This window comes from Canis lupus, chromosome 13 (genome assembly GCF_011100685.1).
Source record: "Canis lupus familiaris isolate Mischka breed German Shepherd chromosome 13, alternate assembly UU_Cfam_GSD_1.0, whole genome shotgun sequence".
Taxonomy (NCBI): Eukaryota; Metazoa; Chordata; class Mammalia; order Carnivora; family Canidae; genus Canis; species Canis lupus.
Window position 1 is genome coordinate 46,695,696 of NC_049234.1, and position 545,676 is coordinate 47,241,371.

Here is a 545,676-nt window from a genome sequence, read left to right on the forward strand (position 1 = left end):
GCTCAGGTTGTGATCTCAGGGTCTTAGATCGAGCCCCATGAGGAGCCCGTGTCTGGCTCCATGCTCTGTGGGGAGTCTGCTTGAGATTCTCTCCTTTTCCCTCTCCCTCTCCCCCTGCTCACGGATTCTCTCTCTCTTAAATGAATACATAAATTTTTTTTTTTTAAGTCATGGGACTGGATAAAATGACCTTAGAAGACAGGGTAGACAGAAAACAGAAGAGAATCCAGGAATCTTGCTTTTAGGTATTATGGTGGAGTCAAATGGATTTCTGCTGAAATTGCATGCTTACAATAATCATATTTACCTTATTTCAATGTAATTTGTACTTCTTTGCTCAAAATAACTAGCAATTATTTCCTATTTCTCATAAAATCAAGCATATCTCCCTTTGCCTCATTTCTAAGTCCTCCATGTGCACAATCAATATTTAGCTTAAGGATTTACTAAGCACTTAACTGGTGAATACCAGTTAATCTGGTGAATACAGAAATAAATTTGTTTTAACCTTTAAAGCATGTGCAGTTCATGTAACAGTACAGATGTGAAAAGGAGATGACACAATTTTCCAGAAACAACTAGCAATATAAAATTTCATATTAAAATATGTCAGAATGCAGAGGAAGATGGATAATTGGGGCTTAATTCCCCATTGAGATATCTAGAAAGGAAGGAAACTCTCTCTCTCTATATATATAGTTATTGAGGTCATTCAAGGACAAACCTAAACCATTTTGCTTACCATAGCATGCCACCATTTTGCCTCTAACTCGTCAAGTGCTTTGACATTGAAACTTCATTTTTAGCTTTGTTATCCTTCTAGGAAGCAAGGGTAATATGTTGTTTTAATATATCAATTTACTGATGAAGAAACTGAAGAACACTGAAATTTAAGTGACATAACTAAAGTTGGCAGTAAATAAAACAGTTGGATCTAAGTGCCACATTCATCCAAAACACAATTATGAGTACTCACTACTAGATATTGAGCAAGGCACTTTTGTTTGATCTTTACCCCTTGCCATCATTTTAATCACCATCTATTGGGCATCTATTTAGTACTTCCAGAAATGGATACATTAAAACTGATGTTTGTTGTTTTGTTGTGGTTGTTGTGTGCTGAGAACCAACAAACCACACACACATACACACACACATAAAACAGAAAACAAATAAATATAATCAGAATATATGGAGTACTGTAATTTGATAAGTTCGTAAGTTTACACAATATCTTTGAACTACCTATCTTTAAACTCTTCCATGGTGAATAGGGAGATAAAGACATCTTTAATAAGGAAGCTCATCCAGGCAAGGAACTCAGTTTAAAAGCAAGGAAGGAAGAGGCCTTTTCAGAGTGGTTATTAGTGATTTATAGGCTTCCCTGCTTGTGACAATCTTTATTTTCAAAGCTTAGCTGCAATGCTCCCACCACCATAAAGGCAATTCTGATGCCTCAGCAAATATTCATCAAGTCTTCAGTGTAAGTAGTGTCTTGAAAGAGAAGCTTATTTTAAGCAGCTGAAAGGAGAAAGATGATTCTCGGCAGAAGGCAGTTGGTTCTTCCATGAAACCACCAAATTTCATTATAGACTCATAGAAAAACAAAGAGACAGGACTATGTGATTGCTGCATGATACTCCTAAGCAGAACGTAAACTCTACATTCCATTACTGTCGGGAGAGGTCAAGACCTACTGAGTGTTAGGCACCATATTACCAATAAGTGACATGTAAGGAGATGCTTTGAGGAAGAACTCCACCTAGGGAAGAGTGCTAGGGAAACACATATGTAGTCAAATAATTACTATAGGATGTGATAGACACATGCCATAGAGGCAGCGGAGTCTAAAATTGTGTGATTAGCCCTGCTCTACCCACCCTCCAATAACTCTGATCTCTTCTATATCCTCTATCTCACTCCCTCCACTCCAGCTCATTATGGGTTCCTTGAATGCACAGGGTATGCTTCTGCCTCAGGGTCTTTGCACTTCCTGTTCTGATAGGGCTTTACCCAGAAATCCACAAGGGCTTACTTCTTTTTTTCTATTCAGCTCTTTACTCTTATGTCACCTTATTAGAATAACTTTCTTTCCCTGACCCCTTTTTTTTTTAAGATTTTATTTATTTATTCATGAGAGACACAGAGAGAGAGAGAGAGAGGCAGAGACACAGGCAGAGGGAGAAGCAGGCTCCATGCAGGGAGCCCGACGTGGGACTGGATCCCAAGGTCTTCAGGATCAGGCCCTGGGCTGAAGGCGGCGCTAAATCGCTGAGCCACCTAGGCTGCCCCCCCCCCCCCCGCTTTTTTAAAAGATTTTATTTATTTATTCATGAGAGACACACACACACACACAGAGAGAGAGAGAGAGAGAGAGAGAGAGGCACAGGCACAGGCAGAGGAAAAAGCAGGCTCCATGCAGGGAGTCCCATGCGGGACTCAGTCCTGGGTCTCCAGGATCACGCCCTGAGCCAAAGGCAGGAGCTTTAACTGCTGAGCCACCCAAGTGTCCCTTCCCTTGACCTCTTGAAATAAAACTGCCCCTAATCCCTCTTCATCACTCCGCCCTAGGTCCCCCTATCCTGCTTACTCTTGTACAGCTTCTGTGCTGTACATTAATATGGTTATTGTCTGTCTTCATCAGAATGAAAGCTTCACAAGAAGAAGGACTTTGTTCTACTCACCGCTGAATCTACAGAGCCTCTGGCACTTGGTAGGCCCTTCATAATAGGGTCTACAAAGAAATGGAAGGAGGCAAGGTGAGATTCAGGAAAGACTTTTTGTTGGCTACACCTTAATGGAGTTTAGAACGATGCAAGGGATTATCCTAAACAGATAAGAGAACTGGAGAATAGCAATGGAGTTTTCAAAAGTAAGGGGAGATTAAAACCATAGCATTTGTTTAAATAATGGGAGATGGTGTGGCATTGTTGGGATGTAAAAGTTTCCTCTGTGTTTCTATTTTTTTTTTAATATTTTATTTATTTATTCTTGAGAGACACAGAGACACAGGCAGAGGGAGAAGCAGGCTCCATGCAGGGAACCAGACATGGAACTCGATCCTAGGTCTCCAGGATCATGCCCTGGGCGGGAGGTGGTGCTAAACCACTGGGCCACCAGGGCCACCCACCTTTGTGTTTCTGTTAAAGCACATCTTTAACATCTTTTTCCCTTGTAGGCTAGTTAGCTAAGACCCTTCTGATGTCCTCAATAATTCGAGGGCTCTTCAGGGGGCAAGGACTATGCTTTACTCATACCTTGGTTTTCCAAGTTCTTAAAGATGGTTAATAATTGTTCAATAAAGAACAATATGTAGTGACCAAACCTGTAAACCCATCGACTGATTTGTAAACTAGAATGAATTTCTTTCTGTTGAAAAGCCAGTGTCCTGTCCAAGAACGTTGGGCCCAAAAGAGATTTCTCACATCATCAGACTCCGCTTTCCCGTTTCACAGGTGAGAAAACTGAAGCAGAGACGTTAACCACCTGAGGTCACGCAACCAGGTAGGTAAAGAACCCGAACACCGATTTTGACCCATCTATCCTCTTCTCCCAGAAAGAGGTGTTCAAAAGTAGCCTGAAAATGTGGCATCATCTACTAAAATCAAAACCGCACAGACTTTAGGGGATCTTGGAGAAATACTTGTAACACATCTGCAGGAAATCATTTCCAAGGCTCTTCACTGGGGGTCCCTGGGTGGATGTACGTCTAAATGTACATCACTAGGGAAATAACCATATTTCTTTGGCGAAAGCCACGCTGTGGAATATTGGGAAGCACTTAAAAATGGATATAGTAAAAAAAACAAAAAAAAAATGGATACAGTCTGATAGGCTCCCTGCTTGGAGCCTGCTTCTCCCTCTGCCTGTCTCTGCCTCTCTCTCTTTCATGAATAAATAAATAAAATCTTAAAAAAAAAAAGATATAGTCTGGTATATACTAAAATGGAAAGGATCTCCAAGACACTGTTATTAAAGAAAAAAAAAAAAAAAGAAAAGCAATCCGCCGAACGATAGAGTATCGTACCCTTTAGGACTCGCAAACCTCAGCTTCCTCCCCCCAGACAGCACCATATACACGTGAATTTAGACTATTTGAGGATTCACAGCAAACAGCAAACGGGGGGGAGGGGTAGTGGGTGAGCGGGTTTTCGACCTTAACTTCAAAGTCTCGCTTTAAAAAAAAATATTATTCTTATATTATTATTATTATTATTATTTTATATGTCTCGCTTTAACAAAGAGAAGGCGTCATTCATTCATTGGCTTGGCTTTCGTGCGCCCTTACAACCGCCTTTTTCCCTAACGTAGGCACGAATCCTGCTTTCCTCCCGACGGAGGCGACGACTGCGCCCGCGGGCTGGACCCCACGTGGACGACGACCCCAGGCCTCCCGCGCGGCTCGAGGGCGGCGACGTTGACGACAGCGAGCGAGCATCCCGGCTACGGGAGAACAAAGGTGCACCGGCCGCGGACGGGGGCCGACGCAGGACACCCCGCGGAGAGCGCGACCCGCGAGGGGCGGGGCCAAGCGCGCCGCGCAGGCGCAGCCCGGCCCAGGTGCCCGGCGCCGCGGAAGCGAAGCCTCCTAAAGACGCCGCGCCGCGCCGGGGCTGCTGCGCGTGCGCAGACCGACCGCGCCGGAGCCCGTCCTGTGTGCAGCCTCCGACGCCGCGGCCGCCGCTGTGGGACTGGAGCCTCGCGCTTCCTGCGTTCGCTCGCCGGCGGGTTCGCGGCCCCCTCGCGCCCCCGGGCAGCGAGGCCGGGAAGGGGTTGGAGGGGGCTGTTGATCGCCGCCTTTAAGTTGTGCTCGGGGCGGCCATGTCGGCCGGCGAGGTCGAGCGCCTAGTGTCGGAGCTGAGCGGCGGGACCGGAGGGGATGAGGAGGAAGAGTGGCTCTATGGCGGTACGAAACTTCCTGTCCCTTCTCTCACTCCCGGGTTCTCTCAGGCCGCCCGGCCCGGCCCGCAGACGGCCGGCGTCCCGCGCTCCTCACGCCGCCGCCGCCGGGGCCTCCCTACGGAGCCTTCTCCGGCCTGAGTTAGGCCGAGCGCGGCGCGCGCGTTCCCTGCCTTCCCCTCCCCCCCCCGCCCCCCGCGCAGCCTACGTCCCCCCCCCACGCAGCCCACGCCGCCCACGTCCCCTCCACGCAGCCCCCCTCCCCCCCGCGCAGCTCACGCGCCCCCCCACGCAACCCACGTCCCCCTCGGGCCACGCCCCCGCAGGCCACGCCCCCTCCCCGCGCAGGCCACGCCCCCAGCAGCCCACATCCCCCTCCCCCCCCACGCAGCCCCCCTCCCCCCTCGCAGCCCACGCCGAGGCGGCCGGGCCCCTGCCTTCCCCTCCTCCGCGCGGGAGCTTCCGGGCCGCTCCACCCCCCCCCCCACCCCACCCCCCACCCCCGGTTTCATCTCCGTTCTGATCTCTTGGTGTGTCCCTTCTTGCCCCTTGGCTGTAGGATGCCCTCCCCGTCCTTTTCTTTCAGAAACCAGCCTTTTCTGTAATAATAGCTTAAATAAAGTTGATGCTGTAAAAACTAACGTCTTGTTTCTTGATGGTCAGTTTGTATGGAATGCACCTGCAAGGGTACCTCCTTGTCTGAAAGTCGTGCTTTAAAAGTAATTAATTAAGAGACAGAGAGAGAGAGAGACAGACATGGAATACATTATGGCCCATAAAGAAAACCCTGAATGTCTCCTGTATTAAGGTGAAGTTTTTCCTTTTTAAGAGTGCTGTATCACCCACATGATTAGAAGTAATCTCATGCCCCTTAGGCTTACAGTTTTCAGTTATCTCTTATATAGATCATTTTTACCAAAATAAATCCAATGCACTTTGTATTTTGCTCTCGAAAGGGACTTGACTTCTTTTTTTTTTTTTTTTTTTTTTTTGACTTTTCATTAAGTCACAGTCTCTTTTTGTCTGTGGATGGTAACTAGATTTGGAAGTTAATGTGTGTTCCTTGCCTAAAATGTATATTCTTCAGTAAAAAAGTGCACATTTGGGCACCAAGCAGCTCCTTGATGCTGACTTTGACAAGCTGGTAAAATCCACTATTTTTGGTGGTGAGATTCAGCATCAGTAATATTCCTTGAAATGTAAATGTATAGGGTTTCCTTAACAAAGACCTAGAAATCTTTAATGCCTCTTAAGTTAAGCTTACTTTTATAGAAGTAAAGTCTGATTTTTTTTTTTTCATAAAAGACATATCTTGTTAAGTCATTATAAGGTGATCTAACTTTGGATGTACTTATAGGCCCATGGGACGTGCATGTGCACAGTGATTTGGCAAAGGACCTAGGTTAGTGCTTGTGATGATCACTTCAGATTTTCATAATACTGGTTTCTTTAAGAGTGGTTTGTGTGTTAATTTTATTTATTTATTTATGTATTTTTTTTTGGTAGATGAAAATGAAGTTGAAAGGCCAGAAGAAGAAAATGCCAGGTTAGTGGAATTTGTTGTTGATACTTAACACGGATTGTCAAAAATCATTTCATTGTAGTCATTGGCTTGATTACAGCGTACTGACTGAAGGTTCAAAGACATTGAATCTTTTCAAAGTTTATTTCTGTTTAAGGACCTAATCAGTTCTATTTGTTTGCTAGTAGCTTAGGGGACAAAGTTTTTGAAGTTAGGGTTTGAATATTAAACCCTTACTATACCCTTAATATAGCCCTTCATTATTAAGTGACTTTATACTCTTAAGTAAGCTTAATAGTGGAGTATGCAGTATATCCATTGGACTGGTAAGAAAAAAGCTTAACATTTTTTTGGATAAAATCCTGTAAATCACTGCTTTTGCAGTTTATTAATACCTTTGATGGCATAGTGGACTTTTGTTATAATTTCAGCATTTTGTATTTAAATTCAAAGTGGAATTGTTACAAGATTGATTCCCTTTGCTAGACTACTAGAAATATGTATCATTTATAGAGCATGTAAAGGGAGCTTGAGACGTCTCTATTTCTAAACAACTCCCACAGACAAGCATATGCGTATGCTGACATTACCAAATCTATGGTATCAATGCCTTAATGTCCCTTGATGGAGAAGTCGTTAAAAAAAGATATTTTAAAGAATATTTGAGTTTAAAAAGTGGAGGAAGTACCACTTTACAACCATTAGGATGGATGGGCTGTCATCAGAAAGAAAGTAACAGGTGTTGGTGAAGATATGCTGAAGTTGGAACTCTAATACCCTGATGATGGGATTATAAAAACTTGCAGCTACTTGAAAACAGGCAGTTCCTCAGAAGCTTAGACATTGTTACTGTATGACCCAGGAATTCCACTTATATGTATATTCCTTAAGAGAAATGAAACGTACCCACACAAAAACTTGTACATGAATGTTCATAGCAGCATTGTTTATAATAGCCAAAAAACAGAAATAAGCGTCCATCAAGTGAATGGATAGTTAAAATACGATATATCCATAGAGTGGAATACTGTGTGGCAGTAAAAAGAAATAGAGTACTGGTATCTGTTAAAACATAGATGAACCTTGAAAACAGTTCAAGGAGCTAGTCCCAAAAAACTACATATTGTATGATTCTGTTTATATTAAATGTACAGAATAGTTAAGTCTATAGATACAGAGTGGTTGCTAGGACTGAGGTCAGGAGAAAACAGAGAGTGATTACTAATATACACAAGGTTTCTTTTTGGAGTGATGAACGTGTCCTAAAATTAGGTAGTTGTATTGGTAGCCCTGTTCTGTGAACACGAAAAGCCTTTGAGTTGTACACTTCAAATGGGTGGTTTGTGTAGCATATAAATTCTATCTCAAAGTGTTAGGGGTATACCTTGGAGATACTGTGGGTTCAGTTCTACACCAGTAAAGTGAGTCAAATGCATTTTTTGGTTTCCTGGTGCATACAAAAGTTTTGTTTATAACATAAGTGTGTGACAGTATTATGTCTAAACAACAGTGTACATCCCTTAATTAAAAAGTGTTTTACGTTAAGAAAATCCTAACCATCATCAGAACTTTGAGGGATTGTAATGCTTTTGCTGGTGCAGCATCTTGAAATTGAATGCTGCTAACTGATCAGGGTGATGATTGCTGAAGGTTGGGGTGGCTGTGGCGGTTTTTTAAGATAAGACAACAGTGAAACTTGCCACATCCATTGACTCTTCCATTATGAACTATTTCTCTTAAAGCATCTTACTCACAGTAAAACTTCCCTCCAAATTGGAGTCTGTCCTCTCAAACCCTGATGCCTGCTGCTCTATCTACTAAGTTTAGGTCCTATTTTAGGTCTGTTGTTGTCATTTCAACAGTCTTCACAGCATCTTCACCAGGAGTAGGTTCTGTGTAAAGAAACCAATTTTTTTTTTTTTTTTTTTTTGCTCATCCATGAGAAGCAGCCCCCCCATCCGTTCATGTTTTATATGAGATTGCAGCAATTCGGTCCCATCTTCAGGCCCCACTTCTCTTTCTAGTTCTCTTGTTATTCCCACCACAGCTGCAGTTCTTTCCTCCACTGAAGTCTTGAAGCTCTCAAAGTGCTCCGTGAGTTTTGGAATCAGCTTCATCCATACTCCTGTTAATGTTGTTGCTATTTGGACCTTTGCTCATGAGTCACGAGTGTTCCTTTTTTTTTTTTTTTTTTTTAAATTTTTATTTATTTATGATAGTCACAGAGAGAGAGAGAGAGAGAGGCAGAGACTCAGGCAGAGAGAGAAGCAGGCTCCATGCACCGGGAGCCCGATGTGGGATTCGATCCCGGGTCTCCAGGATCGCACCCTGGGCCAAAGGCAGGCGCCAAACCGCTGCGCCACCCAGGGATCCCAGTCACGAGTGTTCTTAATGGCATCTCGAATGATGAATCCCTTCCAGAAGATTTTCAGTTGTCTTTGTCCAGATCTGTCAGAGGAATCGCTGTCTGTGTCAGCTGTAGTCTTACGAGATGAAATGTATTTCTTCAAGAAGACTTGAAAGTCAGAGTGACTCCTTGATCCATGGGCTGAGAAGGAGTATTGTGTTATAAGGCATGGAAATGTTAATGTCCTCGTATGTCTCTGCACCAGAGCTCTTAGGTAACCAGTGGCATTGTCGATGGGCAGTAATATTTTGAAAGGAATCTCTTTTTCTGAGCAGTAGTCTCAGCAGTGGGCTTAAAATCCTGAGTAAACCATTGTCGTAAACAGATACGCTGTCATCCAGGCTTTGTTGTTCCAACTATAGATCACAGGCAGCATGGACTTAGCATAATTTTTAAGGGCCCTAAGACTTTCAGAATGGTTAGCATTAGCTTCAACCTGAAGTCACCAGCTGCATTAGCCCCTAACAAGAAAGTCAGCCTGTCCTTTGAAACTTTGAAGCCAGGCCTTGACTTCTTTTCAGTTGTGAAAGTCCCCGATGGCATCTTCTTCCAACAGGAGGCTGTTTTGTCAACGTCGAAAATCTGTTGTTCAGTGTAGGCAGCTTTATGAATTATCCTAGCTGGATCTTCTGGGTAACTTGCTGCAGCTTCTACATCAGCACTTGCTGCTTCACCTTGAGCTGTTATGTTATGGAGAGGGCTTTTTCCCTTAAGCCTTATGAACCAACCTCTGATAGCTTCAGACATTTTTTTTTTTTTTTAAGTTTCCTCATCTCTTGTCAAGTTTTTTTTTTTTTTTTTTTTTAAGATTTTATTTATTCATGAGAGACACAGAGAGAGAGAGAGACTGAGACATAGGCAGAGGGAGGAGAAGCGGGCTCCATGCAGGGAGCCTGAGGTGGGACTCGATTCTGGGACTCCAGAATCACGCCCTGAGCTGAAGGCAGATGCTCAACCGCTGAGCCACCCAGGCGTCCCTAGCTTTTGAATTAAAATGAGAGACGTGGACTCTTTCCCTTGAGCACTTAGAGGCCATTAGAGGATTATAAATTGGCCTGATTTCAATATTGTTTTTCAGGGAATAGGGAGCCTGAGGAGAGGGAGAGAGACAGGTGATGGTTGGTCAGTGAATCAGTCAGAAAACATAATATTTAGTGATTAAGTTCAGCATCTTAAATGGTTGCCATTCATAGCTCCCCAGAACAGTTATAAAATACTAACATCAAAAAGATCGTAACAAGTACAGTAATGATAAAGCTTGAAATATTAAAAGAATTACCAAAATGTGATAGAGACACAAAAGTTAGCAAATGCTATTGGAAAAATGGCATGGATAGGTGGTACGTTGTTTTTTTTTTTTTTTTTTTTTAAAGATTTATTTATTTATTTATTTATTTATTTATTTATTTATTTATTTATGAGAGACAGAGAGAGAGAGAGAGAGAGAGGGAGGCAGAGACACAGAAGGAGAGGGAAGCAGGCTCCATGCAGGGAGACATGTGACTCGATCCTGGGACTCCAGGATCGCGCCCTTGGCCAAAGGCAGGTGCTAAACTGCTGAGCCATCCAAGTATCCCCAGGTGGTACATTGTTAATCACAGACCTCAGTTATTAAAAACAACTCATCTGGGAAATATAATAAAGCAAAGATGACAAAATGAGGTATGTCTGCATTTTTAACAAAGTGAATGGAGGGAATAAGTGAGACATGGAAATAGAACTAACTTAAGGGCTGCTGAAATTATACTTCCTCACTTAAGAATATCCCCCTAAATTGGAAGATTTTTTTTCCTGCTCATTGGTGTATTGTAAAATTTTGTTATTTAAATTCGTGTATCCAATCCGGTTCCTAACCCTCATTTAGTTACAAAGTTGTGATTTGTGTAGTTTATAGTTACAAAAGTAATTATAATTTCTTCATACCCTGTTTTTTAATTGGTCAAGAATCAATGACTAATGTTATGTATTCACAATTAAATACATATTTTGTGAGCTAATCTTTATTCCATTAATTGTGTTGGTATTAGGTCTTGGTTATGAATCTTGAAGCCTATTTTCTGATAGAATGTTTTTTAATTAAAAGATTCTGTACTCAGCTTGATGTATTGGAGAGAAATCTTCACCCTTCTCTGAGCGTTACTGTCTTTATATTCTTTACTAAGAATTTATTTAGATAGCTATTAAATTTATTTCTTTCTATGGGAGAAGTCTGCTCTTAAAGCTTAATTTTTCTAGCAAGGTTATAATATTACGTTTCTCATTTTTTAATGGTGATAGGGAATTAAAACTTTTAAAAGTATTGGGGAAGGCATGTTCACCAGACCTGTGCTCTAGTATTCAGCTTGGTACATCACTGCATTGCCCTAACCGAGCAGAGTCCTCACTATTAGAGATCTCTCCAGCTTCTTTGTGACTGGTTCATTATTAAAACTTCTTGCATTATTCTGTCTCCAACTTTGTCATGTTTTATTTGCCCAAGTTTTGGCCAAATACACTGTTTTTTGGCAAGCTGAACTTGTTTTCTGGCTCTCTAGACACTTAATTAAGCAGGAGGTAAATTACTGAATTTTAATTGTATATTTATTTTCTTGGGTCAGGCAGTAACACAGTGAAAAATTAACATTTAAGTTTCCAGTTTTTATCCTTCATTTTGCTTTATATGAGGAGTCTATAATAAAATACCATTGGAGAGATTAAATTGACTTATATAAAAACTGCTTGACAGCAAAGTTTAGAAGAGATAAACAGAAATCTAATGAAAAGAGGTTTGAAGAATATCAACATCTAGATGTTATTCTTAGAAATCCTACTAAATGTGAGTTAGTTGCTTTGTACTAAAGTACCTTTAGTTATAAAATGAGGTTAATGGTTAGTTCCCACTATTCAAATCGTAATTATTAAAACACATGCCAATTACACTATAGTACTATAAGTTTTATATAGTGATTAATGACCATATGCTTGAGTTTCATGAGAAAAGGGGGGTTTATTGTTTTGTATCAGTTTTTGCTTTAATAAGGCAAATCAGGCTTATGTGATGATAAACTCTTTTTTAAATCTTAAAATGTATCGCTTATGGAACAAAGAGCATATATCCAGTAAGATAGGCAAAACAAAACCAAGAAGAAGCATGTATGTTGGCTTAAGACTGAAGGAGTTAATATGATCATAGGACAAATCCTGAGTTCCTTAGGCATGGGGGGCTGGGTGGAAGAGGCAACTGCGTGTTAACATAGCCTTTGGCAATTACAGTAGTACCTAGCATATAGTGGATGTTCAATAAAGAGGTTAAGTGAAGGTAAGTGTGATGCATATTTTTAAAATAATATGTAAATAATGAAAGTAAATAATAAAAATGAATAAAAATGAATAAAAAAATAATTAAAACCTTGAATTACACCCTATTGTAAGATTGCAAATTTGATATTGACAAATTGTGGAGTCAATTCTATTCTACTTTGAATGTTGAGTATGGGTATTATGCAAGGCAGTAGGAATAGCATAATAACACAGGCAGTTTTTGCCATCCTTTTTTCTTATCCAGGGGAGAGAATAATTTTAGGAAACTATCAGACATAGCTTAAAAATTGTGGTATACTCTGTCTGTACTTCTGAAAAGTAATACCAGACTTGTGCACTTATTTTTGTTGTTTGTAGTGCTAATCCTCCATCTGGAATTGAAGATGAAACTGCTGAAAATGGCGTACCTAAACCGGTAACATAAGGCTTTGAAATCTAGTTACTCTGCGTTTTAAAATCTTTATCAGTAGTTTCCTATTCACTAAGGGAGAAAGCCAAAAATTTAACGTGACTTTCGGTGTTCAGCATGATGCAGCCCCCTTTTATATCTCTCATCTCATCTGGTGCCATCAAAAGCACAGTGATGAGAATAGTGGGAGGAGACTTTCCATGAAATAGAACATGTACAAAGGCTTGAAGTTTACCGCTTTCAAGGAGCTGAATGATTGTAGCTCAACTGAAGAAATCATAGTGAGCCTCATTTTCAGGGAAAACATTAAGTCCTAAGTTTGATTGTCATAATTTTTGGCAAAATTTTTTATGTAAATATGTGATAGTCTCTAACCTCATTCATATCTCTTAAAAGTGATGTTTTTCGGGGTGAAGTAATAATACTGATTTTATTAACATTTCAGCATTCTGATCCTGTAAAAAGAAGGAAATCATTATCCTACAGGCTTGAACTTGTATACAAAAAAATATTTTGCCCAAGTGATCTACTTTTTTGTTTACTATTATGTGGCTAACCACAAAATAACCTGTTAGAGCCACAGTAAAACCTTTGTAAATAGTCCCACTTTTTACTCATAGAAACAGTATTTCTTCAATCATTTGCATCCAGGGACTCTTCTAACTGTAAATGAATGACAAGAATAAGTGAGCTACTCCTTAACTATTTGGGGCTTTTTAACCATTACTGATACAGGTAATTATTTTCATATTCTTGCCAAAAATTCCTTTTCTTTTTATAATTTTTAAAATAATTTTATAATTTATGTTCTAGATATCTTAGTACATGCCTTAGATTCTTGCCTTAGATTCTTTTTGCAGAGAAGCAGTTATAGGTCATAGGGAAAAAATACACATGGTGTTATTTACAAAAAGATGATGCTAACAAAAAAAAAAAGATGCTGAAGGATTTTATTTCACATTCTTATTAATCACATATAACAGTTATAATTGAGGTAGCAATGCTATGAAAATGTAACTTTTTCTCTAAAACTGTATGTCAGTGAACACAATGATTGCTTTTTCAGTTATTCATGTTAGATATTGAGATGGGTTATTCAATATAGTATTTTATAATTGTTTCTGTTGGTATAGAAAGTGACCGAGACTGAAGATGATAGTGATAGTGACAGTGATGATGATGAAGATGATGTTCATGTCACTATAGGAGACATTAAAACAGGAGCACCACAGTATGGGTAAGTTGGTTTGTTTTTTTTTTGTTTGTATGTTTTTTTTGTTTTTAAGATTTATATATTAGAGAGAGGGAGAACACGCACCCAGAAGGGGAGGCAGAGGGAGAGAATCACTCCCCTCTGATGAGCCCTGTGTGGGGCTCAGTCTCATGACCCTAAGATCTTAACCTGAGCCAAAACCAAGAGTTGGACACTCAACCGAGTGAGCCACCCACGCACCTCATGGGTAAGTTATTTTTAAGTAATGATTATGTGCGTAAATCAAAGGTAGTGTGCTTTTATCAAACCAGTGGTGGTGGATTCCATTGTTTTTACTTTTTTCCATTTTACCATGATATGAAAGAACTCTTGTTAAAATTTCACCATGAATTTTTAGAAGAGTAGATCTTAAAAATTCTCATCACAAGAAAAAATATAGAACTGTGTTGGTGATGGATGGTAACGAATTGTAATCATTTTCAGTTTATACATCTATTAAATCATTATACTGTACACCTAAAGTTACAGTGTTGTATAATACACTTTTATCTCATGATAAAAAAGGGGTTTCACCATGAAAATATCTTAAAGAGAAAGTTATTTTATAGGTAAAGAACGTGGAAGCAGCTGTTTTTGATTTCTGAAATTAAGGTGTTTTTATAAATGAATTGACTACTGTAATTTCTTTTGTTAGAAATCCTTAAATTACAGATTTCATCTATATTGTTCTTCCCTTGTATTATCCAAAACTGAGTTTACATTTTAATTTTTGTCCAATAAAAACAGTATCAGAGATATTTTTTTTGCTCTTCATAGTATATTTTTGAAGTTGTTAGGTATCCGTAGGCTTTTTAAGACATTATATCAAGTTTTATAGTCTGTAAAACTGGATCTAGTGAATTGACTGTCATTAGCTTACAGAGCACATAAAGAATCTTGCAGGATGGTTAGAAGGGAATATATTTAAGTACAGAATGTGATTTTGTTATGGTGGTACTTAGGAGTACTTTTTCTGTGTTTTATCAGATTGGATATATAATGTGGTACTTGCACATTGGAAACAAACTTTTCATTAACTGCTCTATAATTCATTATGCAGCCTTATCTGGACTCAATATATACATAAATATTTTTGAATATTTCTATAGTAGAACCATTTTTTTCCCAAAGTTATTTTAGGAGCTTAACGGTAACTCAGTTATTGTCATGGTCGATTTCACATTACAATAAGGACTCCCTGTGTAATTTTAAAACTGGGGATCAGGGTTTAGGAGAGACTTAATCATGTTACGGGTAGACAACTCTGAGTGTTCTCATTTCTACTTAAAGATTAGTTTTGGGCTTACATATAATGCTAGTAGACCTTTATGCGAATAGGCCTTTGCCGTCTGCATTATGCAAAAGGTACACTATAATCATTGTGTGTCTAGTAAATACTATTATATAAAATTATTTGTGTTTACAACTGTAGAACAGTTAAAGCAAATGGTGGGTTTTTAAAATTAATTTGACCAAATTTTTGTAGGAATTGCATTCAAATAGTAAATGTACATAGACTCCCATAGTACTTTCTCTGAGTTTTATTTCTTATAGCAGTTTCTAGTTTCATGAAATGTGGTTAGTTTGTTCATGTTTATCACCTTTAGACTCTAAATTCCTTGAGTAGAAACCATAGTTTATGAATTTCCCTTTTTCTCACATTGCCTTACATGTAGTAAATATTTAGTAAATGTGTATTGACTAAATAGACTGAATGTTAAGAACTCAGTTGTCTTTCAGTGTTTTTTCCTCAGTATTTCAATACAAAAAATTTCAAATTATCCAAAGTTGAAAGAAGTGTGACAACACCCATTTACCCATCATCTAGATTATACAATTTACATTTTGCTAGGTTTGCTAAATGTATATCATACAAACGTGTAAATGTATCTCTGTCCATGCTTCTACCCTTCAATTGGTCTACTTTTTGTTTTTTCTATGTTTCAAAATAACTTTTATAGATCTTTCTAAAGACTATAGAGCTTATTTAATGTTGATATTTCAAGATATATCTCTTGAAAACTGAAAGAGCCTATGAGAAAATAAAATTTGATGAATACTTTGTGCACAGAATTTTCAGAAGCAAATTATATTCAAGGAACAATACTAAATGGGTTTGTTGTAAGCTCTTAGTACAAAATAGCATTTTTTTTAGGTAGCATACTTTTGTTACAAAGTTCATTTCATCTATAATGTAACGAAGAAAAGCAAAGTTTAGGTTAGGAATAATTTAGCTTGTAAAGAGAAGTGGTTTCTTACCTTTGAGATTCATCCATTCATTCAGTAAACACTTAAAATAATTGTCTGGTACTGCATTAATTGATGAAAATATGAAAAATAATAAAATATCCTTATTTACTGGAATCAGTGAGGGAGACAGATATGTGCAAATATTTACAGTCTAAGTGCTAGAATAGAAATGTACAAGTGAATTAAAAACTTTTGAGAGGATGGTTGCTAAAAGCCTATACGTGTTGAGAAGATCCTAGAGGAGATAATAATGAATTTGTGTGAACGATTCTTGAGACAGAAGAAAGAGGACTGGTGACTTATCAGAGGCCACTACTAAGATGTGGAAGCAGGGCTTAAAGGAGCTGCATGGCTGGAGAATACAATAGATGGCGAAAAGTGGTTGAGACCTCTTGAGGGAGTACATACCTTTAAAAGTTTTTAAGCAAGTAAGATTATTTGAAAAGATAACTAGCAGCAGTAGTTGAAATGGACTAAATAGAAAATTAGTTACTATATTTGAATTGTTCACATGAGGTGATAATCCAGACTAAGCTAGTGGTAGCAGTATAGGGATAGATGGAAAAAGATGCATTTGACTGTGTCATGAGTAGAAATAACATGGATAGCAACATGGTTGTGGATGCAGAGTGAGTTAAAGGACTCAGTGACCTAGAGGTTTCTAGAGCAGTTAATGGAGTACCTGACATGTATGGGTGATGTACAAACAGTAGGTTAAAATACATTTTTTTGGATGTATTTATTTTGAAGTTCCTTTAGATACCCAGGTATGTAGGCTATAGCATAACATGTATGGGTGATGTAGAAACAGGAGGTTAAAATACATTTTTTTGGATGTATTATTTTGAAATTCCTTTAGATACCCAAGTATGTAGGCTATAGCATGTAGAGAATCTTGAGACCTCATAGGGGTCTAATGGAAGGTATCAGATTAGCTTAAGTGCAATTTTCCAAACAGCTAAGCTTCTCTACAAACAATGAATAGAAAGCCTTAGTGTTTTTTTTTTTTTAAGTGATTTTTGTTTGTTTTAGATATTATTTATTTATTACAGACAGCAAGCAAGCAAGCAAGGGGGGAGAGGCAGAGGAAGAAGGAGAGAGAGAGTGTTAGAGAATCCCAAGCAGACTGCACTGAGCATGGAGCCTGTTGTGTGGCTTGATCTTATGATCCTGAGATCATGACCTGAGCCAAAATCAAGAGTCGGACACTTAACTGACTGAGCCGCCCAGGTGCCCTGAAAAATGGTGTTTTAAAGGCCAAACGTGGAGGGAAATATAATTAGGTAGGAGCAAAGAAGTTCATTTATTGAACTTATGGCTAAACCTTTTATAAATACCATGTTTTATCCTTGAGCAATTCTGTAAGAGGACCTTTAGAGACTACTTGATTTTTGTACATTTGACTTTTAAACAGCTAGAACTTTTGTACATTATATGTAGATAACCCAAAAGTGCTTTCGCTGTGCTGAATTTAGATTATTGAAATGTAAGCCTCATGGGGCAGGAGCCATATCCGTTCAGTTCCTCATTCTCCTTCCTAAGCCTAGAACTATATATCTGATGCATTGTTGGTGTTTAAGCATCTACTAATGAATGAATATCATTGAAATGATTTAAACATTTCAAGATTATATGAGAGTACTACCTGACATTAACAGTTTAATTGGGGCTATTTAATAGTTTCTGGATTTATTAACAGTGGTGCTTTATACAACTATTTGGATATTTTATTATATTTATTTTTTAATTTATCATTTTTAAAAGCAGAAAACAAAAATGATAGTGCTGATAAATTTAATACATTAGAGGTAAAAATGGAAATTATTAGGTAGATCAGAAACAGTGAATCTTCATAAATCCAGTTGCCTCAGAGTAAAGAAGCAAATTCAATAACCGAACGTAATGTGAGAAACATATCCTTGAAAACATTGAGGTCTTACTAATTACTTAAGTCCATTTTGGTTAGTATATTTGATTTTTCTCCTCATGTAAAAGAATGCATTTATGGAAAAGTAGAGAACTATCTGTAAACTCATATTACAGAACATTTATACAAATTCCATGAGGTCTTAAATGACTTAGTCAAGGTTAGACAACTAATAATTGACAAAACTTGTATTTGAACCTGGGTCTGACTCCAGATTTTGTATTTTTTAATCCTCTGTCATGTGTAGATTATATAACATTAAAGTACAGCTCAGTATCTTTTTCAACTATATACATTCAAGTAACCACTACACAGATCAAGATAATGGGACATTACTAGCATTCTAGATATTTCCGTCTTATTTCCTCAGTCATTGATAATCACTGATTATCACAGAACACTGTTCTGCTTTCACCCTAGATTTATTTTTAAATTTAATATAAATGAATTTATTTGTGGATAAAAGTACTCCATGGGTATTTAAAAGAGGATTTATCAACAGTATCAAATGCAGAAAGGACTATAAAGAGGTCACTGGAGTTGGGTACAACGTGGAGAAATTTCCTTCTTGCAGGATTACTGCATGTTGAATAACTAGGAGGTGAGGAAATGAGAACATGGTGTATAGACCAAATGTCTTAGCCAAAATTTCTTGTGAAGTTTGTTGCAACCAGGTGGACTTAGTGGCAGGTAGGTTTTTCAGATAGAAAATAAGTTAGACTTTAAAAAAATTTTTTTTTTCTTTTAAAATTAAGACATTTCCTAAAATTTATGAGTCATTGTTAATATATGTAATTACTATGTGGGTGTATGATTTATTCGTATACATTGCATATATTCCTGTTTTGTTTAATTTCTTAGGATAATTTTTATTTTGTTTTTAGGAGTTATGGTACAGCACCTGTAAATCTTAACATCAAAACAGGGGGACGAGTTTATGGAACTACAGGTAAAACTTGTATTTGTAGCTATATCAATAGGAAAATAAGGTGTATATATATATATATATATATATATATATATATATATATGAATAGGTCATAAATAGGTTGAACTATTACAGTTCATTTGAAAAGAGCAGTTTTTGACCATACATCATGGAGATGGACAAGCTTTTTCCGTAAAGGGCTACAGAATATTTTAGGCTGTGTAAGTCACAGGGTTCCTGTCATATTGTTGATTTTCTTGTTTGTTTTACAACCCTTTAGAAAGGTAAAGATTTTTCTTAGCTTATAGGCTGTACAAAAATGTGATTTAAAACATGGATGTTAGCAACTTCCTGATGATATAGGAATTCCTTATAAGTGACAAGTCACTGATCTCTTAATCCAGAGATATTTTACATAAACTACTCCACAAAGTTTGATTTCACCTTTTATTTATGGTAAATATTACTCTAATGCTTTGTTTGGAACCTTTGCCATATTTAGTGCTGTTGGTAGTAAAAAAGGTCAAAGGTTTCTGTTTACCTGTGATATCTCTTAGCTTTTTGCTTATAATTACCTTCATTTTGTAATTTTATAAAATAGGAACAAAAGTCAAAGGGGTGGACCTTGATGCACCTGGAAGCATTAATGGAGTTCCACTCTTGGAGGTAGATTTGGATTCTTTTGAAGATAAACCATGGCGTAAACCTGGTAAGATTATTGTGGATTATATCAAAAGATTTTTAGTAAAAAAACAGTCATTAGAAAATATTTTTGTTTTTTTTAGCAACCATTTAGAGTATTATTTTTTTAATGTCATTTTTGTTTTCTTAAGCACATGAGGAATAAGAATGGCCCATATTATTAAATCTTACTGAATTAAAACAAAGTAGACTTGCATGTTATTTTATTATAATGTCATTTGTAAAGGAAATACCTTTTCCCCCACTATGTTCATTTGTTTTGTTTCATAAATTCCACATGAGCCAAATCATTATAGTGTTTATCTTTCTCTGACTGACTTATTTTGCTTAGCATAATACTTTCTGGCTTAAAGGGAGTACTTTAAATCAAAATATTTTTATGCTCCCATTGCTTTATGGTGGTAACTGGGAGAATTGGGAAAATTAGAAGGGGTGCTAAAACTTGATAGAACACTAAATCTGTATTTTTATAGTTATATTTTATATGCTGCATAAAAACAGGATCAAAGTATTTGTACACTAACACTGTGCTTTATCTTTAGGTGCTGATCTTTCTGATTATTTTAACTATGGGTTTAATGAGGACACCTGGAAAGCTTACTGTGAAAAACAAAAGAGGATACGGATGGGACTTGAAGTTATACCAGTTACCTCTACTACAAATAAAATTACGGTAATTAGTAAATATTACAGAATACCCTAGCCTTTCCTAGAGTCCCAAATTTACTCCCCAGATAAATCACTTTTTCCCCATTAAGGTGGTTAAATGCTATAAGATAGTTTAAAATTTTCTTTTTCTTTACCATGTTTTTTTTTTTCCCTTCCTTCCCTTTCAGTTTCATATTAATATTGTCTGATGTTCTTAGTTTCAAGTCACAGACTAGCCACAGCTAGTTTGTCTTTATATGGCCTATCAATTAAAAATTATGTGGTATCTTAATGGGGAATATGTTATTTAACTTAGGCCGAAGACTGTACTATGGAAGTTACACCAGGTGCAGAGATCCAAGATGGCAGATTCAATCTTTTTAAGGTGAATTTTAGTAAATTATCCTTGGTTGCTCTCATTTTTTGTTCTTGAGTCTGCTCCCATACCACTACTCAAGGGATGAGATTAAAGTGGAAATAGCTACCTTTTTTCCAAACCTTCAGCTTCCTGGTGACTTACAAATTTGCTGATTGTTGTTGTATCTCCACTTTTGCAAGCATGTGAATTTATAGCCTATTATTACTAACAAATGCGAAGTAAAACTATTCTTGCTATATGTTGTGATTTTATTTTGAATTATAGTATATGTTTGTAAGACATAAAAGTTCACACCATAAGGCTAAGCTCTCATTTTAGATGATGCTATAATCTTTATATCAGAATTGGAGACTTTTCCTAATTTTTATTTAAAGAAGTGATAGAGAAGATGGCATACTGCTTATCTGTATGACACTAAAATCATTGGTGTAATGTGTCTTATAGTTTAAGATGTCTCAAAAAACTTAGGCATTTTTGAGAGTCTCAAAGACTCAACAGAATAAGATAAAGCCATTGATTTTTAAAATTTGTAACTTTAAATCATTAGTTTTAGGTGGGACTTGCAGGTTGATATTCCTTCCCACTTGGGTATAAAGTCTGACTTCTGGCTTCTCCATTATATCACAGACCCAGTCCAAAGATTAATGTCATATTTTCATATCTCTACAATATACAGCAACCCACAAACTTTTCTCGAAACCTGATTGTATACTCTTTTCTTTTACCTTATTAATTCTTAGTTCTTAATTCTTGTATTGAACGACACTGGAATGAAGACTGGGAGTGGCTTTTAGATTGGGTTATATACTCAGGGAACTTCTGTGGACAGGAACTTTTCTGTGATCCTTTTGGGACTACAGCCCTGTCCACCACAATACTGCCTTATGCAATACATGTGCTATATCCGCAGATGTAGCCGCTCTGCTGGACACAGTTCTGTGTAGAGAATTTAATTTAAATTTACATCCTACTTTGGGTAAGTATTTGGTTCTTGTTCTGCTGTCAATCTTTTGAAAGTGTGTGATGATGTCTATTCTATTTTAAATGGCTATCAGGTTCTTTTTGGTGCTGTCTTATTTAAGGAATGAATATATTGTTACGCTTGATTACAATGAATAGAAAAGTTGTCTTGATGAAATAGTTCGTTTGCAGTGGTCCTTTTTTTTTTTTCTAACAGAAATGAAAACAAGATGTCTTTGAAAACTGCCAGGTTCTATATTTTTTGTCTTTTTGCAGTAAACTTCTGAAACTAAAGAATTAAAAGAATTCCTAGGAGCTGGTCTCGAAAGTGGATGCTGTGAATGAGTTTTTTATATACATACAATCTACCAAAATTATTTTGAAGTTTGTTTTGGTTATATGAGAGGAGGTCATTGTTCCATTCTGATTTATTTGGTTCTGAATTAATGAGGATTTGAATTTAATGGGTGTAGTCTAATGGTTTTTCTTGCCTTGATAATGTGCATTAAATATTATTCATTTGTTAGAAATACTGATTTGGAAATAGGGTGTGTATTTTATTAATTTTTAAAAATATTTGAGGGAGCATATCCTAGTCAGGGGGCAGGACAGAGAGGGAGAATCTCAAGCAGACTCCCTGCTGAGCAGAGAGCCTGGCTAGAGGGGTGGGGGTGGCTCAACCTCATGATCTCTGAGAACATGACCTGAGCCAAAATCACAAGTTGGAAACTTAACTGACTGAGCCACCCAGGTGCACCTACGGTGTGTATTTTAATAATGTGTGTGGCTCATCCTTTTTATGTATATTGTGATCTGTAAGATACATTTTATTGATGTTGCTCAAAATCTGCAACTACTGGTTGTATGGAAGTGTTTGGCATTTTCAGGATACAGTTTGACATTAAATTTCAGACAAGTTTCTGTCACCTTAAATAAATATCCTTGTTCAAATTTCTATGTCGGACTATATAGTGCTTTGAAAAAGTCTGAGTTGCCTTTTACTATCTATCCTGCAACTCCGGAAAATACAAAAAAAAAAATGTCATAAGAATATAATGGGTAACCCAAATATGCAGAGATAAATTTATTTCTTAGGTATTACTAGGTACCAAAATGTTTATTTTAGACTAAATGCTATAGGAATTGGAGAAATGAGTTGATGAGAAACTACCCTAGGATTAGAAATGGCATTGAGTACAATATATAGCTACATTTTATTTCTATATTTTTTAATGAAATCTGAAGATGCAGTATTAGAGAAGCATGTCATTTTAATCAAAACCTTGTGAGTGGAGAACAGAAGGAAAAATATTATAGATTAGGAAATGGCTTGGGCAAAGAAAGAAACTCAGCTTAATTTAGTAGATAGTGGATGAGAGTATTATTTAAGAAATTAGCCTTACTAGGTGAGTTCTTTTTGGAAAAGAATAGAAGAGAGATGGCTTTGTAGGGTGTGGTTTCATTCTAGAAAGCCTAGAAACAAGGACAAATTGGAGGAGTTATTGCCTATTTGTGAGCAAGAAAGTGCCTTATAACAACATAAATTCTGGAAGTACAAGTAATATAAGTAACAATTCTGGCAGCAATATAAGGTGTGGTCAGAAAAAGAAAGTCTAAGCTCTTACCTACTAATTCACTGTTTGAATTAGTTATTAGGGTTGGTGAGACAGATAGAAGAAAAAGGACTTCTCCAATTTTCTTATTATGTCTGAGCACCTCTAATGTGCACAACATTGTGCTTGATACTCTAGTAAGGTAAGGTCTCTGTATTCAAGGAGCTCATGATCTGAGTAATGTATATATATGAACGATATAGTGTGATAAATGTGTTAGTGCTATTATCAAAGTACAGTAGGGAGTTCAGAGGATAGAGTGGGTTACCCTATGGTGCAGAATCTAGAAGGATTCAAACATGGTAACTGTAAGATGCTTGAGTTTTCATTAGTAGAAGAGGGGGAGTATAAAACATTTAAGACAGCAATATGAGCAAAACCTGATAGCATGAAAGGAGAGTTGGGGTGGATGAGAGAGATTGTAGGAGAGAAGCCTGGAAATGGTAGACTTGGGGCCGTGATCTTAAACTAGCCTGCAGACATTTGTGTAGGCCATAGGAAGCCATTGGTAAGTTTTTGAGTAATAGAATAGCATGAGCAAATCTGGTTTTTAGAAGAAGAACGGACAAGTGTTCTTGAGAAGGGTAGGGTATAAGGAGAAAATGAAGTCACAGACCAGATACGAAGCTGTTGGAGTACTGTAGAGATGAAATGAGTGAAGAACCCATCTTAAACTAGTGAATATAGAAAAAGGGAACAGATTTGAGAATCACAATTTTTCTTTTCACGTCTACTTTTTTTTTCTCGTCTACTTTTTAAAATCTTTAATCAGCTGAGAGACAAACAACCTACCAGCCTCTTTAAAACAATTTTTTAAACTTTTTGTTAAGTAAATTTTTAAATATACTAATCAGTAAATGAATGGTACAAATGCATTCCTATGTATTTATTACAGTGCTTCAATGATTATCCACATTTTGACATTCTTACCATTCTTTTATATACTTCAGTATATATAAGGTTTTTGTTTTATTTTTCTGGTTTTTGTTCTTTTTTTGAAATGAAAGGAGATGAAGTTTAATAAGTATAAAAATAAAACCACTTGGGTGCAAAAACAATTGTGTAATTTGGAGTGAGGAGCAAGGAAAGGGTGACTAGTGGGAATGAGTAGCATGTATGTGTCAGGAAAAATTGATTACAGCCTTCTCTGAAAATATTTTTATGTCTATATGTGCACACACACACGCGCAGATGATTTTGTTTTCCTCGGTGGATAAGTATAAGCTGTGTCACCCTGTTTTGTTATTTCCCAACTATGTGTCCTGCCTGGTCTGTTATCATCTGTTGTACCACGCGTTCATTTGTACCCTCTAAATATGGGCACATATATCCTTTATTTATGGGATATTTTCTTCTCTATTATGTTTTTACTTTTTCTATGCTTTCTAATGCCTTCTGGACCTCCCATTCAAATATTGGACCTGTTATGCTAGTGCTTTAATTTTCTTTTCTCTCATTTTCTCCCTCTTTGTCTTCTATTATCTGGGAGATTTCTTTAGCCTTATAACTCTTATTCATTTTTTCCTTTCTGTGGTTATAATGTTAATATCCAATATCTATCAGAAGATATTTATGTTAATGATAGGTTGTTTGTTTCATTTAGGTTTTATTTTTCTACAGAGTGTGTTTGTTGTTTTTGGCTTCTGACTTTCATCAAATGTTTGTTGATCCTTGGACATTCACTCATAAGCAAATGGGCCTCTAAAGTGATTGGAAACTCTGAATATAAATAAAATTTACTATAGTCTTTACTATAGAGCTAAGTTCTTTTAACTGTCTCACATGTCAGTATCATTTGGGTTATTTTGTTTTTTCTGTTTGTGGCGATTTGGTTTTTCAGGAAATAGATTTCAGTGGCCTGCCTAGAGGGTTTATACTTGGCTGGTTCAGATGTTCTGGGAACTTGAGTTGTCAATTTCTGAACCTTTTTGGGTCCTGCAGTGGAAATCATAATAATATTTTTGGTTTTTTGTTGCTAACTTAGGATTCAGGTTTCCTTAGTCTGCTCAGTTACTATTTTTTAATCTGCTTTCAAAGTCCCAAATTTTATTGCTTTGTCAGTCATTTTGTTCTTGTGGATTGAAACAAAATTATGATAATTTATGTGCTTTGCTATTTTTCCCTTTTTTACTTTAGTATTATGTGACAGATATTTCCTAGGTTATTAAGGTTTTTTGATAAATAACATTTTAAATAGTGCATTATTTGGATGTACTACACTTAACAAATTTCCTTTTAGATATTATTTTGTTTGTAAGGTTAATCTTTTATAATCTATGAAGAGCAGTTGAAAGAAATTTCACAAATTAAGTTTTGGTACACTGGTAGTATGATTTGAAATATTTAGCTTCTCAAGTTTACAGATTTCATTCAACTTTTGTTTGGATATGTAAGACCTACTGACATGACTTTGTTTTTAAAAAATCTGTCATGATATCTTATAGTCATTTCTCAAAAAACTAGATCATGTTTAAAAAAAATAGTCTCATTCTGGTTAGTTAAGTTTTGACTCTGTGTAATCCTGAGTGCAACATCTGAAAGCAAACACATGGATGCAAGTTAATGAGAGTTGCTAAAATGGCAAAGATGTTCAGAATTAAGAGTATTTTACAAAGAAATTAAGGAAAAAAGAAAACTTAAGTGAGGAAACAGAAGCAATTTTTATGTTTAAAAATGTACTGTCTTCCTGATGCCTTTTCTTTTTCTCCCTGTTGTAAATAATCTTTCATCCGTGTGCTCTTCTCTCTCTTCCCCTCCCCCTCTTCTGCTTCTCTTTTTCTCTCTTCTTCCTTCCCCCTTCCCAGTTTGTAATTTAGTGTTGACTATACCAGGAAGCATCTCAGGCTTGAGCATTATCGACCTAGACTTTGTAATCTTAGAGTTTTTCTGAATTAATGGGGGAAGTAGTCATTAATTAGATAATTGGGCCAAAAATTATATAGTTATAAATTCCAAGTCCTATGAAAGACTTTGCAGTGACATTTAGGCTGAGTCCCAAAGTCAGTCAAATAAAAAATAAATATTGAGTGCTTACTGTGTGCCAGGCACTATTTTTAGGTTGGGATACAGATTTGAATAAAACCTAAATACAGTATAAATCCTTGTAGGCCATGATAAATTTAGGTTTTATTCTGTTTGCATTGGGAAGCTATTGGAGAATTTTGAGCAGAGGAGAGACATGAGTTGATTTACACTTTTAATAAGATTGCTTGGCTGTGTATAGAGGATGGATTTTACAGAGGTAAGACTAAAGCAGAGAGAACATTTAGCAGAACAGTCGATAAGTGGTGGTAGATTTAACCTGGATTTTAGGGGTAGACATAATCAGTGGTTGAATTTGGTATGTATCATAAAGGTAAAGGTGACAGAGGATGGTCCTATCTATTGGATTATTGCTAGGATTTCTTTTTTTTTTCCTGAGTAACTCAGTAGATGATGGTGCTATTTACTTATAGAGAAGACTTGGATAGTATCAGATTGGGGGATAAGTGGGAAATCAGTAGCTTTGTACTGATCACGGCAGGTTTGAGTTGCTTATTAGATAATTGGATATAAATTACTGAAGGGGAACAATTGAGACCATACTCTTAACTTTCATATTCCTGATATTTGCAGGAAGAATTTTGCATTTCTTTTTTCTGTGTTCTCATAACATCTTTTATCCCACAGATACTTTTTTTCATAGCATTTATTGTATTGGTCTGATCGTTCATGTATCTGTCTTGTCCCATGGTCTAAGATTTTGTTGTATTTTTCTCTCTAGTCTCAACCTCTGGTAACAGATTTTTAGATAATAAATAATAGATATTTAATGTTTGATGAGTGAACCATGTTTATTTCCCATCATCACATTCTGTCGGTTTACCTTTCAAGTATCTTATCAGATCTGTTTCTTACTATCTATCCTCATTTTCTTGGTACTGATCCTCTGTCATCCCTCACTAGGATCTGGGTCTTTTAAATGGATTTTTTTTTTAAAGTGGAACTCTAAAATGTCAATGTTAAACCCTAATTATATAAAGACAGCCATTAGGGGTTTGGGTTTAGCAGTACTAATAAGAGATCTCGCTTTAATGCCTCAGATACATTCTTTTTCTCATACAATGATTATATGAGAGCTAGATGGTTTCTGGAATTGGTGGTTTGAGTGTATCAGAGTCAAGGTGTCTGAAGTTTTCTTGGCTTTTGCCTCATGGGGAAAAAGAATGGTGCTGAATTTAGATTTTAAGTAGGACATAGAATATGGTGTGATGTTTTTTAAGTATACGGCAACTTAGTTTGTTTGAATTTAATAAATTAATGATGACTTAAGATAGGAAGGGGAGTATAAAAGGAGACGAGCATAAAGAAGAATTTCACCAGTTTGTAGGAGTATGACTGGACCATACTCAAAAGATCTGCTAGGAGCAGAAAAGATGGCTAAATCTGGGAGAAATTATGAAGTAGATAACTGGTTTGAAAATGAATATAAGGAGGGAAAAAAAGTTATTGAGGAGACAGATGACTACCTTCCAGCTGCTAGGGGTATTAAACTGGCAGGATGGTGGTACAGTTGGTTGATGAGGGGGAAACAAATGGTTTGGAAGTGCAACAAGGGGTTATTAATACTCATGTTGGAGCAGATCACAGTCTGAATTGAAAATGGCCAGAATGGCTAAAATGGCCATTGGTGGTTTTTTTCAGAATGGTAGTAAACATAGAAGGGGAAAATTCTTCAAAGCCTTTCTTGAACTCTGAAACATGGAGTCATAACCAAGTATTTTGGACTTATTTGTGGCATTTAAGGGAGTTTATGAAAGGACTTATGGCTTATTAGAGTGCTAAGTGACATTAGTGTGAACTTTTTAATGGTTGGGAACATTTTGATCCCCTAATCCATCCTTGGTGCCTTTACTTAATGCTATTCTAAAATAGGATAATTTTATTAAATATTCAGCAACAAAACATACTTCATATTTAATTTGAAATCACATGTTACAAATTTGAACACCTTTCATGTATTTTGAGTGTTCTATTAAATAAGCTAATAACCCTTTTTTTTAAGGTACAGCAGGGAAGAACTGGAAATTCAGAGAAGGAAGCAGCGCTTCCATCTACAAAAGCGGAGTTTACTTCTCCTCCTTCTTTGTTCAAGACTGGACTCCCACCAAGCAGGTTAGTTAGACAATTATAACTCCATTTATTGAAGGCATTGGTATCTTCATCTTGTATTAGGGCTATAAAGTATAAAAGTGCTGAATGTTCTGCCAAAAAACTGGAACATTCTATGTTGTTTTAGTACAAAATGAATTCCCTGAAAAATTCTTCTGGGTGCCTTCCATTTAAAAAAAAGTAATCTAGGTAAGCAATAAATGAAGCATGGTATATAGTTACATGTATATTAAAAAGATAGTCTTACACATAGGAGAGATGGCGGTAACAATGGTCTTGCTGTTTTCTGTGCTCATTATTGTTCGTAAATAAAGAATTATTGGGACTTTCTAAGTCTAGATCTATTGGCCTAAGTGTGTTTTACTAATTTTAGTCAAAGAGATTGTAAAAATTTCAGCCTGGGCAGTCTTTCAGATTAAAACCATTTTCTTTTCTTTTTTCGGTTTGTTTTGATAATACCTAACTTTGAATTTCACAAGATGGCAATTGTAAGAGGCAGATGTGCTGGCAAATGGTTAGCCTGTTGCCAGGAAAATGGTAAAGGGTAAGCTAAAATAGGGAAATAAGATCTTAGTTTAATTTTGTTAGATAAAGATGACTTAAGTCAGTTATTTCTTTGGGCTTGAAACAAGTGAGTAACCCAACTGTTAACTAGTTCTCAGTCATATCATTTACCTTTTGTGGTACTTAAGTTTACTTTACAGTTTTCTGGTTTTGTTATTCTGTAATTTTGAATTGCTCTAAGAGATTATATTTCATAATATGCAAATGCAGGAAGAGATGGTATGGGAACATGTGGTTTAGCCCTAAGATAAAGGTTCTTGAAACTTTCAGCCAAAATTAAATGTCACAAAGCCATCTTGGATTTTGACTGTCTCTTCTCATCCTAACAATTACTAGTCATGGACCTATCCAAATTTTATTTAAACTAAATGAAATCTCATCAAATGTTTGGCTAAGAAGTTATGATAGCTGAGGAGTACCAATCCTTTTAATATGTAGTCTTTTTTTTTTTTTTTTCATATTTTAAAAGAGGTTACTTTTATTCATTGAGTTTATTGTGTTCTGCAGTATAGAATGATGTGACGATCTTTGACTCTGGTGCCAGACTTCTAGGGTTTGAATTCTGCCTCTATTACTTACTAGCTCTGTGTCCTTGAGCATATCCCCTAATCTTATTCTTTCATTTCCTGATCTGTAAAATGTAGTAATAATTAATAATAATAACCTATCTCTGCCAGAGTAGTTATGTATATTAAATGATTCAATTTATGTGATGTTTTTAGAACAGTGGTATGCACATAGGTAATACTCTATAGATGTTTGCTAATTAAACTATTTAAAAATCAGTAGCAGGTTTTCTGTTATTTTGCCTGCCCCCTCCTTATTAAAAACAAAAAACAAACCCCAAAAAACCTTGGGCCAGATTATGTAGGGCATTGTACCATTAGAAGTGCTATGGCTTTTCCTGTTAGTGAAATAAAAAGGATGATACGGACAGAGTTTGTGCAGAGGAATGAAATAATCTACTGTAGGGTTTTTGTTTTTGTTTTTTAAGATTTTACTTATTTGAGAGAGAATAAGAGAGAGAAAGAGCACCAGCAGGGGAAGGGTCAGAGGGAAGCAGATTGCCCCACTTAGCAGGGAACCTGACTCGGGGCTCAATCCCAGGACCCTGGGAGGGATCACGACCTGATCTGAAGGCAGACGCTTAACCGACGGTTGAGTGTCGCTTGAGCAACCCAGGTACCCCTTACTGTAGGTTTTTAAAGTCTTAATTGCTTTATTAAGAAGATCAGACTACAGAGAGTTTAGGCATAGAAACTAGGAGGCCAGTTAGGAGGTTGTAACCGTTATCTAGGTAAGAGATAACTTGGTCCAGAGTGGTTGTGGTGCAGATGGTGAAGATCATTTACATCTGAGATGGAAGAGACAGTAGGAGGAAGGAGGGCTTTTCAGAGGGAGACCAAGAATTCAGTTTAGGACATAATAAAATTGAGATGTCTGTTGGAGAATTTGCATAGGAAGAGATATAGGGATCTGGAGTCCAGGGGAAAGATACAGGCTGGGGATAGAAATTTCAGAACAGTTGGTGTTTTAATTAGTATTTAAGTGAAGTTATGAAACTGAATCAGAATGTATTGATAGAGAAGTGGTAAGGACAGAGCCCTGGGTTGCTTCTTTCCAGGTAAGAAAAGAAGGTGGAGGAGATCCATAGAGAAGAATGACTATTGGCATAGGAAGAACACCCATTGTATGTCTTGAAAAAGAATGTGTTTCAAAGTAGAGAATTAATTACCAAATAATACTGATTGGCCAAGAAGAAGGGGACTGAGAATGACTTTTAGATTTTATTTAAGTGATTTCTACCCTCAGCATGGGGTTTGAACTTATAACCCCAAGATCAAGAGTTCTATGGTCCACTGACTGAGTCAGCCAGGTGCCCCAACTGTTTTTAGATTTTAAAACACAAAGGTTGCTGGTGGTCCTGACCAGGATCATTTTTAGTGGCATAAGGTGAAGTTTGAAAAAAAGGACTTTTTGGAATGGATTCAAGAGAGAATGGAAGGAGAGGAATTATTATTATTTTTTAAGATTTTATTTATTTAATCATGAGAGAGAGAGAAAGAGAGGCAGAGACATTGGCAGAGGGAGAGAAACAAGCTCCCCACAAGGAGCCCAATGTGAGACTCGATCCCAGGTCCCGGGATCAAGACCTAAGCTGAAGGCAGGTGCTCAACCGCTGAGCCATCCAGGCGTCCCTGGAATTAGAATGAGAAAATATGGGCAACTTTTTTTTTTTTAAGATTTTATTTATTTATTTATTTATTTATTTATTTATTTATTTATTTATTCATTCATTCATTCATTCATTCATTCATGCATGCATGCATTCATTTATTCATTCATGAATGACACGTAGAGAAAGGCAGAGACACAGGCAGAGGGAGAAGCAGGCTCCACGCAGGGAGCCTGACGCAGGACTCGATCCCAGCACTCCAGGATCACGCCCTGGGCCAAAGGCAGGCGCTAAACCGCTGAGCCACCCAGGGATCCCCAACTTTTTTGATGAATTTTTTTGAGAGGGCAAAGGAACAGAACAGTATTAAGGCAAATGAGGAATTGGGAAAATTTTTTTCTAAAATGATAGAAATTATAGCATGTTTGTATACTTAGAATGAGTTACTAGAGGGAATATTGATGATGCAAGAAGGGACAGTTGTAAGAGCAATGTCCTTAAGAAAGTTAGACAGGATGTGATATGCAAGTAGAGGGTTAGCCTTAAAAAGGAGATGGACAGTTTACTCATATGAACAGGAGAGAAGGCAGGACGCCGTGAAGTGAGTAGGATAAGATAATATTGATGGGAACAACTGAAAGCTCTCTCCTGACAGCTTCAGTTTTTCCCAGCAGCACAGGATGCAGACTTAACCTGATGAATGTGAGGATGTGTGGAAGTGGGTGTTGAATGTTGGAGAAGAGAAATTCTGAAATAGTCATTTAGAGGTGTACGAATAAACTAGGGGAAAGAAGTAGGATTGCTAGATACTACCTGGAGGGAAACTTGCCATCTAGAGAAGACTTTTTTCCAAGATGAGAGAAATTACAACATTTTTATATGTTGATAGGAATGAATTAGTAGAATGAAAAATTCACACAAGGAGAGAGAGAGTACATTTCCAAATTTTCTTGAGGTTAATGGCTATGGTTGTGTGTCTCTTGTCCTTGTCAGGTGTTGGTATGTTCGTAAAGATTAGCTAGAGTTGGATTTAACAGGGGTTGCAGTTATACCAGGCAAATATGACAAAGGGACAAGGAAGGTGAGAGTATCCCTAAAGTGATTATAATGATGGATGTCCATGGATCGAAGGAGACCTGGAGAGTAGTGGCAGCTAGTGACAGTAAAAAGGAGATAAAATAATGATAGAAAAGTTAATGGACCTATCACTACTACCAAAAATGTGGATCATTGCCCCCATAACCTATAGAAACATACCCAACATATTAAAACTATCACTTTTTGATATGAAGAACAGTACCCATTGCTCATTAGGAAAGCTTGTTTTTTGGGTTCATCTTGATCAAAAGCGTACTTTTGTTCATTGTGAAATAGTTCCCTAAATAAATATTTGTGTTTTTTGTTTTAGTCTTTGTATTTATGGAGATTAGAGAGACATGTTTGAAAGGAAAATTTTATGGACTTTAGGGAGAAGATAGGAATGTCACTTAGGACATGGTAGAGATGACACAACAAATAGTAATGAATTGTACTACTGACCTAACTAACCACTGTATTTCCTTTGTTAAAAATCTTAGATTGCCTTATTGAAGTGTGGATGACTGTTGGTATGTTTGCATAGAAAGTTTTTTAATGATTCTTTGTACTTAATTGGTAGAAATGCTAGGTTTCTAACTTTCTGTATTGCCCAGCAAATTGGCATACTTAAGTAAAATGTTAATATTTAATATATCAGAATGTTTTGCTTAATCTTTAAAAGTTGTCATATTAGGTCAAGAACATACAGCTTGATAAACTTTGACAAGCTGAACACTCATGGACTCTCATGTATTATTCCTCCATATTCACCAGTTATTAGCATTTGGCCATATTTGCTTTATAATTTCCCAAAAATATTTTCCTTTGCGAACCATTTATTAATTATAAACATCATGCCTTCAACCTCTAAATACTTCAGCATGTAAGAATAAGGACTTTCTGTTATGTAATCACAGGGCACAGTTATCAGAGTGATAAAATCTAATAATGAGCCAGTATGTTAATAAACAAGCCATAAATTTAGCTAATTATTTCAATAATGTCTTTCATGGCAGTTCTTTTCCTTGATTTAGGATCCAGTCCAGGATCATCCATTATAATTAACTCCTTTATCTCTTTATTCTTTAATCTGAGAGTTTCTCAGACATTCTTTGTATTTATTGACTCTGCATTTTGATGAGTATAGTCCAGTACTTTTGTAAATCATCCTCAGTCTGAGTTTACCTGATGTTTCCTCTTGATCAGATTCAGGTTTTGCTTTTTAGGCAGGAAACTGCAGAAGTGATCTTGTGTCCTCAGTGCATCATCCTGGAGGTAGATGGTATCATTTTGCCCCATGGTTAGCGATGATAACTTTAATGGTTTAGTTGTAATGGTGTTCTTTGGGTTTTGTACTGCAAAGTTACTATTTTAACTTTGTATTTAGTAAATCTTCGAGGTAACTGTAAATATCCTAATTCTTTTTAAACTTCCAGGGAATTTTAGTATCCATTGATGATTTTTACTTTTTCCCATTACTATTATAATAGCTGTAAAATAGTGGTTATCTAATTCTGTTACTTTTCTTACATTAATTTGTTGGCATTCTTCTTTAAAAATGAGCATTCTCATCTCTTCCACTTATTATCAACTAGACTCATTAATTTTTGTTTTATGTGTGAGAGTGTGTTTGTGGCTTATAAATATGGTTTATTTGTATATGTAGTGTATATAAACTATATATATAACTCACATATACCATAATTCATATTGATGTTCAAATTGTTCCAGATTTGCCCTATGGCAGCCTCTTCAGAGTGGCTCCTGTGACCTTTTGATTTGTTTCCATCATTTTTTTTTGGAGGATTTTACTTTCTAGCTTTACCAGATGTTCCAGGCCTATCTTATGCTTTTTCTGCCCCTCCCTGGAAACAACCATTTCTTGAAAGCGCCTTGGTGCCTTTTAGTGGGAAATGATTAGAAGCCAAGATCTTGGCACCAGTTATGTTCGTTGCTGTTGGAGTGTCGTGGTATTTAGGCTTTTTCAGCACCTGGCACTTGGAGAAAACAAAACAATTTCAATATGAAATTGCCTTATGTATAATTTTAATCATGCAGTCATCCATGTTTCTTTCACTTCACATTTGACACCACAGGTTTCTACTTCCTTTCTTTTTTCCATATTACATCTCCATCTCACTGCATTGAGAATCTGGTTCCCAAAAACTTCAGTGTTTGTACTTACTTGCTTAATCCTAAATACACATAGAATAGATTAGGACTTCACCTACCATTTTGAAAACCAAACCTATTAAGTAGAATTCAAGATTTCTTTGGAATTCCTTTTTTCTTTTTCTAGGCTGAGGGTATATAGTCAAAATATTCAGCTTTCTTCAGAGTGATTATATTAATCATTTAATCATTTAAAGTATAATTGTTCCATTGTTTCTGTTTGTATTCAGTATTAGCTTTTCTTTTTCCTCCATGTTTATTGACTTATTCTTTGAGTATATAAAACATTTAACAGAGTTCCAAGTATACTCAGATTTGTCATCCTTTCCCCTATTTCTTTCACTTTTTAATAACTGACTACATTTTATCTAGTTTCTGGTTTATTCTTCCTTTTTCTTTTTACATAAATAAGCAGACACGTAACATACATGTTTTTCCTATAGAAAATTTACCTATTGAAAGTGTGTTCTTATTAGTCCTTTAAGGGACTGGCAAGAGTGTAAATAGCTGAACATCTTATGGAGTGTGTCACTGTGGTTAAAATTAACTTTCTTTTGAAATTTATTTTGAAAGAGTTATTTTGAAAAGGAATTTTTATTAAATGTATATATTTATAGTAGGCTTTTATAAAACACACCAGAGTGTTACTCTTAGCTGGTATACTACTTGTACCTATTGAAGAATATAAGGAAAGGAATACCAAAGTTTTGAATAAGGTTTTTTGAAGCCACAGAAGTTAATATTATTCATTAAAGCACATAAATTTATTTCTTAATGATATATTATAACCTGATATGCCCTTGGTTCTTATTTCTTGCATTTTGACATCATATTATTTTGAAAAGATTTCTAAAAATTTTCTAGAGTTAATAAAATGTTGATAACACATTTATATTTAAATACCTACTAGCAGTTACAGTATCACAGAGACTTGAAGAGAATGATATAATAGGAACATGCTAAAGGACCTTAGAAAAAGCATGTCAAAGAAAAAGAAAAAGACAGAACAAGGGGGGTCAGAGACAACAATATATAAGAAAAAACATAGAAAATTTATCTCACCAGAAACAGCACCTCTTCTCAGTCTCAGACAAGTACTGCCTCCAGAAAAGCCAATTCCAGCGTTGGGAAGTGGCAGGACCGGTATGGGAGGGCCGAATCACCTGACCTAAGGTAAGGCTGTTTTTAAACATTGGCTACTCCCTGATGTTTAGATCATCAGTGTTGTTTTGTCTAGTAATAAGATAAAATTTTGATTAGACTGTACCATATTTTTACCCCCTCAATTATGCTTTTTCGTTACAGAAATTGAGGGTTTTAAAAATCATGAGTCAGGCCCTGTCACCTTACACCTTGCCTCTCATCTCTCTGGCTTTTTACACTATGCTATAAATTGCATGGAACCATGCTAATGGGACCTCAATAAACGTTTTTTTTCTCCCCACTGCTGCAGGTTTAATTCTTCTTTCTTATATCACACCCTGTTAAATCCCTGGGTGTGTTTCTGACTATTTGTTGAATAAGATTTAGCCTTCTGAGCTAATATTTAGAACCTGTAAAATTGAAGTGCACTCAGTCTTTCCAAACTGCAGTGCAAAAAGCAGCCATTTCATTGAGTCTACCAGTTGTTTTAGGAAGTATCATGTCCCTTATTGTTAGTATGCTTTTACTCCTGATTCCCCTCTGTAGAATTCTGGTTTGTGTTCTAAATCATGACACAGCATGCAGCCTTGATGGGTACTATATACTCTCTGAGCCTGTAACATGGTAATAATAATTTTTACCTCAAGGGATGTAGTGAGAAGCAAATATGTTAGATATGGCAGTGCATTGCCAATAGTAATCAGTCTGAGCAGTTAACAGTTTGCTTGACTGAGAAATACAGACTTAGATACCTCCCTAATTTATCATTTAAAGTTTTAAACAGTGATGGTATGGGGGTGGTATTTTGTTTGTGTTTGTTGTTACAGCATTTTAAGTTTTCTTCCTGGGCAGGTTGATGCTATATTAATGTGCTTTTAAATATTTTCATTTGTAAACTTTTAAATATGTCAATTATGACCGTATATCTCTGATCATAACAACTAAAAGCAAAGCAAAGGGAGGAAACACTACCAGTTTTATTTTCTTAGGTTTCCTTTTCTTCGAGGTCTTCATTATATATTTTCCATGAATAGTAAAAATTTCTAGTCAGCTTGGCTTTGATAGGCTCTCTTAGGAGAGAATAAGCTTAGTCATTCTCAAAAGTGACTATTCATCTGAAAGTCAAAAATATTTTGACCTTTTAAATAATATCCAAACTATAAGATAGTAATTGATGCAGATAGAAATATATTATCTAGATTCTTAGAATAGTCTTAGTTGCATGGGTTGCTTTAATGAAAATTTGCATATCTTTTTATTTTAAAAGTATACCCATTGACATTTTTCATAGTATTACATGATATTGATCTTTTTAAAACTAAAATTCTTGAAGAACCAGTAAAAATTTCAAGTATTTGAAATAAGTTAGATCTGATAAGTCTGGAGTGGAGTCTTTGAAGCTTTTCACATTTAATATTTCCACAAAACCCCAAAGTTTAACAGGAGCGCTAATAATACAATTTCTATATAATAATTAATTTGGTTATTGTAGCATACAGTGCCTAGAGAAACTCTTAGATTTATATTTAACCTGGCCAGCAATCTGGACAGCCTGTTTACTGATCCCAAAAAGGCCAGATGATAAGAGCCTTCATTTTCGTTGTTCTCTTGTTGAAATGAATCAGTATAGCCAGCTTTGTAGATAAAGAATAACTACTTTCTTCAAGCAGTCATCGCATAAATACTGGATATGGATATTAGGTTTGGTTTTGTGCCTGTGTGAATTTAAGATAGTTCTCTAAAATCTCTGGGCTTCTGTTTCTACATTTTTTTTTTTTAAGGATTTTTATTTATTTATTTGGTGGTGGTGGGAAAGCGGGAGAGGTGAAAATCAGACTCTCCACTGAGCAGGGAACCTGACTCAGGCTCCATCCCAGGACCTTGGGATAATGACCTGGGCTGAGGGGAGATGCTTAACTGACTGAGCCACTTAGGCACTCCTGTTTGTGCATTTTTAAAAATTTTTTTATTTATTTCTGATAGTCAGAGAGAGAGAGAGAGAGAGAGGCAGAGACACAGGCAGAGGGAGAAGCTCCCATGCACCAGGAGCCCGATGTGGGATTCGATCCCAGGTCTCCAGGATCGCACTCTGGGCCATGTTTGTGCATTTTTAAAATGACAGGACTGGATTGTGTTATCAGGAAGGCCCCCCCCCCCTTTTTTTTTTTTAAGATGTTACTTATTTATTCATGAGAGACATGGCGAGAGGAGCAGAGACATAGGCAGAGGGAGAAGCAGGCTTCTTGCAGGGAGCCCGATGCGGGACTCATTCCCAGACCCTGGGATCATGCCCTGAGCCAAAGGCAGATGATCTACCACTGAGCCACCCACGCATCCAGGAAGACCTTTTGAATCTTGAAATTATTTTCTGGCTAGTCTCTGGTTTGTGTGGAAAAGGAAATCTGAGAAAGTAGGAAATATGCCAAATTTATGGCTAATTAAGAGGCAAAGTCAGGCCTAGAATTCCTGGTTTTCTGCCTTTTAGTACCAGCAGTTAAGGCAGGTTGATTTTCATAAGCAAAGGCATAGAAATACTTAGATCACTTATTTGTAATGCAATATGAAATTATATATGTTTCTTCTCTTATTTTAATACCTGGAACTCCTTCTTCTTAAATCAATCATTTAGCAGAATTTTTTAATAGTTGTGCCTTTGATTTAATGGTTTGTTTCTTGAAGTAATATAACTAGTTTATAGAGAAAATATTATTCCTTTGACTGAAAATAATACATCTCAGTGTTTATACTGTTACTCCCCCACCCCCCAAAAAAGATGCATTGGGAACACAGAATACTCCTATTCTGACTTTGTGATTAGTCTCACAGAATGTAGGTAGTAAGAAATATGACACTATTTTCAGTGTATATTTTGTACTTTTGAAAGTTCAAAAGAAACTCTAGATAAAAGCTCTTGTTCTCCTTTGGAATATACGTATATATGCGCACACATACAGCATATAAGTTTATAACTTGCACATAAAAAATGAGATGCTAACTCTTATAATTAAGGTAACTGAGAAATGTAGGGGTTTTTTTGAAACATGGCTTAGATCTCTTTGTAAAGAGCAATTAAACAGTGGTTGCAATCCTTTTTATATGTTACTGTGTTTGGAGACTCAGACTTTTATCTCTTGTGTTCCAGTTAATTTATATAAAACAGTATTGTTCCACCTTTGATTCACAGTACTCTTCAAGCTATATATGTATGTAACAAGGACATTTTATTGGTACGAGTTTGTCTTATGAATTTTGTGACACTTTACTAAGCCAATTAGTAAGAAGAATGAAGCAGTTTTAATGAACACAGAAAATTGAAATTGGCAGTATGGATGATTGCTGTTATCGTCTCCTATTGTCCAGTTTATTTGTATGTTTTGTTTCTATTTATATCAAATGCTGGTAGATAGTTTCAAATTCTAGGTTATCTTATTAAGCTTATTTTTAATATTAATAATGCTTTTTAATTGATTCAGACTCTTGAAAGAGGAATAGTAAAATTCTTAATGTTGAATCACCAAAATATTTAAACCTGCTTGCATTTCTTTTAACAGACAAACATAAAACTTTCAATAAAACTGGATGTTAAGTGGACATTCAATCCAAGATCTCTTCATTTGTTCTTGCACTAGTTATTTTATGTCTTGATGAAATAATATATTCAAAAGATGTACCTGTACCTTCATGACATTTGATAGAGCATTCTGAATGCTTCTTGCTGTATTATGTAGCTTATAAGATTTTACGTGATTGGACATATGAAGGCCTTTATTTTAAAAGATTGCCTGTAGAATGATATCTTTTCCTATATTTAAAAAATGAAATTAAGTATAGCATGTAAACCTTTATTTCAAGCTCTGTGCAAAAGTGAGTAAATTTGAACACAATTCTTAATGAACACATTTATGTTCTCTACTGAGTCAAAGTTTAGCATAGTCCACCTTTAAGCCTTCAAAGGTTTTTTGTTTTTAAGATAGCTTAAAGAAGTAACAACATTGTAAAAATTCAGGCCCCAGAAAATTAGCATGGAAAAAAAGTAGACTTTGGCGTTAATCATACCTGAGCCTGAATCTGGGTACTGGCACCTTATTTCACAAAAGAGCCTTTTCCATATCTGTGAAAATGAAACTAATTGGACTTCACGCCAAGTACTTATGGGTTAAATGGCTTCTAAGCCTGCAGAAGCACCTTCTGCAGAGCACCTAGTAAGTGTTAGTTCCCTTTGGATCTCTGCTCTTTAGCTGTAGTACTGATAGACAATAAATTAGATGCTCTGAAAACAGTTTTAAATTCTGAGATTTTTATTTTGGACATTTTTTTCAAGACAAGTTTTGATTAATCTTCACTTGGAAAATAGAATATATTAAGCTTTCTATATAAACTGTATACATTGTAGAGAAAATTATTGTGCTTATGAAAGTAAAAGTATAGAGGCAGTACAGTGTGACTCCACAAAATTCAAAATATGAATATAAAAATATGTGTGCAATGAATTATAGCATTGCCTTGGTAGATATGACTTTATTGAGTAATAGGGAGTTATGTATTAATTTTTATCAGCTAATGTAATTGATTTTTGAAAGAAAATACGATGTAAGTGTCTTCCTTGGGCATGCCTTTAGTTGTAGTCCTCAGCTTTGGTTGTGTATTGGAATTACCTGGGGAACGTCAAAAAATTATAGATGTTTAGGCCCTAGAAACTGAATTAAGTAGTCTGGTGTGCACTCTGGGCATGGAGATTCTTAAAAGCTCCCAGATGATTCTGATGTGTAGGAAGCATTGAGAACCACTGATTGAGAGATCGGATTCTGGCTTGGCATGAAGATTATTAATTGACTATTAATCAAATATTTAGTGACCACCTTGGAATGTGAGGTAAACTGTGATAGATTTAGTAGGATGGAAACTGACATTTGCATAGCATTTTTATAACCTCATAGAGCTCTTTCTTTTGTGTCTCAATTTATATTTTCTTCTTCTTTAAAAGCCTTTTTTGTTGGTAGCCAGTACTAAAGGTCTATCATGCTTTTTCTGTTGCAAACAGATTGGTAGGTAGTATATTTGCTGAATTGGAAATTGGAATCATGCACATTATTTTCCTTACGTATTTTCTGTGCTCATGTTTTTCCTCCATTTGAAATGTTCTCCATCTCCATCCTCTGTGGCTAAATCCATTATTTGTCTTTCAAGGCTTATCTTTCCTAAAGTAGCTTAAAAGATGTGATACCAATTTCCATGCAGAATTGTTACAGGCATCTATTTTAGATGTATGACCTGAGTTAGACAGTGATACTAGTGCCTCTGTCTTAACTTGGGAATATTTAATAGACACATCTAGGTTTTTTCCCTAGAGAATGAATCCTTGAACTGTTGCTGCACAGTTCTCACTAGAAGCTCTGTTGTGAGAAAATACATTCATAGACTTGTTCAAGGATATGTGATTCATTCATCTTTTAGAATAGTGGTTCTAAACATTAAAGCAGTAACCTCTTTGAAAATTTGCTGCAATCTATAGATTCTTATGCCTGAAAAATACATTTATACACATGCATATATTTAAATTCAGGTACCTCCTGATCCCTCAGTAGCCTGTGTATGCTAGTTAAGGATTCTTGCTCAAAATTATATAGTTCAATCCTTAGATGAAGTCTGTATCAATAGGGCTATGTACTCAAACCACATCGTTTTGCTCTACCTTATTAAATTGCTTTTATTGAATTACATATTATGCTTCATTTGGTATTGAACATTTTGAGAAATAGTTCTGTGAAATTCGCTTACATTTTCATTGTAGTAATATTGGAGACTTTGTCCCTATTTCAGTGTTTTTCACAGCATGAGATTTCAGTCCATTAGAGGGGTGTGAAATCAGTTTCATAGTCTCAACCACCAAATATTTCTTGGTTTTGTATTATTTTGCCTTTTTTATGTATGATTATTTAATACTAATAATTCATGTTTGATTTTAATGTTACTCTTTATAATAAGTGTAAGTATTGTTTCATGAAACTTCTAGTTTTTTATATGTGTGTACTGGATTGCTGTGTAAAATGTGTTTCTTAAATAACTATTTTAGGATCAAAAATACTGAAAACTACTGTACTCCCATGTCTTCTCTTAAAGTGGACCCAGGAGAAATTTTTTTCTCTTTATTTTTTATCTGTAAAATAGAAATAATAGTTGTTACTTCATAGGGTTATTATGAAAAGAAAATGCATATAAAGGTGCTTAGAATAGTGCTTTTGGCACATAGTAGGTACTCACTAGTAGTATTACCAGGAAATGCTGTCTTTAGAACTAATGCTTTATTTTGATATTACATCAAAAGACATTTGTGATTAATGATGTCCTTTATTTTGACTGTTAAAAAATGAATAGCTCAGATAATTGGTGACGAAGATTAATAGCTAATTCCTTGTCTTCATTTGGCCCTAATTTTGTCACTCTTAAAGTTTTTGTTGTATCTTTATAAGCAGCCTACATCAGAATCACCAAAATGTGTCAGTTTAATTCCATTATAATTTCAGAGATATTTTCATATTCATGAAAGGTAGAAGCTTTTGTGAACATCCACTACTTGCATAACGATATCTGTCGTGGTTAGTTTCTATCTCTCTCCAGCTTTTTACTGTATAATTGAGTCCAGTATAGAGAATCTTGATAGCTACATTAGCTATCTGCCTTACTGAACAGATGTGTAAGTAAGCCCAGTTAAACTTGTGCAGTTGGAAACTCAAGTTACAGTAGATCCCCATAGTGAAGCTCTATTAGATCTTTTTATGCCCTGAAATAAAAAGTGATTTGTTAAAAATTTTCACAAAAATGTGCTTCAGCATCATTTTTTGTAATGTGACATCAGAATAACTGGATTGTTAATTATCTCTGTTAAATATTATGTATTTTTTGTTACTTTGGTATACGTTTATATATCTGTCAAAAATATTTGTACAAAATGATAAACTTCACATACCTGATTAAGGTAAATCCGTTTGTGTAGTAAATATCCATGGATAAAGAGGTATTATTATTGTAGAAATGTAAGAAATTGCAGTTTTTCGGATTTCCTCTACTGATGTTAAGGCTGATTTTCCATGTGTGTATTTTTAGAAGCTTTTGAATCTTCAGTGATTAATCTATTTAAAGTTGAAAAATTAGATTTCTCTGACTATATTTAAGATAAACTTTAGGGAATGAGTACTCTCATATGTCTCAGAATTTTTTAAAGCAGTCTTTAGAAATCCATAGGATATAGAAATTTTTCCTTTAGGGCATGGACATTAGAGTGTTAGATCTAGATTTAAGTTTTGCTACTTTAACAATTCGGAGAAATTGAAAATCCAGATAAATTTGTGAGAATTTGTACTTAAGCGGAATAAATTTTAAAAGTTGGAGGCGGGAGAATGTGGCAATTAGAAATAGAGAAAAGTGGAAAAGGAAATAGTAGAGCTTAAGATTTTTACAATGAAGCCTCGGTAGCAATAAAAGATGAGGGAAATTCTGTCATCAAGATATACACCTATATCTGCTAGGATGTTGGAATCTGAGTTGTATATAGCTATCAGTGGGATGATGGCATTTGCTTTGATATGAAGTTATAGTTTTGTAATTGTTCTAAGTTTTAGGGGAAAATAGCAATATTTATTTTTTATGTCTGAGTTATTTGGATTTTTCTCACGTGTGAATGTTAGGATAGTTTCCAGCTATATTGAAGGGTAAAGTTAAGTTAAAAATCACTTTTGCTCTTTGAGTTTGTGAGGAAATCTGGGACGTCAATGACCTGAGCATAAAATCAGAAAAGCTTGAACTTAAAAAAAAAAAAAAATCTATTGGAGTTATATAGAGCACAAGTCTAAAAGTGGGCAAGATAAGTAGGAATGGACTGTGTAATTGAAGACATTTCAGATCCCACTATGCATTTTTTACAGGGCTATCTTTATTTTTTTGTGAGCATAAAATTATTTATGGGGCTTCTCAAGGTTCACTTGAGGCAGACTTTCACCAGTTTTTGATTTTCAGAATCAAAAGCCACTTATCTTGCTAGGAGGCATAATAGCTCAAGGGAAAGGGTCTGTAGGCTTTGGAATCAGACAGAAATTTGAAAGTTTTGCCATTTAATTATTACTGATGTTAGTGACACCACTATGAGCCCTAGCCTTAATACCTATAACAAGCATACGGTAATTTGTTAAGGGAAGGCTTGTGGTTGTGAGGTTTAGGTATAATGTGTAAACATTCAACAAATGGTAGTTGTTATTAGTTGTTTTAGGAGCCTAACTGTGATGACTGTGGAAGGATCCATGGTACTGTAGTGTTTTGCTTCTCTAAAATTGTTAAAGGCAGGATTGTTTAGAGAACTAAAGTAGAGATGAAGAGACATTCATCTAATTTGCATCCATTTTTCATTGCCTTTTCTTTCAACTGACTTTTCTATCTTGTTAAGCATATCTGCTTTAATAAGATCCTCAACTACTAGCTGGCTTTTAACATTTTTTAAAATGTAACTTACTATCTTCTCCTCATTAAATTTGCAGCATTATTTTGTGGTAGACTTTTTCCATCTACTCATATACTTAAACATAAATGGATTATAAATACAACTGGAGTGGGGCAGGCGTTTAAATATTTAAAATTTTCTATTTAAAGGCAAGTTATCAGAAATGGAAAATTGGATCCCATTTTATACTTTCTAATTCTTGGAATAAATCACTAAGAAAAATACAGTGTGTATCAAAATGAACATTCTTTCTTTTCAAGTCTTGGGGGAATTTTGTAAGTTTCTGTAATAGAACTATAACATGTTTTACAATTATAGCAGCCAAAAATTTTTATTTCCATTTGCTTAGCATTTGTTACCTGATTCAATTCCACAAAGATAAATTTAGTTGGAGACTATTAAAAAACAGGAGATCTAAAAGAAAACCTATAAAAATACTTAAATTTAACATGACCATCATTAGGTACGTTTGTTCCAGCTTACTAATAAAGCTTAGCTTTTATGACAGTGCAAAGTAGTAAGATCTAACTAACTTAGTGAATTTTTTTTTCAATGTGTGTTGTGATCTGGTTTTATTTTAAAGTACATGGCAAAAGGTCTTTATTTCATGTCTCACCTAGTATTTGTGTTATTTTTCAAACATCTAATTAGGTGAAACTGAATTGATTCAATTTCTATGTTACAGGAGATTACCTGGAGCAATTGATGTTATTGGTCAGACTATAACAATTAGTCGAGTTGAAGGAAGGCGACGGGCAAATGAAAACAGCAACATACAGGTTTCCTATTTTAAAATTATTAATTTTTAAACTGAAGGATTATATCTATGTTCTAACTTAATGTATTAATATACATTTATAGTACTATGCTATATGTTAGGTACTTTAGGTGCTACAAAGAAGATTTAAAATATGGAATTAATCACCCTTTTATTACAAAAGCTATTTCATTTAGAATTTATTATCTTTGGATCTTTTTTAGTAAGATTTCTTTTCCTTTGCTGTAAAAAATAACATGTAGGTTACTTGGACCATAAAAAGGGAAAGATATGGGAAAAGTGTAAAGAAGAAAATAAAACCACCAATAATTCTAACATCTGAAGATAACCACTCTTAACACTGATACATCTCTTCCTTGTCACCAGACAAGATTAGGATATACTGTTACTATTATTTTTTGTGTATCCCTTTTTTAAAAAAATTATTATTTACATTTTCTATATTCTTTTTTTTTTTTTAAGATTTTATTTATTTATTCATGATAGACACAGAGAGAGAGAGAGGCAGAGACACAGAGGGAGAAGCGGGCTCCATCCAGAGAGCCCGACATGGGACTCGATCCCGGGTCTCCAGGATATCATGCCCTGGGTCAAAGGCGGCGCTAAACTGCTGAGCCACCTGGGCTGCCCCATTTTCTATATTCTTAAAAATATTTAAATTTCTTTCAAATAGTTCATTATATGGATATACCATAATTTAACATGTCATTTTGGAGGGAAGTAGATTTCCTTTGTTTTCAAGTGAAAGAATGAAAGAGGAGATATTAGTAACTTGGATTCGAGTTAGAACTTTAGTAACTGAGACTTTCGGATATTAACTTGATCATACTGGTTTTTGTTATTACCTTTTCATGAGTACTTTTATTTTAAAAATGTCAAAGTATTTTGAATTTTATTACTTTTAGTAAATTAATCTTTTTATCCTGAAGAGTAAATCATTTCTAAACTGGAAGATAGCACTCTTTTCTTTTCTTTCCCCCACCATTAAAATGCCATGATTTCTTAAAATAATTCTGTTAGCTACTTTAAAAAATAGCTTATCAGCATAAGCATTACAAAAATTACTGTACTTATAATGTAGGAAAGGTTAATGAAAAGAGGGATTATATGTTTAAGTGATACCCTTTAGCCAACAATGATTTTAGAAGTATAAATTAAACTTACAGCATTATGTTGGATGTTTCTCCTCTTTCCCAAATATGTTTACACATTGGAATCCCTCATGGAGCCTTGACAAAAATCCAGATTTCTCTGTGTGTCTCCTTTAGGTTTGCTGACTGTCCCTTACCTGTTGACACAGATCAGTATTTTGTAAACATGTTTACTTTTCAAGTATAAATCCTTGTTCTTAAAATTACAAGGCTCACATGGAAAAGTTTTTTATATCTGGCTGCTTATTTATTAATGCATGCAACCTGACGATGACAAGCCCTAGTACAGTGAATATCCATTTCTTCTGCCATGTTAATTTCTTAATGCTGGCATTTGTGATTAATGATTACATTGCCTTAATTTGAATACTGTGATTGGGTAACAGATAATACTTACTACCTTATATTTATAATGTACTTAATTTAGAAGTACTCTTGTTTAGAATGTTTTTATTATTTCTTACTACATTTTTTTGGTAATGATTCAGTTCATTTTTTCTAGGCTTTATATGGACATCTTAAAAAGTGTGTGTAAATGTATATTCACATCTGTATATATACACAAATATCACACAGAAAAAATTACTTCTACCTTCTCAAAATATGTATATGTGAATAAAACTTTCTACTTCATTTCTTAAATGAATTTATTGAGTTTTAAATCTTAGACAAGAACATTTATTCATTTTTTTAAATTAACTGTGCTTTAATTTTAGGTCCTTTCTGAAAGATCTGCTACTGAAGTAGACAACAATTTTAGCAAACCACCTCCATTTTTCCCCCCAGGAGCTCCTCCCACCCACCTTCCACCTCCTCCATTTCTTCCACCTCCTCCAACTGTCAGTACTGCTCCACCTCTGATTCCACCACCAGGTAAATAGTAAATAAGACATTTGATTTTGAAAGAAAAATAACCATGAGTGTTTCTTTTATTTTTAATTCTGACAGTTACAATATATATACTTGAAAATAAAATCTTCATTGATTACACTGTATTAAAATTAGGAAACTTATGTTAAATCTTCAGTAAATTCATAGTGAAACAGATCTATTCGTGCTATTAGCATAGCAAAGAGAATATACCAAAATAGAGAATGGACAGATACTAAAATTGTGATCTAAAAGTAGTGATCACTAAGGTTGCTAATTGTATACGTATAAATCCATATTGAATTGTAAACCTTGTTAACTGGTTTTGAAAAAAAGTTTTAGAGATACTTTTAGAATTGGAGTAAAATTCAAAAAATATATCCTATGAAGAGATTGAAGTGAAAATCTCAGTCTGGTCATCTTTGTATACTGGTTTCCTTTTAGGAGACTGCTTCTGGGTGCCAGGTACCTGGTATTTACTTCTTTTAAACAAGACAAAATTAAAGTAAATTTCTATCCTATTTTGAGCCACTTTTGATGATTTATTATTTTATTGATGGCAATAGATAAAATTGACAAATAATCCCCAAATTTTATATTTTCAACCTTATATCCAGTAGTCTTCATTACTTTATGTCCAATAGCTTCCAGTATTTATTCCCCTTAATCAGTTTTTAGTGAAACTGACAAGATTGATTCAGGTGATAATTACTTTCTTCCTAGGGAGAGTGCCAGTAGTAAATGATAAAAACTAGCTCCTGGTCCTAATTATAATTGCATGTGTGAGATATGTTAAAATTTGCTTTCTCTTAAAATCAGTTTATACTAAAAGAGCCATGTCCACTCACTCATTTTAAGAGAGCTGTGCTTGTTTTAAGGTGCCATTTGTAATCAGAATACTGAGGCAAATAAAGGGTCTGAATAGTCCTTCCCTATAGTATTCATCCTTCCTCTCTAAATGTCAGCTGTTGCATTGGCCCTTCAGCCACAATACCTTTGATTCCCTTCCATTGTCACTTGAATCTTGAAAAAGGAAAATAAAATTATTATGAAAGACGTCTGATTTAGAGATTGGGTTGTCTCAAAAGCAGAGGAAAGAGAAGGCTGGATATGTTGGAGGTGCTTACTCCAGACAACATTATTTCTAAAATTCAATGAATTTCTTGTTCTGGAGCATGAACCATTTCAGAGGTTGTGATTGGACTGGTAACTCTTTGGTCTTTTGTACAATGAGAATTAACTAAAGGAAAAGGGAAAGGAATGAAGACTTAAGGGATTCATAGATGAGTCCTTTGTCTACTGAACATGATAAAATGTAGAAATAGTTAATTGTGAACATACTTGATTTAATGACACTGGAAGATAATCAATGTATGTGTTAATAGTCCTTATGCTAGATTGATTGGTAATCTTATTTTAACTTTACCAGGTATTAAAGGTGGCTTAAAAGAATTTTTTTGTATTACTAGCTAACATAATATATCCCCAGATTGCTAATAATTTATATAGTCAACACTAGCTGCTGTAAGAGTAAGTGGTATAAGTGAGTGAGAGAGAGATAGTATGAAAAATGGTGAAAAAATAAATACTTTTTGGTATAAGAATATTTAGAAGCTCTAAAGTATATTGCTTATAGACACTGGCATTATCTAGAAGTATACTTTTTTCCAAAATGACAAAGCTTTTCCATTTTTTTTGCCATATAACTCTGTTTATAAGGATAGTATCTTAATAATGTTCAGATTATTTATATGACATTATGCTGTAGAGTAACACTCATTATTTTTCTCTTGTTTAAGTTATTTATTTACAGGCTTACCTCGGAGATATTACAGTCCTAGACCACTGCAATAAAAAGAATCAAATGAAATTTTGGTTTCTTGGTGCATATAAAAGTTATGATTATACTCTGCTGTAGTCTGTTAAGTGTGCAGTAGCATTATGTCTAAAAAATAAGGTACCTGCCTTAATTAAAAAAATACTTTGTTGCTAAAAAATGTTTACCATCATCTGTGTTTTAAGTGAGTCATAATCTTTTTGCTGATCTTGGGGTCTTGTCTTGATGTTGGTGGCTATTGATTGATAGATCAGGGTGATGATTGCTGAAGGTTGGGGTGGCTGTGGCGGTTTTTTAAGATAAGACAACAGTGAAACTTGCCACATCCATTGACTCTTCCATTATGAACTATTTCTCTGTAGCAGTGATGCTGTCTTAAAGCATCTTACCCACAGTAAAACTTCCCTCCAAATTGGAGTCTGTCCTCTCAAACCCTGATGCCTGCTGCTCTATCTACTAAGTTTAGGTCCTATTTTAGGTCTGTTGTTGTCATTTCAACAGTCTTCACAGCATCTTCACCAGGAGTAGGTTCTGTGTAAAGAAACCAATTTTTTTTTCTTTTTTCTTTTTTTTTTTTTTTTTTTTTGCTCATCCATGAGAAGCAGCCCCCCATCCGTTCATGTTTTATATGAGATTGCAGCAATTCGGTCCCATCTTCAGGCCCCACTTCTCTTTCTAGTTCTCTTGTTATTCCCACCACAGCTGCAGTTCTTTCCTCCACTGAAGTCTTGAAGCTCTCAAAGTGCTCCGTGAGTTTTGGAATCAGCTTCATCCATACTCCTGTTAATGTTGCTATTTGGACCTTTGCTCATGAGTCACGAGTGTTCTTAATGGCATCTCGAATGATGAATCCCTTCCAGAAGATTTTCAGTTGTCTTTGCCCAGATCTGTCAGAGGAATCACTGTCTGTGTCACTGTAGTCTTACGAGATGAAATGTATTTCTTCAAGAAGACTTGAAAGTCAGAGTGACTCCTTGATCCATGGGCTGAGAAGGAGTATTGTGTTATAAGGCATGGAAACGTTAATGTCCTCGTATGTCTCTGCACCAGAGCTCTTAGGTAACCAGTAGCATTGTCGATGGGCAGTAATATTTTGAAAGGAATCTCTTTTTCTGAGCAGTAGTCTCAGCAGTGGGCTTAAAATCCTGAGTAAACCATTGTCGTAAACAGATACGCTGTCATCCAGGCTTTGTTGTTCCAACTATAGATCACAGGCAGCATGGACTTAGCATAATTCTTAAGGGCCCTAAGACTTTCAGAATGGTTAGCATTAGCTTCAACCTGAAGTCACCAGCTGCATTAGCCCCTAACAAGAAAGTCAGCCTGTCCTTTGAAACTTTGAAGCCAGGCCTTGACTTCTTTTCAGTTGTGAAAGTCCCCGATGGCATCTTCTTCCAACAGGAGGCTGTTTTGTCAACGTCGAAAATCTGTTGTTCAGTGTAGGCAGCTTTATGAATTATCCTAGCTGGATCTTCTGGGTAACTTGCTGCAGCTTCTACATCAGCACTTGCTGCTTCACCTTGAGCTGTTATGTTATGGAGAGGGCTTTTTCCCTTAAGCCTTATGAACCAACCTCTGATAGCTTCAGACATTTTTTCTCTAGCTTCCCCATCTCGTCAACTTTCATTGAATTGAAGAGGGTTATAAGGGTCTTGCTCTGGATTAGCCTTTGGCTTAATGGAATATTGTGGCTGTTTTGATCTTCTATCCAGACCACTCAGACTTTCTCCATACTTTTAATAAGGCTAGTTTGCTTTGTGTTCACTGCAGTAGCACTTTTAATTTCCTTCAAGAACTTTCCTTTGCATTCACAACTTGTCTGTATGGCTCAAGAGCCTGGCTTTCAGCCAGTTGACTTTTAGGATGCCTTCTTTACTAAATTTAGTAATTTCTAGCTTTTGATTTAAAGGGAGAGGTGTGTGACTCTTCCTTTCATTTGAACACTTAGAGGCCATTAGAGGGTTATTAATTGGCCTAATTTCATTATTCTGTCTCAGGAGAGGAGGAGAGAGACAGGGCAGTCGTTGGTTAGTCAAGCAGTCACACAAACATTTACTGATAGTTTGCCATCTTAGATAGGATTAGAGTTTGTGGTGTCCCAAAGCAGTTGAACAGTAACATCAGAAGATCAGTGATCACAAATCATTATAATAAAATAATGAAAAAGTTTGAAATACTCTGACAATTATATGTGACACAAAGACATGAAATCTGTAAACACTGCTGGGAAATGACTCCAGGGACGCCTGGGTGGCTCAGTGGCTTTGGGTCTGCCTTTGGCTCAGGGCGTGATCCCAGGGTCCCGGGATCGAGTCCTTCATTGGGCTCCCTGCATGGGGCCTGCTTCTCCTTCTGATTGTGTCTCTGCCTCTCTCTCTCTGTCTCTCATGATTAATAAATAAAATCTTAAAAAAAAAAAAGAAAGAAAATGCAAATAACTCCATTGGATTTACTGAAGTAGTGTTGCCACAATCCTTCAATTTCTTAAAAACAGTAACTATGGAGCACAGTAAAGTGGGTACAGTAAAATGAGGTATGCCTGTAATGTTAATTTTCAACCACATGCTTTCTATATTTTAAATACTTGTCCAGATTTCCTTTGATTACTTATTCTTAGAATTTCTATGCTGTCCTATCAACACTTAAGGATACTGATTCAGAGGATTTCTGATGCTGGTTTAAGTAGTATCTAACGGTTATATTTGCTGGAGGCAGGGAGATAATTAGTTCATACTAAAACCAGATATTTGTAAATTGTATCTGAATTATTCCTTGTTTTTACTATGTTGTGAGTTGTTGGGAGAGAACATAGTCTTTTTTTTTTCATAGTCTGTATTTCCATCAGTGTTTCCCAGCAGTGCTAATCACAGAGATCTTTTGTATACTTGAAATAACCTAAATAAGACATCTGATTGAGTTAACATATTTATGTATACATAACACCAAGGAGCTTTTCAGATTGACAGTTGGTATAGTCATACAGACACTTGTCAGATAGGGTACTTAGCTTCCCATAACAGTATGGGTGTACAGATCCTTCCCCTCTGAGTAGGGGCCTTGATTAAAGCCACATCTTCAGTTACCATTTACCACAGAAGGACATGATTACAGTATGTTCTATAGAGTTCACTGTAATTTGGATCACCTTAAGAATCATAAGCAGCTAATGAAAGAAAGCTGTGGCTCAGGAATCTTTTTTTAAGTTTGCCTAAAAAGTACTCCATTTTTCTTAGAGAAACCTTGGGTTTTCTTTTTGCTTAGAGAAATACTAAAGGAGAAGGAAATACTAAATACTAAAAGGAGAAAGGAAAAAAAATCCTTTGAGAAATTAAACGGATTTTAATGTTGTCTTTGTTAACATTTACTTTGAAATGCATACTCTTTCAAGATTATAGGCCTGTATATGATACAATATTGTAATGATGTATTATACCCACGTTTCGGAGTGTTGATCTTTTCATAAAAAGAATTTTTTCTCTAATAGAATGATACATCCAGATGTGCCTGGGATAGGCCCTACTTTGTACCTTTTATCCCAGCATAAATAATAATATTCACTCTCACAAATGCCTTGGTTTGGAGAAAAAAAGTTCTGGTCAACTCTTAGAGCTAAGTTTCCAGGCATGACTCATTGCATAAGTAGATAGTTACTCCTTGACAATGATGAGGTGATAGAGATTGCGTGCATTCAGGGGACTTTTACTGTCAAATACCAGACAAGGAGAGGTGTACTGCCTCCTACCCCCCTCAAACACACATCTACAGACACAGTTGAAACGTTACAGAACAAAATATTTGCCAGGATTTGTATGAAGAGTGGAGGTTTTTTCTTGGAGAATACAGCAAACATATAGAGACCCTTGGTCCCAAATTAATGTGACATTTGGAGTAAATTTTTTAAATGAAAAAGTATTTAATGTGGTTTTCTGTTACCATTACTAACAGTAGCTTGAAAACATAGATTATTCAACATTTTTCTTAATTTTCAGAAAATTCGTTATTTTCATCACCTAGTGAACCACCCAATAGTTCTATTGTGTTAAATTTTTCAGAAATATATTAGTGCAGTTTCATGCTTTCACTGAGTATTAGTAGAAATTCAATTGACACTTGAAAAATACCAGGGTTAGGGGCACCAATACCCCAAGCAGTCAAAAATCCACATTTAACTTGACCACCCAGAAACTTCTACTGATAGCCTATTGTTGATTGTAATAGTCATTTAATACATATTTTTAATGTTATGTGTATTATATATTATATTCTTACAATAAAGTAATCTAGAGGAAAGTAAATGTTAATATCATAAAGAAGAGAAAATGCATTTGTAGGTCCATGCTATAAAAAAAAAAAAATCCACGTTTAAGTGGACCTGTGCAATTCAAACTCCTGTTTTTTAAGGGTCACTGTAATAGCTAATAGTAGCTAATATTTATCAAAAGCTTATTTACTATTTAAGGTACTATTCTGAGCAAATTTCATGTATTAACTCAATATGATTCTTCATATCTGAAAGAGACATTACTCTAATTTTGCAGAAGAGAAACTGAGGTGTAAAGAATTTAAGCAATAGCTAGAATAGAACCAGCAGGCAGTTTTGTCCAAAAGCCTGTTTTGTTAACTATGTTGAAATGAATCATGGCATTCTGTATATATTCACCCCAATAATGTGTCTTTTAAAAGTTTTTTTTTTTTTTAAGTATTTCTCATGTTGAAGTGCATACACAGATATTTGTGGGTAGAGAAATTATGGAGGTTATAAAGAGCAGGAACGAGTTTGTTTTTTTTTTTTTTAAACATCCAGTTAGCTGACATTTTACTGTTTGCCTCATTTTTAATGGTCACATAGTACTGCATTTTATGGTGATATAATAGTTGATTAAATCAATATCCTGCTGATAACATTTAGATTTCTTGGTATCTTCATTTTTTTTTAAGATTTTATTCATTTATTCATGACAGACACAGAGAGAGAGAGAGGCAGAGACACAGGCAGAGGGAGAAGCAGGCTCCCCATAAGGAGCCCGATGCAGAACTCCATCCCGGGTCCCCAGGATCATGCCCTGGGCCAAAGGCAGGTGCTAAACCACTGGACCACCGGGGCTACCCTCTTCATGTTTTTATGAAAGTAGTTTTAGCCTTGCAGATTCCTTAAAAGGGTCTTAGAGACCCCCCTGGAATCTTCACATAACAGTTTAAGAACTGCTGCTTTGGCAAAAGCTTGGCCTATACTGGGTAAATATCCACACCTTTGAGGAAGTAGTTTTGAGAAGCTATTTTATGAATATATTTATTAAGCAAATTTTTGTAGTTCTGTAAGATTTTTGGTCTTACACAGCAAATCTGCATATTAATTGATGCTGTTTGCCAAAAAAATATTTTCTGGAAATACCTTTAAAAAAGAATTTCTTGAATTTTTTGAGAACTGAACTCATTTTTCCTTTTGCTTTTTATATTTTAAAAAATTCCAATAGGATGTTATTTTTAAAGGGTAGATGTTAGACAATGTATGTGTATGTGTGTAGTTAAAATTTAAAAAATACTGATGCACAGAAAAGCATGTAGTAAAGGTAACATTTAGAGATTTTTTATAAACCTTGATTTTAGGTATTCAAGTTACTTTGTGCAGAATTTACTTAGTCCTAGAAATCAGTGAGAATTAAAGAAAGTGATCAAGGTTATCTATTTGTATCATAATAGTGCTGATGAAATTCAAAAGTTACTGGTGAGAACTTGGAAGCCTAATTTGCATAATTCTGTCAAGCTCTTTGTTTTCACTTGAACATAATAGAGAAATGATAGGTAGCTATTAGGTGTATTTGTTAGCTGCTGCTGAGTAACAGCTCACTCCAAAATGTAGTGGCTTAGAACGACATACATTCACTAATTGAATAGGTTTTGTGGGTTAGGAATGTGGGGACAGCTTAGTGGGTCCTCTGCTTCAAAGTCTGCCACAGACTTTGAGATGGTCATCCTAAAGGCTGGACTGAGGGAGTGTTCTTTTTCAAGATCACTCACCTCTGTTGAAATCAAGATTCACTTCCTCTCCCAAAGGCAGCTTGCTTCATGAAAGCATGCATGCTGAGAAAACCGTAGAGGATACCAGCAAAATAGAAGTCACTGTCTTGTAACCTAGTCACAGAAGTGACATCCCATCGTTTTGCTGGATTTTGTTAGAAATAAGTCATTATATCCAGTCCATACTCGGGGAGGGTATATATACCAAAGGTATAAAGAGGCATAAATACCAGAGTCAGGGATCATTAGAAGCTATGTCAGAGGCTACCTAGCAGATAAACTTTTCTGCCTTAGAAAAACAGTGATGGGCTGCATTGAGAATGAGTTCATCCACAGTTTTTGTTGTTGTTGTTGTTGTTACTTGCAGAGCTTCTATTAATTTTGTGTGAGTTTAAAAAATATAGTTAAATTCCTTTCAGTAAGTATCACAGGGCTACTGCCTTTCTGCTGCTTTGCCTCTGAGATTCCTTCAGTTCCCAGATAGGATTTCAGGTCCATACTTCCCATTGAAGAGTACGCATTACAGGAAAAACGTAAATCTAATTCTCTTTCATTTGAGGATACCAGGTAGTTAGTGTAGGCTGTCATTCAGCTGTATTATTTTACTTTAGGGTGTTACATGCTTTGTTAGTTTCATAAAAATTTGGAATGGAATTTACTTTTGTATATTTGACAGTCCATAGAGAAGTTTAGGATCTCATTCATTGATTCTCAAAGTATGATCTCTGCTCAGCAACATCAGCCTATCCTTGTTAGGAATGCAGATTCTCTGGCCCTACTCCAGACCTACTGAATCAGAAATTCTAGAGGAGGGACCCAGCAATCTGTGTTTTAATCAACTCTCCAGGTGATTCTGGTGGTCACTGAAGTTTCAAAACCACTACCTATCCAGTCGTTCTAGAACTTGAATATTACTTTTCCAAAAGCTTTGGCCTACAATACTAGACATTTTATTCTTATTACTGTTAGGCAAGCTTTCCAGGGAAATAAACATTTTTTCCTACTCATTTTACAGATAAAGGAAACAGTAAAACACAATACTTGTGTAATTCCACTCTGTTGGTTAGGCAGCATGTGTGTCGGTCAGGAAGGTGGGAGTGTTGAGGATGAGGACAGGAGTTTTTGAGACCAATTTTCTCTTTCCTTATGCTGTTTCTCTTGTTAACAAAAGTCAAGTACTAAATAGTGATTTTTATTTGATAATTACGTTGAACCATTATATCACGTACTAAACTTTTGTAGTTGTATTTTGAAAATACATCTGATAATACTGAGGAATTGATTTGTATTGCATTTCATCAGCTTTGTGGTTCTGGTTCAGTGAACATTTACCAATAAAGATTTGCATTGAAATATCTTACATGAAATGGAAACCTCACACAAAGGGCCTTTTCTAGTTCACATGCTCACTTTGTGATGAGTAGATAGTTACTGGAATGAGATCTTTGAATAGCATGAGATTTTTTTTCTTTATTCTTTCCAGTTGATTTTTTAAAAACCTGTCCTATGATACTACTGTAGTGATACTAAAATTAAAAGCAGAGTGTAATTTTAACAACCTTAATAGCATATTTAATAATTTGGTTGTAAGTCCTTTATGTCTTGTGAAAATTTGACAACTTAGATGTTTCTGAAGGCTAAATTTTGAGAGGGGCTGACTAGTAATTTCTTAGCTATTTTGCATGAATTTACATTTTATTTTAGTAAGCTGTAGTAAGCTTTAACCAAAGTGCTGCATGTTGCTCATGAGTTCATTTAAGTAGTTCATTAGGATCACGGAGTGGTTTGCTGAATTTCATATAATTCTTTATCTTATACAGTAGTCTCCTCCCATCCCCCGCCCTTACCTGCAAGGGCTATGTTCCAGGACCCCCAATGAGTACCTGAAATGGTAGACAGTATTGAACCCATATATATTACGTTTTTCTCCCATTCATTCATAACCTATGATAAAGCCTAATTTATAAATTTGGCACAGTAAGGGATTAACAACAGTAATAAAATTAAACACTTATAACTATACTGCAATAAAAGCTATTTGAATGTGATCTCTTTTTTTTCTCTCTCTCTCTCTCTTAAAATATCTTAGTTGTACTGTCCTCACCTTTCTTGTGATGACGTGAGTTGATAAAATGCCTATGTCCTGAGATGAAGTGAGGTGAATGGCATAGGCCCAGTGACAAACATAGCATTAGGCTACTGTTGACCTTCTGACATTTCATCAGAAGGAGGATCACTGCTTCCAGAATGTGGTTGACTGCAGATAACTGAAACTGTGGAAAGCATGGCTAAGGAGGGACTACTGTGTACACACACACACACACACACACACACACACACAAAATCATGTATTTAAATGTAAAAACTAGATTACACAGTGAAGTTAAACAGTGTTCTAAAAGACTTTTTACTGTTCTTTTTTTTTTAATTTACTTAAATTCTGTTAATACATAACGTATTGTTGGTTTCAGAGATACAGTTTGGTGATTCTTCAGTCTTATATAACACCCAGTAATCATTATATTATATGCCCTCAATATTCGTTCATCACTCAATTACTGTTCTGAACAAAATTAGGTAATAGTAGATATTAAGAACGTTTAATATGCTCTGCCTTTCTTACTTTTCCCATTTAGTATGGTGTCTGGGACTCTGCTAGCTTGTATTGTTTGCTGGATTCTTTTAGTTTAGTAATTTAGGAAGCAGCAAGGTAACTTCAGGATGGATGAGAATTGCCATTTAGTGTAGATTGAGTTAGTAGACATTTGGAGGTGTAATGGTTTTCGAAACATAATGGTTCACATGTCTTTTACATATCTTTTTCAGTCTTGTTGGTTTTGTAAGTTTAGCATATCCTCTTATTGTAATGGGTGGTTAAATCAGGTGTTTCATTCTCTGTTTTAAGGCCACTGTTTGCCTTAAGACTTTTTTATATAAACCTCTTGTTCTGGTAAAACATGCAGAGAAATTTTAAATTATTAACAGATGTTTCTATTGACAAGAAAACACTTAAAAGTAATTGTTTATAATATTTTTCCCCATGCATTTAATGAACTTGACTTTTTTTCATCTTTTGAGCTAATTTTGATGCAGTTTTTAAGATAGGATTTAGTAAACCATTCTGTGTTGAAGTTATTATGGTATAACATTTTTCATGAAAAAATTTTTTTTTTCTATTTTTCTACTTAGAAATGTCATTTTTCTTTAAACAAAAAGTAGAATTTGTATGCCACATAAGTTTTACATTAGGATATAAGGGCACATTTGACCAATGTAAATTGAGAATGTTTATTTATACATAGTTTATTTCTTAAAGTTTATAATGTATGTAAATAAATGAGAGTCACTCAAATTAGTATTTGCAGACTCCAATAGAAGTAAATTGTTCACATTTATCTTACTGTGCCCTGGGGGTATATATATATATATATATATATATATATATATATATATGAATTGGCTATACCCCCCTTTTCTAGTCCCACAATCAAAGGAAATAATAGCCTTTCCCCAGTCCTGTCAACAGTAGTAAAACCTAAATCAACATTTGAACGTCCCACAAAGCTTTACTAAAGTGAATATTCATCGTCTTAGCAGTTACCTTGTATGACCTGCGATATTAAAGGGTCCATTGATAATTTCCCTATTAAAATATTAAATAACAAGATCAGATGTTGACTATCAAACTTAGTGTTAATTTCATGGAGTTTGATATTTGTGCACAAAAAAATGCACAAGTGTGCTTTTTAAACTGATGTCTAACTTTGTTTGTGATTACACCTAGTAGGGAAAACCTTGTTACCAAGTTGTTAGACTGGGTTTTCATCAGGAAGTCGGATGTTATGCTGGAATTGTTGGTCCTCTGCAAGAATACAGAATGTTTCTTTTGAGTGAATAAGCCAGGAAAATGAGGCGCAAGGGGTTTTATTTCAAAGGTTTTTTTTTTTTTTTTGGTGATGGCATAAATACATAACAGGTTATAAAATCCAATTACTATATTAAATTTCATCACTTGTTTTTTAGGTATTCCAATAACTGTACCACCTCCAGGTAAAACTTTTTTCATGTTTTCTCCATCATTGTTAATAAACATGAAATTTCAAGCTTGTAGTTACAGGAGGGGCAGTGTCGATGTGGTTAGACTATGGAATAGGCTATTGGGATTTCAAGGTCCTATTTTCAGCTCTGCCTTTGCTTCATTCCAGTTTTGATTAAGATACTTAGTTTTCTTATACCTGTCTTACCCATTTTTGTAGCAAGAGAGATTCTGAGAAAATTCTCACCTTATCAATTTGTTGAAGAAAACAGTATGGGATATAAAATAAAATTTTTATGAAAAAGAATTTTTTAAGAACACTGAATTTTTTTATATGATAAAGCAGCTGCAAAGAGAAGAGATCATTTATCTTGACTTTATCATGGTTTTTGGTTTTTTTTACCGTGCTGGCATAACTCAGTATCGTGAAAAAATACGTTCTGAGCCATACAATTAGATAGATTGACACCTGGTCAGATGGTTGTTCTTAAGAGTGATTGTTAAATTGTTGATTGTTGTAATGGTGTGATCAATAGTTTATACACGACCAAGGGTTATTTTTTTTACACTTTTTTAGTGTTGTGGTTTTAAATATTTTTAGAATGTGATGCAATATGATAGCAAGTGTTTTTGTTACTGAGTTCAGTATTCAGAGCCAAGGAATATAAAGAGAAAGAGAGATGACCATGCTTGGAAGGGTGGGTTCTGAATTCAGGATGACCTTGATAAAGAGAAATAGTGGAGTTTAGATACCATAGGATAGTATACATATTTATTTGTGGAATAGTGAGTCATTGTGTATCAATGTGTCTGAAAAAGGCCTGTCAGGAAAAGTCATAGAGGAATCATTGGTGTGTCTAGTTTAAAAGAAAATGTGGTTGAAAAGCTGTATGGGATAGGATTGTGGTCATTGCTAAACTGCAGAGTTCTGAGATGTTTAATAGAGGAGTTACAGGTCTTGAAACTGGGTAGTGAAGATAAGCATGGTGAATTTGAAACAACTTGTAGCAGGGCCAAAAATTGATTTAAATGGACTTTGAGAAGGTTAAGAGAACTGGGATTCATTTTTACATAGAATACTAAAGAATGAGGCCTAGTGGAAGTGTTTTCAAATATGTAGAGGGTATGATAATAGATTGCTTCTTGTTCTCATTCAGAACAGCATATGAATTGTAGTGTGAAAGATTTAAATTATATAGTTTAATTCATTTTCTAATAGTGAGGGTTGTTAAAACTTGGAAAGAATTGGTATCATAAGGAATTGGTATCATAAGGTATTTAAGTTGAATCTTAAAGTCTTTTGTTGGGATGCTTTATTGCCTATCTGAATTTGAAAGTGCAGAGTAGATTAACTGTTAAGGTCCCTTTTAGCCATATTCTATGGTATTTCATTTAGGTATTGTGAATTATTGAGAATACAGACCTCATGATATAAAGGTGCAAATTATTTTCTCTCTAAACTAATCCAAAAACTATATTATATGCCCTTCTGTAAAATAGTTCTTTAGGGTTGTGCTGTTTAAAACATATTTTATGGTAGATGTTCTCAGCCTTAAGCATTTATATATTTACTGGTAAGATTTTATTTATAAATTATATATTTTAAGGACATTTCTATACATCTAAAATAAAAACATTTTTTGAAAGAGGTAAATGCTATTTTATTTGCTTTTCTTCAAAAGTATTTCAAGTATAACATATCTGGTGGCAACACTACTACTGTTTTATATATGGATAAGGTAAGGCATTGAGATTAACTTTCTCATACTCACAAAATGGGCTGTGTGTGGTGCTGAAAATAAGACCGGGTGTCCTGACTCCCAGTTTGTGCTCTGTGTATTAGACCAGACTGTTCATTTAAAGTTTTATTATTCAAAAAATCTATTTGTAAGTTTAAGCTCCATTTTTTTTCTGTCCATTATAACATAGAGAAGCACGTTATGTCCCCAGAGAAATTTAGTGATACGCAGCAACTTTGTTTCACACTTGACACTAAATGTACATTCTATTAACTTTTTTTATCTTATGATTGAATGTTTCAGGTTTTCCTCCTCCACCAGGCGCTCCACCTCCATCTCTTATACCAACAATAGAAAGGTAAATCACTATGGATAGGGTAAAACTATCATTGGTAGACTTGTGACAGAAAAGTCCTATGCTTATCTTGGTAATATCTTCAAAGATTTAATTTTGTAGACATTAAATAGTACCTGCCTTTTTAAATTCATGAGTCTAGAACTATACCAGTTACTTTTATATAATATGTTGGACCTATATAGTTCTGTAACAAAACAGGACAGAGAAAACCAAATGACAGTATTTTTGAAATGTCTTGCTGTGATTTAGGATACACTGAATAAAGAAACCCCTAGATTGGTAAAAACTTGGCCCTAGTCATTTTTGTGGGATAGCCAAGTAGATGACTGATAATAATGAATAATGCATGTCTGTTTTAGAATTAAGTAAGGACAGTTATTATCAGGAACCATAGTAAAGAAAAGCTGCCTTATTCCTTTTGACCCTGCTGTAACTCAACTTCCTCAAAGGAAAATTGAATCCATTCTATATGACAGTAACCTTCTTTTTTATGTCCTGCATTTCTGGTTTATGTTAGTTGGAATGCTGTACTAAAGAGTATTTACCTCGTAGATGGCAGAATGGTGTTTAGCAACATAAGGCTTTGGAAATCTCACAGACCTGGCTCAATTTTAACTTCAGAATTCCGTAGCTTCGTGCTGCTAGGCAAGGTCCATAATCTCTTTGAGACTCAGTTTCCTTTTACTAAGTGGGGTTGATAGAGTTAAGAAGATGAAAGCAGCTAGTGAATATAACACATCAGCACAATTCTTGGCACATAGAAATCACTAAAAAATGGTAGCTATTACTGTTTCCTCTTAAGTAGCAAGTAGACTCCATGAAAATAATGTATTTCTGAAAAGTGACCCAAATTATATTAGAAAAATTGTGAGAACTTTATATCAGTAGCATCAAATCATGCAAAATTTTCAAAAAAATGATAAAGCTCAGAACAATCTTAATTGGGAAAATAGAAGGATTTAATTGTATTAAGTCTTTGTTAAATATATGTTTTTCTCAATCAGAATGTTAAAAAGTATTATTGTTTATTCTGTCAGTGGGGCTGAATTTCTGAATCCTTAAAACCTATTTTTTTAAGACTAAATTTTAGTGAATTCCCAAGTACTTTTTTAGCCTCAAGGTTTCTGTTATCTTGGGATTCAAGCTGAATTTATTGGATTATTCACATTAAATAGTACTGGCAAGCTATGGTTTTCTTTACAAGTGGGTATTAGGTTTAATATATATTGAGATTAAAAGCCTGTTTTTTTATATCAAAAAATAAAATTACAGAATTAAGATTTATCATTATATGATGGTTAAATGAAAGTCATAATTCTGCCTTGATATTTTGCATTTGTACCAAATTATTAAAACTTAGAACTTACTTGCAACACATAATAAAAATACATTTTTCTTCAACAGTGGACATTCCTCTGGTTACGATAGTCGTTCTGCACGTGCTTTTCCATATGGCAATGGTAAGCATTTTCAGTTGCCCAGATTCAGTTTGAACCAGTACTTAAGTAATTTTAAAGCGATGAAAACATACTTCCCTGGTGTAAAATACTATCTTACAGAGCAATTTAAAAATATTAAGTAATGGAATAACTAGGTCTTACATTCTGGATTAATAATTTTCTTTTATCAAATATACTTTTAAAAATTAACAAATGGTGATACAAGAGGGATATTTGTACTTTGCCCTTTCCTAAAAGAATTTAAGATTTGTCGGCAAGTTGTCTCAGTCTTTGTTCTCAATCTTTTTGTTTCTTAACTCAGGGCATCCAACTAACCTTGTTCTTTTTCTCCCTTGCTGTTTTTTCTTCTAGATCATTGTCCTCTTTTCCTATTCACTCTTGACAACATAATCCATTCTAAGGATTTCTAATACTTGTTTCTGCTTAGATCTCTTGATCATTCATTTTAAAAATGCTTTGCATTGTACTAGGTTTTAAGGCTACAGTAAACTAAACATAAGTTTGCAGACACTTAACTGAGCCACCCAGGTGTCTGAAGATTTCATTTTTTAAAATATTAGTTAAGCATTTAGCTTTTTTTCAAAGTAGTATGTGCAAATTTTTAATCAATAAGCAAGAGTTTTCTTTACCAAACCCAACTCCTCTCTCAGGGAGAAGCATTTTTTTTTTTAAATAAAGGAATTCTTTAGTGATAACGATTATAAAGCATATTGCAGAAATTAATGAGAAGAAAGTTACGAGTTTTCTTCATCCTAATCAAAACCTTGGAATAAAGGTAATAGATACATCTTTGGCTTTGTTGGTAATTCTGTTTTACCTTTGTTAATTTATTTTAAAATTTTGTAATGTATCCTCAAATACTGCTATGTATATTAAGATTATGCTTGTAAAGTAAGACCTAGATAAAAAGTAATCTTTGGGGATGCCTGGGTGGCTCATCAGTTGAGCAGTCTGCCCTTGGCTCAAATCGTGGTCCCGGGGTCCTGGGATGGAGTCCTGCATTGGGCTCCTGGCAAGGAGCCTGTTTTTCTCTCTGCCTATGTCTCTGCCTCTTTCTGTGTGTCTCTTGTGAATAAATAAATAAAATCTTTTTTTTTTAAGTAATCTTTGTAGAAATATCAACTGCAGAGAGAGCATTTTTGATGATTTCTAGTTCTTCTGATGGTCTGCATGGCATGCATACATAAGCTATTACCCTGTTTCTTGATTTATATAACTGTAGATACCATCTGTTACCCTCTTCCTCTGATAGATGCGTATTTTGCTTACATGTTGCCACTCTCTTTTCCCCACCAGTGACATACTACTGTTTTTGTTCTTCTATATATATATTCATTCATGTACCATCTACATCTGTTACTGTGCAAATTTCCAAGCCCTCACATCTTCTTCCCCCTCTGCCTCCCAGCTTTGGTCAGCCATCCTTCTGCTTAGAAACTTTTATATTTGGGGCACCTGGGTAGCTCTCAGTTGGTTTGACTGACTCTTGGTTTTCAACTTAGGTCTTGATATCAGAGTCTTGAGATTGACCCCCCACGTTGGGCTCTGCACTCAGTGTGGAGTCAGCTTGACCTTCTCCCTCTGCTCCTCCTCCCCGCCCCCCGCTCCACCCCCTGCTCCCTCCCTCCATCCCTCTCTCTCTCATAAATAAAAATCTCTAAAGAAAACAGATACTTTTTATTCTGTCCTATAACCAAAAGTCTCTGTGCCCTGATAAGTTTTTTATTCTAAAAGTTAAACAATAAATCATACTTCTATTATTATGACTATGTAAATACTGTATACAGTAGAAATAGTTATAATACTCAAGTCATGCAACGGGGAAAGTTCCTATGGCAAATAAATTGAAAATACCATTTTTTTCTTATGTTTCATTAGCCGTGTAAAGTCCTACTACATTTTAATTGGGTTTATATTAGGACTGTGACTTTATCCATCTCAAATTTTTTTTCCAAAAAATGTTTTCAAATTTTGTTTTTCAGTTGTTAAGCCATGTGAAAGGCATTTTTGCCTTTGTTATAAAGATATAATTGTGCCAATGTCATCTGTGGAATAGCCTGTCCTTCTGAGAGATCCATAATGTCCTATCCATTCATATATCAGGTTTCTTAAGTATTCCTGAATCTGTTTCTTGGCTTCCTAGACTACTCACTAGTTGAACTCTTCTTGTGCTAATAATGCCACACTATTTTAATTACGAATTTTGTAGTAAATCTGATACCTTGTTCAGCAAAATCTATCTACTTAGTCTGGTTCAAAAGTATTCTTGCGTCATTGCTCTTGCATATTCATTCTAACATCAGCTTTGGAAGTTTCATGAGAAACTGTATTGAGATTTTGATTAATAACTAACATTTATATTATGCTTACTTTAGACAAAACTGTTAACTCATGTAGTCTTGACAGCCTTATAAAGTAGACATACTGTTACTATTCCCATTTTACGGACATTGAAGAACAGCAAAATTCAGTGGTGTCCCCAGTATCACACAATAAGTCGCAGAATCAGGAGTTGAAACCATGCAGCCTGGCTCTAGAGTCCTTGCTGTAACTAAACCATGTTGGAATTGCATTGATGCTTGGATCAGTTTGTGTGAAATTCATATCTTACAGCATTGAGTCCATGAAGAAGGACTCTCTTCATTTATGGAGATGTTCTTTAATATATTTCATTTAAGGGCAGTCCGGGTGGCTCAGCGGTTTAGCGCCGCCTTTAGCCCAGGAGACCTGGGATCAAGTCCCACATCGGGCTCCCTGCATGGAGCCTGCTTCTCCCTCTGCCTGTGTCTCTGCCTCTCTCTCTCTCTCTGTGTGTCTCTCATGAATAAATAAATAAAATATTTAAAAATATATTTATATATTTCATTTAAGTGCTATAATTATCTCCAAGTACTTTTTGCATATCTTAGATTAGATTTAGTCATTGGTACGTATGTTTTTGTTGCTGTTTTAAATGATATAGTCATTTGAACTTTCTGTTCTATTTCTAATTACTTGTAATTAGAAATAGGATTGGTTTTTGTTTTATTTATACATATATATATAAATATACATATATATACTAAGCAAAAGACTTTTTTTTTTTTTTTTTAAAGAAATTCTTTTACATTTACCACTAGGCATTTGCTGTTTTTTTTTTTTTTTTTTTTTTTGATGGAGTCCTGTATCAGATCAAGGAAAGTTTCCAAGGGCTTTTAAACTGTGAATGGATATTGAGTTTTATCAAATACTTTCCAAGATAATCATGTTTTTCTTCTCTAATCTGTGAATGTGGTAAATTTCTAAATTTTTCTAACATTTAGCCACTGTTTATTTGCTGAGATAAACCTGCCGTGTTCATGATTGGTTATCTTTAAAAAAACAAAACAAAACACTGATTTATTTGGGATTTTGACATCTATGTTCATATGTAAAATTAGCTTATGCTTTTTCTTTATTTCTACTGTCTTTAACTGGTTTTGGTATTAAAGTTATATAAGCCATATGGGATAAGTTAGGGAATAATCTTTTTTTCCCATTCTTTGAAGTTTATATAATATTAGGATGGTCTATAGCTTGTAAGTTGTAAAACTTACCTGTAAAAGCTAGTCTCTTGGGAAGGTTTTAAATTACTGATGAGTATCTTTGATAGTTAAGGGACTAGTCAAGATTTTTTTTTCATTCTTGAGTCACTTGTTGGTAAGTTATTTGGAATTAGTACATTGCAGCTAAGCTTTTAGCATTGAGATAAAGTGTATTCTCTATTTCTTTCATGTCAGTAACATCTGTAGTTACAGTTTCTTTTTGGTTCTGATTGTTGATGTGGCCTCTTTTTTTTCCTAATCTTGTCAGAATATTGTTATGTTTAATTTGTCTAGTCTTTAAAAACCACCTTTCAGGTTTTTTTTTTTTTTTTTTAATTGTGAGATTCTTTCCTAAATGGTAGCTTTTATTTTCATTATCTCCTTTCTGTTGGATTATTCTGTTCGTGTCTAAGTTCTTAAGTTTTGGAAGCTTTAGCTCATTAATTTTCCATCTATTCTAATGTAGTGTTTTTTAAGATTAAATTTATCCCCAGAACAATTTGCTCTCTGCGCTTTTGATATGTCCTATTTTTAAGCTCAGTTCCTAAATGATTTGAAATTTATTATATTTTTGACCCCTGAGTTTTCAAAAATATATCTTTAATTTGAAATATATGGAGATTATGGTGTCTACTATACTTATCCTATGAAAGCATGCCATATAGTTTTATGTTTCATACGTGCTTGAGAAGAATGATTATTATTTATTTAGCTATTATGGGCAATATTCTGTGTTATGTCCGTTAAATCAACCCTGTTAAAAGTGTTTTGCTCAAATCTTCTATATCTGTAGTGAACTCTTTTGTCTGCTTCAAGTGGTAATAATTGAGAGAAGTATGTTAATTTTCCATGATGATGGATTTTTCTGTTTCTACCTATATTCATATTAGTTTTTACTCCCTAAAAATTAAAGCTTGTGTTGCTAACCACCTGGAAGCTTAGTTTGTTCTGTCTGCTTGGTGAGCTGCATCTTCAATTCCCTGTCCGCATCCCCTCTGTCCCAGGTAACCCGTTGGTGTGAGTTTGTTTTGTCATTAATCAAGCTGCTCCTGTGGAGATGGGTGGTGTGGGGTGTGATATTTTCCTTTCCTTCCCTTCCTTTTACTTTCAGCCATTTTGTGTGTGTTTATGTTTCCTATATTCAGAATATAGTTAGAGGGATTTTTTTTTATTGGTTTTTAGAGTTTTTAAAAGTACAAATCAACAAACTCTATCATTTAACTGGTGAATTCAATCTCTTGAATTATTGTGATTATTGAACTAATTAAACTTATCTCCTCCAACCCCCATCTTTTCCAAGTCTTTTTGAACTGAGTTTTTCAAGTGATTTTTTAAATTCTGTTTTTCCTTATGTTGTTTTGAAATTATATATTTTGTTTCTATTATTTTAGTGGTTATTCTTGGAATATATTATGTATATATCTCATAGAAGTTTTTTTGGTCAGGTCTGTTAAAACTTCTCATTTTTAAAATTTTATTTGTTTGTTTGTTTGTTTATTTATGGGGGGGGGGGGTGAGAGAGAGACAGGCAGGCAGAGGGAGAATCCGGGTCCACGCGGGGAGCCGGATGTGGGACTCCGTCCCGGGACTCCAGGATCATGTCCTGGGACGAAGGCAGGCGCTACACCGCTGAGCCACCCAGGGATCTCAAACTTCTCATTTTTAAATCTGTGAATGTCTTTGTTTTATTCTTGAGATTTGATTTTGTTGAGTACCTATTTCTAGGTTGGCCATTACTTTTTCTCAGCACTTTGAAGATATCTGGTTTTCATTTTTGGTCAGAAAGTTTGTGGTGTATTTAATTCTGATTCGTTCACCTTGCCAAATGATTCTTTATATATTAAGTCTTTAAGGTTTGCTTCTGGATATTACCCTAAACTGTGGGTATTCACCATATGTTACTTCTCTTTTCTATTTATAAAATAGGTTTCTATTATAATCTACTGAAGCATTTTTGATGGGAGTTTGGTCTTTTTCGGTTGGTTTTTTTGTTGTTGTTGTTTTGCTCTTTCTCTTTTTAAGTGCTGTAACTTTTGTTTTTAATTGTTTTCCTTAGTTGCCTTTCCCCACCTTCCTGGTTCTGCTCCTTCGTGGCCCAGTCTTGTGGATACCAGCAAGCAGTGGGACTATTATTCAAGAAGAGAGAAAGACCGAGATAGAGACAGAGACAGAGACCGAGAGCGAGACCGTGATCGGGACAGAGAAAGAGAACGCACCAGAGAAAGAGAGCGGGAGCGGGATCATAGTCCTACACCAAGTGTTTTTAACAGGTTTGTTGAGTGTGTGGGAATTTGTACACTTGTGTTTCATATGCACAGAGTTTACATTTGGTGTAAGGATGGAAAATATAATTCAGTTGGGAAAGAATTGCTTTCAGAGTAGTTAGGAGATAACCATTTTAAAAGCGTCAAGACTTATTTAATTCATAAAGGCTTTCCATTATGTAAAGTAACAGTCTTGAATTTATTCATCTCTTCCTTAAAAGAATTTGAAATTTTTATCTTTCCATCTTAATTTTTCATCTTAAGTTTAAATAGTTGGCAATAGAGACATAATTTCCAGTGTATTATGAATATTATAATTTTAAAATAAAATCATTACTCTTCATCCAGTGGGTTAAGAACATTATAGTGATTTGCTAAACATCATCATCCATTTTTTAAAAATGTATATAACAGGCTGTCTTTAACAGTCAGAAATTTTGCATTTCTCTTTGAATTCTTATTTCTGAACCATTTCCCCCAAAGAATTTTTTCTACTGTAAAATATTTTTATTCTTGAATAAGTTATTTTAGTTGATAATTCCATCCTCTTTCCTGCAGCATACCTGTGGTAAGTTTAAATACTAAAAAAGTGTATGACCGTTAGATTAAGTATTTTTAAAAATGTTTTCCCTGATTTTAATTATTACTCATTTTTATATATGAAGATAATGCAACTTCTGAAAATAATTCAGTGGAACTTCATCCTTTAATGTTATGGAGGACCTTTCGCCATCCCCAATTAATACTTGTTTCCGTGAGTGAATATTACTATTGGTAGGAAAAAACAGACTTTGCCATTAATTACATTTCTTCTAAAAATATATACAGTGATGTAAGCACTGAGAAACCTTGTTCAAGTAAAATACTTAAATGAGAAAAGATGGAATTTTGTTGTGGCTCTGTCGTTTACTTATTTGAGCACCTTTAGATTCAGTGATACATCAGAATGACAGTTAACCTATATTTAAAATTATTTCTAAGGATCTGTCAGCCCTATCAACCACGACTCGACTTTGTTGAAAGCAGAGAATTGGAAACCTGATTTGTGAAAGTATTTGTTATTCAGTGTAACTGTTTCCTAGGGCTGCTGTAACAGTCCCACAGACTGGCAGTCTGCAACGACAGATACTGTCTCTCTGCAGTTATGATGTAAGCTAGAAGTCTGATACTGGGGTCAGCAGAGTTAGGTCACTTTGATAGGCTCTGATGGATAATCTATTCCACGCTTTCTTACAGCTTCTCATAGTTGTTAGAGATCCTTGATGTGTTTGTCTTCATATTGCATCCTCCCTTCTGTGTCTGTGTCCAAATTTCCCTCTGTTTATAAGGTTAGCAGTCGTTAGATTGGGGGCAGCCAAATCCAATATGACCTCTTAATTACATGTGCAAAGACCCTGTTTCCAAGATAAAGTTACATTCATGGGTATGGAGGGTTAGGACTTGAACATCATTTTTGTGAGGGAGATACAATTCAATCCAGTACATTAAGGAATTAAAATCTAGTTTTCCCGGTTTTCATGGAAGAACACCAGAAGTCTTACCAAGACTTGCTACTGTTTCTATTCTTTTAGCTGCATCTTATTTAACTTAATATGCTCAGAAAGGATTAATTTTAATAGATCTTTGCAAAAAATCCATAAAAAATAAAACATCTTTATGTGTGTTAAATATTTATTTTCATGAGTTGTCTTTTTTCCCCATTCCATTTATGGAAAATAGCTACCATATAACATAGTTGGTAAAAGACAGCTATTACCAAGCCTGACAACCAAATCACACTCTGTTTTTATCAGGGAGGTCTGATTTCATTTTTCTCTTCACTTAATATAAGGTGCTGTCCCTCAACACTTTGATTTGTTTCCCTTCAAAGGGGTGTGGGGTTTTTTGTTTTTGTTTGTTTGTTTGAACTAGGTCAAGGAAAATTGTTAGGACTTCTACTACACTGACAATGTACCTGAAGTTAGAACATCCCAGGACACAGAATACTCCCATTTCTTACTCCATAGTTTATCTTTGACAGAAAAATGTATAATACAGGAAGACCTAGAACCTTATATAAGCTTTTTTGTTTCTTAAATAAAATAGATCTGACATTAATATTTTAAATTAAATATTTTTAAAGCCCTGATGGTTTACACACCCTGAGTCGATGTATCATAGTAAAATTGGTGAAAGGAATGCCTTTTGTAAAGGGCTGGAAAGTTGATGATAAGAAAAGAGGTTGGCTGGAGAAGTGTCATGTTTTACCTGCTGGTATATCATTAAGCAGTTCAGATTTAAGAAAGATAAATAAGGAAGTTGTGAATCTGGAAGTTGGTTCCCTAAAACTTTTTGTGCCACTGAAAAGAATTTATATCCTGCTGTGGTGTACTGGCAAGTACTGCTGACCTCGAGAATAATTCAGTTTTTCTTATGGTCCACACGTCCCCAGGTCACTACACTTTCTGACTTTTTTTTTTAAAGATTTATTTATTTTATTCTAGAGCCAAGAGAGTGTGCGTTGGGGGTGCAGAGGGGAGAGAGTCCCTAGGTGGATTCCATGCTGAGCCTACACCCTCCTCCATTTTAACCTCAGTTCTCCCTCAAGCCAGTATACACCCCCGTCTTAGCTACGCTGAGCAGATTGCTTTTTTGAAAATTCCTTATTGTTTCATACTTCCTTGTTCATGTTACTCCTCTCCTCTCTGCCTCACTTGATTCTTCAGGGTCCAGCTCATGTCTGTCTTCTGTGAGCTCTTCTGAATTCAAATGAAAGTTGAATTATTTCCTTCGCATGGTTCCTAAATACTTAATGTATCTTCTTTAAAACCTGTGTTTCTTGGGGCAGCCCCCGTGGCGCAGCGGTTTCGTGCCGCCTTCGGCCCAGGGCGTGATCCTGGAGACCCGGGATCGAGTCCCACGTCGGGCTCCCTGCGTGGAGCCTGCTTCTCCCTCTGCCTGTGTCTTTGCCTCTCTCTCTCTCGCTCTCGCTCTCACTCTCTGTGTCTGTCATAAATAAATAAATTAATCAATTAATTTTTAAAAAAACCAAACCTGTGTTTCTTAGCAAGCCTGTGTAAGGGCATTGACCACCATCTTCCATTCTGTATTCTCAGCACTTTGTACAATAATGCCTGGCATGCAGTGAATAAAATGACTTATACATTGCAGAGGAGGAAGATGAATATAGTACAGAAGAAACAGTTTTGAAAGCTGTTGAGTAAAACTGTTAGCTAAGCAGATTTTGAAATTAATAGAAATCAACCTTTATGACCAACAAAGCAATAATTTTGGCATCTCGTTAACATATCAGTCTCGATACCATCACAATATAGAATGAGACGAGTCACAGAACTTTTTTATACCACCTCTTTTAATAGATGAGATAAATAAATGTAAGGTACATAGACAGTTTTCTAATTTTGCTAAATGAAATGAATAATGTATAAATTCAGGATGTGAGCATATACTTGATTCAGGTAGTGTTTTTTGTATTAGATGTGATCATGTTCTTACAGCATTCTTAATCCAAAAAGGTCCTTAGGTATTCTCTAAATTTTGACAGTGGCAGATTAGGAAATGGACACAGAGAAATGAAGACCATGGTAGAGAGCCATTCTGTGTACTGAACCTGTGGTTGAGATTACTTAAAATCTTTTCTGGTCTTGGAATTAGGTAGTTTAAAAATCTTTTACTTTTCATTTTCTTTATTGTTCCCTATGTACTTTCTTATGGGTTGGGGGAGACAGTTCATTTATTCACGTAACTGACATTTTCTGATCCCTGTTACGTACCAGGTACAGAGCTGTGTGCTGAGGATACAGAAATTTCATACAATAGTCTTACAATTTAAGCACATATCATCATCAAGGTGACTAGGTCTGATTAGTAGTTTGAAATTTTACCAAAAAAAAAAAAAAAGTGGCATAAGAAACAATAGGATTTATTAATGTTTTTCCCTCCTATAGCTAATAATGACTTATACATTGTAGGCATCTGATAAAATTTTACTGACTATAAATAAGTATAAAGGTATGATACATAAGTGTGTGTATGTATGTGTATAGGTTTTGTATTTCTGTGGTACTATATGTGCTGTTAACTTTAGCCACATAGTGCATGATTCTTTTAAATTCAGGAGCATACTTTCAGAAAGTTGAATTGTTTCTAATGTAGTTCAAATGGATATTTTTGAGATAGCACTGCTATCTCTAGAATATACATGTTCACAACTTAAGATGCTGAATGTAAACTTGATAGGAAAGAAGACTAAAATGAATTGCTTGGCTAGACTTCATAAATTTTCTTTGCATAGATATTTATAGAATATTTGAGGCTAAATTCAGATTCTTAGTGTCACACACACAAATGCTACTCAATTTTTATGGAAACTAAAAGTGTTAATGGTTAAACCTATTTGATTTTCAGAATGCTAAGCTGTAGGGCATTAGGAATCCATGTTTTCCTAAATCTGACTAAAAGTTCAAGCCAGAGGGGCATAAGGTAGAGGAATTTTGTGTTTTTCTGAATTATCCCAGGAATAGTGTTCTCTGGGAAATCCGAGGGAAGTATAAGTAAGGGCCATTTTTTCTAAAGACTGACATTTTGCAGTATGTCATATGTATGTGTTGTGTTACAAATTACAAGGTCATTGTTTTGGAATCATAGACCTGTTTCAACATCTGGTTTTTAGGCCACTTAAGTGTGGGCCAGCAAGAAGGTTAGTCATTGTAGGATGTTTGAAATGAGCTGTAATGATTTCCAGGCCCAGAGAAACCTCTGTGCTGCAGCTGTGTATCAGAGAAAGTGATGGAAGGATGCCTCTTCATATGTTCTGTGTATAAGGCTCAATCTTATATCACTTCTCTAGTATGGTTATCATCATATGGCCGTCTTCAGAATCTTAAAGGCATCACAGCTAACAAGAATTGGTATTAGGGTGAGAGGGGAAAGAGGGTTATAAATGACAGATTGAGATAATCAACCTTATTTATTTTTATGTAAACCCAATTTGTAAATCTGTTACAAAGAGGCCTCTTTCTTTTTTTAATAAGGGTACTATTCATGATAATACTCATTTGTCATAGTAATTATTTTTGGAAATGATACTGGAGAGTCAGTCACCTTTACAGAAAGGGTCTGCTTCTAAAAAATCTAGCATTCAGTTGACTGAACCTGGGGAGCCTGCTTGCTAGTTACCACTTATTGAGGGCCTACTACTGTGCCAGGCACTTTATAACTGTTACTGCCAGTTCACCAACAACCTTGAAAATGATTGTTGCCAGTTTTACAGATGAGAAAGCTAAGGTTCAGAAAGGTTAAGTAATTTACCCAGGTCACACATAGTCACTAGTAGAATCAGGTTGTGATCCTTGGTCTACTCTGTACTGCTTGTCCTAACACATTGCATTTCAGGTGACATGCTTCCAATGTCCAAATGCAAAAGTACATATTTATGGTTAGAAAAATGTGTATATTCACAGATACACATACAGGCATATGTGTATATATAAATAGGTATACTTTAAGTAAAATTTGTAAATGTGTAATGTATTTCAGGCAGTGAAAACTTGCTCAGCAGTAGGCGTTGTTAGGTATAGCACTACTGAATCACTGCTTTTGGTAGGAGATGATAATTAAGCTTTCTCTTTTATATGGCTTCACCTGATATTGTATCCTGTCTTACTCAAATGTCTTAACATCATGATGCGTCATGCAGATTACTGACTTATATTAGATCTTTCCAGAAACCGAAGCTCTTTATTTCTGATAAATATTTATTTCTGAGTTTCTGATAGCAGGTTATGGAAATTGTTGACTTCTGTGCTGAAACACCCCCCCCCTCCAAAAAAAAAAAAGGCTTGAAGAATTAAGAGAAAGATGGAGAGAAGAATATAAGTGAAGAGACATGAAGAGAGGATAGATCTAGGGAGGTTTAAAGAAAAAAAAAGACTACCGTCTAATTCTAGCCATCAGTCCCTGTTTCGGCAGTTCATTCTATCCAAAATCAGGAAATGGAAGTGCAGCCTAGGTATATGCACTTGTTGCTGTCAGCCATGTGAATCCCCCCATCCCTAGCCACACACACATTCTCCTATAGTATGTCAGACTGTAAGTTTGTCCACGGGTAGTGTTTTGCCTGCATTTTGTGTGGATATTGTAGAAGTTGCTCTGCTGTCCCTGTCTTTATGTCTGTATCTATTCCTTAGAAGCATGTACTCTTCATGTGATTGAAAAACTTAAGCACCTTCATCTACTTTACACTCTCTAGCCATTGTGAATTGAATATTTTTATTATTTATAAAATCTTAAGCACACAAAGATTCTAAAAGAATTTTGGTTAGAAATCGAAGATATACAAACATGCTTTTAATTTTAAAAGGAATAAAAGAAGATGAGGCTGATTAAAATTTAAATCTGTTATAGCTCCCAGTTCTTGGAAGGAAAAAAAAAAACTGGTATATATAATTTCTACTCCGTAACAACTGAAAGCACAAAATAAAATTGGACTTCTAACGTGTAATTATTACATGTTTTATATTAGATGTAGTGCTAGTTGGGAATGGCATTGTTTTCTTCTCAAGTCAATAAATATTTTGCACCTATTCTGTATAAGATGCTAATAACAGTGTGAGGTCTTCTGGTTTGGACTCAGATCACATCCCTTGTAGTTTGAAGTTATTCAGAATTAAACAGTCCAGTTGTCATGAAAAGTTTTTATTCCAATTTCAGTGATGAAGAGCGATACAGATACAGGGAGTATGCAGAAAGAGGCTATGAGCGCCACAGAGCAAGTCGAGAGAAAGAAGAACGACACAGAGAAAGACGACACAGAGAGAAGGAGGAAACCAGACACAAGTCCTCTCGAAGGTTTGTTCTTTTATAGTGAATCACTTTGAAGCTCAGAGAAATTGATTTGACTGCAAAAAGTTAAAAACCTCTCCAAATAACTAGTAGAGCATATGTGTTCCTAATTGGAAGATTAAGAGTAATGTGTTGAAGTAGTTGGTTGCTTATAGGCTCATCAAAGATTTTTAAATCTAAAAAGACCTCATTTAGTACTCATGGACTTATTACTGTCTTGTTGGGAGAGGGGTTTATTTAGCCTATGAACCAGTAATACTAATATTTAAAGAAAAATCAGGGCCTCATAGTCTAAAATTGTATGCCTGTTGTTTGTTGGTTTAGGATCAGTTCTAGAAAGTATTTCCTGTTCCGATTTAGTGCTTCAGTTTCTAATTTGTAATAGTTTTTCAGGATAAAGTATATGGGCTCTGAGAATGTAGGATAATATCAGGTGCAGGTGAACCTATACTGTACATACAATCTCCATATAAAAGTCACATAACTGGTTACTCCTCAAAGTGTGTTTGAGAAAAAGAATTCATTTAAAACCCAGTGTTATATTGGGAATTCAACTTAGACATAGTAGGTTGATATTTCTTATCTCGTGTGTACTTAACACAACTTTTTTTCCTTTTCAGTAACAGTAGACGTCGCCATGAAAGTGAAGAAGGAGACAGTCACAGGAGACACAAGCACAAAAAATCTAAGAGAAGCAAAGAAGGAAAAGAAGCAGGCAGTGAGCCTGCCCCTGAACAGGAGAGCACTGAAGCTGCACCTGCTGAGTAGGCATGGCTATGGCCTGTTGTGTATATTAGGGCCAGAAATGTACCATAAATCTTGTTATTTTTCTGGATAATGTTTAAGAAATTTACTTTTAATCTTGTTCTGTTAGTATGAAAAGTTAACTTTTTTCTCAAAATAAAAGAGTAAATTTTTCATGTTAAGTTAAAAATCTTTGTCTTGTAATATTTAAAAAAATAAAGACAGCAATGACTTATATCCAAGAAAGTAATGTGAATGAGTCACTCAGCAGGGAATTTTAAAGAGCTATGTACACACACAGTATCTGATAAAGGTTAAGGTTTCACCTTGGCCATAGTTTTCTTGAGTTAATCAAATACCAGTCTCAAGAGGTTGCACTGCAAAAGGGCACCTCTGGGTCTTGAGATTAAAAGTAGTCTTTATCAATACTGCTGTGGCACTCTTGCTTATTGTATTAAAGTACTCGTATACAGTTTTGATATCACAACTTTTTGATAGGTTTTCAGTGTTCTTAATTTGGGTTCATGGTATAACTAAAGAGGGAACTTTTATATCCAAATTAGTAAAATCTAAAGGCATTTGGCTGGTGTCTGCAAAATAACTTGCCCTAAGGGTAGTTTTTATAGCAGGCACGTGGACAAACACGCGTCACTGTGACACAAACTTGAATTGTCTCATGGCTGTTTATGAGCTGGGGTCAAGCTGGTTTGGCCTTTCTTGATGCTTTTTCCAAAGCTCATTGGTTGAGCAGTATGTGGAGGTTTTATACAGTTACTAGCTAGTTGTGAAAGAAAAGACAAGAGCTTTAGATTAGTCCTTTCCTATTAAATCTAAGAATACACGTTTATAATTCTGTGAGCGTTTTTAGGGATAAGCCTTAGGATGTATTTGTCAGTGGTGGTAACAACATGGTTTTGAAAGAATGAATTACTAGGATCCTTTAAGTAGCGATAATTGAAATGAATTTAATGTCATATACTAAAAGACAACCATAATTTGAAAAATATTTATTTCTCATTTGATGAACATTTTCAACAGTGCACTTTTAAAATCCTCTGGCTGTAAATTGTTTTTCTAAATGCCCGTAATATACCCATTACAGACCTCAGCATATACTAAATTTTTAATTGTAGGATTTGAATCCACTGGGGGGATACAAATGATCTCAGCCTTTTAAGATCTTTTTAATGAATAGAAAAATATAAACTTAAAGTTGTGGAGTAATGAGAAATCTTCCACACTGAATAAAAGCTATTCAGATTTATGTTTTGAGTATTACATTTTCTGAGGTGTAATTGGCTTTCATTGGATCATACTTTTCCTGACAAGAGTTTACATTTTTACAGTGTATCCTTTAAATATAAAAATTGACAAGATAAATACATTGTTTCAACTTAGCTTATCTGTAGTTTTCTGTTTTCCTATGACCCATCACTGATTCTATAAAAAAGTGCCAGGCCAAGAAACAATAGTAAGAGTAATCTTTCCTTTAAGTTCTTTCAGCATCCTTGCCAAGCAAGCATGTATCATTCCTGATGTACTTCTACCATTGACAGCCAGAAGAATGTCTCCGCATCTAAAGAACATAAAACACCACATGATTAACATTTTGATCCATAGCTGAAGTCAATGCAAGTGTATTTGGTGGTCTTAGTTTTTGCTCCATCTGTCAATTTTAATTACATAAATTTCTAATTAAATTCTGCAAACTCTATTCGGCTTCTGTTAGAAGTTAGAAAGGACACTAAAAGCCTAGGAAGTTGCTGTATGGGACCAAAGAATTCTTAGAAATTGAATGCTATGTTTTTCTTACCGATAAAACACAGTATATAATACATGTGTTACTTCTAATGGGGCCAAACTTTTGCATATATAAAACAAAATATTGTTAATAAGTAGTCATTATTACCTAATTCTTCCGTCATTGTATGCTGGTGTTCCTTCGACAATGGATTTAATAAAAAAAGGTTTATTCCCATTATATTCTTCATAACCTCCTACAATGCAGAAGCCCAGACTTCCAGCTGTGTTTCTTCGTAATATAACATCTTTACAGTTATACAGGTACCTGAAATAGAGTGTGTAAGCAGTATATCTGCAGTTAGGTTGAACTCTAAATAATTATTATGATTCATCTCCCATTCCCTTTATTGACATTTTTTCAGGCTAAATAGTGGAGGGGGTCTTAACTCAAAACTGTCATAGCCAAGTGACCTTTGTGCTATTAGCGGGCTTTTTCTAGTTGAACTATTTTCCATTGCCAAACACCCTTTAAAAAATATTATTATATTCTGCTTACATGTTTACTGGGAAAGATAATCATATTTTTGGCTTAAAGATTTAATGCTTCAATTTATATTAAACAAGTTGCATAGGCCTAAATCCTTATTGGTGAACCAAATTCAAACATACTTAGCAATATCATATCTTTATTTACTTGTGAATATAATGAAAGCAAAAATCCTTTAAATGATTAATCTCAGTGGGAAAAAAAATTAAACATAACCCTAATAATTAATGCATTTGCCAGAGTTTTGACTTTCAAAAAACACCAGTTTAAATGTAGTTTCATGTGTTTGATAGGTTATAGAGGAGCATGCAGGCATAAGGTGAATGGAAATTGAGGTACATTTAAAGATAAGAATTATTCATAATGGAGAAAAAAATAGTAAACTGAATAGGAAGTTACAGAAGGAATGGGAGAAGGAGAGGCCACAGGTCTTCCGTAAGTGAATAGAATCTTCACCTAAGGTAGAAGACGAAACAATATAATTCAGTGGCAGCTGGATCAATGTTCATATAGGTACAAGCCAAGTGTAAACTGTTACAGTTATGACGGGTGGTGGTGGTGTCAGGAACTGGATTTGACTAAAATCCCCCAGTTCAGGAACTGGTTTTGGAAGAAAATCGGCATTTTCATACTGGTAAAACTCAAGATAGGATTGTTTTGTTTATAAGCTGTACCTTAAAATAGTAACTGCTTTTTGAAAAACCAATAAAACGTCTCATGAAAGGTTTTGTTAAGTGATGTAGTTGGTCTTTACATTTGTCACTTGATAATCCATGTAACATGATTTTTCATGGTGTTGCTGATTGCAACTTGAAATAAGCTTTGGCTTTGGGGGATAACTTTAAAAAGTAGTCGTGAAGTTCAACTCGATTTTGTTTTGTATCTCTTGTCACAAATAATTTATAATCAGTCTCACTGATAGCTGAAAAATGATTTTCATTAAATAAAGCAACTATTTTGATTGTAAAATATTCATCAGCTATATTTCACCGATTTGATGTCAGTAATAAATTCATCTTGTAGGAGATACCATATTTTACATAATGGTTCACTGACTGCTCATACACAAAGCAGGTAATTGGCAGTTCTCCAAACACCAGAGCATTACATTCCTATGCTCAATATTTAAAGGAAAGCACATGAGTTGGCTGATTCTTACCCAAGGTCATGAGCAAATATCTATCTTAATACTTCCCAGCCATGATTCCTTAAAACAGAAATGGGTACATAGAACAATACTTTGAAACAAGTATTTCCCCTTCCATTGTCCATTGAGTTTTTATATTAAGTATCACCTTGGACTTTACATTGGTCCTTATTGGGTATTTTATTTCATGTGGATAAGCTGTAAACCTCAGCATCTAAAATTTATTATGTTCTAGTATAAAATTTTTAATATTGAGTTACAAATTGTATCTATTTTCCTAGACTCTTGATATTGGAGAGAAAGTGTTGGTTTGGATTATCTTTGAGCAGATGTTTATTGAGTGTACCACACTCTAGGCACTTGGTAGATCGGTGAACAGAACAGGTGAAAACCCTGCCCTCTGGCTGTGCATTCAAGTGGCTAGCAGTGTTACTAGTATTTTTTGCACTAGGTGCTTTCCTTCCTTTGGAGTATTTCAACTTCAAGAACTCAGTAAGTTAAACCCTTTCAAAGTCAGACCTTGGTTTGGTTAGTTGGAACCAATGTGTACTGGGGCATTGGTTTTTTTCAAGCTGAATTACTTCACTCCCCATTGGGAAATGTGGAAGCTGGCTTTGGTTGACAATGTTGAGGATTTACCTTTGAAATATTAAGTGACTTTAAATTCTAAATGTGAACTTTTTTCCTATTCTGAACTCATTCTCTAAATTTAGGCCTCATTGAAGGAGAGTTGGCATAGTTTAAAGAATAGCAAGGAGTTTAGTAATTTTCCTCCAATAAAAAAATTATGGTTACTTCAAAGATCAACTCCATGTTAAAGACTATGTCTTGGGTTGCTCAAGAAGCTATATTTTTCTGTTTCAACTGGCTGTTCCTTCTCCATCTCCTTCAAAGATTCCCCTTTTCTCAAAGGACCTCAAAATTTCACTGAGCCCCTACACTAACAAAGTGGGGTTCTCAAAAATATGTACCTTTCAGGGAGTGTAGAGGTGAAAAAATGCTTTTATCTAAGAGTGAGACATGATCTGATGATCTGTCTTTTAAAAAAATTTTATTTTCTAATAAGCATTTAAGCTCAGAGGACATACAATAGGTGACCTGGCAACAGACTGAATGCAGAAGTAGATGGGAGAATCCAGTTATCTTTTGTTCAAGCCAAACGTTAAAGAGGTTGGTAAAAAAATGTTGCCACTTTTCTCACTAATTCACTCTAAAGTCGTTCCCAAAGCACCCTCTGCCTGCATAACAGTAATACATTTTAACTCCTCTCTCCTCTAGTCATACTAGTCCAGATGACAGCATGTTTTGAAAGACTTCCAGATGTGGAGTTTGGGCCTGCAAGCCAGCAGAAAACAAAGCAGAAGGTCTTTAGTGATTTCTGCACCCCCCCCCACCCCCTTCAATTGAATGGCACCTGGTAATCTGTATAGCTTTGAGACAGTATCTGGAGCTGCTGCCCAGGGGTCACTCCCGGCACAGAAGGCACCACTAATAAGGGTGAGATATATTTGCAATGTCCTTTATCACCCACTTTTACTCTCTCTGCTACTGCTTATATCTGACACCCACTGGTTGAAGACAGGCAGCCACTGGTTCAGGGTATGAACACTATCTTCTTCATGTATATTCTTTCTGTGTGTTGGACTGTACCCGAGGGCATGATTACAATGTCCTAGAAATGGATTTCCTGTTTCTAGACCTGATACCACTTTTCTTCATTGGTAGAGAATCTTAGGTAACTGACTGGATCCTACTTTAGGGCAAATAGGTTTCCTCAAAATCTGTTCATCAAAAGGGGAAAATGTTTTTGAGTAAATGTATAACTTGGAGGGAAATGCCCTGGTGAATTTTTTTCAAAAATATCTATTTTCAGGCTCAGTCTATAGCAGTTCAGACAAGTAACTTTTGCCGAGGTATGATAAATGGCCTGAAATTCTTAGGACGTCAGTCATGCCAAATGTCTTGAGACCTTTAGGCCAATGGTATTGCATCAATTGGGGTCTTTGAACCTCTCTGCCGTCAAGATTAGAGATGTGAGTGGATATTCCCATCCTTAAAAATTGTAGCAGTGTTATGACTGAGTACTCGCATCCTGATACCAGCTGAGGGCCTGATCCAGGGACATAATGGAGTATTAAGGATGTCTGAAAAATGCCAGGATGGACATACTTGTAGTTTCAAAATGTCAGAGTAAACCTTATGTTTCCCCTTCTGCTTTTAAAAATCACTGTAAAGGCAACTAGGAGACTTGGAAACAGAAATGCAAACTCCATCTGAAAACAAAACTGGGTCATGGCATTTGAGGGAGAACCAACTGCCAGAGGCAGTGGAAGAGTAGGTGCCCGCAGCGGGAGCCCTGAGGCCTGCAGGAAGCAGCCCACTCAGGCAGGACACCCACTCCCACAGGGCACCACCAGAGCCAGGCAGGCTGGTGTTCGCAAAGGAGGGCACGAGTGAGGCAACGAGAACCCCAACAAGATAACCCGTTACATCCAGGGAGTAGCCTGGCTGGAGGAAGGGATGCACCTGAACTGCTGATCTTGGTCTGAGAGAAGTAAAGCAACACAACCCTGTGTCATAAAGAGAAGCTTCTGCCACTTGGAAGATGGCCCTGGTTCCTTCCTCCTTGTGAACCTCCAGCCAATAGCTGCTCCAGGAAAAACTGACCTAACTCAGAGATTTAAAAAGAACTAGCAAGCAGACACTCAGGACAACAGAAAAACGGAAAGGAACAGTGAAAACAGCAACACAGAAACCACTTGCCAGAAAAATGCTGCCACAGGAGTGAAATGCTTCTAGAGAAAATGAAATTTATAACCCAACCACCTGACCGTGAATTTAAAATAGTCCTGAAACAATTCCTCTATAAACCAGAGATCCCTGCAGAGATGTAAGATTTCCAGGAAGATAGGAGACAAGAGAAGAAACGAACTGACAGTAGAAAGACAAAGAAGGGAAGAATAAAAGCCACCACCAAAATGAAAGTAGAAGCTGGAAAGGACAAGCCATAGTAATGAACATGGAGGGCAGACCAGAGTAAGCAGAGGAAACAAAGGGAAATAAACAGTTGAAAGGAGTCAAGAGAATGCAAGATGTGAAAACAAAAGGTAAAGACATGCTTGGAAGAACCCAAATAATTCTTTTGAAAATCAGATGAAGGGATCCCTGGGGGGGCTCAGTGGTTGAGCATCTGCCTTTAGCTCAGGGAGTGATCCCAGGGTCCTGGAATTGAGTCCCACATCAGACTCCCTGCTTCTCCCTCTACCTGTGTCTCTGCCTTTCTCTCTCTCTGTCTCTCCTAAATGAATAAAATCTTAAAAAAAAAAAAAAAAAAACGAAAGGAAAATCAGGTGAAAAAGGACAAGCCACGTATACAGAGGAAAGGTTGAGATGGGCCTTGCGCTTGTCCACACCACCTCTCGATGCTCACCAACATGATGTGAAGCCTACTCAGTCCAAAAGAGGGTGACCCAGTAATCTTATAGCCTGCCACACGGCTGTGCAGATGCTCTGTAATTTCTGTAACGAGCTCGATGGCTAGTGGACACCACACTAGTGCAATGGCTACCCCTGTATGACCCTTATGAGGTCTTATGACAGCATCGTTTGTGAAAGCAGAGATGGAAAACAACTGAGGGTTCACTACTCATAGGAACTGGTTCAATGACTATGATACATCTGGATAACAGAACACTCACTACTCAGCCATAGAGAAGAGACACAGCTTGATATATGCCCATGTGAAATAACACCCAAAGTGTATTCTTAAGATTAAAAAAAAAAATCATGGTACACAGTAGTGTGTATGCTATGTGTGTGTGTGTACATATAGACCTGGACCGGGGGCCAGCAAACCGCAGCCCAGTCCACCGCCTGTCTTTGTGAGCGAACAGCCAAGCCTCTCCATTGGCATATTGCCCATGGCTACTCTCCACGACAGAACCGAATACTTGCAACTCAGAATGTGACTCTTGAAGCCTAAACTCCATCCCTTTACAGAAAAAGTTTGCCAACCCCTGATGTAGACTTTCCCTGGAAAAACACACAAGGGGTTGCTCTCAGTGATTACCTCTGTTGAGCGGACCTGGGAGGACAGATCTGAGGGCACCCTTCTCCCCCCTGTGGTGCCTTGGGATTCCCTCGCGAATATATATTACTGCGAGGAGACGAGGGGCTGAGGGAAACGAAGAGCCGCCAGGGTGACTGAGGACCAGTGTTGTCTGTGCTGGCATCATTTCACACTTCCTGTCTACTTCTTTCAAAGGAAATGAACCAAATCCAGACTATACTTCTGGCAGGAGCAGAGAGTTGCTGCCTGAGGCCAAGTGACAAAAAGTGGAGGGAGAGAAAGCCATTCACGTGGTTGTATTTGGAGTAAAAAGCATCTCACATTTGTCCTGTCTTACACGAATGAACAGTGAGGAACTCTGAATATATGACAAATAGCTTTCAAGCACAAAAGGTAAAAAAAAAAAAAAAAAAAAAAAAAGACCTATTTTTATAGATTCTGGTTTCAGAAATATTAAAAAAATATTTGAAACCAATACTCTCTTCTTCCACTCAGACTCTGTCCTAAAATGCTTGGAGGTTTTCAAACAGCCTCGGTGCTCAATGTTCAGCTGTTTAAAAATACACTTATCTTAAAAATAATTTATCAACTAGGAAAGGCTCAAAAAGGAATCTAGGTCAGTGTATTTGAGACAGGGATGTTTTTTAAAACCTCATTTAAAATTTAAAAAAAAAAGAAAAGACAAACAGAGAGAGAGAGAGAGTCATATCTCCACCCTCAAGAAAAATGTACTAAAACCAAACATCCTACTTTTATTCATTTAATCCTACAGCACTTCATCTTCAGTGACTCTAATATCTAACATTTAAATCATGTGTTTGGAATTTGTGAGGCAATTGTTTGAAGGCCAAGAATTTGTGCTTTGATGCAGGTGTGCAAACCCCAATTTATCTGTCCCTTGAATATTTAATTTCTGCTTGTAGCTATTTAGTAAGTCTGCCCTTAAAACTTTTCCTGAAGTGTCTGAGACATTTTAATGGCTTCACCATAAAGCTCTTGTTACCTCTCACTAAAATGACAATCCAGCTGCTTCCTGAAGATCTTCATAAGAGTAGGAACTAGGTAGAGAGTCTGAGACATACCCTCAATCCACACATGCTCAAACATCAAGGGACAGGCAAAAAGGTCTTCTGCATTGTTTTATGTTTAGCCAGGGCCACAGGAAAGCTAACGAGGTAAAACTTCCATAGTTCTGAGCAAGTTCTGAGCATTGCCACTAGCAAATTTGGGAAAGAATCCTTCCCCTGGCTCCATAGTGGGTTCCAGAAGACTGGATTTTAGCCTTCTCTCCCTGTCAGCAGAGCTCTTTTGCTGCATGAACAACTGATAGAACCGTACAGAGCAGCTCCAAGCTCCTCAACATGAGGGTATAGCAGTATTTCCACGTCCAGGCTCTCACCCTGCCCTGGGCCTTCTGCATGGATTTTTAGTAACAAAAGGGAAGACAGGATCATGTCAAATAGTCTCACAATCAAACTGGGGGCTCATTCAGATGCTTGTGCCATGAATCAGCCCAAGAGAGTAAAAGAGTGTCCTAAGAAATATCGCGGTTCCCTCCCATGCCTCCCCAAGATGTCACATCGGGGCTCACCGTGGTAATTCCAGCCACATGATCCAGGAGGGGGACCAGTCTCTGGCTGGGGCCATGTTGTGGTTGGAGTCCAGGGCTGCTGGGCTGCTGCAGGCTTCCTGGGGCTCGTGTTCTTCGACTTCCAAAGCTTTCAGAACCACCAGGGAGGATGTGCTTTTCAATAATGCCACTGCCTCGCTCCGGTTGACCTCTGTTAGTTCAATCCCGTTCACATTTAACAAAATGTCACCTAATGGCCAGAGAAGCAGAAGCCATCCTTAGTGAGAGTGCAAAGGGGAAGTTCTGTAAAAGTGCCAAAGGAGCAGAGACTGAGTGGGATGCAGGGGAGCGAGCAAGCTGAAGGGGGCATGTCATTAGCCTCCTGCACTGACCTGAGGCTGAGTTCTCGAATAGCAAGTGGTTAGTGTGTGCACGTTTCAAGGCATTGGCAAATCATGCTTGCAGGTTTCTAAAGCATACCCATTAGTGTTTGGCTCTTGCTTTAAAAAAAGGGGGTGGGGGGAAGAAGGAAGATAAACTAGCTTCGTTTACTATTTAGTCAAAGATCATCTACTTCTTTACTTCTTGTTTCTTGCTTTTACCACAAAGGGAGAGCATTTGGCAAAACTCTGAGTGCTTGCATGGAGCCTGGCATGTGGTAGGCACCCAATAAATAGGGATTACATGAGTGAGTAAGAGACTACCCCTGAAAGGGCCTGGCAGAGGGATCTATAGCAGTGAAGAAAAAGGAGCTGGAACTATGCCCTTGAACAGGGGAAAAAGGAGTTAACATCCTTGTGATTTGCTGCAAAGGGGACACTCCTACCGTTGGGCAGGCACCTCATATGTGCAGGGCCACTTCCATCCACCGTCCCGCACAAGCCTCTGCTCACATTCTCTCGCTAACAGGTCACTTCTTGGTGAACCTCATCATTCAACACCCAGGTGCTTGGGTGCAAAGGAAGAGCAAGAAAACTAAAGCACATTCCTCTCCTACCTCCGGTTTGTATTTTTTTTTATCTCTCTCCTGATCTTCTGCTTCCTTTGAATATCATCTTTTTCACACAGAATAACCACAGCAAGAGTAAAAAAGATAGGAAGAGACAGATGGCAAAGGCCTGGAGTCCTGCCCGACCCCAAAACATGCTCTGTTAGGTTGGCCAAAGAAATCCCTACCATGCCACCCACTGCCCTGTGGCTCCTCGGGCTGAGCGACGGTGCTTCAGAAACTTCGTGCATCTGAACCCTTACATGACATAGTTGCTCAACCATCTGAGCTACCTCAATTGGCAATATTATTAAGGATACATATGCGACACCCCTTTCCTTCAATGAAAGTAGCCTAGGACACATAAGATTAAAAGACGGTGACATTTCCACCCGTGGAAAAGAACCTAGCATGATACTTTCACTTAATACTCGTTGACTCAAAACTCTATGAAAGTATTTCATCCACCCAACCCACAAAATGGAGCAATTCATGAATAGGTTCACCACATGATCAACCCAGCAAAGAATCACTTAGAACAAATGGAACCAAGTTATGCTATTTAGTTGAGCCACTTGCTCATAACTGTAGACGCTTCCCATTACTTCCCGGCATACTTTGCAGGTACTTGCTTTCTTAGCAAGCCAAGCAGCCCACGTCAATCCACAAGAACTTCAAGGGGTGAAACACCCAATCCAGCAACTATACTCAAGCCGGTCACAGTCAGTGTGTGACAGAGGTCCTGGGCAGCTCAGCATCTCATGCTCTCATCAGTTCAGGAAGCAGTTACCCAACCCAGCAAGCTGCGAGTTCATGGTAACACTCCACTGGCCCAGTACCTTGTCTTTTTACCTGTTTTTATTCTTCCATCTCTGCTGATGACTCCCCCGGGCTCCACGCTGATGACGTAGATGGGCAAATCCCACTCCCGATGTGATGCTCCACCAGCAACGGTCATGCCGAGAGACTCGCTGGGGTCTTTTCGGACACTTACCACCTTCTCACGGCAAGTGGCCACAGGATGGAGGGGCTAAAGGCACAGACAGGAAAACAAGCGTGGCACACCTGTTCACAGGGGGGCTTGCATTTCCTCCGCACAAAAAAAACCCTACCCAATTGGACAAATATATGACAGTCGTCCTTGGTCTCATAGAGAAAGACACGTGCAGAGGGAACCCTCGCTTTGCCTGTCACCCTCAGCAGAGCAGCGTTATCCCAAATCCCCTAGGCTGATTCAGAGAAAGTTTACATTTCAAATGGGAATGGAAAAAAACGGAAGAGGAGCAGGTTGGAGACCACTGGAGAAATAGCTCACAAAGTGAATCACACCCCAAGTTTTCAAGTGACTACTCCCGATAGTCATATTTCATAAAGCTCCTGCCATTCATGAGTATCAGGAGTTTTCTTCTAAGTTAAAAAAAAAAGGAATTGTATTTTAATTAAATGACCTCTGTTTAATTTAGGTAGGGAGTCAATTCTAGAACTCCATAGTTAGAGAAAATCATGGATTTCATAGAAACTCACTACTAACTGGGTTCTCTCCAATTAGCATCTTCAGTCTTTCAAAATAATATGTAGTTCTACCCTTTAATTTTATGATGCAAAAACATAGTATATACATTGTGTAGCATACATTGAGGACTGGCTTTTGAAAAGCAAATTAAGAGAACTGTGATTTTGGTTCAGCAACCCTAGGTTGAAAACAATCAAAGCTACATGCAGTGTTATCTTGAAGCAATAAGAGTCAAGGGCGCTGTTTGTCAGTGAATTTATATCAACATATAATTATCTAAAAATGTATTCTCCTCCATGTGTAATGACCTAGGGGACTATGTGGGAATGTGCATTGCAAATAAATATCACCCTCTGATCTGACCTCAGAGAAGTCTAGGGCTCGGAACACAACTTACAGTTTTATCTACGGAGATAAAATTTAAAAACTCATCTGGTTAAAAAAAATTAGGGTACAAAAGAAAGTGTAATTATACTAACTTTTGTGTAGAAAGAGGGAGGAGAGAGAATTTGTATTGATATTTACATTTTCATGAAGACACTCTGGAAACAAGAAAGTGGTTTTATGGGCGTGGAGGTGGGAACCAGACAGATGGGGCCTGGGTAAGAGGTTCCTTCCTCATTTTTTTTTTTTTAACCCTGTGAATATATTACCTATTCAACAAATCAAATGAATGATAAACTTCTGCTAAGTTGATGGTTAGCATCATATAGAACTATTGCTTGCATTAACAAGAGTTCATTTTTACCACTTCATTATGAAGATAAGCCTAGGCTTTTTGCACATTTATTATCTCATGATTTTCTATAGTATAAAATTACCCATGTCTGTTTTAATGGCCCCATTGTATCCAGTAATAGCCTGTTACTATATCCCTCGTACTACACATAGCATTTAGCACATTAAAGATGGTAACTATGTTTGGGAAATAAATGCATGGATAAATTACAAGGTGCTGCAAATTGTTTTTAGTAGCCATGGAATACTAAATCCGGAATCACAAATTATTATGGGAAGTTATATGTTACAATTAGTATTTGTAAGGTCTGGATTATATGTTTCTATAAACCTCAGAATCTTGAAGAGATTGGTTACCTGAAGTGAGTTGTAAAACTAAAATGGGATCTTCTTCAGGGCAAAGTTTCAAAATAAGACAAATAAGTAGCAGTATGAATACAGTGGTCCCAGCACTCCTGAGTAGTTCTGGAGACGCTCTCCAGATCCGTTCTCAGTTCATGACTTTTCTCCTCCACAAAGCAGTGAGATTCAGGACGTCTCTGCCTTTGAACACAGACCTCTCAGAAGAGCCCTAGTTGGAGATGCAGGCTGTTCTGAGACGCCCCCAACCCAGGGCAAAGTTCTAGACCTAGAGACTCTTACTGGCTGCTCTGTTGCTTCCGCTCATTCCTGGGGATATTCATAAAGCATTTACTCCTGATCCTCACAAAGAAGGGCTTTCCTCCATTATTTCCATATGGAAGCCAGGGATATTGTCAGGGTAGCAGATCAATCTCCCGAGGTGATATCTAAAACACAGTATGGAATGCTCTGGAAAACAGAGACATCTTTTCACATTGAAAAATATGTGTACACACAAACACACATACACACACATACACACACACGCTCTTTTGCATTCTTGAACGGCTGCCTAGTACTTCATCATGTGGATATGTCATATCCCCCCATTGATGACCATTTTGGTTGTTTCTAAGTCTCTTGCAAAATTAAACAGTGTCACTGCGAACATCCTTAGACACACATATCTTGTGCACTTGTGTAAATATTTCTTTAGGCTAATATCCTAAAAGTACAACTGCTAAATCAAAGAGCCTGCATATTTTACATTTTGATACGTATGAAACAGTTCGATCACCTATAATCTCACCAATACATTGTGAAAATGATGATTTCCCACAATTCTGCCAATATTGGGTTTTATCAATATTTTACAATATTTGCCCAGAAGAAAAGAAGATCCCAATAATTTAACTCCCTTTTTAGGTAGCAAGTTTAAACCTATTTTATTGTTATTTGGGTTTCTAATAGTAATATCCTTTGAGATCTTGTAATACTGTCATCACTCAGAGCACCCCCAATCTCATTTATGAAGTGGGGAAGAAGGCCCATAGGGCACACCTGTGACTGAAAGGGACACCTTTGATCTGAGAATACTTAGTTTTAAAAAATGTGTCCCTAAGTTCATTTGGAAAGTAACAAAATTATCTATCTTATAAGATATTTCAGAAATGGCTTCGCATCTGCCACACCAGTTAATAGAAATAAGTGAGGCTCTAATTGCTCTGTTGTGAATAAATATTCCTTGAATAATGTACAGATTGGCCAGATACTCTTTGAGGAAAAGAAATATTATTTTTTTATGTACTTAAAGGTATCCAGGCAGAAAAACTGAAACTCAACATTAAAACAAATCTGATCAATGAAGCACAGCTGGTGGGGGGTTGGGGATGGGGTTGGGAACTGAAACCCAAGATATCTGACTAATTCCACACTCTCGCCCACTACACTACTCTGCTTTCAGAGGTCATGTTTTAGCACATGATAAAAATTAACCTATCAATTTTCAGATAACTGTCAGAAAAACACATGAAAGAATCAGTTACCCAATTTTTCCAGGAACAGTTTATCTCATTGACTAGAGAACTCAACTCAAACCCAAGTCTGTCAAATAAAATACATGACAAATAAGATTTGGATGCTGAAACCTACGTTTTCCTGGCTGCAGAGATAGGTTATTTATGCTTTTAGATACGAGTTCCTGAAGCGCAGAGTTTTCTTCCACATTTGTTCAGTGCTAACCCAACAGCCTTGCTGTACTGAGCAAGGTAAGGCTTCAAACACCTCTGGGCTCCACATAGTGACTGGGTTACCCCAAACAGGAGATGCGTCCTTTGTTTCGTGTTTCTGACAGCCATCTGCCTTCCTCCCTGACCCCCAGAGAAAGAGATCCATGTTAGCAATGGAAAACCCAAGTACCGCCATGAACCCTTCACATCCAGAGTGGCCTGACTCTGGGTGGGGAGAAAAAGAGTTAAATATGAGAGAGATCTTCTTTCCATCTGCGTTCTCTCCCAATGCTCCTTCCCTACTTTGGAGAAAGACCTCAGAATGTTCCCTAACATGGAATATAAGAAATAGTGAAAGGGACCATAACAGAAAGGAGGGAAACTGAGTGGCAAAAAATTACAGAGGGAGACAAACCATGAGAGACTCCCAACTCTGGGAATCAAAGGGTTCTGGAAGATGAGGAGATTGGGAGGATGGAATGACTGGGTGACGGGCACTAAGGAGGGCACTTGATGGGATGAACACTGGGTGTTTTACTATAAGCTGGCAAATTGAATTTAAATAATAAATGAATAAATAAATAGCCCCCGCAATTTAGTATGAACTAATTCAAGCTGATTAAAAAACATTATAGGCACAGATCTACTAATTACTCAGTTGTAAGAAATACTTCATAGAATATTGGGATTTCTAAAATAAAACATTTTAGATTTATTAAAAAAAAAGTATGAAGATGAACATAACGACCTACCCATGTACCTTACAACCCAGCATCAGTGATACATGTTCCAGTACAATTGAAGTCCCTCTGTGATTTCTCTCTGGTCACTTTCCCTTTCCTCCCACAGAGGTAGCCACAAGCCCACATTTGACGCCTAATTTGTCTTTAGTATTTCAGTTGGCTACAAACTTTTCTGTGTCACAAGTGTAGGTTTGCCTTCTTTGGCATTTCTCTGACTCATTAAAGCTCCTACTTCCAGAAAGCCATGTTGCTTCCTAGGTAGAACAAGGCTTAGTAGGATCATAAAAAAATAAATCATTAAAGAGCCAGATAGGTCTTAGTTTTATTGTAAATAGGCCACGCGTGTATGTGTGTGTGTTTGAGGGCACCTCAGAAGGCAGACAGACTATTTTAACTTAAAATGAAAATATTACAATTTCCCACTAGGCCAGTTTGGTTCTGTATGTTTTCCAGGAATTAGATATGTGATAGAGATTGCAGCAAAAATTTGAACAGCTCATCCTGGCTGTTTCCATGATTCATGGTGGTTAGATGGAAAGGATTATAGACCACAGTGCTGGTGGAAGCCTCATGCTTAGTGGTTTAATGAGCTAGAACACCATATGGTCTAGTTGATCCAACTATAATTAATTAGATGAATTAGATGAATTAGATTAAACTAATAAACTAGTTTTCCATTAATAAATACCATTAGTTTAATTTAAATACACTAATGATATTTACTAGCAAAAGACATCCGGGAGTCCTCATCCATAAAATGTTTCAGCAGGAGTTACCTGGTCTGTCTAGATTGCTTACTGTAAATAAGCTTGGAATTTATGGATTTATGGGACATGGCTGGCTAGCTGGCTGGGGAAAAGGGTAGAGCTGTGGCCTTGAAGGCTGTGTAATTAACAGCATGTTTCAAAATCAAGATTTTGAGTATTGTTTCTGTATACATTACTCAAAAACCCAAAACCTGTGAGTTATTCCTAAATGAAACATAGCCCTATAGGTTCTGATTGACATGATAGACATTTCCCTAATCTCTGTTCCAAGAAGAATGGGCTACCTATCGATTTGTTTTTTTTAGTTACAAGTGATTTAATGTAATCAGATCTTAGGAAAAGTGGCTAGAAACTCATTGACATCACAATGCATGCCAAGCCAAGCCTACAGGACTCTGAATTCAGACTAAGAGAGGTTTGTGTTGCTTTAGAGACCCATCCAATGGAGAGGTTATAGCATTAGCTTCCTGATTTGTCCCATTTCTCACCACTCCCTAATGTTATATGTACTTCAAGTGTTTATATTATCTTCCTGGGTTCTTCTGCAAAAACAAACATACTAAAATTAGCAGAAGAATTATTTTAATAATTTATATTAAATATATAACATACTATATGATATATAATTATATTAAATTTAATTTTTAATAATATACTTCAATTTTCAAGCGGACTGGGAACTTCAAAAATAAAAAAAACCAAGCCAATCTCGTTTCATTTCAAAATGAGTAAAAACGGTCCTTAAGCAAAAGGACTATTGGAAAAACATGACATCTATTTGGCTTACACTTGAAATTATGTTCCCATACAAAGTCTGCAAGATCAGGTTTCAAAACTCTCCTGCACCTTCTTCCCTCTTGCTTGGATGGGAGACACCTGCTATCTCACCAGGTCTTGAAGATGGGACTTTGGGCTTTTTGTTTTACAAGACAAGTCAAACAATATTCAAGTGATGAAGTCCAGAAATGATGCTTAGAAATGTTAAAGTGTGCAGCCTTCCCCAGAAACAGCTTCCTGCAGGAGAAGCAGACATACCCTGGCTGGGGCTCACCTTGGGAGTGCTGCTCCTGTCCCCCGGCCCTGGGGATTGGCTGCCGTCACTGTTCCAGCCGGCTTCCTGAAAGATGTCAGGACTCTGCAGATGCACCTGGCGGGACACGACGAGGTGAACACGCCTTTCACTGGCCTGGGTGAGAAGACACAGATATTAGCCACTCTCAGAGCTTCCATCCAAAGGGTCCAGCACCAGGGGCTTATCAAGATGTGAGTTTTATTCTACCCTTTTTATGAAAAAAACAAAAAGGTATCTACCATTTCTCATGGCAATGCCCATTTTGTAATTTGACAAGAACGTGAGAATTATTTCCTTTATCTTGAAATCAAGAAATGACACCTGCTTCAAGGGAAAAACTAGGGAAGGTTTGACTGATGCAACAGTTTTTGAAAAGACATCATCAAACTTCGTTATTTTTAAGGGATGGCTCCATTGCATATAAGCCACATCTGAAGGACTTTTCAGATTGAACAGAGTATACAGCGTAAAGTAGTAGCCCAGTCTAAAACTCAGACTGAAGGTAAATAGTATAGAAAAAGGAGTAGAGTTGGTGGCAGCAGCACTACCACTATAGGAGGAGAAATCCTGCATCTACGGTGCTAAACATGTAGTAGACATGGGAAAGGATGAACACTTTAGAAATACAGGGATGACTTAATAGGTTCAAATACAGCCTCTTCAAGGGCCTTTGCCTTGATCCTTTATTTTTTTATGGGACTATCGTTAATTCTGACTACTATTCCTCTGTGCTATGTACATTGATGCTTGCACAGAACATTCCAAATAGCAAATATATTGCTTACTGCGGAGGTCCATTATTCCTCACCATAAATTTACAAACTGGCTTCCTGCCACAGATGAATTTCACGTCTGTTTGAGAACATTACTCATTTTTCCAGAACTGCTGACTACTGAGCATCCAGATCCTCAAGGCAGACAGAAGAGATCTTAGCCCTGTGAAAAGTACGTCAACAAAGCACCCCGATGGCCCAGAGTTGATTAGAAAGGTCCCCAAGAAAGACTACATTTGGGGACAAGGTGGAGAAGAGCGAAGTAAGTTTTTGCAGTCCCTCTCTTCATCCCATCCCCTGACCGCTTACCAGAGCGCAGAGATAGACATCGGCTGGCCTGCCTTCTTCCTTTACAGGTATGGCAATCACACCACGGGAAAATTAGGCCATGAAGGAGGACCATGTTTTTAAAACCTTAAGCAACCAGAACCCCATTGATGAAATCAGATTCCCAGGATTGTCCAACAATTAGCCAGCCCAATCCTATGTGATTTTGCATCCTTATATTAATAAACATTTCTTCTCAGAGCTCTCTTGAAACTTGGGCGTCATCCCCTAGGTAACTGTAAATCAGATGAAAATTTAAAAACCATCTCTCAAGCACATTAAGAGTGTCGGTCAATGATGGGCCAGTCAAGTTGATTCGCCCTGCAACTCTGTAATCACAAAAATCCTACCGAACAGGCCCCGAAAAGCAAGTTCAAGTCTTTCACTCACGTTCTTTCACATAAAGCCCTGTCATCCCTTTGGCTGGTCTACTCAATCATCATTTACATACCTTTCCTCTGTTCATTTGCCTATCTTGAATTCCTTGTTGGTTCTTATCACATATAAAACTTGCATCAGAACGAAAATAACAAGCTCCGGAAACAATAAGGAAGCAAGCTGACATGAAGAACTATGAGATTGGCCAACTAAACTCCATTCTTAGAGGAGTATTTTGTAATAGTGTTTCTTTCTTTATACTGTAAGCCTCGCTTATCCCGAGGAGGTTATCTCTAGGAACTTTCTGAAGCAAAAATGACTAAGAGATAAGCGGCAAACACTCCAGTCAAAACTCCAACTGCCATGCCCAGAGTTGCTCCTTATCTTCAGGGAAACTCCGATGTTGTGAAGGATCTCAGCGGGGGATTTGTCTTGGGCCTGCACATGGTATCATGTTATCATGTTCGCTTGGCCCATGAGCAATTACATGACCTAGGCATCTCGGAAGAGTTGAGAAAATCTGAGACTTCTATATCGAATCGACTTGCCAGGAGAAATTCAAAATGCCAAGGAGCAGCCTGCAAGAACCGTTTAATTCACATTTTCAAACCCAAATTTCTCACCGGGGTTTCAAATGCCGACTTTGGTAGTAAGCTGCTGGCAGGAACAACACTCCAATGAATAACCCGGGGATCAATTTTCTTGGACATACGTTCTCTGCAAGGCTGGATCTGTGGCTCTTACCAGCCACCTTACAAATTGCTCTCGGGGAGACGGTGCTGGATTTGCTTTCTTTCCCAGTGTTTGAAGCTGTAAGGTGGAAAATAGGCTAATGTGTTTGTACTGGCTCTAGCCCTCAGGAGCAGCTGGATTCAGTGTCGAGAAACAGCTCTTAGAACCAGTGAGTCCTTCTTTCTGTGGGTGTAAGCCTGGTGTGAAGGTGAAGCGTGAGCAGGGGGGTGAGGGGAGACGGAACAGCAGAAATTTTTTATTGCGTGCCCGCATCACATGTGCCAGAAAGGTGGCGCAGCAGATCTGTCGCTTTCAATACCATGCTCAGAGGAAGAGCATGCTAGCAGGCAGGTGTAGGATAGCCTCTCGCGTGCATCTCTTGGAGAGTTGCAATTTGGGCCAAAGCAGTGTTTAACTCCTAAGATTGTGGATATCTTGAGTAGCAAGTAAGGCCAGAGGACAATCCTTTTCAGGTGAAGTTTCCTCTCTCCTCTCTCCCTTAAACATCCTCAGTTTTGATCCAGAAAGACTCTGGACGTGGTGGTTACAAGTTGCATAGTCTCACTGCTTATACCTATTCTTTCTCTCCGTAGAGCCCACTCATTAAACTCCCTCTCTCCTTTCTATGGGTTAAGGGAAGCACTTCCGACGGCTTTCTCCCCCGGGGACCTTAGCTTGTTGGCAGCCGTTCTGTCTCCATGGCTGACATGTGCCAGGCACTTCACAACGAGCCGTGGGGACATGGGGCTTACGGGACCATCAGGAGCAGGTGCCAGGAAAGAGATATGGGTTCCACACATAAGAGTCTCTAGGGGTGGGACTAATTACTTCCAGCAAAAGGAATAAGAAAAAAATCTAATATTCAGAGAAAACCAAAGAATTAAAATGGAGTAGCATTTATCATGGGAAGGCTTGTCTTCTCGGGTCATGTTTGAAGGATTATTTTTCTTTGCTCTTTTGAGACTTGACTCAAGACTGCCAATAATATTTCCATGACAGGACTAAGCAGGGGCCACAAAAGGGAACCATAGTCTAAAGCAGCCTCATTTAGATGCAGCCTGTTTAAAAATCATAAAATCCCACCTCTTGTAACTGGAAGGAGTTGTCTGAAAGTGCCACACTGACATCTTGCAGGGCAGGCATCTTGTAGGGTCATGTTCAGCCTTTTCCAGGCAATCCCTACAAAAGCCACTGTGGCTGGTAAGAAGTGTTCACCGTGTCAGGATCCAACACAGGTCAGAAACTTCACAGAGTAGAGAAATGGAAAGTCAAAGACGCCACCACACAAAGCAGGAGAGGCATTTTGCAGAGCTCTACATTGGAGCCGAGGGCGTCTTTCTACTATTCCAGCACTGCATGGGTCCACGCAATGGCAGAGCCAGCCAGCAACAACTAGGGCAAACCAGGAGTAGATAGGGTACCTGTACTTCAAGGTGTGACCTTCTCACCTAGCCCAGGGCTTCACCTATTCATTGTGAAAGAGGACTGAGTTAAACGAAATGCATTACAGCATTTGCTGCTTAAAAAAAAAAAAGAAAAAAAAAGGACACACACACACATACACGAATATGCTTAAATAAAATGGTTTTTAACATTCTAAAGACCCAAAACAGGGAATCTCCAAGCTGTTAGGCATCCAAACGACTGCTCAGAGCATGAGACCCTATATACACAACCCTTACAACATTGATATGGGTCCCCAGGCGACCCATGCTTGACTGGGAGCCCTTGTTACAGAGACAACTGAGAGCTACAGTTGCATTTATAATAAATAAGCTTGTCTCAAATTAGTGTTCCACCAAGAAAGGTTTTCATGAACATTGCTTTAAAAATAATTCAGCCTGGATCTGCATTCCCCACTAGTTTCTTTTCCCAGGATCCCAGAGTGAGATAGTCTAGCTTTAGTGTTCAGTGTATAGTTGTAGGGATGGGCTTTTTCCATGCTGTTTGGGGTTGCCCCATCTTAGCTTCCCTTCCACCAACTGCTCACATAGCCTTGCCAGTTCATCTATCTTGCGTTCACAGTGCCCTGGGGAAATTGTGGAGCACTGGTTTCCACATCATTGAAAAGTCACATATATGGAAGAGAGGTCAGACATCATCTAATCCAACATTCTCTCTGTAACCCAGGTTTCAGTTCCCCCTACAAAATCCTTGCCGTGTTGTCTCCCAGCTCCCGCCCCAGTGCCTCCAACGACCGTGAGTTCACTGTGTCCCATGCAGCATGGGCCATTCTTGGCGCTAATTAGAAAGTTTGTCCTTAGGCTGAATTAAATGTGCCATTTTCTTGCTTGCCCATCGGCTCCACTCATGCTCTCCTGGGCAGCCCAAAATCAATTTCCATGTGACAATCTTATTTGAAGATAGGGGTTTACTGTTCTCCCTCAGCTCTTCTCCTTTCCAGGTCAAATATTTCTACTTTCTTAAATATTTCATATGTTTTCTTTCTTTTAAAAAAATATTTTATTTATGTATTTGACAGGGAGAGAGAGAGAAGAGAGAGAGAGAGCATGATCACAAGCAGGGGAGCATCAGACAGAGGGAGAAGCAGGCTCCCAGTTGAGCAGGGAGTCCAACACAGGACTTGATCCCGGAACCCTGGGATTATGACCTGAGCCGAAGGCAGATGCTTAACTGACTCAACCACCCAAGCGCCCTAATATTTCATGTTTTCAAGTGATCTCAAGAGTTCGATGAACTCTGGACCCACTCTAATAAAGTTGAGCAGGTGTGTGTGTGTATAGAATCAGATCCAGAAGACCCAATACAGAGTAGTATTTTTGCTGATGGACCAGCTGTACCCAGGACCTCAGGGATGGAGTTTCCGTTTTGCCATGTCTTGTGTGCCTAGGGGATTAGCTCTGTGAAGCCAAGGACTGCATAGATGTCTGTCTTCATTATTCCTGATTAGTGAAAAGATGACAGGGAGGTTCCCAGGCCTTCACTAAAGGACGCATTACATCAGTACGGCCTAGCTCCGACATCATGTATGGCATCGACCCTACATGGCAATCAGAACCGTTACCATTTGCAATGATAGAAAAATACCAAAGTCATCAATCATCTGCTGACCTGGCGACACGCTACACAATGGGGTGCGGAAACAAAGTCCTTGCCCTAACCCCCCCTCTTCCAGTGAGCAAGAGAAATTGAGAAAAATCCCTCTCGCTGAGCAAAAAGTTGGGGGCTTCAAAAATAGAACTCCAGAACAAGTTAATGGAGAGAGGTTTTTTTTTTTTTTTTTTTTTTTTTTGAGAGTTTCTATAAAATGAGCTTGGTGAAAGCAAACCTGGTGTGTGCCGATTTGTGCACCATTGCAACGTTAGCACCTAGTATAACGCCTGGCACATTTTTAAAAAGAATTCAAGAATATCTTCAGCAGCTACTTTAGTGAGCAAAGAGCAACCAGAGTCTAGCCAAAGAAAAAGGAAATTTAAGAGGCGTTGAGGAAAAGTGATGAATAGGACCTTAGGATTTCACCAGGATAGAAAAAGATTTGAGACAGAAATTCTGTCGATTTTTCCCTCTTGACTGTCACTCCATTCGCCCATGTGCTCCCAGAGGCACATCTTTTAAGTGTTAAGATGTTAATGATGACAGGCTGATATACGCAGGGTCCTATGGATGTCAGTGACAAGGTCAAAATAAGAATTTCGTTCTTGAGTTCTCGTGGCTGTTGATTGCTCAGTCAGCGGAATGGCCCACATCCCTTGGCTCAAACGTCATATCTTTTATGGTATCTAAAAGTGACTCTCATGGTTCATTCTGTTCCGTGGTGTTAAAAAAAATGCAACATGGGGGATCTATTGAGTTGGAGGAAGGGCAGTGAAGCCTCAAGTTTCCCTAAAAAAAAGTTAAAAAATTCCCTAATATTTGCAGTGTGTAGCTGTGCATGAGATTCGCTCACAAAATTCTAAGAAGCTGTACAGTGTCCCAAGCCATGCTTTATCATGAACGCATGAAATTTAGAGCCTTATAGAAAAATCATCTGGGCTTTGAGAATTCAGCTCAAGAAGACTGTTCTTACATCTATGTATTCTTCAGCCTTTGTATTAAATTTATTACAATGCCAAAAAAAAAAAAAAAAAATTTATTACAATGCCATGTTAATAAAATTGGTCTAAATGGGGGATTTGACTCGGTATTAGCTGTGCTGATTTGTAAAAAGCACATTGATCTATCAGGTCTTATTTCACTGGCAGTTCTTACTGGCTCCAGGGGACAAGATTTCTGTCTGTTTTCCAGTTGTGCAGAACTCATGAGCTGGAATCACGTGTTCAGAACAAATGTAGGTAATACGAGGAGTTCGTTATTTACTTTCTGGCTCTGTCTAGAGCCTCTCACATTCTTTTGAAAAGTTCGAAGAGCCTGAATGTTGGTTGTTCTTTGATAAAAATAACTTCTCATTGAAATATTAATTCATGCAAAGGGGAAAAAATAATCCTACATATGCAAGTATTAGTGAAAATCTATGTTATTATCACTTCTATGGATGGCTTTGAATTTATGTTTCTGCATCTGCCTCAAGTCTGGGAGTGGCCTAGGGGGAAAAAAAAGGCATAGAAAAGAGACTCAAATTTGAAATCCAAAATTACTTTCTTCACTTATTAACTGTATATATTTGAACTCCCAAATACATCTGAACTCCCTGCTCCAGAATTGCAGATAGATGAGAACATCTCAAAATAGGCATACCTGTCAGCATAAATCATTTGCACACTGATGTGTGGGGAGGGAGAAGCAATCTCCATGATAGGGGGGTGGAGAGCCCTTTCTTCCCTTGAGTCTCAATCTTTGGTCTGTATTTTGTGGTTCTCTGGTTTTAGGTAGGACACCAGGCAGTGTCACTAAGCTGCCTCTTTCCTCCAGTTATTCTAGACATGGTGCTCAAAAAAAAAAAAAAGTCAAGAAATTGACAATGGAGAAAAATAAAGTCAATAAAGTTAATTGGAGTCAACTACTCTGTATTCGAAGCTTCTGTCTCCTTAGGGTTTCTCCTTCTGGAGGAGTCCGACTCACTCCTGGGGGCTGGCACCCAGGGCTGCTGAGTAAGTGGGGGTAGGACTCCACATATGTAAGTTGGTCAAATTTAAAACAGTTGTGGCTTCTCTGTAATAGCTTTTCCCTGAAATAATGGAGAAAAAGGCAAAAGTGTGGTACTGTGGGAGAAAACATGACCAAAAAGACATGTTGTCTGGGAATTTCTTTCTAAGGCAAGTATGATTCATGGAGGAGATACACGAGGGCCAGGCAGCCAAGGATTGGTGGGTAACTTGACTCTCCACCTTTGAAGGGTATTAAGTTTAATTCCCGCAGCCTGGTGTGTGTTACAAGTATCACATAAATAAAATCAACGCTTGAGATTGCTTAACTGGATTTTCCCAGCACTCTACTTTTTCCATTTCTTTTCTAGCTAGCTTTGCCCAAGCCTTTAAAAGATTTTTTCCCCCCTTTTCTGCTTATAAAGTACGTTGGCTTTGTTTAGTAAGCAGAAGACTCTTTTAGGAAGTCCCACTATTAGGCAAGATTTTACTTCATAAATTTACATTCTCTGGGAAATTTTTCCCCCTCTTCTGCTATTAATCTAAAAAAAGTAGAATGCCACATGTAATCAAAAGTTGTCCAAGTGGTATGAGTAAGGGAGGTTTTCTGATGCCTATTGTGAGGTGTAGTGGGCAGCTTATCTCTAGAACATGAGCTGACCTGCAGGGGGAGTTGACAAACACAATAGGGGAAAAAAGTTGATGATGGCCTAAAAGTCTAGTTCCAAAGGAGGGGAAAAAAATCATGCATAGGGGGTTTGTTCATGACAAGAACGATGATTCTTCCTTTTCCATGGGTGAATGTTTTCATAAAATGTCTATTTTCTGTTCTCATCCGTTGACATATACAAGTTAGAACCACCTGCTAAATGCTGACTTGATTGTATTTGAGATCAGAGACCAGAATATATTCCAAGCTCTGCAAGGCCAGAAACTGTGCCCATCTTGTTTACCACTGTGTCACACACTTGTTGGCACCTAGAAGGTGCTCAACCAATAATAACTGAATGAAGTCAAGAGGAAAAGATGTAGAAATTCCATCTTGGGGACAAACAGCATGTAAAAGTCGATTTGGTGTTTGTTCTTTGGCAAATGGTTTGATGATGAAAAATCCCTAAGAGATGGAATTAATGCATAAATTGTATCTTCTGTATATTTACATTTTTATAATTTGGCTCAATGCACTCATTCAACAAACATTTATTGAGTGGCTGTTCTTGCCAGACATTTCTCTAAGTGCTTGAGTCACAATACTCTACTGTATTATTCTGCACTAGGCCAACAGGTAATAAAGTAATTCACTGGTAGGAAAAAATAAAGCATATTCCATAAAGGATGTAGAGCTGGGATGGAGAAGCTATCTTAAGTGGGATTGTTGGTGAAGGCCTCTCTGAGGTGACGTTTGAGGATACCCGTATGAAGCATGGCAGTAAGATATTTGGAAGATTCTTCTAGTCAGAGGGATAGCAAGAACATCAACCTTGAGGTGAAAGAGCTCTTGAAATGTTTGAGGAGTAGTAGCAAGGGGGTACTGTGACTGAGCATGCTAAGACAAGAGCGAGAATACTAGAAATCCTCTACTTTGCTTACAAAATGAAGTTGGAAAAATAACTAAAGGTCAAATTACATATGGCTCTGAAGGCCACTGCTAATATTTGGAGATTTTAATCTAGGTGTCTTGGGAAGCATCGGAGAGCTGAGTGTGGGAGTGACAGGATAGGACTGATTTTGTAGAGTGGCCGTCTAACTGCCTTGTAGAGAGCAGAGGTAGGAAGTCATGTGCGGAGGCAAGGAGGCCAGTTGGGAGGGCTCTCGCAGAGACCGTGCTGGTGGTAGCATGGCTCATGGATGCCATGGAGGTAGTGAGAAATGGATTCCAAAAAGAGCATGTTGAAGAAAGTGAGAAAATCTTCTGGCCCAAATAGCTGCATAAATTGTGCCATTCCTAGAGACTGGAAGAGGATGGAAACCTGGAAAGGGCAGGTTTGACAAGGAGTAGAGAGAAGTCAAGGATTTGGTTTTAGATATGAAGTTTGAAGTTTGAATATTTGAAAATATTCACATGGAGATACCAAGTAGGGAGTTGGTTACACGAGTATGGTGTTCAGAGAAGTTAAAGCCGGGCATGCGGGTTTGGGAATGCATGGCATCAACTCAAGAGGGGAAATGCCTCATAACTCTTGATTTTCTTCTCCACCTGCTCCACAGACTATGGCCTCAGGGCCTGTTAGGCAGATAAACATCCATCACGTTAAGCATCACCTCAAGAGTGGGACAGCCCATGTGCTTCCTATCCTGGTGGACAGAGGACGTAGGGTAAGTCTCCTTGCACTCTTTGCCTCAGGCCGTCCACACCTAAAAGGACAGTAGCACACACTCCTTGGTTCTCCTTGGGAAGAAGGAGAAGATACCACACACACGACAATGAAGAGACTTGTGAACACCTGCAGGAACTCCATGGCCGGAACCCAGGGTAGGGAGTTTTGTGTGTGTGCGTAAGCGACCAAGTTCTCGAAAGTACTCTATGTCTTCTGATTATCATCCTCCGCGGAGCTTGGTACAAGGTTTAGTCAACTACTGCTGCTGACTCGCTGTCTCTTCTTGAAGTATTAATACTTTAATTGGAAGCTGACGTGGTGTGCCGGGTAATTGCAAACGCTTCATACGATAAGGCCTCTAATCGGGCCCCTCCCCTATCAGCTTTCTACTACCTCTAGAGAGATCTAGAAAATCATGTCACTTCCTTTCTTAAACCCTTCCAGGGACATCCCCATGGCCTTGAGGATAAAGTCTGAGCTTCTTAGAGTGGCTAATAAAACTCCGCAGGATCTGGTCCTTGCCTCCCAACCCTGCCTTGCTACGGCTGCTTTTTATAATAGACACCACGCTCCAGGTATTAATGCTTTTCCAGACCACCTTCCAGGGAAATGTTCCTTTGTGGTGTATTGCCTTAAAATGACCCTCCCTGCCTTGTCTACCTAGAGAATTTCTACTGATTCCTCAAAGCCCCAAGTTCAAGATATTTTCCTGTAAAGAATTCCTAGGCCCATGCAAGAAAAATCTCTCCATCTGAAACAACATTATAGTACTAACATATCCTATGGCAATTATTTACAGAAAGTCCATCCCCTGTACTAGATTTGGGCTCCTTCGAGAGAGCAGCCTAAGAGGCCACCATCTCTATGTTCTCTGTACCTGACACCGTGGCTGGCTGAGTAGCAGAAACTTAATACATCTTGGCTAAAGGGAGTGAATAAATGAATTAGAGTACAAGAGCCCACAACAAAGCCTGTCCTAAGAATAAAGATGGCAGCTCATTAAATGTTGGAAAAACATGGTGACCTAGCCAAAGACAACAAGACCCAGGCTAGGGCTTGATGATGCTATGCCAGTCAGGAAAGTGAATTCATTTGAACCAATGTCAGGCTATCGGGAACATCACTTGTATGCCTCTCTTTCTAGGGCCCTTCTGATAGATTCATACTTGAGTTCCCATGGGCTTTCCAAGAAGGCTGGACTTAGCCATTGAGAGGAGGCTCAGCCTTAGCCAATCCCACAGTGGTCTCCATCCACAGGATTCCTGGAGGGCACATGGCACTGCTTCTTATGGGAGTTAGTACCCCTAGGTGTCTTGGAAGTGTCCAGAATGGATGTGAATGACCCCTGGGTCTGCAAATAACAGACTGGGTCCAAGGATGACACAACGCTGCTGATCTTAAGTGACCTTCACCTGGTTAGGTTACAACCCCTACGTGGGCACTCAGATCGGATGGCTGGCAACACTGAGGGAATGGCCGTGGGCCTGAGACACATCTTTTGCTGGAGTAATGTTCCTACCTGGCCCTTCAGTCTTGACTCCTGGGAAGGGGGCCACTGCATGTCACACACGGTCGTCAGAGGGCGGGTAGGTCAGGGTAACGAGCATCCCACTTACGCTGACAGGTGCTAACCAGGATCTTGGCAATGACCCGTGACTCACCTGAATCAGGTGAGCCGCACTTTCTGGGCTGCCGTACCGAAGGTCGTGTCCGTTGATGGCCAACACACGGTCGTTCTCCTCCAGCTGACCGTGTCTGTCCGCCACACCGCCGTCCAACACGTTGAAGATGTACACCCCGGGCTCATCCACCCTACGCACCAGTTTTATTCCCAGCTGCTCCTCGGGGCTGCTCTTGTTGAGAATCACATGAAAGGTGTCACTGCGGGGCCCGTAGGCATCCAGGGCCTGTCCGCTGCTCCGGCTCTGGAACTTCTGCTCACGCAGCACCGTGAGCCGCAGCACCTGGCACGGCTGCCGCAGGAGGTGCAGGGCATAGTTGTGAGGTACGTTGCTGATGTCCATCCCGTTGACCTGGATGGGGAGGCGGACAGTGGGGGGGACCCGAAGCTAGAGCCAATCAGCCAGCCCCACCTGCCACAACAACCCTTCCTGCAAGGCCCGGCCCCACAGCATCAGCAGGACCCCTCCTGAAAGACCCCTCTGGTTTGTCACCTTCTCCTCTGTCCAAATATTCCAAAGACCCCTCCCCGCCCATCTTCCAACAGGACTTCTAACCCCACTTTCCTCCTGTTCCCTGCACCTTCTGCTGGCCTCTCCCTCTTCAGCCTGTCCCTGCACATGCCCCAGGTGTATTTACGCAGTCCCAGCCCTCCTTTATGTTGCTTGCCCAACTTGGTGTTCAGGGAAGGGGCTCGGGGTGGGGAGTGGATAGAAAAAAAGAAAGAAAAAGGAAAAGGCAAAAGAAGAAAATTTCCCATTGAAGGTCAAATGGTTACACGAAAATGCTGTTCAGATTAAACTGAGCTGACACTTTCTTCCCCAAAACCTCCAGGTGAATTTTTCTCCTGGGGTCATCTCTCTGCTGGAACTTCCGGGCCCTGCCACTGCACATGTGTGCGCGTGCAAGCGTGTGTGTGCAGGTATGTGCGTGCATGGGTGCATGTGTGTGGTCTGAAGTTTGTTGCTGCCTATGAGGTCTTTTGCCCATGTTCTCAACAAAAAAGGGAAAAAAAAAATCTCTGTATAGTTTCAAGCAAACTGATAGGCATGAGCTCCCAGGCCCTCTTACTGAAAGGCTGGATCACTTTATTATGCTACTTACACGTCCTCGGGCTCGGCCCTCTAATTTGTGCCTCATTAATTATCTGCAGGGCTGATGCCCCATGGGGCTTTCTGGTTTTAATTACTCTGGCTAAGCAGGCCCAGCCGGAAGGCTCAGCCCCTAGCGGGAGTCACTGCTTTGCAAGAAAACCATCTCGCAGCAGCCCCACACTCTGCGCAGGGTCTGCAGGACCGGGGCCCCACAGGAGAGAGACAGCCTTCTTGAACTTCTGTGGTTGGGTCGGATTTCTTGTACTTGCAGCCAATTGATAGAGGAGGCTCAGAGTGAGATTTTAAGAGGTCTTCCTGCAGGACACAATCATCATTTTTTTTTTTTTCTGCCTCTCCAGGGATGGATGAAGGCTCGCGTGCACAGACAAGCCTCACCACTTGTATCCAAGCACAGGTGAGCTTAAAGCCCTTGCTCCGCTCTGTCATGTATCCTGTGTCTCGTTTCCCCCATCACACCCAGGCCGGGGTCATCTGCAGGACAGTCCTGGCAGCCCTTGGCCTGCAAGGGCCACCTGAAGGCCCTAAGAATCAGAATGTCTTATGTGACCCTCCCGGGCAGAACAACTCCCTCCCTCTGGAGGGAAGCCACGTAGAGTCCACTGACTGCACTGTGGACTGTCTCTAGAGGTTGACGGGCCCGGCCTTGTGCTTTACCCCAGAGACCAGGGGGAGGTTTGATCGCTGCTTTAAATGCTTTCTTATTCCAAATAATAATAATAATAATAATAATAATAATAATAATAATAATTTTTTTTTTGGCAGAGAAATAGCTCACGCTGTATCAGGAGCTGGCCCCTGAACGGGATGAAACTCTTCTCTGGGTATCAGACAGGGAGTCTACAGCCAGGGAGGGATTCCTTGTCACTCTCGCCGCACGTCCGACCTCTGTGTGATGAACAACTCTCCCTTTGTCCTTTCTGCTCAAGAGTCTTCCCTAGCATCCTTCCTCTCACCCAAGCCCCTGAGCACAGCAAGGCCCAGGGTGTGTTGTTCCACCTCCTGCCCGCCCTGGAAGGTCAGTGCCTTGGTGGGAATAGCTTAGCCTCACCTTTTGGGTTTTCTCATGGAGGGCCATTAAGCTACAGGAAGTTTCCCACAAGGGGGGTGTGTGAAAGGGAGTGACCAGATCCAAGATGACATGTTCCATTAACCTGCTCTAAAAACAATACGAGAAGACAAATAGATGCTCCAGTTTCATATTCTTTTATGTTATGGTTACTTCAAGTGGGAGGAGGGGTTGGGAAGGAGACAGGAAGAGAAGGAGGTAGAGAAAGGGAAGCAGGGACAGGAGCTGGAGGGGAGACGAGGAAGGAGGGGAAGACAGAGACAGAAATACTCTTACCCAGAAAGAGGCAGAGGCTATAAGGACAAGACAGAAGGGGCAAAGACCTATCTCCATTAAATGACAACTCTCAGGGAAAGAGCCCTATCGGCGTGACAACCCTAGAAAGTGACCGCTTCCCATCCATCTGGCATTTCCTCCATCCATCCGCTGACTTGCTCCGAAGGGATTTTAGCAAGCCCCCTCTTCCCGGCCCCACCACGACTGCGGCCTACCTTCAGGATGATGTCTCCTGGCAGCAGCCGGCCGTCCCTGGCAATCACCCCGTCGCGGTAAATGTGCTGGATGATGATGTGGACCAGTGGGGTTTCGCTGCCTCCCACGAGCCTAATGGAGAGGCTTTCGTTGGGATCCACTCGATTGATCTTGACGCTTGTAATTTCACCATCTGGAATCAGGTGATACAACCTTGGAAAGACTAAAATGGACAAAGACAGTATTTATTTAAGACACCCACCCGGCAGACATTTCCAAGCCCTCCTCTTCTTGCCAAACCTTGGTGTCAGCCAAACTAAACTATTCATCGTTCCTCATACATGTTTTCCATTTTCCTGCCTCCTTGCCAGCATCGGTTTCTCTGCCTGGAATGTTTTTCATTCTAGGCCTAGACCCAATTTTTCCTTCAAGACTCGCATGAAATGATCCCTTTCAATTAAGCTCTACCTTGGTCCCTCTTGCCCTGCTCTGTCCAAACATCCCATTCCGCCCCCCACCCCCCACCCCAAAAGCTTGTATTTCTCCCCAGCACTGAGCCCTCTGTTGTCATTCATGCTCATTTCATTCATCCTCCCCCGGGACCCTAAGATCTCTGAGGACACTGTTTGCAGCTGTCCTGTGGCTGTGTGTACAGATCACGAGCGCAGGCCAGAGCCTCCTGAGGGTGGAGGGGTGCATGAGGACGAAGGGTCACTAAGGGAGAGACCACAGGCTCAGCGCCTCCCTGTCGAGGGACAGAACAGACCAAACCAGCTTTTCTGCTTTCTCAGGCCATTTTGAAGATTTCTCCCCGGCAGTCCCTGCTCTTCAGGCTCAGGGCACTCCCAGGCCTCCCTCCCAGACATTGCTGTCAATAAAGGGAAGTCAGCCAGCCCGATCCCTGACCAAGGAGAGGTGGTGGCATCTGGAGGCTCATCCCTGCTCTGGCGGGATTGCTGAACTCAGAGCTAACAGGAGATGCAGAGAGCTCAGACTTTACCTTTGAATGGAAGACTCTTCTTTCCCCATGAAATCCTTCCCGGGTCCCTTCAACACCAGCCTCCACCGCACCCCACCCCAACCCGACCCCACCACTGGGCCCACATGCAGAAGAGCTTCCTTAGTCGTCTGGTTTAACAGCAACAGACACCATAGTGCGGCTTTATTCTGCATGTGAGGGCGTTTGAGCTGAGAGTGGGGAAGTGACCTGGTCTGCTGGAGGCTGCAATGTAAGGTGGCCGTCAGAGCCAGTCACACCCTAGGGCTCCAGGTGACCTGCCGTCCTGTCACCTCCCTGGGGTTTTGGAACAACCAGGGATTCACAAGGGTCCCACGGGGGACTCGCCGGAGAGACCCATAAGCCAGCACTGTCTGCACAGAAGTGTGCAGAAGGGGCACCGTGGGATGCCAGGCAGGCTGCACCTGGTTTGGTGGCGCCGGCGGCTCCTCCCTGGTTGCTGAGTTTGGATGCGGTGGGCGGGATGCTTTTGTCTCCTCTAGCTGCCGACAGCTGCCTCTGCCCTAAGATTCTCTCTTCATTAAGTCAGCTGGGAAGGGGGGAAACAGCAGGTCTGGCTCTGCATAATGAGCCCTGTTTTCAAAACCCATGACCTTAGTCCATTTTCCCTAATGAACTATGAGTTCATTAAGAAGTGCTCAACTCTCCAGGAACAATACAGAAAGAATTAAAATGACTTCAAAGTACCGTAGGACATGATCAACAAAGCAATTTAGCAGCCAGAGGAAGCCTGAGACGTTGCAAATGCGCGTCCTTAACCTCCGCTGGGATGTAATTTAATGTAAGATTGGCTTTGCTGGCAGGCTGTGGGCAGCGGCCTTAATCCGTCAGTTCCTGGTGCTAACAGTACTTGGGTGATTGCTTTCAATTAATGTTTAAACTACTTTGATTACATTAAGTAGGCGTTACCATAAGCATTTGTTGGAACAGGTCTGGTGACAGGCAATGGCGATTTAAAAAAAAAAATCACTTTGGACAAAGATTTAGAAATAATCATCAAAGCTGCTGCTGATTCGTGCTCCCCTTTGCCTCCCTGTCGGCTCCTCCCCCATCCCCAAGAGATTTACAGAAACCATCCTCCCAAACCTAAACTACTCAGGGCATTTGATTTGAGAGTGTGAAAGGGCACACCCAGTTGTCCTTTTACATAACGTGAATTAGAGCCACGCCAATGAGACCCTAGTGACCTCGAAGCATTAAAATAATTTTTGGGGAGGGTGCCTCGGTGGCTCAGTCGGTTGGGCATCCCACTCTTGATTTTGGCTCAGGTCACGATCCTGGGGTCATGGGATGGACCCCTCATCAGGCTCCATGCTCAGCAGAAAGTCTGCTTGAGATTCTCTCATATAAATAAAACCTAAAATGACAACAACAAATCCAACTGCCAAATTTGTACTGGTCTGGAATGAAACAGAGTTGCTGAGTATCGTGTCCTCACCAAAGGACTAGGGATACGTTATTTACTGAGTGTTTATTATGTGCCAGGCATTGAGCTAGCCAGTTGCATGCATATTTGGGGGGGTTTGTCGTTACAACAATCCTATGAAGCAGATTATTATTATCCCTGCTTTTTAGAGGACAGAATGCTGGACCTCAGAGAAGTTAAGTAACCTGGCCAGGGTCACACAGCCAATAAGCAGCGGAGCCTCTTTCCCCATGACGGATGGATACACCATGCCATGCGAGTTCACAGGCCCAACCACAAGTTGCTGAAGCAATGAGACTTGAAGGCCATTTTGGAAAGGTTGGTTGCCTTTTTTTTGAATCCTGAAAAGACCATCACTACCAGCCAGTGTTGTTGAGTCTTTAGCACCTCACCCTATATACCCCTGGAGCATCCGAAGAAACCCATTCTCTCCTGCTCTCAGGCCCCTGCACACCTACTTTGGCAGCCATCCCCATCTTCCTGGGACACAGATGCTGCAGTTTTGCACTGTGCAAAAGCTTTCAGGTGTGCTCACTGCCCCAAATCAAGACCCCAGAGAGGCATCTAGGACCCTTCCAGTCTAGTCTTAATCTCATCTCCCACTGCTTTCTTACACCCAGTCTAGATCCCAATGCCCATCCAGGTCATAAACTGCCCCTTAAACGTGGGTTATGCTGCCCTGCTCCGAAGTGATGCTCCTTTTCTGGGGCTGCCGCTGCCATTTGTTTACAGCTCAGTCTTCCTGGTATTTTATTTTCTTCCAGTCATGAACGAGCCTCTCAAAGCCAGGAACTGGATTTTATAATCTTTGTATAAAATCATAGAGCCCAGGCCAGTACTTCACACACAGTAACCTCTGCTCAGAAAGATTTCTGCAATAAACACACAAACCGATCTTATATCCAGGCAGAAGAAAACTTTAGAAAGCTCAGGACCCTTTCATAAGAGGGAGGACTGGCAGAAAGGAAGTTGTAATCCTATAGTCACTGCACATTCGGCGAACGCCATAATATGTGCCAGATATCACACTTCACCTTGAGGATGCAAACAGTCACCAAAGAACCCCTGCTCTTACAGACGCAGTTGCAATGAAAGGTGACATTTGCTATAATAACGATGCAGGCGCGTCGAGAACACAAGGGAAAGAGGACTGAGGGAATCAGGGGGGCTTCTAAGAGGAGGCCAAGCCTACACAGAGCCTGGAAGGAGGAATTCGAGTGGCTGCAGAAGGCGTGTGGGAGTGAAAATTGAACAACAGCCTGGAAATATTCACAGGACTGTAAAGCTCAGAGTAGTGAGAACATGCAGTGTGTGTGCATGCGTGTGTGTGTGTGTGTGTGTGCGTGCAGTGGGGGGAGAGGTGACAGGTGAGCAAGAGGGCTTCTCTAGGACAGCTCATGGATTCCCTGAAGTCATGATAAAGACCGTGGTGGGGGATTGGCCTCTCAACCCCCTAGGAGGAGAGGGCACGTAACCCGGCAGTTGACAGAGTGGGCTCTGGAGCCAGAAAGCCTGAGTGACAGTCGGATGTCATTTTCTAGCTGGGGGACTTTGGGCTAGTTACTCTCTGGGTCTCAGTTGCTTCATCTGCAAAATGAGAATCATCAGCCCTATCCCTTGACATGTGACCTCTAAATGACTGAGGACAAACATTACCTGGCACCCAAGAAAGCTCCATTTTTTTTGAAAAGCTATTGTCATTGCTCTGAAGCTCTAATAGAAGATAAAAAGAAAATATTTCCTAGCTGCATTTTTATTAGCAAAAACACGTAGGATCTAAGATCCAACAGAGCCTGGACTCTAGAGCCATGCTACCTGGATTCAAAGTTAAGCAAGGTAATTCGGGGCAAGCTAGGTAATCTCTCTGTGCCTCGATTTTCTCATCTGTAAAAGAGGGTAATAATAATAGCAGCCACTTCTAGATTTGTTCTGAGCATTAAATAAATTGGTTGCGTGGACAAACACACTCAGAACCACACATTATGCATAGTCGTCATAAGAACTTATATCTTATAAGTTATAAGAACTTATTTACTGCATGCCAGCCACTGTTCTATTTTTTTTAATTTTTATTTATTTATGATAGGCACACTGTGAGAGAGAGAGAGAGAGAGAGAGAGAGAGAGAGGCAGAGACACAGGCAGAGGGAGAAGCAGGCTCCATGCACCGGGAGCCCGACGTGGGATTCGATCCCGGGTCTCCAGGATCGCGCCCTGGGCCAAAGGCAGGCGCCAAACCGCTGCGCCACCCAGGGATTCCCCCAGCCACTGTTCTAAATGCTCTTCATTTAATTATTATTATTTCTTATATGTGTGAAGCTAGCACCTGGAGGTCAGGGCTTCAAAACCTACTTGCTCAACCTCTGTAAAAAGAGGAGAATCATTTCTGCCTTTAGCTACTTATGTAAGAAGTAGTCTAGTCAAGGTAAAAAAAGAAAAATCTTATGCCCTTGTCCTAGAAAGGTGGGGTCCTAGAAAGTGGGCGGGGTCAGGTTGTCATCACCCCTGAGGTCATCCTGGAGGCCTCGCCCACGTCCAGGCCCACAGGGAGCTCACTTACCTTCGGGGGCAGTGGTGTCTTCAGAATTTTCCCTGCCCTGGTCAGCTTGGTTGGCAACTGCACTTCCGCTCTTTGTCCTTCGAAGAACACTCAGAGCTCGGTTGATTTTTTTAAAAGATCTGCTTCTGATCGTGGATCGCTCAAAGGGCCGTGCTGAGGACAAGAGACAAGGAGAAACAGCAGCTATACATTCACAGAAATCTGCTTTTATCTACACGTCTGGTCACATATATATACAACAGCACAAGAACGGTGATCACTCCTAGGTGGTAATTTGCTTCCCTGCGCGGTCTCAGTTTTCTACAATGAAACATGTATGGATTGTTTAAAAACCTGCTTTTCTCTTTTGCTGGGCTGAACGTCGCAGCACTTCTCTCGAGCAGCAGGGATGGGAAGGTGCCGACACTGGCAGTGGTAAATCATCGGCCCTGGCTTGGCTCCTTCCACCAAGTTCGATTACACGTTTTTAATGATCTGAGGTACTTGTGGTTTCATTTCACTTTGGAGGATTGGACGTTGGATTGCTGCCAAAACTACCAGAATGATTTCCCCTTTAAAAAAACATTTCTAGAACTCTCTACAGTAAGTATTCCACAGAGGGCAATCTCAAGGCAAGGAGCCTGTTCCCAGACAACCACCCGTTTGACTCACCCCTAGTTCGGTTGCTCCGGCCAGAGTCCAATGGGCTGTCTGCTGGCTGACCATCCTCCACGGTGGACACGTAGGCAGGGTTGTCTAGGCCAGGCTCATTTGTCACCAAGGAGACGGTGGCAGCGGCAGAGACCTCTGGGGAGAGAGCTGTTGCCGTGAGGCTCACGCAGCCATCGGGGCAGCCATCTTGAGAGCGCCTCTTCTTGTCTTTGGTCAGGCCGTAGTGGGAAGCACCTTTACAGCTGTAACAAAAACCAGTGGGAGGTCAGAAAATGTGGCTTTGCTCATTGTTCAACCAGGCTTCTTCAAGTATACATGCTTGTTGCACTTGCAACGTGAGTTGTTTGCTCCTATGTTTGCTCCCCCCCACTCCCTTTATCACAGGGAGGTACTCAATATACACTCATCAGCTAAATGATTTAGTGGCTTCAGAAAAAAAATGCCAAAAGATGATTTTTGCATTCTCTTAAAGCTCTCTCTACACTGGTATCTACAAGGCCAGAGCTTGAGGCTGGCAGTCTTCAACTGTGGACTTGGTCATTCCCTCCTGTTGGTGTTTATTTTGACCACAAAAGTCCTTAGTCACACTCAGTCCTTTCTTTTGGGTTTGGTTTCCAAAGCACTGAACATAAATACAAAGCTCCTCCCAGATTCCGTATTTAACTGTCCATGGAAACAGAATTGCCATCGCCACAAAGCCACAGGGGTTTACTTAGCATCAGTATTCTCTAGAGGCAAGCTTGCTGACTTCCATGCTCTACCTCTGGGCTGCTGGCCAGAACCAGGGGCCGGGGGCTCCTGTGTACTAAAATCTTATTCATTCTCATGTCTTCCAACATTAGGAAAGGAAAACTACATTCATGGTCTTTAAGAAAGGAAATGGTAATCGTCTATAACCATTCACTCTCCATGTTAAAGAGCAGACCCCAGGGCCAGGAGGCCAAGGTATAAGCTGATTTAGGTCCATATTTTGCTGTGAATGTACATCTACGTGTCACTGAGAAAGTCATTTCAGCTCTTAGGTAGCGTTTTGGTCAGAAAATAGTGACAAGTTGATCATCTCATCCTACTGTGGTGAGCAAGTGGCAGTGGACAGTCACATCAGCTCCCACAATTGTTGGAAAGCAGAAATCATATGGGTGAGTCCCTTTAAGAAATGTCCATTTGCTTATAATGGATGGACTAATAATAAATTATTTTTTATCAGTTCCTTACAGAAAATCTTCTGTGGTTAAAAAAAAAAAGAAAGAAAAGAAAAGAAAAAAAGAAAATCTGTGGTTGAACTATTTTATTTTTTATTTATTTAAAAAATTTTATTTATTTATTCATAGAGACAGAGAGAGAGACAGAGACACAGACAGAGGGAGAAGCAGGCTCCATGCAGGGAGCCCGATGTGGGACTCGATCCTGGGTGTCCAGGATCAGCCCCGGGATGGCGGCACTAAACCGCTGAGCCACCCGGGCTGCCCAAGGTTGAGCTATTTTTTATTTTTTTTATTTTTTTTTATTTCTGATTTTATTTTATTTTATTTTTTTAATTTTTTATTGGTGTTCAATTTACTAGGTTGAGCTATTTTAAACACAGATCCTTTGAAAGCCTATTTGAAGTGATGTTTCTTCATGTTCTTACAGGTCAAAGGAATCAAACAGCAGTCTACAGTTGATATGCACACGATTTACATGACCTGTTGAAACATAGAGCTGGTGGATAGAATGACTTATTTTCTGCATCAGAATCCTTGCTCTGAAATTTACCTGTGTAATCTGGGGCAATTTTGTTAACCTGGTTAAATGTCCTCATCTGCACATACGTCTAGGGCTGCTGTGAGGTCGGGTCAATATTAGGTCTTGCCAAGATTTTAGAACCCTGCCAGATATACGGTATGTCATCACAAGATTGTAGCTACTTCCATAGTTGGATCCATTCTAGGATGCCTGTTTGTTCATACTCTAACATCCTGAGATTAGAAATGCACGGGTGATGGAGGGAGTCCTGTAGCTTCTACTGCAAAGCTGCAGCCATGATGCAGAGGTCATTATCTGAGCAGGGCAAACACAGTCACAGGTGACCATCTTGTAACTTCCATTGAGTTGTGTCCATTCTTTGTGCTACGTCGTTGAATTTACTTGCCATTCGATGTCTTTCTTAGAAAAGATTACATTATGGTTCAGCACTGAAAAGAAAAGTTAACTGTATATATAGAAGTCTCTAAAAACAGCAGTGGCATGTAAGTTTGATGTTGATAAAGCAAATATTCATTGTCAGGAGGAAGACAGCAATGCTATATTTTCTTGTAAAGAGACAAGGAAATGCTTTATTTGCTTATAAAGGAAGATGTCCCCAAGGAGATAAAAAAAAAAGTGGTGTTATATTTTGTTACTGAGATCATTCAAAAGGACTGGCCTATTTCATGCCAAACAATACAACTAGAGGGCAGGAGAGGTCACCAAATTTGTCTGAATGGATTTCAAAACCATAAGCGTCTGACGTGACCAATCCACACACTGCAGGGAAATCTTTAAAGGTGTTTTAAAATAATTTAACCAGTCAATTTTTAAAGCTGTTGGTACATAAAATATGTTTCTTATGAACAACGGCATCTTAGATTTGATGAAATGTGGTTTTATTTTATTTTATTTTATTTTATTTTATTTTATTTTATTTGAAATGTGGTTTTAATATTAGTAGAAAAGGACTTTGGTTATACAATCCTATATCCTTATCTTCTAAAAGATGAAACAGGCCTCCAGTTTTTAATGCTAGTCTTTCCCCTCACTGAAAGAGTTTAAGCTGTTTGCATGAATTGGTAAGGTTTTACTGTTCTGATTAGCTACTTTGGCTTAAAATTGTTCTGCTTAAAAATAGCAAAGTAGTTGATACGGGAAACTAAAAAAATTGGAAGAATCACTGTGTGATGGAAAAAATAAAAGCCAGCATGCATTTGAACAGCTCCAAAGTCATAAATACATGAGTGGAACACTTCTACACAAGCCAACAATATTTGGTTAGCAATGCATGGGAAGGAAGTTCCTAGACTATTAAGTTGGACTGGGAACAGCCTTTCTTTTCTTGGGGGCAGCAATGCCCTTGACCATGTGCCCGGCCAGAGCAGGAAATGAATTTTCCAGTTGGACAAATGGCTGGTAAGGGCACAAGCCATGGCTTCTTGGGAGGATATAGCACATCCCAATGGAACAAAGGGACATCTTATTTTGCTGCCGCATTCATGTGGAGGATATTTAAAATATCTCAATCTAAAGAGCATACCATTAAGAAATCATTGCTGTTCCAAGTCCTTGGGGTTCCAGAGTCACATGTTTTAGTCTAGGAAAAGAAAACCTTATAAAATGGGTAAGTAACCTTCCCTTTGCCTCATATCGTAGCTGTCTTTATGACAGCTGGGGTTGGGGGTGGGTACAGAATCTAGATTTAAACGTCCAGACTCATATGCCTTGAATAAAAAATGTTCTGCTAAAGCAACTCATAATTGTGTGATGCTGCTTGCTCCAGTTTCTTGGCTTAGCTTGAATCCAAGGCACAGAATGATCTATGAAGGTAGCAGGTTGTACTCACTAATTATCTCTTTTGTGGTGACTAATACTGAGGGCTCTTGATTTATAAGCACAAAAGAGGGGAGGAGTGGGGAAGAGCTGATTAGCATTGGCCAGTACAGGAACATACAGTGAACCTTGGGTTGTGTTCAAAGCAAGCAGGATTTATTCTCCCTTTTAGTTATCCTAAGTACTAAGTACTCTCAGGTGGTGATGGGTGATGGCCATGAACTTGAAGGATGAACACAAGGAACATAAAAAAACTATTTTTCAAACAAACTGTGCACTTTGGATATGCCATCTGTTCAACAAAGCAACTCTGAATCATTTTTTTTTTTGTAATAAGGGGATCCTGAACTCTTATATCAAAGTTAGCAGAGGTAAATCAGCTTTAATATAAGAATGTGGACAATGGGGGGGATCCCTGGGTGGCTCAGCGGTTTAGCACCTGTCTTTGGCCCAGGGCTTGATCCTGGAGACCTGGGATCAAATCCCACATCAGCCTCCCTGAATGGAGCCTGCTTCTCCCTCTGCCTGTGTCTCTGCCTCTCTGTCTCTCATGAATAAATAAATAAATAAATCTTAAAAAAAAAAAAGAATGTGGACAATGGATGTGCCATGGAATTGTTTGTTTGCTTGTTGTTTTCTGTTTTTATTTTGCAAGGGGATGGGGAGCAAGAAGAGGAAATGAACCCCTTTCTTGAAAAATTCCTGAGTCCATGAGTTTGCTAGTTAAAGGAGTTAACCCGAAGCACGCTAGACCCCAACATAATTCACAGAGGCTCTGATGGGGTGTCCTGCTGAATTTACCCAACTAGGAAGCATCAGCTGTTTTGCAGTGGAGGACTCCCTTCTGACAGTGAACTTATCCACTTACGATAGAAGAATATACATTATCTGTAAGAAAGAGAGCCTCAATATCTCATCATAATAGTCTGGCTAACTACACAGCTTCCCTTTGATCTAACTTCCCTCACATTCTTTCTCTCTTTGTTCACTTCTGAAATAGGTAAACATCAAGTCTGTTCTTCACATTGAGTTAATTAATTACCCAGTCTGATCCTACTTTAAGCCAAGACTTGCAAACTCATATGCTAGTGAAGTGAGGGAACTAGGATGGTCGGACCCGGTGAGGACCATGGTGAGCAGTGCTGCTCCATTTCAAGGGTCTAGAAGCTGTTATGGGCCTTCACTGGTCCCTATATCAAGAAGACCAGCCTGAGGGCAATTAAGTAAGAAAAAGGAATAAAATGCATCCAAACTAGACAGGAAGAAGTAAATCTGTCACTATTTGCAAATGACATGATATTATAGAAAACCCTAAAAATTCCACCAAAAGACTATTAGGACTAATCAATGAATTCAGTAATGTTGCAGGATATAAAAATCAATATACAAAAATCTGTTGTGTTTCTACTTACTAATAATTTCTGATAATTCATTAAGAAGACAGTTTCACTTATAATTGGATCAAATGAAATAAAATACCTCAGAATAAATTTAACCCAAGAGATGAAAGATTTGTACACTGAAAACTATAAGACACTAAAGAAATTGGAGATGGTGGGAAGCCTGGGTGGCTCAGCGGTTGAGCGTCTGCCTTTGGCCCAGGGCGTGATCCTGGAGACCTGGAATTGAGTCCCATGTTGGGCTCCCTGCATGGAGCCTGCTGCTCCCTCTGCCTCTTTCTCTGTGTCTCTCATAAATAAATAAAATCTTAAAAAAAAAAAAAGAAATTGGAGATGGTACACATCAATGGAAAGCTATTCTGTGCTAATGGATTAGAACAAAACTGCTAAAGTGTGCAACCACTTACAGCAATCTCGATTCGATGCAATCCCTATTAAACTTCCAATGCCATTTTCACAGAAATAGAATAATCTAAAATTTGTATGGAATCACAAGAGACTTCCAAGACCCAAAGCAATCTTGAGAAAGAACAAAACTGCAGACATTGTGCTGCCTGATTTAAAACTATTTTACAAAGCCATAGCAAGCAAAACATTATAGTATTGGCATAAAAACAGACATATGAGTCTATGGGAGACAGTAGAGTCCAGAAACTCATGTATATATGGTCAATTAATTTATGACAAAGGTGGCAAGAATACACAGTGAGAAAAGCGCAATTTCTTTAATAAATGGTGCTGGGAAAACTGGACAGCCACACGCAAAAGAATGAAGCTGGACCACTATTTTGTACCGTATCCAAAAATTAGCCCAAAATGGATGAAAGACTTGAATGTAAGGCCTAAAACAATACAAATCCTAGAAGGAAACATAAGCAGTAAGCTCCTTGACATCAGTCTTGGCGACGACTTTTTGGACCTGACACCAAAAGCGAAGGCAACAAAAGCAAAAATCAATACGCAAGACTACATCAAACTAACAAGCTTCCTAACAGCTGAGGAAACCCTCACCAAAATGAAGAGGCAAACTACAAAATGGAAGGAAATATTTGCAAATCATAAAGCTGATAAAGGGTTAATCTCCAAAACACATACAGGAGTCATACAACAGCAGGAAACAATCAGATTTAAAAGGGACATATACAGATGGCCAACAGGTACATGAAAAGATGCTCAACATCACTAGTCGTTCAGGGAGATGCAAATGAAAACCACGATGAGAGATTCTGTCACACTTGTAGAATGGCTGTTACTAAAGACCAAGAACTAAGTATTGGTGAGGATATGGAGAAAAGGTAACCCTGTGTGCTGCTCGTGGGAATGTAAATTGATGCAGCCACTCTGGACAACAATATGGAGATTCCTAAAAAAAAACCTAAAAATAGAACTACTATATGATCCAGCAGTTTACATCTAGGTATTGATCTGGAAAAAAAAAAAAAAAAGAAAAAAACAAAATAAAACAAAAAACCCCACACCAATTCAAAAAAACATCTGCACCGATGTTCCCTGCAGCATTATTCACAAAAGCCGAGAAATGGAAACCACACAAGGGTCCATCAATGAATGATCAGGTAAAGAAAATGTAGTATATATACAATAAAACATTACTGAACCATAAGAAAGAAGGAAATCTTGCACTTGTGACAGCAAGTGGACCTTGAGGGCATTATGGTAAGCGCAGTAAGTCAGAGAAAGACAAATATTGTATGATCTCATTTGTATGTGGAATCTAAAACAACAGTAGCAAAAACAAAATCAAAATACCCCAAAGCTTCTAGAAACACATTGGGGGTTGCCAAAGAAGGGATGTGGGGGTAGGTAAAATGAGTAGAGGGAATAAAAAACATACAAACAGCTGTTAAAAAATTAAAAAGAAGTCACGGGGAGGCAATGTATATAGCATGGTGACTAGTAAATAATACTGTATTGCATAGTTGGAAGTTGGTAAGAGAGTAAATTTTAAAATTCCTCATCCCCAAAATAAAAATTTAAAACTACGCAGAGGATGGATATTCACTAGACTTCACTAGATCATTTCGCAATATCAAATAATTACGCGGTACACTTGGAATTAATCACTAATAGAGTTATATGTCAATTAACTACCTCAATTTCTACCTCAAAGAAAAAAAAAAAAACAGCCCAGTGCTGCTGGAGTGAAAACTTTATAAGCTGAAATCCAGTTTCTGATGTCAACTTGTAAAAATCAAGAGACTGTACAACAAAGTCAACATTTTAAAAACCATTGTGCGGGCCAAACAAAACACACCCATAGGCCAGATCTATCTCAAGAGAAGACAATTTCTACCTCTGGGGATTAGAAATAAAATAAAAAAGAAACAAGTAAAAACAAAAACCAAAACCCCAGCAAAACCCCAACCACCCAGCCAATGTGACTTGGTCAGACCCATTTCTCTCCTTTCAGTCCTCTTTGAAGCAGTGCTACCCTCCCTTTACTTTTTCCCCCATCTCCCCCTGTCCCCACTGAGTGAGGGTGTGTGCACGCATACATAGGACAGATGGCTCTAGAAGGGGCATCCCTTTCAAGATCTGCCCCAGCCCTATTTCTGACCCAAGCTTGAGGAGACTGAATTCCCAGATGTTTGTCTCTCAGTCCTGGGAGAGCTAATGACTTGCCCCAAGCTACTGCTTAATGGGACAGGGAGCCATCCAACCCTAATGGATGTGTTCACTCTTTCAGGCAGTGAATCGAGCTGGGGGGTGCGGGGAGCTCTGGAGGGAAGCAAGCTCTCCTGCCGGTGGCAGGGTCTTCGGCTTCAGCTGCTCCACTGAAAGGATGAGTGACTCAACTTTGGCTCCAGGTCCTTGGGGCCAGGCCAGGAAACTGCTGCAAGAGATGTGGGCCACCGTGAGATAGCAGGCCCTCGGTGTCCTTGGGCAAGGCAACAGGAGGGGGACAGGCCATTGAAATTCTCAGCGACCCTTAGTGCTTTGGCTCCGAGAAGGCCTTTATGAAGGTGCTGGTGGCTCTGCACCAGAGGGTGGGCCTAAGACATGCGTACTCCATCTCCTGTGCTCCCACCCCAACCCTCCTGACCCTGGACCCCCCTTGCTTCGCAACACGACCCAGCCCGTCTCCCTGCTCCCGGTCTTCCTCCCCAGCCAGTCCATACTAAACTAACCAACACAATGTATTTTACTCAAAAATTTCCTGTAGAAATATTTTTCACTGCATTACAGATAGTCCCAAGTCCTCGTGCTGACGTTCTAGGCCTTGTCCCATCTGTATGGATCATGGGCTCACCCCCGAAAGGGGTTGGGAAGAAGACAGTTATTGCCTATTGATCTACTGTGTACCATGTTACACGCTACGTGTGTTGCCTTCCTTAACCCTCCCGACTGTCCTGTAAATTCTCATTATGTCACCTCCACTTCACAGGTGAGGACACAAGCCAACAGGGAAGAAAGCCTTGTCTAGGTTCACAGGGTGGAGCTGGGATTTGAATCCAGCCTGCGGGGCTCCATGCCTTCTCCCCTCCTGTGGCCTGGCCCCCAGCCTGGATCCTCCCCGGCTCTCCAGGCTCATATATCAACCTGCTTCCTCCATGTCTTCACTTCCACGTCTCACAGGTCCTTGAACTCAACATATCCAATCATCCTAAGCTTCCCTGCCAAACCAACTCTTCTCACATCTTCCCTGTTTTATTGAACAGCACCTCACATCCTTCCTGTTGTTCAGGCCAAAAACCTCAGTGTCATCCCTGAGTCCTTTCTGTCTCTCAGCACTTCAAATACAACCAAGAAGATATATCCAGAATCCAACTACTTCTCATCACTTCCACTGCCACCATCCTGGTCCAAGCGACCATCATCAATCCCTGGATCATGGCAACAGCCTTCTATGGGGCTTCCCTGCTTCTACACTTGTCCTCCTTTCCCCATCTATTCTCCATAGAGCACAAGGTACTTGTAAAGGCTCACAAGGTCCTGTGTTCTCTGTCCTGTGACTCCCGCCTTCATCCCCACCCCTCACTCTTTCACCCCCTGCTGGTTCTCCCAGGGCCCAGCCCATTCCTGCTTTGGGGGGCTTTGCATTCTGCTGTTGCCCCTACCTGGAACACTCTCTCCAGGTTCCCACCTGGTCTGCTTCCTCATTTTCAGGTCTGTGATTAAAATCCACCTTTCCTGACCACTCAGAGCAACTTTTTTTTTTTTCCTCCCTGGCGCATCCTATCCCACGCCCTCTCCCCTGCTTATTTTTTTCTCTACAGAATGCAAGCTCCCAAGGGAGGTTGGGAAGAGCCTAGTTCCATAATTTAGCCAATAGAACTCAATTGTGAAGTCTTGATCCTTCTAGGCATGTAATAACTTCCTCATTGGTACTCGTACTAGTGCTGGGGGAAGAGTTAGCTCATGGATTCCCATGTTACTTGCCACCTACCTTCGAGGCACATTAGCTCTACCCCCGCTAACCAGTTAGCTCAGGGCAAGTCTTGTTCCAGGGGCTATAAAGGGACAAAGTCTGGTCACCCAGGTGCCTCTCAGAAGGTCTGAATAGCATATACGTTTCCTAGGGCAGGCATCCAGTCAACATTTGTTGAGTTGTACTAAACAACAGTCACCCTTCTGGTGTTCCATTTATTGAAATTATCAAACTGGGAATGGCTGGATTCATCCTCATGGTCCTGAGAACACATAATTATCACAGCTGATCGTGATAAGATGTGGGTCTCCTTCTTCCCTCAGCAAGCTCATGATGTTCCTTTTCATTGCCCTCACTCCAACTCAAGAGGAGAAAATGAAAGAGAAGAGGGGAGATCTTTTTTTTTATTCTTCTGCTTTTCACTTACTTCCCTAATAACTTTCATAGGATTTTATTTGATATGGATTTTAAAACTATTACACACATAGTAGAACTAAGTAATAGCTATCATACACCACCTTTTGATGGATTATGCTGGTAGAGCAGGCAAGTGACTTTAAAATGCTTTGTTTTCCATTCAATATACACTTAGGAAATTCTTCCTGAGAAAGATGGCATAGCAAGGCAACAAAACCACAGACTTTTGAGTTTAAGACATCTGGGTGGGAATCCTAGGTCTGCCATCTTCCTGCTCTGTGACAAATTCCGTAATCTCTGAGCCTCATTTCCCAGATGTGCACACCAACGTTTACTGTAAGATTTCAAGATCCACGTAAAGGATCCAACAGGATCTGGAACAGAGGAGCAATAAGCAGTAACTAGCATAGTTATTATATATTAGGCACGAAGTGAGACACTACGGATGCAAAAAAAAAAAAAAAAGGATACAACTCTACACAGCGTATGCATTCAAGGTGATGAACATGAAAACTGAAAAATCCCCATGTCACGTTATCTGAGGGACACAGAGGTACGAGCCAAGTGTGGAGAGATTAGAGAAAGTGGCCACTCGCTGTGCTTGGAAGCAACCGGGGAAGGCTCCCAGAGCACAGGAAGCTGGAGCTGAGTCTAGAAAAATGAAGGACATTGATCCAGCAGTCTAGATATGAATGCTACATTCAGAGGCCCCAAGGAAGCAAGTACATGGCAGGAGCCAGCATCATTGGGTTCACAGGGACTCTGTCCCAAGGGACATTGACAGGGGGAAAAAACAGAGCTGAAGGGACACCGAGGAGGACAGATACTGGGAGTGTGCAGGGGATAAAGACCCAAGGCAACTGATTCCATAATCCACTTCCGAGGTTCGGCAGGATTAAGCTGTGCCTGTGGGGGCAGGAGATAACTGGGCAGTGAGAAATCTGATGCCAACACTGGAAAGGGCAAGAGGGAACCCAAGGGATGAGTTGAGTGTAGAAGGCTCAAAGTCACCTCCTTAGAGACTCCGTTGATCTAAAATAGGCCACACCTCTCCCACCAGTGCCTGATTTCACTTCCTTAACATCTTAGGAAATTTATTTTGTATGTTTACTTGCTTCCCTTGTAAAGATAGGTCTCCCCCGAAAAGGACATCACTTCCACGAGATTAAAAATCCAGCTCGTCTTGCCCACCATGACATTCTCGACACTGTGCTGACAGCACTCATGGATGTGGGTATGTCAGCAGCCTGAGAGATTTGGGAAATGGCCATTTTTTTTCTTCCTTTTTTAAGACACCTTTTGTTTATGCTTTGAATTGTGCTGGCCCAGTTAGTTTTTTTCTCTTGATGAATTTTATTGAGGGATGATTGACGTACAACATTATTAGTTTCAGGCATACAACACAATTTGATACTTGTACATATTATGAAATGATCGTGATAAGTCTACTTAACATCCATCACCCATGCAGTGACAGTTTCCTTGTAATATGAACTTTTGAGACCTACTTTGAGTAACTTTAAAATATGCAATACAGTACTGCTAACTAGAGTCGCCCCGTTATATGTTAATCCCCGTGGCTTATTTTGTAACTGGAAATTTGTGCCTTTTTATACCCTTCACTCATTTCACATATCCACCTGCCCTCCTGTTCTCTGTATCTAGGAACTTGTTTTTTGTTTTGTTTTTTTTAATACACATAAGTGATATCATACGGTATTTGTCTTTGACTTATTTCACTTAGCATAATGCCCTATGCTATGTTTTTCCTTGCCCCTTTTGTTAGAGGCAGAAGGTTTATACTTTTAGTTGTGCTGGCCCAGATGTGTTTTTATTTGTTGCAGGCTGCCTTGATTCTTTTTTTTTTTTTCCGAAGAAGGCAGGCTATATATTTTAAAGACATGATGACTAGTATTTCATGATCCGTTTACTGCACAGTACTAGAAATTCTTGTGTTTAAGATAAAAATAAATGTATCAATCATCATCTTCCAAAAAGTCCCATTTGAGCTCCCTGAGCCCACCCTCGAACAGGACCCACCCTTACGAATTAATCCTGATCATGTTACTTGGACAAGACTCAAGGAACAGTAATACCACTCCTATTAATAGGATTCCTCTGCTTCTCAGGCAGCCTGGTCCTAAGCATATGCTCTCCCTAGGGACCTTCCTGGGTCCAGATTGGATATTTTCTAGAATTCACACTCACTATACCTGCACCTTCTTCAATAATCTCTTTGGACGAAAAATGTTAGGTAAAGTCATTCGTCCTTGTCTGGACTACTTTGGCTCCTTCCCTAGGTTAAAACCCATGTCCTCTGGGGTCGAATTACATGGCTGCTCACAAAGCTACTAGAAACTATACATGAAAAAAGTCATTAGCACTTTAGTGTAGTCACAGGGGACGTCAGCATTAGTTAATAAGTAAAAGAGGTCATCAGTTGGTCAAGCCCACCCTTTGGGAATTTGTTTAGACCCTAAGTATGAACTTGAGCCTGAAAGACCCCCTCGCCCCCTGGGGGGAGCTGATGGACTTCTTACATCACCACCAACCACATACTCCTTCCTCTCATTAGTCCCTTTCTTCTGCCTCCAAACCACTAGGGAAAATGTCCCCAGCAATTCCAACCACCCCTGCCTCACTTGTTAATGAATACCAGAAAGGGAAAATTAAAAACACACTGGAAAGCAACGGGGAAATGCAGGCCTAGCCTTGGGCAAGGAACACCAGCCTCTTGACTTGGGCACAGTGAAGTGGGGAGAGGTGCAGGGGGCTCTTGAGGTAGACTCAGCTCAGAAAACAAACGAGTCTGATGGACAACTTAAGCAAGTGCACTTGACTCAGTTTACCCAAGACGCCAATAGGTTCCTATAGTGATCTATGGGACAGATGGCCCACTGCTGCGCACACATTAGAAACAGTTGGCCAGTCTCTGTATGGTGTCAGTATTTTGAAGTAGATACTCTTAACCTCATGTGAGCGGCTCTCCTTTTCTATTTTTTCTATTTGTTTATAGAGTTAGGTCTGCAAGATAATCTGTGGCTACACTTTTTTATTCTTTAAATCCCAACTCACAGTTAATAACTTACAATTACTGCCAGCACATACGGTATACTTACTACGGACCAGGTGCTAGTCTACATGCTTTGCACATATTAGCCCATTCAGTCCTCACCTCATCTCAATGACGGAGATCCCTTTCACCATTTGCCAGTGAGAGATTAAGGCACAGAGAGATTAAGTAATTCTCCTAAGGCCACTCAGCTGGTAAGTAGAGGCACTGAGATGTCAACCCAAGGCTTTTAATTGAGGCAGGCGCCTTAGGTCTATAGCATACCATGCATCCAGGTCACTGAGGGTTTAGAGATGACTGCAATGCAGGAGGCAGGGAAAATGCAAAGAACCTTAGAAGCAGGTTATTTATAACCTTATATTCTTTTTTTTAAAAAAAAAACTATTTTAGGGACGCCTGGGTGGCTCAGTCATTGAGCATCTGACTTTGGCTCAGGTCGTGATCCCAGGGTCCTGGGATCGAGTTCCACATCGGGCTCCCTATGTGGAGAGCCTGCTTCTCCCTCTGCTTGTGTCTCTGCCTCTCTCTGTGTGTCTCTCATAAGTACATAAAGGAGATCCTTAAAAAAAGATTTTAAAGACAAAAGAGTGAGAGAGGACGGATGAGTGGAAGAAGACAGAGGGAGAGGGAGAGGATCTCAAGCAGACTCCCCACTGAGGTGGAGCCCATTGCGGGGCTCCATCCTAGGACCCCGAGAGCATGACCTGAGCTGAAATTAAGAGCTGGATGCTTAACCGACTGAGCCACCCGGGAGCCCCATATAACCTTATATTCTTTACTACCGTATATCCACAGTCAACTCCTGAGTGGTGCTATGAAGAATGCAAAAAGCTGGAGCTGCCAAGGGTGGCCCGTTGGCATCCTCAGGTTTGCAGTTGACAGGCATGAGCGGTGAGCTTTGTGTTCCTTATGCCTTTGCTTTTGCCAGGTCAACAAGGCCATGTCTGTAGAGCATATTGGTGGGTTGGTGGGTGGGGGAGGCAGGTATAGTGGTCCCCAAATGCCCTTTACTTGCTGTCTCCCTGCCATTCTTCCTCTCCCCCCAGCAAAAAAAAAAAAAAAAAAAAAAAACCCACCTAATTATCTCCAAGAATATGTATGGCCCCAAGCATCCTAAGAAACAGAGGCTTAAAATGATCCTCTCAGAGCAGGTGAGCATCTGTAGGTGATCTGTTCCTCTTTTAGGTGGAGCCCCTTAGTCCAGGTATTCATATTAAAATGTACAGTAGAAATACACCACATTTGGGTAGAAAAATTGGATTTCCAATACTCTCCCCCTTATCTAGTGTCTCGCTTTCCATGGTTTGCTACTTGCGGTCCACGACAGTCAGGAAACAGAGGGTCCTCCTCCTGACAGGTGGTTAGAAGGTCAGCAGTCGCTGGGTGCTACACCATGCCTGTGTCATTCACCCCCCTTGTCACCTGGCATTTCATCATCTCACTTTGTCACAAGAAGAACAAGGGTACCATAGAGTAAGATTTTGAGAACGAGATCATGCACATAAGTCACAGTATATTGTTATAATAATACTATTGTATTATTGGTTAATATTTTACTGGGCCTAATTTATAAATTATACTTTATCACAGGGGTGTATGGATAGGAGAACATAGTACATAGAGGGTTTGGCGCTACCAGCAGTTTCAGGCACCTGCTCCGGGTCTCAGGATGTATCCCCTGTGGAGAAGGGGATGCTACTGTTGGGAGGCCTGGGAGGCTCAATGGTTGAGCATCTGCCTTCGGCTCAGGTCCTGATCCTGGGGTCCTGGGATCGGATCCTGCATCGGGATCCTTGCAGGGAGCCTGCTTCTCCTTCTCCCTCTGCCTATGTCTCAGCCTCTCCCTCTCTCTCCCTGTGTCTGTCATGAATAAGTAAATACAATCTTTAAAAAAGGGGGGAGGATGCTACTGTGTCAGAGGGAGAAGAGAAGCGGACCTACCTGTCCCACACTTGCTAGGGGTACATTCTCTCTCCTATTAATAGCAAGTCAAAGCATCACCTCTGTGCTTGATCTTTATCATGAGACACGGTATCGTGGCTTATTCGGAGCAAATACTGCCCCAGCTGGGCGCTAGCATTCCCATTTTACAAATGGGACAAATGAGGCAGAGATAGGGTAAGCGACTTATCCAAGAGGACGCAGCAGTAAACAAAGGAGCTGTGAGTCACACACACTTCCTCAGTCTGGGGCTTTGCTGTCCATTGAAACCAGGAAGCTGTCAAGTTGTTCTACGATAAAGAAACACGCGTAGTCCTTAATGTAGGTCAGGAAGGTCTCAGCACTTTACCTGCTTTCATTTACTCCTCCCCACAGCAGAATGAGGTAGCTGATGTTATCCCCATTGTGCAGATGCGGAAACCTGACACAAAAGTTCCCATGCCCAGGGTTACGCAGTTGATGTCGAAGGGGACCAAACATCCCTGTTTGCCTAGGACTGACTGGGGGCCTGGGGATGAGAGATTTCCAGGTCGGTTTTTTGTTTGTTTTATTTTTTAAAGATTTTTATTTATTTGAGAGCAAGAGAAAGAGCGGCGGTGGGGTTGGGAGGATGTGGGGGTGGTGGAGGAGGAGCAGAGGCAGAGGGACAAGCAGATCTGCACTGAACACAGAGCACAACACAGGGCCGATCCCACAACCCTGAGATCAGGACCCGATGGAAACCCAGAGTCCACCGCTTAAACCGACTGAGCACCCAGGCGCCCCAAGGGATTTCCAGTTTTAAAACTAGGTCGGCCCCATGGCCCTTCCTCTAGGTCTTTTCCCTTTTCATTGATTTTTGTCATGATTTAATAGGAACGAGCTGTGTGGGCCTATGGTGGTTTCAGGTGTCCCCCTCCCTCTGCATGTGTTCACACACACACACCCTCTTAGAAGGGTGTCCAGACGGCCACCCTTGAACTTGGCACCGCACCTTGCAGGTCCAGGCCTCACGGAATTCCAGGGCTTCCAGGAAGTGGAAGAATCGACAACACTGTTTAGTTAGCAAGAGCCCAGCGGGTAGCCAGGAGCGCCTGAGAAAGACCAGTACTGCTCCCTGGGGTGACCACTCCGATTCTGAAGCTCCAGCCAGATGTGAAGTTGACAGTGGTTAATGAAGGATGGTTGAGGGCTCAGGCACAGTCCAGATGCCAGGTCAATTCTTCACAGAGACGTCGGAATAGTTTATCCATTCCGAGTCTCTGGCATCCTCAGGGTCACGGAGTTGTTTTCCTGGACACGTTGGAGGAGGCAGTGCAGACAATCCTCATGCCACAGATGATTTGAGTTTTCCGTCCACTGTCCATGGACCTGGGGAGTGTGCGGTGGGGGGTGGGCGGGGGAGGTTGTCTTTCTGGTTAACGCTCGGTCTCTGCAACTCTTGGTTCCATTCAGAACTTATCATCTTTACCCCCAAAACACTTGGAAATAACCCACATTTGGCTTCTCATTTTCGGGAAACTGGGCTACGGATCAACTGTACTTTCTATTTCAGGAGGGACTAGGAAATGTTTTTAGGGTAACTGGGAAAGGGTGGATTTCATAGTGGTGAGGGTTTTTAAATATCAGACTGCTGCCCAGTGAGTTTTTTTGACTGGCTAGGAAAGCAGCCTAGCTTTCCATCCGCTCAGGGGGAGTCCTTTCTGAGGGCCTCGAGTTTGGGGGAGCCTGCACAACCCCGGGGGGCTGTCCGGAGGTGATGGCTTGGTGTGGGGGTTGGGGGTGCGAGACGACAGTATGACCTTTGAGTGGAAATCATTCCCAGACATTTTTAAAGCATTTCCTTCATTCCTCAAAGTGCATTCCCCTCTAGCTCTTAGGGTAACTATGAAATGCCGGACACTGTCTCGGGGCCCTTCATGAGCTGGGTGTGTGGAGCCCTCCTGGACATACTACTTGACCCTCAGATGTTGAGAAAGGGTGCTCTTCCTCACCCTAAGACTGTGTCATGCAAAGATTTTTGGCTCTTTTGGGCCAAATCTTTCTGCATGAAACAAAAATCCTGATTTTATCTGCTAGTTTCTGTTTGCTAAAGGAGCCTCCTCTTCCCTCTCAATATATTGAAAGGAAACCACCTCCCCCCTCCTGTGAATCCTATTTCCTTTCCCCCAAATCGTGTTATGTAAACAGAGGGAAGGGATGCTTCTATTCACAGGAAAAGTGGGGGGCCGGGTTATTTATGTACTTCTTGGATCACTGAAGGCCTCTCCTTTCTCCACCTCTCTCCTCAGGCCCACCTTCCGCCTGTTGCTCTGCTCCATTCCTTTGGATTGGCACAGTTGCCCCACTAGACAAGGCTCTCTGTCGTCGAGCACATCTACAAACTGTCAAACTGTCCCTCCTCACGTCACACTTGCCTCACCACAGGTTTATTGACCAAGCTGGCTCCTCACCTGGAAGGGCCGCCTTCCAAACAAATCAACCTCATTTACCCAGAGCCTGCCCCCAATCCCAGTTTCTCCTTTGAAGTGTCAGAGGAATCTCTCTTCTCTCATTCATTCATTCATTCCGCAGATACTTGAGTGATGGCTAAAGTCCACCAAATGTAAGGCTCAAGGCGAGGTGCTCCGAAGACTCTTCCCTCTCAGCAATGTAGCACAGAAGACAGACGGGCAGACAAAGTACAGTATGTGCTGCATTCGTCTTACTCCAGGTCTTCGGTGTTTGCTACACCCTGACACAGCGCTGATGGGCCTTGGCGAGTCTCTCTGACTAGATAAAAACACCCTGAGACCATGTCTTGCATGCAGGGGTGAGGAGGACATGAAGTATTCTTAGTTTTATTAGAATCAAGTATTGATGGCCTTTTTTTTTAATTTCAAAAGAAGTTTTTGAAAATACAGAAAAATGAAAATAACCTATAAAGTGTATTCCCAAAGAAAACCCTTGCGAACCTATTAATTCTTCCAATTTCTTTTCAATGCACAGATATGCAGATACATATTTCAGTTTTGGTGGTGCTTTTCCATAACTGGACCAAGTAAATAGACATTTAAGGGTTTTGAGATACTATTGTTAGGTAACACGCTATCAGTGTATCAGTGTGCTTGTTACCCTACCCAGTGCTTCTCAACTTGGTTGAATAATAGAATGACCTGGGGAGATTTTTAAAATCCAGCCTATCAGGAGCTCCAGACTAAGTGAGTCAGAATCTCTGGGACTAAACATTGAGGTTTTCATAAAGCTCCCCAGGCAATCCCAAAGTGTGGCCAGAGGTGAGAACAACCCTAATCCTTCCCATCTCACAGATTTTAATTGGTCAAATTACACAATCTGCTTTGCACAATCTGCCCACTGAGCAACCATTGCCATGTGAATTCTGGAGATCATTTCATTGTTGATGTCTGGCTGACCAGGTGTCCTAGTTTCCAGGGTAGCTGAGTCATCTTCCCCATCCTTCTGTAAATGCAGTGCAGAGAATGGTCTGGGATAAAGTCTGGGGTAGTGGAACCTAGTTATGTCGATCCCCCAGAGAAAGAGATGGAATAAGGTTTCTTTCTCTGCTGAAATCATTTGGACCCTGATAAGGGGAGAAATTAAGACTCACTTCCATCTCTCTTCCACTGGACAGTATCTACTTATCCTGATCTTCCACAGTGTGTGTGGGAGGCTATAACGTGCTGCATGAATCCATTTCATCTAAAATGCTAGCAGTTGGATTCTTAGTTTTGTTTACTTGTGTGTTATAATCAAGATACAACCAGGCAAACAACCCACCAGAAGATAGCCAACATGATCATGAAATATTCCCAAGATTCATATATAGCTCAAGGGGTAAGTTGAAAATACCACCTCAATAAACACAGTGATGGATTCCTATGGGTAACAATAAGCCAGATTAAAGTCTTCCTTGACAACCTTAAATGGTGAAAACCTTTAAATAGAACCCACTGAAGTCTCTTTTAGCTCTAACCATATGCCTAAAAATGATAAATCCCTACTGGGAGCCATGCTGAGGGTTTGGCATATAGGAGGCTCTTAATGAACACTTGTTGATTGATGACACAGGAATATTCCAATAATTACATTCTTGATTCCAACTAACTATGTAAAAATGTCACCCTATTCCCCAGGGTTTTATCATCTTTCTGATTTTGGTTCACTGGAGAAGGAAGTTTGAAAGTTGTATGCTGTTAGTGGTTCTCTGCTCATGTCCTGCCTGAAATACAATTGTTTATGAAAAGTATCTTTAATAAAGCTGGATACATTTTTGCTTGACACTCATATAAAATTGAAATAATTTTAATAACACTCTCTTACTTTATCATCCATTTCCACACCTGCTTCAACACAACATACACACACACACACGCACACTATGAATGCTAAAATTATAAGATCCTTGAGTCAAGGATCTTGGGTCAAGATCTTAAGGTTTGGTCAAGGTCTTGACCCCTATAAGACCTTGGGTCAAGGTCTTAAGTTCCTACTTGCCCACCACGTGCCCTTCATGATTTTTGACAGAGGTTTGCCTACATGTTAAAGACTCTGTCCTTATTATTGACCCTTCAAAACTTCAGTGTTTAGTTTTGACTCCTATTGCCCTGGCTGAATCCTGAACCTGGCCCTACCCCTTACTTTCTATCACTTGTGGGCTTTAAGGTGGCCTTCTAGAATCCATTTGATTCTCATTCATTTTACTTCTCTAGGAGTTCAACAGTCCCTAGGGAAGAGAAGGCAAAGAAAGGGAATAAGATAAAAAACAAACAAACAAACCAAAAAACCACATAAGTGTAACTTAAACTTTGGCCACTTGACAACCATCCAATTCATCACTCAACCTATTCATGACTAAAATCTATCACCAGAGAACCACACTGAAATCACTGGGTCAAACATTTTAATCTGCCCAATTATTCCAAGGGGAATAAACACAGTTCCCAGATTTATTAGGGCAGTGTGGACTTCACGTTGTTCTAAACAAGCATTTATCATGCCAAAAACAGAAACAAGAGACTGCAAAACGAAGCTGCAGAGTCTAATATCCCAAACTGCAAGGACCCACATCTTTATATTATGGAATTTGGTGCTAACGTCCTTTGGATCTGAATTGTTCTAGAATTTTACATTTGTATTAAGATGTTAAACATTTCATTTATTATGAATTGTTTATCATAACATAAATATAGATAAATAATCAAGTAGACTTCTATCTAGATTGAACAAGACCCTCTAGAAAGCTTTCAAAGAAATATCTACCTGGGTATGAGTTTATGTCCCTGGCAAAGAAAAAGTATTGTTACAGAGAAAGATCATGATATTTTAACTTTGAAAATCATTATCTCAAGCTGTGTACAGTGAGTTTTCAAATATAAATATACACATCTCATAAAATCACACAGTGGCCTGCTAGAAGGAGACCATCAATTCTCCGCTTTATAGATGAACTTGGAAGTTCAGTTCTGGCTTCTTCAAGTGAAGACAGACCCAAATACACTGCAGAGATCACTGTGGATTCAGGTATAATTTCAGACTCTTGAAACAATGAGTAACTCTCTTTACTCTGCCAACTGTCCCAAAATACCCTGTGAGGGCTCCATTCACACAGTTTCCCCCATCCTCCTGTTTGCCTGTCAGTGATAGATGATTTGGATAATTATAGTAGAGGATTTGGAACATTAGGATACTGAAAACTGATTTTCAGAGAACAACTTCTTCTATTAACTTAATTGTAATCTGGCTGGCCAGCCTATTCTTAAATTGACCATCAATTGGATTACATAAAACTGATGTTTTGGATAAGGGTCTTTTGCTCCACCAGAAAACCAGATGATTTGGCTGATGTCTCCACTATTCATGTTAATAGTATTGATTTGTTTTGAGGAGACATGTTTTGTTAAGAAACAGTCCTATGATTTAAACTAAAGTGTCTTCCCCCCCCCCATTTTGAAATTACAGTAAACAAACTTTGCTTGGACCTTGTTAGCGCTAACGTCATTATCTTGTTGAAATTGTGATTTGAAGAACTAGTTAATAAAGAGTGAGGTTTTCTGTCCCAGGAACAACCAAAGAGCCAGGTTTGGAGGTGGCTGAAGAGAAGTGGCACTTGAGAAAGTGAACGTTTGTCGAGTCCTGTACTACCCTTCCATACGCGGTATCTCCTGCATTTAATATCACCAACTCTGGGGATGAACGTGTTGGTGTTCTCCATTGCACAGCAAAGGAAACAGATCTAGAGATGCTAAGTCACTCACTCAAAGTCACATAACAAGACCACCAGGATGCTTTTTCTTGAAGTCACTCATTCTAATACAATTAGTAAATGGCAGATCAAAACATGAAAAATGCATCTGTCTGACTTCAAGCTCATGTCTTTTCTACCAGGAAACATTACTTCTAGAACCAATTGAATTCCTGGAAAGCTAATTGCATTTCTGAGGAGACTATTAAGGTTTAGGGGAAAGAAACATAGTTGGACAGTTTGGCGCCTGCACAAAGGGGACCAACTGAGGACTTCAGGGGATGGACATTCAGCTAGTGCTCTGCTTTCCAAGCCAAGTGCCAGCAGAGGATGCATCTGCCAATAGGAAAGGGCCCTTTCTGAAGGAAGGAAAGAAGGAAAAGAAAAGAAGAAAGGGAGGGAGGAAGGGGAAAAAGAAAAGAATTCTGTCTACCTGCTGGCGGGGGGGTACTTTCTTCTAATTTACAAATGATCTGAAGGTCTAATGTGGAGAGACTCTGAAAGTGTACAGATGGGAATTTGTGCTGGATTTGGGAGCTTCCAGAAAGCTCTCATGTGTTGCAGAAATCATAATCTACATTTTATAGCTGTTTGCAGGACCTTCACATGCCTCACATGCCCTTGCTCTTTTTTCACTCATGGAGAACTCCCAAAGCCACTCATTGTGGGCTACAGTCTCTTTTGTTATACATTTAAGGAAGTGAATTAAAAACTCTGCCTCTTGCCCAAAACCATACAGCTGGTAAACCAAGAGTATTTGAACCGAAGTCTTTTCCTACCTCCTATTTTTACAGTTGTACACTTTCAGCCCAAACTAGCTTATCTAGCTAGCCACACACAAAGATGCTGGTTTTCTGCTTTTTCAGCTCTATTTTGACTTCAGCAAATCACAGAAATGTTTCAGACCCTCAGTCAAAGTTCACTGACCATCACCTCCATGGGGAGGGAAAAGTCAGTTAGGCTGGCAAACAGAGATAGCTTAAGTGTTCACAATTTCTTAATGGTAGATGGAATCAGGAAGGTTCTTAAGTCAAAACATGGTAGGCAATGCTATCATCCAGTGGCCGAGAGCTCGTCCCTCTCAGGGAAAGTCCTCAGAATGCCAGGAAGGGGGTGTGATTGGGGAAGACAATGGCAAGTTGGGCCAATGGTTAAAATAATGAAGTTCTTTGTTAGATCATTTTTAGGAAATACCACCTGGGGTCATGCTGCTCAGGGTCAGCATGTACCCTGTCATTTAATAAAATGGGTAAAGGGGTAATTTGCAAATTAGACATTGCAAATTGCCAGTATCTAATTATTGTTTAATCAAAATAATTGCTTGGCTATTGACATTTGATTTTTTAAAAAATACAGACCATTTGTTTGGAAGTTGCCTTGAGGAAAAGCATTATAGTATGTTTGGGGACTTCTTAGGAGACAAAAAATGTAATAAAGATTCCAGGATAATTTAAGTTCTGTTGGATAAGAAAGCTCTCCTAATCAATGGTAATATGAACAAACAACCCAATCACTGGATACATTCTCAAGGGTTCATCCCCATGTTTACATCAGAAATTCAGTTGGGGGAATTTATAAATGTTGATGTAAAATGATGAATACTGGTTACTATGTAAGCAACACACGATAGCTACTGTGAACGATTTCCATTTTCCTGAATTCTTGTGTCTGAATTACCTACCAATCAACCCACCAATCCTTGGCACTAAGTGGGGGAAACCAAAAGCTTCAACTTCATATGAGAATGACTACTTTTGGAAGGACATTTAAAGCCTAGTGAAAACTGCTGGCCAAGTAGCTGGTAAGGACACAGTACAAACTGACCCCCAGGCTTTCACCGTCACAGCAACGAGAGGCTCTTTCCTCCAGCCACGCCCAACACGGTCCTGCTCTGAACAGGAATTGCAACCATCCCAGTCTTGTCTGTCCACTTTAGTGTCTGCTTGAAATTCCCTTTCCCCTCTTTTGTTGGCCAATAAAACCCTCCTCTGCATTCAAGACCCGGCTTAAAGGTTATTTCTTAAGAGGCTTTCTTAAGCCCCAGGATAAAATTATTCTTTTTTAAGATTTTATTTATTTGAGAGAGAGTGAGAGCCAGAGAGATCACAGACGGAGAGGCAGAAGGAGAAGCAGACTCCCTACCGAGCAGGGAGCCTGATGCGGGGCTCGATCCCAGGACCCCGAGATCATGACCTGAGCTGAGGGCAGACACTTAACCGGCTGAGCCCCCCAGGTACCCCAAACTATTCTTTTCTTTGAACCTTTGTAACTTCTGGCACTTTTCAGCTGGAAAGTCCTTAGTCTCCCCTGTTAAGTCGTGAGCATCTTAAGGGTTGAGAGTGCGGCTTAAAAGCTTTACCTCCCCAGGAGTTGGCTCCATAGGAGGCTTACAGGATTCGTAGAATAAATTAAAATCCAGAGCAAGTTCCTCTTCATAAGCTAGACACTCATCATTCTAAAGTAATAGCAAATGAAACCTAGCTGGGGGTGGGATCAGATGGTGGAGGAGGAGGATCCTGAGCTCACTTCCTCTGGCAAACAAACCAGAACAACAACTGCGTTTAGAACAACTCTCTCTGAGAATGACCTGAAGACTAACAGAAAAGATTTTACACAACTAAGGATATAAGAAAACCCTACACTGAGATAGGCAGGAGAGGCAGAGATGCAGGCTAGTCAGGACCATACCCCAGATCCAGTGTCCCATGCGTGGGGGTATATCAAACCATACAGGCTTTCCCTAAGGAATGAGGAGTCCAGGCCACATGTTGGGCTTCCCACCCTGGGAAGATGAGTCCCCATGTCTGGTTTGGAAACCAGGAGCACTTAGGTCTAAGAGAGCCAGAAGGCAATAGGAAATAGAGACTGGTTTTAAAGGGCACATGCTCATTCTCACTTGCTCCAGTCCCAGCACAGAGGCAGCAGTTTGAAAAGCACCTGGGGGTACAAGTAAAGGAAATCCATTGACTAATTTTAGTGTATATTGGAATATTCTCTGAGGAGTGAACTGCTGGTGAGGATCACTTTTTAAAAATATTTACTTCCCTTCTCCTAGCTGGCCTGGCACTGGCAGGGCCATTTCTGATGTCTTCTATCTACTGTGTGTTAGCAAACTTGGCCTATCATAGTGTTCTCCTGGGAACTCACCCTGCCCAATCCACCTGCCCCAGCCAGAGCCCCTCCTGAGTGACCCTCACTCCACCACACCTGGCATGCAGCCTCAGCCATCACTGGAACCCCCTCCATGTAGCCCTTTCCAGGGGGTTGGGGAAAGTGAGGGACAGCCCCACGCACTAGAGCACATATAACAGTCACAGCCAGACCTCAGAACCAGCTAAAGGGCTGCCCTGCCCACCAGCTGCCTGCAGTGATCATGACTGGCTCTCAGTCAGATGGGCTGGGGGCCAGCCTAGCTCACAAGTGCATCTGTAACAGTATGTCCTGACCGCAGCAGAGGAGTGCATGCAGCTACCCTGGGAGCACCTGGCTTGGGTGGCTGGAAGGGTTTGCCCTACTGGGCCCCACAGGACACTTTCTATAGAAAGTCACCTCTTCAAGACTACATGTAACTGACCTACCTAATACATGGAAACACAGTTCAGTAAAATGAAGAGGCAGAGGCATAGTTTCCAAATGAAAGAACAAGACAAGGGATCCCTGGGTGGCGCAGCGGTTTGGCGCCTGCCTTTGGCCCAGGGCGCGATCCTGGAGACCCGGGATCGAATCCCACGTCGGGCTCCCGGTGCATGGAGCCTGTTTCTCCCTCTGCCTGTGTCTCTGCCTCTCTCTCTCTCTGTAACTATCATAAATAAATAAAAATTTAAAAAAAAAAAAAAAAGAAAGAACAAGACAAAATCTCAGAAAAGAACAAAACAACAGCGATAAGCAATCTACTAGATAAAGAGTTCAAAGTAATGGTCATAAAGATGTTCTCTGAACTCAGGAGAGTACTAGATGAATAGAGGCAGAACTTCAACAGAAGATATCTTTTGATATCCCAATCAAAGCTGAAGAATGCAATAACTGAAATGAAAAATACTCTAGAGGGAATCAACAATAGATTAGATGGTGAAGAATGGATTGGTAATCTGCAAGACAGTAATCAATGTGTTTCATATAATTGAAGCAGAAAAAGAAAAAAACAATTTAAATAGTCTAAGGGACCTCTGGGACAATATCAAGCATACTAACACTTCTGAGACTGGGTCTCAGAAAGAGAAGAGAGAAGAGAGAAAGAAAGAGAAAGAGAAAGGGATAGAACATGTATTTGAAGAAATAATGGTTGAAAACCTCCCTAACTTGGTGAAGGAAAGAGACATCCGTGTCGAGAAAGCACAGGGTCTACCAAATAAGATAAACCCAAAAAAGACTCAAACCAAACACATTATAATCAATGTCAAAAAATGTCACCAGTTAAAGATAAAGAGAATCTTAAAATCAGCAACAGAAAAACCAGTTATATACAAGGGAGCCCCCAAAGACTGTTAGTTAACTTTCAGCAGGAACTTTACAGAGCAGAAGAGAGGGGTACAATATATTTAGAGTGTGAAAAGGGAGAAAAAACTCACTATGAGGAGTATTCTATCTAGCCAGTTTATCACTCAAAACTGAAGGAGACAGGGAGTTACCCAGAGAAGAAAAAGATAAAGGAGTTCATCACTGTACTGGCCTTACAAGAAATGTTAAAGGGACTTTGATAAATGGAAAACAATAGGCCATACGTAGAAATAAGAAAATTGTGAAAAAAACATCTCTGGTAAACATATAATAAAGGTAGTAGATCAACCAGTTACATAGCTGATATGAAGTTTAAAGACAAAAGAGGTAAAATCATTTAGACCAATAATAAATAGTCAAGGGGGCACAAAGAAGATGTAAAATATGACATTGAAACCAAGTCATGAATGGTGTAGTAAAAATATAGTGCTTTTAGAATGAATTTGAACTTCAACACCCATCAACTTAAAATAAACTGCTATATACATAGTATGTTATATATGAATCTTATTGTAACTGAAAACAAATACCTAGAACAGAAAATAAAGAGAAAAGAATACACACATAACACTAAAGAAAGTCACCATGTTGCAATGGAAGAGAGCAAGAGAAGAAGAAAGGAATAGTAAAGAACTATAAAAACACTAGAAAACAATAAACAAAATGGCAAGATCTACGTACCTACTAATAACTATTTTATTTTTATTTTTTTTTCTAATAACTATTTTAGATGTAAATGAGCTAAATGCTCCAATCTAGACATAGGACGAATGGATAAAAAACAAGACCTGCCTATACGCTTCCTACAAAAGACTCACTTTAGACCTACAGACACATACAGACTGAAAGTGAAGGGATGGAAAAACATATTCCATGCAAATAGAAGCAAAACAAAAACAAACCAAAACCACCCCCCCCCCCCCCGCCAAACTGGGTTAGCAGCACTTAGAAAAAAAATAGACTATTTATTTTTTAGTAGGCCCTACACCCAACATGGGACTTGAACTCATAGCCCCTAGCTTAAGAGTCACATGCTCTACCAACTGAGCCAGCCAGGTGCCTCCCAGACAAAATAGACTTTAAAACAAAGATTGTAACAAAAGGCAAAGAAGGGCATTACATAATGATAAAAATCCAACAAAAGGATTTTGCAGAAATGCAGAAAGCAAATATTAACAGATATAAAGGGAGAACTGATAGTAATAATAGTTTAATAATTAATATTAATATTAATTAAGAACACTCCCTTATGCCAATAGAGAGATCATCTAGATGGAAAATAAATAAGGAAACACTGGCCTTAAATAGCACATTAGACCAGATGGACTTAATAGATATACAGAGCATTCTATCCAAAAATAGCAGAATATTCTTCTCAAGTGCACATAGAACATCCTCCAGGATAGATCACATGATAGGCCACAAAACAAGCCCTAATTTAAGAAGACTGAAATCATATCAGGCATCTTTTCCCAACACAACAGTATGAAACTAGATATTGATTACAAGAATAGAACTAGAAAAAAACCCCAAACACATGGAGGCTAAACAACATGCTACTAAACAACGGTTGGATAAATGAAGAAGTCAAAGAAGAAGTAAAAAAAAAAAAAACAACAGAGGGCAGCCCAGGTGGCGGCAGGGGTTTAGCACCGCCTGCAGCCTGGGGTGTGATCCTGGAGGCCTGGGATGGAGTCCCACGTCAGGCTCCCTGCTTGGAGCCTGCTTCTCCCTCTCCTATGTCTCTGCCTCTCTCTCTCTCTGAATAAACAAACAAATAAATAATATTTAAAAACAAAACAAAACAAAAAAACCAATGGAGTCAGATGAAAATGGGAACACAATGTTCCAAAAATGTATGGGACACAGCAGATCAGTCTAAAATAAAAGTTTATAGTACTAAAGGAAACAAGGAAAATCTCAAACAATCTAATCTTATACCTAGAGGAACTAGAAAAAGAACAAAGACAAAAGTTAGAAGAAGATAAAGATCAGAACAAAAATAGAGACTAAAAAGATAATGGAAAAAGATCAATGAAACTAAGAGCTGGTTCTTTAAAGAGATAAATTTGATAAACCTTTAGGCAGACTCACTGAGGAAAAAAAGGGGGCCTTGGAAGTAAAGGGGAAGAAGTTACAATTGATACCACAGACCTACAAAAGATCATAAGAAATTATGATTTTCTAAGACTAAATCAGAAAGAAATAGAAAATCTGAACAGATGGATTACAATTAATGAAATTAAATCAGTAATCAAACTCCCCCAAAAAAGTCCAGGATCATAGACCTTCACAGGTGAATTTTACCAAATATTTAAAGAAGAGTTACTACTTAATTCTTCTCAAACTATTTAAAAAAAATTGACGATGAAGGAATGCTTCCAAACTCATTTTACAAAGCCAGCATTACCCTGATACCAAAACCAAAGACGTGACAAAAAAATAGAAAATAACAGGTCAATATTCCTGATGAACAAAGATGCAAAAATATTAGCAAATCGAATTCAACAATACATTAAAAGGATCATACATTATGACCAAGGGGGATTTATTCCAGGGAGGCAAGGGTAGTTCAATACCCACACACACAAAAATCAACGTGATGCGCATTAAAGAACAACAAGAAAGGATAAAAATTATATAATTTCAGTAGATGCAGAAAAAGCATCTGATAAAGTTCAATATCCATTTATGACAAAAACTCTCAACAAAGTGGATATGGAGGTAACATACTTCAATAGGATTAAGGCCATATACAACCAATCCATGGCTAACATACTCAATGGTGAAAAGCTGAATGCTTTTCCTCTAAGATCAGGAATAAGACTATTCTCACCACTTTTATTCAACATAGTATTGGAAATCTTAGCCAAAGCAATCAGTCAACAAATAAAAGACCTCTGAATTGGAAAAGAAGCAAAGGTGTCACTATGTGCAGATGATATACTATATACTAAAAATCCTAGACTCCACCCAAAACCTATTAGGACTAATCAATGAATTTAGTAAAGTTGCAGGAATCAAAATAAATATACATAAATCTGTTGCATTTTTGTACACTAATAGTGAACTATCAAATTAGGAAACAATCCCATTTATAATTGCATTAAAAAGAATAAAATACCTGGGAATAAATTTAACCAAGGTGTAAGAAAGATCTGCACTGTGGAAACTCTAAGACACTGGTGAACAAAACTGAAGAAGATGTAAATAAATGGAAAGATGATCTGTGCTCAAGAGTAGAAGATGATCATCATTGAAATGTTCATACTACCTAAAGCAATCGACAGTTTCAATACAATCCCCTTCAAAATACCAATGGCATTTTTCACAGAACTAGAACAAATCCCAAAACTTACACAAAACCACAGAAGATCTCAAACAGCAAAAGCAAAATTGAGAAAGAACAAAGCTGGAGATTTCAGGATCCTTGATTTCAAACTGCACTACAAACCAAGGTTATCAAAACAGCATGGTTCTAGCACAAAAATAGACACACAGATCACTGTAACAAAATAGAGACCCCAGAAGTAAACCCGAGCCATTATAATTCAGTTCCTCTTTGACAAGAGAGCAAGAGTGTACAATGGGGAAAAAGCTCATCTCTTCAATAAATGGTGCAGGGAAAACTGTATAGCTATGTGCTATGAATCTGGACTGCTTTCTTACACCATATATAAAAATACACTCAAGATGAATTAAAAATTTAAATGTAAGACTATAAACCATAAAACTCCTAGAAGAAAACATAGGCGGTGGGCTGCTCGAGGTCTGCCTTTGATGTTATATTTTTGGGGGGTTGTCTCCTCAGGCAAGGGCAACAAAAGCCAAAATAAATGAGATTACATCAGACTAAAAAACTTTTGCATAACAAAGGAAGCCACCGACAAAACAAAGGCAACCTACTCTGCGGGAGAAAATATTTACAAGCAATATCACTGGTAAGGGATTAATGTCCAAAATGCATAAAGAATATCAAACAGCTCAATCCAATTTTAAAGATGGAGATGCGTGGGTGGCTCAGTTGGTTAAGCGCCTGCCTTAGGCTGAAGTCAAGATCCCAGGGTCTGGGATGGAGCCCTGTGCCTGGAATCCCCTGCTCAGTGGGGAGTCTGCTCCCCCCCACCCCACTCATGCTCTCTCGCATGTGCTTTCCCTCTCAAATGAATAAATAAAATCTTTAAAAATCAAACAAAAAACCAAAATGGGCAGAGGACCTGAATACATATTTCTCCAAAGAAGACATGCAGATGGCCAACTGGCCCATGAAAAGATGGGCAATTCACTAATTATCAGGAAAATGCAAATCAAATCCACAGTGAAATATCACCTCGCAGAGGAATCTGAGTGGCTCAGTGGTTGAGTGTCTGCCTTCAGCTCAGGTCATGATCTCGGGGTGCTGGAATCGAATCCCGCATGGGGCACCACCCCACAGGGAGCCTGTTTCTCCCTCTGCCTGTGTCTCTGCCTCTCTCATGAATAAATAAGTAAAATCTTTTAAGAAAAAATCACCCTGTCAGAATGGCTGTGATAAAAAACACGAGAAACAACAAGTGTTACTGAGGATACAGAGAAAAGGAACCCTCCTGCGCTGTTGGTAGGAGTGCAAAATGGTGCAGCCACCATGAATGGTATGATATGGAGCTTCCTGAAGAAAATTAAAAATAAAACTACTGTATGGTCCAGCAATTCAATTTGTAGGTATTTATCTGAACAAAACAAAAATACTGGTTCAAAAAAAATATATGCACACCCGTGTTTATGCAGCTTATCTACAACAGCGAAGATACGAAAGCACCATAAACATCCATCAACAGATGAACGGGTAAAGAAGATGGGATATACGTTTATGCACAAAGGAATATCACCCAGCCATAAAAATGGGGAAATCTTGCCATTGTGGCAACATGGATGATCTAGAGAACATTATGCTAAGTGAAGCAAGTGAAAAGACAAATAACCCACTATTTTATTTATACGTGAAATCTAAAAAACCTGAACAGAATAAAAACAGATTTATGCATTCAGAGAACAATCTGGTGGTTGCCAGTGGGGAGGGGGTGGCGGGACAGGCGACATAAGGGAAGGGGATTCAAAGGTTCAAAGTTCCAGTTATAAATAATTCCTGCAGATGGAACGTGCAGCATAGGGTAGGTAATCAATATTGCAACAATTTTGTATGGTGTCAGGTGGAAGCTAAATTTATCACTGTGATCATTTCATAATGTACATGTATGTTGAAACTATGCTGTGCTTCTGAAATAATAGAATATTGTAGATCAACTAAAAAAAAAAAAAAGAAAGAAAAGAGAAAAATGAAAGTTAAATGAGGGGTAAGGGATGCAGGAGTCAGAGGCCAAATACATGCTGGGTCAAGTGAGGTTTCAGACTCTTCTTTCTGTGCCCTGACTCCCCTCCCTGGTCCCCCACGCTCACCCTCAGCAAAAAAAAAAAAAAAAAAAAAAAAAAAAAAAAAAAAAAAAAAAAAAATTCCAAGGCCGTGTTTACAGACCTTAGCTGCAACTGAAATATATATTATTGAGAATTTAAAAATCCAGTTCTATAATTCTCAGCACCAAGGTCAACTTCATTTCATCTTTCCAAATTGAGGTAGACTTTCGGTGAAGGGATATTAATATTAGTTTTAACTCTATACGTTCAACACACCAGCTAATTCCCAGGTCTGTGGTACAAAGAATCTGTGACTTAGAAAAATAGCTTAAGCATCCATTGCAACCATCTCTCTTCTACTGGGGGTGTTTATGCACTTAAATGTGTTCTCCTAATTTGGCGTGGTGCTCACTGTCTGATGGCTTCAAAATCCTTTCGAGAGCGGGTCTACATGAATTCCCCACGGCCCAGAATCCGTTGCCACAAGTCTGGTGTTGGCTCAATTCTTACAAAGGTTCTTAGCTCCAGGGCATTTCTTGGCTCAGCCTGCAAGCATGCTCCCTTTCAGCACTTCATCATGCAGAGGAAATGCTCGGGGTTCCTCTGTACGTACCCTGTGCTTTTAGGTTCATCAGCATTTTCCCCTTTGCTCCAACTCTGTAAGTTGGAATTCTGATTTCTCCCTGGATCCGGGGTAAAGCCCGTGCCCACAGATCCATGGTAGAGAGTACACAGCGCAATGGGGGGAGCCTCAGCAGGGGAGGGGGCACCCCAGGGCTGTCAGCTACCAGCCTCTGTGAAGACAGAAACCTTGTGAAAGCCCCCCACCCCTCCCTGGCCGACTTAGCACCTTCCCCCAACAGAAAGAGAGAAAGGGGAGGGATTCTAATCAGCAGTTAAGTGATGTTTATGCTCAAATAGAGTTTACTTTGTTTTTCATTCACTTATTTCCCCCAAGAAATATTCATTTTGAGCCCACGATGTGCCAGGTCCTGGGAATAAAGTCTTAGGTTTTCTAAGTTTACCCAACCTTCGTGCCCATGTTCGATGGTCTTTCCATTCTGGCTCCTAAAATTCCTCAGAACACAGAAGTTGTTGCCTAACTTGTTGTGTCTGTTCAGTTTTGCCCTTGACAATGGCAGGCCCCAGCAATCAGTGCTGTGAACTCACCTGGGGAGGATGTTTCCTCCAAAACATTACAAAAGCAGGTACAGCCTTCACAGCGACCAGTGAGAAGAGATGATCGGCCTATGTCAACCCAACCCAGACTAGAGGGACCGGCTGCCTGGGCCGACCCTGACACAATCTCCCTTGGAGGAGGGAAGGGTGAGGCACGTGATGTAACCTAGCCAACCAGGACGTCCGTAGTCCCAAGGCTTGGTTCTGGGGTGGACACGTGACCCACATCTGATCCAGGCTGGGACTGTGTGTGACTGGTTGGAGGGAGGAAGGTGTCTGTGCAAAGAAGCAAGTGCCGAGGAAAACAGAGCTGTGAGCTGCTGAGGGGCACATTGGGGAGGAGGCCCAAGACCCAGGGGTGCCTGGGATTTTCAGTTCATGAGGTGTTCAGTGTTTGCTGGTTTCCTGACATCTGCACCATAGGAGTCCTGACACACACACACACACACACACACACACACACACACACACAGGAGAACCCAGATGATAACATCCAGGTGAGGAGTGGGGGTGTGTGTGGGGGACACAGAGGGAGGAGAAGAGGAAGGTAAGACGACTTCAAATGGCACAACTCGGGCAACGAACCGACCCAACCTAGGAAACAGGGCCTGCTGGGGCGGATGGAGAGACCCAGCAGCTCAAGGTCTTGCCCTGCACGTGGACTCATGGAGCAGAACTGGATCCATGGGATCGACCTGGGGCAGGGTGGAGACTTCGGGGGCCCCTGTCTGCTCTCTGGTATGGAGACCTAGAGAGAGATTCCCAGTGTAGACTGGAGGAGCTCAGTGTTGAGGCAAACAAGCTGCTGTTATCACATTCACTTATTTCTATCTCCACGTGAAGATTACGATTTCCAGGGAACAAGAGAACAAAGGTCAAGGGAGAGGGCACCTTGTATCCTGGGGGGGACAGTCCACCTAGTAAGGCATGAAGCTCTGGGAGGAGCTGCAAGGGGATCCTGGGAGCAGAACAAGCTGGCACTTGACAGGCCTGTGTCCATCGTGGGCTGCCAGAGCGCGACAGGCCAGGGCACCGCAGAGCATGCTGGTGGAGAGACCCTACCACCCGGTGGAGGAGGCACTGGGCCTAACTCACTCAGGGTCTGTGACTCGCAGAGAGCAGTGGCCTAGCTGCCAAGCCCACGTTGACCAGAGCTAGGAGAAGTGGACACACACCGTCCAGGGCCAACACGCACTCTTGGAAGAGCATGAAAAATGCTGTGAAAAATGCTACGAAGCCTAGAAGACAATGCAAATGCCTTTCTTTCTGAGGCTGTCATTTATTTCCCTCAACCTTTCCTCATGGTATTTTAATTGTTTTTCTCTTTTTTCCTCAGCTTCCTTCCTTGCCATCAACTTGTCTTCTATGTCACTCACTCGTTCTTCTACCTCGTTGTTAGGACTTCCAGCATGTCGTTTAATTGATTTTTAATTTTGGCCTGATTAGATGTAAATTCTGCAGTCATGAAGTCTCTTGATTCCTTTTATGCTTCTTTCCAGAGCCGCCAGTAGCTTTATAATTGTGCTTCTGAATTGGCTTTCTGACACCAAATTGTAATCCAAACTCTGTGGGAGGAGTACCGTTTCTGATTCTTTCTTTTGTGGTGACTTCTTCTTTCTAGTCATTTTGCTCAGTGCAGAGTGGCTAAAAACGAGTTGTACTTGTTAGAAGCACAAACTCTCCTCTCTGTAGCATTCCAGCTGTTCTCTCTTTAAATCTCAGGCCAAATTTGTAGGTTTTCAGGATGTAGGTTTCAGGATGATTATTAGTTATCTAGGTAAGTTGGTGAGGACAGGTGACTTGGGGACCCTACTCTTCCGCCATCTTGCCCCACCTCCTGCAAATGCCTTTCAGACCTCAATATGAAGCACTTTTTCCACCTCCAAGAAATGGAAGAGATAAAGATCGATGTGTTTAAATAAGTAAAAATTAAACAGTCTGTCAACCAATATCCTAAGCAGATTGGAATCGTGCCAAAATGCCTATCTTCAGTCGCAAAACAGTAACAATGGCTGCATTAGAGCAGGCTCTAAATAATATTTGTGTTCTCTAATTTCCAAATTTCTTTTTTTTGTTTTACCGTTGTCTTTCTATATATTTGTAAACATGACTCAAAGGATAAATACAAAGACTAAGAGAATAATTACAACATATATAATCAAAGGATATCTCTAATACATAGAAAGTATAGTAAAATCACTGAAAATTCCACCAAAAATGGCTAAGACATATTGAAACGTACATGGCAAAATGAAACATTAAAAAAAATTGTTCAGCCTCAGCTGTAATGAAAGAAGTAAAACGTTACAATAATAATAATAATAATAATAATAATAATAATAATAATAATAAACACAAGATAGCATTTGATGTATGGAAGTAGCATGGATCACATCCAGTGCTGGTAGACGTGTTTCCAGTGAAACATGGAGAGAAAAGACAGGGGTGTTCATCTTTCAGAAAGCAATTTAGCTTACATGTCAAATATCTTTGAAAAATCTACTTTTAATAAGAAATTCTAAATAGAGGAATTCGGCCCCAAAAAGATGTATGTTAAAGAATATCCATCACAGATTCCTTAGGATAGAGGAAATTTGAAAATTTATGTTGAAGAAAAATGTACCCATGTCTAGAGAATCTTTTAATCCGCTAGGACACGCCAAAAGTCAGGATACCATGTGGTCCGTGAAAAACATTTTGTGGCGGTATTTGAGTAAAATTACATAATGTCTGGAATTTATTTTAAAATATTCCAGAAAAAAAGGGAGAGGGGGGAGGAAGGCTGGAGATATAGTAAAACTATAAAATGTTTGTGATGGTTAAAACTGGAAGATGCACTTAGGAGAGTGACTCTACTATGCTCTCTACTCCCGTGTGGGTCGAGAAATGCTACCTTATATGTTGAAGGTCATGTTTGTGAAGAAGAGCAAATAAAATAGAGACGGGATTATGGGTATTATATAAATGCAAGATAGAAAACTGGCACACCTATGTATACACCTGTTATTCATATGGTTTCATATTCAAATTCGTGTAGTTTCTAACCTTTCAAAACAGTGCAAGCCTAATTCCATGCCAGCCTTTCCCATGCATAGGTTGGAGCATGCAGCAGTCCAGGTATATTTCTAGTAACCATACTGTATAAAGTAAAATTTTCAAAGCAGGTTTATTTTAACAGGCTCTATTTAACCCAGTGTATAAAAATATTACTATCTCAACACCTAAGCAAAAATTGAGATAGTTTACATTCCTTTTTTTTTTTTAATCCTAAATCCTTGAAATCTACTCTGCGTCTTACATCCGTAGCACATCATGGCCTGGAGGGGCCCGGTTCAAGTTCTCGGCAGCCACACGAGGCCGGGGCTACCTTCATGGACACGCAGGACACAGCCTGCCCTCTGAAACCTGTCCTTCCGCGGTGGGCTCCCGAGCACTCTGGTTCGACACCAAACCAAGCCAACCAGCTTGCACGAAGCTGCCCTGACCCCCAGCCTGCTCTCTGGGAAGACTGGCAGCCCAAGCTCAAGTAGGGCAGGCCCTGTCAGACAGTGACGGGAAGTTCTGAGGGTCCAGGGATCTGGCCCAGCTCCAGCTTCACCTCTGTGCTCATCTCTTCCTCTCTTTCACCAATGACCTGCGAAAGGTCTTGGCATGAAATGACCATGCCCCCTCAGCAGGCCTCTGAGGGACTCTTGCTCGCGTTGTTTTCTCTCTCTCTCCTTCTGTTGCTCTCATTTCTATTTTGCCCAAAAATGTGCATGCGCATATACCGTATGGGGGACTCGATTGCATCCCCCCACCCTAAAATTCATGTGAACGCCCCAACCCCTAGTACCTCAGAGTAGGACTATGTGGAGATCAGGCCTTTAAAGAGATCAAGCTAAGGGAGATGGCTCAGGTGTCTCTACTCCAACTTGACTGGTGTCTTTACAAGAAGGGAAAGTTAAGGGCTGCCTGGGTGGCTCAGGGGTTGAGCATCTGCCTTTGGCCCAGGTCATGATCCTGGGGTCCTGGGATCGAGTCCCGCATCAGGCTCCCCATAGGGGGCCTGCTTCTCCCTCTGCCTATGTCTCTGTGTCTCTCATGAATAAATAATGAAATCCTAAAAAAAAAAAAAAAAAAAAGAAGAAGAAGGGAAAATTAGGATCCAGAAGGGTACAGAGCGTTGACCATGTGGAGCCACAGAGAGGAGATGGCCTACAAGCCACGGAGGGAAACCTAGAATAAATCCTTCCCCCATGGCCCTCGGAAGAAAGCAAGCTTGCCTCCCCCTTGAGAATGGACTTCTAGCCTCTAGAGCTGGGAGGAAATGGGTTTCTGTTGCTCCCTCTGGTCTGTGGTAGCAGGTTATGGCCAACCCCTGTGCCCACCCCCTCGCCCCTCCCCGCCCCCACACACAAAGCTTTCAGCCTTTTCACTCTTTCTTCCAGTAAATTAAACTCAAGTGGCACTGGTCAAGCATTTCTCTACTCTGCCCAGCAAGGAAGTGCTGTGGACACAAGGGAGGGACAGAATTCAGTTATTTGCCAAAAACGGGGTCAGAAACGAAGATATGCCACCCGTCCTTTCTCTGTCCCAGCTCCTCGTGTTCTCCTAAGCAAGCCACTCAGTTTTGCAGGGCAGCTTCTCATCTATGCCGTGAGGGGCTTCAACTGGATGAGCTTTGATGCCCCTAAATAATCTTCAAATTCTGTGGCTCGGCCCAGCCCAGACACGGGCTCCATCTCACATTCTACACCCGCAGCTCCCTGGATGAGGCACACAGAAACGGACAGCGGTTGGGATAATATTTAGTTTTCAAAAAAAAAAATTTTTTTTTTTAGTATAAATTATTTTAGCTCGAAGCTAGTTGTTTAGCTTTGCCTGCTCTGATGTTTCCCTGCCGTGTAAACATATAAGCCTGGGGAGAATGTAAAGGGAGGTGAATGAACTCCTAATTGTTGTGTAAACTGTGAGCCAGGGTTAACTGTGAGGCTGAAATGCCCCACATTTGTAATACGTTTGAACCAAACTGCTGGGAAGCCACAATTTCTGCACTTCATTTTTCTTGAGGTTGGACCACAATGAATGCTTGGAGTTCTAAGAGATCTCCGGACAAGTCCTTCCAGACTCGGGGGGTGGGGGGTAGAAGGGGTCACTGCCCTTTGTTCTATCACAACAACATCCTGGTGATGGATTTATTTCACTCTCTTCGAGAATGTTTAGGGGACAGACACAGGGTGGCCTCTTAGAGGACTGGACAGCACTTTCTGCCTCAGTTGTTCTTTTGGCTGAAAAGGACTTAAAAGAGCACTGCTGCTGAGGAAGGAGAGAGGCCACGAGCTGAGGCCACCAACAGGTGGGGAGGGCTTCCAATGAGAAACAAAGGCAACGTTGTTGCTAACCTAGCCTGGGACGGCTGAACAAAGGGATGGATGAAGGATACAAACATACATTCGGCGTCCCTTCCAAGAAAGCCCCTTCTTCCAAGAAAGCTCGAAGCATGCTGCCCTGGAAGTTGGTGCCAGGCATCCCCTGCTCCAAACATTTCCCCCTCCAAGAGCCTGCTATCCTGATGTTCTCTTCTCGCTTTTTTGGTCTAAAATTCCCATTGGGGAAGCTTGTTTATTGTTTCCCGGGGTTAGAGAACAGCAGAAATGTTCTCTCCAGAAGGCTCTGTTATTAAGCACATATGCTCCCCTAGACACAGAGAGTACCCCTCAAGAGCACAGAGCATGATTTCATTTATTTGTTACATTCCTTCTGGGTGGCACAGTTGACCAGGCAAAGGAAGACCCGAGCTTTCCCTTCTCATCCCCTAGGTGGCCATGGAAGCAGGGGCAGAAGGGCATGCGGTGTTGAAAGGGGGATAGGGCCCAATCGACTACACATAGGAAATAGATTTGCCTGAGATGCTTGTTAAAATTAAAACCTGGGCCCCACTCTCCCCTTGGGAATTCAAGTCCTTAAGAATAATTCTCAACTGGGGCCAATTTTGTTCCCCAAGAGACATTTGGTAATATCTAAAGACATTTTTGATGGGCACAACTGGGGAGGTTGCTACTAGCATCGTGTGGGTAGGAGCCAGGAATGCTACTGAATATCCTACAATGCACAGGACAGCTCCCCACACCAAAGAATTCTCTGCATCCAAGAATCAATAATGCAGAGATTGAGAAACCCCACTGTATTGGTTAGGGGGTGCCAAGTACTTGTGTTTTCGAACAAGCTCTCCAGGTGATTCCAATGCACACTGAGGTTTGAGACTCTCTGTCCATGCCTTGGAAGCCAGCCGAGGACATCAGGTTGCCAGGGCAGTGAGGATGGGGGACGTAGCCACGGCAACCCATGGAACATGCCCTCGTCACTAGCACTGAAGACGATGACAGCCTACTGTACAGATTTATTCTAAGACAGCCTTCACCATATTACGCAACATGGGCCTTATAATGGGCCTGTGGGCATGAGTAAGCCTAAGTCCAGTTACCCCGAGCAGGAAGGCAAGGGTATGAGGAGCAGCTGCGCCCCTGAAATATCAATCTCACTGCCAGTTTCCCCATGGTTCCCTTCCTGCCTTTGTTGATTCTTCGAGACCATTCGTGAGTCCTTTCCTGAGTGTGCAGTGTTTCTGGATAATGTCCTATCTTCAACCTTAAGTGTCAGAAGTTGATAAAAAGGGAGAACAGGCCTTTATATTTTGGTCAGTTGGGATGCAAAAGAAGGCTAAGAGAACCTGTCTTTAGGGAAAGATGTGAACCGGTTCAGGAGAAATAGCTCAACTGTCTTGTAGAGCTCAAGAGAGTAACGTATCAAGAGCCAAAGATCTGTGTTCTTTTTGTCTCTCTGCTCGGCAGCCGTGTCTCTTGGCCAGGTTGCTGTCCCCGTGTTCTGGCCCGTGATGAGGCCTGTAATGCTGAAGGGATTGCTGAGTGAATGACCAAGCCCTGGCCTTTTAAAAAGTTACAGTAGAGGGTAGCCTGGGTGGCCCAGTGGTCTAGCACTGCCTTCAGCCCAGAGCGTGATCCTGGAGACCTGGGATCGAGTCCCACGTTGAGCTCCCTGCATGGAGCCTGCGTCTCCCTCTGCCTGTGTCTCTGTCTCTCTCTCTCTCCCTCATGAATAAAAAAAAAGTTACAGTAGAAAGATCACTGTGGTTGAGTGTGGAAGGTAAGAAACCAGTAGTTGAAGCTGTTGTAAATGACAATTTTTGTATTTTTCTGTTAAGTCACGGAGTTGAGGGGAAAGGTGTTTGCCAATCTGGGAATAATTATAAACCTCATGGCTGAATCAGAAGAGCAATAGAAATGTTTTTTCTGTGTAATTCAAAGGCTTAGACTTTAAGGAACACAAAGGATTTAATTCAAGTTATAGGAGACTCATCAGGGTTGCTGCTTCCATTACAGACTAAGCCTGTTTCATTAGGTTCTTTAGAGTCTGGAAACAACCGACCAGGCAGGCTTTGCTGTTTGGCGAAGCCATGATTCTTTTGGTCCTTTTCGCAAATTCTAGCAATCGCTGTCTTTCTCCTGAAATACTATTTTCCGTGACATAAACCCTGCATTCCGATATAGCTACAAGGGAGATATTTCGGCCTCCATTCACAACAGCAAACTTTAATTCTGACTACCTGCAGCATTGGATGAGAAATCCTTCCAATAAAACAAACTGACCATTAATTTTTCTTGATTAGTGGGGCTTTTCTCTTCACAAATACTTTAAGATACCATATTAATGTTCTCAGAGGTAAACGTCACCATCAATTAAAACAAAACCCGTGAAAATCTGATCGAGATTGGGGTGGGAGGATGAGAGCCAAGGAAGTAGGAGTTGACTCAATGGTCATTTCTAGATCCTGAATCGGCTCCCCAAAGCCAGTGCCATGAGGATGCCAGTTACTCCCTTGTCTGTGTCTCCACCTCAGCCTCACTCTCTCTGTCTCTCTCTCTCTCCCCCGACCACTTTCATTTCCTCCATTATTTCTCCTTCATCTGTTGGCTTAGTTTATGAACCCATGGAGCTGGGCCTACCGTACCTTCTACATTTGGTATAGCATCTGATAACTGTTGACAAAGTCCCCATCATCCCCATTTTACAGATGGGGAAGCTCAAATACCAAAGTATTGGACTTCATCAAGGTCACTACTTCTGAGGGGTTTTCAGGGACTGCCCCAATGTAAGCCTTGTGGGTTCATTGCTTTGACCCTGACCTCAAGTCTTGCCACCTATTTTTAAACACATATCTTAGAACACCCAGTAACCATCTAATCATTGTTTTCTTAAGTATATTATGTAACAAGGTAGCATGATTTTCCTTATTTAACCATGAAGATACGGGCAGGGATAACTGTGCAAATGCAATGCCCTTCCTCTGCAAATGCACCTCCTATATTCAAGTCAAACGTTCATTGGAATCTCATAGGAAATGCCTAATAGGATTTCCTCTGGTAACTGAAGCTATTGATCACCCAGGGGAAGAGACTGTCTGCTTGCTGCCTCCTTTGGAAGACGGTCCTAAAACAAAGGGCACAGCCACCAAAGGTGGTCCCCGAAGAACTCTTCCCGTGGAAGGCAAGAACAAAAATGGTCATAGTAAAGTTATCTAGAGATGTTACCGAGTGGAATGGTGCCTAGGCCACAAGCAGCTCCTGCCCTCAGGTTTCCCTGTTCGCCTACGCCTTTGTCTGAGAACACAGCATGTTCTACGAGTGTGCCTTGTAAACACTTGTTCAGCAGTACTGATTTACCACCCCTGGGTCAGCCCTCAGAGCCACTCCATTCCTAGCCTAGTGCTTCTATCCCCACGTCACTTCTTTGTGAAGAGTTCCACAGACACTGATGACACACTTTCCTTGAACGAATGCTCTAAATGCCCCCTCCGGAGCCTTTGGTTACACTGAGCACCAGGAGCTCATGAGAAATCATGTCTTTGATTTTTTATAATCAGCTGGTTCTTTTCCCCTTCTTGCTTCTACCCCCTAATGATGCGTGGACTTGGTTGGAAACCACCGCCTCAGAAGATGTGCTGGATTGCATTTATTACACCAGGATGTACATAGTTGCACCAACACAGGATTTCTGCTCCAACCCAGGGATCTTTCTTGTCCCTCGATAGCAAAATCTAACTCTCGCTAACCTGCTTTTAGCAGTGATAATTTCCTAGGAAGCAGTACCATGTTGTTTATTGCTTTATTCACAGGACAAGCCAGTCATTATCCCGGCATGCCATTAGATGAAGAAACTCACCTCCAGGCTTATTTTCTCTGCATTTGAAGGTGATGGTGGTGATTGGTGGAAAGGTGTATAGACTATAGACTTTCCTGTCAAAGGTGATGGGCCTTAAAACAGGCAAAAAAAAAAAAAAAAAAAGCATATAATTTTTTAAAGGCAGCCAACTTGCATGAATACCTGGTGCTTTTTAGTGAAGTCAAACATCCAGCCAGCTATGAAGGGATATTGAGTGTGCTTAGAAAAGCTCTGAAATGGTGACCACCGCCCTTGAAGTCCTATTTGTACAATAGCCTGAGGTCCACCCTTTCTCAATCAACTGAATCTTTTGTCTGAGGGTGGAGTTAGAATCCTCCTGATGTCCAGCCTTGTTTCTGGGTGGAGAAGGGAGGCAAGCTTCAGTTTCTATCAACAGGTAGCCAGTTGCTGCAGGTGCACACATGCAAACACACACACACAGTGAGTAGTTACAAAGGATTGGGTCGTGGCCACTTTTTAGGTTCGTTTAGTGTTCCCACACCCTCTCCCTTTAACCCAGCACTTTGTGCCAAACCCTGGCTCTGCTGTCAGACTCAGGAGCCTCTCGGTAGTGCCTGAGCCCCAGGCCGGAGGACAGAGGACAGCCCTGGGCGCCTTCCTTAGTCCTACTCCCCACCTGCCAGGAGTCTAAGACCACACCTAGGAAGTCAGTGACCCGCTGGGACAGAGTATCCTAAGGCTGGGTGGGGCTTGGCTATGGGGAGTAAGTGTTTCTTTATTTTTTATTTTTATTTTTTTTAAAGATTTTATCTATTTATTCATGAGAGACAGACAGAGAGAGAGAGAGAGAGAGAGAGGGGCAGAGACACAGGCAGAGGGAGAAGCAGGCTCCATGCAGGGAGCCTGATGTGGGACTTGATCCCAGGACTCCAGGATCAGGCTCCAGCCGAAGGCGGTGCTAAACCGCTAAGCCACCCCGGCTGCCCAATAACTGCTTCTTTAATTACTCTCCCTCGGAATGTGAAATATTAGGGATGCAAAGCATGTAAAGGAATTTGCATAAGCCTTGCAATTGGTTTCAATCTGTCATTGGCTAAATATAAATGTCTCCCAAAAAATCACCGCTGCCACTGCTGCAAAAATCCCACCAAAAACCCACTTCCAGAGGCTCCTGGGTGGCCCAGTGGTTGAGCGTCTGCCTTCAGCTCAGGTCGTGATCCCGGGGTCCTGGGATCGAGTCCCGCATTGAGCTCCCCACAGGGAGCCTGCTTCTCCCCCTGCCTTTGTCTCTGCCTCTCTGTGTGGCTCTCTCGCAAAGGAATAAATAAAATCTAAAAAGGAAAAAACCGACTTCCAAACCCAGCATTCAGAACACGTAGTAAGAGAACATGCTTAACACACCAGACTGAAGGATGGGTGTCTGGATCACTCCTGGGTGGGACAACCTGGGGCGTGTGTTTTATCTGTACCCCTCTCTGCTAGGCTGCCTACGAGACCACCCAGTGGAGTGGGACCTCGTCTTTAAAGAGGCCAAGATTGGCCAAGGTTAAGGGCCGAGATGGGCAATGACAGAAAAAACACTTCTGCGAGGCCCTGTCTTTTGGGGCCTAGGCCAGCTTTTCCTTACAGTTCTGCTGCTTCGGGGGCTCCTAGTAACTCCGGGGGAATGCAGGGAGGAAGCACACATATCTGGAGGAGGGGGTAAGAGATCAGAAACCCCGTGCTTCTTTTTTGGATGGATTAGGATTCATCTCTGGAAAAACCACTAACTTGCAACTCAGGTCCAACCGAGCTAAGTAAGTCTGACATCGTAGAAAAGTCCGTCAATCTTGCTTGCACTGCCAGATGGCTTTTAAGCCTCGCGCCCGGCATGTGTTTGGTTAAAAGCTCCCCCCGACCCCCATCAGCCTCATCTTACGTGATGCATCTGGGATTCAAAAGCTGTGATTGAGAGGCCTTCGAACTTGCAGGTGTGCAGCTCACTGGGGACACCGCACACAAATGTAAAACGCAGCAGTCTTCAGTGTCCAGGCTCGTTACCCTCATGGCCAGGGGAGGCCGAACATGAATGCACTGCAACAGGGGCCCTTTTGGGGTCGAGAAGGAGGGCGGGGGGAGGGGGGAGAAAAGGTAACTGAAGACCCTCAATAGGGACAAGATGTTCCGCAACTTCTGGAAGTAATCAGAGAGAGCAAGCCAAACAGCCCATAACACGAGCGCACAGACAGCTCTACCCGGCCAAGTCCGGGACATCCGAGTGGTTGAAGGGGATCCAGAAAGGGGACTAAATCAACTCGGTCCCTCTGAAAGTGGGGGCAGTTCCAAGGACTTCATCTATCTCGAAGGTTTTTTTTGCTTTGTTTTTTAAAGTTTTTTTTAAATTTTTTTTTATTTATTTATGATAGTCACAGAGAGAGAGAGAGAGAGAGAGAGAGGCAGAGACATAGGCAGAGGGAGAAGCAGGCTCCATGCACCGGGAGCCCAACGTGGGATTCGATCCCGGGTCTCCAGGATCGTGCCCTGGGCCAAAGGCAGGCGCTAAACCGCTGCGCCACCCAGGGATCCCTTTGCTTTGTTTTTTAGACCACACTTTAAATAAGGTAGAGTTCCTGAGCAACAGTGGACGGGCCATGTAACCGTCCTGCTCCATCAAAGGCGCGTATGATGCTTTACGGAGACCATGGGCTCCCTCCGGCCCTAATAGGACCAAAAGAGGCCTCGGCCAAGTGGAGCTGCCGGATGCCCGAGGCCAGGGTCTGGACTAGGGGAATGGCCACTGTTCCCTTCCCAGCAAGGTCCCCTTCCCGTCCTCTCATCCTACAGGATCTCAGGACATTAGGGCAGCTATTTTATCCTCTCTGGACAGCAGTAGGGCTTATAAGGTACGTACCCACTGAGTAGTCTGGGCTGACCAAATGCTCGGCTGTTTCCTAGTCCCTCCTTTGCCAAGAGCCCTTAGGATTTGAGAACTTTTGAATGTCTCTTCTTGTAGCAGAGGATTCACATAAACATCCTTTCACTTGCAGAAAATGATTCCTTTCCAGCGGCTTTGACTTCTGCTCTGAGCTCTTAAGAGTACGTGTGTACATAGATTGCCAAATGCCAGGACCATGGTTACGCTACCAAAAACACTGCTGACTGCAGGTTTTAAGAATAAAAGTAGGCTTTCAGAAAACAGCATCTTGTAAGCTGCGGGGCTAGGCCACCACTGCAAGCTGCTCCCTCTTCGCAGTGGCTGTAATTAGAATTTAATTTCTGCCATCCCTGCGTGGGGTGTCCCTGACAAAGGTTCACTTGGCCATGTGGTTAAGACTGGAAATTTGGTTTTCAGATGTTCCAGTTATTTTGTGGCTCAGGCTGCCAATCAATACCAAAATCTAGTGCCATTGGAATAAAATAAGATTGGCACAGCAACTACCCTGTTCTTGCTCACAGCTCCAAATGACATTGGGGTGTCACTCGAATGTACTTCAATATCAGCTTCAAAGTCAAGTGCCACCCCAGCTTGTAATATGTTAAGAAGAAGGGTAATCTGCGTTATAAAGCTTGTTAAGAATAAGGGTTATTGCATTATAAACAGAGCTTTCTGCTGGAGGAGTCACTGGCACAGAGCGGTTACAGATTTATGTGTCCTTGCTTATTGGGGTCAAACATTTGTCTTTAGTAAAGTAAGGGCGTTGGATTATATTCTAAAAATAAATGGCAGGAATGTGTGCTGCGACTTCAGGATTCTCTAGTGGGTGGGTGGAGGGATCAACCAAGTTAGGATACAGATAGCAACTAAATAAACTTCAGAATAGCACTCTCGAAAATCATGTTGATTTGGCAAGATCAACTTACAAAGATAGGTTGGGTTGAATAAGATTATTTCCCCGAGGAAAAGAGTGAATAATTAGTGCCAAAGCATCCGCGTAGTGGAAAGTTCTAAACTTTGGGAAGCTGAGCGACTTGGTGGTTTCTAAAACTCAGATCAGCATATTCCATTGGTATTTTTTCCCCTGAAATTTATAGTTCATAATTTCTTTAATTCCAGTCTCTATATGAAATGGAAAAAGTGGACATCTATTCAGTCATGCCCAGAGCCTGAGGTTCACCAAACAGTTCTGAATACTTGAGATAAGAAGTAAGATGTCCAGGGACGTCTGAGTGGCTCAGTGGTTGAGTGTCTGTCTGCCTTCGGCTCAGGTCGTGACCCCGGGGTCCTGGGATCGAGTCCCACATCGGGCTCCCCACAGGGAGCCTGCTTCTCCCTCTGCCTATGTCTCTGCCTCTCTCTGTGTGTCTCTCATGAATTAAAAAAAAAAAAAAAAAAAAGAATAAGATGCCCAGACAATGGACTGTATCCATTAAGCTCAGAGAAAATATATACAAGCTGAAACAAAAGAATATTTAGCAATAGTCTTAGAATCCATAAGCTCACTCTGAGTCATAAAGCACAGGCCAAGAAGCTTAAAAGAACACAGATCTACAAGGTTTTTTAAAAAGAGGCCAACACTGAAATAATAATAATAAAAAAAGACACAAAATGCTAAACTCCTTTAAAAATGTAAGCACAAATAAGTACAATTGAGAGTTATAAACTCGCGTGGATCAGTTCGGACAGAAAATAGGTACAGGAATATTTGGCAAACACAAACACACATAAATCAGCTGCTCCAGATGACACATACCCTCAGGGAATAAGAGAATTTGACTAACATGCTTACTGAACAATGGTGCAGTAAAGATGAATAATTATTTCTGAAAAATTACCTTGCACACAGGGGGACGTCAGAAGATGGGAAAAAGACCAACAACATATGATAGTGATAGAGAAAGAAAACAGAAAGGGTAGGGAGAAATCAGCACATGATATATGCAGTTGTTGGATGTGGAATAAATATGAGGGGAGAGAAATTTAAAAGGGTCAGAAGACCAGGGATGAATCAGCAAAGAATGATCTGCATTTAAAGGACCAGAGACAAGTTTATGAGATTATCTTTGAGGACTTTAATACAGTTCTTGTCGTAGTGAAGAATGTAAGGCTATGGGGAGGAGGGCGTGGAGCTGAACGTGCGGTGGGGCTCGGGGAAGCCCTTCTCCAGTCCAGAGACTCAAACAGGGGTTGAAAATGGATGGAAATCCCAAACAAACAAGATAATGAGCCCAGTTACGGAGAGGTGTTTTGGGGGGGGATCTTAATCCACCGTCACATCAATACCCTGCCTCACTACCTGGGACAGGGTGTCATGAAATCGATGGAGGACACTCAGGTGGGGAGCACCACAGGAGACCGGAGACGGGAGGAAGGAGGACAACCAGGTTAGATAGACACACCTGCAAACAGAGTCCACCGAACACAGGTATGACCAGGCTGGAGAAACTTAGGAAGCAACACAACTGGTGGTGGTGGTGGTGGTGTGTGTGTCGGGGGGGATGAGAAAATGAAACAGGAATTCACCCTGGAGCAAAGCGGGTGGTGGTGATGGGGGAAGGCCATTGGTATTGGAGACTCGTCTAGAACTACCTGGGGAACACGTGACCCAGAGAGATGTTTAACCAGGTGGAAGTCCTGCCCCAGCCCCCCTCAGAAACCACCCAGCCAAGGTGAAAGCCCAGATGGCAGGAACTCCCCTTGGGCCTCCTGCCCAGGCACCAGCTCCCTTCCCAGGGTCCCACTCCTCTTGGGAAGCCTATGCTGCAGGAGCCACGCTCTATGGATGAACCGACAGGGGAGAGGGGTTAAGGCCACACATAGAGCCGCGGAGCGAGACAGTGTCAGACCCAGGGGGTGCCAGCAGGTCAGCAGGACTCCAAAGTCAAGCTCTCCGATATCAGACGTCCTCACGGCCCTCCCTCCTCCCCTTCAGGTTTCTGCTCAAACGTCACTTTCTCCGAGGCCTTGTTCTATAAATAAGCCAGGGTCAGGACCTGCTGTTTCACTTCATACCACTTATTTCCATCTGATATGCCAGATGTTTGTTGACTGCCCAGCTCGTTGGAATATACACTTACTGCAGGATCGTCAGGGCCTTAGAAAGTGCCTGGTGTTGCACAGGTACTTGATATTAAATTATACGCTTCCCAGGAACGAGTGATTTGTTTTTACTAATTCACTAATTAGTAAAATTGGGAATTCACTAATTGCCAAACTAATGCTTAGTTTGGGGGAAAAAAAACCAAAAACCAAAACAAAACAAAAAACCCCAAAACACCTAGAGGGGAAGAATTTTGAGAAGTGGGAAATGACTTGTTGGATTTTTTTTTTTTTTCCCGAACATGGATTTACTTCAACTGGACAAAGCAGTCAATCTGTTTCTGTAACGCAGTGATTTTATGAATAGAGACGCTCTGCCTTTGTTAGGTCTTGGACAAAGAATCTGAAGGAGAACCAAACCACTGGACTCCTCCGGGGTCCACGTGTCTCAATCCGATCCCACCCACCACACCGAGAAAGGGGAGATGGATATACGTACAGAGAAACCACATGAGAAGTTGAGAGGTTAACTAGTCCCCCTGATGCTTTTTCTTTGACGATACTAAGCAACTGATGAGGGGTTTCAAAGAAAATCCAAATTGGCCACGTTTCTCACAGGATAACCTAAGCTGTCTGGTTATTTGGTAATTGAAGACACAATGCCTACGTTAGAACCCTTTTTTCTTGGTCTCCCTGCCCCTCCCCTGCTCTATTTTTGAGCCCTCGACACCATTCCTGCCTAGCTACCATCTAGAGTTGTAAATTCTCTGAAGCAGGTCATAAGCGTTTGGGGGGCTTTTTTATGGAGAGTCAGTATCTCTCAAGTGTTTAATCATTCTTTTGTGACATTAAAGGAATGATGGTTCTCTGATGAGGTCGGGCTGCTGCCCTGCGTAGAACGGCCAAAAGTGGGGATACACCTCCGGAAAGGGTCTCCAGTAATCAGACGCCGACACCACCACTGTCCAATACCACATGGGGCTCTTTTCTAAGGAGAAAAAGCAAGCAGGGCACAGAGAAAGGAAGTTGGCTTGTAGAGTAGCAAAGGGGGAAGCCAAAATAACTACCGTCGGTCTCTACTGCCCACGCGCAGGTATGGTACTGAGCTGCACATGCAGGAGCTCTTACTGACACCACAAGGCTGAGCTAGAGAAGTCAAGGCAGCTGCCCAAAGACGTGCATCGCATCTAGAAAGCACAGAGCTGGTGTCTGGCTGGCTCTAGAGTCCACGCTCATGATCACAACACTCTGTGACCTGCACCTCCCCGGTGACCCCTCAGGTCCTCACAGGGTTTGTGTCATGGGGGGAAGGGGCTTCTGCTTTTGAAGGTCGCCCCGGCTGTTTTTCTATAAAAACCACAGCATTAAAAAAAAAAAAAAAAAAAAAAAAAACCACAGCATTATGGAGCAAAGGGCTTTTGCAAATGCATTCACAACAGAATCCCTTGGGTAGCCTCTTCCTTCATCAAGGAGCTCATGAGGCCAAAGAGGTTTTTTTGGCCGAGCCCTCTTATGCCTATTTCAGTGGAAAAAAATAATTATACCTGCTAGAAAGCTCCATCCTCAGCGCAATTTTAACTGGCCAGAGAAACTACACAAACGTTTTGCCCAGAAAAGTTTCATCTAGAAAGCAATTTACGTTTCTGGTTCAGAATCCATCGCAGTCCATCACAGGGAATTAGAAAGACCTGCAGCTATTTGACCGCCGTGCCCCCCCACCCCCGCCCCAGTGACACCATCTTCAGAGCCACCAAGGGGGATGTGGTGAGGGGTGCCAGGTGGGGTCGGGTTGGGGGAAGGCCTGGCCCTAGAATCAGGATGCCTGTGTTCCAGCTTGGCTGGCTCATCTAGGGGAGCTTCCCTAACCCCAATGAGTCTTGGTTCTCTCATTAGTAAGATGGGGATTCACCGCATTTGCCATGAGGTCCAAGTGAGTTCATCTATCTCCTCTTGCCGCAGCTAATGTTTACAGTGCACTTATGATATTCCAGGTGTCTACTAAGAGCTTCACGTGTGCATTTCATTCTTACCCCATGAAGTAGGTGTTACCATTAAGGGCTCTGATTTAAGGACGGGAACCTGTGGCCCAGCTGAGGTGAATTAATCTAAGGTTACACAGCTGGTAAGTGATGCAGCAGCATTTGAACTCAGAGCTGCGTGGCTTCAGAGGTTAATCCCTACAAGCTGAAGCTTGTAACTGCTTCATGATTGGCTTCAGCCCTGCTTCTCTGCGGCCATCCATCCATTGTAAACAAAACCCTGGAATGCCATATTCAAATGTTAAGCCGTATTACTGTCAAGGGCCCCTGTTGGCAAATTGGTCGAGGAATTCCTGAGAGAGCATTCTGAGCATGCTCATCTGGGGCGATCCCCTCAGAGGACACCAAATTCCTAATAGGTGACGTGGGTGGTCAGGTGCATCATCCTAGCACGTTTATGCCATTGCTTTGCCCGAAGCTGTATAAAATTTTAATAACTAACTCCGGCTTTATTGTTTCCTGAGGATACATTAATAAGTGCATTATCATTTTTCCTCCTCAGAGTGTCATGACGTGTTCGAGATCACGTAGTTAGTTGCAGACAAACTGAGTCATTCAGGTAAATGACTGTGCCTCAGTTTCTTCTTATATAAATGGGAAGGTTGGACCAGAAGAAATATGTTCTTGTATCTACTGCTATTAATAAAGTCTACACTCAAAGGGTTTGCTATACACTAGGAACTGTATTATGTGCTTTACATAAGCTTACTCAATACCTACCACAACCTGTGAGGCAGGTGTGGTTATTCCCATGTATAGATGAGAAAAGCTCAGAGAAGCTAAGTAACTTGCCCAAGGCTGCCCAGCTGGCAGGGACCGAATAGGAACCTGAGTCAATCTGACTCCAGAGCAAGTCACCAAGATCTCTTACCACCAGCCTTCTCAGTGGTAGGCCATTTGATTATGGTCGTCAGGATGATGAAGGGACTTAGTCATTGTCTTGGGGCCCTGGCTTCTCCTTTTCTTACTCTAGGTAGAAATGCTAATGAGGAAAAGGATGGAGAAGGGGTCACAGGTACCTCCTTGGGCCATGGAGCACTGAGAAAACTCTTCTTAGCTCTGGATATGCAAGAGTTAAACAGAAGAGAAGTGGGTACCAAAATTCCCAGAGTTGGCTCTATGTGGAAAGAGAGAGGTGGGGGGGGGGGAGAAAGGGGGGTAGGATTGCTCACATGGGGGGTGGGGAGGGTGTTACTGTAAGACTGATGATTATACCTCAAGGCATGCAGGAGCCTTCCAAGGACCTGCCTGGGGACCTAGCAAGTATGAATTCATGATTGTGTCTTACAAAGAGGACTCCTCAAACTCTAAATCCTTCAGCTTCCACAACCCTGGGCCCTCCCCAGCCCTGCTCTTGAGGGTGGGGGTAGGGCTATGAAAAGAGGTACAGTTGAGAGTGGAGGAAGCTGGGAGAGTAGGGTCCACAGGGACCATACAATGGAAGCAGTGATGGTCCAAAAAAAAAAAAGGGAAAAGTGACTAAGAAAAGAAGACGTCTGGTTCTTTGGCCCACAAGTTTTCATTGGCCTGCAAAAATGGGCCATTTCCTGCCCTATTCCTTCCAAAGCCAATCCCACAGATGGGCAATGGGAAATTTACTCTGTTTACTTTGAAGGGGTGGTGTTCTAATGCAGGAAGAGTCCCGAGAGCCTGCGACTCTGTGGTGGTCTCCAAAGTGCAGACACCCATGGGGAATGTGGGGAGGATGTAATAGAACTCTTACGTAGACTTGATCCTTTACCGGTATTTGTGCGAGGTTTTCTAATGAGTAGAATACAGGAATACAGGTGTAACTAGATAGCCATACAACAGATAGGCACATGGACCGATTTCCTTATTGATACAGGTCTGTGACCAAAAAGTTGGAAGATTATCATCCTCGGGAGAAGATATTCCCTCATTCTCTTGAAGTTCCCCTCAAAGCTCTGGATAAGACCATCAAAACAAAACAAAACAAACCAACAATGACAACAACACACTCATTCTGGTTACATTCATAAGATTGTGTTGGCTCTTGCCTTTACATTTCCCTCAACTTGGTAGTAAATTAATACAATTACTTTTCTCTTTTTCCAGCTACTAGCTTATATCTGGAGTTTGCCAAAGCTATATTCCTCAACATGTACCTCATGACCTCCCTTTTGCATTGAGGGGGAAGGTAGGGTGTAATGAGAGACATGGCAAAGCGTAGGCCTCATCTGGCTCGTGATTCAAATAACCTGTAAGAAGAAATGACAGGCAAATGGGGAAAAATTGAGCTGGCTGGATATTGAATATTAAGGAATCATAGTTAATTGCTTCTGATGTGATAGTAGTGTTACGGTTAAGAATCTTTACCCTCTAGAGATAAAGACTAAAAGGTCTACAAGTCAAACAGGGTTTTTGAGATTTGCTTCAAAACAATTTGAAGTTCTAGATGAAACGAGATACCCATGACTTGTTATTTAAGGTGGGGGATAGGGTACATGGGGATCTATTAGACTTTTCTACGTTTGCATTGAGATTTTCATTATAAGAAGTTAAAAAGAAAATAAAGCCAATCAAACATGAAGCTATCAGCGAGTGAGTCCTGACGTGAAAGAAATCCTCACTTTTGCTGGTCATGTGCCTGACTTAGTCATGTGACCCAAAGAAAGGCAACCACAATTTGCCAAGCATCGGAGTGGGATCTCAAAACTCCTGGAGTTTGCATTTTAGACCAGAAAGTGAATGGCTTGGGCCTGGAGTTGCTTTACGGCTGGCAAAAGAGAACTTGCTGATTCTCAATGAGAAAAATAAAAAGATTGTTAAATCAGATCCCTGTGAAATTTGGACATCAAAGAATGATTACAAAGCAACATTTTGATGAGTGAAGTATATAAATGAACCAGGAACATGCGGCTTCAATTTCCTTCCAAATACACACGTTTCTAGATTTAAGAAAAAATGCTCTATTAAACATGTGCTAAACTGCAATGCTTCGAAAGACATTAAGAGACTCACTGAACCCGAATGGGCCCTGGCTTTGTTCCCCCAGATTGGACCCTGTTCCTCTCCGTTGGAAGAGGATTTCTCCACCTCACCCCATTTCCTCTATAAACCCTACCTCCTTCCTTCCGGGTCTAATCCAAACTTGACTTCAGATACTCAAAACATAGGACAAGAAAAATCCAGAGATCAGCAATTTTTTTTTTTCCTTTTCTGTTTTGATGAGAAAGAAGCAAATTCTTGGAGGCCCAACTTAGAAAGTGTTTACTGGCAAATCCATAAAGCTCACCCTGTTGGTTTAGACTTGGAAAGTGTCGGGAGTAGTTAACACAATGAAGTGCAGAGGAAATGGGGGCTGAGGTAATCCCCCCGTGCTCCCCTCCCTCCTCCCTGGTGCCAGAAAGGGCCCAACTGCAACCCTCTAGACTGGCCTGCGGAGCTCCACGTGGTACAGACTTTTGAAGAGGATGCTCTCCTAGGCTATATGGCTCAGGGCCCAACACCCAGCCCCCGTCTAGCTGAAGTCAGCAGGGAGCAGAGACATCACTAAGGCCAGTGCTGCGGCACAGCCTTGACCTAGAGAAAGGGAACTCGAGAAGCGGGACCAGGGCCAAATGAGTGCCACGCAAGACTAGGGCAAGCAATCTTCACTTGAGTGCCCGGAATGCCCAGCTAGGTGTGATTTAAGATGCTCTTTGGCCTGCCGGCCCCAAAGCAAATGTTTTTGCTGCAGGAAGATGATGCAGTTTGTCAGAAGCGTGTTTTGCAGTTTGGTGCGAGAACATTCTGCTAGGGAGGTGGTGGGTGGTTGGAGTCTTTGGACCTGAGACACTCGGTGGGTGTTCTGTGTCTCTGAATCCCGGGCCCTACCCTGCACTCTCTAGGGAGGACGCACATGAGGCTGCTGCAGGACGCCTGCTGCTCTTGGCAGTTTCTCCAGGAGACCTCATCTGTCCATAACCCTACACGGTTCAAGTTATGAAATCAGAGTCCCTCATCTTAATTTCCTGAGCACAGAACTCCAAGGGGGAATAAACCTTCCCTGCTTGGATCTGCTGTCTCTCCAGGGGTCAGAGCGGCGTTTCTCCCTCCAGATGCTGGCACGAGTGCTGTTCACGGATACGCCACTTACAGACCCGAAATATTTGGCCATAAGCTGAAGTGAGAGCCACTTCCTGAGAAGCCACACAGCTAGGACAGCAGCATGAGCTTCGGGGACCGGCCACCCTGCGGTGACCGTGCCTTGGCCTGTCTTCCGGATGCCTGTAGCTCTACAGCCACGGGCAGGCAGGTCCCTACTCTGCGAAGTGGGCCTCGGGGCCCACCCGGACTTGCACCATGGCCACGAACCCAGCACCCACCAGCACAGGACACGAAAGCGAGAAGTATTTGAGCGCGACAGATGCCTGGAATTGTAAAGGTGGAGGTAAGATGACAAAGCTTGTCAGTTTTCTGTAAATGGCTCTTTAGGGTTGGGGGTGTGCACACCCTGAAATGCACGCCACCACCCAGCAGGCTCTAAGGTTTTTTCCCAGGAATTCTTGCAAAACAAAATATGTAGAGAAACATTTCAGAAGCCACTAGAGATCCAAGGACAGAGCAGGGGCCATCTCGGTTACTCCAGCACGGTGCTGCCCTCTGCGACACCGGAAGTGAGGCTGCTTGCACCGTCACTAGCAGGATCAACACCTCCTCCCACTGAAACCAGACCAGGGTCATCTCGATCAGACTTTGAAATATGTGACAATCGGCCAAGATAGGGGCCAGACTCACGTCACTCGGGTTAATGGAAGAAGCTGGGTGTGCAGAAGTGAGCATCCCTCAAGCTGGGTGTGCAGAGACGAGCATCCCTCAAGCTGTCCCCAGGACTCACCAGGTAGAGGGGACCATCGGGAAAGCTGCTGAGGATACAGTGCAGACCCGGAGAGCCGAGCCCAGGTGAGGTCAAGGCCAGCTGGCCTCCGAGCTGGAGCTAAGAGTTCTCCTGTTGCAGTGCCCATAAGGCTCACCTGGTGGGCTTACGAATGAAAACGGATGCCCCCTGCCAAATGTTTCCGTTTTAGCAGGTTTTAGGCCCAAACCCCTACCTGCATTTAAAGAAACAAACCGAGCCCCCCGTTCTCACGTGAGGGGTCCTCAGAACCTGTGCTGCTCTGAAGACTTCACCTATACGTTGCCTCACGTGTAGGGCTGCAAAGGGGCCCAGAAGGACTGGCAGGCTGCGTCTGTGCTCATGCGACAAGACTGAGAGTCTATTTCCTACATTCGCTCTGGGGTCTGGGTAGTGCAGAGAGTTTGTGCAGGAGTGGGGGTGAGGGCTCCCGGGGGAAGAGACCATTGCCCTTTACCCTCTCCCAGGCCCTGAGAGCAATCCTCGATGCCTCGCCTCTAACCTAGGGCCTGGGCTTCCACACCGAACACTCTGGTTTTAGGCTGCTTCTGTGAATTCACCGTCTTCCAGGTCAAGGCAGTAGGTGACAATGGACATGTTTAAAGGTGGAGCTGCCCAGGGTCATAAACTATTGACTCGGAAGGCCAAATCGGGCAGGCAGAAGCGATCTGCTGGATTGGACAAAGTGGTTTTGTTTTTAAATTGAATTTGAATGCTTTTAGACATTATGCATATATTACATAATAGGCATACATATTATATTATATTATATACATATATACGACAGACATTAAATTATATGTAAAGTCTAAAAGCATTCGAGTTACACACACACTGCAGTTGCTCAGAGGCCTCACCACTCCCTTTTGTCTTACACCTGAATGATTACACCTGAATGATTCACATGCTTAAATAACTCCTGCCTGGTTTGTTTTTGTTTGTTATTTTTTTGTTTTGTTTTTTTGGTTATGTGTCTTTTACTTTATTATGTTAAAAATAAATAAAAAATTACTTTATTTTTTAGTTAAAAAAAGAAAGAAAGAAAAGGCTATTCCATTCTACAGAATAAATTGACACTCAGGCAAAATTAAGCTGTGAGCAGAGCACGGGGGCCAGCGTAACCCTGGGAAATCCCGCGGGGATCTCAGGAATAAAAACAATACACTAAAATTTTAGTTTGAACATCTGATTCCTGGTGTGAGAATCAGCTCACTTACCTCCGATTTCCACATTCATGTAGCATGAGCGCCCATAGATAAGGCTTGTTTTGACGACAACCTGACCAATCGGCTGGGGTTTCAGAGCTATATTTTTAAAAAGTGACTCAGTCTGCGTTTGGGTTTGCGACCCCCAGGGCCACACGCTATACCTGACGCTGTTTACTGGATTAGTTCCAATCTTCCAGCTGGGCTCTGAGGGGACAGGATGCAGACAGAGCCTTTGCCTTAGAGACAAGGGAAAGTCCAGGAGCATCTCCACAGCAGGAAGCGTGGGGACACAGGTCAAGCTCACCCACTGCCAAGATGCCAAAGCTCAGAAGAGGGTGGCGGGAGGAAGCACCTGCCAGGGTTCCACCCAGCTCTGCCTTCGAGATCCCAGTGGCCTGTGGTGGGGAGAGAAGCGTCTCTCCATCTCAGGGCCATGTGGCCACCATGCCATGGCCCTGGTTCCATGAACAGTGAAGGGGCCCAGCAGTCCCATCGAGCACCCTTCTCAGCTGTTTCCCAAAGCTTTGGTGACACCCACAGCCACCTCGTGACCGCTCTGCAGTGCCATGTGCCCTGCCCCAAGTGCTTTCTCTTTCCATCCATGATTTTGCCTAACCCTTCCATACTTCAAAGTCCAGCTCAAAGCCCCCACTTCCCTAGAAGCATTTCCTGACCCATTTCATGGCAACGGCCAAACTCCACCTTCTCTCAACATATTCCCTACTCTACTTTTTGTGTTTTTTTTAAAACATTTTATTTATTTATTCATGAGAGACAGAGAGAGAGAGAGAGAGACAGAGACACAAGCAGGGAGCCCCATGTGGGACTCGATCCCGGGACTCCAGGATCATGCCCTGGGCCGACAGCAGATGCTCAACTGCTGAGCCACTCAGGAGTCCCCTTACCCTACTTTTATGCCTTGGATCATTGTTACTATTTCTTACGTGTATAAATTTCGTCTTCTCAATTGGATTGCCAACTCCTTGAGGTCGGTGCCACACCGGATTTCTCACTGCCTAAAGCACTGCCACACTACCTGAAGGGTGTCGTTAATTCACTGATTAGTTCATTATCACAACCGTGGCATCAGGTGACAGCTACACGGAATTCTCTCATAAATCATTCCCTGTGACTGGAAGTTTCCAGAAAGTCCTGGCAAATTAGTTTGGGAATGCCATCCTGGCAATTTTCTGGCTTTAGGCTTCCTGGATTGCTTCACATTTTGGAAAGAATGGCCTCCTTGTGTCCACTGACTCAGCAGAAAAGTTGCCTTGATTCATGTTACTTGTAGAAAAGAAAACTGATGAGCCAGTGTGAGGAGCCCTCCTCTAATTAGACTATAACGCTGAAAGTCACTTAGTGGAGGGCTCCTCGGTAGCACCTGCAGTGGGTTGAGCGGTGGTTCCCCCAAAAGATGTCCCGCTGGAACTTGTGAATGTGACCTTATTTAGAAAAAGGTGTGATCCAGTGAAAGATCTCAAGAGGAGATCATCCTGGATGATGCACGTGGGCCCTAAATCCAATGACAAGTGTCCTTTTAAGGAGCGGAAAAGACAGAGAATCAGAAAGGACACAAGCGACAGGTCCTATGATGACAAAAGCAGAGATTGGAGCCCTGCAGCCATGAGCCAAGAAATGCCTGGAGCCACCAGGGACTGGAAGAGGCGATACACCCTGACACCCTTCATGGAGAGTGTGGCCCTTCCGACAACTTGACTTCAAGGCCCTGGCCTCCAGAACTGTGAGAGAGGAGATTTGTGCTGTTTGATCTTACCAAGCATATGGTCACTGCTACAGCAGCCCTAGGAAATGAGGACGGCAACCAACAAGTAGAGCGAGTGGGGGCAAGAGTGTAGAGGAGGGCTTTGGAGCTAGATTTCAGAGACACCATCACGGGAGATGAAGAGAAGAATTGCCACAATCCCCGGTAGCTCTGGCCATGAATATTTTTCTAGAAAAGCTTCCACCTGCCATATCAGCCTAGAGATGCTCACCATGCAAGCTGACGCCTGAGCCTTCTTATCTGAGGAAGGCTGGGACTACATTCCAAAAGAATGGGACAAGCTAATCCAGAAATGCAGGGTCCTCAAAAGGAATGGTCTTCCTCCAAGGGCCTAGGTCAATTGTTCTCTCCTCTAGGTATCAAGAATTTATTGGGCATCTACTGTGCTCCACAAATTGACTAGTCAGGCTAATTATAAAAGGGGCCCTGGTTGTCACCACTCATTCGAGGGGGGGGGTTACCTCTATCTGGATATGACCCTCTGAGCTTCTCAAGTCCGGGCTCCACAGATTCTCATTAGAATCCTTCTCATTTGCCCACCGACTATAATTTACACATAAGCCAGCCCTTGTGATTTTTTTTTCCCCATCCAAAAGGTTAGTGAGGAGGAATACACTTTCGTAAATGCTCCCCACACTGAGGCGCACACACATCAGCACTTATCTGTTGGTAAAAGCTGTTCCCATTCCCCTTCTATACTCTTTTCAAGCTACGAACAAAAGGAACGAGACAGTGTCGCTTTAGAGTTTGAGTGTGTGAGTCATTTCCTCTTCCAAGATGGACAGAGGTCATGTAGGAAAATGTATTTTTTTTTTTTTTTAGATTTTTTTTTTAGTGAAGTCTTGAGGGGTGACATGTCATGACCGCAATTTACTCCCAACCACCTGAATGAAATACAGAAGGCGAAGGTGGCGAAACGGTCATTGTGAGACCCAGGTGATGGGATGTGGGTGCTCCCTGCACGGTTCTTTTCTGCTCGCCCATACGTTTAAAAAGGGTCAGCACCCAAACTGCAGCAGATGTATATTTATCACACGGAGGGCGATCTCTCTGCTCTGCGGATGCTCCATGTGTTTTCAGGTACGTAGACCAGTTGTCTCAATAAAGGGAGTTGTCTCCTCCCAGCTAGAAATGCCTGACAGGGGCTGCAGTTCTGTGTCTGCAGTTCTGTGCCTGCAGTTCCTAATTGCTCTTTGGTTCTATTTAGGGAAGGAAGAGAAGACACATCTATTGAGAAAAAGTAGAGTACAGGAAAAAAAAAAGGCATTGTTGGCACAGAAGCAAGAAGCAGAATGCCTCGCTGGGAAAGCAAGCAGCGCATCAGTAAGATGGTGTTTTTTTGTTTTTTTTGTTTTTTTTTTTTGTCAAGTCACAGATCCTAGCATGCCGCTTGGGGCTGCTGCAGGGTGCTTTGTCCCAGTGCATCTAGCTCACGTGGAACTGATTCCTCTACACAGACATCCCAGCCAGGGCACTGACTCTGGTTCCACCCCCGACATGCCCAACACACAAACACAGGCAGGCAGCGTTATAGCGGGACTCACAGTTCTGAGTAGAGGAAGTGCAGGTTGCCCACGTTATCAATGTAGTTGGCAGGGCTGAGCCAAGGCAGGACCAGCAGCAGAAGCGCCTTCATTTTCCGCCCAGGGTGCTGCTGCTTTCTTCCTGGCCACCTTCTCTCTGTCAGCTGCAGGGGCCCAGCCCAGCTCAGTTCCCTGAAACGACCCTGGCCATATCCCCACAATCGGTAGCTCGTGAGGCATCGGACTTGGAGCCCTTAGATGGAGCCACGCTGATGCATCACAGGCCTGTCAGAGGATCGTGCCCTCTGCTTCTCAGATGGGGCGACAGAGACCGGAGGGACCCACCATGGTTGGCAAGAGGGCTCAGGCTGAGAGCAAGCAGGCTGATGCCCGGGAGAGGGACCTGCCCCTCCTGCAGGATGCCGACTGGTTCTCGGGAAGCAGCTGGTATGTTGACATCACTGGCTGGGAGCAGATGGGCTGGAAGCTGAGCTGCGTCGGAAGAGGGCACGAGCCTGGCCCATTCAGACCCCGCGGGGTGGGTAAGCAAATCAGCCAAAGCTGTCCCCCCAGTTCGCCAGAGGAAGACAACTGTAAGGAATGAGCATCCTTGGACACAGCCTGGAGACGTGAGCTCCAAGGGACCTTCAGGTGGTGCGACAGGGGAGGGTTAAACACAAACCAATGCCGCGTCTCAATGTATATTTAGAATGTGCCTTTAGGATGTTTTACCTGTCCCTGCCCTGACTGCCCTGGCAGATGGAAGAGCAGTGACAGCTTCTCTACTGGTTGGGACACTCGGCCCTTTACACGATGAGGCTGTGTCACTGTCTTGGAGAATAGCAGAGAGCATTGATAGACAGACATGGAGTCCTGTCCGAACGATGCACAGGTTCCTGTTCTGCAAGGAGAGAGGTTTCTCCGTTCCTCTTCCTCCCCTGAGTGGCTGACCTAAGCTCTGGCACCAGTCGTAAGACAGTGGGCATTTCACTTAAGCCCTGAGCCTCAGCCATCTCATCTCTGAAATGGAGCTCTCTTCATGCCCTACCCTCTGGGTCCTGCCAGGGGCTGGGCCACACCATCGCTTCCAGCTCTAAGATCCGTGACCCTAGCCCATGCTGTCAACTTCACATTAGGACCTCTTTGCAGGCCAAAGCCCTGTGACGTCCCAGAAGCCCCCGGGACTCCTCTCCTTCTATCCCATCTTCAGGAGATTTGGGCCTTCCTTGCAGCTCGAGACCTAGATCTTCACAGAGATGGCTCAGAGTGATAGTTCCAACTAATGGCACCCAAGCGATCCCAGCAAACCAGACTGGCCAGAGCAAAGCCCACGAGGAAGCCCACAGGGTGAGCTGTAGTGAAACAGGAATTTGGCCTCAGAGAAGTGCATGTACCTGAGGCTGGGCTGAGAGAGTCTAAGCCCAGTGGAACCTGAGAATGCACAGGTGTAACTGCTACAATTTTGATCGGCGATAAGCAATCCTGATGTAAAGCACAGCCTGTAGTCACTTATAGTTTGGTTGGGACTCTCCTTTGAATTCCACTCTCCGTAAGCCTGGTATGCAAGGGTGAGTCAGGGCCCGTGAAAAGGAAGTAAAATGAATTAGCAGCCAAAAGGAAGTTAAAGGTTGGGTATTTAGCTGCTGGAGTCAAACAGACGACTTTGAACCCTAGCTCGGCCTCATCTGAGCTGGGTGACGCAGGGCATATTGTTTGACCTCTCTGAACCACTGGTTCTTTCCATGTGAAAGAAGGACAGTGACAATAGGTCTTAATTATGGCCTTGTCAGGAAAGTGGAAAGGGCTAATGCCTGGAAAGAGCAAAGGGCTCGATGGGTGTCGGCTATTGTTACAGAAATTGTAACAGGGAATTAATAATTACAGTTAATAACAACCCCTGACAGTGACTGACAGTTACTCCGCAGTGACAGCCAATGACAGTGAGAACGTCCAGCGGGCGGCTCAGCCCCTATCTCCAAGAGGCTTTGCTGTTCTCTTCATTCCTAGCCTTCTGCGCTGTTAGGGACGTGACAGGTTACAGCTGCTTCCTGGTTGTGGAGTTTCACAGGGTCCTGGGACGTGACCCTCCCGAGTGTCCAGGATCTGCCATATGGATCAGAGCTCATGAAAATCATGGTGTAGATCCCCGGGTGGTTCAGCGGTTTAGCGCCGCCTTCGGCCCAGGGCATGATCCTGGAGTCCCGGGATCAAGTCCCACATGAGGCTCCCTGCATGAAGCCTGCTTCTCCCTCTGCCTGTGTCTCTGCCTCTCTCTCTCTGTCTCTCTCTCTCTCTGTGTTTCTCATGAAGAAATAAATAAAATCTTAAAAAAAAAAAAAAGAGAAAAGCATGGTGTAGAATAAAGGCTGAGGGTTTCCTAATGCGCTAGATTGTATTCCGATAGTCTTGGACATGTTCAGCTTGCTTCTCCGAGCCTCAGTGACCAAAGAAGGATGTCTGTCCTCGCATACCATTCATTAACGGATATGAACGCGAAATAAAAACCAAAGAATGGTTTTGTTGTTGTTGCTTATGTCGCTACCTGCAAAAACTGCTGGTTGCCTAATATCTGATCTTCCCTTCTTCCTTTCAGTAGAAGCTTGGTTTACTTGGTGGCGGCAACGCACCTTAGCCTCTCTCACAGATGGGTGGCCATATAGTATGAGACTGGTGGGTGAGGCCCAAGCAGAAATTACGGGGTGAGGCATCCCAGAAGGGTTTTTAAAGAGAAGTCCTCCGTTTTCACATTGTCGACTTGCCCTTCCTGCGGTCCTTTCTGCCTGCTTATTTCTACCTGGAATTTGGATGTGATGCTGGAGTTTGAGAGGCCATTTTGGGGCCAGAGGATGAGAGCTAATCTGCAAAGCAGAAAGAGCCTGTATTCCTGATGGCATCACGATGACAGCATCGTGGACTTCCTACCCCCATACTTTCTGTTGTATAAGAAAAATAAAACTTTTACAAAGTTCAAGCAAGATAACTTGAATTTTCTAACATCTGCCAACAGGTGTAATCCTAATACAATCCCTTGAGGATGGGATCCCACCTCCAAATGCTCATATTCTGTAGCTACCTTGCCAGGTAATTGCCCTAACCTTAAACCTTGCACCCTTTGCCTGACCTAAGTTCTATCTATCCTTAAATGTCATCTCAGATATCAGCCATAACCTCCTGGTTTCTTTTCTCTTTTCACTAACCAGGGAACTCCTTGAAGGCAGGCTCTCTACTGGTTTTGCTCTAAACTGCATCTTTGCCGTAGTGCCTAGAACACAGTAGATGCTCAAGAAATATTTGTGGAAAGAATAGGAATTCAACTTGGTTAAGGAGTCAAGTTTTGGGGCCAACCTTACTTCATCAGATGCAAATCAGTGACACAAAACAAAAAGGGACTTCAGGACTTCAAGTGGGCCAAGAGCCACAGCAGGGTCATACGGCAGGATAATAAATGTCCAGGAAGAAAGGAAAAAGGTAAGGAAGATTTTGGGCATGAGTGCCCAGGAGAATGTTGTTTCTTTAGCAAACGGCTCAGAGTGTGATAGAGACTCTGGTTCTCGAGAAGGCAAGGCAGGACGACCGCCTCCTTTCATCTGTGCCCAGGAGAGCGCAAGGAGCAGTTCTCGACCAGGGGGAGCCAAGAAAAATTTGGGTTCAGGGTTGGAACGTCACTGGAAGAAGGTATGCAAAACACAGAGTGAAGATGTTGGGCCTGGCTGACGTGACCTGTAACCTACCCATCTTTCCACAGGACAATACTCCCGAGACCTGTCCCCTGGCCACTGCATCCTTCCTGCACTACAGACAGTAACTGTCGGGGCTGTGTTGAACTCACTGCTGAAAGGGGCCACCTGCTAGACAGTAAAGGTCAAGAGAGGGTCCGGGGCAGTGTCTGGAGAAGAAACTCCCGGGACTCTGGGTGCAAAGTTAATTAAAAAAACAAAACAAAACAAAAATAAAACCAAATCCAAGGAAACCCTCAGTCAGGTGTATCTTGGGCCAGTTATACACATTTTCATGCAAGGCTGTTTACAAAACACCGAACAACCATCTCTTTATTCCTGCTAGTAAATGCTTAAGGGTCAGCTTTATTATCCCCCCCCCCACCAGTTATGATCTTCCATAAGACAGAAACTGAAGGGCAAAGGGACGCATCCCATGAAACAATTCAATGGGCATGCGTTTTCAACTTCTCCGCTCTTCAAAGTTCATTGCCTCGGAGGCAGAAATCCTGGTGTGTATAGATTTTTCTTTCCTTCCGGCCTGGCCTATCGTAGATCCTTGATAAATACACACTCAGATGATGATACCACACAAGGAAGATGTGGGCTTGGGCCTAAGACAACGCCCACCAAGGATCAAGGAAGTAAAGGCTTTCTGGGTCAAGAGGGATCTGGGTCAAGAGGGATGCATCGGCCTGGCCCCTACAGCACCTCTGGGAGGTCTCCTGGCAACGGCCTACGGTTAGGAAACCTGTCCATCCCTCGACTCAACAAGCCTATTACCCTCGTGGGGATTCTCTGCAGGAGACCCACACCTAAGAGGACAGAGGTCAGTGGAATCAGCCAGAAGATTCCAAACATGAGCTCACATGCTCAGGCTTACTCTTGCGGGAGAGCCCTCTCATCTGAAGTCAGGAACAGTTGTCCAAGGAGCTGCTGGTTCAGCCAGTCGTGCACAAGCACAATCAGTCCTACATGTTTTGCTTCAGGATTTACATTCAACGCCGGGTCTGAAGTGGTCAGATAACAACGTTTACAGCGATGTTTACAAATGACATGAATCCTGGAGCAACCCGGCAGCGTTTGTTTAAAGACGTGATGCCGCCTGCCTGCATCCTTGGCTCAAGTCAACTGTTAGGATTAGCGTGGGCCTACAGACGGGTCATAAACAGAGATCTTGGCTGAGCGGGAAGATATTTCTCCGCCACGTCTTCTTTTCTAGAAGGACAGTGGCAACATTCTACATGTGACCCATCTCTGCAGAGCTTTGTATTCAAGGAACCCCACTGAAATAAGTTCCCATTCTCCAGGTGGAGAAGCCTAAGTCTGGAGCTCCCCCTGAAGCCCGGGGCTGTTAGAAAGCGAGTGTGTAGGTCCACATCCGGTCACATGCCAATCTTCAAGCAGAACTGTAGTTAAGTCTCCTTACGAGATCGACCCTGAGCCTGCCTAGTTTCTATCCATTCCAATGCCACAAGCCAAAAAGTATCTTAAAAAACTCATTACATTTTAAATACTGAAAATGAGATGCAAAATTTACAAACAAAGCTATCTTCTAGGACAGAGGCGTGACGACACTCTGGTACCTGCGGCCACCAAACTGGGGGTCTCCTATAGAAATGTAAGGAAAACACCTGCCTCCTGGCCACCTCTTGGCATCTTCCAGTTAAAGGGACTCCAGAGTAGTAACAACTTAATCTCAATATCCCTTCCTTTTTTTTTTTTTTTTTTAAAGATTTTATTTATTTTTCCATGAGAGACACAGAGAGAGAGGCAGAGACACAGGCAGAGGGAGAAGCAGGCTCTCCCTGCAGGAACTCGATGTCAGGACCCCAGGATCACGCCCTGAGCCAAAGGCAGATGCTCAACCACTGAGCCCCCCAGGCGCCCCTCACTACCCCTTCTGAGGAGAGGAAAAGATGGTCCCTTGGCCCAGTTGCTGGCCCGACACCTAACAGGGCTCCAGAGTCAGGTCCCAGATTAGCTCCAAGTGTCTAGTCCTTGCCAATCAAGTGCCCACAGGGCGGGAGGGGAGGGAGTGTATATTAAGCATTTGATGACTAATATACACGATGTATTTTTGGAAACGCTGGTTTCAACCTACTTAGGAAGCTGATGTGTGGGGCAGATCAAGAGCGGGTGTTGAGGCCCCACATCCCTTATGTGGGAGTTTCCCCGTGCACAGGGAGCTGTGGATGGGTGCCTGTGAAAACTCCTGAGGCCTCAGTGTGAAGAGATGATCTCAATTAGTTTCGAGTTCTTTCCTCACTGTTGTTTTTCAATGATGCATATCATTATCAGCTGAGGATTCATCCAGACTTTTCCCTGCACTTCCTGGAGGTGTGTAGGCCACGGTGCCTGTGTGGGGGTAGGGGTGGGCATTGGGGGGTGAATAACATGCCCACTCCGGGCAGCTGAGGGGGCGCCATCTGTCTCTTGGAGACCCCGTAAGACCCAATTGCTTCTTCCTGGCCCTTCCCTTGCCCCACTTCTGGTGTGGACCCATCTCTGCGCCATATGCCATCTTATCTCCAGGTTTAGGGATAATCTTGGCCCCACATCAGTTCTTGAGGAGGAGCTGCTATGTTCACGTTGCCTCCACAGACCACCTCCATTTCTCTCCTCTCTCCCCTCTCTTCTCCTCCCCGGCAGGGCTTCTGAGGTGGGCAGAACAACGCCTGCCCCCACAGACAGCCACCTCCAAATCCCCGGAGCCTGTGAATATGTCACCTCACGTGGCCAAAGGGACTTTGCAGATGTGACTAAATTAGGATCTTCAGATGAGGAAATGGTTGTAGGTTATCCAACTGGGTTCAGTGTAAAAATCAACTGGGTCTTTGGAAGAGGGGGGCAGGGAGGCCAGAGCCACAGAGGGAGATGTGATGATGGAAGCAGAGATGAGAGAGAGACAGACAGAGACAAGCATCGAGAGAGAGAGAGAGAGACAGAGACAGAGACAGAGACAGACAGGCAGAGAGAGTGGAAGATGATACTGGCTTTGAAGATGGGAAGTGGGGCCATGAGCCAGGGAAGGCAGGCAGCCTCCAGAAGCTGGGCAAGGCAAGGCAAGGAATTCTCTTCTAGAACAAGAGGGAATCAGCCCTCCCTACCTCCTGATGTCAGTCCAGTGCCCCCCCCCCCTCGGTGGGCTTGTAGCCCTCAGAATTGTAAGATAACACGTATGCATGGCTTCAAGCTCTTGAGTTGGCGATCATTTGCCACAGCAGCAACGGGAAACTCATGCAGCTCCCAAACACAAAGGTAGAGGGTACAAATGTCGGGAGTGGGGGGAATGTGAGGTGTGAAGGGAGACCTACCAGGGCCTTTCTCCACCACCACTCCTCACCTCCCTTAGCCAGCGTGGCCCCAACCTTGGCCCTGGCTCTGCACCAGCAGCTGTCAGTATCTGCCTCACTGTGACCTGCCCCAGGCCCACTTCCCTGCAGACAGTGCCTCTCCCCTGTGGGTCAAACGTCCAGCAAAGGCCACCAATAGACTCCCTTAGCCCTTTTTCCTCTGGCCACACTTCCTTCTGGGCAATGAGAAGAGGGGCACCCTCATTTAGGTGCCAACAACGGAGGGTCAGAGGCAACCCACAAACCTGGGTCAGTTGCCTTTTACTCAACATCCTTAGGGGAGAAAAGCGAGTTCACTGGCATGAGTAGCTTGGAAAACAAGTGCTAAGCGTTACACCCGGGCCACTGCCCTGGACGCAAACTTCTACACTAGAGAATCTGTGTGTCCTACCAAACAAAGACTCAGATTCACGGCCTAAGGTATGTGACCTTTAGAAAAAAACACCTGCACCTACCTCTCGCCCTTGTCACGAGAGGAACTAAGGTAAATACTGGCTTCCACATTTCCTCTTACAAATAATTGTGGTATCATTGTTCACCCTCTCTTAAGCACCTTACATGTTCTAAGAGAGGGCCTCACATGAAACGAGGTCCAGGGCTGCCCCGAGGTCATCCACACAGGAAAGCCCAGGAACATGACAGCGTACGTGGACAACATAAGAGGCAGACGAGTAGAGGGGATGATGCTCTCCACCTGCAGAGGTGGTCACACCATCACTCTGCTGCCAGTGTGTCCCTTCGCCAAACGCTTAGCAGAAAAACCACTGGCAGACAGCAGTTTTCTACATTTCTCCACTTAAAACTTAGTTGACTCCCATTCAAAACCTCACATCTCCTCACAGAAGAGTTGGACTTTGTCAATTCCCATACAGAGGAAGTTTTAATAACCGTGGGTCAAATTGGGAAACCTTTTTTTCTAACATGAAAAGATACGCAATGGCCACTAGGAAACCTTTTGGGGGCCAGGAGCGTCAGAAAAAGTGGCTGGTCAGATCTTTCCAGGATCTCTGACATTTCAGAGTGCCTGCGTATGAAATAAGCCAGTCACGAAAGGACAAATATGCTATGATTTCCCTTCTATTAGGTTCCTAGAGCAGCCCAATTCATAGAGGCAGAAAGCAGCATGGTGGTTACCAGGGCCCAGCCAGGAGGTAATGGGAGTACTGGTATGGTTTCAATTCTGGAAGGTGAAAAAAGTTCTGGAAAAGGATGGCGGCGACCACGGCACTGTACTTAATGTGGCTCTTAAAAATGGTTAAGATGTCAGATTTTATGTTATGTATACTTTACCACAATAAAATAACCCCCCTCCCCTACACCTCTACAGGCCACAACTCTATCATGTGCTGGTTTCTCAGACTGGACCGTAGTTACAATCACCTCGAAGGGTTCCTTGGGGTGAATGCTTTCATCGGCTGCAAGGAAGAAGGCAGAGAAAAGGCATCTCGTGGAGCACCCGGCCCCGAGGACAGCACTGCCCTGAGATGACAGGGATGCTCAGGTCAAGGCTGGCCCACGAGGAGGCCCTACCTTGTTTGAAAGTGCTGCTCCAGGTCACAGCGCTGCACCACCTCGGCACAGTACTCCGAGAACGGGCAGGTCACCATCAGCTTGTTGAGGAGCTTGTTGACCAGGATGCTGGACTTCTTGCAATGCTGCAGCACCACAAGCTTGCGGTCCACGGGGCAGAAGTCCTTCTCCACCAGGAAGTTGGTGAGGCACAGGGTGCAGTAGGTATGTCCACACGGAGTGTCCAGAGGGTCCAGCAGAGCTTGTAGGCAGATGTGGCATATGAGGTCATCGTCCACATCTTCTGTGTAGGCGTAGAAGTGGTTTTCCTCAGGGGAGTGGGCTTGGCCACACACCACACACAGGGGTGCGGGGCTGGGATCAGGGTGACAGGTGGGGTCTGGCTGGCTCATGGTCGACTGGGGAGACGGTCTGGCAGGAACCTGTCCCAGGAAAACAAGATGTCCTCAGGAGAAAAATCGAGATCCTCCAGGAGCCATCCAAAGACCTAAAAGAAGGACAAGAGAGATCATCTTTGTTTTCAGGGGGGCCTGAAGACTCCACTCACAATGGGCTTGAAGACTCTGTCACCAGTGGGCAGGGCCCCGCGCTGTGGTTCAGCAGGCCACTCTGGTGCCCAACATGACCTTGGACAAGGGACCTTGCCTCCTTACGCTTCAGTTTATCATCTGTCCTCGTGGTAATCATGTTTACCTCTAGCAGCCTCATGGTAGGGTGGCGGAAACCATTGGGCACTATCTGGGAAACGCCAAGAGGAACTCAAAGGAAATATGCCCTAAGAAATATAAATTGTTAGTATAATTCAATTAGACCAGTGATTTATAAAATGCTCTGTCGGGGGGCACCAGGTGGCTCGGTTGGTGAAGCCTCTGCCTTCAGCTCAGGTCATGATCCTGGGATCCTGGGGAGCCCCCTGCCCAGCTCCCTGCTCAGCTGGTCTTCTGCTGCTCTCCCTGCTTGTGCTCTCTCTCTCCCTCTCTCTCTCTGTCTGTCAAATAAATAAAGTCTTTACAAAATAATAAAATGCTCTGTCATTTAAGGACAAGAAGAACAGTTAACACTCCAATGGCTTTCTCTTATTTTTCTTCCCAACTTTCTCTACAACTCCAAAAATATAGGGCAGCAGAGCCTTCATCTCGACCATCTGGGAAGAAATGAGAGCGGCTGAGTCTGTTGTACTTTCCCTGCGCTGAGAGCACATTTTCTTCCCTCTGCACTTGATCCACCCAGCTGGTCACTTAGTGGTTATGGGGCTCTGGGGCTGTACTGCCTGGGTTTGAATCCCGCCACTGCGATGGGCCAGTGATTTAATCGGTATCTGGAAAAGGAGGGTAACAATAGCCTGCCTCCTAGGGTTGCCATGAGGATGAAATGAGATATGAGACGGAAAGGTCTTCCAGTTGTACCTGGAACACAGGAAGTGCTCGGCCAAGGTGAGTCACTATTTTTACATGTATTTGTTGAGTTCATTCTGTCTCCCGTCTTATGCAACTGACCTGGAAACTGAAAGCTATAGTTCCTATAAGGCTCTATTTCATTATATATCTATTTCAACCCAGTAGAGTACTATCACGCCATGTATTTTTCCCCTGGAATGAGAGTCCAAATAGTGGAGATTCTCACATTCCTCGTTAATACCTAGAAGCTTCTGGGAATCATTCAATACCTATTATTTGAGCACCAACCCTGAGCTAGGTAGTGAGCGAGGCGTGGAGGAGACCTTGAGGAGAGCTCTAGAGGACATGCCCTTGTTCTCCCGGAGGCCCTGTCCTGGGAGGCAGGCGTGAGCACCAGCAACTGGAAGCCCACGTGACCAGAGCAAACAGAAGTGTGCACTAGGCTACTCTGGGTCAACGCTCATGAGGATGAAGAATCCCACACCCTCTGTCACCCACCACCCCCTCGAGGTTCTTTTATTTTGGAAAACAAGCAGACTTGAGGCCTTCCACGAGAACATACAGACGCATGAAGAAGCCAACAGGAAGCCCGCTGCATTTGGAAAGGGCACAGCATTCCTAAACCGTGGTGCATCTTTTTTCTTTACCAAATTAAGTCTGAAGTTGTTTGTGGGAGCATTGCCTTATCTCAAAAAAAAAAAAAAATACATCGACTTCAAGCTCTTGTTGGGTCAGCTTCGTGTTTACATTTCTGCGCTGCGCTAATATGCCTGAAAGAACACTCTGGTCAGGAGGTTGAAGTAGAATGCCCCGAATGTGAAAACATTTAGAAATCACAGCATTTTATTTAGCATCAAAAGAAACCACAGAAGGCAAAGGTAGAGAGCACAGAGGGAGGGGGTCAAGTTGTTTCTGGTCAAATTTCATGGAAACACACACAGCTGCTATTTGTCCTCAAGGCTGATAGAAGGTACTGGAACCACACAGGAAATGCGTTAAGTGGCATGAAAAACACTCAAAAAGTAAACACGAAAATGGAAATGGGCCACCCAAAAGATTATCATCCATGATAGGGGAAAAAAGTTCACGTATTTTGAACTTTGACAAGAGTTTTGTCAAACAGCCCCACGTGCTTGGGTCCTGTCCATTCTTTCTCGTTGTGCTGTCCTGGAAAGCTACAGGGAATGCAGTTGTGGCTCTGGTTGTGCTGCTGAAAAAGCCAACTTCACATCTCTGGTCCATGCCCTTAGGCGTGCAGTGGTGGGGCGGGGCCAGATTTTTGGCGTTTCAGACTGTGCGCTGGAAAGTGACAGGTGCCTCAGAGTCTTCCAGGGGAGGGAAGATGGGAAGGCAGTTTGGGTGGAGCTACTTGCCTACTTCTCCTCCCCACCCGGTCCCAGCTCCATTTTTATGTCTCCGACACCAGTTTCCTTACAATATTCTGTTGGAAGAACCCTAGCTTCAGAAAAAGTAAGGAAAACAGCAAGCCACCGGAGTGATCCCACAAAATTCCTTTCAGAAACAGAGTTCTAGGACTCTGTGCTAATACAGCAGTTTTGCTTTGTTGTGAGTGGTTGGCTTTTGGGAAAAAATTTTTTTTCTTTACTTTCTAATAGTTTTTGAGCGTGTACCTTGGACAGGGCACTGTCCTTGGACAGGGGGCCTTATATAGACTATGTTATTTAATCCACTCAAATCCCCAGGGTTGTTGGGTTTTGTTTGTTTTCATTTGACAGATGAAGAAGCTGAGATGTGACATGGAAGCCACTTGCTAGTTAGGCCAAAGGGAAACAAAGCGAGAAGTGCTACCAACTCCAGTTTCTGTTCCTAACCATTTCGCTATGTTGTGTCCCAGCATCTTTCCTGATCATGACTGGTCGGAATTTAACCAACCGAATAAAAGAGCCCCAGAAAATTAGGTTTAAAATCTCTTGAGGTGGGATCCCTGGGTGGCGCAGGGGTTTAGTGCCTCCTGCAGCCCGGGGTGTGATCCTGGAGACCCGGGATCAAGTCCCACATCGGGCTCCCTGCATGGAGCCTGCTTCTCCCTCTGCCTGTGTCTCTGCCTCTCTCTCTCTCTCTCTCTCTGCAACTATCATAAAAAAAAAAATCTCTTGAGGCCCATTGCTAATAGGTTTGTCCAAGGCTCTGATTAAGAATATTCCTTGACTTATACTGACTGCAGAAATGCCTAAGACTGAATGAATGGAAAGGGCAAGCAAAAATGGTGGGTTCTAGCTCTAACCCCAATGCTTTTTTCTTTCCTTTTCTTGGTTTACAAAGAGAAATTTGAATTCCATGGCACTTGTCCATTGAGTACACCAGATTCTTAACATAATATTAATGTAAACAGTCATGTATATATTTTCCAACTTTGCTTCAGACTAAATAAAAACTACACGAATAGACAGAGATTATGAGAGAATTGGCCAAAAAAAAAAAAAAAAAGTGGTTTGGGCTCTAAAGAAAGAACTAGGTTGCCTTTAAAAATTATGATTAATATTATTTGAGGTTTCTTATTTCTAGTTTACATTTAATCAACGTGTATGATGTATCATGTTTTTAAGACATATGTGTGCCTTGCTGAACAGATAAGAAATTATCCAAAATCATTGTGGCTTAAAAGGTAAACTCTTGTTTTCTTCCAAAAGTAAGTGAGAAGGCCCATCAGCTTTGAGCTCGTTCATGTCACGTAGCTTGCAATTCTGGTCCTGGTTGAGGTAGGGAGACAATCTGGCTTTTTTTTTTTTTTTTTTTTTTTTTTAGTTTGGAGAAAGAGAAGGGAAGTGGATTCCGTCCTTGGGTATGTGTCTGGAGCAGGGGGTTGAATACGCTTCCTTGGTAGAACCCTATTCTATTGTAGCTTTGGAATGATCTTCTCTGTGTCTCCTGTGATTTGGGGCTGCAATAGAAGCCCAAGGTGACTTTTAGAGATATGTGTAGTTTGCCAATGTCATGGTGAGAAGTGACAGGAGAAATAAAAATCTTCATCTGTGTCCCTCCTCTCTGCTCCCTTTCCTGCTAACTTTACGATCACACCTAAAATGTGTACAGAGGTTTTTTTTTTTTTTTTTAAACTAACTTTCAAATTCTAAACTTCAGCAGCTGACAGCAAAGACACATTCCAGAGCAAATGTGAACCAGCGCTGTGACCGAAAGGGTCATTAGAGGTCCTATGGTTTACTGTCATCTGAACTAAAAATCCAATAGTCTTAAGAATAGCCGTTGGGATTCAACCTGTTTGGAAGTGGGAATATTTCTGCATGGCATAACCTACTAGAACAATGGGGTCCTGATGGACTAGTGTCCTGCTAATTCTCCTTTAAATGCACGCTGGCTTGATAGAAAATGGTTCCTGGAGATAAACCATGTAGTGCACTGGAAAGATGGTGAGTAAACATACCATTTGGCAGGCTGCACTGACGTTTCCACAGTTTCCTCCTACTGAAAGGACAAAGACTTGACTCCATAGCTTCTCTTGAATTGCTACATGAGTCACAGTTTTACAACAACAGTAATGGGACCTCACATTATTAAAAAGAATTCATCCTCATAGTCAAGTTGGCAGTGTGTCCCGCACTGGGACTTTGACCTTGACAAAGATGAAATGTTGAGCCCATTGAGCTCTTTGTGTTGAAAGGGAACTTGAGAGAAGGTTCCTAAATGAAACAGCCCTTTACTACCTTCTAAAATAGATCATCCTGCTTTGGAGAGCTCTAACTACTAGAAGAGACAGTCTGTATATAGTATAAAAATTTGCCTCTCTAGAACTCATGCCTCCCCACTCCCACCCCCACCCCCCCGGGCATGGGTGCCAGTATTATCCTAGGAGCTATTTAGAATATGTCACATTCAAAAAAATATATGTCGAATTCCTTAAGTCCTTTAATTGTTTAATTGCATTTCCCCCCACCCCCCCAGGTCCAGCAGCCTTAGGCTATCTGGCATTCCTTTCAGTTTCCATATACTCTGTGACGCTGACCATTCTCCTCTGCAAACTCCCCAATTATTTAGTGTCCCTCCTACAACGTATGTGTAGAATGAACCCCCCAAACTCTAGGACAGAGTGAAATGGAGTAACTGCACGCATGCCTAAGGCAGTGGCAGGCCACTGATATTGTAATCCTGGCCTGCTCCAAGCCAGATACTGCCCTGAAGCCTGGGGAAAGCTATTAGCAATTCCTGAGCACAGAGGGGAAGAAAAAAATCAAGGGTAATAATGTAGAAAAGTAATGGCTAGGGACACAGTTTAGAAAATGCAAAGATATTTAGTGGCATTAGATGGATTTATATAAACAGAAATTCCTCAGTGGCTAAAGAGTTGAGTATTAGAATCCTCAGCGTATAACCCAATCCCAAGAATGAGTGGTATTTGGGGCTTTGGACTCTCCCATTCATCTGTAAGCATTCCTATATTCTGATAAACCTTGCTGTTCTAACAAGGGAAAAAGAGAAATGGAAACCATTTCAACAAATGGCAAGTCAGAGAGCATTTTTTCTTTCATCCAAAGCACAACATCTATTAACACTCACTGACATTACTAATCAATGAAAAAGTTAAAGAAGTGACAGGCCAAGGGCAGCTGGTGGAAGAACAATGAGATGAGGTGAAAGTCCTGGAGCTCTGGATGCTCGAAGGAAGGAAGGAAGGATGGAAGGAGAAAAGAAAGAAAGGAAAGAAGAAAGGAAGGAAGAGAAAGAAAAGAAAGAAAGAAGAAAGAAAGAAAGAGAGAAAGAAAAGAAAGAAAGAAGAAAGAAAGAAAGAAAGAAAGAAAGAAAGAAAGAAGAAAAGAAAGAAAGAAAGAAAGAAAGAAAGAAAGAAAGAAAGAAAGAAAGAAAGAAAGAAAGAAAAAGAAAGAACAAGGTGCATAAGTGCTGGAAAAGGAAAGTGTCTGAGGAGGTGTCCTAGTCTTCTGGGACCACTAGGTGAGCAGCTCACCAAAGGACTCATAAGCCAGAGTAAGAATTTGCTTCACATGAAAGGACGGAAGTATAATCTAATGCCAGACCTCAAAATGTTCACGAGATAATTGAATCCTGCAAGAGCTCTGTTTTGAGAGCACATCAGTTCAGTGACAAACATTCTCTCCAGCAGGGACTCCGTGACTATGTAAACAGTGTGGGGCCCTGTCCTACTGTAGCTGTGTTGCCTCATAAATTCTGCTGACCTATGTAATGTTGTTCAAAATCTCCTAATCCCTTCCACCACCCCCAGTGTTTTACATAAACACGTAAAGCCTAAGAACCTCTATGCTAGATCATTTCTGAGGGAACTTTCAGCTTCAGGTTTTTTGAGGTTGAGGTTTTTTGTCATTGATGATGCTTTGAAATTTGGATGAAGCTACTAGGGCAGAAGGGTTATAGAATTGAGTTCAAACTGGTCATCAAGGCCACTCCGCAGTGCAGAGATCCCAGTCACTCAGGTACACCGTCTCCTGGACCGTGAAGACCAGACATAGACTCATGGGGGAACCGAATTGAATAGTGCTGGTAAATTCTTCACATTGGTGACCTCATTTCTCTTTCCAAAATAATTACTCGTTGCTTTGTTTGTCTTACCACTGCTCTGGCCCGGCGGAACTCCTAAATTAGATTTTTAAAAAAATTTTTTTTTATTTATTTATGATAGTCACAGAGAGAGATAAAGAGAGAGAGGCAGAGACACAGGCAGAGGGAGAAGCAGGCTCCATGCACCGGGAGCCCGACGTGGGACTCAATCCTGGGTCTCCAGGATTGCGCCCTGGGCCAAAGGCAGGCGCCAAATCGCTGCGCCACCCAGGGATCCCCTAAATTAGATTTTTGTGGGGGGCGGGGAGTGATCATCAAAGTTAGGGCAAGCTCTTTCTCTATTAAACGAAGTAAATTTGTAATTACGTTTTAAATTATAGATAAATTGTGTGAAAATTGGAGGTATCAATTATGTGCCATCAATTTTTATACATATCAACTGTGACCTAAGGGACATAGGAAGATGGACAAATGCTCTGTGGTCTATTCCTTAGCTTACAGGCACATCAGTAATAGGGAGGAATTCAGTGCTTTTGTGGCCTGAACAAAAACCATCACACATGGGATGAAAATTATCTTTTAGCCAAAAGGGTTTGAAGAGAGGGCTTTGGAGGCAGCGGTGCCATATATATACATTGCAGAGGAAAAGGAGAGGGAACAGAAAGAAGGCAGGTGCTTACAGACAAAGGTCAGGGTTAGCTTTGATCCTTCTTAATATCTAAATCAGTGATTTCCAAGAGGGAGCAAGCAATTCATTAATTGGATCTGTGAATGTTGCCTACACTAGAAAGGACAGAAAAAATATACATACAAATGGTCTTTAAGGAGGTCGAAATATCTTCAGGAAATTAAAGGGGAATTGAACGTAAAGGAGACAATGCCTGGAGTCCAACAACTGAGAACATAGGCTGTAAAGTGGGAAGAACAAGGGAGGCACTTAAGTGAAAAGAATCCCAAGTGGCTAGCAGATCTGATACAAGTTTTAGTAGCCCAGGGAAGATCTTTTACAAGCTAGCTGGAGAGCAGCTTTGCCTCTCTTGACCAAAGATTTACTGCCTTTCCCGTGGGTGTCATACTTGGGTTTGTTTGTAAGGACTCTGTCCCAGAAAAAAAAGTCCTTCCATCTCTTGGGCTATCAACATGGTGAAATGGTGTTGACCCCCTGCCAACAACAAAAATGAAGGCAGAGTATTTTGCATTGACCAATGGCTCTGGTCATGCAAATAATTTCCATAGGATCTTGGGAAGAGCTAGTGCCAGAGGAGAAGCATGGAAAAGCAGGCTTTTCCACCCAGGGCTGAAAAAAATATGCAGGAAATGATTTTTTTTTTTTAACAGAGAACAAAGTGTTATAGAGTGAAAGACAAGGTGAAGGAAGATATTTGAAGTCTCGGCATTGTTTCTGCTGTGTTTCAATTCTATATATGTTCACTGATACCTATTTATTGCATGCTTGGTCTTTGTCTTAAATTCTGTGGGAGCTCCCATAGGGAATTCAATTTTATCTTCTGTGAGTTCAAGTCTAATTAGAGAAAATGGAGCTTACATATAGGAAAAAAAATAAAGCACTGCAAAAAAATACACAACGAATATGGCAAGGAGTATGATCGGCCTACCCCTACCTCATTCAAATAGGAGCCAGGGACAAGTTTTGGAGGAAAAGAGTTAAGAGAACAGTATCATGTGACCCAAAATGGTCAGAAAAGCTCATGGAATAGTTGGGTCTCAGGGTAGATCATCAAAGATCAATGGTATTTGGACACGTGGGAAGAAATTAAGGTAGGGTAAGAACCTGAGCAAATCCCCCAAAGAAGAGAAATACACATACTAGTATTTGGTCACATGATGATCTATATTTGAGATTTTAAAATTATTTATTAAGAAATCAGAGGATTTTGAGTTGGGTAAGAATGTTAGATTCTCCCCAAGTGTAGGAATCCTTTTATGGGATTGGCCTATCAGCTTCCACTTGAAATACCTGCAATGATGGGGAGGGAGGGAGCTCATCAGTTTTCCAACAGCTAAATGCTTTCCTTTGGTTATTTTGTCCTTTCAGTGTCATGTAGTTCACATTCACTCCCTCAAAACATGGCGGCTCCCCCAAATTAAAGAGAAAATTGGTGGTTTCTCTCTTGTCTTTCTTTTTGTCTCCGGTTCTTCTAGCTGTCTTCCTCAGTAGTCAAGGTGGTGATAAAACATCCACCCAGGATGCTCTCTGGTTTGTTAAGTTCCCTTTGCAAACATGGCACCTGGAAGTGGACCCTTATCTCGTTGTGGTTTGATGGTTCAGTAGAGTGGTTGCTTCCCTAACCAAGATACTACTGGTCTTTTCAAACAATATAAGGTGGCCTTTACTAATTGGCTTTTGTAGACACATCACACTATTGACTGAAAAAAATTAATAGGTTTTTAGATCATAAAACACTCTTGTGTTTTGAACATAGAAATAAATAATGGTAGTGGTGAAGGCTGCCAAATCTAATTCTCTTTATCTTTTTTTGAACATATTTCAGCCTCCATGTGGACAAGAAATCACTCTATAAGTGGTGAGAGAAGCTTGTGTATACGAGTGCCAATAAATTTTGTTGTGGGGTGTAGTGTTTAGAATGTTGACCCCCTCCTCCTAAATATCTTGCCCCATTCTAATCCCCAGAACCTGTTAATGTGACCTTATTAGAAAAAAAGGTCTTTGAAGATGTAATTGAGTTAAGGATCTTGACATGAGACTATCCCGGATTATCTAATTTACCTTAAATCCCCATGACAAGTGTCTTCATAAGACACAGAAGAAGAGAACACACACCCATAGGAGAAGGTGACAGGAAGACCGAAGCAGAGGTTGGAGTTCGGTAGCCACAGGCCTAGGAATGCCTGCAGGTACCAGAAGCTGGAAGAGGCAAGGAAGGATTCTCTCCTGGAGTCTTCTGAGGAAGCAAGATCCTACCAACACCTTGATTTTAAACTTCTAGCCTCCAGAAATGTGACAGGATAAATTTTGTTGTTTTAAGCCACCAAGTTTATGGTGATTTGTCACAGCAGCCTTAGAAAACGAGCACAGAAGGCTATGTATTTCCAGGGGCATTCCCCCAGGAATGGGGTAAACATCCTCAGTGATCCACATGAACACTACATAGCTACATAGCTTAGGGATATGGAAAATATGTTGGGATGGCAGCCACTGAGACTGCTCCATTCTTAAGGATGGTAGTTCTGCCCTCGTTTAGAAATGTTGTAATTTTCTCTTAATCCATTGCTAAGTTAGAATACAAATATCTGGGCAGCCTGGGTGGCTCAGCAGATTAGCGCCGCCTTCAGCCCAGGGCGATCCTGGAGACCTGGGATCAAGTCCCACTTTGGGCTCCCTGCATGGAGCCTGCTTCTCCCTCTGCCTGTATCTCTGCCTCTTTTTCTCCGTGTGTCTCTCATGAATAAATAAATAAAAATTTAAAAAATAGAATACAAATATCTTCAGTGATGATTGTTAAGCCAAATTTGCTAGGGCCCCTGGACAGGAAAGACTACAGATAGACTAGCTGAGTGTGTGTGTTTTGTAGAACACTTAATACACATATAACAATGATACTTAATGAAGAGTTTGAAAACACCGGGTGACTCATATATTAATTTGAGTACTCAGGAGCCTAAGCATGCAGCGCTCTATTCAAAAAAGGCCACGTGACTGACAAAAGCAGTCATAAGCAAGTTATGCAAATCATCTCACAGAGAGCCATGACATGTTGACACCTCACCATCATGCATGTGTTCTTGCCATGGACTGTGCCAAGAGGCTATTAAAGAAAATTCCTGGAGAGTTTCAACTCTATTGTCGGTGAAGTCTTTTGCGTGCCCGTGACAAATGCATCAAACATAAGGAGCAAATAAGAGTCACTGGAAAATAATGGTGGAATTTAAATCCACACATTCCAAGGCACAAATGAGTGATGTAAAAAAAAAAAAAAGAAGAAGAAGGAAGAAGAAAGAAAGAAAACAATGCCCTGGTTAATTGGGACAGAACCTACTGCCATGTTCAGTACACATACTACTGTACCAGTGAATCTATCACATCAAAGAGCATGGCTCCAACAGCAAGGGGAAGAAGCTCTTTTAGAAGGACAGTAGAAGAAGGGTAGGGCTGAAAAGAATAGGAACGAAGAGATTATCATTAAAAACTGTGAATCTCAAATTTGGAGGTCATCTTGTCTACTCCCTGCCTGAGCCAGAAATCTCCTCTTCCTCCTCCTTTTTAGAATATAGGAAAAAATAAAACATAATGACTGACTATTTACTGAAAAGTTCATCAGGTGAAAGATAGTGTGCTAAGTACTTTATATGTTTTTTCTCATTTAATCATTCTAATACTGCTATGAGACCAATGATAACCTTCATTTCACAGATAAACACATGTGTTGCTAAAGAAACACGAATTCCCTTTGGCATTCACTCATGCATTTAGCAATACAGACTGGGCACATATAAATATACCAAATATACCCAAGAAAGCAATCGCCTTCAATGACAGGGAACTCAGTACCTCAAAAGGCAACCTACAGGATTTTTGGACAGCCTTGATTCTTAGAAAGTTCTTTCTTACATTGACCTGAGATGCATCTCCCTGCAACTAAGCAATAGGTCACTGTGGTGTCTGTGTTCACTTAGAACAAAATGAGAGAAGACGAAATGGTGAGTGTATGAGGTTTACAGGAGGCAACTGACGGTCTCTGTTTCTGATTTCAGCTAAGTGCAGTTTTTATACTTAACAACTTGTATGGTTTTCACATTAACCCTTATTCTTTGGGGATCCAAGGTGGCTAAATCCCATTAACCCAGGAAGAGAGATGTAGTCTTCCTTCCAAATAGTTTTGAAAAGCCCTTGATAGTTTGGAGGTAGTGTCAGAGGACCATAAATGTGCCACCCACATAAAAGTGAGTCTCTGCTATGCCAGCACATAAATAGCAGGAATAGTTATGTGTCACCACCCAGAGGTCCATGAGTAGTGAGGCGATGAGGAGGACACATTTCAGAGCCTCCCTTGTATGCCTCTCTTGGCGGCATCTTACAGAATGGCCTTTCAAGTAGTCAGAATCCCAGAAGACCCTATTTTCTCCACTCCGAGTGAGGAATTCACGTCCTAAAGGGAGACACTGGAAGCCAGGACACTAGGAATCCCTGCTGTAGGAGAATCCAGTTTATGTAAAAGACCAGGCATTTCGACTGGCAGCTACCCTACCCTGGGGCTCCAAGAGAAGCAAGATCATCTTTGTTCACAGCTTTTCTTTCTAACCCTTCGGGAGCCTTTTGGGAAATCTGTTTTTCTCAAAGAGTCTTCGGCCTTCAACTTAACTACTTGCTCCATCGTTATTATGTCCAAACTGCAGCTTGGCCTAAGAAGTCTAACTTCAACCAATGTGATAATTGCTTCCTACACAGGCACGCCTCGGGGACAGTTCGGGCTCAGTTCCAGACCACCACAACAAAGCGAGCATTGCAACAAAGCAAAGATCACAATAAGGCAAATACAATAAAGTGAGTCAAATGAATTTTTTGCAATAAAGCAAATATCATAATAAAGCGAGTCAAATGAATTTTTTGGTTTCCCAATGTGTATAAAAGTTATGTTTACACTCTACCATAATCTATGAAGTGTGCAATAGCATTACGTCTAAAAAAGTAATGCATATACTTTAATTGAAAAATACTTTTTTTGCTGAAAAAAATGCTAACCATCTTCTGAGATTTCAGGGAGTTGTAATCACAGAGCACAGATCACCATGACAAATACAATGGTAATGAAAAGTTTAAAATATTATGAGAATCACCCAAATGTGACAAAGGGATATGAGAGGAACCCATGCTGTGGGAAAAATGGCATCGATAGACATCCTGGAGGCAGGCTTGCCACAATCCTTCAATTTGTAAAAAACGCAGTATTCGCAAAATGCAATCAAGCCAAGGATGCCAGTATGTACTAATCTAACAAGAGTTTCCACGCATCGAGCACCTACTATATCGAATCCAATGAAACCATTTATATTGAATCTACATGAAACTATTTCAGCACTGGGTTTGGGAAATATTCCATTTTCCAGTGATGCCACATGAGACAAAGAGCACTTTGGGACTTATTTAGCCTGATAATTACATGGTGGAACTGGGTCTTGAACCCAGATAGGTCTCACTCTACCTCCCTTTATAAAAATAATACTAGCAAAAGCTCACGTTGTGCCAGGCAATCTTCTAAGCACTTTACACATTTTACTCATTTCATCCTCATAACAAAGGCCTGTTTTACAGCGGAGGTAAAGCGGGGCTAAATCACCTCCACAGGTCACCCTGCTAGTATAAGGGGGAGCTGACTTTTGAACCCAGGCAGTCAGATGCCAGAGGCCAAGCCACTATTCTAAAGCAGTAGCACTGTTCCACGAAGAATGAAACAAGACCCCTATTTCCTAGTGAGGCATTGTCTGCTCCCCTGCCAGCCTGACTCACTCACCTAGGTCTGCAGCCCACCTAGCTCCTGCTGTAGGACCCAGGCTGGTGCTGTATACCCTTGTAGCATCCCATTTTTGGGGAAAGGTAAGCAAGGAAACTGATAGGCAGCGAGGCTGGAGTCCTTCCCCAGGTTCCCCTAAGCACGCCAGGGTGGAGGTTATGAACCTCTGCCCTCAATCTGCTCATGAATGATGGAAACTTGCCTTAGCTTTTCAGGACAGGAGACTTAGAGATGCCTGGGAGGACTTCTGCTGCTCTTATGCAATGACTCAAGGTCATCCAAGGGCGCAGGATACTCCATTAGTGAGGCAATCATATCCAAGAGAGCCACAAGCTCCCTTCCTCAGTGCAGTGCAGCCTCTAAACCAGTCACCACTCCTCCCCAGCCTCCTCCTCTGGGTGACTTGGCACGACAACTCACCAGGCTGCGGCAAAGGGTGTTTATCTGCAAGATTAGAGGAAACCAAGCACCCAGTCTGCCCTGGAGAGAGCACAGTTGCAAGCAGAAAGGGCTGCCTGCTAAGTTAGATTACAGCAAACGACCACAGGACTTTTCTCCCCACTGCAGGCCCGTGGAGGACCACGTTTGGTGGGTCTGTCATGGAATGAGAGCTCTGAGGCGGGAAGGGCAGGAGGCAGAGCAGTGGCCAGCCGCTCCTGAGCAGGTCTGGAAGCTGGCACAGACCAATCCGCCTGGCTTGTGTGCATAGTCTAAGCGTTTTCCTGTCTCCTGAACTGTTTTCTTTCTCTGAACGGTTAACAGTGGAGTTAATTATGCACAATTAATAACCATAGCAAAGACTATCAGGGTTCCTAATGACGGCAACCACAGAAGATCTTTTATCTTGGTAGGGTCAGACTATCTCTGCCAAGGACTCAGGAAAATCCTTCAAGAATGGACTTTGCCTCTATTTGGCACCCAATAGACACCCTCTCCACATTCCCTCGTTTACTTCTCACGACCAGTGCGTATTATTGGGATTGCCTCCCCTTTTCCTGATGAAGAAACAGAGGGTCTGAGAAGTTGAGTCACTTGTTCGAGAATGTAAATGGAAGACATCGTATATTTTCCAATGGGGCCCTACTTATTGCAAGAGATGAAGTTGAACCAAGAGATGAAGTTACTCTAGGCAGGGAACCACTGTGGGTCTTTCACTTCTTCAGATAAGGCTTGGGTGTAAATTATCCAAGAGACCAACTACATTCTACAGAACCTGACTCTGCATTCCAGCCTCTGTCATTTCTTTCTTCTCTTAGATCTGGGGGCATAGCAGCCACAGCTTTGTTCCTCTTAGTGGCCAACGGACCCTGACCTACAGGGATGAAACGATGTATTCAATCATAACCTCCCTGCTGTGCAAAAAGCTAACAGACCACGGGGATCCACAGGGAGGGCATCCTGGGGAGAGATCTGTGACTTGAACGACACATGTCCCTCCAGAAGATTCAGGATCAAAGAGATCTTTTGCTTTCTTCTGCTGACAAAGCTCTGAATCAAGTGAGAAGACCAGCAAGGGACAACCCAGTAGCCACCATCCAAACACACCACTCAGGGGAAAAGAACAGACAAAGGTCAGTGAACAGAACAATTCAGGCCTCCAAGGTGTGAGAGAGAGACTGGCCACAAGGCCGGGGCGGATTCCCAGCGGTGGTGAAAAGCAACTGGTCGGAGACCAAACCTTTCTAAGCTTGTTTCAATGTTGACTTCCACAGAGTGGACACGCACTCTGAATTTCTGGGTGGATGAGTATGAGCAGAACTCCCAACAGGCTGTTCCTCTGCAAAGGTATTTGTGAACTGAAATCCTCCAAAAAGTAGCTGAAGAAGGAATCCAGAAGGAAATGCCCTCTAGCAGGTTGATTTCTCCCTCCACTTTTTTTTGGGGGGGGGGGGCGTTGAGAGGGAAACGACTCATTTTTTTTTTTTTCCTCCAGCAGGAGACTGGATTAATTTTCCCTTCTCTAAGGACAGCGCTTGGGTGTAGAGAGTGGCTCTCGGGCTGTCAAGAACAGAAGTACAGACCGAGTGATCAGAATTAAGAAAACGAAAATGGATCCTAGAGCTAAAATTACTTAACAGCAACAAAAAAGTCAGGTCCTGGCAGAGCCATCTCCTCGGTATACTTGCTATCAAGAGAGAAGAAAGGGGAAGAGTTAAAACAAAAACAAAAACAAAAACAAAGCAGACCTGAAGTTCTATCCATTCTTGGAAGCTCAGAGGAGAAAATCTTTCCATTAACCAAAGGTCAGCAGGCAGCCAGTCCAGGTCTGGATGTAAACAGTTCTAATCCAGACGCCAAAGTAGTTGACAAAGAACAAAGAAAACAGTAGATTTTGGGTGTTTTTTGGGGGAGAAGAAAGGGGGGAGGGCTGCCAGGAGGCCCACAGAAGTTACCTGTCTGGGGGCCGCCGTCTCGGGGGCGGGAGGCGTAAGGTCATCTCAGAAGTTCAGATGGCAATTGCCTCTTGTGAGACGAACGCAGAAAAGTGAGGCCAAACAAGGCAAATGCAGCAAAAATAAGACAACTCTGCATTCATTCGGCGCAGGCCTCCCAACCCCCATTAAACGGGCCGAACAGGTCTGAACCTTGGCGTTCAGTTTTTGACAAAGTCTCCACTGCACTCCACTGCAGGGTTAAAAAAAAAAAAAAAATCAGATCAACTTCCCAGACAAGCAGAGGCCGGTTTAATGATTAAGAGAAACAAAAAGGATTAAATATCTGGCCCGGGAGAATTTTCCTGTGCAAGGAAAATGTCAAAGGCATCCCTCTGCTCTTCCTTCTCATAAAGGGCTTCTCCCCGTGGGACAAACACGCAACTAAGCCATTTATTTATTTTTTTCCATCCAAATGGATCCCTCCCGCGGATCCCCCAGGGGCTGGGGGTCTAAATGCCAAAAGAGAAGAGTGGAGGGTTTCAACTCACCTTTCCGGGTGCGTGGCCGGGGTTCTCAGGGCAGCGGCAGCCCCGAGGTTCCCAGGCCTCGTGGGTGAGTCCCGCGGCTCCTGGGGCCGCCCGAGCAGTGACCAGGCTCACCCTGGGTGCACAGGTGCCCAAGCAGGAGGAGGGCATTGGCCACTGGAGAGCAGGAAATGTGTGACCTCACAGGGGCCTCACCGATAAAGCATTGCAGGGACCTCAGCTATTGAAAGAGTCAGGAGGTCCCGCCCACCTGTCATTTACCTGAATACCTGCGGGCAGGTAGGTGGCCGGCTGTGTGCGGACAAATGAATCAGTTAGAGCAATTTGCCGGATGGAATTTACTTTCTTTCCTGAGCACAGCACGCGTCCAGCCCCGTGGATGGATCTGAATTGGGAAGCCGGTGGCTTCCACGGGCCCCCCTCCAGCCCCCTCCCCAGGAGCTACCTGTAAAGGAGTCCAAAGGGAAATTTAAACACTGAGGCAGTGTTCTGGAGGGCGGAAGAAAGAAGGGTGTGAAGGCTGACTGCTTGGAAAAGAGCCCAGGGTTACCCTCCAGTGCCTTTCTGGATGCATCCGCTTGAATCCCAAGCGCTCCTCTGTTCCCATATAAAAAATTTGCAGGCGACTCTTCAGATTCATCCAAAAAAAAAAAAAAAAAAACTAAACACGGTATTTGTTGGCAGTTTCTTTTCTTTTCTTTTCTTTTTTTTTTTTTTAAAGATTTGTATTTATTTATCCGTGAGAGACACAGAGAGAAGCAGAGACACAGGCAGAGGGAGAAGCAGGCCCCTTGCAGGACCTAGTGCGGGACTCGAACCCAGGACCTGAGCCAAAGGCAGACACTCAACCACTGAGCCATCCCGGTGTCCCTTGTGGGCAGTTTCAAGGTCGAGTTTTCTTTTTTTTTTTTTAAGAGTTTTTTTTTTTTTTAAAGATTTTATTCATTTATTCATTTAGAGAGAGAGAGAGGCGGAGACACAGGCAGAGGGAGAAGCAGGCTCCATGCAGGGAGCCCAACATGGGACTCGATCCCGGGTCTCCAGGATCACGCCCTGGGCCAAAGGCAGGTGCTAAACCACTGAGCCACCCAGGGATCCCCAAGGTCGATTTTTCAAATACTTTTTTCCTACACCCCCCCCCCCCCCCCCCCCCCCCCCCAGTGGGAGGACAGCATTTTAATTCCATATCCAGGGGTCTGTAAAACTTCGGTGGTTCCTCCGGCGGCTCGCCTGGCAGTTAGTCACATGGTGTTGACAGTTGACTCTAGGCCTGCAATTAGGAGCCATTTAAATGATTCAGATTCGAATGCTAGTACAGTAATAAGGTGGCTTTGTCTGCTGGCTACAGCCAGGAAGAAGGAGTCAGAATTATTTCTGTCCCACGCGTGGTGTGTGACCCTGGGCAAGTCACGGTGTTGCCTCAGCTCTTCCAGAAGGAAACGACAGTAACGCTACAGCTCAGCCCTGCCAGCAGCACCGCACCAGCTGGGAACAATTATGACCAACTGTTTAAACCCTTTGGCATCTTCCAGAGGATTGTAAACAACTCCCTTCTTGTAGTTACACGTTGCGTAGTTCTGTGGTCCCCGTCCAGCACCTCCCAATAATTTATTAATTCTCTGGAAGGTGCTACCTGGGGAAATGGGGGGTTCTCTGTCCCAGGAGATGGCCTGCTTGCCCAGAGAGACATTTTTTTTCCCTCAAAGATAAAAAAATAATACCGGGACTCCTATTCCCCACCCTGGCGCCCTAATCTGTGCCCCTCTTCTCCTGCTACTGTGCCACATGGTCACTCCTTATGCTGCTGCAGCGTTGTTGGTGGGTCCCTGGGTGGGTAGGTTGGCCTCCTGGCTGGGGGACGGGTGGAAGAGGCAAGGAAGGAGGTCCTGATTCTGTTCTCTTGGCCTCAACTTTGGGTGCAGCCAGTCATCCGATACCTTGTAAAACGACCAGGGAGGGAAGAAGGAGAAATTCTAGTCGAGGGCCCAGGGTGCAGGGCGGGCTCTGGATACCTCACCAGGAGGAGAGCTGGCTCCTCAACCCCAGAGTCCCAGTCCCAGGCTGTTTCCTGCCACCATCCCCACCTGGAACTGGGTGAAGAGAATGAAAAGCTTAAAAAAAAACACACACACAACCCCAAACCACTCAACACCCCCATTCACATTTTTATGCAACAGAAACTAAGGCAGGGGTGGCTTCTCCTTAACAACAAGAGGAAGAGGTAAACCTTTTTCCGTGCGGGTCATTTGGGAAAAGTACTATCCACCAGCTTATACTGAGCTGAGAAACATCAGCAAAGCAAAGGCTTCTCCTTCACCTGGGGAGGGTGTCCCCTGGGCCCTGAGAAGGGCAGGGCGAGCCACCAAGCGGATGAATCATCTAGAAGGCCCAGCCTCCCAGTAGTCTGGAGGCCGCCTGCCCTCCCTGCGTGTCAATCATGCCTCACCTTTTTCTAGGGCCACCAAGTCTGTCCTGTGAGACTGGAGTCACAGATTTTTTGTTTGGGTTTTTTTTTTTTTGGAGGGAGTGGGGGGAGTTGGGGAGGAAGAATTTATAGGAAGTGACGATGCATAAAGCTTTATCCAAAGGCTTCCAGGCTGTGGGGCTTCACTCGCTGTATTCATATATGCTCAGCCATCCGCATATATGGCCTGATGAATAAAAAGGAAGGACAAGAGTTGAAGCAGGAGTGGAGCTCACTCTCTGGTGTGGGGTATAAATGAAGAGGAAGAGAAAAAACTAGATGTATTTCACACAATCAGCCATCCTGAGTGAGATAGATCTTGGTACTCCTGGATTTAGAATAATCTCTAAAGGTCAAATAAAAACAATAGGGACTTCATTATCCCATTAGGGCTATTGGAGTAAGAGCTTAATAATGTATTCCATTGCATTATTAAGGAAATGATATTTCTAAAGTATTGAGGAAAAGATAGAACTAATAAAATAAAAAGCTGACATCAAGTAAGTGCTTAGCAAGCACCACTTAACTGTTCTAAGTACTTTTTACAACAGCCCTATAAGTTAGGTACTGTTTGCATTGAAAACTGGGGAAACCAAGGCATAGAAAGGCTGAGAACTTACTTAAGGGCAGCCCAGCCAGCGAATAACTGGCCCAGAGCAGTTTTAACCAGTGGAAGGAAGGGGAGGAGAGTTTCTGATTTCATTCTCACCAGGTAACTAGCTTCTTGGATACTAACGAAGCTTCTTACCCACCCTCTACTCAGAAGGAGGTATCTAGTGGAAGTAGCCCAGAGGGGGTGTAGTTTCTGGGAGAAGTGTCTTCCGTTGCAAATGAATTATTAATCTGGTTTATACGTAGACCACATAAGTCTAGGACATATACCCAGAGGCATGTTTGTGCCCATAGTTATGAGAAAACACACCCTGAACGTGTCACTTGAAATCATCTTTTTGAAGCCTGTCAAACCAAGTCCAAGAATGGAAGATCAACCTGAGGGGCCCCTTCAGAATGATCAGTTGTAAGTCTCAATGACATCTTTTATGGTTATTTCTCTTTATAACTTCAATAGTCCATCCCCTTAAAATCTGAAAATCTTATCAGGACAGCCGTAAGAACAAGGAACTACATACAATTGGATAATATGAGACAACGTGAAATTAAGTTCCAGGACAAACTACTGCCATGATGGCTGGTTGAGGCCGGGGTGGCAACTACTAAATGCACATTGTTTCATTATTTCCCCCCATACCATACAGGGGAACCATTAGTCCTTGCTGAAAGGCCATGGCACCCTGTAGCTCAGAGGTAACCTCAGAATCTTGAAGATGGAAGTCCAAAGACAGTGTAATTTCTATGCCTCGCTTCACAGAAGATGGAGGGATAATCAGGAAAGGAAAAGAGTAGTGTTGGCTGGTGCCATCAGGGAGGACTTCACGGAGAATGTGTGGGACCTTGGAAGATTGGCGAGACGATGAGAAGGGCACATAGTTCTGAACGGGGTGGCAGCATAGACGGAGGCAGGGATGATACCAGCCTGTGTGTGCTGGGGAGGAAGGTGTGGTGGGGAGAGCTGGGGGAGGCAGGGGGAAGAGGATCCACTGCATGCTACATTTGGATGGCTAAGGGGGGGACCAGATTACAAAGACCTTCAAGGGCTGACTGCTTCAGGTCTTCACGGTGATTCTGGCTACTACACTTATGATGGACAAACAGCTTTTTTAATTGGGACCAAAAAAAAAAAAAAAAAAAAGGAAGGAAGGAAGACATTCAGCATCTTGGGCACAGAGTAACTTATTAAGAGTGACATTTTAAGAAAGGTTGAATACAGCGAAAAATAGACTCTTCAGTACAGAGAACAACTGTAAAGTCAATAACAACAACTGTAAATAAGAGTAGACTTATCCAGAAAACCTAAAGAGTGACCATGTTTTCAGTGTGGAGCTAAACTTCCAGGAGATGCCATTTCGGGGACCTTATGATCATCCTTCTCTTCAGAGGCAGGCCTCCTTGACGGTCCTCACATCCCGTAAACATGGTTGTCTGGAGGGACAGGTGGATCCCATTAGAACTCTCTCTGAACTCAAGGTTGGGCCTGTCCCGGTTAACCAGCCAGCTCACTTGGGCTTTTTGATTAGTTTTTATTCTTTTATGTATCCTGACAGGGAAATCTAAGGGGAGAAAGGAGGTCTGTTTTCAAAGCTCTTTCCTTCTAGATCAACACAATGAAGGTTGGCATGCTCAAGGCCTCCTCCTGCAGTGAACCTACGGCTAAGACCATGCCTCATGGCTCGTCAGAATTACTTAGCCCCTGTTTGCTTCCTTTTTTTTTTTTATGGCATATTTGTAGAGTTGTCTAGGATGACTAAAGGCCACAACAAAACATATTCCATGTGATTTTAATAAACACATCTCGAGAAAAAGCCTCTTTGGCTGAAAGTACTCAGCATTATGAGATGAAATTACTGTATACATTCCATCATATTGGCCTCAGGTTTTTTTTGTTTTTTTTTTTAACGAGCTTAGCCCCTGATCTTTCATTGGCTAATTACAAGTGCTGAGCATGATGCAAATAAGCAGATCCCACAAGGGCAATTATGGAAAATAATAGTAATAATCACGAAGATCAGCTGATGTGATAAATGCCGTCTGGTCCGTGTATGTGGAAGAGATTCTGGTTCTCTCACAACCTCAGGGCCTGCACATTGCCTGCTGTGCAGATGAACTTCTAGGACGCTCTACGGATCTACGGTTTAGGGGCAGACACTTCTCTGCTTTGTGTGCTACTTGGGAGGTTGGGGGTGGGGTGGGGAGGGAGGACATTAGTTATTGGACTTGGCACCTATTTTGTGAACATGGCACATATTTGTGGCCAGCATGCTCTTCTTTAGCACGCGCGCACACACACACACACACACACGGACTTCATTGTTGGCGGTCCCTAAAATTTTCACAAGGCCTATATTCCACAGCTGTAAATATGTTAATATGACTCCACTCCTGCATAAACCAGGTGGATCAGTCCATTCTTTGGTGATCCACTGAACCAGTTCTTTATTGGTTCCTTTATATGCAGCGGTAATGATGACCCAGGGCCACGTATCATCGATAGAAGATATCTCTTCATCTTGTTAACTTTGGCCTCATTCTAAGGGCTTCCATGTCCTTGTGGATGACCCCTCAAGCATCCTTGGCCTCCTCAACTCTGAGGACATTTACCTCTGCTCCTCTTGAGCTGTTGCTTCTTACGGCCACCTCTTGGATCTTCTTATGACTTCCCAATCTTCCATCTCAAAAAATCTGAGAAATGCCATTCTCTGCTGTATTCACCACCATTCAGGTTCTTCACTCCCTTACTCACACTTTGTCTTCTTCTCTGCATTGATTATGTCCCCTGGTTCCTGGAGGTCACCCAAGAATATCTTTCCCATACTGTTTTCACTTCAAGCTTATCTGGCCCAGATTGCACATCCTGGCCAGCATCTTCCACTTCCTAGTGACCTGGTGGGACTGTGGCACTAGCCTTCTCTCTTCCCATAAGCCTGAAGACTGGTGCCCCTATTTTAGGGATGTCCTGCAGTGCCTGCTGTACTCGTTACTCTCCGTGGCATTCCTGTATCACTTCTCCCTTCCCTCTTGAGGCTCACCCCACCCTCAGTTCATTTTCCTCACCTGGCACCCTAGGCTTTTCATGATCTGGGCCCTGCCTGCCTATCAAAACTCAGTTATATCATTTCTTCCCCATCCACAGAACACCGTGCACCAGACCTGAGGTGCCCGAGTAACTCTGTGTCAGAGAGGAGCACTGCTACACACCCCCGTTTCCATGCGAAAGTGGTTTCCAAAGTGAACCCTGACCGGCTCCACCCTTGGCTCACTCTGCCTCTGGGAGTCCCTGACTGGGAAAATGGGAAAGAACAAGGAGGCCAGCCCGGTTTTGCTCCTTTCTTTCCTGTCCTGGGAGTGAGCCAGACATTTCCTGTGCTGTGCCAAGCTCTGGGTCTTTTCTGGGCAGGCTTCTGATTGAGAAACTGCTGCTCACACGTCTGCCTGGTCCCAGTGTCCTCAAGCTCTTTTTTCCCTTGTTCCAGGTACTGTTCCTCAATTTTACCATTCCCATGTAAAAGGTGATCTTTTTGCCTCCATAATTACACTTTGGGACTTTGCTCAAATTATCCCAAATGTAGACGGAGAACAGTTCTCCTTAGATACCCCCCAAAACCTGTTTGTGGTTCCCATAAATAATTAGTATCTCTCGCTTCCAGGCTCTTACCCTAACATTTATTGTTCATGTACCATTGCCCAGATCGACAGTATGCACATTTTCTGTGTTCTTTTACAGAATCCTGGCAGAAATCCCAGGAACTAACTCTACTTAACAGATGAAGAAATGGAGTCTCTGGGAGGTAATGTAACCTGTCCAACATGCCCACTGGGTGGCAGGCAGACGTGAGACTCAGGTACGACTCCTCCCTTGGCCTGGGAGACTCCTCCTCCCGCTGCAGGGCTCAGCTCCGATGTCATCTCCTTCACAGAACCTTCAGTGACCTCCCCGAGGTCTGTGCCTCCCTCGAGCTTGCCACACACTCTACTTTTCAGCCGTATTTCACGGATTGCCATTTTTAAAAGACCGTCTCGTCTCTAGATAGCCAGGTAGGGAATACAGCTTTACATAGGCCCTCAGGACTCAGCCCAGTGTCAGGAAGGAACTTAGCCCAATGCCTGTGATAAATATTAGTTAAAAGAACTAAAAGGGGTGCCTGGGTGGCTCAGTCGGTTAAATGTCTGCCTTCAGCTCAGCTCATGATCTCAGGGCCCTGGGATCGAGTCCTGCATCAGGCTCCCTGCTCAGTGGGGAATCTGCTTCTCTCTCTCCTCCCTGCTTGTGCTCTCTGTTGCTATCTCTGTCTCTCTCTCAAATAAATAAATAAAATATAAAAAAAAAAAAAAGAATAGAGAACTAAAGATGAATACAAGACAAAGGGAGGAGGAGGGAATGGAGAAACTCACGACAAGTTAAATCTTAAGGTTCTATTTCCTTCTCCCAGCACTTTAGGCCTGTGGACTTCAGAGAGGGAGATGATTTTATCCCATTGAAGTGCTACAGTAATACTACAATCTAGACATTCATTATTCACCCCTCCATTCTTTCACTTGCTTATCCAACAAATTTATTAAACACTGCTAATACACAAGTCAGTGTCAAGGATGTGAAGGCTCTATTTTCAGAAACTCACAAAGAATAAGCAGAGTTTAAGACCAATGGTTAAACAATCAGAGGTGGAAATTGCCTAATGGAGGAGTGGCACAGGTGCAGTTGCAAGGAGGGCACGGGCTTGTTTCTTCTCGTCTACAGGCTCCAAGTTGTTAAAAAGTACTTGTCCGAGTTTGCCCAGTTAGCAATATTATAGTAGCCTCACCTGTTTCTGGATCCTATGTGTGACACCCCAGAGAACCTGTGGCCTCTTACAACTTACGGTCTTCACATTGTATGGGCGGGTTCTCTGAGAGGGTAGAAAGACTAATCACTCCTTGCATGTGGTCTCAAAGTTTCATGACCACAGTCAGAATTGCTGGCATCCTAGGAAGAATCTGAAAAAAAGACCCATTCTCTGCAAGTGCCAGAAACATCTGTAGAATATTTACATCTGTAGAACTGAAATTCTTTTACTGTGGATCGGTCTACTTCAGTAAGCTATTCTTAAAGATCCCCACCTCAAACCTCATAAGCTTTGAAAGCATCTGGTGTAATTTAATTCCCTTTTAATTCCATTTTCTGAGCCGTCAATCCTTCATGGAGGACAAATTACCATTTTCTTCACCGTGACCCTCCAACGGATTTGCTGTCTTTTCTGCTGTCTTATAGAGTCCAGGCCCAAGAGCCTGACTTCTCCAAACTTTATCCTGAGGGAGTCTGAAAATTCTTAATAACTAGTAACATAAAGTGTTTACAAATACACACCCCTCCAAAAAATGTCCCTGTGAGATGGAGTGGAAAAGGCAAAATCAAGAGGGGAATCGTATTGCTTGGCCTTCTCAGGTGTGATAAACACAGAGGAAGCCAACTTTCTCGGTGGGGAAGCATTTTCTTTCTCAATGAAATTTCACTTCCGTCCAAGAAAGAGCAGGTCCTCAAAAATGAGGATCAGAGCCAAGAAGCCTGTCCTTTAGTTCTCCTGAATTAAAGAATATAAGAAAGAGAATATGACGAAGACCACTCACCATTAATGAGGAGATGGACTCATGGTCAGATTCTGACTAAGAGTCTCAACAATGGGAAGTTCATGTGACTTTTCTCGAATCATGAGCAGGTGAAGACGCTCCTTTTCAACTTGGATGATGAACCTGGATGGGTGCCTTTTCAGGCCTTTCTTAGAGCTGAATTCCATGGCTACCTGTCACTTCTCCATGACAAGGTGCCTGGAGTTAACAAGGGTAGACTTCCTGGTGGTCATGAAGCAGCCGTGAGGTGGAGCAGTGCACCTGAGCTGGGATGATGTGCGGGGAGGGCTTCCCCACGTCCAGTCCTGGGTACTCTGCAGCAGGAGCGGTCATCTCTTCCCAAAGTCAGCATGGAAGCTGCGTTTCCAGTCCAAAGTTTAGATTATCACAGAATAATGAATACTTGAACCTACTGTCCTTTGCCAATTATGAGGCTGTGGGGTTGTTATCACTATACACCTTTCCTGGAGTCCTCCATTACTGAGTGGCTTAACTCATCCTGAATTGGAAATGTTGACTTCAACTGCAACTGAGGGGCCAAAGTACAGGTAAGACAGCAGGAAATCATCCCTCGCCCCTGGGAGATGAGAATGTCTGAGAAGAGGTCTGCATTTTGCATTCAAATCCCTTCAGCTCAGTTCACTCGGCATTTATGGAGAGTTAAGAGCCAGGAGCAGTGTTATTAACTGGTCTTGGTAACAGAGGCCCTAGGTTTCCAAGTTCCCTGTTTGTACCGTCTTAATTTGAGGCTTTGTCAATATCAATGCAGGCCATCAGCTCAGGGTGGCCAGGCTGGTTCTTCTGGTTCAGGCTGTCCCCCTGAAGTGGTGTGGTCCTTTGGCAAGGGGAGAGGTCACCCTTCCAGTCCAATCTCACTTTCTCTGAGTTGCCCCAGGAGGTGGACTGGAAGTACAGCTTTGACATGTCCTGCTGCAGGCATATTCACACCCCCATGTTAGGTGACTCTCACTTAAGTGTCTCCCCAGGGTGGCCAGCCCTTGTAGGTGATTTGGCTGCACCTGGATCAACACTGTTCATGTTCCATCTGCCCAATAAACTCACAGCTGTGACTACGGTGTGAATGCGGCAGCAAGCTAGGTGTACTGCGAGATGCTCATTCTTCAACATCATGTAGCTGCAAAGTTTTGGCAGAGGGACAACAGTGGTGCTAGGATGTCCCTTCCTCATCTCTGCCCCTCGGGCTTGCTGCATACACCAACTCTGAACTTGAAGTTGGAATAAGATCTATGATGTTCCTGCTCTGCCTTCAACCCATTTCAAGGTAGCATCTTCTCCAGGACGAAGGAACCAGGAACCACATGCAAGAGGTCACTGACAGGTCAGTCCCAAGTGTCAGTCTTCTCAAAGTCAAACTCTCTAAACCATTATTTCTCCCTAACCCACCCCTTCTCACACAATTCTCCCTGTTCTATAGAATCCGTATACCACTTACCCTCTTTATCCCTGCTTGACTGGCTGTCTTCTATCAGTACCATATTCCTCCCCTGGAAATGATCACATGAGATTTCATAGAAAAGCAAAAGTGGATCCTCATTAGGAAGCCTTAGGATTCTGCTGGTCAATGGAACGAGGGACAGAATGAGAAGTAAAAATCAGGGTCTGCCAATGTACGCGTCAAAAATGATGGAAATGAAATTAACTTCTGCAGTGATCCCAGGATAAATCCAAATGTAAAGAGTGAACTCTGCTGTCTGTGATCTTGATACAACCATTAGGGAGTTTGTCCGCTCCTGAGAGAAACAGATGCCAAGATATGATGAAACATGCAAGGACTTTATTAGGGATAATACCTATGTGGACGACAATGGGACTGGAGCTAAGTAAAGATTGGAAGAGCACCTGAAAAAATGTAATAATGTCTTTGTTGAATAAGTGTGTGATGCACAAAGTTCAGTTTGGAAAGGGAAAGAGAAGAGAAACATTTGGGCACAAAATGATGTGAATTAGCAGAATTGCTATTGGGTCAGAGGTAAGGTAAGCGGGCATCCACCATGTGGCTGTTCCAGGTAATTACTCCTGACACCTTATCTGACTGGTCTACTCTATTATTGGTTGATGCCTGTAGCTGTACTGATTCTTAATGTTTTCAAAACAACCCCCAGTTACATGGGCTATCATACTACCTGGAATATTTGCCAATGATTTCACAAATTAAAAATTTATTTCTGATGGCCTTCTCGCTGTAACACAGGCCTCTCACACATATTAACAATTCTTATAGATAGTGGTGCAGAAACAAAGGGAACTGTTGTTGTTCTATGAATTTGTTGGAGGATAGTTTATTAAGCTGATGGTTCATCCAATCAAAGTTGCCAATGAGCTGCTGGTTTTTGTTCTATTCTTCCTAGAAAAGAATGCACATTACTCTCTTCCCATTGCCCCACTAACAATATAACAGCAACTAAAGCTGGTATACTCCTTATTTATTCTTTTATCCTAAATACAGTATTCCCTCCTTAAATAGGAAAGGGTTGAAGAAAAAATGAACTGAGACCTTGAAATGTGACCTATTATTAAAATTTTTATAGTCACAAATGCTAAAGTAATGAAGATGTTTGGGGGAAAACTGGTGAAATTTCTAGACTTAAAAGCCTGGTAGACAAGAAGCAGAGCTAGCAGAGCCCATGCCAATGTGGGAATGTGGAGTCAGGAAGAAGCAAGAGAAAGTGACCCAGGAACGCATAGCTATTAAGGTGAGGACTGAATTTTCACAGGCAGTTGTACTGGAGTTCAGGACCAGTTTAACTAGATCTCCAAAGAATATCTGATATCTGGAAAACAGATTAGATGGATTTGTTTGTTTTTCATAACTAAAAGTAAGTTATGAATATCAGTCCAAAGTCTGAGACAGAGTAACTTATATTTCATATAATGAACTAGAAAGTAAATTCTCAGACTAAAGATGTGTGCTCATGTCTGGGATGGGTTGAGCTTCTTGTGTGGGGATGGCAGGTTGTCATCCCTCCCAAGAAGAGTGATGCAAGGACAGGAAACTAGAAAAGATGATGCTATGAACATATAGAATTCCAGGGGAAGTGACATGCTATCTCATGTGCATTTAAACTCCTCTTCCAGGGGGCACCTGGGTGGCTCAGTCGGTTAGGTATCTGACTCTTGGTTTTGGCTCAGATCATGATCTCAGGGTTGTGAGATCAAGCCCCATTTGAGGCTCCATGCTCAGCAGGGTGTCTGCTTGAGATTCTCACTCTCCATCTCCCTCTGCCCCTCCTCCCCATTCTCACCCTAAAAAAATAAATACATAAATCTTTAAAATAAAAATAAAGTCCCTTTCACATTAATGAGGTGGCTGATTTTCCAACAGGGCACAAACTCTGAGTTCTAGTCATTGCTTCTGTTCTCCTGTGTGGTAATGGCTCCACCCCTCCCACTGAAATACACACTCTTACTAGCACTGAGTACTACACTATCCCTGTGCTCACCTTCGGAATGGCCCCTTTAGGAAGTTGTTTTCGATGACCTGCTATGACCATGACACCTGTTTCCTGCCCAGACTGCCACAATGGCCCAAAGCCACACACAGCCCTCTTCCTTCTTCCGTGCCCAGGGCCTACAGGAAAGAATGGCTAAAATTCCCTGTCTCTTCTTGTGTCGGGCAAAGACAGAAATGAGATTAGGCTAGAGATCAGAAAATGCAAGAAATTCAGACTGGGGATATCCTGCCTCCAAGAATGGTCAAACTTTTAACAATTAGGAAAAAGAAAAAGTGGAAAAAAAAAGTCAAATCACTAATAACGAAATTAGAAGAAATAGAGTTAAGCATGTCCACCATCGTGCTAAATGAAGAACATGGCATTTCCTTTCCATTTCTTCAAAACCGTGCATACTCAGCCAAGTTACCAATGATGTCCCTATCGCCTGATCCATGATGATGCTCAGTCCTAATCTGCTACTTTCCCTTTACCCTACCTACTCCAGCCACACTGGCTTCCTTGCTTTCCCTTTTATACACCAAACATACTCTATTTTACAACTTGGTATTGGCTATTCTTTCTGCCTGGAATACTCTTCCTCAGGTGTTCCCCTGGCTGGCTACTTCCCTCCTTGAATTATTCCTCAAATGTCACCCTTTCAATGGGACCTATTGGGACCACTCTATTTACAGTTGCAAACTTCCCCCTTCTGCTCCCGATCCTACATACACTGCTCTACTTTCATTTTATTCCATGGCATTTGGTACTTCCAAAATGCTTTGTTATTATTGCTTATTTATTATGCATATTGTTTATTTTCTGTCTGCTCTTATAGATTTTCTTGAGGGCAAGCATCTTGGTTTTATACATCAATGTCTAAAACAGAGTCTAGGCCATGGTAAGGTGCTCAATAAGTATTTGCTGAATAAGCAAATAGCAGAGGCTTTCATACACAAAATTCAACTAAATGGGATTAATGTGATGAGAATAAGGGCAGGAAAAGAGAAGAATGCAAAGATGAATAGGTCAGAAATAGGATATTAACATCAGCAAAAATGGAGTTAAAATTAAAATCATTAAATAAGGCAAGAAAAAGACACTCCACCATGATAAAAGACACTTTTTATAAAGAGGATATAATAGTCCTAAGCAGGTTGCATTAAACATCAAAGTATGCATCAAATATCAGATATCTAACTATATAAAACAAACACAATTAGAAATAGAATAACAACTTGATTTTTTAAAAAGTACAATTCCGGTGGGTAACTTCAGGCTGTCACTAAAATGACTTTGGAGTTGTGACCACAAAAGCGGGCCAAAAGAGATATGCAAAATTAATGAGAGGTAATTTAATGATCTATTAGGAGTTGATGAAAAAATATTAAAATAATTGATAATAGAACCAAATAAAAAAAAAAGGGGGAGTTGACTGTAAACAAATGCTAAAACTACTTAACCCTCCTCACAGCCCCTGGATGATTTGCATTACTCATCAGAGAATTAAGGGAGGATCCAGGAAACCTAGATTATAAAATCACTGCAGGACTGGGAGTTCCCATTAACCTAGTGAAGTGGAAGCTGACAAGAGTTAAGGGCCATGCCTAGAACTGAATTAGCATAACTTCTCCCATATTCTAGTGGCAGAAGGAGTCACAAGGGCCACCCAAATTTAAAGGGATAGAAAAATAGTGTCTCTTGATGGAAAGGAGCAAGTTCACACAGAGAACATATGGGATAGGAATCATGGTATGGTAGCCATTCTGGAAAATACAATCTACTATAATAGATAGTTGGCATGCTTAAGAAGAAAATTTAATATACTATCTTTATTATCACATAATTTATAGTGCAGTTGAAGATTTTAAGGAAATTTAATAAATTAAGTTATAAAAGTACTATAAAAAGGAACTGCATTTTTGGGCCAGATTTATAGATTAAATAATAATATTTGTCAATTAATCTTAAAATCTCAGTAAATGGATTTCTCTTAAAATGTAAAAATCTGGGGACGCCTGAGTGGCTCAGCAGTTGAGCATCTGCCTTTGGCTCAGGGCATGATAATGGTCCCGGGGTCAAGTTCCACATCGGGCTCCTTGAGAGGAGCCTGCTTCTCACTCTGTGTGTCTCTCATTAGTAAATAAATAAAATCTTAAAAAAAAAAAAAAGTAAAAATCTGGAGGAAACCTCACCTCCTAAGAAAAAGGAAAAGCAGAATAATCTATGCAATTATAACTCTTCTGGGTTCCATTAAAGAGCTGAGGTTGTAGGGCAACCAACTAGCCTGAAATCTAATCTCGAAGGAGAAATAAAATGAGTACTAGCTAATCTGAAGCAGAGTATGGAAGGGAGACAGATTTTTCATAAAAGTAGGTAAGAAACCTTCAGCTAAAATTTGCAAACAATTTCTGAAGTCAAGTTTGGGCTATCAGGAAAGCATAGCAATCCTGGGAGCTGCAGATAAAAGGAAAATTCACACTCAATCACAGGCTATTCTCCACAGACCACACCAGGTGTTCATAAGAAAGACTGGGGCAGGGTAGAAGATGAGAGAAGGCCTTCCTAATGGTTCAGACGTGTGGAAGGAAGATGAGAAAGACAGCAGGACCTGTGAAAGCCAAAGGGTATAGAAGAACACCTTTCAAATACTGAAAAGGAAATACTGTAAACACAAATTTCTATACGCAGCGAAAAGCTGTTCAAGTAAAGGGAAATTAAGACTTTTTCAGATAATCAAAGATTGAAAGCATTCATTACCAATAGACAAGAACTCCAAGAACTTTTAAAGGAATTTCTTTAAACAAAAGGAATATGAGACAGAAACTTGGATTTGTACATTAAAAACAAAAAAAGCACTGGAAATGATGAAAATAAATGGACCGTGGAAGTCAGGACACAACACCATTTTGGGAGCACACACTCCTCTAATCCAATCTGATTTCATGGGCTACTTTATCTTGCCCAAACTACCCTGAAAAAAAAAATCTAGCATTCTAAAATATAGTAAGAATAGTTATTTATGTGTTATTTGGGGGAAAAGGCAACTTAGTTAAGGAAGAATGAGATTTGGACCAATTTATAAAAGAGCAAAATTTTTTATTTAAGTGTGGTCAAGTGTAAAAACACAAGTAGCAAGGATAAGAAAAATCCAGAGTGTAGGATGAACATTGAAAATATAAGCACTAGGTGTTATGCTATATGGTGGGAAATTGAACTCCAATAAAAAAATATACAAAAGATAAAAATACAAAAAAGTTATAAAAGCCAAAAAAAGAAAAAGAAAGAAAAAGAAAGAAAGAAAAGAAAGAAAGAAAAAAGAAAATATACAGTTATGAGTGCCTGGGTGGCTCAGTTGGTTAAATATCCAACCCTTGGTTTTGGCTCAGGTCACGATCTCAGGGTTCTGGGATTAAGCCCTGTATTGACTTCCATGCTCAGTGATGAGTCTGCTTCAGATTCTCTCTCCCTCTGACCACCCTCCTGACCCCCACCACCACTGGCTTGCTCTTAAATAAGTTAATAAAATCTTAAATTAAAAAAAAAAAAGAATATATACAATTTTAGAAAGCCAAGGAAGTCTTACATTTAAAAATTTATCATTTTAATAATTTAAAATTTAACTAAAAAAGAAAATAGCAAGAGGATACTGTTTTAACCCACAAGCCATTCCCCGCCCCCGCCCCCCCCAAAAAAACTTATATTAACTTGATATATCTCTTTGGACTGTATTGGACAATTCTGCAGAAAGAAAGAAAGAAGGACATAGACTTGATTATTTTATTTACATAATAACTATGTAGCACTTGTTATTGCTTATTTCCATTCTAAATACCTTACTAATATTAAATAATGTAATCCTCATAAGAACTCTATGAAGTTGACATTATTATCATTCATATCTTACAAGTATGCTCATAACCATAGGGTAAAGTGAAGATTTGGAAGTAGACATTTTCTCTGAAGTCTTTGCTTTCGATCTTTATACCATGCTGCCTTCCAACACCATAATTGGCCCAAATCCTACATTCCTGATACAATTTCCATGTCTGTGAAACATTTATGAACATTTATACCTGGCTGCAAAGAAAACTTCAGCAAATTCAATGAGTAAAAATTCTATAGGTTATGCAGTCTGATCCTAATTCACTACATAAGAAAGAAAATATTTTAAAATGACCAAAAAATTGACTACTTGGAAATTAAGAAATTCTTAGATTACATTTGGCTAAAAGAAGAAATTAAAGGGAAATCACTGGCCATCATAAAAGCTACAAAAAGAGAATTTTATAATATACTCTAAGGCTCTACGAAGGTTGTATCAAAAATTATATAGTCAAAATGTCCTTGTGAAAGAATGAAGACGAGAAATAAAGAAACTAAAACCACATTTTAAGAAATTATCAAAAAAAGAAGAAAACAAAAGAGTAATTAATAAAGTTAGAATCTTAAAGAAGTAAAAAAAGTAGTAGAATATGTAAATAAATTTAAAATCTTGTTATATTAAAAATGCAAACATTTACTAGATAAGCTTGATTTTTAAAAAGAAGAAAAAGCAAAATTATAAAAGATCAAGGAGTTAAAAGAACAGATTAAAATGACCAAAAGGATTAAAAGAACATAATATGAAATTTTATGGGAACAAATTTTGAAACTGGAAAAAACATTGGAAAAGAAGAGGACAAACTTTTTTTTTTTTTTTTTTTTTTTTTTGTGGATGACATGATTGTAAACCTAGAAAACCCAAAGGAATCTAGTAAAAATCTCCCAGAATTAAGAAGAGAATTTGGTGAAGTAGATGGATCTAAAAATATGAAAACAAAATCAGTAGCTTGTTCTTTACTCTGGCAATAAGAACAGGAATGGAAGAAATCCATTTAAAACAGTGAAAAAGAAACCCTTGTGAAATACTTAGATTTAACAAAAAAAGGAAATAAACAACAAGGTCATACTAAAATATGTAAAAGGAGAAATGAAGAAATGGAAAGATATACCAAATTCTTGGATGAGAAGACTCAATGCCATAAAATTCCCCCAAATCTCAACAGTGTGGGTATTTTTTGTCTTTGCTTTTGGCAGTTGGGTAAAGTGATCCTAAAGCTTCTGGAGAAAAATAAATACCAAAGACAAGACAAATAATTTTGGAAAAATAGAGATAGGGCAGTGGACTTCCTTGCCAGTTATTCCAACCCTCTATGAAGCCATTATATTCAAATGAGAACCCTATTGGATCCCAATTTTATGGCACATCCAAGGATATAGTACAAAAATATGAATGAAAAATATAAAGAAAAAGCAAAACTCTTGCAAGAAAATCCAGTAGATTATATGTACTATTTGTGCAAGAAAAGTTTTCTGATAAAAACTGAGAAGTCAAAAGCTGCAAGAGAAATGACAGGTGTATTTAACTATAAAAATTACAATTTTTAAGGCAAAAGTTTACAAATATCATTGACTATGACAGATTTGCAGAAATAGATATAATGCAGACAATATATTTAGTTTTTATAACGTATTTTAAAGATTATAATTTGACAAGAGAGACAAGAACAAGCCAATAGGAAAATGGGTAAAGAATGTGAATGGCCAAACTCAGAAAAGTGAATCCAAATGCCAAGAAACATGCAAATAACCTCAAATTCACCACAAGGGAAGGGATTGCAAATTAAATTAACAACGAGATGTCAGATTGTCTAAAATTTAAAAGATCCATAACATTTATTGCTGGCAGGGCTGTAGGAAAGGGAGCAATTCATGCAGCGTGAATGAAATGAGAAATGTTAGAGCCCGGATGCCTGGGTCGCTCAGTCAGTCAAGCATCCTACTCTTGATTTCGGCTTGGGTCATGATCCCGGGGTTGTGGAATTGACCCTGCATTGGGCTCTGTGCTGGGCATGGAGCCTGTTTGAGATTCTCTCTCCCCCTCTCTCTCTGCTCCTCTGTCATCCCCTCTTAAAACATTAATTAAAGACCTTCAGATGAAGGGTAACAGGGAGATGGTATATGACTGCCCCAGCTCTTCCTTTGATGGGATCATTGTGATGATGAGTCCAGAGGACCAGGTGGGTCTTCAAGTGGCACCGAGTCAGCAGCTTTAAGTCGAATATGTATGGAGTGTCGGTCACTGGTCGCTTACCCCAAGGAACTATGCAAGAGCTGTAAAGTTGAAGAGTGGCCTACAAATCCAGAGACACAGCTATTAAGACCTAGCAAGATGCATGGCCTCCAGCATCTTCACTACCCCCCTCCTACATCCGCTTGTTTTCTGTTATGGAACTAAATGGGCGGAATTCCAGATACTGCCCACCCTCCAATTCTGAGACTTGGTAGACTGGTGAGAGAGCACAATGTGTCCCTTGGCCATTCTACCTTTGGACAACTGGTAAGGCTGGTGGATTAACAGAGACTGAGTGGAGTGCAGGGTAGGAGACCAGGTCTGTGCCCTTGCCCACAGGTAGGATTCTGGGTCAAATGCCAATAAAAATGGATCCCTAGGAAAGTTCTTAAGCAAAAAAACCCAAAACCCCCAAAAAAAAAAACAAAACAAAACAAAAAGTCACAGCCTCTTGGGGAAATAGTAAGGTGATATGTATTACAATTTAAAATACATAGACTCTTCAGGCCAGCAGTCCTTTTCCTGAGAACCTGTTGGGTAGAAACAAGGTCACCAGAACCAAAGGGTTCACATAAAGGTGTTTTTTGGAGAGTGAGAAGTTATTTTAGGTTTTATGGGGTTTTTTTTTTTTTGTTTGTTTGTTTGTTTTTGCAAATTGTTTGCAAAAGCTACATTGTGTTTCTAGGAATAGGAGAATGGCTGAGTAAACTATGGAATATCCATATGATGGGCCAATGTAGCCACTAAGGAGAATGATTCTAAGCTGTGCTGGTTGACAGGAAGACCTTCAGAAGGTGTTGCTGACTGAGTAAGGCACAATGGTTCTATTTTTGTAAAAGAACAATGATCAGAAATCACTTGTATGTTATGTGTGAGCATGTGTATGTGATTATGTAACCATTGGTAAAAATAGGAAAGACACATCTTAGACTATTCATATGGGTTATCTGGGTAGGTGGGTGGGTTGCGAATTGGTAGGTGTGGAAGAGAAAAGGAGGCACCAAGCCAAAAAAGGAGAAAACAAAAAGACCACTCACGTATGACCGCACACTTGTACCTCTGCTTGAACTGAATCACCTATGCAGATTGGACAAAAGGAACTCACCTGGCCAGTTGGAGGGACCGTACCTCATGGATAACTTCTTCCTCTCCAGGAAAATTTGCTATTCCATTTGTATTCCTGCATGCCAACACATTCCCCGAGAAATAGTTTCTGCTTCTGGGGTTCCTATATTTAACTCTAAGACCCCTCCCACATGACATAGCATTTCCTCTCAGAAATAGCACTCAGAAAGTCTCCATCACCTTCTGGAAATGGTTATCCTTTGATGTTTCTACCTCTCTTGCTACCTTGTCCATGCTTCCTTTCTTGGCTGCAGGGTTAACCTAAGTAAAGTGGATCACACAATTCTGGGCAGAAGGTGAAGGGTTCCATCACGGGTACCTGCGGAAATGGCCAATTCTTTAGCTCATACATCTTAGAGTCACAGACTTGTCCAAATTGTGAACTTCCTCAGGATCCAAAATGAAGTAAGATAGGAAGAAGCCAAAAACGAACTTGAGATACTTTTAGTCAGCCCACGCTGTTTACTGCTCCCGAGTCCCTTCCCTTCTGGTGTTTATAGAATGTTTACTAGACTTGCATTCCACACTCACATCTGTCTCCTTCAGCCTCCTTGCGGTGGAGCCATTTCCTTCACTTCAAAGGGAGCTCCAGGTGCAGGGAGGACTCCAGGGGTGTGGCCCTGCCTGGGAATCTGGCTCCTTTTCTCTGCTAAGACATGTACATTCTTCATCTTATCCCAAGTTGACTTTTGGAGCCATTCCTAAATTCATTCATCTGTTTTTGGACTCTGAAGTGAGACAGAAATGGAGATCTCTTTCCTCTTTCCTCACATCATCAACCCTAGTTTTGTCATGACACTTCAAAGTGATTAGCTGTGGAAAGAAATGAGGGCTAAACATGCCACTAAAGAGAAAATGCCACAATTTAAAGAGTGGTACGTAGGCTGAGGGAGATTACTATGATGATGGCCTCCAATGAATTATGGAGACATTTAAAACTCATTGTTTTAAGCTATTATCATTATTTTTTAAAATTCAGCGGTGGTTAACTGATGCTGTGCCGTGTGATATGCTTCTCCCAACAAGAAGAAGGGACTATTTCTCCATCCCCGTAAACCTTTCTGGGCTGGACCCGGGCTCTGTGGGAGTTTCAGAGCCTAGGCCCTGGGAGGCTTCCCCTCTTGCTGGCTTGGAGCCTTGAGATGGCCATGCTGCGAAGAAGCTCAGGCCAGCCTACTGGTGAACGAGAAGACTCGGGAAGAGAAGAGGCTCTGGCCTGTAACCAGCCACGTGAGTGAGGCCAGCTAAAGGCAGTCTCACAAGTGATTCCAGACAAAACCTGCCGAGGAATAACTCAACCAACCCCCAGAATCATGAAAAATAATAAATGGTGGTTGTTTCAGTCTCCGGGTTTTGAAGTGGTTCATCATCTAGCAATAGTTGACTAATACAAAGGCTTGGACATTTTGATTCAGTACCTATCCTTTCTCTTTTCTAGTGTTCTGTGTATAATGAGGCTCCTTTTCATTTTTTTCCCCCATAGAAATCTAGGAAAACACATTCCCTACATGGACACAGGTCATTCCTAAGTACTACACACTTAAAAAAGTTCACAGGAGACAAGACTGCAAAGGCAGGCATTAGGTCTTAGGACAGCACCATATGACCAGTGAGAGGTCAGCACATGTTGACCAAATTAAGAACCTTATGAGATCCCTGTCGCTGCAGTCATCTCATTCTCTGTGCTTGCGTGTGTCACAAAACGAATATCTGGTTGGTTTGGCCGGCTCTGCAGGTATTCCCTTGTTGCCTCACTTTTCCAAATAATAGGTAGTTCTCAAAGATCCCAGGCTGGAAGCATAGAGTACCCTCCCCCTGCCCCCGCAGTGGGTGGAAGACTGGGTACATTGGTCAAGAGGGTAGTGGTTGTAGATATTAGTGGCTGGGGCGGTAGGAGCAGCAGCTAACATCTACTGACACCTTATCAATATGCCAGTCATTATGCCATTCACTTTCTTAAGTCAATCAGTTATTTATCACTTCCATAAGGAAGCTGAGGCACAGATGTGTGAATTGATCCGTCCAAGCTGACAGTTAAAAGGCAGAGGCTTATCTCTTAGCCAACTCTCTGGCTCTACATGTGGCTAATTGTATAGTTATAGCCAAGGAATATTTAACTAAGGTTTAAACGAAGGACTATTAAACATAGTCACTTATAAAAGTTACCCGATAAGAAATCACCTATAAGTTATAATCTCCAAAGCTTTTAAATATCACTTGTAGTTCTCACCAGTCAAGAAACAAGCATTACTGAGAACATAATATATGTCTGTGCTTGTATGCACAAAGTGATAAAACTGTGAACCAATAAAAAAACAACATCAGGTAAGAATCTTGGCCCTAAAGGTACTTACACTAAAGAGAACCAGACCTACTCAATGAAATGACCACAGAGTAGGACAAGATTAAAAAAAAAAAGAAAAGAAAAGAAAAGAAAAAAGAACAAAGGAGTCCTGAGACCTCACCTCTTAGGAGGAAGAATCTGAGTCATATTTCAAATCATCCTTTCTCCTCGAAGCAAAACCACAGCTTTCTTTTTGGATGTCACAGCACTAAAAGATGGTTTAATAGGCCAGACTAACCTGTGTTAACAAGTAGAATAATCTCCAAAAAAAGAAAATTTACTTTGGGATTTAAGATAATCAAAACTGATTACTTCTCAAGAGGCTTAGAAACCCAAAGCTGTAAACACAGCTGGGGAAACACTTGAATGTGGGTCCGTAAAAACTCCAGTGAATAATCCATCCTTCTGCCTCATGACGTGGACATTACACCACATCACTAATGTCCACCACGTGGACATTACACCATGAACCTATAGGAAAGCACTAAATATTTTTATACAACCTTGTTGGTGAACAGAAAAAAAAATGTACAGAGATAGGCCCACCCACATCTTCTACGCGTATAATGTAAATATCTTTCTTGTTTTATTGAAGTAAGGGCTGAAAGATCACATTCAGCCCAGCCACTAAATCGTAATACAGGGATGTTGTATACCAAACCTATACAAACTGGATTTTTCTTCTGAGAATTTAGAGTGCCAGTAGAATTATTTTTGATTGACTGAAAAATAATGTCCTACTATTTGTTATCCAATAATCCACAACAGCATTTGCTCCAGTTTTCCCTACATGGAATAATTATGACTTACCAAGACCTTTTTTTGTTTTTTCCAATGGAAAGATAGACATTTGTGTATTAACAATGATTATCTCTGGCAGTGAGATTAGGAGCGTTGGTTATTCATTTCTGTTTTTTGTTGTTGTTGTTGTTGTTTTTGAAATGTTTCAAAATAACACACATTGTTTTCATAATAAAAAGATGTTATGATTTAAAAAAATTTTTTAATGATTTTTTTAAAAAGCAATCAACTCACTTAACTTCCTCACTGAAGGACATTCCTTTACTATTTGAATAATTTGCCCTTCATTATTGTGCCTACCAAATAAACTCTTGTGTTCAGTTCATGCAAAAACAATTTCCCTTCCAGGAGAATTCCTATGATCCGTTTTCACTTAAATCCAGAAATGCATGTCAAGGCTAAGAATATTGTGACACAGAACTTGAGGCTTGGAAAAAAGTCACTGTGAGCAGGAAAGAAATGATATTTTAAAAATTCCTTTTTCAGATGACTTGCTGTGTAGTTCATTAGCAAAAGACACAAAAAGTACTTTCTAAAATAATAATGACCCAGAACCTTGCTCTTTGAGATAACAAGGCTCTGTTTTTGCAGGTGGCCTTCTACTCAAAGAACAAAAACTGGAAGCATCCATTGAATTGCCCTGTTTACATGTGTTGAGTCATGCTAATGGAACAGAGCTAATCAGGCCCAGGGTACAAAGCCCTTTATGTGAAGGAGAAGGGCCAGGCTCAGATTCACTAACTTCCAGATGCAAACACTTTCACTGGCCTCTGCAAAGACACCAACCTGCTGTGGGTGACCTTGAAGGCAGAGCTGGCCATGAGAAAGACGATGTGAGCCACATACAGAATTTTAAGTTTTCTAGCAGCCACGTCTTATTTATTTATTTATTTATTTATTTATTTATTTATTTATTTATTTATTTTTAAAGACTTTATTTATTTATTCATGAGAGAGAGAGAAGCAGGCTCCATGCAGGGATCCCGATGTGGGACTCAATCCCAGAACCCAGGGATCACGCCCTGAGCCAAAGGCAGACGCTCAACCACTGAGCCACCCAGGCGTCCCTCTAGTAGCCACATTTTAAAAAGTAAAGAAATAAATAGGTAAGTCCGTTTTAACATTATATTTTATTTATATATATCCAAAATAGTCTCATTTCGATATCAAAAAAATACTTCGGTAATGCACGTTCTTTTTCTTTCTTTAACAAAGTTGTTGAATTCCAGTCTGTTTTTTCACTTATAGCATAGCTCATTTTGGACTAATTGCATCTGAAGGGCTCAAGAGCCATGTGTGGCTAGTGGCTAGCCACCTTACTGGACAGTGCAACTCTCAGATGAAAATGTTATTCTCACCAAGTAGGATTCTAGGCTCGTAATTTTTTTTTAAATTTTTTTTTACATTGAGATATAATTTACATACTATGAAACTCACCTTTTAAAGTGTATAGTTCAGTGGTGTTTAGTGCATTCACAGGACTGTACAACTGTCACTACTATCTAGTTCCAGAATATTTCATCATCCCTAAAAGAAATCACATGTCTCCACTCGTCGCTTTCTAGTCCCTTTTTTCCCTGGCCCTGACAACCACTAACTTGCCCATTTTGGACATTATATATAAAAGGAGTCATGCAATAGGTGGCCTTTGTGTCAGACATCTTCCCCTTAGCAAAATGCTTTCAGGTCTCAGCCATGTCGTTGCATGTATCATTCCTTCCTCCTTAGGGTTGAGGGCTAGTCCATTGTATGGCTATCTACCACATTTTGTTGGGTTCTTTCCACATTCTGGCTGCTATGAGTTGGGCTGCTATGAACATTCGTGTAAAAGTCTTTGTAAGAGCACACATTTTCAATTCTTTTGGGGATCCCACCTGGAAGTGGGATCATAGCTCCAATGGTAACTCCATGTTTAACTTTGTAAGGATCTATCAAACTGCTTTCTCAGGTGGTTGCACCATTTTACATTCCCACCAGCAATATATGAAGGTTCCGATTTCTCCAACATTTGCTGTTGGTGTCTTCTTTGTTACAGCCATCCCAAGGGGTGTGAAGTGTAAAACTTTTAACAAACCCAGGAGTCAGTTAATGTTTTTACCAAAAGAAAATACAAAAACCATGGTGGCGAAAGTGCAACAGGGCCTGTGATATTTCTCCAGATTTAAAAGATTAGGGATTAAAAGTTTACATTTGCCACATTGGGTAAAGGAATGCATTGGGTAAAGGAATGCATTGTGGCTTTGTTAAGAAGCTGTTTTCTTCTCTCTGTGCCATCATAAAGGAAGGGGGTTCCTTTAGCAATAACAATGTGTATTTGCAATTCCTGAGCGTTTTCTTTTTTTTAAGTTTAATTTTATTTAAATTCAATTAATTAATATAGAGCGTCTCATTCATTTCAGAGGTAGAGTTCAGGGAGTCATTGGTTGTACATAACACCCAGCACTCATTACATCAACGGAGTGTTTTCAACATATTTGCTCAGTGTGAACCCTCACCTTGGCCCTAGTAAGTGGGTGCTGTCATCATCTTCATCACGAATGCTTACTCTGAGGCCCAGAGAGGTTAACTAATTTGCTCATGATTCTACAACTTCGAGGGCATGATTTTAGTCATTAACTTACTTACTTTATCTTATTTGCTAACACCATTTGGTAGGAAGTAATCAGTGATCTCCCCTAGACCAGCGGTTCTCAAAATGTGGTCCCCAGACCAGCAGCATCTCCATCACCTGTAAGCATGTTGAAGATGCAAATTCAGAGGCTCCATCCCAAACTCTGGGAGTGGGATCCAGCAATTTGTCTTAAAAGCCACCCAGGTGATTCCGACACATGCTAACATTTGAAAATCACTAATCTAGAGCAAATATATCACATGACCCAAGTTCATGGAAAAACTTATATAGGTCAGATACAGTGATAGGTGTTGGGTTCATGCAGTTTGTGGATGCAATGCTGAAAAACATGTAACTGTCCTTCCAGTGCTTAGAGTCCAGTGAATTTGATAGATGGGTGATTCAGCATTACCTTCCAGTGCAACAGGCTCTAAATTAAGGTATGCATGTGATACTCCACCCAGGGATGGTGAGAAAGCTGTCTGGTGGAAATGACTTCCAAGCTTCCAATAAACTTTGAAAGCCAATATCGGTTTCAAGTTACCCAAGTATATCTGTTACTCCTATTATGTTTTGAAAAGAATCCAAATTCGATAGCATGACCTTTCAAACGCTTTACTAACCATCTCCTGCTTATGACCCTACCTTCATCTCCTCTTTACCTCCTTGCTACTCAGATTGGGGGCTACAGCGTACATTGGCATCACCAGCGGGTTTGTCAGCAAGGTAGAATTTCAGAGCTTACTCCTGACTTGCAGAATCCGAATCTGCATCTTAACAAGAGCCCTAGGTGATCTGTATGCATATTAAAGTTTCAGAAGCACAGTTTCAGCTCTAGTGAAGGACCTAGCAATTTCCCCAAACTGCCAAATTATATTCTCTTTGCAGTACCCTCTACCCAGGACGCCCTTCCCACCTTTGCCTTCTCCGCCCCCCACCCCCAGAGAAGTTGAACAGCCTTTCAAGACAACACACTGACTGTGCATTGTTCAATTACTTTTTTTTTTTTTTTTTTAGTACTAGCTTGTGAGCTTCTTAAGGACAGGGAGACTGTTTTATTTTTCTATATAATTTGCAGGGATTCAGGACTTACTTGCTGCCTCGCATATAACGGATGTTCATCTGATAAAACATCGTGTGAAAGAAGGAGATGTGCCAACTACCCGGGGTAGATACCACATCACACACTTCTAGTCAGTTGTGAGGTTCACAGGTGTCCGAGAGAATCAGACAAAGCTAGGGCAAGAGGAGGCAGGGAAGCGGCTAGCGGTTAAAAAGAAAATCTGGTTTCTACTTTAAAAAAAATTTACATTATGATTTCTCATTATGTTTCTACTTCCCAGATCCCATCTCAGAAGACAGAGACAGTGACAAGATGAGATGAGCACTGGGTTGAGAGCTGGGTGCTAAATTCATTCCCTGCTACCTTGCTTTGGGCCTCTCCTTTCACCTCCCCGGACTGTCTCCTCACTAATAAATGAGGAAGCTGGATGAAGCAATCCCATAGATCTCCCCCAACCCCACCATAGATCTTTTTAAGCACTAGAATTCAACTATTGTGGGTATGTAGGCAAGTTTTGGAAATTAGGGTTTTAGTCAAACAGGGCTCTAGAGGATAATATGGTTTTCAAAATCTCTTTTACAGGCAAGTTCCACTCAGTTATATGTTCCTCCTCTTTCCCTAGATATTTTTGACAACATTATTTATTGTACTTTTAGTTTTTCACGAGAAGGCAGCCATTGCATGCAATCTGCTTCAGAAAGATGTAGGTATGTCGGAAGCCAGGAAGGGCGGATTTTGATCACAAAAGTTGGCATTTGCAATAAATCCAACCTTGTTCTGAGCGGTTGAATTCCTTGGAAAGCCTACTGACGTTTCAAAAAGTGCGTCGATTAGAAAATACTGACAATTTTCAAAACACTAGCCTTGCATGTTAATGCCCCGGTGTCGTGAGCGTGAACAGTAAAGCACTGTTGGTGCACACTGGGCCCCTCTCACACATGAATATGTCAACCTGACGGGCCTGTGGAGACTACAGCCCTCCTTGTTTCTCCGTCATCCCTTACACCAGGGCTAGCAATGGACCATTATCTCTCCGTCTGACATCTGAGGCGAGGATCTGAATGCCAGGAAGGAAGGAATCTGAATTCCAAATCGGTGTAAAAACAAAATCCTCTTATTACAACAGGATACAGTAAAGAAAACAAAAAAGAAAGCTCATGAGAGGGAAAAGGTTTAAGTGTAAACGAAAAATACTCTGAGGAAAACAAGATGCCCTAAGTCATGGTTCCTTGTATTTACTGGGGAAAATCCAGCATCGCCAGAGAGACTGGAGTCTGGGAGTCAGGCTGACGCCTCTGTCGCCAGGAAGATGGCTCATCATTGTCTGTGTCACAGGGCTTGACATGGGAAGTCAGTAGCGTTTTCTTTCACAGTTTTGTCTCCCTTACAAGTAAAATATTATTCTTCGGGAAGGGAGTGTTCACGAGTTTTGCACAGAGTAATTTTGGTTTGCACAAGAAAGGTGGAAAGAGTTTGTCTTTGTATTACCTGGAGATTAGGAAAATATCGTGTGGAGAAATGCAGTCATCAAGGGCCCGAATCACTTATCCTAGCTCGGAGCTGGAGATTTCAAAATAGTGGCCTGTGCTGTGCCCCAAGATCCCTCATCCTAGATGGAGCTCGGATGGCTACCTTGTGTGGCTGGAGTGCATCCAAGGCAGCTAGTGTGAGTGGCTGGACCCAAAGGCGTGCCAACTGCATCTCAGTTACACCAGAGGACAGGAGGGGAAAGAGATTCAACTCCACATAACACAGGTAGGGTGAGTCACAGACAGTCCTTAAACAAACCACATGTGCTTCTCAGATATTTGTCAAGAGCCCTGTGCCAAAGTGGTAGGAGGAGGGTTATGATGGAACGCAATATAATTTTAACCAGTGGAGTTCTCAGTTGCAGCATGATGGGTGTGCTTTGTCTTGGTTAGAGCTACAGAGAACTTATAACGACCAGGAGATTTATGTGTCGTTCTCACACAATCCTCACTCAAACAGCCTGATGAGGCAGGTCTGTTATTTTTGCCACTTTATAAAAGAGGACGGTGAGGACGCAGGTGAACGAGCTTGGCCCAGGTTGCACAGCTACCGAAAAGCAAGGCCAGAATTTAAATCTGTGTCTACCTGAGCCTGGAGCTCAAGTTGTAGATTTTGAGCTTCTTTTAGTGTAAACTATAATCTTGCATTGAAAGATCTCTGTATAGGTAGTTACTCCTCAAAGGAAGAGAGCTTTTTTAAAAAAATTTATTTATTTATTTTTTATTTTCAAGTTTCTTGTGTAATCTGTGCTCTTAACACTGTCCTTTTTGCTCACCTCTGAGAACTGGGCTCTGCTCCTCCTATTCTTGGGCTCCTTTGGAGTGTCCTCATGATTATCTCTTCTCAGTGCACATGTGTTCAGGTTTCCCTTATATTGGGTAATTTGTTCCTCTTTTGTACCTTTTAAGGATTCACCGATTTCTCTCCTTTTCATGACAAATAGTCCCTGAGCTGTGACTTCACAGCCCTCACTGCCACCTCCCCAGTCTGCTGGAGTCCTGCTCAGGGCACTTAGCTAACCACCATGCCCAAAGACCTTTCCTAGCTGTCCTCCACCTTGACCTTTCTGCAGCATCTGACCCTGCAGACCAACCACGCCTTGGAGAGCTATATGTGCACATTAGACACACAAATTTATCAAATGATTGGTTAAATAAAACGTTCAAACATTTTCCGGTTTTCTAAATACAATGTATATATATGGCTAAAGACCAGAACATTATTTACATGTAAACACTCTTGTATATTTTTAAAGAACTCATGAGAAAATGACTTTGGTTTAGGAAACTGCCCAACGCTGCAACAACAGCCTTCTTTTGCAGAGTAATGAATATATTCAACTGTTTCTATAGAGACTAATGTATTTTTAGGCTAATTTTTAAAAAATCATAGGCATACCATATATAAAAATTAACTCAAAATGGATCATTGGCATGACTATGGTTAATAATACTGTACTGGGTACTTGGAAGTTGCTAACAGAGCAGATCTTAGAATCAGAGCTCATCATAAGAAAAAAAAACTATAACTACGAGTGCTGATACATGTTAATGAAACTTATTCCGGTAATCATTTTAAAACATATGCATATATCAAATCACTATGTATATACCTAAAATTAAAATACTGTTATATATTAATTATAATTCAATAGAAAAAAGATCATTGACCTAAATGCAAGAAAAAAAGCTATAAAATTCTTAGAAGAAAACATCATGACCTTGAATTAGGCAATAGTTCCTTAGAGGTGACACCAAAAGTAAAAGGAACAAAAGAAAAAAATAAATTAGTCTTCATCAAATTTAAAAGCTTTTGTGCTTCAAAGGTACCATCAGGAATATGAAAAGACACCCATGTAAGACAATACTGGCAAATCACATATTAGATGAGCAACTTGTATTCAGAATATATAAGAAACTGTTATAATTTGACAATAAAAAGACAAGCAAACCAATTGAAAACTAGGTAAATGATTTGAATAGGTATTTCTCCAAAGAAGATATCTATAAATGGTCAACTGCACATGAAAAGATGTTCAATGTTATTATTAGAGAAATTAAAATCAAAACCATGATAAACCATACCCACTAGGGTAGCTAAAATAAAAAAAAAAACACAAATGTTGGTCCACAATGAGATATTACTGCACACCAATTAAGATGGTTACAATTAAAAAAAAAAAACAGAAAATAACTAGTACTGCCTAGGATGTGACAAAATTAGAACCCTTGGGCTTTGCTGATGGGAATGTAAAATGGTGCAGCTGCAGTGGAAAACAGTACTGTCATTCCTCCAAAAAATTAAACATCGAATTACTGTGTGATCCAGGAAATCCACTTCTGGGCATATGTTTAAAAGAATTGAAATCAGGGACTCCAACAGGTATTTGTATAACCATGTTCACAGAAGCATTATTCGGAATCACCAAACGGTGGAAGCACCCAACTGTCCATCAATGGATGAAGGGACAAACAGAATGTATAACCATGCGAAGAAATATTATTCACCCTTCAAAAAGAAGGACATTCTGACACATATTATAACATGGATAAACCTTGAAAACATGACGCTAAGTGAAAGACATGTGACACAAAAGGCTGCATGTCATATGATCCATTGAAAAGAGATATCCAAGATAGGCACAACCATAGAGATAGAAGACAGCTTAGTTTTCAGGGGATGAGCAGAGCAGGGGAGTAGAGAGGGACTGCGACTGGCTCTGGGGTTTCATTTTGAGGTGTTGAAAAGATTCTGCAACTTGATGGTGGTGATGGTTGCACAACCTTGCAAATATACCAGACCCCACTGAATTACATACTTTAGAAGGGTGAATGTTATGACGTGTGAGTTGTAACTCAATAACACTTTTAAAAAATAAGCAGAGATCAGCTACCTGAAAACTAGTATTCACTTCCTCATTCATTTATTCACCAAATTTTTGGAACACGCTTTGAGCCAAGGACAGTGATAGATGCTGGGCTTAACAGCATTTTGAAAAGATCACCCAACTTCGGCATGGAGACCAGATTAGAAGGGCATCAGAAGCCATCTGAATAGTTGACAAAATTGGGAGCTAGCCAATAGAGAGAATCCTATCTCTTCTCAGTTAAAAAGTCCTTTCTTTACTTTCTTTTTGTCATAAATAGTCAAACCAAAGAAAAGAAACGAGCTCTTCTTCGGCTCTTTTGTGATCCCAAGAAAGCTCTGAGGTTTCTTAAGGGCTTCAGAAAAGAGCTTTACAATCATAAAAGCCAAAGACTTGAGTATTAATTCTACTTTTGAAATCTAATGAAAAGCATAACCATGTACCCATCTTTGCCAAGAGTCTGAAATGGAAAGAGAAGCTAGAAGCACAACAAGTAGGCTGCAAGACTGAGCCTTATTCTTCAGATGTCTTTGACAAAGGAAAAAAAAAAAAAACACTATAAAGATTGGCCAAAGATCCGAGGCCACTTTGGTTAGACAGGAGTAGTGGGGAGGAGCACCACAAACCCCAAAGGGGCTCTTCCAATCAGCTACATTTACCCCACATACACATACTGGGTTTTAAGAGGGCTTTGGCATGGGACAGTTTAAGCTTTGTACCCGGCCTTTGTCTCATAGGCCCGTGGTGTCTTCAAGGAGAAGGAACATTTTGCTAATGTCATCAGCCTCCTCTGGATGCTGTGAAGGAGACCAGGCTTGGAGTTTTTGATGACCTAGGGGCTTCCCCATCCTCTTGACTCTTCCTATTATGGTCCTTGACCATACGGGAAAAAAAAAAAGTTTGATTCCTTTCCAGATAACTTGGGTTGACTCTCCCATTCACATTTCCATGAGAATTCCTTCTAATGGTGCACGCTTATGTTGCAAGTAACAATCACAAATCAACAAAACAAGATTTTCTACTTTAGATTGATGTACCTCGACTCTAATGAATAAAACAATCCCAAACTAAATTCCTCCGTGCTAAAGAAAATAATATTCAAATATAAAAAAAGCCAACTAATTGTGGAATGAATGCAAGGAAGTAATTTTTTCTCTTCTTTAAATGTGTTTATGGCCAGGTCTGTCTTGTGTTTGCGCATCTCTGAAGAGGTTTCATATTTAACTCTCTGAACTGAACCAGAGGCAGTTAAGCCTCTGTTGCCATTGCTGCTTCTCTTAAAGGTCTGGGGGTGCTTCACTGAGAAGTCCTGTACCCTTTTCCTGAGCCAGCCCTCTTCCTGCATTTCCTACTGGTTTATTCCAGGATGGGTGTTCAGGGGGAGCGCTCAGCGCTCGTCAGGTGGACCTGTGCTTTACATCATCCTGACTCCACAAGTCTCTGAGGAAAACTGCATTTAGGAAGCAACGGAGACAGATCATGATATCAGTTTACAACTCTCCAACTTGCAGGTATTCTTTAGCACCTCTTCAAGTTTTCAAGTGGGAGTGAAAGTTAAACTCACTGGAAACAGGCTCATCACCAGAATTTCTGTTAGGCAAACTTGAAGGCAGCCGTGTAGCAGGAAGAATGAAGCAAGTAGAAGACTTTTCTTGAAATTGGGTCTGCATGGCAAGCACATAGGTACAGAAAGTTTGTTTGGGCTGAGTAGGGGATCATGGGATCTGCTTGAAGTGGGAGGGCGGGCCAAGGCCGCTCCCCCTTGTCTCTAACCCTCCCTGGGTGGATCTACAAACAGAAACAGGACCGGAAGCCTGAATAATGGCTAGAAGGTCCTCCCCATCAAGAAAGAGACCAAATTCATGCAAACTCTAGCAGAGGAGCAGAGTTTCAGTGCTGAGAGCTCACTCTGGCTCCTTCTGTCCTTGCTTTGGCCCATCCTTCCCAAATATCTCAAGCAGTGCCAAAGCATGGGTTCCCTCCAAGACCTGGAAAGAAAGTGTGCTGTCAAAGGCAGAGTCGGCCTTCCAAATGGCTTGTCAGCACACAGGCTGCAGCCCAGCCCATGGCTGCTCTGAACTAGCAGCAAAGTTGTTTGCCCTAGGGACATAGCAATAAAGTTAGACAGAAGGTAAGAGACAGGCTCAGACCTGGGAGTTGGGAAAAAAGACACCCATTCTCCTTGTTTGCTACATCTGTGGGATGAGCTGAGTCGTAGAACTTAGTCTGTACTTCTCCCTAGTGATCTCAGCTGGACCCCACTGAGGCCACACCCCTGGCCTGGAGAGAGCTTTGTTTTATTTTGTTTTACATTACAGGCACACCTTAATTTTTTAAATGGTTAATACCATTTTTGAAAAAAAAGAAAAAAGAATCCTCTTTATGTATCCACAATAAAGACCACAAATGCATCTGTTTTTCTCATCCCTCCAAAACACTGTTCTATTTAGAAGCCAGAATCTACGCAGTGCACCTCGTCTCATTTTGTCTATTCTGTTCCATTGGTCTGGAAAGCGAACAAACAAACAAAATCTTCAACTATCCTTGGGAACATAAGTATTTTCCCATAAAAAATAGTTACTTGGTTGAAAAAAAAGAGGAGGTAACAACACTGTACTTGAGCTGTCTGGTATTTCAGGAGAGCTAGCTTAAAACAGAGGCTTTTGAATTAATAGGAAGGCATTAAAAAGTCTTGTCACTCAGAACTGGATGCTTATGTGGTCAATCCTCAGTATTTGTGGGTTCCATAATTGTGAATTTCTCTACCTGCTAAAATTTATTTGTAACCCACACTCAATATTTGTGGCACCTGCACACTCTTTCATGCACATGCTCAGCTAGGCCTTCCTTCCTGTTTCAGCTCAACAAGCTTACTTTTCATGGTCCATTTAGTGCCACCGTTTTTGTGCTTTCTGTGGGCCGCTTGGCTGTCTAAACTGGCCCCTGAGCATTGTGAAGTGCTGTCCAGTGTCCCTTAGTACAAGGAAGCTGTCATGTGTCTTACAGAGAACACAGGTGTCTCAGATAAGCTGTGCTTAGGCATGAGTGATAGTGCATGAGCCATGAACCCAGTGTTAATGAATCAATAATATATATTAAGTAAGGTGTCTGAAACATGAAACAAGGTTGTATGTTGATTGTGGAAAATGTGACCAGAAGCTAGCAGGAAGCTAAACCTCTATTTCTCCTAGAAACAATGGTTCAGTATTTGCCAATTTAGTGTTTCCAGTGACTTTATAGGACATTATTGCCAGTAATACTCAGAATCAACTGATCAGTTTTTAGATCCTGAAAGGGGGCATCAGGAAAGGGTATGGGAACCAGGATGGGTTGGGGCTTGCCTGGCTGCACAATTTGGACACACCAGTCCAGGTGAGCCAGTAAGGGGAGCTATGAGGAATTAGCAGTAAGGTCCACTAGGCTTGAGGTGCAGACCCAGGGATTAGGTCAACACAGAGGCTGGGGGTTGGGGGGGTGCAGAGGGCCAAGAATTCGAGGAATGCAGCTACTGGGAACTAATTTCAGTACTAAATGGCTGGTCTTCATGGGATCTAAGTACCTGGTGAGGGGAAGGATCAGGAGTGGGATGGAATAATGCCTAAACTGTCTTAAATGAGTAAATTAATCCTGAGTTTAATCTCACGTATGGTAATCTCCTTCCCACTCACCAGTTTTGGGAGCAGCCTCTTAGTGGATCTCTAACAGAAAGCCACTGAGGAACACCTGAAGAAACCAAAAGATTCCTGAAACATGTAGGTCCATTTGCATTTGATGGGAAATGTGATCAAACTGGCTGTTTCACTGTCAAATTAATAGTGAGAATCTCTTCTTTCACCTCTGCTGCTACTGTCCATGAAAGCTTCTTGTCCTACAGTTCGAAATCTCCCTATCCTGACATGTGTCCCCATGGAATAATTTTTAAAAATCCCCAAGCCAATGTCCCTCCTCCTTGGCTGCACATGAAAAGCATCTGGGGAGCTTTAAAAATTCCCGATGTTAGACTCCCACTTAAGACCCATCAAATCAGAATTTCTGGGGGATGAGATTTGAGCATAGATATTTTTTTAAGTCCCCTAGGTGATTCTAATAGATAGGCCCAGAGTGACTGAGGAATGCTGGGGATAGTAATCTTTAATCCTGCAATTAGAATCACCCAGAGACTTAAGAGAAACCTCAGGTTAATAGATTCAGAATCTCCATGGAGGCGGAGAGAGCCTAGGCATTGGTGTATTTTTAAAAGTTCTCAAGAATCCTTGGCTTAGTGACATTCTGTAGTTACGTGTTTACAATTTTAAAATAAAATCTGTTTGAGATAGAAGACCCAACAAGAGAGTGGAGAGAGAGGTGGTGATAAATATATGAATGTGGTGAGGGTGAGGTCAAAGATCCCGGGCCCTCTGATTTTTCTAAACCATTAAATCTTGACCTGGGAGAGAGGAAGGGAGCCACAGAAGGGAGCAGTATGGTTTGGGGGCAGATATAGGAGCACATTATCACAGAAACTGCCCCGTGTGAGGTCTGCAGGCACCTCACAGCTTGACTGTGAGACTACCTACCACAGTGGCTAGGCCTTCGGAACTGATACCAGCGCTCAGAATGGGCTCTTCAGTGACCATGAGGGCAGTGGCCACTTCTCTTCTGGACTCTCCTTCTCCCTTCCTTTGCACAGTCAGAGATTGGTAGCAGGGTGCAGAGAAGATCCTGTTGCCTGCTGCAGATCACCTTTCCGGTGCTGGTCCACCAATCCTCCAACTGCTACGAACATGGCTGCTAAAGGCTTACAGCCACCTCCTTCTCCAGAGACCTGCCTTCTTCTAAAGAGCCACTCCCCTGAGATGTTACACCTCTCACATCCACCTTCACCAAGAGGGATGGCCCACAGATAATGACTGACTGATGGGGGTGCCAAAGTCTGACTCCCTTGCCTCAGGGTGGGATGAATTCTGAAGGGCATTCATGTTCCCGGCTGGATCAGCCAGTGATAAGAAATTGAATAATATCCTTACTTAGGGCTTCCCACTGCTGTCTCCCACTTCCATTACTCTCCTCCTTCTGACAACACTTTCTCAGGAAATCCTTTGTATAAGAATCCTTGTCTCAGGCTCTGCATCTAGATAACCTGTCCTAAGATTAGTGATTAGATAACATGTGGATGATTGGAGAGAAGAGTGGAAAGAATCTCACCTTGGGGGTCAGATATGTCTGGGTTCAGCTCTAACTTCATCACTGCCTAGCTGCATGAATCCATCAAGTTACCTGGACACTATGATCCTCTATTTCCTTCACAAATTACTGTAGGATGGTCACACTTTGCTTGCAAGGATGTCGCAATGATGGCATTAAGTACAAGAGAGTAGATGTGAGCGCCCATGACACGTAGTAGGGATTTGGTAATGTCAACTTCTCATGCCTCCTGGAACTTTGGCACCACTTTCCTCTGAACTTGGTTCTCCACTGTCTCCTTGGTTGCCCGTGCACTACAGTTTTCTCAGTGTCTCTTTTCTCTTTCTCCCTGTTTATATCTTCCTTTTACTATCTCTTTTCTCCAGGGTTTCCATCTCTTGTTTTTTTGCAGTGCTTATCACTCCCCCCAGCCACGATAAATGAAGAAAGATGCACAGCAATATCCAGAAATACAGATCCTCAGTCTGTGGACCGTGGCCAGGGAAGCTGAAGTGAGGTTATCAGTTTTTGCCAGCTCAGCAGAGTTAAGTTGGGCTCAGTTGTGTAAACAGGACTCTGGGGGCTGCTTTGTGGCTTTTCCTGAAATAGCATTTAGCCAGAGAAGGATATGTTATTTTCCTTCTGAGATGAAAATAAAGACCATTAAAAGCCAATCACACTAGTGCTTGACATAAGAACCCTCATCACCATCAATCTTCCTCATCTGGGCCAAATGGTGGACCAGAAGGGAGCTGATCCCTGCAGTTGGGACCTAAGACAAGAGTTCACTGGCTCAGCCACAAACTGGTCGTGGGACTTTGGGGAGATTGCATAACCTCCTTAGGGCCCAGTTTCTCTATCACCAGAAAGGTTATACAGCAAAATATGTGCCAGCTACTTCACACGGGACCGCCTAGAATTCATAAAATATGATGTAGGAAACACTGTAACCCTGTGCAGAAACTGATTGAGAACAATGTATTTGGTCGTTAATGTTCTTGTTACTAGCACTGAAACCATCCCAAATCAACTCAGTAGGGCAAAGTGTATTTTGTAAATCACGTGTGTCACAAGAACATTCTACACTGAAGATGATGGGAAATCTGAAAGTCATACATTCGCCTTGAGCACCCGATACTAGCTGCTCAACTGGATTTTTATCATAATAATTATTATCATAAGCCCTGTGGAACAGGCTGAGCTAATTAATACTTTTTTTTCTGCGAGATTCTTTCCACCCTTCTCTCCCAATCATCCACATGTTGGGATGTCTACCCAGCTCATTTTTCTGTCCTTCCTCTGGCATTGCTACGTCCTTCACTCTGGGCAGCTCCTTCTCCACTCCTAGTGAGGTCCTAGTGGGGCTGCGATCCTAGCCTGTCATTGCCTAATCGATTCACTATGACACCCTGCAGGAAAGGTGGGCACATGACCCAGCCTTTTGGCCATAGTCCACTCTTCTCTGGTCTCAGGGATTGGTCCAAGGGGTGGCTGATTCATCAAATCAACGAGAATCCTTCACCAGCGTTTTGGAATGGTGGGGAGGGGGAAAGGTAGCACCCTTCACCATTCTGAAAATAAGCAGTTAGGTCAAGGCCTACCAGCCGTCTTTCTTGACACTTGGGGTGGGGGCAGATAGAATGCTGGCAATGCACTATGTAGGCAGAAAGGTGCAGAGGCTGGATGTGGGGAAGGAACAGGGTGCTGACATTGTTTGAACTGGATCCCTACTCTGAACTTCTCCATCTTGTGAGCCAACAAAATCATCTTTTTTTTTTTTTTTTTTTAGTAAATTTGAATTGGGATTATTTTACGTAACTCCCTACAATGTTTAAAGGAGTTTAACTGATTAAGAAATATAAATTTCCATTTAGATAAGTGTTTTCCTTTCTCAATGTCTTATAGTAAAGAATGTGTGTGATTAGGATACATTGAGTCCGTTCAGTGTACCTATATTGCAATTATTATAATATTATCATAAAGTGAAATAGAAACAGTATCTTGGCAGACGTTATACATGATTTAATATAAAACATGTCGATTGGGAAGCAAGGGCACGATTTGACCAATATTCTAGCCAATGCATTAAAAACAAGCCTTCCTACAACAGACTTTTTCCTACTATTTCCAACACGATGTTTCAGAGCAACACGAGCTTAGGAAAGTCATCACAGTGAACGTTGTCCTCATTGTCTCTCACCAGTGCACTTTTAAGTGACCACAGACCTTAGGTCCTTTAGTCCAGGTTGTACTTTCTGCCCAGAACACTAAATAACAACCAGGAGACTGAAAAAAACAAAGTAGAAGTCTTAAATCTAGGGTCTCTCAGTTCTAGTCTAGCACTTTAATTGTCAGGGGTGTTGTGTCCCTTTCATTCAAGTTCATGTTCCTCACATCTGTTTTACATGCATTTATATATACACACATATATATACATACAAGTACTTCTTGTCCTAACTGTGGCTGGGAAGATATTTAAAGCTGTAAATATTTATTAAGTGTGCATAAGCGGGGTGGGCTGATAGGGGAACTATTGGGAGTATTGGGCTCCCCTTCTGGCTCCATGGCTAATTCCTGTGTGAGGTTAGGCAGGTCAGCTAAAATCTCTGTGTTCCAGTATGACGTTTAAGAAAAGGAGATATTAATCTTTATTGGCCAGCACCCCCAAAGTAATAATTACTGAGGATAATACTTGGGATTCAGAACGGAAATCAAAGAGGAATCTCACTGAGACTGCACATCTATTACTTTTTCTCTTTCTCTCTTCTTATTCTAAGGGAGGAGGTCCCGTGGAGCAGAAGGGATGTATCCTTGCCTGGCTTGTGGGAAAACAAAACTTCATTGTCTCAAAAAAATATATATATATATATATATTAGCAAGCACCTGTTTATGCATGTCACTGTGGTGAGAATACAACAGTGTGAATCAAGCAGCTCGGTTTAAAATTGCTCTCAAAGGTCGCAGGAAAAGTGGATGACAGGACAAGTGTAACAGCATCTCTGAGGCATTAACTGGCCCCCCTTGTGCCTGAGAATACAATGAGCAGGGCTTTGAGGCAGGACTTGGGTGTTAAGGTGATTCTGTTCCTTATTCCTGTGGTCTTCAAGGAATTATGTCACCTCGTGTATCAAGTATTGATAATAGTAAAACAGAGATGGTAATGCCCATATGTAGGTGTGTTGGAACACTTGCACACAAGCACTAACAAAATGGCACATAGAAGCAGCCTCATGAGTTCTGGCTTCCTACCCCCTTCCATGCACTCACTTACTTTGCTAGTAATTTGGCAATAGGATAACTGATAAAACCGCCTTCATATGTTGTTATCGGGGAGGCAGGATTCAGCCCTGCATGCCCAATTAGATGTTCCCATCACATGTCCATATTTAGACTCCTGAGATATTTTTTGGATTTATATTGACCCTTGGCATCAAAGAACAAACAAACATATATAAAGGAAACATGGCCAAAGTCTGTATTTAAAGTATCTGTGTGAAGTGAAGGTATTGTAAGCTTTGGACACAGAGTCTAGGTGACCTCCCCCCCCAAAAGAGAGCAATCAAGGTGACAATGTGGATGACCCGGATGGAAGATTCTTTGGGTTATATGGTTAACTTAGGACTGAGTTATTGCCTTAATGTTTTCACTTTCATTACTGAGAGGACGGAACATATGCAGAAGCAGTTAAGTGACAGGAAGTCCAGCTCATACTGTCAAGGAACCTCATGATGCAAATAAGAGAATCCCAATAATTGGATCCCATGCACCCTCACAGCTGCAATATCATAAACACAGAACAAGGACTGCACTAGTTCTCATGAAACTTTCATTTTACTTTCCTCAAAGTAATAGTTCTCAAACTCTTTTTAGAAGCTATTTCCAATGACAAAAAAATTTTAATGACCCCCCTAAATCAATATGTTTGTATCATCATTGCATGAAAAATATAGTCAGAGTTGTAGGAGTCATGGTACAATTGCAAAAGTAAGAAGTCTGACCTAGTCCAGGATCAGAGCAATACTCCCAGTCATGATAATCATTCCCTAATTTGCAACTGATGGCGCCATACATGTCTGGTCACACACACTTTTGACAAGCCTGTGACAATGCAGCATTGTTCAATCCCTATAAGACCAGGAAGTAGGTGTTGTTATTGCTGTATTCCATCATTTCTTAGTTTCCAACCAAAGGATGGAATACGCACCTTTGTTTGATATACCACGCAGAAAGAAAACAGAATACTGCCAATTAAACCACAACACATCATTGATGATAAAACAAAGAAGCCATCTTAGATATTTTAAAATGTGAAAGAACGAGTGTCTGAGACCTGATGAAGCATAGACTTTCCCTTCCAAGATGAGGGAACATATGCCTTGTTCAAGGCAAGGCTGCTGATGGAGATGGAAGCCTGAAGCCTCACTCAGACTCAGACCTCCTGACTTCAGCCCGACTGGGCTCCATGCAAACACACCTATGGTTCTGAAGATGATCTTGGAAGCAAGACAGAAGGGACTACCAGGTATTCCTGAATGCACCACTTTAGAAGGAAAGGATCTGTCATGATACATGGCAACCATCACAGTAGCATTTTAATTTATTTTTTATTATTATTTTAAAAATATTTTATTTATTTATTCATGAGAGACACAGAGAGAGAGAGAGAGAGAGAGAGAGGCAAAGATACAGGCAGAGGGAGAAGCAGGCTCCATGCAGGGAGCCTGAGATGGGACTCAATCCCCGGTCTCCAGCATCACACCCTGGGCTGAAGGCAGGTGCTAAACTGCTGAGTCACCCAGGCTGTCTGCATTTTTAACAAAAAAGTGACAAATTATTTTCAGAAGAGAAGGATGAATGGCCAAATGCCTTCTGTCCTCACAGTGTCTGGCATTAATATAATGTAGGTATAGTAGATTCTCACTAATCTTGGATTCCATATTTGCAAAGTCATCTACTCACTGAAATTTATTTATGAGTGCCAAATCAATACTCATGGCACTGTCACGGTCTTTTGAGGACAGTGAAAAATACAAATGACCAGCTGAGGTCCAACAAAATACCTTCCAATTCCAGTACATAGCCTGAGCCAAAGGCAGATGCTCAACTGCTGAGCCACCCAGGCATCCCTGTTGGTGATTTTAGTATTAAAAATGGTCCCCAAATGTAGTTCTAATGTGTTGTCCAGTGTTCCTCCACACAAGAAGGCTGTGATGTGCCTTATAGAGAACCTAGGTGTGTCAGACATGCTTTGTTCAGGCCCATGATATTTGTTCTGTTGACCATGAGTTCAATGTTAATAAGCAAACAATATATATTAAATAAGGTGTCTTTATATAGAAATACACATAGAACAAGGTTGTATATTGATCAATTAATGACTGTTGGAACCAGAGGCTCACAGGAACCTGACTCTATATTTCCCCTAGGAACGCTTAGTATTCACTGATAAGAATTGACTCTTCGGATATTAAAGTGTCAAAAGGACTGTTTCTTCTGTTTCTAAGCTTTCCAACCATTCATATCTCCTGGCTGCAAATTCAGTGGAGAAGTCAAGTTACAAGAATAATCAGGAGGTTTATATATGTATATGTATATATATGTGTGTGTGTGTGAATATGCATATACCTATACATGCATATATATGTACACACATACATGCATATATATAAACACACACACACATATTGTAAACAAAAAAAGTATGCCCAGTGACAAGATCTGGAGGGAAACACAGAGCTATGATGACATGGCGGTGGGAATATTAACATTTAACATTTCTAATTATTGGCACTTCTTTGGAGATTTGTATTAAAAGACAATAAAGACTATTAGGAAGGGGAAGAAGCAGCCCCAAGCAGAGGGTGCAGGGGGTGGCAACGCAACCCAGAAAGCAGCACCCGGGAGGTGATGCCTGCAGAGACTTCCTTCTCCTTTGGAGTGCTTCCTTGGCTGTGGAATAAGCTGACCTGATAATAGAGAATCCCAGAACTCTGTATAAGCTTCTTGAACTTTCTACCTTCTCTTGAAAAAAGTCAGTAAGAAAACATGAGGGGAGAGAGGAAGAGGAGGAAGAGGACGGAGAAAATGAGTCTGCGATCTCAGTGTTTCTCTGTTGAGGATAGAGCACTGGCAAGCACATCAAACACACCCCTCTTTGCTAACAAGGGTCCAATCACATAGCTTTATGCCTTGATGTGATATAAATGATAAGGAGCCAGCAGTTAGAGCGAGACCGCCCTGCACCTGCAACCTTGAAAAATCTATCAGTTTAGGGGCCACTGCTGTGTCGACGATGCAAACCACCACCAAGACTGTGCCATTATGGAAATACTGCGCCTCACTGGTCTACAAAGGAGTGGAGGGCCTTGGAAGGCAGTTTGTTTCCCTGTGGCTGGTGGCTGGTGGCTGATTTTTCACAAAATTGTGCATTGGCTAAGTCTCACAAGAGGTTTTAAAAATGAAGCTATGGTTTCAGGTTCGACTCACATGAGCTGCCTTCATTTGGACAGTCTTTGTTTTCCCCAGTCTGGTCGGCCGTCCTTCCGGAGCCTTCCTCCATCCCTGGCGGGGGCTGAGGCCCAGCCGTTGTTCGGGATGAAAAGGTATTGGAAGGCCGGCTGCTCTAATTGGAGCCTGCACCTGCAGACCCCAGCCTCAGAGGCTGCTCGCTCTGGTGCTGCTGTTGCTCTGTGTGTGTGTATGTATGTGTGTGTGTGTGTGCATTTGATTTCCTCAATGAACACTGGGATACTGCTCAGCTTTCTGGCCTGAATATGCTGGAGAGGATCCAAGCTGCTCGGTCACTTTCTCTGTTCTGGGTGGGGAGGCGCTCTCTCGACTCTCTAAGAAGGGATTTCGCTATGCAAATAAATCTAGTGTATTTTGATCTAATCTCTTCTGGCTCTAAGAGGGCTTACCCAAATGAAAGGTGCCCTTTGGGGTGTATGAGGGGTGCCCTGGCAAGGCTTTCACCCACCCATAAGTTGCTACATTTTTTATGAGTTTCTCACACTTCACTCCAGTAACACTATCCAGCCAGTGACTGCAACCTCTGTGCTCAGCCTGATGAGAGGGAAATGGAGAAATCACCCCAGTGGGTCTACTGAACGACTGTGCCTGTGTCCCCCTCACAGCACCCTCGCTCCAGAGCTCCTTCCTAATGCACAGCCAACGAATGCAATCTGACCGACTTTGGCATCTGGATATGGCCATGCAGTCATCACCCCAGCTGAGAAAATAAACAGGTCCGTCACCCCCAGAGTGTTCCCTGTGCCCCTTGGGAATCCCTCCCTCCCGCTTCCCCCTGCGCCACCATCCCCAGGCAAGTCTTGATCTGCTTTCTGTAACTATCAATTATTTGCATTTTCTAGAATTCTATATAAGGTATGTATTCTGTTTTGTGTGGCCTTTTCCGCATAAATAATTTTGGATTCATTTATATTGCGTGTATCATTCCTTCTTACTGCTGAGCGGTATTCCATTACGTGCATGGACTAGTCGGGTCCGTGCATTTACCCGTTGCTGCGCATTGGGTTGTTTCTAGTGCTGGATGATTACAAATAAAACTACTGGGAATATATGTGCACAAGTCTTTGTGTGGGTATAAATGCTTTCTTGTCTCTTGGGTGAATACTTAAGGGTGCAATGGCTGGATCATACGGCAGGTATACATTTAACTTTCTATGAAACTGCCAAAGTGTTTTCTAAAGTAGTTGGACCATTTTACCTTCCCATTAGCAGTTCTGATTGCTACGGATCCTTACCAACATTCAGTTGGTCAGTCTTTTTCGGTTGAGCCATTCTAATAGATACGTAATGATGTCTCGTTCTGGTTTGAATTTGCTTTTTTCTAATGACTAATGATGTCGAGCATCATTTCCATGTGTTTTCTTGTTATCTGTTTGTCTCCTTTTGGCCAAGGGACTGTTCAAAGCTTTTGAGCCCTTCTTAAATTGGCTTGACTATTTTCTCATGATTGAGTTTGGAGGGGTTATTCTATGATTTCTCCCAGGGATATTTTCTATTTCAAGAATTATCCTGGAATGTAAGACACTGCAAAGAAAAGTTTCATAGAATTTTTCAGCACTAATCAGAGTATGTGGGGAATAACTTGGGGGCCAGGGCCTTCTAAGCCCTGGAGATAACACTCCTTATGTGCCATATTCTGACTTATAATGATGAAAGCAGGCCTCGCCAGAAGTCCAGACAGGCTGAGGCCACATCCACTTTTGGAGGCTCTTGGGACGTTGAACATGAAAGAAATTCCAAAATAGAAATATGAAAACCGTGATATATTTTGAATGTATATATTGAACACATTAGTGCTTTTGACCAAATGCAAAAATTCAATATGTATACAACATTGGAGATGATGTCAAATTTTAATTGACCCAATGTGGGGCTTGGAACAAAGGGCTCTCCTGGCCACTGGCCATCTTGTGATAGGCCACAAGAGACCAACATCAGCTTGGGGACACTTCTGATATACCCCGTATAACCCTGAAGTCACATCTGGCATGGCATGGCTACTCTAACCTTTTATGCCTGGGGGTCAAAGGAGTGCTACAGCGATGGTTATATAAGAAAGGAACATTTCCCAGTTATATCCAAATTTCTTGTCACAAAGGTGGTGACATGGGGAAGGCTAATCATGGCCCTTTAAGGCCCTTTGGAGGGACCCTTGCTCTACCCACCTGAGAGCCTGAGGCTTCCTTTGAGCTGGTTAGAGCCTTGGACTTTTCTACTTTGAGTCCTAGTGGTGCCATGACTATGAGAGGGGTTGCATCATTCGAAGGATCCTGGAGACCTCCCAGACATACACACAGAAGCTTCCAAACCTCTGGCCCTGTTCACCATCACTTCAGTGTGACCTCTATATCCTTTCACTTCTGGTTGTATCTAGTGCAGTGGCTCTCCTTATGGGGCAGTTTTGCCCCCCAGTGGACATCTGGCATCACCTAGAGACATTTTTGATTGTCAAAACTTGGGAGGTATTCTTGGCATCCAGTGGGTTGAAAGCAGGGATGCTTCTAAATATCCTACAATGTACCAGACAGCTTCCCACAATCAAGAATTATCCAGCCCCAAATGCTAGTGTTGGTGAGGCTGAGAACCCTTGATCTTGATGATTTAACCAGGTGTCAGCCAGAATACACAGTGGATATGACTGTCACAAGTTCTGGGAAAGCGGTTCTTTATTCATTAAGCAGATGAGCCCTGCGGTACCGACGTAGAGCCTTGGTCCAGATGCTTGAAGGGATGTGAAGAGCTGGCTGCCCAAGCCCTGCATGCTCTCACAGCCCTCCTCCCCATCCCTTCTCCCTCCAGGAGCTCTGAAGGATCAAGGACGTGCTTTCAAACCCAGTCCTGCCACACAGTGACTCTGGGCAAGTTACTTAATCTCTCCAAACCACAGAGTCTCCACCTGAAAAATGAAATAACCTTAGTATTTTTTAGAAATATGAAAAAAGATAAACCTAGCCACGTAGGGTTTGACAGTGGCTGACACAGGAGAAGAACCCAGTAGGGGGTTGTGATTATTATTATTTCATGAACTGAGCACCTGCTGAACACAAAGCACCTTGCCAGGTGTGTTTCCCAGTCGCTTAGTGCCAGCTGGGGACAAATTTTTGTTAGTCTATGAAAAGATATTTTTCTCGACAAGCCTTAACGATAGCCCTCGCCCCTCAGCAACAAAACCTGATGGATATGTTGAACTCACTGTGTTGTATACTTCACTCTAGTGATGAAAGAAATGAATGAAAAGGAATTTAAGTTAAAACAATGTGTTATATATTGAGATATTTGTGAATGTGTGTAAATATATGCCTCTATATTTGTATGGTCTGCGGAAAGGAGTGTACACGGTGAGCTTTGTCAGAAAACATAGCACTAGCTGGGACTCCCATAGCAAGTCCTTGGGAACTCTAGGGCTGTCCCATTCCAGGACGGAGCAGGATTCCACGTCAAGTGACTTGGATAACATCTCCGGGAGGGTCGGTTACTTCAACATCAGGAGGGCCTCATTGCCAGATGGCCAAGCAGAGCCTGCGAGGCTCGTGCCAGCCACTGAACTCAGGGTGTTTCTGGAAGGTCATTGTTGCAAACCCAGAGAACCAGTTCTGTGAGGTTGGTTCAAAGGGGATATTTAGTCAGAGTAACAGAGAAGGGTGGTAATGGAGTGGAGGAAGTCTGGGTAAGGATTACACCTGGCAGTCAAAATGCTCTTCTTGGTTTTCAAAAGAGTGAGGGAGAAGCGATGTTTTGGTTCTGGCCCTCGGACAACGCCTTGGTTCTTGCCAAGTGCAGGAGAGTGAGCCCACAGAATCGCCAGTGAGCCAAGAGGTGATCCAGGTGATAAGGACTCAGCCGGGCAGCATCTGGGCCAAAAAAATAAGGACAGAAAATTTGGCTCAACTGCATTTTTGCCTATGTGTTTTCTCCTGGGACAGGAGGCACATCTCAAGGTGTAGATGCGCTCTGCACCTGGGGGTTCACAGTGGAGCTAACATAAACTAAGAAGCCTTGGGGCTCCTTTGGCAAGGGAACTCATGACACTCTGGACACTGGAGCCCTGAAAAAACTTCCTGGGAACATTCTAGAAGACAGGCTAGAGGGATCCCTGGGTGGCGCAGCGGTTTCGCGCCTGCCTTTGGCCCAGGGCGCGATCCTGGAGACCCGGGATCGAATCCCACGTCGGGCTCCTGGTGCATGGAGCCTGCTTCTCCCTCTGCCTGTGTCTCTGCCTCTCTCTCTCTCTCTCTCTCTGTTACTATCATAAATAAATAAAAATTAAAAAAAAAAAAAAAAAGAAGACAGGCTAGATCTCCTGCCAGCCCAGGAATGTAGGAGAATCTTCTTGTGCAGGGGGCGAATGGATTTAATCATTTCCTTCCCCCGGGTGGGCTGTTCTCCACATTAAGGAGTCAGTGTGCATAACCATCCATGTTCCCCCATGGGGCTGTTCCAGTAAAAGGGAAGGAGATTTACCTACTTACATCAAGAGGTCCAAAGGCCACAGGAGTTGCCTTTCAGTGATAAGGATGACTGTCACCGACCAATGTCACTAGGAGCTGTTCATTCTACTCTTTCTTTCTTAAGAACCAGCTGAGAGAGGATAGATTTATGGAAGGAAGAGAGTTTGAGTGACAGGCATTCTGTCCATTGTGCGGACTACCCCGTGCATTGAGGTCAGCGGGAACGAGGGGTCTGCGTGACATTATTTTGACCTTCACTGAGGTTAGTGTAGATGAAGCGTGTTCTCGTCTGTTATCTATGGACACTAGGGGAAAAAGAAAAGAGCACAACAGGCCATTTTTGCATCTCTAGTGCTTATCTTAGTGTCTCAGTGACGGTGTTTTGAATGAATGACTGAAACCAAGGAAACTCCTCTACTTCTGTGCCTGTGTTGGTGAGACTACTGATGACTTTATCACTCAGCGTTCCCTCTAGAAAGCCCGGTGTCATCAGTTTCTACTCCAAATTCAGGTGATGAAAGCTCTGCACCTATGAAGGAATGAATGGCTTTATTTCTGTTCTCCCAAAACTGAAAATGCCACCATAGGCCATATCTCCTTTGGCTCTGAGTTCCAGGAAGCGCAGAGTGAAATCTGACGCTCAACTGTAACCACTCATGTAGGCTCTCATGGCATTCATACTTGGATCCTATTCCTTCTGCTCTTGCCATTCAAGGCTTATTTATTTATGTATTTATTTATTTTTCTTATTTTTCTTTTTATTTTTTTCAACGCTTATTTATATGTCCCCCATTCCTGATTTAAATTCTAGATTATATTTTCCATCATTTTGGGATGCCTGGGTGGTTCAGCGGTTGAGCGTCTGCCTTTGGCTCAGGGCGTGATCTCAGTTTAGGAATCGAGTCCCACATCAGGATCCCTGTGAGGAGCCTGCTTCTCCCTCTGCCTGTGTCTCTGCCTCTCTCTGTGTCTCTCATGAATAAATAAATAAAATCTTTTAAAAATATTTTTTCCATCATTTTATTGCAGAGCTCATGACCTCAGATGCCTCCAGCTGCCAAACAGGCAGCAGGAAATGACCGACGTGAGCAGGCCAATAAGTCATGGTGTATGGACTGTGGCAAACTGGAAAAGTTCTTCCCCTGCCCACTCTCCTAAAATAGCACTGCCTTTTTACCCCATCAGTCTCTAGCCTCTGACCCTGCTTTATTCGTAGCGTTTCTCATTTTCTGTAATCATCTTATTTATCTGTTTAATTAATTATAATAATTATAATTACTCTGCTATGTCCCAGCACCCTGAAGAGCGCCTGACACAGAATTCTCACCCAGTCCAAGTTTGCTGAGTGAGTGAATTAGCAGAGAAACATGGGGCCCGTGTGGCCGGATGTTTCTATATTTTAACAGAATTTAAAATTTGGATTTTTATATGAAATCATCTGATTTTTAGATGCTGGTGGCTAATGTGAAAAACTGAAAGCACCATGCTGACCAGAAACATCTCTCGGTGACTCTCTCCTACTTCCTATTATCTGCTTTGTCGTCAACATAATTTCTTTGCAGAATGAAGTAGTATGCAAATAAATAAAAACACACATCTGTTTTATGGCTTACTATGCACTGTTGCCCGCTGGTATTTCATTATTGTTCCGATTTTACATATGAGTAAATTGAGACCCTGCAGAGGTGAAGCGAGCCTGCAAGATTAGCTTCAGAGGAAGCAGTAAAAGGCCGGACCCGCCCCGGGAGGCAGAGCTGGCCTCCTGGTCAGGTATTCAGGAAAGAGGGAGGAAAAGCCCTCCTTGTTCTATTTCCTCCTTTCCTGCTGACCCAGATCCAGAGGTTAGGCAGATGTTTCACCCAACACAGGCTGTGACCTCAAATTCAGATTTAGCCTCACGCTGGGTCTGTTTCTGTACTTTTCGGTGCCCAAGGAACCAGCACAAGACATTGAGGCGGATGTCTTTTAAAAACCCTCTCACACAGCACCTTTGGCTCGTCTGTCCCCAGTCAAGAACTACAAGCTTTAAATATTTTAGCAACATATGCATAATTGAACCATCAACCTATTGAATAGTGCCTCTTTCACACCTGCATCTTCAAAATGATGCTGATCGTATTAATTTTAGGAAGTGACCTCCTTACATCACGAGAAGACTGGTAGGTTGTGATGGGCAGAGAATATCTCAGCAAGTCTTTGAATTTGACCAGGTTCTGACCGAGATGGATTTTCTTACTTCTTTTCTCAGAGAAGGACTTCAAAAAAAAAGGTTTTTTTTGAGTACCAAAGTTTAGGTCTCTGACATTCCTTGAGAAACTCTGAGATGTGGAAAATTTCCCTAGAAAGTGTAGAATTATTTTTCTTCTACAGTTCTAATTTTTTCTAGAATCGCCTTGCTAGGGAAAAGCCCAGCTTGATGGGCATTTCCTAATTATGATTTTTAATTGTGGTAAATATCAGAAAGCATCCAATTTACCATTTTAAAGACCACTTGAAAGTGTTCAGGTGGTGTAAAGCACACTGATGTTACCGTGCCACCACCACCACCATCCAGAACTCTTTTCATCTCCCCAGTCTGAAACTCTGTGCCTGGTAAACAGTAACTCCCCATCCCCACCCCCACCCCCCAGCTCCAGGCTACTCTAGGGTCCTCATATAAGTGGGATTCTATAGTATTTATCCTATTGTGACAGACTTATTTCAATTAACATAATGTCCTCAAGGCTCATCCATGCTGCAGCATGGATCAGAATTTCCTTCCTTTTGAAGGTTGAAGAGTATTCCATTGCATGGATATACCACATTTTGTTTATTCATCTATTTATGGACTTTTAAAAAATTCAATGTAGTTAACATCCAGCATATTACTAGTTTCAGGAGTAGAGTTTAGCGATTCATCAGTTGCATAGAACACTGGGTGCTCATTACATCACGTGCCCTCCTTAATGCCCATCACCCAGTTACCCCCTCCCCTCCAGCGACCCTCAGTTTGTTTCCTAGAGTTAAGAGTCTCTTATGTTTTGCTTCCCTCTGTTTTTATCTTATTTTCTTCTTCCTTCCCTTCTCCTATGTTTATCTGTTCATGGACTTTTGAGTTTCTTCCATCCCTTGGCTTTGTGAATGAAGCTGCTATGACTGTGGGTGTAAAAATATCTGTTTGAGTCCCTGCTTTCAATTCTTTGGGGGTAAATACCCAGAAGTGGAATTTCTGGATCATGTGGTAACTATTTTTAATTTTTTGAGGAACCACCATATACTGTTTTCGATAGCAGCTGCACCATTCTCCATTCCTACCAATGGTGTAGCAAGGGATCTTACCAATACTTGTTATTTTGTGGGTTTGGCTCGTTCTTTCTTTCTTTCTTTCTTTCTTTCTTTCTTTCTTTCTTTCTTTCTTTCTTTCTTTCTTTCTTTTCTTTCTCTTTCTTTCTCTTTTTTTATAGCAGCCACCCTAATGGGTGTGAAGTAATATTTCATTGTGGTTTTGATTTGCATTTCTCTAAAGATTAATGACATTGAGCATCTTTTCTTTCTTTTTTTTTAAAAGATTTATTTATTTATTTATTCAGAGAGAAAGAAGAGAGAGGCAGAGACACAGGCAGAGGGAGAAGCAGGCTCCATGCAGGAAGCCCGACGTGGGACTCGATCCCTGGTCTCCAGGATCACACCCTGGGCTGCAGGCGGCGCTAAACCGCTGTGCCACCGGGGCTGCCCTGAGCATCTTTTCATATGCTTTTTTGCCATTTGTACATCTTCCTTGGAGAAATGTCTATTTTGCTCGTTTAAAAAATGGGTTTTTTGTTTTTGTCATTGAGTTGTAGGAGTTCTCTATATGTTCTGATATGAATCCCTTATCAGATACATGGTTTGCAACTATTTTCTCCCATCCCATGGGTTGCTTTTCACTGTGTTGATTGTATCCGATGCATAGAAGTTCTTTAATTTGGATGCACCATGTGTACTTTTGAGCTTCTGTTTCTGGTTCCCCTGGCTCTCAGGGGGTGTGGGCTGTGGGAAAGGAGGACTGTCCCCTCAGCTCCAGTGACAGGGGGGTAGAAGGCCACTGCTGAAAGGCTGCCAACTCTTATTTCAAAAAGACTTTAAGATGGGTTTCAAGACCATCCCTCCCCCAACACACACACACACACTCATGGAACAGTGGGGTGCAGAATTGCTTTAGCAATAATTGAGTTTTAAGACCGCCTCTCTTCAGCTTTGGGGTAGCCTTGTTTGGTGCAGGTGTCAGAACAATCATAACCGATCCTATTGCCCTGGGACTCCAGGAGTGTGTACAATGGCTACTCCTACTGGATCTCTGTGCCAGGGAGACCAATAGAACAGAGGTCTCCATAGCATGTTTCTCTTGTAACACCCCGACCTTTAGAGGCCAAAATAATGAAAAGATTACAGTGGACTCCCAGCCTCCAAAATCTATCAAAAGAAAACAACAGCAAGCCATAAAGTAAGCTTACAGAAGGGCACAAAAGTTCTGATTTTTCTCAAGATAATGACTTCAGAGTTTCTGTTGAAATGCCCAAATCCATTCTTTTAAATTTTTCTGTTTTAATTAATGATGATTTTTGGTGCCTCTGTTTTGCCAATGCCTTAATCCCTGTTTGATCTATCTATTGGGAAATAATAAAAACATCTAATATTTATTACATGCTTTATGTACACTATGCATTTTTCTATGTGCTACGTAAAAGAATTAATTTAACAATGGCCCTGGTCTCATGAGGTAAGTACTATTATAATCTCCAGGTTTTTTTTTTTTAAGATTTATTTATTTATTCATGAGAGACACAGAAACAGAGAGAGGCAGAGACACAGGCAGAGAGAGAAGCAGGCTCCATGCAGGGAGCCCAATGTGGGACTCGATCCCAGACCCCAAGATCATGACCTGAGCCGAAGGCAGTCACTCAACCGCTGAGCCACCCTGGTGTCCCTATAATCTCTAGTTTTATAGTTAAGGAAACTAGAGCACAGAACAGTAACTTGCCTAAGATCACACAGCTAGTAAGTAGCAGAGGCAGGGTTTGAACCCAGAAAGCCCGGCTCCAGAGCCTCTTGTCCTCAAGTCTAAAATCCAGCTATGGTTTAAAAAAAATTAAAGATTTTATTTATTTATTCATGAGAGACACAGAGAGAGGCAGAGACATAGGCAGAGGGAGAAGCAGGCTCCCTTTGGGGAGCCTGAAGTGGGACTCGATCCCAGGACCCCGGGATCACTCTCTGGGCCAAAGTCTGGTGCTCAACCACTGAGCCACCCAGGTGCCCCCTCAGTGAAGTTTAAAATCGTCTGCCACCCAATAGGATGCAATGAGAGGGACACAGCTTCATTTCTGTGATGTTTTTGGGCCAAGGTTGTAAAACTTGAGTCAAAGCACAAGGAAACTCAGGCAAACCCAGATTGAGGAACATTCCGCAGAAAAACTGGCCTGTATTTTTTAAAAAGGGCCAAAATTGTGAAAGTGAAGGGACTACTGAAGAAGGCTTGATCGTGGAGCAAAGAACATGGTGACAGCTAAATGTAGCACTTGAGCCTTAAAATCTTGAGTTGGTCCAAGGATTAAGTGGTAACTGGTGGGGGTGCGCGGGTGGCTCAGTCGGGTGAGCATCCGACTCCAGGTTTCAGCTTAGATTGGGATCTCATGGGTCGTGGGATGGAGCCTCACTCTGGGCTCCACGCTCAGCACAGAGTCTGCCTGAGATTCTCTCTCTCCTCTTGCTGTCCCTTCCCCCACTTGGACTCACACTCACTCTCTCTCTAAAATAAATAAATCTTTTTTTTTTTAAAGATTTCTTTATTTATGATAGACAGAGAGAGAGAGAGAGAGGCAGAGACACAGGAGGAGGGAGAAGCAGGCTCTATGCCGGGAGCCTGACATGGGACTTGATCCCGGGACCCCAGGATCGTGCCCTGGGCCAAAGGCAGGTGCTAAACCGCTGAGCCACCCAGGGATTCCCTAAATAAATCTTTTGTAAAAATCATTAACAGAAATGGCAACTGATGAAAACTTGCTGGGGTCTGAAGATTAGAAAACAGGAATACATCAACATCGATTTCCTGACTTTGCGGTTATGCGGGAGAACGTCCTTGGGTATAGAAAACACACGCTAAAGTACACACTACAATACACGGGGAAGAGGAGGCACTGTTTTGGCAGCTTACTCTCAAAGGATCTGGGAAAATGCAGTGCAAAATTCTTTGTACTGTACCGTCTCTGTGACTTTTCTATAAGTTTGAGGTCTTTCTAAATACACACATACGTACGTCTATGCTTCATCTATATCTGTATCTCCATCTACATGTAATGCATATGCTAGGTTGGAATCGTGTTTTCCAGACTTTCCAGAACACAGGCACCCAGAGGCTGCTTTGGGCGGACAAAATTTGGAGTGGCTGCTCCAGAAGCAGGCTCAGGGTCTGTCTGCGACAGGCTGGCACTCTGATGAGGTGCAGAGGAGAAATATTCTCCTTCCACTCACCTAGTGAAGGATGGAGAGATTCCTGAATAAGTAGATATCCACGCGGTGCTGTGTATGTGGCTGGGGGTGAAACTGGGATTCAAAATCACATCGGCGCAGCTCCTTTCACTATCTTCACTGAGATAGTCCTTCACTACCTGCCTACACAACAGGGCCTCTACTGGGAAACGTCTTCCCGCCTCCCCCAACAGGCCCAGAATACCTACAGATGATCCCTCTGTCTGTGGTCCCAGGGCATTACTGCACCGCACGTAGCTGGTTGCACACAACTAATTCACAATGTTTGATCAAATTGAGAGTAGAGCTCCTCTCATCTGCACTCCTAGTATCTCCCATGGAAGCAGGCATGGGGTAATTAAATAGTATTTTTGAGCGCTCATTACGTGCCAGCAAAGGCTTTACATGCATTCTCTCATTTAAACCTTAAGACAACTCCATGAACGAGGTGATACTATTATTCCCATTTTGCCTTTCAGAACACTGAGGTCATAAGAGTTAACTGGATTAACTCCAGGGCACAGAGCGAGTGGAAAATAGTACCGAGATTCAAGTCTAATTCCCAGAATGTGCTCTTCGTCGCCTGTTCTGTTGTCACCATCTTGCTCTGAATGTTCCATGAGCAAATTCCTACTGTGGGGAGTGGTCCCAATCTGAAAAGCTCCCCCTCAGTCAAAGTCCCCTCTTTATGCCAAGCTCAAGTGTGAAGCTCCTGTCCCGTGGAGAGTCTTCTCATGTACGACCTCCACCCTCGGCCCCCACAGTGCATTCCTTCAGCACGCCTTGGCCACATGGTTTGCACCGTGCTCCGATATGTGGCCCAGTGCTGGGCACCCAGAATGCAGCTTATCAACATTTGGTGAACTGGATTCGGCGCCCAGGGATGGATGTAAACAGCGATAAATAACAAGGTGGCATATCGTACTGGATACTCTATTTCTGGATTTTCTAGGCGAATGAGTTCCAATTTCTAAAATCCTATCCTCCCATCGGATCATTGGCCACAGAATATGTGGCAGAGAATATAGCCTGGTATTTTGGTTTGAAGAAGCACCTGGCTGGCTCAGTCTGTTGAGCATCCAATTCTAAATTTCGGCTCCGGTGGTGATCTTGGGGTCATGCTCGGCAGGGAGTCTGCTTGAGGATTCTCTCCCTCCTCCCTCGCCCCTCCCCATGCTCTTGCTCTCTAAATAAGTAAGTAAATAAATAAATCCTTAAAAAAAAAAAGGTAGAGTCACCGTTCTACTGCAAAGAGGCAGGAATAGAGACAGGATGTGCCCTCTGTTACTCACCTACCCACATGTTGGCAGGCAAGTCAAATTTCCCTGGACCTAAGTCTCTCCGTGAGTAAAACTGCAATGGCAATACCTATTTCCACTACAGAAATGAAGCAAAATAGGTGAATATGTTTCGGATACTGATGAGGAATAATGTTATATGAATCCAATTACTGTTAGTGGGGTTGTTTATGTTTTTACTGACCTGTTGGACCAGTAAAAAACAAACAAACAAAAAACCCCAACAAAATAAAAGAAGCAGTTTTTAGTTTTGAAAATGAAGGAAGAAGTTTCTTGTGAAGAGTAGCGCAATAAAAAAAAATCAGGTATTAAAAATGTAGATATCCTGAGGGCCTTTCTGGAGTGTTTTGAAAAAGACATACCTAGACATTCTAGCTTTTGGCTGTCTTCAACAACTTGGAGGGGCGGTGTGGTGGGTGCTGGGGGGTGGGTGGTCGGGCTAAGGGTGGGAGGCTGGGCTGGGAGAGTTAGGAGCAAAGTGTCTCAAATCGCAAAGTGTCTCAAATCACATGAGATGTTCCCTGGAGGGGGAGGCGGGACTCTTACCTTTGCTGCACGGTGAACCGGTTCCCAGTCGTGTGAGGCCTCGGGTGGGGGGCAGTCCGCTTGGGAGCTGATCTTCTGTGGCCCAGGGAGATTTTCTCTCTCTTTCCTGTGTCTCCTCTTCCAGACAGGCATGAAAACCATTCGGCCTTGGAGGTAATCAGCTCACCTCCTGCCCCTTTTGCAAGGCTTTGTGTCATGCTGATCCATGAACCCGAGAGCAGCCTCCCAGGAGCTTCCAGGGAGAGCAGCCCCCCCACCGAGCAGCGCTCATTAGCATCAGTGACTAATCTGTTCTGGTCTGGAAGGGGCCCAGGCTCCCTTGACCGTCCCTGTGCTCTCAGGAAAAGCCAGGATCCTTTTGTTCACCTTTCGGCCTGCCAAGTCAGTCCTACCGCACCCCTGAATGTTGTTTTCCTGCAGGCAATGGGAAAATGAGCTGGGAGCCAGAGAAGGGAAATCAACAAGGAAGTAAACACAGGGTTCACTGCACCTTCAGGTCCAGGTCGTCCCCAGGGCCTGGGACATCCTCGTGCTGGGACCAGTTCCTCAACAGGCAGGGGCTGCTGCCTGGACGGGCCTCAGAACCCTGGGCGTCTTCTTATTTTTAATTATGCAGAGAAGCATGAGCTGAAATGGGTATCAGACAAATCAAGGCATCCCGACTCGTTCCACGGCCTTGCCAAGACTTTAAAAGATTTTCCATAGGCAGCATCTCTTATAACGGAACACGGCCTGATGTTTGTCAGACAAAGAAGAAAAAGATGAGCAAGTTCATGGCTGATATTAGTTAAGACCTTTAACTCTAAAGAGACAGGACTGTTGTTTAAATAAAAGGTAAAAAAAAATAAAATAAAAAAAGCAGTTTTTATTTTTGAAAACGAAGGAAGAAGTTTCTCGTGAAGACTAGCACAATAAAAAAAAAATCAGGTTTAAATAAAGGTTTCTCCTACTTACTCGTGAACAGCGGGGTCAGCATCCGCAGCCCAGCAGCATCTCTGCCAACATCTGTCGAGGGCTGACTGGCTGCAGGGTCCTGTGCCATGGCCTGACCTGCATTATTATCTCATTTACTTCTCCACATAGTCCTACAGTTATCATTCCCATCGTATAGGCGAAGAAACGAAGGATTCGAGAGCAAAGTGCTCCGGCCAAGCGCTCCAGAGAGGTGTGAATGGAAAAATTGCCCTTTTGGAAGTGTGGCCTTCCCCACCAGTCAGCTTCAGGACTTCTGTTCACTGGCATCTCTGGCGATGGCCAAAGAGCTTGCTCCCTGGGGCTGTGAGTTCGATGCCATCTTTATATAACTTGTTTGTAGCACACACCGGGCTGGGCACCTCCTCTTGTCTCAACCACAGTGGGGCTGCTGGCTGCTATAGACCCGGCTCCCCCCTTGGGGCTCCTATTTACGCACAAGGAAGTGGGCTACAAATCTCTGGGCCTCTCTGTGTGCTTTGATCATGGTCTGATTGTGAGTATGCCCTTCTGGTTTTAGGAGCCTAACAGTTATGAGCTTCTTTTAATCAATAATCCAAGGGATGAATGACAAGGAGTTCACAGCCTGAAAACCTCTCCCTGGTGAGAAAAAAAAAAAAAAACACAAACCAGCACATGTGTTCCCAGTCCTCAGGTCACACTGCAACGTGTTTTGGTTTTATTGGCCTCCTCCTTACTTCCAATTGTTAGCATTTAGCTCTCCTGTGCCACGGCGGTTCCCCGGGACAGCTGGCCGCTGGTCAAAGGAAAGTAAAACCGTTAATTAGGAGACAAGGAGATGCCTCCCAGCGGGGTCAAAGTTGTCTGTTTTTGTAAATATAGGAGTTGCGACATCAGGGCAGTTGCTCACCCTTGTTACCCTGGGGTTGGTTTGGGTGGAGCTTTGGGGTGTCTGGCTCTGAGGCCACATAGGCCTTGAAACGTGAGGTTGGGCAGCTTTCCGTCCTCAGCAGAGACTAAAGATTGATTTGTTGGAATTATGGCAATAAAGAAAATTGGAAAGGGGCTGGGCATTGATTGTAGGTATCATTTCATTTGTCTTTCCCAGTGGTTTACAACTAAACACGTGTCCAGATATGTTTATAGACTCTGATCTTGGAGGTCTTTGATGAGGAAAGGCAATTTATAACAGTCAAATGGGACTTTTCAACCTTATCATTTGAAACCAAAAAAAAAATCAAAATGTTGGAAAGATGCTGATGTAACAGGGGCTTTCATGTTCCTCATCTGCTTGCCAGCTTTGCCCCACCGGGGAATAAAGACAGCAGATTTGGGGACTCTCAGAAGCTCGGGGCTTTCCACTCCGAAAGGTGAGGTAGATGGATTTTGTTTCACCTTCCTGTGAGCATCTGGATCAGTGCTGATTGAATGGCTTCCAATGGTTAAGTCCATCCTGGGATTCACAATAAACACACATACCCCCCGAAACATATTTTTTGCACGGTCATGTACCCGAGGCAGCTCACTGTTTCAAACTGGAAATGGAGAGAAGTCACGGATGAAAAACAGGACATATTAATTTAGCTTTACAAATGTGCCCTTTCCAAAGCCAGAATTACTCACTCCCTGGCAGCGCACAGTGTGGAGACCTGGGTCTGCTCAAACCCCATGGCTTTAGTGTCCTTTCCATTTGGTGTGGGACATTCCTGCTGAGTGACAGGATCCAACTCAGCAGAAATGTCCAGATGCAGTTAAAATCCCGCTCGTCATTGGAAGGCAAATACAACTGCACCATGTGAGGGTCCCCCAGAAGCAACCTGTCCAGTCGTACGCAGACCAAACGTCTTCATTTCTGGTGCATGTGGAGGGAGGGCTAGGACGGCTGTGAAATGGAAAATTGCAGAGGAGCTTGTTCAATATTCTGTAGTAAAGAAGTCAGAACCTGAGCGAGTTTTCCCTCAGGCCTGCTTTGCTCTTGCACGTTGCTCAGCCTGAACGTGGATGGATCACAAGAGGAGCGAGAACGTGGCTTCCTTGGACCATCATGGACTGGCTGCTTTCCTTTCCCTCCTGTTGACACACAACTGAGAGCTTTTCCACCCTGTCCTACAAGTGGGGGAGGCAGTGAGGAGTGCAAACTGCCCCCCACCGGGAGGCTGTAAATGCCATCTCCGTGTCAACACTTCCAGAGTTGTGTCTCTGCCTCAGACCTCTCTTCTGAGCTTCCAACCGCGTTCTCAGTGTCGCGCAGCCATCTCAGACTCCACCTACCCAAAGCCAACTTGCCCCTCCTCCTGTGTCCACCTCAGCTAACACCCCTTGCTTTCCCCCAAGCCCCCCAGCCTGGGGGTCACCCTTCCTTAGCCTGTCCTCCTGTCCGACACCCAGTCCATGAGGACATTCTGTCAACACCCCCTCCAGAACTTACAGCAGGACCAACCACGGCCTCCTGTTCCCGCTACCACAACTGCCTGCCCTCCATCCCACCCCGCCCCCCTTAACTGCAGGAATCTCCTAGCTGGCCTCCCTGGCTGGCTTCCTTGCTTTTCTTCTTGCCCCAGTCTCTCCACCAAATCTGTACCCCACATTCCAGCCCAACTAGACTTGGAAAAATCTAATTCAGATTATGCCATTGGCCTTTCTAAAGGCCTCCAGGCTCTTCAGCACACTAAGGGATACAGAATCTTTTACCTGGCCAGCTAGGTTTGGCTTTATTCGGTCCCTGCTCATCTCTCCAGTGTTACCTCGGCGACACCCCCTCTTCGGCCCACTCTGACCATACTAGCTTGCTGTCAGCTTCTTGAACATTCCAGGATTTTTCTCCATCTCATGGCTTTGCTGTTTCTGGACTGGCTCGTACTGACCTACAGTCTTCTCCCGCCACCCCTTCCCCCTAAGTAAAATCCACGCCAAATCCCTCTCACTTCCTGCCTTTTTCTCATCCTTCGTGTCTCAGCTCAAGTGTCATTTCTTAGAGACACCCTTCAACACACATCATTTCCTTTGTAGTTATGATTTGCCCTCCTATACCCACCCCTCCACCTACCACTTGGTTTCCTTCCCTGAAAGCAGGAACTGTGTCCGTGTTGTTTGCAACTACATGTCCAGCTGCATGACGGAATGAGTAATTGAATAAGAAAATATTTTCTCCCCTAGCTGGAGAGAACAGACAGATGGTCACCAGAGGGGAGGTGGGTGGGGGGGGGTGAAATACGTGATGGGGATTAAGAGGACACTTATCATGAGGAGCACTGAGTAATGTCTAGAATTGCCGAATCACTAGATTTGCTCCTGAAACCACTAGAACACTGTATGTTAACCATATTGGAATTAAGATTTTAAAAAAACCCTAATAAAGATACAATAATAAAAAGAATTTTTTTTCTCTCTCTCTATTCAGCTCACCTAAGGAACCTCAGTTTCTTTGATACCTATTGAGGGGTACTTGATTGTTCTTACTTGGAAGCAGATTCAGTTTACGCTGGGTACAGATAACGAGCAAATGACAGTGGTTTTCAAGAATCTAACCAGGTCCTCCCTTCAGTGGAAGCACTTTCTACTGCTTCTGGGATGGCTGTTCCACAGTCCAGGGAAACAGGCAGGGGGAGTGGGGCAGCAGCCTGCTACGGACCCAGGACTAGTGTGTTTCTCGCTTCCGTGTTAGATTGTGTAATTCATTCCCCATGAAAATAGTAGGGAAGAGTGGAAACTGTTCTGTTATAAAAACGTTTGGAGGCCAGCTTTGGGGAACCAAAGACCATTTAGACGTAGAACATCAGTTTATGGGGGAAAAGTGTTCGGAATTCTAACAACCAACACACCAACCAGCCAACCAAACAAACAAAACAACAACAAAATCTCTCTCAGAACAAACACTTTCTAAGTGGGAGTGGCCTGTTGTGTGTTTTATATGAATTCAAATATATGGTGACTCGGCCACACCTTCCCAGACATCTCTTCTTAGGTGCTGGTGAGCATGCATCCGATAGCATTGGGAATGCCTATGAGGTAGTTTATTCAGCCAGGAGTTGTATTTATTTGTGTTGAGGCAGAGCCAAGAAACATTTATTTTCCTGTCTGTATTTCAGAAGGAATCCCCCATTCATTCCCCAGAAAGAAGCAATATGGAGTCACATCTCCAGGTGCCTCCCCAGCTCCTCGCTTCTTCCTCCCAAGAGGAGAAGTAATGACCAACCTGACTGGTGAGACAGGAGAGCCCATCCTTCCCTGGGACCTCTTATTCAAGGCCGTTGGGCCGCTGCATTGAACGCAAGGGCCTCCCTCCCATTGCCTCTTGGATTTTGGATGGTGAGACTTGGATGAATGCAGGGGCGGCCCATGCAGCATCTAGTCTCCCTGCTTTAGGCAGGCCATATGGGGGTGCCAGGCCAGCTGATGCAGGTCTCTGCTTCCCTGCTTCCACTTTCTTCCCTCTCTCAGGTTGGAGGTGTAAGACTGTTGTGGCTCCCATAGTTCAGGGAAGGCAGGATGAAGCTCTGTACTATTCTCAGTCCAGCTTGTCAGAAGGTAGCAACGATATTAAGATCTCTTTTTGACTCTTTATTTCAATTCTCAATGAGAAGGAGACACCCATTCCCCCCCAGGGTCAGCAATTTGCATTTTATTTGAATCTGTCACTTTTATAAATAACTTTTCTATGCCTGGGCATAAAATGCTTGTGAAAATAACTCTCACACTGGAATTAGAAAGTATGTAAATCGGGCACTTTCCTTGTCTACAAAACCAGCCTTCCTACATCCTGGATTTTTCAGCAAAACCTAAGCAAACTCCCTGAGGATTTTATATTAAGAGGCTTTGCCCTTGAATCAACCCAATTGGATGCACAGCCATGCATCCTATCTCCTTCTCTAGGATTTCTCTTCTACACTTTTGCCATCCAGAGAATAGTTTTGCAGTGCTTTGCCCGCCAATAGCTATTATATCATGGAAGGGAACGGGCCTCAAAGGATGTAGAGGGCTTGCTCAAAACCACAGTGAGTCTTGGAGCTCCGCAGACAGATCAGAGGTTGGGCTCCCAAACCTGTACACTATAAATTCCAAACTTCTTGGCAGGGGCTGTAGTTCTTAACTGCTTCCCACAAAAACCCAGTTTGCAATCTCTGGGAAATACTTTCTTTTCACATTTATACACCTTAGGTGCCCCAGATTTCTGTCTTGAAGGGGACTTGGAGACAGACATTCAACTGAAAGCAGTCAGGATAAACAAAATGAGTTGTTTACATCGAGAAAAATAAAGTTTCATTTGCAATGTCTCTGAGTTTTTTATCAGACTGGGAAAAGCACGTAAGCTTAGATTCTTCCAGTAAATCATAAATATTAGAGGTTCTGAGCAACCTGCTTATGATCCCCAGGGGTTAGGAAGATGTCATCTCGACCTATATATTTCTTTATTTGATGCTTTTTTTGAAATTGGGGATATTTCCCTTTGAGGGGAAACCATCTCTCTCAGGACGCTGCAATGCCACGAGACTAAATATTGTACATTCTGGGACTGACAGGAAGAAGAGAACCAAACTCTCATGATTAGGAAGAGACTCCAGTCTCCTCAAGGATTTGGTTTCCAGCCCCGAGGATACTGTCAACACTTAATAAATAAGTGAAAAGAGCAATAATAAATATTATGAGTGGAAATAACAATGTGAGGTGCACTCCGATTTCTTACAATCCAGGAAGAAATGTGCAGAGTTATCTCAGGCTTTGGGAAAAATCCCAAGATTCTGTGATACTTACCTCTACTTTCAGGGGACAAAGGCCTTTAGATTCCTTATTTAGAAAAGACCCGGTTGGGTGCACTAACTGATTGGGATATTTGATTTTTAAAACCACACTGCAATGAAAAAGCGACTGGAAAACATATAGGAGCATTTGTTTTTAAATGTGGAGTTCTCTAAACTGGTCCAGACAGCTGGACCCCATTTTGTGTTTGTTTTTTCAAACAGATTCTTAGTGTTCTAAACTAGATCCATCTGTACGTACTAATTGCATTCCACTGACTAGGTTGGATGTCGTCTTTTTGGGAAAATCTCATTTAAAAGGAACACGGATGCTTAAATCTCATTGTAGCTGCTTTATTATTGGAGTCTCCATGCTATACTTCGTTGGAGAGCATTCATCGCGGTACACCAAGCCCATGCTTGGGTGCTGGGGCCATGTTGTGCGGTTACGAGAACTTAAATGCCCAGAGCAATCATGCCAGCTGGCCTCTAAATGCTCTCAAATGGATTGGTACCTTCTTCACTCTAGTTGCTCATTTACATGTATACATAAAAATGCTTTGGAATACCACGATAAATTATTTTTTGTTTAAAAAAGTATAAAGTCAACATTCTGCGTGAAGAAACTCAAACAACTGCAAAGACAAAAGTGTAAAAAGTGTAAGTCTGCCTGCCTCTTGGCACTCATCATCGACAGCACACACACACACACACACACACACACAGATACCTTTATTCCTAGTCTCAAGGGATAATAAATATATATATAAATTGATTACAATATATATAGATAACTCTTTTTATATATAATATATTAGATACATATTATATATTTATATATAATATATATTAGATATATATTTATATATAGACATAGACATTTATATCTAATATATCTATTAGATATATATTATATATATAGACATAGAGATAGATCAGTGTGTGTGTAATTTTTTTAAAAAAGCTTTTGTTGGCAGCCTTCTGTACTTAATTTATTTCCAAAAAAGCTTTCAGAAATAGAAAAAGTATCTTTGGGCACGCACACACATACGCACACAGGTCACAAACCATTTGCATTGCTTACTCATTATCTAATGTTGCCTAACCAATCACTAAAACCCAGTGGCTTAAAATAACACCAATCATTTCTTCTCTCTCAATTTCTACGGATCAGGAAGGAGGGAGTGGCTTGACTGAGTGGTTCTGGGTTTTGGGCGGTTTGGGGGGCTGTCACGACATTGTAGCTCGAGATTGGCTGGGGCTGCAGTCATTTGAAGATTTGCCTGGGGCTGGAGGGTCTGCTCCCAAGGTCGCTCACTCCCACAACGACATATTGGTGCCAGCTGTTGGCAAGAGGCCTCCGTCCCTCTTCGTGAGGGCCTCTCCCCAGGCTGCTTGGATTTCCTCAGGGAATGGCATCACACTTTCTCCACAGGGAGAGGCCCAAGAGCAAAGGAGGAAGATGTCATGCCGGTGACAACCTGGCCTCAGATGTCACACACCACCACACACTGGAGTGCAGCCCAGGCTCAAAATGGACTACATACAGACATGAACCCCAGGAAGTGAGGACGATGGGGGGGAACTTTGGGGGATGTTTATGAGACAGCAACTCCCATTAAGAGGTAGAGTCTATCTCCTCACTTCTTGATTCTGCTCGAGCATCACAATTTGTTTTGACCAATGGAAACTGAGAGGAATGAGCTGGCGAGGATACCGAGCCAAAGCTGCAAGATGTGCCCTTTTGGCTGCCTCATCCTCTTGGAAAGCCACTGCTGTGCGAACAGCCTGCACTAGCTCTCCTTGAGGATGAGGAGACAGCACCCGGCTGGCCCTGGCACCCTTGTTTCAGCCTCAGGTGTATGAGTGAGCCCAGGCAACGCAGCATATGTCAAAGACAAGTGGTCCCAGGGGAGCCCAACCCAAATTGCCAAACCACAGAATCGTGAATAAATATACATGATTGTTGTTTGAAGGCACTAAAGCTTCTGGGATGGTTTGTTATGCAGCACTGGGAAACTGATGCAATATGCTAAACAAGTCTATATTTTCTTATTTGTGAATTCGAGAATATATTGTAGGCATCCTTTCATCCAAGTAGGTACAGATCTTCCTCATGTTTTAGAAAATGTTCCAATCGGGAAATTTCATAATCTAGAAATGCCATCATGATTTAGGATACTGCTAGTGAACATTCAGGTTGTTGACAACATTTTTGCTAATGCAAACAACGCTTTATGCACTTTATTGCATTATATCCATGGAAGTGGAATTGCTGGGTTAAGGGGATTATGTGCTCACATATTTGATGGGCCAAATTGTACTTCAGAATGGTTGTGCCAATTTCCATCCCACTGACAATATCAAATTTTAAAGAAAAGTCCTAAGAGCTAGTTTATGCCCTCTTCTTAAAGTTACTTAAGTTCAAAGCCAGGGGATTGGGAAACAGAGCTGAGGTGACGTACAGGACTGTGTAGAGCTAGTACTTTCTCTCAAGCTGTCCTAAGAACAGCCCAAGGAACACAATGTGAAAATTCCAAAGGTATGTGAGAGAGAAATAGATGGACTCTTGGCGGCAGCTGGCTCCTCCCACAGGACCCAAAGATACTTTCTCTATCTCTGAAAGCTTTTTTGGAAGTAAATTAAATCCACACAGTGGCCAACTAAAAATCTTTTTTTTTTTTTGAACTATGACAATAATTGGCATTAAGTCTGAGGTATTAAACATAGCAACTGTGGTTAAAGTCCTGTAAAAGTTTAATGTTTTTGCACCTGACATCCAACTGGTCAGTCAAATTTTTAGGCATAGCTTTTCTTTTTTTATTGGAGTTCAATTTGCCAACATATAGCATAACACTCAGTGCTCATCCCATCAAGTGCCCCCCTCAGTGCCCGTCACCCAGTCACCCCCACCCCCCGCCCACCTCCCTTTCCACCACCCCTTGTTCGTTCCCCAGAGTTAGGAGTCTGTCATGTTCTGTCTCCCTCTCTGATATTTCCCACTCATTTTCTCTCCTAAAGGGGACTTTATTCCCTTTCACTATTTTTTATATTCCCCAAATGAATGAGGCCATATAATGTTTGTCCTTCTCCGATTAGGCATAGCTTTTGGATGAACCCCCAGATCGCAGGAGATTCTCTCTGATCCTAGCCGCACCATTAATGATGCTTCACATATAGCATGTGACCGATACTATTCAAAGGGATTTACATATATTGTTGTATTTAATTCATGCAGCAGAGGAAGAAACTGAGGCATGGAGTAAGTAACTTATTCGAGTTTATGGTAGTAATGAGTAGAGAAGACGGCCTTCTAATCAGTTTGATTCCAGAGGCTCTGATATATCACCTTCTGTGTGGTAGACCTGTTAGCTGCCCATTCCCATCATTCTTCCTTCCAGGAAGAAGCCAGAGAGGTGTTTTCTTCCCCGGCAGCTAACAGGTCTACCCAATAGTATTACACAATACTGGCCAATGGGACCTTAGGAAAAGTCAGCTGGGAGACATCTGGGGAAGGCTTTCCACCCTAATAAAAGAAGATATATGGAAAGCAAGCTCCCTCCCCACCCCAACCTCTGTCCCAGATATTGTGGGGTATAAAAGTGCTGCCTAAATGTAGCAGCCTTTTTGTACCTATGTTGCCAACCTTGAGATGGCAACATAGAGAGATGAAAAGAGCCTTATCCCTGATGATGCTATTGATCTGTTGATCCAACCCTGGCCTTGCCTGCCTACCTCTCAAATTCTTGTTTTGTGAGATTACTAAATGGAGGTATTCTGAAATACCTGAAAGCAATGCGACTACAACATGACTGTTACACCGCCTCTCAGAGGATTTGATTAATTGTAACCTGAGTATGTTGAAATTGTACATTAAAATTTTAAACACAACCAAGAAATCTTAAAAGAAGAATCCAGGGCACTAGTTCCATATATAATAACCAAACTCCTGCTTGATTCTACTCTCTCAGCCAACACAGGAAAGGTTATTAATAACAAGTTTCATCCCTTTAAAATGACTCATATGAAAAGAAAAGTGCAAAAGCTAACTCAGTTTTTAAGTGATGGGGACCCTGGCTTTATTTTATTTTATTTTTATTTTTTAAAGATTTTATTTATTTATTCATGATAGTCACAGAGAGAGAGAGGGGGGCAGAGACACAGGCAGAGAGAGAAGCAGGCTCCATGCATCGGAAGCCCGACGTGGGATTCGATCCCGGGTCTCCAGGATCACGCCCTGGGCCAAAGGCAGGCGCCAAACCGCTGCGCCACCCAGGGATCCCGGGACCCTGGCTTTAAAAAGTGCTCCCCAACCTCACTGGCTGTGCCAAGGCCTAGTACTAATTGTTGAAATAAGGGAGAATTAGAAATTTGAATTGGAAGTGCCCCCCCACTTGGACCCCACTGTGGACCAGAAAGCTCACATTCTTCCCTGCCCTTGTACCATGAGTAGTTTTTAAAAATGTATTTAATCATTCACCAAGAAATGGTCATCCAGCTATACTTTCAAAGTCAAAAAGTTCGAAAGGCTCCAATTTCTACCTGTCTCCCTCGGAAAACCAGATCCTCATTCTCTGACATTCCAAGAATGGCTATAATCCAAGGAAAGGAAATCTCGAAAGCACTTTCAGTGGAGAACACAAAAGTTTTTGCTTCAGATCATGTTGCCCTGCACGGTATAACCTCACTGAGGATGAATTAATCCGGGCAAATCTCACCCTGCCAGGTAAGCTAGCAGCACCTGCTGGGGCGATTGTCGTTGGCAGTGGGCGAGGGGGAACTTTGGAAAAAGACAGTGGTGGAGGACGAGGGGGAGGACCTGTGGCTGCCCCGAAACTCACTGCGGCCAAATGGGCTGCACTGGAGTCCTGCTAACTGCCTTCTTCTCGGTATCTCCTTAGGAAGAAAGGCAAAGCAAAGAACTCAAATCTCTGCCCCTCCAGCACTGGAGGACGAACAAAAGGAAAAGTTCCTGGGTAGCCCTGTGCTAATTTTAGAATTGCAGAGCTCAGGACCTAAGCCAACCAAGCTCATGCAAACGTTGTGGGCAAGCAATGCCACGCCAGCTGCTCTGGGCCAGGCCAAACATGTGGCAGGTGAAAGCGGATAACGTTTCCTCCCAAACATTTGTTTATTATTCTTTACAATCTTTGTTCTTAGAGAAGAATGAGATTGGCTAGAATTTTGAATCCATGTGGATTTTTTTTGCTTGCTTATTTATTTTGAAGTCTCTTGATTGGTTTTCTCACATGAAAACTTAAAGCTTCCTCCACAAAGAAAAAAAAAATCTCAACAACCCCAAAATGGATAAGGGAACAAGTGAGAGCCTCTTGGCCTTGCCTGCCTGTGGCCCTCCTGTCTCGCTGTAGAGGGTTAGTCCCCACTTAGGCTCACTGTTACTCATTCGGTTTGTATCCTTCTGAACTTTTTTCTGTGCACATGAACAGAAGATAAACTATTTTAAAAGAAAATCCACTGCCACATGTTCTTGAGGTGACTAATAACTTCTGTTCCCATTCTCGAACATCTTAGAAAGATGAGAGGTAGCAGATGGTCCTGTGCTCAGGACTCCCTGTCAGTGTCCACATATTCTCTTGAGACTTCCAGATCGGATTTAATTAACTGAACTTTACGTAGCTGCATGTGGCCACCACGTCAGACAGTGCGGGTCTACAGAAATTAATCTTTCTCCAAAGAGATCAAATTCCCCAAAATGGAAGACTCTCACCCATGTCCCCCCTGCTTCCTCTATCTGGGCTCCTTTTCAGTGATCTAATCCTGATCCATTTACAACTTGGGCTCTGAAACTATAACCTTGAGATAGGGGTGATAAATTTTAGAACTGTCACACTCATTGGAAGTGAGCAACGGAGCCGGAGAATTGGGTTGTTTGCCAGTTGCTGTTTCCCTTTTGGAACAAAGTAAAATATGAACTCTCCATAATCATAGACTGGGAAGTCAATGGGGTCCATTTCTTTGCCTTTAGGAGGACAATCCCATAAGTAAATCTGGTTAGATGTTCACATATTAATTGCTAAGAGGCCTCCAAAGAAGGAAACAGCCAGCCTGCCTCAGTACCCCAGGCCAATGTTTAATTGGCCTCCCCCTAAAATGCTCAGGGGGTGTTTGGGTTCTTGTCTGCTTTGACTCTTCTCTGTTTCCTGGTACTCACGGTGGAGTGAGTCATCATCTTTCTTCTTAGATTCCACTTTAGAAAGACTTCACTCAGTTTCCCTATTTATTTTGTAAGCTTCTCATACTAGGATCCTGGGTAATCGTCACTAGTCATAAACACCAACCTTTGCCCTAAGGGGCAGTGAGCAAATAGCTGGAAAGGCTGAAGGTGATGCTTCGTGGAGACATGTGATATCAGACAGCCTGTGCTTGGAACCCGAAAGGGTATGATCTGTGACTGGTATAACACAGATGCACTTTCCCATTCAAAACTGGGTACGCCTCTTATTTCCCCTATGTCTTCTCAACTTGTTTGTGTAGCCAGAGGATGCTATTTTGCACAGAGGGTCATTTTGAAGCTTCCAAGCATTCTTGAGGCTGTAATCATATTTGGACTTAGTGGATACATGTGGTAGTTTCTTCGTTTCCCAAATGGCAGTGCAAAGTGGGGAGAAAAAAACCCTCAATTTTTTTCTGATTAAAAACTAATTTTAGTTATTTTTTAAAATACAGAAATTAGAAGAAATAAAACTCTTCCACTCAGTGCTCACAACTAGTAACATTTTTGATGAGTTTTATTTCAGATATTTTCCCCTGCAAGTCTACACAAATATATTACTCCATTCCAAGGCTAGCAACATCTGGAAGCCTGCGAAGGCAAAATGCATTTCCATCAAGAAAGTGATCATAAGGATCAGAAGACGGTACAACATGTTACATTTCCCCTGATATCCCATTTCAGGCCAAAAAGAGCCATGTAGGTGGGCACCTGGCCCTCAGCACCTTCTCTGATCTGCCTCTCCCTACTCCCCCTCCCCACACAACCCCCACAGTCTTTCCTAACCCCTGCTTGCTCCCAGAGGACCCAACTCCCTCCTAGAGGCCCAGGGCCTTGTCCTGCCTCATTCCTGAAGAGCTCTTCTTCCGGTACAGGAAGGATCACAGGCCTCCATGCTATACAGAGTGATCAGTTATAAGGACCAGCACTCTCCACCATGTTCATCTTGTCCACCTAAATGCCCCTGCCTCCCACCCCACTTATACCATTCTGCATTGGAAAGCCATTTAAAAAGTAGGGAGTGTGACTTAGTCTAGCACTCTGAGGATAGGAAGAGGCAATCAGGCCAGACTCCTGCCAGGGATGTCCCCTGTAAGCCTGGGTCTTCTCAATGGTCAAATGGACCGTGATACTTACCTTACAGGATTGTTGGGAAGATAAAATGAGCTCCATGGAGAAGTTTAAATAAAGCCAAAAGTAAGAGAGACTTCTAGATACCTGGCTTACTGTTCTCCAAGAGTCCCTGCAAAGTAGCAACACCCTCATGTTCCCAGATCTGGCCCTTAGCTTTATAGGTCCAGAATCTGGATGATTCGTTCATCATCCATATAGGGCCCTGGGGTGGGAGGAGCTGTTGTGCATAATTCAATGACTTAATTAAAATGTTTCTGGTGGAATTCTCACAGAATAATCTTACTAAGTCCTTCAAGGGATAATACAATTCTCATAACGTTCTGAAAACATGCTGTGTGGCTCAGAAGAGGCGCCATATGATCCCATATGCTTTTCTTCATCTTCCCAATCAAAGTAGAAATTCTAATGAGAACAGGAAATGGAAAAATTTGGTAGGTGATTCTTCAAAACAGCCTCATGACCCTGGGGCAAATTGTTCACTGTTTGGTCTTCGGTTTCCTCGTTGGGAAAATGAATGGTTATCTGTAAGGTGCTTTCCAGACTTCAGGGTCTGTTCTGTCTGTATTCCACAGGGTCTAGAATGGCACTGGAGCGAAGACAGCACTCGGTAAATACTTGTTGATTGAAATCGGGCCAGAGTAGCAAGATGCACTTTTTAAAAGCTGTCCTTCCATGAGTGCCAGAACAAAGTGTTCCCACAAGGGTGTGGAAGACTGAAAGACTAATGGAAGGTTTTTGGGAAACCTTCAAGCAACAGGGGAGAGTCCCCCAAACAGAACTTGGCTAGATTACCATAGGAGAAATAGCAGGAAATTGCACAACTTTGTAGGAACCAGATTAAAAGTGCTAACGGAAGGAGACATTCCACTTTCAAAAGACATGAAGCAGGAGGCAAGATCCATTTGTTGCTCAGAGCAAAATAATGTAGGAGGTCACCCGGCTCTAAAAGTCCGCTCCCCCACAAAAGGTCTTTGTCTTAAAAATAAGACAAAGCGTTATCACTCCCACCGGCAAAGTGCTCTAATGTTTCCATTAAAGTTTTCTTCCTTGACTCCCTTAAATACCCAATTTTATCTCCTTGTCCCGAAGGGAAAGGGGTCTTTTGATATAACAATGCATCCAAGTCTCCAATGGATGCTTTTTATAGAAGCCTTCAGCTATCAGGATGCACTGTGCTCCTCCCAGGTTGCACTGAGGGGAATCAATACTCTGAAGGGAAGCCAAGGGATCCAAAAGAGAAGTGGTAGGAGAGAGGGCACAACAAAATGGAGATATTTATATGATTAAATTAGGCCACAGGACATTCCCAACAGTGGCTGAGACTGGTTGTTGTCTCCTAACATCTATTCTCCCTTCAGAATAGACACTTAAGCCAGGTACATGGAAGTGCCATTAAAGAATTGATTGCTTTGCAGAGAGGTGTGGCCATGTGACTGGGATCTGGCCAGTGGAATTTGATTGGAAGTGATGCATAGAGATTTCTCACCATGTCTTAAAGGGAAGAACTGTGTCCTCCCTTTTTTTTTTCCTCCACCGTCTGGCTGGAATGTGGATATTAAGGTGTGAGCTAGAGCAGCCATCTTGGGGCATGTTATGGACTGAATTCCATCCTCCTCAAATTCATATGTTGAAGCCTTCACTCCCAGTGTAACTGTATTTGAAGATAAGGCCTTTAAGGAGGCTATTTGGGTTATATGAGGTCATAGGGAGGGGCCTTATTCCAACAGGACTTGTGTTATTATAAGAAGAGACACCAAGGGCAGGCATACACAGAGAAAAGTTTATGTGAGGACATAGCGAGAAGGCAATTATGTGCGATTCAGGAAGAGAGTCCTCACTAGAAACCAACATTGCCAGGACCTTAATTCTTTGACTTCCAGCTTCCAAAGCTGTGAGAAAATAAATTTCTATTTAGCCCTCAAGTCTGTGATATTTTGTTATGCAGCCATAGAAAACTAACATAGGTCACGAGATAAAAGTCATGTGTTGAGGATGACAGAACAATAAGATTCGCAGAAGCCAAGCTTCGTGGTGGTTGTAAAGTTGCCATACTAGCCCTGGATCACTTCCCTGGTCTTCCACAGGAAAGAGCACAAACTTCCATGGAATCACTGTTATTTGGGGGTCTTTGTTAAAGCATCAAAGTTTGTTCCCAAACTAATATAGCAGCCCTCTTAGGTAAAAAAGGATTGGCAGTTTAAGAGAAACATTCCTATGTTGTATGTTTGTAATTAGTGATATGTCTAACTTTACTGTATGGTAATGTCAGTTAATAAGTCATCCAGAGTGAAAAAAATCATTCTCAAATGTATCCTTTGGTCTCACAACCTGATTAAAATCCTTAACTGATTATTTATTTATTTATTTATTTATTTATTTATTTATTTATTTTAGAGATTTTATTTATTCATGAGAGACAGGGAAGGGGGGGCGGGGACAGATATAGGCAGAGGGAGAAGCAGGCTCCATGCAGGGAGCCTGACGTGGGACTTGAGCATGGGTCTCCAGGATCACACCCCGGGCTGAAGGCAGCGCTAAACTGCTGAGCCACCCTGGCTGCCCTTAACTGAATTTTTTTAAATGATTGATTGATTTATCTGAGGGAGAGAGAGAGAGAGACAGAGAGAGAGAGAGCAGGGACAGAGGGAGAGGGAGAGAATCTCAAACAGACTCGTCATTGAGCTTGGAGCTTGACTCAGGGGTTGATCTCACCACCCTGAGATCATGACTTGAGCTGAAATCAAGAGTTAGATGCTTTTTAAAAAATAATTTTATTTATTTATTTATGAGAGACACAGAGAGAGAGGCAGAGACACAGGCAGAGGGAGAAGCAGGCTCCATGCAGGGATCCCGATGTGGGACTCGATTCCAGGACCCTGGGGTCACACCCTGGGCTGAAGGCAGATGCTCAACTGCTGAGCCACCCAGGCAACCCAAGAGTTGGATGCTTAATCAGCTGAGCCACCCAGGCACCCCCTTGACTGAATATGGACTGAAAATAATGACTTGAACCAAGATGATCTCCACTAGATATGTGTTCTGCAAACTGTAATCCCTACAGGGACTCTCTAGTTCTTCTTTGTAGCTACCCTGCTCTGCCATTTTCCATTAGATACAAAAGGAGGTGGCATTAGAGATTCAGGAAAAGGACAGATATTCGTTGTGTCTGTGATACTCTTGACTTGTAGTCTCATGAACCCTCAAAGAGGACACAGAGAGATAAAAGCAGAGATGCAGCGGAGCGATGAAAACTAAATTCTGCAACTACCTACCATCAGAAATGTCAGGCCAAGAATCTGTTATTATGGAAATGGTTTTATGGTGCACTTAAATTTATTATAACTGCTTGGTTATTAATTTTAAAGAGCCCAGCGCTCTTTAAAATTCCTCTCTCTGACTAGACTACGCATTCACAGACTTTAAAACTTATCCCTTAGAATTTCTTTAAAGCAACAAAGTTCATATTCTTGAAATAACTTTGCAAAGCAGATAGAAGGGATATGTTGAGGTCATTTGTTTTGGTGTGTGGAAACCTCTCTTATATCATGATTCTGAAGACTGGCTTGACGGCCTGTGAACTATTTATACAGCGCACATGTGCATATACACAATACGCTTACAGATTCCGTATGCTCTTTGTCTCCTACCTCTCAAAAGTCCTCTTCAGAATGGAGGCTGCCTCTGCATTTGCTTATTTCCTGCTACATTTGCTATTTCTCTGTATCTGGCCCAGTTTCTTTGCTCGCAGTTTATAATAACCATCCCACCCGCTAAGGATATATGGACAGCCTCCCCATCCCCCTCACTGTTGATACAGAGCTCTTAAAATATTAATACTGCTCTTAAAATGGATGGCAATGTCTTTGCTGAGTATGTTAAGGATCCATGAAATCAAGTATAAACTTTCAATTTGTCAATCTTGTAGCGTGGGAACCTGACCTCTGAAATACAGGCCGGCTCTTTCCATCCCAAAAAAGTTCCCTTTCTCCAGCTTTTCAAAAAAAATTATAGTCATTGAGCATCTATTATGTGCCTGATGGCTTCTTTCGCATACATGTCTCCATGAATATTCACAGAGAGATTGTTGCTATTGTCTGTGTGGTATGCATATACCCCTTTCTCACTTGCTAACAGAACCTGGATTTTATTTGCAGAGGAAATAGACTCAGAAAAAACTTGCTTTCCCACATTCCATGGCTGCTAGCGGTGACCATGTGACTAGCTGGCCAATGACGTAAGTACACCGAGGAGGAGGGGTGGTTCTGGAACTGCATTACAGACACAGCTGGCATTACTCCCATCTTCTTCCAGCTTCTTTCTGCCTGAAACTCCAATGTGATGGCTGGAGTCGTGGCAGCTACCTTGCAGTGCTGAAGAGGTCAGCTCAGTAGAGCTGTTGAATCTTCTATGTTTGCAACGGTCAACTTCGTGTACTCTGAGAAAAAACAAACACCTCCTTGTCTAAGCCACTACAGTCAAGTCATGAGGTGTTCACAGCAATGGGGTCCACAGCTTACAGTGATACTGAAGTTGGTTTTAATTGTGTCCCCTTTTTTCCTTTCCTTCATTTTTACTGCATTTTCAGTTCATTTGTTTTCTCTCTCAGCTATTTATCCTAATCCTTTTCCCATCCAGGGTTTCTGCTTGACTTTATTTCATTTATGGCTTTTTTTTTTTTCCTCCACTGCTGTTTCTTCCTGGAGTGTTATTAAGGCCTGTCTATCTACTATATGATGAGATGTGATTCAGTCCGGAGAAAAAGGTGATGTGGCTTTGGTGTCACTGTGGCTATTCCTACTTACATTACCTAGCCCACACTTACTCACACGTCTTTACCTTTAAGTCTTAGATATCCTAAAAAGAGCAGTGATTTTTATGCCCTATAAGTAGCCTTTGCATTGTTGCCGCTGGTTTCCTACATCACAATCATAGCCTCATTCTTTCTTTTTAGCATAATCTTGGTATTTTTCAGTTTACAGGAAGGACTGTTCATGCTTATAGAATAAAGGTCCCCCCTACTCACCTTCCTGCCACCAATCACAGGGAATGACCTGAAATTGAGGGGTTTTCTTTCTACCTCTCTCCCAGGAGCTCTGAGGGCAAAATGTTTGTGCTGTATTGTCCCCGGTAGCCTAAAACTTTGCATTGTATGGCAGAAAGGTTGACAGTGATTTTTGCCTGTTCTCCAATGACATCTTAACATTTTCTACATGCCTGGGCCACTGAGGGGTGCTCTCTCTGGTCCCTTCTCTTGAAAGCCTTCAAGCTTTGTGAAAACCTGTTAGGGGCCCAAGGAGAAGAACTTGAAAGTAAGAATTCCTCTTGTGTTTGTAGCTCACAGTTAAACTATACGGGTATATCAGCCACATACTAGGAATTCGCTAAAATTTTAGCTTGTTTCTTCTCACTCCCTTCTATGGCAGCTACCTCCTCTCTGTGTGCCTTGCCAAAGGCAAAACAGCTTGTGTATCTCCTTTCTCCTGGGAGAATCTTGTCACTTTTTTTTGAGTTCCATTTCTTGGGTTGCCTTGAGACCTCAGGTCTCCGATGAGCTTAAGAAAAGTCATAATTTTATTGATTATCCAGATTTTTCTCATTGTTAGCATGGCAACAATATACTCTTGTGGTTTTCTACATCTTAAGTAGAAACAGAATTTTGAGAAATTGTGTCAGCTTTAAATTTAAAATTTGTCCTAAATCTGACCACCTCTCACCATCTTTACTGTTTCCACTCTGGTCTCATCTATCAACAGCTCTCACTCATATCATTACAAAAGCCTTCTAACCATAATCCCTGGTTTTGCCCTTGCTTTGCACATAGTCCTTTCTCAACATGTCATCCAAGGTGATCTTTTCAAGCTTTAAGTCAGATCATGGCACTTCTTTTGCTCAAAACTCTCCAAAGGTTCTGGACCTAAAATAAAAATTGAAATCCTTTAAATGCCCTCTAAGGCCTTGCATAATCTGTCCTCGTTGTCTACTGTCCTCTCCCTTGTTCATTCTATTCTAGTCACTTTGGTCTGCTTGTTGTACCTGAACACTTTTGGTGTGTATTAGCCTTAAGGCTTTGCAAAGGCTGTTCCCTCTCCCTGAATCTTGCCCCCCACCTCCCAGGTATCTGCATGATCATCCCCTTACTGCCTTCAAGCCTCTGCTCAAATGACTACTCTGATGGACTATTTAAATTGCTGCCCCACCCCTCTCCATAATGCTAGTCTTGCTAACCCTGATCTCCTTCTTATTCCATATCACACTGATCACCTTCTAACATACTTTGTAATTTACTTATTTATTATCTTCTTGTTTTATTTGCTGTCTTTCTCTGCTAGATTGTCAACTCCAAAAGTAGGAAGTATTTTTACCTTTATGCTTCTTGACATACCACATTTAGAATATAAATATTTGTTGAATAAGTGAATTAATGGCCGCAACATATTATGGATTGGCATGTTGAGGGAACTCTGCACATCCACCACTGGAACAGCTGATGACTAAAGGTTGAATTGTGAATCATAAGATCTAGAACACAGTACAGTATGCAAAAAGTACAATGTATGTGCATGAGAGCACATTATTCATTTGCAAGCACTCAGACACACAAAATACATATTAAATATACTGGAATGGATGCTGGTGCTGAAGGCAAATAAAAGGTAAGAAGAAAGAAAGAAAAATGGAAAGAATGAAAGAAAAGAATTGAAGGAATTTCCCAAGGACAGCTTATAGGAATGCATCATGAAATGAAGAATGTAAATTAATTCAACGCTAGGCATGTGTTGAATTTCAGCACTTTTTTTTTTTACTCAAATTGTTCTTCCCTTCCATGAATCAGAACAGAAAGGGTTTATTTACTGTAAATATGTATGTGCCCAACATGAGAGCAACCAATTGCATAAAACAGTTAATAACAAACAAAAGAATTAATTGATAATAATATAATAGTAGGGGACTTTAACACCCAATTTATATCGATGGACAGACCATCCAAACAGAAAATCAGGAAACAGTGGCTTTGAATGACACACTAGACCAGATGTATTTAACAGACATATTCAGAATATTTCATTCTAAAACAGCAGAATACATTCTTTTCAAATGCACACAAAGCATTTTCCAAAATAGATTACATAGGCCACAAAAATAAATCTCAACAAATTCAAAAAGCTTGAAGTCATACAAGGCATCTTTTCTGACCACAACACTAAACCAGAAATAAATCAATCACAAGGAAAAATCTGGAAAGAACATAGATACATGAAGGTTAAATAACCTGCTATTAAACAATGAATGGGTCAACCAAGAGCTCAAAGAAGAAATAAAAAATTACATAAAAAGAAATTAAAGTGAAAATACAGCAGCCCAAAATCTTTTTTTTCTAAGAGGAAGTGTATCGCCATATAGGCCTACTTGAAGAATCAAGAAAAATCTCAAACAACCTAACTTTATATCTAAAGGAGCTAGGAAAAAAAACCAAACAAACAAAATCCAAGACTGGAACAGAAATAAATGAGATAGAAACTAAAATCAATAGAAGAGATCAATGAAACCAGGAGCTGACCTTTTGAAAAGATCAACAAAATTGATAAACCTCTAGTAGGACTTATTAAAAAAAAGAGAGAGAGGATCCAAATAAACAAAATTACCAATGAGAGAATAGAAATAACAACGAACACCATACAAATACAAATAATTATAACAGAATATTATGAAAACCCATATGCTAACAAATTGGGCAACTTAGAAGAAATAGATAAATTCCTAGAAACATATAACTCACCAAAACTGAAGCAGGAAGAAATAGAAAACTTGAACAGACTGCAAAGAAATTGAATTAGCAATGGAGAAAAAACCTCCCCCAAAACAAAGGTCTAGGGCCAGATGACTTTACAGGTGGATTCTATCATTTATTTACTTACTTACTTACTTATTTATTTATTCATTCATGAGAGACACACACACACACACGCACACACACACAGAGGCAGAGATACAGGCAGAGGGAGAAGCAGGCTCCATGTAGGGAGCCTGATGTGGGACTCGATTCCGGGTCTCCAGGACCACACCCTGGGCTGAAGGTGGTGTTAACTGTTGAGCCATCTGCGCTGCCCTCTACCAAACATTTTAAGAAGAGTTAATACCCATTCTTCTCAATAAGGGAAAGAAAGCTTCCAAATTCATTGTATGAGGCCAGAATCACTCTGATACCAAAAGTAGATAAAGACACTACAAAAAAAAAGAGAACTATAGGTCAATATTTCTCATGAATATAGACGCAAAAATCTTCAACAAAAGATTAACATAATGATTCTAATAGTATATTTAAAAAATCATACATTACAATCAAGTGGGATTTATTCCCAGGGTGCAAGCAAGGTTTAATATTTGCAAAACAACCAACATGATACATAATATCAATAAGAGAAAGGGATAAAAACCATTTGATCATTTCAATTACACTGATGTAGAAAAAGCAACTGACAAAGTACAACATCCATTCATGATAAAAACTCTCTGCAAAGTATGTCTAGAGGGCACATACCTCAACATGATAAAGGCCTTATATGAAAATCCACAGTGAACATCATACTCTATGTTGAAAAACAGAGAGCTTTTCCCATAAGGTCAGGAATAAGACAAGGATGCTGTTACCACTTTCATTCAACATAGTACTGGAAGTTCTAACCACATCAATTAGACTACATAAGGAAATAAAAGGCATCTACATTGGCAAGGAAGAAGTAAAACTCTCACTATTTGCAGATGACATGATACCATATATAGAAAACCCTATAGACTCTACCAAAAAAATTACTAGAACTGACAAAAGAATTCAGTAAAATCATAGGATACAAAATCAATGTACAGAAATCTGTTGCATTCCTATACCCTAATAATAGAGCAGCAGAAAGTGGAAGTAAGAAAATAATCCTAATCGGACTTAACAGATATACTCAGAGCATTTCATCCTAAAGCAGCAGAATACACATTATTTTCAAGTGCACATGGAACAATCTCTAAAATAGATCACATACTGGGTCACAAATCAGGACTCAACTGGACAAAAAGACTGAGATCATACCATGTTTCTTTTTAGACCACAATGCTATAAAATTTGAAGTCAACCACAAGAAAAAAATTGGAAGGGCCATGACTACATGGAGGTTAAAGAACGTTCTAATAAAGAAAGAATGAGTCAACCAGGAAATTAAAGAAGAATTAAAAAAAAAGATGGAAGCAAATGAAAATCGAAAATGGAATCAAAACCTTTGAGATACAGCAAAGACGGTCCTAAGAGGGAAGTATATAGCAATATAGGCCTTCCTCAAGATGCAAGAGAAGTCTCAAATACACAACCTAACTTTACACCTAAAGAGCTGGAAAAAGAACAGCAAATAAAGCCTAAAACCATCAGGAGAAGAGAAATAATAAAGATTAGGGTGGAAATCAATGATACAGAAATTTTTAAAAAGGTCTAACATTTCAGTGAAACTAGGAGCTGGTTCTTTGAAAGAATTAACAAAATTGGTAAACCCCAAACACACTTATCAAAAAGAAAAGAGAGAGAACTGAAACGAATAAAATATTGAATGAAAGGAGAGAGATCACAACCTACACTGAAGAAATACAAACAATTATAAGAGAATATTCTGGGCGATTATATGCCAAAGAAATCAGGCAATCTGGAAGAAATAGATAAATTTCTAGAAACATATAAACTACCAAAACTGAAACAGGAAGAAGTAGAAAACTTTAACAGACCCATAACCAGCAAACAAATTGAATCAGTAATCCAAAATCTCCCAACAAACAAGAGTCCAGAGCTGGATGGTTTCCGAGGAGAAATCTACCAAACATTTAATTAATACCTATTGTGCTGAAGCTGTTCTAAAAAATAGAAATGGAAGGAAAACTTCCACTCTCATTCTATGAGACCAGCATTACCTTGATCCCAAAACCAGATAAAGACCTCACCACAAAAGAGAATTACAGACCAATACCCCTGATGAACATGGAGGCAAAAATCCTAGCCAAGATACCAGCCAATAGGATCCAACAGTACACTAAAAGGATTATTCACTATGACCAAATGGGATTTATTCCTGGGCTGTAAGGATGGTTCAACATCCACAAATCAATCAACATGATACACCACATTAACGAAAGAAAGGATATGAACCATATGATCTTATCAATAGATAAAGAAAAAGCATTTGACAAAATCCAGCATCCTTTCTTGATAAAATCCCTCCACAATGCAGGGATGGAGGGACATATCTCAACATCATAGAAGGCATAGACTAAAGACCCACAGCAAATATTATCCTCAACGGGTGGGAAACAGCTTTTCTCCTAAGGTCAGGAACACCGCAGGGACGTCCAGTTTCACCACTGCTGTTCAACATAGTAGTAGGAGTCCCAGCCTCAGCAATCAGACAAAAAAAAAAGAAATAAAGGCATTCAAATTGACAAAGAAGTCAAATTTTCACTCTTCTCAGATGACATGATACTCTATGTAGAAAACCCCAAAGACTTCCCCACAAAATTGCTGAAACTGATACAGGAACTCCACAGAGCCGCAGGATATAAAATCAGTGCACATAAACCTGTTGCATTTCTATACACTAACAATGAAGCAGCAGTAAGGGAAATCAAGGAATCAATCCTGTTTACAATTGCACCAAAAACCATAAGATACCTAGGAATAAACCTAACCAGAGAGGTAAAACTATAGCGTACTTATGAAAGAAATTAGATAAAAATAGAGAGAGAAGTAAACCATGAAAGGCTCTTAACTCTAGGAAATAAACTGAGGGCTGCTGGAAGGGAAGGGGGTAGGGGGAAAGAGTAACTGGGTGATGGGCATTAAGGAGGGCATTTGATGTGATGAGCACTGGGTGTCATATGCAACTGATGAATCACTAAATGCCACCCTTGAAACTAATAATACACTGTATGTTAACTAAATTGAACTTATATAAAAAAACAAATAAAATAAAAAATAAAAAGAGGTTCAGGATACTGGTGATTTTTGACCCACTGAGAAATCTACGATTATAGTTAAGCATGGATTTCCAATACTATAATTGCCATTAATAAAAGTTGAAATCAATCGCTTCTTGGCCTTTTGGCTAAGATCAAGTGTAATAAAAATTGAAATCAAATTGTAAAAAGAAAAGAAAAGAATGATCCCATTTACAATTGCACCAAAGCAATAAAATATCTAGGCATAAACTTAACCAGAGAAGTGAAAAATCTGTACTCCAAAAACTATGAAACACTAATGAAAAAAATTCAAGATGACATAAAGAAATGGAAAGACATTTCATGCTCATGCGTTGGAAGAACAAATATTATTAAAATGTCTATAATAGCCAAAGCAATCTACACATTTAAGGCAATCCCTATCAAAATACCATCAGTATTTCTCACAGAACTTAAATCTTAAATAATCTTAAAACTTGTATGGAACCACAAAAGACCTTGAATAGCCCAAGCAACCTTGAAAAAGAACAAAACCGCAGGCATCACAATTCCAGATTTCAAGTTATACTACAAAGTGGTAGTAATTAAAACAGTATGGTATTGGCATAAAAATAAACACATCAATGGAGTAGCATAGAAAACCCAGAAATAAATCCATAATTTTATGGTCAGTTAATCTTCAACAAAGGAGGAATGAATATACAATGGGAAAAAAGACAATCTCTTCCACAAATGGTGTTGGGAAAACTAGACAGCCACATGCAAAATAAAATGGACCACTTTCTTTTGCCGTACACAAAAATAAACTCAAGATGGGTTAAAGTCTTAAATGTGAGTCCTGAAACTAAGTATCCTGGAAGAGAGCACAGGCAGTAAGCTCTCTGACTTCAGCCAGAACAACGGTTTTCTAGAAATGTCTCCTGAAGCAAGGGAAACAAAGGCAAAAATCAACTATTGGGATGACATCAAAATAAAAAGCTTCTGCGCAGTGAAGGAAACAATCAACAAGAATAAAAGACAACCTATGGAATGGGAGAAGGTATTTGCAAATGATATATTTGATAAAGGGTTAGTATCCAAAATATATGAAGAACTGATACAACTCCAAACCCAAAAGCCAAATAATCCAATTAAAAAATCAGCGGAGATTATGAACAGACATTTCTCCAAAGAAGACATACAGATCACCAACAGATACATGAAAAGATGTTCATCATCACCGATCATCAGGGAAATGCAAACCAAAACTACAAGATATCACCCCACACCTGTCAGAATGGCTAAAATCAACAACACCAGAAACAACAGGTGTTGGCAAGAATGTGGAGAAAAAGGAACCCTCACGCACGGTTGGTGGGAATGCAGGCTGGTGCAGCCACTGTGGAAAAGAGCATGGAGGTTCCTCAAAAAGTTAAAAATAGAGCTATCCTATGATCCAGTAATTGTACCACTAGGTATTTACCCAAAAAACACAAAAACACTAATTCAAAAGGTTACATATACCTCTAGGTTTACTGTAGCATTATTTACAGTAGCCAAACTAGGGAAGCAGCCCAAACGTCCATCGATAGATGCAGGGATAAAGACGTGGTGTATATACATGATGGAATATTACTCTGCCATAAAAAGGAATGAAATCTTGCCATTTGCAGCAACATGGCTGGATCTACAGGGTTTAATACTGAGTGAAGTAAGTCAGCAGAGAAAGACAAATGTCATAGGATTTCACCATAGGTGGCATTTAAGAAACGAAACAAATAAACAGAGGAAAAAAGAGAGAGACACAAATCAAGAGACAGATTCTTAACTATAGAGAACTATAGATGGTTCCCAGAGGGGAGGTGGCGGGGGGGGGAGGGGTGGAGGAAACAGGGGATGGGGATTAAGGAGGGCACTTATCACAACGGAAAAAAAAAAGGAATGAAAAAAATGCATTTTAGCCCTTTTACTAATTGAACTGTTCTTCCCCTCCATGAATCAGAGCAGAGTGCGCTTATTTAGCGTGATTTCACTTCTCAGTTGGGGAGCCTGTGGTTCAGGTGAGTAAATGGTGCAGGAGTTAAGACTGAGAAGATCTAAGACTGGGTGCTGGGTGCGTCTTTAAGTGATGTGATGTTGCTCGTCTGTAAGTGACCGACAGTTCAGAGATGTAGCTGTCAGCCGGTTCTGCAATTTAGGTCTTCAAGTCCTTTCTCTAAGACCGATAGATTATTTCCTGTCTCTAGAATTAACTGTTTCTCTCCCTCTTATATCTTCTACCAAAATGTTTTCAAGGACAAAATTCTCCTTTAACTCTTTCTCTCTCTCTCTCTCTCTTTTTTTTTTTTTTTTTTGCTAAGAACAAGAATGTGCTTTTTGAATTTACGAAGTCACCTACGTACATAAACAATAAACAACTGAATAAAACAAATCCTCAAGAGGCCAGTTGTAAGCAGTATCGAACGGAAGGGGCTCAGTCTCATCTGACTCATACGTTCTAGAGTTTTCCTAGAACAGAGCATCACGCTTCTATGCACAGGAGACATATAAGCGTTTATGAGGAAACTCTCCTACTCTGACCTGCATGGGACCAACATTTCGTTCCGTTAACACCGGGCAAGTCCTTACCTTGTCCAACTCTTAGGCATCTGCATCTTACATGATTTTTTTTCTTATATCCCAAACTCTAAAAGAAATGGCCTACTACTTTGCATGAAGAGATGCATCCTAGGGGGGGTGGGGGGAAGGGGGGGTAAGGCAGTGGCAGCATGGCCAGGAGGGGAGGCCGTGCAGCCCTTGGGAGCCTCACGCCAGGTGTGTCTGGGGACTGGCAGAAGGTCTGTGCTCTGAAAAAGAAACCACCAGAAAGGTCACTGGTGAGCTGCACTGGTCGGTTGAGAAACAGAATCCAAGGACATCGCGAGTGAAGCTGGAGAAAGGAAATGCAACTCATCGGAAGAGAATGGGTTGACAGCTCTCCAGCATTTCTTCTCCCTCACGTGCTGCTTACAAAGCAAGTTTTCCCGGGCTTTGCAGGAGAAATGGGCCAGAGACATATGGATTCTATTTTCCCAGAAACTCAGATGTCTTCCACAGTGATGTGGAAAACTGCTCAGAAAATACACACCAGAGGTTACCTGGGGTCCTCGAACCTTCGAAACCTATTTTCAACTATTTTGCTGATTTTAAAAGCTAAGTCGATCCCTAGACATGAATGAGTTCTTAGTTCTAATCACGAATAATAGTAAACGGTCACTTCTCACCCATCACAGGTGAATTTCCATGAACTTAGCCGGCCTGGCCAATGGCCTGGGCACCCGCCAACCTGGGGAGAATTTCTGGAACTGTAGGTTGTTGCTGGCGGCTTCCTCCTCCTGCTCCCCGACCCCTGTGTCCCCCTCTTCTGTTCTCCAGTGGGCTGTGATCTGCACAGTTGACAACGGAGGGAGAATTCGTGCTGAGAGGTCATTCATTCATTCATTCATTCATTCAAAGTGGCTTCCTTGTGCATTCATGTATCGTCGTTCCTAAGCGCTGGTCATTTCGTCTGTGTGACACAGACTGCATCAGTCTGTTGGGGCCGCTGTAACAAAAGCACCACAGACCTGACGCCTTACATCACAACGAGGTGTCGTCTCAGCTCTGGACGCTGGAAGCCTGAGATCAAGGCCCTGGCAGGGCTGGCTCCCTCCGAGGGCTGTGTTCCATGCCTCTCTCAGAGTTTCTGGTGGTGTTCCTGGCGATCTTTTGGTTCATTACCCTGACCTCTGCCTTGATCCTCACGTGACATGCTCCCTGCAGGTGTGTCGGTCTCCAACTTTCCCCTTTCTAGAAGGACACCAGATGTATTGGATGAAGGGCTGCGCTGGTGGCTGCACGTTAACTTGATCGCCTCTGTAAAGACCGTATCTCCAACCAAGGTCACATTCTGAGGTATTTTAAGAAGTGAGTTGGGGGGAGGGGACAAAATGACCTGTAACATGGACTGAACCCTCTCAGACCTGCTGCTTAGGCCCCTTCTCTCTGTCCCTTTGTAGCTACACAGGTGTAGCTCCTTTGCAGAGCCCTGCTCCCTCAAACTTGGGATCCAAGCATCCCCAGTAACACTCCAGGAAGTAGAAACGCTGTCTAGGACGTGCATTTGGACCTAGAGCCCTCTGTAGTAGCTTCCCTAAAAGAACATGAGAAAGAACCTGAATCCCATTTGTTCCAGAAAGTGAATGGGTTTGCCTGGAGTCTCCATCCCTTTTCTAAGACAGAAGACAGAAGCATGTGGCTGGACTGCGCTATTGCCTCAAGGCCCTAAGCTAGTATCTTTTTTTTTTTTTTTTTTTGCATTAAGTAAAATATACTTTGAGTGTAATTCTCTCTCCTTTTTTTTTTTTTTTTTTTTTTTTTTTTTTTAGAGAAGGAGCGGGAAGGGACAGAGAGAAGGGAGTGGGAGAGAGAGAATCTTAAGCAGGCTTTACACCCAGCATGGAGCCTGACATGAGGCTCGATCTCATGACCCTGAGATCCTGACCTGAGCTAAAACCAAGAATCAGTCGCTTAACTGACTGGGCCACCCAGGCACCCCTCTCTTTCTCTTTAATCAACCAATCATTACAACTTGGTCTGGGGGAGCAAGGGTGAATTTAACAATATTGTATAGCAATATGTTACCTAATGGAAAGAAACCCATTCTCAAATATTATTTTCAGATTTCCTCAGCCAGTGTTGAACATGTGTATTATACTCATAGAATCAGGGAATTTTAGAGCTAAACACACCTGAGAAACCCATTTAACTAAGGAACCTTTAGCAAGAAGAGACGGTTATTTGCAGTAACGGTTAAGCTGATACTCACCGCGTGCCGGGCATGTGCCAAGCACTCTCCATGGAGTATTTTCTGGCTTTTCCGCATGGCTGGGGAGTCCTGGGGCTGAGGTGGGGATGCAGAGGCTGGAGCTCCAGGGCCAAACTCCTCACCGTCTGCAGTTGCTGCTTAGTGGCAGGGCTGGGGTTTGCAGCCAGGCCTCCTGACTCCCCATCCAGTGGTTGTCCGTTACCCCCCCTCCCCATTGCCTACCCTGCCTTACTCTGTTCACAGTATGCACACAACTGCTAGAACAATTGCTGCTAAGAACAACCGTGACCTTCCGTACACACGCTTGTAATCCCTTGCCTACTGGGAGGCGGCACAAATTCTTCTTGGTAGATACATGGACAGCCTGGGATGAATATTTTTCATCTTGTTTTTTAGACTCCCTTTGTGTGTGCTCCTAGACTCTTCAGCCAAACTTGGCTACAAGCTCTTCTTCTTCTTCTTCATCTTCTTCTTCTTCTTCTTCTTCTTCTTCTTCTTCTTCTTCTTCTTCTTCTTCTTCTTCTTCTTTTTAAAGATTTTATTTATTCATGAGAGACACAGAAAGAGGCAGAGACACAGGCAGAGGGAGAAGCAGGCTCCTTGCAGGAAACCCGATATGGGACTCGATCCCGGGTCTCCAGGATCACGCCCTGAGCCAAAGACAGACATTCAACCACTGAGCCACCCAGGTGTCCCTCAAGCTCTTCTTTAAAAGAGGCCTGCCTGTTATGCCCTTGCCCATACTGCCCGCCAGGCCTTGACCGCCCTCCCCAACATTGCTTGAGTGTAGTCTAAACCTTCCCTCTCTGTGCATTTTTTTTCTTGTTCTAACACTTGTGATTTTCTGTGCCAGAGGCTGCTGGCTGCCTCTCCGCATCCATTCTCCCTTTTCTTCTTTTCAAAAGAGACTCTCTGAGTTTTAGTGAGGCACGTGTCTCCCTGGGAGGAAGGCATTCCCCAGCTCCCCTCATGACTCCGTGTGGCCCTGTGACTAGTTCTGGACAAGGGTCTGAGCAGAAGCAAGGTGTGCGGTGACGGGTCACACCTAGAGGACCCGGGGTCCCTTCTCTCTCTCTCTTCCTCCTGCAGGAAATGCAGACCCAGTGGATGTGTGGGTAGCGATGCCATCTCCCCCCCGGGAGATAAAGGCAACACCAAAAGTGACGGCAGTGCCAAGAGTCGGAAAGATTCTGATCCCCAACACAGGGGAGCTGTTACTTCAGTGGCCTGTGCTCAGACCATCGTGTGTGTGAGAGAAATGGTTCCACCTTGTTTAAGCCACTGTCTGGTAATTCTTGGTTCTCTTCATTACAGCAGCTCACCTGCAACCTTGGGAACGCATTCTTGCTTCTTTGACCACCTTGGGGGTCCTTTGTGCTTTTCCCAAGACATTTCTTCAACTTACCACATAACAGAGAAAACTTTGGATTTTTTATTAAGTTTTCATTTTAATCCCAGTGAATTAACATCCAGTGTTACGTAAGTGTTGGGTGTACAATCTAGTGATCCAGCACCTCCCTTTATCACCTGGTGCTCATCACAGGTGCCCTCCTCGAGCCCCATCACCCATCTAACCCATCCCCCGACCCGCCTCCCATCGGTTTGTTCTCTAGAGCTAAGAGTCTGTTTCTTGGCTTATCTTTCTCTCTTTTGGTTCCCTTTGCTCATTGGTCTTGGTTCTTAAATTCCACATATGAGTGAAATCATATAGAAAACATGACATTCTAAGTTAGGTGACACTGTCTTTGAGTTACAGCTCCACCACGTATCAGCTGGTGACTCTGAGCTGCTTACTTAGCCTCTCTCTGAGCTTCGAGGTCCTAACCTGTAAACACTGGTGCTAATGATACCCGGAGTAACTTTCCACTACTCCGGGCTGCCTCTCCAGCGTGATTTCCATCAGCCTGGGGGGACCCTGTGAGTCACTCTTCTCCACTATAGGAAAATACCAACCGCAGAAACCAAAATGTTCACATCTGCTCCTCAGGCACCCTCTCCCACGATGTGAGCTGGAAATGCTGACACATTCTCCAGCTCTCCTTGTGCTACAACTCTGGGCGGGCCGTCACCCCTCTGTTTGTAGATGCAAGGCTATGATTCACCCTTCCTCTAGCCAACTCCTTGCATAAAGAGATTATTATAATTCCAGCTTCACAGCTCATTCTTCAGACACCCATTGATGCTTGCAGTTCCAAGTCACTAGAGGGTCCCACGGTGCGATCCTCTCTGTCAAATCAGTGGGGTCCTGCAAGGACCACACTCCTCCACAGCCTGCCTCACCAACCTAACCTTGCCTCTGCCAAATGGCAGATTGTCCTGTTTTTCAACATTACAATCATGTTAAAGCTCTCCTTGACATTCTTATCGTGTCCCATTTATAGAAGGCTCATCGCTTAGGAATTTTAATTCTCAACACAGGGTGGGATAATTCAGGGGCTGTGCCCTGCAGAAAACTCATCTAACTCCTTATATACATCTTCGACAGTGTCAGTTTTAGGGGTGCTTAACTACAATCTCTCTTTCTCTGCTATCTCACACATGGCTAGTGGTTTCCAAACGTTTTCCATCAAGCACCTCCATCAGTAAATAACGCTGAGCATGCACCTTCCGACATATACATATTTGTTATGTGATGATATATGTACTGCGGTAGTAACATATTATAAACCTAATAAGACACCTATAAAGGCAGATATTAAGGATTATAAGAAATATGTAAGTGGAAGTTCAAATATTTCCCACCCACATACCCAAAGATCGTCTTACACATCTCTGGGTTGCGTATCCCCCGTCTGTGGATACCTCTGAGCTACACATGATAAATTTCCTCACTGACGTGAGGCTAGAGATTCTGTTGTGTCTTCACTACCACATCTCAGGATTTGCAACCGTGTCTGTCACACAGGACACACTGTGTGCAAATGTTGATCAATGAGTGATTCCCAAACCTTTATTTACAGTGTGACTCCTCCTCTCCAACTGTCTACCAGTCTTACCTGTACTTCCTTAGATATCTGAAACAGAACACAGGCCAGGTTGAGCTCTCTGTCTTCCCACCTACAACGTGATTCCCCCCTCCAAAGCAACATCCTTTGCTCTTCTCTGCCTACTTCCTACCTGCCCTCCTGTGGCTAAACTGGCTGAAGCTGAACACGCAACCAGACTGCCTGATTACACTTTAAATTAGGCTCCATGTTATTCAGTCATGAGAAAGAAGGAAATCCTGCCATTTGCAACAACCTGGTGGATCTTGAGGGCATATACTAAAGTGAGATAAGTCAGATGCAGAAAGACAAATGTGGTACAGTCTCACTTATATGTGGAATCTAAAAGAGCCCAACTCATAGAAACAGAGCATGGAGGGTGGTGAGAATATGAAAACTTCTCAATATCTGCTGGCTCTTCCTTTTGCACACTGTGCAATTGGCAGAGGATGATCAGATATGGTTAAAGAAAAGGAAGGTATACAGGGCTATGTGAATATGGAATAACAATCTCTCCCCCCCATTTTATTAGGAAACCGAATGTATCTAGTTTAAGCTACCCTTCCCCATAGTTGTCTTGTTGCCTTATCCACTTAATTTATTGTTGATGCTGACAATAAATGTTTTTGGAGGTAATTTGGAACTACCAATTTGCAAGTAATATAATAAAACATTTCATTTAAAAAAGGAAAAAAAGAAATAGAGTAGGATGGAGGTTGCTAGTGCTGGGTATGGGGAACAGGAGATATCAGTCAGAGGATACAAACTTCCAGTTACAAGATGAGTAAGCTCTGGCGATCTACTCTATAGCTTGGTGACTAGAGTTACCAATTGTTAAAAGTCCCTAAGAGAGATGCTCTCAGATGCTCTCACCACAAAAAAGAAATGGTAATTCTATGACACGATGTCAGTGTTAACTAACACTAGTGTGGTAATCACTTCACAATAGATAAGTGTATCAATGACCATCATACACCTTGAACTTATATATAATAGTACGTGTCAGTTACATCTCAGAAAAACTGGATAAAGTTTAAGGATAAAGTAAAAAATATCTTAGCTGAGCATTCACCATGGTCTGGCAATCCTAAGACATCTGCTATCCAACTTACTCTCCTGACCTTGTGGCTTCTCAAAATTCCTACATCCTTTTCACTTCCTCACTCTCAGCTGAATATTTTCCCGAGGATATAAAAACAACTAGAGAGGACTCCTGGTAGGATCAAGCACCCGTGCCCCTTGTTTTGCCATTTCTCCTCTACCAGCAGGTGGGATGGCACCCATCCCTAAGACAACCCCCTCCACTGTGCTCTGTATTTCATCCCTCCTGCATAGGCAAGGGTTTGAGTCCTACAATTCACCCCCTCTGTCCCCTGTGTTGTTATATTTCCTTTCTCTATTGAATAATTTCCATCTGTACATAAATATGTTGCAGGAACAAAACAAAGTAAAATCCCCTTGGCCTCTCATCCCCATCCAGCTCTCATTCCATCTTTCTGTACCCTTTAAAGTAAAGATGTTTGTGAGAATCATCTATAGTCCTGATGTTACACCTTGCTGTGTCCAGTGATCAATTCTCAGGTCTCCTCTCAGGAGAATTCTCAGCAGCAATGGGCATGGAGGATCACTCCTTGAAACAATTTCTTCAATTGGCATTTGGAACACCAACCTCTCAAATATATCTTCCCAACCCTTCTTTTTCTTTCATTGGCTTCTCCTCCTTCTCCACTCAACCACTATTATCTTGAGTGAATAAGCATCAACTCTAGACCACCTTCTCTTTCCCACTAGATTCGGCTCCCTGGGGTGGCGATCTCTTTCAAAATCATAATGTCAAACACCTTGAAAATTTTATCTCAACCCAAACCTTCCCTATGAGCTCTGGATCTGTGCAGCTAGCTGTCTTACCATATTTCCTCTTGAATGCTAAATACGCCTGAAACAAAACCTTTGATTCCCTCCTCAGTTGCCTTAGAACCTAATCTTGTCCAAAGCTTCTTAACCTCAGTAAAGAGTGCTAACATTCACATATTTCCTCAGGTGAAGAACCTAGGAGTGATTCTTGATTTCTTTTTTTCCCCACATTCAATCCATCGCAAATCCTGATTTTTCTACCTTCGTATGGAACAAAAAGTGATCTACTTCTCAACATTTTTGCTGCTGTAACCTGACTTTCCACCATCATTGTCTTTTGCTCAGACTACTGCTTTCATTCTTGCACCTCTGAAATTCATTCTGTGCTCTACATCCAGCATTTCAACAGGAACAACAAAAGTCAAATTGCTCAAAGCCACCTCCTGGCTTCCCATCATACTTTGAATGTCACCGTCATGGTGGAATTTGTAAGAATCTAGCTCCTGCCTACGCCCTGATATCCTATGACTTAACTTAGTGACCTTCTCCTTGTTTGTCAAACAAGCATCTCTTCTTTCAGTCTCAGCTTCTTTATGCCCCTCTCCCTGGGTATCTTTCCTTCTGGGTCTTTACAGAGCTTTCCTGAGTTCTAACATCACCTCTTCAGAGAACTGCCACCTGACTCCTGCATAAAATTAACATTCTTCTCCATCTTTTTACCATGCTTTATGTTTTATCATAAGGCGTATTACAATCCAAAATTATATACTATCTCTTTGTTTACTTACTGACAATCTCTTTCACTTGGGCTTTCTCTATTTTGTTCAAAGCCATATTTCCAGTGCCTAGAGTCATGCCTAGTATGTAGTAGGTTCTTAATAAGTATTTGTTGAATGAAATTATATATTTACCTCAATTACCCAAAAGACACTTGGGGGAATCATTCAAGTCTTTTTCTGCTCAAGCTAGACAACCCCCTCGTTAAATCTTCGAGAATCTGCTACTTGATATCTCTCTTTTTAAAAATTCTTTACTTAAACTCAATGTAGTTAATGTATTATATATTATTAGCTTCAGGGGTAGAATTTAGTGATTGATCCGTTGCATATAACACCCAGTGCTCATTACATCAAGTGCCCTCCTTATTGTCCATCACCCAATTACCCCATTCCCTAACCTCTCTCCCCTCCAGCAACCCTCAGTTTGTTTCCTAGAGTTCAGTGTCTCTCATGGTTTGCCTCCCTCTCAATTTTCATCTTACTTTATTTTTCCTTCCCTTCCCCTATGTTCATCTGTTTTGTTTTTTAAATTCCACATATGAGGGAAATCATATGGTATTTGTCTTTTTCTGATTGACTAATTTTGCTTAGCATAATACCCTCTAGTTCCATCCATATCATTGAAAATGACAAGATTTCATTCTTTCTGATGGCTGAGAAATATTCCATTTATATATATATAATATGTATATTTATATATATAAATAATCTTTCCATTCATCCATTGATGGACATCTGGGTTCTCCCCATATTTTGGCTATTATGGACATTGCTTCTATAAACACTGTGGTGCATGTCCTCCCTCCTTTTTTTAAGATTTTATTTACTTATTCATGTATTCATGAGAGACACAGAGAGAGAGAGAGAGACAGGCAGAGGGAGAAGCAGGCTCCATGGAGGGAGCTTGACTTGGGACTCAATCCTGGGTTTCCAGGATCACACCCTGGGCTGAAGGGGGCGCTAAACCACTGAGCCACCCGGGCTGCCTGCATGTCCCCTTTGAATCACTATATGTTTATCCTTTGAATAGTACCTAGTTGTGCAATTGATGAGTCATAGGGTAGTTCTATTTTTAACTTTTTTGAGGAACCTCCATATGGCTTTCCAGAGTGGCTGCACCAGTTTGCATTCTCACCAACAGTGTAAGAGGGTTCCCCTTTCTCCACATCCTCGCAGATATCTGTTGTTTCCTGAGTTGTTTAATTTTAGCTATTCTGACTGGTGTGAGGTGGTATCTTATTGTGGTTTTGATTTGTATTTCCCTGATGCAGAGTGATGTGGAGCAATTTTTTATGTGTCTGCTGGCCATTTATATGCCTTCTTTGGAGTAATGTCTGTTTATGTCTTCTGTCCATTTCTCAACTGGATTATTTGTTTTTTGAGTTTGATAAGTTCTTTATAGATTTTGGATACTAGCCCTTAAAATCGCTAAAACTTATATAGGAGTTCAGCAAAGTTGTAGGCTATAAAATCAATGCACAGAAGTCAGTTGCATTTCTATACACTAACAATGAGGCAGAAGAATGAGAAATCAAGGAATCGATCCCATTTACAATTGCACCCAAACACATAAGATGCCTAAGAATAAACTTAACCAAAGAGGTGAAGGAACTGTATACTGAAAACTATAGAACACTCATGAGAGAAATTGAAGATGACACAAAGAAATAGAAAAAACATTCCATGCTCATGCATTGAAAAAACAATTATTGTTAAAATGTCTATGCTATCCAAAGCAATCTACACATTCAATGCAATCCCTAGCAAAATGCCATTAGTGTCTTTCACAGAGTTGGAATAAAAAAAATCCTAAAATTTGTATGGAACTGAGAAAGACCCCAAATAGCCAAAGCTATATTAAAAAAGAAAACTGAAGCTAGAAGCATCACAATGCTTGGCTTCAAGTAGTATTACAAAGCTGTAGTCATTGAGACAGTATTGTACTGGCACAAAAACAGGCACACAGATCAATGGAACAGAATAAAGAACCCAGAAATAGGCCCTCAACTCTATTGTCAACTCATCTCTTCAACAAGTGGTGTCGGGAACATTAAAAAGCCACATGCAGAAGAATGAAACTGGACCACTTTCTTACATCATAAGAATAGAAACTCAAAACAGAAGAGAGACCTAAATGTGAGACAGGAATCCATCAAAATCCTAGAGGGGAAGGCAGGCAGCAACCTCTATGACCTCGGCTGCAGCCACTTCTTGCTAGGCACGCCTCCAAAGGCAAGGGAAACAAAAACAAAGATGAACTATTAGGATTTATGAAGATAAAAAGTTTTTACACAGCAAAGTAAACAGTCAACAAAAACTAAAAGACAACCAGTGGAATGGGAGAAGATATTTGCAAATGTCCAGTTAATGTATCCCTTAAATCCCTCCCCTTGCCACACTCAGTCACTGCCGCTTGGCTCAGCCATCTTCAGCAGTTTTACTGAAGCAATCTCTGAAGCCCTTCTTCCCAGCTTCCCCCAGTTCTTTCCCCAGAGGTCTTTTTATTTTATTTTATTTTTTTAAAAGATTTTATTTATTTATTCATGATAGTCACACAGAGAGAGACAGAGAGGCAGAGACACAGGCAGAGGGAGAAGCAGGCTCCATGCAGGGAGCCCGACGTGGGATTCGATCCCGGGTCTCCAGGATCGCGCCCTGGGCCAAAGGCAGGCGCCAAACAGCTGCGCCACCCAGGGATCCCTCCAGAGGTCTTTTTAAAACGTAACTCCAGGGGTGTCTAAGTGACTCAGGCAGTTAAGCGTCTGCCTTCAGCTCAGGTCATGATCCCAGAGTCCTGGGATGGAGCCCTGTGTTGGGGTCCCTGCTGCATCCCTCCCTCTGCATCTCCCTAGACTCATGGTTTTGCTCTGTCTGTCTCTCTCTCCTTTTCAAACAATCATAAATCCAATCATATCTCTCTTCTGCTTAATAGCTTTTAATAGCTCCCATCATCTGAAGGAGGAAGTCAACATTCCTTAGCTGGACATGAGCTGGAGTTGGTTTACATTTCCATCTTTGTTTCTTGCCACCACCCTCTCCATATGCATCCTTTCCTCCTGTTGTACCAAATCGACTTGCAGTTCCCAAATAGGCACACTCTTTTCCTTAACACTGTTTCTTCTACTCGAGTACCATCCCTTTTTCTTCACCTAGCTACGTGCTACTTATCCTCTGAGATTAAGCAATGAGCTTTTGAATGTCTATAAGGATTTTCCTCTGTGTTCTCAAAACACCACTATACCTGTGTAGCATTTGTTTCTTTGCTTGCCATGAATGTCTCCTTTTGTCAAAAAATAAATTAATTCATATTGAGCAACTATACATGCTAGGCACTATTCCAAGGACTAGGGATACAATTGGATATAAGACGGTCAAAATATTTGTTCTTAAGTAGAAAAGGGGAGACAGACAATGAAAGTAAGTAAAACACACAGTGTTGTTAGATTATGGGGAATGAAATGGAATAAAATAATTCTGGGAAGAGGTGAATGGAGGCTTGGAGTGGGAGCTACAGTATCAAATAGGGCAATCGGGGAAATGATGTCTGTATAAACTCTTGACGGAAGAGCGAACCATGTGGACCCCTACTGGATGAGCATTCCCGCTTACAAAATAGCAAGTGAAGAGCCACGAACGTGGGAGTGGGCCTGGCCTGCTTTGGAAAAAGCAAGAAGGCCAATATGTTCACCGCACCATCCCCAAGGGGAAAAGAAAGAGGAGAAGGTCAAAGAGTAGCAACAGAGTGCTCCCCAGAGAAAGAGCACGCTCTGACATGTGTCTGAAGGGATTTCTCTGTCTGGTGCAGAATGGAGGACTAGGCTGGATGTATGGAGATCAGTTAAGAAGCCTCTGGAACCGTCCAAACGAAAGGCTGTGGTGCCTCGGCCCAGGATGGTTGTCTCCACTAGACTGGGAATGACTTGAGATGTGGGACAACTTCCATTTATGCTTTAATCCCCAGCTGCTAGCACAGTGCCCAGCACATAACACAGCAGGCACTCAAAGGCACTGAATCAACGAATGAACCAAGTTGTCCAATCAAGAAACCAGAGCTCCTGAAGCCGGTATTGTTTGTTTTCCTAGGGCCAGATTTTGCAGGATTCTGTTTCCAGTGGGCAAACTTTGTTTTCTGTTTTTCCTAATTAAATGGCCCGTAGGCCACATTTTGAAGACAGCGTGGGTGTTTGCATGGAGGCCAACATAACCAAAATCTGATTGTGAAATTGTTTTTTAAATTATGTTTGGGCATTTGAAACATGTTTTCTCAAAAAAAAAAAATTAAATAAAAACTATACATTTTCAAGGCAGGCTGCCTCAGGTAATCAAGTACCCCCAGAACCTAGGTGTATCTTTAGAATACAGCCAAAACTTGTTCAGAACCTAAGTTAGGCCTCTGGTTGTCAAACCCCATCTTTCTGGTTCTAATTTAAAGATCAAAAAGGAAAAGGCATTTTAAAACAGATCCCAAAACAATATTTAGATAAGCTAATTGGGAAGGATTTATGAATATGTGGATTAATTTTTCTAAGAAAGCGAAAGATACAGTGAGATGTTGGGCGGGGGCAGGTAGTGAGCAGTGTCTTAAACTTACTGTGAAAGTGGGTGATTATTTGACCTTTCAGAGTTGTAAGGCCTCAGTGAAAAAATGTACCTAAAATGTCCAGCACCAAACAGAGCAGAGTGGCCCTCGAGAAATGTTTCTCCCACCTTGCACCTTTCCTTAAAAATTCTCCTGGCTCATTTGCCACAGCGCGAACATTCCTCATCCATTAGACTTCTCACGCCATGACAAGATCACTTCTCTAACCTGGTAACAAGTAGGGTGGCAACGTGACCTTTGTAGGCCTCTTCCTCATAGAATATTCTAATAATATCCTGGTGTAACTTTAAATACTTCAACACTTTATTCATTTGTTATTTTAGGCAAAATGTGATAGATATTCCTAGACCCTAGAATTTTCTGTTTGCTTTTTTTCCCCCCTGCGGTAAGATAAAAATAAAAGCATTTTTAACCCTTAAAGCTTATTTATTTTCCTTCTGATTTTAAAAGTCATGAGACCATGGTGTGGGCCCTGAAAAGGGGCCCCAGGTGCTATGCCTAATGGATGAGTGGTCCAGAGAGAAAGAGTGAAGGGGTCTCCAGTCTATGGGAAGTTTCCTCGTTCCCCAAATGGGTCTCCTCAGCTCCCTGACCCTTCAATCCCTTCTAGAGGGCTGGCAAGAGAAGGGACAATATAAGATTTGTCCCCTGAAACTGATGGAAAACAAAGAGGCAGTCTGTGACAGGGTCGGTGGACGTTAGCTAATGTGAACCAGAGCACGGGCTCCGTCTAACGAGGAAATTAACTATTCCCAGGCACAAACGCCCAGGCCTGGTGCAAGTCTTGCCCCGAGGCCAACAGTAATGAATGCGGAGCAGCCCTTCCAGAGTGGCCAGGAAATCACCAGCCCCCCCAACCCCACCCAAGTTCAGGGGCCTCCAGGTCATGCTCACGGGAGCCAACGCAAAGATTGGCAAGCAAAACCAAAAAACCGAGCCTGCTTTTGGGGGACAGGTGATTCCTGGACCACTGGGGAGTGTTGAAAAGAGATTAATTGGCCAAGGAATGGGGGTGGCAGTGGGGGTGCTACTCTACCCACTTTTCCTACAAGTGTGGGCTACTCTCAACATCTCTAGGGAATGTCACCAATTAGTGCTTGGGTGGAGAGCCAGTTTGGGCAGCAGATTCTGGGAATGAGCTAGCCCTAGTCACCTTCTTTTCAACCTTCCCAAAAGGCCTCTGCAGGTCTCTTCTTTACCCTGGAGGATGAGCCCTGCTGACCTACTAACATTCTTCTTAATTGGGCTCTTTTCCCAGTGTCTGGTGGATGGAACAGTGAAGAAATAACTCCTCTTGTCATTTGACTTCAGCCTCTTTGTTTTATTGTCAGTTTATTTGACAAATGTTCACTGAGGTCTGACTCCATACCAGACTATTCTAGGCACTTAACGCAAGGCAGCAAACAAAATTAAGGCTCCTATCCTCCTGGAGCTGATGTTTTGGAGGGGGAAACAGACAAGAAGCAATAGCACAGGGCACCTGGGGGGCTCAGTGGTTGAGCGTCTGCCTTCAGCTCAGGTCGTGATCCCAGGGTCCTGGGATCGAGTCCCGCATTGGCCTCTCCAAGGGAGCCTGCTTCTCCATCTGCCTCTCTCTCTGTCACTCTCTCTCTCTTTCATTCCTTGTATCTCATGAATAAGATAAAGAAAGAAAGAAGGAGAAAGAAACAATAACAACACCGTAGCTTACCATCTCTAGGGTGGCTACCCTACAAGATCCATGTGCCACTAAAGACAGGTAGGAAGAATGCCACTAATCGCTATCAGTCATAAAACACTTCCTGATTGTATGTACCTTAGAGTGTGGGGGGAAAAATTCACACAATTTAGAATTGATTAGATATGGTAAATAAACTATATAGTGTATCAGAAGGTGATTAGGAGGGAAAAACCAGAACAGGCAAAGGAAGTTTGGGAAGGCAGGGGTGATACTCAACAGACTTGAAAGAGATGGGGCCCTTCAGGGTTTTTTTTTAAGACTTCATTTTTCATAGCAATTTCAGGTTTACCATAGAATTAAGAGGAAGGGGCGGGGATCTCCCATGGACCTCCTGCCCCCACACATGGAGAACTCCCCAATTACCAACATCACTCACCAGAGCGGCACGTTTGTTCCGAGGAGCTACATCGACACAACATGATTGCCCAAAGTCCATCATTTACCTTAGTGCCGTACATTCTATGGGTTTTGACAAATGTAGAATGGCAGGCATCCACCGGCATCAAACATAATTCCACTGCCCTAGACAACCCCCCACCCCGCCCCACCTATTTATCCCTACTCTCTGGCAACCACCACAGTATGGCCTTTCCCAGAATGTCGTATCGTTGAAATTATATAGGATGTAGCCTTTTAGGATCATCTTCTTTCACTTCGTAATAGGCCTTTAAGGTTCCTCCCTATGTTTCCATGGCTTGATAGCTCATTTCTTTTTAACGCTGAATAATATTCCACAGTTTTTTTGAAAACAGCTTTATTGAGGTATCCCTTACATACCATAAAATGCAATGAATTTTAATGAATTTAAATGTACAGAGTTATGCAACATTACTGTCATCCACATTTCTTTCTTTCTTTTTTTTTTTCATTTTTTATGGTAGGAGGAACCCTTAGGATGAGATTTACCCTATTAACAACTTCCAAGGACTGTGCAGCATTGTGAACTGTAGGCATCATGTTGTACAGCAAATCTCTAGAACTTATTCATCTTGTATTAAGTGAAATTTTATGTTTATTGAATAACAGCTCCCTGTTTCCACCTCTCCTCAGCCGCTGGTAATCACCATTCTATTCTCTCTACGAGTCTGACTGCTTTGATTCTTCATATGCATGACATCATGTAGCATTTGTCCTTCTGTGGCTGGATTATTTCACTTAGCATAATGTCCTCAAGGTCCATCCATGGTGTTGCATACTGTAGGATCGCCTTCTTTTTTAAGCCTGAATAATATTCCATTGTATGGATAAACCACGTTTTCTCTATCCATTCATCCAGCAGTGAATATTTAGATTGTTTCCACATTTTGGCTACTGTTAATAATGTTGCAAGGAACATGGGAGTATGAAAATCTCTTCAAGATCCTGATTTTAAGTCTTTTGAATAAATACCCAGAAGTGAGATTGCTGGATCATGTGGTAGTTCTCTTGTTAATTTTTTGGGGAACTGCCGTACTGTCTTCCATTGTGGCTGCATCAGTTTACACCAATGGTATACAGGAGTCCCAATTTCTTCATCTTCTTACCAATATGTGGTATCTATCTATCTATCTATCTATCTATCTATCTATCTATCTATCATTTTACCCTAATAGGTGTGAGTTGATATTTTATTATGGGTTTGATTTTTCATTTCCTTGATGATTAGTGACACTGAGTATCTTTCATGTACCAATTGGAATAGTGGCTATCTACTGAACAACTTTACACTCCGTGAGGGCACAGATCATTGTGGTCACCATCCTGTTCCTGCTGTTAAAGTTTCTGACACATGATCAATACATATTTCAGGCAAAAAAAAATTTTTTTTGAATGAATCAACTACTGTATGCAGGCACTCCACAGATATTATTTCTAAATTCTTATCAATGCTCAGAGGTAGGCATTACCATCCTCACTTTATGGATGATGAGACTTTGATCTGGAAAGTTTAAGTAAGCCTCCTGAGCTCACACGGCTTGAGTCCTTTGATATAGGACTCAAACCCGGGTCTCTCTGATGTTACCATGCAGGCCCTTCTTCACTTCACTAGTTTCTCTGCTTTTGTCCATTTTGATACCCTTCTAGCACACACACACACAAAAAACAGAGGCAAATTGCGACATCAGGCAAGCAAGACCTGTAGGCAAAAACCAGACTCAGAGAAATCAGAATGAAGCCTCCAGGAGCAGGGCACCTGGGTGTCGCAGATGGTTGAGCATCTGACTCTTGATTTTGGCTCAGGTCATGATCTCAAGGTCATGGGCTCAAGCCCCATGTTGGACTCTGTGCTCCAAACAGAGTCTGCTTAAGATTCTCTCCCTCTCTCTCTGCCCCTTCCCACTGCTCACTTGTTCTCTCTCTCTCTGTATCTCTCTCTCAAATAAATAAATAAACCATTTAAACAAAAAAAGGTGGGGGGGAATCTCTGGGAACAAAATACCCCACCTATGGCCTGGGAGCCACTGCATTTTGCAGAGCTAGGAGCTGTCCGGCTTATTATCTCAGACCTCACGTCTTAGCTGCCTTCACTTTGAAATCTATTATTTGAGTGAATCAAAACTCCTTGCCTAAAAAGAAATAATTTTTAATAAAAACACTTTAGCCTATTAGTTTAACCCAAACTGGCAGCAAAACTGTTAAAAATAAACTTACTGTGATATTTTATGAAGCACAAGGCCAAGTAATGATGGATGTGGAAATCTACCACAATCTTTCCAGGACTTAGCGAGACATCCTATGTATAGAAAAACATCTTGGGTAAAACCCGTTAAGCCAATATTGGCTTAATGCAAAATCACAACTAATTTGAAACAACTGGTTTTTTTCCTTAGCCAATTGGCTAACCTAGTGTTCTTCAATGAAAACAACAGAAAAATCCAAATTCAAAGTCGATTTCTCCCTCAAGAAAGCTATGTTTCATATTAACAAGGCTCTGCTGGAAACCACTCAGGCTGTGAGCTGGGGTCTCTGTCACTACCCCAAAGTGGGAGGATTGTCCGTGTGTAAGCAAAATCCTGAAAGACTTGAAATTTTGCTTTCAAACATGAGGGGATAATTAAACTTGGTCTGAATGAACCAACCTGTGGAAAAGCCCAGACAGAGATCAAAATTCACAAGTTCCTGAAGTCCTTTGTTGTTTTGTTTCGTTCATGACTCGCTCAGAGGAATGCTCAGAATGGGTCCTACGTATGAGAAGCCCGTTCTTTTTTTTTTTTTTTTAAGATTTTATTTATTTGTTCATGAGAGACAGAGAGAGAGAGAGAGGCAGGGACAAGGCAGAGGGAGAAGCAGGCTCCATGTTTCATTGCAGTACAGCATCCCATTGTATTGGCATCCCAGAGTTTGCTTATCCATTTTTGTGTTGATGGACATTTGGGTTGCTTGCAGTTTTGAGGTATTATGAGAGAAGTGGCAGTTACCAGCCAGGGTATGGTTGGCAGTGCCATGGACCAAGTGGCATTCCCCCCAAATTCTCATGGTAAACCCCTAACCTCCCAAAGTGGCTGCATTTGGAGATAGAAGCTTTATAGAAGTAATTATGGTTAAATGATTTCATAAGGGCGGGGTCCTGACCCGATAGGACCATAGGACGTAAGAGGAGTGTCTGCTCCCTCTACAGATACGCACAAGGGTCTGTGAACACACAGCAAGAGGACAGCCATCTGCAAGCCAACTCACACACGCAGATGATATATAAGTAGGCTGGAGACTAGAAAGGGACAGAGAGACTTTTCACCCCAGGGTAATGGGAATACTCTGTATCTGGATCCGAGTAACAGCTGCATGGGTGGATACCTAGGGAAACAGATTTATCAAACTGTCCTTTTAAGATTTATACATTTTTGTGCATGTAAATTTGACTTAAATGGGAAAAAATAGGCCTTCTTCCCCTTCTTAATTGTCTGAGTCCATTCAGGCTGCTACACAGAATCACAGACTGGGTGGCTTATAAACTATAAAAAGCTCATTCTCACAGTTCTGGAGGCTGGAAGTCTGAGACCAGGCGCCAGGATGGTCCCGTGAGTGCCCTGTTCTGTCCTTGCAGCGTCCTCACACAGAGGAAGAGGTCAGGATCTCTCAGGAGCTTCTCCTATAAGGGCACTAATCCCATTCATAAGGGCTCCACCCTCCCTCTGACCTAAGTACCTCGCAAAGGCCCCACCTCCCAGTACCTCCCAGTCACCTTTGGGGGTTAGGATTTCAACACATGAATTTTGGAGGGACACAAACATTTAGACCATACCTGGTCTACCAAGGGAATCTGTGGTTCAAAAAGATAACCATACAGTCTTAACACCCTTGAGCGAGCCTGGTGTGTAGTGGGGAATGAACACATATCAGTCATTGCTCACATATTTATATACATTTTTGCACGTCAGAAACAACCCCGGGAATTTGGCTGGATTCAGACCCAAGCCCGGGTGACGTCAGGCCAGGCGCCCTTCCCTAACCACCCTAGATGTGCAAGTGAACTGGCTCGGCTAAGGGGGTGTGCACAAGGACACCCTGAGGGGTGGAGGTGGGGCGGTTCTCTGGGCACAGGGCCTGAGTCACCACCTCTGGGGGAGCAATCCTGCTGTGCTGCCCTGTAGGAAGGGAGCCGAAGACACTGGAAGGAGCCAGCAGCACGGAAGCCAAGGGCTCTGAGAGAGGAGCCAAACAAACAGCCGGGCAGCCTGGCCAAGAACAACAGGAAGCTCCCAGCCGCACCCCTGCTCCCTGTAGCCCGGCCTGCAGACCCAGGGTTATTTTCTCCAAAGGGCCTTCTGCACATGTTACATAAACAAAACCTCCATTGACTCCAGTTCTAGGCCTGGCCTAAAATAGCCCACAGGCTCCACCCTCCCTCACCAACTCCCCCACCCCAACACTCCAGCTTCTGGGTCACCCCTCATGGTCCCCAGGGTGGGTGAGCTGCTTGCTCGGTGACCACACCTGCGGACCTCACTCTCCTGTGTCCCCAGGACCTTTCCCCTCAGGGTTTACTCTCCCTGACAGGCCGGACACAAGGCGTTCCTCTACGACCTTTGAGGACCCCTGGGCCAAAGGACATGTCTCCTCTCACCAGTGAGGCAGGAAGCAGGGCCTGAGGGACAGCTGGGCTGGCCAAGCAGGAGACACGAGAGGGCCCGACGGGGGGTCTCTTTCTCTCCTCTTCTTGGTAGGATGGACTTGGAGTGAGATCCCGAGAGCAAACTTTCCAGGAAAGAGCACAAGCCTCCTCTGTCAGGGTTTCTTTTCGAGCTGGATTTGGTGATGGAACCACCCTGCTCCTAGCTCTTTCTGGGAGGCCCTGCGAGTTTCTTTGACCCCCATTTATAGCTCGTCTTCCTTCTGCAGAAAACCATTCCACTTGTGAACATCTGGAGACGTGCAGATCTCTGACACAGCACGGGGTCACCCTGCCTGGGCTCTACTCCTCCCACACAGGCCCCGGAAAACCTATGATAATCTCCCCCCAACCCCCCGCCCGGCCGCCTGCGCTCCCCCAGAATCTCAGCTCATAAAAATAACAAAAACAACATCTACAATTCAGAAAAACATTTATGTTAAAAGTTTACCATGTGCCTGATAGCCCGCTAAGCATTTTATGTTTTATTTTATCTAATCCCCATTGAGCAGTCCTATGAGCTAGATGCAATTATTATCTCCAGATTACTGAATAGTAAACTCTAGTTGAGAGCAGTTAGAGGACCTGTCAAGGATGCACCGAGGTGGAACACAGACCTCAGTCTGTTGGGCTGGTTTTCATGTCTTAGCCTCTGCATCACGTATCCCAGGGAAAAAATCAGTAGGTCTCATAGAACCTCTTTTTCCACAGCCTTCCTTCTTTCAAAGTCTAAGCTACTCTGCCTGTTACCAATGTAGTTAAACATAAGATACTGACCAATTAATTATCCAACCAGTATCTTCCGGGCACGATGCAATTTAAGTCTATACCAGGCCAACAACAACAAAAAAGTATGAATACGTAATAGGTGAATATTTAGCTCTTGTTTTATTAATAGTTATACTTCGGTCTCGAGAGAATCTTCTACTCCTCCAAGTTGGAGATCCTCAAACCAGGTCTCTAGAGAGAGTCTAGAAGGCCTGCAGCCTTGAGGACTTAGGGTAGGAAGCAGGGGGAGCATACGGAGAGCTGAGAGAGACCTCACAGGAGCCAAAGGAGAGGTCTGCACTCAGGCTGATTGGCTCGAGCCAGGCTGTGGAGATACCGTGGGGGTACTGATGGATCCTCAAAACACTGGCATTCTGAGGAATTTGGTTCAGAGCCAGTCGTGTTCACTCTGGTGGCCTCTGTGAGGCTGGTTCGTTCCATGGTAGCTCTAAGATAACCCCCAGGCCTGAGGCTGTCTTGTCCACGGACCAAGTCAAAGCCTTCATTTATTTCTAGAAAAAAAAAATCCCTAACTCTCTGGGTTCCCACAATTTTATTCTCTATTCGTTTGTTTTATCCAGCCATCCTGGGAACATTTCTTGAGCATCTACTACGTACAAGGCACAAGGGGTGTGGAGATGCATGGAGAAAGAATGCAATACCGTCTTGCATTTCAGAAGTTCAAGCTCTAATGCAGGAGATGAAAAGAAAACAATTGTGGTTCAGAATGATAAGGGGAGCCATAGATGTAACCGCAAGTTTGGAAGCCCTGGGGTGGGTTGGGGGGCTCCTGACCCCCTCGTGGGAGGTCCTGGCGATGTGCATGAGTGTGCCCGAGTGTGCCCAGGCTGCACCCTCAGAGGGAAGGAGGGAGGGTAGGGATTTACAGAGGCTTCCAGAGGAGGTTGTTGGGGACACACTCTTTCTCTTGCTGCTTCTTTCCCTGTGGAGACCTTCCCTAGACTACCACTCCTGGGCTCTGGCCAGCCCATTATTCATCTCCCAGGGGAGGACGGATGACTTAGCTGATGCTGAGTTCAGGAGAGGGAACCGTGGCAGTGTGACTCAGCCATTTCCTGGTGGGGACCCTTCCGTTCTGCTCCTCCGTGCCATAAACTTCATAGAAGCAGGCCTTTGCCGGGAAGGTGCCGCTCGTGGCTGGGTAAGTTGAGCAAGAGAGGAGAAATTGGAACGTCCACTTGGCTTACAGATGTAAGGCCTCGCTCTCCGGCCTCGCCCTCATCGGCATGGTCATCTTGCTCTCCACTGATCTGATTCCTGGGACAGGGAAGGTGGACGTGAAGAGGTTTGCAACGGGGTGGACCTGCCGCCGTGGTCCACTCCACGTGCTGGACGGGGACCAGGGTGACCCCGAGCTCTGCAGAGGGAGGAGGCACTTTTTCAGGGATTTTCACAACCTCGTCCCCTGTTTCACAGCTTCCTATTGACCCACGTCGGCAGCAGGAGAAAAAGAAGAACACACAGGATGAAATCTGGATTGTCCTTCTTCTTAAACGTAGGTGGCAGGGCAGCCTCTGGTCCAAGACCGGAGTTGCCACCAAGGTCCCAGATGAGACTCTTCCGGATGCCTGCCTTCCTTTGGGTCCGTCTCTATCTTGGAAGGGCCACTTTTGTCAATGTGTTTTGGGTCCCCTTTCTGGAACACCTTTGCCCTGGTGTTCCTCATGCTTGTTGGCTTCCCGAGGAACTGAGCTCAGGATCATACTTGTCCCTGGAAGAAAAGGCTGTCACTGTATCATCCCTGGCCTCTTGGGAGGCCAGTCAGAATTACCGCCCCTTCTTTCTCAGACGACAAGTTGCTGCAGTGCAAAGAGGGATCTAAGGTGGCCGACCACTCAGAAAGGACTGGCAAAGCCCCAGAGGGTCCCACGCACGCCCCCCTCAGGGTTCTCACATCAGACAACACCCACTCCTTCTGGATTCTCTCAGCTGGGTTCCTCAGTTGGTAGCCACACGGGTTCTTTTCTCCTACAGTTTGAGGGACACTGAAAACTTCAGGGTGACGAACAGCCCAGTAGAGGGAGCTGTGTTAAACAAATTCTCCAAGCCGAACAGGAAAAAAAAAAAAAAAAGCTTGCATTTAACCAAGCAGGTGGCCCTGTGTGTACTTTGGAAACTCCATCTATCAGTGGAGTGGTTGCCTATTCGAAAGCTCTGAGCTAGAGCAAAACTTTTGCAAGGTGGTATCTTGGGTTTTATGGGCTGCCCAGGGCCAGGCGTCTTGCTTCCATCAGCAGAACTTGGTTTTGGCTCAACGTGACAGCTGCCACAATCAGACCAGCCGGAAGATTCCATAGGCAGGCCCTGACTCCAGCGTGGCAAAGGAGATGCACAATTCCGCTGAGCCCACGCTTGCACACCAGGCAGGGCTACTCATGCTCTGTCTCCAGAGGTAGATTTGTCAGAGAAACCTATAATATAACAGTTTTATTAGTGACAGGCTTTGAGGGCAGAGGTTGAGAAGTGATGCAAAAATATTTGGAGCTTGTGTTCACTCGATCCACCTAACCCCCCCTGGGGCCTAGGAATAGGCTAAATTCAAATCCAGGGCAGCCCCCGGTGAAGAGTTTCAAATAAAACTCTGTGACCAAGACAATTGCGGAGTGTGGAAAATATCATGCAAAAGCAATACGGGTGTATTTGGAGTCACACGAGAACTACCAACGTTGATCGCAGGTGATGAAAGATACCTCTGGCAGAGACAAAGCCAGGGACACTGGCATCTTTGAGGACCCACAGTTGCTCACAGGTTAAAAGTACAAGCAAATCTTTGGGGAAATAAGAAGGAAACAGGATAATACATGAGGGCTATACATGAGAAGACCTGACCATATGTGTTGGTTTGGTAGGGCTGCCATAACAAAATCCTACAAAGAGGTGGTTAAAGAAATGGAAACTTATTAAAAAGTAAAAATAATTTTAAAAAAGTAAAAATACAATTAAAAAATTTATGGGCTCCTGGGTGGCTCAGTCGGTTAAGCATCTGCCTTCTGCTCAGGTCATGATCTCAAGGTCCTGGGATCGAGCCCAGCATCAGGCTCTCTGCTCAGCAGAGGGTCTGCTTCTCCCTCTCCCTCAGCGCCTCCTCCCGCTCATGCTTTCTCTCTTTCAATATCTCTTTCTCAAATAAACAAATAAAATCTTGAAAAAATTGTTTCATAATTCTGGAAGCTGCAAGTCCAAGATCAAGGTGTTGGTAGAGATGGTTTCCTCAGAGACCTCTTGCCGTGGCTGGTAGAGGACTGCCCTGTGGCCATCTCTACATGATCGTCCCCTTGTACACTAAACCCTTCTTGTATTTCCCCTAAGAACATGAGTCATGTTAGATTAGGGCCCACCCTACAGCCTCGTTTTAATGAGTCACCTTAAGGACCTTAGCTCCAAATATGGCTATAGTCTCAGGTACTGGTGTTTGCGGCTTTGACACATAAATTTGAGAGGCTGGGGACATAATTCAGCTCATAACACCATGAATGTCTATGACAAAGAAATTGTACTGATTACCATAAACAATGCCAGTTGTTAAAATAGATAAATCTGAAGTATTAAGGTTTAACACAAAACATTTATTTTGCATCCACATCAGAGTTCATTTCAGAGGTTGTGGGATGACCAGACAAAATGTGGTCATCTAGGAACCTAGCCACCATCCCCAGCACATGCTGTGCCCAAGGACACTCCTGGGAGAGAAGGTAGGAGCAAAGTGCGAAGAAGACACATGGCTCTTAGCGGCCTTGACCCAGAAGTGACACGCCACTTCCACTGACATTCCATCAACAAGAGCTGGTCTTTCATGCCCACGCAGGTGAAAGGGGCCTGAGAAATGTGTTTTGTGTCTAACCCAGGAGGGGAGTGAGCTAGGTGAACATCTAGTCAGTTGCTGCCACAGGAAGAAACAAATCTAAAGTCTAGAGATGGGCCAGTTTTTTTGGGGAGCAGTCACCAGGTACTAGAGAGTCGAGCAAATGTGCCTGAGGATAGAAGTACTGAAGGACCCCTCAAGGTTTCCAAGGCCATGATGAACCTTGGTCCAGGTGGAGCTCCCCAGCCTTTTCACATCGTGGCACACAGAGAAAGGGATGAGTCTTATATTCTCTGTTAGACTATGGGTGAGGACATTCAGGCCCAGAGGTTTAGGAGGCTCCGACCACTCCAGGAGGCCGCGTGCCCATCATGAGGCCTGAGGATCATATACCAATCACCTGCCTGCAACATAGTAGCATGCTGTGCCTTACCTAGCGGGAAAGTTGTGGTTTCCAGAATGAAGCAGGCTAAATGTACATCAGAAGGTGTACTCTGTGAAGACCAAAACCTATTGTCACCATCATGGGATAAAACCAGAGACTGAAGCCAGGTGCTGTAAAGCCAAGGGAAGCAGAATCATCCTGAAAGACTCTATGGGGTGATAAAGCACCGAGACCACAGACTGTCGCTTCATCTGGAATCCACATTCAGAGTGGGAGGGTCCCTCCTGGAGAGGAGGGCTAGTGAATTGGACTATCAATTATATTTATAGCAACTTTTCTTTTCCTCTCCTGAAGTCATTAACTGGGGAAACATTACAAAAGAAGAAACCCAGACATGGACATTAATACCTGTCAGAAAACACAATGAAGGACTCTGGAACAAGCTAGAGAGCTCAGAAATAAGCCCATGCATATAGGGTCAATTAATTTATGACAAAGGAACCAATAATATACAATGAGGAAAGGACAGTCTCTTCAATTAATGGTGTTAAGAAACCCCAGATCATATTAAAAAAGTGTAAAACTGGACTGCTAGCTTACACCATACACAAAAATCAACTCAAAATTGATTAAAGAAGTGAGTGTAAAACCTGAATCCATTAAACTCCTAAAAGTAAATATGGAAAAAAAAAAAAGAAAATATGGGGGCAGGCAGGGGGTGGGGTAAGATCCTTGATATCGGTCTTAGCAATGATTTTTTTTTAATTTGACATTTAAAAAAGGCAATAAAAGCAAAAATAAACAAGTGAGACCATATCAAACTGGACCGCTTCTGCACAGCAAAGGAAACCATCCACAAAATGAAAAGGCAACCGGTCAAATGGGGAAAAAAAAATATCAGTGAATCATTTATCTGAAAATGGATTAATAGCCAAAATACACTGAACGCATACAACTCAATAGCAACAACAAATCCCATAAAACATTGGCAGAGGAACCGAACATCTTTCCAAAGAAGAGATGGCCAACAGGCACGTGAAAAAGTGCTCAACATTATGAACCATTAGGAAAATTCAAATCAAGCCCATTGTGACATGTCACTTCTCACCCCTTCTCACCAGAACCGCTATCAACACAAAGACAAAAGAGATAACAAGTGTTGGTGAGGAAGTGGGGGAAGGGCCAACCCTTGGGCATTCTTGGTGGGAACGTGAAATGGTGCAGCCACCGTGGAAAACAGCGTAGAGCTTCCTCAGAAATTTTCAGATAGAATTATCATATGATTGGGCAATTCTAGGCCTGGGTATATATATCCAAAGGAAGTGAAACGAGATGTCAGAGAGATGCCCACCCTCCCACGTCCATTGCAGCATTGTGCGCAATCGCAGAGATATGGGAACAACTGTGTCCATCGGTGGCTGAAAGAAGACGTGATGCGCGTATACGATGGAATATTATTCAGCTCTGAGAAAGAGGAAAATTCAGCCCCTTGCCACGACATGGATGGACCTTGACAGCGTTATGCTGAGTGAAATAAGCCAGACAGGGACACCTGGGTGGCTCAGCGGTTGAGTGCCTGCCTTGGGCTCAGGGCCTGATCCTGGGATCCAGGATCAAGTCCCACATCGGGCTCCCTGCATGGAGCCTGCTTCTCCCTCTGCCTGTGTCTCTGCCCCCACCCCCCGTGTGTGTCTCTCATGAATAAATAAATAAAATATTTTTTTAAAAAAAGAAAGAAAAGAAAAAAAAAAAAAAAGAAAGAAAAGAAAGAAGCCAGACAGAGAAAGACAAACATGGCATTGCCGCATGCTATCCCTTACATGTGGAATCTAAAAAGAAAAGTCAAACTCACAGAAACAGAGTAAAAAAGTGGTTGTCAGGGCCTGGGGGTCGGGAGAAATGAGGAGAGATTGGGAAAAGGGTACAAACTTTCAGCTATGCAATGAATGAAGTCTGAGGATCTAGTGTAAAACACGGTGACCCTGTATTGCACAGCTGAAATCTGCTAGGAGAGTAGAACGGCAGTGTTCTCACGCACACACAAAGAGAAATCGTGAGGTGATGGATGTGCTGGTTAGCGAGACTGGGGAACGCTTTCATTATCTTTAAATATACTTTAAATATTATGCTTTAAAAATTAAGCTTTAAATATCTCAGAACTTTATTTGTCAATGACACCTCGATAAAGCTGAAGTTTTTTTAAAAAAAGGCGTGTGGTGGCGGGGGACACACACCAAAGAAGAAACCAGTTTCTGAGCATCGAACACAGTTTCAATGCTAATAAAATTTATGCATGTGGTCTTTGGGTTTGGCTTAAATCGTCTCCACCTCTCAACTAACAAATATCTAGCCTTATCTATTAAAAAATTCATCTGATGTCCACAAATTGTGGGAAAATGTAGTCCGATCCATCACGGCAGAGAGGCCAGTTTAAAAGCTCATATGCTATTGAGGGGCATCGCACTGAAGGAAATCAATTTACATCCTTGTGATTATTGTATCATCAAAGAATCTTTGCAACGTTATCAACTCTGCACATCTTAAAATACAAATGCCAGGTGGCACTTAAAACTGATTTACAGTGTACTCGACGATTTAAATGATGTTTTTGCCTCCAAACCAGCTCTTTCACAGAAATCATTCTTGCTTTCCACAAAGTTATGAAAAATATATTGGAGAAAACTCGTATTAAGATTTTTAAAGCACGCAAATAGCTTTCAGGGTAATATCCAAATCGTTTGTCATTTCCTGTCTCCGTGTTCATCAAATATGGGAACATTTAACCACACAGGAAGAAGTTGGTGGATTTGGAAAGTTGCTGAACTCTCTTATTTGAATCAATCCACATTGAACACGAGCAGTTTCTTTATTAGCAAGGGAAGGATAAACTCAGCTTCTGCTGAGTGGACTATGGAAGAGAAGTCCCTCTGAGCCCAGTAATCCTGGAACAAATGAATGACTCCAACAGAAGCCCCAGGAGAGAAGGGGTTCCTGGGATCTGGAAGGCCAGCCCACCCGCAGAGCAAACCCCTGATGTCCACAAAACCCGGCCTCCAAGGATTGCTGACTCCTGAGCTCTGTGCACCCATGGGGGTGCAGGAGATGATTTGGGGGAGGTACAGAGACCAACAATTTAATTTTAACAGCAATGTATTTAAATCAATATCTGCTAGAAAAAAAATACATCCTGCACTATTAAACCCTGATTTCATCAATACCACTACCTAGAATGAAAGTATTTAAATTATAAGAAAGAATATTTAAGTTAAAAAGATATTAAGTACCATTGATCGTCATTATTCATGGATTCTGAATTTGTGAACTTGCCTCCCTGCTAAAATGTACCTGTAACCCCAAAGTCGATACTCACAGCGCCTTTGGGGTCATTTGCAGACATGCGGAGGGATGAGAAATGGGAGTGCCCAGCACCCCTTCCCAGCTGAGGCTGGACAAGGTGACAGCTCTGTGGTCTTTCTTCAGCTTCCATACTTAAGACAAGTGTCCTTTCTGTGATCTATTTAGGGCCACATTTTTGGCATTTTTGTGCTTTTCATTTATTTGCTACTTTAAACGGTGTGCAGGCATGGTCCTGACGGGCCGGCTAATGGTCCTTCGTGCAAGAAGGTCGCAAGGAGCCTTACAGAGAAAATACCTGCACTAGAGAAGCTTTGTCCAGGTCTGAACGCAGTGTGGTTGGCCAGGAGTTCAATGCTAATGAATCAACAGCATATATTTTTAAAGGTGTCTTTTTTCTTTTTTTACTGTCCTAAATTATTAGGTAAGAATTTTACAAACATGGGGCACCTGGGTGGCTTAGCAGTTGAGCATCTATCTTTGGCTCAGGGTCTGATCCCAGCGTCCTGGGATCAAGTCCCGCATCGGGCTCCCCACAGGGAGCCTGCTTCTCCCTCTGCCTGCGTCTCTGCCTCTTTCTTTCTCTATGTCTCTTATGAATAAATAAATAAAAATCTTAAAAAAAAAAAAGAACTTCGCAAATATTACATATATCAGCAGGTGGAGCTAGAGGGTGTTGCACCTTCTCCATGCCAGAGTGGCGAGAGCCTCCAACAGTGTTGTAAAACTTGTGACCCCTTCTAAGGCCACGGCTGTGGCCGCCTGCAGCTGTCAGCCCTTGCATCTCCCTGTGCTGGTGGATGGGTCTGGTGATCCACTGGGTATCAGGATTTCTTCTGATGGCTTTATGGAATGGATCACTGAGGGTAGCCTCAAAGAATCTGTACGGGGCTGGGCGTTGGTGGCCACCATGACCTACGCAAGTCTGATATGTGACATACCCTTGCTTGGCTTTGTACCTCAGTCCACATGCCTTACTCCGCCTAGTGGGGTGGGGGGCCCTGTGGAGCAGAGAGCTGGTGGTACTGGCAGCCCCGCATCCTAAGAAGAAAGTGCATTATTGCACTGGACCCCTTCTTCCTCCATAGCTCCTCAACGCACTTGTAAGTGCCCATCGTGGCCGACCTCTGAGCTGCTGGCCGCTGCTGGCCAGAAAGGGTTAGAGGCACACGTAAAATGACGCCAGCTATTGATGGGTGGATGAGAACGTTGTGGAGGCTCACCCTGGATTTCCCCAGGGAGCGCTGTCTCAGTATTTGCTAATTCAGTGCCCCGGACTGTGAGTAGCAGAAGAGGTGGTCGTGGTAGACTCAGGTGCAGCACCCAGGTCTCCCTAGAAGGACTGCTCGCCGCCCAGCAGCAGGGAGGGTGGTCAGCAGAGAGCCTTCGGCTGGCAGCTCCTTCAGGATCTGCTGGGAGCTGCCCTCTGCCCAAGGTCATGCCCTTTCCCCATTAGCCCAAGGTTGGTGGGGGGTAGAGAAGCTCCCACCTTCTTGGCTCCAGACCCTCAAGGGGTCTTGTCAAGCCTGCCTTGCACTTGGCCTCTCCCTTCGCAGGATCCTGCTCTGCCCTTTTGCCTTCACAGGTGCTGATTCCTAACAGGTCCCAACCCAACCTCCTGCAGTTCCTGAGGAGCCGAAGCCGCTGGGCCAGTTTGCAAAGAGGGCAAAGCAGAGACATGCTCTGCTGAGGTCCTGCCTTCTTCCCCTCCGGCCGTCTGCAGATACCGGCCTACAAGCTCTGCCCTTCCCAGTTCTAGGCTCTTGGTCCGTCCCAGCTGGAGGTCAGTGCTTGTGGCTGTGAAGTCTGGGTCCTGCTCAGAGATGCATTGGAGATCACGGGTGGGAAGGATGGGGGCTCTACCCCTAAACAATGGGTCCTGGTGGAGGTGCATTGTTTGGGAGAAGGGGAGCCCCTTCCTAACTGGCCCCCAAGAGTTGTATGGCTAGTGATGGTCAAGGCTGTCTGCCCCCCCTTATCCACCTGGCCTAGATCCTCCTTGGCCCCATGCCTGCTCCCTGAAGGGGGCCTTCACCTCTTGCCTGGGCATCTGCCATTCTTTGGACTTCTTACTTGGGCCCAACCTTTAATCCAGCCCCCTGACAAGAGAAAGAGATCTGGGGAGCCAAAGACAGAAGCATTTCGATTTCTTTTTTTTTTTTTAAAGACTTTATTTATTTATTCATGGAGACACAGAGAGAGAGAGAGAGAGAGAGAGAGGCAGAGACACAGGCAGAGGGCGAAGCAGGCTCCATGCAGGGAGCCTGACGTGGGCCTCGATCCACAGTCCCCAGGATCACACCCCAGGATGCAGGCAGCTCTAAACCGCTGCGCCACAGGGGCTGCCCAGCATTTCGATTTCTAAGCCTCCTGAAAGCTCCTCCCTTTCAGAGGCAGTGCTCCCCAAAAAAGGCACCTAGGAAAGCTGATTCGTAGTATTATTCCCTTGCAGCCTCTCCAAGTCACAAGCATGTTAAAATAAAGACAGTGCAATATCTCACTGGGATGTACTTCCCAATATCTGGGAGACATTTATGAAAACAGTAGCAAAGTTTACTGCGACTCTGCCGAGTGCTTTATGTATTTTATCTCATTTAATCCTTCTAACAGCCCTGCGAGGTTAGCATTAATATTCCCATTTAACAAGACTTGGAGAGGTTCATTCGCCTTGCACCTGGGAATTGGCAGCGCAGGGTTTCATCCTTTTGCCTGAATACAGAGCTAGAGAAGCTCTCTCAGGTGTAACATCAGAGAAGACTCTCCAGCTTGGTCTGAGGCAAAGGCTCCTGCTGACAGAAACAGCAGAAAGACAGCAAAAGCCAGGCAGACAGACAGCCCTTCCCTTTGCAGTGAGGGGAGAATGATGCTCTCTTCTTACCTTGAAAGAGTTCAACTCAAGCCTAAAATTGAACCAGGATGAAGATCTGAGCATTTGAGCTTGGCTGGCTTCATTTTAACAGGGTGCCTACTCATTCATCATCCAAAGACCATTTCCTCTGCACCTGCATCGAGAATGCATCCAGGGTCCAGTATTTCAGGGAAGAATTACTCAGACCCTCCATTTTGCTTCTTAACCCTCCCCCCCACCCCCCACCACTTCTAAACTGGATCACAGCGTGTGGATAGCAAGGCCTCTCGAAACCAGGAGAAACGAGGCTGGTAACTCCTGACCATTTGGCCTCCTGAAATGTCAGGGTAGGAGGTGAAACAAATAGTTGAAAATAAGGTTGAAGACTGAACTGTGGATTTCAGCCATAATTCCTGTGTCATTTCTTCCAGGGAAACATGACAATCGGGAGCTTCAACGGATTTCTGGTTGGATGTTTTGGCACTCCTTGGAGAGTCTTCAGAAATAAGTGAAACTCATCCCCAGATTCTTAGGGTTGAACCTTGCTATGGAGATGTAGTGATGGGCAAGATGACTCTTATTTTATTTATTTACTTATTTATTTTTTTAAAGATTTTATTTATTTATTCATGAGACACACACACACACATACACACACACACACACACACACACACAGAGAGAGGCAGAGACACAGGCAGAGGGAGAAGCAGGCTCCATGCAGGGAGCCCGATGCAGGACTCGATCCCGGGACTCTAGGATCATGCCCTGGGCTGAAGGCAGGCACTAAAACTGCTGAGCCACCCAGGGATCCCCAATGACTCTTCTTTTATATTTCTCCCAGATTCAGCAAGAAGACCAGTTTCTGATGGTGAATATTCTGAATGATTAGGCCACCAATTAGAGACCTAAAAGGGATGTTAGTGGCATTCCAAGCTTCAACGGGACACCCCAACCTATTTGCCCATCTGGTGTGCTGGACATTCTGGGGTCGCTCTCCTCAAAGACCCTGGAATTCCTGGGGCCCTACGTGTCCAGTGACCACGCACTGCTACTCAGCTCAGTGATGAGCCATCCTGCATTTCATGGCCCATCTCACTCAAGTCCAGCCCTTAGGGAAGTGCCTTACTGTCAAAACAGCTTTGCAATGTACTTTTTTTCCTGTTTAGGAGACTGGAGGGGCAGCACAATCAGGACTCATCCACAAGGATTCTGGTAGTGGAGCCTGGAGGTTAAGATCAATGGCTTTGGATTGAAACCCCACTCTCTGACCTTGGACAAGTTACTTGGCGTCTCTAAAGCCCCCATCCCTCATCTGTAAAGTGGATAATTGTCTATGCCCCATTCCACTGTTGTGAGGATGAAGTGAGATCATGATTGTAAAGCACTTCAACATAGAAACACACTGAGTATTAGAAGAGAAATTCAAATTATTCTCAAAAACTCTCATCCAGAATCTTAAAAGGATTAAGTGAGAAAAACCAGACATGAAAGGCCATGTGTTGCACGATGCCATTGGCGTGCAACATCAAGAATAGGTAAATCTAGAGATGGAAAGTAAAGTAGTGATTGCCTACAGCTGAAGGGCTGGAGGAATGAGGATGGACTGTTGGTGGGTATGGGGTTTCTTTGGGTAATCAGAATGTTCTGGAAATAGACAATACTGATGGTTGTGGAAATTTGTGAATATACTAACATCCACTGAATTGTACACTTTAAAGGGATGAATTTTAAGTATATAAATTGCATCTCAAAAGTAGTTAAACTTAAAAAAATATCCATTATGAGCTAAAACCATGGATTTTGAACTCTCCCTACCCCTTTGGCATGGGAAGTAAAATGAATGGTCATCTCACTGGAAGAAGACTGTGTCTCTTTCTAGGTAAATCATTTGTTCTATGACTGCATAATGAATGTTAACCCACTGCAATTTGGGCATTTGCAAGGATCGGTAGCACAGAGTTCTCTTAGCGAGAGAGATTGCGGAGCAGCCCGGATTTATGGGCAGAGAGAGGCAACCTACCACCTTACATTAGAAGATTCTTCGCAGCTCAGTCCATCTGGGAGATATTCCAGGTTGCAAATTAGATTTTTTCCGTCTATCTGGGATGGAAAAACAAAGGCAGGAAACAGAAATGAAAATCTATTGGATTAGCTATAAATATTTTGATGTATTATGGTCATTGGTTCTAACTGTAAATTTGTGTGTGTCCCTGCATGTGTGTGCATGTGTGCACACACATGTGCGTGCGTGCACGTGTGTGCATGTGTGTGTGTGTGTGTGTGTGCATGTTGGTGAGGGAGGGAGTCGGACTTTGCCAAACGGAAAAGGGGAGGAGTTTTGGATGAGTTAGTGCCTATTGCAAAACTGGAGTGGATTAATTCTGGAATTTCATTGAGTACATTCAATACTTCCAAAATATAATTTTAAAAATACACAGTATTTTCAGATTCATGTCTCAGACAGGGTTGTCAGCACTGCTTAGGGACAATTTCTTTTGGCATAAGTAAGGTTACAAGATTTTGATAAAAATTATTTCTTTACTGTTTGGAACGTCCAAATAGATTTGTGGTCTTTCATTTTGCTTTAAAACATGATTAAATATGCTTTAAAAAAAATCAAAGACTTCTGTCTGGATTTTGAATTTCATCCAGATTTATAGCTGGTTAATATTATGGATGTCATGTCGCTTTTTATTTTTTATTTTTTGGCTCAATAATGTCAACTGAGATTCTTTCAAAAAGAAAAAGGTTTATAAAAGAGGAGGAACTATTTTTTAAACCACATTAAGGCATTAAGAAATTTACCAAAATCTATCAGGGACATTGGATTTTTTTAGATTTTTTCCTGAAACTTCTAGGTGGAGTTTAGAGCCAGTGAGAGAAGTGGAGAGAGATCTCAGGGCAGGAAGGGAATCAAAGTGAAGATAAACTTAAATAGGTTCTTCTTGGACTAGCATAGATGCCCTGGGCTCTTTTATTCCCTTTGGGTTTTTTTGTTTTTTGTTTTACTGAGAATGTACTGTGTATTGAGATTTTTGTTGAAACTGAAGTTCCCACACTCTGCTATGTACTAACAACCTTGAAGAGACTAAGCAGGGTATCTTCGTCAGTTCAGGCTGCTGTAACAAAATACCATATGCTTAAACAACACTGTAGTTGTTTAAACAACAGAAGTTGTCCACGATTCCGGAGACTGGGAAGTCCAAGTTCAAGATACCAGCCAACTAGGTTCCTGGTGAGAGTCCTTTTTCCTGGTTTGCGGTTGGCCATGTTCTCATTGTATCACCACACAATGGAGAGGGAGAGAGGGAGGGAGCAAGAGCTTAAGTCTCCTCCTCTTCTTATAGGGGCATTAATACTATCTTGGGGGCCCCACCCTCATAACTTCATCAGAACCTAATTACGTCCCCAAAGTCCCACCTCCAAATACCATCACATTGGCAATTAAGGCTTTGACATATGAATGTGGGGGCGGGGGGGACACAATAACCCCAGGGAAGGAAAATGTTCCCATGGAATGATCTGACTATTTAACAGGCAGTAAATAATGACAGCTACCACGTATTGACCGGGGGCTCTACTGAGGATTTCACTTATTCTTCACAAAATCCAGTGGGGTCTTTGTGATCATGTCCATTTTATAAATGAGGGAACTGAAGATCCAAGAGGTTAAATAAAGGGGCCCATGGTCAAGCATTATGGGAGTGGTCTGTCCAAAATTTGAATCAAATCTCTTTGGTTCAGGTTTTGGACTGCCAAAAAACCTGACATATGAGCTTGCGATCTTTTAAAACACACACACACACACACACACACACACACACACAACCCCACTCACTCTCTTTTCATTGCTTCAGGAAGAAGTTCAAATTTCTTAATATTCCTTACAATGACTTTACTGTTTTGGCTTTATCATTCCAGTTCATTTAGTATACAATACTCCCTAGATCAGGATTATATTTGGTTGCAAGTGACAGAAAACTAAAAATAACAGTGGTATAAACTATAAAAAGCTGATTTTTTCCCCTTTCCATATGGCAGGTGTGTTTTTCCAATTATTCAAAACCCAAGTTCTTTCTGTATTACTTTTCTTTCTACTTTGTTGATCACGTAGCTTCCATATCATTGGCCAAGATGGTTACTTGAGATCCAGCTCTCAGATCCACATATTAGCCCCCGAGAAAGAAGAAGGACCAAAGACAGTTGTGCTCGTCTCTTGATAGTCCCTTCCAAGAAGTTCCACTTAGGAACTTCCAGTTAGGTCTCACATAACCTTGTCACATGGGCACATTTGCTGCAAGAGATTGCGAAACACAGTCGTTGTTTTTGGGGTGGTCATATGTCCCGCAAAACAAAAATAAAAACAAAACAAAACCCTCATATTTTTCACTCTCAACTATTTGCAGTAGCTTTACAGAAACTGTTCTGTCTGCCTTTGGTGTGCACCTCACCCTTGTACCTCCATAAATGCACCTATAATACACTATCTATATGGATTTTCTTGTGTACTTCTCCATTAGTCAGAGAGCTCCTTGTGGGCATGAGTGACTGACGGGCACTCAAGTTCCAGGTTTTGGTGTTTTTTTTTTTTCTTCCAATAGACCATTCCATTTAGCTTAACTGTAGAAACATAACCATAAATGTCTGAGAACGTGGACATAGGCATAATTCTGCCCAGGGAACATGCATTGCAACCCAATGACTGGTACAGAGGCCTCCTTAAAGGGGTGATATTTGAACTAAGAGCAGAATTGGGAGAAGGAGCTAATCATGCAACAATCAGAGGGAAGAGCATCCTAGGCAGAGAGTTCAGCTAAGACAAAGGCCTTGAGTTAAGGCAAGCAGGGATTTGCCATTTTCAAGAACAAGAGGGAACAGTGTGGCTGGAGGGCAACATGTAAAGGGAGAGTGGGAAGAGTTGTCAGGGCAGCGGTGACAGGGACAGACTTCATGCCAGGTGAAGGTGGCACAACATGGAGGTCACAAGTATGGGCTCCGGAACAAGCCATTTGGAGAGCCCGTGGTTCTACCACTGACCAGCTGGGAGACCTTGATAGGCTGCTTAGTCTCTCTGTGCCTTAGCTTTCCCGTCTTTAAAATGGTTATAGGACAGACTCTTTTTAGAGTGGTTGTTAGAGTGGTTTTAACAACAGGAATTTATTTCTTACAGTTCCGAAACACTGTGAGCACCCGATAGGTCCTTGGCACCTGCTCTTATGAAGGTGTGTCCAGCTTTTTGCCACTCCTGTCATCCAATATCTATACCCAAACCTAGGCTCCTGCCACCCTCCTACTCTCTAACTCAGTTAGTTGTTTGCTCAGTCGGAATTAGGTTTGCTATAATATCAAGCAGATTAAACATAGAAAACTTCTTTCCCTTTCAAGTAGAAATCCTGAGGCAGACAAGTCCAAGCTGAGATGGTGGCTCTGTGGATGATAGAGACCCTACTCCTTCCATCTTTCTTCTTCATCATCGTTGACTCTGGCTTCAGATAGTTGCTGGGGTTTAAGCTGTCATTGTGTCCCATCCCAGAAAGAGAAAAGGTGGAATGAAGAGGCTTTGGCTAGTTCAGTGGGTTAAGTGTCTGACTTTGGCTCGGGTCATGATCTCAGGGTCCTGGGATGGAGCCCTGCACTCAGCCATCACCCCGCCCCATGCAGCCCTGTGCTGAGCAGGGAGCCTGCTTCTCTCTTTCTCTCTGCCCCTTCCCCTGCTTGTACTCTCTCTCTCTCAAATAAAAAATAAAAAATAAATAAATCTTTTTTTTAACTGTATGGAAGGAAGAAACTCCTTTTAAAAAGCTACTCCTGAAGCCCTATCCAACAGCCTGCTGTCATTTCATTGTTCAGAATTATTCACATGGGCACACCTAGCTGAAAGAGAGGCTGGTGTATGTTTTTTCCAGCCTGGCACATTGTATGGAATTCAATTACTATGAAAGAATCCTATTGGCGTAGACCTCTCTTCTTTCTCACTGCCTAGATTCTAAGCCAGACTCCTATTCGTTGTCTCCTAGGCCACTCCTCATGGGCTCTCTGCCTAAAAATGCCCATCTTCACCCCACTTTACACATGTGCAGTCTTCAGTGGCTTTCATTTGCATCGAGCAGAGCCCACAAACTAGTATCTCAGAAACTGAATCCAGCCTACAGTCATATTCTGATTGACCTTCATGGTACTTTCAAAACTAAATGAATTACTTACCACTGAATTGAACTACTTACCAGAGTTTAACAAACCAAAATTCTGTCTAAAATCCTGCATTTCCTTCTTTTGATAGCAGAGGTTCTGGGCCCACATCCCTGAATAGCAATAATTAGCTGTGGTTGAGTAATCACTCACTGCTTTGGATAGCATTTGGGATTTCCAGTTTGCCCCAATCCCAGCTCTTCCTCTTGCCTCTTCCCAGACCATACCCAGACCACTTCCCTAATTTACACTTTCTGACTATCCCCTGGAAGAATTTGAGTTTAAAGATCCTGAGGATTGAGTTTAAAACTCTTTGTCTTTTCTTCAAGACCCTTCCATGATCTGGCCCTAGCTTGCTCTTCCAGCTATTCTCTTCATGTACTGTCTGCTCCAAACACTCCCCACCCTGCACCTCTTGACTGTAAGCTCTATGAAGGCAGAGGCCATGTCTGTTTTGCTTCTATTCAGTCTATTTCCAGCACCCACAACAGTGCCTAGTTCATAAGGAATGCTCAATAATTAATTGTTCGATGAATCCATACTTGCTTTTTGTCACCTCCCTGTTTATGCTCATGGTCCCATTCCCTCAAATGACCTTTTCTTGTATCCGCATGATAGGAGCTCAAACATTCTTCAGAGTCCAACACCCCTCCTTTATGAAGACTTCCTTGACACACTTGCTGGCAAAAACTACAAATCCTAATGCTTTTAGGAATCATGGAGTTCCCAGGACATATCCCAAAGTGCCCAAGGCTTCTACACTCTGGAAGGAAACCAGGTTGGAGAAGACTCAACATTATATGCCAAGTTACTCTGGTGGCTAGATTTGGAACCGAGTGAGAAAAAAGATAGGAGGCTACTGCAGTAGTCTAAGCAAGACATGATGGTAGCTTGGGCTTGGGGACTGGCAGAAAGGCAGGAAGAACTAAATGGATAGGAGAGATTATCAGCACATTAGAATGTCAGCACTTGACAATATAATGAAAGATAATAAAGACAAAGGAAGGAGAGGGTTTCAAAGATGACTATTTGATTGCTGGCTCATGACAGAAACACATAGTACTATTATTCCCTGAAAAATAAAATACAGAGAACCAGACCTTGGGGTCTAGTTTTGGCCTTGTTGATTTTGAAGATCTGGAGATATTCAACTTAAGATGTCAAATAAGAGGTTAGATATATGGGTTTGGAGGTCAGAAAAGCATTCTGAGCTGAGGATATGAATTTCAAAGTTATCAGAATTATCTATCAACTGTTAAAACTCTGGATATGGTTTTCGTTGCTAAATGCCAAGGGAGGTAGTATAGAAGAAGAGAATAGGGTTCATGGCCAAGTCTTAGGAAGTCGACGCTTAATATCCAGGCCAAAGAAATTGAGCCTACAAAGGAGATAAAGGGGGTTGTCCAAAGATCTAGGAACAAATCAGATAGGGATTGCATTGGAAAGCCAAGGAAGAGGGTATCTCCGATGGAAGAAGTGATATATTGGTGAAAGGTGAAGAAAGGTGAGAACCGAAAAACACTCATTAATGTAGCATTGTGAATGTCATGGGTGACCTCATGGGAGCCATTTGGAAGGGTGAGTGCTGGGCCTGATGGGAGGAAGCCTACTGAAGAGCATTGGTTGGGAGGTGAAGCAAGGGAGATTTATGGGCAAAGAGAGGCAACCTACCACCTTAGATTGGGAGATTCTCTGCAGCTCAGTCCATCCGGGAGATATTACAGGTTGTGGCACCTTGGGCCAACGTTGGATTACGAGATGTGGTCATCAAGGACATCCCTGGGATGTGACTAAAAATGTCCAATGGATTGAGCAACATGGAGGTCATAGGTGTCCTTAGAGGTGGGACAGTATGAGGGTTGGGAGACAGGGTTGAGGCTTGGAAGAGAAGGAAATGGAGAATGGAGACCATGAAAATTATGTGAAAACTAGCTTCTCCCTCCTTAGTCTCTCTGCTTCTACCTGCCTATGTGCTTAACAAGAACCTCATTTACCCCTCTGCTCTCTCCCAGCAGATGGAACCACAGATGGTAGCAAGGAAGAGGAGATATAATGTATGGATAAATGCCTCAGCCCTTTCCTGAATCCCAAAGACAGCTGGTGCCTTGGATTTTTTTGATAGAGGCCATACATCCTGTATTGGGTTTCCTCATTTGTATGTGTGTTTACATGATTTTAATCTCAATCCCAAAGTCTACTGCTGATTTAGAGTTCAAAAGCATCTCCTCTATAGTTAGGTACATCCCTGTGTGGTTTCTGAGAAGAACGAGGAGCTTCCCAAGGGAAGATGCTGTCATTCATAGAAAACAAATTCACTGTGCAATCCAGGAAGGATAAAGAGCATGGCATATGGCAGGGCTTCCAGATTCTGTCCCTCAGAAGTGAGATAGGGACAACTCTTGAAACTTCACACTTACTCGCAAAATCAGAGGACAGGGGACTCAGATTATACAGATGGTGGTGAAATGGAAAAAAAGTAAATGTTGACAACTAGACTTCTTTCCCATCAAAGACATTTAATATAATCTCTAATGATTAAGTACCTAACCCTCCTTTCAAAACTCCATTGAATTTTAGGCAACTAGATCTTTATAGCAAAAAATGAAAAAGATTGAAATATGTCATTGATCACCTGGGTTTTAGAGAGGCCTTGCAATTTAATTTCGTCATTTCTCTGGACCTGTAACTGTCCAATAGCAAATAAGGTGAGCCACAAATCTAAATTTAAATTTTATAGTAGCCATATCATGAAATTAAAAAGAAACAGGTGAGATGTCTTGAGAACATATTTTATTCATCCCAATGTATACAAAATACTATCATTTAAATATGTATTTAATATGCACATGTATTAATGAAATATTTTATGTTCCTTAGTTCATACTAAGTCTTTGAAATCTGCTACGCATTTAACACTACACACCCTGATTCTGACTAGCTACATTCCAAACTCTCAATAGCCATGTGTGACTGGCGGCTACGTAATTGGACAACTCTACTCTAAATAAATCATCCCAGAATCATGTACAAAAGAATCCATCTCATTAAAAAATATGCGACTCCTATTGACTTGAGTACCTGTTACGTGACAGACACGGGGCTGACGATTTTACATATGTCATGTTATTTACTCCTTACCGTGATTCTACACATAGATATCATTATCCTTCTTCTATGGAGGGGAAACTGAGGCTCAGAATAGTCAAATAAACTGTGCTTCACTAAGTGTCAGGATCAGGTTTTAAACTGAAGTCTGTGCTTTTCTTAAGACTCAACATTGGGGGACACCTGGGTAGCTCAGTGGTTGAGCATCTGCCTTTGGCTCAGAGATTGAGTCTGGTATCGGGTTCCCCACAGGGAGCCTGCTTCTCCCTCTGCCTGTGTCTCTGCCTCTCTTTCTGTGTCTCTCATGAATAAATAAATAAAATCTTAAAAAAAAAAAAAGTCTCAACCTTTGGCCATATAGTTGGTTAAAATCTCCGAAACTTTGACATAGATCATGATGTTCATTCAAGACACATGTTCACAGTAAGAAGCACAGCTATAAGGCCACCAAATAGTAAACACTCAGGAAAGCAACAAGGAAGGAAAGGGACGCCCCGTCAAATCCCAATTCTTATTAAGTAGTAGACATTAACTCATCTGAGAGCAAATTTTATTGAGCACTTTCTTTGGTTTGGATTTTAAAGATTTTAAGTCATCTCTACACCCAACTCAGGGCTTAAATTTATAACCCTGAGTTCAGAAGTCACATGCCCCACCAACTGAGCCAGTGAGGCGCTCTGTGCACTTCCTTGTATACCAGGCATTATGGAGAAAAGAAAGAAATACACAAAATTTCCTGGCTCTGACCCACCTCTGCACCACCCTCTGCCCTCCATCCTTTCTCTCACAGGAAATTTCCTATTTCCCGACTTGCCTTTCCTGACTCACATTTGTGCACCTCCTGTTCCCTCTGGTGGAAGAGAAGCCCTTCTCCAGTCATCCCTCAAGCTCTGGCTCGAATGTCACTTCCTACAGGAAGTCTGCCTTGACACTCCAGGCACTTTTGCCCTTCTTGGGTTCACAGCATCTTTCTATCAGAGCACTTACTACACATGTGTTTCTGAGTCTTTTCCCAGAGAGTGAGCTCCTGGAAGCCAGGAGAATGCTTGATTCAACAATTTGAGTGTCTAACCCAACTATCTGCTAGGGTCTCCTAGTCCCTAAACTCTAGGTCAGATTGACTCAAGTCCCAATTCTATAGATTAGGGAAACCTAAAGCCCATCCTCAGGATTCTCCAAATTTGGGGAAACGTTTTTACAGTCTTATGGTTAATTCTCTTTTTATGTCCTGATTTTGTCAGAATTGTTCTGCTCTATCTCATAGCTATGTCTTCAATCCCGCTCTGGCATCAGACCCCATACAACACACAGCTTCTCTCTTAGTCTCTCCCCACCCCAAAAGCAACCACATAACCACGTAAACAAGGCATTTGACTAAAGACCAAGTGACCACAGGGAGGGGCGATGTGGCATATGACAGAGCAAAGGCCTCAAAATCATATATTAGAGCTTTCTGCAGCCCTTCTGGGCAACTCTGCCCCCCCACAAGCATATTACAATCCCACTTCTCAAAAACTTTCCAGCTCCTCTCTCCAATCTTTTTTCTGCCACCCACTCTGCTTCTCCTTCCTTTTTTTTTTTTTTTTCTTTTTTAGGAGCCAAAATCCCTCTCATTTTCTCACATAGAATGGTGCATCTTTTCCTTTCTGCTTGGGCTCCTCCAAATACCTAAGTATTGGTTATTCTCCAACCCGAACCCTTAACAAGGTATTTTCCTCAGCAAAAGCAGTTCCCCCTCTTAAGAAAAATCTCAGACAACAGTTAAGGGAATAATAACTTATGTCTGGAGAAAGCGCTGGCAAACTTTTTCTGTAGAGGTCTACGGGGCACATAATTTTGGCTCTGTAGGCCATGGGATCTCTGCCACAACTACTCACTTTTGCCACTGTAGCACAAAAACAGCCGATATATAAATGAATGAGCTGGGCTGTGTTCCAATAGAACTTCATTTGTAAGAACTGGGGAGGAGGCAGGATAGGCCCCCAGGACCCATTTTGCCAATGGGCAGGATTTGACTCCCAGACAATAGCTCCTGACCCTTTACCTGGAGAAGAGGGGTTCCTGCCTGTATGGAATTTCCAATCAAGTCTGGGAAACAGGGCAGAAACATGAAAAGATAGATCCCTCATATTTTTAAGAGATATAAATGATAAACTCCAGATGAATGAATGGTCTAGGGACAAGTTGACACTGTAACAAAATTTCTTAATGCAATTTTGCATGAAGCACAGGTAGCTTTTGGATAGTGTTGGAGAGGAAGAGCTCCTTTCAGAGAGGCGCCTTTGCTAGGAGAACAGGGTCACCTAACGCAGGTGTCAATAAGCTACAGCCCCCCAGGCCAACTCCTGCCCACCACCTGTTTTTGTAAATAAAGTTTAAGGGCTAGCCACGCCCATTCATTTGCATATTGTCTCTTGCTGCTTTCCCTTTGCCTTCAAAGTTGTTTTGACACATATAGCCCACAAAGCCCAAGGTATTCACTATCTGGCCCTCTACAGAAAAAGTTGGCTGACCCTTGAGCTAAGACATTTGCAATATGGGGTTGTAAAGAGCACAGATTGTGGAGCCAAAGAGCCTTAGATCCAAGCAACAGGCCTGTTACCTTCCAAGTGTGGCCCTAGACGAGTTACTTCTGCTCTAAGGCTAGTTTTCTCACCTATGAAATGTGCCGGTGGGTCTATTTCAGCAAGGCGTTGGGTCTATTGAGCGAGACAAGGTGAAAAACAATACAGTGCTCAACACACACACACAAATACGATTTCCCTTTCTCCCTCCGCATAGCAACTGATTATAAAATAATACTGCAGTCTGCGGGTTTTAAGTGATTCCTGAACAAACATGATTGCAGTTCAGGTGTTATTAAGGCAGGTGGAGTCTCACGCGCAAAGGATTTAGAGATTCTTCTAAAGGGAGCTTCAAGTGCGTTGCTAAATGTATGTGTTGTTCTTTCCTTTACAAGTGGCATAAAACCAAGGCAAAGTGGCTTTTTAAAAAAGAACATTTGTTGGTTTGCATAACTACAAATCTCTGGGTTAGATCTTTGTGCATGGTGGGTCCAGATAGTCACACAGGCCATCGGGAATCTGTGGTCTGTCTATGGTCCTGCGGGCGAGGCCTTCTCCTGAGCCATTTCACTCTCAGGCAGCCCCTCCCCACGCGCGGTGGGAAAAGCCCAAGAGCTGCTTAGATCTACGGATTAGCACAGGGGTCCCCCACCCTTGCCCCAGGGCCAAATCCCACCGATGCCTGTTTTAGTACAGCCTGTGAGCTAAGGCAAGCTTTTACTTTTTTAAAGGGCTGTAAAAAAAATGCAAAGAAGGTCTACGTGACAGAGACATATGGCTGAGCTGACAAAAACCAAAATAATTATTATCTGGCTCTTTGCAGAATGCATTTGCCAACTTAGCAGCTCCACTATCAAAAGATCCCATTCTTGTCCATTGCTCCCAGTAAAAGACCCCAGAGCGCCTTCCTGGGACCATCTTGTTTACCTGAACTGCCTTGTGGCAAGTATTCTCATTTCTTTTCTTTTCTTTCTTTCTTTCTTTCTTTCTTTCTTTCTTTCTTTCTTTCTTTCTTTCTCTTTCTTTTCTTTTCTTTTCTTTTTGAAAAACTAATTTTTTTATTGGAGTTCAATTTGCTAACATATAGTATAACACCCAATGCTCATCCCATCCTTTTCTTTTTTTTTTTTAAATTGAAGTTCGATTTGCCAACCTATAGTATAACACCCAGTGCTCGTCCCATCAGGTGCCCTCCTCAGTGTTCACATTTCTGTCGCTGATGTCAGAGAGAGCTGAGTGGATTAAGGGCTCCACTGATTTTCTCTTGAGCCCTTGAGCCCGTAACTTCATTCATTTCTCAGAATTTTATGTAACACAATCGGCTGGACTTTCTGATGGGTTCTTTTTTTCTCTCATTACTTCCTTCTTACCTTTAACCACTTTAAAGCTTCTTATTTTATAGTCTGTATCTGATATTTGAGTATCGGAAAGATTTATATCTGCTATTCATATGGCCGCTGGCATGGGTTCATGCGTCTGAGGTTTTTAAAATCTTGGATTGTGAATTCATCTTAAGCGGTGTTTGATCCTCAGGAATCCTGAAGCTCCAGGTTTGGGGTGTCTCTCCAGTGAGGATTCACCTCTGCTTTGTCAGGAACTTTGGGAGCATCTAAGAACTGTTTCTGTGTTAATATAGCACCCCGTAGCAAGTGCACCTTTGAACGCCAAAGCTAGTGAGGGCAGGCCTGGGGTTTCAAATCCCCATCCCCTACCTACCCTGCCAAAGCTCTCTCCAAGAAATGCAAACTTGCCTCTCATTTCCTTTGGTCATTTGGGGGCCTTTTTTCTCTTTACCCTTTGACTAAGGGTAGCAGCTTTACGTGGAATATCAATTTTTCCTTCTGTCCCAGAGTAACCATTAAATCCCGAGCTCCCTGGTTTCTGAGATCATCAAACACCCCCAGGCAGCCCCTGCTTTAGTGTGCAGATTGTACTCTGGTTTTTAGTTTCCATTTCATTTTTGGTCCCTGGGATTTCCTTTTCTTTCTTTTGAGCCCCGTTGGACATTTAAAGGGATGCTAGTTCTATTTTATACTGCATTTCCAGGTGTTTCATAGCAGGAGGGTTTTATGTAATGCAATCCACCACATTGCCGGAAATGGAAATCCCATTAGGCCTGTGAGCCTGTATGAGACCATGCCAGCATCATATGCCACCTGCAGATATCTTCCTCTGCCACTTTAATCACCTCAGATAGCACCAGAGGAGGTGCTCACGAGGGATTTAGTGGAGGTGATCACTTGAGTGAGTTACCAGAGGGGTTAGCAGAGCGTGGCGGTGACGTGTTTCAGGCACAGGCACTCCCCATACTCGTGTATAGAGCAGCAGCATTGTGTAGGGTTTAAGAGGACAAGCTCTAGAATCAGATTGTCTTGATTTAAATCTGAGTTCTACTTCCAAGATGGGTAACCTTGAGCAAATCCTTTAACCTCTGCACCTTCATTTCTGGCACATGACATCCTCCCCAACAAGGTAAGGTGAGCCCTTGCTAGGTGCTGGGGAAGACACCCATCTTCCCTGAGCTCTCACACACAGGGTCAGCCATGGGAGGGACATGAGCTCATAGGAGAGACCTGCCCCTTCCAAGAAATAAAAAAAGGGAAGAAGGATGTGGAAAAAGCCTGAGGTCATCACCTTCGTAACTGAGGAGAAATAGGCCCAGTGCTCAGGAAAAAAAAAAAAAATTAAGATTGTAAGAAATGCTCTTTGAAAATGTAAAATTGGATGAGGATTGCCTCGTTTGTGTACACAGATCTAAAAATGAAAACTCCCCCAAAGGGTCTCAAGGTCTTCGCCAGTCCCAGAGATGTCACCCTTCATTATGAAGGCTGTGGGGAAAAGGAGCAAAGCATGTCTGCCTTCAGCAACAGGCAGGGGTGGGGCTGGGGAGAGTCAGGGGTCTCCTGACCTTTGCCACTTTGGGTCTCTATACCACCCCTGCACCTCCATCTGCTTCTCATCTAACCCCTAAGTCCTCGGGATGGAAGTGCCCTGCAAATTCCTGGGGAACATTTACTCTCAGGAGAACCAAAGACCACCAGAAACTGCTCAGCTTTTCTAAGGGAAGTGGAAGCTGATGAAAAGGCAAACAAGTGTGCAAAATAGAAATGCATTTCTGCCACAGACTAGAATCGGCATCCTTGAAAAGATTTTTCCGTAAGTATCTGCACAACATTTGGCTACAAGAACAATTATTCATCCAAACAACTTTTCAAATGGGTCATTTGGCACTGCCATGCAGAAGTGTGTCGATTAGGAAGTGTTCCGTTGTTTCCTCCCGAGAAGTGGGCTGAGCCCTGGAAAATGTGTTTCTCACTCAACAAGTCCTTATTCAGCAGCCTGAGAGGCAGAGAGAGGCTAGAGTGGCCAGCTATCAGCAACACTCCATTTCTTTTCCTTTTTTTTTTTTTTTTTTTTTGGTTGTAGGAGCAGCTCTCCTTGAACTTTGAGCATCTTGTAGGTTCAGGTTAAATCCAGATAAAAACTTGCCACAAAGTTAATCTGGCATTCTAACAGTTAAAATCATTTTTTTTTCTGGACATTTAAGGGGAGTGGAGTAGGGGGAGAGGGGGTTCAAATAGAAAATAATAATTCACACAAATTTGTTCCCTTATAAGCACATAAATCCTTTCATTGTTACGTTTCCTTTTCAGGATGCCGGGGTCTCTGCATTGTGACAAGGTCAAAAGCTGTCCATTATGCCACCTGCTAAGCAGAGCAGAGCTAGAAGCTATAGGTTGAAGTTCAGGAAGGCACACTTCACCTTAAGAGATGGAGATAATGACAAATTCTCAGGGCTGTCCATCTTCCGAATAACAGGCTTGGCCAAGAAGTGAGTCCCCTCATGGAGGGAAGCAGAAGCAATCACCAGGAAAGCTGTTGCCGGGTTTTTGACTTGAGTATGGGATTAAAACACGAGGTCCTCGGTCTATTCCAGCCTTAAGATTCCAGGACTTTTCCTTTTATTTATTTATTTTTTTGGACTTTTCCTTTTAAAAATAACATTTGCGTGGTACTTCAAAGTTTTTAATGAACCTCACGTGATCTCATTGATTTTTTGTTTTTTTTTTTAATGGAGATGACTTTTCCTGACTCTATAGTGAGCATGAGTAAATATAAACAATGTAGGCTTCTGAAGGAAGATGAACAGAATGAAAGCAAAATAGAGATTCTCCTCCCCCGATGTCTAAAATGTGAACGGAAATAATGAAAACCAGCAAAACAAGAAAATTGGCAGTAGCAAGCAAACAAGGAAATGTGTACAACCTCAGGTCACGTACCTCAAGAAGTGAGGGATAGAAAGGGCAGATTTTCAAGCAGCGCAGCTTCTAACGCTGTGCTCACGCTGGAACCTTGCACTAATTAAAAATCTTAAGAATTTTCATCATAAGCTCCAAATCTAAGAAACAAACTAGCCGAGCATAGTGTTTCCCCTTAGTGTTTTGAGTTAGAGAACCTGTGAATAAAAATATGAATTCAACATACCGGGGCCGAGAGAAAAAAAAATTATGCAACAAGAGAAGGATCTGGGAAAAAAAAATGAAAAAAATGGGGAAAAAAAAAGGAGACTTCAGTTCTAGGTAAGCAATTAAAAACCAAAACAACATTGCCGTGGAGCTAATAATAATAATTTTTTTTTAATTTTTTTTTTTTATTTATTCATGATAGGCACACAGTGAGAGAGAGAGAGGCAGAGACACAGGCAGAGGGAGAAGCAGGCTCCATGCACTGGGAGCCTGATGTGGGATTCGATCCCGGATCTCCAGGATCGCGCCCTGGGCCAAAGGCAGGCGCCAAACCGCTGCGCCACCCAGGGATCCCAATAATAATTTTTTAAAAACCCTATATGACACAGCTCAAAATAAAATTACAGATACAGAAAAAAATACTAGAGATAAACATGATGAAGGCACAGAAAAGGCATAAGTGATTTGAGCCTCCCTGTTCCTAGAGCAGAGAACCCACAGACAGGACGGACTAAATATACAAAGACATGAAACAAGAAAATTGCTCTGACAAATGAAAAAATGAATCTACAGATTGAAAGAGTACACGAAGACCCAGGAAAACAGACACTGAATGATCCACATGGAGACATGGCCTTTTTAACTTGCTGAACTTCAAAGACTTCAGAAAAAGAAGTCTTGGCGTACCGATAACAAGTAAGGGAAGCCAGTTAGATTGGCCTCGATCTTTGATAATCTCTATTCAATGCCAGAATAAGAATGAAGCACCGTCTAGAATTTCCAAGGGAAACTGTGACTCAAGATGGTTTCATCCATCCCAGATAAGTTCCAGAACGAAGGCCACAGGCAAACACCCAGGGCCCATGAAGGAAGTCAGAAGATACGCACGCACCCATGGGTCTTCTTTGAAAAAAGAAAAAAATTATTGAGTGATGAAGCCCAGTCAATTTAGAGATGAGTCAAAATAAAGGGTTTGAGGAAGGACAGCCTGGGGTGAAAAGGATTTGGCATGAACACACAACTCATTGGAACACAGAACCGGTGACAGTAAGCGATGAGGACACGCTAGTGTTTCCACGACAGAACGTGAATAATACAGACTATGCTGTTGTACGAATAGTAATAGAGCCAACATTGGGAGGTGAGGGACAGAGAGATGGGAGGAAGCACACGTCTAAAGATTGGCTCATCTTTCATATCCGTGAGTCATTCAATACTGCCTGAAATTGAAACCTACGGCTAAAAAAATAATGACTCCAACCTCTTAACATTTTTCATTGCTTTGCTTAACCTTCTTCCCTCAAGAGGGGCTGTTAAGAAATAATATCTCTTGCGGTAAAGATGCATTTAACCAAAGGGCAGCAATTCGCTCAGTTGAACTCCAGCTTTGCTCTTCTACTGCGGAATTTGAGTGCTATAAGTAAATCTATTATTTTAAAAGCAGCGTGGATAATATACTCGTATTTTTGTCCAAAATATATCTGCCTACGGTTGCTTCTCTTTCGATCTGTCTCCAGCCTGCATTCATTCCCCTGTCCCTCTTCTTCCTCCCACACAGGACTTGGATTTTCACTGATGGTGGGCTCTCGGCCAGGGAGACCCTGTACTCCAGGGTGCTCGGAGCCCAGCTCTGGCTTCAGCCCCGTGGGGTGCGGTTGGTCCCAGCATAAGCCTGTTTCTCCTCGCCCCGTGGAACTGGGGACAAAGACAACCAGGGTGTGGGATATTCTTGCCACAGAATCTGGCCGGGCCTTGTCATCCAGTTAAGGCCAATGAAACTGGAGGGGTGGGGAAGGCTCCCCAGGGATTTCTGGGGAAAGAGGCTTCCTAGCTTTAAGAGGACACTGATCATTGGAGGCTCCCTCTCTCCATCTGGACTTGGTGGTGGGAAGGTGCAGAGCCTGTTGCAACGAAAGCCACTCGTAAAGCCACCTACGACTGACACCCCCACCTGCCGAGGCCAGAGTCACAGACAAATGACGCTGGGTCAGGCCACCCTCCGAATGTGGGTTTTGGAAATCAACACATTTCCATATGTGTTAAACCAACTAGAATTGGATTTTATTTTATTTTTTTATATATAAATTTATTTTTTATTGGTGTTCAATTTGCCAACATATAGAATAACACCCAGTGCTCATCCCATCAAGCACCCCACTCAGTGCCCGCCACCCAGTCACCCCACCCCCCGCCCACCTCCCCTTCCACCACCCCCCAAGTTCGCTTCCCAGAGTTACGAGTCTCTCATGTTCTGTCTTAGAATTGGATTTTATATGTATTTTTGATGCTGAAAACATTGAAACAAACCAGAAATGATCCCTGACACGTCGATTTAGAAAACTGTGAGATGTTTTCATATGGATGGTAATCATATGGAGTTAACAAAAAATGTACATTTCTCCATTGTCTAAATACTTTGTAAGAAGCATGTCTTATTTTTACCAACACAAAAAGTCATTCTTCTTGAATATTAAATTGTTAAATATAAAAACAATCCATGCTCATTGTAAAAAACCAAAAACCCCCCAAAATCCAGTTTCTCTACCAGTTGCCCCAAATGGAACTAGAAAGAGAGAGAAACAATATTCTCTGATCAGAAAATATAATAAACGTGATCTTAGAAATAGTCAACGTCTTTACCAAACTAAGCACTTTATGTGTATTATTTAATTTTCACAACATATCTATGAAGCAGTTAACATTAACATCTCCATTTTATAGAGAAAGAAGTATCTTGTTCATTTCTCTGCAATTGCCTGAAATGCCCTTGAAAAGAGGCAAAGTCTGTCGGAGCGCATTAAAGACCAACAGTTTATACCACACACACAAATAACATGTGTGTGAGAGTACTGTTCCTCAAAATAGATATAAAGGTAGCAGATCATGTTCTGGTTTAGTAGGCACAGGGATGAGAGGGCTGCAAGTCTTGGGGCTTTTGGAAGTTGCGGGTGACTGGGCTCTCTCGATCTTGTAAAAATGAACCCCCAAATCACTCTGAGAGCTGTTACCACCTAAATTGTGGACTTCTGTCATTTTTAACAATCTATTCAGAAACATAAGCTCCAGGAAGGTGAGAACTGAGTCTGTGTCATTTGATGTTGTATCCTCAGTGCTTAACACAGTACCTGGTACATCGTGCTCAATGAAAGAAGGAAGGAAAGACAGGAGGAAGGAAGGAAGGATGGGGGGAAAGAAGGAAGGAAAGATGGGAGGAAGGAAAGAAGGAAGAAAGGAAGGAAGGAAGGAAGGAAGGAAGGAAGGAAGGGAGGGAGGGAGGGAGGAGGAAGGAAGGAAGGAAGGAAGGAAGGAAGGAAGGAAGGAAGGAAGGAAGGAAGGAAGGAAGGAAGGAAGGAAAGATGGGAGGAAGGATGGGAGGAAAGAAGGAAAGAAGGGGGAGGGAAGAAGGAAGGATGGGAGGGAGGAAGGATGGGAGGAGGGAAGGAAGGAAGGAAGGAAGGAAGGAAGGAAGGAAGGAAGGAAGGAAGGAAGGAAGGAAGGAAGGAAGGAAGGAAGGAAAGATTAGAGGAAGGGAGGAAGGAGGAAGGAAGGAAGAGAGGGAGGGAGGGAGGGGGGAGGGAGGAGGAAGAAAGAGAGAGGGAGAGAGGGATTATTTTCCACTTCACTTCTGGTCCACTCACCTGCATCTTTGGTGTCTTTAAAGGGACATACGGGCCTTCCCCTTCCTCCCCGTCTCTTCCTGCTGGCAGGAAGACACATGATGACAGGGAGCCCAAAAGGCTGTCTGGGACCACGAGGGCATGAAGCTACATCTTGAGGGTGACAAAGTAACAACACAGAATCCTAGTTAAGCCACAGTCACAGCCCTCCAGACTCCTTCACGGGAGAAAAAAAACAACCATCTTGTTTAAGTTGCTGTATTTGGAGATCTCTCAAAAATAGCAGACTGATTCTTGACCAGTGTTAGTCAAGTATAGACACATTCTATAGAAACTATGCTTGCCGGGGTGGCTAAATCATTGACATTCCCTTAATTCAGTTCTTTAGTTTATTTTATCTTAATATCAGATTTCTAGAAATTCCATTGGCTTAAGGGAATTTATGGCTAAAACCTCTGGGAGACATTGAGCCTCCAGGATACTTAGATCCAAGGGTTAAACAATGTTCATAGAGTCAATCTCTCTCCCTCGACTCTGCTTTTCTCTCTAGTGGGTTAACCCCCAGGCAGGACCTCTATGTGGAGTGAAGGCTGAAAGCTCTTGGCCCAGAGTATCCTTAGAGACAGCAGTTAGAGTAGGGAAAAAACTCCTACCCCCAGGCTTCCCTGAAATCCTCAAGGCCAACTCTCACGGGACTCTTATGGGATCATGTGCCCAAATGAACCAATCACTGTGGACCATGTGGCTCAGGCCTGGAACCTGTGCCCTCTCCTGGAGCTAGAGGGACTTCAGCTTTACCTGAGCCAGGTGCCCTGAGACTGAGAAATATGAGGGTCCCCAAAGAAATGTCCGGCTGCTCTTACCAGAACCAAAGGAATGAATGCAAGGAGGCGACAACTACAGATGTCTGCTATAATTTACTTATTTCTTGATTGAGCAAATATTGATTGAAACCCCAAGAATGTGCCTGGCCTGGGCCTAGGTGACGGGGGTAGAGAGCAAGGAAAACAGACAAAAAAATCCCTGCCTTCCCTAAAGATCCTTCACATTCAATGAGGATGAGGCGGTTTCTTGTGCGCTCTTAAAAAGCTTGTGTGTCTCTTCTGGGACACTTCCAAACCCACCAGAAAAATCACTAGGTTCATAAAAAAGCAATTTGGGACTTTCACATTACGGGGAGGATGCAGAGGCCGGGGTGGGGGTGGTTCCTTTGTGAGACGGGGACGAAGAGGGGAGCCAAGAAAAAAGTAAAGGTAATATCCGAACAGTTTATAGGTGGAGTCTGGTCGTTTTGGGGTGAAGTCATCTCGCTCCCCAGACAACTCAATCACTCTTGCCCCCGCCCTCCATCCTAATCTTGCAAGCAGAGTATAAAGAGCTGGAAGAAATATTAGTCTGACATATGGGCACCAATTAGGTTTTTATAGGTCCAGGAAATAAAACACTAACTTCTATAGCTGCTGCTAGTGCAAATGGCCCAGTAATCTGCCCCCCGAGGAGTATGAAAGCGCTTGGACGGTTTCCTGCATTGCACACCGTCTCCCCCCATGGCACTTTGTTGTCCCAACAAATTTATTTTCAGCCCTTGTAAGAGCCATATGCTTACGGTTTTAGGAAGGGAGCCACTCCAGATAAAGTGGAACTTGTCTCTGAAAAATGAAGTCCAGGTACGTCGTTTCTTTGCCCATGTTTTGGGATAAGTTGATCATCCTCCAAACTGTGCCCTGATCGACAGATTGATTCAGAGCTTTGTGCGAACTTCTGACACAGGCAAGGACCATATTGTAAAAGGCACGGGAACATTTGCTGTGCACGCCTCCTCCTCCGTGCTGCCCTCCATCCCCACCACCTCCACCCCCAGCCACCACGACTTGGCAAATACTGCCGACCATAAGGTCTTTATTTATTTCAGCAAGTATCTGGTGAAGAAAGAAAACGGGAATAATCATATTTTGGTGGTGGTTGGGGGCGGTGAGGGTGGGGAAAGAATTGAGGAAAGACCAGCAACGCATTTCCTTCTCCTCTAATAGTCACTCAAGCATTTCGGGGTGACCGGTTATGTCCTTGCCCAAAGCGGAACAGAAGGGCAGTCCTGATACAGGTGAAGACCGTTTTTGTGTGTGCCCTTTGACTCAACGTCTTAAAAACTGGTCTCCTATAAACATGCTTACAAGCTACTTTCTCGCTCTGAGTCTCAGTCTTCCTCATCTGTGAAATGGGCTTAAGAACATGTAGCTCCCAGGGGGGTTGAGGGGTTAGATGGCAGGTCCTATGTAAAGGCACAGAGGGAGTGCCCAGTGAAGGGTCGTCGGGCATGCACGAGCCTATGTCATGTTTATGGGGTCATTCATGGCATGGTAGGCCTGGGACGACAGTCCTTCCACATACAGGTGATCCCACCTCCAAGGTCTGCAGACTGAACCCCGGAGCCCCCCAGGCGTTGGAGAGTGACAGGATGTTCAGAGAAACTCACTTCGAACCTAGACAAAGACAGCTCTCCCTGCTGGCTCCAGCATCTGTTTTCCAGCCCCAAAGAGGCCATTTAGATAACAAGGGCAAGTCTGAGATGTGAAATGGCTGATAGCAACCCCAAAATAGAGCAGACCCGAGGTGGAATAGAAGCCCTCTGTTGCCCATCAGTGTCAGCGTCACCTATGTGTGAAAGGTGGGCCCTGCAGAGTCCCAGCGAGGGGAGCTTCCCATATAAGGCCAGAGAGGGGACCCCAGGAGGCAAGGGAGGGGTTGGAGACCCCTGGGCTGGAGGAGGTCATTGCTCAGGCCACCCACACGACACAGACCCCAGGAGCAAGCTTCCCTCCAGCCTCATCTCCTGGAGGAAACGACGCTCTGAGAGCGGACACGAGTTTCCGAGGGGGTCGCACCAGCAGGTGCAGGACTGGGAAGTGCCCAGGTCTCCCCCCGCTCAGGCCCACGGGTGCTACCCCGGAGCTTCCTGGGTCAGTGGGGCTTGAGAGCGAGTGTTCTGGGCAGCAACCAGAGGGTTGGAGAAGCAAGCTTCCGCGAGGCAGGGGAGCACCAAAGAAGAAAGGGAAAGAAGATTGTTTTTTTAAAAAGGGAGAGAGCAAGAAGAGAAAGGAATGGGTTTTTTAAATAGAAAATTGGTATAGGAATATATGTATCAAAACTGTACCAAACGGTAGCAAATGTACCAAATAAAATGGAAAAATCTCATGCTCTTTGTCAGACCCAGCCTCCCCATTTCACTCCCCACGGGTCAAAACTGTTAACAATTTTTAGCATGTCTTCCAGACTTTTCCTGTACATTTATATGTATATGCTGTTTTTGTTTTTTGTTGTTTTTTTTGTTTGTTTTTGTTTTTTTTTTGTTTTGTTTTTCTTTTGTTTGTTTGTTTTTGTAGCGATGTACAACACATCCAGTTTGGCAATTTGGTTTTTTTTTTAAATTTTTACAGTGCAGGTCTTTTTGCATAAATGCTTATGGATCTACCTCATTGCTTCAAGCGGCCCTGCAGTGTTTTATCATGTGCGTGGAATGTGATTTATTTAATCAGTTCTATAACGGTGGGCATTCAGATTGTTTCCAGCATTTTCTCACTAATACAAACAAGCCAGCAGTAAGTACCTTGTTCACCTGTGTGAGTATCTCTCACATAAATGTTTTAGAGTTGGGTCAAAGGGCATATATCTTTCAAATTTTGATAGATTTGACTAGCTACGCTTTCAGAAACTGAATTGATCTGTACCTCCACCAAGATCATGGGCCAGTTGCCCTTCATCTACACCTTCATCAACACCGGGTATCATCAATCTCTGTGCTGCTTGCTTGTGTTTTCACGTGTATTCTTGAACTCTGAGTAGAGTTAGACATCCATTTATACTGTGATATATATATATATATTATGCACACATATATAAATGTGTGTGTGCATTTGTGAAATACAAATAACTATTTATTTAAGTGTGAAATACTTTTTTGTATTTTTTCCATCTTTTTCCATTTGGCTTTCACCCTTTTCTTCTTTTTTTTTTTTTTGAAGATTTTTTTATTTCTTTATTCATGAGAAACACAGAGAGAGAAAGAGAGGGAGAGACACAGGCAGAGGGAGAAGCAGGCTCCATGCAGGGAGCCTGATGTGAACTCGATCCCAGAACCCCGGGATCATGCCCTGAGCCAAAGGCAGATGCTCAACCACTGAGCCACCCAGGCGTCCCACCTTTTTTTTCTTATTGGATTACAGCAGTTCTTTGTAAATTAAACAAGTGAATCTTAGTCTGCAAAATGGGTAGCAGCTATATTTTCCAGTTTGTTGTTTGTCTCTTGGCTTTGTGTTTTGCTATTTAAAATTTATGTGTTTGGTCACGTTTATAAATCTATTCTTTTTATACCTCCTGGGTCTTATGTCATGCTTTGAAAGAATCTCACTACTCCAAAGGGATACAACTCTACCTTTAAAGTTTTTATGGATTTTTTTTATCTGTTACAAATAATAGAAAAAGTGGCATTTCCTTTAGATAAGGAAGTGTATAGGAACTCAGCTTCCTCTTTCTTTCTCCTCTTATTTTCCCCAGATCATTAGTCTATTGTCTTAACACTACTGATTGGTTGGTTGATGTGTTCTTCGACCACTTCTATGAAATACCACTATTTTCATCAATCAAATTACTATTCATATTTGAGTATTTCTCTGGACTCTATTCGACTAATTTGCTCTGTTCATTCATGTACTAGCATCATTCTGCTTCAAATACTGTAGATTTCTAATACATTTTTAGTTTCTATGGAGGATAATCTCCCCATAACTCTTCCATAAAATGTTTTTTTAAAAAAGGACTTTTGATTATGCTCCAAAGAAGAGACATAACATTATATTTTACAAAATCCACTTGCATGCACATTCTTGTTTTTTTTTTTAAGATTTTATTTATTTAATCATGAGAGACACAGAGAAAGAGGCAGAGACATAGGCGGGGAAGAAGCAGGCTCCATGCCTGGAACCTGATGCAGGACTCGATCCTAGGACCCCAGGATTACAACCTGAGCCAAAAGCAGACACTCAACCACTGAGCCACCCAGGTGTCCCTCCCACACACATTCTTTAGGTTTCTACCATTACATCTTAGTAAAATCTTGCAATGTGTATTTTTAGCTCCTTCCTCTTCATATGTTCCTGACACTGGGGCACGTTGAGCTCTGACCTGTTGCTATTTGTCTAGTAGCAACAAAGGGTAGCTGTGGTGTATCTGGAAGAGAATGAGCTCCCGTTACAAACCTTATGTCCTAGGTAAAGTTACCACAGGATTTCCAGCCAAAGGGAGGTTCGATTCCTCAGACACAGGATGAACGCATGTCCACTGGCAAGGGAGGCCCAGAGTGACTCAGCTGTGTTGGGGTGTCACGTCCCCCCTTCATGTTCCAGAGTCTCCTTCCTTCTCAATCAACTTTCCAACTTGAACATGAGCAACTTGCTAAGGCTGTGAATTCAACTGACCTTGTAATTCTGCAACCCTCCCAATTACATTTCATGTTTGATGTTTAGCAATGTGAGCCTGTGGCTACAATAAATAAAAGATTCTTTTAGGGTAGCCGTGGCAACTTTCTGGTTCTTAGAGCATAGCTTGAACTGAGAGTTTATGGACATTAGCTTGTCAATTGCTTTCTATCAATGCCCCACTGTACCTAGGAGAACATGTCCAACACTCCAGGCCTTGCTCCTGCTCATACTTCACCAGTCGTCTTAGCTTGATGAATGCTCACTGAATACCATGATGAGCATCTCTTTCCCACTGGCAAGGAGCCCCTCGCTGCACTCGAGCCCATGTGTACGTGTGCATGCATGGTTGAATGGATGTGTGCATATATATGTGTAGAGAGAGACATTACGAGGAATTGGCTTATGTGATCATAGAGAAATCCCATGATGGCAAGCTGGAGACCCAGAAAGGCTGGTAGTATAACTCAAAAACTGGCCAAAGAAGATGAGATGTGTCCCAGTTCAAGCAGCTTGATAAGGAAAAAAGGAATGAGAGGTTTTTGTTTTTGTTTCTGTTTTTGTTTTCTTACAATATCTCTTATTTATTTGGGCTCTCAAAGGATTGGCTGATGCCTACCCATACTGGGGAGGACAATCTACTTTCCGGAGTCCACCAATTCAAATACTAATCTCATCCGGAAACATTCACAAACTCACCCAGAATTAACGTTGAATCTGAGTACCCCATGGCTCAGTCAAATTAACACATAACATTAACTGTCACACGCCTTTACCAACCTGATGCTTGATTGTCTCCTGTGCCTCTCCACATATTGGCATTTGAAATCTACAACGTCAACATCCCTAATGCTCAAAACTATGATTACTTTCTAGGGAAAGCTCTGAAAAAAAAAAAAAAAAGATCTTTGTGGGAAAAGACAGAAACTAATAAAATAACGTAAATCTAAGGAGATGAGCCTAACCTGAGCATGGGATATAGGTGAGAGTCTATCTCCTTGAGCATTAGCTTGAAACCACCAGCTCAGGAGTAAGAATTTGAGCTGAAGTCCCCTGAAACATTATCAGTGGGATGATGAATGTAAAATATTCCCTGTATTCCTCTGACAAAAAAAAAATATGACTTACTTAAGACTTTTTAGCAAAATTCAAGACATCAACTAAAGAATTATATCTCTAAGGATAAACCAGTGCCTACCACTAACACAGTGGACCTCAAAATATGACCACAGACTGGCAGTGTCAACATCACCTGGGAATTTACTAGAAATGCTAATTCTTAGACCCCACTCCAGACTCACTCAGAATCAGACTTGCGGGGTATAGGCTGGGTGGGGGAATCTGTGTTTTAACAAGCCCTCCTGTCCTCCATGATGTGATACATACTAATGTTTGAGAATCACAGGTTTTGACAAACCTGAATTCAAGTCCTGACTTCTCCCCTTATAACTTGGATGATTTTGGCAAGACATTTAATCTAAGCCTCAGTTTTCTCATCTATGTCAGCTGGACCTTCATGGTAGCCACCTTATAGGTTTGTGAAAATTAAGTATTAAAATTGGTGTATAGAATGTATGAAAGAGCTTGCTACAGAGTGCTTAAAAACTTAGTTTTTTTTTTTTTTACAACTGTCTCTTAAGGCTATAATGAGGATTAAAAGGACTAATGTTTTTGGAATTTAGTAAACACCAGGCACATAATAAACAATATGTGCTTGGGGCTCCTGGGCGGCTCAGTCGGTTAAGCATCTGACTCTTGATTTCAGCTCAGGTCATGATTTCAGGGTCAAGGGACCAAGCCCTGAGTTGCCAAGTCAGGCTCCTCTTTCAGTAAGGAGTCTGCTTTAGATTTTCTCTCTCTCCCTCTCCCTCTGCCCCTCCTCCCACTCTTGCTCTCTCTCTCTCTCTCTCCAAAATAAATAAATCAATCTTTTTTTTTCTAAGAAAACTAGTATATGCTCAATGATGGTAGCCAGTAGTAGTATCAGTGGTGGTGGTGGTGGTGGTGGTGGTGGTGGTGGTGGTGGTAGTAGTAATGGTAGTAATAGAACCCTTAACATCTGTTGTACTTAAACTTTGTACTAAGCATGCTTTGAGCCCCTTACATGCTACATTTAATACTCCGAACAACCCTATGGGACAGGTATAGCATAATTATCACCACTTTTGAGATAAGGGAATAGAGTATAAAAGGGTTAAGTTTCCTTTTTTTTTAGATTTAAATTCAATTTGCCAACATATAGTATAATAAAAGGGTTAAGTTTCTCCCCCATAGCTCTTAAGTGGTGGAACAAGGACCCAAACCAGGTTGCCTAGCTCCAGAGTCAGCACAGAAGCACTAATCTGGGGAGATATGGAAGAAATGTTGATAGTGGAGGGAGGGAGAGACAGAGGATAATGGAGGGAGTGGAGAGAGGTAAAGGGAAAGAGACAGAGAAGATGTTATTTTATATGTATTCCATTTTCTAGAAATGGAATCCATCTTCCTGCACTATTTTCATCCAAAGAAATGATAAATAATGTTGCTTCCACTCTAAGACTCCAAGGAAGGGAAGGAAAATGTTCAGCAGGAGCCCTCAGGGGCCAGGGGTTGGCCACTGTTACAACTTTTTCACTGTTAATGACCTGGGAAATGGGAAAACATCACCTGTCAGTGTCATTAGAGCTGGTGCTGGTGGGAAAGGCCCCAGTGGGACATACAAAGGGATATAAGAGAACTTAGACATTTTGGCAAACTTGGGCCAAGACATCTGTAGAAAAACAATCCCAAGTGGACTTGGGAGAGGGGCAGGGAAGAGGCAGGTGAAGGTACAGGTCCTTTCAGTCCACTGTCACACTATGGACAGAAAAGCCCAGGCTCCCCCTGTAAGCCATGACCACAGCTGACAGAAATAGGAGGCAAGCCCCCTTCCCCCTCAAGCCAACAGGACACATCTGGAGGATGGCCTTTTGGAGGTGCAGGGAGACCTCAAACTCCAGTTTCTAAAGATGACAGGGAAGAGCAACCCCAAAAGACTGTGGAACAGAGAAATGAATTCTTAGGTTTGAGAACTACATAGGCTGGGACCCCCTGGAGGGCAGGGAGACCCATTTGCTAGTGTATGAAAGGTGAGAAGGAAAGTTTCAATTCAGTTGATCTGGTATTTATTACATGCCTACTATGCCTACTATGTGTCAGTTACGTCCTAGGTTGTGCTAAAGTAGAGCTAAAAGAAACACAATCCTGTCCTGAGATGTTCCCAGTTTAATGCAAAAGGACAATGATAAACAGATCAGTTTGTAATCATCAGTTATAAACATGCAGTATAACAAGGGTCATTAAGAGGATGACCTAAGGACACAGAAGCAGGAGTATATGTAAAATAATCTAGGCCCAGGAGGGACTATATATCAAGGAAAACTTCCTGGAGGAGGTGATACTGGAGTTGAGTACTGAAAGCTAAGGGAATATATCAAGCTAGGGTGCTTTTGGCTGCATACAACCAAAAAATCCAAACTTAGTTGACTGACATGATAAAGGAACTTATTATATTACATTACAGAGTCTAGAGATTGGTTAATTCAGCTGGACAGTGTTATCAAGGACCCAGCTTCTTTCCATGTCTCTGTTACGCACTCCTTGATGTGTTAGCAATGTTCCCAGACCACCACCCTTCACGGTCACAAGATGGCTGCGCAAAGTCCAGACATCACATCTGGACAAACCCATGTCAAAAGGAAGGGGTAAAAAAAAACCCTCTTTGTATTTTTGTTTGTATTTCTTCAAAGGACATAAACCATTCACAGAAGCCTTCCCATAGATTTTCCCATGTTTTATTGTCCAGAAAGGCTATTAGTGCCTATGCTTGGAAAAAGAAAAAAAATTGATAAAACCACCATAATTAACTTAGATTGGTTGGGATCCACCACTCAGGAGAAGAGTGGTTATCTCAACAAAGGCCATGAGGCCCAGACTGTAGAGGATGTTGCATGAACTGTAATCAACAGGGCAGTTATTCACAATAAACCCATTTTCTCACAGATTTGTGCAGGTATAATTGACATATAAAAGTTTCACATATTTAAAGTGTATGATTTGACTGTTTGACATGTATAGACTTACAAAAACATCACAATAATCAATATAATGAATACAACCAGCACTCCCAAACGTTGCCTCCTGCCCTTCTGTAATACTACCCACCCACCCCACCCCTCTGCCTCCAGGCAACCACTAATGAACTTTCCACTCTGATAAGTTAGTTTGTATTTTCCAAAATTTCGAATGCTAATTTCAATGATCATGCAGCATGTATATTTTCTTTCTGGTTGCTTCCATTCAACAAAATTACTTTGAAATTGGCCATTAAATGTGTGTGTATCCATAGTTTCATTCCTTTTTATTGTGTGGTATTAGTCCACTTATGGATACACTGCAATTTGCTCATCCATTTATCCGTTGACAGACGTTTGGGTGGTTTCCAGTTTCAGCTGTTACAAGTAAAACTGCTATGTACATCCGTGCGGAGGTCATCGTATGAACATGTGCTTCTATTTCTCTTGAGTAAATCTCTAGGAAGACAAGGGCTGCATCATATGGTAAGTGCATGTTTAACTTGTTAAGAAAAATGTCATTCTGTTTTCCAAAGTGGTTGTACTATTTTACATCCCCAGCAGGAGGGTTTTAGCATTCTAGTTTTGTTCCACATCGTCACCAACATGTGGTGTGGTCGGTCTTGCTAATTTTAGACATTCTAATAGAGGTCAATAACTCCTTTTTTTTTTAAAAGATTTTATTTATTCATTCATGAGAGACACAGAGAGAGATAGAGAGAGAGAGAGAGAGAGGCAGAGACACAGGCAGAGGGAGAAGCAGGCTCCATGCAGGGAGCCCGACGTGGGACTCGATCCCAGGTCTCCAGGTTCACACCCTGGCCCGAAGGTGGTGCTAAACCGCTGAGTCACATGGGCTGCCCAATAACTCCTTTTTATAATAAATGCTTAGTAGCTCTTCCTTTGGATTACCTCCCACCACCGACATCGTGGGGACAGGGGCTAGGGGCACACAGTGGTGCCAGCAGGTACTTGAGGCCACCTCACTGGACCAGGTGCTGTCCTGGTACATGGACCAGTCCACCTACCACTCCAGGCAGCTCCACCAGGCTGGGCCACCCAGTCAGCCTGGAACAGATAGCTGCACGGCTCGCAGTTCTTTAGGGGAAGCTGGGTGCCAACAAATAGGAGCATGATCCAGAATTAGAAAGGATCCAAAAAGAGAGAAACTACTTCTGGATGGACATAATAACAATAAGCAAAGGTAAGTGACCAGATCATGAAGAAAAGATGATGTTCGGAAAGAGGAGCATTTGCACCCCGATGATGAGATCTGGTATGTCTGGCACAGTAGAGGGTCCTTTGACGTGAGAGACAAAGAGGACAAGTGGATCCACATTTTTAAGGAAAAGGAGACATGATAACTTTTCCTGCAAGGATCCATCACTGCTTCAGCCCAGAGGAAAAGAACTGTGCAAAGGCCCCGAGGCTATTTATGGGAGAAGTGGTGTGGACTGCATACAACGGGTGTTCAAATGAATACAACAATGACAAAAAAAAAAAAAAAAAAAAACAACCCTCAATGTATGGATTAAACAGCACATCAGACATAATCAAAGAGAGAACTGGTGAACTGGTAGATAGACCTAGGGAGATCATGTGGATTGCATCACAGTGACACAAAGATTGAAAGATACAGAAGAGAGCTTAAACAACATGGAGGGGTGGCGCAGCGGTTTGGCGCAGCGGTTTGGCGCCTGCCTTTAGCCCAGGGCGCGATCCTAGAGACCCAGGATCGAATCCCACGTCGGGCTCCCAGTGCATGGAACCTGCTTCTCCCTCTGCCTGTGTCTCTGCCTCTCTCTCTCTCTCTCTGTGACTATCATAAAAAAAAAAAAATCTTAAAAAAAAAAACGACATGGAGGACAGAGTGAAAAGGTCTAGCATACTTCTAATCAGAGTCCCAAAAAGAACCAAAGAATGGAGGAAAAGTAATATTTGAGGAGATACTAGCTGAGAATTTTCCAAAACTGATGAAAGACATGAATTCATAGATATAGGGAATACAACATACTAATCAGAATAAGTAAAAAGAATTCTAGATATTTGATACCTAGATACTTGACAATAGAACTACAAAAGACCAAAGATATCTTAAAATCAGGGAGAAAAAACAGATTACTTGCAGAGGAGGACTGGCTGTCCCATTCGAAGCTCAGGGGCGTTAGGCGGAAGTTTGGAGGCAGACAGCATAGTGGTGCTCCGGGGGCCTTGCTCACCCTTGGCCCTTGTGAATGTCCTGAACATGATCACAGCAGACAACCTGTCCTTTCTCCCTGCTTTTATTTCATAGACTTGGGACTAGGAGAGCTTTCCTTTGCAAGATTATTTGACCAGAATATGTTTTTTTCTTTTGTTTTGTTTTATGTAGGTAGCCACATTATTTTTTTTCCCCACAACATTATAAAAACTTAAATTCAATTAATTAACATATAATGTATTATTGGTTTCAGAGGTAGAGGTCAGTGATTCATCAGTCTTCTATAACACCCAGTGCTCATCACATCACGTGCCCTCCTTAATGTCTATCAGCCAGTTACTTTACTCCCCCCACCCCTCTCCCCTCCAGGGACCCTCAGTTTGTTTCCTGTGATTAAGAGTCTCTTGTGGTTTGTCTCCCTCTCTGATTTCATCTTGATCAGTGTATGTGTTAATGAAAGGAACTTTATTATAAAAGCGATTTTTACATGGAAGCAACTGTGAGAATGTGGGCAAATCACACCCACTTTACCTAATTCAACATCAGTGACCAGCAGCCTGGTGTTAGTGCATGCATTTGAGTTGAACCCGAATGAGAGTTTATCTCCCAAAAGGTAAGTGCCCAGCTGCTCCATCTGGACCTGATTCTTGGATTATAAGCAGATGCCAGTCGATGCCACACCTGCCTTGTAAGAAGGTGTCCTAGTAGAGAACAGGACTAGCTGGATAGATGATACTTTTCTTTCAAAACTGGGTGAGGAGTGCTGTTGGCGGCAGTGGGGTGGTGGTGAGGGGGGCACAGGCTCTCCTATTAGTGAGGGGATTTGGGGAGTTACTTATACCACTTTATTGTTCAAAATAAAGTAGCTGCCTTAATTTAAACATACATTTAAAAATGCTTTGTAACACCATCTCTGTTATCCTGAAATAAAATTTAATGTCATCCTACCAACCTATAACACCTCATTAAAACAAAAACAACAACAATATAATGCCCTGGTTATGAGAAGAGAAATAAAAAGAAAATAGTTCCTAATAAAATAATATGCATTTTAGTATGTAAATAAGTGGGCATAAACTGGAAGCCATGATAACATAGTCAAATGCTTACCCGTGCATGTGGAGTAAACATGACTGTTCCTTGGCAAATGCAGATAAACATAGACACGTTGTCTGGCAACCCCCATCCCATTGCCAACAGGGATGTGATTTTCTGAAATAGCAAACAACTTCAACTCAATTTCCAGACAAAATAAAGTGCATTCTTCCTTAATGTTCCCAGGAATTGCATTTGTGTAAGAGTTAATGTTCATTAAAACCATAAAAAAAGTTGTTTTATGTTACTCATAAAGTTAGATTCTAGGCTTGGATACAAACAGATTGATTGATTGATTTTTATCTACATGGACACCCAGTGGACATTAGAAGTCCATGTGGGCAAGATGTTTGTATTCTGGATTTTTTTTTTTTATGCTCAGACTTAGGTCATGATTTTATTTATTTTTTTTTAATTTAAATTTTGTTAGTTAACATACAGTGCAATATTGGTTTCTTGAGTAGAATTCAGTGATTCATCATTTATATACAACACTCAGTGCTCATCATAACAAGTGCCCTCTGTATTTTTTAAAGATTTATTTATTGATTTGAGAGAGAGACAGAATGAGAGGGAGGGGCAGATGGAGTGGGAGAGAGAGAATCCCAAGCAGGCTCCATGCCCAGCTCTGAGCCCAACATGAGGTTCAATCCTAGGACCTTGAGATCCTGACCCAAGTTGAAACCAAGAGTCAGTCACCCAACAAGCTGAAGCACTCAAGTGCCCCAACAAGTGCCCTCTTAAATACTCATCACCCATCCAGCTCATCCCCCATCAACTGCTCTCCATCAACCCTCAGTTTGTTCTCTATCATTAAGAGTCACTTAGGGTTTGTTTCCCTCTCTTTTTTCTTTTCCTCCTTCTCATATGTTCATCTGTTTTCCTTCTCAAATTCTACATATGAGTGAGGTCATACGTTTTTTGTCTTTCTCTGATTGACTTATTTCACTTAGCATAATATACTCCAGCCAAATGGCAAGATTTCGTTCTTTTTGATGGCTGAGTAACATTCCATTGTATATATATCTACACCACATCTTCTTTATGCATTGATCAGTTGATGGACACTCGGGCTGCTTCCATAATTTGGCTGTTGTTGATAATGCTGCTATAAACATCAGGGTGTGCATACTCCTTCGAATCTGTATTTTTGTATCCCTTGGGTAAATACCTAGTACTGCAATTGCTGGACCATAGGGTAGCTCTATTTTTAACTTTTTGAAGAAACTCCATACTGTATTCCACAGTGGCTGCACCAGTTCGCATTCCCATCAACAGTGGAAGAGGGTTCCCCTTTCTCCACATCCTCACCAACATCTGTTGTTTCCTGTGTTGTTAATTTTAGCCATTCTGACAGGTCTGAGACTTTTTAAAGGGACATTATTGGTACAATTGGACAATTGGTACAAGTAGGAAAATGTATAAATATGAACTATAAATCACTAATGTAGAATTGTATCAGTTACAAATTTCCTGATTGTAATACCTGTAGTTGGGCAAGAGAATGCCTTTGTATTTAGGGAAGATAAGCTGAAACATTTAGGAGTAAAGTACTATGATGTTTGCAATTAAATTTCACATGACTTAGCCAGAGAGAAAGGGTTTTTTTCTATATACACACAGAGAGAAAATAATACAGCACATGCACCAAAATATTACCACTTGGAGAATATAGATGAAAGGTACTCAGGTGTTCCTTGATCTATTCTTTCATCTTTTCTGTAAGTATGAATATTTTCCAAAATAGAGTTGAAGAAGAGGGAAAAAGCTTTTTGTTGGCCGCAGAGCTTAAACAAAAGAAAGACATGCAGGATATGGGACAATTCCTTGCCATGTGGAACAGCCCCGCACTTCCCAGAACCTCTAGCACTTCCCAAGCTTCAGCCTACACTGTGCTTAAAAACTGGCAAGTCCAAAAGTCCTATACCAAGAGCTAGAGAGAGAGCAAGCTGTGCTCCCTGTCTCCCCACTCTGTTGAGAACCATCCCTAGAGGGGACCCCATGTAGTGATGTGCACTGAGTTAGGGGTCAAGAGAATTCATAAGCTTTTAGAGCTAAACAGAGAGTATCTCACTTCTCAAGAGTATGGTCCACTGACCAAACGTAGCCTGGGGGCTTCACTGAAATATGGAGTCTCATCTCCTACCAGCCCAACCCTTCCACCCTCTGCACCCCTCACCCTCCAACCTCTGAACTTCTGAATCAGAATCTATACTAACAGGCTCCAGGTGATGTCAATGCACATTAAAATGTGAGAAGCATTGCTTTAAACTGTGGATTTTAAGCTGTGCTCTCTGAGTAAGCTCCTTGGGTGGGACGGGGCATGGAGACGAAGCCACCTTCAGGCTTGCTCCCACCAGAGGGCTCAGCTCCTGGAGCTTCCACTTAAACTCTGGGTTGGAGAAAAAGGTAGACAGCTAAAAACACTTGGAAAGCCGTCTCCTGCTCTCGGTCTACCAATGAAGAAACAGAGGCCCTGGAGGTTACGTGACTTGCCACATGCACAAGATGCACTTCTGAAGGTCAGGACTCAAATCCACGCTCCCGACCCTGAGCACATGCTCTCCCCACAAGCACTGTTTTCCTCAGCAACCCAGGATGAGGCTGGACGAGACTCCTGCTATGGTCCCCAGCACCGACATGCTGGGTACCACTGACGGCATGTCCCCAGACCACGCTGGAAGCTGGACAGCAGACCCCTGGCCTACAGACCCTGCCCTGCTTTGCGTCCACAGACCCTGGCCATCAGTGCACACCTGCCATGTGAGCCCAGCCCCCCATGGATTTTGTTGGAAGCATGAAACAGTCTCCCTCCCCCTGCCCAAACTCCCTGTTTGAGTTTGACAGTCTTTCTGACCTAAACTGTTCTATTTCTAACAGTAATAAGCATCTGCACCCTTTTTGCTGAGCGGTCCACAGCTTTTTTTCGCTCAGGGTAGGATGTGAGCCAAGATAATGAGACAGTCTGAACTTCAGAACATATGTGCTTAGCTGATAAATACTAACACTGCCCCCACCCACCCACCCCCTGCACGTACTGATGGAAATGTTGACCAAGTCATTCACCAACGGGAGCTTCGATCTCTTTAGCTGGAGAATGGGTTTCTAACACACGACCTCCAATCTTGTCAAGCTGCCAGGGTACAATGGGGGTGGAGCATCTCTGCCCCCACCCTCCTTCCTGGCCTCTCCCTGGCCCACCTTCTCTCATTCACCAGGTTATAATGCCCTTTGCACACCATTATGAAGCTGCAGGTGGAAGGTGGAGGTGGGGGACAGGATAAGAAGGAAGGAAGGAAGGTGGGGAGGCTGCTCCAGCAACTCCAGGTTTGTTCGGGCAGCTGGACCAGCCTGACTCAGTGGCCACTGATGGTGTGTTCTATTTGTCCCCGACCTTAGATTTCTGCCGCACACTCAGTCGGGCCTTCAGAGTCCCTGTGGTTGTTCCTCATAGGGGCTTCCAGAGGGACGTGGAAGACACAGGTCAAGTGTGGTTTTGGTCCTCCAAGGGGCTCTGGTCCAGGCCCTGCCCCCCAACTCCCCCAAAGAAACGCCAAGTAGGAGGATTAAGGAGAGAGGCCTTCCAGCACTAATGCTGTTAAGAACAGAAAGAACAGATCTCGAATAGCCTGTGTTCAGGAATTGCAAGGGTAGTGAGTGAGCTAGCTTGGTGCCATTACAGGTAGGTTTTTATCAGTCTCTGTCTTATTTCTTGAAGAAAATCCTATAGAGCCCTTACCATGTGCCAGGCATGTGCTAAGCATTTTATAAATATTACCTCATTAAACTTCCTGACAACCAGACGAGTGACCAGGCCACTGAAAGGTTAAGAGTTTGTGATGAGTACAAACCGATCTCTCAGGCAGGGAGCAGCTGCAAAAGAGTGATTGGCATCTGAGCCCCCAGATAGAACATGATTCCCCCCACTTTGGTGCTGAATGCAGGTGCATGTGGGGAAATAGGCAGATTTATTTATTTATTTTTTTAAATTTTTTATTGGTGTTCAATTTACTAACATACAGAATAACCCCCAGTGCCCGTCAATTAGGCAGATTTAATGATCGAAACTGGTCTCCTCTGGGTTGGTTGCAGGCTCTCAGCGGCCTTGCTGACCCAGCCGCCAGTCTCAGAGTGGGGGGCTTCTTCGACCAGGGCTGGGCTGGTCTTGCCCGACACACTCCTACCTGCTTTATTTCCCATGAGGCTCACTTGTAGACTTCTGAAACATCAGTGGATACTTGGTATGTCAGCCCAGACCACTAAGGTTTTCGTTGGAACTCTTCCCCAACACCTCCCCAGGCATCACCATGAAACAGGCCCCCTCATCCCTGCCCAACGTCTGAGCAGGTCAAAAGAAACAGTCTTCTTTATAATCTATACTGGAATTGGCTCTGGGATCTGAGATTGATTTGTTAAATTTCTTACAGTAATAAGCAGGGGCTGTCACGGTGGATGTTATTCACAATTGTTTTATCTCCTGAGGGCTGTCTGAGACATTCTGCCTGCACAGGCCTTTACAAATTATCATCTGCCTTTTAGGCAAGCCATCTTTATTAACTCATGATCTGAGGCATTATTAATTTATCACTTGACTTTGTGTAGTGGCTTGCCTTAAAAAGGCCAGCAATTAATCCCATCTCTCTGCTTTAAGAGTCTTGATTTCACTTCCTTTTATGTTTTTACATGAATGCATGAGTTTGAAACAGTGAAACGACCCTAAAGTATATATGAAACCTCAAATTAGTGTTTTACACGTTCAAAAATTGCAGCAAAATCAATTTAAAAGGAAATACTTTCACCTAATTGGAAAAGATGATGGCCCAAGCCTTATTTATTTGGATACGGTCTTTCCTCAGCAGGACTGGCAGTGTGCCCTGGAGTAAGGCAAGCTGGCCTGCCCCTCACACGAAATCAGTAAATAGGCTGATCCAGTTTTCCAGTTCCAGCTGACTGATAAACACAAGCTAAACAATCCCATGAAAGCTAAAGAGCAAATTGGAAACTAAATATTCTCCTGCTTTTATAACTTCTGCTATTGTTTGCTAACTTGGGGGAAGAGAAACCATTGAAAAGTTCACTCATATTTCTATCTTAAATGACATTTTAAGCATTATCTTCTTTGAGCTGGCTCTAGGTAGATCAGTGATCAATCCTGAGATCATTCAAAGTAGCTTAATGAAGAATGTGCAGATTGGAAGTTACTGCCTTGTGCTTGTTCCCAGTAATCTGGTGGAGCACCGTGGCCCAACATATGCTCTCCACACGTCCTTTTGTCTCAGAGGGAGGCAGTGAGGCCAGAAGTCTAGGGTCACCAGCGTTTTGGCTTCATATCTCTCTCTTTCTTTTTTTTTTTTAAGATTTTATTTATTTATTTATTCATGAGAGACACAGAAAGAGAGGTGGAGACATGGGCAGAGGGAGAAGCAGGCTCCCTGCAGAGAGCTGGACATGGGACTGGATCCCAGGACCCCGGGATCATGACCTGAGCCAAAGGCAGATGCTCAACCACTGAGCCACCCAGGTGCCCCATTGGTTTTATCTCTTCTGATACCTTGCTTGTCCAATGTGATGGGCTGAATTATGCTCCCCCTAAATTCCTATGTTGCAGTCCTAACCCTTAGTACCCCAAGATGTGACTATATTTAGAGAGAGGGTCTCTAAAGAGGTAATAACATTAAGATGAAGTCATTAGAGTGATCCCTAATCCAATATAATGAGTGTTAAAAGAAGAGGAAATTTGAATATATACATGTACAGAGGGAAGGCCATGGAAAGACACAAGGAGAAGATGGCCATCTACAAGCCAAGAGGAGAGGCCTCAGGAGAAATGAACCTTCCTGACACCTTGATCTTGGACTTCTAGCCTCCAGAACTATGAGGAAATAACTTTCTGTTGTTTAAGTCACCTAGTCTGTGGTACTTTGTTACAGCAGGTGTGGGAAAGTAATCCCCCCAGCTTTCATTCAGGTCTTAAATTCACTATTTAAGCTAAAAAATAATAATAATACATTTGACCATGGAAGCTGTATGCTTGTAGTGAATAGAAATAATCTGAGAAATGAAGTTGGAAACGTTGGCAGGCCACGGAGCAAATTCATAGCCATCAGGAAGGCAGATTCTTCCCAGTGACTCGGTAACTGGACGGTTGCAAGTCATCCTCCTAAAATGAGCTTCTCCCTCTATGAGTCAGGAGGAGACAAATTATACATGAACCAGAAAGGCTTCCCTGAGCTTCCTACCTAGAGAAACTGAGGTAGTGCCAAGAACGTGCGCTCCTAGTAGAAGAAAAGGGGTTTGATGATTTGAATGAAAGTGCTTATGTATCTCAATCACTAGCTGTGCTCAGCTAATTAACAGAAGCTGCCACACAGACATTCCTTAAAGCATCAGTGCATTTGTGTGAAAAAGTGTGATGTGTCTTTACGAGAAGATTTGATGTGGCTCAGCAAGTGTTCTCCTCCAAGTGGTGACTCAGGGATGTAGGATCCCTCTGTCCTATGATGCTGGCATCTCAACATGGAGCTTTCATGATCACTGTGGTGGGAGGAGACAGAGAGAGGCCACACACCAGCTTTTCACTGCCTCTACCCAATGGGACACATATGCTCACGGTCCACTTGTTCCAACTAATATCAAGGAAAGTTGGGAAATATAAGGGAGCAGATACAGTATTTGGTGAACTCAGATGGTCTGTCACATTTTTTCTTTGAATTTTTGTTATGCATTAGCCATAGGACTAGGAACTTTACATATAGTGTCTTGCTGCATTCCCTTTTTACATGTGAGGAAACTGAGACTTACAGAGGTTAAGTTGCCCAAGTTTGTACGAACCTGAGGGAACCCACATGGGGATTCAGGGATGTCTATTTCCAGAAGTCCACAGCCACTAGGCTATACTAATGGGAAATTTTTTACTCCAAATCTCAAAGCTCTCATCTTTTTTTTTATTGGTCTCCTTAATCACTCTGAAAATTGAGGAAGAAATGAGAGGCCAAAATCCAGAAATATTTGACTAACTGTCTACACTGTCTGAACCCTCTGAGTGACTTGAGGATATAGAGACTTAGTTTAAGACTGATGATACTCTCACTAATCTTATAAGCATCGAGGGCAGCATTTTATTTTTCACGTTAAATAACTTCACTGAGTAGTATATCCTTACAGTGTGCTCTACTTTATTACAAAAGAAAAATGTTAAGACGTTTCATACACTTGTGATAGATTGTCCCTGAAATGTCAAAGAAAGGAATGAATTGTAAAGATGATGGTATTCAGCTTCCATGGTTGAATTTTCATACAGGTCCCCAGGAAAAGGAGATGCTGCCCTCAAGATGACCTGTGACTCATAAACTAAGAACTGTGTAATGTTGAATGGTCAAAAAAGGTCTGAAAAAATGCCAGAGCAGGGCAAGGTCACTGGCCCCAAACAAATCAGACCCATGCAAACATTGATCAGAGCCTAGCCTTCCTTATAGCTGAAGTGAATTCTCTTTGCCCATTTGTACTGTGATGGATTATCATTTTGAAATCGTTGGTCATCTTTAAAATAATGGTCTTCAGTTGGAACCCAAGACGGATTCAATTATTTGGTTTGAAAACAAAATGACTTCAGTAATACAGTGATTTTATTTTCAAAAAATTATTTAAAGACACATTCATATGGCTCAAAACAGAATACTCTGACCTGTGAGACTTACCCTTAATTTGACCTTGTCTCCAAGAACCTTACTGGAGACAATAGGGAAACCTCAAATATTCAGACTAATTTTGTGGTGGAAAAGGATAGAAACCAGATGAAGTTAGTGGGAAGTCTGAGTTCCAAAAGATTATAAGAAACACCATCCTATTTTTTATCCATGCTAGATTCAAACTCAAAGTGTCGCTAATCAACTGCCAGCGGATAGATACTCCCAGGATTAGTTCTCATACTGGGACCAGTCACCAGGGCAGGGCCCTTGTTTTCACTGGTTTGAAACAAGATGGAAAAAAGCAAGAACCATGCAGTGATTTGTTCATGGAGTTAAATTTATTCAGCTCTTAAATTCTGAAATTAGTTATTTCTTACTAATTTTGATTTTGATTTGGCTTTGATTTTTAAATTATTCTTTCTCTAGTGAGATGATGAAATAGGTTTTTAAAAAAGAAGTTACTTATTTAGCCAAGGAAATATTTGACACTCCTTTATCAAATGCCCAAATAGTTTTAAAATGTCATTCATCTGTAAAATCCAGCAACAGTGGGCCCACAGTCTTTGGAGACCTGCCTTTCTTAATGAAGAAGAGGTTGGTAAATATTTGGACATCGCTTGCTTTTACCATGGAAGCAATAGGGAGAAGTGTTTAAGAGCACGGGCTCTCTGATGAGGAAGACCTCAGTTCCCTATACCACTGACAGTGATGAGCCCACCGGGCAAGTTACATAACATCTCTAGTCTTCTATTTCCTCATCTGTAAAATGGGGATAGTAGCACAGTATCTGTTTTCTAGAATCAATTATGAGAAGTAAATGAGAAAATGAATGTGAAGCAATTAGCACATAGTAAATGCTCTATGATAGTTAACTACTATTATTATTAACAGTATTAATAAATAAATGACTGCTTGAAATGTGTTCTCCCAGTAGTAGTTTGGATTGCACTCTATGCATTTGCCAAGCAAATCCTGTCTTCTGGGATGTTTCCAGAATGAGTAGATTCAATCCCTGTTAAATGAACCCAGCTTCCAGATTATAGGCGGAATGTTGAGATTTTCTCTCCGATTCTCCTCTCTCTAAGAACAGAGCAAAGAAGGTCCTCTCTGCTCTCCCCACCCCATCTTGGACTCCTGGTGCCAAATGACTTTGCCGCCATGTTGCCTTACGGACACCTCTCACGTCACTCAGGTTCCACAGAGACTCCAGAAAAATGGAAGACAGACAGTGGCAGCTGCCCTCTGTGCTCCTGCCATAGCCACACCAGACTCTCAAGAGAGATTAGAGACAGTGTTTGATCTTATCATTTTCTCAATGAGGCAACTAAAGTCAAGGTCATTAAAGTGCCTTAGGAGTGAAATTGGGGAGAAAAAGAGTCAAGAGGTAGAATGAGTGTTTGGTCATTATTTCTTACCCTCTAAATAACAGCACGGTGTATCACCACAATAACTTCCTCACAGGACTAGAGCAGTTTGCACATATCTGTGCTTGTCTGTCACCAAATGTCAAGGGAGAGTTAACTTGGAGACTGAGCTGAATATTGATGAGCATTCAGCACCATCTCCCATGCTGAGCCCCCTCCCTGCCTCTCTTTTGGCACCTCATTCTCTCCTCCCCTCCAAACACACAGTGCCCTCAGATCATTTTATTCTAGCCCTATGTTATCTGTTCTCATTGCATCTCATCCTTCTCTTTCTCAGATCTTATCACAGTTCGAATTTTACTTCACCTCTTCCAGACTGAACTCTCAGAACTCTGTTTCTGTTCAACGTTGTAGCCCACCTTTTGGCAGGAAGCCTAGAATATCACAGGCCTTCAATAAATATCTATTAAATAGGGATGGATGGATAGATGGATGGATGGTTAGGAGGGTGGATGAATGTTTGGATGGACAGATAGACGGATGGATGGATGGATGGTTAGGTGGATGGATGAATGGTTTGGATGGATGGATGGTTGGATGGATGGACAGATGGATGGATGGAGTACCCAGACTACTTTCATCCCATAGAATTCTAGGATTGGGATCTCTAACTGCTTCCTGCTTCACCCAAATGCACTGTCCTGTTTTCCATTCTCTGCTCGGAGTCTTTTTAATTTATTAAATACATCTGAATACATGTTCTGCAAAGCAACACACAGGCATTTTAAAAGGAGCCTTTGTGAAAACAAAATGCCTAAGGAACAACTGTAATAGTCAGATTCCAGGCCTCATGGGGAAAAGTAAGAGATTGAGTCAGGAAGTCCCTTTGGCAACCTCTCCATTCGGTAGTTTCTAGGCCACTCAGGTAAATCAGGGGGCCAGCGTATCAGATGGTTAAGAGCAAGGCTTCTGGAATCAGACTTCGCGGAACTGGACTCCAACTCTCTCCCTCGGGGACTGTGTAACTTTGGGCACGTTACTTTGCTTCTCTGTACCTCAGTTCCCTGCTCTGTAAAAGTGAGATGAACTCCCTAAGCCATGAGTTTATTGTGAAAATTAAATATGCAATCCGGAATACTCAGAATAGTACCTGGCCCACCCCGGGAAACATCAGCTATTATTTTATACAAACTTGTGCCTGATTTTTCCATATCACATAACTGGCTTGATCACATGCTACATTCATCAGATTTTAGCATCTGTCCCAAAATCCAAGCCAAAGCTTGACTTGCCACCAAGGAGAAAGCTCACCAGACTTGGGTCTCTGCTTGTAGGCCTGTTCAAAGCAGTGTTCCAGGGAGATCCTGGGGAGCCTGATGACATCCCCACGGCACAGCGACTTTGAGGAAGGTCACCATCATTTGGAATCGTGTGCTTTTAATTCTGGAAGGCAAGCTTTTAAAAAAGTCAGCTTACAAAGGAGGTGGGCTTTGCTTAGCTGAGAGCATATGTAGGGAGCCCAGATGTAGCGGATGAGGACACATAGACCCATGTTCTTCCTGGGTTTGGGGTGCAGAGAGGCCTGTCCTTAGGCAACACCGGCATTCCACCTCTGTCTGTTGGCCCCAGAGTTCTGTACCTTTGGCCTCTCCCCCTGCTGATAAGCCTCTCCCAGGGCCCTCTCTGCAATGTTCCCGGTTCAGAGTTTGTTTACCTTACGACAAATGCACATCTCATTATTAATGGAGGCTCACAGGGGACTCAGAGGGGATGAGCAGCTGTTGTTTCTCACTTTGCTTTACAGACTTCAGAAGCCTCCATTAAACTCCTCGGACAAAAGTGTCCAAGGGGCCACAGCTCACACCATCCCCCTGAAGGCCTTGTTTATATGAAAAGTGAAGGCAAATGGGGAGCAGCCCAAAAAAGGTGAAATTCAAGGAACCAGACACTACCGCTTTGATTAGAAGCCACAAGAAACAGAGAGTGGCAACTTCTGCCCTTTTACTGAGACCTGGGTGTGTTAAAACCTAGGGAGAGAGAACCCATCATAAACTGGTGGGCCAGGAAAATTAAAAATTAAAAAAAATTTTTTTTGAATGTAGCCAAATCCCAAATTTCCAGGGACAATGATCTTAGATCTTTCCAAAAACAGCTGTGTGTGAAATAAGCCAGGCACAAAAAGACAACGACTATATGATTCTACTTGTGTGAAGTACTTAGAGTCGTCAAAACCACGGAGACCAGAAGTAGGATGCCTGTTGCCAGGGCCGGGGGAGGGGAGGGGGGAGTTAGTGTTCGGTGGGCACAGAGTTACAGTTTCACGTGGTGGAAAGAGTTCTGGAGGTGGAAGGGGGTGATGCTAACACAGCATAAGAACGTACTTAATACTGCTGGACTGTACACTTAAAAATGATTAAGATGACACATTTGGGTCATGCGTATTTTGCCACAATTAACTATACATATGTCCTGCTCCTTGGAGAGCAACTTGCCTGAATTCCAAGCCATGGGCACGATGTGTGGAAATGGCCTCTCTCCCAGGCTGTTTAGAAATTCGTGCCCAACTTACTTCCATGGGGACTGGCTTGAAGAATAAATGGCATTATGGCAGGCTCTGCGCTGGCCACACTGAGGGAAGGTGCGAGAAAACTGTGTGGAATTAGCCTGTTGCAAAAACATAAAGAAGGTGAGGTTGGTCTTTGCCTCATCAGCCATTTCTTTTTTTTTTTTTTTTCTTCCCTAATTTTATCTGGCTTGCATGCTCTCTTCTGAATTTCTCCTCTCACAGAGCAGGATTTACAACCTGCTTAAAGATAAAACTGTATTTTCGTCCTTACATGCAGGTGACCCTTGGTAAAAAGTAGTTGAACGAAGAAACTCGTTTCCCCTGCTAGGACTGATTATTTGTAAAGTCCATTTACTCTTTCCAAGCCTCTTGCTCACTTCTGTTAGCTTATTTTATCCTCAAAAACGTTCATCTCAGGTTTGCCACCACTGGGAACTTGGCATAAGGGGCATTAGCTTTGCCATTTATCAGGCGAGGAAAATTGAAGCACTCTCCGTCAACACCACTCAGACAGCATTTGGAGAGGAAGCCCTAGTATCAGGGCCTCCTGGCTGGTTTTTCAATGCTTTTTGTGCACAGCCAGGACGCCTCATTCTGAGGATAACAGCTGACATTTATTGAGCACATACTAGGTGCTAGATACCATGCTAAGAGCCTTATGTGTGTTAGCTTCTTCAATCCCACAACAACCCTCCTGGGTTGATATTACTATTATCCCCATTCACCGGGGGGAAATAAAGTACAGAAAGAGAGAGGCCAAGTAAAGAGAGATAAAGGCACATAGCTTCTAAATGCTGAAGCCAAGATTTGATCCCAAGTTTTCAGGCTTAAATTCATGCACTTAAATGCTAATTAAATTACTATCTTAAGATGAAAGCCCTGTAATATTATTCTACAAGAAGCTTTTTTGAGGAAAACCAGAGAAAGAGGGAATGTTTAATCCAAGAGGATGGCTCCCTAAAGGTAGACTCTACTCTCAGGCATATGGGGGTGAATAGGATTCTGTGGGAATTTGGCTGCCCCAGAGCCCTTAGTCTTTGAAATCTATTTGATGGGATAGATTTTTTTTTAAGAGTTTATTTATTTATTCATGTGAGACACACACACACACACACACACACACACACAGACAGCAAAGACATAGGCAGAGGGAGAAGCAGGCTCCATGCAGGGAGCCTGATGTGGGACTCGATCCTGGCTCTCCAGGATCAGGCCCTGGGCTGAAGGCAGCGCTAAACTGCTGAGCCACCCGGGCTGCCCGATGGGAATAGATTTTTATAAGAAAATACTCAAATGCATCCTGACTTATATAGAAATTCTAGAATGTTGATCACAATTTTTACCAATCCCGGATAATCTTTTGTGTTGCCCAAGGAAGCCATCTTCAATAAGGAGTGTATTTTTATCCTCAGATCTAGTGGATTTCACTGGTCATATGCAAGTCCCATCTCTGCTCTTTTGGTTCTGTTTTGATTACAATAGGAGTATAACATTGATTTTTAAAAATGTGGTTTATGTATACAATGGAATATTACTTAGCTATTAGAAATGACAAATACCCACCATTTGCTTCAACGTGGATGGAACTGGAGGGTATTATGCTGAGTGAAGTAAGTCAGTCGGAGAAGGACAAACATTATATGTTCTCATTCATTTGGGGAATATAAATAATAGTGAAAGGGAATATAAGGGAAGGGAGAAGAAATGTGTGGGAAATATCAGAAAGGGAGACAGAACGTAAAGACTGCTAACTCTGGGAAACGAACTAGGGGTGGTAGAAGTGGAGGAGGGCGGGGGGTGGGAGTGAATGGGTGACGGGCACTGGGGGTTATTCTGTATGTTAGTAAATTGAACACCAATAAAAAATAAATTAAAAAAAAATAAAAATTCCTACTTTCCTCTAATGACACCATATTCCATTGTATGACTTCCTTAGAAGTACATAGAGCAATATTTTCACTCTGAGTATGTAAAGAATCACAATTATTTTCCTTCATAATATTATATATAATATTACTATAATATCATAATATATAATATTGCTATTATAATATTATTATAATAATATAATAATATAAATAATGTAATATTACTAAATATAATAATAATTATATATTATAATGTAATATTAATAATAATATTACTAAAAGTAAATTGGAGTGGATAAGTTTTATCATTTTAAGAAAAGGAAAAATAGTATTTCCTGTATGTATCAGTATTTTTTTTTAAAGATTCTTTATTTCAGAGAGAGAGAGAGAGCAAGCATAAGCAGGGGGAGAGGCAGAGGGAAAGAGAGAGACAGAATATCAAGCAGACTCCCCCTGCTGAGCACAGAGCCCACCACTGGGGTGGACACCAGGCTGGAGGCTGGACTCGATCTCACAATTCTGCGATCATGACCTAAGTTGAAATCATGAGTTGGTCACCAAATCCACAGAGCCACTCAAGCACCCCTGTATGTGTCAGTATTTTTAAGGTAACAAATGAAAGAAAGTCGAATAAAACCACTCTAAACAATGAAGAAAATGCCCTGGTTCATATAACTAGTAAATTCAGTGGTCAAGAGGACCTAAAAATTTTTAAGACTCAAATGATGTCACTTCCCCTCACTTTTTCCCCCTGTCCTTTTCTGTCCTATTGCCGGCCTCTGCTTCTGCTATATTTGGGCCTCGGTTCCTCTCATTATGTTTGGACCTCCACTATGGGCAGGGCCAGGGTGAAGAGAAACGTGGCCTCAAACATAAGCGTAACCACTCCTTTAAGCATAACCACCCCTCGTGAAAATTTCCAGAGGAAACAGAGGTCTGTTCTCTGAGTAAATAAATATACAATCCCAAGGAAGGACCCTCACTGGTTCTTGTTTGGTCAAATGTTTAATGCTGGGCCCACTGTCACCATAGCCACTGGAGAGGTTTTAGACTGGCCAGGCATAGGACACATGCTCACTTCTGTGGTTAAGGGGTGGGTGCTGTGATTAGCAGCCCTTCTAGAACCACCAGGAGTGGAGTAGGCACAGTTTCCCAAAGGGAGTTGGAAACTATCAGTAGAAACTGGCTCTAGCGTCCGCTGGGGCATTCTGTGCTCTGGAGGAACATAAACCTCAGGCAGGGTTAAAGCCAATCTAGCCTTAATCATTTGAGCTAAAAGGGGATTCAAATTAGAAATAAAATAACTTTATTATGTTGCCAGAACTACTGTCCCTGTGACACATACAAAAACTCGCACACACACTTACTGGGTACCTACAATACACTAGAAAGATGTGCAATGCTGGGTTTAATGAAGCACAGTGCCACTTACCAAATGTGTGACTTTGGACAAGTTATTGTTGCTTTTCTTTAATTTCCTTATCTTTAGTGGAATAACAATATTCAGTAGCTCATAAGGCTACTAGGAGGATAAATAGGTTAATATATGCAGAGCAATTGTTAGCCCCTGGCTCACAGTAAATGCTGCATAGGTGCTTGTTGGTTTTAGTATTAATATTCATATTTATATCAGAATTACATGACCCTGGGCAGGTTGCTTCACATCTCTGTGCTTTAATGATGCCCTTCTATAAAATGGGAATGGGGTGCCTGGGTGGCTCGGCGGTTGAGCATCTGCCTTTGGCTCAGGTTATGATCCCGGGGTCCTGATATCGAGTCCCACATCAGGCTCCTGGGATCGAGTCCCACATAGGATTCCCCCCCCCACCCCAGGGAGTCTGCTTCTCCCTCTGCCTATGTCTCTGTCTCTCTCTCTGTCTCTCACGAATAAATAAATAAAATATTAAAAAAATAAAATGGGAACGATATACCTATTTCAAAGGTTTAGGTAAAAATGGTACATATATAGCAGCAAGCATATTGCAAACAAACAAGCCTGGCCATCCTCAGGTGGGAAATGTACTGGCATTACAACTCCTGACCCTTCCCAAACACCCTTACCGTGGAGAGAGAGAACCAAGTTCTGGTGATAGAGCAGAGCCTTGCTGTGAGTGGAATCCAGTGTTACTCTTGAAAAGTCACTGCAAGTGCCTTGCTGCTCTGTGCCCCCTTGGTCTGTTCCTGGTCTACAAATAGGTTTTTTCCCCCCTGCGTATGAACAATTTTAACATTTGACCCAAGTAAATGAGCAAAATCAATGTACTTTTGAGAATGAAAGAGAAAAGGCAGTTTCTCACCGTTTAGATGATGTTTGACTCTTCTCTTTTCCTGCTTCACACTTCCTGTTCCAGTCCACAGAGCGTTGTTTGAAACTTTAGCCTTAAAAATGACCAATAAATACTACCTAAATCATAGTCCACGAGAAGGGCGAGAAGTTAACCATATGATAACAATTAAGATCACTGGGCTACGGCTAGAAATGTTAAAGGTTGTTGAAGAGTGGATTCCCAGCTGTCTCCTGTATACAGCTTTGTCCTAAGTAATTTCTGGTAGAACTTTATCACTTTTCTTTCCATTGAAGGCATCCTACCCTTAAAACTCTTCCCAGAAATTGAATCTTACTTTAAGTTCTCTTAGATTCTGAAAGTAGGCAAAATAGTTGGATAAGGTGAGACACTGGGCCACTTTAAAGAGTTTTGCCTGTGCCAAGCTTATTTCCTCATGGTCTGTTCTCAACTGAGACATCTATTTATTAGTCATTAATATAAGCCAGTACAGCAGACGTGGCACCAGAAGTGGGGAATGTTGGTTGTATAATTGACACAAAATAAACTATACACATTTAAGTGTCAACTTTGATGGGGTGGCTGGGTGGGTCAGTTGATAAAGCATCTGACTCTTGATTTTGGCTCAGGTCACGATCTCAGGGTCATAAGCTTGAGCCCTGTGTTGGGCTCCATGCTGGACAGGGAGCCTGCGTAAGATTCTCTCTCACTCTCAAAAAAAAAAAAAAAAAAAAAAGGAAGATTCTTTCTCCCTCTCCCTCTGTCCCTCCACCCCCTGTACACACACATACCCCTTCTCTCTCTCTCTCTCTCTCTCAAAAATAAATAAATAAAATAAAAAATAAAGTGTTGGCTTTGCTAAGTTTTGATGTATATACATGACATATTATATATATATATATATATATATATATATATATATATATATATCTGTGACACCATCACCACAATCAAGAAAAATGCCATATAATCACTGCCAGAAACTCCCCATGGAGTTTGGATGTCTTTTTTCCTTACTTCTAAAGTGTGTTCATTTTTTTTCCAAGGTAGAGAAAAACACTATTATCATTAGAAGCAAACATTTTAATACATGTGGGAACCTAGATGGAAGCTGAAGGTGGGACAGCTCCATTACAAAATGACTTTTAGAACTGGGAGAGGGAAAAAAAAAAAAAGAACTGGGAGAGGAACCGGTTACCCCATTATGTAGAGTATCTGCTTCCCAGCTACAGGTCTGCTAACTAGGAAAAGACTGGGGGGAATGAGTTATCCTTGGGGGATTTCTAAGCACTCCATAAACTAGGCTCATCCAGCCCGATGGGGCTCTCTGAGGTCTTATTATAAGCAGATGGGAAAGAAAGTGCCTCCCCATGACTTTTTTGGAGTCCCTGAAAAAGTCACCAGTGAGAGGTGGATAGCCATGAAAATGTAGTGCCCTGACTTCTGAAGCAGAATTCAACCCACAAGACCCAGCAGTCCCAGGTAGAGCTCAAGACATGTACTAAGAAACCAAAAGAAAAAAAAAAAAGATAAGACCAGAGGAAACATTCATCCTCCCTTAGTGACTGCAGCTTCTGAGCTGGCCCCTCTTGGGAAGGACTGAAAAATTATGAAACATTTTGGCTCCGCAGGAGGAAGGAGTGTTCACCAGATTGTTCTGCAAAGTGCATGCAGGAAATTATCCATCAGGTGGGAGAGGATAACACTGCGATTCCATCCAGATGAGACATGATCAGAACAATGAAGGGTCTACATTGAAAAATGAAACAAAACCAAATGAAATCAAATGAGATGAGATGAGGAGCTGGGAAGAGCAGCTGCATTTGAAAATAGTGTACGTTCATTATACTATACTCCTGGACCTTAGAAAAAAAATTTTTTCTGTTCCATCCCAGAGCTCTGATTCTCATCTCTTAAATTCCTTGGAAGCCCAGGAGTGGTCATAAGGGGAGGGGGGAAAGGGAGCATCCATTGTTCAGGGGCAGGGGGTGGTAATATGTAATTGTTGAAATGGATTCAATATGACTGAATCTAAATAAACACGCAGCTTTATCAGCCAGAGATGAAAGGGTCTGACCAGCTCTGAGCCTCTGAGAAGCACAGAGATACTAAAAGGGAATCTTATCAAGAGGTTTTAGAATCCAGAAGGAGATATGAAGTAGCAGACTTAAAACATATACAAGATAGGATCAGGAGACAAGTTGAACCAACTGAATTCCCTTTGTCTCTCCTTCCATTTTTCTTCTTTGCTAAAAGCTGATGAATATCTGTGTGCAAAGGCAGTGGGAAATCCAAGAAACATTATATTTCTAAAATAAAGGAAAAATTCACCCAAGTATATGTGAAAAGGCTCTTTTCCTTCTTCCCATTGGCATGGCGAACGAGCCTTAGCTAAGCCTAGGACTTGCTTGTCTAGGCATAAAGATCAAAAGCCTTCAGTGTTGGCCAAACTGGTTTATTGCTGCTTTAGGGGCTCCCTCAAACCAGGAGGAGCCAGGCACGAATACCCACCGCGGAATCAGAAGCGCCTCTGAGCAGGGCAAATGGGTGTTTTAGTTCTGTCTTCCTAAGGGATTTGTAGGGCCACCCCACGAAGTAGTTTCTGTGCCTCTTCCAGCAGGGAGCAGGGTGGCTATGGAAAAAGTCCCTGTCAAACAAGCAGTTGAAAGAAATAATCATTGGAGACTTAATATAATTTGAAATAGTGATTTTCGCTTGTGTTCATTTAAGATCGAAAGTACAGACGGGCAAAAAAGAAAACTATTGTTAACATTTTCTCGAGTATTCTTCAAAACCTTTATAACCTTTATAACTGTAATCTGAAGTCTGTCTCTAACTGACACCTTCACACCCAATGACAGGAAAGATGACACGACTTCCTTTTTTATAATTTGCTTGCTCCCCCCACTTCACAATACCTATGATGACTCTGTCATTGTATGTTTCCCTAATTCCCTTGTATTAGATAGTTTGGTGGTTTCCAGTATTTTGATATAATAAATGGCCTGCAGCTAAATCTTTGTGCAAATTCCTCATTTATTTCCTTAGGATCAATTCCTAGATGTGTTGAGTCAGTGCTGTGGATGTTCTGTGGCTTCTCAGGATGGCTGCTGTCAAACTGCAACCTTCCCAACACCGACCCCTGCTCCAAGTCTTCTCAGTCTTCACGCCCATCTGTTACACCCGTGCGAACTCTAGGTAGTGTCAACTCTGGTAGCAGAGAAGTGGGGTCTTGCTGTTGTTTTATTTTTTCAGCAGACTTGAAATGATAGTTTATGGAATGCATTCATCCTCTGCTGCCTCCCCGGAACTTCTGGGCTTAGCTGGTCTTAGGCTCGCAGAGACACCAACCTCCAGGACCAGAGCAACAGTCTCTAGCTGTTCGGTTTCTTTAACGATTAGTAAGATTAATTATTTTTCATTTGTGTATTGTCCATCTGTTTTTCTTCACCCCCTTAGCCCATTTTTCTATTGTGATATCCATCTTTTTCTTCATAAGAACCTTTTATATGTAAAAAGATATTCTTTATCAGATTTTAATACACGCTCTATATTTCTTCAAAGTTTGTCATTTGACCTTTAACTTTTTAATGCTGTTTTGTCACACACTCAAAAAAAAAAGTTTTTTTCAAATTAAAAAAAAAAAATTCTGCCCTGGGAAGATGGTGGCTTTTAGACCATGTTTCATCAAACCCCTACGGCTATGCTTTTTATGCATTTTTGACCAAAAAGAACTGAGGCAGGGAATAGATTCATATTATAGTGGAATAAAATCTTAGATATTTTTGTTTCCTGGTGTTGACTTGCTTTTGCTAATTTATCACAGAGCATGAAAAGTCCACTGATGCCCCCAAATGCACAATGAAGCCCAAAGGCATGCTGCTTCTTTGGATGCTCAGATTCATTTGGAACCCTGTTTCTTTGGGGGGGGGGTGCTGCATTCTAAGCAGACACATTCACCTTACCTCAAGCTCCTCCTCATCCCTGAGCACCTTATGTGTTAAATACTTTGTTTGTTATAATAGTTGGAATGACTGCCTCTAAAGCAGAGCCAAGAGGAGAGCCTCTTTGTTAAGAGAATGTTTCCCTGGACTTGCTCGGATAGAAAACTGATCAATCCACGGGGGTGAGACAGGATGGGGTGACATGGTCCTCTACTTGGGATGACCTGAAATATTCTTCAAAACCTTTATAAAACCACAGACTCCAAGCTGGAGACACAATCGACTTCTCTGAATTTCATGGTGGGCACATGTACTTTGCCCATGAGAAATTCATTTTACGGCAAAGGGGTAATAGCCAGCAGGAAAATCTCACCCATATTATCTAGAAATCCACTCTGCTATTTGACCTAAGTCTCAGCGGCTAGAGTACATCTGTTTCATGCCTGCCCAGCAGCGCTCCTTCTCTCTTCTGGGGTTGATGGAAGTTTGGTTTTCCTTTGAGGAATCTTACTGGCCTCATTCTCCAGGCTTGTAATTTGACAGTGGAGGAGACTGAGCCCATCCCCTGCCACCATGTAGGCATAAGAGTCAGACTTAGCCAGGCAGAGTGTCCCATTCCCTTTGGCTGCAGTTAATGGTTCAAGAATAGGCACATGTCTCAAGCTGATCAGAAAACTTCAACGCCCAGACTTTTTTTTTTATATTAATGGGAGAGAGCTGAGTTATTTTCACTAGTGGTACCAAGCAGAGAGGATGTGAGCCTGAACCTTGGTCGCCACCTTGTCCTGTCATGGGAGGAGCCTGTCTGAATGAAACCTGCCTGTTCAGAGGAAAGCAGGGCCAAGAAACAGAAGGGGACTGAGTGCTGACTGCTACAGTGAGCCTCTGGACGGACCCATGGCTGAAACTGGAATCCCCTCTAACCTATTTCTTGAGCCAACAAACCCCCTTTTCTGCTTATGTCCATGGGAGATGACATTTTTGTCACCTGAGCACTATTTCTCAGTAATAAAGACCCGGCATCTTCTTATTAGCTCTACACCCCTTGGCAATGAGTTCGAGTGTGAAAAGAGATTGGTCTGGGAGTCTGGGTTATAGGCCTACCTCCACTAACTACTTTCACATCCTTGGGCTCGTTACTTCACTCGTGTGGGCTCGCTTTTCTCATCTGTGAAAGATGCTGTTGGAAGAGAGAAATTCTAAATGTACCTTCTAAGGCCATCAGGCTTAGTTCTGTGGTAACGTTATGTCAACACTTCAAGCTAATCTGAAGTCTGTCTCTAACTGACACCTTCACACCCAATGACAGGTGACACTGATTTATTTAAAAGTTGAAAAACACATCAGAAGGACCACATAGTCTCTAAGGGACTAGGAGGTAGAGCAAGACCATCTCTAAACCATCGCTAGGATATAGAGTCCTCTGGAAGTGTGTTAATGAGGTGAGTAATATATTAATACACTAACTATTGTAACTATTGTATAGGCGAGCAATAAATATTTTGCTTTTAAAAGGTCTTACTGCTCCAGTTTTGCTGAACTAAAAGTAAACGAAGATCCTAGTATGTCAACAGATGACACAAGTGTTCAGAAGTGATGCTGTCTGCTTCAAGCAGAGGCTCAGAGGAGGCAGAAAGAGAAGCTGGTCACACTCCCAAGTAGCTTTAGTCACATTTCCATTATTTACTTTGGTGAATTAGCAATGCTCAGAACTTCAGACATAGTCATAGAATGATCTTTGAGAAATACAAATCACATTACATAATTTCTCTGCTTCCAGTATCTCACTGATTCCCTGGTGCCTTCAGAACTAAGTCGAAAACTCTCGGTGTGGTATAAAAGTTCTTCGTGATGTAGGCCTTGCTTTTAATTCCATCCAGCTGTTGTTCCCTTTTCTTACATCCCTAGCCTACCTAGCAATGCATATAGAACACTTAGCCTACTTCCAGGCATTTAGTAAATGCTCATAGATGTTGGCGGTCATCATCGCACATGAGTGCTATGAACAGTTCCCCTAAGAGGCATTACTGGTCCTGGCTGGTTTGCCCTGATTCCAGCCTCACCCTTTCCCTGCTCTGTTTTTGCCCATCGTGACTGACCCTTGAAGGCTGCGTTGTTTCAGAAGTCCAGCTGGTTGGGTTAAGCCACTGGGAGGCACTGGTAAAATTACGAAGGACAGGAAGAAGGGAGAAGAAGGGAGAAGGCAGGGCATTTCCCTCCTTGCTGCCTTGGTGGCTCCTCAAGCAGTAAGTATGTGTCATCTGCTGTTCCAGCTGTCCCCAGACAGGCCCACTGTGGTTTCAGCTCTAGGTTTCAGCCTTTCCCCCTCCCTCTAGCAGAGGCGACAGTGGCTTCCACATTGCCTCATCATCCCGTGTTCAGCCCTCAGCATCTCTCTCTGCCATCTAGCCCCCCACCCCCACCCCTGCTTTCAATTCCCTCTGTTGTATAAACTCAAAGAGGTGTCTGTTTTCTGGAAGAGACCCTACTGATTCACAGAACCTGCTCTCCTGCTGCTTATGCTGTACTTCTCTCTGCTCACCCTCAAGACCAGCTCTTTAGTCATCCTTCCAGATTTTGTTCTACCATCACCTTCTCTTTGAAGCTGGCCCAATTCTTCTACCCACTTCTTCCTGAAGAGTGAATTAGGTGTCCCTCCCCTACACATCTCTCTCATAAAAGTGGTTTCTTTTTGGAAACCATCAGAGACTTGATATTCTTAAAAGCAGTACGCTGTTGTGTTCAATGTGGTCTCTCAAATCTACCGTGTAGAAGAGGTGTTTATTGAATGAGTGACTAATTGAGTAACTAAAGAAACACTTTTCAAATCCAGATAAAAATAATTATAAACTGTCATGTCTCCTTGTTTCTTGCTAACAGAACCCTAGTTCTGTTTGGAACAGCAATGCTCCCAGCTCTAGGAAGGACTTGCTTTTCTAGCCTCCCTTGCTGCTCAAGGGGTCTATCCATTGAAACTGTGGAAGGCTGCTGGGGAGGTTTCTGGAAAAGCTCTGCTTTTCTAACAGAGGGGAAAGCCACAGCCCATACCACCTCTCCTCCCACCCTGCTTTTTCTGTGCCCTGAGCATTTGTGTGCTATCTGGAGCTATCATGAAACAATGAACAGGAGGGGGAGGAAAATCTAACACATTTAAGGCAGCAAATCAAAGGACAGAAAGACTATGGGTCTCTTATGGCATTACTGGATTTCTGGATGTGAAAGAAAAATAAAACTCTTCTTTGGAGCTATTGTTCTTCCAGTTTTGCATCACTTACAGCCAAATGCATGTCTAATGGATAGGATCTGCCATTTGGGGATACTCTCTATTATTGTTCCCTTTTATCTTCCCAGATAATAACGTATGGCACCGTCCCAATTAGATTACCTAGTACCTGTAGCTAATTGGGGGAGTCCAAAGATAAAAGTAGGATGATGGATGCGATGATTAATTTTATGCGTCACCTTGGCTACGCTACCGTCCCCAGCTATTTGGCCAAACACCCTTCTCGATGTTGCTGTGAAGGTATTTTTAGAAGAGATTAACATTCAAATCAGTAAACTTTGAGTAAAGCAGATCACCCTCCATCATGCAGGTGGGCCGGCCTCATCCAGTTGTTTAAAAGTCTTAGGAGAGAAAGACTGAAGTTTCCCAAAGACAGGAGAATCCTGCCTGCGAACTGTCTTTGGACTTGAAACCACAACCTGAACTCTTCCCTGGGTTTCTAGAGTGCAGCCTGTCTTACAGATTTTGGATTTGCCAGCCCCCACAATTGTGTGAGCCAGTTCCTTAAAATAAGTCTCTCTCTCCTTTTCTCTCTCTCTCTCTGTCTCTTACACACACACACACACACACACACACACACACACACACACCATATTTTATTGGTCCTGTTGCTCTGGAGAAACATGACAGATACATTGGGTATAAAGAAACTCAGAGAAAGAATGAAGTTTTGTTGGGAAGCAAAGACTCCTTGAAATCTACACCTTAGTAGAAACCATTTAGAATTTTCATTCCAAATTCTGTTGACCATGTTTATAATTTCTTTTTATTTTTGAAATTTTGGATAAAGAAAAACTTGATGTAGCATCATTTCTATTTTGATCAAAGAATAGCCTGCATTCCCTCCAGGCTCCATTTAAACAGGCTTTAGCATTCTTTTCTCCTCTGTGGAGTTGCATCCGTTCGAGCCTGGCCTAGTGGTCGGTGCCTTCACCAGCCAGTTTTCTACCAAATGCATATGGAAGCCTCCTGTCCCTGGGCTTTATGATCTCATTTTATCATCCAGAGAGTTTCTTTGTTGTTGTCAGGGTCCAAGCTATAGGCCTGTCTTCTGCTGCTTGGAATGAAAAGTTTTGAGATGAGGAAAACCTATCAACAGGAGTGAATTATTTATGAAATCGGACTTTACCATTTTAACTTCTGAGCGTCTTCCTGGGTTGCACTGCTGAAAAATGACAGCATTTCTGAGTAGTGGGATGAAAGCCATATTGAAGCACAGATGTTAGTCTGGTTCTCACCTGTTCCTTACACTGATGCCTGAATAGTCTGAAACAGGCTGGCCTTACTGCAGAATCAGGCAGTGTAGACATGACTCAGTCTTCCTGTCTACTTTACGTCCTTCAGCCTGCTAATCTCTGTGTTGGGTCCCTTCCCTCTGTGGCCACCATTGTTCTCTCCTCCTCTCCTGACACAGAGAGAGGGAATGAGAGAGAGAGTGAGAGAGAAAAGGCAAAAAGCCCCTTTCCCTGTTAGATCCAACCCAACAACCCATTTATGTGGATGGACAATCTAATCAGACAAACTCCAAGTTTCTTTAAGCCTTCTTCAAGCAGGGGTCAGCAAACCATGACCCACATAGTCCTCTTAGTTAAAATCCTGCCTAGAAAAAAAAAATCCTGCCTACATAGTCCTCTTAAGTTAAAAATTTTAAAAAGAAGAATACATGACAGAGACCACGTATCACTCACAAAGCCTGCGATATTTACTCTCTGGCTCTCACCAGAGAGTTGCTGACCCCTCAGGATTCTAGAGGAGTAAAGCCCTTACAGTAGAACTGTAGGCAGGAGGAAGGGAACGGAGAAATTTTGTGATATGAAGCTTGAGCCAACTCTGTTTCAAAACAAACAAACAAACAAAAAAGATACAAAGAGAAGTCCTTGAAAGTTTTGGATTGAACAATTTGTCCACAGGAAACGGATGTATTGTTGATAGGTTTCTTTTTTTTTTAAGATTTTTTTAATTTATTCATTTGAGAGAGAGAGAGAGAGCAAGCAAGAGCATGAGCAGCGAGGCGGGGCAGAGGGAGGGGGAGATTAAGACTCCCCACTGGGCAGGGGCTCGATCTTAGGACTCAGGGATCATGATCTGAGCCAAAGGCAGACCCTTAACCGACTGAGCCACCCAGGTGCCCCTATTGATAGGTTTCTAAGACTGGAAAAGTCTCGTGCCTTTATTGTCATGGATTTTGTTGAAAACTAGCATTGTTTCTATTAATTCTATGTATTTACCTTGCACCAGGTATTTCCAAAACAGTTTTCATGCATTTATTCTACTTAATCCCCACAGAGATTCAAAGAGGTAGGCCTAGTTATTAGCTTCATTTTTGTGGATAAATAAAACAAACCTTACAGATTGAATTGGTCTAGGATACACAGCTGGTTAGAGAAAGAACCTGGACTAAAATTCATGATCGACAGCAACACGCAACCATGACTTTATGTTGTTTTCCAGTTCTGAGAAAGGCAGTGCAACTGGTTGTCTTTCCAGAGCCCATTGGGAGGTTCTTGATTCTTGGGCATGCTTTCCCCATGTTTCTCTGCCCTTCTGTTTCCCATCCTTTGGCCCCAGTCTTCTCCAGCCAACTTCCTCTCCTAACACTGGTCCCAGTGTGGGGGTGGAGGGAGACTCAAGTAGTGCAGTTATTTAGCCGCATTATGCAACCTTATAATATATCCCAGTCCTTCAGGAAGTTTGACAAACTGGAATATGTGTTTAGATTTCTAAACTCAGAGACATTTCAGAGCAAAGAGGGTCTGGCTGTGTCCTCCAGATGTCTCCAAATGGTTTTACTCTTCTGTGTATGGTAGAGTTGCAGCTGCCACTAGAATACAGCTGTTTATAGAGTCTGTGAAGGGGAATATGCAGAGAATGTCAATGTTGTAGGCCTGCTTTTTTCTCCCTTAGGAAGGGTGAGCAGCCTAGCCTGTGAGTTTCTATGTGAAAACATACCTGTTTGGTTCAAGAAGGGTGGAAGAATTTAAAAGGATTCATGGCCCCAACCCTGCACAGTGCAAGCAAGCCTGAGGTGCAGTGAGCCAGTGGGTCTGTATGAGTTTCCTGTGGCTGCTGTAACAAATCACCACAAACTGGGTGGCTCACAACAGCCAAGAGGTATTCTCTCACAATTCTGAAGCCCAAAGTCAGGGTGTCTGCAGGGTCATACTCCCTCTGAAGGCTCTAGGGAATAATCTGGTCTCTGCCTCCTCCAGCGTCTGTTGGCTGTGGGCTTAGCTTGACTCAGGGCTGCATCACTGAATCTCTGCCTCTGTGGTCCCATTATCTCCTCCTCTTTTGTCCGTCTTCTCCTCTGTGTGTGTCTTAGAGGGACACTTGTCACTGGATTTAGGACTCATCCAGAGAATCCAGGATGATCTCTTCTCAAGATCCTTAACTTAATTACATCTCTTTTTTCCAAATAAGGTGACATTCATAGTTTCTGGAGATTAGGGCATGGACATATCTTTTTTAAGTCCGTTGTTCAGCCCATTGCAGGAACTAGTGTGAGAGAGAGAAAAAGAGAAGCCAGGGCATGGAAGGAACCGGTCACCTACCTAAGAATTCTGGCATCGGTCCAAACAGCTCTAGCCCTAATCACATTTTTTGGTCAAGGGGAAATGCACCACTTCCAATTTGCAATTAGTGATGAGTATCACAGATAGGGTGACTTAAACAGTGTGGGTGTTCATGTTTATTGCATAAAGAGAAGTTAAGAGATAGACAATTTAAGACTATTGTGCTGTTCCATCACCTCCTGGGCCCCAAGCACCGCCTGTCCTTCTGTTCCTTGTCTCTCCATCCAGCATTAGTCCAAGGCTTCCATCTTAAGATCAATATATGGTTCAACCAGGCTGCTGAAGCCTCAGCCATCACATCTATATTTCAGGCAGGAAGAAGGAGGAAGAGTACGAAGGGCAGAGTGGTGTGTGCCTGTTGGATCAGCTCACTTAGACAGCTTCATAGTAGGTATGCCTGGTGCTTATATCTTATTGACCAAAACGTGGAAATGCGTAGCTGCAAGGGAAGCTAGGAAAAATAGGGGTGTGTGTGTGTGTGTGTGCACGTGCACACACGCATGCGCACCTGTGTGTGTTTAATCTGGCACTGCTACATCGAATAAAACAAAATGTTAATTAGTAAGGAGGAGGAAAAAAAAAGATATCAGGTGGGCATCTAGCACTCTCTACCATGGGGGCCTTATGAGTCATGCAAGTCCTAACACTCGTGTGGCAAGTGCAGGAACTGTCACCTCCTCTCACTTGTAATAATAATAAAAGTAGCAAACATAGGCTGAGTGCCCACCAGCTGCCAGACACTGAGCTTGGTTTATTTCAGGTTCATTCGACCTTCCAACAACTTTTGGAGGTTAATACTATTATGGTATTCTTGTTTATGGATGGGAAAACTAAGGCCCAGGAAGGTCAAGTAATTCGCCGAGCGTCACATGGCTATAATGTGACAGAGCCAGGATTTGAACCTGATGTGCCTGTCTATAAGCCAGGCTCCAGGATGACTACCCCACATGGTCAGGCTGTTATGAGAACTTGAAGAGGCTCAAGAGGAGAAATTCGGTTATTCTGTAGCAGAGTGATGAGGTGAACATGGGGGCAGGGCTCCTTTGTTTTTCTTTTTGCTACATTACCTACATATGCACTAAGTTGGCAAATCTGTTATATTTTACTGCTCCTTTAAAAACATTTTCTTAATCTTCCCACTTTCTTTTTCTTTAAGATTTTATTTATTTATTTATTTATTTATTTATTTATTTACTTACTTACTTACTTACTTATTTATTTATTTGAGAGAGAAAGAGAGAGAGAGAGAGAGCAAGCACAAGCAGGAGGAGGGACAGATGGAGAAGCAGACTCCCCAATGAGCAGGAAGCCCAGCTTGGGGCAGGGCTCCATCCCACGACCCGGCATCATGACCTGAGCCATCTGAGCACCCCAATCTTCACACCTTCTACTTAGCTCACAGCTTCATATATGTACAGACTCCTATACATACGAGGCAAGTAGATCCACCCGGCCATGGCTACCACCCAGCACATGAGATCTCTGCTCCTTCCCTGTGCCACGTTATGTCCAGTTCCCCACCTCCCTGCCTTTGTACCCACCAGTTCTTTCTTCTGGAATGTTTCCCCTTCTGTCTGCTGATCCTGAATTTAAGTTGATGCCCCTGAGACCCGGATCAAGTACCCTCTCATCATGATGCCTTCTTTCTCAGACTGCCCTTGCTGGCAGCAATCTCCCCTCTCTTTCCCTGTCCCTTACTGCTCAGGACCTCTTTTTTGTATCACTCACCAGGTCACTATCACTCATTCACAATTGTCCCTGTCTGTGTCTTTTGGGTCTACCTTAAGCTGTCTATATTTCAGGCTGTATGTGTTTTGAAGACCAGTGGTGCATCTCATACTTGCTGTGTTCCCTGAGTCCCCCAACACCCTGACCCCTTCATGCCTCACCCCTCTCCCTAGCTCATAATGCAGTATGGCACCTTTACAGCTCTGGCACAGTGAGTTAGGTCTCAGTGAAGGGCTCTCATACACACATTGCATGAGTGTGTTCATGCTACAATCCTGTTTATTTAGCCAAGATACAGAGCATAAGGGAAGGGAAGTGGTCACAGTGAGCAGAAGCAGGTGCAATGTTTTTTGATGGGGTTCCTCCTTTGCTCCTGGGTTCCTTTACAATGCACAGCTGCCAGCTGGACTCTGCAGATGGGACTCTGCCAGAGTTGAGAAAACATCCCAGGCTTCACTCAACCACTGTCCTTTTAGCCTCAGGCTCATCCCATCCCAGGAAGAACTTACACTAACAATCTGTGTACTTGCATTCATGGAACTGTTTGCAAGCATCAGGCTCTCCAGGTTCTGACCTGTGCTCAGCAGCAGTGAGACCACATCCTTGTCTACAGGGAGAAGGCAGTGCCTGGTAGACCCTGGACCGCATCTCTACCTCCAGCCCTCCAGCATTCACGAGAGCCCATCTTCCTGAACTTGCCTAGGTGGCTGACGAAAAGGACTCCACCCCAGTGGAGCTCAGATTGCCCTAGGAAGCACATGAGGTCAATGGTAGAGCACGGCCATGCACATTGTGCACGACCCGCCCCCACCCGCCCCGGCCCTTCTGATGCTGCCTGGGAAAGGTGAGCCTTTATGCCCATCATGGGCTTGCTGCGTCTCCCTACCTTGGCTTTTCTGCCCTGGGCTGCTGAAGCCATTTCACCAGTTAGTATGGGAGGAACAGGCCCCTTCATTGTGTGTGCTTCGTGAACTCAGAATAGGCTCCTGTCACTCGCAGCGACACCGGCTCCACTGTGAGTGACTGCATTTAACAGACTGCAAACCCTAAATCCTGCTTCCTTCAATCTTATTTTCACGGATAAGATGGAAAGCTGATATTAAATGGAAATATTGTTAAATGGAATATCCCTGAGATATTTGCTTATACTCCCAGTGTTTCAGGTGAGTCGGCGAGAACCAGCAGCTCAATAACACTGGCACAAGGCTGAACGCCATGAATTTGATGCGTACTCCTGCTCCATCAGTGGGATGAGCCCCTGGTGGGTGAGTCAGTGACTATCCCTTGGACACAGTAGTGTCTCAGGCACACACCTGGGGTTCTGGGCCTCAGGAGCATCTGAGAGCACCTCTCCTTCAGATGCCGTCTCAGCTCCACACTCGGTTAGCAGGTCTTGTAGAGTATTCCTTTGCAGAACCCATCCCTGTCTTGGCACCCCCATCACGCCCACCATTCCGGGTGAAGTACTGATCTGCTCACACCTGGATGGGTGAGGGGTCAGAAGCAATACTGCACTTTGTCTTCGCTCTACCTTCAAGTCCCCACCTACTTACACCTTCCCCCTGCTTTGCTCCCAGCTTCTTCTCATCTGCCTCTTTGCTCGATCCAATCTCCCCGCCCCCCTACCTCTCTCTGTCTCTGTGATTCTCTCTCAAGGAATAAGTTACCTAAAATACACAGTTCTTACAGGGAACGCAGTAAGTTTTTACAAAGGTATGCACCTGTGCTCTCACCACCCAGGCCCACAGGGGCTGGCTCCATGGGCCTTGCCAGCCAGCACCCTTCTCCCTGGGAAGCACTCTTCTGACCGCTCTCACCACGGGTTAGTGATGCCTGTTTTTGAACTTCATATAAATGCGGCCAGACCATAGGAGTTCTGTTGTGTCTGCACTACGTCAGTCTTATACTTCTCTCCCCCAGCAAGTGCCTGTGAGATTCATCCCCGTTCTTCCTAAAATGTGAGTCTTTGGCTTTTGCACTTCTGGGCAGCATCCCACTGTATGCAGGCATCTGCCACAATGTGTTGAACCGCTCCCCTGTGGGTGGACGTTGGGTCCCCCCTCGGGGGCTATCACGGATAAAGCTGCTGTGGATGCTCCTGTCCACGTGTTCCCTTGCTCTTCCTGCCATCCCTGGTCAGTTCTCTATTCAGGTGTTCCCCCCGCCACCTCCTCTGCCTTGGCTTCTCCCCCTCAGCCTCCACACAGGGCCAGAACTCTCCTGAAAGAAAAGAAAAGAGATGGTTTGAAGAAGCCTTCCAAGCAGAGTCCTCCTCTTCACCAATCCTTCCTCTGTTCCCCAGATTCCGTCACTGGCGTCTCCACTCCCACAGCACCTGCTCTAGGCCTCACCTTGCTGGGCCTGTCCTCTCTGCCAGGCCCTCTCCCACCCCCTCACCCCCATGCTCACAGAGCAGGCCTGTCTCCTCCACCGGAACTGGTGATCCAGTGGCCCCTAGCATGCTTTGTCCTCCCATCTGTCTGTCTGCAGACCCAATCCTGCCTCCCCAGCTGATGGCTGATAGCGCTAACACTACCCTCCTGCATTGCCTCAGCTGGAAGGAATCCCCGGCTCCTCCTCCTCCCTCCGAGCCCCTGCTGCTTCTCATTGGAGCTGCTCTCAGGCTTCACGTTATTATCTGTCTGCCTCACCTTATTGTTATTTAGATATTCATCCCATGGGGCGCCTGGGCTGAGAGTGTCTGGGTGTGTGTGATCTGTGCCTGAATCATCTCTGATTTGTTCCACCACCTAGCACCCTGGTGGGCACTGATAAGGCTTATTTTTAAATGAACACTATTCATTTTTTACTTGCTATTAATAAATTATTAAGTGACTTATTTCCTTTTTTTGCAGATCTTTTTTGTTTTTAAGATTTTATTTTTTATTCATGAGAGGCGCAGAAAGAGAGGCAGAGACACAGGCAGAGGGAGAAGCAGGCTCCCTGCAGGGAGCTCGATGTGGGACTCATCCCAGGACCCTGGGATCACGTCCTGAGCCAAAGGCAGATGCTCCACTGAGCCACCCAGGTGCCCCAAGTGACTTATTATTAAATCATTTCCTAACTCTACCTATATTATGAAGATTCTACCCCTGAAACACATCTCAAAAGTTTAAAGCTTTTAAACAGTAAAGCTATTTGCATGCACCCGCGTGTGTGGTCATCAGAATGGTCAGGTTCGGGTGGCCTTGAGTTGGCAAGCATGTCAGTGACGGTGCAGGGGCCATTTGAGACCACAGGCTATTCCCGAACACTCAGATGGGCCCAAAGATTCTTTAGCCCTGAGTCCACCTTCCTGAGGATCAGAAGACTTAGCAGAGAGCAGAGAAAGGAAGTGCTCAGTGGACATTCAGCAGACTTGGGGGCTGACTGTAGCTAACTCAGCCTTGCCGAAATTTCCTTGTGATGCCTCACTGTCTATTTCTTGTCGCAATATTTTCACTACTGGATGACAGCTGGTCTTTCTATTTGATTTCTGTCTGTGTGCACCAGGGTGTGATCAAAAGGAACCAACTTCATCCTCCAATTTTCCTCTTAGTCTTGAAATGCAACCAATCTAACCAAACCCATGATTTACCGAAAGTTAGGTGGGTCTGACATCACTTTTGGATACCAACCACTCTGGTTTTGTCACCATAGATTAAGCCTGTGGGACTCTGCACTACCCCCTCTCCACTCCAGCCAGGGATTGAAGCCCTGGAGGGGAACTCAGACTTCTTTGTAACCTCTAAGGCCAGGCTTTTCCCTCCCTCTGTGGGATCTCCTTAAGAGATGGCTGTGAAATTACCCTCTCCTGTCCAACGAACACTCCCCAAAAGGGCAGCATCCTCAGTTGTCCAGAACTAACATTTCAGAAGAAACGCTGGTTCAATGACTTCTCGGTCTCAAATTTTAATCCAAAAATATTATTTATCTACTGGTCTGAATATCAAACTTGGGTTTTATCCTCAAGGGGGAAAAGATAAGATAGCAAAAATCTGCTTGAGAGAGAGTTTGCAAAATGAGACTTGTACTTATGAATCACTCACATTTCTGGGAGGGGGGTGGGAAAGATGGTTGATCTCTTAAAAATATATGGGCTTTATTTTTTAGAGAAGTTTTAGTCTCATAGAAAGTTGAGGGGAAAGTACAAAGCTCCCATTTATCCCATTTCCCTCACATACATCCTCATTATCAACATCCCCCACCAGAGTGGTCCTTTTTTTACAATCAATGAGCCAACGTGACACGTGAAAGTCACCAAAAATCCATATTTGACCTTAGAGATCACAGTTGGTGTCGTACATTCTATGAATCTGGACAAATGTATAATGACATTAATTCACCATTCTAGTAGTTGTACTGCCCTAAAAATTCCCTGTGGCTTCCTAGTTACCCCTCCCTCCCCTGTTACCTGGCAACCCCTGAGCTTCTTGCTATCTCCATAGTTTGTCTTTTCCAGAATGCCATATCATCGGAATCACACGATATTTAGCCTTTTCAGATTAGCTTCTTTCACTGATAACATGCATTTAAGTTTCCTCCATGTCTTTTTGTGGTTCAATAGCTCATTTCTTTCAGAGCTTCCTATTAGTCCATCATCTGGTTGTAGGACCCATTCGTTTATCCAACAATAAACACCTGCTGCAGGACATCTTGGTTGCTTCCAAGCACAGGTATCCCCAGCTTTCCAAAAGTTTGTGTTATGCCATTTTGCTTTTACCAAAAACCTACATGAGTACCTGTTTTCACTAACCGAAAGAAATCTGAAGAGAATTTTCACTTTTACCAAAAAAGGCCAAAGGTAAAAATAGTGCTCAGCATTTGGTTTACAGCAAGAGAAGATCTAGAGGCAGCTGCACCTTGAGGGGTGAGAGAGGCCCCCCAGACTCCTTCCCAGGGACCACACTCAGCATCTCAGCACCTAGGCACCATAGCCTTCAACCGGGTCTGTGAGCATCTGTGCTTTATCTCCATTTATTCTGTGCATCCCTTAGCAAGATGTGTTATAAGGTATCAGAGGAGCCTAAGAGAGCTTATGTTGGGGGTCTGGGAAGACTCAGAAATTTTCCATAAAAATTAATGATACTTGCTGCTTCACTTTATGCCATGTGAGCTTATGAAAGCCTTCATGGGAACACTCTGACTTCGGAGAGTGAGGGGAAACCTGTATGGACAATTATGAAAAACACTGCTACAAAAGTCTGTGTGCAGGGGTTTCTTGTGGACCTAAGTTTTCAACCAATTGACTAAAGAAAGGTTTTTTTTGAAACAACTTGACAGATAGCGTCTCTGAGTCCCACCTAAAAACAAAGCTCCACTCTAATTTGAAGGATTCCATACCCCGTAGAGGATTGTTCTAGGTGCTGTAGGGTAGGAGACAAAGAATGAGGTGTTTCTGGCCTTATTTCATGGTATGGAAGTGAAGGTCCACTTGTAAACTCACTGAGAAACATGACAGCGTGTAACATGTGCTAAAAGAAAAACTCTAAAATGGGCAAGTTGTAGTTAAGAAGCTGTAACTAAGCACACCCCTGACAACAGAGAAAGAAAGGAGAAGAAATGAGACCTACTCTCCATTTCCGTAGTATTCAGCTTAACATTTAAAGAGAGGTCAGGGTCCTTGTGTCCTCCCACCCTGTTCAGGGTCTCTCCCTCCCCATCAGCCTCCTCAGTCCAGTGGGGACACACCCTCCACACCCAAACAGCACCAACAAAGAGTGGAAATGGCTTGCTATCCCAACTCACATGGAGGAGGGAAGAATGAATGTATTGCCTTCTACACTGGGCTGAATCATGACCTCAAAAAGATGCCCCCACGTCCAACTCATTAGAAGCTCTGAATGCTGCCTTATTTGGAAAAAGATCTTGATATAATGAAGTTAAGGATCTTGAGAGGAGATCATCCTGGATGATGGGTCTTCAGTCCAGTGACAAGTGTGCCGATACGAGACACACAGAGGAGAAGACAGTCAGAGAAGGAGGAGGCAATGGGACCACAGAGGCAGAGATGCAGTGATGCAACCATGAGTCAAAGTAAGTCCACAGCCAGCAGAAGCTGGAGGAGCCAGAGGCCAGATTGTTCCCTAGAGCCTCCAGAGGGAGTGTGGCCCTGCGGACACCTTGACTTTGGGTTCTGTGTTTCTCTTCAAAACTGGAAAAGAAAACATGTCTACTGTTTTAAACCACCCAGTTTAAGGTATTTGTTATAGAAGCCACAGGAAATGAATCATCTGGAAAACATATTCACTAGAACAATCTAACATGCTGATTGATAATAATCATTTTGAACACTGTCGATTTCTGGGCCATCCAACATCTGACTCTCTTCCCTATGTTGAGGAACATATCAGATAAATCGTGTATGACATAGTTTCATCTAAGTACAATTATTCAGTCTCCAAGACTTAGCCTTTCAGGACCATAAGAGAAGAGGGGAAACTGAGTGGGGAACAATTAGAGAGGAAGACAAACCATGAAAGACTCCTGATTCTGGGAAACAAGGGGTTGTGGAAGGGGTGGGGGATAGGGTAACTGGGTGACAGGCACTAAGGAGGGCATATGATGAGATGAGCACTGGCTCTTATCCTGTATATTGGCAAATTGAATTTAAATTTTAAAAAAATTTTTTTTAAAGATCTAGCCTTTCACTTTTGGTTGAAGACCTTGGTGAAGTTATCTGCACTATGTCATCCCATAAGGAAAACTCCTTGAAACTATTCCCCATAACGTTAAGGAGTGCACAGATATTAGGTGTGCATTTAGTATTGTTTGATCATTAAAAAAAGGAAGTCCAAATGGCCTTCATGAGTTCAGGAAACCAAAGATACTCTTAGAAAGATAAACCCCTGGGATGCCTGGGTTGTTGGGTGGGTTAAGTGTCCAATTCTTGATCTCAGCTCAGGTCTTGATCTCAGCATCGTGAGTTTAAGCCCCATGTTGGGCTCCATGCTGGGCATGGAGCTATGAAAGAAAGAAAGAAAGAAAGAAAGAAAGAAAGAAAGAAAGAAAGAAAGAAAGAAAAATTCCTGATCAATCTTGCTTTTTCTAGCCTCTCTCTCTTACAACTATACTCCGTACTGTAGGCAGACTGACCTTTCTAATATGTAAATGTATCCAGTGTATAAAGGCTGGAGTTGGGGATCCCTGGGTGGCGCAGCGGTTTGGCGCCTGCCTTTGGCCCAGGGCGCGATCCTGGAGACCCGGGATCGAATCCCACGTCGGGCTCCCAGTGCATGAAGCCTGCTTCTCCCTCTGCCTGTGTCTCTGCCTCTCTCTCTCTCTCTCTCTGTGTGACTATCATAAGTAAATAAAAATTAAAAAAAAAAAAGGCTGGAGTTGAAAACCACTTGGAAGACACAAAACATGGAAGGACTTCACAATCTGGTTTCAAACTTTCTTTTAGGGTCACTTGTCCTGTCATCTTTCCATTCTCAACCCCTATGTCTGCCCAGACTCCTCGTACAACACAGCCACCCTCAGATTCTGCATGCCTCAAGGGCACCATGTTCTTTCAGCCTTCAACTAGACTCAAAACTGGAAAATTCAATAACCCCCCCCAACACTAATCTGCTCACTCTGGGTCCCTAAGAGTCCAAGGCCATGTCAGGGGACGCTTCTTATAGCACATGGCCCATCTGACTAGTAACCTACTCCTTGAATCTTCTATGAAGCCTTTCCCAATTCTTCCAGCAATAAATGAAACCCTCTAAGAAAGTACTGTTAGCACCTACCACTCCCAGGGACAGAAGAAAATGTTGTGACCTGGATGGCGGTCACTGGCTGGGACTTCTCTTACTAGAGTTCCTTTTTGGCAATCTGGCATTAATTAGATGGTGGTGGGCAGAAGTAGGTGAGCTCCTGCAGGCTGGTAGGAGAAGCAAGTCCAGCAGCCCTGCCACTCCCAGGAGGCTGATCTCACACCAGCTACTGCCAGAGAGGAAATGAGGGCTTTCTGCAAGGCCCCACTTCATGCAAAATGGTTTAAAATGGGGCCTATTTTAAATGGACCATCTGGTATAAATTCACATACTAAAAAGGAATAAATACCAAATCATCTCCCATCCTCCTCAGAACATCAAAGTCGTCCTGTAGTCTTTTCTTCTACCCCTAGATAATGTAAATACCAAAGCAAAGTTCTTTTGTTCTCTTTCCTCAGGAATGTTCTGACCAGGAGGCCTCACTATAAGTCTAGAAAGAAAAAAAAAATTTACATGATACTTTGAAATGTTATTTTTTATAAGTCGATTCCTCTTTTCTCTTGTGAATTGTGACCATTGCTTATTGGCACTCCCTGGAAATTAAACCTGATAACATAACTGGAATCTGCAAATATCAAATGTTTAAGAATTCTTTGGAGTTTGTGCTTAGGAGAGGTTTTCTACAGCCTGTTTCTCTACCACACAGTAAACAGGAAATACCTCTTAAAGTTTCTGAAAAACTCAACAATAAAAAAAAGCAGTACAGGGATACATTGGGTAATTAAGGGGTCATTTTGTTGTTTGACCTTCATAGAAAGATGTCTGCCACTGTTGGTGTCTTTCTTCTTGGGGAATCATCGCTTGAGATCGGAAAAAAAAAAAAGAAAAAAAACAACTCTGCTCTTAAAGAGAGCCAGAGAGAAGTCAAATGGCACCTCTTTCTCTTTCATAAATACCAGACTGCAGTTGGCACAATAGCCTTACTCAAACCACTTAGGTTACCATCTTAGTTTCTCCAGGGCAAATGGTGCTCCCCTAGGCCCCATTCTTTCTACTTTGGTTTCAGGCACTTTCTATAATCCCTCTAACATGGAAGGACAAACGAGAAGTGCACCCTTTAGTTCCTGGTTGGATATAATGAGATTTATTCCCCCCCACGAAATATTCATGTTCTGGTTCACAAGCTTTAGAGGCAAAAGTTCGACTCTTCCCCTAACCTGCAAGCATCTGGCCGAATGTCGGGCCACGAGGAAATCGAAGAACTCCTCCATGATAGCCCAGAATGGTTGATGTCTTCCAATACATCTCAAGTAGATGTCAAGCTTTTCCAACTGAACCAAGAGACACTTAAAAGGGGCATATAGATGGAACATGGTAGGAAGCAGTAAATAGCTGTAGGGAAGAGGCAGGGTTATCTTGGATTTATAGGTCTTGCAAATATTTATGCAAGGTGTTAAAAAGTAGCATCTCTCCTTCTTAAAATTATTGGCCGACGTGGGCTTATGCCTTTACTTTGTAAGTAAATATTGCTGCAACATTCTAAACAGATTTATTAGGCCTGTCACCAGCAGCCAAATATTTATGTAAGCTCCATGGGTTGAAAAGGTAGTTTAAGGAGACCGTTTTAACCACAGCTTTGTAAATGTTTAAGGTAACATCCTGTCTCTTTGAAACCGTCCCACCTAAGTGTATCATCATATTTATAATAAAAAGACAACACATTCAAAGTGATGCATTATTTCCTGCTGTCCAAAGTTAGGCCTCTACCTTTTCATCACAGCCAAACAGAAAAAAAGAAATGACTTCAGAGAGATCCTTCTACGTAATCCCTGGGAAGAAACCACTGAAAACGTTACTAGCGGGAGTAGGGAGAGAAAAATGTAACTGTTGTGGTGGTGGTAAATATGGGTAATTTTACACAGTATGATTAGGCCTCGATTACCACACACAGATTTATTTAATAGCTGTATTCATTTGTCAATCGACTTTGCTTCAGAAGTGCCTCAATAACTATTAATGAAGTTTGATCCCCGCATCTGGTCTGGTTAACTGAATATACTGTGTGAGTGTGTGTGTGTGGGGGGGGGGCTAGCTGAGTGAATTCTGGGCTTTGCTAAACTCTGATCAGTCTCATTTGCTCGTGGTACTACTGGTCACACGTTCAAGACTATGCTCTATCAGGCAGGACTCTATGGGTACAAGTGAAAGGAACCAAACTCAAGCGAGCTTAAACAACACAGGCCATGGATTGGCTTGCACGGTGGAAAGGTCCAGAAGATACATCTTCAGGCACAGTTGGACTCAGGTACTCTGAGTTGTTCCTAAAATCCTTTCCTTTCATTCCTTTGTATTGACTTCACTCTCTGGCAGGCTTCGGCTATTGTGGTGGCCAAGATAAGAACCAGCAGCTCCAGGCTTTTTTTCCTACCAGCTTAGCAAACTGCAGACAGAGACTTGGTCCAGACTGGGCTCTTCACAAGAACCATTATGACATCATGTGCCTGCCTTTGGAACCAGAGGTAGCCAACAGGGGCAGGGAAAAGCTGCGCCATAAGCCCCCTGATGAAAGAGGGGAAGATGTGATTAGTGGAAAACAGTGAATAGCAAAAGAAAAAAGGATGACTGCTGAATGAGCAAAAATAACTGATCCCTCGCAGATCTCTCTGGGGGACTGGTTTGGTTTCTTTGGGATTGACTCCTGGCGCCTATTGAAGAAAGCAATTTGGAGAGTAAGCAGTTGCAATTTCACTGGGAAGGATCCTTCAGGGTGACAGGTGGCCCTCATTTTATGGGAATCCAGAGGAAGTGAAGATGAAACTTGCGTTCATGGTCAGTGCCATCATCATCAATAACAGAGACGAGGGCACCTACCATAGGCCAAGGGCTAGGTGGGGGTGAGGTACCGGGTAGGGCCAGCACTCTGGAAGAGCATGATCTCACTGCAGGATGACACCTCTTCAGGAATTCCATCTGGCCGAATTGACTCAGGGTGGCCGGTTTCTCTCGCAGCATGCTTGTTGAGCAATGAGATCCCTACAGGAGAAAGAAATCCTCCCTGCTTCTACCCACCCTCTTAATCTTTACACTCAGTAAGGCTTCATCAAAGATGTTTCCAGGAAGCCAGGAGTTGAGTGGATTGACCTATATTGGTAGTGAACCTGAGCAGTCCTTCCTCACTGGCAGCCCCCAGGATTTCAGGAGAATAAAACGGAAAGCTCAGTTGGTGTAGCAGCTGTCATCAAAATCCATTTCCCTCCTGGTACTTCTGTTCTTGTTTTCTGGTTGAGGCTGCTACCCAGAACCAGCTACATAATTTGCAGGGTTCAGCGCAAAATGAAAATTTAGGGTGCATTCAAAAATTTCTCAGAAGTGGAATGCGTGGGTGGCTCAACAGTTGAGCATCTGTCTTTGGCTCAGGGCATGATCCCGGGGTCCGAGGACCAAGTCCCATGTTGGGTTCCCTGCAAGAAGCCTATTTCTCCCTCCACCTGTGTCTCTGCCTCTCTCTGTGTGTCTCTCATGAATAAATAAATAAAATCTTTTTAAAAAATTGCTCAGAATTTTGAAATTGTGACCAGAGAACATAAACCCAGGTATGGACCCTTCTGAGCATGCAGCCCACTGTGACTACCAGGGCTCACACCCGTAAGCAAGGAAGCCAGTCCCCCTGTCACAGGAAGGGTAGCTCAGATGGCCCATGTCTACATGCGTGTTAAAGGACCCACCATCCAGGTGCTCAGTCCTGCATGGAATTAGAAGGGGACCCCATAGACATACACTCAACAAACACGGTGCCGACACCTTCCTGACTGCCCTTTAGGCAAAGTGGTTAAATTGAGCCAAGGCAACCACCCCCCAAAAAATCAGCTGCCTCCTCCTGCCCAGTGTCCCCTCAACCCCCACCCCTGAGGCTGAACGATAACAATGGGCACAGCAGTGACTGGGGACAGTTCTGCAACCCCAGCACCCCCTCCAGCTGGGCCCTTCCCCACAATCATTCCAAAAATATGTGTCTGTGAGCCCCCCAAAGTGCTGCAAATGCAGTTCAGACTCATCGTGCATCTGAGCCTTGGCAGCTGTATTGCAAAGTTGCAGAAGAGGAGCACAGCATTTGCTCTGCTGCACGCAGGGTCCTGCCCGCGACTCGGGACAGCATAGAAACGCTGGTGCCAGGCTCTGCCAAGGTCAGACACTTGTCCCAAGGCCGCAGCAACTCGGGGGGCTCCCAGCAGTCTGTGGCTGCTCAGCGCGGGCAGACATTTGGCAAACAGACCTCCCTTTGAAGTTCAGGCAAAACTGGGCAAACTTTCCTGCCTGGGAACATGTGGCTGTCAGTGGGAGGAGGCCCCCCCTTCTCCCCCCACACCCCCGAGTTTAGGAGTTGGCACTTCTTTTTCTACAGCGTTAGAGCTGCTGCAGCTTGCGCAGACCTCTCCAGGCAGATGTAGGCCTTTGTCTTCTTTGAACGTCTCAGCGCAGTGCATAAGCTCAAGGTGCAGGTACCCACCCTGACTCCACTTGAAAGAAATCAGAAAGGGGATGACTTGGCTAAGGGCGAGTATAATCTAACCAGTGATTCTCCAAGTGAGGTCCCCAGACCTGCAGCATGGGTAACCTGGCCACCCCATTAGAAAGGCGAATTTCAGGCCCCACCCCAGATCTACTCAATCAGAACCTCCCGAGACAGCCACCAGTAACCTTTACCACGTCCTCCAGGTGACTGATGCAGCGCTGCTCTAAATCATGGACTCCTTACCTGGAACCATCACACGACTAATTTTCGACAAGAGGCATTTTAGTGACTTTCACGAGCTAATAACCGACAGGAATTCAGTGCTGGGCTAAGGGCCTTTACATGCATAATTATCTTTCTTTTTTTTTTTGAGATTTTATTTATTTATTCATGAGAGACACAGAGAGAGGCAGAGACACAGGCAGAGGGAGAAGCAGGCTCCCTGCGGGGAGCCCAGTGAGGGACTGGATCCCAGAATCGAGCCAAAGGCAGACGCTCAACTCCTGAGCCACCCAGGGGTCCTGCATAATTATAAGCCACCCAGGTTTTTGGGATTTTGTTGTAGCAGCCTGAGCTAAGATAGTTGATGATTCCTAAAATGCTGCTGCTTGGTCTTTGTGGGACACAACGGGGATGTAGTATGTTCATGGTTGGCATCTGGATCAGCTTAACATGTCACACACACACACACAACCGTGCTGGGCTCTGGGCGTCTTTGACCAACCAAGCCAACACAGGCCCACGACGTAGTGCACAACTGAGCTATTCACCATCTCCTGCTTAATTAGCACAGCAGACGCTTTCCTGAAAACTCGCTGTGAGCCAGGCCCTGTTCTGAACGCTTTAGGGATGACTCTCCCAATTGAACAGAAGAGGAAATGGGAATGTACATCGGTTAACGCATATTTTGTTTGTTCCAGGTTATATGACTGGTGGCAGATGGTGCCAGAACTCAAACTCAGGCAGTCTGGCTCCAGAGACTGGGTCCCTAACCACAACTCTCCCCTCTCTCAAATGCAACCTGAATTGGAGCTTGGCTGCAGAGAGGAATGTGCCCTGAGTCCTCCCCAACAGAAACCTGAGCTGAAAAAAGCCACAGAAGTTCGTCTGGTTTGGCCGTCCACCTCAACCCGAGAAAGGTGTTATTATCAATAGATGAAATAACCAAGCATCTTAGGTTAAGACACACACACACACACACACACACACACACACACACACAACACAAAAATCTCACCCGAATTTATTTAGCCGGTAAGTGGTGGCTGAATCAACAAGCATTCATTACGCGTGTGCTCAGTTTGGTGGGAGTCTGGTGGACCATAAATCAGAACGAGCCCCAGTGACTTTGTGGGGCCTCCCCAACGAGCCATTTGTACCACCCCAGGCTGGAGCCACAGTTCTTTGTGAGCCTGGCTCTGCTATGCGGAACTCCCGGGGCCTGGCATACTGCTTGTCTGCTGGTGGTTGTGCTCACATCCTGGCCTAGTCCAGGAGGCACCTGGGAGACCTCTTCTTACACACATCCAGCCCCTGCCCCTGGCCCCATGCAGTGGAGCCCAAGGCTGCTGCCAACTGCCCATCTGACAGCCCAGAGCCGGAAAGTAGGGCTTTAGGGAAATGGCTCTTGCAGACATGGCTGGGCCAGGTCAGAAATGAACCACAGGCCCAACCCTCAGCTGGACTTGGTGTATAGCAGATCTAAGCCAGATTCTTCTCTTACTCAACATGAAGAGAAAAGGTGGATGAGGACTCTACTGGGGGGTACTTACAGCAACCCACTAAAGAAAATGGTCTGGCTCCCCTGGAATTTGAGGAGGCTGATATTCCCACCTAAGATGTGTGCGAGTGAGTGCGGAGTGGAGTAGCAGCTTGTCTGAGAAAGGTTGGAGTTTGCTGAGTTTGGGATGGGCAGCGCAAGGATGCATGCATGCTTCCCAAGGCAAATGTGGACCTCCTTCCTGAAGAAATGAGCTGGTGGTAGGTCGTCTTTGAAGGGATCTTGCCCAAGAAGACCTCCTGGAGTCATGGCATGACCCCAACAGAGAAGCAACCAGAAGCCAGAGGCCAGGGCAGGGGGCAGTTGCAGCCAAAGGAGCTATCACCTTAAAAGTTCCTTAGATATGAGATCCTCAGTGCTGAGGGCCCCAGGGAACCCAGAGGAAGAGCAGACTTTGAGGCATGGAGCCCACAGAGGGCTTAAATGCTAACCCACAGTGACGACTTTGCCATCATCCCCTAACTCACCCAACCTCCTGCCCCACACACCTGCCCCATCTTGACCCTCAGCACAAAACAAGAGCTAGAAGAAGAGGAGGACCATGTCCTTTCCACTGCAGGCCCCTGGCCCAAGGCAGGTTGGAGTTGGGGGAGGAGAAAAAGTTCTCACTGTGTAAGAGTTCAGAGTTTTAATGCTGGGCGGGACTGGACTTCACGATCTGAAATGAACCAAAATGGCTGTTGGATCCACTTGAGACTTCACCCAAAAGGTAGAGAAGAACAATCCAAGCCTCAGAGTATCTGATAGAAAATGGTAAGAAAAGATTGATATAGTTAGAATTTTTGATGTTCATTTCCTTCAGCTATACACACACACACACACACACACACACACACACACACCACTCTTTGTATATGTGTTCATAAGCAAAAGGCAGGGCAGCCCAGGTGGCTCAGCAGTTTAGCGCCACCTTCAGCCCGGGGCATGATCCTGGAGACCTGGGATCGAATCCTACATCAGGCTCCCTGCATGGAGCCTGCTTCTCCCTCTGCCTGTGTCTCTCTACTCTCTGTGTCTCTCATGAATAAATAAATAAAATCTTTTTAAAAAAATAAGCAAAAGGCAGAGTGGTGCTCCACGATTCCAAGGTGGTGCATTGTAGTAGTTGTAGGGGCGAGTCAGGTCTACAAAGGATGAAGCAAATGCCAAGGATACTTCGTGGATCCTCAGAAAACAAGACCATATGTCAAGAGTTTGTCATTCAAAAGTCAACACAGTGCTATTGTAATGGTGATAGATGGTAGCCACGCCTGTAGCGGGCACAGGAAAGTGTCTGAGATGTGGAATCACCAAGTTGTACACCCGAAGCTAATGTAACGTTGGGTGTCAAACCTACTTAATTTTTTTAAAAAAATAGTTTTGAAAGTCAACACATGACAAATATATAGAAAATGGTGGAGAGAGCGTGGTATTTGGGAATAGATGCCAGGCTGAAAACTCAGGGTAGTCAGTGCAGGGCCAAGTGTCCACTTTTTATGTGATTTCATTACTTTTAGTGGACATTTTGTGGGCACTCACAAAGTCCTTAGCGATATACACGTGTTCTTTTCAAATAGTAAGTGTTTCCACCACCTAAGTGGAATTTCTTATACTCTAACCTCCTAAAATATAATCACATTGACTGCTTTTTTTAAAAGACCTATCCTTCACAGCATATTTTGTGTAGTCATAGAAACCTAATTTTCTAGTAGAATCTCTGTGTGACCAAGTGGAAAGATATCGGTAGTGGAGGAAAATCAATGTCATTACTTATGGAGAAGAAGTAGGAGAGCAGATCTCTACTGGGTGGTGGACTCTCCTTCACTCTATTTGGGGACCACGTTGGAGAAATGTTGGCAACCAACTCTTCAAATACTTTATGCATTTTAGGTTAAACATTTTTACAGCATACACGCTGTCTTAGAAGAAAGGGAAAAGCTATTGGTGAAACAATATCTCAAACTAGTGTAATAGTAATGATACATAACCTTACAGATTATTTAAGGTACAAACTAAGAGACCCCAAGTAAAAAGTCTTAAATAAAATGGAAGTTTCTTTCTCTCTAATGTAAAAGTCCCAAGTAAAGCAGGTGGTCTCTGGTGCAGATGGTTCTGATCCATGAGCTCACGCATGCACTTGGCGCCTCTACCCTCCTCAGTATGTGGCTTCCATTTCCAGATCAAATCATGATGCTGCAAACGCCACTGTCACCATTCCCCACGGTAAGCACGGCTCAAACGTTGCATGCCTCCCTTCCTTCCACATGCCATTGACCCAAATGTGGTCACAAAGCCACAAGTGACGCTGGGTGATAAAGTCTGTTGTTGGGCACCAAGGTGCCCAGCAAAACCCAGGGGTTCTGTTGCTAAACGAAAAATGAAGGAACGTACACAGGGAGTGGCAGGGGGTGATAGAAATCTCCTCTCTCTCTATGCATCAGTAATCACTGGAAAGAAACTGAGCCTGTAATGTCATTTAACACACATTTATTGGATGCTTTCTGTGGGCAGTATTCGATTTTACTGTGGAGATGATCTTCCAAGGGAAAGGATTTCATTAGCACGATGCTTTTAAAAGGAAAATCCCCCCTCCAAAAAAGGAAAAAGGAAAATCCCACCATTTTTAAACTAAAGTCACAAGACCAGCCCTTACCTAGTCACTTCTTTGTGGGGAATGATAACAGAGACGAACTCTTTCTCTCCTCACCTGGCTTCAATGGAAGGAACATGTTTTGAACACCCACGGATGATATGGCCCTGGATGAGCTCATGGAGATGGAAAGAGCTGGCATTATATTCATTAAGTGCTAGGAATCAAATCATTTTGGTTTGGTGGGTGGGTTGGGCGGGGGGGGGGGGGAATGCCAGGTCTGCAAGTGATTGTCTTGAGCCTTTTGCTGTGTGCCATTCCATTCTCTCCTCATTTTCGTGCAAAATGTTTAATCCTCCCCAAAATAAGTACTTTAAGGTTACCATGTGGAAGTAGAGGGAGCTGGGGCATCTGGGTGGCTCAGTCAGTGAGGCAGCTGCCTTTGGTTCAGTTCATGATCCCTCAGTCCTGGGATCGAGCCCCGCATTGGGTTCCCTGCATAGTGGAGAGTCTCCTCTCCCTCTCCCTCTGCATGCTTACTCTCTCTCTCTCTCTCAAATAAATAAGTACATTTAAAAAAAAAGTAGAGGTAATTCTGGGCTGGGAAGCAGAAGCCCTGTGGTTGATAATGGATCTGCTGCTAAATTGTTGTGAGACCCTGAAGAAATAACAGTCAGGTCCTGGGTTTCTGCTTCATAAATCCCCTCAGCAAACTGTCACCTGCACCTGTCACCTGCTATGCAGACTCTGTGCCAAGTCTCTGGAGTTTCCTCCCATCTCTCACCTTTCTGAGTTCATCATGATGTTCTATGTATCTCAGTCTCTATGGGCCATAGAGATGTGGCTATAACCTTATCATACACACAAAGCCAACAAATATTTGTGGTATTGGTGTCTGTGGCAGAGATTGCTAATTATTCCCCAGTCCATTCTCCTGTTGTTCCATTGTAATAGAATCCCTGATTTTCGCTTGAGCGTAAGATTGCCCCATCCATCCTCCTTGGTCGCTAAGCCATGCATCCAAGTTGTGGCCAATGAGATGGGAGTGGAAGCAAAGTGTAGCCTCTGAATTATGCCCTGAAAAATAAGACACATGCCCTCTCATTCCCTTCTCCCCTTCCTGCCAGATGGCTTGTGAGCATGCTGGTGAGTCACCTTGAACCAAGTAAATGAGGGTGACACCCCAAAATGGCAGAGAAACAAGATGGAAGGAGCCCAGTCCTTTGTATTGGCTGCTTCTCTCTAATAATTTATCCCCAAATATAGTGGCTTAAACAACGAACATTTATGATCTCTGGGTCAGGAGTCTGGGCATGGCTTTGCTGCATCCTCTGCGGTGGGACCCACACCCAAGCTGCTTATTGGCAGCCATCAGGTCCCAGCTGGATGTTGACCTAAGACATCACTTAGTATGGGCCTCTCCACAGGGCAGCTCACAACATGGAAGTTGGCTTCTCCCAGACTAAGCAAGAGAGTGAGAGCCAGCAAAATGGAAAGCAGTTCTTTTGTATCCTAGTATCAAAACACATCCCACTCCTCCTGCCATGTATTGTTTCTTAGAAAGGAGTCACTGGGTTCAGCCCACACTCACGGGAATGTGATTACACAAGGGCATAAAAACCAGGTTTCCAGCCTCTGGAAACCATTCTAGAGGCTGCCTTCCAAGGATCCTGACACCATGGGGTTACCCTCTCATGTTGGGCTATTTGTGCTACAACCACTATGAGAAAGTGAAATAAATACCCATCTTCTCTAAAGCAGGTCTGCGTTAGAGTAGCCACATTTGTGTTTTAATCAATAGTGTCTAATTTGTTTCACCCTGTGAAACATTTCTCCAATTACTGAGGCTCCTGCAGTACACATTTTCTGAAATAACTGCTCACCTAAACTCCTTTCTCAGGAAATCTTCCTTCCTCCACCTCTGACCCCCCTCTCCTTTCTGGGAACTTCTGTGCCATTTTTGTACTAAATAACCCAGGTCCTCCCGGGCTCCATCTAAATAAAGAAAGAGTAAGCAATTGACCTAAGGAGGGCCAAGTCTGTCCCATAGACATTTGGAGTTGGGATCTGGGAACCCTGGTCAGTGCCTCTCAAGAACTGGATGCCATGCGAAGCTAGGATACATGTGCAGGTACCTGGGAAGGCAAGAAAGCCAGTGTGCAGAGAAAGAAGGGAGATGCTGGTATGCAGAGAGAGGTCTTCAGAGTGGGCTCAGCTCATGGCTTCCTGTTCCAGGCCTTGCTGAAGCTGGCTCTTCTCCTTCCCCCCCCGGGTGCATGAGATGCTTCTATAGCGTTCCAGCAAGATGTCCTCACCTTCCTCTCCACCTTTATTTCTTTTTTCATTTAAACCAGTTAGAATGGTCTTCAGGTCTTTGAAATTAAACAATATCTGACGAGGAAAGGTCCGTAGCTTTTTGTGCGTTTTCAATACCTTAACATTGTCTCAACCAGCTCGTGACATCCTTGTACACTCTCCTAAACCTCGTCCCCTGAAAAACGAATGAAATCTTGCTGACAATCACTGGGATGGGGTCAACAGGGCCCACCAGGAAAGAACCGTGCAAGGGAGGACACTGTATTGATGTATGTCTGTGATTTGACTTGTTACTTAGTCCGAGGTCAGGAGAAGATGTTTTAGCTTGCGGGGTGCTCCGCCACTGTGGTGGCACCCTCTCCAGGCGACAGAGGATTAAAGAAGTCATCCTTTCTCACCTTAACCCTCTGTGCACTCACATGAGGCTTGTCTAGCCCCAAAACAAGCTCCTTTGTATACTTGTTACTGAGTTAGAAGATGTATTGGTTCATCTCGAGGTCCCTAATGGCACTCCGAAGGCGGTGTCTCTGCTCTGAGATGGCATCTCTCTCCACACATCCCTCAATGTGCTACTCTCTGCCTGGATTGTTTACTGCAGAATCCAGGCCAGGGTGCTGGGGATGGGTTGTATTTCTTCAGTGGAATTCCACACTCCCTTTCCTGAGTCACACTCTGCATTCCTATGATGCCTCCTCTGAGCTGGAGGGTCATTTTGCAGCGAAGCTATTGGCTGCACAGCCCATGGAGGGCTTGTACCCAACCTTGTCCTAGTAGTTGACCCTCTTGTGTGGAAGGAAGCAAAGTGGGATGTGGTAAACAGGAAGACAGCAAGCCCGGCTTGGCCTGGAGAGCAGGAAACATCAGCAACCGAGCTCAGCCCTGTGCCCAGATCACAACCTTCTGAGCTTGCAGCACTTGCCAGGCTGGTTCAAAGATTGTTCCAGCAGCTTGAGATTGTCAATGCAGCAGGAAGAATTTGTCTTAAGACACTACCTCAAGAATTTCATGGTTTCTGAGTCTGGTGTGATAGATGGGTAAACAGACGGACGAAAGGAGAAGGGAGAGTTGGAGCCTACCCCTCTGTACCTCATTTTAACTGCTACCTGACTCCGTCCCACCCCGCACTTGCAATCCTTCCTTACCAGGCTGTATCTCTCTATTGCTGTAACCTAACATACTTTTATCAGCTGTCTCCCCGTGCTAGAATATAAGCTCCATGAAAGCAGGGATCTTTGTTTGTACCCTGATGAATCCTATGAGCCTGCATGTTGCCTGGTATGCAGATGTTCAACAAATATTTATTGAATGAATGGATGGATGGATGAATGGATGGATGGATGGATTTCCCTAGGGATGCTTTCAATGATTTTCTTACTAAATTTCTTTTACTCCTTTCCCCCTGTTCTCCAAACTGGGACGCTCTTTCCTGCTTCTGTTAGTTATGATCCCATTCATCTTCCAAGGGGACCAGCTTCAGTGCCACTTCTGCAGGGTGGCATTGTGGTCAAGAGCCAGGCTACCAGAGTCCATCTCCCTGCTCTATTGCTTGCGTACTGTGGAAGCCTGATTAAGTTATTGCATCTCTCTAAGCTTTGGTTTCCTTACCTAACGGGGTTACTGTGAGGGCGAAATAATAATTGAGACACGTTCAGTTCACACATCTCCACTGCTGCTCCATAATGGGGGACCTTCTCGTTCTCCTTCGAGCACCCGTATTATGTTAAGTCTCTCTTTAAGACTCTTCACATTTTCTCTTATATGCGAGTTATTCCTGCACATATGGTATTTTCCTTGACAGAGAGTGCTTCTGACATAGTGCCTTGCAAATACAAACTCTTAAACATCCTCCTTGGGTACTTAGATTTGCAGACCTTTGCATTCCTTGTTAACAAAGGAATAGCAGAGCGCAGGAGTGAGCATTGCTGGGAAGGAGGAGTAGGGTGAGCTTATATTCAGAGGATGCAGGAGGCATTGTCTGGAAGGGCTTGAGGATGCGGTATTGTGATGCAGACACACATGATCAAAAAACCATTCACCCAGCACAGGCATTTCACATCATGAGCTGCAACTTCATGCAAGTTTTGGGGCTAGAACCTATGAGAAGGAGTCAACCATCTCCTACAGATTAGAGGCCCCCCAGTTCAAAGAGAGCTGGTAGAGGAGCAAGAGTCAGGCCTGGCCTTGAAGCAGTGAAGCTTTGGCTCCTGAAGAAAAGGACCTGCCCCTTTCTGTTATAGGGAACCCCTGGAAAGTCACTCACGATAAACACTGGTGTGTTTCTGCAATCTGGCTTTCATCCCTTCAAAGGTTCCTGAACTGAGGGCAATTAACAGAGCTGGAGAAGCCAAGAAAATGCACTGAGAGTATAAACAGCTTGACAGGACATTTATACAGCAGCGATCAGAGCTGAGCCCTCCTTCCCGGGTGTGGTAGAGGCCAGGAGCAGAGACTGTGAGAGCAAGATGCCCATCTTTTCTCTTGTTTCTGAGATGGGCGTCTTCTCTTGGTTATGAAAGATCCCGCCTCAGTTTTAGGAAAGTGGGATCGCAGGGATTGCAATGCTCCCACTCAGGACCACCAAAGCTCTTTTATACTAAGCAGAAGGGAAGAAGTCACAATCTAACTTTCTTGTCCCAGCTTTATGGAGGTACCATAGACAATACCCAGTCCCTAGTAACCACCACTGTCCTCTCTGCTTCTATGAATTTGCCTTTTAGATTCCACATGTAAGTGAGATCATACAGTATTTGTCTTTCTGGGTCTGGTTTATTTATCTCACTTAGCATAATGCCCTCCAGGTTCATCCATGTTGTCACAAATGGAAGGACTTCCTTCTTTTTTAAAGCTGAAAATTTTTTCATTGTGTATTTATGTGTATACACACAGACATAAACACACACACACTTCACATTTTATGTATTTATTCATCCATTGAAAGACATTTAGGTTGTTTCCATATTTCCACATCTTGGCCATTGTGAATAAGGCTGAAATGAATGTGAGCGTACAGATTAATCATCAGGGAAATGCAAATCAAAGCCACAGTGAGGTATCATCTCTCGTCTCCCAGGACGGCTGTTACCAGAAAGACAAACGGCAACAAGTGTTGGTGAAGATGTGGAGGAAAGGAAGCCCTGTGCACTCTTGGAGGGAGTGTAACTGGTTACTAACTTTTGAAAGTTGAATCAGCCAAACCGAGTTCACTGTATTACCCATGGTTAGAACTCATTGATTATAATTATAGACTCAATTCTCAATATCCACCTTCCCTGTGTGCAAGATGGAAGGATCTTATACCCCCAGAAACGGTTTATAAAGGTCCCAGAGTACATATATATGAGTATATACCTGAAAGGTAGACTGCCTTGGGGAGCCTGCTTCTCCCTCTCCCTGTGTCTCTGCCTCTCTCTGTGTGTCTCTTATGAATAAATAAATAAAATCTTAAAAAAAAAAAAAAGTAGACTGCCTTGAGATCCCATAGTGGCCCTGCCACCTGCCACTTGTCAGCCCTGGGCAAGTGACTGATCTCCTAAGGTTTGCTGCCTCAGTCTCCAAAATGAGAATAGAGTTAATACCTACCTCATTGGGATTGTCCTTGAGAATAAAAAATAAATAAGCACAACCCCAGGTTGCCAAATGTCCTCAGAGCAGAGTGGCTCCTTTGATTCTTATTAAAACATGAAATCTATGTTCTGTGGTGGAGAGGAAGGCGCTCTCATGGAAGAGAAGGAGAATTGGCTTTAGAATCTGAGTAGATTGAGGGTCTTGAAACCACATTTCTGGCTTCCTATTTGAAAAGATTACTACTTTTCTCGAGGTGATGAATATGTTCACTATGCTGACTGTGGAGTTGTAGTTGTATGTCAAAACATCAAATTATATACTTTCAACATACGATTTACTGCATTTCAATTGTATCTCAATAAAACTGTCTTAAAAATAAAAATAATTAACTTTTAGAGCAGCAACAAAAAAGAAAATCACAGTAAGAATGACTTTCAGGCGGATGATTAGAGATGGATGGGCTTGGGGGTAAATGAAAACTCCAATATGAAACCACACTGGTTCACATAGGCAAGAGGTTCCTTGCCGTTGTCTTAATGCTCCCCCTTCACTTCCCCCTTCATCTAGCCAGATCCTTCATCCTGTAGCCTCAGCTCAAGTCCCACCTTCTCTGTGAAGCCTCCATAGGCCACTCCACCCCACTGCCCATCCACAGGTGGGATGTTGACCCTGGACACATGAGCTGCTCAGATAGTGCCTGTGGCTACTCATGTGCTTTATTCTATTACCTGAATCATGATTTGACTCGATACATGAGGTGGTGATGTTAAGGTTTTGAAGGATCTAGTTTTCTTCAAAATAAGTTTTGAAGAAGACACATCTTTTGCATCTTTGATCACACGATGTTTGATAAACATCTCCCTGTTGAATGTTAAAATCCACTGTTCTACCTGCCAGGCTTGATTCTCATCACCATGAACTCCAAGGAATGATCTCCAGGCTTCCATTGGATGGGAACGTTATGGGATCAAATACTGATGGACTAAACAGGCTATTGGCCAGGCCTAGACTATCATCCATTTTCAGGTGAGGAATCTGTTTTAATGCTACTGGTTGTATTCTTTGTAATAGCTTTTCACATAAAACTAAAGGCTCTCAGGGCAGCCCAGGTGGCTTAGTGGTTTAGCACCACCTTCCTCCCAGGGCATGATCCTGAAGTCCCGGGATCGAGTCCCACGTCAGGCTCCTTGCAAGGGGCCTACTTCTCCCTCTGCCTGTGTCTCTGCCTCTCTCTCTCTCTCTCTCTCTTTCTCATAAATAAATAAATAAAATCTTAAAAAAAAAAAAAAAAAACTAAAGGCTCTCAGATTTGAGAATCCCAAGCAGTGATGCACATACTTGTTCCAGCACCTTCCACATTGGAGCAGCATAGTTCTAAATCCCAGCCACACTTGGATCCAGGAATGCAGGGTGCATGGGTCCCAACTAAAGTGGCAGCACTGATCCTAGTCCATTATCCTAAGCCCTTTCATTTTCTGTTTGTTTGTTTTGAGCCCTCCTGCAAGTCTAATGGAGTCAGATACCACATCTCCCAGCAAAGGAATGACATTTATAACCCCCTTCTGTTCCTGCAAATGGAGAGGTTATCTTGAGATTTCCCCCATCAGCATGCCTGGGTATCTCAGGCAGCTTCTCAGCCTGGTGCCCTTGGAGTCAGCTCCAAGGCTGGTGGTTTCAGCAGCCAGGGAGCCTCAGACCTGAGCATAAGGCTCACGGTTGAGAATTAGCAGGACAGCTCTAAGTATCCTCTTCCTGTTTCAGAGGGTTGCTGGCAAGTTTCTGAAAACCTGCAGCTTATTTATGTCTTCAATGCTGGGCTCCTTGCCACTGCTCACTTCAGAACGAGATGTAGCTCTGTTTAATATTAGGCCAGTCCTCCCACCCTCAGCACCATTCTGATGAGAAAAGATGGGCTCCATCATGTTTAATGCCTACCAAGGAAGCAAAGTCGCTGGGGATGGTCACAGGGGATGCACCCTGGAGAGGCAGCAAGGAGGGTGTTGTTTCTCTGGTGTCCAAGGGAGGACAGAAAGGAGCTTTTCTGGTAGGAATAGAAAATGCGGACTTATTTAGGAAGGAATGCTTTTTCCCCACAACAGTCTTTGTTGTTTTGTTTTTCCTTTAAATAATATTTCATTGCTGAGTAATTGTTGACATTAGTATTTCCTAAACTGAATTCTATGGTGTCAATAGACATTTCTTCTAAAAAATATTGGTGTGAGAGTTCTGTGATCAAAAAAATTAAAAAAAAAAAAAAAAAAGAGCCAGAGGATGAGGGCTTTAGGATCAGCCATAGGAACTGGTGAGAGAGGTTTCAGGGGTCTTGGAGGCGACGGCAACTAAGCCAGGTTTGATTTAGACCAGGTAGGAAGGGGGCATGTTCCAGGTAGAAGGGATCAACAAATAATAAAATAAAAATGCTCCAGGAGAGAAGAGAGATCTCTGGCTTGGAGGTTTGGCTGCAAATGAACTTTTAATGGTATAATTCCAGGAAAGTTATCTCCCTTCTGATTGCTTTCAGGAGAGACGCTGCAAGCTGCCTGCTTATGGCAGACACAGTCGTGAACTCACACTTGCACATGCATGCAATCGCACACGTGTGCGCGCGCACACACACACACACACACACATAATTCCTTGCTGGTAGAGGCTTGATTTTGTCTAGGTGCCCTCGCCCCCATGTGGTCAGGGAAAGGAACCCCTCATCCCCCGTCCTGGTCCCAGAGGTGAATATTGGTTAGTTTAAGCAAACCATAGTATATTCGTACTCTTTCCATGGGCTGGTTTGGGCCTGATCACATCACCCAAGTCTGACAAATGGAACCTGAGAAGCCCTCTTTTCATGGCTTCTGGAAAGCTTTTTCTTCATAATAAGAAGAGATAGACACAGAGAAGGAAACACCCCTCTTTCTTGCCGGGTACAGAGTTTCTGTAGACCTATCAGGACCTACTGCAACCAGCACACAACTGGCAGGGGTGAGGGAGGGGGGCTATGACATTCTCCTAATGGCAGAGCTGAATAACATCATCAATTGCCTGAATTCGCATTGGAAGCTTTCTCTCTGGACCGGGTATTCAGTGAGACAGTAAAGCCCATCCTGTCCAGGCCACTTTGAGTTGAGTCTTCTGTTCCTTGCGCTAGGCATTTTATGGTGTCCTTCCCCTCCACAGAACACCCTGATGACAGGACCCATTATGCTCCCACCTAATTCCTTGGCCAATTTTTTCATTTAGCCCCATTAGAGTACAAAGTCTGGCCTCCCAGGCTGCCCCTGGTGGATACCTTTCTCTACTCACTCCACTTTCCTCCTCTTTGGGGGTGCTCTGGCCCCCACCCCACCGATTCCCATCACTATGGTTTACCAAGTCTTGATTGTCAGTTTGGAGCACCGGTTTTAGAACAGATAGAACTGTTAGTCTTGGCTCTCCCACCTGCTTATCGTGATTTCACACAAGCAATTTAAGTTCTCTGAGCCTCAGTTTCCTCACCTGTAAAACAAGAATAACATCTCGTTTTGATGCATCCATTTTAAAAATTCCATGAGATCATAAGGAAAGGGGCTCAACCGTATCTGACATGCAGTAAATGTCCATGAGTCATAGTCTTAACAGTAATAATTATTAATATTTTTCGTTAAAACTGATCATGGTTGGGGCACCTGGGTGGCTCAGTCGGTTAAGCATCCGACTCTTGATCTCTGCTCAGGTCTTGATCTCAGGGTCATAAGTTCAAGCCCCATGATGGGCTCCACAATGGGCATGGAGCCTACTTAAAAAACAAAAACAAGAAAACAAACAAACAACTGTTCATTGTTTTGGATTGACTAAGGCTACCCAATTCAGACCAGGTGGTTCGAATAGCAGTAGGATATTGTTTTGTTGTTATGTAATGCAGTCTAGGCCCAAGTAAAGGCAATAATAACTAACATTGGTACACTGTCTTATAACCTGATGTCTTACTAAACATACTTAAATGTTTGCTTTCAAAAAGAATCTTTTAAATGTCCATATTATTGCCATTTTACTGAAGCAACTGAGATTAAGAAGGACTGGGTAAGTGCCTTAGGCTCACATAATTTGGGATTGAAGTCCAAATCTGAACAAACCCCAAAATCCATGCTCTTCCCAACATGCCACGTCACATTCGCACTCACACTGCCACTGTAGCGTGCTCTCAGCTTCTAAAGTCTTGTGATTGGCCTCCAGGACTTCCTAGATTGGTTGATTTCTTTTCTTTCTGTCTAGTAACTTGCATATCAATACCCCCTGGTTTTGAGAGCGGTCCCATGTTGGGGGAGGGGAGAGGAGAAGAGTGGCAAACAGCCCAGTGTTCTAGCATCCTCTGTGGAAGGCTGGGTTTGCTGCTGCACTTTGTATAAGCAGCTCCTGTTTTTGGCACTAAGCTGTGTATTCACACCACTTCTTAGCCTTTCTTTGTTTACCCAGGGGGTGTGACTCTGTGATAAGGAGTCTCTAATGAGGTTATGTGACCAGGAGAGGACATGTGCTATGAAAACTGTTTACCATCTACTGAGTGTCAAGAGGGTCCACTGGGTGGCTGTCAAGAGATGTTCATTCAAACAGAGAATAAGAGGGAGAGAGAGAGAGAGAGAGAGAGAGAAATTTCTATTTAGGGAAAATAGGGATGTCTTAGAAACTAAAAAAGAAAATCTTTTGGAAATTCAGTGCCAAAGAAACAGCTCAATTTAATGCTGGGCTTAATGGCTTGAGCATGTTTTTATCAAAGGCAGTTTTTACTGGTATTTCTGTAGATGATAGTCTAAATTATTCTCTCCTGATAACTACCCATGTTTTTTGGATTTCTCTTGTTACCTTCCTTCTTTCCCAGAGTCTACCACAGTCAACCCAAGACAGGTACTTAAACATGAAGAGTTGAGTTTCTTTGTATAGTCTGTCGTGCTTTGCAGGATTCGAATAGAGACTTAAGATAGTCACTGGCCAGGCATCTTTAGAATGAGAGGCTCCAGTTCTAAGTGGGAAGTTGAAGTAAATTACCATCTGAATCCTTTCCAGCTCCAACATGTAACTGCATAAGCTGTTGGCTGTTAAATTATTCTAATGTTCTGTGTGCCTGGGGTAGCATTCTCCTTGTATATCTCTTGAGTTAATTCTACTTGTGTGAAGTTCAGAGTAAGAATATGACCTCTCTGAGATATATTATTCTTTAGGGAATATCCTATCTGGGTTTCACCAGAGGAAAAAATTTGAGCACAAGCACTTGTAGGAAAGTGGAGAAGTAGAACAGGACAGAGAAGGAAGCCATGAAAGGCCTATTTCTGAGCCAATTATGAGGGTGGGCAACTGGAATTTAATCCTCCTAGGGAGCTCTGGAAGGTAGTGTAGAATATGCCTCAGAGTTATCCCAACTAACTGAGAGAGATTAGAAAGCTGGGAAATCTGCCTGCCCACCAGTAACACACCCCTCCCCAATCTGTCACTGATTCAAGGGTGATTCCCAAGGGTATTAACTCTGGTATTTCTGGCCTATGCACAAGCTGAGCTTGATCCTGCAATCAGGTAAAAATTCTACAGGAATAGAGTTCCAGATGCTCACAGCAAGCATCCTTGGGTGAAGAGAAGTGAGTGCCAAGGCAGGGTGGGTAGAGCACCAACAGTGTATGCTAGGAGGTTATTTCTTTGTGGTTCCCAATTTTTGAATTTTTTTCTCTTGATTATAAGCATTGGTCTTTTTCACAACCTTCAGGAGTGGGGAAGGAGGAGATACAAGGGGGGAAATAGCTTTGCATTTCACAACTGTTTCTGATGCTATAGCTCTAGTCAGCTCAACATTAGAGCATACGTTAGAAGCATATGGTCAAAACACTGTCTCTCATAAAGCGTTTATAGCTTGAGGGAACTTACATTAAGCATGTGAATTAGTGAAATGTTAATGTGGAGTTTAAATATGCTCTTTCAAAAATATTTTGTTGCAGAATGTCTGATTGGATTATTGCTTCTTTAACACACTAGAACAACCCTCTGTTGTACTGTGAATATGTTTTTCCCCAATTAGATAAACTTTTTGAGGATCTAGTATAATGTTGGATGTACAAAGTTATATAAATATTTAACAAAAAATAAATTATTATGCCCCTGACATGAAGTACATACTACAAAGAGGGTTTGTGTTATGGGGACAATCCCTCCTGATGAAGAAGGCAAGCTCATCGTGATTGAGATAAATAATAAGGAGCTGAGAGAAATTCCCTGGAAAGTTTCTTTCTCTTGACAGAAAGATTATAAATCCTGTTGGGGATTTCAATTAATGATGTTGAATTGAAAATATGTCTTAATGTCTACTCCCTCCTGAAATTCCACTTAAAAAACAGTAAAAGAATGAAAAAAAAAAAAGACGAAGAATTCCAGGGAGAATACAATAGAAACAAAATTTCGGAAGTTAAAAAGCAGATGCATGAGTAGTTACTGATTAGTACATTCAAGAAAGATAAATCCTGAATGAAAGAAGCGGAGACATAATTTATAGTAAAGAAGCCACAAAAGTGTCCTACTCCTAAGTATGAGCATATAGTCAAGCAGACATATTATGGAAACACCTCAGTTATAAAAGATTAGGGGGAAAATGATAAAGGAAAACAGCTTGGAGACAGACACTATAAAACCAAAAAGAAACACCTATTATTAATATCTTTGGACAAAGAAGATATTTCAACAAAAACAAGAAGAATATGAGATAGAATCAAGAGACAGTTTAAAGATGAGGTCTCAGAAATTAAAAATAAGATAATAAAAAGAAAGAAAGATAAATGAAGAACAAATTGAAGAAAAGAAGGGGAAATAGGAGAAGACAGGTAAGAAGATATAAAAAAAAATTTTTCAGAAGCTCCATCTTAATAAAAACGAGTCCAGAGAAGATGATGTTATCAACAAAATAACTGAAGAAAATTCCTTAGAGTGGAAGTAAGTGAGTTTCTAGAGTGAAAGACAATCATTGTGACCTTCAGAACTCATGTCTTAGAAGACATTATCGGTGCCTTGTTCGGACACTTGTACCGGGCCAGGGCATCCAACAGCTGTGAGCTCTGTCTCCTCAGGGCTCACAGCCCCCTCCTCTAGGGAACTGCCCTCAGCCAAGTGGCAGCTGTATCTCCTTGGAGCTTCACCCACTACCCCAACTTCAGCACAGGAGAGCAACCAGTGATTGGAAGTTTGGAAAGGTCAATAACCTTGCCTCAAAAGGGAAACTAAGTCTGTGGCACAACTTGAGCTTCAAAGTATCAGGCCAAAGCTCAACTACAGTTGTGATCACATCCTTAGCTCTTTCTTCCAGATACATCCTCCTTCCCTCATTTACCTTCTCTTGAGATTAATCCCTCAATTAATCACATGCACTCAAAACCCTGCCTCAATCTCTGTTTCTAGGAAACCCAATCTTAAGTGATAGGAGACAAAGGATTCCAAAACCCTCCAGAGAGAAAAAGCAGGCTTCGTACAAAGTATCAAGACCAAATGGCATCAGCTTTCTCAACACTGGAAGCCAGGAGACAATGGAGCTATTCCTTAGAGATGTTAATGGTAAATTATTTCCAACACAGGATTTGATGTTGCATATACAAGATAAATGAAGGGAAAGAGGAAACCCAAGACATTTTCAGAATTCAAGATCTCAAAAGTGCTGCCTCCTTTGCATCTTTCTTAGAAATATTTCACCAAAATAAAGAAGTCATCCAAGGAAGAGGCAGACATAGAATGCAGAAAATAGGAGACTCAACAAGAAAGAAAGGTAAAGGGAATAGGCATGAAATTAATGAAGGCAGATCCAAGATGACAGCCATTAAGAGGCCTACTAGTCAGGCTCCGGGAGAAATCCCTTTGGAGCATATGAAATTGATAGAATATCTAAGGGATATGAATATACCGAGTTACACAAGAGGGTGAAGGTAGAGAAATACAGTGGTCACAATAGCACAGAAAACCAAGCAAATATAAACACAAAGCCATTATTAACTTTAAGGGCCACAAAAATGTTTGGTGGGAAAGTAATCCTACATGACTTGTGTATAGCTAGGATTTACAAAGTCATCTAATGCTACCTATCAATCTTCCCAAGATTATGATATACCAGGAAGGCAGAGAACAAAAAAGTTTATGTGTGGCACAGTTTAGGGGGATGGGAAAGAGTGGCAAATGAGCAAATGAAGAACTCTGGTCATCTTCCGTAGTTGGAAGTCAATAGATTATGCTTAACACTGAAAAACCCAGAAGTTGCAGGAGGACCATGTTAAGGAAATGAAGGTAACGATCATAAGAAAGGCAGAGGGGGTTGAAAGTGGGAGCTTTTGAGGGGGGATAAATGGGCCGGGAGAGGCTGCTGTAGTTTCTGAATGCCTTATGGATGCATTTGATTTTTTAGATGATGTGCAATGTAACTTTGATTTTTAAAAACTGCATTAAAAATGTAAATGCCTCCAGGGATAGTTACCAGAGGATGCTGATTAAATTTTGGGATAAAATGCTGTGAGGAGGGCAAGTTCTGATCAGGTGCTGGCTGGGAGCCCAGGTTGAGGAAACCATTTTTCTCAAGGGAGCTTAGTTGCTGAGAGAAAAAGCTGACTGTGGACCAGACGGTGGAAGTAGAATGATGAAACATAAGGACAAAAAGCATGCTGGCCCCGGGGTCAGAGCTGGAGCTTGCTAGTTCGGAGGAAATTGAGAAGAGGCTGGAATATTTGGGGTTTCAGCAACTTGTGCACTCACATGTGGTCATATCGATATTAATGCCAAATTAGGAGTTCCCAGTTCCCATTTGCTTGTTTTTAGAACAAGGGTCTTTACCCCTCAGCTCCCAAAGTCCATTCTGGGAGTTTCCAAAGTGGGTTTTCACCCAGGCTCACAAATCTGACAACTGCAGACAACACACAGAGGCTACCATATGCCTTCTTTCTGATTCCCTCACTCTCATGCTTAGGTTTTCTGGAGGCTCATCCTGTTACGGAACTTACTTAGAATTAAACATGGAAGCCATGGGCCTGTGTCTCTGTTAGAGGGTCTATATACCAAGAGCCATGCTGATTGCCATGGCAATAGCTCCACAGGGAGCTCTATGTAAAGCATGGATGTTAACCTCAACCCTGATTTCTGGAGTTACCTTTTTTTGTTTTCCTAGGAGGTGGCCAAAGAAGTTATTCCAAAAGTGATAAATGCAGGACACCCACTGGGGGATTCATGTTATAATGCTGAATCACTAGAGTATCCTCAAGGAGAGAAGAGAATTGCCTAGCTGATGAACAGTTTTTCAATTTAAATAAGACCATTGATTTAAAATTCATATATCCATATATACATATAAACCCCTATACATACACGTATGTGTGGGTGTGTATCGGTATATGTGGATATATGAATTTTATATAATTATATATAATAATTTATAATCAAGAGAAAATCTATTGGATTAACCAGAGAATTACTAGAAGATTCACTGACGTGGTGAATTACCCTACTTTCTATACATTCCAAGTCTAGATTTCTTTTGGCTTAAATTATCTGCACCTTCAAGTGAGGCAACCACAGCAAAGACGGGAAGGTGAGTATATTCCCACAGATTTCTAAATCTATTATACTTTTCATGAGAGGGGATATCCATGGATTACTAAATGCAGACATCAAATGCTGATATAAATCAGCAGCCCCCAGACCCCTGCCTGACTTGGAATCTTTCTACCCCATTTGGAAGGGAGTGGTTGGGCAGGAAAGAGCAGGAATAAGAGAAAAACAGTAAAGCCAACAGGCTGCCTGGCTTCACACACAGAGAGAACAAATGAAGAGCTCTGGTCAGAGAGCTTACCCGTGACCCCTGTGGCCAGGGCAGCTCATCAAGATTGATGGCCAATGGATTCCACAGCCAACATTAAATTACCAAATGACACCTGAGAGATCCAGTCTCCTCTTTCCCCTCAAGTGACCCCACCAACCTCCATGTAGACTCCCTAATCTCTTCCACCCACCCCCACTTAAGTTTCCACTCTCTGATGGCAGCCTATCTCACTTCTTATTGCCTTAATCTGACAAGAGATCGACTATGTCAAATGCCTTCCATCCCTTTCACCTCAGGCTACTTTAGTAGCATCCCACTTAAACACCTCTCCCACAGCCAGCCCAGCACTGGGCAAGAGAAAGTTGTTAGACTTCATAGAGAAAGAAATCTGCCCTTCACTTTGCTCAACCACTAAATAGGATCAAGAAAATTTCTTAAGCATGGGATCCGAGGTCACTTGGGAGACACCAACTATAATAGCGGGGTTGAAAGGGAACCTTGGAAGTACCCCTGGGGCCTGCCTTGCAAAATCATAGAAGGGTTAGTCCTGAGAAAGCCCTTTCCTCCTTGCTCCTGGACTGGTTTCCTTTATAAAGAGTAAGTGCAAGCAACAAGACATCACATGAAAGAGAAAAACGAAGGGAAATAAGTGTTTCTGGACCTACACAGAGAGGATGCATATTCATGAGGATTTGGGGGCCATTAGGGAAACAACCAACCTTACTAAAACAAAACACAGACTCTCCAAGGTTTAGCACTGGAAGCAAAAATACCAGGAGAAGAAGCTGAAATGACCTAGTGGCCCCTACTAGTGTTATGAAGTACAACTGTAAAGGTTAGAACTCGTGTTCTAGAATCTGACAGATTCAGATTCAAATCCCAACTCCCTTACCTCAAACCTGTGTAGGGTTATTGGGAAAATTATCTATGTCCCCTGAGCCTCAACTTCATCACTAGTGATATTAGTCATTGTCTCCCTTACAGAGCTGTAGCGAGGAAGCCATGACATGTTCTCAGTGTCGGTATATGGCAACTGACCACTGGATCTGAGCTGGCATTATGAGGACAGGTTCATCTTCTCCTTAGGGTTTGATCACTGTTGATGATGTCACTTCTACATTAAGTCCCAGAAGAGTAGCAATTTTCTCTCCTTTAGTGGATAGTGTTTCTTTTCATCCTTGAACATATATATATATATATATACACACAGAAATATATTGGCAGAGTTGACTAAATGGTAGAGCCACTTAGGATTTGAGTCTGTGTCCTACTCCTGAGCCCTAATGAAGAAGTGTCTTAGGAAAGAGTACCAAACCACAGGGATATTACGTTCAGAATATCCAAGCCCCAACCACACAAAAGGACAGAAGGTCATTCTTTTTTCCACCCTTCCTCCAAAGAAGGGTTTTTTGCTAACTTGATTGGAGACAGATCATGACCTCAGACAGGACACATTGACTAGTAGGCACTGCTGGTGCACCATTTTTCACTCACATTCTTGTTCCTACTTTTTTCTTTAAGCAGCTAAGTGGGCAAGTCAAGCTACAGCCTTTCCTGCCGCCTCAACTTCCTTACTCTGTGAGTCTGAACAAAGGTCAGAAAGACTGCCAGTGGCTGAAGATGTAAGCCGAGACACTGAATTTTTCTAAATTGACTTTTGATTGACTATGATCATCTTCAGAAGATTAGGCAAATCCTATCAATGGCAGGTTTGGCCTGGTTATTTCTGATACAGGTTGATGAGCAATCAGCTTAATTAGTACATGATTTGGTAAGTCCTGAAATTCCAAATCAGCATTTGAGTTCTCCTGGTGGTGCCATTAATTCTGGGACTGCAAAAACTATAACTGATGATACAAACAGAAATACTTATCCTGAATTATCCTCTACCTTAAGTACCTATCTGTGATGGTTCATTTTATGTGTCAACTGGACTGGGCCACAGGCGCCCGGCTATTTGATTAAACAACAAATAGGTGTGTCTGTGAGGGTGTTTCCCTAATGAGACTAATATTTGAATCAGCAGACTGAATGAACTGGATTGCCCTCCCCAGTCTGAGTGAGCATCATCGAATCCTTGGAGGGTCTGGATAGAAGGAAAAAGTGGAGAAGGGAGGATTTGTTCTCTGCCTGACTCTTTGAGCCAGGGAACTGGTCTCTTATTGCTCTGGACTGGGATCTATACCTGGTTCTCAGATTTTCAAACTCAGACTGGAGCTACACCATGAGCTTTCCTAGGTCTTCACCTTGCAGAAGACAGATGATAGAGCTTCTCAGGCTCCATAATCATATGAGCTAATTCCTTATAATAAATCACATATACCTAGATATGTCCTATTGGTTCTCTTTCTCTGGAGAACCCTAATATATCATCTGATCTTTAATTCCTCTGCATCCTCTACTAATTCTACCTCTTTATAGCCTCAGAGAACACAGTGGGTGTTGACTAATGTCCCCTGCACAGACTTATTTTACTATCCTTTATAGGCTTCAGTGGTAGGATCATATTTACAAATAGTATCATACAATAGTTAAACATGAAAGATGTTACCTTGTGAATCAGAATCAATTCCAAGTGGCTTAGAAATTCAATGTAAAAATTCAAGGCACCCGTCAATGAAGAAAATGTAATATCACAATTCTGATATAGGGATAATTTTCTAAGCATAGAAGGATACTATAATAAATAGTAAGAGAAGAGGTTGACTTGTTTCGTTGCATTTTAGAATTTAGAGCTACACTTAAAAAACAATTTTAAAGACTAGAATAGAAAAGAATTGAAACTATGTTTGAGAAAGAGTTAAACAGACTCATTCCAATCTGAGGCTGATAAAAATAGATACCAAAAACCCTAAAATACAGGTAAAAACAAGTAGATGGACAAAATTTCTCAAAACAAGGTGAGAGTTCGCCTAAACACCATATTTACAACCACCTTATTCATAATTATCCAAAGAAGAAACAATCCAAATGTCCATCAAATGGCAAATGGATAAACAAATTATAATTTAGCACTTTTGTACGATAGAGTACCACTCTGCCAGTAAAAGTAACAAACCACTGATACACGCAACGACACAGCTAACTCTCAAGATCATTGTGCTACGTGAGAGAAGCCAGACACAGGAGAATCACACATATTACATGATTCCATTTATATAACATTCTAGGAAAGGAAAAACTGTAGGAACAGAAAACATATTCAAGGATGTGGAGGGCTGGGGAAATGGGGAGGAGTTTGACTACAAGGAGAACTTTATAAGGTGAAGGAAATATTTTATATCTTGACTATGGTGGCGGTTACAGGCTTATAAACATTTGCAAAACCATATACCTAAAAATGATGAATTTCACTGTATGGAAATTATATACCTCAATAAACTTGGTTTAAAAAAATCAAATAGACCATGTTTCATATTACTAGTAATCAAGTAAGTGAAACTTAATGTAAAAGGGATCATTTTTAACTTAACTAATTTACAAACATAATTGATAATATCTAATTCTGGCTAAATTTCAAAAAATTTGGTATTCTTATATAGTCATGTTGGTGGTGTGAATTAGAAAGACTTTTTCGGAAATCATTCTTTTTTGTTTTTAAGATTTTCTTTTTAAGTAATTTCTACATCCAGCACAGGGCTCAAACTTACAACCCAGAGATCAAGAGTCACATGATCTACCAACTGAGCCAGCCAGGTGTCCCTGGAAATCATTCATTCTTTTTTTTTATGATAGTCACACACAGAGAGAGAGAGAGAGAGAGAGGCAGAGACATAGGCAGAGGGAGAAGCAGGCTCCATGCACTGGGAGCCCGACGTGGGATTCGATCCAGGGTGTCCAGGATCGTGCCCTGGGCCAAAGGCAGGCGCTAAACCACTGCGCCACCCAGGGATCCCTGGAAATCATTCTTGAAACAATGTACCAAGGGTCACAAAAATGGGTTGCTGGCAGGGAGGGGGGGTGAGGGGATGGGGTAACTGGGAGATGCACATCAAGGAGGGATCTAGATATAAGGAGCACTGAGTGTTATATAAGACTAATAAATCATCGACCTCTATCTCCGAAACCAATAGTATATTATATGTTAATCAATTGAATTTCAATTTTAAAAAAATTTTTTTAAAGAGTGATGAAAATGTTCACCCTTTGACCTGGAAATGCCATTTATGAGACTCTATACCAAGGAAATTCTAAAAAAATGGCTCAAAAACAATGATATTTATAGGATAACTTATTACAGATTATTAATAATTTTAAACAACTAGAGGATTTCAATTTCTAAGAGTGGAGGAATGGTTTGTAAATTGTTATGAAAAACAATGAGGAAATCTTATGCATTAACTCAAATGGTTGTTATAAAGTCTAAATAGGCACATATAAATGGAAAGTAAGTATATGATAAAATGTTACTGAAGAAAGCCAAATACAGACTTATGTGTGCTTTCTAGAAAGGTAATAAGTATAGTGGTTAGAAGCATAAATTCCAGAGCCCAATTGCCTGGGCTCATATCCCAATACTGCAGTTTACTTAACCGCTCAGTAGCTCGATTTCCTCATTTGCAAAATAGGAAAAATAATAGTGGCTTTTCATAGGTTTTTCTCAAGGGTTCAGTGAGTTACTATGTCACATGAAACTCTTACTAAAACTACCTGATACGAAGTAAGCACTTTTAAGTTTTGCTCTGCTGTTTCATCCCTCCAAATGCAGAAGGATTCGGCAAAAATAACACGAGAGTATTATTCTGGAATATGTGGCTGCTGAATGATTATATTAGCGTGCTTGCAGCTATGGTCATTTTTGCCTACTTTTTCCACTTTTGCAGTTTAAAAAAGCCATTTTGACTTTTAAAGGTTTGCCTAGATCTCACTACAGATTTGTATTCGGATTTCACTGAAAGAATATGTTCTTCATTGCTGGTGTTTTGGGGTTTTTGGTTTTTTGGCTTGCTTGTTAATCGATTTCCAAGTGATGGTGGTGAATCAAGAGCTAACAGGGTGTGCCTACCAATGATTCACGTAGATCTCTAAAGGAGATACTCTGGAAAATAGGAAACACCATGAAATGGCTTAAAGGCAATCATATCCACAGAAATGCTAATTAAAGATTATTAATGGTGTTAAGCAATTAGAAGGTGCTCCATTTCCAATAGGAGAATGATGAATTAAATAATAAGATGACCTATTAGAGGGAATATTATCAATAATCTAAATTGTGATGATAAAGATTATATAACTCTAGATACGCATAGAAACATGTAGAATAAAACACTGGTGAAGAAAGCCAAATAGTTCTGTGTCTTAAAACAAAGCCTAAGCTGCATGAGTGAGGGATGGATCCCTCTCTCCTGGGTGTCCATCCTCCTCAATTTCTTGGTATTTCTCATCCTGGTTTTAGAAATAGTTATGGTCTTCCAAAGCAGTCAACACCAGGGCTTTGCTTTGTCTCGTTAGGGCTGGTTTTCACATAAGATCTATGCTGGGTGACACTCACATAAAGCCCCTTCACACGAAGGGTCAGTTCACTACCTCTGCCCCTCTCCATGTGTGTTCCGGGCAGCACCGCTAGCAACACCCAGCCTCGCCACTAATCTGGGGAAATTTATGCTGACACTTGGTTCCACATCTGGAAATGCTGAGGGTCAGTTATGATTCTTAGCATTGTGGTCATTCTCTTCTTGAGCAAAACTTCAACATACCTCGCAGGCAAGCACTCTTGTTTGCAGACGCCCAGGACATTCCAGATACTGACTTTCCAAAACTGGAACGGGTTTCAATGTGTCCTAAGTCACAAGATTAAACTTTCTGGTGTTTTCGGGTGGAAAAATCCAGACCTGTGTAGATCTAATACCTGTTAAGTTTGGGGCCATAAACACAACATTTGAAAATATTTCCCTCCCCCCCAAAGACTTCACGTGTCTTTTAAGAGCCAATTAAACTTGGCAATTTAGATCCTGTGCCTTAGACCTGTCTGAGGGGAAAATGATCAAAAGCAACAAATGGACATTTCTGGAAAGTTGGGAGACCAATGGAAAATAGAAGTAAGTTAAAGGAAGTGTTTATCATTTTATTTTACATAAAGGAAAATGGTCAGCCAAAGAAAACAGAAGTGTCTACTTCACGATTTAAAGAGAACTGTATCTCTATCTATTTCCCTATCTCTTGCTTCATAGTTTGTATAACTTGTCTTTCAGTAAAGGACAAAGACATTTATTTATGCTTTGACCTGGACAGAGGGAAAGGAATTCAGTGGGACTGTAGTAAGGCCATGAGGTACTCTGTCAATCAATAGACTACTATTCAAAAGTGCTGTCCTATAATCTACCTCCACCCTCCTTATTTTTCAATGCCATAATTATTTATAGGGCCAGTTGCAGACTCGACTCTGCAAAAACCATTTCTGGGAGGGCTCTAAGCCCTTATCCCAAGCACAGCACTGTCCTATCAGGCCTCTCTGCCCAGATGTTTGCCCATATGGATCCTGACTCAGCCGTGCCTGCATGTGTTAGTAGCGATGAGACTTACGCTTAATCTGGGTTTGGGGGGGAACATCTTAGGCCATAATATGGCTAAGTACTATAAATGACGGAGTAGTGCAAGCTGATTATCTCCATTACTCTGCCAAGGAGATGGTCCTGACACCGGAGGCGACACAAATCCTCCACCCACTGGCTACCAAAATGGGAAGCCGGCATAGACTTGATTCACCATGGCCAACGAAATTAGACCACCCTTGAGAAGAGTGCATGCAGGTTGTGTGAGGTCAAGAGACCCACATCAGATATAGACATCCAGGCCTCATATTCCGTGACCTGGGAGTATTCGGGAAAGCTTTGAAAATCTGCTTTTGCCTCAAGTGCATCTGACAGTTGGCAAGTAAACACACCATAAACCTGCACATCTGACCCGGCACCTACTGCGGCATTTCCTTGGACCTCAAGCGCTCCAACCAAGGAAGCAACCTAATAGAGAGATTCAGAACGTGGGCCCTGAGCCTGACTGCCTGGACTTAGACTCTGCACTGCCACTTATTAACTGGGTAACCTTGAGCAAGTTACTTAACCTGCTCATTTTTCTGGAAAAAGGAGATGTTAATTGTACCTATTTTGTAGGGTCAGGAGGAGGCACACATTTGGAAAGTGCTTCACCCAGTGCCCCGTAAGAGCTGTGTAAGTGTGTGCCAAAGAAAATGAACAGATTTACAGATATCATTTCATTCCTGGTTTCACCCGCTTTCACCCAGGGGTTCTGCATGGTTTAAAAATAGCAGAATTTTTCTGGCTTGTCCTAGATCTTTAATCCTTAACTTTCAAATTAAATTTATTTAGGCAGGAATGGCTTTGCCATTAGAAACAGGAGCACCGGGTAGAGATCAGACATTCATTGCACAATGCATCAGGGTTAAAATATGAAGTCAATCCTACAATAACTACAGAATAAGGACTTGAGAAAGTCTCTTCACTTCTCTGAACTCAATTTAGTCGTTAGTAAATTGGCAATAATCTGAACCTTTCAGAGCTGTTATGAAATTAATAAAAGTTATTGTGGAAAGCACTTGGCACATAGTCTAGTGGGGGAAAAAGTCCTCTTCCTGATAAGATCCAGGCCTTATCTTTTTTTCTTTAACCCCCCTGCATTCAATTGGTTCTCTTACAATTTTTGAAAGCCTGGATCAATGATTCATCGTAGGTTTGGAGGTGGTCTTCTGATGTAAACAGTTGAAACTTTCTATTCTTTGGATGTTGTCACCATTAATATTATTCTTAAGTCGTGTTTCTCTGTTCACTTTATCTGAATCACCCTCTCAATGATACTGGTGAGATCCAAAGAACTGGTGAAAATTACATGGATGGAAAGAATATTTTGAGAAAGTACAGTTCAGGAAAATCCTACAGATCTGGTTTGTTTCTCTTTAAGATCTATCAACAAATGTGTCTCAGGAATTCTCTCACACTTTTGTTGTTTTCAAAACTTCACACCATTAGGCAGATGTCACAGAGAGCTGCTTGCCTTTTTCAACAGGTTTTTTTTTTGGGGGGGGGGGGTGCAGTGAGGGAAGGGGGTGGGGAGCTTTATAAAAGACAGTTTTCTAAATCATTTTCTCAATTAAAATTAAACTTTCAACGTGTCAAAGTTCTCCACGATTTTCAGCTGCTCAACATTCGTTTCACATATGTTCTTTCTTAGCACAGATTATTTTTTTCTTCCCAATGTCAAGTTTAAGACCCCAAATCCTCTTTTAAAATCTATTTAAAATATTGAGCAAGTTGCTCTCTGTGGGGTTTGCTGACGCAGGGGCGCCTGTGTTTGTTTTTACAAAGGCATGGCTGTTCCTCTGGTCCTGTTACTTCACTCCGCAAATGTTTCCCTGGAGAATTCACCAAACCGACTAACTGTCTCTCCTGGAAAGAAGAATCCAATAGCTGTTAGTGTGTTTGCCACACTGTGTTTCTGTGACAGATACACAGGCAAATCACAAGCTCGTGGGCCCCTGGGACCACCCTGTCCCCGAGTCACTTCCCTCCTTGGAGATACCATGTCCTCTCCCGAAACCTCTTGCAATCAGCCCTGTGCTACAGGAAGCTCCAGGAGAGAAATAAAAAAATTCCTGTGGGCAAGGAGGCCAGGAGAATCTCTGGAGAACAGTTTCAATCAAACATGTTGCAAACTGTGGTCCTTTCTCTGTAGTCGCAGTGCACATTAGCATATTAGATTTGCCTTAAATTTCTTAGTAAAGAAATGACTATTTATTAGAAAGAAATAACGTCACTGTGTGCTACCCAGAACTGCTTAACATGGGATTCCCTTTCTCAGCATTGTCTACTGGAAGCCTGAGAACTTGGGGTTCCGTGTAAGATACTCTGGGAAACAGTGTTTTACATTTAAGAATGCTATGATTCCCAAAGTTAGGTGGTGTCACACTCATGAGCCAGGAAATAGCCGGCAGTGCCCATTTTTCCATCTTCGTGATAACCCGTCTCCATTTCCCTGGTGCTGGCATGGAGAACCCTACTCCTAAGCCTTGTGCCATGATGGCTCTAGAATGAGAACACAATGATAGACTATTATGCAGTCTTTAAAAAGAAGGAATTCCTGCCCTTGTGACAACACAGATGAACCTTGAGGCTGTTGTGCTAAGTGAGCTAAGCCAAACCCAGGAGGACAGGTGCTGCGTGATTCCACTTCTATGTATCTAAAACAATAGGACTTCCAGAAGCAGAGGACAACAGTGGTCCCCGGGACCTGAGAGGGGAGATGAAGAGTTGCTGTTCAATGCATGTCAGGTTTCAGTTATGCACGGTGACTAAGATCTAGGTGTCTGCTGTCCAGCATCGCGCCTGCACTTCCCAATACTGCATTGTGCATTCCCAAATTTGAGAGTGTAGATCTCATGTTTAGTGTTTTACAACAACAACAAAGCTAGAAAACAAGCAAAACCATAGAAACACACACACACACACACACACACACACAAACCATTCAAGAGGTGATAGGTGTCTATTACTTAATTGTGGTAACAATTAATTTTCTCAATTAAAATTCATCCGAAGGTGATATTGAATAGGTGCACTTGCTTGGATATCGATTATGCTCAAGAAAGCTGTTTTTTTTTTAAGATTTTATTTATTTATTCATGAGAGACACACAGAAAGAGAGAGGCAGGGACACAGGCAGAGGGAGAAGCAGGCTCCCTGCAAGAGGCCCGATGCGGGACCCTATCCCGGGACCCCAGGACCACACCCCCCGCCAAAGGTAGGCACCAAACCACTGAGCCACTCAGGGATCCCCAATAAAGCTGTTTTTTTTTAACAACAGTGCATATGTAGATGAGTAAGAGGGTACATGTGTGCGCACTCACAAGTGTGCCTACTCACATTCCAAAACCAAGTGAATGATCTAGAGTTGTCTATCACGCTGCAGTGTTTACTTCTCATCCCCACCTCGTTAGCACAGGTCATTGAGAGAAGTTAGATATCTGGAGACTGTCAGAAATGGAACAGAATTGGCAGGTGGCAGAGGTTGGAAGAAAGCCACTCCAGCAAACAGGCCCTGAGGATCTCTTAGCTCTGAGGCTCTCCTGCTGGAAGGGCTGTCCCCAAACTCCCCACTGTAGGGATCTGGTGAGGCCCTCTGGTTTGTCTTAACCACCCTCTTTCTTTCCTCAGCAGAAACAGGAATAATTAAGAACGCAATAGTTCAATAGTTCCCATCTCTCTTTAAATCAGGTCCAGCCTCTCTGAGAATATTCCAGGAGGCTCAGTGAGATCTGACTTCTGTCTTCACTCAGATTTTGACTTTCCTTCCTCACATGTTAGAATCCAGTCACTTGTCACTTTCTCCCACTACCCATATATACTTTCCGCAATTCCTTCTGCCCAAAACTTTCTAGGCTGCTCCCTTCCCTCACCAAATTCTCTCTGACCCTCACCCTGACCACTGCCCGGTGCCTAGCTGATTCCCTCTTATTGCTTATGTCACAGTCTAGACATCATTTCTTCCAAGAAAACTTCCCTGACCCTTCCACAAAGCTGAGTTGGCTGACCCTTCTCTGGCCTCCCTTAGCAATTCTACTACCCATTTCAGAGCATTGCCTACACTTCACTGTAATTGAGTCTGTCTATTGATCTGTATCCCCCATTGGGCTGTAAACGCCACAGGGGCAGAAATTCTGTTTCTTGCCATTGTATTCCCGGGGCCTAGCTCAGAACCTCTACCATGGCAGCTGTTCAATAAATACATGTTGAATGAAAAAAATCAGTCAGCAAGTGAATCAATCTCAGCCTTGTTGCAAAGTAGAACAGTGAGATTCTATCCCCAGATTCCCAAATCTCAACTTCTCGCTTCTGGATCATTCAGATGAATGACACACTACAATCCAACTACACAGTTTTTTGAAGTTATCTTTCTCAAGCATGTGGAAGGTGTAGGACCTGAGGGGATGGGGGCTCCCTCTTATTGACAAAAGTAGGGTACAACCTCATGTTGCCTGCTCTTCTATTTTTGAAAAAGTCAACCAGCTAGGTTATGCGTCCTCATCGGAGTTTAACTGGGCCTACGTTCAGCCTTGCCAGAAAACCTGCTTCCCGTTTTCATGACAAATCATGCATGTTCTAGGGCTCTGAGAATCTTGCTTATATTTTTCAGTCTCATTGCATAATGAAAGACAGACACCCATGGTCACACACAGCCTCAACAACAACCTTATTCTCCTCTGTTCTTTTGCAAACTGCAGTCTTACCCAGCTGCCAAATTCATATTCTAATAGGAAGACAAAAAACTATTTCCCTAACGCAATAATGAATCAGTCTGTGTCACACAGGACTATTCACCGCAACGCCCTTCCTGGTTGGAAAGCAAAACTTGTAAGCTGGATGGTTTCAGAGATACAAATTGCTTCTGGCTGCAGAATGAGATGACTGTGTAGTTGACCAAGAAAAACACAAAAACACACAAAAACACCCCTAGGAGATGAGTTACTTGAAATTAGGAGGCTCACATTCCTGGGGCCAGATAGTAAAACTATTTTACCCCCTTAAGACATGATGCTACAGTTAGTCAGACACTTCCAGGATTTGTGCTTTTGGAAAAATATGTTGACCCCATTTCAGAAAACTGCCCTAAGAGGGACATGTTGTAAGCATATCCATTGCAGAATACAGCTTTTGAATAATATTAAGGGGAGGATCTTACCACAATCCCTGCCACCACTTCAATAACTGTAATTATGAAAAGAGTTTTAAGGCCGTGGGGGGTGGCTCAGGAATAGAATTGTAAAATGACTCTCCACCCAATGGCTGTAGAGAAATCCATATGCTGTACCCTTTTCGATTCTCTGCGTTGTTCAAATCCCAGAAAGTTAACATACTTTGTTCTGTACTATCAGTTGCCCAGCTGTCAAAGTTCATCCTTTGTTTTTCTACCATTGGTATTATAAATTAAAGGGTGTCAAAGAATATGCGAGATGAGTTGTAGAGAATGCTGGTATATTAATTAAGATAATACTAGCTGCTGAAACAGAGAAACTTGAAAATCTAGACAACTTAATACAGTAGAGGTTTATAAAGGCTAATCAGCTGAGAGTGGGGCAATGGGGAGGCTCCTTGAAGTCATTCAGAGACCTTGGTTGATGGAGGCTTTACCTATAACCTATGCTTTCCAAAATCACCCCGGTCATTGACATCCAGTTGGCCTATGGAGGAAGAGAAAACATGGAAGATCATGTGGGAGGTTCCATGGACCAAGACTAGAAGTGGCACAAAGCACTTTACCCATAGAACTCACACATTTGATCTCAAGTAACTGCAAGGGAAGCTGAGCAAGGGATCTGGCTGTGTGTGGGCTCAGAAAGTAAACAGGCTTAGGTGAACACATACTATTCTTGGCCACTGTCCAACACGTTAGTCACCAAATATCCATTTCACTTGTCCTCCCACATCAGCAACAAATATTTACCTTCCCAAGATAGGAAACCTGAAGTCTCATCCAGTGACTTCAGAATCCAGAACCTCCAAGAGACACAGATTCCTTCCTATTGATCACACCCACATGTGGCTCCTTGTGACCTAATCACCTGGACATACACACAGTGCAGTGGGGAGCAGAGATTGGAAAACCACAATTAAAACTCCCATTTTCAAATAAGAAACATGGAGAACACTCAGCATAATTATAATACAAAAATGATAGAATTTTGCTGGACAAGTACTGTGAAAACCTCTGTTCTAGAAGTAGGAAAGTTTTCTTGGTTTTGATTTTGCTGTTTAAGATGATCATTAGAGGTCTGTTATTCTCCATGACTTGTGTGTCTGCCCTCTGGGACATCATGACTTTCTGGTCTATATCTGAAGTAGGCATTGGAAAGTATGCCCTTCTAGGGGTTTCCCAGCTCTCAAAGCTTATTCCCGAAGCTGCAAATTGGGGATCTTAAATATTGCTCTAAGCTTCAAACAGGAAAAGGCTTTTTCAGGCTAGCTTCATGATTCTTTCTTCATATAACACGCAAACATACTATGGTATGTTTCCCATCTGTCTCCTTCCAGTCAGTTGCATGTCAGTTCTTAGATATAATTCTCAAGCCTGATATATTTCTTTGCTTTCTTGCCCTTATAACTTCCTCCTAAATCAATGGCAATCAACTTTGGGCCATTCAGATTGGATAGAAAAGCCATACACCTAATCTGGTCTTTGCTATAAATCTGAATCTTAACGAACCATTATTGCTCAAAGCATTTCTCCATCTTATTTCCTACTATTTGGCATCTAAAAGCAGATGGCAAAAACCAAAACAAAAATAAATAAATAAATAAATAAATAAATAAATAAATAAATAAATGCAGATGGCTTTTTCAATCTTTCAATACCCAAACCCTGGACTCCTTAGACTCCTTTTTACTTATGCTTTCACATCAACAAATCCTTATCTGAAGCCATCTCTTTCTTCTGATAACTTGGTAAATGCAGCCAGTCACAGCCAACACACACTGTTAGCACTGTATCTTCCAAACTCTTTTCTAAATTTACAGGGCTGAGAGCCACTTGGTCTTCTTGCTACATGAGCTCAGACACAGTTTTAACAAATGTGTTTCCCAGTGTAATTAATATATGGATCACTATCTTCCCACCTGCACTATGCCTGTCTGCCACCTGACTACTAAACTGATATCACTTAATTTGAGTATTGAGTCCATTTATATTAGTGTAGTTAATGTTACATTGAGGGTTTTAGTTACCATCTTACCATTGATTTCATATGTAACCCATAGTCCCTTTTTCTCTCTTTTTCTGCCTTCTTTTGATAACCAAATCTTTTATTACACATTTTACTTTTGTACATATTTTACCTAGAGGTTAAAAATGTTTCCTTAACTTATTACAATTTAAAATAGCATTTTTACCGTTCCCCATAAAGCACTAAAAACTTTAGAAACTTTTAACTCCATTTATCTCCTTCTCAGATTTTGTATTAGTGTTGTCCTGCATTTTAATTCTATACAGATATTACAGGATTAATATTCAGTCAATATTCACTTATATTTATCCACATTTGGACAGCAACATTTCTGTTGCTCTTTATTTCTTACAATTCTGGGTTTTCCTCTGCAATCACTTTACGTCTGTCTCAAAAATTCTTTTTAAGATTTGTCTTATTGAGGGTTTGCTGGCAATAAGTCCTTTCTTTTTTCTTTTTTTCTTTCTTTCTTTTTCTTTCTTTCTTTCTTTCTTTCTTTCTTTCTTTCTTTCTTTCTTTCTTTTTGTCTGAAAATATCTTTTTTCCTTTGACTTTTGAAGAATATTTTCACTAAGTATAGAATTCCGGATTGACAGTTTTTTCTTCCAGCACCTTAAAGATGTCTTTTCATCATCTTGAAGTCAGTTACCAGATTAATGTTTCCTCTTTTGCAGATAGTGTATTTTTTTTCTAGCTCCCCCTATCATCAATCTAGATGTGGTTTTTCTTTGTATTAATTCTGCTTAGGGTTTGCAAAAACTTCTTGAATCTATGTTTCTTTTATAAATTTTGGAAATATTCTAAGCCATTATCTTTTCAAATATTCTTTTGTCCTATTATTTCTCTCTCTTCTTCTACTAGGAGTCCAATCACACATATGCCCCACATATCTTAATGCTCTCTACTGCAGTCTCATTCTTTTTTTTCCCTCTCTCTGCTTCAATTTGGTTATTTTCAATTAACCTATTTTCTAGTTCACTAATCTCATTTCATGCTATGCCTAACCTGCTGTTACATCTATCTAATCAGATCTTAATTTCAGGTATCCTGCTTTGCTTCTAGACTTTACTTTGATTCTTCTTACAGATTCCTTTTAGTTGGTGAAATTCTCTTTCATTATATAGTTTCTCTGCCTTTTCTCCTATTTTCTTAAAGATAGTAGTTACAGTTATGTTAAAGTTCTTGTTAGCTAACTCCAATGTTGACCCATTTCTATGATCTGTTTTATCACTTGGTTTTTATTCTTGTTTCCCTTTCTTTCCTACAACTAGTGATTTTTTAATGAAGGACACTGCATATAAAAAGTTTTAGAGGCTCCAGATAATGGTAACTTCATTCAAAGTGTACCCTATCTTCTCTTAGACTAATAGATGTGGTGTTATATCACAACTCTGTTTCAGCCCTCATGATTTGATTTTAATATACTTTTTGTTTCTCTCTGGCTTTTAAGGTTTTCAACTGAGCACCTGGTGTATTATGCACAGTTCCCCTCCCTGGCAGGTCCTTGCCTTGCAAGATTGCCAAATTCTCTGATTTTCAAAGGCTTGCAGCTATATCTATGGTCTCTCCAGTTCAGCCCTAAAATTATGCAAAAGTGCCAAGGGAAAAGCTGGTCATGTGCTTGAGGCCTTAAATTATCTTCTAAAAGATGCAGCCCTCTTAAGGTACAAACCTAAGATTTTCCCCTTCAGCTTGAGCCCAGAAATGGTACTTCCTCCTAGAGTTAAATTTGGTGAATAAGTCAGTTCACTTCCCTGAATTTACTAGCCTCTGGAGTCTTAGATGTACAGTTCATATCACCTCTTCAGCTCTTTAGGCCTTCAAATTCCCTAGAAGATCATGATTGAAATGTATATTCTCAGGCTATGCTCCTTAAAACATAGAGCTAATGACCAGGGTCCAGAAATCTGCCCAGGTGCTTTGATACAGCTAGACCAGGGATTATAGGGTGATAAATACTGGCCTAGATCCTTGCTTACTATCCCCTCATAGTACCATCTCTATCTGGGAATTTGTTTGTACCTTCTACAATTGTTGCTGTGAATGCAAGTGCTGTGCTAGCTACCAAGGACCTTCTGACACCACCCTCAGGAGCCCTTCCCAGGAAGGGGTCTGACACCATGGGCCAGCTACTGCTCCACCTACCATAGCCTTAAACTCACCCAACAAAGAACATGTTAATGCATTCCTTGCTTATCCAGTTGCCATCTGACTGCCATTGTAGCCAGAAATCTCAGATGATGTCTGCCATCTTACACAAGCTCATGGATACTCCCTTCCTTCCTTGTTGATGGATATCAACAAACTCCCAACATGCTTTTTCTTCTCCCACCTGTGGGAGGAAAAAAAAAAAGTTTAAATAAGGCCCCAGTGGAGCTCATCCATAGAATACCAGCTTTTTTCTCAACATAGTATTTTATCCATAACATAGAACAGAGCTTTAGTTTTAGAGGATTCTTTTTCTATTTCTGGAGTTTTATTCTAGGTCTCTCCTATGGGTGCCACTGGGAAACATAGCTTGACCATCAGCAAAAACTTGAGCACCTGTTGGTAAGAAAAAACTGAAACCACACCAGACTTAATGATGAGGGAGACAACAAAATATCTTTATCTGTCTGTTACTCGCAGCCAAAAGCATTCTAACACATGCAAATTTAAGCATACCACATATCCATGATTAAAAACAACATCTTGGACACACATATCCAGAAGTACAGAGCTCTTTCTATTCAGGAAATAATGTGGGAACAATACTTAGGAGGTGTTGATGTCCTTAGTATAGACCTAATTCCAAATGAACCAACTTGTACCTTGCATCTAAATGTGGTTTCATGGCAGTAGACAGGATTACATGTAACTGTATTCAAATTATACCAAGCCCCATTGCTCCAGATGCCCATGCTATAGGTAATAGCCTGAGAAGAACCATGGGAAGAATTACAAAATAAGGAAGGCAAACAGGCTGCTAGAAGTCAAGTGTTTGAGGCCACATGTGTCTCGTTATGGGTCATGACTCATTGGACCAACTGCTGCTCTCTCCCTTGCCTCATTTTTTCCACAGAAGAATAGAGAAATAGCAACCAGAGAGCTGCTGGGGATTATCTTCACATCCTTTTTTTTAGGGATAGTTCTTTCTTCTCTTGTATCTTTTCATTGCTAGCCAGATGTATTCTGAATGGCTCGATACCACTTTTCCTTGAAGTGATAAAAGTGCTCCTGAAATTCTCACCTCAGGAAGTGGACCGTTTGCAAGCAGTGTTAGCAAAAAATTCTTTAAAGCTCCAAAATCCAGGCTGCTTTAAAATATAATTGACCTCGGAGGGGTCCTCATAGATAAAGTTAAGCAGACCCTTTTTCTAAAGCATTGATTTGAATAATTTAGCTTCGAAACCAACAAGGGACCACCAGAGGGATTTTACTGAGTAGAAGGCCTAAATTCATGTCTACAGTGAGATAATCAGTACCATTTGCTGAATTGTTTTACTTTGCTTGAGGGCTTATTTATTCAAATTATAAATGGCTGGTCTTATTACCAACACCAGACTTTTTTTTTCATTGAGGTATAGGTGACATACAATATTATACTAGTTTTAAGTCTATAACTTAGTGATTCAGCAATTATATATATTATGAAATGCTCACCCTTGTAAGTGCAGTTATCATCTGTCACCATACAAAGTTATTACATATTGATTGTATTCCCTTTGTTATACTTTTCATCCCCATGACTTATTAATTGTATAAATGGAAAATGTACCTCTTACTTCCCTTCACCTATTTTGCTCATCCCCCCCCTCCCTCCCCTCAGCAACTACCAGTTTGTTCTCTGTATTTATGGCTCTATTTCTGTTTGTTGGTTTAGATTCCACATATAAATGAAATCATACAGTATTTGTATTTCTCTGTCTGGCTTATTTCACTTAGCATAATACCCTCTGGGTCCATCCCAATTGTCATGAATGACAAGATATCATTATTTTTATGGTGAACAATGCTCAACATGTTTTATATGCCAGGCGCTATGCTCAGCTCTTTATTTGTAATACCTCTTGTAAAGATTGCAATAACCCCTCCAAGGGTAGGGTTTCTGGTATCCATATCTATTGATGAAAACAATGAGATTCAAAAAAAAAATCTGGACTAAATAACTCACCCAAAACATGCTAAAAATGGGCTAGGAATAAACAAAACAACCGCTCAAGCATAGTGATAAATAGCAATGAACACAGTACATTTGGGAAGACAATGAAAAGAGATCTTGCCCTAATTAAGAGGAGCTACCTCTCTTCATCTGCAGTCCCTTTTGCTATGAGGAAACACAAACCCAGTGTTTCCAGACCTCCAATCTTTCAGGAGTATGTAGAAATCCAAATTTTTATGTGAAATTGAAATCTTATTGTTAAATGTTGGCCGCTATTTAAAAAGTTTTTCAGCTCTCTGCAGCCAAACAAAATACAGCTGTCGGCTAGATTCAGCTTGTAGGCTTTGCAAACTCTGTCCTCTGTCCTGGGCGATTGGGAATCATCTTGGGTTCTTTTGTTCTCTTAAAGAAACATGGCTCCTTCATCCAGAGGCTGGAGGGCTCTAAATGATCATTAATGGTTTTATACTGAGGTATAGCCATTGCCCACCCACCCACCCTTAGAAATACAAACATTCATGACATGACTCCTGGGAACATTCATGTGTAATTTGTGAAATCATTATTCTGTGGGACTTGAGGGATCTGAGTGGTCATGCGGATGCCCAAGGAAGAAGATATAAGAAAGAAAAGGAAAAATGAGTGCCTGGAGAAAGACACCGGAGCACCCTGCTGAGGGCTGCCCACCCCCATTCCTGGCCCCTGTCTGTTTTCACCATTCAGACCCCTGAAGCCCAGCATTCAGAGCCTTGCCCCACCATTCTTCATTTCTGATTTCTCTCCTCTGAGGAGATAAGGACGACCCAAGGCCTCTCGGTATGTTTTACATCAAAGACCACTGAAGGGTCCTGACAGGCTGGATGTCAGTGCTGTAAATAAACCATTAATCACTCTGCCATTTCATGGACATACTTTTCCCAGAGGGCATGAACTTTCTCCAGGTCACTAATATAAACCACATCCTCCCTAAGCCAACGGAGGAGGCCGAGTGGGGTGTCAGAGCTCAGGGAGCAGGCTCCCTCATCGACACACCATTATTTTCCTCTTAACCCCCCAGGTCATTGCTATAGTCCCAGAAGATTGTAAATGGTCAATTAAAGGGGAGATGGTTGAAATGAATTAAACAAATGAAGTCGCAGCTTTAGGGAACATGTATACCACAGGGCAGCTGCTTCTACTCTCCTAAAACTTTCCACCTCTAGATCAAGCACCAAGAGAAAGGCTACAGGGACACAACAAGACACTAATGATTTTGCCATTGACCCAGAGCAACATGCCTTTGGCAGACCCCCATAGTCTGAGTTCCAAGAATTAGAGCCCAGGGAAAAGGCATAAAATAACTTTCCAGAACAGAATTTCTCCTCTGTACTATGAAATTAGGCTCACCTGACCAATGGTTCTAACCTGGCCAATGTTATCCACTGGAGACCAAGTCTTAGGCGCAGGTTCATTCATTCACTGAACTTTTCCTCTGGGCAGACACTGCTCTAGGCCCAGTGAAAAGACAGGTGAGCTCCTTCCTCTCTTGGCATTTACATTCTTGTTGGCGCAGGCAGACAATAAATAAACCAGATAAATTTAGGTAGTGACAAAGCTAAAAAGAAGATAAAATAGGTAGGTGGTATCAGCAGTGATGGAAGAATGGCTACTTTAGCTTGAGTGGAAAGACGAGACCTTTTATCCTCTCAGCAACTAAACATGGTAGTAGGCAAAGGAGGGTTACGACAGAAATAAAAGGAGTGATATTTCTGTTTGAAGGACCTTACAGTTAGCTGGAGAGATGAAGTAAGTATATGTCAGGGTCCAGAAGGCATCATGAATATCCAAAACCTACATGCAAATCTGGAAGCCCAAAGCTGAGCTACAGGAAACAAGGGGATGATCAGGACAAGTTAAAGTGAGATGGACAGGTTTCTCAGAGAAGATGAGTCTCGACGATGGGGAATAAGTTGCATCTGGGTTGTATCAGAAAATGAGCCTTAGGTCCTTCCTACTGAGACATTGGAAACTGGAATCAGGATTTGGTCCAGGGCTGGCACCCCCAAGCTGAGGTCAGTTTTGAAAGGAAGGGCAGAAAGAGAAGTAACGCTGTGCTTCAGATAAATTCTGAACCTGCTTACCCTGGTCTGCAAAGCACTGCCTGCCTCCTCCTACCTTGTCTCCTATGTCTCACCACCCCCCCACCCCAACCTCACTGCAGTCACACTGGCCTTTTGTCCACACTCACTCAGCTGGGCTCATGCTTGTCCGTGGAGGGGACTTTAAATTTGCTGATTCCTCAGCTCACAAAGTGCCTTTTTCACATCCTCACACGTCTGGCTCCTTCTTGTTAACTAGGTCGTGGCCCAATGATCTCCTCCTCTGTGAGGTCTTTGCTGAGCACCCTTCCAGGAGAGCCCATGTCCTCATCATCCTAATACCTTTCTCTCACCTCCCCTGACATATTCTCTTCAGAGCACTTCAATATCCGACACCTTTCCTTCCTTCATTAACCTGCCTGTGGTCTAGACAGTAAGCACTACTTACTTATGAATATTTGCTGTAGAAAATAAGTTTGATGTGAACAGGAAGCTGTGTTTTGTTCCCTGCCTCATCCCATTGCTGAAATGCCAGCTGGAAGGTAGCAAAAGTGGACTGGATACTTGTTGGACTCATTAAGTGCCTACTCTGCACCAAGCACTGTGCTAGGCTATTTCCTTAATAATATGACATTCTGCTAGTTCTAGAGTTCTATGCTTTTACATGGTTGAATATTTTACCATGCTATTGCTGGGGGTTGTGACTAACACGGGAGAGCTGCTAATTTGATGTCTAACTTTAAAGTCCACAAATGTTGTCTCCAGAAAAATATTATTTGACCTATAGTATGTCTAAATCAATCTAACAAAATCACTTGATATCAGGAAAAAAAAATGACATCACATTTAATCCTCATGACAATGCTTTGTGATGGGCCTTGTCATACCCATTTGATAGATAGAGGAAACCAAAACCCAGAAAAGCTAATCGACTCCCTCAACAGCACAAAGCTAGTAAACAGCAACTGAGTCCAAGTTTGCCTAACCCGAAAGTCTGTGTTTGTCCTACTCTCCTACTTTCTTTCTGTGGAGAATAGAGGAAGTGAAATCAGGAACATGAAGGATCTAAATCAAGTTAAGGTGCTCATGCGACAGTTAGGAATTGAGGGAAGTTGGTCCAATTATTAAGTGAGGACCAGGAACCCCAGGGTTCAAGATGAACATAGTAAATGATAGCTGCTGGAGCAGGGCAGGACTGGGTAAGGAGGTCACCAATGGAAAGGAGAGTGATGGCCCTTTTCTCTCCCTAGCTGTGCCAAGAGCCATCCCGCTAAGCATGCCTCTGACTAAGCCTGGGCTTGGTGCCATCTAGTGCCGCTTCCTCCCCCAGAGCTCCAACAAAGAATAAGAGTCGAGGACAGGCATGTTGAACACAGAGTTTGGATCACCATGGACATGAAGCCTTGCCTCAAAGGTAGAGAAAGAGAATTTCAATTGCATGTGATAAGGAGCCGTGTAAAGCAAGGTGGACTGTGCTGGCTTGGCCGACATATTTGAAAGAGGGATAGCCAAGTAAGCCTCAACCCCAGCATGTGAATTTGCTGCCATGCAATGACTCAGCCCGTGGCCCTTGGAATTCAGGCTTGCGGACAACCACCTGCCTTACACAGAAATAAATGTATCGACTACTCAGGCTCCTTGAACAGGAAGTGTGACAATGGCTGCCATGTTTATTATGTAGCCAGTATTATTGCAAGGCAGTTTATATTATCCTAGACATGTGTATTATTAGTATGTATTAGTATTTCCATTTTACAGGTGAGGAAACTGAGCTCAAAGAGGTTAAGAAGATTGTTCAGTCACAAAGAGAGAAACCAGGATTAGTACTCAGACCTCTCTAATTCCTTAGCCAGCACTATGGGTGCCACACCAGAAGTTTCCATCCACACCCTTCATACAGCTTTTGCCAATTCGTGACAAAATGAGAAAAAAGAAGTGTGATACTGTAATTTTCTTAACTCTGAACCATCTTTTATAAAACAAAGATTGTTTAATAATATATCAGGGGAGGAAAAAAAGCATAAGGGTAAACGTATATGTTGATTAGAGAAGTTAAAAGATAATGATCTCAAAATCGTTCGTAGATGATAAAGATGTGTGTTAGACTTGAAGAAATAAAGGGACATGTTGGTGTAAGGGTCTGTCATAACTGAAAACCTGCATTTATTTTGAGCTCATGTTATCTAGTTTTGGGTGTTTAACTCTTTTTGAGAATTCCAGATGATAATAGCTTCTTTTAAAAGAAAAAAATCTTTCGTTGGTCAAAATAAAAACAGAACTCCCTCTCTGGAGAATCTTTGCAGTCTTTCTTTTATTTTTTTAAAACTCCAAATGTCCGAGAACCAATGCACCTTCCAGCATGGTATCCCACTCCCGCTGACAGAGGTCACAGACTGGAGGCTAATGAGTCAAATTCAGCCCACAGAGGATTGTAAAGGATTGTAGGGGATTGTGGTTTGGCCACAAAGGATTGTAAAATTTTAACTGACAATATTTTAAATCGGAGAATTTATATACAACTCTGGATTTCTGGCTTCTCTTTAAAATTCAGAAGATCTAAGAAGGAAATCCTGCCCTTTGAGGCCACATGGATGGAACTTGAGGATATTATGCTAAGTAAAATAAGTCAGAGAAGGACAAATACTTTATGATCTCACTTTTTGTGGAATCTTTAAAAAAAAAAAAAAAAAAAAGCCAAACTCAAAGAAACAGATTGAATAGTGGTTGCCAGGAGGAGGGGGGGCTGAGGGAAATGGGAAGATGTTTGTCAAAGGATATAAACGTCCAGTTATAAGTTATATTCTGGGGTTCCACTATTCAGCATGATGACTATAATTAACAATACTGTATTATGTATTTGAAAAGTGCTAAGAGAACAGTTCTTAAATATTCTCATCACGCAAAAAAAAAAAAACGGTAAGTATGTAAGGAAATGGATGTTTAATAAACTTTACTTGGGGAATCATTTTGCAATATAGGTATCCATTAAACAATCATGTTGTACCCCTTAGACTTATACAACCTCAATTAACTCCCAATCAAGCTAAGAAAAGAAGATAAAATTCCAGAGATCTGGCTACCCCAGGCCTACATGCCCTCAGGGAAAGAGGGGTGGGTCGTAGCTGCTTCCTGTCCCAGAGGCATGTGTCTAGGTGACAGTACTGCCCGCCACTTATGTGCCCTGACACTGTCATCTTCCACACTCCCAGGACTCTGGGCTTTGCCTGTGCCACTTTGGTCAATGGGACAATAGCAAATGGAAATGCAAGCCGAAGCTGGAAAAGTACTTGCCCAGGGGGAGCTTATCTCCTCTGGCTGCTGAGAACCATTGTGAGGCCACCCTGTGAACAAACCAGGTGAGCCCACTGGGAAGGCCCCAAGGAGGAGAACCAGAGCACCCTGCCTTGCAACCCACCATCACCCCACACAGCAAGGCCACTCCAGACTACCCAGCCCCAGCTGAGCCAGCAGCCTGGTGCAGCCACATAGAGGAGCCCTGGGGAGGCCAGAGGAGAAACTCATCAGCCAAGCCCAACCCAGATTCTAGTAAGTTTTGAGCCACTACTTTGGGAGGTTATGTTTTGTTATGCTGATAGCACACCCTTGGCCTTACTCATTTGTCTCAGCTCCTGGATTTTTTTTTTTAATTCATGGGAGACACCCAGAGAGAGGCAGAGACACAGGCAGAGGGAGAAGCAGGCTCCCTGCAGGGAAGCCTGATGTGAAACTCGATCCCAGAACCCTGGGATCATGACCTGAGCCAAAGGCAGATGCTCAACCACTGAGCCACCCAGATGTCCCTCACCTTCTGGATTATGAAAGTGTGTGAGCCTATGACTCCTACTTTAAGACACTGCAGACCCCTTGCACATCCCTATGCACACACACACACAACCACATACATATGTAGGCACTTGGTGTTAAATGAGAGCAGGAAATTTATATCGTTCCCTCTGGCCCCCAAAATAGCACCTGGCACACAGTTGGCCCCTAATAAATATCTTTTGAATGAGTAAACGAATTCACAGATGGGTCCCTAAGTAACTTAATTTAAAAGGGTGCCTGGAGGTGGTCACTACCCCCAGGACTTCGGCACCAGAGGAATCTCCAGGATAAGCTCCAGGTAGCATGAATGATCGCTGAACACCCATCCCAGCCAGGCCACCAGCCTCCCAGACTGGGTCTGCTAAACTGGTTTAGGAAAGCTAGCACGTGTGAGCCTACTGAACGGGGATTGAGGTAATAGTAACCTATTTGTCATGTATGTTAGTTTTCCACAGGTGTCGACAGAGATCTAAATGGCAAGGGGACCGTCCCACCAAGGCTGAAGGAAATATGAGGTAGCCGTGGATGTCAGCCGAAGAACAACCAAAACGAGAGCTGGATCTTACTTACCTATTGAGTGAATTGTGACTGTGATTTTTTTCAAGGGATTAAAAAAAAGAAATTGAATGCCATGTGGAAGAACACCCTGGCTACCCCGATCACACTGATGTGAACACACAGCATTGTTGTTTCGCTAACAGAAATGTTCAGCAGTCTCCTGCCCTTTGCCATTTCGTTGTCTTGCTTGTTCTCTTTCCTTTCTCAAAAACAAGAGGATGTTCATTAAATTAATCACAGACACCATTCTGGGGAGATGAATAGCAACCTGGAAACCATAACAATTGGAGAAGTGGGAAGCAATTCACAAAATTGGAAGGCCTAGATTTTAGTATAATAGCCAGCTTCTTAATTATGCTGTGACCCAGCCAGCCTGTCTAGACCCCTGTTTACACTCATCTACACGAGGGTGAAAACAGTATCTGCTGTTTCGACTTCATAGGGGTTTGAGATGAGATGACATGAGTGAAAAAATGTCAACCCACTGTTAATGATTCTAGAATAAATTGGTATTGATTAATAGGCACAAACACAAGAAGAGAAAATCTGGGCAGAGCTGTCCTTCCAGGGCACTGTGGCTGAGCCGATTAGAAGCCATATGCTATGGGGAATGGGAGCACCAACCCCAAACTATCAAGGAAGGAAACAGAGAGGAACCAGGATGAGATAAACAGTGTGAAATCAGAAACAGATGTGGGAGGTAGTAGGGCAGGGAGTAGGGGTGTTCAACCACAGAGACACTGAGGCTCACCGGGGTGCTGAGTGGACAGCTGCTGGTTTTGCCTGCCCAGCCTTAGTTCCTCCTTCTTTCTTGAAAGATTTTTTATTTATTCATTTGAAACAGGGAGATACGGAGAGCAAGCACATGAGTTGGGGGAGAGGCAGAGGGAGAAGCAGGCTCCCCACTGAGCCAGGAGCCTGACCTGGGGCTCGATCCGAGAACCCCAAGATCATGATGTGAGCCAAAGGCAGATGCCTAACCATCTGAGCCACCCAGGCACCCTTGTTCCTCCTTGATTTCCCTCTGAAGGGCTCTCCTTCCTTCACTCCATATCTGACCCACAGCCTGACCCACAGCCCTCCCTGCGAATGGACCAGTCAGCTTCTCTTTGCTGGGAATGAAATCTTCACTGGAGTGACACAAGGACAGGAATGGTCTAGAGAGACTATGTTCCCTAGAAGGACCTTTAAAAAATCATTCATGAATCCTGCTACTAAAGTCTTCCAGGCTACCCTCGATGAAGTCCTTTCTGAGGCCTAATTGGTCACATTAGTCAACCCTTCTTGATTCTTCGAGCCACCCAGAATGCTTCCAATACCTTCTGTTTTTCTTTTCCTTTTTTCTTTTTCTTTTTTTTTCTTAACAAAAGTCCGTGTCCACTGCTTATAAGTAAGCAAAAAGACAAATGCAAATGATCAAGGTATTTACCTAAGTTCTAGGCTCATAGACAGGGACAGATGTCTTACACATCTTGCTCTCCTGGGTGGTGTCAACCGTCTCCTCACCCTGTCCCACCCTGCTTGCTCCTCTGAGTTTTCTGATACAGCCCGAAGAAACTTTGGGGCCTCTCAACAGGGAGGTATGGGAAAGAATGGTGTGTAGGCCAATTCTAAGATTTAAAACAAAGCCACTACCAGGACATGAAAACAAAAATAGGGGGAGCAATGGGGTACAGGCCAAATCGTCATTAGAGTGTCATGACTGATTTTACATCCTACAACCTTAAGAGAGTCTGAAGAAAGCCACAGTGATAGAAATGGCCCAGTAGAGCACATGGCTAAAGGACACCAGGGCTCAGAGCCTCGCTCTGCATCTTGGAAACAGGGGTGACCTTGGAAAAGTTACTTAACTTCTCTGCTCCACTTTTACCTCACTGAAAAAATGAAGACTGTACAGGTGCCTGTCTTGCAGAATTGTCAATGAGGATGAAATAGTTTGATCCTTGTACCTAGAATCATGCTTGGCATCTTCCAAGCTTATGTATAAGCTATATATAACCCTATATAGAAAGGTTTCTTAAAATAAATCACAAGTGTTTCCCTTAAGAAAATGTTGGAGGCCTGAGGTGGTCTAGCCTGGAGAGGAAAAGTCTCAAAAGAAAAAACCCCAAACTCTCACTAACAAATATGAACATTGCTGGGCTAGCCACACGCCATTTGACCCTGAAGAAAGGATCAAAGGAAATCACCAAATACGGCCCCTGTGTCATGGTTGTTTGGGGTCAGTTATATCAATTGACCCTTATTTATTTTGTCTGAAAAGAGGAGGCTAAGGCTCCCCCATGGAGCCTGCTGCTCAATGAAGATGGATAGAGCATGAGAGCTGGAGAAAGGGAATACAAAAGGGGGACCATCAGCGGTGATCTGAGAGGACAAGTGAACACTAGGGCTAGAATTGCTTTTGGCACCAGCTCCAACTTAATTGTTCTTACCTAACTAGACATATTTGGGGTTCGAGCTGCCAGCAGTGACTTCTTGCATCTCCATCATATGGTTTTCCCTGCCCCACCTGCTAAAAGCTGCTCAGGCAGAGAATCTTTCTCTCCACTGACTCCAATGCTGAAGTGAGGGCTCTGCAGGTGGCAGGACCACCAGAGGCTTCCATTACTCCCCCTTTGCCCACACAGTGCCTCCAGGCCCATCCCATTTCCTGGCCCTCAGCAGCTTCATTGGTCATGGCATACACCCCCGGTCAGCCTCCAGTTCTTCCCATATCTCTCTCTTAACTCCTCTTCCATTTGCTCTCCACTGCACATTCCAACCCACATTCCCCAGCCTTTGGCAGGATTATTTTAAGACCTTCATAGACCCTAAGCATTCTTATTTTGAAGACCCCACCCCACATCAAAGAAGATGTCCTAAACTGTATGCACATCCATCATCAAAAAAAATTGCCGTGTAATAATAGATGGATTGAGTTGCTGTTGACAAATTGACATGATCACTTTCTTCTAATGATTTATTTATTTTAGAGAAAGACAGAGAGAGAGAAAGAGAGAGAGAGCGAGTGAGCACAGGAGGGAGGGGCAGAGGGAGAGAAAGTCCTAAGCAGACTCCAGGCTGAGTGTGTAGCTAGCTTGACTCCGGGCTTGAACTCATGACCCTGAGATCTCAACCTGAGCCTAAATCAAGAATCAGATGCTTAACCAACTGCACCACCCAAGCACCCCACAATTACTTTTAATAGATATTTAATTAGACATTTTAATTAGGGGCACCTGGGGGACTCAGTGGTTGAGCATCTGCCTTTGGCTCAGGTTGTGATTCCCGGGGTCCTGGGATCGAGTCCTGCATCAGGCTTCCCACAGGGAGCTTGCTTCTCCCTCTGCCTATGTCTCTGCCTTTCTCTCTCTCTCTCTGTCTCTCGTGAATAAATAAATAAAATCTTTTAAAAATATTTTTAATTAAACTTTTGTAGGTTTATTTTTTTTATATTTTAGAAGGGAATTCCCAAAACAAAGTTTTTACTGGCCTTTGAAAATCTCGTAGGCCCTAGATATTGTGCCTGCAGTGAATAAAATGTTCCTGTCTTTCAACCAAGGACAGTAGCTAGAAAGAGATCCAATCTACTGCGCTTTGAGAAGCTAAGCAATGCATTTGGAAATGGAAAGTGGGGCTTGCTATGGGATTGTGCTGATCGGAGGCTGTAGAAAACTGCATAAGGGGGAGAGCACAACTGATAAGCTAAGGATCACACATCTGATGTTAATAACATCATCGTACATTGTTATAATCAATCATAATAACCACCCCTTGTTAAGTATTTCCTGTTTACTGAAGGCTTTATATATATCATCTCAGCTAAACTTAGAACCTTAATGTAACACATATGATCTGCATTTTATTAATGAGACAGCAAAGACTGATGGAATAATGGGAGGCACAGTTGAATTTGACCCTAGGTCCGGCTGACGTCAAAGGATGTGTTTTTCTGGCTCACCATTTGCCTGGCACTTTCTTGTATTAACTAAAATCATCAGACCAGGTAGGACCATACGTATCTGTGATCGTTAATTTTACGTCCCAATTTGCGACTGAGCCATGAGGTGCCCAGATATTTGGTTAAACATTTTTCTGGGTGTTTCTGTGAGGGTGACTTTTCTGATATAGTTTTTTTTTTTAATTCAATTTGTTGAAATAAAAATAGTCCACCCATTTCTCCCTCCCCCACCCCCACCTCTGATAACCACCAATCTGTTCTCTGAATCCAGGAGCTCAGTTTTGTGTGTGTATGTGTGAAATCATGCAGTATTTATTTTTCTCTAACTTATTGCGCTTAGCATAATGCCCTCAAGACCCATCCATGGTGTCACAAATTGGCAAGATTGACATTTGGTAAGGCTGAATAATATTACATTGTATGTATGTGTGTACGTGTACCAAATCTTCTTTATCCATTCATTCATTCATCCATGAACACTTAGGTTGTTTCCATATCTTGACTTTGTAAATAATGCTGCTCTGATCACAAGAGTGCACATCTTTTCAAATTAGTGTCTTCATTTTCTTCAGATAAATAGCCAAAGGTAGGATTGCAGGATCATATGGTAGATCGTTCTATTTTTAATTTTCTGAAGAACCTCCATACTATTTTCCATGGTGGCTTCACCAATTCACATTCCCAGCAATAATGAACAAGGATCCACTTTTCTCCACATCTCTGCCAACATTTATTATTTCTAGTCTTCCTGATAATAGCCACGTTGGCGGGTGTGAGGTGATATCTCGTTGTAGTTTTGATTAGATTTTGATATTGAGCATCTTTCATGTACCTGTGGGCCATCTGTGTATCTTCTTCAAAAAAATGTCTATTCTGATCTTCTGTTTCTTTTTAATCAGACTGGGGTTTTTTTTTTTTGCCGTGGGGTTGTATGAATTCTTTCTCTATGTTGGTTATTAGTCCTTTCTCAGATATATGATTTGCAATTACTTTTTACTATTCAATAGGTTGCCTTTTCATTTTGTTGGTGGTTGCTTTTTCTGGGCAAAAGCTTTTTAATTTGATGTAGCCCCACTTGTTTGTTTCTGTTTCCATTGCCCTTGCCTTTGGAGTAAGGTTGAAAAAAATCATTGCAAGACCATTGTCCGAGAGCTTACAGCCTATGTGTTTCTCTAGGAGTTTTAGTTTCGGGTCTTACATTCAAGTTGTTCATGCATTTTGAGTTAATTTGGGGTCACAGTGTTATTTTGCATGTGGTAGTCCAATTTTTCCAACACCGTTTATTGCAGAGGCTATATTTTCTTCATCCTTGACTCTATTGTCATAAATTGGCCATTTACATGTGGGTTCATTTCCAGATTCTCTATTCTGTTCCATTGATCTATGTGTCTGTTTTTATGCCAATGCCATACTGTTTTAATTACTAAAGCTTTATAATCTAGTTTGAAATCAGAGAGCATGATGCCTCCAGCTTTGTTCTGTCTCAATATTGCTTTGACTAGTTGGGGTCTTTTATGGTTCCAAACAATTTTTAGGATGTTTTTGTTTTATTTCCATGAAAAATGCCATTGAAATTTTGATGGGGATTGCATTGAATCTGTAGAGTGCTTTGTGTAGAATTTTCTTCCAATCCATGAGCATGAAATAGCTCTCCATTCATTTATGTCTTCTTCAATTTCTTTTATTAAAGTCTTATAGTTTTCAGTATACAGATCTTTCACCTCCTTGGTTAAATTTATTCCTGGATATTCTAGCCTTTTTCATTTAACTGTAAATGGGGGAACACCTGGGTGGCTCGGTGGTTGAGCACCTGCCTTCAGCCCAGGGCGTGATCCTGGGGTCCTGGGATTGAGTCCCACATGGGGCTCCCTGCATGGAGCCTGCTTCTCTCTCTGCCTGTGTTTCTGCCTCTCTCTCTTTCTCTGTCTCTCATGAATAAATAAATAAAATTTTTAAAAATAATAATAATAATAATAATAATTGTAAATGGGATTGTTTTCTTAATTTATCCTTCTGATAGTTCATTATTAGTGTGTAGAAATGCAATAGATTTTTGGGTATGATTTTGTATCCTGCAACTTCACAGAATTCATTTATTAATTCTAACAATTTTTTTTAATATAGTCTTTATGGTTTTCTATATATATTATCATGTCATCTGCAAATAGTGACAGTTTTACTTCTTTCTTTACAATTTAGATGTCTGGGTTTTTTTTTGTTTGTTTGTTTGTTTTTGTTTTTTGCCTAATTGCTGTGGCTAGGACCTCCGATATTATGTTGAATATGAGACTGGGCATCCTTGTCTTGTTCCTGATCTTAGAGGAAAAGCTTTCAGCTTTTCACTGTTGAGTAAGAGGTTAGCTGTGAGCTTATCATATATGACTTTTATTATGTTGAGATATGTTCCCTCTATATCTGCTTTGTTGAGTTTTTATCATAAAGGGATGTTGAATTTTGTCAGATGCTTTTTCTGCATCTACAGATATCACCATATGATGTTTACCCTTCATTTTGTTAATGTGGTGCTTCACATTGACTTGTGTGTATTGAATCATTCTTGCATCCCGGGAATAAATCCCATTTGGTCATGGTTTATAATCCTTTTAATGTGCTGTTGAATTCAATTTGTTATATTTTGTTATTTTGCATCTGTGTTCATTAGGGACATTGGCCTGTGATTTTCTTGTTTGTGGTGTCCTTGTCTGGTTTTGGTATCAGAGTAATGTTGGCTTCGTAAAATAAGTTTGGAAGAGTTTCTTCCTCTTCTATTTTTTGGAAGTGCTTGAGAAGGATTTTTCTTTTTTTTTTAATTTTTAAAAAATTTTTAAAGAGATGGGAACGGGGTGAAGGGAGAGAGAGAGAGAGAGAATCTCAAGCAGGGTTCAATCTCACCACCCTGAGATCATGACATGAGCTGGAATAAGAGTCGGAATAAGCTGACTAAGTCACCCAGGAGCCCCAAAAAGGATGGTGTTAATTCTTCTTTGGATGTTTGATAGAGTTCACCATGAAACGATCTGAACCCAGATTTGTTTGTTGGGAGATTTATGATCACTGATTCAATTTCTTTACTAGTGATCAGTCTTCAGGTTTCCTGTTTCATCACAGTTCAATCTTGGTAGACTGTACGTTTCTAAGAATTTTCCATTTCTTCCAGGTTGTTCAATTTTTTAGACATAATTGTTCATAATAGTCTCGTGATCCTTTACATTTCTGTGGTATCAGCTATAACATTTCCTCTTTCATTTCTGATTTTATTTGAGACCTCTCTTTTTTCTTCATGAATCTAGCTAAAAGCTTATCAATTTTGTTTATCTTTTCAAATAATCAGGTCTTACTTAGTTTCATTGTTTTCATTCTTTTGTCTTTTTAGATTCTGTTTCATTTATTTCTGTCCTAATCTTTGTTATTTTCTTTCTTCTACTAACTTAGTTCTTTTTCTAGTTCCTTGAGTTGTGAAGTTAGGTTAAGACTTTTCTTGTTTCTTAACATAGGTGTTTATCACTATAAACTCTCCTCTTAGAACTGCTTTTGTTGCATCCCATACATGTTGGTATGTTGCATTTCCATTTGTATTTGTCTCAAGGTATTTTTTATTTCTCTTTTGATCTCTTCTTTGGCCAATTGGTTATTCCGAAGTATGTTATTTAGTCTCCACATATTTGTGAATTTTAAATTTTCTTTGTGTAATTAATTTCTAGTTTCATAACACTGTGGTCAGAAAAAATGCTTGAGATGATTTCAATTCTTTTAAATTTATCAAGACTTGTTTTGTGGTTTAACATATGATCTATTGTGGAGAAGGTTCCATATGCACTCTAGAAGAAAGTGTATTCTGTTGCTTTGCAATGAATTGTACTATAAATATCCGCTAAGTCAATCTGGCCTAATGTGTCAACTAAGACCAATGATTCCTTATTGATTTACCATTTGGATGATCTACCCATTGATGTAAGTGGGGTATTTAAGTCTTCTATTATTATATTTCTCCCTATTTCTCCCTGTAGATCTGCTAATATTTCCTTTATATATTTAAGTGCTCCTATGTTGGGTGCATAAATGTTTACAAATATTTTATCTTTTTGTTGGATTATTCTTTTTATCATCACATAACACCTTTCTTTGTTACTTATTATGGTCTTTGTTTCTTTTTTTTAAATTTTATTTATTTATTCATGAGAGACACAGAGAGAGAGAGGCAGAGACACAGGCAGAGGGAGAAGCAGGCTCCATGCAGGGAGCCCGACGTGGGACTCTATCCCAGGTCTCCAGGATCACACCTTGGGCTGAAGGCGGCACTAAACCACTGAGCCACCCGGGCTGTCCCATGGTCTTTGTTTCAAAGTCTATTTTGAAGTGCCTGGGTGGCTCAGTCGTTAAGCATCTGCCTTCAGCTCAGGGTCCTGGGATTGAGTCCAGCATCAGGCTCCCTGCTCAGTGGGGAGTATGCTTCTCACTCTGCCCCTCTCTTCACTTGTGATCTCTTTCTCGCTCAAGCTGTCTCTCAAATAAATAAGTAAAATATTTTTTAAGTCTGTTTTGTCTAAGCATAGCTATTCCAGCTTTTTTTTTAATTTTTTGGTTTCCATTTGCTTAAAATATCTTCCTCCATCCCTTCATTTTCAGTCTGCATATGTCTTTACATTCACAGTGTATCTGTTGTAGGCAGCACATAGATGGGTCTTGTTTTTGTTTGTTTGGTTTTTAATCCATTCAGCCACTCTATGGGTTTAAATTTCATTTAAAGTAATTATTGAGAGGTATGTGCTTATTGCCCTTTCTAAATTGTTTCCTGGCTGTTTTTGTAGTTCCTCTATGTTCCTTTCCCCTCTTACTCTCTTCCTTTGTGATTTGATGACTTTCTTTAGTGATTTGCTTAGATTCCTTTCTCTTTCTCTTTTATGTATTACTATAAGTTTTTGTTTTGTGGTTACCATGAGGCTTATGTATAACAACTTATATCTATGATAATCCATTTTAAGTTGGTAACAACTTAAGTTTAATCTTATTGTATAACTCAACATTATTATTCTTACCTTCCCACCCCATGTTTTATGCTTTAAAAAAAAAAAAGTCAAGGTAGTTTCTCTTTTAAGATTTTATTTATTTATTTGAGAGAGAGAGTGCTCATGCAAGCAGTGGGAAGGGCAAAGGGAGAAAATCCCAAACAGGCTCCCCAATGAGCACACAGCCTGATGTGAGGCTCAATCTCACGACCCTGAGATCATGACTTGAGCTGAAACCAAGAGTCTTATGCATAACTGACCTAAACATCCAGGTGCCCCTACCATGTTTTATGTTTTTGATGTCATATTTTACATCTTTTTTATCTTGTGTATCCCTTAATTAATTGTTGTAATCAATTATTTTTAATACTTTTATCTTTTAACCTTCATGCTAGCTTTATAAGTGATTAATTTACTGCCTTTACCATATATTTACTTTTCCAATAAGATTTATTGTTTCATATGTGTTCTTATTACTAATTAGAAACTTTTCTTTTTAGCTTAAAGAAGTCCCTTTCACATTTCTTATAATGTTGGTTTAGTGGGGATGAACTCCTTTAACTTTTGCTTATCTGGAAAACCTTTTATATTTTCTTCACTTCTGAACAATAAATTTTCCATGTAGAGTATTCTTGGTTAGAAGGGTTTTTTTCTTTTCTTTCAGCACTTTGAAAATATCATGCTACTTTCTTCTGGTCTACAAAGTTTTTGCTGAAAAATCTGCTGGTCGTTTTATGGGGGTTCCCTTGTCTGTAACAAGTTGTTTGCTCTTGCTGAATTTAACCTTCTTTCCTTGCCTTTAACTTTTGACTTTTTAATTAAACTATGTCTTGATGTGAGTCTCTTTGCATTCCTCTTATTTGGAACCCCCTGGGATTCCTGGATCTGGAATTCCTCAGGCTAAGAAATGTTTTCAGCCATTATTTCTTCAAGTAAGGTTTTTTCTCCTTTTTCTCTCCTCCTCATGGAGCCCTATGATAAAAACATTAGTCCATTTCATTTCATCCTATAAACTCTCTTCACTGCTCTTCACTCTTTTCTCTTTTTACCTAATTGATTGAGTTTCACTGCCTTGTCTTGAAGTTGATCAATCCTTTCATTTACTCATCTAGTCTGCTGCTAAAATTCTGTAGTGTAGATTTGTAGTTCAGCTTCTGTATTCTTCAGATCTGTGACTTCTACTTGGTACTTTTTTATATTTTGTATTTCTTTGTTGAAATCCTCTTTACAGTCATCCATTATTCTTCTGAGATCAGTGAGCATCTTTATGACCATTGCTTTGAACTCTTTATTTCATCAAGGTTTTTTCCTGGGGTTTTATCATTCTTTCATTTGGAACATATTCTCTGTTTCTTCATTTTGCTTGACTCTGCTGGTTTCTATACAGTAGATGCAACAACCACCTCTCTCAGTCTTGAAGGTGTGGCCTCATGTAGAAGATGACCCTTGTTCAACTCTGCCTCACTTCTTGACTGTCTTTCAAACTTCTGTGCTTATCCAGCAGCCTATTATATTTTAAGTAGCTCCTAGTAGTTGAGGATGTGCCAAGACCTGTCAGTGTCCCAAAAGGGAGGATTGCAGCATTTAGATTCAGGCTGACTGAAAGCCAGGCCCTCAGGCATCAACTTTTTAAAGTATTCAAATGAATAGAGTCCTGTGGGACTGCAGGAATAAGCCCTCTGACCGCCAGAGCCAAGCCATTTGGACGTGTCTTCTGAGTGGCAATTGTAGAAATTGGGGCTCTAGATGAATATACATATAAGTTCATTTCTGGGTGATAGCTGCAAGTCAGAGCAGAGCAGAGCAGAGGGTGTGTGCCAAGATGGCGTCCAGAGCCTACATTCCTTGAGAGCAGCTTCACAGGCCACTAAATGCGTGCCAAACCCAAACCTGCCCCTCAGGCTGATGCTCCAGAAGAAGCAGAGAAAGCTTCTTCACAGAAAGACTGACTGTGCAGCATCCTGAGGATGGTAACCTGCCAAGAACCATCTCTTTGATTGTCATAGGCCTGTAGGACCAGGAATGCAAGCCCCCCTATCCACTAGAGCCAGGTGATCAAGGGGCATCTCCTGGGCAAATGATTAGCTAATAGGCTTCCTTCACCAAAAGACTGAGCTCCTGAGTCTGTTGCCTCTTGCTATGCCCTAAGGGTAGTAGCTGTTTAAGAACTCTTTCTCCATTGATTATAATCCTTGGGACCCACAAGCATAAACTCCATTGATTATAATCCTTGGGACCCACAAGCATAAACACACAGCATAAAATGGCCAAGGATCCAGTTGATATAGAAGTGTCTCCTGACATCAGCTGCAAAAAGTCAGGATGCCAGACTAGGGTATAAGCTCCTTTCTGGGAGTTTATAATTGTAACACTGATTATTACAATCCCATGTGACCAGAGCACAAGCTTCTCTGTTCCCCAGGACCAGGTGATCAAGAGGTGTCTCCTCAGCAGCAACCACAAGAATTGGGGCACCAGATGCATACACAAGCTCCCTGCCAAGAAATGCCAGTGCTCTGGAGCATGGCAAAGAAAGTAAAGATACTACCCCTCAAGTCTCCTTCCCTACAGTGTTCCAGCAGGCTCCTAGGTGTGTGTGTTAAAATTAGATGCCTGCCCCTCAGATAGACACTTTAATATAAGAAGGTGAGTCTCCTTCACTTTAAGTCTGGGCATGATTGGCTGCCTCTAAGCTGGGTCTAGGGCAGGCAAGTCTGACCTTGGAAGCCCTTTAAGAGCAACTTCTCAGATTACTAGAGTCTTGTGGGTCTCAGGACGTGATTGTTAAGAGTTTTCAAAGCCAGATATTTAGGAGGCCTATCTAAATTTACATCCCAAAAGTTGGGATGCTCAACGTGGGGTCTGAGGTCCTCACTTCTCAGAGAGAGACTGCAAGTTCCAAGTTCCTTCCCACTTATAGGGCATCACCTTAGGGGTAGGTTTATAGTGAGCATATATTCCAATCTCTCCTACCCACCTCAATATGGTTTTCTTCTTGTTTACCTAATATGTAGTCATCACTCAGCCAGTCTTTAGGGTTTTTTAAAGAGACAATTGTTCCACATGTAGCTGTAGACTCAGTGAATATGTGGGAGGAGTTAAGTTCAGGATCTTCCTATGTTGCCATCTTGAACTAGACTCCTATGATGGTGTTTCTGGATGAGATTAACATTTAAATCCATCATGTGAATAAAGCAAACTGCCCTTCCTAAAGCTATAGTACATACTGGATAGCTAGATTGTGCAAGCACACCCTGAATGTCCTGTTAATCACTATCTTGAGAATGTAGAGATCTCATCCTCCCTCTATATTCCCACTGAGCAGAATGTATAAAAGAACATATTCAGTGTCCAAGGTTGGGTACTCTAGGAGTGGCCAACCTGGAGCATCTCTCTTGTAACAAAGAATGTCCAGAGGGCAGGCCCTGATCTCTTTGGAATGCTGGCTGTGTAAAGAAGGAAAGGGCTACAGATAGTTGCTAGACTAAGTTGCTATACTATAGAGCTTGCTGCATGTAGATCCCATCAGCAGATGCTTTGTACAGTTGGCTGCTCCAGGATTCCCTTTAAGTAAGTTCCTCCAGTAAACCTATATCTTGATTGCTGTCTCTGGTCTTTTCTTCAGTCTGGCTGAACCATTACCCACCTTTGGCTTAGAGTCTGCTGGTGTACAGCTACACACTAATATGGGTGGACTCCATCTAATCAGTTGAAGGCCTAAATAGAATAAAAAGACTGACCGTCTCCTGAATAAGAGGGAATTCCTCTCGCTTGATTGCCTTTGAGCTGGGACATTGGGATTTTCTCTGCCTTCACACCTGTACCAAAACATTGGCACTTCTGGAGTTTTATGCCTACTCGCTTTTAGACTAGATTCATGCCATTGTCTCTCCTGGTTCTCAGGCCTTCAAACTTCTTCCAGGTTTCCAACTTGCTGACTGCCAATCTTGGGATTTGTTAGCCTCTGAGATCACATGAGCCAACTCCTCATAATAAATCTTTTTATTACGGGTTCTCTTTCTCTGAGAATCCTGAATAATATAGTACCCTTAGCTTTTAGTCTCTCTGCAAAACATGTTCCACTGTGGGACTTCTGCAAACACCCTGTCAGGAAGCAGTATGTGGAGGCAAGATTTCCAATGGTAACTCCTTTATCCTTTTTAGGGGAAGAAATGAAGACTTAATCACAGTTTTATTATATTATTTTTACGGTAAGGGTTTGGAAAAAAAAGAAATGCCCAGCCCAAATTCTAGCTGACAAAATTAGAAGAGTTTCTACCTAACCCAGCAGAAGTATGAAAAAACAGAACAGTAAAGGGTTGGGAAGGGGAAGAGTCTATCTCTTATTCTGGAGTTTGGGTCTGCTTTGAGCCTTATGTTTGTTGTTCAAAGAGTAGGATCCTATGGTGTCCTATGGGATTATAACCAGGCTAATTACCATTATTGGGCAGGATTCCTTTGTAAATATCTTTAACTGCTCCTATAACCATTGCCAAAATCAAGTATGGTGTATGTGCAGTAACTATGAAATCAGTTGAGTTGCAATTGCCTAGTTGACATATCGTTGCTTTTTATAGATATTTAGTTAAATACATTTAATTGTGGCCACTTTCAGTTCTTCTAGTCAGACAGAGGGTAGGCACATAGTTTAGGACTGGAGGAACTAGCTCAGTATGTGTCTAATGCAGAAACCTGGCCTTGGAAACGTCACACTTAATCTCAGAAACAACAAGTACTGAAGCCACTTTCATCATCTGGGTGGAGGAGAAAAAGGTGTATCTTTTTCTTTCTTTTGAGAAGGCAATATTATATCCTCCATACGGAAGAGAGGATTCTGGTCTTCCTTCCCAGGATTAATGCTCTGGTTTAGCACCAAAGGTCACTAGACCAGGGTTATGCTTTTAGGTTTTCTACTCTGAAACAAAACTAAACTAAAGCAGAGGAAGTTGGGATGCCTGGGTGGCTCAGTGGTTGAGCATCTGCCTTCAGCCCAGGGCATGATCCTGGAGACCCGGGATCGAGTCCTACATCAGGCTCCCTGCATGGAGCCTGCTTCTCCCTCTGCCTATGTTTCTGCCTGCCTCTCTCTCTGTGCCTATCATGAATAAATAAATAAAATCTTTAAAAAAATATATAAAGCAGAGGAAGTAGAAGACAGCTTGCCCAAAGTCATCCATGTGATAATGAGGAGGAGGAACAGGAGGAAGAGGGCCATTTTACCAACTCCTGCTACATGTGAGGGACCTAATTACATGCATATGGTATTCCTAGTCCTTACGACAATCTTACAAGATATAATCATTCTCCTCTTATGGTTGAGGAGATTGAGGCTCAGAAAAATTGGTTACTTGGATGTAGTCACGTAGTTTCTAATGGTTGAGAAGAGATTTGAACTCAAATCCATTTAATTCCAAAGTCTATGTGCCTTCCTTCTTTTTGGCATATAGTTGTTAGGTGTTTTGTTGTTGTTGTTGTTGTTGTTGTTGTTGTTGTTGTTCTTTTTATCTCCCCTTTATGATAATAAATGAGGTGGATAAGCCAATCTGATGGACTGTCCAGCTGCCACCCTCTCTCTCTCATGGAATTCTGGATTATATTACTCCAGAGTTACGTTCAGTGGAGAAGAATTTTTTTATGCTTCTGTTTTTGACTCTAACTGTCATGGTAGTTACCCTAGGCTGACATAATGCAGTTCCCATTGGTTTAATTGTCTGGGAGCCTTGAAATGACACTCCACTTCTCTCCAAACCCGTGTTCTGTGGTCTCCAAATTGAGGACGTCTGCTCTAACTCCTATTTATGTCTTTCCAGTGCTGACTCCACCATTTCTGGCTAGGAGAGGCTATGTTTTTAAATACACTTTTGCCTTCTAACTACCTCTGCCTTGCCCTGTCTGATCCTTCCAAGCTATGGCCAGAGTTGTGTATAATTAGTTACCGTCCCTCACTGTCTCTTGTGTTTATGGTTCTCTGCTCAATTCTACATGACAAATGGCTATCCACAGCCATGGGCTTGACCTCAGATGACCCTGTATTTGATTGCCTTCATCCCAGTGCATGGGTCAGCAGTCAGTGTCTCCCCGAGCTCTTGCTCAGCTAGTAATTGATTACCATGTGAATTCATGGGCCAGTTGGCAGAACTGGGCCACTGGGCACAGTGACAGCACAAGCGGGGGCAGCCTACGGCAGCCACTCTTTTAGAGAAAGTTTGCCAGAATATTCATGTCAAAAAAGTCCTGTATTTGAGGGGCCTTTCCCAATTAGTGCCAGAAAGGTACAATGACTACTGAAGTGGATTCCTAACCCAAGGTCCCCAGACTTCTCCTGGAAGCAGGAATTCAGTGAACAATTCTCAAGCCATAAAACAATAGTTTCCCCAGTTTTCTTTTCAACCTTTTGTTTGGCTTCTGTGCTGGCCGATGCCAATCAACCATCAACAAATGAGGAACAGTGTCTAGGCACACTTCTGTTTTCTATCTAGTGGTCTGTTTATTTATGAACCATTAATACCTCCACTTTAACCATTGTTAATGTTTCAAAAACAATGTTTGTTCAAGCTCAGTAAAGTGCAGTAAAGAAGGAAAGGTCGTAGATAAGAAGTGTGAAGACCTGAGTCTTAGACCCAGCTCTCCTTCTCCCTGGATGTGCGCCTCTGCAACTACTTTACCTCTGTATATGGTTTCTTCATTTGTGAAAGAAGGAGGAGGAGAAGAAGGAAGATGAGAAATAAAGAAAAAGGAAGGAAGGAAGGAAGGAAGGAAGGAAGGAAGGCAGGCAGAAGGGGAGAAAGCAGTTTGAAAATTATTTCAAAATTCCCCTTCAGCTTCCTGCATCATGTATTTCAAAGCTATGTTATTAGGTGAATAAACATTTAGAATTGTTATGTTTTCTTGATGAATTGAGTCCTTTATCATTTTATCAGCGGACTTTCTTAATCACTGGAAATATTCTTTGTTCTGAGATCTATTAATTGCTAGTAAAACTATTCTAGTTTTCTTTTGATTAGTGTTAATATGGTATATCTTTTTTTTTTTTACTTTTAATCTGTTTTCGCTTCATATTTAAAAGACATGTTTTGTAATCAGCACATATAGTTGGGTCCTGTTTATTTTTCCTCTGCCTTTTAATTGGAATATTTAAATCATTTGCATTTATTGTGATTACTGATATGGCCAGATTTGAATATATCTGTTCTTTGCTCATTTTTAAAAAGCTTTTATTTAAATTCCAGTTAACACATACAGTAAAATTGGTTAGAGGTATAGAACTCAGTCAGTGATTCATCACTTATATATAACACCCAGTGTTTATCACATCTAGTGCCCTCCTTAATGTCCATCACCCATTTATCCCATCCCCATCCACCTCCCTCCACTGGTTTGTTCTCTATAGTAAGAGTCTCTTATGGTTTGCTACCCTCTCTTTTTTCCCCTTCCCCTATATTCATCTGTTTTTTCTTTCTTAAATTCCACATATGAGTGAAATCATAGGGTTTTGTCTCTATCTGACTGATTTTACTTAGTCTAATATCCTCTTGCTCCATCCATGTTGTTGTAAATGGCAAAATTTCATTTTTTGATGACCGAGTAATATTCCATTATTTATGTATACCACCTCTTCTTTATCATTCATCAGTCAATGGACATTTGGGCTCTTTCCATAATTTGGTTATTGTTGATAATACTGCTATAAACCTCAGGGTGCATGCGCCCCTTTGCTGCAGTATTTTTTTATTCTTTGGATAAATAACTGTAGTGCAATTGCTGGGTCATAGGATAGTTCCATTTTTAACTTTTTAAAGGAGCTCCATACTTTCTTTGCTTCATTTTTGCTCCTTTTCTTCTTTAATATTGATTTCATTTTATCTTTTCAGCTATAATTCTTTGTTGCGTTATTGTAATTGTTGCATCAATGCATACTTCTTTAATTTATATTTTACCTTCAAGTAATATTATCCCACTTCACATATAGTGTAAAAACCTTATGATAGTATGCTTTCATTTCTCCCTTCCCCACCTTTAAATGATTGTTATCGTTCATTATGCTTTTACTTTTGTCATAATCCCCACGCAACACTTATTTTTAAATAGTCAATCATCTTTTAAAGAGATTTAAATAAGAAAAAAGCTCCTGTATAATTACCTACATGGTTACCATTTCCAGTGCTCTTCATTCTTTGTGTAGATCCTTTCTCCTTCTGATACCATTTTCCTTCTGCGTGAAGGACTTCCTTGGCATTTCTTGTAGTGCTAGATCTGCTGCTGAATTCTTTCGGTTTTTGTAATTCTTTTAAAAAGCCTGTATTTCATCTTTGTTTTTGAAAGCTTTTTTTTCTTCTGAGTATAGAATTCTGGGCTCTGGGTTGGTAAGATTTTATCTTTTTTCCTTTCTATAATTTAAAGATATTGCTTCACTGTCTTCTCCTTAGCATTGTTTCTGATAAGATATCTGCTGTCATTTTTACCTTTGCTACTTAGTACATAATATTTCTTTTTTCTATGGCTATTTTTGATACTTTTACTTTAAGGCTGGTTTTGATTAATTAGATTCTGATGTCTTTTGGTAAAGTTTTCATCATGTTTCTTATGCTTGAGATTTATTGAGTTTCTTGGATCTGTGGGTTCATTGCTGTCATCAAATTTGGAAATTCTTCAATGATTATTTCTTCAAATATCTTTTTTCTCCCTTCCCTGTCCCCTCTGGGAACTCCAATTACATATATATTAAGGAATAAACTATAAACATACTCTACAATTTGAGGGGACTTTAAAATAATTATGCTGAGTCAAAAAAAAACAGACAAAATAAGAGAGCACACCATATGATACCATTTATATCATGTTCAAGAATATGCAAACTACTGGATTGTAAAAGGAAACAGATCCCTATTTCCCTGAGAGCCTGAGGGAAGGGGGAAATCTGGAGGAGGAGGGAGGAATTATAAAATAGCACAAGGAAACTTTAGGGAATGATGGATATGTTTATTATCTTGACTGTGATGATAATTTTATAGGTGTATCCATATGTCAAAGCTTATCAAATTGTATACTTTAAATATGTGCAGTTTACTGTATTTCAGTTTATACCTCAATAAAACTACTTTAAAAAAAAGAATAAAAGAGTTGATTTTAAGTAGGCTCCCACTGGCCAAGTTCAGGATAATTTGTACATGAAAATAAATAATAATGGCAATGGGTAGAATAAGGAAAATAACTCATGAATCCACAGTGATACTAAAAAGGAGAGGTAAAGAAAGAGAAAAAGAGGAGGGTGAACAAACATGATGGGGCTCTTGTTTATAAAAGAATGCCATCCAACAAATATAGAAGGAAGGATAAAAGGAGAAAATGACTATTTATCAACTCCCAAATTAGTAATCAACTCAGGTAAAGACAAACAATGGATGCTAAAATAGTGAGAAAAGTACTTCCATAAATATTAGCCTACTCATTGAGATATGATTACATTACAACCAACACACATTGTTCTTAAAAGCAGAAAAGTATATACTACTTCGGGAGGTTTCTATCAAAATGGTTAACAAAGGAGGGGAAGCTGTAAACCTTTGGCATGAAGGTATTGGTTCTAGGTGACTGGGAAAATCATTATGGGCAACATAATCCCCTAACTCTGCCAGTTAAGTAATAATAATTTTTCTGTACCTAATTAACGCTGAAAGTCTTTGGATAAAGTTTGCTGGGGACGTGAAGGGAAGAGGGAAGATGCTGATGGTTGGAAGTCAGCTGAGTGCACTGAACCAGTAAAGCTTACAAATGTGCGTCAGGCAAGGATGGCTCTGCCTTAGATGTTCCTCAAATAATTTATCTCAGTTTGTAATTATAGATTTGTTAGTATAATTACTTGACTCGTGGCTGAATTCCTCCACTAGACTATAAGTACCAAGAGAGAAAGGACCTGGTCTTTCTTACCTCACCAGAATTCCACAGGGTGCCTGGAGTATGGTAGGAGCTTGCTAACTACTTCTGAAATGGAAAAGTGAATGAGTGAGTGAATGGAAAATGAGGACGGCAGATAGTTCTTTAACTGAACTGCCCGTGTTCAAGCTAGCAGTTGGTTGTACTTGTGAGCACCATGAGGGCAGAAGGCTGGCCTGTTCTTGTCACTGCTTTAACCACAACACCTAGAACAGTGCCTGACACTCAGTAAACATTTGCTGAACTAATTAATTAAAATAGCTCTCTCCATCAGACTATAAGTTTTGTGAGGGCAAAGACAATTTTTTTAATCTCTCCAGTGACAAGCACAGAGACCTGCACAGAGTAGGGGCTCAATAAATAAGGAGCAAATGAATGATGAATGCATGAATCCTGTCCACATTTCCTTACTAAACAGTGAACATCTCAAACATTCCAAGGAAAAGTGGTTCAGAAATGGCTGAATGGAAAACACTGTGGAGAAATGGCTCCGGAGCAGTGGATGGAAGGCCAGGTTGGTGGAGGCTAACCTGTAAGCAAGGGAGCAGGCCCTGTGACCTTTTCCCCTCTGGTGTTCCTAGGGTTGGAATCATTCCGACTTTGCCAGGAAAACGTCACCCACTAATTCCCACTATTCCCCCAGAGTGTCCACACCCAACATATCCTGTTTGGTGGCCAGGCTGGCTGAGCCCTTGGCCAACAACCTCCTCGAGGAGGGCTCCCTGGAGTCTGGGCAGGCAGTGGGGGTCACCTTCACTTAGTCCGTGAAAGGAAATGGTCCAGAGGAACAAAGACCATCATCCAGAAAAAAAGAAGACATCAATAACCCAGGATTATTTTTGAAGCTCCAGATCTGAAAGTAGTGGTTTTGCTAAAGCAGCAACCAAATTTAAAGAATGAAAAGAAAGCAAAGCAGAAGAAACCAGGCTAAACACTTTGCTAATAAACTTATCATTAAAGGAGCATTATATTCTGAAACTGAGCCTTGCCCCAGAGAATCACAAAACTGTACTGTTCATATGCTCTGTGATTTGTTCAGGACAGAGTGCTGCCTGCCATTTAGGTCTCATATCTTACAGCAAATGCTTCTAGGACAGAAGTTTCTCTGCGGTCAGAGCTACAGACAAAGGCTCACTCATTTAAGTTACACTCTCAACAACTAAATTCCAGGGTGGTGAAAGCATTGTTTACCTAGAGTTTACAGTACTGGCTTTGAATTGATCGAAGTTCTTAAGTTCAGAGCTCCCAACAAAAGGAAAGGCAGCTCGCTACCATGCTCCAACCCCACCTGGAACCCTGTGGGAGAGCCCTGATGGACCAAGGAGAACTCCAGTTTGATTCAAGCTGGATCAGAGTCGAGCCACTACGCCATCCAAAGAGAGCAGTGGCTTCTATTTCATCAGGTCATTGGAAAAAAAAAAAAAAGGAATGCCCTAGCTTCTTGCTACCCAAACTGTGGATCTTGAAAAAGCAGCATCAGCATTACCTAAGAATTTTTATTTCTTTTTTTATTTTTTATTTTTTTTAAAGATCTTATTTATTTATTTCTGAGAGAGAGAGAGACAGACAGAGGGAGAAGCAGGCTCCCTGCAGGGAGCCCGACGTGGGACTCGATCCCAGGACTCCTGGATCATGCCCTGGGCGAAAGGCAGATGCTCAACTGCTGAGCCACCCAGGCGTCCCTACCTAAGAATTTTTAAAAATGAAAAATCGTTGTGACCCTGGATTAGGAATGATTTTTTTTTAGATGCAGCACCACAAGCACAAACTACAAAAGGAAAAGTAGATAAACTGGACATCATCAAGTTAGGGCTTCAAAGGGCACTATTAAGAAAATGAAAAGACAGATTCTAAAGTTAAAGAAAATGTTTACAAACCATCTATCTGATAAAAAGCTAGTATCCAGAATATATAAAGAACACTTACAGCTCAACAATAAAAAGAGTTCACACTTTAAAATGTGCCCAGGAGGGATGCCTGGCTGGCTTAGTTGGTAGAGCATGCAACTGTTGATCTCAGGGTCATGAGTTTGAACCCCATATTGAGTACAGATATTACCTTTTAAAAATGCATTTTAAATGTGCCAAGGATTGGGGCACTTGGGTGGGCTCAGTTGGTTAAATGTCTGCCTTCAGCTCAGGTCATGATCTCAGGGCCCTGGAATCGAAGTCCACCTTGGGCTCGCAGCTCAGCAAGAAGTCTGCTTCTCCCTCTGCCCCTCCCTTCACTCATGGCCTCTCTCTCTTTCAAATAAATAAAGTCTTTAAAAATAAAATAAAATGTGCCAAGGACATAAATAGACATTTCTCTAAAGAACATACAGAAACGGTCTATTTAGCACATGAAAAGATGCTGAACATTATTAGTCATTAAGGAAATGTAAGTCAAAACCAAAATGAAATACCATTTCACACCTACTGGAATGGCTATAATCAAAAAATCAGACAATAACAAAAGTTGGCAAGGATGAGAGAAACTGGAACTCTCATACACTTAGTGGGAATGTAAAATAGTGTGGTGATTTTGAAAACCAGTTTGGAAGTTCCTCCAAAAAGGCTAAATAGAGTTACCATATGATTCAACAATTCTACTCCTAGGTATACATTGACCAGAATTGAAAACATATGTCTATACAAAAACTTGTACACACTGGTTCATACCAATATTATTTATAACAGTCAAAAAGTAGGAGTAACCCATTTTTTCACCAACTGATGGATGGTTACACAAAATGTGGTATATCCATAGAGTGGAATCAGCTCTCAAAAGAAATGCTGTGCTTCAGGGAAATACAATGCAAAACTACAATGAGACATCATCTCATACTCATCAGAATGGCTAAAACAACAAACAAAACAAAAAACAAAAGATGTTGGTGATGATGTAGAGAAAAAGGAAGCCTTGTACACTATTGGTGGGAACGCCAACTGGTGTAGCCACTGTAGAAAGCATTATGAAGGTTTCTCAAAAAATTAAAAATAGAATTACTGGGGTGCCTGGGTGACTTGGTCAGTTAAATGTCTGACTCTTAGTTTCAACTCAGGTCATAATCTCAGGGTTGTGGGAATCAAGCCCCACATTAGGCTACACACTCAGTGGGGAGTCTGCTTCTCCCTCTCCTTCTGCTCCTCCCTGACAGTCATGTGCTCTTAATCTCTCTCTTAAATAAATAAATAAATCTTTAAAAAATAAATAGAACTACTACAATCCAGTGATCACACTACTGGGTATTTACCCCCCCCAAAAAAAAACCACTATTTTTTTTAAAGATTTTATTTACTTATTCATGAGAGACACACAGAGAGAGAGAGAGAGGCAGAGACACAGGCAGAGGGAGAAGCAGGCTCCATGCAGGGAGCCGGACGTGGGACTCGATCCTGGGTCTCCAGGATCACACCCTGGGCTGAAGGTGATGCTAAACCACTGATTGAGCCACCCAAACTGCCCCAAAACACTATTTTGAAAGGAAATAGAAACCACTATGTTTATAGCAGCATTATTTACAACAGCCAAATTATGGAAGCAGCCCAAGTGTCCACTGACAGATGAATGGATAAAGAAAGTGTGATATATACACACACAATGGAATATTATTTAGCCATAAAAAGGAATGAAATCTCACCATTTGCAACAACATAGATGGAGCTAGAGAGTATGATGCTTAGGTGAAATAAGTCAGAGAAAGACAAATACCATATGATTCCATGTGTAGAATTTAAGAAATAAGACAAATGAACAAAGAAAAAAGAGACAAACCAAGAAACAGACTCTTGACTATAGAGAACAAGCTTATGGTCAGCAGAGGGGAGGTGGGTGGGAAGATGGGAGAAATAGGTGATGGGGATTAAGGAGGGCACTTGTGGTGATGAGCACTGCGTGATGTATGGAAGTGTTGAATCACTACATTGTACACTTGAAACTAATATAACACTGTGCTAACTATACTGACATTAAATTTTTAAACAATTCAAAAAAGAGAAGATAAAAGGAATGGCATACTGATAAATGCCACAATATTCATGAGCCTTGAAAACATCATGCTTAGTGAAAGAAACCTGACACAAAAGGCTACATATGGGACTATCCAACTTAAATGCAATGTCCAAAATAGATAAATCCACAGAGGCAGAAAGTAGTTGAGCATTTGTTAGACCAAGGGGAAGGAATCAAGGAATGATTAACACTGATTACAAGGTTTCTTTTTAGGGTGATGAAGATGTTCTGAAATGAGATGGTGGTGATGGCTGCGCAACCTTGTGAATATATTAAAAATCACCGAACTGCAACTATTGAACCCAGACCACATGCCCGCACTACGCTGTGTTACATTCTCCAATGCAGTTTTGGCAGCGATTCTAAGACAAGTCAATTCATCCAGAAAATGTCTATTAAGTGTTTGCCGACAATGTGCCTGACCCAGATGAGAAATTAAAGTCAGGTATCTTAGTTCAGGCAGCTATAACAGACAATCTTGAATGGGATGGCTCATAATCAACAGAAACTGATTTCTACCAGTTCTGGAAGCTGAGATGTCTAAGATCCAGGTGCTAGCAGGTGTCGTGTCTAGTGAGGGCCACTTCCCACTTTGTAGGCACCCATCTTCTCACTGTGTCCTCACAGGGTAGAAGAGGTTGAGGGAGCCCTGTGGGGTAATCTTTTATAACAGCGCTAAACTCATCATGAGGACTCTACCCTCATGACCTCATCACCTCCCAAAGGCCCCACCTCCTAATACCATCACACTGGGGACTGGATTTCAACATAAGAGTTTTAGGTGGACACAAATGTTCAGTCCACAGCACCAAGGAAGTTAAGTGACCTGACCGCAGTCCCAGAGCTCATGAGCAGGGAAGCCCAGTCTGACTCCAGGATCTGGCTCTGGCCAACCACCTTCTGTGACCTACCATCAAAAGGATACAAACTGGCAGGAGAAATGCAAAAGCGAGTGGCCAGCTGGGTGCAGGTATGCATGAGAAGGAGGTCTGGGGATTCCCAAAATAAGTATTTGTGGTGGCCCTTTGGACCAAGGCCCCTAGTCACCTGCAAGGGGGACATGTGTGCAGCCCAGCCTAACGGGGATTGGTGCTCTAGGGGGTAGGGGGAGCAGAGGGTCTGCTGTGATCACACAGGAGCTTTCATAGACTTAAACCCTGGCACAAGGTGGGGAGCACTGCCAGAACATGAAGCGAACCTGAAGGCTTCTCCGTGAGCCCAACAGACTCCTGGACCCTGGAAGGCCTCCCCTCATCAATGGCACAGCAGCAGCCCATGGTTGGTGCCCACCCCACTCACAGACTCACACAGAGCTCATCACCAGTCTCCTCAGCCCCTCAGCCACCAGAGCCACAAATCCTCACCTAGGCACCACTTCCTCACTGCTTGGTCTTTCTTTCTTTCTTTCTTTCTTTCTTTCTTTCTTTCTTTCTTTCTTTCTTTCTTTCTCTTTCTTTCTTTCTTTCTTTCTTTCTTTCTTTCTTTCTTTCTTTCTTTCTTTCTTCTTTCTTTCTTTCTTTCTTTCTTTCTTCTTTCTTTCTTTCTTTCTTCTTTCTTTCTTTTTTTTTCCTTAGGGACTTTATGTTTTAAAGCTGCTGAATGCAGAAGAGAGGTAAGACTTAGCCAAAATCTAACATGACTATAAATGAGTGGCTTGAACCCACTGTGTCCCAAGTCCTTGCAAAGCCCCCACACGCAACTCTAAATTCCTTCACCCTGTCACACATTCTCTATGCCCACATCCAAAAACCTGAAAAATAAAGCCCCTCACAGGCTCTAACTCTTGCCATTTTTCAAACACAAACAATGTTTAAATAAGTGCTGTTATTGTATATTCGGATTTCAAAGTGGGCTTGACCCCAACCAGATGTTATTGCTTACATGACTGTCTTCTGTGGGGGAACGGTGCAGAGGGCCCAGCGTCTGAGACACTTCTCTGTAACTCACCACTTGGCTGTTTTCTTTCCAAAAGAAATTAAAGAAAAGAAAAAGAAAGAAAGGAAAAGACTGTTTCTGATGTGAGACACTAGTTGACTTCAGAATTGTGGCTTTTCGCCTTGCTAAACTTCTTCCTCGTTTCCTCCACCCAGCCAGCAGTCTCTCTCCTAATGGAAATGCTGGAACCACTTACCCTCCAGTAAGATGCTAACCTGTTTCAGAAGGGAAAATAAAAAAAAAAAGAAATCGGAGTCATGGACTCAGAAAGAACGAAACAGCATGAACACATTCATGTGTGTGTGTGTGTGTGTGTGTGTGTGTGTGTGTGTGTGTTGGGGGTGGTGGGCAGAGAAGAGTTAGGAAGATCACTCCCAGAATGATATTTATCTGACTGTTTTTGCAAAGCAAAGAAACACCAGTCTAGCCTCTTAATTAGATCACAATCCCATTTGGTTTTAATTTACCCTTGACTTTAATAGTCTTGGATGGGCACCAGGATTGGGAGTCATAGTGACATGGGTCTCCGTACATAACTCTTTTTTAAAGTTTGTTATGACTTTTTTTTTTAAATAAAAACTTTCAAATAAACACTAATCAATTCATCATCTCAAGGTAGCCACTCTTTTGATGTCCTCATGTCCTTTTTCACGTTGTCAAACATATTACCTGAATATGCTCTATCTGGTCTGATTCCAGAACATAGTCAGGCCTTGTTAGCCCTGAGGGGGAGAGGTGTGTGGGCAGGTGGTAGGCAGCAGGCCAGTAGGAAGCTCATGGAGTCGAAATACCTGGGTTCATAGCCCAGATCCATCACTTACCAGCCCTCTTCACTGGGACAAGTCACCTAGCTTCTGAGAATTTCAGCTCTCTCTTGTCTAAAGGGAGCATAACACACCTAACTGGCAGGGATGCCGAGTGGCCATATATAAAAAATATAGTTATTTTTACAACATATAATTTTCCCTAGTTAGTGTTTGACTGAGATGTATGGACAATTCGCTTATTTTCTTGTTTCATCTAGCCATGTTGTTGAATGTACAGGCAGTTTTTCCACAAAGTTTGTGTCTTTGAGTAACATTCTTGCAATAGAGATGGGAAGGCCAAAATAAATTTTCTTTCTGAGAATATGGAAAGGATGTTCATAGCTCTGACAGGGGAGCAGCTGTACCAAAGAGTAACAGCAACAATGACAACAATGACATTCCTTACGCATCAAGCTGAGCACTTCCATGCCCTATACCGGAATTCCTCGACCTCAGCACTACCGACCTGCTGGCCCAGATCATTCTTTGTTGTAGAGGCGTCCTATGCATGGCAGGGTGGGTAGCAGCCTCCCAGGCCCCTGCCCACCCCATGCCAGTTGCAACCTCTCCACTCCATCCCACCCACCCCTCTTGGGCTATCCTCCCAAAGACCTCTCTAGATGTTGCCAAGTGTCCACTGGAACACAGAATCATCCCCCATGGAGAACACCTACCTTAGAGCATTTAAGATTTCCAATGAATGGGTGAGAACACACATGGCTGTTTTCAGGGATGGAGGCACCTGTTCTGGGGTCACTGCCTTCCCACTCCCCTGAAAAGTGGGTTTGGTGCCCCCCCAGCAAGGGTAGTCAGTGAAGTAGGGGGAGAGCAAGGTGGAACAGTATCCTGGGAGCCATGAAAAGAAAGTGCTTGGAGAGAGAATTATCATCTGTGTCAACTACCGCTCATTATGTGATTTAGGGAAGCTTAGCCCAGAGAACTGGCCAGTGAGGAGGCCCTGGATGACCCCTAAAAGAGATGGTCAAGAGGTTCAAACTATTTGGATTAATATATCATGAATTCCATGCATGCGCTTGTTTTTAGATAAAACGTTCCATACGAAAGCCACATTTAGCATCATCGGAAGCACTTCTAATTCAAATTGTGCCATAAAATAGAGCAACCACTTATGATGAATTTCTGCAAAGAGAATCATGAGTTCTGGGCTCTCCTCCTTTGTAACAAGATTGGGAAGTGTGGGATGGTAACCTAGATGATGAGGGAGCCAGTCCTCTGAGGGAAGAGGCTCAGGTGAACTGGTCTCTGCTTCCCACACCAATGAGACACAGCCACCGCCAGCAAATCTCCAGAAGTGGAAATCAGAGCCAGAGGTGTCCAGAAGAGAGCCCCTGGTAGAGGATTTGAAATCAAGACTGCCCCAGAAAATGCCAAACGTGAGGCAGCTGGGGCCCACTTTCCGTAAGTGAAAGAGGAGAACTATTAACTCAAGCTGTTTCTAAAACACAATACGATGCTAAAATGCTTGGTTTTGCCTTATTCAGTGGCGAGGTAACTTCCTTTTGGATTGTATGATTGAACTTGGAATTGCAAGGACTTTATGGCCTTTATGATACAAACTGTTCCTTGTAATAAATGATGACCTAAAGTGGGTTTTAAAAAGAGTCACAAGGAAAACCATAGACCTTGAGCCTACTGCAGAAGACAGTAACATCATTACCCTCCCAATTAGTACCTTCATGGGGTTCCAGATACTCCATGGAGTAGCATGTTGTTGCCTTTGGGCTTTTTGCACCAAAATTCTGACTCTGGAAATCTCTGTTTCTCCTAAAAACTGAAAAGTGACTGTTTCCCTGAGGAAGGAAGGGCAACCTTTAAAATGAGTTTTTCTTTGTTGCTCTCACTTCACTGACTGACTCTGCTTCCAGTTGGAGGAGCCTGGGGCAGATGCCACTGGGGGGGCAAGGGGAAGGAGGGGACCAATTCCCCAAAATCTCCTGTCCATTCTCCGACTTTCTCTCCTTCATCACCCTTTCCACCAAAGAACAGTCCCACTCTTCAGTCTTCCAATTTTGTTTCCAACATTTTCATAGTGGTGTGTAGTTTATGAGGTGCTTTGGCATGCAGGGAGGGTTTCCCACAAGTCAGAAGACCTCGGCCACTTCCTTTGACTGAGGTTGCCAGCATACTCAAAGTGAAGAAAAGTCAGACCAGAAGAAAGTCATAAAACTCACGATACAGTTAAAACATTTATATTTAGCAAACTACTACTTTTAACACACATACGCAAAAAAAAAAAAAAAAACACACACATACGCAAATAGAGTCAATGCCAAACAATTGTATTTCATTGGTATATGTACATATATGTGTATATAATATCTTTAAAACTCTAAATTTCAGGCCATTTGTGAAGATGAAGCCGAAGGGCCTCCCTACCTCCTCACTCCACCCCAGTCCTGCTACCCACCCAGCCCCGCTTACATCTATAGGACAGTTGCTCTTCACAATAACCCCATATACAGAGGAAGAGTGTGTATTATTCACATTTTTCCACTTGATGATGAAGAATACCAGAGCCTGGAAGGTTGTGTGAAATTCCCATGATTGCAAAGTTGATTGGCCGAGCAAGGAACCAAACCTCGGGCTGTGTTTTTCAAATTCAGAGTTCTTTCTGCTACAATACCTTGTATCATTCCTTCCAAAGTGCTTTCTTTCCCCCAAATAATGAGAACTGGCTGTGGTTCCCATTTTTAGATAGTTGCAGGTAACACGTTAGAAGCCCACAATTCAAGAATAAATATGTGCTAAACTGTGTGTCCTGGAGGAAACTCTAGTGGAGGTGGAAGAGGCCGACAGACCTCACCTCAACCCCAGGACTACAGCTCCTCCAAGGCCAGCAACCTTTCTGCTCTCTACTTCCTCAACTCTATATGTTGGGTGTAGTGTCTCCCAGGTCACCTGAGCTCGGTAAGAATTCACCCATCCCGGCAGCATTTATGGTGTTGACTCTGTGCCAGGCACAGGGCAGCAGGCTGGATGCGAAGCTAGCTTGGGCAATCTCTCTGATCTCTAGGCACTCAAGGCTCCTGGAAGAGACAAGGAAGAGACAGTGGCTACCAGCATGAAACAGTGGCCCATCGGACAATGATTTAAAACTAAGTCCGATAATATGATAAGATTAAATGTCCAACAATAAGAAAATGTTTGGATAAAAGAATCATCCATAACTTGGAATCCCATGTGAACATTTGTAGAATTATACATCTCTTTTTCAATTGGGATATGTGTGACATATTGTATTAGTTTCAGGTGTATGACATAATGATTTGATATTTGTATGTATTCCAAATGATCACCACAATAAGTCTGACATCCATGACCACACGGAGTTATAAATTTGTTTCTTGTAATGAGACCTTTTTAGATCTACTCCCTTAGCTATTTTTAAATATACAATAGAATATTATTAACTATAGTCACCATCCTGTACAGTACATCCCCAGGACTTATTTATTTTGTAATTTCATATTTGTGCCTTTTGACCACCTTCACCATTTCACCCAACTCCACAACTGTAAGCCTTTACTTAAAAAGATGAGCCAAGGGACACCTGGGTGGCTCAGTGGTTGAGTCACCTCAACCTGAGCCTTTGTCTCAGGTTGTGATGTCCTGGGATAAAGTCCCACATCAGGCTTCCCGCAGGAAGCCTGCTTCTCCCTCTGCCTATGTCTCTGCTTCTCTGTCTGTGTCTTTCAGTAATAAAGAAATAAAATCCTTTAAAGAAAAAAAAAAAAAAAGGATGAGCCAAAGTCTTTTTAAGTGAATAATCCAGGTTAAAAAATGGCACATAGAATATGTTCTCTATGCAGATCTATAACATAGATCATCTGAATACAGAAGGAAATGCACCAACCAAAATACTAGCAGAGGATGTCTCTGAGTGGTGGAATTATTCATGGTCTTAATGGGTTTTTATTTGAGCTTATCTATGCTTTCAGATTTAATAAGTAACATGTTTTACTCTTGTAATACGCAAAAACCCAATAAAGGTCATTCTGGCTATAAAGAGAGCCACAAATCGTGGAGGAATGCTTATTATAATGTCTAGCAAAAAGGAATCAGTGAGAAAACTGTGTAAACAGTATGCTCTCTACTTCATATTAAAAAATAATATAAAAGGGGGGAAAAAACCTTGCGGGTTGGGAACGCAACAGGCTGAAAATGTGATCCATGTTGTCTTTGGAGAGTGATTTCTTTATCTCTGTTTCTCTTGCATTGTTTCAGGTTTCCTACAATCAGCACGAAAGGCTTCCACGCACTGGAGATTAGATAGTGAGTGATTAGGAAGAAACGTGTGGTACAGGAGTGAGGACAAGGTTAGGAGGGATGCTTGTGCTTCCAGGAAGTGTAATAGGCCACCCAGGAGGGGGAGCGTTTCGGCCTCTGCCTCCCACAAAAAAAGGGGGAGGTTCCCACTCAGAAGAGATTGAAATGCCCTCTCCATTACCAGAGCACACCAAAAATGCTATTCTAAAATTAGCTTGGCAGAGGGCAGGGACCTAAGAATGCGAAGATACAAAACAAGTCAGGGGGGCAGAGGGACAGCTGTAGTAACAACAGCCAATCTCAGTTCAGCTGCTAAGGGAAGACAGCCCTGAGCAACGCAGCGTGAGGGAAACCAAAACTCCAAATAAAACATCGACTAAAACTTAGTTCTCCAAGACTGTCTTCTCAACAAATGCAAAATCAAAGCTGAAGAACTTTCTATCATGAGCATTTAAAGGCCTGATGTTAGATGGATCCATCCTAATGCTACTCTCTGGGATCCACCAGTGTGTCCCCAAAGCTGGCAGATTAATCCAGGCTGGCCCAGAACTGGTTTTTTGGAGGGTCATTTTGTTCCCTTGTGAGAGGCAAATGGAGAATGATGCATCTTTCAAATTTCAAAGACTTTCAACAAAACTTGGCCAGTTTTATAACTTCTTGAATGAAAGAGCCCTTCAAGAGTAGTTGGTTGTAGCTGCCGTATTTAGGTGCATGTTACTTGACAATTACAGTCAAAATTCTAATGCCAAAGAGGAAAAAAGCCAAATAATAAGAACTACTGTCTACTAAGTTTTTATTTTAGGCCAAGCCCTTTCTATACATTACCTCATTTTATTCCCAAGACAACTCAACAAGGTAGATAATGATACAAAACCTTTTTTTAAAATATTTTATTTATTTATTAGAGACACAGAGAGAGAGAGAGGCCAAGACACAGGCAGAGGGAGAAGCAGGCTCCATGCAGGGAGCCTGACGTGGGACTCGATCCCGGGTCTCCAGGATCACGCCCTGGGCTGAAGGCAGTGCTAAACCGCTGAGCCACCCAGGCTGCCCACAAAACCTATTTTATAGACAAACAGAGCCTTTAAAATATTAAGCAATTTGGACTTCTGGTTTGGCACTGTCTTATTCAAATCAATTTTTGCTCAAATCAACTCTTAACATTAAAAACAAGTTAATTTGCTTGAGGTTGCCCAACTAGTAACTGAGAAAACTGGAACTTTGGTTCAAATCTCTAGAACCACCACTCCCCCCCCCCCATTTTAACCACCCAACTATGCTATAAGGAATTTAATAAACTGTAACTCCTTCCAGAATTTAGTTTTCAGATTATTTCTGTCTGGATATGTTACATATTGTACATGATTTACTTTCCATCATTGAAAAAAGGATGCTAACTCAATATTATAAAAAGTTCCCTATTGTACCATTACTGTATATTAATTTTTAAGGCACATTCTAAGCACTTTATAAAAAACCAACACATTTAAATTATCAAAACAACTATGTAAAATCCCACCATTATCCCCATTTACAGTTGAGAAAACAGAAGCACAGAGAAGCTAAATAACATCAAAATCACACAGGAAAAGGCAGAGCTGGGATTCGAACTCACGTATACCTGACTCTAGAGCCCAGTCTCTTAACACATACTTGGCAGTTAGTATATAGCAAAAATGCCCATAAACAGGGATGTAAGCAAAGATAAGTGAAAACACTTTCCCATCCCATCATTAAACTGAACGCTTTACAGGCAATAAGTCTCTTGTTCACTAAAAGCCACCTATCTAAAAAAAAAAAAAAAAAAAAAAAGCCACCTATCTTTCCAAAACCTAGTATAGGAAGTCCTACAAGATATTGGCGTCCATGTGTATTTTAAGAACTTGTCAGATTGAAAGCATAAACAATACGCTATTGTGTTATTCCAAGTCCTATTTTTCCCTTACTGGATTTTTCTTTTAAAGATTTTATTTATTTTATTTATTTATTTATTTATTTATTTATTTATTTATTGAGTGTAAATGGGGGCAGAAGCAGACAGAGAGAGAGAGAGAGAATCTCAAGCAGACTCTCCGCTGAGTGGTTCCATCTCAAGACCCTGAGATCATGACCTGAGCTGAAACCAAGAGTCAGACACTGAAATGACTGTACCACCCAGATGCCCCTGAATTTTCTTTTAAAAAAACTCCCCTTGGAGTGCCTGGGTGGCACAGCCAGTTAAGCGTCTGACTCTTGGTTTCACTCAGGTCATGATCTCAGGGTCATGGGGTTGAGCCCTGCGTTGGGCTCCATGCTCAGTGTGGAGTCTGCTTGGGGTTCTCACTCTCTCTGAAATAAATAAATCTTTAAAAACAAAAACAAAAACCCTCCACTCATCTATCCATTCCATTAAAAATGACTTTCTGCCTTGCACTATTGGTGTCACCAGAAAGATAAAAAAGTAAAGAGAGGGATCCCTGGGTGACTCAGCAGTTTAGCACCTACCTTCGGCCCAAGGGGTGATCCTGGAGTCCCAGGATCGAGTCCCGCATCAGGCTCCTTGCATGGAGCCTGCTTCTCCCTCTACCTGTGTCTCTGTCTCTCTCTCTCTCTCTCTGTCTCTCATGAATAAATAAATAAAATCTTTTAAAAAAAAAATTTAAGAGAAAGTAAGAGCTCCCAGTTTCACCCATTGAGGTAAAGAAGCAGAGCGACCCTGAACTTAGCCATCTCAGATAGCAAAGGAATCCTCAGTATGAGAAAAGGCCAGAACCCAGGCAGAGGATGCTCATGGACCAACAGAACTCTCTCTACCTGGGAAATCCTTCTTGATAGGCCCAAGCATTCTGGAGATGTGGGCCGACTCCCAGGGGATCACATAATCCCTTCAGTTTACTAGACTAAGAACCATCAGGAAAACTTCCTACACTTGCTCTTTAATTCCTGTTACCTTGGTGATTTGACCACACCATGGCAAGCCTTACGTTGACCCCTGTGGTAAAACCAACAACAAATTATAAAACTATGGTATTTTAAAGTGGGCAGCAAGTTCACGCTGTCCTGTCAAAACCATCTTACCTATTTGAATATCAAAAAGCTGAACAGAGAACAATGCCCACTGCTGACAAAGGTACAGGGAGACGCAGGCATGTTGTTGGTGGGAACTTGAACAGGTGGCACCATTTTGAAAATGAACCTGGCTGTATCTTTTAAAATTGTTTTAAAACCTACATTTTCTTCCATTACAGTGTTTCTGCTTCTGGAAATCCAGCCTCTGGAAATAAACTTACACAGTATGCAGGATGTATGTGCTATACCTATTCTTTGGAATATTAAACATTTCAGAAAGAATGAGCTAGGTCCACTTCTATTGATCTAGAAAAATGCCCACAGTGCATTTATTAGATGAGAAAAACAAGCTGCAGAAAAATGGACGTAGTATGAGGAGAAAGGAAGAGGAGGAGAAAGAGAAAAAAGTAAAGCAAAAGTTTGAGAAAATATTATAATCTAAAGCCAAAATACAAACTAGACAATGGAAAATACTCCAATTTCCTTGCATCAAGTTGATATAGGAATAATACTGTCTCAGAGGGCTACGGTTCGTGTTTTTAAAGGGCTCAGGACAGAGCCTGGCTCGTAGTACTGAATGAATGTTTTTGTTATTTTAAAATTCTGTCTATAATATTTGTGGAAAGATGCACGTATTAAGTGCACACCAACATATACATGATAGAGAATAATACAGGCACATGAAACTCTGCTTTGGTTACACAATCATATTGTTGGCAATCCTTGTCTGGGATTTTGTTTTTAATGCTGCTTTTTGTTTTTTTGTTTTTTAATATTTTAGTTATTTATTTGAGAGAGAGAGCACGAGCAGGGGGTGGGGGCAAAAGGGCCTGACATGGGGCTCCATCCCAGGACCCTGAGCTCATGACCTGAGCCGAAGCCTTGCTTAAAGGACTGAGCCACCCAGGTATCCCTTTAATGTCACTTTTGCCTAAAATTAGCATAAGTGACCGTAGGGGGTGATTTCATCTCCAACTACAGCTCCTTGCCTCAAGGCAGAACTATATTTCCCCCATTAAGATTAAAGGATTCGTTTTCCTACCTATTTTTTAATAACTATTTCTACTTAACTGTGTCAAAAACTGCCTTAAATATTGTATTCCAAAGTTTAATCCACCTTAGAGCCCTTTTAGCTATTGTGACCATCTTTTTAGAATCCCACACAGAGACACTTTATATGACAAAGGATTTTTGAAAACTCTTGCAAAACGCATCAAAGTCAAATCACACTTCTTTATACATGTAATAAACAAATGACTTTTACTGAAAAAAATTAACTTACACAAACGCAGAACTGTGCTGGCCAGCCAAAATAAAGAATGACCATCTGTCTAGGCAGACCCTCCTTGGAGTGCACACCCTCTCGTCTCAGTGGAGGCCCTCGGTATCATACTTTTCATAAATCTCAATATATTTGAGGACACCCTTCAACTTTATCTTTACACGGAGAGGGCAGCATTCTGCTGGATATGGCCAAATCTCTCCAGAGACCAGCCTCACTGAACATAACATTTGGAAAAGATCCTGGCAGATGCCAAGTGTGGAGAAGGATCATTTCCTGAGGCTTTCGTGTCATGTTCTTATTAATATAAATCGTTGTCTCCATTTTGGTAGCGAGCCCAAACCCATTTGATCCTCTCTGAAAGGGATCTTTAAATTCTAAGGAGCACAAGCAACTAAAGAATTAAAGATATTTCTTTGCTTAGTGGAAGAACTGGCTCTGGAACTAGAAAAGTCAAATTATACATCTTTGGCCAAACAGTTTTCTCTACATCATTTTCCTCTGGGACTAGATGGGAAACAGCTGGATGTTTGGACAGAGAAACCACTGGAAAAGCTCATGTTGGTTAACGGCTAATGATGCTTCTCACAGACCTTCACACGCTGATTCGTCTCCACAGCATTCTCACCTCCCTGGAGTCTCTTTCTCTGATACTCAACCCCATACCCTCTTGTTACACACTATCATCCTCTTTCTTTATGGCACTTATCATGACCAGGAATTATCTTACTTGTTTAGTGTCTGCCTTCCCACCAAAATGTGAGTGTCATGAGAACAGAGGTTTTGCCTCTTGTCTGGTTTTGCACTGCGGTGTCCCCAGTGCCTGGAATATGCTAGCTCGCAGTAGGTGCTCAACAAATATTTGTTGAATGAATTCAACACAAATCCATAACCATCATGCTTTTCTACTTCTACATTCCTTCCAATTCTTTTTAATGAGCATGGACTTTGTTTATGATAATCATGACAGCGTTTATTTTTTTAAGAGAAAACATTAGTCTTCCTGAATTCAAACTCCGTTTTAAATACTTAGGAAATCTAATTAGTGTAGGTGCTTATGGACCCTGGGAGATGGGGAGTCTTATTCATTTCTGTATCCGCAGCAGGCATTGTGGAACCTGGCACAGAGTGGGTGCTCAGCGGATGAGTACACATGTACTGATTATGTGTCTGACCCTGCGCTCGTCATTTCCCGATCCATGATCTTTCTCATCTGATCATCACACAGTCCTATGAAGTTGGATTGTGATCCACATTTTCAGATAAAAAGCAGGCTTAGTAACTGAAGTTTGAAAATTTGCTAGAGGGATGCTTGGACGGCTCAGGCAGTTCAGCATCTGCTTTCATCTTAGGTCATGACCCCAGGGTCCTGGGATCAAGTCCCGCATTGGGCTCCCCGCTCAGCAGGGAGTCTTCTTTGCTCTCTACCCCTTCTCCCTGCTTGTGATCTCTCTCTTTTTCATGCTCTCTCTCTCTCTCTCAAATAAATAAATCTCTAAAAAGAAAGAAAAGAAAAGAAAACTTGCTAGAAAGAAGCAGAGATGTGTTTGGATCCATGTCTGCCTGTCACTAAAATCACATAACTACTCTGCCTTCCAGTCTCCCAAATCTCCATAATACAAGGTCACTCGGCAAAAGTTTTCTTTTTTAGAAGGGGCAGTCAAAGCAGTGAAGTCCTATTTTTTAATAGTTTTTTTTTTTACTTATTTGTATTTAATTTCTTATTTAAGTTCAATTAATTAACATATAGTGTATTATTAGTTTTGGAGGTAGAGTCACTCATCAGTTTTATATAACACCCAGTGATATTCTTTTCCTATGCTTTACATGCTTGAATTTTAGCCAGATTACCATTCCACCCAAGACAGGCCCAGGCCCAGAGCAGGTGTTTAGTAAACACTTGTTGGGGGAGAGAAAGGGAAAGGGAGGGAAGGAGGGTTTCCCTGAAGACCAAAGAAGGAAAGGCCAACAGGGCACCTGGGTGGCTCAGTGGTTGAGCATCTGCTTTCGGCTCAGGTCATGATCTCAGGGTCCCGAGGTCGAGTCCCGCATCGGGCTTCCCTGCTTCTATCTCTGCCTCAATCTGTGTCTCTCATGAATAAATAAATGAAATGAAAAGAGAGAAAAAGGAAGAAAGGCCAACCATCCTTTGCCTTATGAGATGGATAACTTGGGCACCAAGGAATCAAGGAGTCAGCTTCCTGCCTCTGTGACAAATGCCACTGACATCCCAGAGAGCCTAAAATGCCTTTCCCATGAGAGAGTACCCTAGCACACCTCTAGGAGTGTCAGCATTTCCACTGGCTTTAGTGGTCTCTAGAGGAGGTCCAGCCCCTTGGATGAGTTAACCCTGTGACCTGATGGAGAGGCCTTCAAAAAAATGAGGGAAAGAAGGGCCATGGAATCTAGGATAAAAACTCCTGCTCATACCTCTGGTTCCACAATCACATGGAGGAACACAGTCGAAGATCAGATGCCAAAAGTCCATGACTGATTCTGCTCGGATCTGAGATGGGATGAATGTGTGGGAGGAAGAAAAGGATTAATGAGCTGCTTTCTTTGATAACTGTAAAAACCAGAGGTTTGCTCTCCTGAGTATAAAGCGTCTCATTTGAAGTGGTGGCAACTCACGCTCAACTGCCTCTTTTCTGGCACGTCTGAGAGGGAAGAGATCCCATCTGTTTTATCCGACTGCTGTAGAGCCAGCCAGCCCTGCCACAGTGCCTGGGCACAGGAGGCATGCAATCATATCTGCTAATTTACGCATCCCATGTATGCGTATTGAATGCACATCAACAACCCTTCGTCTGCGATTCCAAATTCCAAAAAGCTCTGAAAACCAAAAGATTTTTCTCTAAGCTGACAGTGAGCTCATTTGACAAGGACTCCTGACCTGAACAGACCTGAGGCTATCCGAAGTCTTTATTGCTCTTCCTTACTGAGAATATTCATATGTTCTGCATGTTTCACTGCAGATTATGCAAAGGAGTCTGACTAGAGGAGGCTGCCCCAGACTCTTGGGGGGGTGTTACACAATTTAATGATATGCACCCCGGGACCTTTCTAAAATCTGAAGATTCTAAATTCCCAAAGCCCTTGGACTCCATGGGCTTCAGATGAGAGGAGTCTGGAACACCTACCTGCTTAGAGGTGTATCACGGCCTTGTGGCCGGTGCTATGAATACCATGCTGGATGGAATATGACCGAGGTCCTCACCTCCCTGGAACTGACTCTCCAGCCAGCCAGGCAATGACAAGGAAGCAGATTAATAGTTTCTGAGGGAGATAAGTGTTCTGGAGAAACTAAGTCAGGAGAATGGGACAGAGGTGTGGTGGAGTATCAGAGAAATCTCAGTGGAGAGAAGCAGCAGCCATGAGAAGATCTGATGTCAGGGCACCTTTACTGATTCATTCTTAGAATCAGGCCCAATAGGCTGTACCTGTTCCAACCTCCAGATCTTTCTTATTTATTTTTTAAGACTTTATCCATTTATCTATTTTAGAGAGAGAGAGAGCCAGGGGAGGAGCAGAGGGGAGAGGGGAGGCACAAGCAGACACCACACCAAGAGCAAGCCTGATGCCAGGCTCAGGGCTCGAGGTGGGGCTTGACCTGGGACTCCATCTCAAGACCCCTCCCCCTAAAACCATGACCTGAGCCCAAACCAAGAGTCAGATGCTCAACAGATTGAGCAACCCAGGTGCCCCCTACCTTAGGATATTTGCATTTGCTGTCCTTTCTGCCCGGAAGAAGCAAGTCACTGGTACCCTCTGGTATCCTCCGCTGTGTTTGCCTAAGGACTGCACATGTCTATAAAGGGTCGGAGTTGGGACAAGGAGTGAGGCTGTATGATTTAAAATTACGTTCACGGCTGATAAGGGAAACACTCACTTTGAGAGGAGGTCTTGAGAATTGTGTGGAAGTTCTCCATAAATTATAATGTGCCACAATATCACAGTTTCTCTTCTCATGGTAATGAAGACTGCCCAGGGCAGGACCTCTCAGAGCCAGATTTGTGGGCCATCCCACAGAAAGGCTAGGGCCTGGCTGGAGGGTCTCCTGAACTGCTGCTTCCAAGTTCTCCACTCCCTCCACATGGGGCTTGAGTTTTTCATCAACAGACATAACCCAGGGCCCCAGAGAATCCTCAGCATTGTCTCTCCAGTAACTGTAATGCCAATGCAAACTACTCCTTCCCAGGAGCCAGCACCCAACTCACCCCAGACCAGCTCTCCCCAGAGGAGGTGTTGCTAGGAGTGTCCAGTCTTAGATTGCCTCGGTGTTTATGGTTGCCGTTATGGTTGTTTCTCCCTCGGGCTTCTTGCTTAAGAGAGGATAGAGGCTACTCCAGGGGCAATGCTTATGTCTGGAACTAATGAGCCTTTGTTGTAGACAAGCTCTGAGGGGACGCCTGCCATGAGCCTGGGTGATAAAAATAGGCTAAGGCCAAGCAGGATACCCAAGAGCATGACCAATCAGCAAGTAGGGGTTTATTGGCTTGTACATTTTATTGTGCCATAACATCCCTCCTTTCAGCTTTAGATGTCAGCAGCTGGTGACAAGCTTAATGACCGATGAGGGAGAGACTGCCTGGGACACCAGGGCTGCCCTCTTCCGTGGCCCAGCTGCTTGAACCTAAGAACACTGGGTGAGCCTGTATAGTCACAGCTGAGCGGGTGGGGAGGTGTCCGGCTCCCATGGGCTCAGCAGGACTGGTTTTCCTCCTTCCAAAGAGGGGGCTGGGCTGCCCAAGAAGAAAGAGGGTGTATAGAGTGACAACTGTATGAGACACCATCTCAAACATGAAGGTCTCCTCCCTCCTCTTCTACAGTTTTGCCTGGGCCCCCGCCAGAGGAGATGGGATTCTAGATTACTGCAGCGTCTTCACGCTCTTGAATAAGGTCCCTGAAAACGAACATGCTGTCTTGTGCACCCAGAAAGGACTCACCGTCTCTTTTGTGCTTTTGTCCACTCTCATCTGATGCTCTTAGTCCCTGCGCTCTGATGAGGATAGAAATGTATCAACGTAGTAATGACCTTCAGAGCTGCCTTTATGAAGGCCTCTACGGTTGATAAAATACTTTCACACACATTGGCTTCCAGAAGGGCTCTGAAAAATAAGGGACTAATACCCTTATAAAGAGCCGTCCTGGGGCACCTGGGGGGCTCAGGGGTTGAGCATCTGCCTTCCGCTCAGGGCGTGACCCTGGGGTCTTGGGATCAAGTCCCACACTGGGCTCCCCTGCAGGGAACCTGCTTCTCTCTCTGCCTGTGTCTCTGCCTCTCTCTCTGTGTGTCTCATGAATAAATAAATAAACTCTTAAAAAAAAAAGAGAGAGAGAGAGAGAGAGACGTCCTTAGTGGGCACTTGACAGGATGAGCACTGGGTGTTACTCTATATGTTGGCAAATTGAACACCAATAAAAAATAAATTTATAAATAAATAAATACATACATACATACATACATACATACTAAATAAAAAATTGGTCACCCAGTCCCTGGCTGTCCCATTACACGAAGGCAGGTCCCCCCTTTTGTTTCTGTCATTGTTGATCTAAGTTCAAAGTCAAACTAGCCAATCTGTGTTGTCGGATGGGAAGCTGCACCCTAATGGTTGGAGAGGCTCAGGGCACAGCTCACTGCCTTCCCCCCCCAGCTGCACGAAGAAGCTGCCGTCTTCCAGAGACATTAGCCGTTTCGTGCTTTCATTTATTTATTTAATGCTGCAAAAGCCTAAGCCGGTCTGTGAAAAATGTCCTTGCACCCTGGGACCTCGGGGCTGGGAGGGATTCCTGGAGAAACCGATTCCATATCCCCATGGTAAGGCCAACCAAACCGTGGTTACACTTAATAGGCCCCTACCTGCTTGCCCGAATATTATTTTGGACTATATCAAGCAAGGAAGGCCTGGAAGTGGGGCACCCCCAGGGCCAACACGTGGCAGTGGTTCTCAGCCCGGCCCCGCGCGGACTCGGGCTGGAGGGCGGCTTTAGTAGGGGAAATACGGTAAGTCCCTCGTCCCGCAGCCGCGCTGCTGGAGGGATGCGCCCCGCGATGCTGCGGCCTTAGGGACCCCGGTGCTCAAGGGATGGAAAAGTGCTCAAACCGTGGCCAGAGAAGTGGGGATGAAAAGAAGTGCCCTTGGGGACCCCGGTGGGGATGGAAGGGTGCTCAAACCGTGGCCAGAGAAGTGGGGATGAAAGGAAGAGGGAGAAGGCAATTGCGGGGCTCGCTGCACCCCAATACCTCCCTGGACAGTTTGCCAAACACCAGCCTGTGACTCAAAGGAGGGCGACTGGAATTCTTCCATTTGTTTCCAGGTTGCTCACCCCACCTTACCCCCCCCCCCCAGCTCTACTGCCAAATGAATGGACCCCCGAGAAGGATCTTTGACAAGGAGAGAGCAGTAGCTAAGCCAAAACCCAGTGTTCCCTATTTCAGTGACATGGCAAAGGAACTTCCAAGGCTGCCAGAAGAGGCAGCAGCCTTAGCTTTCAAAGCAAATGCGCCTTTTCTTGTTAATAAACAGACATCGCCTTCCAGGCGGGGACTGAGGCTTCAGATTTTTTTCCCCAAGGAAAGCCCATAAACCCAGCGCTGCTTTTCCCTTCAGGAAAGCAGCTGCATGACGTGTGCCACAATCAATCCCCAGGGACTGTCCAATCGTCTGTAATGTGCTCCCTTTTGCTTTCTCTGTTAGATAACTTTTTTTTTTTTTTTCAGAATACAAACAAGCAAAACAAACAAAAAAAGTACTGACTCTTGGGGTCAGTACTTGCAAAATATGTCAACACATTAACAGTCAATACCCAGGGACTGTCCAGTCATCTGTAACGTCCTTTTTGTTTTCTCTATTCGATCACAATTTTTTCAGAAAGAAAAAAAAAACATTTTGGGGTCATTCGTTGCAAAATATGCTGATACATTCAACGTTCCTAACCATGCTACTGTGGAAAGGCCCCAAAGATGGGACGGGGCGCTGAGGGTCAGATTTCACCCCCAGGTACCTGAATGGAAGCCGCCTCTGGCTGCTTCTAGGCACCAGAGGGAAAGCCAATGCACAAGTTCTATCAAGGGCCCTTCGCAGAAAAAAAAAACCATGGAATAGATCTGTTTCCTGACTTTGTACTTTGATGGTATTTTCTTACTCCTAAATTTACTGCACCCCTGATAATGTGGAGAACTACCATGGGTGCAAGGATATCGTGCACCAGCAGGGTCTTGACATTCAATTTGTACAGGTGAGTGTTCCCTGCTCAACAGGGAGGAAGTTGCTAGAGCGTCTCTGCGGGGCTCTTCAAAGAGCAGTGGGAACGGGAATGGGAAAGGCTCTCCGGGCCCCTCCCCTGACTGCTCCGTTTGTGCTGATTACGACTTTATCTAACCCTGTTTTCCAAACTGCCAGTCAAAGCACACAGTCTGAAAAGTCCAAGTTCCTTTAGGAGCAGAATGGGGCTGATTATCTGTCCCCAGAACTGTCCCGGGAAACAAAGGACGCAAAGTTGCTATAACTCAAGCTAAAAATCAAGAACAAAATGACGTGATGCAGAATCCAAACTCTAGTTCCCTTTTTTTAAAAAATATTTTATTTACTTATTCATGAGAGACATAGAGAGGCAGAGACGTACGCAGAGGGAGCTTAATGCGGGCCTCAATCCCGGGACCCCAGAATCATGCCCTGAGCCAAAGGCAGGCACTCAACCACTGAGCCCCCCAGGAGCTCTATTTCCTTGAAATCATCCACTAAACCTCCCCCTTTCTGATCACAGCACCTCTTTACCATTGTCACGTGCACCTTGATGCGTGGCTGGGTGCACAGCAGATGCACAAACACCTGATGATTTATTGATGATGCACTGAGTCCTCATCACTACTTCTAAAGCTTTCCATCCAAATTAAATAATTTGCATATGGGCCCAGGGCCAGGAGGACACTGCACTTCCTATTCACCCCTCGTGCCCCCTGCAGCCCCTCCAAATACATGTGCACTTTCACAGGATGGAAAGCACTGTAAAGCGTCATTCAGGTCACCCGGAGAAGGAGGTCATATTAATTTTTAATTTCTAGTTATGCCTATAAAAAATGTATAAATTGTCCCACAAACAGGCATGCCCTCCCCTGACCAGTGTTGCTTGAATCCCCTCAAACACTAGACCAATATATTCACCTCCCAAGGTCTCTCACGCAACACACAGGAACGTCATAACCAACCGAAAGGAATTTCTCAAGTCTCTAGGACAAAAGTCTTCTCTTCCCAATGAGAGGTTACTCAACGGCAAAGGTAACCTTGCTCCGTTCCTGCTGACAGTTGCTTTCTGCCTGGGGTTTATCTTTAGCTCCCCAGTAATCCAAGCGGAGCAGGGAAAGCTCAGACAATGGGGCCTCTTTTCTCCTTTACATCTACTTTTTTTTGCGGGGGGGGGGGGGGGGGGGGGGGGGGGGGGGAGGGTCAGCATGGAACAACCATCAGTAAGTGGTTGCTGGTGCAAAGTGGCGGCCTTGAGTAAGCTGAGACGTTTGTGACCCAAAGTAAAGATGCTCCACGCCGCTTAAACGGCTCAGAGGCACGTAGAGAACGAATGCACTAGAATGCACTAGAATTCCACGCCAGGGTTTACTCAGCAGGATGTTAACTCTTGTGGGCCCGACCTGCACTCTTGAGGGAGAACCAGCAGGAACCCGGTGCGGACAAAAGAGGGCAGTGTTCGCTGCGTCTTTCTTCCCGGTTCCCTGTTCTTTATCAAAAGGCCTCTGAGCCAAGGGAAAACTATGCCCAGCATTTCATAACACAGGAAATGGGGGAAGGATGAGATACTGGGCTCTGCAGCCACCACAGAATCAGCAGCGTCTGTGTGTGTCTGTGTCTGTGTATGTGTGTGTGTGTAAAAGTCACTTTTTTCCCCCTCTAAGCAAGCCTGGCCAATAATGGCTAGTTTGGGCGTTCTGTTGTTTAGTCAGATTGACCAAACTTCTCAAAGCATATAAAAGAAGGGGTCCTTTTTTTTTCCCCCAAGCTATCTATAACATATCAGAGAGCTCGCTGGGTCCAAACCCTTCATTTCACAGACGAGGAGCAGGTTTGTACGTTTATCATTTGCTTCTCTCTGTGCTCAGATTTTATTATCAGCCCGTGGGAGAGGGAGTCAGAGTTTCCTCTTGCAGGTCCTTAGGGAACTTTCAGGCATTTCAAAATAAGACCCACATATGCCATCTGCCAAAAAAATGAGGTCCTGGGATGCCTGGGTGGCTCAGGTGGTGATCCCAGGGCTCCCTGCAAGGAGCCTGCTTCTCCCTCTGCCTGTGTCTGGGCCTCTCTCTGTGTGTCTCTCAGGAATAAATAAATAAAATCTTTAAAAAAAAAAAAAAAAAAAAGGTTGAGATTCTACTCTTGTCTCCTGCCCAGGATGTCATCATACTGGGTTGGACTTGCTTCTCATTCTTCAGGAAGGGTTTCTACACACGTGTCACTTTAGCCAATAAAGGATCACGACTAAAGCACTCAAGCCAACGTACCTGCCTATTCTGAGTTATATTAACCTGCTGGCTTCTCTTGATAGGGAGGGAGTCTTTAATTCCAGGTTAATCCCCTTCTTTCTTTCTCCCCATATTTCTGAGCTCCTGCTGGGTATAAGGCTCTGTGATAGGCCCACAAAGACGCTGTTGTAGACTCCAAGAGACCACACATCAAGAAGGCTCAGACACAAGACCACAAATAACCATAATACTAAGCAGAATGGGGTCCACCTAGAACGATACCCACAAAGAGCCAAAGGACGTTTTCATCTGGAATGGGGAGCGAAAGTGAAGCTTCAGTAAAGGAGACACTTTGCATTGGGCCAGAGAACAAATAAGCTTCCAGAAGCGGACAGAAGGCCAGGGGAAGGCAAAGATGTAGAAGAGTGCGGGCCCAGTTCAGAGCAGCCAACGGCCCCGTTGCTTCTTACTTGCCAAGGGGGGAGATAAGAGAAAAGGCTGGAAAAGCTAGTTAGAGCCACATCGTAGAGAGCTTCAACATCGGGCCAGGGGAGTAGGTTCCAAAAGCAATAATAGGAAACCATCTTTGAGGCGAGCAAGACCCTGAGTGGCACTGCTTTTAGGCAATTTTAAAAATTCTGACATAAAGAAACAGAGCACATTGGGGAGAGGAAGCGGGGACGGAAAGTGGGGAGACCAGTGAGGCACTCCTGTTGCAAAAACAGATGGGAATGAAGTTTTGTGGTGGCCAGCACCCCTATGAGCCCCACAACGAGGCTGTGAGAAACCAAAGGTAAGATCACAGGCTGAGAGGAGTCAAGTCCCTGTTCCACGACTCGATAGCTGTGTGACCCTGGACAGGCACTACCCTCTCTGTGCCTCAGCGCCACTGCTGCAAAATAGAGCCGATGAGAGTAAAACTAGGTTATCAGGGAGCTTAAGGAAGATAATACAGCTGAGAAAGCTCCGAGACCAGGACCTGCCACAGCAAGTACTCCACGAGGGCCTATTACCCACAGTCTCCCAGGGACGAAACTGAGGCCCAAAGGTCAGGCCCCAGCTCAATCCCATGTGCCTAAATGACAAAGCGGGAGCTCATACCCAAAACTCTCCAAAAAAAAAAAAAAAAAAAAAAAAAAAACCACATAATTGCAAATGATTTGATCAAGAGAAAGCAAAATAAAAGTCCCTTTAGGGGCCCCTCTCTTTTATTATTAAGAATTTCCCTGATGGAAATATTACTCAGCCGTCAGAAAAGACAAATACCCACCATTTGCTTCGACATGGATGGAACCAGAGGGTATTATGCTGAGTGAAGTAAGTCAGTGGGAGAAGGACAATCATCATATGGTCTCACTCATACGGGGAATATAAGAAAGAGTGAAAGGGATTATAGGGGAAAGGGGGCGAACTGAGTGGGAAAAATTAGAGAGGGAGACAGACCATGAGAGATCCCTAACTCTGGGAAACAAAGGGTTGCAGAAGGGGAGGTGGGGGGATGGGGTGACTGACGGGCACTGAGGAGGGCACTTGATGGCATGAGCACTTGGGGTTATACTATATGTTGGCAAATCGGACTTCAATATATATATATAAATTGACTTCAAAATATATATAAAAATATATATATTTAAAAAAAAAGAACCACACACACACACACAAAGGATTTCTCCAGTGGAATGACCTCTGTTCTAGCTCATTCCTCTCCTCCTCCCTTCCCCCTCTCCCCTCTCCCCCCCCCCCCCCCAGATGATGAAAGGTCAGGTTCTGCAGAAACTTTGTGTATTGGGATCATCCTGAGGGGTGGGCTCTCTCCCTCCCTGGAGCCTGTCCCCTCAGTGGGGCCCCCTGGGGCCTTCCCTTCGACCCAATTCTCGTGATTTCCATTCATCTGTTGAGCAAATGCTAATTGAGTCAGCATCCCATTAGGCAGTAGATGAAAAGATAACAGCCCTACCCCAGTTAGGTGACCTTAGAGTCGCTGTGTACCAGAGGCAACTGAGTTACCCAAGGAAATTATGGAATGTTCTTCTCTTTAAAAATAGGATCGTCCCTTAATCAGCTGCCTGTCTGGCTAACTTATCTGGAGCACCAGAGAGCCAAGGCCTGGGAGAGATTCCTATCGTATCAAGTGCGGAGGAGGCTTGTTCTTGGCTGTTTGACTCACAGCTCAGAGCAGAGCTGGAAATTTCTGTCTTCCTCCCCCAGGATGCCTTCCAGGGAAGGCAGTGATTCACGAGGCGGTGAAGAGGCCAGGCCTTGGCAGGACCCGTGTGCTTCGAATCCCCGCTGGGCCCCTTAGCCGTGGTGTGACCTTGGGCAGCTTCCTGGGCTCTCCATCACCGCTTCCTGACCCGACTCCTCACTCAAGGCCCAAGGGCCTTGGAGGCGCCCAGTGCTCACCACAGGGCTTGGCACATAGTGGGTCCTCAACAAATGGCGACTTAGAACATTTTATGACAGGGCCGGGGGTGGGCCTACGCAGGCCAGGCCTTCCTAGGTTGTGCCTCACAGGCTTCCAGAAAAGTCTGAGCCAGGCTTGTGACTGCTGAGTGGTGGACCAGGCCGCCCGCCTCTAGACTGGGCCCCGGAGGCCACGCTGTCAAGTGGCCAAGTCACCATCGTTGGCGAGAAGCTCTCCTTGGTCTCCCCACTTCCATCTTGCCCCTTGTGTCTTGTTTCTTTTTTCTTTTCCCCTTCCTTTTTTCTCCCTTTTTTTTTTCTTTTACGATGCAACCACATGATTGTGGGAACTTGTAGTTTATTCACATCCACTGCTGTGGAGTATTTTTATACTCACGATTTATCTCTTTACTCTGTTGGGGTTTTTGATATTACACACAGAGCCCCCCGTTAGACACACCGGTTTATCTGGGGTATAGACTTAACAGGAGCTAAATTATCCAGATGTTTGTGCATCTTCAGCTGGATTAGGGGGCGCCACATGGTTTTATTACCCAGCTTTAACAGTTTTGCTAATCCGGTGGATATGAACCCAGACTTCATTATGGCCCTAATTTGCTTGGCTGGGATAAGTAATGAGGTCAGGTATCTTTTTATTTTTTTACATTCACAACTCAGCTACGTACACACAAATTTTTAGCCTGTAGGACTGATTCTTTTCTTTATTAAGCTTTCTGTCCCATCCCTCAGCTTTCTAATTCCCTGGGCACCTACACTTGCAGCTGCAACTCGGCCCCCAAGCATGAGCTGGACTCGACCACGTCCACCCAGGTCATCAGCCTGGCCACGTCTATGCCACAAAAATCACATCGCTTAAGCTGAATGTTCCTGTTTTAAGTGGATTTCTTTCTGTTCCTTTTCTAGGGCTTGGTTCTTCATTTTCCCTCTCATCGATATTTTTGTTTCCCCCCTTGACCTTCTTTCTCCAGTCCTCACCTTGCTCTGGACTCCTGACAAAGCTATTTCCAGACTTAAACATACTCGTGTGGATAGAATGTTAAGGCTGTGTCTACTCAGGCAAAATGGGGAGTTAGGGCACCTTTTTTTTTAGGTTTTAATCCCCTTCACCCGTCTCTCCCATCTTCATCCCCAACTTCTAGAAACCACCAATCTGTGCTCTCTATGTATAAGCTCGGTTTTTTGGTTTTGTTTGGTTTTTGGGTTTTGGTTTCTTAAGATTCCACACATAAGAGAGATCATACAGTGTTTCTCTGACTTATTCAACTTAGCATAATGCCCTCAAAATTTATCCACGTTGTCGCAAAAGACAGGATTTCCTCCTTTTTCATAGCTGAATAACATTCCATCTGTGCGAGTGTGCGTGCACACACACACACACACACACACTTGCCTTCTTTATCCATCAATGGAAACTTAGTTTGTTTCCATATCTTGGCTTTTATAAATAGTGCTGTGGTAAACGGGGGGGGGGGGAGGTGAATATATCTTTTCAAGTCAGCGTTTTTGTGTTCTTTGGATAAATAGTCAGAAATAGAATTGCTGGAGCACAGGGTAGATCTATTTTTAATTTTTAAGGAACATCCATACTGTTCTGCGCAGCAGCTGCACCAACTTGCATTCCCACCAGCAGAGCGTGAGGCTTCCCTTCACCCCACATCCTCGCCAACACTTGTAATTTCTTGTCTTTTTGATAGTAGCCATTCTGACAGGTGTGAGGTGCCAGTCGTTGTGGCTCTGATTTGCATTTCCCTGATGATGAACGATGCTGGGCATCTGCTCCTGTGCCTGTTGGCCATCTGTGTGTCTTCTATGGAAAAATGTCTATTCTGATCTTCTGCCCATTTTTTAATTGAATTGTTTTGTTGTTGTCATTTGTTTGGGGTTGGGTTTTTTTGTTCTGTTTTGTGTTTTGGCTGTTGAGGGTCTATTTTTAACACAGTTTCTAACGAATAAGTCACATTATGTCCTTCCTCTGCACCCAATCCTACAAGGGGTATCTATGTCTTTTGGAATAAACCATGTCATTAAAAAGAAAGCTTGCTCCTGGCCCCAAGACATTCTCCTTCCTCCAGGAAGACATAATAGTTCTGCATCGGGGCACAAAGCTTGGTGAGTTCAGGCATCCTTGTGCAATAAACAACCCACACAACCTCTCCGGTGCAACTCACGGTCTCCCTCCATGGCCACGTCACTTCTCACTCCATCTATTACCCATCTCCTCGCCCTCTCTGATCCAACTGCACTTGAAGTCCTCTGAGCACCCCCAGGCATGCTTCTGCCTCAGGACCTTTGTACTTTCTGTCCCCACCGTCTGGGAGTCTCGTCCCCTCCATATTCTCGACTTTGCTCCCTCACCCCCTTCCAGCCTCCGTTCTATTACCATCTTCCAGTGGGCTCCTCACCTACTTCCATATTTAAAATTGGGATGCTTCTCCCTCTAGCAACCCCCCATTCCCCACCCTTATTTTATGACCTCCTTAACACTTACCACCATCCAGCAAACTCTAGCTCTTATCATTTTATTGATATTGTGTCCTGCTTCCCTTCACTGGAACATAAGTTACACGAGGACAGAACATTTTTACTGCCGTTCACTGCTGTATCCCCAGGATCTGGCACGTAGCAGGAGCTCAGTAGATATTGGGTACATAAATAAGAGTCCTGAAAACAAGCCAGCAGCCGAGACAACCTTGGCTCCTATCTCCTGCCTCCCCCTCGGCAGCCCCAGCAGTATTTGGAGTATGGAGACAGGCTCGCACAATTGCCACCCAGTACACAGAGGGATGGGAAGTGCCACCTCACCAGGGCTCGGGTGTGGGGCCAGCACTCCCCAGAGGGGCACCAGGCCCAGAGACGCTGTAGGTCTGGCCAGGATTCCCACAGGAAGCCTCGCTTGGAGTAGATGTTCAGTGGGCATTGGAATGATTGGCCACATCCTCCTGTTGCCCAACCGAGCTGCTGGCCACACAGCAAACAAGATGGTTCCCTCTCCACCATGGTACCAGAAGGCCGGCTTGCAAGTTCCCAATCTGTTTCTCACTCGTGTTTTCCCAGCTCGGTCATTTAACATTTCCACATGTCGGGCAGGGGGATGGGTTCAATGGGGGACGGGGATAAAGGAGGGCACTTGTGATGAGCATTAGGTATGATATGTAAGTGATGAATCACTAAATTAAATTCTACTCCTGAAACTAATATTACTCTACATGCTAACTAACTGGAATTTAAATAATAACTTGAAACAACAACGACAAAATGAACGAATGAATAAATGAATGAATGCATGCATGCATGAGTGCAAACTACTGACCTAGCCAGAGGGGGGAAACCCCACCTTTCCAAGTGACAATTCTCTCATCAGCAAAATGGAGACCATAATGTATACGCTGCGAGTGTAATAGGGCTGTGATGAGGGTAAGTGAAGTACTGGGTGTGAGTGGTAGAGATCCCGAGTCCTCCCCTTCCTCCACAAGAGCATACTTGTAAGCTGGGTATGGCCTCCCTTCCAGTAAAAGTCTACATTTTCCAGCCTCTCTTGCAGCTAAAAGTGGCCCATGTGACTTAATTCCGCCCAACGGGATATGAACTGAAGGATGGCAATTCCAAGGCCCCGCCCTTAGAGAGAGGGATTTGCCTGCCCTCTTCCCCTCCCCCCTTCCTGAGCATGGCAAAGCAGAGAAGGCAGTGAGCTGTCTCAGGCCGTGCACAGTAAGGAACAAACTGGGCTCTTAAACACCTCAAGCAGTAAAGGCCGTATGCCAGCTAGACTTGTGCATGACAGAGAAATGACATTTTTTTGAGTGGCCGTTGTTTCGGGTATATCTTCACTCATCCATTGATAGAAAAAGAATGGTTTGAGTCCCTATGTGTGCCAGGTACATTTTAAGTGCTGAGGCAGGTGCAAAAATTCCCTTCTTTATGGGAGAACTAGAGGGCAGACGTGGCGTATACCAGGCTTTCCAGCATAAGGTAGTAAGAGCCTTATGAGGGAAAGACAGGGTCCCGTGGGACCCCGGAGGAAAGGACAGATGCTTGGTAAGCTCTTCTACTCACTATACTTTCATTCACTCACTGCTTGTTGAACACCCATTATGGACTAGGCTCTGCTCTAGGTTTGGTGAGCACAGTAGTGGACAAGACAGATAGGGCCCTAGCTTTTTTTTTTTTTTTTTTTTTTTTTTTAAGATTTTATTTATTCATGAGACAGAGAGAGAGGCAGAGGCAGAGACACAGGCAGGGGAGAAGCAGGCTCCATGCAGGGAGCCCGACATGGGTCTCGATCCTGGGACTCCAGGACCATATCCCAGGCGGAAGGCAGGCGCCAAATCGCTAAGCCACCCAGGGATCCCAGGCCCTAGCTTTTAAGTAGCTTACATGCCTTTTAAACAAATAAATCATTTTTATGCCTAATAAATAAGATGGATTCTAAGAGGATTAAGTGCTATAGAGACTATAAAATGGGATATTTAATAAAGGGTAACAAGTTTGTTGAGGAGGGTTGCCTACTGTAGACTGTGACCCTGGGAACGCCAGTGACATTAAAGCTGGGAACAGATTGATGCAGAAACTGGGAGGAGAACATTTTATGTGGAGGGCAAAGACAAGGGCTGGTGCAGAGGCCCCGATGAGAAAGGAAGGCAAGTGGTTAGAGTGACTAGTATGTAGACAGGGTCAAGGGGATAGTCTTGCTGGACAAGTGGCCTTGTCAGCCACAGAAAGGGGTTTCCATTTTTCTGAGGGTGTTTGGGAGTCCCTAGAGGTCTTTAAGAAGGGGGTTCAGCACAGATTCATGTTTTAAAATGACCCCTCCAGGGGCACCTGGGTGGCTCAGTGGTTTAGCTCCTGCCTTCGGCCCAGGGTGTGATCCTGGAGACCCGGGATGGAGTCCCACGTCGGGCTCCCTGCGAGGAGCCTGCTTCTCCCTCTGCCTGTGTCTCTGTCTCTTTCTCCCTCTCTCTGTGTATCTCAAGAATGAATAAATAAAATCTTTTAAAAATAAAATAAAATAAAATAAAATGACCCCTCCGGGGCACCTGGGTGCCTCAGTAGCTGAGTATCTGCCTTCAGCTCCAGTTGTGACCCCGGGGTCCTGAGGTCGAGTCCCACTCGGGCTCCCAGCGGGGAGCCTGCTTCTCCCTCCGCCTGTGTCTCTGCCTCTCTTCTGTGTCCCTCATGAATAAATCAATAAAATCTTTTTTTTTAATGGCCCCTCTGGCTGCTCTGTGGCAGGTGAGCTGAGGGGACAGCACCCCAGGCCAGAGGGCTGATGACTTAGATGAGGCTGGCAGCAGTGGGACAGAGAAATGGTCGTATTTGGAATCTGTTTGGGAGGTAGGGTTGGTGAAACTTGCCGATAGGATGAACAAAGACATGCAAGAATGAGTATAATCAAGAGAGAAGTCTGAAATGTGTGCCTTGAGCAGCCGGGCCGGTGGTGGCAACACACTGGGATGAAGAAGATGGGACATGGGAAAGGAGGGACATGTTTGGGCTGGGGTTGAAACACACGTTCCGATTTCTATGTAATGGTAGCTATTGGCGGCCAAGGGAAAGACCTGGCTTTCCTCCAGATGAGCTGGAGAGCCTCGGCAGGGCTTTGTCACCCCTTCCCCAAGCCCTGTCAGCTCTCTCTAGCCAATGGCCAAAGTCCCTACTGCATGACCCTACACCACCTGGCTCCCTCTGCCTCTCTGACTTCCCCCAACAGGGTTCCTGCTTGCTCACTGGTGGCCTCCTTGCCTTGTCTCAATACCTCCAGCCCAGCTCCTGCCTCAGGGCATGTGTGTTTGCCCTTTTTGTGTTGTCTCAGCATGGCCTGCTCACCTCCAGACACTCCCCTGTCTCTCCCTTCACCGCCTTCAACTGTTTGACCAAGTGTCACCTTCTCAAGGAAATTAGTCCTGGCCACAGCACTCTGGAAAACTGCAAAACTACTCTTCCCCTCTTGCCAACAGACCCTTCCCCTCTCACCAGCTTTATTTTTTCCAGGGAACTTATGACCTCGTAACAGACTAACACCTTTTTGATTTATTTAATTTACATATTGTCTATCCCCTCCCACTTGAATATAATCTTCATTAAGACAAGGGTTTTGTCTGCTTTATTCACTGCTGTATCCCCAGAGCCCCAGTCTCTGGCACATTATTGGGAGCTCAAAAACCACATGCTATGAAAATTAAGGGGCATTGTTATCTTTCTCTCATCAGGGAATTATTGTCTCAATATCTCCTCGTTTTTAGTAGGAAGTAAGAAAGAGGAGGAAGTTCATGTCCAAGGACCTATCCTGCACTGAAGACTAGTTTCCCAGGTAAACCAGGACCATTGATCGTCTCCATTATCATCCCCATTTTACAGTAAAGAAAACTGAGGCTTGGTAAGATTCTAAGGGTTAGTGAAGCTTAGTGAGATTCTAATTTTTCTAGTGCCTTAGAAAAAAGAGCCTTGCCCTGGTCTGTTTTAGTCATCCAGCCAAACAAGTACACCCGAGCAAGACCCAGCATGTTCTGCTCAAACTCCTGCCCACTTGTGCTGTGTCAGTAAGGACAGATTAGATGAGCGAAGATCTAAAAAGCCCTGCCACTCGTAAAACATAAAGCTGTGTGGGATTACGGGAAGGCAAGGAATCTTCTGGTCATCGGTACAAAACCCTGGACTTTGGTTTTGCTTCTTCGACAGTCATTCAGTACTTGCTACATTCTAAGGAAGGCCTATCCACACAAGTCATCATAACAGCACTATTTATAGTAGCCAAATGTAGAAACAACTCATATGTCCACGAACAGACAAAGGGATAAGCAAATTGTGGTCTATACACATATACGCAACAGAACGTCATTCAGCCATAAAGCTGAATGCAAGGAGGAAGTCATGATCCATGCCCCAGATGATGAACCTCAAAAATAGCATGCTGAGTGGAAGAAGCCAGACACAAAAGGTCACGTATTGTATGATTCCACTTATAGGAAAGGTCTATAAATCCACAGAGATAGAAAGCAAACCGGTGGTTGCCAGGGGCTAGGACAAGTGACTGCCCAGGGAGTATGGTATTTTATTTTGGAGGAAAATATTTTCAAAGACACATAAAGGTAGTGATTGCACAACATCATGAGTGTATTAAATGTTACTGAATTGTTTGCTTTAAGTGGTTAAGTTTATGCTATATAAATTTCATCTCAATTTTTTTTTCCTTAGGGAAAGAGAGGTAGGAAGGGGAGGAGGGAGAGAGAGAGAGAGAGAGAGAGAGAGAGAGAGAGAGAATCTTAGGCTTGGAGTGGAGATCTCATGACTCTGAGATCATGACCTGAGCAGAAATCAAGAGTCGGACACTCAATTGACTGAGTCACTCAGGTCACCCGATTTCAATTTTTTTGGAAAAACAAAGAGCACATGTGTGAATTTGCTCATGTAGTCCTTACAAAAGACCCTGTAAATTAGATACAAAAACCCTATTATTCCCATGAGACAACTGAGCCTGGAGAGGGTAAAGGACTTGGTCAAGGTCGCTCAGACATTAGACTTGAAGCCAGGGCCTGATTGACCCCACAGCCTTGCTCTCCTGAACCACTGGCCCCTTGGCCCCTCAGAGTCAGGTGTAGACCCTGGGAGAACAGATGGCTGGTCGGGAGAGAGCCAAGGGAGAGACGTACTAGGACAAAGAAAAGTCAAAGCAGAAAGGTTGTGGGGTCTCTAGGATCTCAACTTAGTACCAACAAAAGTCAGAGTCTTGAACCCTTTGGCTCCTGCTACTTTTGTCCTGTGGTCTGACTGAGCTCCTTGGAGGATGAGGGAACAGTCGAGAACCATGGATAAAAGGTGAGATGGGAGGATGGCGGGGATTGAATGAAGAGTTAGAAGAATAGCACAGAACACTAGGCCAAAGGCCCTCTTCACAACGTCTCTATCCTTCTTCCTTAAAATGTCTGAAGTCTTTGACTAAGGAACGGAGCACCTGAGTGACTTGAATGTGAACATATTTTGAAAGAAGAGCATATTTTGGGGAGTTCCATCTCAGAAGATTTGAATGTCGTGTAATTCAGCTTGTGGGGAGGAGCGGAGGTGGCTGGTGGGTGCATGGAAGGATGAAAGTGACTGTGGCAGAATGACACAATAATAGGGCTAATGATTTCAACATTGAAAAAGTTTAACAGCTCGTAGTGAACACCAGAGATAAGCTCCAGTGGGTGGCTTAAAAAAAAAATCCACTTTGACGGTTTCTGCACTTTCTGAGCTTCTGTTTGTTTCCTCTTCAAAGCTTGTTAGCACCTCCCACTGGGGGAGACTTTGGCCACCTAAGGATAGTAATGAGGCCTGGTTCCCAGGGGCCCAGCCCCCAGCCAGGGCTGAGGCTGTTGACAATTCAATGTGAGTTTGTTTATAGCAGTGGGGGTGGGGAGGCCCTAGAAGGCAGAAGATCCCAGGAGACCCCTTCTTGGTGCCATCACTAAAGTCTTTCACCCTAATTTCCTCCGAGACCCCTTAAGAAAGCAACTTTCAAAGAAAGAAGTGAAGAGTGTGACTTTCATGAAGGTACAAAAGCCAAGGTAGGACTGGACATGAGCAGGGGACCCAATCCACGCCTCCTGCCAAGCAGAAGCAACCTTCAGGAAGATGGGCCCTAAAATCCCAAGACTACCAGATTCTTCTCCTGGGCCCCTGCCCACAGAGTGTCTTTTCCTTTTGAAAAATCACGAAGCTCTAGTCCACAAAGTTGTTAAGAGGCCTCACAGGAAGCCAGCAATGGGTCTCCATTTATGTTCCAAACATCCCAAGGCAGCAATGTGTCCAAATGGTACAGATTTCCTTCTGGGCTTGGGCTGCAGCCAGGATGGCCACGCGGTCAAGACCCTCCATTTGAATTACTCGGCCATTAGAAACGACAAATACCCACCATTTGCTTTGACGTGGATGGAACTGGAGGGTATTATGCTGAGTGAAATAAGTCAATCTGAGAAGGACAAACATTATATGGTCTCATTCATTTGGGGAATATAAAAAATAGTGAAAGGGAATAAAGGGGAAAGGAGAGAAAATGAGTGGGAAATATCAGAGAGGGAGACAGAACATGAGAGACTCCTAACTCTGGGAAACGAACTAGGGGTGGTGGAAGGGGAGGAGGGCGGGGGGTGGGGGTGACTGGGTGACGGGCACTGAGGGGGACACTTGACGGGATGAGCACTGGGTGTTATTCTGTATGTTGGCAAATTGAACACCAATAGAAAAATAAATTTATATATATATAAAAAAGAAGACCCTAAATTCGAGTACCCAGCAGTGTCGACTCGGTCCTTCATGTCTGCCCAGGAAAGGATGAACCCCGCCGGGTCCCTCAGGTCACGCAGCTGTCCCACTCTGTTCACACCAAGGAAGGGGAGGCTGGAAGAGGTGAACAGGCAAGGGATCCCACTGCATTGCCCTCAGCCAGGCGAAGATCAAACAAGCCAAAGAGACCATCTCCAAATTTACCAGCTGCCTGCCCAGATTTGCAGGTCCTCTCGATCAGCTCGGATCGTGGCGAGGTTTCCACTCATCTTGATTCACTACGTATTAATTCACCAAGCTACTAAAGTCACATCTGGGGGCAAGTACATTCTGCTGCATGAGCTCATGACCGTCGTAGAAGCATTTTTCTTCAGACAGTCTCTGTGCTTTTGCTGTTCGAGGGCTCTCTTACGCCTGATGTTTTTAAATATAGTACTTTTTAAATATTTTTTTTATTGAAGTTCGATTTGCCAACATGTAGTATAGTAAAACAGAAGTGTCAAAGATTTCTCGGAAAAAAAAAAAAAAAAGATGGAACAAATCAAAGGTAAATGGAATGCCCAAGGATGAGATGGGGCGGAGAATACAACAGGGAACATGGACCAGTGAATGAGAAATGACAAAATGGTCCCCTAGCTGTTGTTAACGTCTCCAGAAGTTTCCCCTCCAACCCCTCGAGTGAGCCACATGGCGTAGTGGTTGCGATGTCAGGCTTTGAAACCAGAATATCTAGGTTCGAATTCCTCCTCAGCCACTTATTAGCTGTGTGACTTCGGGCACGCACCTGACTCTGTGTCCTGATTTTCTCCTTGGTGCAGAGTGGATGCTTCAACTTGACCTTGGACCGGCTGCTCCGGTGCACAGCCAAGGGAAGGGCTTGCTACAACACATGGCTCTTGCTTTAAAAAGATAAAAAAATAATAAGCAAAGCGTCTCTCTGCAGAAACGTTGTTTTCCCCTCTAGAAGCCTCCTGAGTAGGCCCTTTCAGCTGTTCGATACACGCGTGGCGTTCTCCGCCAGAAACAGGGACTTCACGCATATTTGAGCTGAAATGTAAAAATATCCCCAGTGTCGTGTGAACCTCTTCCGTGACTGTTTATGGGGAAGTGTTTCCTAGACAATTGCATTTTGCATTCCAAATACTTTCAGTTAGGATGATAGGTTCCAGAAGGTTCTAGGTGGCCTATCCTTGGTTCCCAAGCCCCGGGTGAAGGCGCCAACTATGTAACACCTGGCAGAAATAACAGTAACGGCAATTACTAATATTTCTGAGTGCCTTGCTGTGTGCCAGGCACTGGGCTAGGTATCTTCTGCACATCTCTCCGTGTAGACCTCGAATCTTCTTCTTGACTCCAGGAGGCAGGTGCTATGGCCCTGTTTGGTAGACATGGCTAGGTCCAGAGTTGTTAAATGCCACCTTCCAGGCAACAGGGTGTCTGACCAGCTCTTGGTCCTTTCCCCTATTATTTCTGAGGCTCCAAGCCATACATCTCAGCATCTTATCATCAGACAGAAAGTTCCTCTCATTATGGACTATAAATCTCATCTGCTACAATGTGTGCCCCTCTTGGGCCTCTTCCTGTGTCCTTGACACCCCTCCCAGCCACGGTGACCTCATGGGTTGTTCACTTTAATCCACCGGCCCTCAACCCGGGGAGTTTTGCCCACCCCCCTCCGACATTTAGCCCTGTCTCAAGATATTTTTGGAATCACAGCTGGGGGAGGCGATGCGCTAACAGGCAGCTAGTGGGCAGAGGCCAGACAGGGGCTGCCTGACGACCTACTACACACAGGACAGGACGGCCCCACAACAAAGAATTACCTGGTCCCAAAGGTCAACGAGGCTGAGAAACTCTGAAAGCAGAACTCTTGATTTCTGTGCCCCAAATCCATTACTCCTGCAGGCTGCCCGTCCTCTGGAAAAGGCACTATCACTCCCAGGTAGCTCCGGCCCCAAACCTAAGAGCCCCGACTTGTCCCTGTTCCTCACCCCTTTTTACACAAATGTTTAGCTGTCACTATGAGAAAAAGCATCGATTCTGCGACGTTCAGCTCATATTTCAACCCTTGCAGCGGCGCAAGTAATCCATTAATAATACAATTATATTATGAATTAATTGGGCACTGAGGGGGGCACTTGATGGGAGGAGCACTGGGTGTTATACTATATACTGGCAAATTGAAATCCAATTAAAAAAATATACAAAAAATATTATGAATTAATTAATTCATGATTACTATAATACCCACGCATTCACTCAATTGCTAAATGATGATGGGGAGACCACTAAGCGCTCAAGCTCCACATCGGCTTTTCACCAGAACTTTGTAGAGTCTCCCGACGTCACAAACTTTTGCAAACTTTCACGCCAACGCAGTTGAGCACCAATGGGCAATTCACTTAAAGGTGTTTAGAAGATCTTGCCAAAATGCCAAATGAAGAAAAGTTTAAAGATAAACATTTAATGGCATAAAGTGAAAAGAAAGCCAACCAAAAAGGAAATTGGAGGCAGGGCTCATGCCCACGTCTTTATTAGGTGCTCTGGGTACCCAGGCTGGGGTGGGGGTGAGGGGTGCAGGGTGGGGGGTGGCTAGAGCCTGCCTCGATCCTTGTCTTGGGTCGCCTAGAGTCTATGCATATCACAGGGTGTCAGGGGGGTGTCACAGGGAGAAAAGAGATCATTTAAACAGACTCCTAGAAATCCTAAATCCAGTTGCTTGCTGCCTGTCATCGGCCTCTCAAAAGACCTTCTGCTCTCCCGAAGGTGACACGACTGTTCAAATCTAGAGAGAAGCCCCTGAATAACCCCCGAGGCCAGGCCACGAAAGGGAAGCCACATGCTATAGAGACACACTTTTTCTTTTCTGAGCGAGGCATGGGGCAGTTTCAGCCCACATCTCATCCTCTGCTGCTTAGCTCTCCCCGTGATCAGTGGAGAAGCATTTTTAAATAGTCACCCCAAAAAGGAGGCCTAAGGGGGCTTGAGGCCATCCCAGGAAATGATTCCAGTTGCGCCTCTGCCTTCTGGAGCGAGAGAAATGACCCCAGTGGTCCTGGGGTGCCTAAAGGGAGGGCTTCAAGGGCTGTCCCTCACCCGAAGACTCCACTCAGGGGGGCATGGAGGCCAGACCTCAAACCATGCTCTGGGCACCTCCGTGATCCTGCCTCCCCAGCCCCTGGGGAGTGAGCTGGGCCCAGGACACCCCCCGCTACAGATGTGGAGTCCCGGGTTAGAGTCCCAGGCCAGGTGACCTTGGGGAAGTCACACCAGCTTTATGAGCCTCATTTTTTCTCATTGGTAAGCACCTCCTTCAGAGGGCTCTTGGAAGGATTAAATGAGCGCTTACGACAGTACTTTATATAAGTGTCACGTACAATCTCCTAATTGCCATTGTTATCATCATGGCTTCAGCAAGGGCCTGGCGCAGAATAGACACCCAGTAGTAGATGTCAACGTAGGCCTAAGGTCGACCTGAGAATCGTGGGTGATCTTGTAAAATCCCAAGACGCTGGGATTCATCCAAAGGTTACGTATGAGAAATCATTCGAGATGTCGGGGGAAAAACAAAAGCTCCTACTTCCCAAAGGAGTGATACACATTTATTAGGCACCCACTGTTTGCCAGATACTATGTAAGGCACTGAAGACAGGACGGCAAGTGAGCAAAAGCTCTTGCTTTCTTAGTGGTTCTTGGTACTTGCAGGGACACACACACACACACACCCTCATTGACTACTCGTGTCGACCCTTTAATGATGAAATAAAGGAGGTGCCCTAGCTCATGGCAACGTTTTCCCTTGGCCCTGGTTACATCCCACAGAGGCGAATCACGAGTTAACTGGGAGTGAAGGGTGAACTTCACTGGCGTGGCCACCCCCCACCCCCCACCCCCAGGTGGTTATCTAGCAGCAAGCAAAGGCTTTGATAAAGGTGAGAGCATGCTAGACCTGCAGAGATCACAATTAGGATTTCGCCAGGGTGAGCAGAGAGATAAGAGCAAGCATTGCTCCTTGGTTTCTTTGTTGGGGTTTTGTTGTGGTGGTTGTTGTTGCTTAAGAAGTATCCAGGACAGCTAGACAGAGGCATGTGACAGTGGATCTGCACCATCACGCCTTTTGTGATGATAAAATCCAGTTTTTTTACGGAGCCAGTTGCAGAGATCTCCCCGGGGACCCTCCTCCCCAGGACGTAATCCTCCCTGCCCGTGACCTTGCTCAGCACCCCTTCCCCCGCCTGCATCTGGCCCGGGGAGACCGTGGCACCAGGCTACAGTGAGGGCAGGGGAGAGCATCTGCTCATCCCGTGTCCAGGTCGTGAGGTTCAGGGATGGGACAGCCACCCCTGGCCACCTCCACTGAACCAGTGGAAGAGTGACCACAGGCTGGCCTGGGGGTCAGAGAGGTCTGATGGGTGCTCAGGGCCTCCCCCTCTGGCTCCGCTAGCCCCGCAGGCCCCCAACCTGTCTCCAGGCCCTCGGCACCCTCGTCCCGGCCACCCCACGCCTTCATCCCTCCTTGCCTCTGCCTGTGGTGCTCCTTCTCCCAGAAATGCCCACCTCCTTCCTTCAGACTCTAACATCCACCAATCCTTCCAGACCACGCTAGGGCCTGATCCTTTGCTGATGCCCCGGGGCAGGGCTGGGTGCTCCCCTGGACTTCTGCATTCCCCTGTCCCCGGGGGCACCCGAGGCACCGTCCCCGACGATGGACGATGGGCATGCAGTGGCCCTCGCAATGGCCTAAGCTCCCCAAGGGCTGGATATGGGCTGAGCTGAGTGTTGTAACTTCTGGTGCATGGGGCAGGGGGGCTCTCAGTAAGTGTGGAATGAACGGATAACTGACGGAATAAACCATGGTGCTGGTCTCAGATTGTAGCTAAAGTCACTCTTCTAGAGGATCGCAGAGAGACTGTAGAGATCACTTGTCCCAACCCGGTTCCACTCCTTACTACGTGGCCTTGGGTAAGTTACTTAACCTCTCTGTGACCCTGTGTCTTGATCTATAAAATGCAAAGAACAGAATGCAAACTCCATTTCACAGGGGAGCCATGAGCGTCAAATGTGTCTATAAGGGACTTAGAACAATGCCTGGCATACAGGAAGTGCTCCAGCCAGGCCACAGTTTGCCACCCTCGTTGCAGTGACATCATGAGCATCCTGCCCTGCACCTGCTCCACCCACCCCACCCCTGGGCCCACCGCTGGGAGAGCTGGCTATGAATGGCCCTCCCTGCACCCTTTCTTTGGAGACCTGCCCATGGCCAAGGGCAGCAGCGTCTCCTAGAAGGTCATCCTGTGGGTATCCTGCATGTGTGCTGCTCCTCTGCATCTCATCTGCAATCCCTGATTGACCCGGGCTATGGAGGCCCGCACCCTACCTTGAGGAAGGATAGACTTCACGTTGCAGTCTCTGCTCCAGAGCTCCCCGCAGGAGCAGACCGAGCCGGAACCCAGCTGAGCATGTTCTGTCTCCCTGTCCTGCTTCCACACCCCCTTCTCCCGAGGGCACTCCCTCAATAAATCACTTACACGAGAACCCGCACCTCAAGCTCAGCTTCTTTTTTTTTTAAGATTTTATTTCATGAGAGACACAGAGAGAGAGGCCGAGACACAGGCAGAGGGAAAAGCAGGCTCCATGCAGGGAGCCTGACGTTGGACTCGATCCCAGGACCCCAGGATCACAACCTGAGCCAAAGGCAGATGCTCAACCACTGAGCCACCCAGGCGCCCCTCTCAGCTTCTCAGGGAGCCTGGTCTATACAATCATCGTTACCACCATCATCCTCAGTGAGGGGGGAACAGACTCAGAGTGGCTGCCCGACTGATCCAAGACCCAAGGTCAGGAACAGAACCAGCTGGCAGCCAGGCAGTGACAGGGAGGTAGTCATGTTAGAGGGGAACAGGTTTCTGAGTCTCCATGGAATTGTTCCTCACAACAACCAAATGAATTAACTGAGGAGGGGTTAGAAAAGCAGCCAAAAGCCTGGGGTACCTGAGTTAGGTGCAGAAAGTCCCCCACCTTTGGGGACATTGAGGGAAGGCAGGGCAGCTTCTGTTGAGACCAGACGTCCTGGGATGAGACAGCCAAGGGGCACAGGCCCATGGGGGTCCTTCAGGCCAGCACGTAGGTGTGGGGGAGCAGGAGCAAGACTGTGTGTCCGCCGGCCTTGGCCTGCCCGCAGGTCCCAGCTCCCCACCATCACCTGCACTGAGAAGGCACCCTCACCTGCGCCCCCCCCAGCTGGAAATCATCTCGGCTTGATGGCCAAGGTCTGCCCTCGCTCATGCCAAGTGGTCACTCTACCCCACGAGGTCCCAGCCGTGGGTCATCACCCTGCCCCACGGGGGAGCTTCTGTGCCGGGGAGGAAGAGGGACAGAAAGCCCTTTATTTCACAGCCACCCAGCGACTGTCCCTGATGAAGCGACATCGCCCCTGAAGTCTGAAGCTAAAACAAATGAGGAAAAGGAAAATGTACTCCAGGTGAGGAGTTTAAAGACAGCCGATGTAATTAGATGAATATTCGGGTGGGAAAAGGGGCTGGAAGGAAACCTTTACAGGGCCTGGTGCAGGAGTTCTTTTATTCATTGATTTTTTTATGTGAAAAAAAAAAAACGTTTTTGTGATTACAAAAGTAGCACCTATTTGTAAACAAATTCAAAGAAAACAGAAGTGCATAAAACAGGTATTACCAGTGCCGGATTCCCTCCCACCCTCTGTAACAGTGACTATGAAGAGTTTGAATATTCTTGCATTTTTAACAGGCATATCAGATGGACAGACAGATAAAATAGAGATCTGCCACTTTTCCCCTGTTCTTTTTTCCTCTTTCAGATATTTCTCCAGTTAGTATTTCGTTCTGCGTAACATCTGAAAAACGGATGTAACCATTCAGTAAATATTTATCGTGCACCTGCTATGTACCAAATAATGTGCTAGACACCGGAGATAAAGCACTTCCACTTGGGTAGACTTTTAGTTCTTTTAGTTTGGTTTCTTTGGTTTTTTTTTTTTTTCTTTTTTCTCTAATAAGTCGAACTCTAAACATCTTTTTACATGTACCTTTGGGTATTTGTTCAAGAATTTCTATAGGAAATTCTGTAGGAAATCGATGAGTCAAATGCTTATTACAAATTTGAAAGTTTCTGCCCAATTGTTCTAAAAAAAATTCGTCTTAATTTATGTTTTCACCAGAAATGTGATGTGTGATGTGTTACCCACATCTTAGTCAATAATAAATATCATTCTTCTTAATCTCTGCCAATCTGCTAGATAAAAACTTACATTGTGTTTTTTAAATTTTCATTTCATTTTATTTTATTTTTTAAAGATTTTATTTATTTATGATAGACATAGAGAGAGAGGCAGAGACACAGGCAGAGGGAGAAGCAGGCTCCATGCAGGGAGCCCGACGTGGGATTCGATCCCGGGACTCCAGGATGGCGCCCTGGGCCAAAGGCAGGAGCTAAACCGCTGAGCCACCCAGGGATCCCCTAAATTTTCATTTTAAAATTACTTTTATGATTGGTATTTTTCATATATTCAATAGCTACATGAATTTCTTCTTCAGTGAATTGCCTGTTCTACACTCATCCACCTTTTAGAAAAAGGTTTCTCAATGATTTGTGGAAACTCTTTTTTAAGTAATGGGCCTCAATTCCTTTGTCATGTGTGTTGCAAATATTTTTCCCCATTGGATTATTTTGCAACCTTCTCTACGGTAGGCTTTCTGGAGCAGAAGTTTAAATTTTTATATTGTCAAATTTTTTCTATCTTACCTTTAGTGGGTTTTGGTTTCCTTTTGCTGGAAAGACTTTTTTTTTAATTTTTATTTATTTATGATAGTCACAGAGAGAGAGAGAGAGAGAGAGAGAGGCAGAGACATAGGCAGAGGGAGAAGCAGGCTCCATGCACCAGGAGCCCGACGTGGGATTCGATCCCGGGTCTCCAGGATCGCGCCCTGGGCCAAAGGCAGGCGCTAAACCCCTGCGCCACCCAGGGATCCCTGGAAAGACTTTTTATTCGTGGGGTAACAGGCCACTCAAGAGTTTTGATTGACAGGAATTGATTCTAGTATATATGGAACATTATACTGCATTTTGGGAGTATATAAATACTTTTGGGAGGCAAGTTGTTTTTAAACTCCTGTAATTCCAATTTAATACTAGACCAAACATATATTTTTTTTAATTAGATGAACAAGAATGCAAAGAACTACATTAAATTAAAAGTGAATATCTAATGAATTGTTTTTAAATAAGTATCTTTCTAACTACAGAAATGATACATACTTATTATAACTGAGGGAAAGAATTCCATCATAGCACAAAGGAACAAAAGCTTTTCTCATAATTGCATTCCCCCGAATAAATAGGTCATATTTTACTATCTTTCATTCTGTCGCTTTCTAGTTTTGGTTACTTACCAAAAAAAATTTTTTTAACAAAATTGGGTTCAAAAAAAAAAAAAACAAAATTGTGTCCATACTCTTCTGAAATGGGCTTTTTTTTTTTCAATCAGATTGTGAGTTCAGGGGGAGGGCTGGGTATCTATTGTGTACTCCAATCCACAGCCTGGGATGGATTCATCTATCAGTACCCGTTTCCTAGGGAGACTGTTAAGATAATAAGGTATACACCAAATAATCTTTCTTGAAAAATCTCTCCATCCTTTGATCTTTTATTATCTCGTCCTTTTTTTTTTTTTTTTTTTTTTTCAGCTCCTCTTGTAGGTAATTGTGGTGCTGTGCTATCTTGGGGCCATCCACCCCCTTTTCCCCATTATCACCAGGCCTCAGTGGAAGGCCATTTTAGCAACACTTCTGGCTGCTGTTGGGTTGGGATGCAGACAGCTCTGACTCTGTGCTTTTCCAAGCTCTGTGTCAACACCCCCCCCCCCCCCCGCCCCATCCTCTTTCCCCAGGGACATCATCCCATCGCATCCCAGAGGGTCTCTTCATTCCTGACCGACCTCTAGCTTCCGAGGGGGGCCTTCTGATGTGTTGAGGCTGCATTCCCATTACACCCCTTCACAAGCGCCCTCGCTTTCTGGCAAATCCTGTAAAATGTGTTCATCCAGAAGGGCCACCTCAGCAGAGGGGTGGAACCCACAGATGCTGCAGCTAGAGGGCGCTCACGGCCTCACATTTCTGAGGAATTAGGAGATGTGTCTTCCCTTGGTGCCCAAACTTTACCAGCTTACTAGTCTTGCGGAGAAGGGAGCCAAAAACTAGGGCACATGAAATAACTGAAATAAAATAATAATATATTAGTTTCCTGGATAAAGCTGACATGTACTGAACTGACATAGAAAGCAGGTCAGATTCTGTTCTAAGCCCTAAACTCGTCCCCCAGCCCCCCAAAGAGCCAGGCACAGTATAGTGAAACCCTCCCTTTACAGATGAGGCACTAGAGATGTGTAATTTCCCCCAAAGTCAAAGCGGTAGAGGTGGAGAGCAGGCTCAGGCTGCTTGCCCCAAAGCCACGCTTCGTCACCAGGAACTGGCTCAAGAAAAAAACATTTGCAGAGCAATGGCAAGTTAACGGTGGTTGGCCCTGGGGAACAAGGAGTATTGGGGGGCCACATTATTTGACTTTGACACAGAGCTCTGTATTGTCAAAAATTATTTTCTCACGTGTAAAGTCCTAGGGTTAGTTTTAAAATTCAATAATTTGGGGGGTGCCTGGGAGGCTCAGGTGGTTAAGCGTCTGCCTTTTTGGCTCAGGTCATGATCCTGGGGGTCCTGAGATCGAAGCCCACGTGGGGCTCCCTGCTCAGGGAGGAGTCTGCTTCTCCCTCTCCCTCTAGCCCTCACCCTTGCTCGTGCTCTCACTCGCTTTCTCTCTCTCTCTCTCTCTCCCAAATGAATAAATAAAAAAATCTTTATAACCCAATCATTTTTATAGGTATAAGACATCTAATGAGTACAGCATGTCAGATGCTCTTCTAAGCCCTAAACTCTTCCCCCAAGCTCCCAAAGAGCCAGGTACAGTTGCTCCACTGTGGTTAAGGGCGGACTGAGGTATTTCAGTTGAAAAAAGAAATCACAACAAATTACAAATTTATGGAAGGTGACAGATACCACACATATAACAAAACGATGAAAAAAATTCTATACGATACCTCTATTATACGCTTTCTCCTGGGTTTCTTTTTTCTTTTTCGATTGTAGACTCTTTGTATAATCATCTCTTCGTATGAAACCAATTCTACAAATACCATTTTCATGGAGAGAAGAGAAAGGAATTTAAATGCATCTTAAAATGTCATTATATTGGATAGAGCCTCATAATTGTTTAATCAAATTACCCTTAAACTATGTGCAATAACTTATGGCTGAATATGTGTGGAAGTTTGACACAGGAGCCCTTAGGTTGCTTGGCTGTGATGTTAGTGCTTTTGAATGTCATTTTTTTCTGTAATTGCCAGGCTTCATCAGGCCAAGCTGTCTCAGATGCTAGGACTACTCCAATATAGGGGGGGTGGCATATAAAGGCAATTTTGCATGCATAAAAATGCTACTTCACAGTTCACAGTATTGCTACAATTTTGTCCCCTACCCACACAAGAACTCTGGTCAATTCTATTCTGCATTGATTCTCATTTTAAAAGCATGGTAGTATGGTGCGTGCTAATTGTATATGTATTATTATTTAATTATTTTTCTGAAGTTTTCTGTCTTGACTAGACATCAATGAGACCCAAATATTCCACTTATAAATTGTGCATCTAGTGATTAAAAGAACATTCCTCAGACTAGCTTCTGTTTCTGCACATTTTGACTCTTGTTCTTCTCACTACCCACACACTTCCGGTGTCAGGCACAGTGGTTCACACTTATATGGCAGTGTAATATGATGATGCCATGATGCCAGATGAGTATGCTCTGAAGACATCAGGAATATTCCTGGAAGTCACTCTTTTTTTTTTAATTTTATTTATTTATTCCTGAGAGACACAGAGAGAGAGAGAGAGAGAGAGAGGCAGAGACACAGGCAGAGGGAGAGGGAGAAGTAGGCTCCGCGCAGGGAGCCCGATGTGGGACTCGATCCCGGGTCTCCAGGGTCATGTCCTAGGCTGAAGGCAGGAGCTTAACTGCTAAGCCACACAAACATCCCTCTTTTTTTTTTTTTTTTTTTAGTTTTTTTTCTTAGTTTTTTTTATTGGAGTTCAATTTGCCAACATATAGCATAACACCCAGTGCTCATCCCGCCAAGTGCCCCCCCTCAGTGCCCATCACGCAGTCATCCCAACCCCCCTCCGACCTCCCTTTCCACTACCCTTTGTTCATTTCCCAGAGTTAGGAGTCTCTCATGTTCTGTCTCCCTCACTGATATTTTCACTCATTTTCTCTCCTTTCCCTTTATTCCCTTTCACTAATTTTTATATTCCCCAAATGAATGAGACCATATAATGTTTGTCCTTTTCCAATTGACTTACTTCACTCAGCATAATACCCTCTAGGTCCATCCACATCGAAACAAATGGTGGGTATTTGTCGTTTCTAATGGCTGAGGAATATCTGGAAGTCATTCATACCCTTAGAATAGCTAACCCAGGAGTAAGTGTGAACTATATGAATAGACCCATTGAACCCAAAACAAATCAATCTCCAAGTCAACTTCTCTTTGGCTAGAGTCCCCCAAATGCTCAGGGTCCCTCCACTGACCCAAACTCCTCAAGGAAAAAAACTGATGGAGGGGGAAGCCAAGTGGGAGGAGACCACATCCTTGGCCCAGTGCACTTAAGATAGCCTACTTTCGCAGTCTCAACCAAGCATGTGACCATGTGAACCCATGCAAGGACCACATTATCGGCAGTTGCCCTTACAACTAGCAAGTCCTGAAGCCTTAGCTTCTTTTGCTTTACAGTAAGTCTGCCCTGACTGTGGGGAGGACGATAATGGAACAAGAGCTGAGGTCATGGATAAATCAGCGTGGACTGGAGTCGTCAAGAAAACTCTGTGTAGGAGGCAACCCTGAGCGAGGCCTTGAGCCGTTGGTAGGATTCACTAGACAGAGGAATAGGAAGCACCCAAGCCACAGGCTTCTGCAGTCAGCCCAGAGCAGACACGCATATATGTGGATGTGAAATGTGTTCCCTGCCAACGAAAACATTTTTTTCATCACTGGCTTAGAGCTACCTAGAGGGAGCCAATGGCAATACATTTACACATCACTAAAGAATGAGAATTGAACTTTCTGTTCAGCTCCCTCTCCCTGTTCCAACCAGCAAATAAAGACTCCCAAGCCAGGACCAACCGAAGCTTCAGGCATTTGGCACACATGTCTCCACCATCCACCTCGCTTCAACGCAAGGATCCAAGAACACTGGGTTTATTACACTCTAGGGGAAGGAGGGAGGCAAATAGGAACTGGCCAGAAACAAAGTTTTCTGGGTGGACACAGGCCAACCGTGGCAAATGTCAGATCAACCAGTGTGAGGAAGGAAGGTGCATCCCCAACCCTCCCCTAAGACTTGACCAGTCCACCACAGTCAAATAGTGTGTTTAATCCTCAATTTTGCTCCTCTTAGTCCAGGTTCTACTCTGGAATATGGAAGATATGCTCCTAGGAAGACCTCGGGTGTGAAGATTCTACTTAAAGGAGCTCTGGGCTCCGGCAACCGTAGCCACAACCATCAGCGCTCCAGTCTGCCCAGGAAAGCATCAAGACAGAAGTGTCATGTAATCCACAGCCATTTATTCAGCAGCTACTATGTGCCAGGTACTTTCTTAGAAGCTACAGAAATGGAAGAGCTTAAGGTTACCAAATTCCCCCTTTCCCTTCAGGTCACAGATGTGATTCCCTCTGTCGGTTTCCCATAAATTGATGTCTAGCAAGTTTGCAATTTGTCCTTTGCCCAAATATCACATCAAGGCTAGAAGGCAGCTGGGCCCGTTCCCAGGTCGGCCTCAGTGCTGTGGGCTTGGGGCTGGCTCCCTGCTGATAAAGCAGCCGGATTGCAGACCAACTAGTTCACCGTGGGGCATGAGTGGGATTCTGAACACTGGTCTGTAAGCGAAAGAGAGAAGGTTAAAGAACAATTAACAAGGGCCAGGTTAAGCTCATTTCAGGATGTGGTTTAAAGGATGAATCTGGGGGCACCTGGGGGACTCAGTGGTTGAGGATCTGCCTTTGGCTCAGGTTGTGATGTCCCAGGATCGAGTCCTGCATCAGTTCCCCACAGGAAGCCTGCTTCTCCCTCTGCCTATGTCTCTACCTCTCTCTCTCTGTGTCTCATGAATAAATAAAGAAAATCTTTGGAAAAAAATAAGAATAAATAAAAATAAAGTACAAATCTAAAGCATTTTTCACTAATTTTAATCTTTGTATAAAAACCATGTATTGACTAATTCTAGCTTTCCCTTTGTGATGCTCACATCGTTCTCTATTTCATCTTTTTGTACCTTTAGATTCATGTCCAGCTCTCCAGCCATCTTCACTGAGCCACCTCTGGATCGTGCTAAAAGCACGCTGCTTTAACCCAGAGGGCTCTATCCATTTCTCCTAAGTCTCATCTCCTTCCCTCTCATCCCTTCTCACCTCCCTTGCCCCTCTGTTCTGGGGAGAGAAGAAAAAGACATCATCTGTGTCCTCCCTCAAGGAGCTTGTAGTCCATGTAGGCAAACAACATTTATGCCCCTGTTGTAAGCGAAGTGCTCACAGTCGGTGCTCAAACTGGCTGGTTGAAAAAGTAAGCTCAAGTATGCTGTGAAGGCATCACCTAGCAGCTTCTCTATAAATTACTCAGGGCTCCATAAAAACGGTTCCAATGATCCCAATACCCATGACTCTCTACTGTTCATAACCTTCCTCTTGTTTTTCACATTGGCCCAGTTTAAATCGTATAAAGTAAAACTCAGCGTGGTGACTTCACCCAACAACTCACATAGAAATAAAGAGCTAGCTATCTGAATCGTTGCTTTTGTTTTCTTTTAGAGGGGAAAAAAATAAGTTGGAACAGGAATATTATCAGATAAACAGTTTATAGAAATTTGAAGCCATGGAGGGGGGGAAAACTGGAATTTAGGGAATATTTGTCCATTGGCACTTTGCTGCTTTAGAAGCACAAGAATGTATTCTGTGTTATCAGATCACTTATGAATTTATATTTGGCATTCCCAGAGATGTAAAAGGCTGATTTAAGAAGACAAGACTCGTCTCATTCTTATGCAAATCAGTAGGCAAGATAGGCAAAAAATTAAGTTTTTTTTGCAATCACATTTTTTTTTCTGATTTTTAAAAACTCTAAAGTTAAGATGTTTTCCAGGGACCCAAGATTAAATCTGGGCTTCTGGAATTTTTAACAAGAATATTCAGCTCTTCAGCAGCCATGATATAAAACCAATCTGTCTCTAGCCCAGCTCATCGGTGTCATCCCAGTTAGGGGGGAGCCTGTCTGGATTTTGAGGAGTAGATTGTAGGCTGAGGGGTCTCTGGATCCCTCAAAGTCCTAAATTTCTAAAGCAGGGTTTTGTGATTGGTGCAAAGGATACCTGCTGTCAACCAGTGTGTGTGTGTCTTGAACGTTGGGATGCATTAGAATCACCTACTGAGTCAGGCTGCCCCAGAGTGGGGCTCAGAGAGGCAACTTCCAACAGACTCCCCAGGAGGTTCTCCAACGGGCTCCCCACAAGTCCTGGGAGCCCCTGCTAGACCAGAGGCTCTACAAGGCACTGATCTCTTATTCATTCCTGTGCCCATGGCCTGGCACGGCACCAGGCAAGTAGTGAGCTCTTTAGAAGTACTTACCAAATTGAAAATAATTGGTACTAAATTCTAGTTGGAATTAGCGTTTTTAACTTTTTTTTCTTAACAGAAAATGGATCATCTGAACAGCCTCCAAATGCCGTCAAGCGAAAAACGAAAGATACTCTTAACTTGATTTTAAAGAAAATACAAAAAGATACTTAACCTTTTCTTTTTCTTTTTTAAAGATTTTATTTATTTATTCATGAGAGAGGCAGAGACACAGGCAGAGGGAGAAGCAGGCTCCCTGCGGGGAGCCCAATGTGGGACTCGATGCCAGGACCCCGGGATCACGACCCAAACCAAAGGCAGATGCTAAACCACTGAGCCACCCAGGTGTCCCAATATTTAACCTTTTCAATTCAATTTCAATAACTGTCATTGCTACAAAATCAGCTGGTGTCAAGAATCACTAAAAACAAGATTTCTTCCATGCCTGCTAAACCAAAAAAAAAAAAAAAAAAAAAAAAAACCCACATCACCCTGTTTCACAAAAGCCAGAGGCGGCGGTGGCAGTGGTGGTGGGGAGTTCAGACAAGAAATAGTCAGACTTGATGATATAGAATACTTAAAATAAAATCCACCTTGGGACTGTGCCCATGCTTCTGTTCTTCCTTGCCTTGCTCTTTTCCCTTTTTGTCCTCAGGTCTTTCTCTTCTTTGACTTGCTGTTCTCTCTCTCTCTCTCTCTCTCTCTCTCTTTCTCTTGTCTTCTCAGGAGCCACGAATGATTGAGTTATGCTCTGAGTGGGTGGTGGAAAGGCTCAGGCCAGCACTGTTGAGAGAACAGAGAATGGATCTGGGGAGACTTCCAGAAGGATCCAGAGCTTGAGTAGGGATGGGCTCCAGCCTTGCCGAGAGTAGCAGGGGCACATCCCAGGACAGCAATTTGTAAACACGTACACGACCTTAGGAAGCTCACGGTTCAAGTGGGAGTCTTGCACTAGACTCAATTCAACTCAACGAGGACTCGTGGACGTGGCGGTGATGGTGGAGGACACGGTGTCTGCAGGCAGACAATGTTCTCTCCAAGCCCAGCTCCAAAACTTACTGCCCCTGTCACTTTGGGCAACTTATTTTTCCATGCCTCAGTTGATCTGGTAAAGGGGGACAACATTAGAGATGATGGAAAAATTCGACAAGGGTGTGATGACCTACAAATATTGGGCATTACCTTTAGCCATTACGGCTTCTTTTCTTTTCTCTTCTCTTCTTTTTTTTTAAAAAGATTTCATATATTCATTCATAAGAGACACAGAAAGGCAGAGACACAGGCAGAGGGAGAAGCAGGTTCCATGCAGGGAGCCCAATGTGGGATTCGATCCCAGGACTCCAGGATCATGACCTGAGCCAAAGGCAGATGCTCAACCACTGAGCCACCCGGGTACCCCACAGCTTTTCTTTTCCAAGCAAATGAAAACAAGAGCTCACAATGTAGTTGGGGGGAGTGGGCAAAATAGTATGAATGACTCATACTGATTTTCCTCTTCTGATTATTCCTGGGTTTGTGTTTAAGCAGGACATCTATACAAGTAACGGAAAACATATTGACCAAGGCACTTGGGCAAGTGCTTTCCCTAATTGTGTCGAGAAATCCTCACAAACCCTATGAGACAGATATCATCACCCCTATTTTGCAGGTGAGGAAACTAAGCCTGAGAGGGGTAATTAAGACGCCCAAGGACTCACAGCTAGTAAGCAGGGAGGGGGGCAGAGGTGTCAGCTCTGGTCTCCTCCCAACCCATAAACCCTTGTGCTACCCCATGAAGCAACCAGAGAGTTAGAGAATGGAGAAACCCCATCAGCCTAAAGTTTTCCCCCGTAGTTAACACTGTCGACCTGCAGAATGAACCGCTTTCCTGCTAACACCCCTCAGAACCCCACCCAGCTGACTCACCAAGAAACTCAAAAGGCAGTGTCACCAGAGAAGTCACAGAAACATGGGAAATCTTGATTGGCTTGTCTTTCAAAGCCTCCAGGCAAAGTAATCAAGCTCTGGGGACATTAGGTCATCTTTGGCAAATGTGGAATACCGGGCTGCCAGGATTCACAGGAACCTGTTGGATCCTGGTGTTTATTGTGCTTTCACTGGGCTCACAAAGACGCCCTCTTGGAGCTCCTATTTTTTTTAGCCAGAGACAAGAATAAATTTGGGCTTAATCCATCCATTTACCAAACGAGACAGCTCAAATTTGTCTACCAAGCGGACGGCACGCCAATATCTTCTCTCCACTAGGTCTTCGGCAATGGGCAAGGGTTTTAAGGTCCGAGTCCATACTGGCAAGGGAGGTCCCACTTCCCAGAAGCATTCCAGAGAGCTCTGAGGAAGAGCGACTGCTCTGTGACCTTCATTGGGTCACTTGTAGCTGGACTTGGATAACATCCAAGACCTTAGGACGGATCTCCTCCTCTTCTTCTTTGGATGCCATCAACCGAGGGGTGTTTAGGAATGTGTTAATAATTCCCAGGAGAAATTGGCCAGGATTACCTAGTCATGACTAATGAAGCTGTCATCCACCGATCCTTCCCGCTGTTCAATAATGCCTTCCAAGGAGTGCTTTATGAAGATGGATAGTATCGTAACACTGCACCCAAGAAACTGGCACGATGTCAATGAAAACAGAGGCCAGCTTATTTTGCATGCCACTCTATTTTTCATTATACTTCACAATAACTTGTTATTAAATGAAAATGAATTTGCCATTAGGGACTCGATACTATTTAATAACTGTTTAGAGATGTTTTACGATTCCATTTTTTTTTTTTTTTTTTTTTTTGTCTTTTTGGCAACTCGTGCGGCAGCCATGTGAGTAAATGTCACTCTGGATTAGGCGGGGTTGGATTTTCTAGAACTCTCTTAAAGGTTTTAGAGAACTTGGTCATTAAAACTATGGTTCAGATCTTACTTTGCAAGATCCTGCCTCTGAACTGGCCATTGGGGAAAAAAAAAAAAAACAGAAAGAGTGAGGTAGACTGTATAAGTACCCCCAGAAAATGACATGGAATGTGGCTAGGATGGGGAGTTTCTAGTGCACACACTCTGGCTCTCCACAGAGGGTCTAGGAGGCTTTCTGGAAAGTACTCTCCCTGGCCACCCTCTCCAAAGAGTATGCATAGGTCCAGGACAGTCAATGTCATTTTGTAATAGCAAATAAACCCCCAAGATTCCAGAGGTTTAAATGGCACTGGTCTGTTTCTTGCTGGTACTTTACGTCCACGACAGGGCTGTCTCTCTGTCATGAGCTCTCTTAGAAGATAGATGACAAAGCACCTACTGTCTGGAATGATGGGAGAGAGAGAAAGAGCTCTGGAGGGTCTCAAATGGCAATTAAAAGCTTGACCTTGAACTGGTCCCATGGCCCCAGCCACCCGGAGAAGTGGGAGGAGGCCAAGAATTGCAATTGTATTATGTGCCCCAAAAGCAGAAACATTATATCTGGTGATCAGCCTTAATAAGTACAAATGTGAGATCAAAATAAGTACTTTTATTCAATCCATTTCAGGCCTGACTAGAACAGAAAGGCTGACTCTCAACCCAAGAAAGAGAATCTTTTCCACCCTATAGTCTTTGAGCCAAGACATTGGCTTTCCGCATCCCCCCACCCCACATCTTCAGACTCCAAGTGAAATATCAGCTCCTCCTGGGTCCTGGGCCACTCCTATTCAAGATGAAAATGGGCATATTCTTTGACCTAGCAAGTCCACTTCATACCTCAGAATGAATATGTGATTATAAGTTATTATCTCAGTCTCAAAACTGTATTTCTGAATGCATGTGCCAAGAAGATTAAAAACCTAGGGAGACCACACACAAGCATAAGTTGGAGAATGGGACATCTGGTCACTTCCACAGGAAAGACTGTTATGAGACCGAATGGCCAGAGCTATGATTCTGGCTGTGGTCCCAAAGCCCGGGGAGGCCCATCTGGAGAGAGACTGTCGTCCTCTCTTGCCTATGAGACTTCAATTTCACCATCTCCGGAGACAACATCCCCACTGGTAAGAAGGCCTCACTGGAGAAGGAAGGCAAACCTAGCAGCAAGTTCACAGTCCCACACATGAGCTGGTTCCCTCTTCTAGATGCTAGGACAAAATTGGCTTTTCAGTGGCTCTGGAGGTGGTTGTATCTAGAATTTGATGTCTTGGGACACCTGGGTGGCTCAGTGGTTGAGCATCCATCTTCAGCTCAAGTTGTGATCCCGGGGTCCTGAGATCGAGTCCCACATCGGGCTCCCTGCTGCTTCTCCTGCCTGTGTCTCTGCCTTTCCCTCTCTGTGTCTCTCATGAATAAATAAATAAAATCCTAAAAAATATATATCTGATGTCCATAAAGGTAGGCCAAGAAGTTGTTTGCTCCTTGTCTTCAACATGCAGCCACACAAATCAGCAAGATCACTGATACTCTACACATGAGAAAGATACGGAGCCCAAAATGACAGATTACAAAGATCTTCATGTGTATGGCATGTATGAAAACCAGCAGGAAGAAACAGCTTTTCTTGGCTCCAACTCATTCATTCATTCATTCATTCATTCATTCAACAAGTATTTATCAAACCCCTATATTGGCTGACACACTGTAGCTAAGCATTCTACTTTTGAACAAGAAAAACAGGCAAGGCGTAGCTTCATGAAGCTGGCTTTCCACTGGGAGACAGATTGTCAGTCACACAAACAAATGCAAAATTGCAGAAGTGACAAATGACACAAAGGAGAAGTTCATGGTGCCAAGAGAGCCATAATGCAGGGTGTCAGCTTATGATAGAGGACAGGAAAGGCTTTCTGGGGAACAGATGCAAGAGTGATGAGAAAAGAGGTTTCCTAGCATAGGAAACAGCCTATGGGAAGGCCCGGGGCTAGGAAGAGGTCACCAGGAGGAGATTTTGACCTTCTCTATCCTGAAAGCAGATGAATAGGCAATGGTATTTTCTTTTTGCTCTTCTGTAGTTTCATTTTTTACTTTTTTTTTTTTTTTAAGATTTTAAGCTATGTCTGCACCCAGAGTGGGGCTTGAACTCACCATCCTGAGATCAAGAGTTGTCAAGAGTTGCACATTCTACTGACTGAGCCAGCCAGGTACCCCTCTTTTTTTTTTTTTTTTTTTTTTTTTTTTTACTTTTTCTAAACCTCTCTGGAAAACAAATCTGACGCATGATGGTGTGGACATCTCTAAGAACCCCTGTTGGTTCCCTCACTGATTTGAGACCCCGCCTCCCCTTGGATCTGTTTCTTTTCCATGTCATTGATTTATTTGTGTACAAAAACCATACTCTTGTCGTTACTGAGAATTCAAAATATCTTGCAGTGCAGACTCCCTTATCTCGTCATTTTTTTTTTTTTGGAAAAAAATGTTAAAATTGCAGAGAATAATAAAACACCACCTGCCACATATTATTAGGGAGGAGTAATTTTTTAGCGTAGTTGCTTCAGACATGTGTCTCAGGAAAATGTATAAAATGTAGCAGATTGATTCAAAGTCCCCAGCCCACTGCCCTTCCTCCCACCCTAGGGGTAACCACCAACGTGAACTTGAGTGGAGTCTTCAGTCCACATTTTAAAACTTTAACTTAATTTGTATCTACCCACAAGGAAAATGCCATATTGTTTTGTGGGTTTTCACTTATTTATTCCTCCAGGTGAGTTTTAGAATCATCTTGTCTAAATCCCTGTAGACTCCCTTTTTTGGATTTTTATTGGAGATGCATTAAAGGGATTTATTACTTTGGAGAGAATTGACATCTTTACATTATTAGTCTTTCCCTCTAGGGATGAAGTATGTTTTTCATTTATTCAAGCCTCCATCAAGTCCCTTCATAAAATATCTATTTTCCTCCTTGTTGGTAGGGCCCATTACTTGTTATGTCTGGGTAGTTTTCGATCTGTGTTGATGTGAAGAATAGGATTTTATTTTTGTATTATAATTGCCAATTCATTCTTACTGATATAAAAAGAGGTTAATTTTTGAAATACTTGTTTGATAAGTGGCCATTTCACTATCCTTATTATATTTAATACTGTAGTTTTGCAATGGATTCTTTTGTGTTTTCTTGGCAGAGAGAGTATATGTCATACTAGAATTTTGCAAATAATGATAATTTGGCCTGTTTTTTACAGACAGTCACACTCCATTTTTTTTTCTTACTCAATAAGTTAGCCAGGACTTCCAGAACAATGTTAAATTATTTGGCGATGTCTATTATATCATATCCAGTGAGGTATCTTCACCTCGTCCTTTTTCTTAAGAGAAGTGCCTCCGATACTGCGCTTTTTTATAGAGTATCAGCAGCTGTTTGAGACAGGCTTTATCGTGATATGGTTTTTTCTTTTACAATAATGAGAGGCTCCCCCTCACCCCCCACAACCTATGTGTATTTACAAAGCAAAGTGGATTAAAAAAGAAAACTCACGTCTTTTTTTTTTTTTTTTTTTTTTTTGGTACTATTTTGCAAAATTGAAGATTTAATTCCCATCAGTTCTCTCTCTGGTTATTTGTGTGGGGAAAAAGCATGAGACTGGCTCTAGTTCAGGCTTTGAGTCTAGTTAATGGTTTCATTTTGGGCAAGTCCTCTTACTTCTCTGGCCCTCAGCTTCCCCCCACCACCACCCTGCCCCGTAAAAAGGAGAAGGATAAGATCATTTCTAAAATTTACTTCAATTTGTTAATAATTGAAGCCCTGCTGGACACCTGGGTGGCTCAGTCAGTTGAGCAACCAACTCTTGATCTCAGCTCATGTCTTGATCTCAGGGTCATGAGTTCAAGCCTCGCGTTGGGCTCCATGCTGGGTGTGGGGCCTACGAAAGAAAGAGAAAGAAAGAAAGAAAGAAAGAAAGAAAGAAAGAAAGAAAGAAAGAAAGAAAGAAAGAAAGAAAGATAATTGAAGCCCTACTTTACTGAAACCTCTATTTTCTTAGTCATGTAATTTCACAGAGTTAACCACACCCCATAATTTGACAAGACTAAAGATTAAACACTTAGGTTGTGTATATAGGAGACTGAACTGAATTCAAGATAAGTAGACTGTAAACCTGCATCAAGTTCATGGCTAAAATTTCATTTTATTTTTTTTTAAGATCCTTTCATTTATAATAATCTCTACACCGGTCGTGGAGTTTGAACTCACCACCTAGAGATGAAGAGTTGCCTGCTCTACTGATGGAGCCTGCCAGGTGCTCCACGGCTAAAGCTTTAAAATAATAACTACCACTTATTGAGTACTTACTGGGTACCTGTTTTGCTTACACTATAGCCCAGTATTGCTTGTAACAGCTCTACAGAGTAGGGAGCATCATGATTCCCATTTTACAGATGAGGAAGCAGAGGCACAGTGGGGTAGAAGCTCTGGAGGTTAGCCCCGCCCCCCTCCCCAGGGCCTGTAGGTCCCTTCCTTTCCATGGACCCTCCTTCCCGTTCACAGAGCCTGGGAAGCTCAAGTTGACAGTGTCCAGTCTCCCTCACAAGTAAGTTCTGGATCTGACTTGACTTTCCTCCGTCAGCTGCGCTGGCCAGGGACTGGATTTTGAAATGGAGTCAGGAGGGGAAAGAGGCAGGTTGCAAGGCTGTGTTTTTGCAGATCCTGGAGGCTCTGAGGACTGCAGTTGTGGGCCTGGCTTGCTAATCCCCAGATCACAGTCAAGACAGGGGGTCCCGGGTCCCCCCAACCCCCATTCCGGCTGGGATGGCAGCTCCCCGAGTCTGCAGATTGAGGCAGAGAAGTCGTGTCCTTCCGAGGGCCCGCTTCTCCAGAGCCCTTCTGGAAGCCATCCCCAGAGGCCAGTCTCTGGCCACCCCTCCAGCCCTGCCAGCAATGCTGCGAGCACCTAGGCCCCTGAGGAAATCCCTTTCTTCTTAAACCGGTTTAAGTAATTTCCATTATCTGCGCTTGAACTGGGATCATGATGAGCCATGTCATTAATCTTCCTTTTCATGTGCCCCCTTCAGCTCCGTAGGAGAAGCCCCACAGTCTAATGAATTTGGATCCGTGACCTGAGTTCTAGGCGCACCCCCGCTACCTAACAGCTGCGTCCTCTGGGCGAGTTCCTCACCCTTCCACGTCTCTGATTTTGGTTGTTGCTGTTTCATCTTTGATGTGAAGGAATAGAGTGTCACTTTTGGCTCTAACATTCCATGATTATTGTCAGCCTAAAGGAATATGAAACACCCGGGGGCGCGGGGGGCGGGGTCCTGGTGGCTCAGTGGTTGAGCACCTGCCTTTGGCTCAGGTCATGAACCCAGGGTCCTGGGATCAAGTCTCACATTGAGTCTCTGCCTCTCTCTGTGTGTCTCTCATGAATAAATAAATAAAATCCTTGAAAAAAAAAAAAAAAGAATATGAAACACCCGGAAGACTGCCAGGTGGACAGGTCACAGGAAGCCAATGACACACCTGTCAGTAGCAAGGCCATGTCAGTGCCCAACTCTTGGCTCTTCCTTGGTCTAACCCATGTGGCAAAATGGTCTGAGGTGGGCCTGGGATCCAGACCCCTCCCTGGGGAGGGACTGGACCCCTCGGAGGCCCACGCTGAAGGCAGGGGGAGGCAACCCCAGCAGGACTTAGCTTCGTGAGGAAGCTGCTGAGCACACAAGCCAAGCAAAAGGTCAGGAAACTGGAAAATCAGGACAGGACCCTGGAGAATCCTGAGGGCAGAGGTCAATCACAAGGCAGGGACAGAAGCCAAGAAGGCCAGCCGCCAGCTGGAGGCCACAGAGGGGACAGTTGGTAGAGCTGGGGTCCAAGCAGGGATGAGGAAGGCAGTCGGGCCTCACCAGCGAGGATAAGGATTCGGAGTCCAGGTTGTGAGTGAGAGGGGGGAGCTCATCCACCCTCCGCTTCAACTCAGCCAGCACCGTGCCTGATCATCGGATTGCAACATCAGGTTGCGACATCAGGTTGGCCTGAGTGGGTGCAGACCTCAGAGTCCTAACAGAGCACACGCGCTCTTGGAGCAGACGCTTCCAGGCCCAGGGATAAGCAGTGTTTTCATAAGTGGGCACATCAGGGGCATTTGGGGAGAATGGTTCTGATGTGCTCAGATGACGGGGGACGAAACTAGGTGCTATTGAATTCTGGCAAATTGTCTAGGGGATGGGGCGGGTGAGGGGGGAGAGAGCCAGGCAGGGTGCATTCTAGCCACGGAAGGGTGGACCTCCAAGGTCTCACGTCCCTCAGGGAGAGTCTTCACTCTCACAGTTGCTATGCCCATGTTGATGGTTCCTTCCACCCCCCTCTCCCCATACCAACCCTCTAAACACGGCCCCTTCCAATTTGCTCCCCAGCCCTCCCAGCGAGGAGATATTCGTCAGACACAAATGACTAAGGAAACACAATGTGTTTCTCTTCCCAGAGGCTGTGGCCCTTCTTCTAGGCAAACCAGCCGATGATGGACCCAGAACAGCAGCAGAACACTGCGGGGCAGGACCCGGGTTGATGCGACCTTACCCCGAAGGACAGCCCCTCAATCTGCATTGTTCACCGATTCTGTTAACTTGTGAGTCCGTCTACCCACTGAAATTCACTTGTGACCCCAAAACCAGGACTCGGCAGGAACCTTGGGGTCACTCCCAGACAAGCACAGAGCAGAGAAGATCTTGAGCCGCTCAGCGCGCCCGCCCCCAGCCAAGGCTGGACGACTCTGCCCTGCTTGCTTCAGCTCCCAGACTGTCAACCAGTGTCCCCTTCCTAGTCTATGTAGTTCCCTGGCTCGTGTGCTCTTTGTAGGTGGCTTCGCTATTTAACGGCTCCAAACATAGCGCTGGTAACGTGCTGCCTCGTGCTGCCACGTGCGAGCAGGCCGCGATGTGCCTTAAGAAGCAAGCGGTCGTGTTAGAGAAGCTTCCTTCAGGCATGAGTTTCGGTGCCGTTGGCCACGCGTGCAAGGCGGAGGCATCAACACCATATACAAAGTAAGGTGCTCTGAGATGGAAACACACTTGATACAAGGTTATGTGTTGATCGATTGATTGACGAAGATTCCAGAAGCTCGGAGGAAGCCATCGGAGCGGTAGTCTGGTATTGGCTAAGCACTGCCTACAGTGACTTTATAAGACGTAACTACCTGGACTAACAAGACTGGGCCGTCCTTGCTCCTTGGTCTAGCTCCGAACACTGCTTCACCCCGACACCATGACTAGGGGCCTCCTGCGTGATGCTTGCAGAGAATTACAATGAAAGTATGAGGAAGTATTTTTCAAGATCTTTACTTCCTTTTTTTTTTTTTTTTTTAAGATTTTATTTACTTATTCATGACAGACACACAGAGAGAGGCAGAGACACAGGCAGAGGGAGAATCTGGCTCCCTGCGGGGAACCCGACGTGGGACTGGATCCCGGGACCCCGGGGTCACGCCCGGAGCTGAAGGCAGGCGCTCAACCACTGAGCCCCCCAGACGCCCCGAGATCTTTACTTCTTCACCTCTGTGTAGACATGGCCAAGAGTTCTCATCGGCAGGCCTTGAATCTGATGGTCCCCTTAGGATGGGATGCGACGTTCCAGAAACAAAGGCAGAGAAGAAGCTCCGCAGTCATTCTACCTGAATATATATATTTTAAACTATCTTACAGCTTAAGGGGACTTCTCCCCCCTGAACAGATAGATCCCTGATGAATATAAAGCTCTTGAAACGGGCTCCTAAGTGAAGAATAATTTCGCTGACGGGTGTTCACTCAGTCTCGACCTGGAGTCCTGAGCAGCAAGCTGGGTCTGGGGCAGTGCCGGGGGGCAGGTGGACAGGGGAGGCCTTCCTCCTCCCCCAGCAGATGGAGTCACCAACAGAGGGCCATTTCCCTTTGGCTCTGAGTCGGCACCCTTCCAGAATCCTCCGGATGGGAACTGGAGCCCAAATAGCAAGCCCCAAAAAAGAATAAGCCCAAATAGCAAGAATAAATGCGGGCGACCCCGGGAGAGGGCTGCGGGTACAGACGCCTGGCAAGGGTTCCCCTGAATCCTCAGGGCACAAGCCTCATCCTGACACCAGGATCCTGTGTTTATGATGATTAAGCAGTGACCCCAGGTAATCCACTTCCTGAGATCGTTGAGGTGTCTTGTGAGGCTTTGAGGAGCTCAAGCCTTGGCTAAAAGCTCTGCTTCCCTGGAAGGAAAGGCTTGTCAAGGGGACTCGGACTCTCTTTCCTGCTGTGTTTCTCTGTTAAGTTGTGGTGAATTTTTTTTAATAATCAATTCATTTTTTATTGGTGTTCAATTTGCCAACATACAGAATAACACTCAGTGCTCATCCCACCAAGTGCCCCCCTCAGTGCCCGTCACCCAGTCACCCCCACCCCACCCCCGCCCTCCTCCCCTTCCCCCACCCCTAGTTCATTTCCCAGAGTTAAGAGTCTTCATGTTCTGTCTCCCTTTCTGATATTTCCCACTCATTTCTTCTCCCTTCCCCTCTATTCCCTTTCACTATCATTTATATTCCCCAAATGAATGAATTTCTTTACTTTGCATTTAAATTCTCAGGATAAAAAGGAGGTTTTCCTCTCCGTCGTTCACTGCGCCCCAAGCTCCTAAATGCCACTGGGTTCTGAGCTCCAAGTCCTGGATACACATTTCTCACAGAAGAAAACTGAGGCCTCCAGAGCGGCCTCCCCAAGCCAGGGGCCCTCTGGGCCTCCCTCTGGGCCTCCCTCTGGGCCTCCCTTTGGGCCTCCCTCTGGGCTCCTCTGGGCCTCCCTCTGGGCCTCCCTTTGGGCCTCCCTTTGGGCCTCCCTCTGGGCTCCTCTGGGCCTCCCTCTGGGCCTCCCTCTGGGCTCCTCTGGGCCTCCCTCTGGGCCTCCCTCTGGGCTCCTCTGGGCCTCCCTCTGGGCCTCCCTCTGGGCTCCTCTGGGCCTCCCTCTGGGCCTCCCTCTGGGCCTCCTCTGGGCCTCCCTTTGGGCCTCCCTCTGGGCTCCTCTGGGCCTCCCTCTGGGCCTCCCTTTGGGCCTCCCTTTGGGCCTCCCTCTGGGCCTCCCTCTGGGCCTCCCTCTGGGCTCCTCTGGGCCTCCCTCTGGGCCTCCCTCTGGGCCTCCCTCTGGGCTCCTCTGGGCCTCCCTCTGGGCCTCCCTCTGGGCCTCCTCTGGGCCTCCGCAGCTCCCCACGGAGCGGCTTGTGTGGCAGAGTCCAGGGAGGAAGTGGTAACTGGGGACAGACGGGGTCAGACGCCTTCCAGTCCTCCACTTAGTGACACGCTTTCTCACACAGAGGCCGAGAGCTCGGGCCTCCAAAAGCGTCTTTCGAGAGAACATTCCACCAGGAATGTTTTCTTCCTAAGAAGAGGCCTTCTCTTTTCCCCGGGGACCCCGAGCGTTTGAACCTCAGACCTTTCGATCCCTTGACAGAAGCCCTAAACCGCAGTGGGCCCCACGCTGGAGGACGTGCAAGGGCCAGGCCGGGGCTTCCCCCGGCTGAGCGCTGGAGCCCGGGCCGGTCTGCCCACCCGGCGGCGGACTCGGGGCCCAGCTTCCTCCCCTCCGGGAGCGGCAGGGCCAAGCCAGCTCCCGCGGGCGCCCCGGGCCTCGCTGTGTGGGGCAGCGGCCTGTTTGCCGCGTCGCCCTCCTCCCGGGGACCCTCGGAGGCGCAGCAGCGCGCAGGCCGCCCCACGGGCCGGGCTCCAGGGGGGCCGCTGGGCTCCCGCAGGCCGCAGGCCCGGCCTGAAGAGAGGCGGTCACGGTCACGGCGCGCATCTGCCTCCTCCCTCCTTTGCTTTCTTATCTGATTTGCAAAAATGTTCAGCAAATGTTCAAATCTGTGTGTGTGTCTGGCTGTCTGGCTGTCTGTCTGGTGGGGATGGGGTTTCCTTCAGTCTGGACAAGAGGAAAGCCCAAAGGAGGGGCGGGGGGCAGGTGCTCAGCTGAGCAGGCGAGGGCGGAGTCCAGGGAGGGCAAGGGCCAGGCGGCCCAGGGGCAGCTCCAAGGGCTCCCAAGCCCCCCGGGCCTCCCCCCACACCTCCCCTCTCTTCACTGCTCCCAACATGCCCTTCGCCCCCAGTGCTCCCCGCTTCCCGGGACAGGCCCACGGAGCCCGCGCCCCTGGGCCCTTCTGGGTGGTCAAGGGCATCCGCAGGCGAGGGGACTCTGGAGAGCAGCTCAGGGCCCACGCCGGGCTCCACGAGCAAGGGACGCCCGTTCCCCACCCCTGGCTCCTGCTCAGATCCCAGCTCCTGACATTCCAGTAGCTTCTGCCTTGGGCTGTAGAACTTCTCTCTTCCCTCCAAATGCGAATGTCCTCTGGGTGGGGTAACACTGGTAAAATTGGGGCGAGGTGACCACATCGTCCAAATATCAAATCAGAATATTCACAAAGCACTTTTCCTATTTTTTTTTTTCATTCAGTGAACTCTTTTTCTAGAAATCTTTCCCAGGGGCCCTTGGGTGGCTCAGTTAGTTGAGTGTCTGCCTTCGGCCCAGGTCATGATCCCAGGGGCCTGGCGGGGGGAGCCCTGTGTCTTCGTCCTCTACCCCTCACATTCTCTCTCTCTCCCTCTCTCTCTCTCTCATAATCAAACCAAGCAATAAATGTTGTAAAAAAAAAACATTTTTAAGAAAACTAAAAAAGGAAATCCACCCTTACCCGCACATCGTCCCCTCCCATACTTTGCAGGAAGTATAACCACCGTCCACAAAGTGTGCTGTGTCTTTCTGGGCATTTCTGGTGAGTGTGTGCATGTGTGTGTACTTTAACAAAAACATACTCCTCCTTATATATTTCCAGTATTCTATTTCTTTTTCACTTACTGATTTAGAATCGTCTTTCCAGCAAGACATTTGTTTTCAGTCTATGAATATCACTTGAAAAAATCTTCAAAAGGTGCGCTTCACTTGCGACATACTTAACAGATGACCTCTGCTTTTGTTATTGCCCTTGGTCTTCGCGAAGCAGAACAAAATTACAGAAAGTCGGGGGTTTCCTAGAGCAGCCGTCTATCAGCTCTTTCGGCAATGATGGAAATGTGCTCAAAAACAAAAAAAATATATTTTATAAATATAAAAATACATATATATAAAATACAAAAAATATATTTTACAAATATAAAATATAAAAATAAATATATAAATTTTAAATTTAATAAATTTTGATTTTTTAAAATATTTATTTTAAAATTTATTTATTTTAAAATATTTAAATATTTATTTTAAAATAAATTTTAAGAAATTAAAAAAGGAAAAGGGATACCTGGGTGGCTCAGCGGTTGAGCATCTGCCTTCGGCCCAAAGCGTGATCCTGGATCCAGTCCCACGTCGGGCTCCCTGCACAGAGCCTGCTTCTCCCTCTGCCTCTCTCTCTCTCTCTGTGTTTCTCATGAATAAATAAATAAAATCTTAAAAAAAAAAAAAAGAAAGAAATGTGCTCTCTGTGCTGTCTGACACGGTAGCCCCTGCAGTGGCTGGGGAGCTCTTGCCATAGGACGAGTGCTCCTGAGGAAATAAATGTTTATTTAATTTTAATTAATTTGGATGCTAATTTAAATAGCTTTGGGCAGCTAGTGGCTGCTGTATCGGACAGCACATTTCTAGATTCTGGATGATTCCATCACCTACTCCTAGAGGAGTTACAGGAAGAAACTTTGAAGGCAGACTTCCTCGATTTGAAGCAGGATCTCTTCCAGGTACTGCCACTGTGACTTTGCATCACTCAGCCCCTCCTCTGAGCCTCAGTTTGCTCATCTGTAAAATGAGGATAATAGCAGAAATGCCCTAGGGAGCTGCGATGAGGGTTCCCCGAGTTAATACCTGTGAAGCAGTTGAACACACACGTGCTTGGTAACTATGGGATATCTAAGTCCTTCCTAAGAATAGGAATGGAAGGGGCAGACTCTGGGGAAAGGAAGGAGACTACAGAGAAGAACTTTCGAGCAAAGAAAAGGGTGCTTTGGTTTTTCTTTCTTTCTTTTTTTTTTTTTAAGATTTTTATTTACTTATTCATGAGAGACACAGAAGGACAGAGAGGCAGAGACACAGGCAGGGGGAGAAGCAGGCTCCATGCAGGGAGCCCGATGTGGCACTCGATCCCGGGTCTTCAGGATCAGGCCCTGGGCTGAAGGCAGGTGCTAAACCGCTGAGCCACCCAGGGATCCCCTGGTTTTTCTTTAAAAAAAGAAAATATATATATTTTTTAATTTGGTCAACAGAGAGAGAGTGAGCACAGGCAGGGGGAGCGGCAGGCAGGGGGAGACGGAGAAGCAGGCTCCCCCCTGAGCAGGGAGCCCAACGCAGGGCTCCATCCCAGGACCCCGGGACAATGACCTGAGCCAAAGGCAGATGCTTCACCGACTGAGCCCCCCAGGGGCCCCAAGAGGGAGCAGTGGGTCTGCAGCGCGGAGACATCACAGCAGGTTCCCCGTCCCACAGGCCTTACCTTGACCCCAGACTTTCAGCCCAGGGCGATGATGAGCAAAAGCTGGTTTCCACCCGGATACCAGCAGAACTGCTGGGGCCACCTGGGGAATTCCTCTTGGCCCCTGAGGGCGCCTTCCCAGTCTAGCATCTCACAACCAGGCCCGGCCTGCACCCCGCCTGGGCCCCCCCACCCCCTGCAAGACAAAGGCCTGCCCTGCGGCCACCCCTGCCCGCCCCTGGCCTTCGGAAGCCAGGCGGCTGCACAGGCCTCTGTCTCTAGCTTCGTCCAAGAAGTGGGAGCCTCCTTGCCCGGGCAGACAATCTGCACAGTTGGAACCCCCTGGCCGAGTGAGGCAAGCATGTTTCGTGCCTAAGAGGAGCTCACGCATTCCTTCAGGCCGTGCGCCCTGCCCGCCTACACTAACACACCCACGTCCAGGATGCCTGGAGGCTGTTTCCTGGCTACACCTCGGTGGGCAGCAAGATCACCGAGACCCCTGTCTGCCTCTCTCGTCCCCACCCAGTGAGTGATTTCATGAATGAATGAATGAGTGATAATTGAGTGAGCCCCTGAAAACCCATATTCTAAAACACACATTCTCTGAACGTCCACCTTCTGCATGACTAACAGAATTTCAGCCCTGTCTTGGGTCAGTGTGGATTGTAAAGAAGGGCAAGGAACATTCCCTCACTTTAGGAAAAGGCACCAGCGGCAGACTGGCCATCAGCAGCGCCCCAGAGTTGAAGCTCCAACTCTGCGCTCCGGCCTAGAGTCTCGACCTGCTTTTTTTTTTTTTTAAGATTTAATTTGTTTATTCATGAGAGACACAGAGAAAGAAGCAGAGACACAGACAGAGGGAGAAGCAGGCTCCACGCAGGGAGCCCGATGTGGGACTTGATTCTGGGACTCCAGGACTATGCCCCAGGCTGAAGGCGGATGCTCAACCACTGAGCCATCCAGGGATCCCCCTCGACTTGCTTTTTTTGCTGTCAAATGTAGGAGAGCCACAGATGAGTCCCAGGACGCCTCCAAGCTCACACCTCGCACACCACCTGCGCTCCCCGGGGTGAGCCCATCCTACCTACCCAGTTGCGGGTTTCTCAGCAGGAGAACATTTCTGAAGGATTGGTGGTGTACCCCAAAGTAATCGAGCGGCGCATTCGGCAAGAGCTACCCTTCGTGGCCACAGAGAACATCATCATGGCCGAGTGACAGCTGGGGGTAACCGCCAGGATTCCATGAGAAAATCAGGGTGCTTTCCCAGGAGGCAGCTGCTGTGGTCAAGCAGGAAGGGGGTGACAGTGACCTCATAGAGTGAATCCAGGCTGAGGCCTACGTTAGTCCCATTCACCCCCAGTTGGACCGTCTACTGGATCCTTCTTCTTCTCTTCTGCATCCCGACAGGTGCAGAGATTCTTAGGAGAGGAGGTATATCCCCTGCTAAAACCATATGAAAGTGTAATGAAGGTGAAAGCAGAATCATGTCTGTAGAGTTGGAAAGAATTAAACGAGAAGTTGTTGGCTTCGTTAACTTAAAAAAAAAAAACAAAAACAAAAACAAAAAACAAAAAACAACCAAAAAAAGGCTTCCAGGCCCCTGGGAAGCCTGTCGAGAGCAGCAGGAGCACTACTCCGCTCTCGCTGCGGCTTCCCACAGGCCGGTCATCCCAGTGGTGCGACAGAGAGGTCCCCAGTGGTTGTCCTCTCGGGGAGCCAGGCCACCCCTCCAGACGCTGCTGCAGCTCTCATCACCTCACTGGCCTCTGGGGTGAGACTTCCATCCATCCACGAACCCCATTCCAAGGCTTCTTGGAAGCCTTCTGTCCTGGTGCAATGAAGCAGGCGGCCTCTTTTTCCACCAAATGTCCCAGAGGGAAATGACACTCCCCAAGAATCTGGACAAACTTTTTTTTAGAAGAAACAGCCTGAAAATTGCACGGATCCTTGTTACTTCAAGCGTTCGAGAAGAAAACTGCAGGAAGTGGTAGATTCAGGATATAAAGGACATCACTTTGCCTGCCTTATTATCTCATTTTTCAGTGGAGCTGACAGGACAGCTGCCTGTTATTACCGGGCACACCAGGAAATGTTTAGCTGCCAAACAGAAGAGAACGAGCGAGGGATTAGCGGCCCTGTTCATGCCACACAAATAGAATTCTTGCACCTGGTAGTCATGCAGTTAGATTTATCATCTTCGTAGGGTATGTTACTTAAATCCCATTTACAGAGAAACAAAAACAACCCAAAAAGGCGTCTTAATGTCATTGTGATTATGATAAGTATTAGTAACCACTTTGCAAGTTTTTAGCCTAGATGAAATTAATTGGTGGTGGTTTTCATTGAATCGCCCTAATCTTTTATTTGGCTCCCGGAAGGTCGTGAATTTGCTATTTTACGTTTCAAGTCAAAAGTGTTCTTCGAAACGGAAGCTGGATAACAGTTTAATCCTCCAGGAGGCTGTGACCATGGATGATGTGTAACAAGAGTGATCTCGCTGCAAGGTAGCAGATCACCTCCAGACCTGACATTTCAAAAGAAGTCAATAATTTGCTTCCCAGCTTCATTTTCTAATGCCAGGGGTGTGCGAGAGGGGGGGGGGGGGCGGTGCTTGGAGGGGGGGGAACAGAGGAGCCAGCTCCTTGAGACAGAGCACAGCAGAGGCCCGGGGCCTGGAGAGGCTGCGGAAGGATGGTTGGTGGGAGGCCTCCTTGTTCCCACCGGGAGTGAACCCACTTCCCTCGTGCCGAGCCCCAGGGAGGAATCCGGCAGGAGGAAAAGATGAGTCTTAGATCCCATGAAAAGTACTCTTTAGTAGGAATCTTGGAATCGTCTTGGAGGCTTGTCGCTTGGAGGATTAGGGACGAGCCAGGAGGCTGCTAACCCTTTGTTCCTCTTTGGCACTGCCTAGGGTCCCTGTCCGCCAACCCCTGATGGAAGGCAGAGTGAGAGCACCGTGGACCCTGTAGGAGCGCCACACGGTCTGAGCGCACCAGCGCTGCCTGGAGGCCCCGGGCACATTGGGGTTTTCCAGGGGATCAGGGGAAGCATCGTGCTCCAGGGGGACAGGAGGCAGATGAAGGCAACCTTGAAAAGATCCGCACAACAGGGCTGTGAGGCCCCTGCAAGAGGTCAGGGGGAGCTAGAGGCACCTGCAAGAGGTCAGGGGAGCTAGAGGCACCTGCAAGAGGTCAGGGGGAGCTAGAGGCACCTGCAAGAGGTCAGGGGGAGCTAAAGCTCACCGTGGCTACGGAGGAGTGAAGAAGGAGTGAAGGCAAAGGAGGCTGGAGCCCCGAGCGCGGCCTTGAACACCCTGCCAAGGAGCCGGGCCTCGGGCCTCCACCAGATGGAGAAGAGTAATGCAGCGCTGGGGAGGCCGGTGTAACTGAGCCTCCGGCATGCATTGGTAGAGGCCAGGCCGGGAGGGGAACACTCAGGAGGCCGGTGGGTTGCCCAAGCGGGAGGTGCTGAGGCTGCGGGGCTGCGAGCGTGGAGGAGAAACAGGCGCGTGGGGACGCGGCTTGGACAAGACCCAGCCTCGGGGCACCGGCTGGATGCGGATGGCCCCTGCGAGCCGCCGGGGATGCAGCAGGAGGGAAGGCTGCCTTGGGACGGAGGGAAGGGGGACCTGGGCCCCCTGGGCCTGCCGGGGGGGGCCCGCACAGAGGTGTCCCTTGGGACATCCACGCACCTGGTGCCCACAGGCAGTTGGGGAAGCACGGATTGGGTGGATTCCGTGTTGCTGGAGAAAGAGGTGGGGCTCGTGTCTGTGGGACCCAAGAGCATCACTCAGGAGCCGTGGGCGGCCGGGCCGCTGAGCAGGGCTTTGAAAAAGGGGGTAAAGGAGGGGGGCTTCAGGCACGGGCTGAGCGTTTGCTCCTCCTAAATTCCCCTGCTGAAATCCGAATCTTGCATGGGATGGTTTTCTGGGCGCTCGGGAGGTGGTGAGGTCACGGGGCTGGAGGGGAGCACCCTGGGGTAGGAGAGCCCCCGGGGGACCATGCCGTCTGGGACCCGGGAGGAGGCCTCCACCAGGCCCTGACTGCGCCACAGCCCTGCTCCGGGGCTCCCCGGCCTCGGCGATGGGAGATGCCAAGGCCCGTTGCTCAAACCCCCCAGTCTGTGGACACTGGCGACGATGCACCCGCCAGACAGGCCTCGGGCTCAGCGCTGGCTTTAGCATCCCACCATTGCTGTGCCCGTTACAGACCCCAGCGGTTCAGCACCACCTGCGGCCCAGGGCATGGTCCTGGGGTCCTGGGGTCCTGGGATCGAGTCCCACGTCAGGCTCCCTGCATGGAGCCTGCTTCTCCCTCTGCCTGTGTCTCTGTCTCTCTCTCTCTGTGTGTCTCTCATGAGAAAATAAATATTTTATTTTTTTTAATTTTTTTTTTTAAATTTATGATAGGCACACAGTGAGAGAGAGAGAGAGAGGCAGAGACACAGGCAGAGGGAGAAGCAGGCTCCATGCACCGGGAGCCCGATGTGGGATTCGATCCCGGGTCTCCAGGATCGCGCCCTGGGCCAAAGGCAGGCGCTAAACCACTGTGCCACCCAGGGATCCCAATAAAATATTTTAAAAAAAGAATAATGCCTATAATGGGTTTAAAAATATCAAGTATATAAACAAAAGGGATGAGTTTCTAATATTAAAAAAGAGAGAGACAGAGAGAGAGCTGGGGCACCCTGAGGGGAGACCAGAGCCAGGAGCAGAGGAGCCAGACGGTGTGGAGGTGAGCAGGGCCCCGGAGCGTGGAGGCCACCAGGAACTTTCTAAAGAGCCGGATAGGAAAGCAGGAAAGAGCCTCTCGGGGATGCGGCATTAAGGGGGGACTTGCATCCTACCCTGAGCCCACATATGAGGGAGAGGCGGGGTGACAGGGAAGAGCGGGGGGCGGGGGGGAAGAGGGGTGACGATGGGAGGCACGGAGAGGGGGGCTGCTGGCCCTGTGCTGGTTCGGGCCCCCCTTCTCTGCGAGGCGGGGCTGCAGGACTTGCCGTCTGGTTTCCTGCGTGCACGTGCCCCTGCTCTCCTTCTCTCCACTGGGAGGGCCCCCCCGTCCCTCTGCACCCATCACCTTGAGCCAGAAGCCGCCTCTCCTGAGGCTCCCTCAGGTGCCCCTCGCTCTAGGGCCCCCCAAGCCTCGGGCTGCCGGTGATGTTTCCCTGTCCGGCGGCCTTGGCGTTGCATCTGGTTTTGGCCTTTTCTCGGGGCTCACCCCGAGTTGCCGTTGTTGGGAGTCGGGACGTCCCCACTAGTGGGAGTCGCCTGTCAAGGGCAGGATCGTACCTGAGCCACTTTGGAGCCTCCCCCTCCGTTCACCAGCCTGAACGGCGGGGTGCACACCGGGCACCCCGCAGCCCTGCCCAGGAGACCAAGTGCGCCCTAAGCCAGTGGGAGGAAGACACGGATCCCAGGGCCTCACGCACCCGTGGCAGTGAAGAGGTCCAGCAAAGGATCCTGGAGGGGAAGAGAGGAAAAAGTAAAACAAGACAAAATCAGAAAGGGAGACAAACCGGAAGAGACTCTTGGTCACAGGAAATAAACTCAGGGTCACTGGAGTGGGGAGGGCTTGGGGGGACGGGGTGCCCGGGTGATGGGCATGAAGGAGGGCACATGGTGAGCCCTGGGGGTTATATAAGGCTGAGGACTCGCTGACCTGTGCCCTCTGAAACCTTTTATTATTTATTTTATTTTATTTTATTTTATTTTATTATTTATTTTATTTTATTTTATTTTATTTTATTTTATTTTTTCTCTGAAACCTTTAAGGTTGAATCCATTTCAAGGCATGTCGTGGTGGCACAGTAGTGGTGGGATGCTAAAGTGTGCGGCCAGGTCTTGTACACTGAGTGTTCAACCTGCAGTGTTTTGGACGATAGAAGGGACATTCCATTGTCTTACAAGCAGGGAAATAAGGGCACAGTTGACCACTAGAAGGTGGTGCTGGTGGTGCAACTGGTTTTGGAGGCAGTACTGGAATTCTCCTACTCCTATGAGTGAAGGGACGGTCTGGTTTAGTACATTTTGCGTCGTATTTACAATTTGGATGAGCAAATAAACATTTTGCAGCAAATTTACAATTGGGGAAGGCTTTGCAGGGTGAAACAGGCTGATGGTAAACACACTCATCCCCATTTTTACAGGCAGGCCAGTACTTGCAACGCTCCAGAAGTTTCTCTGGCTTCTGGACCACACTCACTTCACTCATTTCAGCCTGACGGATCTGTAGGGTTTCTGCCGTTACTGGGTCAATCTGCAGTCGGGATAATAACAGCCTCTGCTGAGTTCCTTGGCTTTTTTCTATATTATCTCCCTTTGCTTCCTCTTCTTTAATGGGGGCTCTGTCAAGGGCAGGATCGTACCTGAGTCACTTTCGAGCCTCCCCCCTCCTCCAACAGCAACACGGGGTGAACCACGAGAAAAGACCATATAATACACTATATGTTAATTCATTGAATCTATATTTAAAAAATGAACAAACAAATAAATGAGAGATGGAACTCATAACCTGGGAATACACTTACGGGGCGCCCGGGTGGCTCAGTGGTTGAGCGCCTGCCTTGGGCTCAGGTCATGATCCCAGGATCCTGGGATCGAGTCCCGCATCGGGGTCCCCATGGGGAGCCTGCTTCTCCCTCTGCCTGTGCCTGTGTCTCTGCCTCTCTCTCTCTCTCTCTCTCTGTGTGTCTCTCATTAATAAATAAATTAAAAAAAAAAAGAAAATGATTTGCATCTTAACTTGAACTCCTAAATAAAATGTATTGGAAAAATAAATGCACCATGATCAAAGGCACATATAAAAATATTTGAGTGATCTTTGCCACCCAAGGCAAGTCATGTAACCTCTCGGTTTAGTGATTGCGGTTCCTCAATCACTAAAGGGAGAATAATAATTATAAAGGCTACTTTTAGTGCTGTTTCAATCATTGCATAAGACGGTGCATATACAGTGCTTAGCACAACATTTTGCATACAGTAACTGCTTAATAAATAATAGATATTACTATTATTAACCAACTAGACAATCTCTGAGACCCATTGTGACTCAGTTCTGTGATTTTTTTCTTCCCCAGTGCAGATGATTAAAAGTAAACCATAGCTATAAAACATGCTCGCATTTGATAATGCATGATAGCCGTGAAGCTAGGGTTAATCCTATACTTTTTTTTTTTCAATTTTATTTATTTCTTCATGAGAGACACACAGAGAGAGAGAGGCAGAGACACAGGCAGAGGGAGAAGCAGGCTCCATGCAGGGACCCCGACGTGGGACCCGATCCGGGGTCTCCCGGATCACACCCTGGGCTGGAGGCAGGCGCTAAACCTCTGAGCCACCAGGCTGCCCTAATCCTATACTTTAAAGTAGAAAAAAAAAAAAAAAAAAGTCAGAACTTGAAGCAAACTGAGAAAAGGACCCTTCCAGATCTCTTTCTGTAAACATTTCTAATGTAATTAGGGGCTATTATAGCTCATTCATTTGTTCACTGCACAAGCAGTTTGGAAGCTCTTAGAATGTGCAGACCGCTCTGGAAGGAGCCGCAAGGGAATCCAAGGGGAATAAAACTCGAGCTTTGCTCTGAGGTGGTCAGAGGTGGGGGGGGAATAAATAACCGCACACCACAAACAGCCTTCTGTATGGATAGGAGCCGGTCCTGGAGGAGGGCTCTAGGACAGGGGCAGAGAGGACCAGGCCGTAACAAAGATACTGCACCAGGCACATCGATCTAGAAGCAAAAGCCTTAGGAGCTTGCCTTTGACCATGCTGGATTAAGAAAAAATATGCTGTTCCTCTGAGTTTCCTTCTCTCCTTCACTCAAATTCTTCACAAAGGTGGGGAAAGGGGCTGGCTTGCCCACAGGAAGCGCCAGCGGGGCCCGAGGACGCCAATATCAAGGGACCTTCCATTATTAGGGCCGGTTGGATTTAGGGAGCCCTCGGAGGTTTGGTGACGTCTGTAGAGCAGGTTGATGCTGGATTTTTTTTTTTAAGATTTTATTTATTCATTCATGAGAGACACCGAGAGAGGAAGAGACACAGGCAGAGGGAGAAGAAGGCTCCATGCAAGGAAGCTGGGGACTCGATCCCAGAACCCCAGGATCACGCCCTGAGCCAAAGGCAGATGCTCAACCATTGAGCCACCCAGATGCCCCTGTTTTGTTTTTGGTTTTTTCTCTTTCTTTTTCTTTCTTTCTTTCTTTCTTTCTTTCTTTCTTTCTTTCTTTCTTTCTTTCTTTCTTTCTTTTTCTTTTCTTTTCTTTTCCTTTCCTTTCCTTTTCTTTTCCTTTCTTCTTTCTTTCTTTCTTTCTTTCTTTCTTTCTTTCTTTCTTTCTTTCTTTCTTTTTTCTTTCTTTCTTCTTTTCTTTTCTTTTCTTTTCTTTCTCCTTTCTTCTTTCCCAAGTCCTCAAAAGAGCCAACAGAACCAAAATCTGAAGGAGAGGTGCTTTTGGGCTTTCTATGGAAGCTAGGTCTTCATTAATTCAGAGACTTAACTGGCTTCCTAGCATTTCCATGAGCAGGGAAGCAACCTCATCATGCAAGGAAAAGACACTCCTTAGAATGCCAAGCAGCATTTTTAAAACAGAATTTTCCAAACAATTTGCAATTTGAAATACAGACTTGAGCTCTAGGTTTTTTGAGAGGGGAAAGTAAGCCAACCGTGTGACTCTAATTAATGGCGCAGACCAGCAGCCCCTGGAAGCCATGAAAGAACTTCAGCCTATTGGCTCACTGGGGGGCTCTCCCCTTCTGCCTGTCGTGGGGTTCTAGGAGTGAGGCAGAGGGGGCTTCGGGGAAATGCTTGGTGGGGGCAACGGCAGTGCAGGACCCACCCTCGAGGCCACTCGTGTGGCCTATCCATTCCCTACCTGGGAGTATTTCCCTGGTGAACCTGAAGCTCATGCTTTGAAAGTCTTGGTGCAAGAGGAGTGTTCCACACTCACCAACAAACAAACAAAAACCAAAAAACACACACGAAAAAATGCCCTTGGCTTTAAAATGTCTAAACCCACCAGGCACTGGTGACAATTTTGAATTATTGACGTCAACATGAGCTTTTGGTGTTCTTAATAGAAGCTTTAGAGCATAATGAAGATCATTTGCAGATACTCTGAGTTTTTAAATTCACATGAAATCTGTTAGAGGCACAAATTTTAACTAACTCTGATACCTAGTTTTCTTTAGTCCATAAAGCTCAGTGTAGACACCTTATTATTCTATTCAGAAATTGAGAAAATTTTAACCATCGGTTTCAAGGGGATTTAAACCCTGTCAACTAAACATTACAGAAACGAAATTCTCCTAAACAGTCTCATTTGCAAACTCAATTAAATTCCATCAGAAATTCAAGCTCTCCTATATATTTAATATATTGGATCATTTTTAGCACTTCAAATGCTTCTAACAAGCAAAAAGTTCCCCAAGTACTTACATTAACTCTAGCAAAACATAACCATAGTGAATCTCAAGTTCTCTTACGCATTCCAGAATGGTTTCTAGAGGTCTCTTTACACGTTTCAACTGACAGTTAGAAATTACGCTCTTTGAATTGGGATTGCAATCCTCTAATGAGCCAAATCCTCCTTTGCAAATACTTGAAATACCAAACAACGCACATCATACTCAAGATTATAAAACTCTCTTCAAACACACACACACACACACACACACACACAACTCTCTTCCTGAACTTACACAAAAATGGTAACTGCAGATTTGATCAAGTTCACCATGTCTCTAGTTAACTCTGTATCTTAACACCATTAGTAATTCCACCAAGGGGGCACCTGGGTGGCTCAGTCAGTTGGGCATCTGACTCTTGGTTTCAGCTCAGGTCCTGATCTCTAGGTCATGAGATCGAGCCCCGCTTCAGACTCCAAACTCAGTGGGGAGTCTGCTTGAGATTCTCTCTCTCCCTCTCCCTCTGCCCCTCCCTCTGCTCTCATTTTCTCTCTTAAAAAAAAAAATCCATCAAGAGAACAGTTATACCATCCCAAGCAAAGGTCACCCCATTAGGAGAATGAGCATTCATATTGGCAGGAGGTTCCTGGCCAAGGTATGAGATTTTTTATCTCCCCCTGATGATGGCCAGAGCACACTCTCATTATGGTCACCATAGCAAAAGCAACTCCAGTCCATGCCCGTTAGAGGGTGTTGGTCTCTCCCAATTTTAAGATATATCACTACCTGGGGTGCCTGGGTGGCCCAGTTGGTTAAGCATCCAGCTCTTGATTTCAGCTTAGGTCAGGACCTCAGGGTCAGGAGATCAAGCCAATTGGACTCCATGCTGGGCGTGGAGCCTACTTCAGAGTCTCTTCCTCCCTATCTCTGTCCCTCTACCCCCACTGCTCGCACTCTCTCTAAAAATATTAAATAAACCAATAAATAAAATAAAAATAAGTTAAACATTTTAAAAAGATATATCATTACCTGGTGCATCTGCAGTCCAGAACCTGCCCATTTCCTTACTACTTTATTAACTAGAATATTCATGCCTAGTTCTATTCTGAATGTTTTTCTTATTCTTCCGGTCTGACCAGGCCATGACTCTTATAAATATCCAAAGGACATTTTTGTCAAATTTTGCATATCTGCCTTTGTCTGGCTCTGCCTATTACTCGATCGAAGCGATGGTCCAAACTGCTTCTGTCCAAATGACCCACCTCATCTCATAAGATGTGGGAAGGCTGACACACACTCTTTCCCTCTCTCATTAGGTCCACCTCAAACAGAAGCTAGTCGCTCGCTCCCCAAGGGATCCACCCAAGATCACACACTGTAGATCAGACGAGGTGAAAAGTGGCTCTTTTTCACAGCACTGCCTCTCAGACTTGAGCATGCGGGTGATGAGGACCCAGGATCTGGTTCATGTGCAGACTGTGATGCAGCAGGTCTGGCCTGAGGCCCAAGACTCCTCGTTTCCAAACCTCTGGCCATGCTGGCGCTGTTGGTCTTCCGACCACACCTTACATACGGAGCTTGATAGTTGATGGTGTTTGAGCTGAAGGGTTGATCTGGCCCCCAATTTCTATAAAGTATGCATAGAAACATCTAGTTTCCCCTCACTAAGTCCTTCTGTCTCTTTTGTCAGTCGTCCTCAACTGATTCTCTGTTTCTCTCTCTCTCTCACACCTGCACACACATATACATGCACACCATGCTTTTTCTCTGCCCCCTTTCAAACCTGCTGATGAGAATCTAATACTTGAGTCATTTAAAAAATATCATTCTGTGGAGTTGGAAAGAAGGCTCTAGGGAGGAAGGGCACACATTTCAGCTATGTACTAATAATAATAGTTACCTTTTACTGGGTGCTAATTACACGCTAGTCACAAGAGCCATTGGTCTCATCTGATGCAATCCCAGGAAAAAGGTTATCATTACTTACATTTTATTTTTTTATTTTATTTTTTATTTTTTATTTTTTTCACTACTTACATTTTAAAGGATGAGGACACTGAGGCTCAGAAGTTATTGCAAGTAGCCTTAGGCCAGCGAGCTGGTACACAGCAGGGTGGGTAGCAGTTCAGATGCTCATTGAGGCTCATCCCACCAGGTGGCCTTGCGACTAACTTTGCCCACATGTAGCAGAAGTGCCTTGCAAGCTTTGGCCTCCGGAGGCTGGAAGCTTCGGCTCTCGCCTTTCTAGAACACCGCTGCCTGTGAAGAAACGCAGCCTCCCCTCCTTGAGGATGAGAGACTGCATGGAGGGTGAGGCCCAGTTATTCCAGTTGTTCCAGCAAACTAGACATGTCTGGCACCAGCCACGCCTGGCCCATCTGCCGGCTGACCAGAGAGAGTCACAGGAACGAGCCCAGCCACCACCTTGTGGGACACAGAGATGAGCCGCCCAGCTGAGCCCAGAGCCTAGATGAGGAAATAAACAGTTGTTGTTTTAAGCCACGAAAACACATGGAGGTTTGTTATATAAAAGTAGATGAGTGGGGTGCCCAGGTGGCTCAGTCGGTTAGGCATCTGCCTTTAGCTCAGGTTGTGATGCTGGGGTCCTGGGATTGAGCCCCACTTCAGGCTCCCTGCTCAGCGGGGGGTCTGCTTCTACCTCTCCCTCTGCTGCTCCCCCTGCTTGTGCTTTCACTCTTTCTCTCTCTCTCTCTCTCTCTCTCTCTGTCAAATAAATAAATAAAATCTTAAAAAAAAAAAAAACAAAACAAAACCTAGCTAGTGAGCCAAGATTTGAATTCCAAGAATGTGGGAGCCTAAACCTCTTCTGAGTGAGCCCAAAGCCAGCACCCACCAAATCTAACTTGATGCTCCATAACTGGTCTTGGTCCTGCTTACTCCTCTCTGGGTCCCACCTCAGGCCTGGTCCCGCCCACACGTCACTGCAGATTTCCCTGTCTGTCACCCCCAACCCATCCCCTCGGACTGACTGCCTTCCAGTGTCCCCTCAACACCACCCCTTCCACTCTTCTCTGAGCTCTCTTCCTAATCTTTATGTAGGGTTAACTTCTAGTCCTCCTTTGATGTTCTAGGCCAGTGTCTCTTCCAGTTGGGTCAGCTTAAGAATCCTCTGAGGGCTAGGCACAAGGACCCCTGCAGGTGACGCTGTGACAGCGGTGTAACAGCGGGACAGACCAAACCTTGCAGCTGCATGAGTGGCGACCACAACACGACCTGTGGAGCTGTGGGATCACTGTGTCGTACCCCGGGAGTGAACATGACGTTGTATGTTGACTATACTCATTAAAAAAAAAAAAAAAAAAATCTGAGACTCTGCTAAAATGCAGATTCTGGCCTGGTGCTCTGCGGGAGGACCTGAGATCCTGCATTTTGAAGAAGCTCCCAGGTAATGCCTTCACGGTGGCCTGCGGGTCACCACTGGGGCAGCTAGGCTCTAGGCTACTCTGTGAGGCAACTGTGGCCCAGCTCCACCGTCCGCACGAGTAACGAGCAGAGCTGATGGAGGGAAGGCCCGGGCTGGATTCTTCCGGCCAAACAGATAGCCTCCGCTGGGCACTTGCCAACCCCCCTCAGCCCTGGCTCAGAGGAACCTGAGGTCATGTGCTGCGCGCTGACCTCATCGTGCTTGACCCAGGGCATAATGCAAGAGAGAACAGATAAAAGACACAGGTCCTGTGCTCGTGGCATTCAGACCACAGCGAGCATTTACTGAGCACCTACTGCAAACACGATGGGATGGAATCTGGGCAGGGGAGCCCAGGGCATCCTCTCCTGGGGCCTGGACCCCCTAAGCAAATATCGTTTTATAATGACACTTCTTTCTCTGGCCACCAGACAGGCCTCTGAGCTAGCTGAAGCCTGTGGCCTTTACCCAGGATGCTGTCGGATGCGATTCCATTGTAAGACAGCGTGACTTTAGGAGTAAGTGTGACGCTGGAAATGTCACAGTGCAGTTAGTGTCCAGCTATCTGTGTGCAGAGGAATGATGAGTCTTTAAGAATGTGTGTGTGGGTGGCGCGGGGTGTGTGTGCCTGGGGGGCTCAGTGGGTTCAGTGTCTGCCTTTGGTTCAGGTCATGATCCTGGGGTGTTGGGATCGAGTCCCTCCCTGGGCTCCCTGCTCAGTGTGGAGCAAGCTTCTCACTCTTCCTGCCCACCTGTCCCCAGCTCCTGCTGTTGCTCAGGCACACGTACTTGGGTGCACGCTCTCTCTTTCTCTCTCAAATGAATAAATTTAAAAATCTTTAAAAATAATGTGTGCATGCGCAGAACAACCCCTTTCTTAACAGGAATCAAGAATGTCCACAGGTGACCCCATAACATGGCCAGGTCGTTATCTTTTTTGATCTGAATCCCTGAAGACTTTGCTTCAGAAGTACAGCCCCCAAAGGGAGATGCCCTGGGCCTCCCTGGACAGGTACTGCCACAGCATGTCTGGCACAGGTCCTTGGAAAGTATTTGGTATACTACTGAATGAATGCCTTGAAATTTGGATCTTTTTATCTTTTATCTCTTTTCCTCTTTTATCAGCTGAGTCGTCCTAGGACAAGTGCCATGTGTCTGACCAGATGAAGGAGCTCATTTCTTTCTTTTTTTTTTTTAAGAGTTTATTTATTTATTCACAAGAGATGCACACAGAGAGAGAGGCAGAGACACAGGCAGAGGGAGAAGCAGGCTCCATGTAGGGAGCCCAATGTGGACTCGATCCCGGGACTCCAGGATCATGCCCTGGGCCAAAGGCAGGCTCTAAACCACTCAGCCACCCAGGAGTCCCCGTGGAGCTCATTTCACTAGGGACCGATCAGCTGCAAGAACATCCCCACCTCCCATCCCCAGTACACATGCCCCTGCCTGGCATGGCGAGGAAATGTAATTCTTAACTTTTCTCTCCAGCCAGGGATCCACCTCCCTTCCTTTCTTCTAGAAGAGTAGAATGAGATTAAAGCTTGGTTTGTTGTTTTGGGTTTTGTTGTTGTTGTTTTTGTTCCTTTTTAAGATTTATGAATTTATTTGAGAAATAGAGAGCATGGGGGGGCAGGTAGGAGCAGAGGGAGAGAGAGAGAGAGTGTTAAGCAGACTCCATGCTGAGCCCAGAGCCGGATGTGGGGGACTCGATCTCACGACCCTCAGATCAGGGCCCTGAAATCATGAACTAGGCTAAAACTGAGAGTCAGACCCTTAACCCACTGAGCCACCCAGGCGCCCCAAAGCTTGCCTTGTTTTATCCATTCCTGGGTTTGCAGGTCAAAGGCCTACCTCTGGAACTATGAGCTCAGCCTTCAGTCAGCCCACAGGTTAGGCTGAGGAAGCAGACACAGTCCCTCCCTCTCCATGGCCTAGTGAGAGACTGACTGGTCCAGCCAAGCTCTAGGGCATGAAAGTGGTTGCACGCTACAGTGAGGAACAACCGCTGTTCACATGGGAGCACTCAAAGAGGGATGCCCACCCTCGTCTCGGGAACCGGGCTGGTGGTGGCCACAGGAAAGACGTCCCTAGGAAGTTGTCACCTAAGCTGAGTCTTAAAGACTGAGTAGTAAGCTGAACCAAAAAAAAAAAAAAAGAAGGAAGGAGGGGGGAATCGCTGGGTAGCTCTGCGATTTGGCACCTGCCTTTGGCCTGGGGAGTGATCCTGGAGACCCAGGATCGAGTCCCGCATCGGGTTCCCTACATGGAGTCTGCTTTTCCCTCTGCCTGTGTCTCTGCCTCTCTGTGTCTCTCCATGAATAGATAAATAAATAATCTTTTTTTTTAAAAAAAAAAAAAAGGAAGGAAAGAGCATCCTGAAGGAGGAAAAGCCAATGTAGAAAAGATGTTTGCAAAGACTGTGGAATCAAAGTCCAATCCAAGCGCCAACACAATTGGAAATGTGGAGGGAACCTCAGTAGCACCATGTGGGCTACAAATACACCTGAGCCGGTCCCAGGGGACTGGGGAGTTTAAAACAGGTATATATTATCCTTGCAAAGAACTATTTCTAGAGAGGAGACAAATGCACACCATTCTGTTTCTTAGCATTTGGAGTGTGGCTCCCTTCTTTGCAATCGTGCTGCCTTCCAGTAAGTGCATCCCGCGTTGGAATGCTCCCCCGCGGAGCATGTGCCAATGGCGCAAGGCCGGGCTGACAGTTACCTTGGCTGCACCTACAGAGGAAGAATTTTGCTAAGTTGATGAGTAGAGTGACTAAAAACGGAGAGTGTCCTTAACCTACTTCAAGGGCACATGTCTTTCGTTGGGCATTTTGTCAACCATGCTATATGCAAATGATGTTACGCATGAAATTAAAAATCGGCCTCATCCATCCATCAGAGCATGGCCGCAGCTTCCCCTCTACTGGGAAACACTTAGCCCTCATAAAAATAAGCTTGAGCTGAATTACACAATGCAGCATTTCATAAGTACTTTTATTAAAACCTTGTATGAGTTTTACGTGACCTTCTAACTTATCTGACTGGTGAGGTTGCTTCAAATTTGGCAGATGCTCGACTTACATTTTTCTTTTTCTTTTTTCTTTTTTTTCTTTTTATTTTTTGACTTACATTTTTCTAAGCCTTGTATATAAAAAGGCAAGTTTCTCAATTCTTCTGATATGAAGAGTTTAAACACGACTGTAATAACCAACAACCGATACACATTTTACTTATTACCACGAAACTTAGGCCCAGCCTCCTTATCTCATTGTCTTATGGAGGCTTTATTGGTAAGACAATTGTTTTTTAATGTCTGGCAAAGGGTGTCAAAAAATCATTAATGCCGAGCTAGAGAGGAGCTTAGAAGTTTCTTGGAATCCAAGTCCTCTCTCTACACTGAAAGAACTAATGTCTAGAGAAATGAGGGATTTCCTGCAAATTCACAACTCTTAGTAAAATATCACTATAGGGTCACCTGTTCTCATTTGAAATCTCAAAAGCTCTTGAAAACAAAAGTTATTTTTTAGGTTTAGTACCAAAACGTTTTTTTAAGATTTATTTTATTCATTTATTCGGGTGGTTTTGGGGGGCGGGCGTTGCGGGCAGAGGGAGAGGGAGAAAATCGCAAGCAGACTCTGTGCTGAGTGCAGAGCCCGATGCGGGGCTCCATCTCACGACCCTGAGGTCATGACCTGAGCTGAAATCAAGAGTGGGATGCTTAACGGACTGAGCCCCCGGGTGCCCCTTAGTGCCAAAACTTATTAAGTAGCAAAACCTGGCCCAAGCTAACGTGAGGCTACGTAGCCCACTTAATGTGAATATTCATACAATTCTCTGAAGAAATACCAACGTGTTTGATTGCGGAGAGCTATCCAATACCTCAACAGAGATGCCAATGCGCAGCCTTTATACAATCTGGAGAGTTCCAGATTATAAACCATACCCGGTGTCGAAGGTTTTGGGTAAGGTATTAGAAGCTCTTAGCAACAGCCATTGAGCATTTGCTTTGCACCAGGTATGGGCCCAAGATGTTAGATGCCTTTTCATAATTTTAATTCGACAGATTCCATGCTGACCCCGCCTCCTGTCTTTCCAGCTCACTCTTTCCAGTGCACCCCTTCCTCCAATCCATTGATCTTTTCGCCCATTTTTTTTTAACTTGAGGCCCTAGCTTCTGTCCTTACCCAGCTCAACTCCTTGTATTATCACGTTGTAATTACTCACTTCAGAACCCCTGAAATCCCTTGCCCCTCTCGCTTTGTCACACTCGCTTAGCAAACCCACACGCCTGGCAAAACCCAAGCCTCAACACGGACTCGAATGGTTGAATGTGTCTGACGAAAAACTCAACTGTGTGGACTGGCCTCATTTTGAGCTCATGATCCTTAACCCCGTAAGTGGGCCCTTCCTGTTGCCTCCCATTCACAGTGTCTCCCACTCGCTCTCCTGTTCTCCTCGACATTCCATACTTTTCTCTCCCCCATCTCCTCTCAGCTGATTACTGTGCTCCCTTCTTCTCTGAGACATTCGAGAGAACCAGAAGCAAATGTCCACAGACTCCCACCACCAGACCCGCCCACCACTGCCAGCGTCTGCACCCACACCTCTGCCCTTCACCTGTTGCCACAGAATCCCTGTGCACCCACCCAGAGCCGATCCCTCTCACTACCCAAGCACATCCTTCGAGCATTGTTCTCTCCTCTCTCCTGCATCAGCAGTGTTCACTCATCACGATCGTCACACAACTGGATCGTCTGCGCACAAACCCATTATCCCTCCCGCACCCAGGCGCCCCCCCAACCACCAATGGTGAGCCTTTAAAATATCGGTCGACAGACTCCCCATTGCACTCCCCATTGCACTCCCCATTGCACTCCCCATTGCACTGTGGGTTCTGAGGGCAGCCCAAAGGCCTCCACAGTCTGGTCTGCAGTTGCTTCTCGCCCTCCAAGCCAGCCACACTAGCCTCCTTCACACTAGCTTCTCTCACACATGCTGGGCATACTCCTGGCCTCTGGCCTTTGTACTGGCTGTGCCCGTTGCCTGGAACATTTTGCCTTCTGATATCCACATGGTTTACCCTCTCGCAAACCTCAAAACTTTGCTCAAGCATCACCTTCTCAATGAGGCCTAGCCGGTCTGCCTCTGTCTACACTACATGGAGTTGCAATGCGCTCCCACCTCCCGGGTCCCTGCACCACTGTTTTCCCAGCCCACAGAACTTCTAACAAAGCATGTACTGATTTTATTCTGTTTATGGTTTCTTCGTTTGCCCCCCACCCCTCTACCCTTGCACTGCTCCATTCCCTGATGTGGGCCGTGCCTGGCACACAGGTGTTCAGTGCATGTTGAATGAATGCAATCCTTCACAGTAACCTTATGAGCGAACTTTTCTATTAACCTTGTTTTATAGATGAAGAAACAGGCTGAGGGAGGTCCCCAAAATGTGCCCATGGTCATGCCACAAGAAAGGGAGACGGTGAGAAACCCAAGTCTTTCTGACTCCGTAGTCTGCTGGCTAAATGGCCCTGCCGCGTGGCCTTCCTACGCTGTGCTGCCTCGGGGTTTGGAATAAACGCGTTGAGTCACATCTGCCATAAATAAACCAGCATCCAGGGCCACCATCTTACGTCCCCTTGGGGCACTTGACAGTTGGTAGTTTTCAATCTAAGATCAAACGCTACTCAATTTACTTCCTTACTCCAGAAGACAAAAGGCCGGGAGGCCAACCGAAGGGATGGGTTTTCCTTCGTTTATGTCTACATCCACTGGATCCGTGTTTACTGAGGCCGTAGTGAGGACTGGTGCTATGGATGCAACCAGTGGACCAAATTTCTCCTTCAAGCCACCAGGAAGGGAAAAACAAAACCAAAAACCAAAATACTCCACCATCATTTTTGGAACTAAGTCCGCAGATGGCAGATGATCTTCACTCCAACTCCCTCAGCAGGAGTGGCACCCCCTCGCCCAGGAAGCATCTGGGGCCAGGCCCTGTCCTCCGGCCTCCCTTCCAAGCAGAGTGACAGAGGCGAGCCTGCGGGGCCAGGCCCAGTGCGGAGAGCTTGCTCCTTCCCAGTGGCCCGGTGCTGGAATTTGGAAGGAATTTGTGCAGTGCTCACCATGCAGCTCAGTTTGGCTTCAGGGACTATTTTAATTAAATTAATTATCTCTAGAAGAAACACTTGGAGCTATTTAAGCCTAAACAATAGGGACTTGTTCTCACTTCTAATAGGATGGCCTTGTGCAGCGTTCTCGTGGTGAGCCGAGGACAAAGCCACAAGCAGATATTTAAAGAAGGCCCCCCCCCCCCCCCCCCCCCCCCCCCCCCCCCCCCCCCCCCCCCCCCCCCCCCCCCCCCCCCCCCCCCCCGTGCCCTCTCCTCCTCCTTTGCTCTCCCTGCACATGCGGTGAAGAGGCTTTCAGGGAGGAGGGGTGCAGGCACCAGCAAGAGGGAAGCGCCCAGAATCCACAGAAACGAGCTCTGTGGCCTCCCCGGCTTTCCCTCCTCTGCCTGCTGGGGCCCAGGTCACCCAGCCTGGGCCCACTAGTGTGCATTTCCAGGAGAAGGGGGCCCACCCCTGTGGCCCTTCCTGTGGTTACCCTAAAGGGAAAAAAGGTCACCACTCTTTTCTTCTCCCCGCCTCATTTCCTCCTAATGTGTCCTTGTTTCCAAGAACTCTGGGTGGATTTTTTGGTTTGTTTTAATGTCATACCTGCCTCGTTGCAAAAAAAGAAAGAGAGGTTCACGCTGGCTCATTTGTTCCAGTCTATCCGTTCCATTCAAGACTGTGGTGCAAGGAAGTAAAACGAGTCAACACCCACCTCGAGCTCACCCCTGGTCCTCACATCTAGTTATGCTCTGCGACGTGTCACTAGAAACGGGAGTCCAGGCCTGGGGGTTCCCTTACCCCTCAAAATCCACTCTTCAGACCTGTGTATTATCTCTCAGTGTGCATCACTCCTTTGGGGGAAAGCCTTGATGCCATGGGATTTTTTTTTCTTTTTCTTTTTCATTACTGAAAGTGAGAATGTTTAAAACCTTTCTGTGCGGGGCTCAAACCCTCCTCCCTGAGCCTTTCCTCTGAGTTTGATTTACCTTCAACAGAGCCATAAAGGGCCTCTATTCTTTGGTGGCTCTCCCAGGGCCTGGTGGACAGGACACACAGCACAGAGCCCTAAGGGCAGTCGCTATGGTAGATGGATGGACAATGACACTATTAAGTGCCATAGGGGCTGGGTTTGCTGGAATGAGTGTGGAATAAGGACCAGAACTTGTCGAATTAGCTTCACGTAATGACCCTGTGCAACTGGCGTTGGAAGAAACGACCAACAGCCCAGGCCGCAGGCCAAATGGGGTCCCATGCAGCTTTGACTGGAGGCATTATTTAGCAAGTCGGACTCGGTCAATAGGGCCAACTCCACCCTTAGACTACAGTGATATGTAATAATGACACTCTGGATTATCTTAAGTTTCCTTTTGGTATATTCTAATCATTACTAACGGGCAGTAGAGAAAGGAAAACAGATCTGTTACTTAAAGAAAAAAAACAGTTTTGTTGTAATTAAAATCTCATGACTAATTGTTAATGTCTGTTCCTTTTTCTTTTCAGAGATGACCCCGACTTCTAACCTATTTAGCAAAAACTCTTAGAATGTAACACACAGTAAAATTCCAAGTCTTTTCAACATCATTTGCCTACAGGTTAACAATCCAGGGAGTAGACCAATTGCGAATGGCCAATTTTTAGTTTTCCTAATCTGCCTTGGTACCCTTTGCTTCATGGCCTAACAATAATGACTAGAGCCCCTCCCCCCTTCTACGGGTGAGGAAGCAGAAATCTAGTAAAATTGAACAGTAAAAGTGAGCGTGATAACAGATCATATTGAGACAAGCCTCTGTTCATGAATGCTAAAACTTTAGCCCGTGCACTACCCATTTTTTCTAAGATTGACTATTTTAGGATACAGATGAGTTCCCATATGTCCTACGTAAGAGAAAAGAGGCAAATATCTAAGACCGGTAACCATACTCTGCCTTCCACTTGTAAATGCCTAGTAAGGTTTACTCCACACACACGCATTCTCACACTAGGGCATACATTTGGATTAATGAGGACTAAGTTTCATGGTTTCACTCACTTGAAAAATGAAAAAGCAAAAAAAGCAAACAAAACCCAAAACAACAAACTTCTATAATTCCAGGAAAGATTAGTCTGTGGTCAGAAAAGAGCAGACTACCCTCTAAACTGTACTTTGGACAAACACAAAAAGGATAGAGATGTTGGTGCTGTTTTTCTTTCCTGTGTGTGTATGTTTTTTTTTCCTCATAGGATGGACTGTGTGTGGTCTAAAGTCATGACCTGTCCAGGATTTACATATTTTCAAAGTAGACTCCCGTCTTTGTCTCATCTCTCTTCACATCACATGATACTATTACCTTTTGTGGGCCCCATCAGGGAAGCTCACTACTTTACTTAAATCAAGGGTCAAGCCAGATAGATACTCCAGTGTGTGAGAGATTTTGACGATAGTGTCTCTGGGTTTTTTTGTTTGTTTTGGGCCTGCACTGATAATCTACTGATGAGTTTCCTCACTGATGTCTCTTCAAAGATCCTTTTGCCCTTCTTCTCATTCTGAAGGGGTTTGAAGATGATAATTTCTTAACAGTGGCTGGTTAGGAGTGGCCAAGCTTCTCAAAGCAAGGAAGGAGGTAGTGATGCCCCAGACCCACAGAACAATGGGAGAAATGAGGCACATTTCCTAGGGTCCAAGTTGTGGGGTAATGCCAGTTGTATATTAAAACAAGGGCAGCCCTGGTGGCTCAGCGGTTGAGTGCCTGCCTTCAACCCAGGGTGTGATCCTGGAGACTCAGGATAGAGTCCCACGTCGGGCTCCCTGCATGGAACCTGCTTCTCCCTCTGCCTCTGTCTCTGCCTCTCTCTCTCTCTACGTCTCTCATGAATAAATAAAATCTTTTAAAAATAAAAAAAATAATAATAATAAATAAAAAAATAAAACAAGTATGCCTGCAAGATTTATTCATTCATTCAGCAGATATTTCTTGTGTCAGCCTATGTTCTTGGTGCTGGTAATATGGGGGCTGGGATTTAAATTGGCCAATGTCCTCCACTTCATGGGGCTGATAATCTAATAGAAGACATACCAAGGGACAAAAATGTGAATAAGATAAATGCAGACCGTGCAGAGTAGAATCAAGAAAATACAGGAGGCCCCCCCCTCCCACACCCCCCGGGGCAGAGGGTCTAACTCAGATTGAGCGGCTGGGAAAGGTTTCACTGATGAAGGGAGGCGGTGGGGCTGAGGCCCGAAGGACAAGAAAAATCAGTCGTTTTGGGAAAAGGCAGAGGGGAATAAAGGGCCCCAGAGGAGAACTAAACTTTGTCGTTTTGAGTAACCAGAAATGACCAAGGATCCAGACTGCAGTGGGTGAGAACCGGGTGCTGGGAAGGGGGTGGAGGGGTGAAGGTGAAAGTGAAGCAAGGACCAGATTACACAGGAGGATGGAAAACCAGTTAAGGGGCGGCCCGGGTGGCTCAGAGGTTCAGCACCTGCCTTGGCCCAGGGCGTGACCCCGGGGACCCGGGATCAAGTCCCACGTCTGGGCTCCTGCATGGGGCCTGCTTCTCCCTCTGCCTATGTCTCTGCCTCTCTCTCTCTCTCTGTCTCTCATGCATAAATAAATAAAATCTTTAAATAAAGAAAAGAGAAAGGCAGTTGAGGGCGACACTCCTGGGAGGAAGTGACAGGAGGCTTGGACCAAAGGGAAGGCGATGCTCTGGACAGAGATGAGTACCGAGGCGGGGGTCGGGGAGAGGGGCGCTCGAACCCGGGACCGGAGGAGCCACTCGTGACCCGTGGGAGGACACCGAGGGCAGAGTGGTTTGCTCGCGGGACCCAAGGGCCCTGCCCCGGCCCCGTCGGGGGTGAAGCCCTCGGAGTCCCGGCCCGGCCGCCCAGCAGCCGCGGAGGGGGGCGGGGAGGCCGCAGGCCTGGGGGCGAGGTCGCTGGGGGAGCACGGCCAGGCCCCCTCTAGAGGACGGGGCGCTCAGCCGGGCGCATGTGGGGGGCAGCCGGCCCGGGCAGGGTCCGCGGGGCGGGGGGCTTCGAGGCGCTGTCGGACAGGGGGGAGGGAAGCGCCCCAAAGGGCTCCGGCCCGGGCAGGCTTGCTTAGGGCAGAGCTGGGAGGCGCCAGAGGACGTGCGCACCTGTGCTTAGAGGGGGCGGGAGGAGGGCCCGGCGCTGCACACCTGGGCGGGAGGCTGCGGCCCGCAAGACGACACAGGTGTGTGTGAAGCGGGGGCGGCTCGGGGAGTCACCGGCGCTGGCTGTGGGTTTGTCTCCAGCGGCGCCCAGCTGCCAGCTGTGTGTGGGGGGAGGGGACGGCGTGCCCGGGGCCCCGGGGCGGGGCGGGGGGGGGCGCCGAGGGGCAGCGGCCGCGCGCCAGGCTCCCAGCGGCTGCGGCCCGAGCGCAGGGCGAGTGTCCGGATCGGCAGCCGGACTCCATCACTTCCAGAGGAGCAAGTGTCCCCAGCTTACCCTGAGGCCCGGCGTCCCCCTGGGGCCTGGGGAGGGCGGCTGAGGTCGCCCGTGGCCATATGCAACCTCCCAGGCCGCGCTGGCTGCTCGCAGCCCCGCTTCCCCAGCACGTCCCCCCCCCCCCACAACCTCCCGCGCCGCTTGGGTTCTGGGGCGCCCGGGGTGCAGTCACGGCCCCGGGCACCTGCCGGCAGGGTGCCCACCGACAGCTGCACCCCTCGGCGCTGGGCCGGCGGGCGCTGTGCTTGCAGAGATGCTGGATTCGATGTTCCGAGCCTTTCAGTTAAACTTGCGCGAAAATGTTCAAAGGATCAGAAGTCTGACATTCCGATTTATCCTGAGTTTGAATAATAGTGACTCGGGGTGAAAAATCTAAACATAAGAAAAATCTATCCACATAGGAGAGGCCAGCAGAGGTGGAAAGCGCCGTTGCATTCACTCCGAAAATAGACCACAGGTTGTCCCTATGCTAGGTTCGGAGTGCACGCGAGCCTTGGGCTATTACAGTTCCTTTTTTTTTTTTTTTTAAGATTTTGTTTATTCATGAGAGACACAGAGACAGAGGCAGAGACACAGGCAGAGGGAGAAGCAGGCTCCATGCGGGGAGCCGATGCTGGACTCGATCCCGGGTCTCCAGGATCTGGGCTGAAGGCGGACGCTCAGCCACTGAGCCACGCGGGCGTCCAAATGTCACAATCCCTTAAAAAATAGTTAAGCTGTAACTTTACTCCAAGCATTGCACTAAGCAACGAAGAAGGGAAAGCAGCCCCTGGCATCTGGAGGCCGGCTTGTTACAATTAGTGAGGCCTCGGGCAGCCTGGGGGGCCCAGCAGTTTAGCATCGCCTTCGGCCCAGGGCGAGATCCTGGGGTCCCCGGATCCAGTCCCACATGGGGCTCCCTGCATGGAGCCTGCTTCTCCCTCTGCCTGTGTCTCTGCCTCTGTGTGTGTCTCTCATGAATAAATAAAATATTAAAAAAAAAATCAGCGAGGCCTTGGTGATCTCCTGTGGAACACAGACTGAGCCTCACAGACCACCCCGCTTAGCCAAGGTCACTCTGTGACCCTGATGAAATGAGGCCAACAGATAAGAACTCTCCATAATTTTGTCTAAGGATGGACAGGAACAAAGCCAACAGCGCAAACCACAAATTCCAAACGACCTCCCGTCTCCCCTCTGTTGCTTGGCCCTGCTGCTCCTTTACCAATTACAGCCTTGACTTTGCTTCCTTCGTCCCGTCTTCTAGGCGAGATCCATTAAGATGCCCAATCATAAAATTAAACCCACTTCCTCAGAGAATCTGAATCCAGAACAAACTCTCGCGGCCTTGAACTCTTCCAAATCCTATGGGAAGTCCTTTCCGGGGCCATCTGCTTGAAATACCCTGATTCCCCCTGGTGTGTGCTCTGGTTTCAACGAGCGGCGAACCCAATTTTGTTCAGCTCCCACTCGTGCTGGTGGTCTTTGGTGGGGTGGCGGTGCCAGGGGAACATATGCATGATGTTACTTGATCCTCACAGCTATTTCTTGAAACAGGTGGCATTATAAATCTATTTCACAGGCAGGCACAGAGCCGGGAGGTAACATTCCCAAGGTCACACAGCTGGAGAGTGACAGCCAGGATTAGACTCCACGTTGGACCCCAGAGATGCCTTGATAAATTCCCAGATAATTACCCAAAATGGTTAGAAAGCTGGTCTTTCAGTTAAAGGGCACAGCCGTTTTTCTGCACCTTCATTGGTCTTCTTGGGAGAAAAATTAGTTATTGAACTAAGGAATCAGGACTTGTTAGCTTTAAGACATTAACTTTGGGGCTTGTTTATTCCGGCTCATTTCAGGGTCAGAATGAGCCTTATCAATGATGGACTGATCGGGTCCATCCAATCATTTTCCCCAAAAAGTCCTTCAATAGCTGCAGGGTGGAGTTAAAATTTCAGCACTATCCCTTCTTCCTTTTCCGGCCTTCTCTTGATGCTTCCTTGTAACTTAGTAATTTAACACATAATTACTATGCACCAGACCATCTCCCCCTATTTTCCAGGCATGCAGAACCCGTTGTTGTGAATAGTGTGTCTGTTTGCAGTTGACACACAGTGTTGTATTAGTTCTGGGAGTACAACGCGGTGACCCCACAACTCTCTCTGTCGGGCTATGCTCACAAGTGTAGCTACCGTCTGTCACCACACAGTGCTACTACGGTGCCCTGGGCCTCATTTTCTGTGCTGTACCTTTCATCCTTGTGCCTTACTCATTGCTTGACTGGAAGACTGTAGCTCCCACCCCCCCTTCACCCAGTTTGCCCATCCTCCCACCTCCGTCCCCCTCCCTCTGGCAACTGTTCCCTGTTATTTCTCAGAACCCCTCAGGTTCTTAATGCCACGCATTTGTATCTGTCTCTGCATATTCCATTAAGTTTCAACTGATCCTTCAACATCACCTTTCACTGAACTTCCCACCCAACACAAAAAGGTATTGCCCTGTCGTGGCCTGGCCTTGCCAGGTAGCTCCCTTGACCTTTATCATGTCACAGTACGTGCGTAATCCTCCAGCCTCAACTCATCAGAGGCAGGGCGATGTTATTTCCTTCAATATCGTTTGCCCTTGGCACAATGTCTGCAAATGGGCTAAGCCTAATATGCTGCTTGAACCCTTCCTTCACCAAACCAATTTAAAGTAGGACTCTATTAAGAACAGTTCGATTTCATTGGAATGTATTTCTAGCCCTGTAACCTGGCATGCAAATCTACATTAATCAACCAGTAAACTGCATTAGCCACAGTGAGGGGCAATGGTTTTCAGACTATTTTCCTAAGATCTACTGTGGATTGGAAAATAATTTATTAACTGGATTTTTCTGTCTCACTCAGGAAGAGAAGCTCAACAGATCTTTAGGTTACAGCAGCATCATCTCTTAGAAGTGTGCTTCAATACACTTTAAAAAAACAACAACATTTTATTTATTTATTCATAGAGACACAGAGAGAGAGAGGCAGAGACACAGGCAGAGGGAGAAGCAGGCTCCATGCACCGGGAGCCCGATGTGGGACTCGATCCAGGGTCTCCAGGATCATGCCCTGGGCTGCAGGTGGCCCTAAACCGCTGCGCCACCGCGGCTGCCCTCGATACACCTTTTTTTTAAAGGAAGTCTTCGTCTGCTATTCCCGGCCACAACTTACATGATTTGAATCTCTTTGATAACTGATAGGAAAATAAATACTAATAACTTAAACAAAATTTAAAAAACTCCACAATGTAATACAAATATTACCTTATGGAAGGAAAACTGGCAACTTCTTCTGTGCCTTCTGAACTTTGAACAACAACAAAAAATGATGAAAGTTTTCTTTAAAGCTGTAGTTGTTGGAAATGACAAAGTCATGTAAATAGCGTGAGGCAACTTATTTCGTTTACTCGAATGTAATGGACAATCCTATGAAGAAGAGTATGCTAATGGCAGCATTTAATAGATTTGACATATTGAGCTGGACTCCTTTGCTTTAGGAAAAAAGATTCGATAATCTATTTTTAAACGGTTAAATTGGAGTCAAAGAAAACACGCTTGAAGTGGCATTAAAATGACAATAATAAATTTGTAAATTTGCTTCCCGCTTTTGTTTTTGAGAAAAAGGTATCTTAGAAAGGCAATTTTGTGAGTAGATGGATTTGCTGTGATAGTAAATTCTATCTTATTTGAATTATTTTTGACATTCCCTTGGATTTGTTTTCAAAACTACAGCAATTAGATCTGGCAGTTTCAAAAAGTTTAAACCTTTTCATGTTGAAGAAAGCAAAATAAGCATTTTGTCAAAACAAACGTGAAAATAAAACTCAAATTCTGAAATCTACATGTTATTCCAAGGCAGAACTGTTTAGGATCTCTGGTCAGCGCTTTGAATTATTTAGAAACAAAAATCATTTTTCATGTTATTGTTTTATTATTTTTTTAATAAAGATTTTATTTATTCATGAAAGACACACAGAGAGAAAGGCAGAGACATAGGCAGAGGGAGAAGCAGGCTCCAGGCAGGGAGCCCGATGTGGGACTTGATCCTGATACCTCGGATCACGCCCTGAGCCAGGGCCAGGTGCTCAACCGCTGAGTCCCCAGGCGTCCCTATTCTTTCTGTTTTAAAACTATTTCAATATTTCTCCAATTGATTTTAGACATCACTCAAAAGTATACTTAGGACAAATTTTAATATACTATTTAAGTTATCTGTAGGTTTCAACATTGCTAGCCCCGTACTTCATCTTCCTGTTTAAATAAAACATCCTCCAGGTAATTTTGAATGATTTAATGAATTTCATTTGTGATTTTAATACAAATTCATTCCACGAATGCAATCTTGATAAGTAAATCGGAGTAGTTAATGGAGGAACCACAAAGATGACCAAGATTCTTCATGTTTTCTCCTTTGTGTCTGAAAATGTGGCATTCAATTATAACACATTTGAAGCACAGTGACAGGGGCTCCATACTGCTGGAAGAAGTGTTAAGAAAGACAACTGTCAGAGTTCAGTAATCTTACATCAAAAGGCTGTATCTTCACTGATGGCTGCTTCTTCAAGAAGAGAACTCCAGTACCACACTGTCTTGATGATCACAGTTTTGTAGTGCAATCTGAAATCTGGCATTGTGATGCCCCCAGCTCTGGTTTTCCTTTTTAATATTCTCCTAGCTATTTGGGGTCTTTTCTGATTCCACACAAATCTTAAGATGATTTGTTCCAACTCTGAAGAAAATGGAACAGAATAGAGAATTCAGAAATTGCCCCTCAACTCTATGGTCAACTAATGTTCGACAAAGCAGGAAAGACTAACCACTGGAAAAAGGATAGTCTCTTCCATAAATGGTGCCGGGAAAATAGGACAGCCATATGCAGAAGAATGAAACTAGACCATTCTCTTACACCAGACACAAAGATACACTCAAAATGGATGAAAGATCTAAATGTGAGACAAAAATCCATCAAAATCCTAGAGGAGAACACAGGCAACACCCTTTTTGAATTTGGCTACAGCAACTTCTTGCAAGATACATCTATGAAGGCAAGGGAAACAAAAGCAAAAATGAATTATTGGGACTTAATCAAGATAGAAAGTTTCTGCACAGCAAAAGAAACAGCCAACAAAACTAAAAGACAACCTACAGAGTGGAAGAAGATATTTGCAAATGACCTATCAGATAAAGGGCTAGTATCCAGGATCTATAAAGAACTTATGAAACTCAACAGCAAAGAAACAAACAATCCAATCATGAAATGGGCAAAAGACATGAACAGAAATCTCACAGAGGAAGACACATACATGGCCAACAAGCACATGAGGAAATGCTCCGCATCCCTTGCCATCAGGGAAATACAAATCAAAACCACAATGAGATCCCACCTCACACCAGTGAGAATGGGGCAAATTAACAAGGCAGGAAACAACGAATGTTGGAGAAGATGTGGAGAAAGGGGAGCCCTCTTGCACTGTTGGTGGGAATGTGAACTGGTGCAGCCACTCTGGAAAACTGTGTGGAGGTTCCTCAAAGAGTTAAAAATAGACCTGCCCTACGACCCAGCAATTGCACTGCTGGGGATTTACCCCAAAGATACAGATGCAATGAAACGCCGGGACTCCTGCACCCCGGTGTTTCTAGCAGCAATGGCCACAATAGCCAAACTGTGGAAGGAGCCTCGGTGTCCATCGACAGATGATGGATAGAGAAGCTGTGGTCTATGTATACAATGGCGTATTCCTCAGCCATTAGAAACGACAAATACCCACCATTTGCTTCGATGTGGATGGAACTGGAGGGTATTATGCTGAGTGAAATAAGTCAATCCGAGAAGGACAAACATTATATGGTCTCATTCATTTGGGGAATATAAAAAATAGTGAAAGGGAATAAAGAGGAAAGGAGAGTAAATGAGTGAAAATATCAGTGAAGGAAACGAACAAGGGGTGGTGGAAAGGGAGGGGGGAGGGGGGACAGGGGAACTGGGTGACGGGCACTGAGGAGGGCACTTGACGGGATGTGAGCACTGGGTGTTATACTATATGTTGTATACTGAACTCCAATAAAAATTTTAAAAAAAGAGAGAACTCCAAACTATGTAAGTTTCTGAGAGTGCTCCAAGCGTTCAAAGGAAAAGCACATCCATAAAAGTATTAAAAATTCTGTGATTTTTTGAGGCTCATAGTTTTATCAAAAATATATCTAAAACTGATTTTTTTAATAGCTGCTGAATTTGCAAACTATACAAGAACAAGTTCTGCAATGGGAGATCCTGGTTAAAGGGCTTCCAGTCAAGAAAAACAGCTTTAGATGTTGTAACTTCCTGCAGCTGAATAGTTAACACATTTCAAATTCGTATGATACACGATTTTCTTCTTCAATCACAGCCTAGAGTCATAATGTCATCATTACTGACGCCGATAACTAAAAGTAGGGCCTTTCCTGTCATTTCTCAGGCACCTGCTTGTCAATTATTCTCAACTGGCAGCCTGCTGGACAGCCGGCTCCCCGAGCAGAGTTCTTAGTTCCAACATTGCAATTCATTACGCTAGCCAGCCACTATTTCCTCCACAACCCTTTCAAATTCCTTGTAACTTCACAGAACTTCCCAAAGTAGAATATGTTTACAGGAATGACAAACCGAAGTTGAATAATTCTAATCTCTAGTGAATATTAACTGTCAAACATTCCATTTCTATATTGTCACTCATTATCAAGACTGTTGATTTCCATCCATGTGGATGCAGAACTAGAGTGGCAAGTCTATGGAAAATTGGCTTACTACATAGCTGAGCAATGATGCTCAGACTACACTTCATTATCCTCAAGCATTTGTTACCTAAGGGAACATTACACGGGGTTTATGTGCATAGATCTATAGAAAATGTAAAGTAGGGTTCACTGAAATTAATGTTGCTACACATTACAGTGAGCTCACACTTTAAAATAAAAAGGGAAATTAATGGTAAGGAAACAGGATATAGTTAAGTTAGCATTACATTATTCACTGTTTGCTTGGAAAATGCAATGAGAACACACACATACAAATCAGTATTTGTAGACCTGCCTTTGTAATTTAAAATGTTAATGACATGTAAATTTTTTCAATACAAAATTCATGAATGTTCATCTCTAGGCTACATTGTGTCCAACCTTGTTGGAGTCCTTTTTTGATTTTATTAGTACCAAAAGTCCCTCATTGTCCATTTCTCTTCCATCTCACCACCACCAAAGAAAATACACTTGACAATCACAATCAGAATGGTGGCAGTAAAACATAAAATAATTTTAATTTACAAAACAACACACCCCTTGCATTTTTTTGTAACGAAATCAAGTTTTTGGGTTCCAAGCTATTCATCATGAAGAGAATGTGTTTAATTTGATGTGAAGTTGGCTACCCAGCAGTCTAGTCAGGCCGTAGAATGTTTAACTCAGGGCCTGGTAGGCTGCCAGCCATTCTGAATGTTTTCACACGGACCAGCAATAAATAATTAAATGTCTAAGTCACAGTTCTCAGGTTGGGCAGTAGATAGAGCTAAAATCTCCTCACTTCTGGAGATTAAAGATTGGGGGAATTTTTTGGTCCAACAATTTGCTTCAGGAGATACTCTTGTAGTTACACAGAATCAGTTTTGATAATGCTTTCTGGATTTCAAAACGATTACTCCTAGGATTTTTTTAATCACTGAATTTGCAAAGAAGACTATTTATAGCACTTATTGCAGGAATGACCCCACATTTGTAAACTAGAGTTCCTATGTCTGGTTTTAGTCCTGGTGCTGTTGCTAACCATCTAGGATCGTAGACAAGTGACATACTTCCTAGGTCATTATAAGGTTAGAATGGGGAGGGAATTTCAAAATACAAAATACTTTCCTCTCCTCCCACTTCTAATGGGGGTGGGGATATAGTCATGTATAGTTGAAAAAACAGACACACTCCCCAGTTGATTCTAATGCATATTCCCCATAGGACACCTTTGGTGTTTCTTCAGCTCGGAAATACCACATTTTTAATCAATGGATGTAAGAGCAAGAGCCACTACTGACAGACCTGGAAGAGAAGTTAGTGTTTTTCTACACACATCCTTTCTTCAAAGCTCTTTTTTTCAGCCTCATTGTTGGTAGTTTTGATAGTATTTACAAGCCTGCCATGCATTTACAAATAACCTACCTCATCTTTGCCCTAAATAAACAAAAGAAATACTAGTCAATCAAGGCAGAGGGATTGATTTCTTACACTTGCATTCTTTTATAAAATAACCTTCCAGCAGGTTGTCGTATATTACATACAGAAGACTAACTAAGAAGAGTTGGATTTATCAGAAGTCTATAAATCTTAGAATTCCTCTGATAAATGTTACCTATATTTGGAAAATAATTTCACAAAAGTTTCTGGTACATGTTGGATGCTCAAAGTAAAACTACACTGCTTGTGTTTTGCCTACATGAACAAAACAGGTTTGCCTACCTCTTAAGGTCAGGTTGTCCAAGCACAGGAATTCTAAAGTTTAAAGTAATGTAAAAGTCACTTTCAATGGATTAATACCAACATGGGGGTGGGGAGGGGGGAGGTTGAGCTCTCAATATAGAATACAAAAATACTATGTTTCTCACGTCTCACTACCTTTCACCTATTAATTAATAATTAATTCCTAGTTATTCTCCTCATTCTTACAAATTCTCAATTTCAGGTTATAGCATGGAAGAATGGTAGAATTAATACAGAAACCACTGACAAATACAGTCACATATGCCAGGCTGAAGATATAAATTCATCCCTATACTTTTCAACTTTAGTCTTTAAGCTATAGGTAATTCATATTAAAAGCTTTAAAAATATTACAGGAAGGAAAAAAAAGCCATACCCAGAAATATGGGTATACCACGATTTGGAGATAGAAGACAAAAATTCTTACCAGATTTAGTCTGCAAGTTGGGATTTTATCTATGAAGCACAGCAGTTGACACGCATCTTCTGGGAAAACCATCTAATGAAAAGGTACTATAAACAGAGGAATTAAGGATTTCCTTTTCAAATGTTCTTTATAAATTTCATATTTTCCACTGGTAGCAGAATGCCTTTGCAAATTTATGCTTCTTGCCCAGATCATTCAACATTAAAGAACTATTAGAGTTTTTACTGATGTAATTAATTAATTGTTTTGACAGAAACAGTCATTTCTTGTCTCCAAATAATGCAAGCTTGTCCTTTTAACACTTGAGATACTTCCTTTGTGATCAATTTTAAATTTGCTCAGACTTGTGTAGCAATATTCTTCATGGTTTCTACATTCTTTTTGACAGTTCTAATTTAGAACGTCTAAAAATTTTTCAAGTTATATCAGTGCAGTATTTGTGCTGGTTAAAAAACAAAACAAAGCTAAGCCATGGGCATTAATAGGAGACTGCCTGAACAATGTACACCACTGAAAGCGTAAGTAGGGCTGTGCCACAAAGGTATCCCTTAGCACCTTCAAGGTACCGCAACCCAAGCAAATCATTTCACTGGTGCAAGATGGGACTCCTTGCCTTCTACTCCCACTCAGAATGTTTGAGTTTTACGTAAGTGAAGAGAGCCTTTGAAGTCTAGAATAGGATACCAAACAAGGAGCACAGAACCAAAACCTTCAATTTAACAATCTAGTTAACAACCTTCTCATCCAGTGACTGACATACCAACAACAATATTTGAATATGCTAATCCGCACAACCCAAAGAACTGGTTCATCCAGAGGGCTTCCTTTAAAGGACAACTAAGGTCATAAGGTATAAAAGTCTAGCCTCACTCATGCACGAAGAAGAGTTCAAAAAAGAGATCTGGGGGTGAGAGAGAGAACCATCTCTTTGCCACTCGAGACAAGAGTTTCTCATTTTTAAGGGCCCTGTGTTGGTCAATGAGGTAATCTGTGGTATGCAGCCTGGGCTCCAAAAAGTGGGTGGTCTCTGCAGAGGGAGGTGCTCACTCACTCTACCTCTGGCCAGAGCCAGTTCCTGCAGCTGGACCGAAGGCAGCCCACAGACTACACTCGGCACATTTCTTCATTTCTCACTTGAGTGCCCTTCTTTAGTTCCCTTTCAACTGCCCACTTTATATCGGCTTCATTACACCACCGCTCCATTTGTAATGTAAATTGGGAAACTCGGGGAAGTTTTTCTTTTGGCCTTGTCTACGGAAGAATACGGAGAGGTATTCAAAACGTATTAACACAAATCAATGGCACCAATAAAAGCAAAATCTCCTTAGCAACATAATCTTGATTGCAAAAGGAGAACTGAGAGCATTTAGCAGAACAGTGGCCCACATGGAATACGCATTTGTCTGGAAGAATCCAGCACAAAGCCTAAAAGAGAGATTTTGAAAAAATCCAAAATTAACTCACAGGGAACAGTTACTCTTTTTTTCAAAAG

At 42.8% G+C, this 545,676-nt stretch overlaps 3 protein-coding genes, 2 long non-coding RNA genes and 2 pseudogenes across 38 annotated transcripts; 3 read left to right on the forward strand and 4 right to left on the reverse strand.

The window, feature by feature from the left end:
• Positions 1–4,618: 4,618 nt before the first annotated feature.
• Positions 4,619–76,104, forward strand: FIP1L1 (factor interacting with PAPOLA and CPSF1). 27 transcript variants are annotated; one of them, XM_038556098.1, is made up of 19 exons: positions 4,620–4,906; positions 6,257–6,301; positions 6,406–6,445; positions 12,486–12,543; positions 13,671–13,774; positions 18,851–18,915; positions 19,496–19,603; positions 20,139–20,269; positions 20,561–20,629; positions 28,247–28,350; positions 35,402–35,509; positions 44,656–44,749; positions 46,616–46,772; positions 58,648–58,674; positions 60,703–60,757; positions 62,162–62,217; positions 67,837–68,050; positions 74,756–74,893; positions 75,508–76,104. In XM_038556098.1, the coding sequence occupies exons 1-19, from the start codon at positions 4,822–4,824 to the stop codon at positions 75,653–75,655; spliced, it is 1,806 nt and encodes a 601-aa protein (XP_038412026.1). In that variant the 5' UTR covers positions 4,620–4,821; the 3' UTR covers positions 75,656–76,104. The 27 variants fall into 27 exon arrangements, with proteins under 27 accessions (XP_038412035.1, XP_038412026.1, XP_038412033.1 ...); XM_038556097.1 differs by having other exon boundaries at positions 4,621–4,906; positions 28,241–28,350; XM_038556107.1 differs by lacking the exon at positions 35,402–35,509 and having other exon boundaries at positions 4,619–4,906.
• Positions 76,105–76,623: 519 nt separating this feature from the next.
• LNX1 (ligand of numb-protein X 1) lies at positions 76,624–251,476 on the reverse strand. Of its 6 annotated transcripts, XM_038556093.1 has the most exons (12): positions 195,691–195,899; positions 195,161–195,392; positions 179,372–179,858; positions 112,154–112,395; positions 111,503–111,655; positions 106,520–106,722; positions 103,829–104,200; positions 92,577–92,711; positions 86,548–86,725; positions 84,729–84,957; positions 77,541–77,699; positions 76,624–77,207 (listed from the first exon to the last, which is right to left on the reverse strand). In XM_038556093.1, the coding sequence occupies exons 3-12, from the start codon at positions 179,761–179,763 to the stop codon at positions 77,072–77,074; spliced, it is 2,199 nt and encodes a 732-aa protein (XP_038412021.1). In that variant the 5' UTR covers positions 179,764–179,858; positions 195,161–195,392; positions 195,691–195,899; the 3' UTR covers positions 76,624–77,071. The 6 variants fall into 6 exon arrangements, with proteins under 6 accessions (XP_038412021.1, XP_038412020.1, XP_038412022.1 ...); XM_038556092.1 differs by lacking the exons at positions 195,161–195,392; positions 195,691–195,899 and adding an exon at positions 250,745–251,476; XM_038556094.1 differs by lacking the exons at positions 195,161–195,392; positions 195,691–195,899 and adding an exon at positions 204,371–205,760.
• On the forward strand, positions 173,776–176,099 carry LOC119864431. The gene is made up of 3 exons (XR_005369025.1): positions 173,776–173,850; positions 173,970–174,237; positions 174,515–176,099. It is a non-coding gene; the product is annotated as an uncharacterized LOC119864431 (long non-coding RNA).
• A 17,951-nt stretch (positions 251,477–269,427) lies between the features above and the next one.
• LOC111098618 lies at positions 269,428–279,286 on the reverse strand. Its single transcript, XR_005369024.1, has 2 exons — positions 279,004–279,286; positions 269,428–270,692 (listed from the first exon to the last, which is right to left on the reverse strand). It is a non-coding gene; the product is annotated as an uncharacterized LOC111098618 (long non-coding RNA).
• A 94-nt stretch (positions 279,287–279,380) lies between these two features.
• LOC111098617 lies at positions 279,381–301,352 on the forward strand. 3 transcript variants are annotated; one of them, XM_038556125.1, is made up of 4 exons: positions 279,381–279,673; positions 298,962–299,154; positions 299,387–299,542; positions 299,818–301,352. In XM_038556125.1, the coding sequence occupies exons 2-4, from the start codon at positions 299,023–299,025 to the stop codon at positions 300,388–300,390; spliced, it is 861 nt and encodes a 286-aa protein (XP_038412053.1). In that variant the 5' UTR covers positions 279,381–279,673; positions 298,962–299,022; the 3' UTR covers positions 300,391–301,352. The 3 variants fall into 3 exon arrangements, with proteins under 3 accessions (XP_038412053.1, XP_038412054.1, XP_038412052.1); XM_038556126.1 differs by having other exon boundaries at positions 298,962–299,128; XM_038556124.1 differs by having other exon boundaries at positions 298,962–299,542.
• Positions 301,353–301,586: 234 nt separating this feature from the next.
• LOC111098427 lies at positions 301,587–307,057 on the reverse strand (annotated as a pseudogene).
• Positions 307,058–517,646: 210,589 nt separating this feature from the next.
• LOC100856597 lies at positions 517,647–519,601 on the reverse strand (annotated as a pseudogene).
• Between the last annotated feature and the right edge of the window lie 26,075 nt (positions 519,602–545,676).

What these genes read in the sequence shown, in the direction of transcription:
- FIP1L1 (XM_038556097.1), top strand. Translation starts at nt 4,822, where the DNA reads ATGTCGGCCGGCGAGGTCGAGCGCCTAGTGTCGGAGCTGAGCGGCGGG. An exon ending in ATGAAAACAGCAACATACAG is followed by an intron (nt 44,750 to 46,615) that starts GTTTCCTATTTT and finishes CTTTAATTTTAG; the next exon opens with GTCCTTTCTGAAAGATCTGC. An exon ending in CTTATACCAACAATAGAAAG is followed by an intron (nt 60,758 to 62,161) that starts GTAAATCACTAT and finishes TTTCTTCAACAG; the next exon opens with TGGACATTCCTCTGGTTACG.
- LNX1 (XM_038556092.1), bottom strand. Translation starts at nt 179,763, where the DNA reads ATGAGCCAGCCAGACCCCACCTGTCACCCTGATCCCAGCCCCGCACCC. An exon ending in CCGGAGCAACCGAACTAGGG is followed by an intron (nt 111,656 to 112,153) that starts GTGAGTCAAACG and finishes TCTTGTCCTCAG; the next exon opens with CACGGCCCTTTGAGCGATCC. An exon ending in CAGGAGACATCATCCTGAAG is followed by an intron (nt 104,201 to 106,519) that starts GTAGGCCGCAGT and finishes CTCCCCATCCAG; the next exon opens with GTCAACGGGATGGACATCAG.
- LOC111098617 (XM_038556124.1), top strand. Translation starts at nt 299,072, where the DNA reads ATGCAGGAGATGAAAAGAAAACAATTGTGGTTCAGAATGATAAGGGGA. An exon ending in AAGGTGCCGCTCGTGGCTGG is followed by an intron (nt 299,543 to 299,817) that starts GTAAGTTGAGCA and finishes CCTGTTTCACAG; the next exon opens with CTTCCTATTGACCCACGTCG.